The following is a 576716-nucleotide window of genomic DNA, read 5'->3' on the forward strand; positions in this document are numbered from 1 at the left end:
AATAATATCTCTTATAGAGGAGGAAGAACATTTATCACCACATGCATCTCCTCTATTATTTTATGAATATGGTCTTTATTAATTTGAATGAATTTTATTCAGTTTTTTAAATCTCTCTTGGATATTCTTGACCACAAAATGTGTCTTTGAAAACAGAAACTAACATCTACTTTGGAATAACTCTAAAAACAGTTCGTGATCAATTAGGCATATTATTATTATTATGCATTATTAGGCATGTTATTATTATTATGCATTATTAATTAACTGATTGATAAATTGTTGCCATTTTCTACACTCTCTACTTTTTCACCTCACCTGTCTCTTCCCATCCTCATACTCTCATATTGTCATATTTTTGACAAATTAAGAAAAGAATACTCTACAGAAGTATCTCCCCAAAATGCCATTAGTTGAAAATCAAAATGCCCATGTCTTGTTCCTAGTAGATATCTCTAGTTGTCACCCAGGAGAATTCCAAAGCACTCACTGGAAAAGAAAGTGAACAAGGGCAACAGCAAACATGACTTGTTAAGTGTTTGTTGTGTTTGTTTTTTCTGTAATGGAATATGCACATATTTTTCATCTGACCAGCACTGAGACTCTTTCAAGCTTCCCAATCTCAAAAGCTTGCCTCTGTACCAGGGCCAAAGTTTTCAAATAGAGCCTCTTACAGGTAAAACCACTTGGTCATATGGATACTTTAATTTAAAAACAGTTGAGCACTGACAACGAAATACCTGAAAAAGAAATTTGAAAAACAACCCCATCTACAATAGCTTCGAAAACAATAAAATACTTAGAAATACATTGAACAAAAGATATTAAAGATTTCTACACTGAAAACTATAATTCTTTGATGAAAGAAGACACAAATAAATGGAAAGATATACCATGCTTAGGGATCAGAAGAATTAATATTGTAAAAAGTTTCAAAATACACAAACCCATCAATAGATTCAATAGAATCCTTATAAAAATTCCAATTGTATTTTTCACAGAAACAGAAAAACATTATAAAATTTGTGTGCAACCACAGAAGGCTTCTAACAGCCAAAGCAATCCTAAGAAAGTAGAACAAGGCTGGAGTCATCATACATATGATTTCAAACCTTACTACAAAGCTAAAGTAATAAAACGATATGATTCTGGCAAAAAATACACACAAACCAATGGAGCAGGATAGAGATCCCAGAAATTAACCCTTCCATATATAATCAACATTTGACAGAGAATGCAAGCATACTTAATGGGAAAATAACAGTATCTTCAATAAATGGTGTTGGGAAAACTGGCTTACACCTGCAAAAAATATAATTAGACCCCATCCCACACCACTCCACCGAAATATCCCCAAATTAATTAAAGATGTAAACATAAGATTTGAAGTTGTAAAACTCCTAGAATAAAACAGAAAAAAAATACTCCTTGACATTGGTATTAGCAGCAATTTCCTGTACAGCAGACAAAAAACTACAAGCGACAAAGACAAAAATCAATAAGTGGGACAACATCAAACTAAGAAGCTTCTGCAGTTTTTAGTTCTGCAAACTGAAAAAAGAAACCTGCACAATATAATAGCAACATGCAGAATGGGAGAAAATATTTGCAAACTGCCTATCTAATAACAGGTTAATACCCCAAATATATAAGGAACACATACAACTCAACAGCAAATAATGACATCCAATTAAAAATGGGCAGATGACCTTAGTAGACATTTTTCCACAGAAAACATACAAATGGCCCATAGATACATGAAAACTTACTCAATATCACTAATCATCAGGGAAATGAAAATCAAAAACATGAGATATCACTTCACACCTGTTTGTTACCAAAATGTTAAAAAAAATAGGTATTGATAAGGATGTAGTAAAAAGAAGCCTTGTTGGTCGGAATGCAAATTGGTGCAGCCCCTATGGATAACACTGTGGAGTTTCCTCGAAAAATTAAAAATAGAACTGCCATATGACCCAGCAATCCTACTTCTGTATATATACATCAAAGGAAATGAAATCAGTATTTCAAGGAGATATCTGCCCTTCCAAGTTCACTGAAGACTTAATAACAGACCAGATGTAGAAACAACGTAACTGGCTATCTATAGGTGAATGGATAAAGAAGACACACACACACACATACACACATATTATAGTCAGCCACAAAAAAAGAAGAAAATCCTACTCTTTGTGAAAACGTGGATGGACTTTGAAAACATTATAGTAAGTGAAATATGTCAGACAGAGAAAGATAAATACTGTGTGATCTCAATATGGAATCTAAAATGCCAAACTCACAGAAACAGGGAGTAGAATGGCAATTGCCAGGGACTGAAGGGTAGGGGAGGGAGGGAGATGGTGGTCAAAGTATAAACTTACAATGTGAATGTGAACAGCATAGCAACTATAGTTAACAGTCGTGTACCACACACCGGAAAGCTGCTAAGAAATCAGATCTTGGAGTTCCCATCGTGGCTCAGTGGTTAACGCATCCGACTAGGAACAATGAGGTTGTGGGTTCAGTCCCTGGCGTCTCTCAGTGGGTTAAGGATCCAGCATTACCATGAGCTGTGGTGTAGGTCGAAGATGTGGCTCAGATCTGGCGTTGCTGTGGCTGTGGCGCAGGCCGGCAGCTGTAGCTCCAGTTAGACCCCTAGCCTGGGAACCTCCATATGCCTCAGATACAACCCTAAAAAGCAAAAAAAAAAAAAAAAGTGAAATCAGGTGTTATATGTTTTCAACACACATACATGAGTGGTAATCATCTGAAGTGTGGAGGTGTTAACTGACCCAATGTGGTAATCACTCAAATTTGATATGTATATCAAATCATCATGTGAATACTTTAAACTTACTTGATGTTATATTAATTATATTGCAATAAACTTGTAAAATACATAATTTCAGTGAATGAAGCTAGCATTACTTGAAATATTGCTCCTCTTGCAAGTAATTTTAAACATTAGTAATATTTATGTTTTAGTCCTGTTAATGCAGTAACTGCTGTTACTCTGGGCTTTTATTTTTCATTTATTAAAAAAATTGTTAGAGGAGCAAATATTTGTCAGGTGCTTATTATGTGTCAGGTTTCGTCCAGTCACTGGTGATATAAAAGTGAATCAGGTAGACGAGGTTCCCCTTTCAGGATTCTAACAGGGGAAAGTGATATTAATCAAACAGTCACAGAAAAGTTGTGATTGAAAAGTAAGTCCTATTAATACCAATAATTAACACTTATCGGGGGCTTGTTCTGTACTAGACATTGGTATAAATACTTTAATATTAACTCATTTAATCCTGACCACCACCCTAATCTGTGCATACTCGCGTTGTCTCCACTGCACAAGTAAAGTAACAGAGGTCAAAGACATTAAATAATGTGATATCTTAGAACAAAAAATACAAAGAAGCAGAGTAGACAGTGAATATAAGAGTTTAACTTTAGGGCCTAATACTATTATATATTTTCTATCATATATTTTTATGTACTATTGTATATTTTCATATATATTATACTTTCATTTAAAAAAAAAAAAGCAAGTGAACTACGACATTGCATTGGTCAGCTTTTATTACATTATGTTCAAACAACAAACATACCCCGAGTCTCTGTGACTTAAAACAGTTAAGGTTTAATTATTTACCTATTGCTCATGTTAATATTTCTTGTGTGCCAGCTGCAACTCTGCTCTGTGTCCTTTTCTTCTGGAATCCAGGAGAAAAGATTATCTCCTAGCTTAGTTGCACCCACCTTGAAGACTTCATGAACATGATATCATCACTTTCACTTGCATTTCATTGTACAAAGCAAGCTTCATTATAAAATCCTGTGTCAGTGCAGAAGGAAATACACCACTTATGAGAGGGGACACTGTATCCCCATACAGTCTTCCTGGTGAACTGAAGAGGGAGTGAGAAATGACGTATGGAGTCTGTGCTGAGGCCCTCTGCCCTGTATAGTAAGGACTGGAGCTCAGCAGGGAATGATAGCAGTTTAGAATAAGGAATCTGGGCAAATTACTTCTCAGCAGAACATTCAGTTTGGAAAAAGTACTGCATGTGCCGCAGATGTTTTCCACAGAAATGAATGTCACCACCCTGTTGCCCTGGCAACCATCTTTACATTGGGATGTGAACTCAGGTTTGCCTCAGGCATTCCGTGGAGAATTGTGCCATCTCCAAAAGGATGTGCCGCTCAACCTCACCTGTATTTTTTACTTTTAGCAATACAGAGTCATTTCATTTGTCTCTTCAACTGCTAACATCAACTTGGAGAAGCCTGTCCATAAGAGGAAAACAAACAATAGAAAAATCACTCATCTTATATTTTACTCGTTCAATACCTGGAAAACCCATCAGTCTGCTTTGTACCTGCTATGGAGCACACACAGTATTTGTTAGGGTAATACCAGGTTCTACATCTGCAAATTGCTAGAATTCTAAATTCCACTCCACCTTCAGTGATGGCAAGTGCTCCCTTATGGCAGTTCATCTTCCAAGTGATTATTCAGGAAACCAGCATCCTCCTTCGCTCTTGTGAGTCTACTATCCTTTAAGTCCTCTCATTCAACCACTAGATGAGGAGGAAGTATGGAAACTCTCAATGGAAGCATTTTATAGAGCAAGTGTTGAAGGGGAGCATGTTAGTGTCTGCTCACATCCCATGTTCCATGAGCTACAATCCAGCCAATGGCCACACTGAACTAATAACACAACTGGGAAATAAGGGATTGCTGTAAGTACACATAATAGAAGAAACAGGTTTAGAGAACAGCTAAGTAGTCTCTATCATGTACTTTACAACTATATTTAATCTTAAAATTTAGGGTTAAATGGCAAATTTTATTTTATATATATTTTGCCACAACCACAATAAAAAATATTAGGGGAATGGGATCTTCAGAAACAGTCAGTTTCTCGTTCCTTGAAATTTACTTAAAAAAATAAACACCCTCTGATCCCACTCTCATTGTGAAAGTAACATTTAATTAGTTCATTTTAGTGTCTTATTTAGTATAACATGGTTTGCAATTTCTGGCATCCAGATTGAGGGTCCAGAGGCTGATTAAATCTTTCAGTCATCAAACAAGAAATAACTATTATTCAGAATTAAAATGGTGAAGTGGTAAAATATTTAATTCTGGGAATTTATACCAGTAATGAGGCAGATAATATAATGCTCTGCCATATAATGGACAAAACCTGCATTATGTTACATTCAGTGGAAATGGATGCCAAAGTTAAAATTGGTTCTCTAATTAACATTGAACTTGCAAAGATCATTAACTTGAGAACATTAAGAACTTTAGGTAGTTGGGACTCGGTCAATAAAAATTCCATTTTCCTAACTTTCTTACCACAGTATTGACCATCAGACTTGCATATGCAATATGTTGAGAAAAATTGGATTTACTTTTTGGTAGTTTAATCTCAGTTACTTTTCTTGAAAATCACTTAAACTTGTAGCAATTATGAGTGGCTCTTAGCATGTTTTTATTTTTTTTTCTTAACATCCATCATTTCCTTTATTTTTCCAATAATTTATTGAATGTTGATTATATTCAGACACTGTATCAGACAGTGGAAACATAGAGATAAGCAAATGGATAGATCTCTGACCTTGTGGAGTATATATTCTATAGAGGAAGAAGAATATCACACAAGGGGAAAAAGTTTATTAACCACTGTTTCATATCTGTTACAAAGAACACAGTCTGTCACATGTGTATAAGTAGAAAAATAACTGTGGTTTGTATAACCAGCACCAGACAGTTGCAAGAAGAGAGAAAGTAGGTTGAAAAGAGTAATTCTAGCACTGCTGTTACAAACTTTGGTTGGGAAGAGGTGTAGCAACAATAGAACACAACTGTGAGGGAGAGAGAAAAGGACATGAGATAATAATGTAAAGGTAGATAAAGCCAGATTAAGCATGGTTGTAATAACTGTAAAGGATTTTAGATTTGCTCCTGAGAGCAATGTGGAACCATTACAATTTTGGAGCAGGACAACAATTACAATTTGAAAAGGTGACACTGGTTGTTCTTCAGGTAATGCAATAGAAGGATACTAGTAATGAGGCTGTTTTAGTCTTGCAGGTAAAAATAGCCAAAAATAAATACTGAAAGTTCACTAGTAAGGAAAGAAGGAAGAAAAGTAAGAAGAGAAAATGAGGGAGTAATAGATTTATGATTATAGAAAATGTAGGAAGCACATACAGAAAAGCAGAGGAAACATGTAAGTGATTACACATAAGAAAGCATTTTTATTTTTTCTCCAGTATCAGTATGCCTTTAGAAATCAACCATGGGATCAAAACCTTTAAATTTCTCTGCCAGTTCTCTGCTGAATTACACAGAGGGGCAACAAAGTAAATCAGTTCTCCATTGCTTTAATACTCTCTCCAGACTGGTGCTCCCAAAATTCACCGACACAATTGCACTTTATTGTGTCTAGTATGTACCAGGAGCTATGTTAGGTCCTAGAGGTAAAGTCATGAGGGAGATAGCTTTTCTTCACTCTGAGCTTTTATAGTCTATTGGGTTTTCAGGCTGTACCACCTCAGACAATTATATCCAACTGAATATTAATCTCTCTCTCACTCTGTATTTATTTATTGCTGAAATGTCTTTCTACATTTTATACTAGGCCATGTCATTTAAATTTAATAAAATGCACATCAATGGGATCTATCAATGCTTTGTACATATTGACTATGGGGACAATATGAAATTCACATGTTTTGTATATATGAACTGGGAATACTCATACTATAAACCAGATACACTATATGAGTACTTAATTTCAACTATATAAAAATTTAAAAACTTATCTCTGAGATACTAAATCAAAATATATTCTTACTTTTATCCGTTTAGCTTCAAAGCCTTGCGTCTTCAGACTCTAGTCTATTTCTCATTACTAAATAATTTCTTTCTTCCTTTATAACTTCAAACTCGCCATCCTTAGAGCATTTGCCAATGCATACCCTCATTTCATTATGAAATCCCTTATAACTATGATGATACGTAGTCTATATCACCATCTATTATCTAATTCTGACTTACCGTTCTCTACTTTTTATATTACAGTTTGATTGATATCTCTACAAAGGCTGCTGTGAATGGCTCAGGTCAGGGGTGACTTCCAATTACAAAGTGTACTGGGCAGTTTTGGCTCTCATTTTGCCTCTGCTATGCTGGACAAATTTGGCCATTCCCTCTTTTTTGAGCTGAAACATGTATTCTCTTATTTAGTAGCACCGAGTCTTTAGAAACACTGACTCCTGGTCTCCCTTTAGTTGCTCCTTTCTCCTGTACAATTCTTAAAACATTCATTTTTCCTAGGTTTCCGCTTTATACCCCATATTCTTCTTATCCTTTATACTTTCCCCAGCTGATAATTTCATATATGATTTATAATCTATTTATGTGATAATGACTCTCAAATTTTTGTGATAATTTTCCACTTCTCTGCAGAATTCCAGATATGTACGCACAAATTCATATTTTTCATTCACTTCAAACTTCTTAAAGCCCAAACTGCCTCTCACGGGGTCTGCATTATATCCGCAGGTCCACCATTTACTAATAAACCCAATAAAACACCTCAGCTTCCATTTCTCCTAAATCCACATCTAATTGGTTGATAAACATCATTGACTTTATCTCCCAAATATCACCAAGTCTCTTCACCACTCCCCAGGGCCTCAGCCTTATCAGCAACTCTTCATCTTTCCCTGAATCACTCCAACAACCTCTAATTTGTTCTAGCCTTCACTGGCATGTTCTTGCTTTCAAGATAAATTCCAAACTATTTGAAAGAAACTTCACTATCAGGCCAAATCTCCCTCTCTTTCCTCTTTTCCACCTACAAGATTAACCAGTTTGTGTTTGCTTAATATTTCAGTATTAGTCTCAAATTTTTATCATTTTCCCTGTGAAGCCTCCCCTACTTTTATATTATGGCAGAGTTAACCATATCTGCCTCTTGCAACTATAGCTCTGTGTGTATTCTTCTTTTATATGGCTATAATATTGTATTTTAATCAGTTGTTTCCATGTCTGTCTACCTTAGGATTGCGGAGGCATGTAAAAACATTTTATTCACGTTGGCATTCCAAGTACCCAGCACAAACTAAGCTTACAGTTGATGTCTATATTTAGTGAGAATAAAATATATAAATGAACAAATAAATGAATTAATTTTAAAATGTGGGGTACTAGGAGTTCCTGTTGTGCCTCGGTGGGTTAAGAATCCAACTAGTATCCATGAGAATGCAGGTGCGATCCCTGGTCTTGCTCAGTGGATCTCGGTCCAAGATGTGGTCTAGGTCCAAGACATGGCTCAGATCCGGCATTACTGTGGCTGTGGCATAGGCCAGCAGCTGCAGCCCCAATTTGACGCCTAGCCTGGGAACATCCATGTGCTGCAGGGGCAGCCCTAAAAAGAAAAAAATAAATGTGGGATATTATATCAGTGGTTTGTGGTCTAATATCTTATGCTATTAAAGTTTTAAGAGGATTTTTATGTAGTTTGTCTAGCCTGCTATAAATCTGAATGTAACTTCAAAAGAGGAAACATATTGTTAATTGCTTTTAGATTTCAGTACTTCAAGCATTAACAACCCACTCTTCCATTATTTAGAAATCTTGCCTTTGAACTTTATAGGAACAGTCATTAACCCCATGCTAGGGATAATTAATGAGAATTAAATGATAGCTTCTTAAACAATTACCAAGAATAAAAGTAAACAAAATTTTTCGTAAAAGCAATTTGGCAGTACATTTCACTAGCTTTTGAAAAGTTCATGCCCATTCAGTAATTTTATTTCGGGGAATCTATCTGAAGGTCCTAGTCAAAGTTTTCAGAGATATTTAGGTAAAAGCATATTTGCCACAATGTTATTGTGTGTACAAGTCTCGGGAGGAAATGGGGAGCAGGAGGAATGGATAAAGATGATGAATTTCTAAGAAAGAATATTATGTATTCACTTAAATCAATGTTTCTAAAGGGAGAAGAAACATAAAGAAGCAACTAGAAATGTGACATCTATAAAAATAAACAGGGTGAGATCCCACATCTTTAAAAAAAGTGTATGTAGTACATAATATGGGGAAGTGGGTATATGAAAATACACTAAGGAAAATATACCAGAATATATGTGATGATTCCATGTTATAAAAATAACCTCATTATCTTCAATCATATATTGATTTCATAATTTTTAAAAAAAGAGCCAATAGGTAAATGTTTGTACTTGATCTGTTTTGTGCCTCTCCACTTGTCTGTTTCTTCTCAGAAATCTGTAATTGTTTGGACCCCTGCTGAAAGGTCAGCATGCTACATGACCCTGAGCCACAAATTGCCCTAAATTTAGTCTATATATTCGGTGGCTAGTTACTTATTATCTGAACATAAAACAGAACCTTCACAAAGGAGATATTTCACTTGACATTTTATGGGTTTTTTTTTGTTTGTTTGTTTTGTCTTTTTGCCATTTTCTTGGGCCGCTTCCGCGGCATATGGATGTTCCCAGGCTAGGGGTCGAATCGGAGCCGTAGCCACTGGCCTTTGCCAGAGCCACAGCAATGCGGGATCCAAGCCACATCTGTGACCTACACCACAGCTCACAGCAACACCGGATCCTTAACCCACTGAGCAAGGCCAGGGATCAAACCTGAAACGTCAGGTTCCTAGTTGGATTTGTTAACAACTGAGCCCCCGATGGGAACTCCTCACTTGACATTTTAAAAATAGGATATCAAAGTGCTAATCAATTAGCATTTGGAATGAACACACAAGGGTTATAATAAACAAAAAGGCTATGGAACCAAAGTGGATAGAAGGAAACAGCAGTTGAGATATATTAAGAGCACAGTGACGCAGAGAGTGTGGTTTGACATTGCCAGAGACTCCACTGGGCAAAACTAGCAAGGCTGGACCACCCACAGTGCAGTTTCTGAGAGGGACAGAACAAGCAAGGTCTATTTCTGACAATTTTCCTGTTCCTTTGCTGGATTCCAGGCTCCATTTCTGAACCTCAGTTCCCAATGAAATACATGTCTCATTAAATAAATTACCTTTTATCACTGCTCCTTGCAACTAAAATGATCCAAAATAAAACGAGGCTTTACCTTTTCATTTGACAGGTTATATAGGACTACTGATTACAAAGAGATTTAATCATTTCTCATTTCTATTGACTTCCCTGTTATTAATTTCACTGCTGACATAGGACTTGAATCATTCTTTATAGGCATGATATTTGACCATGTAATACAAATGTTTCTATACCATCATCTCCAATAGAGAGCAAAGTCCATGCCATTCTTTACTGATTTTTATTTTATTCATTTGTTTATTCAGTCAACAATTTATTTATCCAGTGCTTTCCATTTTTTTTTCAGCACTTTGCTAGGCTCTGGGGGTACAATAATCAACAAGGCAAACTTTGTTTCTGGTCTTATGAGACTTAGTGCCAGTCCAGTGCAAGGAGGTAAATTCTAGATGTAACATTGAATGAAGACTAAATTAAAATCACTCAGTTAATTGAGAAAGCTATATATTCTTTAAATGTTTCAAAGCCACTTCCATCATATTTTATTTAAAATGAATGACCGGAAAGAAATTCTGGTCTCAATTGAATCTTTGTGATTTTTGAATAAAATATTTGCCACTCCATTTTCCTTTTTGTCACTTCTGAAGAATTACCATTTCGGTCTTCATGAGAAACTTTCTATGAAAATTCATTAACCACTATTCAGGTGCTACTCGTAAAGATCACAGGACCAGGCCTCCCTACGCTATTCAAGTTTTACATGAATGTTTTATAAAATATAGATAATCTAGGGATATGCTTTTTGTTTGGTTTTAGCTTTGTGATGAGAGTTACTTGAAAATTTCTCGCTCAGGCCCCATCCAAATTTAGGGAACACAATTAATAAATTAAAAAGTGATTCATATAATTAGGGTACCAGTTTACTATTACAGTATGTTAGTAGTGTAGACAATTATTGCACAGTACAACAGTACTATGAACAATTATAAAGCATTTAAAAAAGAATAAGATAGAGCTGTACGGTGGCATAAAAGAAGATACATGTGTATGCGTGTGTATTATATGTACATATATATTTTATGTAGCATCTGTCCTTCTTCTTACCAGATTCCAAATTATCCTCAGAAGTTCATACTTCTTCCATGTAGCCCAGGTGTCTTTATGGACTTAGGCTCTACAAGTCCTTCTTCTTTACCAGTGATCAGTTCAGAAGTGTGACCCAGTAGAGCACTATATGCTGTGAAGAAGTTTGCTGGGGACCTTCTGGTAAAGATCTTCTTCCCTTTTGAGACGGTTTGAGAGCAATTCTGTCTTTCTTAAGATGTTATTGTATGTGGATGTGTGACCCACAACTGCTGAAACCATCCTACTAAAAGCTCATTGCACAGAGGAGGTAGAATTCAAAAGAAATCACAGGAAATATAGCTAGCTAGAGGCACTGGATTAAGTCAACCTGGAAATCCACTTTTATCTAGACTTTCAGTAAAGTGAGCCAATAAATGTCCTTAGTGCTCGAATTAGCTTCTTCTGTAGCCTGTTGCATCTAAAAATCATCTTGAGATTTTTGTATATTTGTGCATGTGTATGAGCACATCAATTCACTGAAAAAAAATGGTAAGAATGCATATCACTCAATAAAGAAAAATAATGGAAAAATAGGTTTAGGAGAAGAGAAAGTACTTTTCCACTTTTTATTCTACATACTCTGCTATAATTATACAATGGATATTTAATAATATATTTAAAACAAAATAAAATAGAAATATTATGATTTTTTTTTAAATTTCCTAATGGTATACTCTTTCACTGTTCCCTTAGAGAACCACATTCTAATTTCTAGTAAAATCGCCAATGAATCCACCAGAGATTTCATTGATGAGTATTTCAAGTTTTACATGTTGACAGCATGGTATATTGGAAAGGAGACAGGAACCGGTGCCAGAATTAGGTTTCTATCCTGTTTCTGCTGCTAACTTAGTTATCCAGCCTCGGGTAAAGGATAGGACCATTCTGGATGTGGATTCTATCATCTGCAGAACAAGAAGAATGAACTCAGACATCCATTCTAGAATTTTTTTTACCCTTTTCTGATTGTTTTGGTTTTAACTTGTATCCTCAAATGACATAGTTTACTGTGGATACTAGCTAAAGACAAAGAAAGGAAGCAGATGAATTGGTAATTTTATTTCCAGTGATTCCAGAATTTCTGTATCTTGTGGTGCCTGAGGGATGATGAGCAAAAGCACATAGAAACACTGTTTATTTCCTTAATTCATTTACTTTCAAGTCAATGTTCTGCAGTTGTCATTAAAACAAAGATTGCAAAAGGAACTGGGGTGTTTTATCAAATAATTCATGTTTCTATTGTTTTGTAGTTTTTTAAATTTCATCTAAATAAAGATGCTTGCTTCCTTGTATCAGGTTTCAAAGGTAATTCACTTTATCCTCAAGCATTAGCCCATTTTTCTCTTTCTTTTTTTTTTTTTTCTTTACTTTTTTGGTGACTTTTTTCCTCTTTTATTTCAGGTCTGTAAATAAAAGAGTAGAATTTCAGAATGATAAATTAACTCTTTGGCAATCAAAAAAGTTATTCAGTTACTTTCTTAATACTTTCTTGCTCAGGACAAGTTTAGTTTAAAAAATATGTTAGTCCATTTTTCTTTTCTTCTCTTTCTCTTTTTTTTTTTTTACATTTTGGTCACTTTTTCCTCTTTTAAAAAATCTGTTCACAAAAATACTAACCTATTCCAATGGTATTTTCTTGTCTCCATCTTTTTTTTTTTTTTCTTACACAAATAAATGCATTTATATTTGAGCAATTACCCAAATACTTTCTGACCATAATGTAATTAACTTCTTTTTTGGCTATTTATTCTTACTTTTTAAACAAATAACTGGTGCCAATGGTTTCTTACAAAATGATGTTTTATCCTGTTAAAATGTGATTTAATACAGTTTTTCTTAGGAATTAAAAACTCTTGGAGTTCCCATCATGGCACAGTGGTTAACGAATCTGACTAGGAACCACAAGGTTTTGGGTTTGATCCCTGGCTTTGCTCAGTGGGTTAAGGATCCGGCGTTGCCATGAGCTGTGGTGTAGATCACAGACGTGGCTCAGATCCCAAGTTGCCCCTGGCTCTCGTGTAGGCCGGCAGCAACAGCTCCGATTCGACCCCTAGCCTAGGAACCTCCATATGCTGCAGAGTGGCCTTAGAAAAGGCAAAAAGCCCCCCCCCCAAAAAAAACAAAAACAAAAACAAAAGAAAAAGGAATTAAAAACTCTTGAAAAATAGTTTCAGGGAAATAAAATCTCCAATGTACAGATGATGAAGTGAAAGGCTTAAGATGCTAATTATTTTTTCCTAATTAGTTCACTAATTATATGGCCAGTCAGCCCAGATTTTAAATTGAAGTGAGACTTGCTCTATTCAGATCCTTTCTCCTCCCTTTTTGACCTTATGATTTCTTAAGCACCATTCAGTTTACTTTCTGGCTGAAAAATTAAAGTTAAAATATGTCCAGATATTTGCGAGTATTATTAAAATGTGCTTCAGGTGAGAAAATATAACTATTTCAGTTTACAACATTCCTGTATTTATATTGAACACTTGTCTCTCATAACAGTGGAGCTGCCAGGCCAGTGAGATGGTGGGAGACCAGTATGATATCTGCATCCCAGCAAAGTCCCTAGATAATGCACAGTTGTTCTGTTTCCAGAGCAAGGTTCTTGTTCATCACAGAAGGAATTCAGAAATGAGACAGGAACATCAGGAAAGTAAAGTGAGGATTTATTTAAGTGAGAAATATGCTCCCTGAGGGGGAGTGGGCAGACAGGCGAGCAGCTGCTGCCCTGTGTTTTTTGGCAGGCCCGTTATGAGGGGCATACAAATAAAGGCTCAGAATATTCACTGGGGAAGGAGGAGTTTACGAAAAGCTCATTCCTAATTTTCATTCCAGTTCCACCTCCCCAAAGGGAGAAGGGATTTCTGTCCTTAGTTAGCCTTGATGGGAAGTGTCATGGTGTCTGTGCCTGATGGGAACTTCTTATCTGTACGGCTAGTTTCATTGTAACAAGGGCGTAATGAGCAACAGGTTACATATAGATGCTAGAGATTCGTGCTTTTTCCCACCTTCCTTTATCTGCTTCCAGAACACTTATCCACCAAAATGTATGGCTGCCTGTCATTCTGGAGGTTCCTGCTTTTCTTTGTCTGTCCATGGACACTGCTATTTACAAAATGTGTGCTTTCTTGCCACTGGGCCTGTGCTCCTCTTTCTCTGCTCAGACCTAGCTTTCTGCCTGCTGTAACAACTCCATACACTGATGCGAGTGATGGATGGATAGATGCCACAGACATAGGAAAATGATTTGATGTCCCTTCAAGTGGGTGTGGCTGCAACCTGGCTCTCACAGGGCACACAGAGAGCAGGGGAGAGCTGCACCAGGTAAGAAGGGCATCGTTCATGTCCTTGAGTGTCCACAATGGGGTCCAGCTGGCAATGATGCACAAGAGTGTAAAGATCCTATCAAGGGGCTTGGTCTTATTATCAAATTGACTGGCATGGGATGAAGAAGGATTGCACTCTTTGGATATTCCTGATTTTGAGACACTTTAGTGAATGTTCTTTGGGTCCAGTAACAGAGAACCACCTGCATGACTATAAATGGTAACTTCCTAAAGCATTCCATCCTCAGCAAGCTGAGTCTTCAGTCCATCTGAAGTCTTTCTGATGCAAATTAACTAGATTGATATCTTTGCTGTCACTGTTCCTAGAAGCTCATTAGGATGCCATGAGGACTCACAAAGTAGTTATGAAATTTAAGGACCCTCCTGTGTGTGCTACTTGATTTTCCAAGCCAGTGAAAATAGCCATCTGACTTTTTTTGTCAGGTAACCGAGATTTCTGCTAGGCTCTGCTAAATGGGATTTTCATTTAATCCGATGCCTACTCTCAGCATTGTTCATACATTCATGCCTATTTCTAAACCAGTCTTCTGCTCACCTATGCTCACCTATCAAGACACCTCAAAACAAACAAGAACTTCAGTCTTGTTTGTTCTCTTGGTTCTGATGAGTATCAGTGGGGTTAGATTTTTAAACATCATGTTCTGAAGAATTTCTTCAGTAGTAATCCTATATGTAATGCTCATTCTTCTGAGAGGTTAAAAAAAACTCAAAGTGGCTTATATAATGTGATCTATTTATATTCTGTCACTAAGAGTCAGCTACGTTTCTGTTTGGGTTGAATAGAACAATGCTTTTGTACCTTCTCATCCAGTTGATCACTCCTGGTTTACCCAACACACTGATGGCACTGAGTTAGGTCATGAGAATTTTTCACAGACATTAAAATGTTTGGAACTGAAATATTTAACATAAAACATTAACATAAGGACTCCATAAACAGAAACATTTAAGTGCCAGGGTTTCTGTATCTTCCTCTAGTATCAGTTAAAATATAAATTCTATCAGAGGATATTGTACATGACAACAGTTACTAAGAGCCTCTTAGCATCTCAATCCCAAATTGAATGCTTTCAAACCTCCTTCACTATTTCCAGCAGGTGGTAATGATTAGTAACAGCCACGTGAGTATTTTAGACCAATAAAAAACTCTTCAAGTGGCTGTAAAGCAAATTCCTGCATTGTGAGCATAATATAAAATTCAGGAAAGAAAGAAGGCAGATCAGGACTCTACAGCTTCTAAAACCAAAATCTCACTATGATTTCATATTACTGTTAATCATGTCTCCTTCATTTATGTGTGGAAACCCCTAAGATACATTCATGCTACTGTATTTACAGCCTCTTTTTTCTAGGCTTCTTTTAATTCTTGTATCTGTTTCTATTATCTTTCTATTATGCTTTCTTATGTTTTAATTTTCCTCATAATCGAGAGCATGTTGTGAGCTGCACTGTCTGGAGCGTGTTACATGCTCTATTTCAATACATCTTCAAAATGACCTTCTGGAGTAGGGATTAATTGTTTTACATCTTCACAGATGTGGAAGCTGAGGTTTAGAAAGTGAAGTTGAGGGAGGAGATAGGTGCCAGACTGAGCAACTAGCCTCTGTCCCCTGTGGACAGATACTTCAAGATATAGATTATGGGAGGAGCAAGGAGGAGCTGAGTCCTGCTTGGATGAAAGATAAAAAGACCACATATTTTTTAGTCTTGAGTTAAGGAGGCCTCTGGAACTATATATTTGCAGAAAGTTTCCTCAGGGGTCAGAGAAGGGAGAGGCCCAGACCATCCTGTCATCTTTCCAGAAGCCTGAGCACTAGACTCAATCCTTGCTAAAAGATACTCACACAGGGGAGGTCCCTAAGTCAGGTCAAATGTGGACCCAAAACCATGAAGGAAGATAATTGGTCAGAGGAAGCCTGGGTTTAAACCACCTCCAAAAGCACATGTGACTCTCTTCCTCTCTTTCTCTCTGACTTGCCTCTTTCTCTCTTTCTCTCTCTCTCTCTCTCTCTCTCTCTCTCTCTCTCTCTCTCTCTCTCTTTCTCTCTCTCTCTTTGTGCCTCCCCCAATGCCCCTGGAGCCTGTCTATGCTTTCTCCACCCTATATTATCTCTCTTCTCTTAATAAACACTTTATTTGCCTCATAAATTAAGAATTTGCTGAATTCTTTCTCCAAAGGAACAAGTTCTGTGCCACCTACATCAAGTGGTTAGGGTCCAGCATTCTCACCCCACAGCCTCTCAAGAACAAAATAATTTGCCTAAAGTGATGCAGCTCATAAGTCATGGCAAGGGATGTGAGTCCTGACTACTTGACTTCAGCTTCCATATTCTTGTTTATCCTTCTTCTTTCCCTCATTTTTCTGACACACCACTTCAGCAACACACACACACACACACACACACAGCAGAACCCAGGTGTTGGGAGCTGGAGACAAGAACAAAGAGAAGCCAGGGTCTACAGATTGGAAGTCACTGACAAAATTAAAGATGAATTATTTTAGAAGTAGACCCTGTTTCAATGCTTCCCAATTTTCATCTCATTTCTAAATTCGTATAGACATGAGGGAGCCACTATTACACATATATGGTTAACATGGGTTCTCTCCACTTACCTGTGAAGGCACTGGACCACCTGGCAAGTGGAAGGATACCTGGAGGAGCTTCCCACCTCAGTCAGACCTTTGCTACACAAAGGAGCACTCTTTGAAGACGTGCTACTGAATCCTTCAAGTCCCTCTTGGCGTTGTTTTATATCTCAATAATGGGCTCCAGTTTAATTCAGTTTTATACATTCTTTGCTTATTTTATTGCAGTTAAAAGATGCCATTTATAGCTTCACAAATTACATCCCTCTTTATATTATTGTTGTGTGGGAGTTTTTTGGTAAAGCTTATAAAGCAAGGTGAAATGAAAAACGGCCTGCCATTCAAGAAACTTATACAAAGGAATAAGCACTTTGAAGAATGGAAACATAATCAGATGCAGAAAAAAATCAGCAAAGTGTACTGTCATCACCACACATTTTAAAGATATTAAATTATACATAATTTTAAATCTTTGAGTTAGTAACTTAAGAGCAGCAGATAATTTTAAATTTGCCATATTTTTCCCAGATAGAATGACACTCAGTTTATGCTGCTCTTATGATTTCCTTTTGTGTTCTCTTTCTCCAGACCTAGTAATATTTCTGTATCTTTTGTAAGACATACTTCCACCTCTACCAGTTGAAGAAATGAAATTAATAAAATAAGAAATGAAAGTAGTTTGTTATCAACTAAATACTATGAAATTACTTAAATTAGACAACTTAAATATAACCTAGAGGTTTAATCAGACAAAAAGAATAGATTTGCTAAAATAAATACATCCACCTTCAAAACAGTCTGAAAAGCGAAAGATTTATAAAGTCGTAAAGATAAAAAGCTGGCTCCAAACTTTGTCAGCATTTCAAATCCCGGGCTGTCTTAAGACTTTTTCTATAGTATAAACATTACTTTAACAGCAATGAGCCCAATAAGGAATTTATATGAAAAGGGGTGTGAAGAGTCAGGATATAAAGTATTTGCATAAATTTGCATCACTTACACATCCAGAAAAAATTCATTCACCAGCCAAATTTAGTTTAACAGATGAGAGCATTTTGATTCAGCTTCCAGTATCTGACTGCAACATTTGCTTAAGGAGAGCCCTGTATCATCTCCTGTATGTAGTTTTGCTGCTGCTTCTGCACACATATAACAGTCTATTCCATGAATTTTGGGGAAAGTATGTACTTAATGTCTTCTACTAATCTAGTAAATTCCGCAAGTGCAAAGCCATTGTCAAGTTTTTCCGTGCACCTCCTGGTGCCCTGTTCAGTGCTGAGTGAATTTTCAATAAATATTTTTCAAATGATAATCGAATACATTGGAAACCTCATCCGACTTCTCAGGAGAAACAAAAGAGCAGATCATCCACTCACCAAATTTAAAAATCCATTTATTCCAGTGCTGTACTGGTTCTTGGTGAGTCTGGCTCTTTCTGATGGGAATAACAGGGTTTGTAGTAAGTGGAGTTGAATAAGAAGAATTAGAGCTACTGACTCACGGTGGATAGTTTTGGCTCAGAATAGATTTTGAAACTGTTTAGATAATGTTTGGGTTTGGCAGATTCACACTGGATTAGCATTTTTAATGATTCCTATAAAAATGTTTTGAACCATGATAAGGTTTGGGATTTAGTTTTGATGGTTTAGTTCAGTTTTTAGTTAATTCAGATTAAGTTCCTTAATAATCTTAGTGATACAAACACACACATACACATTAGCTATAAGATGCATGCTGAGATGTAGGTAATTACTATAGATATGTATATGTATGTGTGTATATATACACACACCCCTATGTCTTCTCTGAAGACAAATGAAGATATATATTCAAATGCACAGTTCTGGGGCTTCATGCCTATTTCTTTTGGAGTATAATATTGTCAAAATAATGTAAGAGGCAGAATCGAGGGACCTTTTTGTATACATGAAGTTATTGCTGCCTAAATCCCTCATATGCTACATGAAGACACAAATATTTAAGTCAAGGAAATATGGGTTTCCTTTCAGCCTTAAAATTCTTAAAAAAAAAAATCTGTGTAGCCTATACTCATATTTGTCAAAAGTTTACATCTACATCCAAGTATGCCAAAGTATGCCAAACTCCACAATGGGAGTTCCCATCGTGGTTCAGTGGAAAAGAAACTGACTAGCAGCCATGAGGACAGAGGTTCGATCCCTGCCTCACTCAATGGGTTAAGGATCCAGCGTTGCCCTGAGCTGTGGTGTAGGTCACAGAGGAGGCTTGGATCTGGTGTTGCTGTGGCTATGCTGTGGGCCAGTGGCTACAGTTCCAATTTGACCTCTAGCCTGGGAATCTCCATATGACACAGGTGTGGCCCTAAAAGCCAAAAAAAAAAAAAAAAAAAAAAAAAAAAGTATGCAAAACAAAGTATCAGAAGTTAGATTTATTCTATCTAGCTATATAGTTATTTTTCTCCAGGCTATTTTGTTAATTAAATTAATTTTTGATTTGTAGAATCAGAAAAAAAAATCTTTGTCAATTTCTGTTGTCTAATTTCACTTGGAATTCCTCAGCCAAAAATTAGAATTGCCTCCCTGGGCAATTTCCATTCTTTACTCCACTTTTCAGCCCCATCTAGATGGAGACCTATGTGTGTGTCTTTTCCTTTATAAGTTATTGAAGATTATTGATGATGATTAAGTGATGTGTTCAATTAATACATATGTTTTATGCCCTCATTTCATTTGTTTCACAGTTTTTCTTCAAAATCCTCTTCTTGAAACTCTTCACAATGGCTAGTTTTCTAACTCATTGTTCTTCTTTTAGTAGTGTTTAGAAAATTTCTGAATGGGAAAAATTCAAAAATTCAAATGTTATTGTACTTGGTTGCTTTTAAGCTTTCTGACATTTTTCAAACCATGCCTGAACTTGGCCATAACTATGTGCTTCAGCATATGTGACTCTCAGGAACTCCAGCACCATTTTAAGTCACCACCACCCACTGTGACCTCACCTCTGAACTCACGGCTTGTGGACAACCCATGACACTCGCTCAGTAATTAATCATGCCCGCCTTGTGACATTTCTCATGATGTATATTTAACATCACATAGTTCTATAATTCATCAGTGTATTCTTGCCCAGCCACCTCAATTAAATTGCAAGCATTTTGAGGCAGATTCAGTGTCTGTCTTACAGAATGCATTGTAAACAAGGAAAATGTGTGCTGATTATTTAATTGATTGACTCTATCCATTGAGCTAGGAAGGAAGGCAAGCAGCATGAATAATAGAAAGTTAAAAACATCTCCCCCAGTCAGATTTTCTTGAATATATTAGTGTTTGGGAAATAATTGTGAGAGTTCTCAAAAAAGCATCCACAGATTTCTTTCCCCTTGTCTGAATGGTCAAGAATAAGAATAATAAAACAGAAGGTAGTAAAAAGCACAAAGGAAACTTTTACTGTATGCCTCTCTGTGCTTTTTGAAGTTTTACTGTTCTAAAAACTTTTTTCCAAAAGTATCTAAAAAGGTAATACAATCTCAAACCAAGTGTCATCGTAATATCTGTTTATTTCAATTTGACGGAAGCCTAAAACCATAACTTAAACAAATAAGGAACTTACAAGGGAGGGCTAAATATTGGTCAAAATGTTTTATGGCCTATTTATTTGTTAATAACTCAAGACTGAAAAAAGCAAACTAGTGCCACATCCAGCGGGAAGGAGGCGTAAATGATGTGCCAAGGCAGAGTTCTCATCCTGGTACAGTACATCTTTGATGGGGGAAGGCAATGTCCTCTCCATTTTCTTTTACAGATTTGACAAAAACATTAATCATGGCTTTTGTTTGTACTATGAGGGCATCATTTTTTAAAGGAAACTCTTGTGTTTCTCACATTCAGATGCTAATCAATTATGTCCTTCTTTGCCTTTGGATAAAAATCAAACAAAACATCCATTAGCATATTAGCCTCATTAGACTCTGGGGAAACTTTGAATAACTCTTTCAGAGACTCATGGGATCCCCAGGGGAGACAGTTGCTAAAGGAGCACTGGTCATGGAATCAGTATTGGTAAAATTTTACTCTTGCTACTGAAGGTTTTTGTGTCAAGGGGTGTTTTCATTTAATGAGAGATATAGTTTTAATTTCTCAGGTTAGAAATCAACTTTTTTATGCATTTTTTTTAAAGAAAATTTTGGAGAATCATAGAAATGTCTGCCTCATTGCTTATATAAAAAAATCAGGTTTCGTTTTGGTAATTTTAATAAAAAGAAAATTAACAAATAGATTTTTTTCCTGAAAGTATAAGAATTTATAAGTATAAGTATAATAAGTGATGGAAATATCTATAGCTCTGGATGGACTTTGATGCATGTTCTTTTGCAGCACCAGAACAGGCCTATCAAGAAGTCTAGATCCCTTCTAACTGTCTTTTAATAATAGTTTGCTTCTCCCACTGCCTTTAACCTTTAACTACCCTCACCTGTTTCATTTATGTGAGTTTCAGGTGATATTTGGTATCAAAGTAAACAATTTTGATTATAATTTGAAAAGTATTTTTCAATATAAATAACATGACTCTTACAAGATAATTCTCCAATTAGGGGTCTTCTTGACCTATCGAAGAAGAGCTATAGATTTCTTACCTTTTATTAAAAAGTCATTCTCCACAGAAAAGAAAATCATGGTCTTGGAGATAGACTCGTGGTTGCCAAGGGAGGAGGGGGATGGATTGGGAGCTTGGGGTTAATAGATGCAGACTGTTGCCTTTGGAATGGATTAGCAGTGAGATCCTGCTGTGTAGCACTGGGAACTATGTCTAGTCACTTATGATGGAGCATGATAATGTGAGAAAAAAGAACATATATATGTAGGTGTAACTGGGTCACCATGCTGTACTGTAGAAAATTGACAGAACACTGTAAACCAGCTATAATGGAAAAAAAAATTAAAATCATATAAAAATTTTTAAAATGTAAAAAAAAAAAAGTCATTCTATAGTCCTCCTCATCTTGGTTCAGGCACTGGACAATTACAGTATTATTTTAAGAAATGTCTTTAACTCTTGGCGTTTTCACACTCTGCCTTGCCATTTTCTCTATCTCAAACCCATTTTGTACCTGGCGAATAAGCTTCTTTGTTTGTGTCACCAGTATTCTCCCCCAATTTTCCATGTCTCATCTCCCTCTCATCCAAGTGCAGGATGAAGTTGAGATTCGAAATGTTTAAGAGTCCTCTGGAATTCGACCTTCCTGACCACATGAGTATTTTCCCCATTCCTGGTCTACCCAAGGAGTGCTAAACATGTCACACATTTCTGATTTCATCCCTTTGCTCACATTTGCCCTGTATCCTGCCTCTCTAATCTCTGCTTCTCTTCAATTCTCATATTCCTGAGCCAGGTCAGTCCTTCCTAGAAAGGCAAATCCTGACAGATCTTTTACCTTTTTACCTTCCTTAACAGGGTCGGACCTCTTTATTGCCAATTTTCATGACACGCTGAGGTTTCTTCATAACATTTGTTCATATTAAAATTATTCATTAATAAAACTAATATTTATTTTCACAAGAGCAGAGACCATATTTATCTTATTCATATCTGTATGGTAGTGCCATACAGATATGGCAATAAGCAAATGTTATTGAATGAAGAAATATCTTTATGTAGCAATGACTTATTCCTTCTCTGAATTATAGGTTCACTCATATGCATTCATTATACACTGCCTGGCAGAGTAGTTAGATCATTTATTGTTTGAACAAACATCTTGCACTCCTTCCATTTTTTAAGTACTCTGAAAGAATCAATAATGAATCAAACATGGACCTAACCTCAATTTGTTTACAATCTAGAAGAGAAAATAGATTGTGTAAATATTTCTAACACAGAATCAAAGAGTGCTACCAGAAAAGGTATTCAAAAGTATTTATTGGGATTAAAGAGATGTGAGAAAATAACTGTATGATTTGAAAAAATATTGAAATAATATATGAGAGAATGCCCTCAGAGATATAGGCCATATGCATGCCACCTTGTGTACATGTCATCATTCTAATTAAGTTGGAGAATAGATAATTTGTTTACTCTAGTCTTGAACCTCTATATCTGTCTGTCCCAATATCTAGGATTGAGCATTCCATATACTGGATACTCATAATTATCATATAAGCATTAAAAATACAGATAATCTTGTCTTGATTGAATTTAATGCATGTGTGTTAGCACCTCATATGTGTTAGATCTTACAAATACAGTGGACGATAAGAACTCTGCTCAAAATATGTATATCTAATCATCCTTTATGTTTCCATAGGAAGGCCAAAAGTAAAAGTGCTAAGTGTAATGAGACTTTTAATATTTTCTCTACAGAATGAGTTAATTTTTAATTGAGTATGAAAGGGAACACTAAACCATATTAAGTTATACATCATTTTTAAAATTTATTTATTTACTTTCCAGGTTTTATTATTATATTACTAGATACATATTCAATGTTTTTTTTTCAAGCTAGGTTATTTATAAGATTTATAAGATAGATTTTTTCAAGACATATTATTTTATTTTTCTGTTGATAAATAGTTTATCAACAGTTTATCTATCTCACTATAAACTATTACTTGTATAGACTAAAGGCAGAAAGTGTCATTCCAAAATTTGATAGACTCTTTCCTAAAACATTATGGCAATAAACTCTTTGCTTCAGATGCACTACCAGTGTAGCCTTGTCTTTCTCTTTCCCTTTTTAACTGAAAGGAAAAGAATGACAAGAGATATTGCTGGAGAAGTATTTAGGAGCCAGATGATATTGAACATTGTAAACCATGGCAAAAGGATTGGGGAACCATTGAAGGGATTTAGGTAAAGTCATTTATGTGATCAAATGTGTGTTTCTATAAAGATCAACACAATTTCAGGGTGAGGAATGGATGATAAAAGGGCAAGACTGAGTCAAGGAGACCAACTTGGACATGTTTGTAGTAATTCCAGACAGTATAGTTTGAGAGAGGAAATGGAGCCGTTTTAAGAAGGAGAATAGGCAAAACTAGTGATGGAATTATGTGTTACAAAGCTCAAGGAATGAGAGCAGGTCAAGAATGACTTCTCTGCTTGAGCAACTGGCTAGATGGATAGAAGTGCCATTCACTGCTCAGTAATTGGAAAAAGGAAAGTATTAGTAATGCCTCCTCTTTAATAATTTATAAATTGTGACTATAGTTTATTATATAACACCTCCTTATATTATCATCATTTATTTATAATCTGAATATCATCGGTCATATAAATTGTATGCAAAAGGATATTAAATCTGTTTAAAAACATGTTGAAGTGCCATTTGTAGTTTTTCACAATGGAAAAAAAAAGTCTTTTCATGAAATTCATATTTTTTGCACATAAGAACTTGTCAAGTGCACAGGTGTCTTGATGTTAACAAAATGCATCATAATTCTGCATTTTCTTTCGAATCTCAATTTGTAGAATTTCAATATAAACTCTTCAAGATAGAGTTTATATTTTCTGTTCATTTTTCTGAAGTGTCCCAACTGCTTTTAATCCCATCCAGTGACTTTAACAATTTCACCATCAGATGTGTCAGTTTCAGAAGTCCGGTTAGGCTGTTATGACTTCTATTCATATCCTCATTCTATTAATTTTTTCTTTGTATCCTTGTGTTATAAATTCCTTGTTCACTAATTCCACCACCTCAGTTACTTCCGGGTCTTTTCTGCTGACTTATTTTTCCCCTGGCTATAGCTCCTATTTTCCCTACTTCTTTACTTAATAACTTTACAGGAATTGCTGTAAACTTTGAATATTATCTTGTTGACAGCTGCATATTGGTGTTTTCCTTATAGATTAATGTACGTTTTTCTGGTTGACAGTAAGTTACTTGTGGAACATCTGAATTCCTTTAAAATGTGTTTTCTGCTTTGTTAGGGCAGATCTCTTACAGCCTTTTCTCTAGGGTAGTTAGGTCCTACTAGGAAGTCATGATCTTCTGTTCTCTTTGCTTAGTAGAGTCAGTGTTCAATAAAGAATTTCTCTTCTGGCTGCTTAGAACTTAAATTCTCCTGGCCCTGAGTGAACTATGAGAATGTTAGTTTTATGCCCAGCCCTATGGAGTTTCATTCAAGGTATGCACCATTTAGTATTCAAAAACAGACACACAGGACCCCTTTGTAGATTTATGATTCTTTTTCTCTGCATAGATCTCTCTTCCCTGGTGCTCTGACCACAAATACTAGCCATCCCAAGCTCCTCAAACCCCATTCTATTCAACTGAATCATTTGCTGGATTCTGCTTGGTTTCCTTATTCTTATACTATAGTCCAGAAAGGCCCTCCTGAAAACCAAGGTAACTGTGGGGCTCACGAGACATCCCCCACCCCCTCTCTTTTAAGGACTACCCATTGTGTTGATCAACATCTGCAAGAAATTTATTCATGCATTTACCACTTTTTCATTTCTCATTATGGAATATAACGACTGGCTCCAATTACTTCCTCACAGCTAGAAATGCCACACTTTGGTTTGGGATGATCATATAATTCTCTAATTCTCATTTTATTCACTGATACATGTGAATCTGACAGAGACTGTCATGGGTTCATCAAAAAACATTTCACTTTCCTCCCCCTCTACTTTCTGTGAGAAGTGGCCACGTGACTGTCTTCTGTCTTCTGCCTTTGGCTTGTCCCAAAATACTACCCTGTAATCCTCTGTCATTCCTGGTCCCTATTTGTTGGATGAATGTGGAATGCTCTAAGGACTTAAAAGTTGAGTTCACAAAATGAAAGGCTGACTCTGAAGAATGACAAATAAACATTTACTGTGTAAGGCTCTGAACTCGTTGCATTTGTGTTTGAACTACTATTCTATTCTACCTTGACTGACTGAATAATAATAGCCCCTATACAACCCATCATTACTTCATGCCAATAAAATTAAATGAAGTTGGAAAATATTTCAATAGATACAATAGGTAAGTGCCTGTTAATGACAAATCTTGCAGGTACCAGTATTCTTATTAATCCTACTATATATCTTAGTATTTTTAAACTAAAGTGCAGTTGATTTACAACATTATGTGATTTTCAAGTGTAGAGCTTAGTGATTCAGTATCACACATACTGCTGTATCACAGATATAGAAGACAACTTGTGGTTACCAAAGAGGAGAGGGAAGGGGATAAGGATAAACTAGAAGTGTGGGATTAATGTATAAACTACTATGTATAAAATAGATAAGCAACACAGATATATTGTATAGCACAGGGAATGATAACCAAATCTTGTACTATATCTTTCTATTTTTAGAAAAATAATAATAGGTATTTTAAGTAAACACTAATATGCTAGGTAATATTTTATAGAGTAAATGCACAAAAATACATTTAATTATATATCAATATATGTGCAAATGTATATAAGTTTTAAGATCTTGAAATATAACATTTCAAATTGATTTCAAGTGGGAAATTTATTAAAAAATAAAAATTTATTAAACAGAAGTCTTTAACACCAGCACTGATTGGTTTATCAAAACCGTCCAGTTTTTGGCTGTGCCTAATCAAAGACCTAGTTTGCCATTAGACATTGGGGTATGAATGGCCTCTCAGACTTAATATTGTGTACTCAGAATGGCCATAAGAGTCATCTAGAAACTAACGTTGAGATTTCTACGCTGCTGAAGAAACTATTGAAAGTAACTGTGAATCAACTCAGATGATTTGTGAGCAGAAAGGAATAATTATTTCTCCTTATAAATTCAGACTTTCTCCCTGAGGTGTATTTTCTATTATTAGCAATTAAGGAGACTTAAGAATGTCACTTGGATTCTCCATCTCAGCCCTGCACTTGGATGATTAAGCAGCCAGAAGACTTAGTAAATGACCTGAGATTGCTTTTAATAACAGCTGTGTTTAAGTCACATCAGGGTGAGGTGGGTGTTAAAGAAGGTGGCAGTTACCTTACGCTGCAGATTAACAGGTTGCAAAACAAGGTCTCCTGTGCAGAGTGCAGCGTGCCATTACACCTCATGGTGTGTTTCCAGATCCTATCTGATTCATTACAGTTCTCCCAACAAGTGAACATCTTGAACACACTGTAAAAAGCCCAGCTGACAAAATCACCTACTGTTCATATTACGATCAAAAGCATGCATTTATGAGCAGATTATCAAAGTAATTAGTTGTTAATGATGTTTCCAATCTTGGCACTTTATTTATTAGTGATTCCATGTATTTAATTTAAGCAAAAAATTAAAAATTGTCAGAAAATATTTGTTTTTGTCTTGAAAAAATCTGTTCATGTTAACCAGTTTGGATAACAGGATTTTATTCTTCATATCTTAGGGAAAAAAATAAACATTTTTTTTTGTACTAAAAGGACAGTTTTCCAACTTTGGAGTTCCCTGGTAAAGAGTCAGAAAACTGTCATGTCTTTTGGAAATTATTGAAATGGAAACATGAGAAAAGCAGGTCATAAGCATAACTACTTTGGGATAATTATTTAACATTTCATTTTATAGAGCTTAGAATGTACATGTAAAAATACTGATACAGTGAAGAGAATCTCTTTACATTTACATGGAACAATGAAACATATGCATAATGTATATTTCATATATGTGTATTATATATATATTTGTGTACGTAGTAGTAAAATATGTAAGACTAAGACAATGGCTCTCATTTTAAGGGCTGACAAAATTATCTAGTTTAATATGTTCTGCAATTGTCCTGAGTCTGTCCATCTGTCTGTCTCTCTCTCAAACTCTCTAGAATCTGAGCCAATCAATGGCCTAGCAGCTTGAAGGTCAGTCTTGTCTCCCAGCATGTTAAATGTTAGTCTTCTCCACCACAGAACTATGCTTCTTCTTTTTTTTTTTCCCCTCTCAGATTCAAGAAACTTTCAATTTGATAAGATTTCATTATTCTTAAATAAAAAATTTGCAACGTCCTACCAAGTGCAGTCATTTCTCCTGGTGCTAGGAAAACAGTGATAAAGAAAACCAGGCAGAGTGCCTGCTCCTATGGGAGTTGCACGCCAGAAGAAGAACATATCAGTTTTAAAATTTCACATAAATACACACATTTATATCTAAGACAAGTGCTATGAAGTGCTGGTATTTTGTCATGTGAGAATATAGAATAGGCAAATTTCCCTGAATAAAGTCCATAAGGAAAAGCTTTTCTCAAAAATTAATGATTGATTTGAAATCTATGTAAAATAATGAATTAGGCAAAGAGTAGACAAAAACTTTCCCAAGTACCAGGAATATACATGTGCAGTTTATTTTACATAGCTGGAAGTCAATGTCCTTCACATGGACCGACAACTCTCTTTAAAAAGAGTAATATCTTTGTTGCTCTCATTTTTATAGAGCTTAAATCAATATATACAGAAAACACAAAATAAAACCAAACTTCAACTGAGCTCAAAAGTGAAGTGCATTTGTTTTTGAAAAGCCAATATTGTTTGTTTAAAAGATGAAGTTAAATTTGGGGGGGGGGGGGTGATGTTTCTTCTGGTAATATGCACTTCATTTTTTATATCCATTTGATTTCAGTTGCTCTTTTGGAAGATATTGGTGAAAACACTAGTTCAGAAAAGTGGCAAATAAAATAAAAACTGTTTACCATTGATATTCATACAATAATGATCAACAAGTTTTTATAGGATTCCATGATGGGATTGAAGTTAGGGCGTTTCATTTGCTCACAAGATTGTCTTTGGCAAGTTTCAGATCATACATAATCTGAGATATAGTAAAGAAAGAGAAATCCGTAAATCAACTTTAAAGTCATTTAAGAATAATTAACCTTCGGGAGAGTTTGACACTGCCTCTGTGAGCCAGTTTTTACCTGCAGAGAATTCAACAGAGTTTGCCACTAAGAAACACTCTGTCAGTGCAAGAAAGTCCAATTATTTGTTGTCATCAATACTTTATTGTACAAAGGTAGATTTGTTTAGTCTCAACCTTAGGTACCAATTTGAGGTGGTGGAATGGATGACGTCAAATAATAAAATTTATTCACATGGCTCAAGTGATATATTAATTAATCTAAGTAATTAACTCCTTGTTATTAAACTATTCTTCAAGTTAAACATTTTTCTTCTGTTCTCAAAAACAATGAAACTTATGCTTGAATTTTATTCAACTATCTCTAAGATTTTTTTTTAATATTAAGATTATCTGTATAGTTGAAAATTCTCTTCACAAAACTTTAATTGGTGACCTTTAAGCCAGTGGGCAAGAATTATTTGAGGATTGCTGGCAATATCTTTTATACAGTTGATGCCCATGGGTTACAATGACAGAAGAATTTCTTCTTCCAAGAGTAGCAAACTGGATTTGTTGCCAAGATCCCAGATGGCCTCTACTATTCTTGCAGTCAAAACTTTGCTTGGCAAAGAAAATTTTATTATTTCAAAGGTCTCAACTGCCTTTGCTGTTTCTAAAAGAAGTTTACAAAATTAAGGAATTTTTGATGTTGTTAGCATGCACACAATAAAGGAAAACCAAAAGTAGGTTGCACTGAGAGATAACAGTAGTTTGCTTGTTGAATGATGAAAGAAAATTGTGACCTTGCACTTCCATTATGTCCTATGTCAAAGTCTTAGAGAGAATGTCAGCAGACACTTACTGGGTGTCACCATTAGAGATTTGCTTCAACATTGTTCTTCTGCTCTAAGCTACTATATGATCAGACCACCCAGCTGTTCTCTTACTCTCTGTGCATCCCCTACTGGACCAATGCCTGCTTCACTTATACTCACATGAATGACCTTCCTATATACCTGCCCCCACCCCAGCTAGTGATTGTTCTAAACTTTAGGTCAGAACATCTCCATCTTGATAGTTTATCAGAGAGGCAGTGAGGGATGTGCTCTTCTGCTAGTTTCCCTGGTAACGGAAGAGCCCACCTGATGTCAATTGCCCCATAACTGATAACCTCCCCTTCCACCCTGGAGCAAAGCCTGCCTCCACATCTTGCCTGCCTTCTGCCGGACACAGTGGGTGTTGCCCTAGGACTTTGCTTCAAACATGTAAGCTCCCTCGTTCATAAAACAGTTGAGTCTCTGTCCCTAACTCCAGGCTTTTTCTTTAGTCTTAAAACTGGGCAAGTACAGGTCCTGTAGGTCTGTGGAGTACAATCCAGCCATCAGTGGAACAGCCAGGTGACCTCGCAGGTTCCTGTTTTTTCCAGATGTGAGGAAACAAGGAGAGAGGGTGGGAAATTGTGGGGTCTCCATCAACATGTGGAGTCTGAAATTTGCAGGGGTGATCCCAAAAGTTGTGGAGGAAATTCCAGGATGACCATCCACTAGAGTGTGGGGCCCTGTGGTGGCTGCCAAGAGAGTATGGAGAACTCATAGACACCCCTAAGGCTGTTGGGGAGATACTGGCTGCCTTACAGTGGGAACAAGAAGTGGCTGCAGCTGTGGGCTTTGTATTAAGAAAAGGCCACTGAGTCTCAGCTGACAGCCAAGAAGAAAGTTAATTTGAATACTGATTTTTGTTCCTCTGAAAGTAAGGCATGTGAATGTGAGTGAATGATATGCATTATTGTTTATTATTGTTATTTGTTTAAACTGAAAAAGAAAATCCTGAAAATATTCAAGATGGAATTTTTTGACATTCTGATGCTCTTTTTGCACCTGCAGTGAGAGGAAGCTAGCTTCCTAGAAGGAATCTGTATTTCTGTTCTTGTGTTTTGAGATGTAAATGATCTACCTGGGTTCTCAGGAACTTCAATCATCTGATCATTGAGAGTGAAGGGGGAAAAAAAGGAGGCTTTTTAAAACTCTATAAGAATAATTATGTTTTGGGGATGTCTATAATAGTCTCTCGAAATTTTGGTAACTTACGACTAAGTTAAATGAAGAGAATTAATTGATTGTCTGGGTCATTATAAATAGGATAAAATATTGTCATGTGAATTGCTGGGTGGGTCTAAGTTTACTTACCTTTGCCTTCCTAGGCGAGGGAGATGAAACCATTAAGTTTTCTAATCAGGAAATGCTGTTAGCACAAACAATTCACAACAGTTGCTTCTTGGATTTTGCTAGATGTTCAGGATTTCAAAGGTTGAGATGATAAATCAGTCATAATTCTAGTTCTTGTAACCAAGTTTCCTTATCGATTACAATGTAATCAAATGTTTAACAGTGGCTATTTAAGTCTTTGGTCATTTACAGACAGTTGTACTATGATAATTTTGTAAAAGTGCTTCATTTTTAAGATTCATAGGAAGAACATTGTGACAAGTACAAGTGTGTAACAATTTCAGATTATACTGCTGAACTGGGCAAGAAATTAAAGAATTCTAATAGAAAACCTGATTTCTTCATAAAAAGTTAAGGGAGGGATTGATTTCTGAGTGAGCTGGTGAATATTGTTATAATTTTTGTGAATTTTGTCTGGAATATTACTGATTTTGATCTGTGTTTTCCAGATATAGGGAAGCTCTTCCCCTCAAGTTAGTTACAAATTAGAGCAATTTGGTAAACTACACATGTAGGTAGAATTGAAACTTTTTTTCTTTCCTCTCTGCCTGGTTCCTCCAGAAATTGGAGACACTTGGGTTCTGAGTAGACTTACCGGGTCAATGAAAAAGAATGTCTCCTGGCATGTGCAGGAATTTTGATATCTGGGGTACTTCTAAAAGAGAGTTTCCCTGAGGCAGAGCCTGAGGGCAGGCCTTTGGCATGGCTTTCCTGAGCTTGGGAATTCAGTCTAGACTCCCTCTGAGAAATTCCACCACAGCCACTTTGGAGGAACCCATGAGGTCAACTGACCACGTTACCACGGGAAAATTCTTATCACATAAGGAATTCAGAAATGAGATGGAAATTGAAAAAGTACGTGAGGATTTATTTAAGCAAGAAATACATGTCTTAAAGAGAGGTGTACATAGGGTCAAGAAGCTACCCTGAGTTTCTTTGGTGGGCTGGTTATGAAGCTGGGCTTTACAAATGAATGGGCAGGAGTTCAATGAATGAATAACCGTGGCTTAGTGGTTAATGAACCCAACTAGCATCCATAAGGATGTGGGTTTGATCCCTGATCTCGCTCAATGGGTTAAGGATCTGGCATTGCTGTGAACTGTGGTATAGGTCACAAATGCAGCTCTCATCCCGTGTTGCTGTGGCTTTGGAGTAGGCTGTCGGCTACAATTCCAACTGGACCCCTAGCCTGGGAACCTCCAAATGCTGTGGGTAGGGCCCTAAAAATAAAAATAAATAAATAAATAAAAGAATGGGTGGAATATTCACTGAGAAGGAAGGATTTGGTGGGGGGGGGTCGTATTTACTAAAGAAAGGAGAGATTTTTGTCCTTATTTAGCTTGACAAGATGTGTCATGATGTTGGTGCATGATGGTTACTTAACTGCAAAGCTACTTTTATCACAATAATGGTCTAATGAGCAACAGGTTACATTCAGATGCTGGAGATTCAGGCCTTTTCCCAACTTTTTTTGTCTGCATCTGGGGTACTTAGGACCCCCAAATATGTGGTTTCTTGTCATTTTGTAGGTTCCTGCTTTTCTTTGTCTGCCCATGAACCCTGCTGTTTACAGGGCCCCATAACCCCCTCTCTCTGCTCATACCTAGCTATCTGCCTGCTGTAATAACCAGACTTAATTTGCAAGCAAATTAGTCTTGAATTTGCTATGTTTGGTGGAGATGAGAGTAATTTAGAGAGAAAAATATTATGTTTCAATAGATATTAATTTCTAGTCCTTTAATTGAGGTTTAGATTTATCAATTTTATTGTGTTAGTCACACTTTTTGTTCAGGATGGAAAAAAAATTATCTCGTGAAGTTGTCACTGATTATAATTACTCATGAATTACAACTATCACTGCTTGCTTTAAGTCTGCTATTAAAAGCATATGTACAATGCATGTGTAACAATTTAGTATAATTGATAAAATGTATAGCCTCTAAAATGTTTCCTTATCAACATACCTCTGAGCTTGTTCATGAAATCTGTTGTTTCCTCTAGGGTGGATAGCTAGGCAAATAAGAAAGAGGCCTAGCACAGAGGGCCATAATCTGAATCCCGTACAGGCAGGCAGCATTCACCTTGGCTTCCAGTGACATATACTTTGGTTTAGTGAAAGATTTGCCATCAAAAGGGGAGATGATGGGGAAAATCTTCATATATGGAGAAAATATTCTGGCTTCTACCTTGTTTACCTTAAATTTTGCTGACCACAGGGGCCTGTTTTGTGGCCTCTCAAACATGCTTCGTACATCTGCTTTGGCCATAGTGGAGGGAAAATGCATTTGAAAGTCAAAATGGAGTTGTGGTTTAGACATCCAAGGTAAAACTAGGTGGCCATTGTAGATGTGATTTTGGACATGTTCCTGTATTACTGAAAACTTCGTGTTTTCTGAACTGTATGGCAGACCAGAACAAAAACCACAGGCAGTTGTGATATTATCTTGGAATGTGGGTACCACTTGCATTTTTGCTTAATGGTCATGATCTCCTCTGTGTTGTACCCATTAAATGTCTCACATTTCATACCTAGCCTTAGCACAGTGTATCTGTTTGAAGACTGAGAAGCAACCAGGGGCTCACTGCAAAATGAGACCCAGTCTGATTGCTGGATCTAGAGCAAAATGCCATTGTTGTCTTCTTCTTGACTTCCATAAAAAATGGACTTAGTTAATGTGTTTCTGCAGGGAATAATGACCTTTTGCCATCTTCCTGTCCCACATGCCAATACGTCAGAAGGAACCGTATAGCAAATGTTACTGTACAACTGACTGCCCAAGATACCCCTGGGCTATGGTGTGTAGAATGGCATAAACTGACTTTTGGATACAGAAGTGGATATGGGGCACACAAGTGGGATTAAGTGACTTTTGATTGGAAAGACCTAATGGACCCACCCATAATGGCCCTCATAATACTTGGGGTGGCAGACCTGTACTGTGACCTGGCTAGGCCACCAGAATGTTCCTTTCACCGTGGATTTGTGAAAACCAGGCCTTAATTTCCTTACAACTCAACAGGACTCTGCTGCCATCGAATCTCTCTCCATTGACCCACTGAGCGCTTGGCTCCAAAATTTGCCTACAACTTGGTGAACGACTGTTTTCAGCATACTAGGTACTTACTCTTGGTATTCTCTAGTTGTTGGTGTATGTATTATATTTGTGGTGTCTGGTTGCAGTGCCCTTCTACATACCTGACTCCAGAGATACAGCAGAAAGGAAGGGACCACAACTGTAAAGGTTGTACATAGTATGTAAGGGTGAAGTGTAAGAGCAGGCCATCCAGATGACTATTCTCCTTCTTTTTAAAAAAGCTTTATTGAGGAGTTCCTGTCATGGTTCAGTGGAAATTAATCTGACTAGTATCCATGAAGACACAGGTTCAATCCCTGGCCTCACTCATTGGGTTAAGGATCCAATATTGCTGTGGCTGTGGTGTAGGACAGCAGCTGTAGCTCCAATTCAGTCCCTAGCCTGGGAACCTCCATATGCCACAGGTGAAGCCCTAAAAATAATAATAAAATTTTTTTATTGAAGTATAGTTGATTTACAATATTGTAAATAATTTACAATATTATGATAATTTCTGCTATACAACAAAGTTATTCAGTTATACGTGTACACACATCCATTCTTTTTCAGATTATTTTCCTATATAGATTATCACAGAGTACTGGGTAGAATTCCCTATGCTAAACAGCAGGTCCTGTTGGCCAGCTATTCCATATAGCACAGTGTGCATATGAAGATGGCTGTACTCTTGCTCTCTGTACATCCCCTGCTGGACTAGAGCCTGCTTTACCTACACTCTGTTCACATGACTGACCTTCCTACATACTTGCCTCAACCCCAACTAGCGCTTATTCTAAGATTTAAGTCAAAACATTTCCACCATGATAGCTTATCAAGGGAATTATGAGGGTCCTGTGCCTCTGCTGGTTTCCCTGGTTACCACCTGACCCCACCTGAAGTCAATTTTCCCTATAACTGGTAACCTGCCCCTCTCCCTGGAAATGAAGATTGCCTTTATGTCTCGCCTGCCATTGACACGATACCCGCACATGGTAGGGTATCAGTCTCATGATTTGCTTCTGATATGTAAGTTCCTTCATCCATTATACCACTGATGTCTCTGACACTGACTCGGGGCTCTCCCTTTTGTCTTGAAGCTGAGCGAGTACACCTTGTAGACCTGAAGCATGCCGCCCAACAGCCACAAATTAAATTAATTCAGATACCTTAGTCTATTGAGTTTCTACCTGTAAGGGGTCCTAGTTCGACGAAGCAATAAGCAGTGCAGTGTAATTTTAGCTAAAACTTTTCAATGGGGCAAACCCAGACTTTAGTAAATTTCCAGTGATTCCAGACTATGTTTCTTTTATTATTTATTTATTTATTTTAAATTACCCAAATGAATTTATCACATCTGTAGTTGTGTAATGATCATAACAATCCAACTTCACAGAATTTCCCTCCCACAGCCCAAGCACGTCCCTCTACCCCCCAAACTGTCTCCTCCAGAGACCATAAGTTTTTCAATGTCTGTGAGTCAGCATCTGTTCTACAAAGAAGTTCATCTGTCCTTTTTCCAGAATCCACATGTCAGTGAAAGCATTTGATGTTGGTGTCTCATTGTATGGCTGACTTCATGATAGTTCCTAGGTCCATTCATGTTGCTAAAAATGCCGGTATTTCATTCTTTTTAATGGCTGAGTGATATTCCATTGTGTATATGTACCACATCTTCTTGATCTGCTCCTCTGTCGATGGACATTGAGGTTGTTTCCATGTCTTGGCTATTGTAAATAGTGCTCCAATGAACATTGGAGAACATGTGTCTTTGAGAGTCATGGTTTTCTCTGGATAGATACCCAGGAATGGGGTTGCTGGATCAAATGGTAGTTCTATTTTCAGTTTTCTGAGGAATCTCCATACTTTTATCCACAGTGGTTGCACCAATTTGCAATCCCACCAACAGCGTACTGGGGTTCCTTTTCTCCCACCCCCTCTCCAGCACTTATTGTTTTTAGAGTTTTTGATGATAGCCATTCTGGCTGGTGTAATGTGGTACCTCAGAGTGGTTTTGATTTGCATTTTTCTAATAATGAGAGATGTTGAACATCTTTTCATGTGTTTTTTGTATGTCTTCTTTGGAGAACTGAGTGTTCATATCTTCTGCCCATTTTTTGATGGGGTTGTTTGCTTTTTTGGTATGGAGCTACAGAAGGTGTTTATAAATTTTGGAGATTAATCCCTTGCCCGTCGATCCACTTGCAAAGATTTTCTCCTGTTCTGTGGGTTGTCTTTTCGTGTTGTTTAGGGTTTCCTTTGCTGTGCAGAAACTTTTCGGTTTGATTAGGTCCCATTTGTTTGTTTTTGTTTTTATTGTCAATACTCTAAGAGGTGGATCTAAGATAGTTCTGTCATTTATGTCAGAGAGTGTTTGGCCTATGTTTTCCTCTAAGAGTTTTATAGTCAGACTATGTTTCTGTCTCTTCAAAAGTAAAGTATTTCTCTCCGTGGGAAAAGGTCAAGTGCTCCCTCAGATTTTATTACTTCAGGCTCCTGTTCTCAAAAGACTTGCTGTGGAGTAAGCCCTATATCTTCCACATCTTATTCTTATGTATTTGTATTAGTCAGGGTTCTCTAGAGAAATAGACTTCAACAGAACATGCATAGGTATAAGTTATATATAAGAAGATATATAAGTATAAATATACCCCAACAGAAAATATATAAGTATCTCTATCTCTAGAGAAATAGACTTCAACAGAAGATATATATTTATGTATGGAAGTACAACTATAGATTGATATATGCTTTTCTATATTGTTTTATACATTATATATAGATTTTATATATTGATCTATATTCATATTTCTATATATAAATTAGGGAACCAGGAGTGCCAGGGGAAGGAGATTTATATCTTAGTTCAACTGGTCAGGCAGAAAGTGAATTCAAACTTCCTTCACTTGTTTTCTTCAGGCTTTGAGCAGATTGTGTGCTGCCCAACCACATGGGGCTGGGGGGGTGGTGTGGGGACACAATATACTCTGTCTACCAATTCAAATGCTAATCTTGAACACCTTCACAGCCAAGTGAAAAAAATAGCATTTAAATAGATATCCAGGCATCCTATGATCCAATCAAGTTGACACATAAAACTATCACATTGTTTCTTTACATTCAGGAGGCAAAGTAAAAAAGAAGTATGTTCAATTTATCACACTTTGTTTTCTGTCAGTTTCTACCTTATGCAAGATTCAAAGAAAAAATTATAATGGTAAAACTATCTTACTTAAATTCCTATCAAAGTGTAATGACATGAAGTCTCATCCCATGTAAATAATGACAATTTTTGCATTGCATGAGTTGCCCTGCACCTATTTGGCAAAACAAAAAAAATCATAATGACGTAACTTTACATAGTTATGGAGTTTCTCACAAAGAAAATTCTCTAACAGAAAGAAAAAGGAAGCAGGAGAAAAATCATTCCTGTGTCATTATGCCATAAAATCCATTTATGTTGACACAAGTGAACAGATGTTAATATCTAACTCCCATTCTTAGAGAAACTGATATCATGAGCTTGAAATTAAAATAAATCCCCAAAGAGAAAGTAATATAATCAATAATATTTTCCAAATTTAGCAGTTGTTTCCCTGTGGTATTTTACGACTGTCTCCTCCAGACATTCTGCTGCCTTGTTTAGCCTTAATTGGCTAAATAAACATGTTTGTCAAGTGCTCATTATCAAACTCATTATTATTGTTATCAGTGATGTGCCAAGCATTGTACTAATTGCTTTGTCAATCACTATTTATATGTATATATATTATGTCTATATATCTATTCAGAGAGAGAGAGACAGACAGATATTAACTTCATTTAGAAATCTAAAAACTAAGGCTCTACCATTCAAAACCCATAGGGTCTCTTACACTAAAGTAGCTACTCAGTTTCAGACAAATGTATATATTATGATTTGCAAATAAATCTCTATTTTCTCACTGACATCATGATTTCAGAGATTATACATCTTTGTTTCTAAATAATTTTCCATTTCTTATAGCATCTAATATTTCAAACTTGAATTCCTTTTTATGCTGACCCCCTAACAAAAATGAACTAATGCTTTTTGACTGAATGAGGAAAGTCTTTGTTGAAGTAACCCACAGAATTCTATTCACTAGAAAATTCCCTGACTTTTCTTACTAACTGAGGACTTAAATTTTCTATTTACCCAAGCAGAAAAACAACTGTAATTTTTAAATTTTCAGTAAAATTTTTAGTCAACCTACTGGTAAATTGAAATTCATCATTTTAATCATAGTTAGCATCTATCATTTATATACAGTAATTATACATTTCATTTTAACTTATCAACCATACTATAAGGCATATATTTTCTAGAATCACAGAGTAGATCCAACCAAGTTGGAGACAGTATTAGAAGTCTTCAATCCTCTCCATGAAGGATCCTGTCCTTGGATTTGTGTGTGACTCATTCAGATCACAAAAATATGATCTACAAAAAGCCCTTATATTTGCAGATACAAGTTTGCCCCTCTTTAGCTCTTTTTTTTTTTCCCCTCTAAGATGAATCCATCCAAGTCCTTTAGGTTCCTACTAGAATGTTTATTCTAGAGTTTTCACCATCTCAGATGCTCTCATACAAACATACTTGAACTTTTAATTAAAGAGCTCTCAATATCCTCTATATCATTTTCATTGGAACTATCTGGTAGTCTACCAATGAGAAAAAAGATGTTTAAAAACTTAGTTCGCTCAGGGGATTTTTGTCTTAAACTGCTCAAAATATATTTCCAATTATTTCCCACTTCACTGAGTGAAATTCCATTTTAAAACTGCTTTTTTTTTTTTTTTGGCAAAGCTCCATCTAAATATTTATCCTGTTCTCCTCTCAGAACTCATCTTTTTCTTGATTATAATATATTATTATTTATCTTCAGTTTAAAAAAAAAAACTGAGTCTCTTCCCCCTCACACATAAATCCCCCCTGCCCCATCTTTCTCTCTCATTATTTCTTCCATCCTTGGAGCTGGCAGCCTGGTTCAGTGCCTTTTTTCTGATGCTCAGCTATGTCTGCCTTCTCTTCCCCAACCATCCTGAGCCTGGTGATTACCAGCAAGGTAACTTCTCCTTCTATGTGCCTGGGAAACTCTCCATTATTTCCACAGGGCCAGGTTTTTCATATCCTTTCCAACTTCTCTTCCATCATTCTTTCTTGAAAAATAAGCGCTTCTCCTTGGCTCTTCTTTGTGACCAAACCCATGTCTTGTTATCAGAGAAAACCAGGCAAGGCAGCCTGTATTATTCTGAGGTACCTATAAAAGCTTAATATTAAAGCAGCTTACATTGTATGGGTAAGGCAGAACACTTTTGTGTGCAAGGCATACCTTTTCTACACTGTTCCCTTCATATTTCATAGTTACCCAGATGTATAAAATAAACTATATTGGCTTTTTGTGAATGTGTCTGTGGTGGATTTTTTTTTTTATTAGTAAAGTTCAGTGTTTTCCAAACAGCAGACTGAGTCACATAAGTGGTCACTATAGCAACTTTATGGATTATAAACAGTTTTTAAATGAAATTGAATAGAAATGAGAAAAAAATAGGTGAATGCATCAAAGACATTAAAGGTAAATATATATGTATATGTAGGTGTACACTGGGTTGTGATGTCAAATGGATCTTTTATAGTGTATCACAAGGAAAAATGTGTGAAAGCCACTGACTGAACCAGCTTCTTTGGAATACCCTAGCTAATTTTGTATGCCTCTCCTGCTTCCAAGTTTTTTTTTTTTTATAGTTTTTATAGGGATCTTAATTATCCTCTGTAGTTTCAAAGTTAGACAACTTGGAAAATAAAAGAGCAAGATGCAGAGAGGCTTTCTGTCTCGGGTATTGTAAAGTGTATGTAACTCCAGGAAAGATAGATTTCAAAATCCTCCCTTCCTGCTGTTTCCTCAGGTGACACAGTTTCTGGAGATTCTTATAAACTTGTTTTGAAATGTACTCCCATGAGATAAGGAATCACTTTGGTCACTTCTGTACAGAATTTACTTCATAAGAATAATGGATGCATCCAAGTTTCCACCAGAAGGTTTGCCATCATGTTTTCAAGCTCTCTGGTGTCTACCAGAGACCACCTCTCTAAGAAGGAGGAGTCGATGAGCACCGTGGTTTCACTTCAGAATGGGAATATTGAGTTCGCTTGACAACAACCCCCCTCACTATGGTCATAGACTACTCTTCTTCAATTTGAGTTGCCCTTCTCTTGCATTTACCTTTCCATAGAATCTATGTGTAAATTTATCAGAAATGCTCTGTAATGTAATGTCTTGATGAAGAAATGACATCACTCCACATCAAGTTACAAGAAAGAGGAGCTCTGTTACTATTTTACAAGCCTATGTGATTCACATCTCATCACATTTTAACATGTAACACTTTAATCCAACACCCAACACTGGATCAGAGTTTCCCCAGAAAGTATAAAATGATGGACAGAGGACAAAACCATGACCCTCTCTTACTAAAAGCCTAAGTGCTGGATTTTCAAATGCAAAGAGATAATAGTGCTGTCAGTTCATGCTAGGACAGATTAGTTTTCCTCTATAGAGTGTATTTAGCATAAAGTGGGCTCATAGACTCTGGGGCCCTAGGTATTTATCAGTCATATCTCTCGCAAAATCTGATGTCCTGGAAAGACGCAGTCCATTTAGAGATTTGAATTCAGCAGTTAAAAATCTCTGTTTTTCAGAGTATCACACATCTTATTTTTAGTAAGAGAGGCTAATCTGTGTGATTATCTCCTTCCTCCCTCTCTCCCTCCCACCTTCCCTCATTCCCATTAACAACCTTAGAATTTCTCTCCATCACTTACCAGTGTGTTAAGATGCCTCTCACACTTGAAGAGCTGTTATGAGCTGCAGAGAGGAAAGAAAGAGATGTAGACTGGGAGAGTGCAGTGTAAAGATTCTGTAGAGAGGACAGTGCTTATAGGAAACTGAGAAGCCATGAGGTTGACAGACTCTAGCCCAGACCTGCCTCTCTCTAAACAGAAAAAGAAACTTTTTCACTGTGTATGCATACCCACACTACACATGTTTTTGTGGGAGAAGGTTCTAGTCTTTCACATTGGCTATTATATATAAATTAGTACAAACTCTCAGCCAGAAAAATTGGCAATGTTATTAAAATGTTAGCATGTTTCACACTTTTTCAACCAAGAAATTTATGTTTAAAATGCATTCTAAGAAAAATCACCAAGCTTGCATGCAAAGATCTAGCAACAAGCAGAAATATAGCATTTGTAATTTCGATAAGAGCACGACGTACATCAGTTTTGTTTGCCATTATATCTCCAATGCCTTACATGGTATCCAACACTCAACTGAGAACCTGTATTTAATCTATGCATAAATGGATAAATAAATAAATACCCTCACATAAATAAGATTCATTCAGAATCAGTAGTGTTGAGAACTTAGTGAATAAAAGAGCCAAAGTTAAGGAAACAATTGTCAAAATATAACCAACACTTTTTAAAAGGCAAATGAGGGAGTTCCTGCTGTGGCACAGTGGGTTAAGGATCTGGCATTGTCTCTGCAGTAGCTCAGGTTGCTGCTGAGGCGTGAGTTCCATCCCTGGCCTGCTACATTGAATTAAAGATCTGGTGTTGCCTCAGCTGTGGTGTAGGTTGCAGCTGCAGCTCATAATCAACCCCTGGTCCAGGAACTTCTGTATGCCATGGGTGCACCCCTAAAATGCAAATGAGATATTGCAACATATGTCTAATGGAATTTCTAAATGAGAAATGATAATAATAAGATAATAAGCTAAAGCCAATATTCAAGGAGATAATTGTTATCATTATCCCAAATTGAAGAAAGAACAAAAAGAAAGATTAGCAAAAATAAATTTGCAGACACAATTTAGTAAAACTAGAAAAAAACAAATAGCAAAATCATAAAAGCATCAGAAAGATCAAAAATGCATACTTTCTTTAGAACACTAAAAATACAATGGAAAAAAGACATATGAACAAAAATGATATATGGTTTTTACATATAATACTTTCAAAAATTAGCAGACACTTAACAAAACTGACTTTAAAAGGAACTAATTTATTATTTAAGCAAATTATTCAAATCTGAATAAACTCTAACCACTAAACAATGTGAATCCATAGCTAAAAATTCCAAACTTTAAAGGAAAGGATAAGTTGTACTCAAAATATTAGCAAGAATACAAAGTTAGGAAATATTCCCAAATCATTTTATGAGGCAAATATAAAATTGATGCCAAAGCAAGGCAATGAAATTATGGAGTGTGAAGTTATAGTCCAATATTACCTGTAAAAACAGACACAAAATTCCTAATGTTGAAATATTACAAGGCCATAGGGTTGTCTCAGTAGATGTAGAAAAAAATCATTTGATAGACTCCATACATCATCATAAGAATTCTTATGGAACTGATGCCTCTATGTTGATTTTATATCCTGCAATTTTACTGAATTTGTTTATTTGCATATTAATTTATTATTTACTAATTAATATGAATACAATTGTAGTGGAGACTTTACGGTTTTCTGTATATAAGATAAAGGACAGCTTTGCTGGGTAAAATATTCTGGTTGAAAGTGTTCTCTCTTTGAGTGGTTTGAATTTATCATAATACTCTTTCCTGACCTGTAAGGCTTCTGCTGAGAAATTGGCTTATAGCCTTATTGTAATTCCCTTTTATGACATAAATCTTTTTTTTTTTTTTTGCTTCTTTCAAAATTGTCTTTGATTTTTGACAGCTTGATTATAATGTGTGTCAGTGAAAATCTTTGAATTGTACCTGTTTGAGCATTTTTATTCTTCATGTGCCTGGGTGCAATTGGCTCTTCCAGCCATTTTGAACTAGCTTCAGTGGGGAAAGACATTCACCTGACGGTGGCTGTGAAAGTGCCAGTGGGATTAGATGCCATGCCTTTGGTTCCTGGAAAGGCATGGTGCCTTGATGCCTAATCATGCAGCTATATCAGCTGAGGTCAACATTGGCTCAAACTGCAAGGTGGGGGGTCTTTTGTGGCCAAGACCATGGAGGACCTGTGAGTTGCCATGGTAGCTGGGGCTATTAGGATCCTTAGAGGCTATGACTACTAGAATCTTCCTGTTTTTGCCTGTGGGAGTAAGTTCTAGTGAGTACGTCTCTCCTGGCACCTGGTCTTGCATGATGACATTCAGGGCAGTAGTAGAGCTGGGGGCCTGGGATCAAGTACTTGCAAATTGTCATAGCATCTGGATCTTGGGGAACAGGTGCACTTACCATGGAGTGGTCCTGGTGTCTGAAGGTGTGAAAGTGTGCAGATTGCCCATGAAACTGGGTTGTGGCTCTCTGGGGCTTACAGTAGTGACCCTGGCTAGGGCTGTGGGAAGCAGCAACAGCATGGGCCTGGGGAGGACAAGATGCAGCACCACTTTGCTTCTCAAATGTTATTTTGTTTTATAAATCCTCTCTTATTTTGAACCTAGTACTACAGTATGAATCCAAAATACTTTCTTTCATTATGTAGCCACAGTGTCAGTTATCATACCTAACCAAATAATTATACTTCTTGTGGGATCATGAATTAAGCAATCCATATTCAAATCACTTCATTGCCATTAAATCTTATGAGTTATTTTTTTGACTCAGGATATGAATAATTCCTATGTTGCATTTTAAGGTCATATCTTTTAAATACATTTTAAGTTAAATTTATTTTTGTGATAATTGTGGATTCACATGCAGCTATAAGAAATAATACAGAGAGATTGTGAGCACTCTTTATTTCCAGCGTGCCTCACCAATTTTCCTCCACTGAGAATGTCCTTTAATTCTTCAGTACAGTACTACAATCAGAAAACTGAAATTGATACAATCAAGATACAGACCATTTCCATCATCACAAGGATCACTCATGTTGCCCTTTTGTGATCACACCTACTTCCCTTCTACTTCTCTCCCCAAGATCTAGCAACTAATAGTCCATTCTCCATTTCTCTAATTTGTTAATTTATTGAAATTTATATAAACAGAACCATAGAATATGTAAACTTTTGGGGAAGAACTCAGCACAATTCTTTGGAAATTTTCCAGTTTATTGAGTTTATTAATAGTTCTTTTCATTCTATTGCCACATAATAATCCAGGATAGATGTATGTATCACAGGTTGTTTAGCAATTTACTTGTTGAAGGACATCTGGATTGCTTATAGCTTGTGATTTTTACAAATAAATCTGCTATAAACATTCGCATTCAGGGTTTTGTGTGAAAAAATGTTTTCATCTCTGGGATAAATGCCTCTGGAATGCTCAAAATTTCAACAATTTAAAATAAATGTGCCAATTCTTTGAAAACCACAAGCTATTAAAACTCAGTCAAGATAAAGTAGAAAAGTAAATTTGTACTTAAAACAAAACTCCTGAAAAAGAAATTTCTGTACCCAGAGGGCTTCCATAAAGAATTTTACCAAACATTAAAAGAAGAATTAACCACTTTCACACAACTTCTAGAAAATAGAAGACAAGGGAAGACTTATTGTGTAAGGCTACCTTATTGTAAGGCCAGCATTACAGAGATACAAAAACCAGACAGTTTTAAAAAAGTGCAGGAGCAAGAGAGTAAATAAGCTACTAAAAAAAAATAATAAAATGATTAATAAAAATCAAATTCAACAAAATATGAAATGAATTATATACCATGTCTTAGAGGGATTTATTCGAGATTGCAAGACTGGTTGAATAATCAAAAATCAGTTCTTGTAATCCACCATATCGACAAATGCACAGGAAAGTCATTTCACAAAAGTCAGCACTAATTTATGATTGAAAAACTTAGCACACTAGGCAAGAAGATAATTTCTTCAATGTAATAAAGAAACCTACTATTAATACAATATTTCATGATCAAAGGCTGTATTTTCCACACAAGATTAGAAAAAGCAAAGGCTTCCATTTTTATCAATCTTATTTTACATATTACTCCAAGTTCCATCCAGTAAAATAAGGCAAGCTGGAATTCTATACCCAGTGAAATTACCCTTCAAAACTGAATGAAAAGTGAAGAGTTTCTCAAACAAATAAAATAGAAGGAGTTCATAGTTACCATACCTGGCTTGAAATATAAAAAATCTATTTACTGAAAAGGAGATTGATAAAGGTCAGAAACTGTGATCTACATACTGGAAAAAAAGATATGAGAATGAATAAATGAAAGCAAAATCTTTTATTTATAGGACTTTAATTGCTCTAAAAGCCAACTGGTTGTTTATATTAATATAGTAAAAATGGGTGGAGTAATTATATCATATTAATAAGTGAAATAAATGATAAATTGCTCCAAAGAACAGGAAGGAGGAACTGGAAATTTTTTTCTTATATAGTATCTGTACTACATATGAAGCAGTATAGTATTATTTGAAGGTCAGCTTGAATAAGTTGAAATTATGTATTAAAAAAAGAAAGTATGTATCATAAACTAAAAGGCGGCCACTGGAAAAAAAATTAAAAAAACAAATGACATTAAAGAAGAGACAGAGAGAATTATATAAAACTCTTACTTAAAACTAGAGAAGACAAAACATAAAGGAAAGGACACCGAAACAAAATTAAGAAGGCAATTACCAACATAGTGGATATTAATCTGATTATATCAACAGTGACTTTAAATGAGATAGGACTAATTACATGAATTAAAAGAGATTATCATAATTTTTTAAAAAAAGACCCAATATATATTACCTATGAAAATTCCACTTAAATAAAATGATACACATAAGTTAAAAATAAAGGGATGGAGAAAGTTACACCATTCAAACACTAATGAAAAAAATATAGTACAATATTAGACAAAATGGATTTCAGAACAAGGGAGATATTAAGGGGTATTAAATAATCATAAATTATTGCATTTCCAAGATGACATAACAACCCATAATATATATTTGTCCAACAACAGAACATCAAACTATATGAGCCAAAGATTGATAGAACAGAAAATAGAAAAATCTATTATCATTTTTGGAGACTTCAATACTCATCTGTCAGTAATTGACAATTCAAGCAGACAGAAAATCAGTGAGAACATAGATAAATTGAATAGAATTGTCAATCAACTTGTTCTCATAGACATTTTTAGAATACTCAATCCAACAACAGCAGAATACACTTTTTTCAAGTTCAATGGGGCATTCATTAAAACAGACCACATTCTGGGAGTTTCCATTGTGGCTCAGTGGTAAACCTGACTAGGATCCATAGGATGTGGGTTTGATCCCTGGTCTCACTCACTGGGTAAGGGACCCGGTATTGCAGTGAGCTGTGGTTTAGGTCTTGGCTCAGATCCTGCATTGCTGTGGCCATCAGCTGTAGCTCTGACTGGACCCCTAGCCTGGGAACTTTGATATGCCACAGGTGTTGCCCTAAAAATAAATAAATAAAATAAAACAGACCACATTCTGGATTTAAAAACATATTAACAGGTTTTTTTGAATTGAAATCTTACAAATAATATTCTCAGACCACAATGAAAATACACTAGAAGTTATAACAGAAAGTTTGCTGGAAAATTCCAAAATATTTGACTTATACATGAGCCAATGAAGAAGTTTCAAGAGAAATGAAAAATATTTCAAACTAGATGAAAATGAAAATACAAGTTCTGAAAACCTAAAGTGTGCAACAAAGGCAGTGCCTGGGGGTAGTAGCATTGGAATCTCATATTAGAAGAGAAGTATGTAAAATAAGTAATCTAAATTCCCACTTTAGGAAGATAGAAGAAGGAAAGAAATGTAAGCCCAAATCAAACAGAAAAAAAATAAATAAATGTGCCCAGCTATACAAGAAAAACTTCCTACACTATTCTAGTCTAGATACATTACTCTGGTTTCCTTATTATTAAAACATATAATTTATACTCTAATTAGTATAAATCAATGAAATTGAAAACAGGAAAGCAATAAAGAAAATCAATGAAACAAAACTTGATTCTTACATAAGATTGATGAAATTGATAAACATCTAGCCAGGCTAACCAAGGAAAAAAAAAAGAGGAAGACACAACATCACTAATATTAAACGTGTAGAAGTGATTGTCACTATTGATCCTTTGTCGCTACTGATATTCAGAAAAAGTCAACAAACTGCTGCAATTCACACAAGGAGAAATATATAACCTGATAAATCCCAACTGTATTAAAGAACTTGAATCAATAATTAATACCCTTCTGAAATGAAAGCAACAGGTCCAAATTTTTTCACAGGTGAATTCTAGCAAACATTTAAAGAAGACGTAGTACCAATTCTCCACAATTTCTTCCAGAAAATAGAAGCAGAGGCAGTTTTTCTAACTTGTTAACTTCCAAGGTAACTAAAAAATCTAACTTCTTTAATTTATTTAAGGATGTCTATTTTAAAAGTGCAGTTGATGTCATATTTAATTACAAGTCTGGATTTCTTTTACTAAGGAGAACTATGTAAGAATGTCCTTTTTTACCAGTCCTATCCATATCATAAAAGAGCTTCTGGGAGTTCCCTTCATGGTTCGGCAGTTAATGAACCACGGCCTAGGATCCACGAGGATGCAGGTTCGATCCCTGGCCTCGTTCAATGGGTTAAGGATCTGGCGTTGTTGTGAGCTGTGATGTAGGCGGCAGACATGGCTCAGATCGCGTGTTGCTGTGGCTGTGGATTAGGTTGGCAGCTACAGCTCCAATTAGACCCCTAACCTGGGAATCTCCATTTGCTGTGGGTGTGGCCCTAAAATAGCAAAAATAAATAAATAAATAATAAAAATACAATAGCTTCTAAATAGAACAATAAAACAAGTTTTAAAAAGTTATGCAAGTTGGAAAGAAATAATAATGTTTTCATTGGCAGGTAACTGTATTGTCTATGTGGAAAATTTCAAACCACCCCTCTTGGGATGCCAAAAAATATATAAATAAACTCCCAGAAATAATACACAAGAATAGAAAAATCTTAGGAAAAAAGATCAATACATACACGAATTATGCAGAAGTATCAAGATGGCCGAGGAGTAAGGCATCGTGCTTGCCTTCTCCCACAAACACATAAAAAAAAAAAAAAAACACATCTACATCTAGAACAATTCACACAGAACATCTACTGAATGCTGGCAGAAGAACTTAAACCTCCACAAAGGGCAAGAAACCCTCCCCATAACTGGGTAGAACAACAATAAAAAAAACCCACACAGAGAGAAAAGAAATCAAGATGGGACTAGCACTCCTGAGAGGGTGCTGTGAAAGAGAAAAAGAACCCACAGGCTGGAAGCCACCTAACCAACTGGGAGATCAACTGAGATGGAGGGACTTCAAAGTCGCTGAGAAAAGTGCAGCAGCTGCACTGAGGAAGGAAAAGCAGAGTGAGAGGCGCACAGATCATCTGTACCACTGCCCTGGACAGCACAGCCTGATGTCTCGTGCAGGGGCTGAATGCTGAGACTCAGGCTCCAGAGGTCAGTTCTGGGGAGATGACTAAGTTTGGCTGTGTGGAGACAGCATGAAGGGCTAGGGAGCAGTGTGCCATTGGCTGGGGAGTTAACTTGGGAGGAGGTCTGGGTCCACAGGAGAAGCAAGGCACCATTGCTGGGGAGGGTGAGAGGAGGAGGGGTGGACCACCATGGGAATCTCTTTCCCTGTGCATGACCAGGCTCTCAGAAGGCAGGTGCCTCGGGTGCAGGCTACAGGTAGTGAGAAGCCACTTGCTCAGGCTACAGGAGACCGGGCGCCTCTTATGCAGGCTGCAGGTGACAAGGGCTTAATCTTTAAAATATACAAACAGTTCTTACAACTCAACAGCAAAAAAAAAACCACAAAAAACAAAAAAAATACCTAATTGAAAAATGGGCAAAATACCTGAATAGACATTTCTCCAAAGAAAATATACAAGTGGCCAACAGGCACATGATAGAAATGCTCAACATCACTAATTATTAGAGAAATGCAAATCAAATCCATTATGAGGTACCACCTCACACCTGTCAGAACGGCCATAATTAACAAGTAAACAAAAAACAACTGCTGGACAAGGTTTGGAGAAAAGGGGTACCCTCTTACACTGTTGGTGGGAATGTAAATTGGTACCACCACTATGGAAACAGTATGGAGGTATGGCAAAAAATAAATATAAAACTGTCATATGACACAGCAATCCCACTCTTGGGCATATATCTGGACAAAACTTTCATGGAAATAGACACATGCACCCATATGTTCATTGCAGCACTATTCACAATAGCCAAGACATGGAAAAAACCTAAATGTCCATAAACAGATGAATAGATTAAGAAGATGTGGTCACATATACACAATGGAATACTACTCAGCCATAAAAAGAACAAAATAATGCCATTTGCAGCAGAATGGATGAAACTAGAGACTCTCATTTAGTGAAGTCAGAAAGAGAAAGAAAAATACCATATGGTATCACTTATATCTGGAATCTAATTTATAGCACAAATGAACCTTTCCGCAGAAAAGAAACTCATGGACTTCAAAAGCTGACTTGTGGTTGCAAAAGGAGAGGGAGAGGGAGTGGGGTGGACTGGGAATCTGGGGTTAATAGAGGCAAACTAATTTGGAGTGGATAAGCAATGAGATCCTGCTGTAGAGCACAGGGAACAATATCTAGCCACTGTGACAGAACCTGATGGAGGGTAATGTGAGAAAAAGAATATATATGTGTGTAAGACTGGGTCACACGGCTGTACAGTAGAAACTGACAGAACACTGTAAATCATGATAATGGAAAAAATAAAAATCATAAAATAAAAAAAATCCAATTGCTTTACAATACACCAATGGTAAACCACTAGAATGGGAATAAATATATATTTGCAGTAGCAACAAAAACAATGCTTGGGTATAAATATAACAAAATAAGGCTTTATTCTTGTATTTATCCATATTTCTATCCATAAAATAAGGCTTTATTCTTGTATTTATCCATATTTCTATCCATTTATCTCCTCGTTAAAAATATGTATGTGTTTCCAACATATTATAGGCATTATGTATGTAGATATGAACCAAAAACATGCTATTCATAAATTTACAGGAAAGTGAACATTAAAATATCACACAAATTTTAAACATCACAAGTGCTGATAAGTTCAACAGGGAGAACACATGGAGACCAAGGTCTGTCATTAAAGTCTTATCTAAGAATGCAACACGTTGGCTTTAAAATAAGAGTAGTTGAGATAGTCACAAATAGAAAAGGAAGTACAGACTAGAAGGACCCTCAAAAGGGAATAATCTAGTGTGCTTAGTCAACTGAAAAAAAGGCCAAAAGGGCAACAGGGAAACTGGCCCAAAAAATCTGGAAAAACGAATGGGGGCCCAACCATGAAGCCCACTTTAAGAATTCTAAATTTTTGTCCTTAGTAAAGAGGGTTACCTGCATGAATTTTTAAAGATAATAGATCACATTTAAGTAGTTAGAAAAAGGGAATTAGTTATGATGCTAAAAGAGTGTATAAGAGAGGCTAAAGACAAGATTACAACAGCCCGAAGAATAACCTAGTATATGATATGAACGAGCACACAGAACTCTGTTAGCACTAGGCATTTCCATGTTTCTGCATTATTCTTTTCTGACTACCCTTGGAGCTTCTCAGGCTCAATAGCTGAACTTTCCTTATAAATGCAGGTTAATGGCAGGAAAGGCAGAACTGCCAGTCTTCCAAGAGCACCTGGACATTCAGTATACCACATTGCCCCCACCCTATGCCTCAAACTCCCTCTTCCTGCTGGATCTTTCTTTCTTCCTTTCTTTCTCTTTCTTTTCCTTCCTTCCTTCCTTCCTTCCTTTCTTCCTTCCTTCCTTCTTTCTTTTTCTTTCTCTCTTTCTCTCTTCCTTCCTTCCTCCCTTTTTTGTCTCTTTAGGGCCACACCCTCGACATGCAGATGTTCCCAGGCTTGGGGTCAAATCAGAACTACAGCTGCTGGCCCATTCCGCAGCCACAGCATTGACATTAGCAGTACTGTAGGTTGCAGACATGGCTCAGATCCCACGTTGCTGTGGCTGTGACATGGGCCAGGGATCAAAACTATGTCCTCATGGATATTAGTTGAGTTCATTACCACTAAGCCACAATGGAAAATCCTAGACATCATTTCTGGTACGCAATCTAGAGTGGGATCTGGACCCTAGTCTTCTCATATTTTTTTAAAGCCCAATCTGTGCCCCATCTATACAAGAAAACCTTCCTACACTATCCTAGTCTAGATACATTACTCTGGTTTCCTTACTCTCAAAATACATAATCTCTTAAATATCTTAGTATTTTGTTAAATGTTGCCTTCATTTGTTCTTAAATAAATATCTTCTTGTAATTTGTGTCTTGTTAGCCAGAATTCTAGATATTTCAGGACTGAAATTATGCGTGTATCATTCCCGGTATGCCTCCCACTTGGACACATACATAATGATTGCTCAATGAAAACATTTGCATAGCTAAATAAATGATAAAGTTAGGTGGATACATAAAAGTATTATTTATTAAATACATTTCAAAGTGTTTATGATGTATTTTTTGTGTGTCTTATGAAAGACTTATATTGGATCATTTTAAATTTAGCTATGGAATAAATTTGCTTTATTCCCCCCATCCCACAAGATAACAAAGTACTATGCCCTAGGCATTCAGACACAGGCATTCCAAGTGAGGAGTGAACTTTTCTTCCCATATTCTTCAAGATCTTCATTCAATTGCTTTCATCTTTCACCTGGATTATTGCATCAGCCTCTGCTCTGGAATATGCCTGATTTTCTTTTTTTTTTTCAAGGTAAATTTCTTATTTGTTTAGAGGAGATGCAACAGTCATAATTTTTGTTTTCTTATTTTTCTTTTTTCATTTTATAAAAGTTTCATTGAAGTAGAGTCGATGTACGATATTGTGATAATTTCTCCTGTATAACAAAGTGATTCAGTTATGCATATACACATATCCATTCTTTTTTAGATTTTTTTCCCCCTATAGATTATCACAGAATATTTGATAGAGTTCTCTGTGCTATACAGCAGGTCCTGTCGGCCGGTCATTCCATACACATCCATGTGCATATGCCAATCCCATGCCCCCAACCCATCCCTCCCCCTACACCTGTCCCCTTTGGTAACTGTAGATTTGTTTTCAAAGTCTGGGAGTCTGTTTCTGTTCTGCAAATAAGTTAATTTGTGCTACTCTTTAATTAGTCCTCCACATGGCTGTCAGAGGGGTCCTTTTAATGTGTAAATATGAAGGGTCAGTGTTCTGATTAAAATCTCTTAACGGATTCCCTTTACCATTATGAAATCCATACTCTGGCATAACTCTCAAGGGCCACTGTGAGGAGTCATCTCTCTACCTCTATCTCTTGGGTGGTCTATGACCAGTCATCTAGAGATTTACTAGCCATTCTGAGTTTTCTCTCACGCCCTCTACCTTGATTGACCCCTACGCCCTTTTTAAGCCATTGCTTGGGAAACGTCTCCTATAGTCACTGAGATGAATGACTGATGTTTTCAAGCCTTTAGTCACCAGTAGCCATCTTGTGCTAAACCGTGAATTCTTCAGAGTGGGGATAATGTCTTTGAGCTCTTTTCAATCAGTCCTTAGCACTGGGACAGGCATAAAAATGATTCTCAATTAAAATACGTTAAATAAATAAAAAAAGTACCTGTACCCAAAAGAGAGACTTTAAAGAGCCCAAATTATTTTGAGGGCAGAGGAGAGACTTCTATGTTCCACCCCCCTGCAAAAAAAAAGGATTTTGGATTGGATTGAGTTAATGTTTTCCAGAGAAGTCTTAAACTATTTTAAAGCATCTTAATTAGAAATCCTTGAAAATATCTAAAATCAGTTTTTGGTGTTTTTTTTTGTTTGTTTTTTTTTTTAATAAACAGGCCTTGTATAACCTCAGTGGCCATACCATCTGTTAAGCATTTTAGTAACATCACTTATAGTGAATTGCATTTTCTAAGTTTGGCCCATCAGTCATCTGTTCTGTGTGGTAAATGGCATGGCATTTTTAGCATGTTCAAATTGCAAGTAATTTAGCATTTGTGAAAGTTCCTTGGTGATTTGAGTCATATTCAGACAGTAATTATGAATTGTTTGAAAATGGACCATAATGTGTGATTATTGTATCATATACATTGAAATGCATTTATTGACTTTCTAAGTTTTGAGTACAGTAATTACTCTGAAATGAAGCAAAGCCAATTTTACTTGTTTTTATCAACTTCAAAATATGCAAGTTAATGAGATTTATACACTGACAATTTTTATTATTTTACTTGTTCTGATTGTGGTGAATGTTAGCATCCCAAAATCAACATATTATCATTTGATGTGATGTCCACAAGAGGAAAAGTTTAGGTTTTATTGTCTCTTTTTTTTTTCCACATAGGTGGTACTTTAGATCTTAAGGACAATCAATATGGAAGTGTTTTACCTTCCTCAGAATATCTTTAGTGGATGCCTACCTCATGCCCATTTTCCCATCAACCTTTATGAAATGAATGGCAGTATTCAAAGAAATGGTGAGGTGAGCCTAGGACATTTACATCCCTAATAACTTGCTTTGACAAATGGGTAAGTCTTTAATTCACTCACTTATTCTTTCATTAAGATATATTTAGCAATCACCTATTATGCAGTAGATACCATTGTAAGCATGGGAGACTTGTCAATAGAAATGAAAGGTGCCCTGTCTGGCCTCACAGAGCTTATAATGCAGTCAGTGAAAAATGCAAATAAAAAGACAAGGTAATACATGGATATGTACTATGACCCAATAAATGAAGAATACTAAACAAATGTATAGGAAAGATGTTTGGCCCAGTTTGGGGAGAGAAACTGGGCCTCTGGTTTGAGTGAAGTGATAACTCATCAGAGATCTAATGGACAACAAGAGGCACCTCTTCACTCAGGTGATGCAAACAGAGATTGATATTTAGAGACTTGTGTGCAAGATGAGTTCTGAATCCTGAGAGGATATGTGATCTACACCATGGTTTACAATGTACCAAAACAGCCATAATTGTTCCTAAACAACACTCCTCTCCACTTTCATTGGAGGTTGCTGCGTTCCTTGTTATGTAAGTCAGTATCAGGTCTAATTCTTGAACTTTTGCTCCCCTTTGTGAAAAATAGAGTTCTACCAGCTTCTCCTTGTTTAAGAGATTAATCATGTGTTGAATCTCCTTTTAGTACACTTTTCCTTTAAATGAATCCTTCAGCAAGTCTTGTTAAAATCACACATCCTCACCTGAACATTCTTCAGAAGGATTGGTGCTATGCACGAGTCTTCATTAGGAAAATGACAGAGTCTTGATTTTTATTTAATTTAGAGAAAATGATACCTCGTGTCTGGGCATGCTAGTTCATGGACTTAAAAATAAAAGTGAGATCTCAGAGTCAGGTGGACTAAGCTAGCTCAGGCTGTGGAATTCTGAATAGGGAAAATGATTCAGTGATTAGGACAGCTTGTGACTATTTTTATTCATTCTTTAATTTTGCATTTTAAGGGCTCCTCATATTATTTGCAAATTCACCACATGGGTTGTTCAGTATATGAATGAGACTTTTTAAGACATATATTTTTCTACACTGAATTAGAAGCACATATAAATGATCTGTAATTAGAACTCTGTATGATCTCAAGCAATAAATCCCTCCCTTTCAAAAGGCTTCATTGCACCTTCTATGAAATGAGGAAACTGATTTTGATAACAAGTGGCAAATACCAGATACCATAATTTTCACATTCTGCACCCATGGCAGGCATCACTAATCAAGGTCAACTTCAGAATCATTCTTAGCACAGTGTTCTGGGCAACTGTGAATCAATTAGAGCTAGAAGATAAAAATATATTTAGATTATTACAATAGAACAGATGATTCAATATATTTATTATCCCTCAACTCTCTTTGGCCTTTTATGCCCCTAACAGTCCTCAAAGAGGATGATTTTATAGTGGAATTTTAGTGCTATATTGGTTTTAGTTTTTAATGTTACTTTTATGCAAATAGAGATACATATTTAAAAAAAAAACCCTCATGCAATGAGATAAACAAGATTTCTTTACTTTGAACATCTATGTATTAACATGATTTATTTATTCCCAAACCTTTTTATTTATTTATTTATTTATTTATTTAAATATGAGATCTCACTTTTACTGGCCAACTCTTGTCTTCTAGGAAAGCTGATACCGGCCTGACAATTTAGGGTCTTTATAACAAATACCAAAATTGCTCCCTCTGGGAAGGACCCTTATTTCTGATTTTAGAAGCACTCACATCCCATGGGCCATATCACCTGGAAGGTACCTGTGACACAGTTTTTATCTATATGATCAAAAACCAATGATAATCTTTTTGAAATGTAGACTGATTTTTTATAGCATAAAATAAATCTGTCTAAACCTCAGGTTGGATTATATGACATTTTGGCTTAAAATATTTCTAAGGACCATGATTGTTCTTAGAATGAGATCCAAATACTACAACATTACATGTGACATTATTTGTGATCTGGCCCTTCCTAACCTCTCTGTTTTTTTTTCCTTGGAGGGTTTATCCCCAACTTTTACTACAAGCTGACTAAATTATTTTCAGTTATCAAGGGGATCAATCACTCTAGAGCCTTTCTACACAATGCTCCCTTTTCATCTGGCAAACTTCTAACTTCCAGAAGTTCATCTTTCAAATATTATACATTGAGTTCCCTTTCTTTGGAAAGCCTTTACTCTCGTAGATTAAACAGGATGACTCTTGTTTGTTTCTCTAAATGATTTCAGTAATAACAGTTACAGTCATTGTAGAGAATGGCAGACACTTGGATACTTGGTATTCACCTTAACATCAAAAGACTTCTTACTATAAATGTGAATAATTCTCCACCTGAAGAATTTTGGGGAGAGGACAAAAGTATAATGAACCTATACTTAGGACAAGTGAGAAGTGTAAGAAAATTAATGTCTTGGGAGTCCATCATCTACCCATGGCAGCATGTGAACTGGAAACCCTTTCCAATACCCTTGGTTTCCCCTCCCCATGCACTGAGGGTGGAGGATAAATATGGGATGTGATCCTGTGATGTGTACCATCTGCCTGAATCCCTGGCAGGATTAAGCTCATGGTGCTAACTACCTTGTTAATGTAAGTATTCCAGGATAACCTCCTAGATAAACTTTTCATAGTCAAATTCTTGTCTTAGCAGCCATCAAGATTAAGATCAATGAAACAATTCCTCTCACCATCATTTAATAAACACTTGCAACAGGTGTGACATTAAGCAGTTTTCCTGCATTGTCTCACTTGTTCCTAAGAATAGCATTAAGTGAGAATATTCTCCCCATTTATAGCTTGGATATTACCTCGTCTTCTTATATTTCATGATATTTACATATTTATTGTCTTTATATAAGACTGAACAACTTAAACATAGGAGTCTTATCAGTGGATGTCAACTAAATGGGTATTTTGAAAGAGTTCCTGACATCCTTAGAAATTCCTTGAAAGCCAAAGATCTTTTATTTTTCATTTCTGTATCAGAAGACAAGGTCAAAATAATTAGTCCTAAGAATAAAATGCATTATTTAAATTATAAATTTTGCATGAAGAAGATACTTTTCATGATTAAATATTTTTAGAGGAAATTTTATTTTCAAAGATGATAATAGCTTTGGATAAATTCACTGAGCTGAAATATCTAGGAATACTCAAGGCTACTCTTTTATAACTAAAACCTAGTGTCATAAAGGACATGAAAAAAGTCTAATAGGCATGAAAAAAGAAGAAAGGGAAAGAGTAGAAAATTGAGAACTGAAAGAAAAGGCAACATGAGAAATAACTGCATCCAAACAAGTTCATTCAGTCTGTTTATAACAATAATGGCTAAATTATAAAAAAGTCTAATAATTTAGTCCATTATAAAATAATATTAACAAATTATAATGGAATATTTAATATAGAGAATAATTGTAATAAAAATTTATAGCAAATTATAAATCATTTTGTAAATAGAAAAACTAAATTCCCCTTCATTGCAATCTCTCTGACCTAACATAAAGCATTATTATATTTTTTACAAGCCTCTATGTTACAAGCCTATGTGTCAGGTCAGAAAGAATATAGTAAGAGGAAATACACGAGAAAGATAAACTCTTCTAACATATAAGAAATGAAAATACTGGTTGCTGCTGTAGTTTTTTTTTTTTTGTTCTAAATGACACTACTTTAGAATGCAAATTTCAGGGAAACAAATTGTGCTATTATAATGTTTCTCTAACAGCCTTGTAATTTACTTCAATTAAGTTTCTAGGTTTCTCATATTTGTTTCAATAACATGCATTCAAAAATGTATATGTATATACACTTGATATGTATTCGGTATGTGTGACTACTGAATATATGTGAAAGACAAGTTTTAGTTTTTATATAATGAAAACTCAGTGAGAAATTTTGGGCCTTGAGCATTATACCCAATGTTTCTCACATCCTAAATGTATACTTCAGCAATTCTTCAGTTTTGCATTATTTTTCACCTTTTAATGTATCATATCCATCAGCATATAAAAAGCTGTTACTATTCTCATCTTTAAAAATATAATACTCATAAATAAGAAAATACACAACCCAGAGGTGGGAAGAGGTGTAAGATGTGGTGCTCAGCTTCTCCTACAAACACATCAAAAAAGCCCATCAACACTTAGAACATCTGGCACAGAAATCTGCTGATGCTAGCAGAACACAGGCTATATGTGGCGGGGCAACTCTTGTGCAGGCTATAAATGGCAGGAGCAAATTGATGCAAGCATCTCAGACTCCAGAAGTGGGCATGGTCTGCCACCACTAGGCATCCCTGAGTGGGCAACACCTATGGCTCTAGTCACCTCTGGACTCTCCACAGAGGATGGCCCTGAAACTGAGCATCACTTGTTGCCCTCACTCTCCTGGGAATGCTTATACCCTTCTGTTGCCACTGCCAAAGGCCCTGGGCACCACCTATACCTCCATGAGGGTTACTGCCATTTTCCAGAGCCCTACAACAAGAATCAACCTGTGCCACCTCCCCTTGGGTCCTTGCCACTACCAAAGGCCTAGCAACAAGGCACTTGCTATAGGACCTGCCCATTGCCTCCATCTTCATGGAAGCAAGTGCAGCCCTTATATGAGCACACCCTCTATTGAGGGGATAACAGTCTATACACAATGAAGAGAGAGACACCAAGCATCTAAAGCAAAAGCAGCCCCCATGCCAAAAAAAAAAAAAAAAAAAAAAAGTAAACCTGCATAAACTACACAGGGGAGCTCTCGAATATAAATAGCTCTCCAACACTACAGGAGTTGTTTTCCTCAGACTCACAGAATAAAAAAAAAAAATAAGCAAAATGAAGAAGCTCAGGGACTGTTCCCAGTTAAAAGAGTAGGAGAATTCCACTGAAGGAGCAAACAATGAAATAGACCACTGCAGTCTAATGGACACTGAGTTCAAAAAGGAGATGGTGAAAATACTGAAGGAATTAAGAGTGGATATGAATAGTAATGCAGATTACTTTAGAAAGGAGCTAGAAAATGTAAGAAGAAGCCAAGAAAAATTAGAAAATTCATTAGCAGAGTTGCAAACTGAGTTAAAGGCTTTGAAGAGCAGAGTGAATAATGCAGAGGAACGAATTAGTGAAGTGGAAGACAGAATAATGGAAATCACACAATCAGGACAGCAGACAGAAAACCAAATGAGAAACATAAAAGCAATATAAGATTGATGGGATAATATTAAGTGGTCCAACCTACACATGATAGGGATTCCAGAAGGTGCAGAAACAGAAAAGGGGATTGAAAATACATTTGAAGGAATTATGGCTGAAAACTATCCAAATCTAAAGGAAACAGCTCTCAAGATACAGGAAGCACAGAAGGCCCCAAACAAGTTGAACCTAAACAGGCCCACACTGAGACATATTATAATAAAAATGGCAGAAGTTAAAGCTAAGGAAAGGATTCTAAAGGCAGCTAGAGAAAACCAAGGAGTTAATTATAAGGGATCCCCCCCCCAATAAGGCTATCGGCTGTTTTCTCTACAGAAATATTACAGGCCAGAAGAGAGTGGCAAGATATATTCAAAGTTCTAAAAGGGAAAAAATTGCAGCCTAGAATATGCTACCCACAAAATTATCATTTAAAATGAAGGAGAAATAAAGAATTTTTCCAACAACCAAAACTAAAAGAATATAGCAAGTACTAATCCCATTCTAAAAGAAATACGCTAAATAGGAAAGAAATAAAAAGATATAGGATCTAGGAAATCACTACTGGAAAGCAGACACTTAAATAAACCAGTATACAGATCTAAAAGGGGGAGAAAAATAAAGCCCTGTTTTTAAAGTCAACAATAAAAGGAATAGCAAAAGGATAAACATAGATATGTTTAAAAAGACAAGAAAATCATAAAATGAGGGGAAGGAAAGTAAGAAAATCTAGATTCTTCTTCTTCTTCCTTTTTTTTTTTTTTTTTTAAGAATGTGTTTAGCCCATAAGAACATCAGGCTAAAGCAAGCAGATATAAGAAGGAGTTAACATACTTGAAAAACAGGGCAACCACAAATTAAAACCAAAAAATAAATTCACCAGAACTAAAAAGAGGACACAAGCATAAAATAAAAGGAAATAATCCAACCCAAAAAAGAAAGGAATAAATGAGAAACATAGAATCAACTGGAAAACAAGATTTAAAATGGTAATAAATATATATTTATCAATAATTACCTTAAATGTTAATGGACTGAATGCTCTAATCGAAAGACATAGAGTGGCAGACTGTATAAAAAAGAAGAGCCTACAATATGCTGCCCATAAGAGATTCACCTTAGGGCAAAGCACACATATAAATTAAAAGTGAGGGAATGGAAAAAGATATTTCATGTGGATGAAAATGACAGTAAAGCAGAAGTCATATCAGACAAAATAAACTTTAAAACAAAGGTCATAAAGACAAAAGGATCAATTCAAGTAGAGGATATGACAATCGTCATATATATGTCCCTAATATAGGAGCATCCAAATACATTCGACAAACACTGATAGACATAAAAGGAGAAATTAATGGAAACACAATAGAAATAGGAGATTTTAGCATCCCCCTCACATCAATGGACACAGAATCCTCTAGACACAAAATCAATCAGGCAAAAAGAGATCCTAAATGGCACAGTGGTATGGTTAGACTTAATTGGTATTTTTAGAACATTTAATCCAAAAAAATCAGAATATGCATTCTTTTCAAGTGCACATGAAATGTTCTCAAGGACTGACCACATTCTGGGGCACAAAGCTAACCTCAACAAATTTAAGAGTATAGAAATTATTTCAAGCATTTTCTCTGATCACAGCTGCATGAAAGTAGAAATTAACCATGGGAAAAGAAATGAGAAGAAACTGACTACCTGGAGACCAAACAACATGATACTAAAAACAAAAACAAAAACAAAAACAAAAGACAGTGGATAAATGAGGAAATCAAAAAAGGAAATTAAAAAATACCTCAAGACAAATGACAATGAAAAAAACCATACGAAATCTATGGGATGTTGAGAAAACAGTTCTTAGAGGAACATTAGTATCAACACAGGTCTTCTTCAAAAAAATCTCAAATTAACAACCTGAGTTACCAACCAAAAGAATTACAAAGAAAAGAAAAAGCAAAAACCTAAAATCAGTAGAAGGAAGGAAAAAAGACCAGAGAGGAAATCAATAAAATAGAGATTAAAAAACAAATATTTTTTTTAAAAAATCAGTAAAACCAAGGACTGGTTCTTTCAAAGGGTAAACAAAATTGAGAAGCCAGACTCACCAAGAAGAGAGGAGGAACTCAAACAAAATAAGAAATAAAAAAGGATAATCATCAAGGGATACTGAAGAAATACAAAAAAGAAAAGAAAAAGAAAATCCTACGAACAATTATATACCAACATATTTGACAACCTAGAATAAATGGACAACTTTCTAGAGACATACAGCCCACCAAAAGTGAATCAAGAGGAAATAGATCATTTGAGAGTTCCTGTCATGGCTCAGTGGAAATGCATCTGACTAGGAACCATGAAGTTGCGGGCTCAATCCCTGGCTTTGCTAAGTGAGTTAAGGATCTGCCGTTGCCATGAACTGTGGCATAGGTCACAGACATGGCTTGGATCTGGCATTGCTGTGGCTCTGGTGTAGGTAGGCAGCTACAACTCCAATTGGACCCCTAACCTGGGAAACTCCATATGCCATGAGTGTGGCTCTAAAAATAACAAACAAACAAACAACAACAAAATCATTTGAACAGACCCATCATTAGAAATGAAATTTGATATTTGTAATAAAAACACCACTCCACAACCTAAAATTCAAGACCAGATGGCTTCACAGGCAAATTCTACCAAACATACAAAGAAGAACTTACATATCCTTCTTAAACTTTTCCAAAAGATTGATGAAGGAACACTCCCAAAAACGTTCTATGAAGCCATCATCACCCTAATATCAAAATCAAAGATACAATGAAAAAAGAAAATCATAGGCCAATATCTTTGATGAATATGATGCAAAAATTCTCAACAAAATTTTAGCCAACCAAATCCAATAACACATAAAAAAGTTTATACACCACAAACAAGAGGGTTTCATCCAAAGTTCACAAGGATGGTTCAACATGTGCAAGTCAATCAATACCTACACCACATTAACAAAAGAAAAGTAAAAAACCACATGATCATCTCAATAGATGCAGAAAATCTTTGACAAAATCCAATATTCATTCATGATGAAAACTCTTAACAAAGTGAGTATAGAGGGAACATATCTTAACATAATAAAAGCCATTTATGGAGTTCCCATTATGGTTCAGTGGAAATGAATCTGACTTACATCCATGAGGATGCAGATTCAAACCCTGGCCTTACTCATTAGGTAGGATCCAGCATTGCCATGAGCTGTGGTGTAGGTCACAAATGCGGCTTGGATTTGGTGTTGCAGTGGCTGTGGTGTAGGCCAGCAGCCACAGCTCTGATTGGACCCCTAACCTGGGAAACTCCGTATGTCATGGGTGTGACCCTAAAAAAGACAAATAAATAAATAAATAAATAAATAAATGTCATTTATGACAAACCCACAACCAATATAATAATCAATGGAGAGAAGCTGAAAGCCTTCCAACTAAAATCTGGAACAAGACAAGGATGCCCACTTTTACCACTTTTATTCAACGTAGTACTGGAAGTCCTAGCCACAGCAATCAGACAAACAAAAGAAATAAAATATCCAAATTGGAAGAGAAGAGGTAAAATTGCAACTGTATGCAGATGACATTATACTATACATAGAAAATCCTAAGAAGTCCACACAAAAACTGCTCAAACTGATCAATGAATTCAGCAAAGTAGCAGGATACAAGATTAACATTCAGAAATCAATTGCATTTTTGTATACTAACAATGAATTATTGGAAAAGGAATCTAAAAATTATACCTTTTAAAATTGCACTCCCCAAAATTAAATACCTAGGAATAAACCTGACCACAGAGGCACAGAGGTGAAAGACTTATATGCTGAGAACTATAAAATATTAATTGCAGAAATTAAAGAGGATTCAAGGACATGGGAAGATATTCTATGCTCCTGGATTGGAAGAATTAATATCATTAAAATGGCCATACTACCCAAAGCAATGCAATCCCTATCAAATTATCCATGACATTTTTCACAGAACTAGAACAAATGATTTAAAAATGTATATGGAACCATAAAAGACCCAGAATTGCTGAAGCAATCCTGAAGGGGTGGGGGGACAGGCAAGAGGCATAACTCTCCCAGACTTCCCAGACTTCAGACAGAATTACAAAGCTATAGTAATCAAGACAGTGTGGCACTGGTACAAAAACAGACATACAGAACAATGGAACACAGTAGAGAGCCCAGAAATAAACCCAGATACTTACAGTCAATTAATCTGTGATAATACATATAAATATTTTCTTGGTTCTATCCATCAAGGCAAAAGAAATAAAAACAAAAATAAACCAGTGGGACCTAATCAAACTTGCAAGCTTTTGCAAAGCAAAAAAAACCATAAAAAAAAATGAGAGAATACAACTTACAGAATGGAAGAAAATAGTTGCAAAGTATGCAGCCAACAAGGGCTTAATCTCCAAAATATACAAACAACTAGTACAACTCAAGAGCAAAAAAAAAAAAAAAAGACAACCTCATAAAAAATGGGAAGAAGACCTCAACATCACTAATTATTAGAGTCATGCAAATCAAAACTACAACGAGGTTCTACCTCACACTGGTCAGAATGGCTATCATTAATAAGACTACAAATAACAAATACTGGAGAGGGTGTGGAGGAAAGGGAACACTTCTGCCCTGTTGATGGGGATGTAAATTGGTACAACCACTATGGAAAACAGTATGGCTGTTCCTCAGAAACCTGAATATAGAACTATCATATGATCCAGCAATCCTACTCCAGGGCATATATATCCAGACACAACTTTCATTTAAAAAGATACATGCACCCCTGGAGTTCCCAACGTGGCACAGTGGTTAACAAATTCGACTAGGAACCATGAGGTTGCGGGTTCAATCCCTGGCCTTGCTCACTGGGTTAAGGATCCAGCGTTGCTGTGAGCTGTGGTGTAGGTTGCAGATGTAGCTTGGATCCCACGTTGCTGTGGCTCTGACGTAGGCCGATGGCTATAGCTCTGATTCAACCCCTAGCCTGGGAACCTCCATATGCCGCGGAAGCGGCCCTAGAAAAGGCAAAAAGACAAAAAAAAAAAAAAAAAGAAAGAAAGAAAAAAGAAAAAAAAAAAGATACCTGCACCCCTATGTTCACTGCAGCCCTATTCACAATAGTAAAGACATGGAAACAATCTAAATGTCCATCGACCTATAAATGGATTAAGCAGATGTGGTACATATACACAATGCACTATTACTCAGCCATAAAAAACCAAAATAATTCCATCTGCAGCAATATGGACGGAACTAGAGACTCTCATACTAAGTGAAGTAAGTCAGAAAGAAAAAGACAAATACCGTATAATGTCAGTAATTTCTGGAATCTAAAATATATCACAGATGAACATGTGACATAAAACAGAACAGAAACAGGCTCACAGAATGGAGAGCAAAGCTCTTATTGCCAAGGGGGAAGGGGAGGGAGTGGGATGGACTGGGAGTTTGTGGCTAATAGTTGCAAACTATTGCATTTAGAATGAATAAGCAAGGAGATCCTACTGTATAGCACAGGCTACTATATCAAATTACTTGTGATAGAACATGATGTAAGATAATGTGAGAAGAGTGTTTATATATGTATGACTGTGTTACTTTGCTATACAGCAGATATTGACAGAACATTGTAAATCAACTGTAAAAAATTTTTTTAATGAAAAATAAAAAAGAAAATACACAACCCAATAAAAAATTGTGAAAAAGATCTGAACAGACATCTCACCAAAGAAGATATAAAAATTCTTGTACAAGGACATGTTTTTCTTCCTTATTTGGTTGTAATATTTTTTTCTGTTTTTCAATTAAATTCGAGCTAGTTATACATTCAATAGTGAATGATTTCTGTGAAATGTCTACTTTCTAGCATCTACACAAGTATATTTTGAAGCCTAATATGTGGCCACATTTGTAAAGGGTCCTTAAAAATGAAGTGTAGTGTCTAATTTTCACATCCATCTATTATGTTCACTATAATTGGCTTGCTTCATTTTTTGTCAATTGAAAAATCAAGAAGTAAAAGAACTGTTAGTTGTACTATTTTGTTTCTATAAATGTTATCTAGTTTTTCCTATTGATTTTATACTCTGCATTTGGTTCCTATAACTTTTTGTTTTATAAAGATTGAATACATAGTAAGCTTAAATCCCTTAAAATGATATTCTTGAAAATCATTTATCTTGATTCCTTGAATGGAGTGTAAGGAAATCCTTATTCTATGCCAAATTTTGGTCTTGGTATAGACCTAGATACAGTCTTCTTTTATACTTTCAGAATAAAGATCATGCTCCCTGTTACTCTGGATATTTTAAGGAACTGGGAAGTAACTACTATTATCTGCAAGTAAAACATTAATTTTTTCTACAAAAATGTTATTTGTACAGTAATTACACATAGTTATATTGATCTCAGAATACGAAATACCCTTTTTTTAATAGTAATAGGAATAATTTTACACTGAGACAACCGTATTCTTTAAACCAAGTTGTTCTTTATGAACATGAACAAAAAAATTTTAAGATAGCCATCATAGGTTAAATGCGTAATCTGAAGTCTATGGAAGAGGATGGATTAACCTGTAGAGTACTGATATTTACACTCCCCTTACAGAAATCTATGCAGCAATTTGTAATAATTTGTATCATGTTCTATAAACATTTCAATGTTGTATTGTTAGTCTGTATTAATTTTTTAAAAGGAAAACCAAATTGTGGTAAGCCCTTGATGACCCTTGCCCCAAATTCTTTAAAATTCTTGTCATGTAGCACAAAGTTTTCTTTCCTAATCTATGTACAAAACAACCCAGTGAGAGTCAAAACACTGTCCTACTTATTTCACTCAGATGAGCACATAAAACCCTCTAGAAATTGAGCTTTTTTTTTTTTAGCAGTGCAGAAGTTTAAAACTATAAAGTTTGGCCTGACAAACTAATTAGATTTGTTAAATTTATAAGTTTTATCCTGTCTGCATATAATTTCTTTTGTTAAAGTTTCACAGAGAAATCTAGAATAACATGCAGCACAAGTGATATTATGTATTTTAAGCTTAGGAATAGAACTATTAGTTGTCGTTTATGACAGTAAAACATAATTGTATTTCTGGGCTAGGTTTTAACTTTAGCACCTGTCATAAGTATCATTCATACAAAATTATTCATACACACACTCATTAGATAGATGAATATATTGAAGAAAACAATATTTTAGTGAATATGGATACTGGTAAACTCTGCAGAGCTTATAATTCAATTTATTAGAAGATAATAAAAACAGAAAACACCTTTACATAATAGAGATCTTCCTCTATGTTTAGGAGTAAAACCAACAATATTATTTATTACTATATCTTGCATAGTACTTTGTATATGGTAGATGCTGGATTTTTGTTTATAGATGGATATATCAGGCTGCTATATAGGAAAGATATTAAAAATAGTTGTCATGGATTATCCACTGACTCCTAATTGAATTAGCTGTTCTTGGAGAACTATGCATGTAAAAGTCAACATAACCCTTTCTCTTAGACAGGAATTTTGAATATATAGGAGTAATAGTTTTCCCTCCTCACTACACCTTCCTACTGTAGCCAAGTACTCCATTGAATTGAAGGAAATGGATGATATGATTTAATAAAGGTATATATACTGTTTGTGAAAAAAAAAAACTGGAAAGTATATACACAACAGAAAAATGTTTGAGGTACTGCTTGACAGTAAGAGGAATACAAGTCAACCATGTTCTATGGCCAGCATGTCATCCTAGGTTTAATTAATAAACTGAGATAATAAAAATTGATATTAAATTAAAAATTTTTGAGCAATTATTTTCAGTTCTGAGTCCACACTTGAAATGAAAAGAAAAGAAAAGAAAAAAGAAAAAGATGGAACCTGCCTGCTGGAAGAAGGCAGAATGAGAATACAAAGATGCCTATACCCAGAAAGCATTGTAGTTTCCAGAATGCTGTTATCCACCCGTTAGACTTCACATTTAACTACTCATAGTTTCTGTTGATGAGTATAAGCTAAACAGGGATTTAATGTAGGATGGCTGTGCTGAAAATGTTTTATCGTCTTAATTCTTTTTTTTTTTTAGGGCCACTCCTGTGGCATATGAAAGTTCACAGACTAGGGTTTGAATCAGAGCTACAGCTACCAGCTTACACCTCAGCCACAGCAATGTGAGATCTAAGCGACATCTGTGACCTACACCTCAGTTCATGGCAAGGCTGGACCCCTGACCCACTCACTGGGAGAGGCCAGGGATTGAATCTGAATCCTCATGGATACTAGTTGGATTCATATCTGCTGTGCCGCAAAGGGAACTCCTGATTGTCTTAATTCTTTATCAACATATCTTTAAGTTTGCCAATGATTGTATTTTGTCAAGGACTTCAATTATGTTCTCTTTTCTTTCACCTGATAGAGAAAAAGAGAAAGAGAGAAGGAGTGAGGGAGTGAAGAGAAGACAAAAGGGAGAGAGTGATGGAAGAGAAGGTGGGAGAGAATGAGAGAGGAGAGAGGGAGAGAAATGGAAGAATTTAAAAAGAGGAGATGATACTATTGGCCATTGCCTACTGTGAATAATATATAGGCTGGAGTGATCTTGAAATGACAGAAGAGAATTTCTTATTTTTTCTTTAATTCCCAATTTTCTTCCTCTTTCCCCATTATCTAGAGAGTATCTTGGAACATGGGCTTCTAGAATTTGCAGATATATAATTTTCACCACATGACACTTTTTGTATGTATTGAGTATAACTGTATATTGTCTATTTTATTTTCCATGGGCATTTTAAAGAATTAAAGCCTATATTCAGTAGCATATAATTCTTACCTTATATACTGGCTTTGAAAGCAGATTCCATATAATATGTTTCTATCTTGCATACATCCAAATTTCAGAAAAGTTAAATGTGTAACATATTTATATCATAGATACAGAAAATTTCTTTTTTTGGGTTAGTTCAAGTCATTATTTTGAAATAGTATATAGCAATTGAATAAGCAGTGCTAATAATGCTGTATGTTGAGAATAGTTCTATCGAGCCCTTATACACAAGCTCTATCTGCATAATGACTTTCATGAAAATAAAATAATTTCAAATGTGCCTATAAGATAAATAAAAGAGGAACACTGGAACATCATATCTATAAATAACCTAACAGATTTTTTTCTCAAATTTCCCTTGTTTTCAACTATACTTTAAGCTACTTTAGCATTTATTTCAGTATTTGCTGCAATCTTAAGATTTTCTCTAACCTCAGAGCATATAATCCCCAAGTATATGAATAAAAAGCAGTACAAACAATTTTAGAGCTTCCCCCCCCCCCCCAAGCGTTCTACAGTGGCCCAAGAAACACATCAAAAAAGAGCTTTAAACAACAGCTCTAAATCTGTATCACAGCACCATAAACGGAGTTTGATATATAATAATTGCCTCTCATAAAGTTTAGAGAAGACACAGAGAAACTGTCTACATTATAAATTTATCTTTGAAGAAGTACTCCAAAAGAGTTTTAAAAATGCAAAGAAAGGGGGAGATAATTTGTTCCCTTTTCTTTTTTCAAAGAGACTGAAATGTTTGCAGTATTTGGGAGCAATGAAAAATATTTGTATAAAGGGAAATCTCTGAAGGTTTACTTCAGCATGCTTCATGTTGTTAGTAAAACAGAGATATGAGTAAGGATTTTTTTCTTATTCAGATAAAACCAATTTCCAGACTAGATCTTCAATTTCAGCTTTAAAAAGTAATACCGTCTTTCTATGTATGTCTAAAAGAAAGAGCTGGGAAATACTGCTTTAAGCTATTATAGTTTGAGCCATATTATCATATTTTATGTATTGGCTCTTTTATTCAGATTTGGCTTCAGCTATAATGTCACAAGTTAGAATACTATAAAGTTAACCAAACTCAGAACCACAGAGTTCATTTAGTTCTATGGAAAGATGACAATTGACTCCCTGTGGAAATTTCAGAAAATGACTTGACCACATGTGCCCTCTATTTTCTTATCCACAAAATGAGAACAATGTTACCTTCTCATGTGGATTTCACTAAGATTCCAGGAGGATCAACTCAAAAAAATCAATTCAAGTGCTTTGAAATGTATTAAGCATGAAGATAGCAGTAAAATACTATCAATAAAATGGTGAGGATAAGTGAAATTTCATAGATTGGATAAGTGAAATTTCATAGATTGAATAAGTCCACAAGTAGAAATCTTTCTAATTTTGCTTTCATGATTAACTTTAGAAAAATTTCTCATTTTTTCTTACAATTTAGTTGACAACTGGTACATACACATTGAAATTTATATCAAAAGATGACCTTTAATTTTGTTTAAATATGAACATTTTAACAATAGTAAGTCTTGGACTTCCCATCTTGGCTCAGTGGTTAATGAATCTGACTAGGAACCATGAGGTTGCGGGTTCAATCCCTGGCCTCGCTCAGTGGGTTAATGATCCGGCGTTGCCGTGAGCTGTGGTGTAGGTTTCAGACATGGCTCGGATCCTGCATTGCTGTGGCTCTGGCTGGCGGCTACAGCTCCAGTTGGACCCCTAGCCTGGGAACCTCCATATGCCACAGGAGCGGCCCTAGAAAAGACAAAAAAAAAAAAAAAAAAAAAAAAAAAAAAAGAATAGTAAGTCTTCCAATCCATGAACATGATGTCTTTCCATTTATTATGTCTTTAATTCCTTTAATTCCATGTATTATAGTTTTCAGTGTGTATGTCTTTCATCTCTTTGATTAAGTTTAGTCCTAAAGCATTTTATTCCCTTTGATACTACTGTAAATGGGAATGTTAATTTCCTTTTCAGGTATTTCATTGTTAGTGTGTAGACATGCAAATGGTTTTGATATGTTAATTTTGTATCCTGCACCTTTGGAAACTAAATGTCTATTGAGAGATGAATAGATAGATGAAGTTGTATTTACTTACAGTATAATAGTACTTGACCTTAGAAAAAAGGAACGACATGGATGGATTTGGAAGACGTGGTTCTAAGTCCATCACAGAAGGGCACACAATTGCACTACTCCAATTATATGAGATTCTGAAATACTCAAACTTTTAGAAGCAGAAAATAGAATGTTGGTTGCCAGGGGATGGTAGCAGGGGGAAATAGGGAGCTGTACAATGGGTAAAATGTGAGAGTCATAAAAAAATGAGTAAATTCTAGAGATGTGCTGAACAACAAAGTGCCTATAGTTAACAGTGCAGTATTGGGCACTTAAGAATTGGTAGAGAGTAGGTCTTATGTTAAGCGTACCTATCACAGAAAAGAAGAAAGAAAAGAGAAGAGGAAACTTTTGCAGGTGATGGATTTGTTTATAAAGTTGCTTATGGTGATGGTATCACTACGATATGCATGTTTGCAAACTTGTCAAATTGTATATATTAAACACATGCAGTTAATTTTGTATATAGATTATACTCAGTAAAGCTTAAAAGAAATTTAAGTAAGACTGGAGTACATTCACAGATACATAGACACACACATATGCTATAGAATATTTATCTGTTCTACCATGCAAACATAAATACATAAACCACTACTGCAAATTATTGATGTCACATTCCAAACCTCCTACCAAATAAACTTGTGAATAGCATTGATTTTGAAAAAGAAAGGAATGAAATAAATTTAAGAAGAGGTTTTTAACAAAATTTGTAGGAAAATCATTTTATTAATCATCTTCCTACAGAGTTAAATAAGTTGAATTAGGTAAATATGAGCTTATAGACATGATTGCAGAAATGTTCTATACAGCATTATTTAAGCTTGTTTGCTCTGTTCATCAAAGTGTTAGTCTTTAAGGAGTTTCCATCATGGTACAGCACAAACAAATCTGACTAGGAACCATGAGGTTTTGGGTTCGATTCCTGACCTCGCTCAGTGGGTTAAGGATCTGGTGTTGCCCTGAGCTGTGGTATTCGCCGAAGACGCGGCTCAGAACCTGTGTGGCTGTGGCTGTGGCGTAGGTCAGCAGCTGTCGCTCCGATTGGACCCCTAACCTGGGAACCTCCATATGCCATGGGTGCAGCCCTAAAAAGCCAAATAAATAAATAAATAAAAATAAAAAATTAAAGTGTTAGTTTTTAAAAACTAATGCTTTTTAAAGTATTTGAACTTTCTGGACTTACCTTCTGAGAAACTGAATGAATAAATGCTTGATTAATTTAAAAAGATTGGGTAGACACAATTACAGTGCTTCACAGAAGTCTAGGGTTTATACTAAACAAAAAGGAAATAATTTTGCCACTTAACAAGTGGAAAAACATTTTCACTCATCAATTGATACTCCCTAGGGAAGTTTAAACATTTATTTTCTAAAGGTGTCATAACAGAAAACACGAAATGTGGACCTTAGTTTCTAACATCAGGTAAAGAAGAAATAATTGATATCACTAATTGGTTGAGTTCAGAGCAGCTTTGTTAGCTGAATTGGATTAAACCTGATGACTTTTACTTTTCCCAGTGAAGTATCTGCTCTACTTTTCTACCAGTCCAGAGTGGTGTTAACATTGCTGAAGGCAGTTTCATGATTGACAACCTCTTGTTATAAATCTAATCATGAACGTGTTTTGGTCAGGAGTTATCAGCAGAGCAAACTCCATGCTGAAGATAAGCGCTCCAGTTGGTGACCTGCGGATCATATCTCCCTGCTCATCTAAATGGTATTTGTTTTTGGAAGCCAGAAACATTGTTGCAGGAGGGGTTTTTCTCATGTAGTGAAGGAAAACATACTCTGATGCTTCTTTGAGTTTCCAAACCCCAAATGCCACAGACTGGAGAGAGAAACATTGAACAATAGAATAGAGAGTGAAAACCTCAAGAATATTCCAGGAAAATTTTTTTCATTTTTCATTTTTATTTTTTCTTTCAAACACTTTATTGAATCCTTTAAAATGCCACTGCCAAGCAGGGGAAATTTGATTTCTTGCAGAGTTGTTCCTAGGCATTAAGTTGCACAATGTATTAACTAAGCTTTGACTCTTTATATCCTTTCCACACCTCTTAAAAGAGAGTGTGTCTCTAGCATTGAGTGATTTTTTTTTTTTCTGTTTTTCCTCAAGGAGCCAATAAAATTGAAATTTATATCAAGAAAGGGTAAAAATTAGAGATAACTATGGTGAAATCATGCTTTGAGTACTCAGGTGTTTTTTTCATAAACTACTCTCTACTTAATCATCATAATATCTCCTTGAGAGAGCAAAGTAGATGAATAAAAACACCCACTTTTACTTTGAGAAGTGTCTTTCCCAGTTTTATTTTTAACACAAATTTCCTTTCACTTAAAGTATGATGAAGTACAGCAATAATATCACATATGTTCTTTAAATGTGGCCAAAAATATATTATCTATAGTTTTATTTCATGGATTTGATGATATTCCAAGAAAAGTAATTATGTACCACGACTTAGTAAATTCCAAGTTCTTTCTGATTTCCAAATAATAATAGTTTGGAGTTCCCACTGTGGGTCAGCAGTAATGAACCCAGCTAGTATCCGTTAAGACACAGGTTTGATCCCTGGGCTTGCTCAGCGCGTTAAGGATCCAGCGCTGCTGTGAACTGAGGTGTAGGTTGCAGGTGCAGCTTGGATGTGGCGTTGCTGCGGCTGTGGCATAGGCTGGCAGCTTCAGCTCTGATTTGACCCCTAGCTTGGGAACTTCCATGTGACATGTCTGCAACCCTAAAAAAAAAAAAAAAAAAAAAAAAAAAGAATTTAATAATTCAGGTGAATTCACCAAACTTCAAGAATGTATCAGCTCTTTCATTAATTCATTGTATGTTCATGCTCAAATTCTTTAACTTTTTTGTTCCTCTTTATAAAAGACTGATAATTTTGTCGTTTGTTGTTTTTGTTTCCTTTTTAAAAGGTCATGCCTACAGCATGTGGAAATTCTCAGGCCAGGGATCAAACCCACACCACAGCAGTGACAATACCAGATCCTTAATCAACCGCACTCCCAGGGAACTCCTTGGCTGTTTTGCCAATATTTAAATTACTTACATGCATTATACAAATTCAAAACAATGTTATTATTACATCTGAAATCAATATTTATCCATTGACATGGAAAAATACCAGTGAAAATAATGACTGTCTCAAATCCCAATGGTTCTAACAGTTTCTCAAATTGGTACAAATGTAGATATAAAATTACATTTGTATGTATGCATAATGCATGTAAAAAGCATACATCTAACTAGGTCTCACTTCCTTATCTTTCTATTTTTCATTGAACAGATGAATCATAGTTAATATAGAAATAAAATTAGTAGCTTTCTATAAAAGTGTTTGATATTTAAAAAATTATAGCATTGGACATCATCCTAGTAATAATGTACTTTGTTCTCTCATTTTCCAGTGTGTTGATGCTGCAGAGGAGGGTGATTTAAGAGAAAGTATGTGGAGAAAAACACTTGAACTTAACAACTGACTACGACTAGGCAGCTCTGTAGACTTGGCCAAAACCTCAGCCTATTTTTTGCACTTTTGTAACTGGATCATTAGTTTATAATTCATCGCACTGTTAGTGTTAAGTAAGGCAATATATTCAAAGCACTTGGTATATTGAAAATATACAAGGAGGAACAGAGGATGATAAAGAGATGAAATGATAGGCTTCTTTGTCCAAAGGGCTACCAGGTGGATTCTTTGTGTTCTATTAGAAAGATTTCTCTTTGATTCAGTTTTCTAATGTCCTTCCTTTCCCCCTCTCCTGGAGGCAATGGATAAAGGGTGCATAAGCATCCATCTATGAACATTTCCCTATTTTTGCCTCCATATCTCTTAGCTTCCTTTGCAGCAGTTCCCACTGATAAACAAACTAGTTTGGGGAGTGAGCCAATTTGGCAAAGGTCCCTCATCTCTTCCTGAGTTACTTAATGCACTTAGCAGGGCATGGCTCACCATGTCTTTTTCATTGCTGCCATATTGTGTTATAAATATCTCAAAGAGCACTTCTTTCCCTAGATTCTAATTATCTGTTGATGTTTCTCTTTTCACCAGACTGAGATCCTTGAGGGCATAGTGTATGTATCACTTACTCCTTTTTTAAAACTTTTTGCACAGCTCAGGCACATGTTAAGTGCTCAGTATGAATTAATGAATGAAGTTTCTATTTCAGATAAAAAATGGGACATAAATTCAGAAAAGGAGAAGATACAGATATACATATATACAGTAGGTATTGCCTTAGAAAAAAACGTATGTAGAATGGAGATTTTGACATTTATAATTTATGGTTACCATTCTTGCTATATTTGCCCATGTTCTACATTGTCCTCTCTTTGTGGGCCCTCTCCTAAACCTGATGGTCACACTTGATATGAATTTAATATTTGCATATTATATGAGGAATGAGCTACATTTTCTTTGACATTGATTATTCCATGGATATTTTGGCTAAAAAACTTCAACCTCCATCCCAGTTGCTGTTCACCATATGCCATGGTTTGTTGATCCTTGAACATGTAAGCACCATAGAAGGATCTGTACATTTAAATTTTAATCCTCATGAATATAGTGAAAGAATTTTGGCATTCATATTTTACAGATAAGTACATGAGGGCATGGAAGTGAAAATGATGATACTAAATTTATAGATAATTATACACATATATTGATGTTTCTTTCTCCAAGTGACCTTAAGATGACTTGCTAATTAAGTTCACAATGTCCTGATCTAAATATGCTTTTGCTAACCACAATGAGAAAAGAGCCAGCAGCTGGACAATTACTAGAAAAATGAAAGGATAGGAATAGTGCGCATACTGGATTATTGACCCACTTGGTTTATCTGTGTGACAATGGAAAGAGCATCCCACCCTCTTTTATCCTAAATATCACTTCTCAGTATCTAGGATAGACTCACAAACAAGGAGAGAGGCTGCACAAGTCACTGAGGAGGACTAGTGAAGAGGCCACTGCTACAAACTTGCTAACATATACAGGTGATGTATATAGGCACAAGACCTTTCTCAAATCTCCTCATGATATATAGGCCAGCAGAGAGAAGCAACAATGCAGCCTGGTTCAGATACAAGTCAAAACGGGATTCCAATTTCCATTCTGCTTTCCTTTGCTGACTGTGAGCAAGTTATGTGAGCTCGTTCCTTGTCTGTAGAAAATGGGGGAAAATATCTTAATACTTTCCTTAAGAGATTTTATACAAAGTAAACTACCTGATATCCCATATGACCTGTAATAACCCTTTCAGGTAAGCAAAGCTGGTCATTTAGGTCCATCAGATGTTAAAAATTTGCAACCTTAGAGAAGTAAATGACATGAGTTCAAAAATTTATGAAGCCTCTAAAAGATATATGGTATTGCACTAGGCACTGGGGAAATGAAATAGAGCCCAAACATAGCTCTCAGTTATCTCCAGTCATTAGTATGCTTGTTCGTAATTGTTCTGAAGCAGCTAAAACATGTTTTTTTAACACTTGGTATTCAGATACTATTTTACATATATATTTATTTAGGCTTCATAACAGCCTTTTAGGCTAAGAATTATTATCATCACCAGTTTTTAGATGAGAAAATCAAGTATATGATCAGGCCACCCAGGATAGCTGTTCTCTTACTCTCTGCACCCTCTGCTGGACCACGGAACTGCTTCACCTACCTACTCACATGGACCTTCCTATATACTTGCCCCTATCCCAGCTAGAGATTGTCCTGATCTTTAGATGGGAATATCTTCACCTGTTAGCTTATCAAAGGAGCCATGAGGGAACTGCCCTCTTCTGGTTTCCTTGGTAACAAATGAACACACCTGATGTCAATTTCCCTATAACTGGTAACCTCCCCTTGCCCCCTGGGAGTGAAGCCTGGTTCCATGTTTTGCCTGAGTCTGCTGCACATGATGAGGGGTCACTCCAGGACCTTGCTTCAGACAGGTAAGCTCCCCCATCCATTAAACCATTGATGTCTCTGGCACTGACTCCTGGCTCTTTCTTAGGTCTCGAAGCTGGGCAATTACAGGCCTTTCAGTCCTGCTGGGCACAGCCCTATACCCAGGTGGAGCAGCCAGGAGAACTAGGGGAGGCTTGTGAGCCTGATATGTCCAGGACAGAGGATGGGAATTTGCGGGCCTCCATTAATATGTGTGCCCTGAAGTTCTGAGAGTAATCCTGGTGTGGCCTTGCATGAGGATGTCGTGCCCTGTGGTGGCTGTCGTTGGTGAATAAGGGCTGCCAAGAGAATACAGAGAACTCATAGACACCCCTATGGCTGTTGGGGAGATACTAGCTGCTTTTACAGTGGGAAAAAGTAGCTGCAACTGTAGGCTGGCTGCTGCTTTTTGTATTAAGGAAGGCCACTGAGGCTGGGCTGATAGCAGAGGTGAAGATTGATTTCATACTGATTTTCGTTCTTCTGAAAGTGAGGCATGTGAGTGATAACCATTATTGTCTATTACTGTTATTTGTTTAAATTGTATTGACTATTTGGAAACAGAAGAAAAACTTTCTTCAAATGTCCAAGATGGGACCTTTGGACATTCTGAGTCTAGTTTTTGCTTATGCTCCTAGAGGAAGTTAGCTTTTGAGAAGGAATTGTTATTTATTTTGTGGCTTTGAGATGTGAAATTAAAGCTTTTAAGTAAACTCTATAGGAATATTTATGTTCTGGGAATGTCTATAATAGTCTCTTCAGATTTTGGTAACTTGAAACTAAACTAAATGAAGAGAATCTGTTGACTTTTGGGGTCATTTCAAATATAAAATACTGGAGCATTAATTGCTAGGTGGGTCTAAGTTTACCTACCTTTGTCTTAGGAGAGAAAGATGAAATCATTAATTTTCCAATCAGGAAATATTGGTATGGCAAACAGTTCATAATGACTTTCTTCTTGGTTTTTGCCGGAGATTAAGGTTTTTAAGGGTTAAAATTATAATCAGTCATGATTCTAGTTATTGTCACCAAGTTTATCAATTACATTGTAATAAGGTGTTTAACCATGCATTTTTTGACTATTTTGTCATTTATAGACAGTTATTGTTGTACCCTGATGCTTTTGCAAAAGTGCTTCACCTTCAGGAATGTTCATTAGAGGGACCTTTTGATAAGTGCGTGTGTCTGATCAACTTCAGATCATACCACTGAACTTGGAAAGAAATTCAAAGAATCCTAAGGGAAAACCTGATAGCTTCATAAAAAGTTAGCAAAAGGATTGATAACTTGGGTGAACTGGTGAATATGGTTATAATTTTTTATGTTTTTATGTGGAATATGACTAGTTTTGATGTGTGTTTTCCAGATATAGGGAAGCCTTTCACCTCCAGTTACATGTGACTTAGAGCAATTAGGTAAACTACACGTGTGGGTAGAATTGAAACTTTTTTTTCTCCCTGCCTGGTTCGGAAGTGGGAGACTCTTGGGCTCTGAGCAGCCTCATCAGGTGACTGGGAAAGACTTTCCTGGCATGTGCAGAAATCTCAATATTTCGGATACTTCTAAAAGAGAGAAAACCACTGAGGTGGAGGCTGAGGGCAGGCTTTTGACATGGCTTTCCTGACCTTGACAGTCCTTTTGGAAATTCAGTCTAGACTCTTTGTGAGGAATTCTACCACAGCCAGTCTGGAGGAGATTATGTGCTCAAATAACCAGACTTTTTTTATAAACAAATTAATCTTGATTTAGTTGAGTTGGGTGGAGATAAGGGTAATTTATCTTACCTTTATAAAAGTATTATATTTCAGTAGATATTTAATTCTACCTCTGCTAATTGAGGCCTGTATTCATGAAAGTTACTGTGCTAGCCATACTTTTGTCCTGATGTTTAAGATGTGGATATTAAATTCTAGTCCTGCTAATTGAGGTCTGAAGTTACGAAGTTTATGTTAGCCTTACTTTTGCCCTGATGTTCAGGATGGAAAGAAAGTTAGGGAAGCTGTCACAGTGTCTAACTCCTTATAATATATCACTGCTTGCTTTAAGTCTGCTCCTAAAAGCCCATATACAATGTTTGTGTAATAATTTGGTGTAAGTGATACAATGTATAGTTTAGAAAATGTTTCCCCATTAACATACCCCTGAGCTTGTCCACAATATGTGATCAGTTTTCCATCAATGTAGATAACTAGGTGAGTAGGAAGGAGGCCTAGCATGGAGGGCTATGATCTGCACCCAGTGCAGGCAGGCAGGCGTCATTCACCCTGGCTTCCAGGGACGTATACTTTGGTCTAGCGAAAGATTTGCAATCAAAAGAGGAAATGATGGAAACATCTTCACATAGGAAGATATGGGAACGTCCTTCTGGTTTAACTTAAACTTTATGGACCAGACTGCTCTGTTTGTGGCCTATCGAACATGCTTTGTACGTCTACTTTGGCCATTGTGGAGGGGAATTCATTTAAAAGTCAGAATGGAGTAGCTGTAGTTCAGACATCCAAGGTAAAACTAGGTGGCTGTTGTAGATATGATTTTGGGCATGTTCTTGCACTACTGAAAACTTCTGCATTTTCTGAACTGTATGGCAGACCAGGACAAAAACCACAAGCTGGTGTCTTCTTATCTCAGAATGCAGGTACTTGCATTTTTGCTTAATAGTCAAGATCTCCCCTGTGTTGTGCCTGTTTGATATCTAACATTTCATCCCTAGCCTGAGCAAAGGAAACTTATTTGAAGACTGGGAAGCAACAATGGCCTCACTGTGAAAAGAATCTATTTGCTTTGTCTACAGCTAGATGCCATTGTCATCCTCCTCTGGATGTCCATGAAAAATTGACCCAGCTAATATGATTATGTAAGGGTAATGGGGGAAAAAAGGCTTTGGCCATCTTCCTGTCCCATATGCCAAACATCAGAAAGACCTACAGGATCTAGCCATAATGGCACTCAACATAAATGGTATGGCAGACCCGTACTTTGACAGCTGACCCCTGGCTAGGTCACCAGAATGTTTCTTTTACAGCTGGGGGCTCTGGGCTTTTGAAAAAAAAGGTGGCTTTACCTTCCTTATTACCTTTCAAGATTCTGGCACCATTGATGCTCTTTCTTCTCACCTACTGATCACTTGCTCAAAATTTACCCATATCCTGGTAAACGACTATTATTAGCATAGTAGGTATATTACTCTTGATACTGTTTAGCTGCTGGTGTATGTGTTGTATTTGCGGTGTCCAGTTGCAGTGCCCTTCTGTATATCTGACCTCAGGGATACAGCAGAAGATGAGGGTATGAGGGGTCAGGCAGGGTATGAGGGGTGGAGTGTATGATCAGACCACCCAGGATGGTTTTTACTCTTGGTCTCTACATCCCCTGCTTGACCGGTGCCTGCTACTCACATGACTGACCATTCTATGTACTTGCTCTAACCTTTAGGTTGGAATATCCCTACCTTGATAGCTTATCAAAGGAGGGGGATGCTCCTCTGTTGGTTTCCGTGGTAACTGCTGAGTCCACCTGACATCAATTCCCCCTATAACTCATAACCTTCCCCTCTCCCAGGAGTGAGGACTGCAGTTAAGTCTTGCCTGCATCTGCCACACACATTGGGGTGTCACTCCAGGACTTTGCTTCTGATATGTTAAGTTCCCCATCCATTAATCCATGGATGTCTCTGTCATTGACTCCAGGCTCTTTCTTAGGTCTCTAGAATGGGCAAGTACAGGGCTTATAAGCCTCTGGGGCACGGCCCAACATCAAGGTTGTAAGAGTATAAGTAACTTGCCTAAAATGATACATTTGAAAAGTGCAGCTATACCAGATGGCCTTCATCATTGATGTCACACCTGGGAGATCTTGCTTCTTGCATGTTATTTCCATTGTTAGGGAAAGGGGACAGCAACTTATGATCAAGACATCATGGGAGGATATTTGTGCCTACTTCTTTGCTTCAAATACAGAGAAATGACAGATTTCTAAGAATAAATAGATCGATAACAGCCTTGTCCAAAAAGAACAGAAAACTCTCCATGTATCAGCAGTTCCTTTCTGATAAGTTGGTATAGGGGTGGGATCAGCAGGGGGAAATCCTCTTCAATTACTTGAATGCTCTTAGAGTAACTTGGACCACTGGCTACAACAGCATAATCAATAGCTGCAGGAAGTCAGAGTCAGGGGCCCCACTCCTAACCAGTGAGCTGTAATTGCAATAGCACAAATGATACATCTACCTTTGCAAACCAGAAAATTGCTGGTGTCCTGTGACCCAGGAATAAAGTGGAAGCACCCATACAAACACATGGAGATTATCTGTGCTACTTTGGGAGCAGATGACAAAAATGGATCCTGGATATTGCGTCACCGTGAGATACTAGGATGTGAACACCACCCGTGTGAGCCTGTTTCCTCAATTGTACAGTGTGTGTAAATAGAATCTACTGCACTGAATTGCTGCAAAGATGACATCAAAAATACATGCAAGCGCATATAAAAATGCCCTACTTTGCTAAATAACAAGTATTTACTACTAATAAGACCATACCATTTTGATTTATTTAACTGCTTTTGGGAGATATATTTTAAAAGATGTCACATATCCTTCCAACACTTTAAACGGAGGTCATGGAAAATACATTTTTAAATTGTTATAATAGAAATTTAGGTAGTTAAAGGGTTTTGAAAATCATCTAATCAAACCCCTAATTATAAAGCTATATGCATCAAGAGCCAGAGAAGTAAGTGACTAGTCCATGGGTCATGCCACTTAGTACAGTAATCTGTTCCAAGGCACTGATGACATCGGGGCCGTAGGGCTGATGTGCTTTACTTTGCAATGCAGGGCCATGTGCCCCAACGCACAAGGAGCCCACCATTTTGAAACTTATTTTTTATAGTCTTCCACCTGCTTTCTATCTGCTGTCATCTCTACTTCTGGTTTATCTGGCTCTAATGTCCCCGGTATTTCTCCACATTTTTACTCCCCTCATCCACACTGGGCTAAGAAACAAATTAACTAGTGTGAACTAGGTTTAAAATATAAATGAGTAGGATTTGAATGAGGGTGGAGTAACTCTTCAGTGAGTAAAACACTTGCCTTCCAATGCCTTTATTTTGGATTATTTATTTTGATTACTTCCCATTTGTACATGGTGGTGAGAGTTGAGAGGAATTCTGGGCTGAGCATCAGGTCATTGGCATTCTTGAAAATTAAAATCCTAGGAAAAGTGAACTCCAGACAAATGTGAGGCATTGATGCATTAACATGTGGATAAATGTGAAAATTAGACTTTGAAAGCAGATTAATGAACCACCATCCCCATCCAACAAAAAATAATCCCAGAATGGTAACTAAATTATGAGATTTTAATGTGTTGAATTAGAGCTAGCATGTAAAAATTAAAGAAAGCAGTCCATCAATTCTGTTCTAATTGAGAAACAAGCAAATTAAGAAATGTAGGAAACTTCTATTTATATATTGTCTTTCTGGCTCTCCATAAATCATCTAGCCTGCAAGAATTCCCATTCCAAGGGACATTGTTATTACTGTGCTAATCTTCCATTTCCCCCCAATATTTACCAACATGCTCAGTACACACGCCGTCAGAAAGATGAATGTAGCACAGGTTCTGGAGGGTTTAAGACAATAATTGTCATCGATTTTTCTGGGAAGAAAGCATTATACTGCCAAAATCATGGATTAAGAACATTATTAAATCATAACACGTAATCAAATAGCCAAACTTTGTAGGAAGGTCTTTGAAAATGTACTCTTTGGGGCATCACTCAAATTTTCGACAGTTAATTTGTGGTTTTCTTTTGCTTTGCTTTGTTTTTGGTGTGAGAGCACACATTTTGGTACCATCTAATATCTGTTATCAGGAAATTCATGATTATACATTTAATAACCTGAACATAGAATGCATTTAAACCTTAATTTTATCAACTGCATATCAGTGCTTAATACTAGCATGTAGTAAGATGCTTTGATGATAATGATACTATTACTACTATAAGCTACACTTACTATGGTGCTTTATATATGCCAGGCACTGTTCTAAGAAATTTACAGATATAAATTCATTCAATTATAACAGACATGAGTTTTTACCAGCAAGTATTCTCTAATCACAAGTTTCCCTTCTCCTATATGGTTCCCCCGCTAGCTCATTATGGCTTTTGGAATTCAACCATTAATGAAGAATTTTTGAGGGCTTTAAATGGACACCAGAATAGTTTACATCTCAGTCTGATATTGGCTGACCTCCACTTGGTTCTGTCACTGGTTTGCATTGCATTCCCAGGAATAGCTTTATCATGTCCTAGACATTGACCATTTCTTAGAGGTCTGGGCCCCGACTTCTTAAGAATCTTTCCCTAAATGATAACTCTAGCCCCTTTTCTTTTTTTGATTATTGTTACATATTTTTAATGTGGAAGTTATAAAAATATGACAACTAATTTGAAGTCCTAGAATCACAAATTTACACTGAGTAAAAGAATATGGAAGTGAATCTAACAACTGAAAACCTGGCTTTTCCCATAGTGCTGGGAGGGTTGAGGGGTTGGGTAGTTGAGAAAAGAAGGGTTTGAAGACTAGAGAGAAGTTATTTACATGTCTATAGATAAGAATTAACCCCACAACAAGGTTATAGAGAGGCTAGGAAGCCAAGTTAAGAAACTCCATCAGGGTTCACCTGAAGTACTCATAAATTTATTTATTTATTTATTTATTTATTATTTTTTTTAATGGTTTATATAAATATATTTTTTCAGGGGATTATTTTAAGAATTATCTATTGATTAAACATTTGAAGGTATTTTCCCCTCAGTTCTTAATTCTTTCACATTTACAGTTAAATGATATTTTGATTTTGGAATAGAAAATAGTGTTAATTTTGAAAGATTATTTGAGTGGCCTATAAATTTTTTCTGTTTTCTTTCTATTTTTAAAATTTTTTATGATTGATTTACAATGTTCTGTCAATTTCTGCTGTACAGCAAAGTGACCCAGTCACACATATATATATACATTCTTTTTCTCATATTATCCTCTATCATATTCCATCACAAGTGATTAGATATATAGTTCCCTGTGCCATACAGCAGCATCTCATTGTCCACCCACTCAAAACGCAAAAGTTTTTATCTGCTAATCCCAGACTCCCAATCCATCCCACGCCCTCCCCACCCCACTGCTGGCAAACTTGAGTCTTTCCTACGTGTTTGTGATCTTTTCTGTTTTGTAGATAGATCATTTGTGCCATATTTTAGACTTCACATATAAGTGATATCATATAGTGCCTGTCTTTCTATTTCTGACTTACTTCACTCAATTAGAGAGTCTCTAGTTCCATCCATGTTGCTGCATATGGCATTATTTTATCCTTTTTTATGACTGAGTAGTATTCCATTGAATACCTGTACCATATCTCCTTCCTAGTGGGAAATGAGATACTAGTGATTTATAATATTAAGCTTAATTATAGTTAATATAAATTATCCCTTCTTGTTGATTGTAATGAAATATCCTGAGAATCAAGGGTGTTTATCCCTTAATTTTTGCAGTACTTATCATGACTGCTGGAACTGTGGAGGTGATGGCCTCTTCTGACTGCACTGGAGAATCTACAGACAGAAAAGTATAAATTCAGGTCTTCTTATCTTCAATTCAAGCAATAGAGAACAAATGAGTTTTGATAGCAATCTTAGAATCTCTTTTTCTTATAGCTGCAGGGCTGATTTCTTTTAAAAAGTAGATGCATATTTTCATTGTGCTAATTGCAGAATTACAGTGTAAATCAAAATCTTACACTTGCCATGTCTCTCATGAAAAAGCCAGGATATTAATTGAGAGACTAAGGCTGATACTTGTATAGTGACATCTGAGTGGACTCAAACAGTGCTGAGAATCTTAACACCCTAAGGCTTCCTAAGCCTTCTTGGTAGTGGAATCAATAATTGATCTTCCTAGATGTGAGAAAACTATCCTGCTCTGAGATAAAGATCCTTCAATGATTTTGTGAGATAAAGAATTCCAAATCAACCAGCTGGAATGTTGACTGAGAGACAAGGAGTAGAAAGGAAGTTATTTATATCAATTACCATCATGTAACAAATAACAGAAATGGGGACTATAGGCGCTATGCTTTGTTTTGATCTTCTTACTTTTGTCCCTTTAGTATTTTACATAAAGGGGTTGTCATCATGGATATGTTTACAATTAGGTATTTAGGAAAGAGATTATTCAGATTGAACTGTGATTATTTATAACAGAATATCAAATATCATCATTCAGAATTGATGAGTAAGTGAACCAGAAATGAATGCAATGGCTGTTTGGAGCAGTATAAATATATATGGAAGTATATATGGTACTGAATAAACAGATGAGGGAATTATGTTAGTTATTAGGCATTTTATGTCAGCTCCAAATCCCACCTTCTGTATTCTATTTTGTGATGCTTGAACTGGACTCTATAATTTTCCTTTCTTCTCTGCCAACGGGATTTCTGTCAAGTTCTTCCAATAGGAGGTACTGGAGAGAAATTAGAAAGCAGGTAAAAAGAGTATTCTCCCTGTAAGAGACTTGCTTTGCCTTTTAATGTCACCCTTTACCTTGAGATGGCAATAGATTCCAGTCACCAGTCATTGTGCTTTCCCAAAGGTATCAATTTTAGCCAAGCAAACTTTGCTCCTTGTGAGTCTGATCTCAAAGGCGTAAGTGTAAGTGTTCTCCTGCAAGCTCCCAAGATGCTGGCAGCACATGGGCAGACCTCAGAGGTCTGAGATGCCGCTCGGCAGAGCCTCTCACCTGATGATGTGCGATATTCCTATCAGCCGAGGGGTATCCTGTCCTCAGCAGTCTGAATTTCAGCTCTGGGGCTCTCTTCTCTGAGCTACTCTCCCCATCCAGGTGATGTCCTCTCTTCACATGATTGATTCCATCTCTAAAAGGTCTCTTGCACAAGTTTTAGGTTGTGTTAACCCTATCCTCTTCCTTTTGGTGTCTGCCTCCTGTATTTACTATCTCTGTGTTACTCATGGAACAAATCCTTCTGTATTCAATTCTCACTATTGAAATACCTTGTCTGGTTTCTATTTTACACAGTCCTAATTTGTTCTCTAATAGTTTCATGAAGTAGAATGTCATGACCCCATTCAGAGACTTATCCTTTATCTGCTTCATAGTGGTGAGGGGAGAGAGTACTACCAAGGTGGTCTTTCCCAAGTGGTTTTCTGAGGCATGTTAGTCCCAGCATCTCCTCCTTGAAAAATGATATTTATGGCTATGTGTATTTGGGAAATGTTTGATACCATAGCAAACTATGAAAAAAATAATAATGCACAGAATCATTAAAAAATGCTTAAGAAATCCAGCAGAAAAGAAACATTTTACTTTGATTTACAACCTCCCTTCAAATTCTTTAACTCAGGAAATTTTGATTCTCAGTTAACCTCTATTGCCACTCCGTGATATACACTGAGAAATAGTATTCTCTAGAATCCTTAGCACTTCAAGAATTATGTAATTTTTTCAAGATCCCTTCATTGAGGAGAAGTCTAATGCCTGCAATAGGTAGTGATTTTAATGGGTTTTACTTGTTTCAGCTCTAAGCATAAATGTTGACTGAGAGTAATATCCTTTGCAGTGAAATGTAGAATAAATATTGAGAAGGGGCAGGAAGGACACCAAAACACCAGAAAAATTATGACAGGAAATGAAAGACAAGGTGAGAGAGTTCTGGAGGGGATTACAGAATAAACTCATATTGCATGGTTATGGCTAAGTGAACAAGCTTAAGACACTCTCTGGGAATGACTCTCAGCTGTAGCGTTTGAGTGACACTTGATTTTGAACAAAATTATTCATCTTCTCTGTGCCTTGGTTTCTCATCTTTAAATGGAGATAACAGCATTGCATGCACTGCAGTTTTGTGAAGAATATGAAATGTAACATAGTAAATAATGTGATAATCACCCACCTAGCAATTCATTATTTAATGTAATATCAAAAACAGGAGGAGACCTTGTATAATGATAATTTATTTACTTTTTTTACTGTACCCATGGCATATGGATGTTCCCAGACCAGGGACTCAATCCTAGCTGCAGCTGAGATCTATGCCACAGCTGCGCCAACATCGGATTCTTAACCCACTGCACCAAACAGGAACTGAATAATGACTTAATTTTAGTAGAAAAAAATTGTAATAAAACATATATAAGCTGTTAAAAATGGAAGGACCTACAGAGGGTATCTCTCCCATCTCCCACATCCTATAGAAAAGACTAGAACTACATCTTCCAGAGACTAAGAGATTTGGTTATGGATCTACATAGTAGGGAAGTTGGATGGAGTCTTTAGCCTCCTCACCCTTGGTAGAGACTATTTTAATTAAACTCTAATTTGTTTGGCTGTAGAATTTTTGGTGCTTTCCTGGATAAAGGCAAGAGTAGTAATTCCAAAATATTTTTTTTCTAGGTTCTGAACTCTGGGTGAGAGCAGCAATGCTTAAGACCTAGCTGCAACTAAGGAGGGCTTTATAGATTTAGACAAACTATACCACATGCTTTTTCCAGTTTCTAGTCCCTGTTTCCCTAAGACCATTCTATGTGAGAGAAACATGGGTGGAGTTAGCATCAGGCAGAGCTGGAATAGGAAAAAGGGAGAATAGTCTCATTCATTTTTTCACTTTGATTGAGGTATAGTGGATAAAATTGAAAATATTTAAAGTGTACAGTGTGAAGATTTAATATATTGTGAAATAGTAAATTGTGAAATGATTCCCTCCATTGAGTTAATTAACATATCCATCATCCCACATACTTTTTTATGGTGTAGATATTTAGTTTCTACTCTCTGAGCAAATTTCAAGTCTACAATACAGTGTTATCAACTACAGTGATCAAGTTGTACATTAGATCCTCAGATCTTACTCCTCTTATAACAGAAGGTGTGTTGAGAAGGCAGGAAGGAGATGAAGGATGGACCATTTTAATACAAACTCGAATCTTTTTAAGAGCTAGGTGACCAAGCTTGGCTGTCCCATACCTTCCACCTCTCAGAAGCCCCAGGAATGCTAACACTGGGATGGAAGTAACCATTTCATTCCCCCACACCTAAGGAAATGCTTCTAAGCTTTATGAAACAGATCCAGAGAACCATGTTTATTGTTGCTTTCTTTAGCAATAACACTTAGTACAGTGGAGAATACGACATATAACCACAGTCAACGTCATGGAATTATGATGAACATATTGTTTTAAAAAAGCTTAATGAGATAAAACAACACTGTACTGCAGTCCAACTAAAGCTATGTACAAATGCCTACATAATTTATGTCTATGTATAATTCATATGTACACAAACACCATACTTTATTGAGGTAAAATAGCACAGCAAGGCTAAAAACAAATGGCTAAGCTCAACGCAGGCTTTACAATGCCACTGAAAGCATTTTGCTAGCATAAAGGCCTCCAACATGCTGGGATTAACCTACTGATAAATATTTAGACTATTTATATTTTATTCTGTTGAAAACTAGCCAAAATAAACATATTTTAAGGCAACCTTTGGAAGTGTCAGCATTTCAGCATCTGTTTTGTGGTAAATGCTATTCACAGTGACAATTAAAATATTGAACAATGAAGGACAAAGACTGGCAAGTTCATCTTGTATCCATTTTATCCTATTACAGAAGTTTCTCTAATGTACAGATAATTCCTATTTTTCAACAACCTTCAACTTCCAATATTGAGGAGTAATATTATTGCTTTTTTGCCCATACATGCTTATTCAAAGACATGGATTACAGATTTTCAATTTTGATTTCACATTCAGAAAATCATCTCTGCAGGTCTTACTGATGTTTCTTTAATTCAGAAAATGAGAACCTATAGAATACAGGTTATTGTGGCTGCAAGCTAGTCAACACTGCTACTCACTTCCATTGTGTCTTTGGAAAGATAAACTATCCAATATACAAGGTTGAATCCTGCAAATGCAACTGGGAAGAGAATCCGAGAATATTGGTCTATTTTACTGGTATCTCCAAAGACTGGAGAGAGGGGTGGGGGTGTAGCAGGTGTTGACTGTAAGATGGGAGCTCTCGCGAGGACTTTGCTGGCCTCAAAAGATGGAACAATTGGCAAGGTCAGAGAGGTGATTCTTTTCTTCAGATGATACTTGGAATCAGGATGCTGTGGAGAAAAATACATAATAAGCCTGAGCAAAAGTATAGACATCACTTATCTAGTTACTCATTTTTAGTCATTGACAGCTACTTACTGACTACTTGCTATATAAGCTAAAATATCAGTAAACTATTAATAGTATTTGTTGGTGTTAACTTTTCCAAGAAAGTGGTAAACAATTTTTTTTAAAAAATGATTTGCTTCCATCCAATATCCTATGAATTATTACATCAGCAATTGATGCCAAGCATGTCCCATGTTCTAGAAACTATGTTAGGTATTGTACCATTAGTAAGAGATAAGCCAAGTTACACGTGCTTATCTAACCCCTACCCCCAGTTATGCATAAACCTATAGGGCAGTGGGTATGGGCAATGAGAGGGGATTTCAAATTAGAATATGTAGGCAGTGAATACAAGAAAATAACAGGTCAGTTAAATGATATCACTTTTCTAAACACATTCCCAGCTTACAGACTGATCTTTACTCATTCGTAAATTCCAACCAACTGAGGTTATCAACAACAGTACAAAAAATACTAAGGTGCTCTTGGATTTCAAAAGCCAGTGACAAAATAGAAATAACATTAAATTCAATGGGTGACTACTCATCCCTTATAATATGAGTGCCTCTTGGTCCAGAAGTTCTGTATTGAAAACTTTCTGCTCCCCATTCAAAACCTCTCTGCTGGTCTCCCTCCGTCTTAAGTAACCAATAAATGATTCACTTACTAACCTCAGAATTTTTGCTTGTTCTTTTCTATCATTAGATTTTCTGTTCCACTGAAAACAACCAATTCTAGTCTTGAAAGGGATATTTAGTGCATCAACTGATAGATGAGGAGGCTAAGGCCCAGGTAGGGGAAATGCTTTGCCCATAATTGCATAGCCAGTAATAATTGACCATGGTCAATCTCAGTGCTTTTTTATCCTAGCATTTTCTCATCTTTAAAGTATTGAGCCTCTAATTCTGTTGGCTTTAGATTCCTCTTGTAATGTTGGAGACTGGAGGGGGCTTTCTCCAATTCTTGTCTTTTCTTGTTTATAGCCTATAATAATCATTCTCCTTGTGGCCAGGTTGTCCTTGTTGGGTCTCTGCCTTCAGACACTGGCTGTGCATTATCCCTGCTCTTGTAAAACTGCCTTGTTTCCTCCCTGGCAGCAAAATCACCACTTTGCTGCCTGGCAGGGTGTGTTACTCATGTGGGCAGGCTCCTGTGGCTTTAGACAGCAACCCCACAGCAACAAGATGAGGCGGTGGCCTCCCCTGTGCTGGTTGAGCCACAGGACCAGAGTGACCCGCCGATACAGTGACATTTGGACTGCAGGAAACAACAACCCCAAAAACCTCTTTTCTCTCTATTCCCCTACTGAATTTTGCTTTTGATTTGTCAAGGAAGTTGCTGAGTATCTAGATAGTAATAGTCATTGTAGAGCGTTCGAGCCCAATGTTCTTTTAGGGTCGATGGCAAAATCGGTTTCTTTGCCAAAAGTAGAAATAAAATCTGTGTAAAATCTGATTTGACATGACCATGGCGAATTTCAAGCAGAGAATATCTTTATTTGTTATCTGTTGACCCAGTATTGTGCTAGGCATGCTGGACAGAATTAAATAAATCATAGGTCTTAGAAGCAGAAGATGATGTAAAACAGAAGAGTGCCCAGTCCATTGATCTTGAACAGGAAATAAGTGACATTTTCTATTAAAAACGTGACACCTGAGGACCACTGTGTGCCCGGAGTCACCAGAGGTCTGGTGTGGGGATAGCAGCAGAGTCATGTTGTTTTGGTCTCAATGCATGATCCTCTCAGAGAGTAAACACAGCATTGTCCACCAAGAACTTTCTTCTACCATGTTTCTCACACTCTGCTTTGAATTTTCACATACTATATATGTTATTAAACTATTCTCCACCTGAAAGAGCAAAATGTGTCACTCTTTAATTATCTCAAAAGTGTTCTTCTTCTCCCAGGTATGTGGAACATTAAAATACTTTACCCTAGTAAATTTTCTAAGGATCATAATGGAGTAGAAAGAAGGCAAGCCTTTAGATCAGATTTTCTTTCTAAACCCATCTTGATTTGGAATAGCATGCATTGCCTCTCTGATACCTATATTTCTTTCTTTTTCATGGAGAGAGAGGCTCGTTGAGATAAAAAAGTGATTGTAAAACATAGTCTAGCATAAAAATGGAAAGCATTAATTTATGTCTCCTTCTCTTTTTGAAGGTGTGAGGGAAAGTGATTTGCCAGTCTCTTGGTATTGCCACAGTGTCACAAGTGACGTAACGGGGATTACCAAATAACCCTGGTGCGGAGTTAAGCAACATCATTCTAAGACCAAACAGCATGAAAAATGTATGCACAGTGATGTTAGCCTAGAATTAAAGGTTCCCTAAGACAGGATTCACCTTTTCCTCGTCTACTTTCCCAAACAGTTGCTATGGAGGGTTGCTTAAGATTTAAGAGGGCAGCAACATCAGGAAGCCCATCCTGCACTTTCGTGTGGACAACTTACCTGCTCTGGGACTTACACATGCCATAGGAGTCACAGACTCTTCCTAAGCTTCAAGTTCCCAACTTTAAAGTTAGGGACAATTATTATTTCATGTAAGGTTTTTTTTTTTTTTTTTTTTTTTTTTTTTTTGTCTTTCATTTAAGAACTTGAGAAATAAAATGTGTCTTTCCTCTGTACACTTTTCTGCCTCCTTAGCCATTACAACTCTCCTTGCTGTCATCACATTCTTCCTTGTACATATTATTTCTCCTGTGCTTTACCCCCTTTCCTGACATGAAATCTCCTTAAAGGTAGAGTGCCTATTACTCGTTTGTGTAGGTACTCTACAGCACCTAGCCAGTGCAGAGAACACAGTAAATGCTTAATAAAAGTAAGCTGAATCAACAAATGAATGAAAATCGAAACATTTCCCAAGGTTGCTTAGGCCAAGAGAAGGGAACAAAACGGTCTATGAGTATTATGCCTTATATTTTAACATATTACTTTATAGTCCATTATATTATAGGTATCATATCTAAGTGCTTACCATTTACAAACATTACATGGCATTTTGCATGCTTTATTTTGCTTATTACTAGAAAGAATCTGTAATGTAATATTACTTTCATTTTAGAAGCAAATTAAGGCTTAAGCAGGAAGCTTACACAAGTAATAAGTGGCAGTGTCTGAATTCCACCCCTTTCACATGCCCAAAATCATACTCTTAATAAATACCATTTTTTCCCCATCAGATTTAGGGTTTAGGGCCCAGTTTCTTAACCACAAAACTATTGACATACTGATACTTAGCTGTGGGGAACTGCCTTGTACATCATGGGCTGTTGAGCAGTACCTTTGTCTTCTACCCACAAGATGCCTTGGAGTTTTGATAACCAAAAATAGCCTTATATCTTGACAAATATCCTCAGTGGGGTTAGGGGGGATTCACCTATCATTGAGAATCGCTGGTTTAGAGTTACACTGTCTCATTGCCCAGTGGTGATTAGGGGGAGTTCTAGCAGGCAGCAAAAACAATGTGCTCAAGTAAATGCAAGAGGGCTGGCTAACCCACACACTGGATAGTCAGCTCCTGGATAATTGGGAATTGGTAGTATCAGAGACTGGACACCAATTCAGAAGAATCACATTGAATTTCTGAAATGAAAGGCAATTTTGCAAGCCATTCAAGCTACAGGTTTGCATCAGATCCCGCCTGCTCTATTGTAAGCTCAGCAGCTTCAGCTGATGGTAAAATAGGCTTTTGTCAGAGTCCAGATGAGGGCTCAGCTTGGGGCTGTCACTGTTTTGAGTGGAACACCTGTGGTTTTGAATTTTTCCAGGGCTCCCCTGCTGCTCAGTGCCATCCTGCTTTGGGTATTTTTAGAGCACTGCTTTGTTTTAAGTAACACCATATTGCAAAGGTACTTTGAGTCAAACTGGACTTTGTGACCATCAGTTATTTGGTATAAGATAAGGCATTTGGGAAGTACTTAGAGCAACTTTGATACAACATTCGGTGAGTCTGAGGAAGGGAGCAGTGGGTTACCTCTTAAGAGAGAGATTCTTACTAAGGCTGCCTTACTCAAGGGACGAACAAAGCATCAGCTTTTATAACCAGCAAGTAGGGGCACTAAAAATAAGAGAAAATAACCTGGAAAGCATTTAGTATTTGGCACTTTTAATACTCTCAGATTAAGCATTATGGTGAAAATAAGCTCTGTCAAATATCCTTACATTTATTTTACAGCTGGTAGAATTGAGAGCAGAGACAATTCCCAAATGTCTGCAGAGAAGCAGTTTTTTGGTAGGCATTTTCTGGGCCAGTGGTACCAGGAGGATGTCTGTAAACCATGTTGGAATGTTTGGAGGGTACAGAAAGGAATATTGGATGGTGATTTGATGGACAGTCTAGGAAAAGATGTAACTGCCTACACCCCTGTCTAATCCACCCCTTCTTTTCTCTAAGTCATACAATGGCACCACCATGGGGAAGGGGCATCATGATCTTTCTGTGCCTCAGAGTCTCCGATGGTCTTAATTCAACCGTTAATTCTGGGGAGTAATGATAGCAGTCAAAAAAATCTTAGCAAGATTTGGAACAGAGAAGGTAAACCTTTGAGTACTCCATGCTTTGTATTTGCCTACATAGGTAGAAGGCAATGTGAACGGCCCAGCAGACATTCCCACCTTGACAAGAGTATGGAAGGGACAGTATGTCTTATCTATGTGCCCAAATTTCTAACAGCTGATTTAGTGGCTTCTAGAGCAGGGCCAGGCTCATTTTCTGTTTGTAGCATAGGCAACCCTTCCTCCAGAATCACCCCTCCAGACTAGGTAAGGTACTCTTGTAGGGGTCCTCTTCACCCTACTATATATATATAACTACAGCTTTTATCACTATGTATTGTCTGGTCTTCGTGATTTTCCTCTCTTCCTGCTCGACAAGAAGCTCCATGATGGAAAAGGCCCTATTGATGTCACTTACCAATGTATCCTCAGCATGCTGAAAAGGGTCTGGCACATAACAGCACTTACCAAATGCTTATGGAATGCATAATTTGATGAACACATAGGTACTTAATAAATAGGTGTCAGGTGAAAAGAAATGTAATCAATATAAATATAATTGTCTTGACTAATTAAAATTTGGTCCATATTTTTTGTATATAATTTACCAAGAACACACACCTCCCATGAAAAAGAAGCCACATGGGTGATAGGCAGGGGGACAGGGGATTCATTCTTAGGAACATAGTGATGAGGGCTTAGACTAGCAAAACATCCAAAAAGAGATCAAGGTCTAAACTTGATCTTTCATAGAAAATAAGTATGCTAGAGACATATAACAAACTCTGAACCAAATACAGCAATCTCCCTCTCATGCAAAAATAGCACACCAGATAAAAACAACATGGAAAGATACCATATAAATGTGAAAGAAATTGTGGACAATTCTCAAAATCTAAAAATATAAAGTCTCCATTTCCAAATGCCTTTAAAACAGAAGGATAATTAGTCTGAAGAGCACTTGAGAAGATTTAGTTTTAGATGTCTCTTCAGGTTTGAGTATTAGATTTGAAATACCTGAATTTCCTTGTCATTATTAAGTTTAAAGGTCAAATTCAAAGTGATGAAGTTTTCATATTCGAAGTAGCTTCTATGAAAAGCAATGTGCACATTAACACATAAAACTTAGAATCACATGAAGTAGCTAAGCACTTAATTTCCTTTCAGCTTCACCATATTGCTTTGCTGTTTCAATGTCCAACTTTCTCAAATAATGTTATTTTGATTACAACTGAATAGGCATTTTTAAATGTCATGGTATTTGAAAGAAAAAAAAATGACCTTGCAATCATAGTATGCCACTGTGCTGTATAAATTCCAAATGTGTAATTTATGTTTGTTCCTCTACATTATACAGACTAATTGACAGGTTTTGACATAAATAAAATGTGCGTGTTCTATATAATCATCTGTATTTACTTTCTGATAGCTACCAAGGTTTATATTGTTAGGTTTGGTTATTTTTGTTTTTATTTTTATTTTTACACTTTGACTTAACCTTTCAGAAACAAAATTCTGCTTTCGATTGCTTTAAAATATTTTAGTTGCAGCCAAGTTCAGAAATACAATTTTTCATAAGAAAAGTCAACTTGTAAGAAAAAAAGTACTTGGAGATGATTTGAATGCAATTTTCTATCTAGCTTCCCTAAGGACATCCTCATTATACGTTACTATTTTAGAATTACAGAAGGCAGTTTATATGAAGACCTGAGATCTTAAATTCCATCTTATTAATAAATTATACCTTTAAAATAGTAGACTAAAGGAATAATAACTCTATGCTTTCTCTAAGAATTTGAAATCATTTTCTCCTCAGTAATATATGTTTCAAGAGTTGAAGTAAGGAAGTTGGTCTTTCTTTCCATCTCAATATCTGATCAATGACAATATTCAAAATCATTAGAATTATTTTCTTATCCTGTTTCTCATGAATTTTTATTTTTACTGTATTTCTCACATAAGAAACTGTTAAACAGAATTCTGATAAATATACAATTCTTCTTTTCCAGATATATGTTAAGATAATATATGATCTTTGGATGATATGTCAGTTATATATCTATATAAATACAGACATTATATTGTAACATAATCACTTATTTTTATGAACATTAAGTCTCCATAATATTTGGCATGTATCTTTGCTAAAAAAATAATTTCCAAGTGTCTTGAACTGAATCTTTAGACTAACATATTTTTTGCTACAAGATTTATATTTATTATGATTTTTCAGAATACACATGCATATATTTTAAAAACATCATTAAATCAAGGGAAGAATTTGGAGACTGACTTTACCTACATTCAGCAATATGGGTGAAACTAGAGATTTTCATACTAAGTAAAATAAGTTGGAAAGAGAAATTTCTGACAATACCACATGATATCACTTATATGTGGGATCTAAAATATTGTGCAAGTAAATCTATCTACAAAACAGAAACAGACTCACGGACATAGAGAACAGACTTCTTGTTGCCAAGGTGGAAGGGGAGGGAGTGGGATGGACAGGGAGTTTGGGGTTAATAGATGCAAACTATTACATTTACAATGAATAAGCGATGAGGTCCTACTGTACAGCACAGGGAACTATATCCAATCTCTTGGGATAGAGCATGGGGGAAGATAATGTGAGAAAAATAATATATATATATATATATATATATATGTGTGTGTGTGTGTGTGTGTGTGTGTGTATATATATATATGTGTGTGTGTGTGTGTGTGTGTGTGTATGACTGGATAAAGAATATATATATATATATGTGTGTGTGTGTGTGTGTGTGTGTATATATATGTGTGTGTGTGTGTGTGTGTGTGTGTGTATGACTGGATCACTATGCTGCACAGCAAAAATTGGCACAACACTTTAAACTATGATTTTAAAAAGCAGATGTTTTAACCTAGTGGTGTGTGTGCTATTATATTTCAGTCTTTGAGAAAGTGTTGGGGAGGGGAGGGCCTCAGGTTCTATAAGTCTGTGGATATTAGGAGTTCTGGAATCGATTCCTAATTTTTCTACCATCTAGTGAAAACTACCTTCTCTGAGATTCTGTTTTTTATGTCTTAGGGGAGGTAATTAGACTGGATTGCTAGATGGTAAACTTTGCTTTCCTTTTTTTAAAATGAGGCAAACTATTGTATTTGGAGTGGATAAGCAATGAGATATTGCTGTATAGTCACTGGTGATATCTAGTCGCTTGTGATGGAACATCCTGGAGGATAATGTGAGAAAAAGAAATATATATATATATATATATATATGTATATATATGTATGTATGTATGACTTGGTCACTTTGCTGTACAGTAGAGATTGACAGAACACTGTAAATCAACTGTAATGGAAAAATTAAAAATCTTTAAAATAAAAAAATAAAAACTTTAAGTTAGTATTGCTACTTAGTACAGGACTGGCCTTATCCTCCTTAGTTTCTTAGTTTGTCAAAGAGAAAAGTGTCAGTAAAAAAAACCTGTCTTTTAAAGCCAATAAACATCTGAGTACTTGGAAAGTAAAATATAGATAACTTTGTAATATTTATCATAAAATTTAACCAAGGATTAACTGGGCTACATGTATGTTTACTACTTTTATAATATTTATCATAAAATTTAACCAAGGATTAACTGGGCTACATGTGGTTTTACTACTTGGAAATATTCGTAAGAATTGATCAGTTACAAAGAAATGTTCAGTTCAAATATCTGCATTACTTGATTTAGCAGAGCAGAATTTTCTTTTCAATAGCTGCTATTTGGAGTTTTTATTAAAGTACAAATGTATACTTCTAAATTACTTATATAATTCCTTTTTAAAAATTGTGTGCAACTTAATTGTTGTGAGAATTTACTCATATGTGAATTTGAAATTTGGGGGCATATTAATGACCTTTGGATTATTAATGCTATCATTTATTTTTTTATTCAAAAAATCAGAGGTTAGGTACTGTAAATCTAAACTTCATTTTATGGATATTTTCACTGATTGTAAGTATTTGAATAAAAACCCATTAATATACATAAAATATGTATTTTATATACATATAACATGAATGCAAACATGAGAATGTTTTCATGTAAATAAAAAACTTGGCTTATAACTCAGCATCCATAGAACTGAATACTCACATCTTGCCTGCATGAAATCAAGCAGTAAGCAGATTTCTAACTAAAATTGTTCATAGGAGTCCATATTTATTTCCTTGAGACTCTGAAGCCTCATTAGGAACTTTTTTTTTTTACTTTATTCTCCCTGGTTGGTATAAGTGAACCTGTTCAAAGGAAACATCTAAAGGCTAAGAATTTTTCTCCTTTCCTCTGAGAGCTTGAAATCTGCCAGTACTACTGAGAATGATGAAAGAGGAATACCAAAAGTTTAGAGCAAAGATAAATGAAGGATTGTTGCCAGGCTTTTTTTCTGTGAAGCTGGAGAAGAAGTTGGCCTCAGAACCAAAGTTATGTAAGCAGTGTCCCACTAATACTACTTTTGAACTATCTAGCTGACAATTATTGGGCTGCTTTTTCCTGTATGTTGGGTATCATTTAGGAAAGTAAACAGTTACCAAAACAATCTCAGCTTCCAAGGGTTCAGTCGCTTTTGTGATAGTCACAGGGGATGAGGCTGCAATCTGTGCCTTCTTTTTGGCCTTCTGAGTCTGAAGATTGGTGAAGTAGTTGACAGCCGCAAACTCAATAAGAGCAGAAAAGACGAAAGCAAAGCAAACAGCTATAAACCAATCCATGGCGGTCGCATAAGACACTTTTGGCAAGGAGTGCCGGGCACTGATGCTTAAAGTGGTCATGGTTAAAACAGTGGTGATCCCTAAAATGAAAAAGAATGAGAAACGCAGTATTAGCATTTGCAATCCAATAGCAAGATCAAATGGGAACATGTTGATGGAGAGGATTAAACACTCAACAAATGTAATTTTTATTACCATTTTCTAATTTTTTGAATAGTTCACAATTATTATCATAGGCATTCACATTTTTGTATTCTTCCATGCCTAGTGTGGAGATGTGTATATTATAGTTGCTCAAAAGCTTATTTTTTGAATTTATTTAGTTTAAGTCTTATAAAAATTTGTCATGCATTCTAGTTGTTGACTTCTTGAGAAAACCTAGAGCAAAGTGTTATTAATTTTATTTATTTAAATTAAATGTATTAATTTTATTAAGTAATAAAGCTGATCAAATTTAATAGCTGATAGTCTTTCATCATATTTAATTTAATAAGTCAATTTGGTATGAACAATAAATATAAAATATATTTCTCAAATTTTAGTGGAAAATTGCCAGAACACTGTAAACCAGCTATAATGGAAAAAAATAAAAATCATTATGTAAAATAAAATAAAATCTCTAGTTTGGTTTTAAGATAAAATATTTACTTATGAGAAATTTTATCACTCATCTGCCTGCAGTTTTCTGTCCCAAAGCATTTATATAATCTGAAGGTGGTCAACACCATTATGTAAATGTTATTTTATAATTTGCAGAAAGTAATGTCTTTAAATATAGTAAATTAAAAAGTCAAAATTCATCTGAGGCTTCAATTAAACTCAGGCTTTCCTTTTGAACTACTAAATTTATAATCATGAAAACTCAGAAAAAATTGGATTTTTTAACAGATGATATTGTCTCTTACAGTTTGTTTCCTTATTTCATTTTGTTCCCTCACACTAGTAGTGATCCTATACAGCATAAATGGGATGGGACTAAATACTTAGGGTGAAGAGTGGGAAATTTGTGATATTTAACTACTTTTAGGCCTAGAAAAATTTTTTATGATCCAACCTAATGAAACTGAAATAAAATTTACATTAGTATGTTCAATATCTTGGCCTTTGTTTTTGTTGATCTACATGTCAGTTTTTAATTTTCTACTTTTTTATTATGAAAAAGCAAATTGAAATTAAAAAAAATTCTCATAAATAGGAAACAAGCCAGAGTTCTTGCTGAGACAAATCTTCTATTGATAAAAGACATAACTTGCACTAAAATAAGGATCACGTTACGTGATCCATGTAACTGAGTGAGATAGGAGCTTATCTACTTTGTGGGTTGAAAAAGCACACTGGTGTGAATATTCCTCTAAAATACATAAGCAATCCGAGCTGGAGGATGACTGAAATTAGAGCCCAAAGAGTGAAGCATACCAAAGACAGTTCTGGCCGGCACAGATTCCTTATTAATCCAGAAAGACACCTGGGAAAGAATGACTGTCATGATGCAAGGAGTATATATCTGTATCATGAAGTAGCCCATCTTCCTTTGCAAGTGGAAATAAACCGTCATTATTGCATATTCACCTGTTGGAAGACCATTATATTGGTATTATTGCTGTTGACAGCGTGCAAAAAGAATGTAATTGGAAATAAATCTTGCAGATCTTTAAGTGAACATGGGTTGGAAGAAAACAAGCAAAGGCATTTTTCTATGTATGACAGAGTCACTCCATTAGCAGATGATAGATACATCAGCTCATTGTTTTCTGTGGGGTTCTTTGTAACATAAACATTCAAAACTATTTATTTGAATGCTATGTAAATCTGTATATGCATATGGTTGCAAAATCAGCTTTAAAGAAAGCTACTCATCACTTCAGAATAGCAAGTTTAACTGACCATGGCTAATGCAGAGGAAAAGATATAGAAAATTTAAAAATGTGTGCTGGAGTCACCTTTCAGGATTATGTCCATGCACTGGTCAAATTCTTACCTGTGTTAGATTTGATTGTTTCACTAGATACTGTTTGTCCAATCAGATCATACTGAAGTAGGCTTGAAGATTCTTCTGGGACTTCCACTGAGTAAAGTGGTCCTTTTTTCCATGTATATATGATTTCACTTTTGGGGTAAGCATCTGAATTTTTTAAACAAATCAGACACAGTAGTAAATCTGGCTAGTTGTGTGTGTGTGCTTTTTTTCTATTAAGCAAATTTTATTCATTATAAGAAGGAAATTCAAACATTAAAAAAAATGTTTCTCTTTAATCCTGGTAACCCAATCCTCTCACTATTAAGATTTATGATATGATTAAGTTAATTCCCAGAATCAAACTGAGAATGTCATAGTAACATTTCTCTTTTGTTTTCCAGTATATGACTAAATCCCAATAATTACATATTTCATATTTCAAATTCATTATATGACTCTCAGAAGTTTTTGCAACTTACAACTCCCAAACTTGAGTGGACAAGCATGCCCATCCATAGGGAAATTAACCAGCCTCATAGGACAGTCAGCATTGATAGTGAGCCTATGGAACATTGAAATAAGTGGTTCTGAGTTAGTATGATGGATAAACCATTTGGGCAGAGGAAGTAGAACTGGAGAATCCTTACCTCATGGTGTAGAGAATGGTTCCATTCTGCATTATTCTGAAGAGTTTATTAGGAGTTGTCATATTGTGAGCAATTGATTTCTTGCCATTCCTAAAAAAAGTGTCAGGTGTCCAGATTTTACTGACCATCAAGTTATTCAAACTCAGAATCTCAGCTGGCCCCCCAAACTTCAACCTCTCATCAGTCCAAGTTTGGCGGAAGAAAACGTCCATCGTATACTCCTAAGAGAAAATCAAATATTCATGCATGCTTAAGAATAGTTTATTTATTAGCTTGCATGCCCAATCCTAAAACTTAAGAAATAAAGCAACTTTTCATAACAATAACATATCAAGATAATTATTTCAGTGAATTATTATTTTTTCAACTCAAAGTTTGGAATATTACTATAAAAGACAGTGCTGGGTTGTGCCAACCTCTTCATTCCTCCATATCAACCCTTTTTTACATTCTTCCTCTTTTTCTATCAGTCATCCATCTTGCCATCTGTTGGCCTACCGAATTCTCCCTCCTTAATTTAGAAGAAAAATATGAAAAGATTTAGTCTGGGTTTTGAGCTGGTTTTCCTACCATTAGTTAGTCTAACCATTCCCCTTAGCAACATGCCACTTTCAAAGGTATCTCTGAACAGCATGGTACTACTTAGTAAAGTCCCAAGAACAAAGTAACTTTACTTGATAAGCATAATTTGGCTGCATATCTTAATTACTTTACACTGTTCTCAGAGAACATAAAAGCATATGTTACCATGATTACTCAAACAGAGCATCATTTAAGTATGTATACTCAAATTTATGAGTTTTCATTTGTGGCTTTTAAGAAACAACATTAAGGAGTTCCTGTCATGGCTCAGTGGTTGACGAATTCAGCTAGGAACCATGAGGTTGTGGGTTCATTCCCTGGCCTCGCTCAGTGGGTTAAGGATCCAGCGTTGCTGTGAGCTGTGGTGTAGTTCACAGATGCGGTTCGGATCCTGCGTTGCTGTGGCTCTGGCGTAGGCTGGCAGTTACAGCTCTGACTGGACCCCTAGCCTGGGAACCTCTATGTGCCCCGTGGGTGCAGCCCTATAAAAGGCAAAAAGGCCAAAAAAGAAAGAAAGAAAGAAAGAACATTAAAAGTCTTAATAATGATAAGCTCCATTGCAAAAGTCAGTGATAAATAACAACTTGTAATTACATCAAAATACTGCTAAGAATTATTTTGCCTACTTTATATGTTCCTTTATGAGACCTGTTACAGCAAGTGGTGATTATATTTTAAAGATATAATTTAATATACTGTATACCAATATAATAATGATCCAAGCTGTAACAATCATCTCTTGTACAAAAACCCTTGAAAAAAGACACATGCATAAAATAAAGTTTCAAGTGTTCCGAGATTTCAATTCTATAGGATTGGTTATGGATGTGGTTGTGGTTATTTATTCTTGGGATGAGTCAGTACCCAAATGAAAAATATGATAGTTAAAATACTTGAGGATACTGGGGAATGCTGACTCTTCTTTCTTTCAAGACTTGAGACATTTATCTCTTAAAGTCCTCTTCACTCTCTCCCCATCTTCCTTGCTTTTTTTTTTTTTCTTATATCTCTTCTTCCACCCCCTCCTCTTCTTCTTTTACTCCTTTATTTTCACTTTCTTTTCATTCTTCTTTCCCTTCATCCTATCTTATCAACTCAAAAAGCAGAAGATGAAAAAGTCTCTAGTAACTGTTTATCTAGAATTACATTCCCGTAGTACATTTAATGATGTATTATTTAATGAATTATGTTAATTTTAGTTTCAGTATCTATATTTTACTTTTAGAGGGACATACTACCTGACAAATACAAAAGAAGCCTGATGCACTTTATTTTGGAGACTGGTTCAGGTTTTCATTGCCACTTACTATAAATACCTTCTTATGAAACCTACAGCCATCTGTACCTGGAACAGAGTTCCCAGAACACCTACTGGTCCATTTGCAAACATAAAACGTGGAACGCATTAGCTTTTCCACAGGACTTCCTTTACGGTTTTAATAAAACACACCGAGAATTATTCACTACAAAAACAGCTACGTTTAATGGATATTCTCAATATACTCTTACGTGGCATACCATTTTATTGTTTTTTTTTTTTTGCTACCCCCTAAATTTATTAGGACTTCATAAAGATGGAGAAAATCTTCTCCTTGCAAGATAGAATTGGTGAATATGTGGACAGAAAAGAGGATATCATCTTAAAAGTCCCCTCGGATTAGAGTTCAAGCAGAGCCTTCAGTGAAATGTCTAGGAGATTAAGCCTGTAATGTGCTCTAATGGCCATTTCCTCCCAGCCTGAGCACACACACTGCATTATGGATCTGGAGCCAAGTTTGGTAACAATGCCCATTATCATTACATCTGGGACTCAGCCCTCTCCCCCATAAGTAAAAGCACTCTCCTCCCTCAGAGCTCACTCACCATCTCCACATCTGACACAGGCCCAAAACTCGTCACGTAGATGTCTGTTTGGACTTCAGTGACAGCACCTGAAATGAGCCCATAGGGATGGGGCAGTTCTCATCAATGGCTCTACTATAACGCCCCTCCTCCTGTCCAGAATCTGCAACCCATCCCAAAGTTATTCCAGTAGCAAGAGGCCTTTAGTTTTTCAACTCTACAAACTCACACCAGTTGCATTATTTTGATTATGGCCAAATTGTGGAATTTAAGGAATGGAAGAGAACTAGGTTAGCATCCCAATTAAAATATATATATATATAACCTTAAGTTTTAGCAATAGCTTTAGTAGGACAAATACTTTAAAAAAGTGTTTTACCTGGAGAATCTTTTTGTAAACTGACACACACCATGAGGCAAGCACTGTTCATAACTCACATTACAGTTGAGAAAGCTGAGGCACAGAGAGTTCAAATAACTCACATTTAAGGTCATTAACTGAGGAAAGGACAGAGACTGGATGGGAACACACACATGTGGCCCCTCTCCAGTGCCCTGCAACCTACAGTCTGCCATCCTGAGCCCTCTGGGCCTTGGAACAGTGCTAAGGGGGCGACAAGTGTACAGATGCTTGATCTAGTAAGGATACTGCCTCTTACCTCCAAATCCTGGCCGTAGCCGATTGTCATAACCTTCTAGCAAGTTGTCCAGGATCCGACTGACATTTTCTGAGTAGAAATTTCCTTCATCTTCAAGTTTTCCTAGGGCATTTTCTACCCTACGAGTAGACAGTCAATGATGCTCACTGCCAGCCTCAGAGAAAATGAGCTGTTCCTTCCACCCTTGTCTAACCCACCACAAAAATCTGCAATACCACCCAGTCTTCTTCCATAATTTGATATAGAAGTTACACAGTGGGTGTGTGCTTTACCTCTCCTCCAAGCTAAAAGGAAAAATCAGGGAAAAAAAAGTCTTACTCACCACAGAATCATGTACAACCAGGACAGAGGCGACGCCATCCTGCAGTGCACTGAAATGGCCCAGTTCTCCCCCTCCTGCTTTCTCCCCTCCCAACTGGATCCTCTTTGCCAATTAACTAGAGCCGTCTTCTGGACCACTCATATCCCTTCTCCTTGTTTGCATCCAGCCAGTAATCCAGTAGATGAGAATGTCGCCAGCTAAACTTGGAGGGTTCCTCTAGCTCTCTTTGCTTTCCGTTCTGTCTTTCCACATAGAACAAGGGGGTTTGGGGCCTTCGACTACATCCTAATGGCCACTCAACCTCCTCTGACTGACTCAGTTGGGAAATGAGACTCTGAAGGTACATTGCATGGTCAGAGAGCAGTGACAATAATTGAATAAGGCATTAGGGGAGATTAGAAGGGAGAAATCCACTGCTAGTTTTGGCATGATCTTAGCAGGGCCCTGTGAGGAAATCTGGAGAGCAGTGGCATCTTGCTGATTGAGATTATGTTCCAATGGGCTCAGCATTTATTATTTCTATGGTTCACAGAAGGATTTCTGCATGCCTCTTACTGCTTTAAAAGTCTAACAATATTGGGATCCTCTTGGATTCTCTTTCTGATTTCATCAGCTTTATTGCATCAGATGCACTTTTCCTCTCCCTTTAAAAACTGGTCCTCATTCTTCTTTACAAAGCACTATAACACTGCAGAGCAGCTCCTGACCACCTTGCTGTTGGATTAGTGTTTTTTTTTTCTTTTTTTTTTTTACTAGTTACTTTGCTGATCCTTCTTGTTAAAGTTGTGTCATCTCAAGCTAAGATATAAAGGAGTTCTACCAGTATCTTTAGAAACCTGGCCAGTTTCATGAATGCTGCCAGTAAGAGACAATGTCTGAAAATAGCTTATTAAGGTTTGTATGTAGAAATGCTGTAAGAAGCAAGCATCCAAAGACGTGGTTAATGATGATGTTGCTGGCACTATTTTATTAGGCTTACAGCAAGTCCAAAGCAAAATGTTGAAACCCAAGAAATAGCATTCTCCACCCAGTCTGGTCAGGGAAATTTGGAGAAAAAGAAGTTTCTTTAAGCCTTAAAATTTTAATCTGTAAATAAAATATTAAAAATAATAAAGTATTGGATATATATATATATTTAAATTCAGGAACATAAGAGCAAGAAGAAAACGTCCTTTTTTACCATTCTCCTGCCAGATCCACCCACTGTCTACTCAGTTCACAGTCTGTATCTTCAGCACCTAAATTCTACAACAGAGATGGTAACTTGAAGCCATATAGCACAGTTTTGAGAGTTATTTCTGAAGACATGACATAAATCATTTGAGAAGCATTTCAAGAAATTAGCTATAAACAAAACAACAGAAATGGGAAAAGTGCAAGATTCCTTATGAAATAGTTTTTGTTTGGTTTTTTAAGATTACTGCATCTCGCAGTTAGATGGAATTTCTGGTTACTCATCAAAATCCTGAATTGTCTCCAATATTCCTGGCAAGTAATATTCAGCATCCAACTTCTCACATTATTTTGCTAGTGCTGAGTTGAAAGCTGCACCCTGGTCCTAGTTCTCATCTTTGAAGCTACACAGAATTTTTCAGGGGAAGACCACAATGGCAGTCATGTAAACAAAGATACCTTTCATGTTCTCTCTAATTTAAGCTAAACGCCTAAAATCTTTTTTTTTTTTTTTTTGCTGTTGTTCATTACAGATCCTGGTTTTCATATCTGTTCTTATTGTTTTCACTCTACTTTAAACTTACTACAACTAATCACCACAATGTATTTTCAATTCCCATTGATTGAACTAAAATACTAAATATTTGATGTTTTTAAATAATTCTCTGTTCATTTTTACTACAAATTACCATTTTTATTCCTCATAGGACTCCATACTTATCCCTACAACTTTATCATTTTTTTCTATCAATATATTTACTACCCATCTCTGATTTGTATCACCCTCAAGCTTAGTGAGTTTTCTAAAATTGAATTTTTTAACATGGTAAAAAAATGATCATGGGTGACATTGTACATTTATAGACATATTCCTATAGAAGAGGCATGTTTTCTACTGAAAAATATTTATTCAAGAAAAGAACAAATACTAGCTGTTACTTCTATCTCTAAAGAGAAGATTAACATTATTGACTATTTTCTAATGGGTTTTAATTAGTAATTTAATGAAGGAGAAAGAGTACCTTTTATACTTTCAATGGGAAAAAAATGTCCTAGGCCTTGAAATGTAATAAGGTATGTAATTTCAGTCATTTCACCCCTGTGGAACTCACCTTTAAATAAAGGTGCTGGAACTATGGCCCTTAAGCTCTGATTCTGTGCATTCAATTTATAGTTGGTGTCTATATGTCATTAAGTCACTTGTTCACACCTTCCTGTCAGAACCGACAGACAAGCTCTAGTAACAACATTGCTGATCTGATTGCAATTATTATTTTCCTATGGAATTAGCCATAAAAGAGAGAATTCAAAAACACGGCAATGGCTATGACTTTGAGAGATGTATATTCATTTACGTAGTATTCTGACTATACAAACAAACTCCTCCTATTTAGAAAATTTCCTCCTTCTGGTAAATTAGACAACATTTATTTCACACCTGTCTACTTAACACCTGTGATTTTTTTTCTATATGTATATTTTTAAATCACCTTGGACAATCATTTACTTTGCTTTACTGTTTTTCTTCACTCAAAATCTGAGAATTCCCATCCTCCCCAACAATACTGCTATTAAGATGCTGGACTCAGCAGAAGGACAATATGAAAAAAATCTATCTCCCTTCTTTGTCCTAAACTTTGACCTCCTTTTACCACCACTAACACAGTTTTGTGTGTACAAAGTTAATCAAAGACTCAGTGATGATTGAAGGATGTTATTTCTTGGATTTGCTTTTACCCAAGAAAAAGCAAACTTGGCACCACATACTAAATAGTACTTTTCATGATACAAAAAACCAATACATACTGATATGCATACATGTATAAGTATGGACAAGCAACATCCTCAAGGTAGGTGTGGAATTGCCTCTTGGAAATCATATTATTACAAAATCTTTTCACTGAAAATTTCCATTGGACTTTTTATAAAACAATGTTACAACTGAGCCTCAAAACACCAGTAGCTCTTGTTTTGTTAAATAATAACTTCAGCCAAGTAAATTTACACTTTGAACTTTAGTGTTTTGGTATTTTTAATATTTTTTAAGTTAACATACAGTTGATTTACAATGTTTTGCCAATTTCTGCTGTACAAAAAAGTAACCCAGTCATAAATACATATGCAATTTTTTCTCATATTATTTTCCATCATGTTCTATCCCAAGAGGCTGGATCTAGTTCCTTGTGCTGTAGAGAGCAGGAACTCATCGCTTATCAATTAGAAGTGTAATAGTGAAGTTTGGGGTTTATAGATGAGCATTAGTGTTCTTATAGCTGCTTGTATTTTTGTAACTACTTCCCAGCAAGTACCAGAGGACTTGAAACATTCTCCTTGTCTTTCTTAGAAGCTGTTATGGAGGAAAAGTCAGTCTAAAAATAATAAATGCAATTTAAGACTATATCAATGGAAATTAACATAGTATTAATAATAGCCACAATATATTTAACTTTTACCATGTGCCAAGAATTATGTTAAGAATTCCACATACGCCTGCTTATTCACTGGTAACACAATTGCCCATAATTGAGCCCATTTTGTGCATCAGTAACCTGCCTAATTTCACATAGCTAATAAATGGCAGAATTGGAATTTAAAGCAAGATTTTTCTACTCAAAAGCAAACAAGGCCTGTGGGCAGAATCCAGTGAAAGACAAGTTTCAGTTCTATTAAAGAAATAATTTCTATCTGTCATATTTTACCAAAGATGGAATGAGTTACTATAGAAGACAATGAGGGTTTTTGCATGTGTGTGTGTTAACAAAAGTATCCAAGTCTGGTGTGGAACACCATGAATGGGTCCTACGAATGTATGTTTCAGGAGGAAAATTACATGATCTCTAAGAACATTCAGTAGGATATTGAGCTTACTTGAAGACATTCCAAAGAAGACTTGTTGGACAGAGTCCTTAAATGAATATTTGGATTCAAAGATTTAATTCTGGAGTGTCTCTGGAGTGAGAAGGAGAATTTAAAGAGGTTCTTGGTGGTAAAATGTACTTTGGAAGTACATTGGAGGAGTTGGAGGAGAAAAATGGAGAGATCCTATTAAGTTATACTAAGCAAGGGAGCAGAGTGGTGGATTATATAATAATAAATATTTGAACACTTACTAGATGTCAGTTATATACATTGACTGTCTCTAATCTGGGTAACTGCCTTATAAACTAGCCATTTTTATCTTCATTGTACAAAAGGGAAAACAAGGCTCACAAAGGTAAGTAACATCCCAGGGCTAGTTAGTACTTCTGATTCCAAACTATATACTTTTTGACAAAACATGTTGTTTGTTTATTTATTTTTTATTATTATTAAAGTTGATTTACAGTGTTTCATCAAATTCTGTTGTACAGCAAAGTGACATAATCACACGCATTTCCCTGTGCTATACAGTAGGATATTTTTGATCCTTTATGTAGTCATATATATTTTTTAATTTAATTTTTTTAAATGTGTTTATTTTTTATTAAAGTTTTATTGATTTATAATGTCATGCCAATTTCTGCTGTATAGCAAAGTTACCCAGCCATATATATATATATATATATATATATATATATATATAAAACAGTTGGACCTCACTGCTTATCCATTTGAAATGTAATAGTTTACATTCACCGACCCTAATCTCCCTGTCCATCCTACTCCTTCCCTCTCCCTCCTGGCAACCACAAATCTGTTCTCTATGTCTTTGAGTCTGTTTCTGCTTTATAGATTGGTTCATTTGTGCCATATTTTAGATTCCACATATAAGTTATATCATATGTTATTTGGCTTTCTCTTATTTCACTTAGTATGATAATCTCTAGTTCCATCCATATTGCTGAAAATGGCATTATTTCTTTTTATGGCTGAGTAGTATTCCATTGCACGTATGTGCCACATCTTCTTTATCCATTCATCTGCTGATCGACATTTTGGTTGTTTACATGTCTTGGCTATTGTAAATAGTGCTGCCATGAACATTGGGGGGCATGCATTTTTTTGAATTTGTTTTCTCTGAGGAGTGGGATTGCTGGATCCCATGGTTGTTAAATTTCCTTAAGGAACCTCCATACTCTTCTCCGTAGTTGTTGCCCCAGTGTATCGAAGTACATTCCCACCAACAGTGTAGGAGGCCTCCCGTTTGTCCACACCCTCTCTAGCATGTGTTATTTGTAGACATTTTGATGATGGCAATTCTGATCAGTGTGGAGTGATACCTCCCTGTAGTTTTGATGTGGATTTCTCTAATTATTAGCTATGTTGAGTATCTTTTCATATGCCTATTGACCATCCATACTGACATGATTTTCTAAAGTTAGGGCTATTAAGCTCTCAACCAACCACACTGTTAAGTTATCTGTGAACACTGTAGAAAATCCCCATGCAATGCCTCTTGAGAATCCAGTGCAATAAGGGTAAAATTGCTCTGGGAAACAAAGGACAATAAAAGAACATTCTTCTAGACAGAAGTTTTAAACTGTTCTGGCTTGATTAGGAATAAAATGTTAAACACATTACAGTGCCTTTTGATGCCCCTCAAGTATAGGCAACAATATTGATTTCAAACCTCAAGACACTAATATAGCAGGACCAAAATGTCATGTGTGAAAGAACACAGGTATATGAATACATGATTTTTACTTGTTCAACCAATGTAAGATCAATAAGTTCAGTTTATTGTCTGTCATATGTTGAGAATATAGAAATTAAAAAAATAATGCTTACCCTTAGGTGAGTTAATATGGTAGATATTCATCAATATGATAGAAAAAAATAAGATGCTAAGTACAAAAGATAAAATTTATTAACACTTTACTATGGAAACAGAGAGAGAGGAGGCACCAGGGTAGGGAGGAAGAGGTCATGATTATTTAATGAAAAAGATGACATTTGGACTGAGCTTCAGCAATTGAATAAACTTTTAGTAGATTAGAAAAGGACTTTTCATATTGCATGATGAGCTCAGAAGCATGGTGATTCATGTTGTTTGTAAACAACAAATAACTCTGGGATAGTAGAATATAGGTAAAAAAGAAGAATATGATGGATTAAAAGACTAGAAGAGAAAACTGAATCCTATAGAGGGAGATATCCATGCTCTTCACTGAAGGATGTGAGGAAAGGCTTGGACCTCTGTCCCAGACCATGATGGAGTTGTCCAAGCAGTTCTGAAGAGCACTTTTTCTCTGAGAATTTCCCTGCTCTTTCCTGCCTGTACTACTGGATCCAAGATCAACCCTCCACTGAATGGACCACTTTGGAATCAAGTAACTTGGGTTCTTTAGCAGATAAGTTACTTAGGCAAGTTATTTTTCATCTCTAGGCATCATCTTTATCACCCATAAAATGATAGGGTCTCCTCGAGAATTAAATGAAAAATGCATGAGGATGTTTATCATGGGGAATTTCCCAAAGTGAGCAAGAAATAAAAACATCCATCAGCACCATTGCTACCTACCATCATCATCATAATTGTCATTGGCATCATCATTTTTTGTTCAAATCAGATCTACTCTCACCAGCATTTAGAAATGGAGTCAAAAGTCAAAGTTTGTTCTGTGTCATTTATTAAACCTCGGAGTGTTGGAGGAGGGCCCGCTTGGCCAAGTTTATGCAACATCAGAGAAATACCTGTGGGGAGAGAGGAAAATAAACAAATGCAATTGTCCTATGAAAAGGTCAGGACACTGCAGCTCTCAAATCTGAGACAGCAGCTACCCAGATTTCTGATTGCCTCCTTGATTCAATTTCTTCATAGTCTAGGTGTCATTTCTGCCCTTGAGCTCCTCCTAAAACCACTGTATCCCTTTTATAAAGTCATTTTTTTTTTTTGCTCCAGATAAGTGAGCAACTGTCATTAGTTCTTAAAAGTAGCCTTTGAACTCAGAAGACTATTTCCCAAACTTGAAAGTAAAATTTCAGATTGTGATGATGCAGTATGAGACTTTGATGAACAACGTGACCCACTAGAAAGCAAACCTAGACAATGTCGGATCTTGACTGTACTTCTTGGACCTTCTGGAAAGTGTTGGCAGTTACTTCGTGATCTTGCTGCTTAATGAATTTCTCACACCTCCAGGGAGTAGAATAAGCATTTAGTACACTACATGAACTCTCTTAGGCCACTAGGGGACTACTGAGCTTCTTCTTCTGACAATGCTCCCCAGGCCACAGAATCTGCCTATTTATCAGATGCTTATAGGAAAGAGAGGATAGTATTTTGGATTCAAGCCCAGTGATAGGCTCTAGGGAAACATTATAAAGAGCAAGAGGAATGGAAGTCTATTAACTTGGATTCTGTTGAACTTGAATAAGATGTAAATTCCAAATCTACTGCCACCTAAAGGGATATTCTTTAAGCGAGTGATAAAAATATACATGTGAAAGTGCAATGATGAGGTCAGAGGACTTCACAGGAACAGTTGTGACCTTCATGTTATTATATTAAATGACTTACTGTTTCTTCTTAAAATATAGGAGGATTGTATTTATATGTGAATGATCTAATATGAGAGAGAAAAAAATAAGCGATGGGGGGAACTCATCAGAGAAGAAGCTAAGAAGTATTTGATGTACACTTTTGAGCTAGTGACTTATCAGTGACTGATAATATTGCATCAACTCCCCCCCCTTGCCAAAAAAAAAAAAAAAAAAAAGAAAAAACCAGAAAACACCCAACCTAGTAAAAGCTCTCTAAAGATACTGACCATCAAAGAAACAAATGAAGAAGTTCCTGCTCTGGCACAGTGGGTTAATGAAGTGGCTTGTCTCTGTGGCAGCACTGGTTTGATCCCCAGCCCAGCCAGTGAGTTAAGGATCCAGCGCTGCTGCAGTAGGTCATAGCTCAGGCCCAGGAACTTCCATATGCCATGGGTGCAAGGCCAAAAAAGAAGTAAATAAAATAAACAAATGAATTATTTTAAAATAGACCCTTAGGCTTTGAAGAAGGCATGCTAGAAGTAAAATATCCGATATATCAGAATATAAAGAGCTACATAGCTCTGTAGACTTTCTGTTTTTTGTTGTTGCTGCCTGTTTTGTTGTTATGGCACTATATCAGTAAAGAATGCAACAGATGTAAAAACATAAAACCCCAGCTTACTGTATTATAAAGAAAATGGCTAACTTTTCTTACAGTTTAAAACGGATGGAGGTAGGTGTCCCCTGGTTTTGAGCAGCTAAGTAACGTCAGCCCTGACATGGCAGAATTCCAGGTTGTCTTCCTTCGTGGTTGCGATGTGGCTGCCTCAGTTTCAGCCACATCATAAATCAGCAGAAAAAGTAAAGGATTGAGTCCAATGGCCATCTCTAGCTATAGAGGAAGTCATGAGATTTTTTGGGTTCCCAAATTAAGAAATGAACATGAAAAGATAAATGTTCAGATGAATCCTGTAAAAATCTTTTGATAACTTACTGCAGAAATCTAGGAAACTGAACTAATATCACTACGAAGGGATATTCTTTTGAGTTTTGTTTTTTCCTTTATAATGTAGCTGGCTAAGGAAGATGAATGAATGTTAAATTGTCTTCTAAGAGGTCTGTCACAGGCAGTGAACCCCCTGAATGTGGATTAATTACAAGATACCCCTTACTCTGGGCTGAAAGTGTAGAGAGTTGAGAGCTGGCTGAATTTCTGTTGCCACTGGCACACTCAGATGTTGGGCTAACACCTGGTGAGAGGCTTATAAAAAAATAGAAATATTTTCTCCATATGTTTCTCAATATCTGAAGACATTCTGTTGAATTCCATTGTCATCTAATATGGTAAATCCAGCCATTATCCAAGGGCTAGTACAAAGAGATCTGACATTTAGCCAAAGTACTCAGACTATTAAAGACCTAAATAGTTAAACCACCCTACTTTAGCTCCTCCCAGATTTACCCTTCCTGGGTTGAATTTCTAAATTACAAACTGAGATTTTTGGCAATTATGAATAAAGTTGCTGTAAATACTTGCATCCAGATTTTTGTGTCAATGTTGTTTTCAACTCCTTTGAGTAAGTACCAAGGAGCACAGTTGTAGGATCATATGTTAAGAGTAGGTTTTTTTATTTTTATTTTTATTTTTTGTCTTTTATCTTTTTAGGGCTGTACCTGTGGCATACGGACGTTCCCAGGCTAAGGGTATAATCAGAGCTTTTGCCACCGGCCTACGCCAGAGCCACAGCAATGCCAGATCCCAGTCACGTCTGTGACCTACACCACAGCTCATGGCAACAACGGATCCTTAACCCACTGAGCAAGGCCAGGGATCGAACCTCAACCTCATGGTTCCTAGTTGGATTTGTTTCTGCTGCACCACAACGGGAACTCCCAAGAGTAAGTTTAGTTGTTGTTTTTTTAAAAAAATTTTATTATAGTTGATTTACAGTGTTATGTCAATTTATGCTGTAGAGTGTAGTGAACCCGTTATATCCATCCATCCATCTATCCATCCATCTATCTATCTATCTATCTATCTATCTATCTATCTACCTATCTATATTCATTTTCTTATGCTATCTTCCATCATGTTCTATCCCAAGAGATTGGATATAGTTCCCTGTGCTGTACAATAGGACCTCATTGCTTATCCATTCCAAATGTAATAGTCTGCATCTACCAACCCCAAACTCCCAGTTCATCTCACTTCCTCCCCCTCCGCCTTGGAAACCACTAGTTTGTTCTCTTATCTTTGAGTCTGTTTCTGTTTTGTAGATAGGTTCATTTGTGACATATTTTATATTCCATATAAAAGTGATAGCATATGGTATTGTCTTTTTTTTTTTTCCTGACTTACTTAACTTAGTATGAGACTCTCTAGTTCATCCATGTTAAGAAGCCACCAAGTTGTTTGCCAAAGTGGCTGTACCATTTTGAATTCTCACCAGTAACAAATGATAGTTTCTGTTGCTCTGCATCCTCAGGTGAGGTTGTCAGTGTTGTGGATTTGGGGCGTTCTGATAGATGTGTAGTATTAGAACATTTTTGCTTTAATTTGATTTCCATGGTGACATATGATAGGGAACATATTTTCATATGCTCATTTTTCATCTTGCTTTTTTGGTGAAGTGCCTCTTAAGGTCTTTGACACACTTTTTAATCAGGATGTTTTCTTATTTTTGAGCTGTTAAAGGTCTTTGTATAATTCAGATAAGAGTCTTTTATCAGATGTGTCTGCTGTAAATATTCTCTCCCAGTCTGTGACTTAACTTCTCATTCTCTTGACATTGTCGTGCGTAAAGCAGAAGTTTTTAATTTGAATGAAGACTAGCTTATCGATTATTTCTTTTGTGAATTATGTCTTTGGTGTTGTAACTAGAAAGGCATCACCCAAGGTCATCTATGTTATCTTCTGGGAGTTTGAAAATTGTGTGTTTTACATTTAGATCTATGATTCATTTTGAGCTAACTTTTGTGAGAGGTGTAAGTTCTGTGTCCAGATTCATTTTTTTTTTTTTTTGTATATGTTGTCCAGAGGTTACATCACCATTTGTTGAAGATACTGTCTTTGTTTCATTGTATTACCTTTGCTCCTTTGTCAGACATCAGCTGATTATACTTATAGGGGTCTATTCTGGGCTCTCTAGTCTGTTCCATCAATCTGTCTATTCTTTCACCAATACCACACTGTCTTGACTACTACAGACTTATAATAACTCTTGAAGTCAGGTAATAACAGTCCTCCAACTTTGTTCTCCTTCAGTAGTGTATTAGCTATTCTGGATCTTTTGCTTCATATAATTTTTTTTTTTTTTTTTTGTCTTTTTGCCTTTTCTAGGGCCGCTTCCACAGCATATGGAGGTTCCCAGGCTAGGGGTTGAATCAGAGTTGTAGCCACCAGCCTACGCCACAGCCACAGCAACACGAGATCTGAGCCACGTCTACAATCTACACCACAGCTCACGGCAATGCTGGATCCTTAACCCACTGAGCAAGGGATCGAACCCTCAACCTCATGGTTCCTAGTCGATTCCTTAAGCACTGAGCCATGACGGGAATTCCTCTATATAAATTCTAATATCAGTTTGTTGATGTTTGTAAAAAAACTGGGGCATTTTTTTTGGGGGTTTGCATTGAATTGACAGATCAAGTTAGGAAAAACTGACATCGTGAGAATAGTTATTTTATTTTGATCTTGACAATAGTTATTTCATTTTGCAGAGTTTCCCAGATCCACAAATGTATAGGTAGTAGTTCCCATGCATTCTGTTATCTAGTAGGATAATTAAAAACATAAACATGTTTTTTCTCTTTAGCTAAAATGTTTTGGACACAGAAAATTCCAAATCAAACTGAAGTTCTGTTTTTGTCTTTCCACATTCTTTTCTACTCCTTTGAGAGAAAGTCAACTAATATCGTAATATGTCATATACCTTTTGGATATATGCTTTTATATTTTTACTATGTGTGTGTAAGTTAGGTGAGTTTATATTTTTAATCCATAGAAATGTTATCATACTATATCAATCTGTCATTTGCTTTCTTTCTAGACTAAATGTTGCTTTCTAGACTTGCTGTATCACAATTCATTTTAATATTCCCCACTGGTAAACATTTGAGTTGAGATTTTTCTAATTTTTTAGGTTACAAATAATGTTATGATGCATATCTTTTTACATGTCCCTTATTATAGATGTACAGAATACCCTTGAAGGATTTTATGCTTGTGCATTTTAACCTTTATTATATATTGCAAAATTGTTTTCCAAAGTTGATTGACTAATACATCAATTCATCCCTAATGTATGAAAATTCTTGTCTCCTTTGCACTAAATGTTGATATTGTCAGACTTTTTTTTGCTAATCTGACATAGCACATTATTGTTTTCATTTGCCTATCTTTACTACTGAGTTAAAAAAATATTTTATGGCCTTTTGGGATTTCTTCTTATTGGAATTACCTATTTACTCTCTATGCCTTTGTTTACTAAATCATTCATCTTTCATATTAATTTATAAATTAATATAATTATGAAATTTTTCATATTAATTTCCACGAATAAAATGTATTTTACTGTTACATGTTCAATCAGTGCATTCTACTAGTCAGTTACTTTATTTCCTGTATATTTTGTCACAAACACTTAAAAAATTTTAACATTGTCAACTTTATTTTGTTTTTCCTTAATAATGTATGATCTAGGGTTTTATCTAATGAATTATTTGCTCCTATGAATAAAAATATCTAGTACATTTTCTTCATAAGTTTTGAAGTATTTTTTCATTAAAATCCTTCAGGTTGGGTTGAGGGATGAGCCAAGGGTTTGGGATGGAAATGTTCTAAAATTAGGTTGTGATAAATGTTGTACAACTATAAATATAATAAAATTCATTGAATTAAAAAAGAAAAATATATAACATTGAAAAAAATAAAATCCTTAATTATCTAGAATATATTTTTATTAATGGGGAGAATTAAGGATCTAAATTCTTGTAGTTATAATGCAAGTATTCTAATACGAAGTGTAAAATGGTTTACATTTTCTTCACTGATTTGCAATATCCCTTCTATTTAATAATTTTCCACTTTTGCCTGGGGATATATTTGGGCTCTCAATTTTGTTCCATGGACTTTTTTGCTTACAGGCCCACCATTGTTTTTCTTCCTTTTTTCCCCTTACATACCATGCATAATGGATGTTATGGTATGCCTCTTCCTGGAAATCTCCTTTTAAGAATGAAAGGCATATTCCTCTACCTGCTGGGAATGCTGTGAATCCTTTTCCAAGTTCCTTCAGCTGAAGAGCCTCACTGCTAACCACACATATTTATTGGTGCAGGAAATGTTCAATAACAAAGATACAAATAGCTAGCCCCCTCCCCAGAACTTGAGACAAATGTAGAGGGCCATCTTAAATTCAGAGATCCCATGCAGTTGGCTGGGGCCATTGTTGAGAATGTCAATTCTCTAGTTCAATCCCTCCCGTTCCACAGGTGGTAATACCAAGAGCACTTCCTAACAAATAGACTGTGTGCTAAGCTCTGATTCAGAATCTCCTATCTAGGGGATACAGGCCTTGACTCAAGGCAGATTAATTGGCAGTTTCTGACCTCTTGCACAAACTTTTCAATATACATGGACTTTTGTATCATATATTTCTAAGCAGTAAGCTCTCTGTTTCCAAGATCTGTAGGTATGGTATAATAAGGAATTAGGCCATATATGTGATTTCAAAAGTATCACTAAAGAGTGTTTTGAAAATATCTATTATGAAAATATATACACTGCTTCTTTTCAAAATTTCAAAAAGCATTTGGATCTAGTATGCATGAGGCCTTTCACGTCATTCCAGATGCCAAATAAAAGGGCTTGGAAACAATTAGTTATGAAATTCATTGCTCATCTTTTGATTACTCTTTTAACCATCATGCCAATGTTTATTTTGAAATTCATAGATTTGAAATGCTGTGGTTAAAATATTCTTTTTTCATATCAGTAATTCGTTTAGCAAATAAACATTGGGTACTTATATGCCAAATATTGAAGTGTTTTTTAAGGAAAAAGAAACAGTAAAAGTGACACTACATCTGTCTCGAGAGAAAGTGACAAGTATGAAATGACCATGTTGCAAACAGGCTACTAACAGGGAAAGACAGAGGTGCTTAAGCAGTGGGAATTTAGTTTATGGAAACCAGACTTGAATGCTCACTTTTATTTCAATTACTAGGTTATCTATTTTCACTTCTTTAAAATTATTTTTTATTTATGTTGTGCCAATTTCAACTGTACAGCAAAGTGACTAAGTTATACATATATACACACATTTGTATACACACATTTATTTTTATATTCTTTTTCTATCATGGTCTATCCCAGGAGTTTGAATATAGTTCCTTGTGCTGTACAGTAGGACCTTGTTGTTTATTTTTGCCTCACTTTTAATCATCTATTCTAAATAACTCTTATTCCACATTTTTTTGGAAATTATTAAATCTTTATTTATGTTTTACTTCTTCTTGATTTTACCTTTATATTTTCACCACCCGGTGGGAGGCAAATTCTATCTCTCCTTGATATAGAGAGAAAGCAATGAATACACATTAGTTTCTAAATTTGTTTTTAGAAGGTCCGGTGGTGGTAGGGTGGTAGGCTTAAACAAAGTTGGTTTGAAGAAATGGGGGGGGGGGGAGAAAAAAAAAAGAAAAAGATTTCACTCAGATTGCAAGTTGATTACAGCAGGCTACAGGAGTAGAGAAACATGGAAATATATGTAGATTGGGTAGGAGCAAGGGAGCTGTGCCATGCTTTCCAGCTGTACCACCTGGGAGGCAAGGCACCAAGATGGAAATGATGGCATGGTAGATTATGCAAATGGGACTACAAGCAGATGTCTGTCCCCCAGGAATAGCTCAGAAGCCATGGAGAACCACTAGATCTCACAGGAACATGCAGACAGGGACAATGAAATTACACTGTGAACTCCGTGGACTGATGCTTGAGAACAGATGCCCTGTCCCCAGTCCTTGCCTTGGCACTGAATAAGACCCTATTGCTATAGCATCAGGAAGAATTTTCATATCATGCCAGCCAGAATTTGTCAACAAAGATTTATGTCTTCAACAAAATATATAATATTCTGTTTTCCTGCTTATTATTTACCTTTTGCTCAACCACTGCTTCTTTCACTATTTCAAAATCCATTTTCAGGACTCTTTTGAGGGTTAAAATGAGGAAAGAATTTATGAAGAAAACAGGAAAAATAGAAGCAATAAACTGGTTTCCTTTTCAAAAACGTTACTTGGCCTAAATATTTAGCTGCAAAATATTATTCCATGTCTGATGATGGTAGGGGGTCCTGGTAAATATTCACAGACTTGACGTCTAGCTTTCATTTGTTGCCTAGAGTTTTACACTGAGACATACCCCTCTGAGATTTCTTAATTTATAACACAAGGAACAGAACTGGATATCACTTGTTAATCCTCTTGACCTTGTATCTCAAACTCCAAATTGCAACATAAACGTCAATTCACAGCTAAATTTACCTATTTTCAATTTTCTTCTACAAATAAATAGTTGTGATTCTTCAATTACATATTCTCACAGAACATGGTACTTCTCTTGTGAACTTATCATAATAGTAGTTAAATATTTTTATATAATGCTTTGTTTAAGTGTATCATCTTTCCCTCTCACTTACAAGATAACCTGATGTTTGGCACATAATAACTATTTAGTAAGTATTACTTGAGTGAGCATGTGAATGTATATACTTGATTTTTTTTGCTTTCATTCTTCCCAATTATATATGTACACATACATGTTTGTGTGCGTTTGTTTATACACATTAATATAGTCTATGAAAAGATGGCATTATTAATAACTGTCATCTTGTAATGGATTAAAAATCTCAGGTGTTATCAAATCATATAAGATTAAAGTAGATAGAAAAACTTCAGATTGAATAAAGGATATTTTTGCATTCATTTCAGAGGCCTCTCCTGTTTCATTAAGCTTGCATAATTGTCCAATAATGCATATTCAGGGAGATCTATGTGTCCAGATAAGAATCATGGTATGACAAGGAATTCAAGGTTGTTATTCAGGTACCTTTTCTCCTGGAGTGTTTTCCATGTACTTGCACATCTGAGGGATAGTTATGGGGCTCCACATTAGCTTTTTAAGCCCCCAAAAATAACTGAGAAAAATTTAATCATATCCTTCCAATACCCACAATGTGCTTGGTAGCAAAACCTGAATGCCAGAAACCATCATCAAATGAAGGAAAATTAATATGGCAAAAGAAAAATGTGGTTCCCACAGTGTCCCAACCAACCTACAGAAAACTACTCAAAATTTGTCACATCACATCAATCAGTGAAGGTCTTAGAAACACAAGTTTCTCAATATTTGTGAAAGATAAAAGGTGATCTCACCCTAGCCCATGGTAGCTTATTCCTCAAGGGTGGTACCTTCATTTTAGCTGCTAACAAAAAATGTTATTCCAGATGTGGAAATTAACCATAGACAGTTTTTTCTATATACTGTGACCTGGATCAGAAGCACTATAAACATTCTGAATATATCGTCCTAGTAAATGTAAAATTAATATTAAATATTAAATTGTGTCATTGCTGTTTTTTGTTTCTTGATATGCAAGACTAGGAAAACATTTATTTATTTATTTAATTTTGGATGTATTATGGGGTTTTTTTGACTGTATTACATTATTATTACTATTAAAGTATAGTTGATTTACAATGTTTCATCAAGTTACTATATTGCACAAGTGACCTAATCACGCATATCCCTGTGCTGTACAGTAGGATCCCATTACCTATCCCTTCTAAGTGTAATAGTTTGCATTAAAAAAAGCCTCAAATGCCCATCCATCCCATTCCCTCCCCTTTCCGCCTTGAGAACCTCTAGTCCGCTCTTCTTGACCAACATCTGTTTCTGTTTTTTGTTTGCTATTTTTTAGAGAGGATTATCTGTTCCATATTTTAGATTCCACTAATAAGTTACATCATATGATATTTGTCGTTTTCTTTCTAGCTTACTTCCCTTAGTATGAGATTCTCTAGATCCATCTGTGTTGCTGCAAATGGCATTCATTTTTCTTTTTTATGGCTGAATAGTATTCCATTGTATATATATATACACCACATCTTCTTAATCCATTCATCTGTTGATGGACATTTATGTTGTTTCTCTGTCTTGGCTTTTGTGAATAGTGCTGCTATGAATATAGGGGTACACGTTTATTTTTCAGTGAAATTTTTGTCTGGAATATTTGCCCAGCAATGGAATTGCTGCATCATATGTTAGCTCTATATTTAATTCCTGAGGTACCTCCATCCCGTTTTCCATAGTGGTTGTACCAATTTACATTCCCACCAACAGTGTAGAAGGGTACCTTTTCCTCCACAACCTCTCTAGCATTTCTTGTGATGTTGGAGATGGCCATTCTGACTGATGTGAGGTGGTACCTCACTGTAGTTTTGATTTGCATTTCTTTGATAGTTAGTGATATTGAGCATTTTTTTCATATACTTGTTGGCCATCCATATGTATTCTTTGGAGAAATGCCTATTTAGGTCTTCTGCCCATTTTTCAATTGGGTCACTGGTTTTTTGTTGCTGTTGTAGAATTGCATGGGTTGTTTGTTTTGGAGATTAGGCCCTTGTCTGTTGTATTATTGATGAAGATTTTGTCCCATTCTATGTGTTGTCTTTTTGGTTTTTTTGATGGTTTCCTTTGCTGTGCAAAAGCTTTTGAGTTTGATTAGGTGCCATTGGTTTATTTTTGTCTTTATTGTCATTATTTTAGGAGGTGGATCAAATAAGATGTTTCTGTGATTTATGTCAAAGAGCATTATGCCCATGTTTTCCTCTAGGTGTTTTAGTGTCTGGCCTTATATTTAGGTCTTTAATCCATTTTGAGTTTATTTTTGTATATGGTGTTAGATAGTGTTCTACCTTCATTCTTTTATATGTAGCTTTCAAGTTTTCCTAGCACCATTTATTGAAGAGGCTGTTTCTTCCACAGTATGTTCTGTCCTCCTTTGTCATAGATTAGTTGCCCATAGGTACTTAGGTTTATATATGGGATTTCTACCATGTTCCATTAGTCTATGTTTCTGTTTTTATGCCAGTATCATATTGTTTTGATTAGAATATAGCTTTGTAGTATTGTCTAAAGTCAGGAAGCTTGATTCTTCCATTGTCATTTTTCTTTTTCAATATTGCTTTGGCTATTTAGGGTCTCTTACATTTCCATGCAAATTTTAAAATATTCTGTCCTAATTCTGTGAAGAATGTCTTTGATAATTTTATAGGGGTTGTATTGAATCTGTAGATTTCCTTGGGTAGTATAGTAGTTTTGACAATATTGATTCTTCCGATCCAAGAGCATAGTATATCTTTCCATCTGTTTGTGTCATCTTTGATTTCTTTCATCAATGTTTTATATTTTCAGACTATACATCTTTTGTCTCTTTAGATAGGTATATTCCTAGGTATATTATTCTTTTTGATTTGATTATAAATGGATGATTTCTATTTCTCTCTTTCATTATTAGTATATAGAAATGCAATTTATTTCTGTGTATCAATTTTGTAGCCTACCACTTTGCCAAATTCATTGATGAGTTCTAACAGTTTACTTGTGCTGTCCTGAGGATTTTCTAAGTATAGTATTATGTCATCTGTAAAGAGTAATAGTTTAACTTCTTCTTTTCCAATTTGGATTCCTTTTATTTCTTTTTCTTCTCTGAATGCTGTGGCTAGGAATTCCAAACTATGTTGAATAATAGTTATGAAGGTGGACATCCTTGTCTTATTTCATGATCTTAGTGGGAATGTTTTCAGTTTTTTGCTATTGAGACTCATGTTAACTGTGATTTTTATTATGTTGAGGTAGGTTCCCTCTATGCCCAATCTCTAGAGAGTTTTCATCAGAAATGTTGTTGAATTTTGTTAAAAGCCTTCTCTGTATCTATTGAGATGATCATATGGTTTTTATTCTTCAGTTTGTTGATGTGGTGCATCACATTGATAGATTTGCGGATATTGAAGAATTCTTGCAACCCTGGCATAAATCCTACTTGATCATGGTGTATGATCCTTTTAATATACATTTTGATTTAGTTTTCTAGTATTTTGTTGAGGATTTTTGAATCTATATCCATCAATGATATTGGTCTGTGATTTTCTTTTTTGTGGTATCTTTGTTTGGATTTTGTATCAGGGTGATGGTGGCCTCATAGAATGAGCTTGGGAATGTTCCTTCCTCTGCTGTTCTTTGAAAGAGTTTCAGAAACATAGGTGTTAACTCTTCTCTGAATGTTTGATAGAATTCACTTGTGTAGCCATCGGGTCCTGGACTTTTGTTTTTGGCAGATTTTTAATCACACTATTAATTTCAGTACTTGTGATTGGTCTATTTATAGTTTAAGTTTCTTCTTGGTTCAGTCTTGGTAGGTTGTACCTTTGTAAGAATCTGTCCATTTCTTATAGGTTGTCCATTTTGTTGGCATATAGTTGTTTAGTAGTCTCTTATGATCCTTTGTATTTCTATGGAGTCAGTTGTAGTTTCTCCTTTTTCATTTCTAATTTTATAGATTTGAGTTCTCTCCCTTTTTTTCTTGATGAGCTTGGCCAAAGTTTTATCAAAGTTGTTGATCTTTTCAAAGAACCAACTTTTGGTTTAATTGGTCTTCTCTATTGTTTTCTTTGTCTCTATTTCATTTATTTCTGCTCTGATCTTCATCATTTCTTTCTTTCTGCTAATTTTGGGCACACACAAAAAAGAAAAATCAATTCAAACACAACACTAAATAGTCAGCAAATCGCAAGAGAAGACAATAAAAGAAGGGAAGGGGGAAAAAGGCCCAAAGTAACAATTCAAAGCAATTAACAAAATCAGAATAAATACAGACTTATCCATAATTTCACCAAATATAGATTCAATGCTCCAACCAAAAGACATAGACTGGCTGAATAGATACAAAAAACAATATCCACATATATGCTGTTTACAAGAGACCCACTTCAGACCCAAGGACACATACAAATTGAAAGTGAGAGAATAGAAGAAGATATTACATGCAAATGGAAATCAAAGGAAAGTAGGAGTAGCAATACTCATATCAGAAAGCAATGGACTTTAAGATAAGGAAAATCTGAAGAGACGAAGAAGGACACCATGTAATAATTAAGGTATCAATCCAAAAATAAGAAATAACAATTGTAAATATATGTGCATCTAACATAGGAGCACCTTAATATATAAGGCAACTGCTGTCATCCATAAAAGGACAAATTGACATCAACATGTTAATAGTGGGAGGCTTTAATGCCCCACTTACATAAAGAGACAGATTATCCAGACAGAGAATGAACAAGGAAACACAGGCCTTTTTAAAGGCCACACTCTAGACCAGATAGATTTAACTGATATTTATAGAATATTCCTTCCCAAAGCAACAGAATATATATTCTTCTCAAGTGCACATGGAATATTTTACAGAAAAGATCACATTTTGGGCCACAGATCAAGCATTTGTAAATTTTTAAAAGTTTAAACTATCCCATGCATTTTCTCCAACAACAATGCTATGAGACTAGAAATAAACTACAAGGAAGAAAAAAAAAAAAAAAAACAGCAAAAAACACAAACTCTTGGAAGCTAAACAATAAGATACTGTACTACCAGTGGATCATTGAAGAAATCAAAGAAGTAATCAAAGATACTTAGAGACAGATGACAATGAAGATATAACAACCCAAAACCTACAGGACACAGCAAAAGCAGTTCTGAGAGGAAACTTTATAACAATACAATCTTACCTCAAGAAAGAAGAAAAGGTTCAAATAAATGACTTAACTTTGCACCTAAAACAATTAGAGAAGGAAGATCAAAGTCCAAAATTAGCAGGAAACAACTTTTAAAAGGCACTCATCTTGGGAGGAGCTCCATTTGGCATGATGGATTAAGGAGCTGCTGTTATGACTGCAATATCTTGGGTCACTGCTGTGATGCTGGTTTGATACCTGGCCTTGGAACTTCCATGTGCCATGGGCACAGCTAAAAATAAAGTAAATAAAAACTGTATAAAAAGCATTCATCTTGGGAGTTCCCATCATTAGCTCAGTGGTAATGAACCCAACTGGTGTCCATGAGGATGCAGATTTGATCCCTGGCCTTTTTCAGTGGGTCGAGGATCTGGCATTGCCATGAAATGCGGTATAGGTCACAGAACCAGCTCAGATCTGGCATTGCTATGGCTGTGGCATAGGTCAGCAGCTGCAGCTCTGATTCAGCCCCTAGCCTGGGAACTTCCATATGATGCGGGTGCACCTAAAGAAAAAAGAAAAAAAAAAAAAGCACTCATCTTGCCTTATGTTTTGATAAATTTATTTTAAATCTTTTGTTTATTGCTCATATTAGGGAAAAAGCATGAGATTATTTAAGTATTTAATTTAAAATATATTTAATTGGCTATAAAAATGTTTATGGTGTTGCAATTAATGTTATTCAAGCATACTAATAAGTGCCAATGTGTGAACAAAATATAATTGTCTTTGGATATTATGAGGAAGTTGGATATCTTATCCATATTTCATTTTTTTTTCTAAGACAGGAATATGGATGGAAATGTATTACCCATTTCTAATGTTCTTCACTTGGGGTTATTTATAAGGACAGCTCAATGGGTGTTACAATATATTTCATTGCCAGAAAATTGCTTATTTTATTTAGCGTGAATTCTTTTTAGGTAAATGTGTAGATGATTCAGTCATATGAGTTCCCTGTGTGCTCTGAGAAACCACAGGCTGTGTTATATTAAAACTGAAAAAATAATCTGACTTCAAACATTCTTATTAAGTTATAGGCTTGTTTAGTGCCCACTGAGTATCCACGGATAGACCAGAAATGAAAGGGAAGAAAGAAGGATGTTCTAAGAATTTGCATGAGACAGAAAGGGCAGGAGAAAAGTACAGAACTAGTTTGGGGGCAAAAAAACCTACTCAGATTTTATTACTTCCTTGTGTTAATCAAAGTTCTCTAGAGAAATAGAGCTGATAAGATGTAAGGAGATTTATTATAAAGAATTGGCTCACAGGATTATGGAGGCTGAAAAGTACCAGAGTCTACAGGAAGCAAACTGGAGACACAGAGAGGGATTGTGTAGACAAGGTCAAATATTAGTTGCATAGAAAAATAACAGGAAATTTAAGTGACTATTCTTTGAATTTCTTGGTCTTATTCGCTTAGTAATATGATGCTCAGCTTTCACCTCCAATAAAACTTCCACCATAATTATGAGATAATTTACTATTCATGTAACTGGTTCCTTTTGGATCTATTTCACTTCAGGAATGTTCTCACCAAGTCCACTACAGCCACCTGTTTCCCGGGACACATCCTAGAAACTTCAGGACCTAGAAAAGTCCCACCTCAGAAATATGTACAATATCTACTCTCTGAATATCAGACCCATCAGTCCAATGTTGTCATCATCTTGTTCTTAGTGCTTCTGCTCTTTGTTCTCATGGAGATTGCCAATCTTTTGATCTGATTCCTCAGTCTATGCACCACTTCTTGGTACCTCTTCCCTACATCTATTGGAACTACATGCTTAATTGCCTCAAATCTTCTCCCCAGTAACACGCATTTGATAGCACACTTATCTTATTAACATATTTCCTGAGTTGGAATGTTCTTCACTTGGGTAGGCTGGGGGCAACTCTGCTATGAACGTCAAACATCTTCTCAAATTTCTGCCTACTCTTGGAGAAAAAAAAATCAAACCACCATGGTTATAGACTTGATAAATTATAGTGTCCAAAATTGCCATAATCCTTTGTGCATTCCTTACTCATTTGATTTTTTCCCGTCAGCTTGAGTCCCCAAACTCTCTAATACCTATCACAAATCTTCATCTCTGAGCCAGATAAAAAGCACCATCCTCTCTCTGTGCTATGATTCTCTATAGGAAATCTTTAATCAGTTAAGATTCAGGGTATTTTTTTATTGAACACCTGATACATTCAAAGACTGAAAAAACAGATGTGCAGGGAGATTGCATAAATTTCAGTCATTTGCCAATTCCTTTACTTCTTTTCTAATAAAACATACTCAGAAATTTTCTTAAAGTAGTAGTGAACAAAGATCATGTTTCTGTGTGTAGATTTCAAATTACATAACCCCAAAATTGAATAAGGCCAATAACATTTTATTGTTTTTTTTTTTTGATTTAGGACAGCTCTTGTCATTTTTTTAAAAATCCTATATGAAATTATTCCAATAATCTTTACTACTTTGATGTTCTTATTTTACTAGAATCTATGCAGATATTTAATTTATCTGTTGGATAATGTATAACTGAATACCAGGAAAACCCACATGCAAAAGGGGAAGGAAATGTAATGAAAAATATTGAGGAATTTCACAGCTTTAATTCTTTATGCTGATAAATCTTTGCCCATTCCTTCATATTATAAACAACTCACAAACAGATTCCTTAGCACTTCATATTAAATAAAAAAAAATTCCAAATTTCTATAGTCATTATATCAGATAGAGTAATGCAGCAATATGGGTTTTTTTTATGTCTTTCTCACCTTAACCCATCCTCACAGAAGGCTATAAATGTGTCCAAGAAACAAAACATATTTGTTTAACAGAGATATTCTAATTCAACTGGCTACAAATGAATAAAATAATGTGATGTTTTTAAGTCGTTTGTTCATTGAAAGCCACCCACACCAAAGAGATTCATTAAAAACTGGGTCAAAGATAAGAGATTTAAATTTTTATGATCAGTTCATTTCAATTTTGCTTTAATGTTAAAATCCACTTTTTCAATAACAGGTTTATTGATATATAATTTAATTTATGTGCTCTAAAAGTCACCCTTAAAGTTATACAATTCAGCGTTTTTATTATAATCCCATTGCTGTATAACCATCATCATTATCTAATTCAAGAAGAATTTTTGTACACTAAAAATAAACTGTACTCATTCAATCTCCATTTCCCCCTTTCCTCACGCCTCTGATAACTACTAGTCTACTTTATATTTCTACAAATTTACCTATTCTGAACACTTCATAGAAACAGAACAGATATCACAGGTAACCTACTAAGACTGCTTCTTTCACTTGGAATAATGTTCTGAAGGCTCATCCATGTGCAGCCTGTGTCAGTACTTCATTTTTTCTCTTTTATATTTACAGGTTTTAGATTGACAGAAGAATTGTGAAGAAAAATAGGAGAGTGTTACTGTGTATTTTATATGTAGTTTCCCTATTATTAGCATCTTACTTTAGTTTGTACATTTGTTACAAATAATGAACAAATATTGGTAAATTATTATTAACGAAAAGTATAACTGAAGTCTGTATTTATCTAGTTTTAACCTAATGAAATTCTTCTACTTCAAACGTCCTTACAACATGTTACATTACATTTAGTAATTATGGCTTTTTAGGCTCCTCTTGGCTGTGACTATTTCTCAGAATTACCATGTTTTCAGTTTCCTTGACCATTTTGAGGAGAACTTTCCAAATATTTTATAGAATGTCCCTCCATTGGGCTGTGTCTGGTGTTTTTCTCAGGATCAAATTAGGCTTATGGGTTTAGGGGCAGAAAGATCCTGAAGATAAAGTGCTGTTTTCATCTCACAGCTGCTTACTAGCAATAGGAATCATTATTGCTCATGTGACTTTGAAAGTCTGGCTGGAACAGTGTTTGCCAGATTCCTCCACTTAAAGTCATTCTTTTCTCTGCCTTTCCCTGTTGTATTCTTTTAAAGGTAATCATGCACTGACCACATTTAAAGGGTGAGGTGGTAAGTTCTACCTGTTTGAAGGCAGGGTATCTACATAAATTATTTGTAATTCTTCTGTATGGAAGAATTACCCTTTCCCTACTTTTTATTTACTTGTTCAAACATTTATATATATATAAAAAATTCTTTTCTGAATAGTATTCTATTGAATGGATATACCGCATTTCTTTATCCATTCACAATGTACATTTAAATTATATTGGGGTTTTTTTACTTTGTTTTTTGACTTGGGAATTTTTTGTTGTTGTTGTTGACTGTGATGAGTAATGGGCTATGTAATTTTAACATATTCAGGAACCGCTGAATATGAATAAATAGATGTGCAATTTGCAGTCCCTGCCCCCAGCAATAGGTGAGGATTCCAGTTTCTTTGCATCCTTGTCAACATGTTATTTTCCATCTTTTTTATTTTAGCCATCCCAAGTGGTTATGTAGTATTACTTCACTTTGGTTTTGATCCTCATTTCTGTAATGACTAATGATTTTGAGGACCTTTCTATATGCTTACTGACCATTATATGTTTTGGGAAAATGTTTATTCAAAAATTTTCACTAATTTTTGCTTGGATTATTTATCTTTTTATTATCAAGGGTAAGATGTATTTTTATAGGTTCTGGTCCCTTATCAGAACATTATTTTAAAGCATTTTCCCATTTTCTCTTTGGGTTGCCTTTTTACTTTCTTTTTTTCTTTGTCTATTTGCTATCTCTTGGGCCGCTCCCATGGCATATGGAGGTTCCCAGGCTAGGGGTCAAATTGGAGCTGTAGCCACTGGCCTACGCCAGAGCCACAGCAACACGGGATCCGGGCCGCATCTGTGACCCACACCACAGCTCACGGTAACGCCGGATCGTCAACCCACTGAGCAAGGGCAGGGACCAAACCCGCAACCTCATGGTTCCTAGTCGGATTCGTTAACCACTGCACCACGACGGGAGCTCCCTTTTTACTTTCTTGATGGTTCTTTTCAAAGTAAAGAGTTTTTAATTTAGATGAAATAAAATTAATTTTTAAAGTCACCCATGTTTTTGGTGCCATATATGAAAAAAACTTTGCCTAATCCAAGGATATGAAAATGTATTCTATATACACAGTGAAATACTACTCACCCATAAAAAAGAACAAAATAATGCCATTTGCAGCAACATGAATGGAACTAGAGACTCTCATTCTGAGTGAAGTAAGTCAGAAAGAGAAAGACAAATACCACATGATATCACTTATATCTGGAATCTAATATAAGGCACAGATGAACCTTTCCACAGAAAAGAAAACCATGGACTTGGATAATAGACTTGTGGTTGCCAAGGGAGAGGAGGAGGGAGTTGGGTGGTTGGGGATCTTGGGGTTAATAGATACAAACTATTGCCTTTGGAATGGAATAGCAATGAGATCCTGCTGCGTAGCACTGGGAACTATATCTAGTCACTTATGATGGAGCATGATAATGTGAGAAAATAAAATGTATACATGTATGTGTAATCACCATGCTGTACAGTAGAAAAGAAATTATATTGGGGAAATAACTGTTAAAATAATAATAATAAAACTAAACTACTGAAAAAAAAAGAAAATGTATTCTGATCATTTCTCCTAAGACTTTTATAGATTTTATTCTCATAATATTCATTTTGAGTTAATTTTGGTGAATTGTATGAAGAGGGTGGCCAATATTATTTCTTTATATGTGGATATCCATTTAATCCCAGGGACATCTGTTGAGAAAACATTCCTTTCCCATTAAATGAATTTGGAACACTTTTCAAACTCATTTTACATTGACCATAAAGGTTATATTTCTGAACTCTCAGTTATTTTCCACCTACTTATATGCCTAAACTTATACTAGTATGTCTCAATTACTGAAGCTTTGTAAAAAAATATGTAATTGAGAAGAGTGAATCTCACCACCTTCTTCATCTTTTAACATTGTTTTATCTATTCCATGTCCCTTGTATTTTTACATGAATTTTATGATTAACTTCTTAATTTATGCAAATTAGCCAGGAAGGATTTTGACAGAGATTATGGAGAATCTGAAGATAAACTTAGGAATTTTTACCGTCTTTATAATATTAAGATCTTTATACCATCTTTATAATTTAAGTCTTCCTATCTCTGAACATGCAATGTCTTTGTATTTAATTGTTATTTTGTTCCTTAAAATGTAAAGTATTTATAATTAAAATAAAATATTTGTAGTTATCTATATACAAGTCTTTCACTCTTTTGTTAAATTTATTTCAAAGTATTTTATGTTTTCAATATTTTTTCTTTTTTGAAAGCATAACTAATTTACAATATTGTGCCATTTCTGCTGTGCAGCACAGTGACCCAGTCATATATATATATATATATATATACACACACACACATATATATCCTTTCTTATAGTATCTTCTATCATGGTCTGTCCTAAGAGACTAGCTATAGTCCCCTGTGCTATTCAGTGGGACCTTGTTATTTTCCATTCTAAATGTAATAGTTTGCACATACTAACCCCAAACTCTTAGTCCCTCCCACTTTCTCCCCCTTTCCCCTTGACAACCACAGTCTGTTCTCTATGTCTGTGAATCTGTTTCTGTTTTATAGATAGGTTCACTTGTGCCATATTTTAGATTCTACATTTGTGATATCATAGGATATTTATCCTCCCCTTTTTGACTTCACTTAATGTGAGAATCTCTAATTCCATCTATGTTGCTGAAAATGCCATTATTTCATTCATTTTTTATGGCTGAGTAGTATTCCATTGTATATATGTACTTAATCCATTCATCTATTGATGGACATTTAGGTTGCTTCCATGCCTTGGCTATTGTAAATAGTGTTGCAATGAACATTCATTGTGGCATGTATCCTTTTGAATTGTTTTTTTTTTTGTCCAGATAGAAGCCCAAGAGTGGGACTGCTGGATCATATGGTAGTTCTGTATTTAGTTTTCTGAGGAACCTCCCTATTGTTTTCCATCTGGTTGTACAAATTTACATTCCAACCGTCAGTGTAGGAGTTTTCCCTTTTTGCATACCTTCTCCGGCATTTGTTATTTGTATATTGTTATTTCTAGTCATTCTGACAGGTGTGAGGTGGTACCTCATTGTAGTTTTGGTTTTCATTTCTCCAATAGTTATGTTGAACATTTTCATATGCCTACTGTGTATCCATATGTCTTCCTTAGAGAAATGTCTGTTTAGGTCTTCTGCCCAGTTTTTGATTGGGTTTTTTGTTTTTTTGTTGTTGAATTACATGAGTTGTTCGTATATTTTGGAGATTAAGCCCTCTTTGATTGCATCTTTTGCAACTATTTCGATGATACTTTAAATGAAACAATCTTCTTAATTACAATTATATATAGATTATTTTATTGCTAGTTTATATAAATATTATAAATATTTCTATATTCATTTTGTATCTTAATACCTTACTAGACTTATCAGTTCCAAGCACCTTTTCATGGTGGCCATGGGTTCCTATACTTAGAAATTCTTAGCATTTTAAAGTAGGCATAATATTACTTCTTCCTTTCCAACATAAATGTCTAACTTTGTGTCTTCATGAACAGAACTAGTAGTTGAAAGAAGAAAACCATTTTCTCTGGTGAACAGTGGCTATATTACTAGAAATGGTCTCAGACTAAAACTGATTCCTATTTAATATAGAAGAAATTAGTTGCATAAAAGGTGTCAGGTGGCAGAAATAATGAGGGCCATTAAGAGAAGGATTAGACGATTAGGAAGAAACTCCTTGGTCAAAGAAAAGTGTTACAGATGTCATTTTTCCATTTCAGGAAATAGTATAGTGTGATTTATGATGGGCAATAAAAATCTACACAGAGTAAAGGCAGAAACAAATTTTCCAGGTGAAAGAATACCCAAGAATATAACTTTTGAGTACATACCACACATACAGAAATATAGAACCTGTGTGAAAACTTCCTAGGAATGTTTGTAGGTGATGCTAAAGTCTGTGAATCCTTTATACATCCATATACAAACATCTCAAACTCATCTACCATGGGACAGGTGAGGTTGAGAGAAGGTGGCTGAGTTCATTAGAAAGAGAAAATTTATCTGCTAGATTGATATTTTTGATGAGGAATTCATTCATTCTTTGGTCTAAGCAAGAATTTCAGACACTGCATTGTTGATTTTCACATCTCAGCCCATGTTCTCCCTGTGAAGAGAACATACCCCTCCAATCCTCAGTCCTCTCCAGTGGCTTCGGTTTCATAGGAGCAATGTCTAGTTCCCCATGGCTTTTCTGTACTTTTTCATTATTTACTAAGTTATATTAAGATAAAAAGACACAAAACAAGCATCATCTCTTCCAGAATACCATCTGGATGAGATAGCCCTTACTTATAAGTAAAGTGAGATTAAAATCTAAAGGTTAAATAAATATATATTCAGTCTTGCACTGCTGGGCAGAATGAAGTTGAAATTTGGGTTCTACAAAGGTGGAGAGGATCTGGCAAAATCTCTAGGCTTTCATCTGAGGCCTTTATTCACTACACTTAGGAAGCATTTGATTATCTCCTAGAAGTAAGAGCAAACCAGAGAAAGAACATTTCTAACAAGACTTAAGACCCAGTTTTGGCTGTACTCAAGCTGCTTGCCAGAATAACATTAAATTAACTTTAAAAGAAGATAGCATTAGCCAGAACCATTTCATTTTCATCATATTTAATATATATATAATTCATTCATAAATTACTAGATATGCTCCCCAAAAGGGAACAAAATCCAAGGAAAAAAATAAAAAGACATCCACAATTGTTTAAATATTATAGTTATCAGGGAGTAATATTATATATGATTAATATCTATGATTAATATTTCCTTTTTTTTTTTTTTTGTCTTTTGTCCTTTTGTCTTTTGTTGTTGTTGCTATTTCTTGGGCCGCTCCCACGGCATATGGAGGTTCCCAGGCTAGGGGTTGAATCGGAGCTGTAGCCACCGGCCTACGCCAGAGCCACAGCAACCAGGATCCGAGCCGCGTCTGCAACCTACACCACAGCTCACGGCAACACCGGATCGTTAACCCACTGAGCAAGGGCAGGGACCGAACACGCAAACTCATGGTTCCTAGTTGGATTCGTTAACCACTGCTCCACAACGGGAACTCCTGATTAATATTTTCAATAAAATATAGAAAATTATCAGCAGAGAAGTATTTAAAAAAGAAGTCATTGCCAAGAATTAAAAATTATAGGCATTGACTACAGCAATGTCTTCTCAGATCCACCTCCTAGAGTAATGACAATAAAAGCAAATTAATAAACAAATGGGACCTAATTAAACTTAAAAGTTTCTGCACAGCAAAGGAAACCCTAAACAAAATGAAAATACCACCCACAGAATGGGAGAAAATATTTGCAAATGAAGCAACTGACAAGGGATTAATCTCCAAAATTTATGAACACCACCAGCAGCTCAGTACCAAAAAAACAAATAACTCCATCAAAAAATGGGCAGAAGATCTACAGTTCTCTAAAGAAGACATACAGATGACCAAAAAACACATGAAAAGATGTTCAACATCACTCATTATTAGAGAAATGCAAATCAAAACCACTCTGAGGTACCTTACACCAGCCAGAATGGCCATCATCAAAAAGTCTAAAAACAATAAGTGCTAGAGAGGGTGTGGAGAAAAAGGAATCCTAGTACACTGTTGGTGGGATTGTACATTGGTGCAACCACTGTGGATAAAAGTATGGAGATTCCTGAGACAACTGAAAATAGAACTACCATTTGATTCAGCAATCCCATTCCTGGGCATCTATCCAGAGAAAACCACGACTTGCAAAGTGCATGTCCTCTGATGTTCATTGCAGCACTATTTGCAATAGCCAAGACATGGGAACCACCTAAATGTCCCTCGACAGAGGAGTGGATCCAGAAGATGTGGTACATATACACAATGGAATATTACTCAGCCATTAAAAGGAACAAAATACCAGCATTTTCAGCAACACGGATGGACCTAGAAATTATCATGCTAAGTGAAGTCAGCCATACAATGAGACATCAACATCAAATGCTTTCACTGACATGTGGAATCTGAAAAAAGACAGACTGAACTTCTTTGTAGAACAGATGCTGACTCACAGACATTGAAAAAATTATGGTCTCCAGAGGAGAGAGTTTGGGGGCTGGGGGGATGTGCTTAGGTTATGGGATGGAAATCCTATGAAATTGGATTGTTATGATCATTATACAACTACAGATATGATAAATTCTTTTGAGTAATAAAAAAAAATACTGGCAAATATATTCGTGCAATATATAAAAAGTAATACACCATGACAAACAAAAATTTATTGTAATAATTCAATGTGGTCAACATATACAAAATAAATTGTGTAAATCACCTCATTAATAAAATAAAGTAGGAGAATCACAACAGTATTTGCAACCCAAAAAAATCTGATAATGAAAATTACCCATTTATATATATTTTAAAAAAACTTCTCCTAGCTAATTAGGAATAAAATGAAACTCTTTAATCTATCAAGTCTTCAGAAAACATGGTATTTTATTTCTTTGCAAAGTAATAAAAAATTCCCCCAATTCAGTTATGTTCACTAGTACGAACTCTATTCATTGGTGTCTTGAAAAATTAAAGTTGATAGATAAGTGCTATCCTCCCCTCAAATGTAAACAGGTAAAAACAAGAAATTAAGAAATAAATTTTTTATTATTCAAGTACAACATGAATGTGTACATTGAGAAATCTAAAAGGATCCATCAATAAATTATAATAATTAATTAATGATTAATGGAGGTTGCTAAGTTAAATATATAAAATAAATTATAAATATATTAATAATGCAGTGAATTGAAAGAGTGATTTTTTCAAACCAATATATTTATAAAAGTATCAAAATCAAATACCTAGGAATAAACCTAAAAATTATGTGAAAAGATCTCTACACAGAAATTAAAAAAGTCATTTGTGTGGGAAATCAAAAAGGCCTAAACAAATGGAGGATAGTAGTAAGTTTATGGATTATAAAACTTAGTTTTTAAAATATATCAAATCTCTCTAGATTTATCAATAGATTTATGTAATGCTAATCAAAATCCAAGCATTTTCTTTTATGGAGGTTAACAAGCTGACTTTAAAATTTATATGGGGGTTCCCATTGTGGCTCAGCAGGTTAAGCACCTGATGTTATCACTTTAAGGATGCAAAAATAGCAAGAGTATAAAATGGGAAAAAGACAGTCTATTCTACAAGTGGTGCTGGGAGAACTGGACAGTTGCATGTAAATTAATTTAATTTAAAAGTATATCTAGTAAAATTTTAAAATTGCAGAAGAATATACAAATATAGCACTGGGACAGAATAGTGAACTCAGATTGAGACCCATAATATATGAGGCCCTGATTTATACATCATGAAGACAATATTTCAGTGCTGAAAGGATTGCTTTTCTGATAAATGCTGCTAAATAAGTTGAAAATTCATTTAAAAAATGAACTTTGATCTATACTCTCAATTCCAGAGGGATCACATATCTCAATGAAAAGTTAGTTCCCTTGATGCACAGCAGTTTAAGGATCTGGCATTGTCACTGCAGTGGCTTGGATTACTGTTGTGGCATGGATTTGATCCCTGGCCTGGGAACTTCCATTTGTTTCAAGTGCAGCAAAAAAAAAAGGAAAAATAAATAAAGGTAAAAGGTAAATCAATAAAGCTTCTTAAATATTACATATGCTAATGGAGCCTGTTTCCTGATTCAGGTAAGCTACATTGCTTAATGAGGTCAGACACTGACTGTCACTCCAACAATTTCTTCCTCCATCCGTGAACTGTCAATAAATGACTTCCCTATAAATTATTCCTAGAAAGTTCTTGTGCTTTCTTATTCCAACTACCTTATAGGCTGGCGTGTAATGAGGAAATATTTTAAGTAGATTAGAAATATATTTTCCTCACAATATTGGATTAATAGTTCTTGGTATTTTTGCCTGGAGGCTTCTAAGAGTCAGAGACAATATTATCTCAAAAATGTACAGATAGAATTCATTTCATGTCAAGTCACCACAGGTTAATTATTAGGTACATTATTATGAGTGAATGCCAGGTAAACATATGAGGAGGTGTAAAAAGGATGGGTTTTATTTTTCAGTGGCTTATGGTCTAATTGAACTAAGTGATTGTTTTTCTCCTTCATATCTTAATGCTATAATTAAAAAATATAAGTTCACTTTTAGACAATTAATATTTATTATCTACTTTGGGCTTATCCCTCTATAATATCATATATGCCATAGAGATATAAAGAAATATGATCATAGTTCCTGCTCATGGGATTTTATAAAATAATTGAAGAAAGGTTATAAAGATACTCTACTATATGATTTCAATAAATTTTATTATAATCACTACAATTCTTTAGAATAAAACATAAATCATAAAAAGTGTACTTCTTTTGATATAGCTCTGTGTATTTCATAGCAGAAAATTGATAAGTAAAAAAAATTTCATGAATTTGAATTTCAACAAACCTACAACTCCAGTGCAGAATGTTGATAGTTGGGAAGGTTTTGTGTGTGGAGGCAATGGGTATATAGGAAATCTCTGTACTTTCTGCTCAATTTTGCTGTCAACTTAAACTGCTCTAACAAAAACAAAATTTCTATGTAAAAGGGAAAGAAATGAGTTTGTCATCTTGTTACACCATTTATGTGTTCTTTTGAAAACAACACCTACCACTTGTGCATTCTTGAGGCCAGCATTACTATAGCACCAAAACCAATAGGATGCATTGAAAGAAAAGAAAATTGTAAACCAATATATTTCATTAACATATATGAGAACATCCTCAACTAAATATCAACGTTTGAATTTAAAAATGTATGAGAAGAATTTAATGCTACCATAAAATATGAGCTATCCAAGAATGCAAGGTTTTCAGTATTTGAAAATCGGTTGGTATAATCTACCACATAGGCAGGAAAAAGCAGCCAATATGATCACATTACTTTCCAAAAACAACATTCATTTATGATCACAACTCTTACCAAACCGGAAATAGAGGGGCATTTCTTCAACTTGGTAAAGGATATCTACAAAAACAAAACAAATCTGCAAGTAATGGCTTATCTAAATAGGCATCTTTGATGAGAGAGCAATGACTTCTGTATATAAAAGGCAAGGATTTTCCCTTTCAACATTGCTGTGCAATATCCTGCTGGAAGTTCTACCTAGTGTGTTAAGACAAAAGAAATACCAGATACAGCCTGGAAAAGAATAAGTAACTGTCTTTATTCAGAGAAGACATGATTATCTATGTAGAAAATCCAAAATAATAATAAAAAATTGTTTCCTAAAACTAATAGGAAGAATTGCAAAGTCATAGGATACAAGGTCAATAAAAATGCCAATTTCTTTTATTTTTTTGATTAACATTAGACATTGAAATTTAAAAGACAATAAATTTACAATAGCACCAAAATAAATGAAATATTTAGGTATAAATCTTAGCAAATATGTACAGGGTTTATAGGTAAAAAGCCTGAAGCAAGGGTGAAGGAAATCAAAACAGATTGAATACATGGAAAGATATTTTGTGTACAAAGATTTGAAAACTCAGTATCATTGTTTCAGTTCTTCCGAACTTGAGCTACAGATCCAATGAACTCAATAAATATCCCAGCAAGCTATTTTGCAGATATAAACAAACTGATTCTAAAGTATATTTGGAAAGGAAAAACCTATAACAAGCAACATACAACTGAAAAAAAAAACCAACACTAAGAAGTGGAGGGACTCACACTAACCAATTTTAATACTCACTTTAAAACCATAAAATCAAAATAAGCATGTATTGGGGAAAAAACAGATCAGTGGATCAGGATTGAGAGCTGTGGTATTGTGAATTATAAGAAACTTATATTCAGCCATCCAGATGACCAAAATATGTTCTCTCCTAGATAGTTGGTCTTCATTCATAGTTCCTGGCTGATAGCTCACCAAACCCTTGGAATTCCCTAAGTGAAGGGGAAATGTTGCTGACCTGAGTAACCTTGGAAATGAGAGCAGTTCTGTAAGGCTAAAGCAAAAAGAACTTCACATAAGCCCTGTACTCTAGTTTACCAAGGTTTTCACTCCACAGGGATGTGATTAACTATTTATTTATTTTATTTTTTTATAGATATAAGTTAAAGTTTACTAGAGATGGAAGAAATATTTGCATTCATAATATAATAGCCAAATCTTCTGCTTTGGAGCCAGATTGCTTAGGTTCAAATCTGGCTCTACACTATGTGTTATCTTGGACAATATGCATTTATTTTCATTGGCCCTCAGATTTCTTTCTTTTTTTTTTTTTTATAATGAGACACCAACATCAAGTCCTTTCACTGACATGTGGAACCTGAAAAAAGGACAGAATGAACTTTTTTGCAGAACAGATACTGACTCACAGACTTTGAAAAATTTGTGGTCTCCAAAGGAGACAGTCTGGGGGGTGGGGGGATGTGCTGGGGTTGTGGGATGGAAATCCTATAAAATTGAATTGTGATTATCATTGTACAACTACAAATGTAATAAACCATTGAGTAATAAAAAAATAAAAAAGGTAATTAACAATTTAGAAACCACTATATATATATATATATATATATATATATATATATATATATATATATATACACGCACACACTGGAATTGAATAATTACTTCAATAGATGGTGAATTTTGCAAGTCAGGTTTCTCAGTGTTGTTGTAATAAGAGGTTATAGAAAAGCAAGAAAAGACAAGAATGATCCATGCAATAATGGATTAGGATTGAAGACGTTGTTATCTAATGTTAGCTTAATAAAGATGGATATATATTTACATGTAATACAAATATTTATATATATATATACACATATTATATGTAAATACATGGTGTAGTGTACACACACATTTTGCTACTCTGTCAGCTGAGAGGGCTTAGAAACAATAACTCCCCAGTACCAATTAGCACAGTTTGTGTCCACATCTTGTTTGATACTATCATTCTCCCGTAAAGGAACAAGTCTCCTTGAAGAAATGGCAAATTCAAGGACTACCAGGAAATATACAGGATGAGCCTGATGCATCACAGAATTCTAGAAAGTAAGGAAGTACTCAAAACATAAAAATGCACAACAATTGGAATATTTCAAACAGACATGGGAGCCAAGGGAAAGAGTATCCAATGGCCAAAGCTGGAACAATTTGAACAAAAAAATAATCTGGTATTGGAATATAATCCTAAAAACAAAATAAATGTTTACACATCCATGCTAATTCAAACAAATGCATAATTAAATAAACACAAATTGCCTATGCAGAATTCCAAATAACTAATGTAGATATTCCATCCTAAAGGAAATGGATCATAATTCCCTACACTCACACACAGAGATCTTCTGTATTTTGCACTGCAAGAGAACAGCCAAATCCTAAATGTGCGTATTCTTCTGTAAACTGGGTCATAGGGTAAAAAGAATAGAGTTGTAACAGTAATCTAAATAGGTCACAGAAGAATCAAGCAGAGGTTATGAAATCAAGGAGTCCCATAAGTGTTTGTATTTGGAAAATCATTTTCATAACATTAAAATAATAGCTCCTCATTTATTCACTGTTGTAATACTCTGGGTTCTTTCTACTGTAATTGACAGAAACCCACTTTGACTAAAGCAGAGGAGAATTTATATGCTCAGGGAAGTGAAAATTTCAGAGATACCTGCTAACTGCAGAAATAGAATTAATATTCATATATGTCATTGAATAGCTGTATCTCTCTCTAGTCAATCAGTGATTTACTCTGATTATGATTATTCTCAAACTAACTTCCACCACATGATGGAACCTGGCTAATGGTAGGCTCATGCATGTAAATATCCAGCTCAGCAGCTTCTCTAGGAAATGTAGCTACTCCTTCCTAATAATTCAAAAAAACTTCTCAAGATTGTGTCTTATTAGACCATCTTGAGTTTAAATAAATGTGCAGTGGTTTCACATTGCACTGAGAATTAAATGTAAACTTCTTTCTGTGACCTGTGAAATCATCTCAAAAAAAAAAAAAAAAAAAAGATACAGCCTCTCTCTTTTGCTCTCTGATTTTATAGCCTAACATTACTCCTTCCCATCACTCTCCAGTTATGCAGAGTTTCTGTCTGGTCTTAGAATATGCGGGTCTCTTTTCTCCTCTGTAGAATTTAGGATTCTATACTTGATCTTCCTCTGTTAAGCGTGTGACATCCTGGAATATGTCAAAGCTGTAGTAGAAAGTATTTATTATATTATTTATGTGAAGTTTTAATATAGCCGTAAGCAAGATAACTTTTTTTGTCCTGGCCTAGAGACAGGCTTGTTACTCAATCTTAGCCTATCAGCATCTTTCTTCTTGAATTTTGGACTTTGAACTTGCACAGAGATGGACAGAATTCACACTTATCTAGTATGGTGGATTCAGAAATAACTATTCATTAAGTTTTTACAAGTCCTGGAGATCACCTTGTTTGCATTCTCTCTGAGACTTGATAGTTCAGTAACATATTTGTTAGGGCTTCCATATCAAAGTACCACAGATTGGGAAGCTTAAACAATAGAAATTAATTTTCCCAGAATTCTGTAGGCTAGAAGTCCAAGATCAAGGATTGGTTTCTTCTTAGGCTTCTCTCATTGGCTTGTGGATGGCCTTTGGTCTATACATGGTTTTTGTGCATGCCTGTGTCCTAATCTCATCTTTGTATAAAGATGCCAGTCATACTGAAGTAGGGTCCTCCCATAAGAGCTCATTTTAATTGCTTGTCTAAGGATTCTATCTCCAAATACAGTTCATATTCTAAGGGACAGAGGAGAAATAGCACCCACCTCTTTTCAAGTTTATACTCACCTAAAATCACTTTCTTAACTTTGCACAGCTTTTACATATTAGATGTCATTTTATAATTAAAAACCTTAGTTCCCTAGTAAAATGAAGAATGGTTTTAGTCATGATTTGCTTTTTATTTATTAAAACTTCATTATTTGCTTTTTATTTATGTAAGCTCAAAGAATAACAAAATACTATATCATACTTGCTATTTGAAGCAGCAACTTACACATTGTGACATCTGGTACATTCTACACAAGGATTCTGATTGATTTTTTAAAATTATATTTTTATAAAATTGAAAATAATGTATAAAATTAACTGTATTGTATAAACAGAAATATCTTCATTTACTGACCTTTTTATAATAGCTTCTGAACATGTATTATTTTTAAACAATCCTAACCCATTATCCCAATGCCACCTGAAAGTAAATTGTTCAAAACTGGATGATAGCCTCCTCTTGCCTGAAACTTACTGCTGTTTCTATTTTTTACATTTATCTTTCTTCACTGTTTTAACATATACTCAGTTTTTCAAGCTGGGTAACTTGAAATCACACTTGATTTTTATTTAAATTTGGGCCTCATTCAATTAATCACTAAGATTCATTTCCCTTGAGATACCACTTTGCTCTCAGTCCATGAGGATGAGGTGGAGATGATTACATCATTCATTTCTGGGGCATTCCACTGTACTTCAGAGAAGTTGTAAAGGATGACCACAGATAGCCTAATACAACTCAATCTCAGAAGGTTTTTGGGTTATTAGGAAGGGAGAGCCATATTTCCTAGAGAAGCTGCTGAGCCGGAAGATTACAAATGTGGAGCTGCCATTAGCCACTTTCCATCATATGGTGTAAGTCTGAGAATAAACAAAACCAGAGTACATCAATGACTATAGAGAGATACAACTAGTCAACGACGTATATAAACACTAATTCTATTTCTGAAGTTAGCCAATATCTCTGAGCTTTTCAGTTCCCTGAGCAAATAAATTCTCTGCTCTAATCTTGAGTTGGGTTCTTTAAATTACAGTAGAAAGAACCCAGAGTATTACAACAGTGAATAAATGGGGAACTATTATTCTAATGTTTTGGATGTTATTTTCCGAATATTTGGACACTTAGAGGATACTTTGGTTTCCTAATCTCTGCTTGATTCTTCTGTGACCTATTTTACCCTATGACCCAGGTTACGGAAGAATATCACATTTAAGATTTGGCTGTTCTCTCACAGTGCAAAATAAGGAAAACCTGTGTGTGTGTGTGTGTGTGTGTGTGTGTGTGTGAAAAAATATAAGCCCATTGGAGCTGTAACAAAATACACTGCTTTCACTCTTGCAATTGTGATCAAAGTATTCCTGCTTTTTCTAAGGCTAATCTTAACACATAAATATAAAATCCAACACCATTTCATCTACCCAAAGATTTAGCTTTTGCAATCATCTCCTTGTCCCCCAATACATTATCAGTTCTACTCTCTCTATTGAATCACTTCATCAGCATGAAACATGCCATAATACCCTCCTGGTCTAGAAAGCTAACCCTTCCTCTCTCTGCCTGTTCAGCTCTTCTTTCCATGTCACTGCACCTCTTTTGCTGGGAAAACTCTTTACATTGGCTTTTTCTGCTTCTTCATATTTTATCCTTCTACCCTAATCAATATTTTATTTCTACTACCATTCAGAAATGACTTTTGACTTGATCGACAGTGGTTCTCAATACTACTAAATTTAATTTCTGAATTCTTATTTCTTTAGTATTTAACCCAGTTAAAAATTGGTCTTTACTAAAGAGGAGGCATCTCAAAATAGGGTAATCAACACTGAACTTAGTTTTCACCAAGCACCTCTTTGCTCCCAGCTGTGCTTTCTTAAATTCTTTCTCAGTCGATCATAGATAATTCACTTAATTATCCAAGTCAAAGATCTAAACGTTACAGTCTCTCTTTTTCCTCCCCTTTGATAACAAACTAATCAGCAAATTCTCTTAGCTTTTCTTTCAAAATAAATCCTGAATCTACAACATCTCATCAACTCTTCTGCTTTGGTTTGAGTCAGCATCTCCCTCATGTAAAATGCCATAATCACCCTTGTCACACATCTTGCTTTGTTTCTTGTTACACATCTTCTCTGATAAATTCCTAACATAGACGTTTTACTCATCATTCCTTGTATGGCAAATATAATGATCCCCATTTACAAATAAAGCTGTAGTTTGTAGAGGTGAAATAATTTGTCTAAAATCATCATTTCTCACTTCTAAAAGTTAAGTTTCACTCAGATCTGGCTGCCTGAAAGTTTGGGCTCTTAATCTTACATCTGTGCAGTCTGTTTGTACTTCCCTAAAAGATGTGTGCGCCATTCCTTCCTTTGCAGATAAGCAAACTGAGACTCAAAATTAAGAACTGACTTGCCTGAGATCCCACAGTTGACTGGCAACAGTGCTCAGATTATCATACAATATCTTTAAAAATGTAGGAAAATTTTATTCAATTGAGAGTTATAATTTTAACATCCAATAGCTTATTCTGATTGTTTATTTTAAATTTACTGTTCATGGTTATGAGCTGTGCTGCACGCAAAACTGTAGGATTTAGGAGACTGAGAAACTCAGAAACTATGTGGCTTGAAGAACAAGTAAGGAATATTTTTTTAAGTTGGTTCTGATCAACCAATCAGTTGATTTTTTTCATACCTTAATGATATACCCTAAGGCTATAAAAGCAGCTTTATTATTGAAAGCACTATAAAAAATAAATTTGCTTTTGTGAGTTTAATATTTTATAGTCCAAAAATGCTTTCCTCTATTGAAATGATTTAACACCAAATCACAATGCAGTGTAAGTATTTCAATGCACTGTAATATAGCAAATAGGAGTTTCATGAATTAAGTGAATAAAAAATCACCTGGGGAAATAACTGAACTCTTCCGTTCTTGTATCATATGTAATCACTCTTAATAGAAATATTTATCATTTTGCTTTTTATTATATTTTCAAAACGAGAGGTTTTGAATGGGTAATATTCTAAGTTTGCATGATTATAACCATAAAACTTTATAAAAATGGAAAATAATGTTAATAAAATATTAATTAATCTTAGCTTTATTTCTAAAATTAAGAATTTATTTCAGCAAGGGAGGATATATTCATAATTTAAAATTTCCATAGCAACTAAAAATGTTCATTTATAGCAACAGCTTTAAGAGAAACTGAAACATTAAATAAACTTATCTAGTCTATTAAAATAAGATATTAAAAGAAAACTGACAGAGGAAAATATTAAACAGTGGTTGTATTTTTACTAGTCTTCTAAATCAAAATTATTATTTTGCATCGATGCAAAAAAAGTGAATAATAATTATGTTTACATAAATTAATAAAAGTAATTCAATATATTCTTGGCATAAAAATTGATGAAAGAAAAACAATTGAAAAATGATAAAGTTTTGCAACATGATATAGGTATATTTAAACATAATTAAAACTATAAAATTAATTACTTAAATTTCAGCTTTTAATTTCATCTTTTTCTATAAGTTTGTTTTGCTCTCTATTTACTTATCAAAAAAAATATACAAAGGATGACAAGGGGGAAAATTGTGATAAGGTTTTTAAAATCCATGTCAAAAGTTCTTTTAATTAGAAAAAAATAAATGTGAATTTTTCCAGCTTATCATCAGATAATCATTTTGCTGGTATGATATATAGATGTTAAAAAAAAATAAGTAAAGACCTTCCTCAAACCATTTTGCTGTCCTACATCTCTTGGAAAGTGCTCATGCTGCTGGAAGTAAGATTCAATTTTTGGATATAAATATTTGGTGCAATTGAAGTTCAAACTTTATTGTTTCTAACATATATAGTTAGGCAGTAAAATAGAAGAGAAACATATTTCCATTTTGGGTGTGAATTTGTGTTCTCTCTGTTATGAAAATAATTTAGTCTAGACCAGATGAAAATTGTCATAGCACACTTAGAATGGGAGCAGTTTTTATGCCATCTCTGAATTACAAGTCTTGTCTCATATTCAACTATAGTGAATAGTGGAGTCCTTTTCTATTCAGATCTTTTTATTTTTAATTAACATGATTTCTTTTACTCTACTAGAAATCTAGAAAGCTTTTTGCTCCTTTTTTTATGAAAGGAGTCTGTTGCACTCCCCTGGCTCAACCTTTCCCCAGTTACATTTCTCATGCTCTGGCATGTTGGTGTTGACAGTAGCACTGCAAGGGGTTATCCAATCCAACAGATTTTCATTTGCAAAGAAAGTGTTTTTTGTGTTTTGTTTTTTTTTTAACTGTATTTTTACAACTCGTCACTCTTAAGACTTTGGAATCCTAATGAAAACTGTTTGCAGTTTCTAAATTCATTACTTTGTACTCTGTGGTGCCTAACTATCTTGGAATTTTGCCCTATTAAATTATACTCCATAACATAAACAAGTATTAGCTCTCTGTCTGATAAAAATAAATGAATTCCCAAGGCCAAAGGCTGAAAGGCTAACAAGAAAAATAAATTAAATCTGGGTATTTAAAGTTGATGATTTCAGATTCTGAAAACAGAGACTCAGACTTTCTAGACCTTAATTCCAGCCACATCACTGATATTTGGATAGGACAGAAGAGGAAGAAGAGGTAGCTTGCAAATAGTTCTTTCACTTGCCTACAAGCTATATGTTATATATTCTAGAAAACAGATGGATAAAAGATATTCTTTTGTTTCTGTGCCTCTTAGAGGTACATACACCCTCTTAGAGGTACATACACACCCTGCTTCGGTTGTGAGAACTCAGTGTCAAGCCATTTTCCTCCAGCAGGTAGAATACACATTTTTCCTCTGTTTTATTTGCAAAATGTATTATTACATGGTGTTCTTTCAGAGTATTGTGATAAGCATTGCTAGCATCCATGTACTTTAAAGTGCATTCAAATATTATTTCTCAAACCCTTCTAACACTTTTGGGGGACTTATTCAGTACTCTTCTCACCGATCTTAAACTGTTTGTACCTATAACATTGAAAAGGTTCTTATGGATTGTTTACAGTGAGGCAATTCAGGTATATCAGCCTGAATTGCTTCACATATAATTAATTCTTCATCCTAATTGGAAAGGAAATCAAATTGGACTAAAAAGGTATTTTGGTCTGGCAGAGGTGAGTGATACTTTTAAAACAGCTACAGATCCCATTTTTCTTTGAAGTTCACAGTACTTGGCGGGAAGATTCATGCCAATATATCAAGGAAGCTGCTAGCCTCCAAAGAGAGCTCGAGGAAAAGGAATTTGTGTGAATGGGAGGGAATGTAACAGGATGGAAAGAAGGCATTTCTGCAATCTTTTACTTGATTTAGCCTCACTCTACTTTTGAATGTGTTTTGGCTAGAAAACTTCCTTTTTTGGCACATCAGAGGAGACACGGATTTTTAAAAGACTAGATTCTTACATGAGAAAAACTGAATCCTTAAGTTCACCAACATAATTGCATCGAGAGAAGTGTCTTCATCGTATGTCTCAAACTGCTCCAGCACGTGCCAGTCTCACCAGGAAGTGATGATACTTGGGATTGTTTCAGCACCTTCTGTGTCCTTTCAGTATTGAGACCGTGAGAATCTCAGAGCTCTTCCAGTTTCTGAAAATGTCATCTTCACAGATCTGTTCAGCCTCACAAAACGTCACCTGACTCTGGTTTGATCCAAGGATGTTTCAGGGAAGCGTCTTTGATGCCGGACATATGTTCTAAGGATGTCTCGCCAAAGTGTAAGTGGAGGCTACCAACATGACTGCATAAAATTTCAGGAGTACTTCTCTTCACAGCTCTCATTCCATTTCCACACCTCAAATCCCAATCCGAGCTTGTCAGTGCTTATTGTTTGATAGCAGAATGGCAAAGTGAGGTTTCAAAACAAAATTTCTTTTATATAAGGCCTTTGGAAGGCAAGACAAAGGAGTAATTTAGGGCTAAGCATTTTCTTAAGACATAGACTTCACCACTCATTTCAGCACAGATCGTGTTCATAGGATCCACATCATCTCTTGCAAAACACCGCTTTGAATTCATTGCTCTATACTGACTTTCTTCATGCATTTTAGTGCCTTTGAAAATAGGAGCGGAAATCTTCAGTCATCAGTGATTGTATTTTTCCTTTATGTCTTTGACTGCAATGTCCTTTAGTCTCAGTTGATTATTACAGAAGTAAGGAAAAAATGAATTTCACAAGTGTCTGATTTCTGGATGAAATTTTTGATGAAGATAAGCTAGAAACACAAGTGAATGGTTGGTATGTTAAAATATTGAATTCTACAGGGTAATCAAGACGATAGTGCTCAGGCAGGATACTGTTTATGATATGCTCCAATGAAGTTATTGAACCGATATAAAAACCTATATGAAACTTGTAAATTTAGTTAAATGTGTAAGTTGCTTTTTCTTTACATTGGAAATATTTGAATAATGGCTTGAATTTTGTAGCATTCAAATGTGTTGGTATATTCATAGAAAAAGATGAGAGAAAGTTTAATTTCTTTCAATAATGACTATACAAACTTTAATTCAAGGCTTGGATTATAAATCTGCATTGTTCAGCTTATCTACAGAACTGGTTAAGATTTTTATAAATAACAATGAAAGGGAAAAATTTTAAATTGTAGGCTTTACCAGCAGAAAAATGAAGAAGTTTAGGTGTCAAAATGCAAAGAAAAGTCAATAGAGCAACATAGGTATAGTACACAATTATTGTTTCCATCCATGTGGACGAAGAAGTAAAATAAATTCAGAAATCCTTTTATTAGTCTGCTCCATCTAAACAATACTATAGCCATTTTAATATCCATGTAAGCAAAAAATTAAAACATAGCAGAAAATGATGAATGTGGAACTTCATACGTTAACAAAAAATCCAGTTTGCTTACAGAGACCTGTCAGAAATTAAACATTTTTCGACTGAGACAGATAACCATGATGAGTAAATCTGTATAGTGGAATAACTTGGGAAACCACATCTGCAAATCTGCTTTTAGGTCTTTTCTGAGATTTATATGTGTTAGCACTGTCACCATACAGTACTTTGGGAACAGTGTAAATAAGTGTTACAACGAATAGGAATAAATATATGTCAAATACGACAAAGGGCTGGAAGCAGTGTTTTATTTCAGCTGTCCTTAGAAAACACTTTCTCCATAAAAAAATGGAACTTTTTTTTTTTTTCTCGCAAAGGTCACTTAAATAATCAAACATCCATATTGAGAAAGTAGTATGCTATGGCTCTTCTAAAAAAGTGAAATTGAAAGAGTATAGAACAAATATTGCAGTAAGTACAAATGGCATACTTATTTTTCAATCACCTGCCAAAACATTGCCCATATTTCCATCTTAAGTATTGAACTTTCCCTTAGGGATGTAAGGGCTGTTGACAGAGTAAGGAATATTAGAAAGTGAGTTTCCTAAAGAATTCCTAAAGAATTCCTAAAGAATTTACCTCATTGATTTCACTTTATTCTCTAATGTTATAGTACACAATAAATAAATGAAAATGAATCAGTGGTAACAACATATATTTAATACACCCCATTTCCACCTTATTTTTCTACATTTGTATCATAACAATTTTATCTGTATGGCAAACAAACCCAGCAATTATGAGTGATAATGTCCATGTATAGCCTTTAATAGCTTCTTTCCATTGGCAATGACCCTGATAACAGGATTTTAAGTATGGCTTAAATGTATCCTACTAAATAATGTAAGTGTACATGGAATAAACATGCTTTTTCTTACTTCCAATTCTTGACTGCCCTCTACATTAAAAATTGTCATTAATTTTTTATTTTGTGCTTACCCTTTGCCAAATATTATCACATTAAACTCACAGAAAGTCTACCATGATTGTTTTTGCTTTTTTGTGGGTTTCTGTTCTTTTGTTTTGCAGATAAGAAAATTGAGGTTTGGATGTATTAATTAGCTAGCCTGAGATCACTCTGTTCAATCAATGCAGCTAGATGTAAACTTCAGTCTTGCTGATTCCTGAGCCGTACTCCAGAGAGCTAGGCTGCAGGACAGGAGGAGTGAAACAGGAGATGAGGGTATGTCAAGGCAAAAATGTTATCCAGTTTGCCACCAGAAATGTGTTACCAATTCACCATTCTGAGGGATATTCAAAATAAGCCGTATAAAATATGTCCTCAAAATGGTCTTGCTGGAGATAAAAGGGAGAATTTATCCATATACTCGTATTCTGCAATGGCCAGAAGTGACACAAAGGCCTTTGAAGGCCATTCATTCAAACACATTTCTCATTGCATATTTTGGAGTACCTACTAAAAACCCCTGTAGTTGGCGGCAAGTGTTAGGAAGCTCTCTCTGGGTGAAATGAGCCAATCAAAACCTGTTCTGAATTGGTCACAGCAGCAATACCAAAATGAGAGGTGAAACAAAAAGTTTTTTTGTGCGTTTAAAACAAAAGGTTTTGAAGAGGCATACAACAAATATTTAATACACCCCATTTCCACCTTATTTAGGGAAATCACTACCTCGAGAACCAGTTGTTTACTTGTCACTTCATGATGTTCAGAAAAAACAAAAAGCATATAACATTATGTTAATGTAAAGCCTAGTCCAGTGTCTTGTACATGGTAAGTGCTCAATTAAAAACTGTTGGATTGGAGTTCCCATGGTGGCTTGGTAGTTAATGAACCTGACTAGCATCCATGAGGATGCAGGTGCCTCACTCATTGGGTTAAATTTCTAGTGTTGTTCTAAGCTGTGGTGTGGTCACAGATGCAGCTCTGTTCCCACATTGCTATGGCTGCTGGGAACCTCCATATGCCATGAGTGAGGCCCTAAAAAGCAAAAAGCAAAAAAAAAAGTTGGATTATTGGATTCTCTCATTAAGTTGCATTTTTAATGTTTTATTCACTATATTTAACTTGTTATTTCATTTGAAATCTATTTCAGTACATAATTTATTTTTTTCCTAAATTGGCTTTCCCGTTACCAAAATAGGCACTGAATAATCCATCTTTTTCTGTGGGGATTTGAGTCTTCTTTTTCTATCAGTGCTTTAATCTACATTATTAAGTTTGATAAGATCATGAATACAGAATGCAGCATGGCATGAAAAGTGCTGAACAGTTTATGGAACAAAGTATGCATTTAATGAATAGTCTTTTTTTTTCCTCCTTGACATACTGTTTGTCTCTATCCCTCTTGACATATGCTGAGAATGACTTCAGTAGGAAAAAAGGATTATTTTACAACTTCCTAATTAAACTGGTATCATAATTGATCTGGATAATATGCTATAGGTATATATTTCAGTCCTCTATCACCCTATGTTTCTGCGTTTCTTAAATATAGCCACTAGAGACTAATGTAGAGCCATTTGGTTCAGAATATTTGGTCTTCACATTTCTCCTCTTTAAAGTTTTTTTGAGGTATAATTGATTTTCCAGGCTGTGATAATTTCTGCCATACAACAAAGTGACTCAGTCATACATATAAACATGTCCATTCTCTTTCAGATTCTTTTCCCACATAGATTGTCACAGAATACTGGGTAGAGTTCTATGTGCTATACAGCAGATCCCCATTGGCCAATCATTCCATATACCTCAGTGTTCATATGCCAATCCCAACCCCTAGACGACCCTCGCATTTGTTCCCTTTGGTAACATAAGTTTTTCAAGGTCTATGAGTCTGTTTCTCTTATGCAAATAAGTTCATTTATATACTTCTTTTTTTAGATTCCACATATATGTGAAAAAATATGTTTATCGTATTTATTTGACTAACTTCACTTAGTATGATAGTTTCTAGGTCCATCCATGTTTCTGAAAATGACATTATTTAGTTCTTTTTTATGGCTGAGTAATATTCAATTGTCTATTTGTACCACATCTTTATCCATTCCTCTGTTGTTGGACATTTAGCTTGCTTCCATGTCTTGGCTATTGTAAATAGTACTGCAGTGAATATTGTGGTACATGTACCTTTTCTAATTACAGTTTTCTTTGGATAGATGCCCAGGAGTGGGATTGCTGGATCATACGGTAGTTCTATTTTTAGTTTTTTGAGGAACCTCCATATTGTTTTCCATAGCGGTTGCACCAATGTACATTCCTGCCAATGTATAAAAGGCTTTCCTTTTCTCCATACCCTTGCTAGCATTTATTATTTATAGACATTTTGGTGATGACCATTATGGTACCTCATTGTAGATTTGATTTGCATTTCTCTAATAACCAGAGATATTGAATGTCTTGTCTTTTCTTTTCTTTTTTCTTTTCTCTTCTCTTCTTTTCTTTTCCTTTCCTTTCTTTTCTTTTCTTTTCTGTCATTTTAGGGCTGCACTCATGGCATATGGAGATTCCCAGGCGAAGGGTCGAATTGAAGCTGTAATTGCTTGCCTATGCCATAGCCACAGCAACACCAGATCCAAGCCTCATCTGAAACCTACACCACAGGTCATGGCAAGGCTGGATTCTTAACCCACTGAGTGAGGCTTGGGATCGAACCTGTGCCCTCATGGAAACTAAGTCAGATTTTTTTCCACTGAGCCACAATGGGAAATCCTTGAACTTCTTTTCATGTGTTTTTTGGTCATCCATACATCTTCTTTGGAAAAATGTCTATTGTGATCTGCCCATTTTTTGATTGGGTTGTTTGTTTCTTTGATATTAAGCACAGGAGGTGTTTGTTTCTTTGATATTAAGCACAGGAGGTGTTTGGAGATTAATCCCTTGAAAGTTGCTTCGTTTGCTAATATTCTCTCCCATTCTGTGTGTTGTTCTTTTGTTTTGTTATGATTTACTTTGCTGTGAAAAGACTTTTTAAGTTTAATTAGGTCCTATTTGTTTGTTTATATATGTTTGTCTTTTTGTCTTTTTAGGGCTGCACCCATGGCATATGGACGTTCCCAGGCTAAGGTCAAATCAGAGCTATAGCCTCTGGCCTACGCCACAGCCACAGCAACACCAGATCCGAGCTGCATCTGCGACCTACCCTACAGCTCACACCAACACCAGATCCTTAGCCCACTGAACAAGGCCAGGGATTGAACCCACAATATCATGGTTCCTAGTCAGATTCTTTTCTGCTGCACCATGACGGGAACTCCTTATTTATTTATTTATTTTATTTTCGTTACTCTAGGAGGTGGATCTGAGAAGATATTGCTACAGTTTATGTCAGAGAATAGCCAGCTTATGTTTTCCTCTAAGAGTTTTAGAGCATCTGGTCTTACATTTAGGTCTTTAATCCATTTTGAATTTATTTTTGTGTATGATGATAGAGAATGTCCTAATTTCATTCTTTCGCATGTAGTTGTCCAGTTTTCCCAAGCACCAGTATTCGATAATTATCTCAGAGTTTTTAACTTATTTTCTGCTATCTCTATCAGAAACTTCCTATATTCAGTAAGCACAACTAAAATACGTATTAAGTTAAAGAAGGCTTTATGCTGTAATGATTGTTATATTTGCATACTCAACATAAAGGAATGAAGGAAATAGGAGACATCTTCTGGAAAAAGGATCCTAGTACCAGTGATAAGAAGGATGACATAGGAGGAGAAGTTAATTCCATGGACATCTGCTCCAAAGCAACAGACCAAACAAAAGTCTATCCTGTTGCACGTCCAGATCATTGTCCACATGTGCACAAAAAACACTGTGTCTGTGATATACCTGCTATATTCCCAGTTAAATTTTGCCCATGCTTATAAAATAAAACAAAATCTGATTTGGAACAATTCTGGATGCAGTGATTTGAGCCATAGGCACAAACAACAACTTTTTTTTAATTTATTTTTTAATTGTAATCAGTTGTTATTTCCCCAATAAATTTCTCTTCTACTGTACAGCATGGTGACACAGTTACACATACATGTATACATTTTTATCAAACACAACTTAATCATAGAATCATTTCTCTCAGCTGTGTATAAACAATACTCTTATGCAGTCAGTCGTCACATGCACAACCTAGCTAAATGCATCAGGGGTCATATTTCATATGGTCAGTCTGTCCAAAGTTTTCAAATTCTTAGATTCCATATGGCCAAATTACCCCATATTTTCAGTTTCTTCCATGTATTAGCAATACCTATGATGATAACATTTCTTAAATGTAAGGGACACCATGAGAGCTATACTATAAAAGCAGTTTTCTTCCACATTACAATTACAATATGAGTATGCTGATTATTGCAAAGAGTTTTTAACTTACTATTTTTCTGCTGTCTCTATCAGACACTTTATATATTCAGGAATTCTCTTAGCAAATAACTCACATACCCATAAAATTAAAAAAGGCATTAGAGAAATGCAAATCAAAACTACTACGAGGTACCACCTCACACCTGTTAGTATGGCCATCACTCACAAGTCAACAAATAACAAATGCTGGAGAGGGTGTAGAAAAGGGTACCCTCCTGCTGTTGATGGGAATGTAAACTGGTACAACCACTATGCAACACAGTATAGAGGTACCTTAGAAAACAAAATATAGAACTACCATATGACCCAGCAATCTCACTCTTGGGCATATATCCAGACAAAACTTTCCTCGAAAAATATACATACACCTGTATGTTCATTGCAGCACTATTCACAATAGCCAAGACATGGAAACAACCTCAATGTCCATAAACAGATGAATAGAGTAAGAAGATGTGGTCACATATACACAATGGAATACTACTCAGCCATAAAGAAACCAAAATAATGCCATTTGCAGACATGGATGGAACTAGAGACTCCCACACTAAGTGAAGTAAGTCAGAAAGAGAAAGACAAATACCATATGATATCACATATCTGGAATCTAATATTGGCACAAATGAACCTTTCCACAGAAAAGAAACTCGTGGGTTGCCAATGAGGAGGACAGAGTAGGATATACTGGGAGTCTGAGGTTAATAGATGCAGAATATTGCATTTGGAGTGGATAAGCAATGAGATCCTGCTGTATAGTACAGGGATCTATATCTAGTCACTTGCGATGGAACATGACGAAGGATAATGTGAGAAAAAAATGTGTGTGTGTGTGAGACTGGGCCACTTTACTGTACAGTAGAAATTGACAGAACACGGTAAACCAACTAGAATGGATAAAGTAAAAATCATTAAAATTTTTAAAAAGGCACTATGCTGTAAGGATTGTCACATATGCATTTTCAATGGATGCATTGTTTCCTTTTCTCTAGTTTTATTGAGAAACAATTAACATAGAATTTTATTTTTTTTAAAGTTTGTGTCATATGCTTGAAAGTTTGTGTCATATACTCAGCTGCCTTTTCTATTTAGGGATTAACCAAAAGGAAAATATTTGAAATATTTGAAAATATTGAAATATTGGAAAATATTCTTTTCAAAAAAGAATATTTTGAAACTAACCTGGGAACATTTAAATGTTGGATAAATAATCAAGCAATGATGTTTTAGTAATATATTATCAATTGGCATTTAATAAATTAGATAACACCCTATTGAATGTTTTATCCTATAATAGACACCAATTTGGTCTAAAAATTTCAAACTTGCAGAGTGCAGATTTGAATTTTCAGTTATTTTTAAGGTTTTAGTTAAATATCAATGATGAAGAGGCATTATATTATCATTTTTGAGGCATATTACTTTGGTGAAATTTTTTGTTTTGCGGTAAAACACAAAAGCATCTTCCTCTGATCACTGTTTATAAAGGAAATAAAATTAATGCTTAAATCTATATGAGTTAAGAGTCAAAAAGATAGGAAAAGATTAACAAGGATATGGAAAAACAGTTACAAAATGATAAGAGTTTCACAAAAGCTGAAAGCAAAGAAGTGGGTTTAGAGAATAAATAGAAAGTGATAAAAATGACTTTAAGTTTGTGAGACTCATAATTTCAGCAGATAGAGAATGGATAATGAAAGGGATCCATAGGTTGCAATTTTTTTCTCCACAAAAAGCACTATGATAAAATAAAAACTCAAAATATTTTATGTGCTATATATTTTTCTGATTAGTTCTGCATTTTAAGTGAGATTAAAAATTATGAAATAAGTATTTTTTTCATTTATAGTAAGTTTTAAAATATTTAGCCTGTTGTACATTCAGAGGCTTTATGATGCCATAATAGACATTTCAATTCCAATTGGTCTCAACTATAAAATAACTTTGGGGGCTGATGAAATCAAGAAGACTAATAGTAAGGTTAATGGTACTTCAAGCTTTTAGGCATTGGCTTATAAGAAACCACCTGCAGAACTTAGGTTTCTGTGTTAACTTAACTGGGCAATGCCTAGCTAGCTGGTAAAATATTATTGTCTGTGAGGGTGTTTCTGGAAGAAATCAGAACTTAATCAGTTGACTAAGTAAAGAAGGTTGCTGTCACCAAGGCAGATGGGCATCATCCAACCACTGAGGCTCTGGAGAGAACAGAGACGGCTGAGAAAGGGCAAATTCGCTCTCTGCTGAAGCTGGGACATCCAGGTTCTCCTGCCCTCAGGCAGGACATCAGTGCTTCTGGTTCCTAGGCCTTTGGACTCAGACAAGGTGTTACACCATTGGCTCCCTGGTTCTTCAGCTTTCGCATTTGGGTTACAGCTATACCACCTGTTTTCCTGGGTTTCCTGCTTGTAGATGACACATCATAAGACTTCTCATCTTCCATAATCTTGTGAACCAATCTCTCATAATTAACCTCTTTATCTTTCTATCTACCTACCTACCTATGTATGTATCTATCACCTATTTGTTACGTGACTCTGGAGAATCCTAATACACCACCAGAACTCAGTTTTACTTACCTCTGGCTTGGCTTCTTCTGGGTTGACTCCATTATTAAGCAAATCTGCCCTTATGATTGCAGGATCTGCCCTTATGACTGCAGGACATATATACTGCAATCATAAGGGCATAAAGAGATACTTTTCAGGCATGAAAGTATCTCTAATAGCTATGAAGTTCATCTACTCACTTCAACTGAATGTCTAGGTAATGTATCCATTCCTGAGCCAATTATGTGTACCAAAATATGTAACTATGTGATTTGCTTAGAACCAGTTAAATGCACCATGCCAAGAAACAAAGGTGTAGTCATTTTCAATCAGGAACACAGGAGTAATAGGAAGGAGTGCTGATTCAGAGGAACATACCAGTATGGTTGCTTGTATCAGTTTCCTGAAACTGCCATAACCACGAACTTCACACAAGACACATTTTTTTTATGATTCTAGAGGCAAGAAGCTCAAAATCAGGTGGGAGGACCTCATTCCTTTCTGCCATCCCTCTAGGGAAGAATCTCTTCCAGGCTTCGCCTAGCTTTTCATGGCTGCAAGCATTCGTTGGTTTGCAGCTACTTCAACATCTGTTTTTGAGGTCACACTCTCTCCTCTTCTTTGTTATTCTATAAACTCTTTTTTGCCTTTTTCTTATGAAGATACCTGTGAGTTTATTTAGGTCCCACCTGGAAATCTAGGGTGCTAGTCTTATCTTCAAATCCTTAATTACATCAGCAAAGATCCTCTTCCCAAATATGATAAAATTTACATGTTCTTGGGATTAGGGTTTGATATCCTTGGGTGGCTATTATTACATTATAGTTATCAAACAATATGAAATTGGAGCTGGATGACCCTGAACAATAAATGTCCACTACACTCATCATATTTATACATGAGGATGATATTATGATGGATAAGTGGGAGTATCAACTTTGGTAATGGGTTGAAATCTTAGTTGTGCTAAATACAGTCTCTGTGTCCTGGGCAATTTACCTGAGCCTCAGTTTCCTACACCTAAATGAGAGATCAGAAAAGTATCTACCCCCAGGTTTTGATGGGAATAAATAATAATATGTGAAAACTTAGCATGTTACTTACAACATAGTGCTGAATAAATAAATATTAGCTGTTAGTATTTGTTGAATTTTTAATACTTACATATCAGAAGTAAAACATCCATGATCATTTTGGTTTGTTTCCTATTTTGCCACAAAAAAAGTGATGTAATGGCATGCAAAAAGTGAAACATTGAGAGGTAGGAAGCTGACTTTCTACCAATGATCTGAAATCAAAGACAAGTATGTCCTCTCAAATAGCACTCTATCTACAAATGGAGATAAATTTGGGTCAGAGGCCAGAAAACCACAGTCTGTGGGCCAAATCTGGCCACATTCATTCATTTATATTTTGTCTTTGGCCACCTCTGCCACCCTATAACAGCAGAGCTGAGCAGTCCCCAGGAAGACTATCTAGCTTGTAAAACCCTGAGTATTTATTATCTCATCATTTACAGAAAAAAAAAAAATGCCAGTATCTGGTTTAGATGCTTACTTAGGACTTTCTGCCTTACTTTCTATAATTCCAAAAACCTCACTTCTCACATTCTGGAACAAGGAAACCAACAGCTGATGGTGTTAATTTATCTAGATCATGTACTCAATTATAGAGCCTCATAGAGATAATACCTTATTAGGTAATACATTTCCAAATAAAACTAGTTGGTACTAGTTTCATAATTTAATTGGAGGAAGATGGAATCGAAAATGTGAACTGCAGATTGGCACTTGCCATTTGCCTCAAAACGAATTGAATCATGAGACACAGCAGCTTTTGACCCTTAACACCCCCTGAAAGGAACTCAGGGTGGAGATCAGAAGTGAGGCAGTTGGTCTTGGGGAAAAATGGGAAAACATGTCTTCAGATAGTTAGATATTTTCAGGAGAAGGTTTTATAAGCCCCATTCCTGTACCTCCCTATATCTAGAAAAGCGCTAAAATCCTTCATGGTGATGTCTGCTCCTCATGACTGGTAGTAACCTTTACAAGACTAGCAGCTACCTTCTGTAAAATGTGTGCTTGTTTGCATGTACCTCCCCCTTCAACAAGATCATTTATATACTGACATTTCTCCCTTCCTGTTAGGCATGGTATTTCTGAGCTTTCGGAAATGCTGCCTCCCTGGCTAAATTCTTCATTTTGCCCCAAATGAAACTTAACTCTGGACTTTTAGGTTGTACATATTTTTTAAGTTGACAAAACAAAAAGAACCTAATTCTTCTGAATAAATGACGGAGGCTTCTCAAATGGATAAACAACCAGTACATAGACTTGTTTCTATTATGATTATAGCCTAATTAGGATTCATTTGAAGAATAGATGTTTTAAAATATAAAGTGTTATTTATTAGTAGTGTAACCCAGAAGGACCCTATTGTGGCCCCTTCCCCATATCCTCTTCTTTAGCTTCTGTCTGAAGTACCTAGATAACAGTATCTGATGCACATTTCTTGAGTTATTTTGCAGGTGTGAACTCTCCTCTCCCCACCAAATGGAAGATGTTAACTACCTGAGCACATAGGCTCCTGAGGCCTAAGGACTGATAATGTTAATCCCTGTGATACCACCCTATTACCTCACCATCAGCCAATCAGAGCATTGTGCACTAGCTGATCACTTACCTTGTGAAACCTCTACCTCTCCTGGCTTTTAAAAATGCTTTACAAAAAGAATTTGGGGACTTTGTGGTCGTCTTGGGGTTATGAGCCACCAGTCTCCTTGCATGCCCTGCAATAAACCATTCTCTGCTCCAAACTCCAACATTTAGGTTCATTTGGCCTCACTACAGGTGGGGCATAGAAACATGCACTAACAGAAGTACACAGATAAATTCAATGTTCTATCCTTCTTTAGTTGAATAGTAGAAGTCTGTTTTAAGGAATATGTAAGAATAATTATAATTGTCATATCAAAATACCAGTTGAGTAAGACTGGCTTCTATTGGTATCAATGTTATCAGAGGTTTGATTCTAAATTCGCATGAGTCTTTCAAGTCCCTGCAGTGAGAATACCTTTCCCTATTACAACTCTTTAGTAAAGATATTAAAGAAACAAAGAAATAGAATGTGTACATGTATGTGTAACTGGGTCACCATGCTGTACAACAGAAAAAAAAAATTGTATCGAGGAAATAACAAAAATAAATAAACAAATAAATAAAAGAAACAAGAAATTAGAATAAAATAAAAACACCTTGTGTCAAGTTTAGTAAGCACTCCCTAAGAGATTGCCTTTGCATCTGAGAGGTAGTGAGCTGAGTCTAGGGTAGCCAAATCCTTCTGTGGATGTTGTCAGGCTACCTCTTCTCTTTATCCAAGTATGCCAGTTTTATATATGTGTCATGATGGGAGGAAAACTGGTAAGTGCTATAGAATCTGACCTGAGAGGAGAGTATTAATTAATGGGTGAATTTTTTCCAAATTTTGGAGATGCAGTGCCACTTGCTCATTCACCTCTCCTCTCTCAAGATTTCTAACAACTTTATAAATAGATGTAATTAGACAAATGAAGCAGAGTTCTGAATGTTGCTGTAAAGGAGAACTGGAGAAGGTGGCAGCTAGAAAAGTAGTGGATTTTATCATGCATTTGAGAAAACAATTGCTAAATTTACTTCCTTATCTGCATGGAAAAAGGAAACGGGGGAGTGAAAGGAGGAAATGTTCATTCCAATATTCTTCCTGGAGAATGGGAAGTCTCTTCCTTCCTCTACAAACATAAATGGAAGAGAACAAGCATACCTTTTAACACATTTACAAAGAACAACAGCAAAACCAGGAATTTGGGATACTAGTTCTTTGCTAGAATGTTACTGCTTCTAGCATGTGCATTAACTCCTCTGAGCTGCAAGGCTATCTTCTACTATGCATAAGTCAAAATATCTCACGTTTTGGAAGTCACTGTAATATATGAGGTGCAGTCCCTTCCCTTCTAGGAGCAGTGATAAGGTAAAAAGTGACTAATACTCCATTCTTGGGAGGATTGTAAGCTCTGACTTAATGAGAAGAAATTAACTTATCTTAAACATCTTATTCTAAGAAAATATTGTGGGAGGTGGGATGGTATTGTATCACCACATACTCTGTTATTTCATGACTCTTTTTTTATAAATGGCACAGTAATTATTACCTATGGGATTAAAATTGCCTGAAATCTTGTGTAGGAAATCTGACTTTTCCTGTTCAAGAGGGAGTTTATTAATGGAAAGAACAGTATCTTCTAATAGAAAGGACACCCCGGGAACCAATTAAAAATAAACAAACAACAATCTTGGGGCATGAATTGAAAGATATCTTCCTACTCTAGATCAACCAAAATCTTGGAAGAATGTGATAACAGCGTCATTATTAAACAGTTTAATCCTAGGATGAAATAACTCCAATAAAAATAATTTTAATTTTCTAGAAACTTATTATAGAGTAATACAATATATGCAGTATATAATAACTTCACAAATGCAATTATGACCACATTAAAATGAATTTTTTCCCTACTTATTTTCCCATGAATTTTATAGTCATTTAGATGGGTAAATATAGTTAAATTTTGAAAACATGTGAAAAATGATTTGGATAATGAATGTTGAAATCACTGCACTTTTGATACAAATTTATGGATGAAATTATTTGTCCTGGAAGTAAATTATAATATGAATTTTTTATAATTTATTTTAGTTTTTTCTCCAAATAATTACATTTTATCATAATAGAAACTATGTTAAATTTAATTGTGCAAAAAAATCATAACTGACAAGCGAATAAAAACAACTTGTAATTTTTCAGAATATTCACAAGAAGTATAGATATCATCTGCATTAATATAGCATTTTCTATTTATGCAGTGCTTTTGTTTAATTGACTGTGCAAAATTGTCATTTATAAGCAACAAAGCATTCATCTTATGATCCACAGTTTTCAAGACGTTTTGAAAGAAATTGTATTTGAATGTATATTATTTTGGCAGGAGCAGAGGACAAACAGTCTTGCATTCAATGAAAGAAATTTGGGCCCTATAAAATTGAGATAAGGAATAAAATACATAAAGTGTCCTGCAAAATTCTTGGAACGAACTAACTGTTCAAATCCAATAATTTTGCCATTGGTGATCAGAACAAGAAAGGATCAGTGTGAGTTTGTATCAAAGTTCAAAGTAGAGATGAGTGTTCGAATTTATTTTATCATGCACTTAGTCAGCAAAGTTTTACTGATCACCTACGATATGCCAGACATCAAACTATATATAGTAGAGCTATAATTATGAAAGAGGTACTGTCCTATAGTTTAGAAATGGAAAAGCTATTAGGTTTTTGTTTGTTTGTTTGTTTGTTTCTTTTGTCTTTTTAGGGCTGTACCTGTGGCATATGGTGGTTCTGATGCTAGGAGTCGAACCAGAGCTCTAGTTGCTGACCTACTCCACAGCCACAGAAATGCCAGATCCAAGCCGCATCTGGGACCTACACCACAGCTCACCGCAACGCTGGGTCCTTAACTTACTGAGCGAGGCAAGGGATCAAACTTGCCTCCTCATGCATACTAGTCAGATTTGTTTCTGCTGAGCCATGATAGGAAAGTCTATTTTTATTTAAGTTTATTCAAATTTATATACCATGTTAATGGAAAGATATGAGAAAATAATTGCTGAGCAACACCCAGAAATATAATATTTTATAAATCTTTAAATTAAAAGAGATCTTAACTAAATGATATCGAATATGTGAAATCACCTAACCAAGTATCATAGTGCAGGCAGAGGAAAAATACAATTATGTTTGCAACAAGGCTATGATACGAACATCTGCTTATGTAACTCAAACTACCAGACATAAAATGTCAGGACTTGGAGTTCACTGATTGTGCAGTTAGTTAAGAATCCAGTGTTGTCACCACATGACAGAGTTGCTGCTGTCATGTGGGTTTGATCCCTCACCTGAGAAATTCATGTGGGTTTGATCCCTCACCTGAGAAATTCTGTAGGTGGCCAAAAAAATTATATATAAAAATGTCAGGACAGTACATAAGGTAGTATTCATTTGTGCAGAGTTTGTATGTTTCATTTTGTACATAATTGAAATTTTTCTGACACCTGAATTACTATTTTGAAAATTTGTAAATTTGCTACTAATTGTATTACAAATATTTCTCAGGCAGTGGAGAGGGTATTTTTTTCCTATTCTCAATCCTCTGCTTAGGGGACCATAATTACATAGTATTATTTGCTATTATGTAACATGTTTCAAATGCTCTATTCTGGCTTTTATTTTTTTATTTTAGTTCTTTGTTTCAGTTTAAATTGCTTCTATTGATCTGTCTTTGTATTTATTGATTATTTTTTTCTGCTCTATCTGATCCAAAGATCTTTTATATTTTATATATGTTTTTCTCTTATAGTAATTCCATTTGATTCTTTTGTAGGTTTTTCCTTTTCTTACCTGTGATTCTCCATTTCTGTTCACCCATTTCCCCCATATTTTCCTGAGTCTTTTAGTGTATAATACATGTTTTAATAGGTTTATTAAATCTGGTTTAAATTTTTTTCTTGCTAATTCCAACATTTAATTCATCTCATGGTCTATATCTGAACTTTATTTTGATTTTTACATCCAATTTTTTTCTTTTGTCTCATATCTTATAAATTTGAACTGCATATTGGACCTTATGGATATTGTATAGTGGAAAATATGGGTTATGCTGTCTTCTTTGAAAAAAAAAATGTTGTGTTTCACTCCACACAAAGTAGAAAATTAGAAAACTGGTAGGCTGACTTGAGTTAAGTTAAATTTTAAGTGGGCCACTTAAGAACTTTGGCTTTGCTCTTAGAATTAGAACATAGCTTGAATCCTTTTAAGGCATGGGTAACAAGGCTCTGAGATAGCAACAGAAATCCAAAGTTGAGATTTCAACTCCAAATGTCTCCTAGCAATAGACTGCTGACATTTCTGCTAAGGTTTTTATTCTCCCAGAAGTAGGTTTTTTTCTGGGTTCCTTTTGGATCACCTTGCACATGCACAGTTTAGGCATCAGCCAATATTTAGGGAGAATTTGTACACAACTTTGATGCTTTTCCCTCTGTGGCATCCTCCTTTATGGAATGTTCCCCCCAATTTCTAGCTATTCTAATAGCTCATAATTCCAATGTTCATCTCCTCATTCCAGGAAAACAGATGATTCCTGCTTCAAATTCTTTTCCTCCTTTGCTATTGGACACTAGTGAGTACCTATGGGGAAAAGCTAGTTGATTACAAAAACTCACATAGTTTATTCCCTTCCTTTTAAGATTTTTTTTTTCAATTTTTGTGTCTACCTTTTCTCTTTTTCCCAAAACTTTTAAATAATTGTTTTAATTTTTAATATTTAATAGTTTTCCAAAGTTGATGTTTGTCATTATCAGAATGATTAGTATGAATCAAGTTGTTCTATCTTTATGGAAACCAGAAGTTTAGACTATTAGTTTTTGAAAGTGTTAACATAATTTGAGTACATTTTATAAAATCCAGGTACTATATTTTGCATGCATTTTAAAATTTAATTATCAGAAAAGTCTTGTAAGGTATTTACTATTATTATTTTAATTTTTCAGATGAGGAAACTATAACACAGAGAATAAGAGTAACTTCCCCTAAGCCCATAAACTGGTAGGAGGCAGCATTAAGTTTTAAAAGTGACTATTGTGTATTATACCTTTAAACTAGTCCCTTCATCTTAATAACAGAAAGTGACTAAAAACGTGTCTAGATTATTATTTCCACAGCTCACATGTACACTCTTTTTTTTTTTACAGTATTTTCTATTTGATATTTCCTTTGGCTCTGAAAAGTACCATGCAACTCAGTTGTGTACCACATGGTCTATGATGTCACTTTTGTGGCTTACTTATATCCAGTGACGTATCAGACTGCTTTAATCTCTGACATGTATATTCAAGGCCATTTCTATTGTACATTTCCCCAAAGCACATTGGCCCAAAGAAGCTATTAACTTCGTTTACCCATGAATTGGTATTCTCAAATAACGTCATGTTAAACAAACAGTTTTGACTGGTGCAAGTAGGAAATATGGTTTTGAATTGGCTTACCTTCATACTGATCATAATTCCGACATCTCTATGTTGTTTCACAGAATATGAGATTTTTTGACTCAAAATATTCATGGTTTAAGCCTTTCGCTGTGTATGTAATAACATGAGGGCCACAGAAGTAAAGTGGTACCATCTAATGTCACACAGGTATAGAGTTGCAGACACAAAACCCAAGTAAAAGATTTACATCTCTTTATTATTAAGAAAAATCATTCTTACATTAAAAAGAGAATAAAAACAGCAAAAAATACTTAGTCTTAAAGTGGTAGAAATCTCTTGTTCTTGGCCATAACCTCTAAAGGAGTGTTGCTTAATTTATTGGACTTCCACAAAAATAGCTCTTTTCTATAAAATCTTTTAAATATCATCATATAAATCATTTTCCCTTGTTCCTCTGGGTCCTTAAAAATCTATAATGGCTACTATTTATTATAACTTTTCATGTTATTTCAATTGCCCAAGTCAATCTTTTTTTTTTCCTACCAATTGTTTCAGAGACATGCATATGATGGAATAATAATAAACTCTTAGTGCTGTATTGAATAAAACTGGGAGAAAATCCCTAAAATTCTTCAGATACCTATATGGGAGGGCCATGACTCTTTCATTGAGCTGCACTAGCTGGACGTTAACCATACACAAAATATTCTTCCTTTGCTATATGTTCATAACTTCTCAAGTGCACTATGCCTTATTTTTCATCCTAATAGTATGATAAGCATATATCCTCATTCTCAAAGTTGGCATTGATTACATCAAGAAATAATAAGCTTTAATCCTCACCATTAGCATACAAATCCATTGTTGTTTCACCTTTGCGCAGTGGAAATACTTTGGCCCAGAGGGGTAAGGTGACTTTTTCAAAGGTGAACAGATTATGAATAAGGATGAAAATGGATGTCCTGATAATTTACCAAACAGGCCAGCCTCTTGTATCTTCCTCCATGTGTGTATGTTAGAATGTGACAAGACTTTGTAAGCTGTACTGAGACAATGCCAAGTCTGACAGGTTTATTTTCCAGAGGGTAATCTATTGGTAACTGCTACAACTGGATAAGACAAAACACACAAAATTTTCCTAGTCAAAAAAGTGTGGGGTAACCAGATTAAACAAAGTCAAGCGTATTTCTTTAGTGTTTGGCTTATTTAAAGCTTTAGTATGCTAATATGCATGTACATGTCTAAAAGGAGGATAGAAACATTTCCCAAAATGATTTGACCAAAGACTGTTTTAAAATATTTTGCAAATACCGTCCATTACAATATATATCTGATAGAATACATTTAGAAAAAAATCTTCTCTAGAGGTTTAGCTCACACTATCCTTAGAACATTGTGGCCATTAATGAAACTTTATTGAAAGAAGGAATGTACATTAAAATTGTATGTACATTCATAATAATTTATACCTAAAGTCCATCCATTATCAAATCCTGGTTCAGATAATGTCACCAAGGGCCATCTTGTGGGAAAAGAAGGTAGTTTATCTTCATGGTTGTGACCTCAGTTGATAGAGAGATACTCCAAAAACTTAACTTCATTCTAATATCCTGATAGAGTCCCATCATTCTTAATTTCTTTCAACTGCCATACAGTTTAAAGTGACTGTCTTTTAAAAAGATTAATAGAACCCATTATTGTATGTGAAATTTTAACTGAGTTTAGACAGCTACAGGAACACCATCACCCGGGAAAACTGCCAAAATTGCCCTGTTGTTTTCAGAGAGAGAAGTGGGTGAACTGTCAGCCCTTTGTAAGTCTTGTCCAACTAGAGAGCAAATCAAAAAAAAAAAAAAAAAAAAAAAAAGAATAATTTAGCCAATTTAGATTTCCCTTGGAAGCACTGATTTTACTATCCAATGGAATAAAATATTTCATGAAAATATATTGGACAAGAAAGCAAAATTAGTAGCAATTGTTTCTTCAAATTTATTTATAAGAGGAAAAATTCATTTGAAGATGGTTTTTAATACATATTTGTTATATATAACTATATATTTATAATATTTCATGTTTTATTTCATTTATATCCTTGGAAATTAGAATCAAAAGAAAGATTATTTGATCTTATTTTCCAGTTCAATGGATATTGAATGAATATATTGCACAGAATCACAAAGTCCCTATTCTCAAAAAACTTGAAATCTAAAAAGGGAAAATGACAAATATAAAAACATAACTGTAATGACAGAAAGTGGTAACCAGTTTTAAACAGGAGAAAACCCTATGAAGTTTCCATTACAGGGAAAAATCACATGTCCCTTTGCGGAAATCAGGGAAGCTATCACAGAGGTGAGTGAATTGGGGCCTTTAATCTAGGGTTAAAATTAGCATTATGAGAGATCAATGCAGGTTTTTATATAAGTATATTCCAAGAATCCTGACACTTATCAAATACTACTTCTTCTGTGATGTCTTTTCTCATTCTCCATTACTGAATATAACCTCTGTACATTTGAGCAGAATTTAGAGCTCATATATAAAAATATGGACAAGAAGGCATTTGGGGCTCATAACATGAAGCCCTTTGGTCATTTTTTAAAATAGCAAAATAGTATTGAAGCTTTTTCTTTTAATCATAAGACATCATTAGAGCTGATCTCGAAACGCTGTTTATGAAGGGGAAGTAGAAAGGGAGATGAACTGGAAGCAGAGAAATAAGTGCATAAACTCAGGCAAGAAGCCTTCCACTTAGGTACTGGAAGCGAGAACAGAGCAAAAGAGCTGCACAAATGGTATTACAAAGTGGAAATGACAAGATAGAGCAATTAATGAGAAGTGGAGGGAAGGGGCCACAAAAAAATCAACTCTAGTTTTCAAGCCTGAGTGAAATCATCATGCCATATACCAAAAAAAGCACTAGAGGGAAGAAAGCCAATTTGTGCATAGCCGACAATGAGTTTAGGTTTAGTGATTATGTTTGACAGGTTGGTGAGACATCCAGGTGCAGTTTTTGAAAAATAAGTTGGAAATGTGGAACAAGAGTTACCCAAGGCAAAGGTGAGAGTTAATGACCAGTCTGGCCTGGGCAACAGGAAATAAAGCATGAGCATTGGGTGGTCAGTCAGAATAGTTGCTGGCTATAAGTAGCTGCTATTAGTAAACACCACTGGAAGGTCCAACCTGCCTGAATATAAAAGTAATTGAATCTACCCAGTGAGAAATGATACAGCTAAGAAGTTTGGGAGGAAGCTTTGGGGGAATATTTACATAAGGAGCTGTTAGAAGTGGAACCAAACAAAAGTCCAGAGAGGAAATGGTTGGAAGAGGAGGGAATAAAATTCAGTAGACAACTCAATGTCTTTAGCTTCTGTGCATGTATAATTACGGTTAAAAGAGACAATCATTCACTCTCTCTCATTCTCTACTTCACTGATGTATGTGACTTATTTCCAAACTACACTGGAAGAATTTGAAGAAAATTAACCTGTCTTCTATCTAGGTGCTCCTTGCAGTGTTTCAGATACTCATGATTTGGAAGATTTAAATTTTGAATTAACCAACAAAACTTACAAATGTGTATAAGTTAACATATATCACTTGTCTAGCCTACGTCACATACCACAATAATGTGGGGTGAGGTAGACCAGTGCAAAAGATTCCCTTTTACAGATAGGGCTCAGAGAGCTTTAAGTGATTAGGCTAAAGTCTTTGACTTAATTAATGGAAGATTCAGGGCTTCATCGTGAATGTGAGGCTTCATTGTTGCATTCTTTTTTAAATGCCCTACTGGTTCACATACTACTACTCCTATTCTTCTTCTTATCTTGAGTAATCAGAGTTTTCCTAGTACCTACCCTCTGGCCATCTTCATTGCTCTTCACTAAATATGGCAGAAACAATCCCAACTGCTATGCCATACACTAGAAAGCTCTTTCAGGGAATTAAGATCATGCATTATTCCTTTTAAAATATACCAAGTTCAGATAATCTTCTGGGAAAGTAAGTTTTTTATGTTTGTTTTTGCTTTATTTGTACTTTTTAATCATAGTGCATATTAGAGATGTACAATCCTTTTGTTCATAGTGCCTAACAGATGCCTATCATATATATACTCATCAAAACCAAATAATCCTATCTGCCAGGATAGTAGAGGTGTTGCTTCAGTTAGAGTATATAAAAGGCCACTGAAGATTAAAATTGCTCTCAAACAACCTTTTAATGAGTTTAAGCTAAAAGACCTTTCTGAATCCCCACCTCTCTGTTTATTGTGCTTGGCTCCTCTCTGAAAACTATCCAAAGCATTTTGATTGCTCTTGTATTGTAGGAAGCATATCACTTTTGGCTTAGGTAATGCCATCAGAATCATACCTGGAAAAGGACTTCATTTTGAGTTCAAAAAGCTGGAAAGGACAACTACCACTGACATTGACCTACTGCATCAAGAGTCTACTGTCTACTACGATGCCTTTCAAAGTTTTTAGCTGAGGCCAGCATTTTTCTGTTAGGCTTAAAGAGCCTGAAATTGAAATATTTCAGAGCCAGGCCTAGAAAATAAATATTTAAACATATTTTGCTTTCTTTGTATAACCACAGGCTTATTTATAGGATTATAAATGTCATACAGACATATATTACACCTAAATGGGCATGTTCATGCTGTAGTTGATGTTTAATGCACATACCTCCATAAAATGTACCACTATAAAACAGAACTATACCACATTTGCTGGATCACCATTTTCATATTCTGATTTGATGCCTGAATATACTCTTTATAGCAATACATTTTTTGATGTAACTCTAGATTGATGAGTGAGCTCTGTATGTTATCCAAATTATAGAAATTTTTAGTTGAAAGGTAGTAGACATTATTAATATCATTTTACAGATGAAGAAACTAAAGTCATAAGGGTAAGCTTGGGGCTTCTGCCCAACCTCAGGCTAACTATGGAAGAACCAAGACTGGGATCCTGTTTTATCTACTTCTGAGACCAGCACTCTTATCAGTATTTTTTCTTTTTTTTCATTTTTATTATTAATATTAAAGTATAGTTGACTTATAAAAATTATTTTTAAACAAGGGAGTCATAGGATTGAACTAGCTTTAAATGAGATACCTGAAGATTAGTTTCCTGGACAAAATGGGTCTATGCTAATATTTCTCAAAAGGAATTTGGTTATGAAAATATCAAATAACTTTTACTGCTCTTCTCACAGTTACATTTATAGAATATTATTTTGTGTCAAAGATTCTGTTAAGCACTTTGCATAGATTGTCCTATTTAATACCATTGCAAAAATCCTAAGGAGTTATGCTATCATGATAGAACAGAGGCTTGGAGAACTCAGATTCTTAGGATCACACAGCTGGTGTCAGGGATCCAGGATGCAAACAGAAGATCAGTGTTCTAAGGGCATACCCCTTAACTACTACAGTATAAAACACTGATGGGCATGTGAATTAAAACTGTCAAGTTTACAGTGAATCTGAGGGTTTACAAAGAGACATTCCCACAGAAAAAAATGCAGAAATAATGTGGAAATACGAAATAACATTGGGGTAAAACTGAATACTGTTTCTATGCTCATGAAATAGTACTGCTGTAAGGATTAAAGAGATAATTTCTTATCATCTAAACACATTAGGTCTCTTAGATCCCCTCTTGACTACTCACCAACAGTACAAAAGAAAGAAAATAGAACTTTAAAGCTAAAGATTGGACAGGCACATAAACACCCAGGAAATAAGGTCTAAAGTTTGATCATTTTTGTAGTTGAGTTGTTGGTATGCTTGCCTCACAAAAGCTATATCTCCTGTCTGTAACTGGTAGGAAATATCTTGTTCCTCTGCCTGAATGCCTCTCATTCTTTTTTATATATCTTTCAAGGCAGGTTCAAACGGCTTCTGTGAAGTATTTTGGAACAATTCCACCTACCCCTAGACCTGCCATGTGGCAGACAAAAATAATAATAATAATTTTTACTTCTCTTTTCGTATAGTGTGTCACTTATGCTTCTATTACGCAACACATAACACACTAAATTGTTATTGGTTTATATATTTTTTCACTGCAGTAAACTATAAACCCTTCAAAAGTAGGAACACATTTTATTCAACTCTCTTACTCAGTCCATAGCATAGTACTTCCCACAGAGTAGTCATTTACATTAAACTTTTTTGGATGAGCTAAGTAAAATTATTTTGAATTTACTAAAACAGAATCATTTGTGCATTATTCTAATTACAACCTCTTTGTTTCTTTAGTACATCTATCCCTGACTTTAATGCATAGTCTCTCAAAAGTCCAGACACATATATGTAACCTAAGTCCAAACCAATCAGAAGAACTTGCAGAGTGACTAACTCATATATAAGCACATTGCCCAAGTTGGTCTAATCAGAGTGAATGTAAGGACTTTCTAGGGAGGTTTTATGAGGAGGAAGATTTTTCCAATATGGCTTTCCGTCTCCTACCCAAGACAGAAGAAAACAGAGATGAGAAACAGAAAGAAAGAGTTCTTTCTCTATCAATGTCACTGAAACTCCTGGACTCAGTCATTTCTGCATCCATCACAACAATCCTGGACGTTCTCAGCTTTAAAAGTTCATTTTATCTTAAGTTTAAGTTATATTTTCTACCATATTCTAAAGCAATAAAACAAAGACCAACATTCCAAATATCACAATTAATTTATTCAGAAAATCTCAGTGCCATGCAGTTCAAAGAAAAGGACAAGATAAACAGAGGACGTGACGTCTTACAGAAATAGCTATTTTTTTTCCAAGAAAAATAAAAAAGTTCCGTGCTAAAAAAGGAGTAAGGAAAAGAGAGGAGTAAAACACAATACCTTTCATCTAGTGAAGAAAGCCCCAAATGTCTAACTCCTGGGTTTTAAGTCGCTAACAACTGTCATCTAATATTACTCGGGATTTCATTGCTCTCCAATCCCTTCATGGCCTTGGGAGCCCTCTTTTTTTTAAAAAAAATTATTTATTCATACATTTTTATGGCCACACGCACAGCATATGGACAGTCCTAGCTTAGGAATGAATCCAAGCAGCTGCAGCAATGCTGGATCCTTTAACCCTCTGTGCCAGGGATTTAAAGCTGCACTTCTTAATAGACCCGAGCTACTGCAGTCAGGTTCTTAACCCATTGTGCCACAGCAGGAACTCCTGCAGCCACCATTTTTGAGACCTGACAGTCAAGTTTGGTGGTAATGTAAAGGGCCAGCTGACAGAGTCCCAGGAGTCTCAGAAGTAGAGGCCACCTACACAGATATGTCCATATAGCATTTCTCATTGGCAAAATGGCTTGTTAGCAAGATGCAGGACAGATTCAGCAAAATAACTTATTTTTTTAATTGGCTATAACTTCTTCTCTCCTACTTCATGGTCACATTGAAAGTAGGCCTATTATGACAGAGTTTGTAGCACCATGTGGCTTTAAACAATAGAAATGTTTTACCCTACAGTTATGAAATTTAGAAGTCCATAATTGAAAACCTGGCAGGATTGAATCTGAGGGATATGAGGGAAATCTGTTCCATCCCTTTCTGCTAGCTTCTAGTGCTCTGCTGGCAATGTATAGCCTTCCTTGATTGATATCTGCCTTCATGTTCACATGGTTTTCTGTTGTGTGTGCATCTGTGTCCAAACTGCCTCTTTTATAAGTGTATCATTTAGAATGGGTTAGACTACTATTCCAGAATGACCTTAGCCTAGCTAATTATGTCTACAACAACCCTTTTTGCAAATACCCTGGGGTACTAGGGGTTATAACCTCAACATATCAATTTGTGGGGAGTGGAAACAATACAACCCATAACTCTGGCAGCAGCAATGTTATCATCTTTAAGATAGAAACTTATGGACCCTTATATTTAATGCAATAATGCTAAAGAATAAGAGTTCATTAAAACTAGTTTAGGAATTTAGGTCTGTTAACATCATTTTGACAAAATTTTTAAAAAGAAAAAAAAGTTAAACAACTCCAATGACAAGTGAAGTATTACGAAGGTTACAGCTGAGTCATCCTGATTACAATAAAATACACACACATACACCCACCTGGTTTCAAAAATCTTAAAATTAGAACTTACTGGCTCAGCTAACACTGCCTGAATTGGTTTTACCTGTGGAAATTTTCTAGACCTGATCTGATTTTAATTTGCAATTTGAAAGTGGTAAGTCTGAGGTATAAAGAAAGCCTTATTTTCCTATTCCCATGTTTAAGTGAGACTGAATGACTCTTAGAAAAATTATTTCTGAAAACAACAGTAGAAACAAAGCCACATGCATAAAATGTAGATGGACCTAGCTAGAAAGGTCTCTCTTTCTCTCACAGACACACACGAATTTTATATTTAATGTATGAATAACATGAAGAATATTCATTAGAATATGAGGACAAATAAGATTCTACAGTTCGAGTTACTGTTTTGATTTAAGTAGGAAATTGATATTTGGAGTGAAAGTCTATAACTTCTCATTTTATATAAATTTCTGCTTTTTTTCATATGGGAGTTTTAGTAAAGCAAGGAAAATTATGATCCAACCACAGAGAGACCTTTCTTGAAAGGACTTGGAATGACTTATCGTCCTTGTTGGACAACTTCCCAAAGAAGAAAACATAGGCCAGGGGAATTTAAAGTAAGGAGCTGGGTCAGCTGGTTTTTCCTTCCTTCTGTAAGCCCCTATTAAAATGATTAGGATATCTAATGTATGTTTCTACCTTCAATTCACTGCCTTTAAGAAAATTGCTTTAAGAAATAAACAGATTCAGGAATTTCCCCAGTGGCTCAGGAGGTTAAGGATCCAGTGTTGCCACTAATGTGGCTCTGCTCACTGCTATGTCTCGGTTTTAATAACTGGCCTGGGAACTTCTGTATGCCACACACATGACCGAAAAAAAAAAAAAAAAAAAGAAAGAAAGAAAGAAAAGAAAAGAAAAAATGAGAAATAAACAGATTAAAATTCCTTCACAAAACTACTTGGTTTTCTATTCTACTAAACTTGATGATTTGCAAACCAGACTGAAATCGTTTTCATTAACAGGTGGTAATCACATTGGTGAAACTCTCAGACACTTACTCAGACCATGAGCTTTGCACCACAGGTCTTAAACTGAGCAGGCAGAGTGAGTCAGAAATTGCCTCACCTTTTTTATACTATGTAATTATGACTGTGACACAGAAACTACACAAATATCATGAGAATTAAAACTAACATCTACCTATTACAAATCTTGACAACGGCATCATTATCTACTGTTACTATAAAACTATCATTTACTCTGGTTTACAAAAATGTTTAACAAAGAATAAAATAGAAAAGATCACGGAAACATTAATTTAGCGAACATTTACTGAGCAGAATATATGAAATCACTCGGCTGGCAATGATGAAAAATCAAAGATGAATACAGCCTAATCCTTGAACATTATAGCATAAAAGGGAAATAGCAGCCACCTTTCTGAATTATACTAAGTATTTTTAAGGGAACTGTTCATTAAGTTCTAGCAAATGAATACAGCCATGAAATCTAAATCCCAAAACAAATTATCCAGCATTTCCATCATCTCAGAAAAGTTCCCCATGCTCCCTGTTAGTCAATCCCATCCCTGTCACTCTCAGAGGCAACCCCTATTCTAATTATTTTTCACAGTGATTAATTTTGCCTGCTTTAGAATTTCAGAAAAATGAAATCATATAGCGTATTTTCTTTGGGATAAGTCTTTTTTAATTCAGCATATAGTTTTTGAGACTCATGCATGTGTTTGCATGTATTAGTTGCTATCTTTTGAGTGCTGAATAGTATATCATTATGTACAAATTAAATACACGAGTTATATACAAATGCCTGTTTTGCTTAAGTGCTAGCTAGCACTGGTGTGTGTGTGTGTGTGTGTGTGTGTGTGTGTGTGTGTGTTTAAATCACTCTGCTGCAAATGGATGCCCAGATTGTTTTCAGTTTTTGACTTTTGTGAGTAAAGATGCTATCAATATTCTTGTACAAGTCTTTTTGTGAAATATATTACCACTTCTCTTGGGTAAGAAGTAAAATTGATGGATATAGTAGATATTTGTTCGGTCTTATATGAACCTAAACTTTTTCTCCAAAGTGGTGGTATATTTTACCCTCACACTGATAATGTAAGTGAGTTCTAGTTACTCCAAATTCTATTAACATTTGGAGTTGTCCATCTTTTAAAACTTTAGCCATTCTGGTGGGTGTGTAGTAGTATCTCAGTGATTTTAGTTTATATTTCCCTAATAACTAATATGTTGAACACATCTTTGTGTACCTAATGGCAATTCATGTGTGCATACACTTTGGCTACTTTTAATACAGTTATATTTTTATTTATTTATTTATTTATTTATTTATCTTTTTGCCATTTCTTGGGCCGCTCCTGCGGCATGTGGAAGTTCCCAGCCTAGGGGTCTAATCAGAGCTGTAGTTGCCGGCCTACGCCAGAGCCAGAGCAATGCAGGATCCGAGCCACGTCTGTGACCTACACCACAGCTCAGGGCAACGCCGGATAGGTAAGCCACTGAGCAAGGGCAGGGATCGAACCCACAACCTCATGGTTCCTAGTCGGATTCGTTAACCACTGCGCCACGACGGGAACTCCAGTTATCTTTTTATTACTGACTTTCAGGGTTCTTTCCGTATTCTGAATATAAATGTTTTGTCAAGCATACATTTTGTCAGTATTTATTCGCAGTCTCTGGTGTGCTTTTTTATATCCTTAAGAGTGTTGCTGTGTTTTCAAATACTTAGAAACTTCCCAGATAACTCATTGTCATTGATTTCTAATTTAATCCATTGTTTTTAGATAGTATAGTCACTGGAATTTCAGTGAATGTACCATGTGCTTTTGAAATGAATTTATATTCTAAAGTTCTTGAGTGTAGTCTTCTAAATATGTAAATTAAATCAAAATGGTTCATAGTGTCATTCAGATCTTCTCATCTTTACTGATTCTTTTGACTCACTTTTTCTGCAGTTACTAAAAGGGAGTGTTAAATCTCCAAATGTATTTATCTATTGCTCCCTTTAATTCTGTCAAATTATGCTTCAGGTATTTTGATACTCTGCATACATATCAGGATTATCTCTTGCCAATGACTTGACTCTTAAATCATTTGAAAATATCTTGTTTCATGGATGGTAATGCACTGTTAGAATGACATTTACTCCACCTAATCATACTATACCTAGCCTAGCCTTCTTATGATAAGTTTTTGTGAGATATATCTTTTTCCATTCCTTTAGTTTCAACTGACCTGTGTCTTCATATGTAATATGCAGCTCTTGTAGAAAACACAAAGTCCTGTTTTGTTTTTTCATTCAGCCTGATAATCTACATCTTTAATAGGAAGGTTTATTCAGTCAGCATCGATAAAGGACCATTTATCGATATAGTTGGATTAAGACAAACTATTTGTCTTCTGCTTGTCCCTTCCTTTATTTTCCCCACTCTGTCCCTCCTTTCTTTCTTTCTTTTGGTTTAAATATTTTCTAAGATTATGACTCCATTTCTCTATTGGCTTTTTAACTATTCCTCTTTTCAACATTATTATTCATTATTTCCTCTAGAGATTATAATTTACATCTTTAACAATGCACAGTCTAATGAGAGTTAATATTGTGCTAGTTTATGTAAAATGAAAGCTCCATGAATCATACGAATTGATTTATTTCCCATTTTTATGATTTGGTTGTCCTGTATACTATGTCTACATATGCTGTGCAGCTCAAAATACCATGCTATACTTTCACCTTAAAAAGTCCCTTAATTTTGAGCCATTAGGAGAAAGATAAAATATAGTGTTTTTTACTTCCATGTTTGCTATTCAGAGTAATGTCCATTCTTTTCTGAATATCTTAAGTTTCATTTAAGATTATTTATCTTTAGCTAGAACTTCCTTCAGTAGTTCTTCTCACACAGGTCTTCAGATAAAAAATAATTTTTTTAATTATTATAAAATGCTGTTATTTCTCTTTCATTGTGATTTTTTTAAATATAAATTTATAAGTGACTGATTTTTCTTTTCTAGGACTTTAAATACATGGTTCTTCTGTCTTCTTAACACCATTGTTTCTGATGAGATTTTAATAATAATTCATTTCATTGTTCTCATGTATATAATGTGTCATTCTCTCTGTACTTTAAATCTTTAAAGATTTTCTCTTCATTTTAATTTTCAGTAATTGGATAATGATGTATCAAATGAAGTTTATTTTATATTTGTCTGTCTTGGGGTTTGCTAAGGAGCTTTTTTGAAGAATTTAATTTCTGCCTTTCATCAAATTTTGGAAACATTTTTCCTGCCCCATTCTCTCCTATACCCCTAATACTCCTACTTATACCTGTGTTAGACTTCTCCATATTGCTCCACAATCTGAGTCTCTGCTCATCGTTTTTCAATTATTTTTTTCCTCTCCGTTTTTCAATTTGAAAAATGTCTATTGATTTATCATCACCAGCTCTTTCTTCTGTCATCTTAAATATGCTATTGAATGTATCCAGTATTTTGTTTTACTTCAACCTGGAATTTTTAGTCCTCAAATTTCCATTTGATTCTTTTTATAATTTATAGTTTCCTGCTGAGATTTGTTATCTTTTTATTCTTTCTGACCTTATTTTCCCTTACATCTATAGTTATAATAACTACTTTAAAATGTTTGCTAATTCCAAACTCTGGGTCATCTTGGGTCAGTCTCAATTGATTATATTTTCTCTTGAATCAGAGCCACGTTTTCCAGTTTCTTTATATATTGAACCTTGGATTACATCCCACATATTGTCAATGATTTGCTTTAAAGACTCCGATCTCTACTATACTCTCATCAAGACTATTTAATTTGTTTTATTAGGTTTTATTGGTTTTATCAGGTTAGGCTGCTAATTTACTGAATTCAAACTTTACATGCTCTCCCCAGTCTCAGAAACCTCTGTTCAATTATCTTAGTCTAGCTAGCAAGTTTCGAGTTTGTTCCACACATATATAGTTCATGATTAGCGAGACGGTTGGGATTCTTCTGCAGCAAAACACATAGCAAGACATAATATGTATTTTGAAATTAATAAATAAATGAGATTAAACCACATGAGGCAACAGAGTCAGGCAGATCTCAATTCAAATTTTTCTTCTGCACTATTTTTTTACTTGATTTAGGGAAAGTCACTCAATCGCTCTGTCTTAGGTTCTCCACCTTCAAAGGAAGAGACTAAAAGCCACTTCTCAAGCTTGAGTTGGAGATTGAATTAATTAGGTAGTGTTCGGCACATCAACATGAGAGGACTCTCATTATTATTCCAATGTTAATTGAGAAAAGTTTCACAAGCAACAGTTTTCACTTGGAGGGAAAACTGTTTGGAGGAATGTATTATTTGAGGTAGGCCTTGAGGGGAAGAAATTATTTAATTCAAAATATTTGCTTCCAGTTTTTCAAATGTATATATTGTGTCCTCATTCATTTCTGTAAGTACACATGTATATATGTGTGCATTTTTGTATCTATGTATCTATATATGTACATCTATATCTCTATACCTCTCTGTATGTGCATATATATAGAGAGAGATCTATAGGTATAGATAGTATACACATGGATATATGTATATATGCATATATACAGAGAGAGAGAGATCGATCTAAAGATAATAGATGCAGATATAGATATAGATTAGCTATTCCTGTGGATATACAGATATAGATATACACACATACATTTAAGAATAAACTAAGAATCAAAATGTCATTTAAAAATAGATCAAGGACAAAGTTGAAACCCCTAAGATTTTTCTGCAAAGCTAAAGATGACAAGGGAAGTCATGAAATGTTTGAGTTCAAAGCACTTTCCAGAATTGTTATACTCCCTTTCTTAGAGATGAGCTAAAATCAGAATTAGCATCATGTCTGACACTTGAAATTTGGATACAAACTTTCTTGTTCAAAAGAATTACAAAATGTGAACCTCAGAGCTGAGTTTTTGCTCTCTCTGGAGCTAATCTGATTGTGGCTTCAGATGATGTTTGAAATTCCATTAACACTGCAAAAAAGAAATGGTTTATATAAAATATGTAGGCCTTCCTCCTCTGTCATGTCAGATTACACTTTGACAACACCTTGATAGTTTGGTAAGCCATAGTATACTAATGTAAGAGATTACTGACTATTTAATGACAGTGAGACCCAATGACAGGGCACTGATATTGTGGAGTTCTGAGTTCTAGCCCTGGCTCAGCTACCTGCTATGCAAACCTCCCCAAATGAAATAGTATCTCTTGTTCATTTCCTTATAGTTAAAATGGGGGTGGGCGGCTCACTCATTTCCCTTCTAAATAACATTTACAAAACTGAATTTGTGACTAGCCTACAAAAAGAATAGACATTTTCATGCTGAAATTTACGATCATGTGGTGTTTGGGGATTTTTTTTCCTAAATTGTATAACAGTAACTGAAGGCTAACCAATTACTTTTTTGTTGTTGTTGTTGTTGTTGTTTGTCTTTTTAGGGCCACACCTGTGGCCTATGGAGGTTCACAAGCTAGGGGTAGAATTGGAGCTGTAGACGCTGGTCTATACCACAGCCACAGCAATACCAGATCTGAGCCGCATCTGCAACCTACACCGTAGCTCACAGCAACACCAGATCTTTAACCCACTGAGCAAGGCCAGGGATAGAAAATGTATCCCCATGGATACTAGTCAAATTCATTTCTGCTGAGCCACGACAGGAACTCCTAAAGAATTACTTCTAACCACATAGTTAAAAAAAAAGAACTAATGTGTAATTATTGAGTAATATTAAATCAAGCATATTCTCAGTTAACGATCAATGATTTCTTTAAAACGGGACTATATAACTGTAATCCACAATGAGGAACAAACTGGCCTGAAGGTGAAAGAAATCTAAACTAGTTCCATGGTAGCTATAACACTGTCGCAAATATAATTTTTCAAATATACAATGTGTTGGCTTTTACACATAGATCCAGTTATCTTTCTTGACAATTTTTGTTTGTTTCCTTTTGATAGTCTCTCTCTTTTGAAAATTCTAAAGCATGCTTAATGATCAGAAATAAAATATTTTGGAGTTCCAGCCATGGTGCAGTGAGTTAAGAATCCAACTACTGAGGCTCCAGTTGCTCTGCAAGTGTGGGTTTGATCCCTGGCCTAGCATGGGTTAATGGATCTGGCACTGTTGCAGCTGTGGATCAGAATCAATCCCTGGTCTAGGAATATCCATATGCTGTGGGTGCACCCATAAAATAAAAAAAAAAATAACTAGTTTTTGAAAATTTATGCTAATTTAATTGAAAATATAGATAATATGGGAAAATGCATTTTACAAATTACAAAATTTGACAATTAAAGAATAGAAGATCCTTCAAGTCCATGATTTTCTTTTCTGTGGAAAGATTCACTTGTGCCATATATTAAATTCCAGATATGAGTGATGCTGTACTGTAGAAAAAAATAATAATGTATTGGGGAAACAAAAAAAATAAAATATTTCTGGAAAAAAAAAGAATAGAAGATCAATGACCCCTACTGACTTTTCAATTATTCACTATTTTTAAAACTTCCTCAAAAGAAATTCCCAACCCAGTGGATACAATGACAAATTCTTTCAATGTTTTATAAAGAAACAACCCAACATAACAAATTTCAGGTAATAAAAAGAGGAAAAAACTTCCCACCTATTTTACAAAGACTACATGATCCTAATAACACATCTGAAAATGGCATTAAATAAAATTTCCCTCATGCAGAGGCAAATATTATAGATAAAATATTAGCAAACCAAACCTGGTGGCATATACAAGGAGCAATGGATCTTGTTTGTTTGAGGAATGGTAGGCTGATCTAACACTTTAAAATCTTCTATATAATTCTCCACAAAACAGAAGAAAAATAGTAATTACATGATCTTAAGAGATGGAGACAAAGCATTTGATAACACCCATCATTGATTAATGAAACTCTTTATTGTGAATATAAGAAAACCTTCTCATCAGACAAAGGGTAGAAATACACTCTATTAAAGTGTTTTCTTTTAGGTCTAGGACTTGGTTTGAGTTACTTTCTTAATAGTGAACCTCTTGCAATCTAGGTCTGAATTGTTCTACTATTTTTATTGCAACATTAATCAGTTCTATTTTTAGAACTGATTGCAGTGAAGAATGATTTGGAAGTGTTATCAATGATCCTGATTGCAAAATAAATTTGCAAATTATTTGCACAGCTGAGTTTAACAACAGGCTTCTCACTACTGTGCCAGGAATGATCACTACCTCTTCAGACCTGCCTCCTGCTGCTGTCATTGAAGAATAATTCATGATTCTGGGACACTTGTTCCAGAATTTGTCATTGCCTGGCTGTTTGACCTTGAGCACATCAAGTAACTATGAACTTTTCTGTTCCTTGATTTTTTCTACCTGCAATAATGAGATAATACCTGTTACAGACTTATTGTGATGGTATAATGAGTTACTATTTCTGAAAATGCTTGTAAATCATAAAGAGTTACAAAAGTGTTTTTATTATCTTGGTTTAGCTTTAAAAAGCTATTCCAAAGAAAGTTTCACAGACAAGTCTTTTTTTTAGAGCCACTAAGTCCAGGGAAGTTCACATAAAGTAACTATTGTAAGCATTAATTCTAGTCCATGAAATAAGCTTAGAAGTAAAGAATGGGGCTCTAAAGTCAGAAAGAATTATGTGAGTCACAGTTTTGTCTTTAATTGACTCTTGAAACTTGAAAAAAGTAGAAAATTTACTTGAGCTTTCAACTTATAGGTACAAGGTAGATGATATCTATTTGATAACCAATTAATTAGGGTAGGCTAGGACAGGTTATGCTCTGATAAATAATTCCACAATTTCAGTGGCCTCTACAACCAAGGTTTGTTTTCCCTCTCCCTCATGCTTTATGTCTTTTGCAGGTCATTTGGGGAGCTCTACTCCATTTCTTCTCACTCTGGGAATTTTGTTGATAGAATAGTTGCCACATAAAATTCTGTTGATAACTAGGCCCAAGAGAAAGTGAGAGCAGGTAATTGTGTACTGTCTCAGCTATAACTGCTTATATTTCCCCAACCAATGAAAGTCACATGCCCTCACTCAACTCTATAGGGGCAGAGAAGTGTCATCCTAGCATTTGACCTTGGAAGAGAATAGGAAATATTTGAAGGACAGTACTAATCACTATCACAAATAGGTTGTTTAAAATTATATGAATAAAGGGAGTTTCCTTTATTCATATAATACCTGTCATGGATACTTCCATGAGGATGGGGATTTGATCCCTGGCCCCACTTAGTGGGTTAAAGATCTGGTGTTGCTGTGAGCTGTGGTGTAGGTCACAGATTAGGCTCGGATCCCCTGGCAGCTGCAGCTCTGATTCAGCCCCTAGCCTGGGATCTTCCGTATGATGCAATTACAGCCCTAAAAAGCAAAAAAACATAAAATAAAATAAAATTGAATTTAAAAAATTATATGAATAAGAAATGCTTATCATAATGCCTGGACATATACTAAGAATTCCATAATATTTTATTATTATGTACTTAACTGTTATCTCAGTCAACTTGTGTTTACAATACAGAAATAATTTTGAACCATCATCTGCATTTACAATGCCTTGACCTGTGAAGCAGAAAGATGGAGAATCTAACAGAAACTTGAGTGTCTAGGTTATTTTGGAATAAGGGATAATAATTTATCTCTCCTTTAAATATTTTTCTCCTTTAAAAATAATTGCAAGAAGAAATATTGGGACTGTAAAAATATTATATCATATTGCAAAGCAGTTTGAGCTTTTAAGAAGTACCTGTGTGATACGCATTGAATCTATTTTTTTATTTAGAGATTGCCCAGAGCTATTATTCCTGATGCTTCAAAGAAGGGATAAAACTTGCAAATAGATCCTGCTTTTAAAATGACTTTGCGGTTTTTTTACCTGGAAGCCCTCTGACTGTTCTTCCATCCTGCATGGAGACTGTGATTCAGATTGACTCTCTGTGATCCCCAAAATATCCTACCTTCTAATCCTGATGACAATTACAGATAAGCAAGTCAGAGGGAGAAAAATGAAAACCAAAGACATTAAAGGAAAGACTAGCATAGTTGCTTAGCATGCATCACACTCACCGGCAACTTCTTTTTAGTTAGATGGTTTGCATGTAACATCTTTCATTTACATTTTGTCCTAGAGTTGTCTACTTTTCTGAAACCTGGTGCCAATTATTCAGGTTATATAAGAATAATATAAGGATTATATAAGAATAAATATCCAGGCTCTGTATTTTTATGTCCAGTGTGAAAGTATCCAGTACAAAATCACAAATATATAAAGTGTTCATATTCTATAATGAATTTATGGAAGCTTGAGGAAATGGGTCATACGTATATAGTAGCGGCTACTTGCATTCCTCATCACCCCTCCTCCTCTGTATAGCTCTAGCACAGGCTCAAAAATGTTCACTAAAAAATGAGTGACGATGTTTAATGCCAACTCAGGTATCGGAGTGGTTATATATGAAAGGCCAGACGTGCTTCTTGGAGGTGGTGCTCTAAATTGGGGTGGCAGCATGTAGGCTGAATTCTTCACCAGCTTAGAATGAGGAGCTGGAAAGAATGGTTGTGATAGTTCCAGAAAGCCTCTCCATATTTCTTCGCTTACCAGCCCCTTGGCTAGATGTGTGTAACGATGTGTCCTTTTAGACACACTCACTGGTTTTGAGACAGCGACTCTCAGTTGCTCTGGAAAGTCCTATTTTGGGGGTGTGGGCACCATTTGATATTCAGTTTTATGCAGGTGTTCTATCTCCAACAGTCTTTTCTTTTCTCATCCCCCCCCTTTTCTTTTTATTTTTGTAAATCTATTTGTTGAAGTAGAATCCTGGCCCAGAAAGCCGCAGCATTTGTCAGTGGGAGAAGGAGTGGGTGGGAACAAATGTATTTTTCGAGTCACTGCCTTGCTCACCACTCAAAACCCGACTTCTCCTGTGGGGATGGATACCTGTGAGTCTTCTTCCCCCTGGGGGCAGTCTCCCATACCTAATTTATGGACGTGCTCAGCCTGATTTTAGAAAATACCTGCTGATGTAAGACTAAGAATCAAGGAAAAAGATCAAGTTCTCACAGTAACTGCTTGCTAATTAATCCTAGTGATTAACCACCTGAGAGGATCATCTAAGAATAGCTATACCGGGCAGTATTTTTTTTCTATCTTTTTTCCCCTCTGTTTTTGGCTGTCCACAAAGATGGCAAAAATAGAGGCTATTTGAAGTGAATATTTTGACAATTTAAAACAATAAGCAAAGCTGTGACCGTATAGTACGGGATTATATCGCATCTCTTGGGATAGACCATGATGGAAGATAAAAAATGGATGGATACATACGTATGACTGGGTCACTTTGTTGTACTGAGGAAATTGGTACAATATGGTAAACCAACTATACTTTAAAAAATGTTAAAAAAAAAAAAGCTGTGATGATTTTAATGACTTTTGCTTTGGCGAAATATAGCTCTCCAACAGAAACAGGCCTGCCTTTCTTTTCCTTTTCAGTCTCATTTACTTTTTCAAATAATTCAGCACTGGGATATCTTTAGATGTATGCCAAAATCCATATAAAAGATTTGAGATTTTCTTAAAACCCAAACTCTGGAGACAACATAATCAGTTCTAGACAGCATAACCCATTTTGTAGTATATAGCCCAATTTGGACTGAAAAATTTATAATTAATGCATTCATCATGTATGCAAAATCTGAACTAATCCATTTAAAATTATCTAAAGTATGTCATAATTTATTAAGTAGTCTAAAGGGTTCCACTGCAGGAATGTTTGAACACATGCATAAATTAGCAATAAATTATTCAAAAATGTATTGACCACCTACTATATGACAAGCATTATATTTACACATAAACTCCAATGTCTTCATGTATTGTCGTCATTTCTTCATAACATTGTATATTCAAACATTTATTTTAAATCTGAAGATGAATGTGTTGGCTAAAATGGCCATAGAATGAACTTTTTTGTTCAATTATTGTGAGATGACATAAAATTCTACAGCCAGATATCTCTGACAGCATTTCACTGTTGATCACTCTAGATACTTCTCTCTATATATACACATATAGACTATTTTCAAAAATGGGATCTACAAACCATTTGGAAACAGAATATGATTTAAAAGGCTTAAGTATGAATTTTTTTCAATTGCATTACCTTTTTTTTCAATTATTGTTACTATGCAAATATTTATTCTTAATGGTCCAGATTCTGCCCTCTGAAAGGTCAAGTATTCAGGTATTTCCTTGGAAAGGAACTTCCTTGAGGCTCATCATCAAACAGTCCATTAATTCCTTCTCTGGTGCAGTAGGAATATGGAAGAAGCTCAGAAACTATCCCACTAATTAGACATAGGATCTTCAGCAAACATTTCCCTTCCCTGGGCTTCATTATGTGTATCCATTCAATGAAGGAGTTGGAATAAATGGCTCCTAAATCTCAGTGACTTCATATAATCTCTCCAGGAAGTCAAGGCTTCCTCTCTGAGACTCACTCCTACCCCCTGCTCTGCTAAAATAGGTCCTGGACAAAGAGGCACAAAGGAACTTCCTTTCATTCTTTCACTCAACAAAACATTACTACACTCAATTTCTATACTAGGGACTCAAGATACAGAGGTACATGAGCAGATAATAATTTCCCATCTAATAAGTTGTATATTCCTGATACTTAAACCTTCCTCTAGACTAGATTTGGGGGTAATTCTGAAATTCTGGAGGCTCACATAGGTAGGATTTAGAATTAAAGCCTATCTAATAAGGAGATCAAATAGGTAGGATTTAGAATTAAATCCTAGCTAATAATAAAGAAAATCCTTTTTTCTGACTTGTTTTCTGTGTATCACTCAGTTACTAATCTATTGTGGTTGCTGATGACATAGCATTCAAAGATTTAGAGATCTTTATTCTAGTCACAGGTCATCATAGTTCTTTGTAAGTTTAAAATTATGTCATATATGGCTAGGCCTAATATACAATGCATTTTTAGTTGTTAAGCATTTGTTTAAAATTAGTTTTGGTATCATTTGGCATTTCCAGCAGCTGGCACATTGAAAGGACGTTATATATGTTTGTTAAATGAATTAATGACTCAGGTTTATCTCTTTTAAACTTGCTAAATCCACACACTGGATTCATTTCATCTACTTAGACCTGAGCTAGAACATACTGATTGCTTTCCAGATATGCAGAAAATGAAGGCAAATTAGAAAAGGGAAAACTCCAAAGACTACTGTTCCTTTGCCTTCTGAATCTGGTGCTTGATCATCATCCACTGAAGTGAATGTGAGTGTTCTTTGAGTTGAGGATAGAAAAAGGACATTATAGAATCAGAGAGTTCAGTGCTATTTCTTTACTGATGCAATCATTTTTATCGAGAGCCTAGAATGCCTTGAGTATGTTCCACATTCTATAAATGAAGAAGCAAATAGATGTTTTTCAATTCACCTAATGAGATCTTTATACAAAAATAAATCAAGCAAATTTTATTTTAGAATGAGGATAGGATAAGAATGTCACCTCAAAAATCTTTTCTAGGAAGTTAAATAAATTTTTGAAATCACATCACTGTTTTCAATATTATCACCTGCAACTATATTTCAGAAGACAATGACATTCATAGATTCAAAAAACAAGGGTGATCTGGTCCTTTACTTCATTGCTATTCTGGTTCTTAGGGCTCTGTTTTTCCAAAACTGGCTCTTAATATATACACATAATTTTTTAAGAAGAAAAAAATATTAGTAAGGTGAAATTGCTGCAGGATTTTTCTTCTCAACTGTGTGCAATTTGTTTCTTTTGCTCTGTGTCAGTTGCCTAGGAAACCTTAGTAGGGTAACATTTGATTGGCTGTCATCTTGGACTTATCATGAGAGTTCTGAGCATAGAGTTAGAGTGGCAGAGCCCCAGACAAGTTGTTCTGAAGATATAACAATGCATCTCTGTGCTTATTTGTAAGCAGATGCAAACTATACTGAGTTTGAGGTACCACTATGTTACAGGAAGAACTGTGGGTGGAATTTTAAAGGCTCTCAAAACAGACACTACATAGTGCTATTTCTCAGTACAGCAAACTTGATCTCTTACCAGGTATCCAAGATTTGTTCTTTAACTGCTCATCTGGAATTCTTAATTTAAAGTCCAAATTTGAGATTCTTAATTGTACTATCCATCCAGAGAAGTAAAGCTATTTATTAAACTAGGGTATTTTCGTTGCTTGCCGTTGATGATTAAAGTACCTATGAAATATTTTCCAATACTGCTGCACTCATTACATAATGTATTTAATAATTTTAATATATGTATTAAACCGTTTATATTATACATTACCTCATTCGATTCTTTCTGGAAACTCTGACCTAGGTAGGACAATTGTAATTAGTTCACATAAAAGATGAGCCACTAGGAGTTAGTTACTGGTGGCTCACGAGGTTAAGGATCCAGTGTTGTCATGGCTGTGGTTTGAATCTAAGCTGTAGTGCTGGTTTGATGGTTGATTACTGGCCCAGAAAATTCTGCATGCTACAGATGTGGCCAAAAAAAAAAAAAATGAGATATTAAAGTCCAAAACACAGGAAGCTATTTGTGTGTGTTCACACGATTAAAAAGTAGCAGAGCTGAAATTTATATCTAGGTTTGACAATTAAATACAGTGTTGTCCCATAAGAATTTCTATTTGTCCACACCTAATAAGACAGCATATCCTTGGTGCCTCCAGCTCCAAAATATATCCCAAATACGTCTATTTTTCTCATTCTCTGGTACATCACTCATTTTCTTTTCCCCTACAGACTTCTACAGTAGACTGCTAAATAGTTTCTTTGATACTACTCCAACTTCCTAAAATTCATTCTCCTCAGTAGCCAAGTATTTTTTAAATTATAATGTAGGTGTGTTTGAAATAACATTTACAGGCCACAAAAGGCACAGATTGTAAAAATACAATTAAATGAGTTTTGATAAATATATACCATGTAACTGCTACCAAAATTGGGATATAGGACATTTTCAGAACTCCAGAAATTTCTTTTGTGCCCTCTTCCAATCCCCATCCCTCAGAGGAAACCACTATTTTGTTTCTTTCACATGGAAACATATAAATGAAACCATGCAGTATGTACTCTTGATTATGGCTTCTTTCCTCAACACAGTATTTTTGAAATGCATCCATGTTGTTGCATGTATGAGAAGTTTGTTATTTTTAGTGCAGTTTAATGGTGCTTTGTAAGCATAGACCTAAATTTGTTTACTCCCTTTTATTGCTGATGGACTCTTGAGTTACTTCCTATATTTTATTCTTAGGCCACAGTAATTTTAAGTAAAAATCTTATTTTAGATTAGTCTCAGATTTACAAAAAAGTTGTGAAGATGGTAAAATGAGTTCCTATGTACCACACATTCAGTTTACCCTTTTATTAAAATTTTACATTAGTGTGGTCTATTTGACACTATGATAAACCAGTGTTGACATATTATTATTACCTATAGTTCATACTTTATTCAGAGATCCTTAGATGTTACCTAATATTATTGCTCTATTCCAAGACTCCATCCAGAGTATTGTATTACATTCACTTGATGTGTTTCCCTAGGCTTCTCTAAACCGTGACAGTTTCTCAGAACTGTCCTTGTTTCGGGTAACTTTGGAAGTTTTGGAAAGTAGTAGAGAGGCATTTTTTTAGAATATGTCTAAATTGGTTTGTTTTGGTTTGTTTTGTTTTGTTTTGTTTTTTCCTTTGCTTACATTGGAGTTATGGGTTTGGAGAAAAGGGTCCCAGAAGTAAGGTGTCATTTCGTTGCATCACATTGTATCAAAGCAAGAATTCACGCTACCACCGTGACGTCTCCGTGGATATAAAATGTGACACGTGGCTGAGGTAGTGTTTGTTAGCTTTCTCCACCATAAACTTACCCTTTTCCTCCTTCTCAGAATGTACTCTTTGTAAAGAAACAACTGTGCACAGCTCATACTTAAGGGGTGGGGACATGTGCCCAACTCCCTTCTCCTTCAGGAAGGAGTTTCTGCATAAATTATTTGCAATTCTTCTGCAGGGTAAAATGTGCTCTTATTTATTTATTTATTTTATATTTTATCTTATGATCCACTACTGTATTATTTAGTTTGCTCCTCAAGTTGTTGTAGCTTTGTCTATTGGCTTCTGTGTCCTTTGGCATACTCTATAGTTGTGAATGGCATTTTATTTTGTTCTGTTTTATTTTGTTTTTAGTTCTTCCTTACATTCTGGCATTATAATTTGTTCCAGGCTCATCTTGTATATACCTACCCCGGTTATAGAATCATGCTTTTCTGCAAAGAGCTTAGCTCCTTTTATTTGTGGAATAGTATTAGAAACCAAGAGCTTCTATAAGCTCATCTATGTCTTTCACAGATTAAAATATTTCAATTTTAATAAAGTTAATTTATTACTTTTTTCCTGGATGTGTTTTTGGTGTTGTCTCTAAAAGGCCATCATCAAACCCAAGTTCACATAGATTTTCTCCTATGTTTTCTTCTATAGGTTTTATATTTCTTCATTTTACATTTCTGTTTATGATCCATTTGAAATTAATTTTGCCTAAGTTATAATATCTGTGATTAGGCTAATATTTTTATATGGACTTTTAATAATTTTTTCAGTACCATTGGTTGAAAAGACTATCCTTTCTCCATTGAATTGCCTTTTATCTTTGTTAAAAATAACTGGGATTTTCCACTGTGGTTCAGCAGTAATGAACCTGACTAGTATCCATGAGGATGTGGGTTCAATCCCTGGCCTTGCTCAGTAGGTTAAAGATCCAGCCTTGTGATAAGCTGTGGTATAGGTCACAAATGGGGCTTGGATCTGGCATTGCTATGGCTGCAGCTCCGATTAGACTTCTAGCCTGGGAACTCCCATATGTCATGGGTAGAGATCTAAAAAGACAAAAAATAAAATAAGTTAACTAATTTTGTGTGACTCTATTCCTGAGCTTCTTATATTGTCACATTGATCTATATATCTATTGTTTCCCCAAAGCAAGGGACTATGATTATTGTAGCTTTATGGATAGTCTTGAAGTAGGATAGTTTATTCACCCAGTTTCATTTTGCTTCTTCAGTATCACGTTCACTATTCTTTGTCCTTTGCATCTGCATATAAATTTTAGAATCATTTTGTCAATATCTACAAAATAACTTGCTAGATTCTTGATTGGGAGAGGATTGAGTCTATAGATCAAGTTGGAAAGAACTGACATCTTAACGACAGTAAGTGTTCCAGTCTATGAACATACAATATATTTCCACTTATTTAAATCTTCTTTCATCACTGTAATTTTAGTTTTTGTCCTACCAATCTTGTGGGTATTTTCTTAGATTTAATTTTGGAGGGGCTAATATAAATAGGATTTGTTAAAAATTTCAAATTCCAATTTTTTTGTAGCTGGTACAAGTAGTAACTTTGAAACATAGAGGAATATAAGGTTTAATCACTGAACTTAAAACAGAAATTCCTTACTCTATCCTATAAGACCCTGTCAATTTCTCTAAACTAATCACAAACCAGGTTACCCTTTGATCCTGAGGTTCAATCTTACTGTCTTTTAAAATTTTTTAACTTATTCCAAGCTTTTTTATGCCTCGGGGCTTTCGCCATTCATTGTGCCTGTTTTACTCTTCTCCTAAGTGAATTTCTTTTTGGTTCTGACATCTTTGATCCTTTAGGTCTCAGTTCAAATTTCAAATGTTAGAGTGGCCTGCCTTAACACTCCATCTAAAATAGCCTCAGCTTTCCTTCTTTGACCCTCTTCATTTATTGTTCTTGACCTTCATTGTACTTATCACTATTTATCTTTCTATTGTCTTGTTTATTTGTTACCTTTACTGGTTATTATCTGTCTTTACCCAAACAGCATATAAATTAGATGAAAGTAAAGACTTTTCCTTTTTCGTTCACTACCTTATTCCCAGTCCTTACCACTATGTCTAAAGAACAGTAGATGCTCATGTAAATATCTTTGAATGAATGAATATATTTTCTTGTAACAAGATACACCAAGAGCATATGACTCAACTTCACCAAAATCTTCCTTGCAACCTGGAAGGAACTGCTGGAAACTGGAAGTAACTGCTCTCTGCTCTGAGTTCCCCTAAAAGTGTATTCCCTCTTATGTAATAATTTATAGTTCTGCTTGTTTATATGCATGTTTTGTCACCAACTACACTATAAAAATCACTGAGAACAGGGATAGTAATTTAATCATCTTAGTATTTTCTGTATCTTTTTAAAAAGTATCTTCATTTGAATTTAAAAAAATTAGTTGATAGTGAATTAGCTGGAAGCTGGAAGACCTTGGGTCTGATCAAAAAAAACTTCATCAATTAATTATGTAACTGTTGGGAAACCATCTCACCTCAGCAGGCTTTATTTTACATTAAGGGAATTTGACTAGATTGGTGATTTTTAACCTTTCATTTTCTTTTGATGAAAGTATGACAGACACTGTCAGTAGTCTACCTATATCCCTTGGGAAAGCTTTACCACTTACATCAACATCAGATTCAACTGTGTTCTTACTCCCAACTGCTAGAACTCATTGCCCTTGATTAGAAGACTGCCTTAAGGCTTCCTGAGAAAGCTTTATCTGCAAACTGAGAAAGTCAGAATTATAACCCCCACCTTTGCCTCAAGAAGCCAGGAGCCAATGACTAAGGACACAGAGTATAAGTGTTTTAGTTTCTTAGGCCCCTGTTACCCACAGTTCTGAGTGAGGATCTAAAGCTACCCTCAGTAGCACTTTGATATCTCACCCTTGCTTGGCCTTCTTCCACTCCCAGTCTCACTTCCTCACTTGACAACCTGTTTTTCCTTGGAAACATTTCCTAGCACATCACTTTCACATGAATCCTTATCTCAGAACTGCTTCTGGGGAACTCAGCTTGAGACTTGAGTCAATGGGTCAGAGACTTCTTTGCAGTTCTGCTGAAAACCCAAGCTTCTCTTCAAAAAAAAAAAAAAAAAAAGTTCCATATCATTCACACAAAGTTATTTATATACTCTGTGGCTTTTAAAAAATTTTTTTTTTATTTCCCCAATATATTCTTATTTTTTCTACTGTACGGCATAGTGACCCAGTTACACATACATGTATACATTATTTTTCCTCACATATTTGTGGCTTTTAATTTAAGAATCCCTTGACTAAAAATCCCTCAGGTTTGTTTTTTTTTTTTTTTTTTTTTTGTCTTTTTCAGTGCTGTACCTATGGCATTTGGAGGTTCTCAGGCTAGGGGTCAAATCTGAGCTGCAGCTGCTGGCCTACCCATAGCAATACCAGATCTGGGCCTTGTCTGCAGCCTACACCACAGCTCCTAGCAATGCCACATCCTTAACTCACTGAGCAAGGCCAGGGATCGAGCATACATCCTCATGAATACCAGTCAGATTCATTTCCACTGAGCCACTGCAGGAACTCCTCAGGCAACTTATTCTTAAATTCATTCATTCCTTCAACACTGTTTATTAGAAGTCTACTATATACTTGTCATCATTGTAATTTCTGAACAAAATCAACCAGACCTGGGCATCTGAGGAGTTTATGTGGAGGAAGATGATAATAAAATGGGTAAGAAGAATATCAGTTAATGTCCAGTGCTGAGATAACTAAAATAGATAGAAAACTGGTACCTATCTTATATACAATGAGGAAAAGAGACCTCTGAGAAGATGAGGCATGTAAGTTGACCTTGCAATGATGATCAGGAGCCAGCCATGTAAAAATCAAGGGTTGGCAACAAAGGCAGAGGGAACAACTAGTGCAAAATCTGTAAATGAGGAACAAGTTTGGTTAAGTCTGAGAATCAGACAAGTCTGAATGTCTAAAGCTATTCTCTAAAAAGTAGAGAATAGTGAGATAGAGTTAAAAAAGTAGTTGGGCATCTGATGACAGGCGAATCGGGGTGAGAGGTCTGGATTTTGTTCTAAGTAAAATAGGAGTAATGATATCAGTGCTAGTTTTCTACTGGAACATTCCATCGCTGAGTGCTACAGTATCAGGTTTGGACTCTAATTGCACCTTAGGCAATTCCATGAACGTGAACCCTTTACTTTTCTTTCCTTATAAATCCTTTCTTTGTCACCTGACTATAAATTAATTGGTCCCTCGTTCCTCCTTGCTGACTCTTCCCCTACAGGAGGCAAAGAGAAATGACATGATCAGTAATTGTATAAAATAAGTCATCTCTGAATGACCCTAGCTCCATGAATGATGAAAATTTCCCTGAAAATTTACACTGATAAAATCAACCATTCTTGTCCTTGGACTAGGTCTAGAATTAGGCTTCTATTCAGAGGATCATCACATTAAGTTAAATAAAATCCTAGAGCATTTCGGGTATATGCTATTGCTGTCTTCACTTTTGTTTATATTCAGTGGGTGAAGATTTGGATTGATGGCCATCATTGGCACCCATATGCATTTAATTTCAAAGAAAAAAACTATAGATTTTCATTTTCTTCAATCCCTAAAATTCAGTGGAAGATTGTCTAAAAAGCATGGGAGAGGTGAACAGAATCTCAAATTCAAGCAAAAAGAGTCACACTATGGCTTCTGAAATATTTTTATTCAAACTCTTTCACTGGCACCATCGTAGTTATTCTACAATTCATGAACTCATGGCCCCTAACAGGAAAGGAGTCTTTCTGACAAAGCAAGCTTGATAAGACAGCTGGTGTTTCTCTGAGAATATTGACCAAAGTAATTACTGTATTTCTGACAGCAGCTGTAAAGTTTTTGTTGCTAGAAGTTTAACCCTTAACTAACTGAATTCAAAGAAGTTGTTCTGCTGACACACACATGAGGACATTACTTTAAAAATATGAGCTGTTTTATTGGATTAAGAACATAATGGTCTCTTGCTTCATATCCTAGGTTCAAAACCTTTGCAAAAATATTTATATAACAGATGAAGGAAAAGTGATTCTCTTTAGCAGTCTGCTTGTCCCTGGTCTGCATGGACCCCAACATTTAGCCTACTTGGCAAGCAGCAGAACATAAGCTGATTTTGGATACAATTAACCTTGAAGCAATATGGAGATAATATTGAGTAAAATGCATTCTAATCCCAGAATGCTAAAATTATGTCTAAAATTTCTGTCTCCTACTCTTCTCCTAAATAATCAAAAATCCTGTTTTATAACAACCAATTGCCAAGTATTGGCTGAGTATATGCTATTTGCAAGATACTAAAAACTAATGGATTACAAAGAAAAATAAAACATAAATTCTGTCTTCAGAGTTTATGCTAGGGATATGACACTGAGATAGATATGCACAAAAATAGCTATCAAGAGTAGGTAATAAATTCATAAGCATCATCATGATTGTAAGTTTATTATTTAGAGCTTGGTTGTTGTGAAGGAGGATTCTGAATAATGTTCAAATAAATGATGTGCACAACGTGATTTTAGGAATTTTGCTGATGTCACACTGAGAATAACATGCTGCCTTGATTATGGTAGACGTCTCCATGCTAGCAATAGTAGTAATAGAGTAGGTAGGTTTAAGAATAGCAAACATTTACTAATCATACGCTACATGCTACATGCTTCACATTGATTATTTCTAGCCTCTCAACCACCCAAGGGAGGAAGCACTATGGGCCACATTTTTACAAATGAGACTCTGAGGCTCACATATATCCAAAATTAGGAATTCAATCAGAATTACAGGACTTCTTGTCTCTGTCAAAGCACCCCTAAACACATCAAGTCAGGCTCGAGGGAGACTAGATTGGAAATAAGTTTAGTACATATGAATCCTGATTCAAACATTCAGTCCTAAAGAAATATTGATTTATTTTCTATAAATCAACCTAAAACCTTTTTTCACTTCTCTAGCATGTGAACATCGCAGTCATTATTTTTATTCCAACTTCTGTCATTTTTACAGACATTTTGAATTTGTTTTAAAATGAGCAGGAACGAGCTTCCCTCTTTCAGTGGTTAAGGTGCTCTAGTTGATGTGCCGAACTTGGGGTTCTTACACCTCTGGCAAGATTGAGAGCTCGGTTGCTAAGCTTCCCATGCCCTAGATAGAGCAGGCAACCGTCCTCTCTGACATGTTGTCTCTTCAGAACTCCCTCTCTTCCCAGGTCAGGGATTTTCCTGCCTGCTGCTGCTTCTCAGTCAGACTGCTTCCTCCTCACTAAGAAACCCAGCACAATTCTTCTTGATGGCTTACACCTCAAGAAAGCAAAACATGGACTAGCATGTGGCTTGCAGGTCACCTTTCTTTCATCCTGGAAACAGAAATCTCTCCTAAGACAAGGAAACCCAGAGGGTCATGCTCTCTTTGTGAAATGGGTGGAGAATGGGAAAGGGCCATGATGAAAGAAGGGAAATGAGGATCTCATTGAATCGCTCTACCACATAACCCTCGAAGACAAGTAGGAATGAGATAGGCAAGGAGGACTAGACAGGGCATAGTTCACCTGAGTATTCACTGGACTTGGTATAGAGCCTGGCTACATAAGTGTGGTCCTAGCACCAGCAACCACTGTATCACATGGGACTTTATTTGAAATGCAGAACCTCATTGTGATCCTACCTCAGACTAATGTACCCTAATAAATGGGTTCACTAATAACTTTGAGTTAATATACTTTAGAAGATTTCCATGTGACTTGTATACATATTATAGTTTGACAACCACTGGTATAGAGGGCAAAAAGCACAAAGTAGGTTCAAGTTACAGTAAACAGATCATTCGGCTAAAACCTGGGAACAGAGTTTGTGCAAGAGAAAAAGTTTGGCACATCTAGAAAAGGTGACTGATCTAGAGGGTCAAGAGACTTGATAACCCGTGTTTAAGGAACTATAAGTTTTCATGCAGTCATAGGGAGCCACTGGAAGTTTTTGCACTGAAGGGTGACATAATCAAAGGAGTGGCTTAGGAAGATTTTTCTAGCAACATTGGAAGAATCAATCCATTTGTGGAAGAACATGAAGATCTGTAATCTCAAACTGTCTCTGTAAGACACCCCTTCAGGTCCACAGACACTTTCAGAAATACATAGGCTTTTTCAGACTGCTGGGAGACTATTAAATGTACTAACATTTTACGATGCAAAGATAGTCCTATTAATAACTTAGAAGAGTCATTTTAGCTTTTGGTGTCACTGGGTTCTGCACAAAGGCAGTGGGAGCTGCAGTCCCAAGGAAAAAAGAGTGAATGTTCACAGCCAATTAGAAATGAACACCAAACAGAAAATATAGGGCAAACAGGGCCTTGGGAACACAATAGATGAGTCTTTCAGGTTTCTTAATGCTGCAGTGAGTACCTTCTTTCACCTGCCCTTTGGCACTTTCACCACTTATTTGGGTTCTTACCTGAGGATGTTCAAGAAGCAGAGTGAGCTTGATGTTGTCATCCTACTGCAACAGCCTCTAGGTCAGTTGTTTGCAACCATCACTGCACATTAGAATCACCCGGGGAGATTTAAACACTACAGCTGCCCAGCCATATCCCCAGATCAGTCCAATGATTATTTCTAGTAGTTGTAACAATCAGCCAGGTGTAGCTAGAGTCAAGTAAATGCCCTCAAACTGAAAATTGCAATAAAAGAGAAAGTATTATTCTGGTTCAGTGTGGGGAGTAAAACATAATGGTTGCCATTTAGTCCATGATATATGACAAACCCTGAGATCTGTGTTTCATGAGCATTATCTGTTTAGGGCCCCCCATAGACAACTTGTCTGTTAAGCAAGATTTCCACAATAATCCCCAGTTTACAAAATAATAAACAGAGAGGACTTCCTACTGTGTCACAGCGAGTTAAGGATCTAGCATTGCTGCAGCTGTGGCATAGGTTGCAGCTGTGGCTCGGTTTTGATCCCTGACCCGGGAACATCCATAGGCCTCAGGTGTGCAAAAAAAACAAAAACAAACAAACAAACCAACCTAAATGATGTTTAAAGAAAAGAAAGTACTTGCCTATCCTCAGGAAGCAGTTGAGACAGGCTCCAGCCTAAGGGATTAAGACCTAGACCCTGATCCTTGCTGCAAATCACAGATTCTGAGAATTATTTGTGAATTCATTTTCCTTCCTACCCTGAACTAAGGCTACTGAATGCAAAGTAATTTTTTTAATATTATGAAAATAGTGTATTCTGTGATTCAGGTGGTGAATGCTCAAATTCTTGGCATGATGGGTCATTTATAAATGCCAACAGTATATAGTGAGATGCCTTGCATGTTGCAAGCGTTCAATAACTGTTTTGTAAGTGATGAAATACACAAATTCACGGGACTTTGTAAAAGAATAGACATCTGATTAAACTAATCCTATCACTGAAAAGTACACATGACAGTGTCTTTTTAAGAGCCATTGTCAGTAGCTCCACCTTACTTGGTTCATCTACCAATATATGTACTAGTCTATTTTTCAGTCTCACTTGCTCACCTTATTCCAGCTACACTGGAGCTCCTCACTCTTGTCAGCCTTTTTCCTATCTCCAAAGATCCAATCTCTTTCTATTCTCTCCACTAGACTCATCTCCTCCAACTTCTCTGTTCTTTCCACCCCAAAACCATTACTACCACTCTATGCCTGGGTAATAGATTCCCATTTAAATGTGTTTTTTTTTTTTTTCTTACACAGCATATAATGACTTCTCAACACCCCCTCTTCCCATAATTTTCCCTCACTATTCCCCTCTTTTCTTTAAACACATTATCAAAATTTGCTTTTAGGTATCTACTTGCAAGTTGATTTATTCAATAACTGATTCTCCGCTAAAATGTGCCTTCCTAGAGCAAGGGATAATGTCTTGCTTTTCACTATATTTCTGTGCCTAAAATAACCTGGCACAGAGTAGATGCTCAATAAATGCATTGACTATTACATGTTTTTTGTTTTGTTTTGTCTTTTTAGGTCCGCACCAGTGGCATATGGAGGTTCTCAGGCTAAGGGTCTAATCTGAGCTGTAGCCACCGGCCTATGCCACAGCCACAGCAACACCAGATCCAAGCCATATCTGCAGCCTACACCACAGCTCATGGCAATGCTGGATCCTTAACCCACTGAGCAAGGCCAGGGATCAAACCTGCATCCTCATGGTTCCTAGTCAGATTTGTTTCTGCTGCACCACAACGGGAACTCCTTGTTTCGGTTTTCAAAAAAAAAATTATCGAAGTATAGTAGATTTACAATGTTGTGCTCATTTCTGCTGTACAGAAAAATGATTCAGTTATATATGTGTATATTCTTTTTCATATTATTTTCTATTATCATTTACCATAGGATATTGGATATACTTCCTTGTGCTATACAGTAGTGCCTTGTTATTTATCTATTCTGTATGCAGTAGTTTGCATCTGCTAATCCTGAACTCCTAATCCATTGTTCCTCCATCCTCCCTTGCCTTTGGCAACCACAGTTCTGTTTTCTGTGTACATTAACCTGTTTCTGTTTCATAGGTAAATTCATTTGTGTCATATTTTAGATTCAACATATAAATGATATCAGATGGTATCTGTCTTTCTATTTCTGACTTAACTTCACTTAGTATGATAATCTCTACTTCTATTCAAGTTGCTACAAATGGCATTATTCCATTCTTTATTATGACTTACTATTCCATCATATATGGTATATCCACTTTATCCACTCACCTGTCGATGGACACTTAAGTTGTTTCCATATCCTGACTATTGTAAATAGCCCTGCTATGAACATAGGGCTATATGTATCTTTTCAAACTATAGTTTTATCTGGATATATGCCCAAAAGTCAGATTGCTGAATCATATGGAAATTCACTTTTTTGTTTTTTGAAGAACCCCCATACTGTTTTCCATAGGGCCTGCACCATATTACATTGCCACCAAAAGTATAGGAGAGTTCCCTTTCTCCACACCCTTTCCAGAATTTATTTTTTATAGACTTTTTATTAATGCCCATTCTGACCAGTGTGAGGTGGTACCTCTTTGCAGTTTTAGTTTGCATTTCTCTAATAATTAGTGATGATGAGCATCTTTTCAAGTGCCTATTGGCTATATGTATGTTTTTTGGAGAAATGTTTTTTTATGCCCATTTTTGATTGGGATTTATTGTTGTTGTTGTTATTGAGTTATACAAGCTGTTTGTATATTTTGGAAATTAAGCCCTTATCAGTAACATCATTTGCAAATATTTTCTCCTAGTCCCTAGGTTGCCTTTTCATTTTGTTTATGGTTTCCTTTGTTGTGCAAAAGCTTTTAAGTTTGATTAGGTCCCATTTGTTTATTTTTGCTTTTATTTCTATTTCCTTGAGAGAATGACCTAAGAAAACATTGATACTATTTATGTCAGAGAATGTTTTACCTATGTTTTCTTCTATAAATTTTATAGTATCATGTCTTATATTTAAGTCTTTAAGCCGTTTTGAGTTTATTTTTTATATAATGTTAGAAAATGTTTTATTTCATCTTTTTATATGTAGCTGTCCAGTTTTCCCATCACCATTTTCCTGAAGAGACTGTCTTTCCCCAATTGCATATTCTTGCCTCATTTGTCAAAGATTAATTGGCCATTGGTATGTGGGCTTATTTCTGGGCTCTCTATTCTGTTCCATTGATCCATATGTCTGTCTTTGTACCAATTCCACACCATTTTGATCACTGTAGCTCTGTAGTATTGTATGAATCTGGGAGAGTTATGCCTCTTGCTTTGTTCGTTTTCCTCAGGATTGCTTTGGCAATTCCAACTCTTTTATGGTTCCGTATACATTCTAGGATTATTTGTTCTAGTTCTATGAAAAGAACATTTAGCATTTTTAAATAACTGATTAATTTCTAAAAGTAACATTGTTTTTTTATTCCCAGTCTTACTATGTGATCTACATTCTATATACACTAGTCCCTACTTATCACTTTCAGCAGTTTCAGTTACCCATGGTAAACTGCAGTCTAAAACTATGAAATGGAAAATCCCAGGAGTAAATAATTCATAAATTTTAAATTTGAGTAATGCGGTGGAATTTCACTGTTCTTTGTTCTGCCCTGGATGCGAATCATCGCTTTGTCCAACACATCCCGCCCATTAGTCACTGACATCCACCTTGGTTCTCAGACTGACTATCACGATATTACAGTGCTTGTTTCTAAGTCATCCTTATTGTTCTTAAATACTGGCTTCAAAGCGCAAGAGTAGTGACTCTAGGCAATTTAGATATGTCAAAGAGGAGCTGTAAAGTGCTTCCTTTAAGTGAAAAGGTGAAAGTTCTCAAGTTATGAAGAAAAGAAAAAAGTTATATGTGATGTTGCTAAGACCTATTATAAATACAGATATTCCATCTAGGAAATTGTGAAGAAAGAAAAAGAAATATGTGCTAATTTTAAACTCTTCGCACATTGAACTATACAATTAATGGCCATTCTGGGTGATAAGTACTTATTTACCATGGAAAATGCATTAAATTTGTAAAGTAGGTGTTTTGACAGAGAGAGACTACATTCACATAACTTATAGTATGTTGTTATAATTATTCTATTTTATTATTATTTATTGCTAATTTCTTACCATGCCTAACTTATAAATTAAACTTTATCACATGGATGTGGTATAGGAAAAAAACAGTACATATGGGGTTTGGTATTATCTTTGGCTTCCAACATCCACTGAAGTCTTGGAACATATCACCTGTGGATAAGGCAGTATTACTATAATTATTCTTTCTCACTTCAGTGTTTACAACTGATGCTTAAAAATAAATAGCCAAATAAATATGTAGTATTTCCATTCAGTAGCCTACTAGTTTTTTTGAAAGCCATTTACTTACAGAAAGTCACAGAAAATCATGTAAATTTGAGAAAATTGCCCAGACATAGAAAGTAACCAGAGGATGAGTATATGTTGACATAGGGGTTTTGTGATATGACCTGTTAATCTAGGAGAAATAATATTTTACTTCAGCCAATTATCTAGAATTTTTAAAGAACAGGTTAATTTTCACGTATAACTATACTATTCTCTTCCAGTAATTCACCTTAAGAGATAATTAATGATGACTCTGACTCCACATTTGTCTGGACAGTAGAATCCATTCAGTGCAGAACCAGTGTGTACTCTCAAAAACTTTCTATGGGATTTTTTTCTGATTTTTATCATATGTTTAGCCAGTTAATTTATTTCAACAGACATTAATAACAAATCTACAATGTCACACACCCAATGCTTCCTGCTACTGGAATATAAAAGAAACCTATAAAAAGGTATGCAAAGAACTTCTGGTCATATTAAGGTTACAGGATAAAACCCATGATTTGAAGTAGGAGAGAGATTAGAATGGAAAATCACATGAGACAGCATATAATCAAGCAAAAATACTGATCACACAGGGAATTTACTTTAATATTGCCACATCTGACAAGCCCACAACTAACATCAAACCCAGTGGTGAAAGGTTGAAAGCTTTTTCTTTAAGATCAGAAACAAAACTAGGATACCCACTCTTACCACTCTTGTGCAAACAGCATTGTAAGTCCTAGCCAGAGCAATTAGGCAAGAAAAAGAAATAAAAGGCATTCACATAGCTTATTAACAATCAGCTTTGAAATCATCTGACTTTTGTTTAAATTCTAGTTCTGATATTTATTAGCTTTGTTGTTTTCCATTTATTAACAATTACCTTAATGAGTAGTTTTAAAGATTAAAATATGAAAGTGTGTCACATAATATTTCTCAAAAATGTGCAACTCATCTCTGACTAGAGCAAGAGAAATATTAAATCAAGAGAAAAAGATCCATGGAGAAAGAGAGATTTGACATTTAGTCATTCATTCAGTATAAATGTTATTTTAGACCTAATATGAGTCAGATTTTTTTGGATGCTGTGTTGAAGAAGATAAGCATAATTTCTGGAATTCTATATTTTAATATAAAAAACAGACAATAAATAATTTTAAAAATACAGTTCAGAAGAGAAGGCCATGAAAGTCTGTAATGTGATAGAAAGAGATTTGACTGGAGTTGGAGAAGCATGGGGATGGCCAGTCTGTGAGATGAGATCTGCATAGGCAGCTCACCATGGGAAGATCTAGAAGAAGAGTATTCTAGGCACTGGGGCAGCAAGGACCAAACTGAGAGGCAGGAGTTGGCTTGGTATGGATGGCCGGTGTAGATGGAAGGAGTGAAGGAGAGAAAGAGTGGTTGAGGTGAAGGCCCAGAAGTAATCTGGCTCTAACATAGAGTGCCTGGAAGGCCATGGAGCAAAAGGATTTCATTAGATGAATATGCTGCACCTCATCAAGTCAGGCAGGAAAACAGTGCAAGAAAAAAAAAATTAAAAAAAAAATAAGAGGCCAAGGCATGAGACAAGGAAAAATCATCTTGGCTGAAGTATAAAATCATGATCTAGATAATTTCTTAGAATAGTACTTTAGATTTAAGCAAAAGAAATTCTATGCCATAATCACTAGTTTTTCCCAAAAAGGTACCTATGACTGTCAACAGGAGTTCATCACCAATTCTGTCTTCCACAGCTTTTTTCTTCACTTTGGTTTCAGCTTTCTTCTTGATCAAATCTTAGATAATTTTGAAATATCAAGTTTTTAAATTCCAAATACATTATATTCTGCATGGAGAACACTCCTAAAAATAAATTATTAGGGAGGGTAGAATTTAGATTATTAAACAGCCTGCCTGCTTTGAGTTTTTTTTTTTTTTTTTTTTTTTTTTACTCATCAAGAGACTGTATAGTTATTTTTTCCTCTTATTTTCCTTACACTTTTCCAATCTCAGAGGCACATTCAGTGGTTTATATATCTAGAATCCACATGCATAGTGTTAAATTGTAGTGAAGTGTGATATATTTTTCTTTCAAAGCAAATAGTATTTAAATAATAGATGTTTTCAAAATCATGATACTCTGTCCCTTTGCTTTCTTTAAATCAATTTGCAAGAAAAAATATTGGAATTTGCCTAAATTATAGGAATTTTTTCTTTTAAAAGTTTATACCACCACTTTAGAATGTACAGGGTTTTTTTTGTTGTTGTTGTATTTTTTTGTTTTTTTCCTTTTAGGCTACACCCGTGGCATATGGAAGTTCCCAGACTAGGGGTAGACTCAGAGTTGCAGCTGCCAGCCTATATCACAGCCACAACAATGCCAGATCCGAGCTGTGCCTGTGAACTACACTGCCACTCACAGCAATGCCTGATCTTCAGCCCACTCAGTGGGGCCAGGGATCAACCCGCATCTTCATGGGGGTTGATCTAGTTGGGTTCATTACCTCTGTGCCACAATGGGAATGACAAGAATGCACATTTTTTTAAGTTTATAGTGGAGTGCCAACAAGCCTTCTGCTGCTACCCACATTATATTCTGCCTTCTACCTCGGTAGTTGTAGAAGATAACTGATCTCCTGAATCTCTGCTTCCTATATGTTTGCCAAGAGAAGTAAGCTAATATAAATTAATCTAGGCCCAATGCTCAATACAGAGTAAGTGCTCCATAAGTGAGGATTCCTTCCATAATTTAGGTTCCCTTACAACTTGTATGCTAATGAAAGATGCTGGAGTTAATAGGTCCTTCTTGTTTCTTAGCCCAGGTCTAAGGACGTCAGGCTCTGTTCCTAAATCCCTGATCTCTATGCAGCTTCTGACCAGGATAAATATTTATTTATCTAAACCTGTATGACTGATATCACCAATCTGTTCTTAGCCTGGTAATAAAATGTCTTTACTTTCACCCTTTTGATCTAGATTAATCACTATGGTCAGATCGCCACTTGGCAACTTACATCTTTCTTGATTCACCTTACTATTTGTGAATTTCTATATCATGCTTCTTTGGATTCTCATCAGAAGCAGAGTGACCTGAGTTGAAGTTATATCGTTAAATGGTCAAGCGACCTTGGGCAAGTCCTTTAGCATTTTACAACCTCAGTTTGCTCATCTGAAAATTGTAAATAGAGAATTCAAACCCAGAGACTACTGTGATGATTAAATGAGGTAAAATATATTAAGCACTTAGTATAGTACCTGCCACAGTTACATTTTCAGGCAATTAGTTAACAACGGAAGTATAAAACACACATAGACAGACACACACAGACACAAAGAGGGACAAAGACAAAGAGAGAGAAATTGGTTTAATCCTACTGCAAACCCAAACACTACCACAAATGGTAATGCTAAGAGTTCTGACCTGGGCAGAATAAGGAATGTTATCAGCCACTTTACCCACATGAAGAAAGGAGTTAAATTACTGCTATCGTGGCTCTTGGTATTTGAGCCAAGTTCAAATGATATGATAATCAAAGCATTGTGAATGGAAAAATATTTACTAGAAAAAAAATTAAAGAAATGGGAATTCAAATTAGCCATCCCCCTTACTCCTCCATGATTTATATCCTACCTGTCATTTAAGAAAGATAAACTGAAAAATACCCTCTTCCTCCACTTAAATCAGTATAGGAACGTGTTCCATCCAAATGAGTCTTTACCTCAAGGGATAAGGACACAAATACATTTTGAGGAAATTTATGTCAATGGGCTCTAAAACAACAACAAAATAAAACAGAAACAGGCTCTGCTAATGCACTGCAACACTGGATTGTCAAAAGTAAAACTATCTACCCTTGTCATTGTCATTCATCACATTGCCTAAGCAGAACTGCAATCTCAGAGGAAGCGGGAAGGGGCTGAGAAGTGAGAAGTAACCTAAAACAATTAGTTCCGCTCTGCAGACGCAGGATGCTGGCATGTGAGGACCAAGTCAAGCATCTTAGTTGTGAATTTGTTTGTGAACGTGTCTGTGATTTGCACCATGAGAAAAAAGTGAAAAGAACATGAAACCACATTTTAGGACTGCATGCGACGGTGAAAAAATAAGCAGGTTCTATTTTATTCTTGGTGTTACTTCCTAACAACTTTGTTGAACCAGCAGAAGTCCTCCCTCTCCCTCTTCTGCATTCATACTTCCACATGTGTTCCTGTTAAAGTTAACCCTGCTACTAAAGATAAAATAAACAAAACATAGTTACTATGAGTCAGAAGGATTTAACATTCATTTTCATTGTGGCTTTGCCAAATAAGGGCAGCTTAGCATGGTGGTTAAAAGTGCTAACTCTTCAGGCAGAATGGCTGAGTGGGCATCTCAGTTCTGCCATTACCTGCCCTGTAAACTTGGGCAAGTTACTTGACCTTACTTTGTCTCAGTATTCTCATCTGACTTAAAACTTATTGAGGATGATAAGAAACCTTCTTCACAGGCTACTCAATTCTGTATTATAGCATGAACGCAAGAATAGACAGTATCTAAACAAATGAGCATGGCTGTGTTCCAATAAAGTTTTATTTATAAAATAAGAGGCAGACCTGGATTTGGCCAATGATCCAGAGTCTGCCAACCCCTGATTTAGGTCATAGAATTTTAGGTCTGGGATGAACTATAGTGATCACTTAGTTTGACACTCTCATTTTATGCAAGAGACAAGTAAGAGGAAGAAGCTGTAACTTGCTCACTTTCTTTTCCCCTCCCTTCATTACACAGCTAGTTTTTTTTAATAAAACTAGTTAATGTTCTTCCATAACTCATGATATTCTCACCTTTAGAGTTCCAATAAGGATGTCTTATTTTCTAGAAGCAAAGATTTCCCCTATTATGCATCTCAAATGTTCCACTCATCCAGAAGGAGACCAAAACAGGATTCAAGGGTAAATGATAGGCAGGTAGGGGAAATAAGAGAGGGGAAGGAAGGTAAAACAAACAAAGGTAAGATTTCAAGCAAAAGCCATTTGTAGGATAAGTCTGAGTCTGATTCCACACGGGAACACTGGAGGGCAAGTTGCTTAAAACCTGTCTTATTTTCCAACAGATAATCCTTGGTTAACGGACAACCTGGGAGGCTGTAAACTTTACAGGAATTTCCCAGTTGCCCAAAGCTGCCTCAGTAGCCTCAGGGTAGTATACTGAAGAGGTTTCATGCAGGCACTGACCAAAAAATCACTCCCCAAAATGTGTTACTTGTGTGTATGTCAGGGGTGGAATACAAAATGATCTGAGGAAATTTAGTCAGAACCCTTGCATTGTCTTTTGCATGACCTTAATAACAGAGAAGAATAAATATATTTACTTATTTGAAGTTACAGATCAGACATTTCTGCTGAAAACTAGATATTTCATGTTGTTTTATCTATAAAAATTTGTGAATTTTTAATTTTACCTTAACATCTCAATGATCACTTGAAGTTTGTTCCAAATCCATGCTTCTGAATTGCTGCCTTCAAAAGTTGTTTTAATTGATGCTTGGTTTTCTAAATCTTTAAACTTTAGCTTTTTTTGTGTGTGTCTTTTTGCCATTTTGGGGGCTGCTCTCGTGGCACATGGAGGTTCCCAGGCTAGGGGTTGAATCGGAGCTGTAGCCACTGGCCTACACCAGAGCCACCGCAACACGGGATCCGAGCTGCATCTGCAACCTACACCACAGCTCATGGCAACGCCGGATCCTTAACCCACTGAGCAAGGCCAGGGATCGAACATGCAACCTCATGGTTCCTAGTCGGATTCACTAACCACTGAGCCATGAGGGGAACTCCAAACTTTAGCTTTTAAAAATCACTCTCTCACTTTACTTTCTCTCTCTGTAGAAGGACAGATTTAGTTGGCTGGTCCGAAGGTAGTGAGTTATCTCAATTGATTGTTCACAGTCAAAATAACATCTTAATGGTTTTCTAGTGTCACATTTATATGTCCTCCATATAGAAGGATGGAAGGGGCTAACTAGCTCTGTATATCCCCAACTACTCCTAGCTCCCAAGAAGGGGTAAACAATAGATAATCATTTATTTTCGCATTCAGCTTTCTTACAGTAAATTCTTAAGTGTTTTCCCAGTCTAATTTTAAAACATTATGGGATATCCTGTTTCTTCTCCAAGTCAGTTCAACTTCTCACTCAGATTAAAATGATCTATTAAGCCATACCATTTTTTCCAAGTATTCTTGTGCCCCTTTGAATATGGATATGACGTAAAAGAACTTCTCAAATCACTAATGCCATTTATATGATATGTGAAGAGTTTTGTTTGCTTGCTTTTTTTTTTTCCTGGTAAAGATGGTACTATATTTTGTCAGCAGTAGACTTTTTTTTTCTTGTTCTCTTGCTCCTTAATTCATGACTCATCTTTATTTTTCAGGTTTGTCGATGGTTGCTTTCATGCTACTGATGCAGAGCTGAATAGCCTGCAAATCGTAAAATTTACTATAAGAGAAAATCTGTAGATCTTGATCAAAGTAATATGGCAACTGTAACATCAATGATACAAGATAAAAGGCTGACTGAATTCCAGAGTACCATTCCTCTATCTACATAATGTTAAATCCTCATCCTGATAGTAAGATTCTCCTCAACTTGGCTGACTTTGCCAGCCATTTATTTTTCTAGATTAGCCAGACAACTGATATGTTGAGGAAGAAACTTACTTCAAACTTCCCCACTGCCTATTAATAATTGCAGTAATGCCTTGACCATCCTGCAAGGTTCATTTCAAATAGCATCTTTTCAATAAGGGCTTTCCCTTTAATTTCAACCAATTGTGAACTCTTTTTCCTGAAATCTTCTTGGATTACGGTCTCCTAAATTGGTATCTTTCTTGGGACATTATATTCTACTTAATCATTTTTGCTAGCTTCCTCACCCTTACCTGCTGTGATTTAGCTCCTTGAGGGAAGGAATGTTATCTAATTCACCTTTTGGTTCCCTGCAAATCCAAGCACATATCCATATGAATAGATGCTCAGTATATTCATTGAATTGATGGATTAGATTCTGATATCCTGTGTCATAGAGATGATCCTGTGGTCTGAAGATGTTCCAGGTTTACTTCACATTTCTTGCTGCTGATCCCTCACATTAGTGATTTCTGATGAGTACAGATTTCAGAGGGTTTAATGTATGACAGTTTCCTCTACAGAACTTTGGCAGATTGTTCCTGCCCAAAGTGTTTAGTCAAAGATTGCCAAATGTTTGCATACCGCCTACGTTATTTTTGTCAAATCCACATACCACCTGCTCTGCTATTTTATCAATATTTCCTTTTATTTACTCACCTTTAACTTAAATAAATGTATTTAAGAGAAAAGTGACATCACTACCTTTTGTGGAATTCTAGCACTGTTGACATAAATGACATACAGTCATAAAGATCTGTATCTAAAACCTTACCTCTCTCAGTTAATGGACAAGGAACAAGTCGTAGAGGAATGTTGATGGCATCTTGGCATCAAACTGAGGCTTTCTTATCTATGTCATAACAAAAATCATCTCTTGAACCATCAAGGGTCTACATGACAGCTTCTAGATAAAGTGCATGGGTTGGAGCACACCAAATTCCCAAAATACTTGTGGCTTCTTCTTGATACGTTATTGGCTCCAACAGCTACATCATTTAATTCTAAACTCCTGTTAAGGTAAATTATATTTAAAAAAAAATAAACATTGGTAGCTATTGGTAGGTGGGCTTTTTGGCCTAAAAAGGACTTTATTTTATAGAGCAGTAGCTATGCTCTCGGCCACCAAATGCCACCGTCCTCAGTAGGAACACTTCCATTCACAGCTCCTAATCACTTATTTAAACCTAAAACCAAATTCATCTTCTCAGGAACTGGGAACAAAACATGTCTTCACGTAGCTTCTATTATGGGAGAATTTGCTGAAACAACTAGAAGGAAACAGTGGTTATTATCACCTACTCTTTAGGTTTCCAATTAAAGAAAATCTTCACTCTGACAGACTTTGACTAGTTTTTCTCCATTCCTCATTTTCTGAAGAGAAGCTTTTCTTAATCACAATGTGACACTTTTGGAATATTGTGAAATGAGGATAATATTAGAACTTACCTCATAGTTTGTGAAAATTAAATGAGGTGTAGAAAGGTTAGAATCTAAATATCAGGGAAGATCATTTAGAATCAGCAATGACATATATGTGTCATAGTTAAATATTAAACAAAAGGATATTTTTAATTATTAAGGGAAATTATATGATAACACTAATTAAGAAAATATCCTATGATTATTAACATGGAAAATATTTAAATGCTCAGATAGCAAAGAAGTTTGTTATGGAATTCATTTTTTCAAAAGTTAACTTATTAAACAAATACAGAGAGGTCTTAGTGTGTATAAGTTGGTCTAATGCAATTATTTGGCATTAAGAGTATAATATTTTTACTTAGGGGGTCTCATTTACCCAGATATTAAGCTATGAAGGATCTTCTATCCCTAGTCATTCTTGTTCATAATTACGTTAAAATTTTCCACTGATGTATTAATGTTATGACTATTTTAAAGCAATGTTCAGGCTGATTGTTTCATGCATGACTCTGTGAGTTGCTGGAATGTGAGTAGCAATCATCCACCCTTGACATGAATCTTTGAGAGCAGATGTCCTAGACTGATGTATTCATTCGTTCATTCATCCTTGTCGGCCAGTTGCAAGAAGATTCATATAAGACAGATATGGTGAGTTTGGGTCCCCTTTCTAGTCATATACAAGTCCCTATGAAATAATTTCTTTATACAAAAGATAGTTAGTAATAACATCTGTTCTATAGTAGACATCTGTAACTTTCATCTGTTCAGCATTTATACCTCCTCTTCCTGGCAAGTGCACGTGAATGATCGATCTTTCCTTGGGTAATCCTTCCTCAAGCATTCCCAGTCCACAAGGTTTAGGTATGGTTTACCCTAGCTTCAGGACCAGGGGCAAACAGAAGCCCACCAATCAGAGCAAGTGCTTGGTCAAAGACAGAATTATGAGGAAACCACCCACAGAGTGTAATTTTAGTGGCGAGAGTAAATTGTTAACCCTCTCAGGGTTAAATCAAGGAAGCTGATGGTCATCCTTGGAAGAGAGCCTGTCTGAGAATGAAGCCAATTTTACTGAATTAGGAGATGAAATAGTTTAAGCCTCTGAATCCACCTGGACCCAAAGCTGAACACCCTTAACTTTTGCAATTACATGAACTAATAGTCACTTACTTTAGCTAGTTTAAATTTGGTTCCAGTCACTTTCAGCCCCAAGGGCACTGAATAATATACTTAATACAAATAATACACTACTGACTAATACACTTCAAAGAATTAATGAATAATCATTGGTGTTTACCACAATGATTTACCACAGCTAGTAAGAAATCAATAAGTATTATTGATATGGATATAATTCAATAAGTATTAGCTATCGACAATAATTACAGTTATAACATATTAATAACTGAGTGCCTCATACAAGTTAGGGAAATGCAGTGAGCTTGGGGAATAATAAAAACAAGGGTAAAATTTCCTAGTAGAATTACTAAGTGGAGATGTTTCCAAAAGGGACTTAAATGAAAAAAAAAAAAAAAAAAAAAAAAAAAACACAACCAAACCAGGAACAAAAAAGCAAGACACTACAATTGACATTAGGTGCATAGAAGTTAGGAGAGTAACTGCCTTAGGCTGGAGGCAGCTGGAGCTTTTTGAGACCTTCATATGCCCAAATCCTTTAACTTTTGAAGGCCCCTTGACACATAACATAAAGCACATTAAAGTGTGCCTTGACCATGTGAAATTTAATTTTGCATAATTACAGACGTAGTATTATGTTTTATACGCATTTAAACATTAATTAATTTCAACACAGCAGTTTGCTTTTTAAAATTTGATTCCAATATGTACATTTTTTTTTTAGCATTCTAACATTTTTTATAGGCCCTCAAAAGGCTTGTAAACCACAAGCTTTCTAACTTGGGCATCTAGCAGAAAAATAATCATGGTAAAGGAGCATCAGGAAAGGGCTTAGATTGTGTGACTCACATTCTGGAAAACTCCATTTTGCACATTAGATTACCTATCGCTGGCCATCTCTCACCGGCCATCCCTAAGAAGCCAACCAGAGATATTGAGAAATTATTCTTTAGGGCTATCAATGTCACTGCTTATACATCAGTTTTGCTCATGTATGTATATTGATAAGCACACCTCTCCTCCCTTGCAGGTGGTCTGAAGAAGCAGTTGGTAAAAAGAACTTCTCACCATTCTATCCTTTTCCACCATAAGAGATGTGTTGCTGTGACTGTATATGAATGTAATTAGTATCCCCATGGTGGCAGAGATCAGATTATTGGCTCATCTAACAATTTTGCCTCCATTTGGAGCATCAGTAATTTCATTTTGTACTTTGAGGCACAATTTTCTGTACTCTTGAAAATCAATTAATTTGAGGAGGTGCCACAAGGTATTTTCCTTCAAAAGATGTCTAGCTCTCAAAATTTCCTATTGGTCATTTGATTGTTAAATCAAATTTCTGTTAGACACAGAGAGGTTTTGTCTGGGCTAAGATTTTATTTCTGTTAATATTAACTCAATGGGTGAGACAAGTTGAGAAATCTAGACAAGTTTGCAGGAGCTTTATATATAAGGGCACATAGTTATCAGAAAGAGCCTGAGTTCATTAATATGTTCCTATAAACTGTGTAATCTTATAGATATTCACTGCTGCTGTTTTCCTCATATGTAAAATGGGGTTAATAAATATTAACATTTTATAGACATACTGAGGGTTAAATGTGTTACAATATATAAAACATTTGGAACAGTACCTGACACACTGATATGATTTTATTATTATTACTTTATGTTATATTTTAGTTAAATAATTTAAATTTATTTATATGTCATCAGGCTTACTGTGGTAAAAAATTTTACACAGAATGAGGTTTAATCTTAGTTCTTTTTTTTTTTTTTTTTTTTTTTTAATTTTATTTTTTTATTTTCCCACTGTACAGCAAGGGGGTCAGGTTATCCTTACATGTATACATTACAATTACAGTTTTTCCCCCACCATTTCTTCTGTTGCAACATGAGTATCTAGACATAGTAATCTTAGTTCTAACTGCTGAAGGAGAAACAACCAATACTCAACGGGCTTAGAATTCATGTTGCTAATTCTGCAGAGCAAAACCACATTAAGCCATAAGCCCATAATTTGGAATTTGTGGTAATTTAGGAGAAATTTAATTTTCCAGTGTATTTGTGAAGCCGAGGATTTCCAGACAAATTAATAAAGGGTATTTTTGACTAGTATAAGGGGAAAATATATGGTAAAATTAAACTACTATAGGAATAGTCTTTAGCACATAAAAATAAAAGTGCATTCATACATAAGATATTTGGAGAGGCTAATTAAAAATGGTTCTTACTTGTATATTATAGTAGCTCTAGGAAGCTGCATACTTCATATTTTATTAATAATTGGTAAGTTGGTACTGAAAGCAATAAATGTGTACTTTATTTCAACTTATTCTGACTTTCTCCCTACTCTTCAGTATTACAAACATTTCTGCACACTATAGATCCTAATTAATATTTAAAGATGAAATATTTATTATTCATTTAAAAAAATAATAAATACAAGGAGTTCCTGCCATGGTACAGTGGGTTAAGAATCCGACTGCAGTAGTTCAGGTCGCTGTGGAGGTGCAGGTTTGGTCCCCTGCCTGGCACAATGGGTTAAAGGATCTGGCATTGCTGTAGCTGTGAGGTAGTCAGGTCAGATTCAGTTCCTGGCTTGGGAACTTCTATTTGCCAAGGGTACTGCCATGATAAAATAATAATAATAAATACAAATGTTTAATCAGTTTGGCAAAATAGCTAACCCACATTCCATTAACCCCTCCTCCATTCATCATCCCAGATGCTGCACCAGCAGCAGGAGGTCAGGGAAGATGCTCTGGCACCTGTAGGCATATCTGATACATGTTCTTCAACAGGATAATGGCTATGGTATAGCATACCACCTTACCCTCCCTCCAAAGGAAATGTGTGAGATTCTAGGAAGGAAATCATGGTGGCAGAGCGACACAGTGGCTCACCTGTCTTTTTAGGGCCACACCTGTGGCATATGGAAGTTCCCAGGCTAGGGGTTGAATCAGAGCTGTAGCTGCCAGCTTACGCCACAGCCACAGCAACACCAGATCTGAGCTGCATCTGCAGCAACCTACACCACAACTCATGGCAATGACAACGCCAGATCCTTAACCCACTGAGCGAGGCTCTGGATCAAACTTGGCTCATTATGGATACTAGTTGAGTTTGTTACTACTGAGCCACAATGGGAACTCCCTAAATTTTATTTTAAGGACTTAATAACCATGGATTAGCTCTTCCTTATCAGAATATTCTCATTCCTCAGCTTTGATCACACCACAGTGGTTTTCCTCTTACCTTCTGGGCCATTTATAATTTCATTCTTCTGATAGATCTAATTGTCCTTTTCCAGAGGATTCTCTTCTTTTTCTGTTCATCCTCCCTGCGTATCTCATCTACTCCCATGACTTAAGTTATTTACATCTGCAGGATCATCAAATACAGACTTATTCATTAAAACATATACATAGGTTTTTACTATGGACACCAGGTGGTAGAACGCTGCCGTTAGCAAGGCAGGTAAAATTCTTCCTTTTTCTGAACTTCATTCCACGCAGGAAGATATAATAATAATAGCAAAATAAAATGCTAGATAATAATATTTTCTGAAGAGAAAAATTCAGACGGAATGGGAAGTGTCAGGATAGAATATGGAAATTTTGTATTGGCCTTACGTTGGCCCTCAGTTCTGAGCTTCAGGTGAAAAAATCAAAACATCCAGTGCACCCTGGATTGCTAGCTGGTACCTCAACCTTATCTTAACACAAACAAATTACTATCGCATCAACTTTTTCTCCCACCAGCACTGAGCTGCTCGAACTAGAATGTAGGAACCATTCTTGAATCCCCTTATTTCCCATATCCCATGTGTCACAAAGTTAGCCAGTCCCCCCACCTAACTATAGCCACTTCTCACCATCTTCACTTTCACTATCTGACTTCAGGCCAACATCACTTCTTACCTGGATTCTTGTGCTAAGAAATCCCTGACAGCCATACCATCTTCCTGCCATATGATGAAAACTCATCTTGTCTGTCCTTGACTTCAACAGATCAGTGGAACCAATGGCCCCTGCCTATGTCCCCAAACACATCACTCCTAAGGAACTCAGACTATCCTTTAGTCTTAATGGTCTCCATTCATTCTTCATTTAGGCCATCCTTTCTTGGCCCAGGACATTTTTACACACTGTTTCCTCCTCCTAGAATATTCTTTCCCAAGTTTGTCAACTGGATAATTCATCTTTCAAATCTCAACTGAAACATCACTCCATCAGGCAGGTTTTACCCAAATCCTCACTGAGTTTTTGGTACCAATTATGGAATCCAATCCATGCTATATTTGTTATTACCTCTATACTGCTCTTTCCCACACTGAAGAGGATAGGGGCCATGTCTGCCTTTTCAACACATCATCCCCAGTGCTTGTAAAATAACATTGGACATAGGTGCCCAATACATATTTACTCAACAAGTGAATAAATATTGTAGCAAAGACAAACAGCAGATGATTAGTGACTGTTATTGCTTGGCAGTTATATGCTTCATACTCAGAGATGATTTTGAATCGTGATCTCGTAAGAACACTTGCATATTGCCTTCTCATTGTACATCTGGAATCATGGAGGATGCTCTCCATCAGCTGAAACATTTCCAGAATCCAACACTGCCTTCCTTTGCACATTATTGTTCTATTTTTCACATTCCTAGGCAGCATTATCAGCCAAGTCTTCCAGAGAGATGTCCTAGTGTTGATTCTGTTGAAATAGAGACCCACGTTAGGCATAAATTGACCTCAGATTTTGTAATCACTAGGAACATCTCTTTAATTACATTCGTTACAATTATTACTAAGAAATAACACCAAAATGTTACTACATAAAGAAAATAAATACCAATTTTGTTTTTTCTTTCTTTTTTTTTTTTAAATGGTTTTTAGGGCCACACCTGCAGCATTTGACCCCAGGCTAGGGGTCAAATCAGAGCTACAGCTGCAGGCCTTCATTATAGCAACACAGAATCCAGACCCTGTCTGAGACCTACACCACAGATCATGGCAACGCTGGATCCCCACTCACTGAGCAAGGCCAGGGATCGAACCCACATCCTCCTAGATACTAGTAGGATTCATTTCCTCTGAGCCACAATGGGAACTCTTGTCTTTTCTCCTTTTGATTGCTATTTGGGTCTTTAGTTCATTTCCTTCTTAACCTTATCTTAATTCCCTTGAAATATCTGCTCCTCTCTTCTCAGTCTAATCTATGCACCAAATTTATGTCCAGTCAGTTTTTTACAGATTAGTGCTATTAATCCTGTTTGCTCTCCTGTTCATTCGTTATGACTTATTAAAAAATCACTAATATTAATCACATGTCAAATGCTATGCATACATTTATATTATTCTACAACAATTAGAGGCACTATTATTATTTTAATCTTTACAGAAGAGGAAACTGAGGTTTAGAGAGGTTAAGTGACCTGCTCAAGTCACAAAGATACTAAATATTCGAACTGAGATTTAAGCCCAAATCTGCCTTCAGATCCTCTGAAACTTTGCTTGCACTGTAACACTGTCTTAATTGCTAAGCCCAGTAACTTTGATTTTTAAAACTCTTTGCCCTCCTTTTCCTTAATTTTCCGTACATTTTGGATCTTCGGTAAATACTTGTTTAACCTTTCACTGGGCCAGTATTATTATTATTACTACTGTTATTATTAGTGGATGACTAATGATGGTATTCATGGTTTTGTTCTGTTCTTTCAATCCAAATTGAACTGAGACTAAAGAAGAGGGGCTGGTAGTCCAGCAAGTGCAACGTTTGGAAGTATTTTCAAGAGGAAGAAAATCTTTCTAGGGTTTCACCTGTTGGTTGGTGAAGATCAAACTGCTTTGGGAATCTTGTGGTATCACGTTAATAAACTAAACTTTGCCCTCCCTTCCTCAATACAGTGAGCTTGGGAAAAGATTCCCATTGTGTGTGAGCCAAGAGAAAGAAATAGGCAAATTTCCTGGGCGATAGATCTGTATTTTGATTCCTACAACTCTCAACTCAAGTAATTACAGATAGGAGAGCTACAGATTTTCTCGCCCTCTCTCCTTCCCTCCTTCTCCCACCTGTCTCTCTCCAGTCTCTAATCCAGAAACGCCCTTTGTTGCTGAAAACACTGGCTCTTACTTCCTGCCAGCCCGCCTTCCCAGGGGAGCTGTCGGATTCCCGCCTGGCAGCCCTCCGCCCCCACACTTCCCTTGGAGTCTTTCCTCCAGCGTCCCCAGAGTGACCCCTGACCTTGGCAGAGGAGGAGGGAGGTGGTCAAGAGTGCCTCTGGGACCTGAGCCTGAAGGAGTCCCCATGCAGCGGTGGGCGCCCTCCTCCCGTCAGGCAACGTCGGCCAGGCCCGCGCTGTGCAGTGTACTCAACCGCTCCTCCTGCCGCCGCCTGGGCGCCTTGGGCGCTGGAGCAGCGCGGCAAAGAGGAGCTGTCAGCGGGCAAGGTCGGGATATGGGAGTCAGGATGGTTTAGTCTAAGGGTTAGGGACGCTGCCTTTGGAGTCCATTCTCCGTTTCACCTCTAGCCACTTGCGTGACCTTGGGCAAGTTTCTTAGCTTTGGCGCGCCAGTTTGTAAAGCTGTAATGTGGGAAAAGTGAGTACACCTGGGCTTGGAAGCCATCAACTAATGAAGCACTCCTGGCACGTAGTAGGCGCTATGCTAATGGTGAGGACGATTAGGAGGAGGAGTTAGAAGTTACTCTTTGGGTTCTGGAACGTAGGTTCGAGCACTGACTTTTCCAGTTATTCACCAAGGAGAGGGGGCGGGAGTAGCGACAGCACCTGCCCTCCCCTCCCCGGCTCCCCAGTTGCCAGATAAACTCGGGAGAACGGGGACAGTCGTTCGTCCCGAGTGGGGACGCCTTCGGACGGCCCCGCTGCCAGAGCCTTGTAGCGTCTCCCGACTCCCGGCACATCTCTTTCCCTCGAACCGAAGAAAGACTTCTCCCGTGAATTGAGTATCTCCCTCCCTCTCCAACCCGGGAGGTCACCCGTTGCTGCCTCCGGTCCCGGCGGCCGCAGAGAGCCGGGTGGAGCATCCGGCTCGAGGGGAGAAGCAGCCCCGGGGTGTGCGAGTCTCTCCCGGCCCCGGGCAAGGGAGCAAAGAGGAGGTAGCCCGGAGACTGCGGGAGGACGCGAAGCCTCAGTTGGACCCCGGTTCCTTCCTCATTTTGCCCGCTTTCTAGGGCCCGCGCTGGTATTTCGCGTTCTGAGGCACCTCCAGGTGTCTGTCCTCGCCACCCTCCCTTCCAGGGCCGGGGGCGCCAGAGCAGCGCGGCGGGAGTGGGCGGCAAGCGCAGGCTGGCTAGGTAAGGAGGTGCGCACGTGTGCGCGCGTGCGCGTGCTCTGAGAGGGCGTGGGGGGCTGGCCCCGCGTGTCCCACCCCGCCGCCTGCCCTTCTCGCACCCGGTCGCCGCCCGAGCCTCTGCCCTGTAGGAGTCGGGAGACGCTACAAGGCTCTGGCAGCGGGGCATCCTCAGGCCTCCGTGTCCCATCACCCCCTCATCCAAACCCCACCCTCCCTACTAATAATTTCCCAATGCAGAATCAGACTGAAACCTGGAGAGAGAGCTCTGTCTTTCTGCTCGCCTCGCCATCCCCCCCTCCCCTTTCCTGCTATAAATAATCCGGACTGGCGGGTCAGGCACGTCATAAGGCAAGAAACCGAGACCCCGAGGTTTTCTTCTCTGGGAATAGGGGGCAAAGGGTGAGGAGAAGGCAAAAGGAATCTCTCGTGAGTAGTGAAGAAGAGCTTGCACCTTGACTCCTAGAAAAGACCAGGCATCATTTTCCTTTTTTCTTTTTTGTTTTTCCTCCTCTTTCTTATTCTCCACGCTACCACCCCCCTTCACTCCCAGCCCCAAATCCAACGCATTGCTCCTCCCATTGGTTTCTTCTCTCCCTCCCGGTTGGACTCCAGCTCCCATTTCCCCAGTCCTCTCCCCGCTGCACAACCCCCACCTCCAGCTCCCCTCTCGCCCCAGGCAGGGGATGCTATTTGCCATGGAAAATAAAGTTCAGATTCCTCTCCCTGCCGCTTGCTGAGACCAGAAGTGGGCTCCCAGGCACCCATCTTCCTCTAGCACTACACACCTGCTATACTTTAAATTCCTAATCTGGTTTTGCATATTTAAAAAGAAACACACACACACACCAAAACCCAACAACCGGCGAGGTGCAAAACTGCCTTCCGCAACTAACAAAACTTACCAGACGCTCCAGTTGTTTTTGTCTTAACAAAAGGACAACCAAGATTTTACCCTGGGTCCTCCTGTGGGGTGACTTTTCTGTATTATTCCAATATGTATACATTATACATATATATGTTTTTCCTTTTTCCCCTTTAATTTTTTTTTTTCCTTTAACAAGAAAATCTTCTCAGTCCCAGGCAACCGCTGCTGCCCCTTTGATGTTTTGGTACGCCGTGCGCATGCGCTTCACATTAGAATTACTGCACTGGGCAGACTAAGTTGGATCTCCTCTCTTCAGTGAAATCCTCAATCCCATCCAAAACTAAAGGGATGTGGAGAGTCCGGAAAAAGGGCTACTTTGGGATTTGGTCGTTTCCCTTAATAATCGCTGCTGTCTGTGCGCAGAGGTAAGTGTGCCAAGCGTTTCTCTTTTTCCTTTCTTACTTTGAAGGGCTCTGTTTGTATACCTCTGTGAGCAGGGATCTGTAGTGAGAATCAGATACTGAAGATGCTGTGCCTGCTGTCTTATTGATGCCTGTTTATTGTCTTTTCTTTCTTTAGTGTCAATGACCCTAGTAATATGTCGCTGGTTAAAGAGACGGTGGATAGACTCCTGAAAGGCTATGATATTCGGCTGAGACCAGATTTTGGAGGTAATGAGGTTGCCTTGGAAATGAGAAACAGCCCAGCAGCTATAGCCTAAGCTGTCTTTTGAGCTTTGTGTGCTGCCTTCCCTCTCCCTCATTGTTGGCTGCATGTGATACACTGAGTGTGTCTGTGTGTTACCATATTGAGAAACTGATCCAAACTTAAGCGGGTTACTATTCAGCACTTAGATGGTCTTTCACAGAGACCCTCTTAGCCTTTCCTGGTGACTCCTGTCCTTCAGCTTTACTGTTTAAATCCTTTGCTTCACAGTCTTTGCTTCATTGAGATACAAACCTCCTAAGTTTAGTAAACGGTATGCCTGGTGAACCTGGCTTACTGAAGGCCATTGTGAACATTTTTGAGGACAAGATGTACAGACAATTGGTTGAGAAGTGGCATTAACCCCTTGTGCCTGCCTACTTTGGAAGAGTTCTGGCCACGGTTTAAAGTGGCTGGTGTCTGGATATTATCCAGTCCTGGAAGCCTCACTGCAGGGGACTGTGGGGTGGGGGAAGGGGAGTGGGGGGGCGCTCAATGAGGAGGGGGACATGGGCCAGGGACATCTCTTGCTGCAGCCTTAGATACACTGATATGTCCATTTAATTTTACTTCAGGCTCTAACAAAGCTTAGAGTTAAAACCTGCATGGAAGGGGGAGTGGGGAGAATGAGAAGGGGTTTCAGTGTGATATATAACAGCACCTTGGGCTAGCCCCGGATTCTGGGGCTCTTGTGAGTTGTCTGGTATTCTGCTGAGAAATCTACATATGTAGATCCAGCTGGAATCCCTCACCCATCCCCACATGTTCATGCCTGTTCAATAGAACGTTTCCCAGAGGAGTACCTGCCATCCTTTTTTAAAAGGAGCAGAGAATTGAAGAATTTAAGGCTTATCAGTGGGGAGGAATTTGGGGGCAGAGTGTCCCATGCTTGGGGACTACTCTTGCTAAGAATGCATGAAGTTACGAGAAATCACGTGGCTGGCCATTTTGGTTTGCAGGTCCCCCCGTGGCTGTGGGAATGAACATTGACATTGCCAGCATCGATATGGTTTCTGAAGTCAATATGGTGAGTACTGAGGTTTATGGCTGTGTCTCCGCAGACCTTCATTTGGGGACAGGAAAGAGCAAGAATCCAAAAACCAAGGAGTGGGGGGTGGGGTGTGCATGAGTATGTGCGTGAAGGGGGGGGCGGTGAGGGCAGGGGATCTTGCTTTGGAACTCACTATCTTTGGGCTTCAGAGCTGGCTGTTTGTGGTCCCTAAGAATTTTTCCAACTTGGCTTGAAATCCTGGGACTTGGCATGCAGAGAGTAAAATGCATCACACATTCACGTGCAAAAAGCAGGCACATGCAGGAGAATCCCTGCACAAGTCACATTTCCTAAGATTCAGTGGGAAACCTGCTTCATCAAGTGATGTTCTGGTTTTGAGGTGGAGTTAAGGGAAGAGAGAAGAGGTTGATTTGACATTTCGTAGAAAATATAACCTGAGAACTGAAATGTAGCAAAGAGGGTGAATAAATGACTCTGGAATACTGATGTTCACTTGTTGCTTTTGGAAGTAGCCTCTTTACAGATGATGACAAGCCCCTCCTGCCAAGTTTTTACCTGCTCCTTTAACCCCTCCTGCTCACTGAAATAAATGAAAATAAAAATCGTCCTCTCTGTTTTTAAAAGGCAAGTTCAGACCTGTTCGTCTCTGGTCACTTCTGCGATGTTATTCACCACCTGTCCTAAGCTTGTGCAATTTATGGACAGCAGCACTCCTAAGTGGCTACCTCTTTGGGCTTGGAGCAAGCGCCCAGAGAAAGTATCCGTGTTCCCCTAGGGGAACACGTGTGTGTGGGGGGGGTTAACTTCATGCAGGAGCGCCCCCTGCTGTCCATATTAGGGCACTGCAGACATATAAGACAATGAGAAGTGTCCCACATACCATCACCCACCTCCCTTACTTGGGCCATTTCTCCAGTGACTTTTCTACCCTGTGTTTTTGAAGTTTCCACCTTTGGAAAAGTCTTCATAGAAAGTCCACATTTGAATGTTAGATGAAATATGCCGCATGCTTTCAATCCTGATAGCACACAGAACGTTTCAGAAGATTGTATAGAGGCACGGTTCTGTCTAGAAATGGGATGCACCCTTAAAGAAGATGTTGTAGTATGTAAGGTTTTATGTACAATGGTTCTAAGCAAGCCATCAGGACTTGAAAGTGAGGACACTCATTAATTCACTCAAAAGAGCCAAATACTAGGTAGTGGACATGCTTTCATCATGATGTAAATTTTCATCATCCCAGAATTCAGTTATAGAGGAAGCTCAAATAACTAGCCCAGCCTTATACAATGGCCTAAAATAGGTGATAACCCTGAGATTTCTCAAGCTTATGATACATCTTATGACTACTCCAGAGAACATTCACCTATTTCAGTAATATTTTTGTTAAGTTTTATCTTATTATATTCTAATTATTGGGAAGGATTTTGATGATACGGACTATGAACACAGATTCAAGACTCTACTGAGTGATTCAGAACCACCAGTTTCCCACACATTAGAGTCTCTCATGTGGGTAGAGAATAATTTTTTTTTCCTTGAGAAACTAACTTCTTAGATATACAAATAATTACTTTTGTGGCATTTTTAGACATCTTTCATCAACTTGTATTTTGAATTTTATCATAAAAATGGAAAATGTCCTCATAAGGGTACATTTTAAGTCCCAGGTACTTGGATCTTTGTGAACTGTGTTGTGAAAAACAAAGTGGTAGGGAAATCAGATGTGGTTCTGTGTATCCTGTCTTTTAAATTTTGATTTGTGTACTTTTTTCGCACATTTTATTATGATTAATAGCATCACAAAAATGGGATTTTTATGGAAAAATTAAGAAATATTTAGACTCTAAAGAGACAATGATGAGATGATTAGAAGTTGCTGCGATAGAACTTAAACGTATAAGTTAGGTAAGAACTTAGACCTATTATATCCCAAAATGGTTTAGAGTAGTAGCATTTTTTTCTTCTTAAGGTTTGTTCATTTTTCACTGGCAGGCAGCATTTTGGAGACATATCAAAGCCGGACATAATGCCAAGACCTGCTAGTCAAAATATAGACCCAGCTAAGGCGAGGTGTCATCTCTTAAAGCTATTTACTGTTGCAGAAAAATCATGGGATGTTGAAAGTGCAAAAACAAATGTCAGGTTGTAAATAGGCCAGTACTGCAGCATTAATGATTAGAACCAAGTGTTAAAAATCTCATGCTAGATTCCTTTCTTAGACTACTGCTTACACACATGAACTTGTCCAGACAGTTTTACTTGTTGAAAAATTAACACTTTTATAATAACAGTCATAATGACTTTAAGCTAAACCTTCAAAGACACATTTTGTGATATATGCTGTTTTTTAAAAGTACAGTTATTTGATTTGAAGCAACAGATAGGAAATTTTTATCATTGGGGCTAAATGAAAGAAGAAGGTGTTTAGGGCATTTTGCCCACTGTATACAGGTCTGAAAAGGGTGGGATCTTTCAATTCGATTCAGTTCTGAAAGAATGGTAGATTGATTATTTAATTGAAGGCTCAAAGTTGATTAACACATGTTTCTGCCTCATTATCCTTTGTGGCCTGCAACCTTGGGTAATTGTAGCTTTCTTTTATTATAGCAAATCTTCCTTTGAAGAATGGTAGGTAACAGACCGTTTAAATTGTCTGGGAGTTCCCGTCGTGGCGCAGTGGTTAACGAATCCGACTAGGAACCATGAGGTTGCGGGTTCGGTCCCTGCCCTTGCTCAGTGGGTTAACGATCTGGCGTTGCCGTGAGCTGTGGTGTAGGTCGCAGACGCGGCTCGGATCCCGCGTTGCTGTGGCTCTGGCATAGGCCGGTGGCTACAGCTCCGATTCAACCCCTAGCCTGGGAACCTCCATATGCCGCGGGAGCAGCCCAAGAAATAGCAACAACAGCAACAACAACAACAACAGACAAAAAGACAAAAAGACAAAAAAAAAAAAAAAAAAAAAAAAAAAAAATAAATTGTCATTGACTCATTTGTACTGAAAAGAAAAAAAGGCCCATGTCAATGTGGTACTCCTGGTAAATTACAATGATAGAAAGACGTAAATACCAGTTCTGCTTCTGCTACTCAGTCAACTTGATGAAATTCACAGCCTGGTGAAACTGGATTTTTTTCCCTGTTAAAATGGAGTGATCATCCCATATTAGGCATCTCAGGTGGCTACCAGAATTCATAAAATGATGCAGGCAAAAGTAGTGGTTTTTCAAGAACAGAGCTGATGTAGAAGACTGAACACCAGGGTCTAAGGAGATTCTGTGTTTGTCCTAGCTATTGCCCTAAGTGTACTTGGGTCCATAACTTACGTTACATGGTCTGAGTTTCCATATGTTTGAAATGAGAAGGACATGCCACATTGACTTCCAACTCTAATTTACCTGTGTCTCTGAGTTGGTTTTATTATAATAATTGTGCTGGGTACAAAGAAGTTCCAAGAAAACTGGGAAATCCAGCATAGATACTAGTAAAATGAAGAATTCCTAAATAAGAGGCAGTTGTACGTTCTTAGGAAGGTGATAGTGTGACTCAGGTGACTATCGGTCCAGTGGAAGATCTTTGGAAGAACAAACTCTCAACTGTGATATTCCTAGCAGAACGCTTGGCTTTAGAATGAAGCATTTTTAGATGTCTTGGTTAAATTGGCAGGAATCTTTTTGTTAAGATTCTTTGATGAAAAGTGCATTTTAAGATCCAAAATTGGCTCTGAGGATTATAGACTGAAATAGCTTTCTCTTCATTTAAAGCAGATATTTCTCCATCTTGAAACAACACATTTGCCAACCAAAGAGTGAAGCAATATTTCACTTTTGAGGAAAGAGTTCTAGTAAACACATACACAAATTACCTTTTCATGGAATGGCGAATGGAGAAAAGTGCTGCCTTTTTTTTTTTTTAAACAGATGTTTTCTTGCATCACCAGCTGCACAGTTTAAAATTCAATTCGACACAAATACTTGTTTAGCAGCTACTATGATCAGCCATGTGTTAGCCCTTAGGGACGGAGCAGTGAACAAGATTGACTTGTCCTCTGACCTAATATCTAAGTGTTTACTGTTGTAATTTCTACTGCAGGCTCCTGTGATACTTATGTTTAGCTGAAGTATTTTCTTTAAAACTTTTTATGAGTAGTCCTTTGAGTATCTAGTGATCTGTATCTTCCCTACATTCGTTTGTCACAGTTGATTTTGCCATTCATTTGTTATTTGGTATTTCACATTACTCGATAGATATGTATTTATTGTGTCTTCCTAATTCATGTGTATAAATCACATGTGGCTAAGGTTACAGTATTTCTCTTTCCATGGGATTTGACTTTATATATGATGATTGGTTGGATTTTTACTCCTGGTGAATGCCACATATATTGGGTATACTATTTATTTTCAGAGCAGTAATTCATTATTATTCACTAGGCACAGTATCATATATGTGGGGAAACAGCATAGATTTCTAGGCTTCAAATTCAAGGCACTGTTTACATTAGTATTTAAGTCAATAACTGTGGAAAGAACCACAATGTAGTATGTCAGATACTCAGGCATGTTGGAAATACAGAATTCATAGGTATTATATAGAAATTACTAGATGAAGATGGGAGTTAGAGGTCTGTGGACAAATGTTCCGGGCAGAAAAAATGGCATATAGGAGAAAAAAAATAGTAAAAATAAATATGTTTAAGGATTTGCAAGTAGCTTTAAGTACCTGAATTTGGGAGGTGGAATGAGAAAGTGATAAGAGTTGGTGTTGAGATCTTGGGTATTGGTCAAATTATAAAGACTATTTTTGCAGCTTGCTGAAGAGGGTACATTTTGTTCCAAAGGCTATAGGGACCCATGAAAGGATGTCAGTTAGGGAATGGCTTGAAGAGATTCTCATTTCAGGAATATGCTTTTGAAGCAGGGACAGTGGAGCAAGACTAAGTTTGGGAGATGAGATGAAAATCCACTGCAAAAATCCAGAAAGCACTGATTGATGCAAACAGGTGTGTAATGAAGATATAAAACCAGGATATTTATGAGGCAGAAGCATCAGTACTTGGTGAATCCTAAGTTTCCATTGGGGTCATTTACTGATATGGGAAACACTAACAGAGCAGCCAGGTTGAGATGGGATGGGGGATGAAGTGTGTGGGTTGCCAGTGAATAAAATTTGGAGATTGGAAAATACAGGTCTAGCGCTATGTAAGAAGTCAGGATGACAGAGATGAACTTGGATATTGTTGCTGAGGATGTGGTACATACAGCCGTGTGAATAGAAACAATTAAAAAGGGAAAGTGTGAAGACAGCTAACAATGTAGATCTGGTGAGCACTGTAATTTAAGTGGGGGAGCTCTGAAAAGGAGCCTGCAAAGGAGATTAAATACGTGGCTAAGCAATAGTCAGAGAGTTAGTAGGAGAACCTGCAGATAATAATGTTTTCAAAGCCCAGGCACAAGAGTGTTTAAAAAGAAGGAAATGGTCCACTACGTCAGATGCTGTGAAGACCACCTGGAGTAAGTTCTGAGGCTTGTCTCCCAGATACAGTAACAGGAACATGTTGGGAAATGTAGCAAGAAGCTTTAGGGCTGAAGACTACACCTTTGAAAAGTGTGGATCTGAAGTGAAGTGGGGAGAGGGCAGTTGGTAAACAAAGTCTTGGGTCATTTTGAGAAGCAGTATCCCTTAGCAGGGAGTAGGATGCAGATACAAACCTGGAGGTGGGGTGGGGGTGGGACAGAAGGTGAAGCATTGGTGAAGGGGGCGTGACCACGCACTGACCCAGGCTTCATTCTGAATAAATTAGGCTTCGAGCTATCCTACCCAGTTTTAACAAGCCCTTATGTTCTCTCCTTCTCTTCTCTCTCCTCCTTTCTCTTCTCTTCCCCACTGCCCTCCTCGTCTTGGGCAGTGCCCAACATTTTCTACTGTCATAACACGAATATAAGAATATAATCAGTTACGGCTCATGAAGACCTTAACGTGTTTAGGGGTATCCTGTTGATGTGCATTATTCAGTCCAATTCTCCTATAAAAACAGTGATATGGCTAATGTCCACCTATTTACGAAAGAGGAACCTAAGGCCTGGAGAGGTTAAGTGACTTATTTAAGGTCACACTGCTAAAAAATGACTGAATTCACATCCCGCAATCTTAACCATGTGATTATACTACATTTTTAGATCTAGCAAGGCCTCATTTTTAAACAATCATTTTTATTCCTTGAGGACCTTGTTTTGTTGTAGTTGTTTTTATTTAGCTATTTTTTGGAAGTGGTGGGTGAATCAGATAAACCAACTCTATATAAGATGTTACTCCTCACTCCACTTTGAAAAAATATCTTAATTTCATTAAAGTGATTTTATCAAGTAGTACTTTATTGAGTATGCATTAAATATGTTTTATGTCCTTGATAAATTTATACTTTATATTACATCCATTGAGAACAATATAAATCAAGCGATAAAAGAATATTTATGTAAGATCTAAGAGTCAAAGATGTTGTTTGTGTCATAATTTCTTTCATTATGAATGGGTGCTGTTAACTTTAATAGTTTTCCAGTTGCTCCAGCAGAATCTGCCCTTTAACCATTAAGGCCAATAATTGTCACAAAATTTTGACTGATAAAATTCAAGAACTGTAAACCATGTTGGTGGGTTTAAGTTTTGGGTGGAAACTATGTAAAAAGACCCTTTCCCTTTTTTTTCTTTTATTAGCAAGATCTCATTTTCAGTTGAACTTTTTCCTATTGAGAACACTTTTTTGTGTGTGTGATGTCTGATAAATTACTCCTGCAAATATTGTCTTAAAGGTGGTTGAGTGTTTTTCTTCTCATCCCATATCTTTACTCCCTCTAGCCCACAGAGTATAAACGAGGTTCACTATAAAGATTACACCTCTAGAGGATTTATTTTATGTATTTTAAAATGATAATGCCACATGATATTGACAGCTTATAAATCACTTTCTCTTGGTTAACTCATATGGCAGATCCTTTGCTGTTGCTTTGTAGGACCTTAAATAATGCCCTGGCTTGACTGCATCATGAAATAAAGATCTGACTGTGGGCTTACCTTGCACAAGAAGGAAGGGGAAGGAAATAGCTCAAGTTTGCTATTTTAGGAGTACCTCAAAGTGTACTGTGCCTTAACGTGACTCTCCCACCTCATGATTAAATGGTCTTGGGAATTTCTGTAAGAATGGGAATCAGAGGAAATTTTTCCTTAACATTTGGTGGGGGTACTAACTAATTTCAGGGTGGGGTACTGCCTTGTTTTGCCATCATTCATTCTATAGCATTTATTTGCGGTTGGTGCCCTGGACATTTGGGCTCTTGGCATTTTTCTTTGGGAGGAGGCTGTCATGTGCAGAGTTAGATGTTTAACAGTATCTCTGGCCCCAACCAACTACATGCCAGCGGTACCCTCTGCAGTTGTGAAAACCAAAAATGTCTCCTGAAATTGCCAGTTATGCCCTGCTGAGACCCTTGGTGTGCAGAACGGTGGTGTGGTTTTGTCTCCAATGAACTTGAGAAAATATCTTCTAATTGAATAATGGTTTTTGGACTTAATTGCCATTTTCATTTATGTTTGGTGGTGCATTATTACAAAATCAATTTTAACTTGCCAACAAACATCAAAGCCAAAAATTATCTAATCCCTATCACTTCATTAAAGCTGTGTTTTAATTTGTCTATCTCACCTTCTACTTGTTTATTCACTTATTCCTACTTTATACATTGTGCTAATTTTATAGAGAGAATTTTATAGGCTATATTTTCATTTAACAGACTAAGAGTATTTGTTTTTGTTTTATGTTTTCTTTAAAAAAAATTCTACTACAAGTGTAAACTAGTGTGTATCTTTCTATGCCTTTTTGGTGATCTTACAAACATATACCAAAACATGAATATATTTATGTTTTATTTTTTATTCATTGTGCATTTTTTCATAAAAGCATTTTTAAGTACAGTTTATACATTGTTAGTCATACTTCTAGCTATAGACTATGCGAAAATAAACAATTTACTTTTACTTATGTATATTAACAATTACATAAAATTGTATATAAAATAGAGAATCGAATTCAAATAGCATATAAATGGGAACTTTTAAATTTTGTATATCAATTTGACTCTGATTTACACAGCTATTCTTTACTCTGTTTCTAGCCTGATATTACTCTGTTTTTCCAAAATCGATTTACATTTTTGGATGACATAAAAATACGTGGAAACAGGCAGTTAAAAGATGAATAAGAAAATAGACGGTTATGAGTTTTTAAGAGATATAAACGCAAGATTTATATGTTGCTTCCAGTTGTGCATTTTATTTGTAAAATATGTATTTTATAAGCTGAGAAAAATGAGTTTATATTATTCTTTATTTATATAGAAAAATATGAGTATGTCTTTAACTCATTGACTCTTGCTGGTGCTCATTTTGTAAACATTCTTTTGGCATTTTTATAGCCAAGTCTCATTTTCCTTGCTCTGTGATTTGGCACCTACCGCCCACTTACTTGCCAAGAGGTCTTAACTTAGAAGTAATTGTTTGGGCAATTAAAAATGAAATAACTTTTTTCCTAACACAGTATCTGCAATTAAACTGATGAAGTTTCTTTCTTTTTTTTTTTTTTAGTCTTTTGCCATTTCTTGTGCCACTCCCATGGCATATGGAGGTTCTAAGTCTTAGGGTCGAATCAGAGCTGTAGCCACTGGCCTAGGCCAGAGCCACCGCAACGAAGGATCCAAGCCGCATCTGCAACCTACACCATAGATCACGGCAATGCCGGATCCTTAACCCACTGAGCAATGCCAGGGATCGAACCTGCAACCTCATGGTTCCTAGTCAGATTCGTTAATCACTGAGCCATGATGGGAACTCCAACCTGATGAAGTTTCTAATGTGAATCTACATGTATCTTAGAAAAGTGATACATGAATAAGCCATGGAGAAATAACAGAGATACTGACGTGTGCAAATGCCTGGCCAGCATCTGCCTATATGCCTTGTGCCTCGCACAATGCCAGCAGTTAGTAGACACTTAACACCATATGAAGTGAATGGAGGTAGTGGAGAATGTAGTTGAAAGACTGCAGTATATCAGGCTACCAGGAAGTATTTGTCTAATGCTTCTTGACCAGGACCATGCCAATTAGGCTGTTGTTTGGAAGGATATGAAATGATTCTTCCACTGGACCCAAGGTTCCATCCATTGTTGAGAAAGATTAATATTAACTGCCTGAAGGAGGGAGGTGGGGTTAATAGAGAGGTGAGTGCTTCAGATAGAGAGAAGAGTGGTGTATTTCTGTGATAGAGAAATCAAAATAAAAGGTCGAGATCCAAGTTTTCATAGGGATTCTCAGACTTTACTGTGAAACAGATTTATCGGAGTTTTGTATTAATATTCATATTTTTAGGGCCCGGGCCCAGAGTCTGATCTACTATGTTTGGGGTGGAGTTCAGGAATCTGCTTGTTTAAAAGCTCTCTATATGACTGGCACATGTACTATCTGAGGGCCACTGTTTAAGTCAAGGTGGAGGGTAATACAATTGATAATAAAAATTTGACAACAGGCTGGTCTCTAGTTATAATATGAGTTTTCATGATGTTAAAGACCCAAGTGGTCAGAGTAGGTGGAATTTGTAGAAGCCTTCATGATAGAAGGAGAATTGGACTAAACAAAACAAGAAGGATCAGTGTGATATGAGTGGAGAGAAAAATAAGACAGTCCTGTGGGAGGGTCAGTGTGGGTGGAGACAGTATGAAGAAAGCCATTACATGTTAGCAATAACAGTACCACAAAAATAAATATTTAGAGTGCATACAACTAAATTAATATTTACAAAAATACAGTGAACTTGGTAATAATCTCCTCTTTTATAAATATGGAAACAAGGACTAGAAAGACTGTATAACTTCAAAGATTGCACAGCTAATATAAGTGGGTAAGAATGGTCGGGTCCATATGTAGGGTATGACTATGTATGGTGAGGTTTAGTTGAACAAGACCTTGACAGTGTGCAGAGGAGACCTTGAAATTTCTTGAGCACATGCTATAACTAGATAAATCTTAAGCACCTTCACAAAGATAAAAGCAAGCGACACTTACTGAGGGAAAGTGAGGGAGAACTAAAAAAACATTTTCCAGATGCCACTTTGATTTTTATAAAATAGCCTTTGGGATCTCCACACTAATTTTATGGACACAAATGAAAAGAATTATTCTATATTTTAGAAGTTGAAGAAAGTTTGTGAAATGGGAGTAGGAATCATCAGGTAGTACAGTGTTTGGAGCTATGCATGAGTTAATACACCTGCATCTGTTATTTAAAGATGTCTGAGAAATATCAGAAATATTGATATTTATGCATTTTAAGAGATATGATTTGACTATTCCTTCTTGTTCAGAAAGGTAGCTATTGGATTGGCGGTTAGTGCTAGTAGTATTATGCATTTGCATATTGGTAAAATGCCATTGAAATAGCTTCATACAAATTACATTTGGCTGCCTAATTGTAATTCTTGAAGTTTATGCTTAAACTTAAGGTCTCGGTGATTAAACATCTTGAGATTACTCTTGTACAGATCAGTAATTATGCCTAGTTCATGCAAGTCCATCAAATCAAAGATTAAAAAAAAAAAGTTCACTGACTTTTACAAATCTCTCTCTCTCTCTTTTTTTTTTTTTTTTTTTTTTTGCCATTTCTTCGGCTGCTCTCGCGGCATATGGAGGTTCCCAGGCTAGGGGTCGAATAGGAGCCATAGCCGCCAGCCTACGCCAGAGCCACAGCAATGTGGGATCCGAGCCGCGTCTGCGACCTACACCACAGCTCACAGCAATGCTGGATCTTTAACCCACTGAGCAAGGCCAGGAATCGAACCCACAACCTAATGTTCCTAGTCGGATTCATTAATCACCAAGCCATGATGGGAACTCCTACAAATCTCTCTTTTAACTAAATACATAATCTCTAGAGTCACTTTTTATTCTATTTAATTTTCATTTTAGATAGAAATGGTAGTTGCATCATGAGAATTCAACCTGAGACTACTTGACTTGCTCAATAAATAAATATCTGTCTCTGCACTGATATGTAAGGTCCATTATAAAACATATCCCAAATAGATAATTTGATAAAGTATATATAAAGTTATAATATTTTAATCTTATACTCACCTTGACACTGGTTTAAAGTTTTTATTTCCCATGAAAACAAGAATATAATGAATAATAATGGAAAATTAAAGTCTATTCTGTTCTGCTAATGGGAAATATTGGATAGTAGGGCTTGTAATATATATAATTCAAAGATGAATGATTTTTTTTATGGATACACCATCATTTATTCCTCCCTTGTAACTTCTAAAGCATCAGCATAAGAAAAATAATGTTTTAGGGAGTGTACTTTTCATCGCTTTGTTTTAAAATAATTATTGAATCTTCTTACTTCCTAGGACTACAGATTAATTGGATTGACCAAAGGAAAAAAAAAAAAAAGCTATATAGTAAGACAGCTTTTAAACAAATAGACAAAGATCATCTTTAAGAATTTTTCACTTTTGCAAAAGTGCTGACATTTCGACTGTAAATCTTTCAAGAAATATTGTTAATTTTAATCATAAGTAAAATGATTTATAAGCAGTTTTAAAGATCATAAAATAAGAAGCAGAAGTGTTAAAGAGTTTAAAATATAAGTGAGTAGGTGCCAATTATTAGGCAGTGAAATCAAATAACTGGTCTCTTTTCATTGCTTTTGGGGGTCACAGTGCTCCCCCCAAATCAAATTTGTGTCTTTTCACTTTATTTTCCTTGACCTACAGACAAAGAAAACTTATTTTGTAAATACATATTTCTGGGGTTTTTTTGGTTGTTTTTTGCCAAAAGAGCATTTGAGTTAATAGACTGAGGATCTCTTGAAATGTTCTCTGATCAGTCAGTTGTATAAACCATTCCTCTTTCAAGCATTGCTAAGCCAATACTGTCTTTCGCCACTGATGGGGCTGATCTGCTAGGCTGTGTAAATTTGCATCTGGCTTATGTGTTGGAAGAATGCTCATAAGTGTTTACTTGAATCCCATCAGCATGCCTGTGTGTCAAACCATTTTTCTAACAGAATTCATTAGAGAATGATACCTTTGTTACTGCAATAGTCACATATTTTAAGCACTTGCCAGATTTACAGAGGAAGATCTGTAGAAACATAGACTCACATGAAAACAGAGTTTCTTTATTTCTTTTGAAAATTGTAGATGCTTTATTTTGGAGTTAAGGTTTTGGAGGCCAATTTTCTATTATATAATGAACCAGGTTTGAGAACCACATTTTAAAATGGCTTTATCTTGCTGTTTTACTGACTGATCATCATTGCCAAGTAGATGGCTGAAGTGGTAATATGTAGCAGTGGAACTTCCTTAAGATGCTTTAGTCAAAGTGAACAGATGTTATATATTCTAATTGTAATATTTCCAGTCCTGGGACAGAATACCTGTAAAATGTTTATGTTCTCATTTTAAAAAGTAGCTGCAATTCTGGACCTCTGAGTGTCCTGTTTTGTTGTCGTTGTTTGAATGTGTTGTGCAGTCATAGCAAGAAGAAAACTTGATTAAATTAAATGCTACTTGTTCTTTTAGGCTTTATTTATTTCGTATTTTTGCTTTTTATTATTTTTTCCATTGTTATTTCCCCAATACAGTTTTTTTCTGCTGTACAGCATGGTGACCCAGTTACACATACATGTATACATTTTTTTTTCTCACATTATCATTCTCCATTATAAGTGACTAGACATAGTTCCTAGAGTTACACAGCAGGATCTCATTGCTAATTCATTTCAAAAGCAGTAGTTTGCATCTATTAACTCCAAGCTCCCAATCCACCCTACTCCCTCAACAGAGCAAGAGGAATAGAGTCAGGAAGACCCAGGTAGCGAGATGGGGAGAGAGAGAGAGAGAGACACATGTGGTTTCTGTTTATAATGCATTTTCAATAGTTGAGAAATAGTAGAAGGCCTTTTTAAGAAAGTACCTGGGTTTTGTTTTTTGTTTAATATAAATGAATGTCATGAAATGTGCAACAAGGATTTGCCATTTAAGAATGTGTATATAATCAGGACTCTCCTTTTGAATTTATATGATTTTGAGTTAACAATCTTAAAATGCATGTGGATTCCCTGTTCTTTCAAGCATTTGTTAGTTTGTAAACAAGTATTTAATTAAAAATGATCAATGAAAAACATTATTTGAAAAATTGTATTATACCTTTGATATATAAGATATTTTATTATATGATTAATGATGCTACTATTTATTGAGTTTTTTATGAAATCAAATGCAATTTTTCAGTGACTTCACATTTAATTCTCAAAAACTGCTATGACATTTGTTTTATCAGATAGGTAAACTGAGGGTTAGAAGATTTATGTGACTTAGAACAGCCTGCCTTTATTTTAAGCCACAAAGTGCTGGTACTGGAATTAAAGTCTATTTTGTCTCCTATCGTATTTATTTTATGTTTTTCTCAAGTTAAAGCAAAGTTTAAAAAATTCAATGAACCAACCTCCATTATAATCTCCCAGCATGATTGTCAGTAGTCTACATTCTAGTTTCCCAGATGAATTTTGAGAAACCTAAAAAAAATAAAATAGAACATAAAGGATAAAATCTATACTGTGTAAAAATAGTCTGACATTTATAAATCAATTAAAATAATAATTATAACTGTTTTGACATCATCAGGGTTTGTGGATAAAGTTAAGATTATGATTTATTTTTTTCTTAGTTTTTATAAATCATATATCTTCAGTAGGGCATGAATTCAAGTACGGCTCAAAATAAAAATCTTCTCTGAAAAAAATAGTTATATGGTAATTCTGAGAATTAAGAATAAAATTAGACTTTGGAGTTCCTGCCATGGAGCAGTGGAAACAAATATGACTAGGAACCAAGGTTGTGGGTTTGATCCCTGGCCTTGCTCATAGGATTAAGGATCCGGTGTTGCCGTGAGCTGTGGTGCAGGTCACAGATGTGGCTCAGATCTGGTATTGCTGTGGCTCTGGGATAGGCAGCAGCAACAGCTGCGATTCGACCCCTAGCCTGGGAACCTCCATGTGCTACGGGTGTGGCCCTAAAAAAAGACAAAAAAAAAAAAAAAGAATAAAATTAGATTTTGATTAAATTTTATGAGACTTTTTTAGAAACAAGAAAATACCAGCCCGTCATATTTTACTTGTTATTTTAATGAGGTGGGACATATCTCAGAATACTCAGTAAAATGATCATTAGGATTTGTGTGAAATAATAATTGTGATGTATTTCCAGGTCAATTCAGAAGGCTTCAATTTGAATACATTTGTGTTCTTCAAGCTTGGGGAAAATAAGTGGCTTAAACAAAATGCTTCTAATCTCTTTTCTTTTTTCTGCTTTGTCAAGTATAACAGTGAGGTTGATAAAAATTATGAAAAAAAATAGGTCAAATATATAATTCATGTCTGAAAACAATATACATGAATTTCAACATATGAGCATATGTACCTTTAACATAATTACTTAGTTGTACATTTCTTTTGAAAGCAAGCAATCCTTGGACTAAAATATGCTATTGCATTTTTTAAAGATTATCCCTATAATTATTGTGAAAGGTCAGTATATATATATTAAAAGAAGGGACTGAGAAGTTCTGGATTTGTCACTGATGATAAAACTTTGTAAAACATCCTTAAATTTTGATCCAGTTTTTCTATATTTGAAAATTAAGGAAATTAAGTGAAAGATATAAAGTAACTTCCAGCTGTTTGTTATATTTACTTTGTAAAACAGGTAAATTTATCACATAATTTTCATAAGAGCCTGCAGTTTTTTAAAAAATCTGAATTGCTTTTATTACTTATTACTAACCAGTATATAAAAATCAGTAATAAACTTTAATGAAAAGTGAATATCTTTATTAATATCATCACTCAGAAATAAGCCCGTTGTGGCTCAGTGGGTTAAAGATCTGGCACTGCCACAAGCTGCGGTGTTGTTGCAGATGCAGCTTGGGTCTGGTGTTGCTGTGACTGTGGCATAGGCCAGCAGCTGCAACTCTGATTCGACCCCTAGCCTGGGAACTTCCATATGCCGCAGGTGCAGCCCTAAAAAGAAAAAAAGAAAAAAAAATTGTTAGCATAACGAAACCTAAACCTCAGATCTCCTTGGGAATTCACATGCATGCACATGAAATAGAATCAGTGTTATACGTGATGTTTTATGCTATGATTTCCGCACAACATATTTTGTGAACATCTTTTAATGCCATCTATAATTTTTCTACTACGTAACATCCAGTGGTTGCATAGAATTGCATTGTATGGCTACACCATATTTATTAAATCTATCCTCTCTTGATGAACATTATTATTTGGAGTATTTTTACTATGTTGAACTAAACTGCACTAAACTATCTGTGTATTCATATTTGATTCAATTTAAAAATTTTTCTTAAATTCTTAGAAATGGGATTATTGGAACTCCGAGAGGAATTGACATTTATTTTCAATATTGATACATTTTACATATTTATATATTTAGATTTTGTTGCATATTGCAAAACTGTGCTTCCTTTAAGAAAGTCCTGATTTATGTTCACACCACCCATGTGGGGAGTTCCACTTGCATACATCCCAACCAGTACTGGGCATCTCCCTTAGTATAGTCATAATTTCCACCTTTGTGGTAAAATTGGCAACTTCCTTGACTAATTAAAATTTTTATTGCCAGGTAACTATCTCAAATATCTTTTTGTTTTTATGGGTCATTTGCATTCTTTTCTTTCTGAATTGCCTTTTAATGTAATTTACTGATGTTTTTCTATTAGAAGATTCAATTTTGTTAGTGATTTGTGGTTTCCTATATATTAAGGTTATTATCCTTTTTCATATTTTTTAAACATACTCTCTTGTGTAGTAACTTTGTGAATACCATCTTTTGATGTATTAAAATATGTTATGGATTTTGATCTTGGTTTTCATACTTTGAGAAGTCTTGTTTGTTCTAAGATTAAAAAATACTTCTTAGAGTTCCCGTCATGGCTCAGTGGTTAACAAATCTGACTAGGAACCATGAGGTTGTGGGTTCAATCCCTGGCCTTGCTCAGTGGGTTAAGGATCTGGCGTTGCCATGAACTGTGGTGTAGGTCGCAGACGTGGCTTGGATCCGGCATTGCTATGGCTCTGGCATAGGCCGGCAGCAATAGCTCCGTTTAGACCCCTAGCCTGGGAACCTCCATATGCCAGGGGAGTGGCCCAAGAAGTGGCAAAAAAGACAAAAATAAATAAATAAACTTCAAGTCATCTTTCAATATTTTAGGTAATTTTTTACAAGAATATTCAATCCATTTGAAATGTATTTTAGTGTAAGTTCTGAAGCAGGAATATATATAGATAGGATAGATAGGTAGGTATCAGGATAATATTTAATGAAGGAATTTGTCATTTCCCTAATGATTTGAAATGTTGTCTTCATCATATATGCAATCATATGCCCTTAGGTTTTTGCTTTTACTCTGTCATTTGCCTCACCAATATTTTTCTTTATCGTTGTGCCAACACTGTGATTTTAATCACTCTAGCTTTAAATATTAAGACATAGCTCTCACCTGATATATTACCTCACACCTGTTAGACTGGCTATCATAAAAAAGGCAAGAAGTTAATAAGTATTGGTGATGGTGTGGAGAAAAGGGAAGGCTTGAGAACGCTTGGTGGGAATGTAAATTGGAGCAGCCACTGTGGAAAACAGTATGGCAGTGCCTCAAAACATTAAAAATAGAACTACCATATGATTCAGAAATTCCACTTCTGAGTATTTATCCAATGGAAATGAACCATATTTATAGCAATATGTATTGGAATATATATATTTTAATTATATGTATTTTAATTATATATATTTATTATATATATTATATGTGTATATTCATTGCAACACTATTTACAATAGCTGGGATATGGGAAAATATCTGAGTATTCATCACTGGATGGGTTAAAAATGTGACATAATTTTTTTTATAATTTCTATTTTTTTCCACTATAGAAAACTATTACAGTGTTCTCTCAATTTTCTGTTGTACAGCAAGGTGACACAGTTATACATACATATAAATGCACAAAATATATACGTATACAGTGGAATATTCAGCTTTAAAAAAGTATTGCCATTTGTGACAATATGGTTAGGCCTTGATGGTATTATGTTAAGTGAAATTAAGTCACACAGAGAAAGACAAATACCTTATGATTTTGCTTCTAGGTAGGATCCTAAAGTAAACAGACAAAATAAAGAACTCATAGATACAGAGAACAGATTTGGTGGCAGAGGGTGGGAGGTGGGAGAAGTAAGTAAAGAGGATCAAAAGTTACAAACTTCCCTTTACAAAATAAATACACTGTAAAGTTGTAAAATAAATGTCATTGAGATATACTTTAGAGCATGGTGGTTGTAGTTAATAATACTGTATTGCATTTGAAAGTTACCAAGAAAGTAGATCTTAAAAGTTCTCAACATGAGAAAAAAATGTATAACTATGTGTGGTAATGGGTGTTAAGTAGACTTAGGATGGAGATCATTTTGCAACATATACAGATCTTGCATTATCCTGTTACACAGTGAAACTAATTTTTATGTAAATTATAACTACAAAATAGATAAACCTCTCATTTTGTTTCCGCTTAATTATATTTAAACAATATGAAGCAGTTATATACAGGCTTTACATTTCGTCAGGTTAAAAATAGAGCTACTAGTATTTTGGTTGTAATTGTCCTGAAATTTGTTGAAAATTTGGAAGAAAATTTACTTCTTAATAGCATTGGTTTTTCCTATTGAATAACATACTACATATCATCATTTATATATATTCGTTTATATCCTTCTGTAAAATTTTACAGTTTTCTCCCTGTAAGTCTTGCAAATTTCTTGTTAAATTTATTCTCATAGGCCTTATATAATTCTTGTTAAATTCTACACTTTACAGTTTTTATGGTTATTGTGAATGGGATTTTTATATCCAATGATTATTTTTGATTCCTGGCCAAAAGAACAAATGCATGCAAGCATCCTAGAAGGAGTATCTTTTAATTTTACAACTCAGAGCACCACTTCTGTTTCAAGTTATGCATGGGGTGCCTCGGGCATCATTAAAATTTAAAATGTGTATGCAGAATCATTGTGTATTTTTTTTTTTTGCAGTTTGTAATGTTTTTGATCAGTGCAAACATTTCGTTTCAACTTCAGTTTTCTACGTAGGATTCATTTACTTGGTCTTGTAAGAACCAGCACAAATTACCAATGATGGTACATTCTTAAAGATTCCTTTTCTTTCTTTAACCTTACTGAGTAAAGTATAGATTTAAAACAGTGGTCTCTGCTTAATAAATCCTATATATATTTTGTGCATATAAACTTTATGAAAATAAGGCAGTTTTGAATGTAGTTAGCCAAATTATCATCACGTGCCACCTCTGAACTCTGATGTCTATGACGACATATGGATGGATTTAACTACAGATAGGTGAAGAGGGGCTATTTCGTGTTGAGAGCAGTTACAGCCAGATCATAAAACAGCATAACTGACACACTGTGTGTGTATTCCCATAAATACCTGTTTTCAGAGTGAAGACATGGCTAGATTTAATATTAAATCTGATCATGACTTTTATCCACAGACTTGATCACCGAAGATCAAGAACTATAAACACTGTTTCATTGTGGCAAATTCTAAATCATGGTTGGTTTGACTATTTTAAATAAACTTGTCCTTCTGAGCAGTCGTAATTGTCATGCTGAACCCATCAGCTAGAATAGCTGTGCATGAAGTTTGAGTTTCTAGAAAACATCTCAATATGGATAACAAAAGTTTGGAGAAAATATACCATATGTATTTTACCGGATTTAGTGACTGCTCAGTTGAATTGTAATTTTTGTTTTAAGTCATATGTGCCTCAAAGAGCAAAAGCTCACAAGTCGTAGGAGAAAAGAATTCTGTAAACTAGCCCTGCACTGTCAATAGTGTTTACCTGTCACACACATAGACATAGACATGTGCATATATACATGCACAAATGTAATATAAAACCAAGAATGCAGTGGTTATATTTTTCCTGAGTACTTACTTATCACTAAGTGATCAACTTATCAGGTTGAATTATTTAACACTGCTAAGCTTAAGTTGGATTCATTAGTAGGCTGGGATATAATGGGAAAAAATAATGCCACAAACATCAGCTTAAAGAGACTGTACATTCTTGGGTAGAATGATGGGCTTCCTGTGACTTAACATAGGCAAACTAAAACAAAGCTGGAATTCCATGTTATTTTGCATGAGTTTACTGAATATCCATTTTTATATGCAAAATGAAATGTTATACTAGATGAATCTATTTGTACTAAAGTATTGATATGCTGCACTTCAATAAATTCAAACTTGATTGATGTATCAAGGGAGGCTTGGTCTTTTGACAGTTGTGTTTTGGTTCTGTATATTTTTATAAGAAATATGAATATACTACTATGATAAATGAATATTTTCTACAGCACAGTTGAGAGGGAATACAGATTTATTTTCCCTTTTAGAAGATAATTGTGACATTTTATCTTCGAAGATATACTTAACAATATTTTTTAAACTGGATTTTAATGAGACGTATTTTTGACAATTATGTTCATCTTTTTCAGCTAGTGTTGGCCCAAGATTATTGATATTTTAGAGCAGAAGTAAACTAAATATGGCTGGGTGCCTGTTTTTAAAAATAAACTTTTTCTGGAACATACCCAGGCCCATTTGGTTACGTATTATCCCTATGTACTTTTTTACTATAAAGGCAGAGTTGAGGAGTTCCCACTGTCATGCAATGGGATTGGCAGCATCTCTGCAGTGCTAGGACACAGTTGATCCCCAGCCTGGCACAGTGGATTCAAGGATCCAGAATTGCTGCAGGTCGCAACTGCAGCTTGGATCTCTGTGGAACAGCCAAAAAAGGGGGAAAAAAGAGTTGAATAGTTAAAGACCACATGGCCCACAAAATCTAAAATATTTACTGTGTGGTCAATACAAAAGTAGGAAAATTTTGTGCCCTTTGTTTTGAACAAATGTGACATGAAATATAAAGTACTCTTGATAGAAACCAGTGGAAGATGTAGCATATGAAATTCATATCATTACTTGGCTTTCTTGTTTATATATTAGGACTTTATTTGAATGAGAAATGGTTCAAATTAAATAAGAATGCATTAAGGATGTGATTTCATGGAGATATAAATTTTTATTAATTGCAATTACTAGGCATGAAAAGAAAACATTTTTAGTATTAAGATTGGAATAATTATGGAAAAAATAGTGAGGGGCTCTTTGTGTCTGTTATCTCAGGTTTGCTGTTCAACTGTCATAGATAATGTTACAAAGGAGTAGCCCTGTAATTATGCAAGGATCTCCCTATCAATAAAGTTGACTTTAGAATACACAGAACTCTTCAAAGAATGCTTCCCAACTTGACACCTTTAAGGCAGATAGCATTCTCTCATGAAGTCTGTACATTAGAATCATGGCTAGAATTAAAAACTAAACCAAAGTGCAGAGCTAAGCAGGGGTACCAGATTATACATAAAATGAGGTATAGTTGTGAATTAACATTTAAAAAGTATGCCGTGCTATTTCAGATGTGAGAAGAGCCAGAAAATTAAGAGTGTTTTAGCCTATCAATTAAATAAAGCCAAGTGTTAGCCTCAATTCTTGAACATCTTTTTAAATGTTGTCTTTGAAGTTGTTTGAAATGTATTTAAAGAACAGAATGAAACACAATCTGTTTTTTTCATTGCTTGATTAAAACTAAATGCATTTGATTGTGACTCTCCAACTGGTACAAATGTAGTTTTCCTTTTTAAAACTGACAAAAGCAAGTTGCTTGTGAAAATTTATGGGTTGTGTGTTTTGTCTTTGACATTTTTATAAACACTGGTAACACTTCATAGTAGTAGAAGATCTGGGCCCTGGAATCTTGGTTCTTCCACTTATGAGCTGTGTAATATGGTCCAAAGTACTTTATGCATTAAACTATCCATTTTATAATCTAGACAATAGGATTAATAATATCACTAGCTTAAAATATTCTTTTTTTTTTTTTTTTTTTGGTCTTTTTGCCATTTCTTGGGCCATTCTTGCAGCACATGGAGGTTCCCAGCCTAGGGTTTGAATCGGAGCTGTAGCCACCAGCCTATGCCACAGCTACAGCAATGTGGGATCTGAGCCGTGTCTGCAACCTACACCACAGCTCACAGCAACGCCGGATCCTTAACCCACTGAGCAAGGCCAGGGATCGAACCCGCAACCTCATGGTTCCTAGTCGGATTCATTAACCACTGTGCCACGATGGGAACTCCCTAACTTAAAATATTCTAAAAATTGAATGATTTAATTTATACAGATGGCTTAGTAAAGCTATTTGCACATAGTAAATCTCAGTGAATAATATCTATTGAGAATATGACACATGCATAAATTTAATTTTTTAGGATGCCACAAGACCTCTGACACATTCATGATTTCAGTTTATACAGAATGGAGACCAAATCAAGGCTAATGTTACTCTGAAGATAATCTTTGCCCATGATAATTCAATGGTCAGAGAAGCTGTGTGGCAAATAGATTCCTAGATCCTAAAGCAGTAGGCTAGGATTCGAGAGACCTGTATTCTAAATCTGATTCACTGCGCCCTGTGGTGCAGTGGGTTAAGGAACTGGCATTGTCTCTGCTGTGGCTCAGTTCACTGCTGAGGTGTGGATTCAATCCTCAGCCCAGTCCAGTGGTTTAAGGATCCAGTGTTGCCACACCTGTGGCATAGGTCACAGCTGGTCCAGGAACTTCCACATGCTATGGGTGTGCCTCTCTTCCCCAACAGATAACTAAATAAATATAATTCACCTTCCCACTAGTATGTTATCTCAGGTAAGTCCTATTTTCCTCCTCTCTGGACCATAGTTATGTTTCTCTTGGGAGAGTGAGGAAGGATTGCATTAGCATATCCTTCCAGTTCTGAAATTTTTGAGTCTAAATATTTTTGAGTCTAAATAAAACAGTTTTTATTTCTAAATTGTTAAATTTGCAACCAAAGTTGGAAAGAACTTGTGGGAAAAAAAGAATTGCTTATTAGGCCAGAAAAAGAGCTGACAAATAGTTGTGTTGTTTATCAGAAAATGTGCTTCTTTCCAACTGAATATTTTGCAATTGTTTTGCAGAATAAGCACTTTGCTAATTCTGTAGAGCTTTAGGGGTATAATCTTCCCAAGGTGTTCTGGCTGCAGAAGTAAGCTACGGAGTTGTTAGATGCTAATACTTATATATGCTAATATCTGTTCATGTTTCTGAGAAGAATTTTATCCAGAAGTTAAAATTTAAAACAGAACACCAAGGTTATGCTGAGCTCTCTACGGAAGTAGTTTTATTTCTGAAGCAAATTTGTCTAATCTTAAATGCATGATTATACATAAAAGGGATATTAAATGTGCCTGAGTGTAACAAGAGCTTTGTCTTCAAAAGACAAAGATCAAAGGTTCATGTGCAGAAAAGGACATCTTTCTTTTTGGAAATAGCATTGGATTTCACCTTGGGAGATGCCCTACAACATGGCTTTATAGCTCCCCTTTTGTCTTCCGTGATAGAGGAAAGTAAATGAACTGATTGTATAGCTTAGTAGTGCTAGAAAGACAACACGGTCTTCTCTTATTCACTTGGAAGTAACTGCCAAGGTCATTCTCAAAGTGTGAAAAATAGTAAACTAAAATACAGATGTTCAGAATACAGGGTGCTCCCTACCTTCAAAATTTGATATACTTGCTTTCTGAGACAGAAATCCATGACTTTGACATCCCAGGGTTGCTCAGATCTCAGCCTCCATAATTTTGTTTAGATATAGTCTTTTAACATTATTTTTGAAACTTAGTATGTGCTGCCAAGGCTATATCCTAGTTGAATATAAATACTTGAACAATGTTAATAACAATGCTAACGTGTCTACCGCATTTGAGGATTTAAAAGCACTTTAATGTAACCCACTTCATTTGATCCTTCCATCATTTCTGGGAGGCGAACATAACAAGTGTTTGTATAGCTGTTTCTCTGTTACTCTCTCTTTTCCAGAAAAAAAAAAAAAAGAGTTGTTAAGTGACTTATTAATACTTAATCATATAGTTAATCATAATCAAATAATGAAATTTGAATTAGCATTCTGATTTTACAGACTCAAATTTAGTGTTCTGCTTACTAACTTAAGCAAGTAAGTGGAAGTTATCAAGGAAAAGATTTTTTAAAATATTAAGAAAGCGTGATTGAATTTTTGGTGACAAGGGTTAAGTTACTTGGAACAAGCACGAAATATATTCCTTTCAAGAACCAGTAATGCTAATTGTTAATCCAAAAGGAGCAGCTTGAATTTGCTAAGCATCATTTCATTTTAATGCCTTCGGTAATCTCAGGAAACAGCTAAAACCATTGGTCCTCCAGTTTTTCTGTCTCCATGAGATTTGTCTAGGTTTGAAGGATTGGCATACTTAATCAAGTGTCGTAAATCATAGATGTACCTAGTCATAACCAACAAAGTATATCTCTTGCAGACAACCCCCAGCCCCCAAATCAGTAAATATGATCTGTTACACCTGTTTGGAGGCAGTGTATTGCATCAGCTGTTGTTTGTCAAACTTTTTTGATCATTTATGTCTAATGTGGCAAGCTGTGATGAGGAGTTTAACCATGTTCCTTTTTTGTTCATTTCACAAAGGCAAATATGCTTTATCCACGCTCCTAGAGCCTATACAAAAACAACAGAGCTTCTTCCAGGGATTAGCCAGGTACCAACTGTCATAGGATGTATGTATTCTTGTGAACCGGTTTCATAGTGCATGGTCTGGGCACAGGTGGACTGCATTACTATTTCAAGTCTGTATGAAGTTAGGCAAGTTGCTAATTCCTAAACCTCACTTTCCTCATCTGTACAATGAAGTCAACTTCCTTCTGGAATTATTGCCCATTAAATATGATTGTTTCTTTAATTATTTTTAGCATACTTCCCAGGAAAATAAAACATTAACATTCATTAAAAATCAACCTTAATACACATGAATGTTGGCTATCACAATATGCCAAAAAAAGAGGGACACTTTTCCCAAAGAAGCTATGAAAAAAAGAGATGAAATAGTGTACAGCTGTTTACTGAATATTAGAATTTGAACAAACTAAGTAAAAGGATCTTTTCATTTTGTAACTACATAGTTATGTAAAGATTTGTTCTTCGTTAAATTAAAGCGCACACACAAAAATGAGCAAAGCAAAAAGGCATCTTAGAGTTCACCACATCCTAGTCACCCAATTTTATGATGAAAGAGCTGTGTTCAAGGTTATGTGACACAAGTACTCTGACAATCAACTTTTACAAGCCTCTCCACCCTACATTCTCTGAGAGGCAGCTGCACACACACTTTCTAATTAGACAATTCACAAAATCTCATGGCCAGATGGGAGGCTTGTTTTTTTTTTTTTTTTTTTTTTTTTTTTGTTAAGTTGCTGGGAACCTTTTCCTCTTACCTTTTTTGTCCTTATATAGTACTTGGTGGTAAATTATCCTAAAAGCAGGTCGCTAAGGCCCATTTTCTGCTCCATTTTAATGCAAAATATAACAAAACTGGATAAAGAAGGAAGAACAACATTGAAAAAGAGAACTATACAAAAATATGATCGTGGTGTTAGATGCCATTTTAAAAATCAAGTGTATTTTCTATTCCATTTTGACCTTGCTTTGCTTGTTGGAAAGATTTCTTCAACTTAACTTTTATAACACATGATTTGCAGATTGAAAGAACAAACACACTGCAGAATGACTTGGAGAATTTCATCTTTCCTCACCTTTGTTCACTTTCAAATCTTTTTTTTTTTTTTTTTGTCTTCTTAAATTGGGATTTTTTTAAATTTTAATTTCTCATAAAAATGTTATTGGAATTTTTCTGAATTTATTCCTGTCTTTTTAATCTGCATGGCCTTTAGTAGTTATGAACCATCTCTTGATTGGCTATATGCTTTATTTAATTGATGCCTCAATCTTTGATGAGACATACATCTAACAAAATTATTGTAACTGCTTTTGTAGATTCTCAAAGTTTTCACTGTTAGGCTTCATTGGTTCCCTTCATCAATAGGTATTTTTAGTGGTAGAATGATGCTCAGAAGAGTAGGTACCTAGAGGAGAAATCATAAAACCTCTGTACATAGATTCCTAAGTATGTTTCTAAAAAAAAGTGTTTCTGTTCCAAAAAAGGGTGAAATCTTAGCGTAGGCCAAATCACTCTGCTTCAAGGAATGCAGTTTGGAGTTGCAAGATAATCGAAATGAACATATGGGAGTCACTCTGTGAGTCTATATGTGTGCATGGATCAATTTCTAGTCTCTTTTTTGTGACCTATAGAAATGATCCCTGAAAGTATAGTCTTTCTATCTGTTTTTAAAGTGTGATCAGTTCAGCTGTGGCTCATGGTCTCCAGAAGGAAACCTCTGACCTGCCTATTCATCTCTTTTCTAGTATCTGCTAAAGGGCATAGCAGCTTTCAAAACAGTGACATCTAAACTTAACCTTTCTTTGCAGACTCTGAAATGGCTCTCTGAACACGTTCATTACCACTTCATAAATTCTGTCCCGAAGCTACCTACTGTTCTTTGTTACCCTTATAAAACTCAAAGGTAGTTGTTGTTAGGTCAGTGCCTAAGAAACCGCCACTACTGCTTTCCACAGTGCTTTGTTTCAAGGGTTAATAAATTCCACTTTGAACTAAAATTTGATATTAGAGCTTAGGTCAATAGTTTGTGTTATAAGTGTGACACAAAGAATTCTGATTTAGTTGTAAATTGTAGGTTGCAGTATGTCTTTTATTACCTTTAAAAATAATGTTCATGCTTGGAGATATCTTCTCAAAATACCCGATGACTTTATCATTGTCTTTTTTTATTACCCTGCATGAATCAGAACATCTCTGTTATGTGGGTATATTTATAACAACTTTTAGAAATCTCTGGCTTTTGTGGGTTGCAGTGTTTATGAATGGTGTGCTTTCAATAATCAAGAATACAAGAATAATTTTACAGTCAAGTAGCATCACCCTCACCTGTAAAAGACTGCTTTTTAATTTTTTAATTTTTTTTTTTTTTTGGCTGCACCCATGGCATATGGAAGTTCCTGGGCCAGGGATTGAACCTGCACCATAGCAGTGACAATGCTGAGTCCTTAACTGTTGGGCTACCATGGAATTCCCAAAAGACTGCTTTTTATTGGTGCCATGAATGTAATAAGTATATTTCCAACTTTTGCAGTAAAATGTGCTTTTTACTATAAACTATTACAAAAGCCAGGAAGTCCTAAAGGATTTTAATTGACCATTACACACATTAATCCTGACTACCTGTTTTTCAGTTAAGTTATAGCAACAAGGCATAATAATGTCCCCAACTTCAGATGTTTGTACAAAGCTTTCTTTTTAGACATGGATTAAAACTTGATTTTTATTTTCCTTTTATTATTTCTATCACTGGAACTTTCTAAATCAGGAATTCCTATTTCAAGAGGATTCTTTTTGTTCCTACATTTAATTTTGTATAAAATTCTGAGAAAATACTAAGCTTTCCCCATGTGGTACAGAAAGGTTGGCTAAAGTTCTTTTCTTCAGATTTACCTTAGTGTTCTCTGATGAACAGATAAGAAATTTTCAGTTTGAGTTTGTCGTCTTTGGGTTATTTCAGTTATACTTCCTTCCTGCCAAAATTTAGGTAGAATATGTTCCTTTAAACTCAGTTCTTAAAACAGACCCATGTGGCATTAAGGCATGATTTTGTGACTTCATGTGACCCATTTGGCAGCCTGAGTGTAAAGAGTGATGCAGTTAGTTGGTCACTAAAATTGCAGCAATGCCCAGCAGAATTTCACTGCCTATCTGGAAAGGATTTTACATCAAAACCCTTCTAGGTTTTCTTCCTGTCCATGATGAGGATAAGTGGTACAGACATAAAAATGTATATGTATATCCTTATGTTACCCCAGATGAGTTCAACCAAAGTCACTAGGAAAAAACAGCAATAACCCACCATACTTATAAGTCAAGATCAAAGTTAATTAACCCTTTCAAATTTAACTCACATTTTTTGTAGTGACCTCTGCCTTGTCTTCTGCATGCATTTATTATCAGAGACACACTCAAATTTGAGTTAATGCCAGCCCTAAGGATGGAGTGTTATGTATCCTATGAGATCCAGAGTCTTTTATGTTGCCTTTGGCAGGTGTGACCTTATTACCTCTTGCAGAATGATGTGAGAAGGTTTTCTCTCAAGGTCACTTATCTAACTCTGTGGAGGGATATAAGAGAGAAGCTTTTTTTCCTCTCAAGGACACCATAATAATAATGACATATACCTGATGTTATTCATCTTATTCCAACTCTACCTGCATCAGAGGTATCTTTGTGAAGAGTTCAAGAGCAAATATCAAATAAATGTTGCATATAGTATCCCTCATGATGCCAATTTCTGTCCTGTTAACTCCTGTGTCATACCATAATACCTGGTTGACCCATCAAAATTCAGTTAAAGAGAAGAATAGGGACCAGAAAAGTATCTAAAAAATCAGTGCTGTTTTATGGACATGCAAAAGGTGAAATGTTTACTAGGTGAGATCAGGTGAGATGTTCTCATAAGTAGGGGTTTTTGCTAGAAGCAAAAGTTGAGACATCTCAAGGACCACTAACTAGTAGGTGTAAATGATGGTGCTTTTCAGTTTCTTGAGTCATAGCTTTATTTCTATTTTTGTCTCTGTTACTTGGGCTATTGATAGCAGATCCATTATGCATTTTTTGTTTCAGTTACATGAACATGGATTGAGCAAGGCAGTTTTTGGACAAAATAAATTTGCAATTTCCCAGTAAGAGTATTTGATGAAATGTACTGGACATTGGCACTTACAAGGATAAAATCCATTGTGCTGAAATCTCTTGCAAAGACAACAATTAGGTCTTTTCTTCTTCTACAAACCCTGTAGCACGTGCATTAGAAGAGTGTGTCATGTCAGAAATAGCATTGCTCTTAGAGTCATAAAATAGCTGAGTCCAAGTTTGGTTTCTTATTAATTATGTATGTTTGGTAAGGTTTAATTGTCTTTCTTATCTTCACTTTTCTCCTCTATAATTTGGGCATAGAAGTGATTACCTTTGGTTGTGCTGATGAAATAATGTAGCTTCTGCAGAAACCCTGGTATCCATAGGGGTTAAGAAGAGGAGTTTGGAAGTCAGCCAGTCATTTACCAACTGTAAAACCATGTCTGATTCACATATTTCCTCATTTGCAAAGTGGAGTTAATGATAATATCCACCTCATGGGGTTGTTGAGATGATTAAATGAAAGAATCTATATAAAGCCCTTAGTACTCTACACTTAATAACTCTTAAACGTTCAATAAATATTAGCTAAAGTTTCAGCAATACATATGGCAAAGCAGTAAATATGAGTCAACAACAATAAAAGATCTTCAACTTATTTAAGTACTATTAAATGCAAGTTATGCTAGTTGGGTATATCTTACAGACGAGGAATGTAAAAAATAACATGTAATACAAATGAGTACTCCACTAGTGAATGCTAGGTTCAAGATTCAAAGTCTTGCAAACAATGCCCTGGTCACTTACTAAAACAGCTGCCTCTTCACAAACCTCCATGCAGTAGCAGACAGGCTATTAAGGAATCAGGCCAACCTTTGTGTGCCAGATTAGTCATGCCAATGCCTTTCTCACATACCTTTCTAGTGCTGAGTGCTGCTTGTTCTCTTGTTGTACCAAATTATATTGTATGTGATGCCCAATGATTATTTCACAAAGATGTTTTCCTACCTATAAAACACATATGTTAATGGGTTTCTTTTGAAACTACTTGAGAGTTACATTTTTTTTTTTTTTTTTTTTTTTTTTTTTTTTTTTTTGTATAGTGGAAGTAATCTTAGAGGGTTCTAGCCACAGAGTAGGAATTCATACATTATTTTTGTTATTAACAGGAAAAAGGCAAATTCCTTTATCAGCTCCTCCGCATGTGCTCCTAACCTTTAGCTCTAAGAAGCTTAGTTAATACATTTGCATGGTAATTAAAAATCAGTGACGTTTAAAGGAATTTAAATCCAGTGTAGAATTAATGAGATATGTGAGGCATACCAAAACTTAAATATTTTGTTTAGCTAATTACAGTGCTTAGGAAAAATAAGAACAGGAAGGTCTCTAGTAAAATTGAGTTCCTCACTGTTAGCCTTGTATATAATAATATAGTTATTCATTTCCCAAATTAAAAAGGTTTGCTTTGCAAATTGTATCCTGGGAGAATGGAACATATTTTCCAATAATGTCCACATTGCTTACAATTAAAAAAGATTTTGTTTTGTTTTGGGTTTTTTTTTTTTTTTGGTTTTTTTCTTCTTACATTCAATAGAACATTATATAGTTTTAGATAAATCTTAAAGCTTTTAATGTGAAAGCAATTACGAAGTGCTTCCGCATTAATGAAGAAAAAATGTCACTTAAATAAGAGGTTGACCTAGAGACTGAGTTTATTTTGTCTAATATGGTCCTTTTTCTTATCTTTCTATCCCAAAGTTGAAGTCAACTCAGTAGCAGTTGAAATTAACTGGTTTAAATTGATAAAATATTCCTGCATATGGTAGTACCAACAAATATGGATTTAATGATTTGTGCTGGTTAATTTCATATATCAACTAGATCCTAAATAAAACAGATGTTATAGCTACTCCTTAGCACTTGCTCTATTGAAGCCTTGCATTGATATACATTTTCTTATTTAAAAGTCATTAGCAATTCTGAGAGTAAGATATATTTAATGTGGAGAAACTAGAGATTGGAAACAATAAGCAGTCTCCTAAAATCACACATCTTGTATATGAAGGAGACCACTTTGGCTCAAAAGTCTAAGCTAAAGTTTGAAATGACTGGCATATACAGTGGTGTGTGGACATGAATTTTGGCTGATGAATCTGGGAGACCTTAGAGCATTATAGAATCATCTAAAAGCCCAGTATTCTGCTGTGACTGCAGATCTTCCATACATGTTTCATTATTTTCACAGTACTTTAAATGTACTCTGAGGGCTGTTTTTGGACAGTCACCTTGTATTAATGACTCCATATATACACATATATATATAAAATATATAATTTCCGTACATATGAAAATATATATAATTTAATGATACAAAGAAGTAAAAAAAACTTACTTTCTCATTCTTATGTTTTGTTATTCAACAAATGCTCATTAAGCATGTGCTCTAGGGCAGACCCTTTTCTGTGTGTTTTCTATTTAGAGGATTAAAAGATGACCATGCTAGACCGGATCTTTTATATTATGATGCTGCTTCTAGTACAGGACATAAACAGTAATCAAATCAGCCTGTAAAGGAGAATATTATACATCATTCTGTGCAGAAAATAAACAAGTAGATGATGAAAGAATAACTTAGGGTGGAGGGACTGTTTTAGAACAAGGGGAACAAGGGGTTAGCCTTTCCAGGGAGTTTTATTTAAGTGTGTGGTACAGGATGAGAGGATGCCACCCTGGGGAAGAGCTGAAGGAAGAGTGTCCAAAACTCTGGTCAGACAATTAGCAAACACATTTGCAACTGTTTAAGCAAAAGCGTTAGATGATGAGCACATCATCGTGTTCTCTGGAGCTGCCATTGTGAAGTTCTGGAAAGAAATCATACTTGGCTAACATTATTGGCAGGGAAGGTATATAACTATATGAAAAACATTTGCTTTTTTACTTAGGATGAAATATAGCCCTAAATCCCTGACTTTGAAGTGAAATTTGTTTTTGATAAAACAAATGTTCAGGAACCCAAATTTTAGTAATATTATAGGTTATCTTGAGCTGCTGCAACGTAGTTGCCATTTCTAGTGTGCCTGATTTTTTTTTTTTTTTTTTTTTTGGTTAGAGTTTCTTTCTATTCATGATTGGTTGAGATCTGTGGCTGCCTATTAGAGATGAGGGTAGTAGAGATTTATCTAAACCCTAGTATGTTGTTATAAAATTCTGCCTGAAATTCAGTTTTCTTGATTTGGTGATATTAGTCATTAATTTTTTGCAATAAGAAATATGTAATGAACTTCTGCTAAAAATAGTATTTGGGTATTATTTCCTATTCCAAAATATTTGCATTTGTCGGCCCTGTTTGAATCTTTCTTTTCTTTTCAATTTAAGTGATGAGAAAGTTTTGTTCTGTTTTACTTAGTAGCTTAGTAAGAATAGCTTATGTATTATATAACTGGATAGTGGGAATTGTAAATGTTTAAACTTTGTACATTGTATTTTTAAAGCTTTTTTCAAAGACTTTGTATTTTATAGTCTGAAAAAGTTTTTTTGAATGTAAAATAAAAGTCATATAATTTACATAAGTGTAAGATTTTCTAGTTGTGTTGATCTGTCTTTTTAACTTTTTGATTTGTTCCGTATTGATATAAAATAGTACAATAACCTCTGCCATCAGATTAAATCTATTCATGAGAAATGCCTCTATCATGATGCATTCACTATACATGTTGAGGTTACTGCTTTCTCAGTCCTTGTAGACAAGCCTTTTTATTTTATCATGAAGCTAACTATGGTGTGGTATAAATACACACAGTCGAATCCTGACAGCATCATGTTTGTTACCATAACCTAATGGTCATCTTGACTATTGTGGTACAGAGGGGATGTGATTCTGGGCCCTTAACAATTATGAATATACCCTTAAAAGAGCAAAGAAGTATATCAGAAGGTGCAGAAACTTGGGGAAATTCAAATCACCAGGGAAAAGGAATTTTTATTCTTTCTTGCCTTCTTTCCATAACAATTTTTTAAGTGATATATAAGTGTCATATAATATAAAGTTGTTTGGATACACTAATAGACGTGCAAATTAAAAAAAAAAAAAAGCTATTCTATTGTCCTGGAGACTGTCATGGAAATTCAGGCCTAAATAATTAAAATTCACAAATACGGAGTTCCCGTTGTGGCGCAGTGGTTAACGAATCAGATTAGGAACCATGAGGTTTGCGGGTTCAGTCCCTGCCCTTGCTCAGTGGGTTAACGATCTGGCGTTGCCGTGAGCTGTGGTATAGGTTGCAGATGTGGCTCGGATCCTGCGTTGCTGTGGCTCTAGCATAGGCTGGTGGCTACAGCTCCAATTAGACCCCTAGCCTGGGAATTTCCACATGCCTCAGGAGCGGCCCAAGAAATAGCAAAAAGACAAAAAAAAAAAAAAAAATTCACAAATACTATGTAATAAGAGTTGTTAAATAGCTTAGTGGGAGAACCTTTTTTTAATCTTAAAAAAGAATTTTCTGAGAAGGTAAAAGCCAAGCTGAATCCTAGGAGAGTAATCGTACATTAGTTTTATAGAAATATTATGCCAGTTACAGGGTGCAAAGGGAATTAAAAGGGGTGATATTAGAGGTAGGAAAACCTTTCAGAAGTAATGGAAGAGGCTTACAGAGATGATGGTGGCCTTCTCTAGGACAGTCCATTGGGATGTGGTGGAAAGGTTCACATTTATCCCCTAGGTGCTGGTTGCAGAAGACCAGTGTCTGTTCTCACTGGTCAGTTTCTATATTCTACTGAGTAGAATGTTGTTAGTACGATTCATGGGAGGAGGTGATACGGAGGTGAGGGTTGAGAAATCTTTAGGAGGAAGAATTAAAAAGATAGATGTACGTAGTGATGCAGTATGGTGCTATTGGTAATGGATTGTGGGTATGCGTAAGATAGAGCGGATCCTAAGGGAAGAGTGATTAACTCTTCCTGAGAATATCAGAGAAGGCTTTTCAGAGAATGTGATGCCAGAACTGGTTTTCTTCATGTGAAAAATTATATATAGGGTTTGCAGGGAAAAGAAACAGCATGTGGGATTTCCCAGCCTGGCTCAGTGGAAGTGAATCTGACTAGCATCCATGAGGACGGAGGTTCAATCCCTGGCCCTGCTAAGTGGGTTAAGGATATGGTGTTGCTGTGAGCTGTGGTGTAGGTCACAGACATGGCTCAGATCTGGCATTGCTGTGGCTGTGGTGTAGGCCAGCAGCTACAGCTCCGATTTGATCCTTAGCCTGGGAACTTCTATATGCCACAAGTACGGCCCTAAAAAGACAGAAGAAGAAGAAGAAGAAGAAAAGAAACAGCATGTACCCAATTTGCAAAGTAATAAAACTGAGTGAGATGTTCAGAGATGTACACATGGATTGGCATTGCTGAACTGTACTGTACAAAATAAGAAGGCATGGTGGGGGTATTACTGGGAAGTATTTTACCTTGCAAGATATTGAAATGGATGGAAATCATTGAAGTTCACTCAGCTAATCATATTTAATGTATCTTGTATCTGATATTTATTGGTTGTTGAAGTACTTTAATCAAAGAGTGAATAGTCCATGTCATGCTTTACATCTATTATTTTGAGACAATGCAAAGTGAATGAAATAAGAGAGATCTAGCACTCCATTTATGTAGTGTTGCCTCATTTCTTTATATAGCTTTCTGCTATGGAGTTAAGAATTACTGGTTTAAAAAGGAGCCATGAAGCCTCTTCAGAGAGAGAATAGCTTAGAGAAAATCAGGTTGCTCTGGCAGAATAACTCCACCTTACCTATACAATGGTGGTTTACAGATTTACATGCCTTATTTTTATTATATTAGCAGAAAACTTGATGGTTCTAGGGTCATATACAAAGGTAACCATCCATATGCTATGTGAAGCCTACTAAGAACAGAGAGGGGGAATAATTTGGCCTACACTACTCCAAATTGGTGTCAAGGCCAGATACTATGCGCTTAACTCTTTATGTAAGAGGTGCATCCTTCAGATCTCTCTGTAATTTCCTCTTCATGGAAACCACAGACTCAGGCCTATTTACTGGGTAAACCTGAACAGTTTATCTTCCTTATTAGACATTTAGTTAAAATTACTTATTTAAATGTTTTAATTTCTGTTTGTTAAAGTGACAGTTTGAAAGGAGGGATGTTGTCTTGAGAGACAAGAAGTGTGGTATTGGTAAGATAATAGTGGTCAAGGGTTCTATATTTTGGGTCAGAGAAATTGGATCCAAATCCCAGCCTCCATCTCTCAAGCCTCATCTTTAAAATGGGAGACAGCATGGATCCCTATTTCAGTGGGGTCTTAATTTACTTATCACCCTTCTCCCCATCCAGAGGACCAGCTGTTTGAGAACAGGGGAGTTGAAGTGCATTTCTTATGTGCCTAGAGCATTGCTTGACACACTTGTAGCTTCTTAAATATTTGTGGAATAAATGATTGAATAGGCAAACTGCATAGCTATATAGTGTTTTTGTGAGGATTAAATAAATTTCTATTTCTCAAGCTCCTAGCACAGTAACTATGAGAGAGTAGGCATTTAGTAATAGCAGAAAGAATCTTTTCATTTGATAGCTAGTTTTAAAACAATTTTTTATCGTGAAACAGTCTTTGAACATTTTTTTTTGTTCAAATCTTTCTGTGCAGATATGTTTCCATCTCTCTTGGATAAATATCCAGTACTCAGTGGGATTAGTGGGTCTTGGTGTAGATATATGCTTAACTTTATTTGATACCGCCAAGCTGTTCTCCAAAGTGGTCATTTCATTTTATACTCCCACGAGCCGTGTATGGAAATTTGGTTTGCCCTACATCCTTGCCAACCGTTGGTGTTGTTCTTTATAAATTTAGCCATTTGAGTGGGGGTGCCGTGGTACCTCTTTGCAGCTTTTAATTTGCATTTTCTCTGATGACTAATGCTGTGGAGCAATTTTTCATATGCTTGTTGACCCGCTTGCATATCTTCTTTTGCGAAGTGTCTGTTTTAGTCTTTTGTTCCCCTTTAAGTAGATTGTTTGTCATTTTATAACAACGTTGTGGCAGTTATGTGTACATTCTGGTTACAGTCCCTTACAAAATATACATACATCTGTATATAATTTTTTTTTCTTATTTGTGATTTGCCTATTCATTTTCATAGCAACCTTTTTCCCCCTCAGTAGTTTTATTTCAGAATAATTTTTGGTTTATAGAAGAGTTTCAAAGATAGTACAGAGAGTTCTCAAATACCCTTTATCTGGCTTCCTTTAATGTTAACATCTTATATAACATTTTTCAAAACTAAGAAATTAACATTGGTATAATACTGTTAAATAACCTACAGACTTTATTCAGATTTCCTTAACTTTTCCACTAATGTCCACTTTCTGGATGAGAATCCATTCTAGGGCATCATATTCTGTGTAGTTTTCACGATAACCTTCATCTCCTACAGTTTAGGAAAGTTCCCTGGGCAGGACCTTGCAAATTTTTTGAGTCTGGTCATTTATTTTTTTGAAAATGCTTCAGTTTGGGTTAATAACTTTTTCATTTTTTAAATTTTATTGAAGTATACTTGATTAACAATGTTGTGAGTGATTTCTGCTGTACAACAAAGTGTGATGCTCTTTCAGATTCTTTTCCCACATAGATTATCGCAGAATATTGGGCAGAGTTCTCTTTGTTATATATATACAGCATGTCCCCGCTGGCCAGTCATTCCACATACCTCAGTAGCTTAATAACTTTTTGATGAATTTTTAAATATTTTAGAGTTCAGCTTACCAGTGTTTTCTTACCTAATACTTCCTGTGTCCTGTTTAAAAAATCTTTGACTATCTCAAGGTTATAAAAATATTCTCCTCTGTTTACTTCCAGGAACTTTATGGCTATTGATTTTATATTTAACATTTATTATCTCTGATTCAACTTCGAATTAATTTTTCTCTATGGCATGAGTTAGTAAACAGAGGTTCTTTTTATGAATAACAAGTCTTCCAACATTATTTGTTTAAAACTAGAGATTTTCATACTAAGCAAAGTAAGCCAGAAAGAAAAAGACAAGCACAATATGATACCACTTATTTGTGGAATCAAAAATATGCCACAGATGATCCTGTCTACAAAATAGAAACAGATCATGGCCAAGGAGAGGAGACTTGCGGTTCCTGGGGGAAGGAGGGAGTAGGATGGACGGGGAGGTTGGGGGTTTTGGATACAAACTGTTTTATTTGAAATGGAGAGGCACTGGGGCCCTACTGTACAGCACAGGGAACTCTGTGTGATTGGGTCACTTTGCTGTACAACAGAATTTGAAGAAACACTGTAAATCAACTACACTTCAATAATAATAATAATAAATTGCCCCTTTTCCACTGTATGGATTTGGAACTTTTGGCAAAAATTAAAATACATAAATATGAATCTCTTGCTGAATTCTAGTCTGTTCCATTACTCTATTTGTCTCGTGCTGTTTATCACTTCTCAGTTATCTTGTTTTTGGATGGGAGTTGATAAAATTTTTCTAAAAAAGGCAAATAGTAAGCATTTTGAGTCAGCAGGAGATAAGGTGTCTATTAAAATTACTTAGCTCTGGAGTTCCGTTCTGGCTCAGCAGTGATAAACCCGACTAGTGTACATGAGGATGTGGGTTCGACCCCTATCCTCACTCAGTGGTTTAAGGATCTGGCATTGCTGTGAGCTGCAGTGTAGGTCACAGACATGGCTCAGATATGGCATTGCTTTGGCTGTGGTGTAGGCTGGCAGCTTCAGCTCCCATTTGACCCGTAGCTTGGGAACTTTCATATGCCATGGGTATTGCCCTAAAGAGACAAAAAAATTTAAAAAATAAGGCTACTTAGCTCTATGGTTTAGTGATGGCAGCCAGAGAGAATATGTAAATGATGGGCTGTTGCTGTGTTCCACTAAAACTTTACAAAACTCAGCAGCTAGCCTCTGGGTAATAGTTCCTCATCCCTGCTTTAGAGTGAGACTTGAAATCAGATCATGCAAGTCCTCTGACTTGGTTCTTCTTTTTCTTAATTATTTTGGTTTTTCTAGGTCATTTGAAAGTTCATTTAATGGGCGGAATAAGGTTATCAATTTCTGAAAGAAAAACCTGCTTAACATTATTATTTTATTTATTTATTTATTTATTTTTTTTACTTTTTAGGGCTGCACCCATGGTATATGGAGGTTCCCTGGTTAGGGGTCCAATTGGAGCTACAGCTGCTGGCCTACACCACAGCCACAGCAACATCAGATCTGAGCCATGTCTGCGACCTATACCGCAGCTCACGGCAATGCTGGATTCTTAACCCACTGAGCGAGGCCAGGGATTAAACCCTCAACCCCATGGTTCCTAGTCAGATTCATTTCCACTGTGCCATAATGGGAACTCTATTAACATTTATTTTGATTGCATTGAATTTTCATATCAATTTGGAGAGAGATTACAGGTTAATATTTTGTCTTTTACAAATACCATATGATATCACTTATAACTGGAATCTAATATCCAGCACAAATGAACATCTCCTCAGAAAAGAAAATCATGGACTTGGAGAAGAGACTTGTGGTTGCCTGATGGGAGGGGGAGGGAGTGGGAGGGATCGGGAGCTTGGGCTTATCAGACACAACTTAGAATAAATTTACAAGGAGATCCTGCTGAATAGCATTGAGAACTTTGTCTAGATACTCATGTCGCAACAGAAGAAAGGGTGGGGGAAAAAACGGTAACTGCAATGTATACATCTAAGGATGACCTGACCCCCTTGCTGTACAGTGGGAAAATAATAAAAAAAAAAATATTTTGTGTTTTAATCCATAAGCACGATTTCTTCTTTTATTTTGCGCTTCTCTAATTTATCTCATGAATGTTTGTGTAGAGGCACTGTGCATGGTTTGTTAAAATGGTCCCTAAGTATTTTGTATTTTTGATGTTTTCATAAATGATACGACTTAATTCATTTTCTAGTTGTACCATAGTTAACTTTGCTTTCTGTAAGCTTCCTAAGTTCTTTTATCAAACTTAGTACTTGTGTTTGTGGGCGTTTTCCTTTGTATATAATCTGTAAGTAAAGACAGTTTTATACCTTCCTTTCTAAACTTGTTGATTTTATTTACTTAGTTATTACAGTGGCTTCAATTCCCGATACAATCTTTAACAGATGTAGAAGTGATGACAGCAAAGACCCTAGCTTTAGTCTTGATCTTAGGAGGAAATAAGTTTCTGAATGTTAAATATGATATTATCTAAAAATTTTTCAGATATGTCTTTTATTATTAGAGTAAGAAACTTTGTTTTATTTCTAATTGCTGTAGTTTTTTTAATATCACAATTGATACTGAGTTTTATAACATGCTTTTCTTAACCTGTTGATATGATCATATAGTTTTTCTTGTCTATTTGGCTAATGAATGAAAGAAAGAAATCACATATAACACTGTTTTGTATGCATCCACAAATTTTGAATAATTTCTGTTGTGGCACAGCAGAAACAAATCTGACTAGAATTCATGAGGATGCGGGGTCAATCCTTGGCCTCACTCAGTGGATTGGGGATCTGGCATTGCCATGAGCAGCTGTGGTGTAGGCTGGCAGCTGTAGCTCTAATTCACCTCCTAGCCTGGTGCAGCCCTGAAAAGCAAAAAAAAAAAACAAAAAAAACCAAAAAAAAACATATGGATTGACTTAAAATATTAAAGCATGTTGACATGCCTAGGAGAAACTCCATTTGATCATCCTGTATTGCCCTTTTCGTATATGGTTAGATTTTATTTGCTAATCTTTTGTTTAAGATTTTTGTGCCTGTGTTCACGTGGAATATAGATGTAAACTTTTCTTGTAATGCCCTTTACTGGTCTTGGTGTTAACGTTATGCTGATTTCAAGATAAGACTTGGGAATGTGGACTTTTCACCTATTTTTTGAAGTTGTTTATATAAAATTCATAACATTTCTTCTTTAAATTTGATAGCACTCACTAGTGAAGCCACCTGGGGTGATAAAGCTTCTTTATGTGTAAACATTTTCATTATTAGTTATTTTTGTAGTTATTTGACAGTTTGTATTTACTCTTTACACTTGTGTCAGTTTTGTGAGTTGTCTTTGTAAATGAATTTGCCACCTTTCAACGAATTTGGAAAATGAATGCACATAAAGGCCATAGTATTTTCTTTTCAATGTCCTGAGACTTTGTAGTGATATTTCCTTTTGGACTCTACATATGGGTAGTTTGCATTTAAGTCTTTCATTTTTCTCTCTCCCTTCCCCTTATCAGTGTGGCTAAGACTTTATCAATTTATTTGACCTATTCAAAGAATCTTCTCTTGGTCTAATTAATTCTTAATGATTTTCCACCTTACAGTTTTCTTCTTTTATGTTTATTATTTCTACCTTTACACTTTGAGTTATGCTTGTTTTCTTAATTCCTTAAGGTAATCTTAGATCATTATATTTAAACCTTTCTTTTTTTCAAAAAAAGCTGTAAAAAAGCTATGGATTTCTCTATAACACTGTTTTGGATGCATCCACAAATTTTGAAATGTTCTATTTTTGGTTATCATTCAGTTCAAAATATTTTAATATCTCTTTTTGCTTACATAGTCTATGATTTATGTAAAAGTATTTTGTTTAATTTCTAAATATTGTGTGATTTTCCAAGGTTTGTTGTTGTTATTGAAATCTAATTTTATTCTATTGCTGTCAGAAAATATATATGTTTTTGTATGTCTATATGTATATACATATACATATATACATATGTACATATACAGACACACACACACACTAGTTCTTATAAATTTTTGAGACTCATTGGATGCCCTGACATTCAGTTTGTCTTAACGAATGTTCCATGTGCAGTAGAAAATTATGAGAGTTCCCATCATGGCGTAGTGGTTAACGAATCTGACTGGGAACAATGAGGTTGCAGGTTCGATCCGTGGCCTTGCTCAGTGGGTAAAGGATCTGGCGTTGCCGTGAGCTGTGGTGTAGATTGCGGATGCAGCTCGGATCCCGCGTTGCTGTGGCTCTGGAGTAGGCCGGCAGCTACAGCTCCGATTAGACCCCTGGCCTGGGAACCTCCATATGCCATGGGAGCGGTCCTCGAAAAGACAAAAAAAAAAAAAAAAAGAAAATTATGTATATTCTTCTGTTTGGGTGTAGTATTCTATAAATCTTATTTAGGTTGTCTTTTTATTCTTTCACATCTTCAGTGTTCTTGATTTTTTGTTCTACTTTATCCATCAACTACTGAGAAAGCTGTTAACACTTTCAACCATAGTTATGGTTTATTTTCTCCCTGTAGATCTGTCAGTTTTTCCTTCATGTATTTCAAAGCTCTATAGCAAGGTGCATGCACATCTCATGTTATCTTTTCAATGAATTGATGCTTTTATCAGTGTGACATTGTCTGTGTTTAGTTACATTCTTTATCTAGAAGTCTGGTTTGTCAATTTTTAATTAGCCACTCTAGTTTTCCTATTGTTAGTATTAGAATTGTACATGTGTGTGTATATATACATGCATACACACACACACACATATATATATATTCATTATCTTATGTCTCCCTGGATCTTTATATTCAAAATATGCCTCTTGCGAACAGCATGCAACTCTGCGGGTTCAACCATGTTGCTTAAGTATTGCTATTTCAGTTCCATTTGTCCCATTTGCTTTTTTTTTTTTTTTGTCTTTTTACCTTTTCTAGGGCCGCTCCGCGGCATATGGAGTTCCCAGGCTAGGGGTCGAATTGGAGCTGTAGCCACCAGTCTACACCACAGCCACAGCAACAGGGGATCCGAGCCTCGTCTGCGACCTACACCACAGCTCACAGCAACACTGGATCGTTAACCCACTGAGCAAGGCCAGGGATCGAACCCGCAACCTCATGGTTCCTAGTTGGATTCGTTAACCACTGAGCCATGACAGGAACTCCCCATTTGCTTTTTTTTTCAAATTTTTCCTGCAGCATTTTAAATTTATTGATGATTTTTAGTACATTTTTCTTCTCTTTTTCAATTCCAAGACTTTTTTTTTTTGGCCACCCCACAGCATATGGAGCTCTTGGGCCAGGGAGCAGATCCTAGCTGCAGCTGTGAACTAAATCATGGCAATGGCAATGCTGGATCTTTAACCCCAAGACTTCTAATTGATTAAAAAATATTGTTTTCTGTATCCTCACTGAGATTCCCTCTCTGTTTCTTTAGTATACATCTTTTCCTTTGAATCCAAGAAAATATTTATAAGAGCTGTTTTAAAGTCCTTCTCTAAGAATACCACAATATACCTCCCCCCCCCAACAAAAAGAACCCTTGGTCTTCTTTCATTGACTATTTTCTTTCCTGTTTATCAGTCATTTCACACTGCCCCTTTCTGTTAATTTTTGAATGCATTTTGAACTTTTTTTAGTGCTACATTTTCAATAGTTTAGATGTTGTTTTCTTCATTGAAAATATGTTAAGTGTCTGATAGTAATTACTTCATTAGTGGGTTGGTTTGATCTTATTGAGGCTGGTTTTTAGGTTTTGAAATTTTGTTGGATGGGGGACGGGGTGGGGGAACTAGAGTAGCCTGACTCCTGAGGAATGGCTTCTTTGAATCACAGTTGAACGACTAGAGTTTTCCTGTGAAAGTCTTTATTCTTTGGCTCACTGGGAATTCTCATTTAGCTCACAGATCCTCAGATCTGTTTTTTCTATCAGACTATTGCTCTCTTAAGATACACTTTCCTTTGCTGTGCTTTGGGCAGTGCTTCCAGGCAAGAGGTTATGGTGCTAATGAACCTCACTTCCTGTGTTTCCTTTATTCCAAAGATTTTAGCCCTGTGCTGTCTGATGGCCAGTTCTTGAACAGAGTTGCTTCATACTAAATCTGATTTTATAGTTGTTTACAGCAGTCAGTAAAGGGAGAAGGAAATGAGGTATGACAGTTTAAGTCTAATACCCCTTAGTCCTCATAGCTAGAGCCAGAAGTTAGAAATCTTTTTTATACTCTCATGTTGCTCATGTTCAATACAGCTTTTGATTTGTGGCTCATTCAATTCATTATTTTGCAAATACATGTATTCATTTCATATTTATTCTAATAAACAACTTATCTTTTTATGGTGACTCTATAAATAGTGAAAGTACTGATATTCAAATAATCTGTACACTTTTGTATATCATTTGCACTGAGATATAGGTAAATCATTACCATAGTGAAGTTCATTGGACCAAAAAGACAACTCTATTTTTTCAGCTATATTTTGATTTAGATCTTAATTTCTCCTTCATATAACAAAGTTTATAACATAGGTTTTTGTAATGTAGTTGAAATATAAATATTTTTGTACATTATATAAAATATTTTATGTAAGTATTATAGTATTTATATAGCATATTTTAACATAAAATATGTTAAATGTATAAGCATATTCTATATAAATAACAAATAGGGCTATACAATAAATCTATTAAATAATTATAATTATATATAGTAATTTATTATATATGCATTTTATATGTATATATAAAATAATTTTAACAATGAAATAATTTTAATTAATATAGTTTATATTTTTAGCTGTTTAGCATATCTCTCTGGCTTTCATTTGGTTGTAGAGAAGAAACATATAAATACCTAGATTTAAATAGACATAAAAACATAAAACACCTAAAAGAAAATCAGATTCACCGTCAAATAAGTTTTACTAGATTCTTATTGGAAAATACACTAGGTATTTGTGTAATATTGGATGTATAGAAGTTACTTAAGACTAAACATTTTAGCTGATTAGTCTCTAAAATTGTGCCATTAACATTGAAAAATTTAAGTGTAATCAAGGTGCTGTCTTTTAAATTATCAAAAGGGGAAGTTACGCAATTTATCATTGCCGAAAATAAAGCATCCAAAGGACCACTGTGGTTTAAAATGGATAATGAAAAGTCACAACTGACTGTTTAAAGATCTGTGGTTGAAAGGTAGTTAATTTAACCTTGCTAAAGGCAAATTATTTTCTCATTTCTCATCCTTTGAATACTACTCACAGCACTTTTTTTTTTTAAGCAAAGACTTGGCACAAAGATTTTTTAAAAGAAGTTAAGGCTCCTTTTGGAATGTAAATCTCATACGTGTGCATAGGTTTTCCTGTTTTCCTCTTCAAGATGTTTTTATAATTTGGCCAGTGAGTTTTTAGTTATATTTTCTTTATTGGACCACATATTCAGAACCTCCTAAGGAGTTTCACTAAGCACTGAAGAAGTATTTATTATTTAAAACATTCTGTGTTTTAGAAGATATATGCCAATTTTTAAATAAACATAGGAAAATTTGATTAAAAATAATAATTTTTAAATTTTGAGATTAAAATATTTGGGGAAATTTTGTGAAGTTACTCAACATGTTGGAAACATCTTTTCATGAAGCAGAAATCACTGATCAATAATCACCCTTAAATTATATGAAAATTATATGGATTTTTACTTTTATAATTCAGAGACTATTTCACATATGGGTCTATAATTATTGAAGCATTAAGGGAGATACATGCTAGTGGTTCAATATCATTTGAAAAGCAGTTATAAAGTAAAAGAGATGAGAAAGGAGAACAAAGCAAAGGCAATAACAGTAGCAACAGAAAACAAGCAAACCAGAAAGTCTGTTCACCAACTTCCCATTAAGGATTACCCAAAATAATAGTCACTTTATATACACATCCTAATTAATCCCCACAATAATCAGGTATGATATTCATTTTACAAAGGAAGCCCCAGTTGCCAGATCCCTAAGCCCATGATCTTTTCATTAATCCATATTTCCTTCAAGGTCATTCACTCTACCCTGTTTTTTTTTTAATGTATGAGGGGAAAAAGAAAAAGAAGAAAAGAAAAACACTCAAATATGCAGACGCCAGAAACTGAATCACTGAAAGATAGAGGTACTAGTTAGTTTAATTAATGGCACACAGCGAGGAAGTAATAGCCTGGGAATTTAATCCCAAACCTCCTCACTGCTTTCCTTTGTATCTATCCTTCATGAAATGTTATCCTCAGAATGATTAAATTCACCTTGGGAAAGGAACTCTGAGAGAATTTGCATATTTAAATTCTAAAAATCTACATCTGCAAGATCCACAGATCTTCCACCCTGGAGACTTTGTACAACTTGTTTTATTTTTGAATGACCTTTTTTCCATTGCTCTCCTAGCCAGAGGCTTGATATTTGAACCATGAAATCAATTTTCATCATTATAGAGTGTGAAGAGCAGCAAGATATAGTACTTTGTAAAAGAATTATTAATAGAGATAATCAAAGCAGTTAGCATTCATGTTCACCATGGTTTGTCTTTCCCTTCCCCCCACCCCAGAACGAAGACAGAATACTTGGCCTTTATATGCTCTTCTTTTGACTAATCTTTCCAGTGGTCATTGTGATAAAAGCTTCCCCACGTGCTTCTCATATTAGTAGAAAAATTATTGTTGTTATATTTATTTTATATGTTTATTTTGTTATATTATTTATTTTTATATTTTGTTTAGTTGGTTATTTTCAACATGCTAAGGAGTCATTGAAAGTCATGGTACTGGTAATATCTGGAGAAGGAATGATAATTCTGTTAAAGATAGTTGCATTCCATATATTTTACAAGTTTCAACTACACATTGAAATACTGAACTCTTGAATATTTATGAGGAAGGTCATGAACATTCAGAGTTACAAGGCCCAGGGAGGATTAAGTAGCCTAGTTTATTCCTCTTACTTTATACATGAAGAAATGAGCCCCAGGGAAAATGATTTGCTCAAGGTCACTCTGACTGTCAGTCTAAGGCTTTTAGTGCTGCACACCTTATAGGCTCCTACTGTAATGCAGTTTCAGGAAGGGAAAAAAATCCTAAATTTGTTTGCCATTTTCAAAATGAGATTGCCCTCTCCTCACATTTGCTACCTATTACTGTGTGTAATTTGGGTCTCAGGAAGTGATGCATGCTTTCTCTCTCAAGTAAAAGAACTGATGCTTATTTTCCTATCTTGAATTATTTTTAAAATAGTGACTCATAAACTAGTATTGGAGAAGGGATTGATGCACAGACTTTGAAAAAGGATCCCCGTGGGTAGAATCTAATGGAGTATTGTCCTTGATTTGGTGAGTGAATCTAATAGTTTTCCAACCAAAATTTAAGGTTCTTGCAGCTCCAGAGTATAAGAGCCAATAGAGGTAAAGAAACATGATGTTTTTGATTCTTAATTGGTTATCAGCCACAGTGGCCTTGGTGCTATTCTGATTTGTGGCTAGAAGAAATGAAATAAAACTAAATTTTAATCTATCTTAACTCTTTATTGAAGAAAGAACAGTGATTCCTCAAAAGACACCAAGGAAAGTTAACTTAATACATTTATATGACTCACACTCTTTGCTATTGGAATTCTTGTAAGGATCAGTTATCATGTTTTTAAGGCATCCGTTTCAGCCACCCTTCTCTTTCCATATTTCTTCCTTTAGGTCTGACCCATGACAAAAACATGCTCAAAGCTCATTGCAGAGTCTTCTAAATTCCGTGGTCAACTTAGTATTTCCCGTACACAGGAAAGTAGTATTTTCATGTCTGCACTACTTTGCAGTAGCTTTTAAAGAAAATTAGTATTTCCCGTACGCAGGAAAATAGTATTTTCATGTCTGCACTACTTTGCAGTAGCTTTTAAAGAAAATTATTTCCAAAAGTTGTTTCTCATTCCCAACATTTCTCTAAGAAACCTTCCAATATATCATATTGAAGACAGTCGAGAAATCTTTAAATAATCTTGAATTTGACCACGAAACCTAATAAGCAAAGGAAATTTTCATCCACAGTGATATAGGCAAGGGAAAACTGCACTCTAGGTACAGAGGCAGAATCCCTTCACGAATCAAGACCAGTTTGAGGACAGTCCAGCAACCAGCTGGAAAGGGAATGAAGTTATGACCTTCCATGAGCTCTCTTTCCCTTCTATCAAGTAGAAAGCTTGTAACAACAGTCAGCTTGTGTGATGCATAGGAGTTGAGTTTACAGGGGACAAAGAGCTTTTGTGAAAAGACAGCTGCATTAGTATTATTGTCTTGATCATGCTATTGTATTCTTAGGCTTCACAGGCCTTCATCATCGTCAAACACTGGCTGCCTTCTGCCCAAGTTCAATGGGAAATCCTTGCCATCATCTAAAAAAAGAAAAAGACAGGCAGTACATTTAAACTTGGCTTTCTGTGGGATCCCATAGCTATGTCCTGCTGAGTTCAGATTAGATTCCGCCTAATAGATAGAACACTTCAGCAATCTTAATGCCTTAGGATTCAGTGATGCTTTCTACCTGGCCAGTGCTAATGACCATCACCTCACCCGGGGCTGTGTCCATCAGGTTTAATCCTCGAGCAAGCATCAAAGTTCATGACTTGCAAAAGACTTGCCAGATGCTAAGTGAACTATTGCTAAGATTCCCTGCTGCCTTAAGGATTTAAAGAAGGGATACAATCATATGGAAAAATTGTCTTTGAAGTTGAAGTAATTTTTTTAATCTAAAGCTAAAGCATAATAGAGTTAGGACTCGTTGAGTTAGAATTCATGTTGGTAGGTTCACTAACTTTAAACTCCATTTCTAAGCATTTCAAACATAAAATTAAAAACTTCCTCCTTGGGAGGTGTCTCCCCTCAAATGTTCAATATTGTTGGGTTATTCACCTTCTAAATGGAATTTTTAAAATTTACTTCTAAGTTCAGCTGAGGGGGCACATGAGTGTTACGCAGAATACAGCTATTATTATGTAATAGGTGTATCAAATGATAATAATAAATATAAAATACTCCCTTGGGAAATATTTTGCCAAGAATATAAAAATGAAATATTTGAGAGCACTCCTTAGGGCATGAAATTATAAAATACCTTTCTTATGTGCTGCCAACTTATGAAGATATTAATATTAATGGGAAAATTATTAATATTAATAGGAAAGAAACTTTACTGAAGAAAAAACACATTAATCAATGAGACTGTTAGTGGTTTCCACAATTGAGGACATTAAACATGAAATTAAAATAATAACATTAAAATGATGCGGAAGAGATCTAAGATATCTTTTATATAAAAAAGTTAAAAAGTAGCATGTATAACATGGTGATATAAATGTTTGTATTTATATTTGTTTTCTGGAAGGTTATATGTAAGTTTTCTAACAGTGGTTATTTCCAGGTGGTGTGTTATAGCTTATTATTTTCTGTGGTTTCTAGTTTTTCTATAATTACCATGGATTATTTTATAAGAAAAACAAATCTCTTTTAATTTTGAGAAAAATAATCTTATCTGAAGACAAAATGAATTGAAAAATTAATATGTACTGAGCAGCTACTCTGTACTTTATACTTCTTGGGTATTCTGGATGATTAATTTACTTAATTCTCCCATAAATCCTCTAAGACAGGTAGTATGGTCACTATTTTATTCGTAGGAAAAAAGAGTCAGAGAGGTTACATAACTTGTCCTAAACTGAATCACAAAGCTTGTCAGGGATAAAATCAGGGGTAGCTACCTGCTTTCTCAGAATCTTTCAGCTCTGCCCACAGTGCCTCCCTGAAGGCAGTTTAGTGACCTGTTGTCAGTGGCCTCTTAGCTTTAGAAATGGGAGAGTGGTGGGTGTTTGTCTCCATTGCTAATAGCCCTCCTTGTTACCCCTGCTTTTCAGTCTGGTGTGTAGCATCATTCTAGGTATCCTGTTAGAGATGGAAATGCAAAGTCCTCCTTGATTATAGAAAGTGTGTTGTGAATGTCTACAGTAGTGTATCAGAGGAAGCCTATATACATGGCTTATCTACTTTAATTTATTTTAATTTTCCCAATGTATTATAGAAGGAAGGCATAAGGGCATGAATTTATAAAATACCTTTCTTATGTGCTGCCAACTTATGAGGATATCTTACTCTATCTCTGTTTTAGAGTGACACAATTCCTTGTGCAGTGTGTCCCTGACTTTATTTCTGATTCACCTAATAACATGGTTAAAACCTCACTAATACTAGCAGAGAAATCTTCCATTTTTGGCCACAATTTTAGTCATTGAGCCTTGAAATACCACTCAGTCTCTGGAGTATAGAAACCACTATTTTGAGCTATTGACATTTAATTTCTCAAGGGTACCTTGATATAGCAGAAATTCAGGGTGATTCAGGGCATCTATTTTTAGATTTTTCTATAGAATAAACTGTGAAAACAAAATTTTTAAAATGTGTGAAACGGGAGTTCTCACTGTGGCTCAGCAGGTTGAGGATCCAGCATCATCTCTGTGAGGATGCGGGCTCGATTCCTTGCCTTACTTGGTGGGTTAAGGATCCTGTATTGCCACAAGTTGTGGCATAGATCGCTGATGCAACTTGGGTCTGGTGTTGCTGTGGCTGTAGTTTAGGCTGGCAGCTGCAGCTCTGATTCGACCTCTAGCCTGGGAACTTCACTATGCTGCAGGAGCAGCTATAAAAAGGAAAAAATAAACCAGTGAAACAGAAACAAACAAACAAAATTCTCTGAGAGCATGAAACCATTCATTCGTTTACAGATTATTCTACCATATATGGAGTTCCTGCTGTGGCACAGTGGTTAACGAACCCGACTAGCATCCATGAGGATGGGCTCAATCCCTGGCCTTGCTTAGTGGGTTAAGGATCCGGCGTTGCTGTGAGCTGTGGTGTAGGTTGCAGGCGCAGCTCGGATCTGGTGTTGCTGTGGTGTAGGTGGGCAGCTGTAACTCTGATTCGACCCCTAGCCTGGGAATCTCCATGTGCTGCAGGTGCGGCCCTAGAAAAGCAAAAAAAAAAAAAAAAAAAAAAAAAGAAAAGAAAAACAAATTATTCTACTATATCAATCAGTTTGCCCTTTCTTCTGTAGTTTTTCGAATTTTACTATGAATAATACTTGATATTTCTTTTTATATTATTTTCATTTTTTATCAAACTTGTAGGATTAAAACAACTATGAATACCATAAATACTAGTTACTTCTCATGAGCATGTAAAGTAGATCTTTTTCAAAAAAGTGTCCCTATAATAATGTATTAAATTAATCTAACATTTAATCACATACAAATAGAGTAATACATGGGAAGTGAATTTCAAAGTATGCAAAAAATGAAGATTATGGGAATTCCTATTGTGGCTCAACAGGTTAAGAACCTGACTAGTATCTATGAGGATGTGGGTTTGACCCCTGGCCTCACTCAATGGGTTAGGGATCCAGTGTTAATGAGAGCTGCAGCGAAAGTTGCAGACACGGCTTGGATCTGGCGTTGCTGTGGCTGTGGTATAGACCTGCAGCTGCAGCTCTGATCTGACCCCTAGCTTGGGAACTTCCCTATGCCACAGGTATGGCCCTGAAAAAAAATGAGGATTATAGCTTTATCAGTAGCTGGATATTAATTTTTGACTTAACATTATTTGATTCATAGCTTTAATAACAACAAAAACCAAAAAATAAACAACCAGCAGTAGCAACAGCCAAGCACTTTAAACTTGAAATATTTTGTAAGTCAGTTAGAATGTTAAATGACAAATTATTGGGAAAGAGTTGGAAAGCTCAAACCAGTGAGTATAAACTAGTTCTCTAGGTTTTTACTACCCATGTGCATATAGAGTTGCTGAGTAGTAGATATACTCTCTTTCTCTTCCAGGAGTCATTAGGAGATAGCTATGAAATGTTTGTTTACTGATTTGAACTTTTCTTTCAGTAAGATTTTAAAAGAAAGATGCCAAGTGGTATTTTGAGTTTGAAAATGTACCATATTTCAGTAACTTTGAACTTTATATACTTCCTGGAGGAATACCAAGTACATTGTATGATGCAAAATTTGGCTTTGTATTTAATGTTTCTTCATGCAGAAAATTAAATTTACTCTTTATATTTCAGGAGATACTGGGAAATATTTTCAGTTTTCAGTAATCCCATACACATACACAAATTCACACATAACATACATATCAGTAAGAATATATCCCCACTGCTTTTGAAATGATAAGGTGAATATGAATATCTAACATTGGTCACCTCATTTAAACAGTATATGGCAAGACACCTATGATTTACATTCCATATTGGAACTAGGGCAGAAGTTAAGTCATTTCTCACAGTCTCTCCTCATTTATTATATAATCCAGTAGGCAATTTCCAAATTCTTTTTTTGTTATCAAATATAGACAGTGTTAGAATGCATGCAACCATCATTTGGTTAAAGATATGATTTTTCTTATAGGTTCCTAAGTAGACTATAAGCTCCTCTAGAAAAGAGATAATGTTTCATTTAGTTCTGTTACCACCTTATTACCTAGAGTGATGTTCTACATACATGATAAACGGTGCTCAATATGTGATCACTGGATGAATGAAAAACAGAGAACAGATACCATTTGCACAAAGAACACAGACCAAGAGATACGCTTATCATTTTATTTATCAATTTATTCTTGGTACCTTAATTTGAAAGACAGATAATAAGCATATGTTTTTAAGCAGCAAACATCTATTTTTAGTTCAAAACAGCCTTTACTACTCCCCAAGTCTAACTCTGTATTAGTTTATGTCGCTTGATTAGTTTCCATTGGCATTTCAGTTTGAGATCTTATTAGAGATCATTTGTCATTGTGGTGATAGATGTGTAATTAGTAGTGTGTTCAGAGAAGTGTGTATCATATATCAAGTAAGATTTTTTTTTAGGCAAGAATCCGTCAACATCCGCAGTTATGTTTGTCTAATTCACTATTTTCACCCACATTTTATAATTCATTGAACATATTTAGGAGGTAGCTATGTAACTTACTTAAGTTCACATAGTTGATAAACGTAAACCATTTTTTTTTTTTGAACCAAGTTTTTCTGGCTCTACACCTGAACTCTTTCCCAGTCTCTCATCTTTCCACAGATGATTTTCTTCTGATGTTTTATTTTGAAAAATATATTTTTATTACATCTCCTAGATGGTTTTCCTAGTGCTGGATATACATATAGTTTACATGTATTTATTTATTTATTTACTTTTTTAGGGCCACACCTGCAGCATATTGAGGTTCCCAGGCTAGGGGTCTAATTGGAGCTACAGCGGCCGGCCTACATCACAGCCACAGCAATGCCAGATTTAAGCCACGTCTGCAACCAACACCACAGCTCACGGCAATGCCGAATCCCTAACCCACTGCGCGAGGCCAGGGATAGAACCTGCAACCTCATGATTCCTAGTCAGATTCATTTCCACTGTGCCACAACAGGAACTCCACAGTTTACATTTTTAGAAACAGCTTTTAGACATGGCATGTAGAACCCAAGACAACTCAGAAATCTTTGTGAAATTGATTTAGGATCCTAGCCGGGGAGAGTTAAGTCTAGGTGAATGCTTTAAATATTATTACAACTGAACACATTTGCTATTGAGATGATTATACCCTCCCTTAAAACATTTATTTTTTTGTTTCCCTCAAAATAAAGCATTTATTTTGGGGGCAAACTTCTTTTTTTCTAAAGTCTAACAGTCACCATCCATGCTTAAGGCCTAGATGTTGGATTTTCTGACCTACTACAAAAAGCGCTTTCCTATCTGTTGCCCCCAAGTCATAATTTGAGACCCATGATATGCTTTAGGAGAAACGTTTGACTGAACTTAGAACTTAAGTCTAAAAAATCAGTTCGTTCTTACAAAAAGAGGGAGCTTGTATTCTTATAGTCATCAAATGAAGAACTTTTCATGAGCCTCAGGCTAAATAAGCATTTGGGGGGTAGTGGCTCTCTTTTTGGTTTTGCTTCTCAAAAGATCAGTCTTTGACTTCATAAATCCTTCAGTGCAGTTTGTTTAACTTGGTATGGATAAAATAACTTGTATGTAAGGCAACTTGAGTATTATCCAAGGATATGGCCTGACATATTTTTTTTCTCAGTGTAGCCTGTGTCAGTAATTTCACTAAGATTCTCTACTAATGAAAACTTCAGTTCTTTAGTCCAACTGCTTGGATTTGAGTTCAGGTTTCTTCATTTCCTACCTATGCGACCTTGACGTATTTATTTACCCTGTCTGTCCTTTGTTTTTTTCCACAGGTTAAAAAGGAGAATAATGATAATAATACATGCCTTATAGTGTTGTTGTGAAGATTAAATTAATTGAGATCACTATGGAAATTGCCTGGTGCAGAATATGTGCTTCATAAGAGTTTTCTATTATGATCTTCCTCGTTTATGTTGTCTTTTTCACTGGGCTATTAAAAAATCCTAATACATCTTGCTAAGGATTATTCTATCTTCAACAGGATTAGTTTTATTACAAGATATGCAGTTTCTACACAACTGGACTGATCATCTCTGCAGGGAAGAAACTGATTAGAAAGCCTATTACTTAACAGCTTTGTTACACAACAGCCATTGTCTTCAACAGTGATCATCTGTTCTTTTGAAGAATGTTGGCTGTTTCATTAGGGTCCACAGTTGCCTCAAATGATGATAAACTTGAATTTCAGTGTGTCTTAAATTTCTGTTGAAGGCATTTGTGGTCTCTAATAATATATTAACCTCTTGACACATAATCTAAATGTAAACCTTAATGTAAAAAAAATAATTATCCTTTGCAACACAGCTATGAAGAGATTTCTGATTCATGACTTTGCTAAATGCTTTTTCCTAGCTGGAAATAATATCTCTTGCTTATTCTACAGCCATGACAGCAATTTTATACTTTTTGTAAACATTTTGTTCTGAAGAGCTACTATACACAATTTGTAACAAAACAACCAATAAATATGTTTTGATTTAGGCAGGAAAAGAGCTTTTTTTTTGTTGTTATGCATACTGAATGGATTAGATAAGAATTTAGAAGAGAAATTATTTTTATCACTTGAGGATAATAAAAAGATAACTATAATGTGAAAAAAATCAGCCATTTTAACAACTGAGAGATTTCCTTTAAACATTCTGTAATCAAAAGCCAATAATCATAAAATAGTAAGAGGCATTAACTCTTTTACCCATCCCGAGGGTTTCAAAAGTACCTCTTCAGCCATAAAACCATATTCATTCAGTCATTCCTCACCAAAACTGCATAGTTAAAGAGAGATAATGAGCTCTAGGTAACGATGAATAAAGACCAGAGGGGAAAAACAGTGTATCCTTCCTCTGGAGACTGAGGAACGAGGTCTCCTGAGCCTGGGATCTTGTTCTAGGACGGGACCTCAACATACGCATCGGCTTTTGACTTCGAGGGTCTCTTCAAGCTGCTGGAGTCATGAAGTCCTTAGAAGAAAGTGAAAAACTAAAACTGAAACCTAAAAACTATGGTGCCAAGCCAAGCTTTTCTGTTCCACTCTCTTTGGGCTTCTCCACTTTTCAGGCAAACCATTTTGACCTCGTAAGCATTATTTCCATAAATAGGAAAAGCCATGAAGGAGGAATTAGGATTAATTTGTTCATTTTATAAAACTGGTCAGTCATTCTTAGGCATGACGTCAAGTGAAAAATGTATATAAGCATTTAAGTGGAGGTGAGTGTGCTCTGTTCTCATCTAGTGCTTAAGGATTTTTTAAATTATTTTCCTCTGAATTGTCTGTTTTCAGCAGTAGCTTTACAGTCTGAGGCATTGCCAAATTCTCCTTTTGAATTTTGGGTAGTAAAGGTATGACAGCATGAGCAGTTAGGGGTGTAGAAGCAGGGGGAATTCTCTTTTTAGCAGTCTGCCCCTTTTCTGCATTCCAAGACCCCCAGAGTTTTCCTGAAACCACACATAGTATCGCACCCCATATATGCTACGTTTTTATCTTATACACACATACCTATGATAAAGTTTAATTTGTAAGTTAGGCATAGTAAGAAATTAACATAACTAATAACAGAAAAGTTATAACAGTATGCTGTAACAAAAGTTATCAGAATGTGATCTTCCAAAATACCTTATTGTACAAATTTAATACCTTTTCTTTCTTAACTAAGCACTTATCCTGAACTATGGCATAACTTTGCAGCTTGAGGTGCAACAGTAAAACTAAAACAAATTTCTTTTTTCTTCTTCACAATGTCATGGAGAAAAGATTCTTTCTTGCCATAGATCTTAGCAACCTCACTTAGAACTTTTTCCTTATTAGGTTGTTAAGTTTCACCTTTTTACTTAAAAGAATCTCTTTATAGCTTCTCTTTGGCATGTCTAAATAGTCAGCATCACTATCCTTGCACTTTGGAGCCATTATTAAATACAGTAGGAATTATTTGAATACAAGCATTTTGATAGCTCAGCGGTCGATCTGGTAATGGAGGTGGTTAAGTGACTAACAGACAGGATCCACTGGACCAAGGAATGGTTCACATCCTTGTAGGGAAGAGCAGGGTGGCTGCAAGTTTCATCACACTGCTCAGAATGACATGAAGTTTAAAATTCATGCATCATTTATTTCTGGGATTTCCCATGTAGTTTTTTGGACTGTGATGGACCTCAGGTAACTGAAATCATTGAAAATGAAACTTTGGATAAAGGGGAACTACTGTACTCAGTAGTTAAAATTTCCCTCATTCTAGCTACCATTCTAGCTATCCTACATTTCACATGAACATCTCAAGGGTGGAAAGTCAAAAACCATCTGAATGACATGGACACAGTGGAAGAGAGGGCTTATTCCCTGAGGGAGAGGCTTAAGTTAGAATCACCAGAAATTGAAGAAGTGGGGTTTGGGTGGGCAGAGGCAACAGATGGCAACTCCTCTCTCTTCTAACCTCTAGAATTATGCCTTCCAGCTCTGTAGCTTAGCCTATAGATGCTGTGACTTTAGAAACAGACAGCCCTGAGTTTTAATGCTATCTGTTCCTTAACTGTGTTTCCTGAATAAGTAACTAAATTCTCAATTTCTGATTTGGAAACAATGGAGATAATAATTTTAAGTTAGTGAAGATTATAAGCCATTTATATAAAATAGGAAAGACTGGATTTTGCACATATGAGGCCCTTAACACTGGGTGGTGGTAGTAGTTGTAACAGTAGTAGTTATTTCTCACTTCAACTATAGTTACAGTAAATTTAGAATCTTCATCTCAGAGTTCCCATTGTGGCTCAGTGGAAATGAATCTGACTGGTATCCATGAGGATGCAGGTTCACTCCTTGGCCTCACTCAGTGGATTGAGAGTCCAGCATTGCCGTAAGCGCTGGTGTAGATCACAGATGCAGCTCAGCTCTGGCATTGCTGTGGCTGTGGTGTAGGCCAGCAGCTCCAGCTCTGATTCAGCCCTTAGCCTGGGAACCTCCATATGCTGTGGGTGCGGGCCTTACAAAAACAAAACAGACAGACAAAATAAAATCTTCATTTCTGATTTCCGTTTTCTCTACATCATTGATATCTACAATGACTCTCAAACAAAGGATTTTTTTATCCTGTGTCTACACTGTACCTCTGCATGGCAGGCTGTTCCTTTTCTTTCATAGCGTGCATCTACATTTTGATAGCTATAATTTTCCGTTAATTATGTCTTCTGTTCAGTCAAATTTTGCTCCTTAAGTTTCTACCTATTAGCTATGGTTTCTAGCTCCAGAGTTATACATAGATGGTGGCCTCTTTTCCTTGTAAGAAATGGCTTTGTTAATATATGACCAGGTGAACTTATGTGAACATTCCTCTTTTTCCCCCAGAGGTCTTCAGGTTATCTTCTTGAACAGTTCCTCAGGTTTTGGGGCTTTGGGTTATATTGTCCTTTTGTTGTTGCATTCAAAAGTACTTTGTATGGCACAGGAAACTGTATTTAGTCTCTTGGGATAGACCATGATGGAAGATAATATGTGAAAGGAAATGTATAAATATGTATAACTGGGTCACTTTGCTATACAGCAGAAATTGGCACAACATTGTAAATCAATGATGCTTTAATAAAAAATTGCAAATCAAAAAAAGTACTTTATCTATCCACCCATGTGTTCAACTGATGTTTTTGGATTACTACTCCAAGTTAGCCGAGAGTGATGCTAAGGTTATTATAGTGAGTACAAAGACCAGAACAGGAACAAGTTCAGGGTTCTGTGTATACAAGAGTAGAGGATTGCAATAGAGGTGGAGGGAGAATCATCATTAGAGAAGGCTTATTGAGGAAGTAGTGAATGCTTTAGGGCCTAAAGAGTTAATAGGAGTTGCCTGAATGAAGAGGAGATGGCTAGGTAGGAGGGGGAAAGAAGAGTCATACAAGAAGAAATGGCTTGTGCAAAGGTCTAGCTATTGCGTAGCCTAGCAGATCAAGGAAATTAAATAAATTCACTATTCTGAAGAATAATCTCTGAGCTTGGACATTTCTGGCAATGAGACTGGAAAAATATGCAGAACCTGATTTGCACACTAAGAAGTTTGCCCTCTTTACTGAGGATTGTAGGTCACTCTTGAAATAATTATAAACAGAGCAGTGACGTGGTCAGAATTGCATTTTGAGAGTCTGTTTCTGGCAAAATGTGGAAAATAAGTAAAAGGGGACATGATTGGATGCAAAGAGACTGGTTTTAATAACACAGGAGAGACACCATGGCGGCCTAAGCACAGATGGGAGTGGTGGGATGGAGATAAGGGAATACTTTGAGTCCACTGCATTTACATAAAGTAAATTCCTTACTAAGAAATTTGGATGTTCTTTTAGATATTTTAGTTTTATACACAGCCTAGTGTTTCTGTAAAATGACAATGAGCATCATTTTTGAGAAGCTTCCTTTGAGTTGAAATGCCATGGAAGAAGGATTTCATGGACCAGGAGCTGATCCGTTTGCAGGTCTTTCTCCCAGGCAGATACTTTATCCTCCAGGACTCATGTGAGCTTCTCTTTTGTGCTGTGAAAGGTGGGCTATTCCTCAATGGAAAAGTGTCCAGTTTCACGTAGCCACATGATGGAGGGATCTAAGGCGTTCCAGAGTAAGGAGGAGTTAGTAAGAGAATTCCTATGAGAGAAGAAATGAGTTCACGTGAATGGCTTCTTTGTAATTCAAGAATTCATGGTAAATACATGTAGATGCCTCCAGGAAATACATATATCTATCTAGGGGTATTTTGGGCTAATGTTTTTAATCCAGGAATAGTTGTAAAGAAACTAACCATGCAAAAATTTGAGAATTGAGTCAAATAAAATTGACATAGTGATAAATAGGTGGGCATGGAACATGCTTAAATGAAATAAAGCTACAGGAGTTCCCATCATGGCTCAGCGGCAAGGAATCTGACTCATATCCTTGAGGATGAGGGTTCAGTCCCTGGCCTCACTCAATGGGTTAAGGATCTAGCTCAGTGAGTTAAGGATATGGTGTTGCTGTGAGCCATGGTGTAGGTCATAGACGTAGCTTGGATCCCATGTAGTACTTCCATATGCCATGAGTGAGGCCCTAAAAAAATGAAAGAGAGAGAGAGAGCGAGCGAGCAAGCAAGCAAGCTATGATTATTTTTAATCATTTCCTTTGTCTTTACAGCATAGTTTGTGACACAATTTAAATAAGTTAAATTTTGAAAGGTAGAATCAGTTTTAGTGTATCTATGGGTGAAAATAATAGGAAAGCATATTCCTTATAATTCTCACCATCCAAAAGTGCAATGTTATTCTTGCCAGGTAGAGATTTTTGTTACTGGACATATCCAGGCAAAATTTGGGTTACCATCTGTCAGGGATTTGGGTGAAAAGATTCTTATATTAAATAAGAATGTTGGAATAAGAAAATAAAATCGTAATAATCTCACCACTTTTAATACCTACTGTGTTTTCATCTATATTTTTTAGTCTAACTCATAAATATATATATTTTTATGCTTTTATGCTACATTTGAAACAAGCAACCACTACCTTTCCATTTCAGTGTTTGCTCTTGTAACAGCATATCAACATTTTCCCCAGTTTTCTTTAACATTGGGCTTTTCTAAAGCTGAATTCTGAATCCTGGATTGCAGCATGCATCTGAGAGTTACTCATCTTAAATCTATTTTAATCCATTCCAGTCCCTTTTTAAAAATACTGACTCAATAAAGAGATGAGACAGTGGTCTTGTGGAATATTTAACCTACTGTTTTGTTTTTTGTTTTTGTTTTCTAGGCTGTATCTTAATTTTTAAATGATAGAATCCCTCCCTTTGTTCATTCAAGTTATTTTTGAGACAATAATATGTTAGATCATTTATTCAGCTCTGGAAATACAGCAACAAGCAAGATAGAGAAGTCTTATATTTTTGGCTATGCTCAAGGCATGTGGAAGTTCCTAGGCCAGGGATTGAATCCATGCCACAGCAGTGACCTAAGCAAGCTACTACAGTGGCAATGTCAGATCCTTAACCCAATGTGCCGCAAGGGAACTCCAAGACAGAGAGGTCTTGTCTTGGTATCACTTGCAAGATAAGAAGGAAATAAAATACAAGAGGTCCTTTCTAAATAATGGAAAAAGGTTACATGTAAATTGGGCAAGAATTGAGAATAGTGCTTGCTGTAATGTGTGATCATTTCTTAATGAGTTTGCAGAATTCTAATTCTACTATTCCTGTTCATTACATGGTCAGTATGTTTGAGAATTGTGGATCGAACAAGGTTAGTAAGTTTCTTTACTGTAGGCCTTCTCAGAGCTATTAATAAACCAAAATACATGGTAAATCTCTAAGAAAAAATAAAAACATAGAGTGTATATAGTGTTTTCATAACATATTTGACTGTAGTACACTTTTACAGAGAAACATCTCAGTGGAACTATTGTTGTGTAGGACACATTTTCGGTAGGCTGATGATATATGTGAAAAGTCCTAACATAGTCGAGTAGGAAATAGTCTACAAAATTACAGCAACCCTAAATTCAAAACAGAATGGTTCATGTCCACTTTTGGCCACATAAGTGGCAATTACAAATTAAGCAATTCAAAATAAAATCATCTTATCAAGTATCTATGCTCAGTAGGGAATATTTCAGCAAAAGACTTGTATGCCAGAGGGGGTATCTTTGAATATTTATCACATGCAGACCTAGAAGGTATGTGTTTTAAAAGAAGTAATATGATCATGTCTATGCTTCTGGGGTACCACCCTTTTTTAAGGCTAGGATGTTGGGTTCAACACTATATAGGGGAAAGTTACTGTTCTTTAGATAGGGGCCCAAAGACTGACTTAACTTGTATAGAGGAGGCAGCTTCAGAATTAATATGCATTAAAGATGCTTCTTTCTGCCATGTGGCAGCCTCTGAGACATCCTTGAGAAAGAAGAACTAAAATGAAAAGGAGTGGTGTTGGAATTTGAAAACTGTCACAGCAATTCTCTTGCTATAAAGTCATCTAAATTCTGTCTTTCTATCAGGAACCAACTGTCTTACATGGAGCCAGAAGACAGGAACAGTATGTGGACAGATATAACAGAATAGTAGTGGCAGTTCTCTCTCTCTCTCTCTCTTTTTTTTTTTTTTTAAGAAAGCATATTGTTTTATTTTCTAAATCTCTGAAACCCAGGAACCAGTGCATGCATTGTGAGGAACGTTTCCCTTGCCACCTTCCCACCCACATCCTCAGAAAGTATTTTAATGAGAAAGTTTGAAAGCAGCAAAGCCTATTGTTCATGAGGAAGCTGAGAAACGGGGAGAGAGTACATGGCAGCATGTTGTGACACCTTGGGATCTGTCTCCATCTGGCCCTTAAGTGGTTATGTGCTTGTGGGCAGAATTACAAGTTTCAGGGTTTCAGTTTTCTCTTCATAAATTCAGAGGACTGGACTCCCAACAAAGACCCTTCCAGTTCCAAGAATTGGCCTCCCTGTAATGATTTGGGAATTGAGGACCATTGCTGCCTTTGGGCTCATTTCCCTTGGAATATGGGAAAGATGAATGCCTAAGTCATTCTAGTTTCAGACCATGGATTTTCAGTTTGGTATTAAGCATGGAAAGCACATGGACAACTTTGCCCTCAAAGTGCATGGGGTCAGGATGTATGTATAAGACTCTTAGCACATTTTTATTATTAATGTTCCTTAAAGAGATTAAAGCCTAACCATAGTCCATACCAGGTTTGGGGATGGAATGAATTGTACATTATTGGCATACTTCTGCTTTCAGTGAGTTAATATAGATTTCTTTTCACAGAAAAAAAGAAAAAAGATTCAGAAAACATTCCTGTTCTAAGTGACATTTGTACCATGTATAAAATTGTAGAACGTATTTTTAATTGCCATTTATATATTCATTTTGGGGAGTCAGGCATTTATTTTACTGTAGAACAGTTTACCATAGGGCCCTGGTGTATCTACAGCATTTTCACTTGTCTTCAGAAAGAAGTCAATGCAGGCTTTATATGCATAGCTCTCATTCTCACTATGACTCTGCCAGTGAGCTTTTTCACCTGTATTTAATATGCTATTCTATTCCCCTCATTGCCCTTAATCTATGTTTTCAGGGAAGACTAGATTTAGTAAATGAAGTACTATACTTGAAAACTAGCCCTGTCTATTATACTTGGCATCAATCTTAATACATGATAGGTAACTAAATGTTTGGTTACATGCATTTGTTGCCTAAACAGATGTATATTTGCATTATTATAGATGTACCTACTGTGTCATATTTGTTTCTCATCTGTCACAAATCTCTTGTTAGACAAAAATAGACGTATAAATTTGTTGTTGATTAAAAAACCCAAATTGATGGCCCTTTATCTTAGTGACAATGAGAATGTTTTCTCATCCCTTTAAGTCTCCTAAAATGAGAAGCATTATTGCATTCACCATCAAACTATAAACTTTTATGCATTTCTTAATGACTACAAGTAGCACTTTATAAATTTTGTTAAGTGTGCTAATGGTCCAAAGTTGACCAAGTTTAATAATACTTCTAGTGTATAGAATTTGCTTCAATATTGGTTCCTAACAAAACATGTTTCTGACTCAGTCAACTCAGTCCTCCTAAGAAGCAGGTGCAGTGAATGGGCCAGTGAAGTTGTTCCCTTTTTAGCAGGCAGTTTTTCTTTATGCTGTGACTCAGGGATTAGTGTTCTTTCTATTTGGGGGCTCTGTCATTCCCCATGGTCTGGGGAGGAAAAGAGAGAGAACCATGGTGGTCTGAAAGTGATACATTGTATAGGCTTGCACTTGATGGCTTCAAAAAGACAATGAGGAAAGGGGAGTGGAAGGCTGAGAAAATTCATCTCAGGCTTGGCTTTAGAAAATACATGGTGATAATGTGAGAAAAAGAATGTATATGTAGGTATGACTGGGTCACTTTGCTGTATAGTAGAAGCTGACAGAACACTGTAAATCAACTATAATGGAAAAATAAAAATCATATAAACTTTAAAAAAATACAAGGATTGGGTTCCCTTTGTGACTCAACAGGTTACAAATCAGACTAGTATCCATGAAGATTTGGGTTCGATCCCTGGCCTCACTCAGTGGTTAAGGATCCGGCATTGCCATGAGCTGCAGTGTAGGTTCCAGATGCAGCTTGGATTTTGCGTTGTGTAGGCAGGCAGCTGCAGTTCTGATGATTTGAGCCCTAGCCTGGGAATGTTCATATGCCGCAGGTGCAGCCCTAAAAGGCAAAAAATAAAATAAGTAAAAATAAGAAAAAAGAAAATATAAAGATTAGTGTGTGTGTGTGTGTGTGTGTGTGTGTGTGTGTGTGTGTACTCATGTTGGAGTGCACTCAGTAATACTAATTTAGTAATCCTAAAACCACTGCATTGAAAAAATGGCATTCAGGAAAGGTCTGATGGTTCACAGTTACTCTGGAGAGTGATGTTTTGAGCTGTTTAAATTTTCTTCATATCTTTACACAGTGTCCAAATTTTCTATAATCAGTTTTATGATAATGAAAACCAATAAGCATAACTGTTCAAGGCTCCTGAGAGGCATGCCTGTACATTGTTCCAGGCCAGGGCTGCAGTCACAAAGGAGGGGGTGCCACTTCAGCTCCAGAAATGCTGGACTGTTGGGGCACTTCGTGGACATTAAGAGTATCTGACACGGATGGAAACCATGGTAAAGCTCTGTGCCTAGTGGCACTTTTATCTTTCTCTCTCTCTTTTTTTTAAAATTGGCTTTGCTTCCAAAAGTGATCATATGAATTTCTGTTTCATCTCAGCATATCAGGTATTCTCTTGGAAACCTTTACTAAGCATATTCTCTTTGCTCCAGCCTAGATCTGCAAATTGGCCTTCTTCTCAGCTTCCACAAACTTGTCAAAAGTATGAAAGCAGTGATGTGTACTTATTTTAAAATGTCCTTTCTTGTTAATACTGTCAGATGTCTTCAGAGACTACTGCTTCAGAGAGAATGCGCCCATCCCATGCTGAGCAGAACAAAAATAAGCATCTACAATACTGAAAAGGGTCTACTTAGCACTTCCCGTCTCTCTGCCAGGTTCCTCATACTTTTTCACTTTTCCTATAACAAAAAATCACTGCTTAGATTGCAGGAAAAAAATTAGTCAAATAAGATAGTATGGGTTCTACCCCTTGCAAGTATGCATAAATAAGACAAATTTGGTTGAAAGGACACCTAATGTGATGTGGTATGCGTTATTGTCAACCATGAGAGAGGCTTGTAGAAATCTACATGAGATATTTCTATTCCCTGCTCCCCAGTAGCTCTTGCAAAGGCTGTTCTTTTGTAAGCAGCAGATTAATGAACCATTGTTGGAAACTTCATGGGGGATCAAAAAACACAAAAACTTCTTGTAAATAATTTCATTTTGATGTACTTAATAATAATGTGCACCACTTGCCAGGGTGCCGTAGATAGAAAATGGATTCTTAAAACTTAATGGCACAGATTTCAAAGATCATTTTCAAGAACACCATCAGACATGCATACCACATCTGGGAAAAGTTGAAAATGACTTCAGTAATCACTCAGTGAATTTGGTTTGAAAATAGAATGGTGATATGCAAGTAAGTTCTTTTACTCAAGGTGAATCATTAAAAACAACTTGATGTTATGTTGAGTCATAAATGCAGTTTTCCTTAGCGTTTTTGTATATGTATATATATATATATATATGAAAATCATGTGTATATATGTGTGTGTACATATGTGTGTGTGTGTGTGTATATATATATATATATATATATATATATATATATACATGATTTTCCTGATTAGCTTGATCATACTAATCCGTCTGTACCCTGTAGCAACAAATACTTTGTGATGTTGAGTTTTTTACTCAGTACGTTTGTGCAAAAGTAGAAAGAATAAATCTAGCTTTCTTATATTTTTATAAAATCTCATGTAAAATAAATGGGAAGATTTACTAAATAACTATATAGAAAACCAAATTATAAAGCAAGTGACTGTTTCTTTGCAACATGTTTCTTCATTTTCCACACATACCTTAGGTAATTAAATGTCCTTAATAAACTTTTTTTTCCAAAGTGTACTGTTCAGTAGCATTAAGTATTTTCTTTTTTCTTTTTTTTTTTTTGATTTCCCCAGTACATTATTTTTTTTTCTACTGTACAGCATAGTGACCCAGTTCTCACATTATCATGCTCCATCATAAGTGACTAGACATAGTTCTCAGTGCTGCACAGAAGGATCTCATTGCTAATCCATTCCAAAGGCAAACTTTCCTTAAAAAAGATACACATGCACCCACATGTTCATTGCAGCACTATTCACAATAGCCAAGATGTGGAAACAACCCAAATGTCCATGACAGATGATTGGATTAAGATGATGTGGTATATATACACAATGGGCTACTACTCAGCCATAAAAAAGAACAAAATAATGCCATTTGCATTAAGTATTTTCTTATCATTGTGCCTCCAATCTCTGCAGTACTTTTTATCTTGAAAAACTGGAACTTTCTACCCATTAAACAACTCCATCTTTCCTCCTCCTCCCAGGAGGGGGAAATACCGTTCTGTTTTCTGTCTCTATGGATCTGAATACTTTAGATATCTTACATGAGCAGAATTTTTTTGTGACTGGCTTATTGCACTTAGCATAATGTCCTTAAGGTTGATTCATGTTGCAGCATGTGCCCGAATTTCCTTCCTTTTTAAGGCTGAAAAACAATACATTGTGTATACCATAGTTTATTTAACCAACCCCCTGCTGATAGACATTTGGGTTGTCCCCACTTCTTGACTGTTGTGAATAACATTGTTATGAGTGTGCAAATATCTCTTCAAGATCCTGCTTTCAGTTCTTTTGGATTTATACTGAAAAGTGGGATTGCTAAAGCATATAGAAATACATAATGCTTTATGTATTAATACTACTGCTACTATTACTAGGACTGCTACTACTAATAATAGTACAGTAATGTTTTAAAGAACTGCCGTATTGTTTTCCATGGCAATTGCATTATTTTGTATTTTCACTGCCAGTGTACAAGAGTTCTGATTTCTCAACATCTTCATCAACACTTGTTTCCTCTCTCCTTCCCTTCCTCCACCTTTTCCTTGCTCTTTTCTTTTTCTTTCCCTTCTCTTCCCTTTTCCCTTCCCTCCCTCCCTTCCTTTCCCTTTCTTTCTTTCTTTCTTGCTTTCTTGCTTTCTTTCCACTAGCCACTCTGATGGATATGACATGATATATCATTGCGGTTTTGATTAGCGCTCACTAATGAATAGTGATGTTTAGCATTTTTATATGCATGTTGACCATTTATATGTCATCTTTGGAGAAATTTCTATTCAAATCCTTTGCCCATTTTTTCAGGTATGTTATTTATTTATTTATTTATTATTGAGTTATAGAAAGTCTTTATGTATATATTCTGGATGTCAAACTCTTGTAAGATATATGATTTGCAAATACTCTCTCCTGTTCCATAGGTTGTCTTTTCACTCTATTGACTGCGTCCTTTGATAGACAAAATATTTTAGATTTACAGAAGTCCCATTTGTATGTTTTTGCTTCAGTTGCCACTGCATCTGATTTTATGTCCAAGAAATCATTGCCAAATCCATGTCATGAAGCATTCCTCTTATGTTTCCTTCACTTTTAGATCTTAGGTCTTTGATACATTTTGAGCTACTTTTTGTAAATCAGTAATTTAAGAATCCAACTTCATTCTTTTGCATATGTATCTCCAATTGTTCCGACATCACTTGCTAAAGAGTTTGCTATCCCTTTTCCATTCGGTGGTCTTAGCACTCTTAATGAAGATAATTTCAGCATATACAAGGGTTTATTTCTTGACTTTCCATTCTATTCCATTGGTTTGTATGTCTGTCTTTATGCCAGCAGAACACTGCTCATATAACTGAAACTTTGTAATAAGATTTAAAATTAGGAGGGGTGGGACCATGTACCTAGTATTACTTTTTATTTTTTTAGATATTTTTAAATTAAAACTCATTGATTACAATGTTGTGCCAATTCAGCAAAGTGACCCAGTCATACATGTATATACATTCTTTTTCTGATATTATCTTCCATCATGGTCTATCCCAAGAAATTGGATATAATTCCCTGTACTATACTGTAGGACCTCATTGTTTATACCTTCTAAATGTAATAGTTTGCATCTACTAACCCTAAACTCCTAGTCCATCCCACTCTCTCCCCCTCCACCCTTGGCAACCACAAGTCTGTTCTCTATGTCTGTGAGTCTATTTCTGTTCTATAGATAGGTTCATTTATGCCATATTTTAAATTCCACATATAAGTGATATCTTATGGTATTTGTCATTCTCTTTCTGACTTACTTCATTTAGTATGAGAATCTCCAGTTGCACTCATGTTGCTGCAAATGGTGTTATTTGATTCTTTTTTATGGCTGAGTAGTATTCCATTATGAATATATACCATACCTTCTTAATCCATTCCTGTGTTAATGGATATTTAGGTTGTTTCTGATGCCAAATCTCATTGTAGCCCCTCATGCATGAGAGAGTTCCTTTAGTAATACTTTTTCAAAATTGTTTTAGCTACTCAGGATGTGTTGATATTCCTTGTGATTTTTAGGGTGGATTTTTCTAGTTATATAAAATACACTATTGGGATTTTGATTAGGATGTCATTAATACTGTAGGTAAATTAACAATATTAAGCCATCCAAACCATGAACATTGGATATCTTCCCAATTATTTGTGGCTTCTTCAATTTCTTTCAGCATCATTTTGTAGTTTTCAGAGTATAAATAATTTGCCACTTGTTGAGTTTATTCCTAAATATTTTATTCTTTTTGATGTTATTATAAACAATTTTTTTTTAATTCCTTTTTGGATTATCCATTGTTAGTGTATAGAAACACAACTGATTTTTGAGTGTTGACTTTGTGCCCTGAAACCTTGCTGAATTCACTTATTCTAAGTGTGTGTGTGTGTGTGTATGTGTGTGGAATCTTTAGGGTTTTCTGCGTATAACATCATGGTATCATGTTTACTTCTTCTTTCCCAATTTGGATGATTTTTTCCTTTTCTTGCCTAATTTTTTTTTCTGGCTAAGACTTCCAGTACTCTGTTGAATAGAGTGGTGGAAGCAGACATTCTTGTCTTGTCCCTGATCTTAAAGGAAAAAGTATCAGTCATTGACTATTGAATATAATTTCAGCTATGGGCTTGTCATATATGGTCTTTATTATATTGAGGTTGTTTCCTCCTATTCCTAGTTTGACTTGTGTTATTTTTTTATCATGAATGAGTGTTGAATTTTATATAATGTGGGTTTTTTTTTTTTTCATCATTGGATATAGTCATGTGGCTTCTCTCCTTTCTTTGGTAATATGTTTTATTACATTGATTGGTTTCTTATGTTGAATATTCTTACATTCCAGGAATAAATCCCACTTGGTCATAAGTCATAAGTGTATAGTTATTTTAATTTGCTATTTAATTACTTTTGTTAGTATTTTATTGATAATCATCAGGAGTATTGGTCATAGATATATTTTCATGTAGTGTCTTATGGTATCAGGATAATGTTAACTATATGGAATGAGCTTAGAATTGATCCTTCCTGGAGTTCCCGTCGTGGCGCAGTGGTTAACGAATCCGACTAGGAACCATGAGGTTGCGGGTTCGGTCCCTGCCCTTGCTCAGTGGGTTAACGATCTGGCGTTGCCGTGAGCTATGGTGTAGGTTGCAGACGCGGCTCAAATCCCGCGTTGCTGTGGCTCTGGCGTAGGCCGGTGGCTACAGCTCCGATTCAACCCCTAGCCTGGGAACCTCCATATGCCGCGGGAGCGGGCCAAGAAATAGCAACAACAACAACAACAACAACAACAACAACAAAAAAAAAAAAAAAAAAAAAGAAAAAAGAATTGATCCTTCCTCTTCAATTATTTGGAAGGGTTTTGGGAGAATTAGTGTCAATTCTTCTTTGAATGTTTAGTTGAACTCAGCAGTGAATACATTAGGTCCTGGCTTTTCCTTTGGGGGATATCATTTTGTTTATGTATAAAGGTTATAATTTTGCATCATTTGGTTTTTGTATGAGAGTTTTCATTCACTCATTTGTGAACTGGAAAACAATAGTAAATCTTTATCTTTGTAAGCAAAGTTAGGAAAGGCAATCATTTTTCCTCTTGGTTTCATCTTTAACTTTTTCATGAACAATTAATAGAAATCAATACTCTTCCATTAATGGTTTAGTGGTAAGCACAGCCTACTTATTGAGTTCTCTGATCACCGGGGTTTGGATTTATATTATTTCATTTTTTTTCTGCCAACAGCCAGGAAGGTAGTTATTATTTTATGATGGAGGAAACTCAGGCTTTGGAATATTAACATATGTGCCCATGATTATACATTAAATGAGTGGTGGAGTTAGAATTTCAACCAGCCTTCTGGAATTCAGAGACCATGTACTTAAACATTAGGCTGTGCTCCTTCCCACAGGTAGACATTAATAAAAGCTGTCACTTCACATGTTTAATGTGTATCTTAGAGTAAAAGGTACAAGGTACATGTTTCTCGGGTATTAGGCATACCATTTCACAGAAGCAAAAAATGAAATGTGGAGGAGTTAAGCTACTTCGCTGAGACTATCTGGTAATAAGTAACAGAGCTAACTCTCAATCATGTCTCCTCCTTTCCAATTCAGTGTTTCCATTGCCTCTTCTGACTCCCTCCAGTTGGTGCCCTGACATTTTGCCCTCTCTGAATGCGTAGCAGAAAACAACATGAGTTTCATTAGCCAACTTTTAGCGAGCAGCATCCAGATCTCAGAGATATTAAATCAAGATTGCTCTTATAATGATCCCTATGGATATAAAATTAACTCCTAATAAAAGAGGATTTGGGGGTATAAAATTAATTATATCTTCTAGTTGTTAATAAGTTTGAAAATAATTAATTTGTGTCAATGTAGGAAAGGAAACAGACAAAAATGTGTTAGGGACTCTAGGGTAGTGTCTGCTGTGCAGTAATGTTCTTTTCTTTTAATAATAAGTTTTCCTAAAAATATAACTTTTTCTAGGAATCATTAAATACTTCAAAGATGAGGCAAGAAAGCAAAAGGAGAATGCTGAACATGCAGATACATCCCTACGTGTTAGGACATAATCTGAGCTTCACTCTTATTCTGAACAAAAATTTCAGAACCATTTAAAAAGTATGATTATAAAGCTAATAAACTTTTACTCAGCTATAAAAAAGAATGAAATAATGCCACATACAGCAACATGGATGGACCTAGAGATGATGGTACTAATTGAAGTTGTCAGGAAAGACAAACATCATATGAGATCACTTATATGTGGAATCTTAAAAAAAAAAAAAGATACAAATGCAGTTATTTGCAGAACAGAAACAGTGATAGGCTTTGAAAACAAATATATGGTTGCCAAAGGTAACGGGTTGGAGGATGAGAGGTTGGATGGAGGGCTTGGGATTGGCATCGGCACGCTGAGGTATATGGAATGATCTGCATAGCACAGAGAACTCTACCCAATTTTATGTGATAATTTATGTGGAGAATGAATCTGAAAGAGAATGGGTGTGGGTATATGTATAACTAAATCATGTGGTTGCACAGCAGAAATCATTGCCACATTGTAAATCAACTATACGTTAGTAAAACTTTAGGAGTTCCCTTCATGGCTCAGTGGTTAACGAATCTGACTAGGAACCATGAGGTTGTGGGTTCGATCCCTGGCCTTGCTCAGTGGGTTAACGGCGTTGCTGTGAGCTGTGGTGTAGGTCACAGACATGGCTCGGATCCCGCATTGCTGTGGCTCTGGTGTAGGCTGGCGGCTATAGCTCTGATTGGACCCCTAGCCTGGGTACCTCCATATGCCACAGGAGCGGCCCAAGAAATGGCAAATAAATAAATAAATAAATAATAAAACTTTCAAAAATCAAAAATAATTAAAAAGAAAGTTCATCATAATATTTGAAGTGACAATAAGCTTTTTATTTTTAAAATTAACATGTAGGTATATGTGCAAATTACTTAGAACCAAAAATTATTAATTTTATACAAATTTAAACATTTTAATGTTATACTAGTTACCATATATTTAGGTTGAACTGTATAAAATGACCAAATTCAAACATTTTTCAACTCACAAAAATACGTCATTTTCTTGTGACTCAATCTAAGAGTTAAATAATCACTGCCTCCATTCTACTGAAAATACTTCTGAAAATGGTTATGAAATGCTCACATGTTTTAGTTTACTGGAAATATTTTTCCAATAAAATTACTTCTGAATAAATATGTTGCTACAGATGCTACCCTACGGTCCCTTTGGTTACTTTGGGCTTCTCGGTGGTAAGGTATACACCCTGCAAAAAACAGAGATGTTTTCGTCATTCTGCAAGATCAGAATGAGCTGATGCAATCACTTTCTGTATAAAATCAGGTCTCTGTATGTGTATTCAGGACTATGTACATGTGCATGTATGCACAACTTCAGTATTCAAATCCCAGAGAATTCTCAGAATCAACATTCACCCTTACCCTACGCCAAGAAATAATTTATTTTATGTGTGCACAAAATTGTTCTAGTTTTTTGTTGCTATGTATATGGCTATGTAGATAGATAGACAGATAGATAGAGATATAGTCCCCCCCTCACTTTTTGGAGGTGGGTAAAAGAGTACAAGATACGTTGGGAAACGATGAGTCAAAATCAAAACTGGCAGTGACTGTTCCAGAGGCAGCTCAGTATACTACTAAGAACATGGGCTCTAGCATCAGAGAGTCTCCTGGACGAATCAAGACATAGAAGATTATTGACAGTAAAAAAATCACTGACCTCTCTGTATTTCAGATGTGTCACTAGGAAAATGCAATAATGAGAATAATAATCATCATAACAGTAAATGTTTGTGGAACACTTAATCTGAGCCAGACATTGTACTAATCACTTTCCTTGGGTGAACTTATTTACTACCATGGACTGATACTTCTTTTGTTTTATAGAGCAGGACATCTCAGGGAGGTTAAGTAGCATGCCCAAGATCTCACAGCCGCTAATACCTTGTAAATCTAACACATAACTTCTAGGGCCATAGTGATGATTAATGATATAATGAATGCAAAAAGGGTTAGCCTAGGGCCAGTGTTAAGTATATGTAAGGTATATATGTAAGGGACAGACTAATTAGAGTGCAAAATGCTCTAAAGAGATAATTAAAAAGCACCAAACAAGAGGGAACAAATCATACATACAAAGCATATTTTTTATTTTGAGTATCTTAGGCTGAGGGTATTATATATTAAAATAGAGGACAGATAAAAACAGTTATCCTTGCTTGATTTTTGTAGACATCCTTAGATTAAGTCCCATTATCACTGAGGAGGTAAATCTGTAATAAAATATAATAAAATAAAATAAAACTAAACAAAAATAGTGGGACAGCTTATGCATTGACCATGTACGTTTTAGTTTTGCATACGAAAAAATAATCGGTCACTTCTGAATTTTGATTTCCCTTATGAGTGTTCTTAGGTGCAACTCTGATGTTCTTAATATGTCTCTAGCCATTAGTCAGAGGTGCTACCATGTGCTTTGTCCAAAATGTTACAATTGAACATCTGGTGAGATGGCTTCTATTGAGGAGGAACTGAGGTTTACTCCATTGCATTCTAGTTTAGGAGGTTGCATATGTGGAAATATTGCCATGACCTATGATTAGATCAGCAGTTTGTGCATTCAGATGTGGAACATTTTAAAGAGCTTGGTTTTACATTCACTTCTTCCCAAGATTTTTTTGTGTTTTTTGTTTGTTTGTTTGTTTTTTGCTTTGGATAGATAAATCATATCCTTCAGAAATCCTCACCCCCAGCCCTGGGGACTTTACTAGTAGAATCATACAAGCTATGAAAAACTGAAAGAATACCAGTGGCTCTGAGGGTGTTTGAAGCATGTAGAAAAAGGATTGGGTGAAAACTCACCCTTACGTGCCAGTGGGCGGAGAGAAATCTTTAAGGGGATTCAAGAATAATGATTAGTAGAGAGGTGTTTTGTTTGTTTGGTTTTTGTTTTTGTCTTGGCCACACCTGTGGCATGTGGGAGCTCCCAGGCCCAAGATTGAACCCGTCCACAGCAGCGACCTGAGCCACTGCAGGGGCAATTTTGGATCCTTAACCTACTGATCCACATGGGAACTCCTAATCAAGAGGTTTAAAGATGCAAAATTTGAAACTCAAACAGGAACGAGTTGAGAAGTATGAACAAACTTTAGTGTACCAATGAACAAATATTCATAAAAGATCAATTATGTTAAAAACAAGACATCATTTTGTAAAGAAATGATCACATGGTTTTTGACCTCAGAGAGTTCAGTTTAGTTGGGGGATTCCCTGCCTTCTCTAAATAAAATTATAAGCAGTTGAATTGCACAATGCCTGGGTGCTACAGACACCACATTAAAGGACTCAGAGGATGAACATAGCCTGTGATGGGGTAAGTGGTCCTCCTGAATGCTGGGAGGATGAGCAGCATTGTGGTAAGCAGTGAAAGCGGGGCATGGGGAAAAATAATAAGCAGAATGGAAAGTAAAAATTTGTCAGAGGGTATGCAGAAAAGTTCAATTAGTTCAAGCAAAAGTTTCAGGAAGATGATTAGTTGAAGGAAAATGGAGTGACAGGATCCTAGAACATATGAGACTCTTAAACAGGGATGCCTCACTCTATCTCAATTCATTTGCTTTGGATGAGGAAAAAGATGCAGAAGTGATGTGACTACAACAGGCTGGGAAAAGCCTTGCAAGGAGTTTGGACTATACAAGTAATGCAGTCTCTTTAAATATGTTTGGAGAAGTATCTATTGACTTGAACTTCCAATACGTTATAGAGAATGCTTTTAAAACTAAACCTAGAGTGAACAGGTGTGTGTGTGTGTGTGTGTGTGTGTGTGTGTGTGTGTCTGTATCTGTGTCTGTGTGTGTGTGTTTATCTCCTCTGAGTATTAAACAAGAAACAGGTGTGAAGGCGTTACATTAGAAAAGAAATGAAATTTCCTAACAGAATGAAGAAGACTGAAGTTAGTGCTAGAGAAAGATTCTGGGATCTCTATTTTTGGTGTTGAGGAAAAATAGGGATGGGTTTTTTACTTCTCAATGATGGCTTAAATGTGAACTTTGAAGAGGAAAAATGATTGACCACTTAAAGTTGTTATTTCTTGTGTGATTCCAGGTATTATTATTTGATCAATGCAATGGAGACATATGCTTTGTTAATAACAACCTGAAAGGCTGAGGGCTTCTCATTTATAAGTGACTATGAACATGTTTGCTTTTTCTTTATGCTAAGTTCTAACATATGTAATGAGTAAAGACATTTGTATATCTGAATTCTATTTTTTTAATTTAAATCAACAAGGAATTTGTTTTATACTTTTTTGTTGCAGAAATACTTTATATTTATAAAAAAAATACATAGACCAAAACAAAAACAAAAAGAATTGAAAGTCACTTGTCATCTTGCGACGCAGAGTTATCATGGTTAATATTTATATGCTCTTTATTTTTATTTCTGCAAGGGAACATTTATATTTTCTTTGGACACATTTCCCCTATATATATATGTTTAAAAAAAGAATCACATTGTTCTTTTGTTTTGCAGTATTCTTTTAAAAATAATAATATATAGTCATATATTGAGGGTATGTCAAGAACATCTATTCATGTCAATAAATATTTTTACAATGTTATTTGAATTCCTGCATATACTCTGTTATATATCAGTACTGTGTTTTTTTTATTCCATTTCATACTGATGAACATTTAGGTCTTGATAAATTTTTTTTTTGCTAGTACAGTGATACAATCCATATTTTGGAGAAATAAATGTCTGCATTGTCTTTCATTTATTCTTTCACATCTTTCAATATGTAGTTTTTCATTGCTGCTGTGTGATGAGGTCTCACCTAGGCATAGGGCTATGGCAATGAACAAGTTTAGGAAGGCTTCATATGTTTATGGAACTTAGCTTCTCACTGGGAAAAATGAAAAATAAAAAAGTTAACCAATAAATGAATATGATTAATTGAAAAAAGTGAGAGGTACTATAAAAATAATAAATATTGAAGGTGTGATAAGGTCTGCTGGGGGTGAGAGTAAGATGGTCAAGGAAGGTCTTACTGACTAGATCTGACCTTTTAGTTGAATTCTAAGTTCCAGGGAGTACCAACCATACTAGGCAACATAACTTTTCCAGTTGGTCATTCTTTGGGAACAAGTTTGCAAGGCTCAAGGAACTTAGAATAGTTGTAAAAGAGAGAAGGCTGGTGTGGATGGTCTTGGTGAGTTGAGGTGAGGGAAGAGATCAGAGGGATTTGCAGACTCCAGGTCATATAGGACCGTAAAGGTCCAAGTAACAGGTTTGAGTTTTATTTTACTCTAAGTGCAATGAAAAGCCTTTGGATAATTAACCAAGGTAGACATGTGATCTGCTTCACGGTTCCACTACCCTGTGAGGGAGAGGGTCAGAAACAAGGAGATGGTAACAATGGCATTATAAATACTGACATACAATGGTGTCTTGAATATAATAACTGAATTAGTTATTAGTTATACTAATAACTGAATTAGTATTGGAAACAGAGAGATGTGAAGAGATTTGTGGTAATATTAGGTGATAAAGCTGCCAAAGTATGCTGCATAATCATTTTCTACAAATATCTCCAGGAATGTAAATATCAGAGCAAGGGGTGTACACAGATGAGAACCCTCTGTACATATTTCAAGTGTTCACGAGGAAATTTGTACCCTTTAGCACATTATGGCAGTTTCTATCCTTTACCAGAAAGTATGCACAATATTGGCTGTATACACAGGAACAACGAACAATCTTTGCTCTCAAGGAGGTGACAGCTTATGATGTTGAGAATGTTCTTACTGTGAATGTGCCGACTGTGTCTTACTATGGTATTAATGTTGGTGGTAATTTCTACATCAGATGTAATGTCTTTTCTCCCATGAGGGGTAAAAACAGAAATTTTTAATTTGGGAAATGGTTTGTCATCCTACCTTGGAATTCAGTCCTCCTGTGTTCCCTTTTTTAAAAGTGGAAAAGCAGAACAAAAATGAAAATTGTTTCTAAACATGCTCCAAATTAAAAGACTCTGCCCAAAATGATAGTAAGAGCCTTAAATTTGCTATTTGAACAAAATATCATGGAGTTTTATTCACATAAATTTAATTTAATTTATACTTAAATTAAACTTGCACTCGCAGTTGCCATATCACAGATTTTATTTCCTTAAATAGTTAGCTCTGGAGTTCCCACTATGGTGCGGTGAGTTAAGAATCCGACTGCAATGGCCCATGTTGCTGTAGAAGGGCAGGTTCAATCTCTGGCCTGGCACAGTGCATTAAAGGATCTGGGATTGCTGCAGCTGCAGTGTAGGTTACAGCTGTGTCTCGGATTCAGTCCCTGGCCTGGGAACTTCCCTATACTGTGAGTACAGCCACTGGAAAAAAAAATGTAAAAAGTTAGCTCTGGCCTACAAAAGCCAGAAGCACAGATTCTCAGCTCAAAACCTCAATTTTGATCTAACATAATTTAAGGGAAAAAATACATGTAGTATTAGACACAGTATATTAGACACAGTTGTTATTCCAATGAGGAGTAATTAAGATGAAACTAACAAATTTATTTTCTATCAAAATTACAAATTCTGAGCAGGGAAAAAAGGTATTTCTCTGAAAATACCTAATTTTGGAGACAAACTTGTTACCCAGAAGACCAAGAATCAAGATTAATCACCAAAGCTCAAGGTTTTAGCACAGTAGCAGCAGTTTCAAAGCTTAGGGGGTGTGGTTGCAATACATAAAGCAAATTAAACAACCTACCTAATATCAGTGACAGAAATAAACCTTAAAATCTGATTACTAAAAAGGTACCAGGAGTCCTTGGTGGACACCACCTGAAACTGACCCCCAGTACCACCATCTTCTCCTCGAACAGAGAAACAGGAAAAAAGCACAAAGATACAGAAAATGACATAATTATATTTAAAATTTCTCCACCTGCATAAACATGCTTTGAAAAGAGAAAGGGAAACTTCCAAAGATTAGAAATGGTGAGGTTTCCAGAGGAGAAAAAGCATGTGGAAAACCACAGACATAAATGAAGGTATGGAGAATGCAAAAGCTTTGTATTTGAGCAACAATCAAGTCCGAGTGGCAATAAGGGTCATCCAAGTGCAACAGGCAGGCTTGAGACCAGGATAAGATGCTGCATCCTCCACAGTGAGAGTCTGGTACCTCCTGTGGCCAGAACAGTGCCATTAGTCTGTGAAAGAAGTAAGTAGACAGAAGGAGCCTCAAGAAGATATTACTTAATAAACACCTTGGCTTATGTTGGTATTTACTTCTTTTGGTTTGTCTTATTAGTCGTTAAGCATTGTCAACTGACTAAAGATGTTGATTCAGGATGAGGTAAATGAAGAGAGAAATTTGGAAACCATGCAAAATCTAGAACCACAGTGATTATAGGAATCAGCCTAATAACCTCATTGCTCTCATACTCCTAAAGTACCTACACCAGGATATCTATTAATTACAAAGAAAAATATTAATGTCACAGACGAGACATCTGGCAGATAGAACCTTAACCAACTAGTTAATGTCATAACCAGTGATAAGACATATTATTAACATCATGTTCCCTTTATATGATGGATACAGTGTTTCTTTGGTGATATTATTGCCCAAACTATATAAACTCAATCTAATCATGAACACACATCAGACAGACTCAAACTCAGAGATACTCAAGAAGATAACTGACCAGTACTCTTCAAAAGCGCTAGTGTCATTAAAGACATGGAAGGATTGAGGAACTCTCAGAGCTTGAAGGAGAGTAGGGAACAGAAGAACTAAGTGCAAGGTAGGTTCTTGGATTGGATCCCATGAGAGACAAAGGACATTAGTGAGTAAGTGGATTATATTCTAATAAGGTCTATAGTTTAATAAATAGTTTTATATTCATTTTAATGTCCTGGTTTGATATTGTTCTATGGTTATGCAACGTGTTAATCTTAGAGGGATCTGTGTGAGAGAAGTATATGGAAACCCTCTGTACTATTTTTTGTTTGTTTGTTTTAAACTCTAAATTATAAGAAGAAACAAATGAAAAGAGCAAGGTAAGGTAATGTTTTACGATAAACTTTAGAATCAGTTTGTTCATATCTATAAAAATCCTGCTCAGGAGTTCCTGCCGTGGCACAGCGGAAACGAATCCAGCTAGGAACCATGAGGTTGTGGGTTCGATCCCTGGCCTCGCTCATTGGTTAAGGATCTGGCGTTGCTGTGAGCTGTCGTTGTAGGTCGCAGATACAGCTTGGATCTAATAGGAGCAACAGCTCCTATTAGACCCCTAGCCTTGGAACCTGCATATGCCACGGGTGAGGCCCTAAAAGGAGAAAATACAAAAAATAAATAATAATAATAGTAAAATAATAAAAATCCTGCTTGAATACTGATTGGAATTGAATTTAGGAGAATTGATATCTTAATAATACTTTTCAAATCCAGGAACGAAGTATATCTTTCCATTGACTTATGCTTTGACTCTTTATTACTTTAAGAAGATAAATGACAGAGAAAAAATAAAATAAATAAGGAAGTCACTATTTTAACGGTTTTCTTCATATTTTGATCCTCTGCTTCATCTGCCTACTAGTTTTTAGTTTACAGAGTCCTTAGGTAGGGGCTTTTATATTCTTTCCAGAACGGTTAGTTGTAACTAGTGAGAGAGACCCTGTGGTAGGCTTACTCCATCTTGTCCAGCATTGAAACAGTCAACTGGTTTTAGTTGTGATTTACCTAAGTCCTCTTGCATTGTGATACCATGGATGTAGAGCACCCAGAAGTGGTTCGCTTGTTTATTTTCAGTTTAAATAAGCCAGCTTCCTGAAGATAGTGTTGTGGATGGATGTAAAGGGTATGTTTTCTACATAAAAGTTCGGGGGATTTTTCTTGTGGGCATGAGGGCCTAGCAGAGAGGGTAGAACACATAACCACTCTTTCCTTTGATGTCCAATAACATTTATTTCAATTCAGATATGTCTTCCTTGACAGTGCCGTGATGTGTCATTCAAAAATAAAAGAAATTAAAATTGATGTGACAGCAGAATCACCAGAGTCTGTCTGGGAGCATTTCTTAGCAGGCACTGCTTTGCTGACAAATAACAGCAGTTAGCATATGACACAGGATCTCACGGTATTACCATTTATTTAGCCCAAAAGAAAAAACAGTTTCCTGTGTCTAAACACATCTCAGCTGACTGATAAACTCCCGCACCTTCCCAACTGTACTATCTCCCTTAAATCTAAGGAGAGCTTATTAAGATGGCTTAAGTAGGCTTATCTTCTAATAAAGATAAACATCAAATCTTCCATTTTAGCTCCAAGAATTGGAAATCACTAAGAGTATTCTCTCAAGAACAATATAAATTGACTATTTTCTTTACGGCCTCTTTTTTTAGGCTATTTGTAACTTAGAGACCTGTAAAAAAATCTGTCTCCCATTTGCTGTTTTCTAGTTAACGTAACTCATAAGTTTTCAAGTTTGCTTTTATTATAAATCAAAATGTCATGTTAGAGATCCTCAGACCAGTTTTGTACTAAAGCAGAGTGTGGCAGAGCAGTCCAGAGCACTGACTAAAGTAATCCACTCAAGTAAATTTCATATAAAACTATATGATATACCTTTAAGACACGAATATTCTTTTGTTAGAAGTTTGCTTCTATACTTCTCATTCAAAAGTCAGCAAAAATTTGTGTATTTATGAAATTGGTGAGAGTATTTAAAATTTTTAAAGGAGGATTATAATTTTCCTGTGAAACTGTATAATGTTTTTAGCAGGTAATATCTTGCAAGTCATTTTTTAAAAATTGCATATCCAATTTAACTTGTGTAAATTTTAGCAAGGGTTGGAAAAACTCAGAGACTTCATAGAGACTAAAGCATGTCTCCACAAAATTATGTGGATCCACATTTTTATCCACAAAATTATGCAGGTATATGCAGATATCCCATAGGCATACCTTACTGGGCACTCATTCATTCATGCACTATTTGTTCCCTAAGACCTTGCTAGGTCTCAGTTTTCAGAGATAATTAATACATGATTTTAGTTTATCATTTTTTTGTTTGTTTGTTTTTCTTTTTTTAAAGCCCTCAAGTAGGGCGTTGTGAACTGATTTTAAAAGAGGATGGTAATTATCCTTTTCAAGTGAATATTTGGTCCTTTAGTCATTCAAATGAGGGTGAGAGAGCAATTACATTGTACCCATAGTCCTCTACTGTATGAACTTGTCACATATATATGTAAACGCTTTATTCATAATACAGCGTTTTGTAGTTTACAGATTATACTTGAGTTATACATTTAATTGTCATAGTCATCTTCTGGTTAGATCAGATATGTATTAAAAAGCTCCACTCAGTGAATGGAACTGAAGATAAAAGCAGTTACATATATTTATATCCTAGAAATAGTCGGACAGTGCTAGAGCCTGAGACTCCAAGACCAATGCTCACTTTATGACAATCTACTGCTTCTTAAAAGGAAAGAGCCTAGGCTGCTGATCCAGAAATCCTAGGATTAAAATTCTCATGATATATTAACCGAGCTAATATTGTTTAGATAGGTGTGCGTAAGTCTCCATGTAAGGGTAACCTCCCCTAGGAAGCTCTCCTTGATTAGACAGATTTGGATTCTCATTTATTAATTCTTACAAATATACTACTGTGATAAATTAGCCACTTCTTATCATTATATTTTTGTCTCACCTAAAACAGTCCTGTGTTCCCCACTTTGAAGAAGACTAATTACTGAGTAATTAGTCCTTAACAGCTTTCTTGCTGAGTAATATCTAACAAATTTCACAAGGATATGCTCTCTTTATGTCTGTACTTACTATGATGCCTGACACATATAGTGTGCTCAGAAAGAATGGGTTTAGTAAATTAATATCTGCATATACGCAAATCGTGTATATTGGCAGTGTTTGGTGTTTTCATGTCAATGTGGATGTATTTGTCTATCTCCCATGTCCATCTTGGTACAAAATAACAACCTTTTTTTTCCCCCCCTTCTTTTCTTCTCAATTTCACAGGATTATACATTGACAATGTACTTTCAGCAAGCGTGGAGAGATAAGAGGCTGTCCTATAATGTAATACCTTTAAACTTGACTCTGGACAATAGGGTGGCAGACCAGCTCTGGGTACCCGACACCTACTTCCTGAATGATAAGAAGTCTTTTGTGCACGGAGTGACCGTCAAGAACCGCATGATCCGCCTGCATCCAGATGGGACGGTCCTGTACGGCCTCAGGTCTGTAGTGACCATTTCAAAATTGAACTTTTCCTGAACAGAATAGTTACTACTTTTTATCAAAGGGAAATATTGTGCTATTTTCCTTAGTCCTCCTTTAATTCTGCTGATAAGCAGTTAAACCTCCTATTCAGTTGACATCTGAGAGCTTAGGGTAGCATGTTTACAAAGGGACTTATCCCCAGCTAAGCCTACGTTTTTTCTGAATTATCTTCCAGTATCAGCTGCTGATCCTAAAGCTCCTTTCTTTAAGGAGTAGGGATAAACAATATCAAAATAGCTTAGACACAGGGTTTCTTGAAAGTGCAAAAAATTGTGAATGTGAAATACTTGTTTGAGTGTGGCAGATGCTCAGTTGCATACATTGTTCCTGAGCTTTAGGAACTGGGTCTGGACCTCTGAAGACAGGAAGCCTTTTTGTGCTCTCTCACCCTTCAAGGAGCAGTCAGACTTGCAAATAAATAAAGCCATCCTCTCATGTGTACTAATAATGAAGTTATACTATTCAAGGTATGTGTATATCAGAAAAGAATTGGGATGCTCTTTGGGTGAGGATGAATTGTAAAAGATGACAGTTTCTTCTTTTAAAGTTTATTTTTTATAAGAAGCAATAGATGGTTCCCTGAAAAAAAAAATGGAGAAAAAAGATATCACAATGTGAAGACTCCCTTTGCATTATTGGAGAAGAAACTCTATTCTGAAATGTTCAGTTGCCTCTAATCTAGACTTTGTTTTACCTAAACATGTGGTGACTTTATCATAATAATGATGATAAAACAATAGTATTATTCATCTATTGAACACTTGCTGGGGGTCAGAGATTGAGTGAGCATACTCCATGCATTATTGCAGTTAATCCTTACAGCCTCATAAGTGAAAGCTGTTAGGATCTTTATTTCCAGTGAAGATTGTGAAGTTGCTCTAACTTTTCTCAGATGGCAGAGAAAGCAAGTGGTGAAGATGGGATCTGACTCCTTTTCCAAGTTCAGAGCCAAAGCTCTTAACCATTACACTGGAATACCTTTCACTCCCCATGTTTCTTATTTGTTGTATCTCATTCTCATTTATCTGCTGTGTTCAGCTTTCCTGACTAGAGCATTGTCTTAGATCATTATAAGGCAGCATCTTTTTTTTTTTGTATCATATTTGTAGACAACATGGCTTTGGTTATCAAGGGAGGGCAAGAGTGAGGCACACAGAATGCATGTTTGTACTTTTTGTCAGCCAGTGGAGGTAAAGAGATGGACTGGATACAGGCCCTGTTCCATGCCAGCCTTAGGAAATAGAGAAATAGCAGAAAGAGAAAATAATTTGACTGTCAGTGTCTGCAAAGACTTGCCTGAAGTGGTGACATTTGAAAGTACTTATGGAAAGAATTATCGTAGCAGATAGGTTGTGCTAAACTGATTGCTGGGAATCCACTAAGAAACATATGTTATCACAAAGACCTTAATGGATCCAGAGAGGTTGTAGTTTACACATTTTAAAAGTTAAGGCCAAGGGTAAGTCCGAATCCTGAGGAAGGCAGACAAGCATAGAAACGATAGGTTATTCAGCAGGAAATGAGCAGGGGAGGACTTGAAGTGGCAGATTTGGATGCATTTTGCCCAACAAATATTCATAGCTGTCATGTAGAAACTATCTTTTGCTTTTCTTTTTTCCTGGTGATAACCACATTTAGAGCAAAGAACCAGTTATGTTCTCTATGTTATACTTAGTACTGACAAAGCACCTACACTGTAAATAAACTCGGTAAAGATTGTCCATGAATTACGAATGCACGTATGCAAAGTTGAATGGATGGGAAAAATAAAAAATAAGAATGTCTTTGAAAATGAGAGAAAAGAGAGGTCTGATACAGATTATAAATATGTCTTCTTTATATCATTAAGCCAGTAATCAGACCGAAAGTGTGGTGGCTGTTCATTATTATCATTAAGACTGACTGGATGCCATTGCTATAAATCATTGTTCTCTCAGCCCCACTTGCAGCAGGGCTGTTGACAAAATATGCAGGTTCCTGAACATATCTAACTTGCATAATATTAACACTTCTGGATGAAGAAGGTTCATGAATTGTGATTGTTCTGCCAGTTGGGTAGTTAACTCTGAATTGGACACTGATAAGGGATTTTCTAGGAACTTCGTAAATATCCTGTTCTAGTACTTACTGATAAATAGAACAATTTATTTCATGGCTGAAATTTAATGCTGGCCAGATATCCCTGATAAACCGCAGAAGGTTGATTTGAAAAAAATAAGTAAAATGAATTCAATTAAAATTGCCACTACTGGATTGATTCATATCTGCTTAGTCCCTCCTCCTACTCACCCCCCACCCCCGCCAACCTGAGTCATTTTCTGTTGCTGACAGTCTAGTAAGAAATTTATCCTGTATCCATGTTCTATAGTTACTGCATTGAAATGCCATTTAGGGTAGTAATTATATATATATATATATATATGTTGTCTTTTGTCCTTTTAGGGGCACACCCACAGCATATGGAGGTTCCCAGGCTAGGGGTCTAATCGAAGCTGTTGCTGCCGGCCTATGCCAGAGCCACAACACCACCAGATCCAAGCCGTGTCTGCAATTTACCTGACAGCTCACAGCAACGTCGGATCCTTAACCCACTGAGCGAGGCCAGGGATCGAACCCGCAGCTTCATGGTTCCTAGCCTGATTCGTTTCTGCTACGCCATGATAGTAACTCCAAGAGTAGTAATAATATTAATGTTAGTAGTTAGTACTCATTGACGGACTTAGCCTGTACTTGTCACTGTGCCAGAACATTGTTTATATTATTTAATATTAACTTTATTTATACTTTTATATTTATATATTTTTTTCCCATCTTACATGAAGAAACTAAGGAACTATATACAAGGTTACATGGCTACTACATAGGAAAGCATAGTAACTTGAATGCAAATATGTTGCATTCCCATTCTGTCCTGCTTCAGTCCCATTCTGCCCTGATCCTTAGGTCCTGGAAAATGGAAATAAAGAATAGCAGAAGTCTTTCGAGAGTCTTCAAGGAAGAAAAAATAAATGTAAAGAAAAGTGAGATGGAAACAGCTTCCATTAGATCTTTAGATACAGACTTTTTTCCTAGAGAAGATCAGACTCAAGTCTTCTTTGGAAAGTGCATCTTTAGGTTCTGAGGTTCACACCAGTCCCAGTTTACTAAAGGATGATTTGTGCTGTGTGGAATCCTAGGGCACCAAGAAGACTGTTATAAAGAAGTTGGGGGAGTTCCCGTCATGGCTTAGTGGTTAACAAATCCAACTAGGAACCATGAGGTTGTGGGTTCAATCCTTGGCCTTGCTCAGTGGGTTGGGGATCCAGCGTTGCCTCCATGTGCTTCGGGAGTAGCCCTAGAAAAGGCAAAAAAAAAAAAAAAAAAAAAAAAAAGACCAAAAAAAAGAAAGGAAAAAAAAAAAAAAGAGAGAAGTTGGTAATGGGAAGATTCATCAGTCAGAACAAAGCAAATTGAAAGGTAATCCTGAAGACTTAGACAGAGAACCCTGGGACAGGATAGGCTAAAAAATATCAAGGCAGTGACCAAGAGATTGTGTAGAACAAGGCCTCTGGGCTGAATGCCATGCAGATTCAAGGTAAAAGCAAAGAACTTAATGTCCCTCCCCCTGAGATGCACAGAGATCAGTAGGGATGAGGGACCTGGAGGGGAGGTCATTTGGAGGATCTGAGTCGTTTGTAGTTTTCTTAGTGAAATTTTTAGGTGTTAAAACATATTAAATAGAAAGTAGTATGCAAAATGTTAGTTCTTGTTGAATTTCCTGGAAAGTATCTGGGTGTTGGTCACGCTATTTTTTCAACTTGTCTGTTTGTTTGAAAACTTCTGTGATAAAATTTGGAAAAGGAAAAATGACCTTGGAATCTCTGGTTCTATTATCTCTGAAATAGCATTCAAGATCTAAACATCTGCAGCCAAAGAATGGTATTTCTGATCTCTTGGAAGTAGAAAATGATACTACGGGACATCCACTTTTCGTTGCTATATCTGAAAAGGAGGTCAACTCATGTCAAAGAATGTGAGCTCCTTGGGTAGGGTCTGTGACCATAGAAAACAAAGCAAAGCTATAACCCAGGGCAGAATGGTCTCAGCTGTACACTTAAAGCTTGGATAGCCTCCTTGTGAAGTCCTCCTCCTGCAAGGGTGTACCCCTTGCTCCTGAATGTACCACAGAAGCTCTGAGTTCACACACACTCAAACAGTATGTCTGGATGGCATAAGTGTTAAGAATAGCACCCAGCTAATCAACACACTTACATTAAGGTAGTTCAGGAAATGAACTTGGGAAGTTCAGAAAATGGAGACAGATTTAGAAATGTGGGAAAGGTTTTAGGCATTGTTGTTATGAGCTCAGTTTTAACAGTTTTCAGTTGGATTGTTTGTTTCCCCATCACCCAAAACATGGATTGGCAACTTATTCTCAGGTATTCTGTTGCTTTTCAGGTCGATATTCATTTTAGAAGGACAGAGTTCAGATGCTGTGCTGAGAGATAAATGGACACACTTGGGCAATGCAACTAACTTCCTTTAGAGAGTATTATGATAGTGAAACTTGTGTTTTAGTTTGGACTTTTGTCACTGACCTCTTGTTGAACCTTAAGCATGTTCTTTAGGTTTGAATGTTCTCATATATGTAAAGGGGGATGAACTAGATGTTCTTTTTATGACCACACCTGTGGCCTGTGGAAGTTTCCAAGCCAAGGACTGAATCCAAGCTGCTGCTGGAGCAATGCCGCATCCTTTTACCCACTGTGCCAGACTGGGGATTTAACCCACACCTCTGCAGCAACCCGAGCCACTGTAGTCAGATTCTTAACTCAGTGCGCCACAGCGTCCCCAGTGTAATTTCCTTTTTGATACTATTTAGATATTTCTGTTGGGAAATATGGCCAGAGGTGGGGAGAAATGTTTTCTTGGGATTAACCTAGCTGTTCAAGTGGTAACACCAACTTTTCTTTGACCATGCAGGAGAATTCCTAGCAGTATATGAAACAAATATTCCAAACAGATTATCTAATTTTATTCCAAAATAAAATTGGCCCAAATTATTTTGAGAACATTTCAAGGAAAAATGGCATCGAAAATATAGGATTTCTGGAGTTCCTGTCATGGCTCAGTGGAAACGAATCTGACTAGTATCCATGAGGATGTAGGTTTGATCCCTCGCCTCGCTCAGTGGGTTAAGGATCTGGCACTGCCCTGAACTGTGGTGTAGGTGGCAGACACAGCTCAGATCTCACATTGCTGTGGCTGTGTTGTAGGCCTGCAGCTATAGCTCTGACTTGACCCCTAACTTGGGAACCTCCACATGCCATGGGTGTGGCCCTAAAAAGACAAAAAGAAGAAAAAAAGAAAAGAAAGAAAATATAGGATTTCTGCTGATGAATCCAGCAAAAGCACCTTAGCATGCAAAAATCATGTTTAATCTGTTGTTCCTGTTGTATCATAAAGAATATAAATATAATTTAGAGTGTTATTTAGTTAAAATAGAAGTTGTCACATTTCAGAAAGCTAGTAGTGAATAATTACACTGATCAGAGAATCAAGAGATCTGTATTCTGACCTTTCACTTAGTGGTTCCTATAATTATTCATTTCAATGCTTTCTGAATTTTATTCTAGCTCTAAAAAAATCTGATACTCCTGTGGTTTTGCTGATCGGTGGCATATATACTTTTAGGATTCCTACCTTATTATGCATACAGCAATATTTATCATGATGTTTTAGAACTCTAGCAATTGTAGTTATTGTCTTGAAAAAAATCTTCTGATTAATTATGAAAGCAAACACAAAATTGTTGCATTCAGGTATACAAGAAAACCTGAATTATAACTGATGGCATCTTTTGTGAACATAAAAATGCTTATTTTTTTATTAAAATTTAGAGTTTGAATCCCAGTTGGACTGCATATTATTTACGCTAAGTCATTAACATTGTATCATAGTGTTTTATTAATTCTAAAAAAGTCTTCAACAAAAACAATTAAAAACATGTTTCCTGTTGTGACATATTACATAATTATTATTAAACATTTAAAAATAGTTATGAAAATATAGCTACCCTGAACCTTCCCACCCAAAATTAATCATACCTCTACCTTGCTTTATACTCTTCTAGACATTTTTTCTAGTAAAATAGCATTTAGGTAGTTTGTCATAAAAGCAGGTTCACATTACCCATACAATTTCATGATCTTATTTTTTGTCTTTAACCGTGAATTTACCATAAATATGTTTGCCATGTCAATAAAACTCTCCTCACCATCATTATTTAACCATTATAAGATACATTTGGGAAATATTCCTTTATCTGATACAGGATATGGATTATGGTTTTGATGTAAGGTAAAATATGTAGTTTCTGCTATAAAATGCACAACTATATCGTTTAAATCTTAATATTTTAGTGGCAAACAGGTTAAGCTATTTGCAACAATTTATCATCTTTTGTTTGTGCTGTTGTAACTTGGGGTGTCGTTGGTTAAATAAGTGTCTCCAGAGATGTACTGCTGCTGATTATTAGGACAGTTTTTACAGAAGGAGCAACTTTCTTATTCTTTCGGTAGTAGCTGACTCACCTAAAAATAGCTGTTTGTCTTTTGGTGTGAGGGGGGAGCCCTTGACTTCATATGTCTATACACCTCCCATATGCAACATTAGGTCAAGAAACATGTCACTTCAGATTAAAGGTTCACATTCTTAAAGAAAGATTCAGCAGGAAGCAGAAGGCAATTCAGCTACCTCCTGCTACGTATGTTCTGTCATTGGGAAAATGGCAAAGGATAATGTTAGTCTGTAATGAATTCAGACAGGCAGGGTTTATTAATTTTATCTTCTTCCTCTACTCCTAAAGCTTTACCAAAGGATATTAGGCAAGTGAATAACTGAACTGAACTGTAACACACTGAATAACACACTGAACTGTAGCCTAGTAAACATTAATATATCATTTTTTTGCTTGGATTTCCTAATTGGTTTAATTCATTTTCATAGAGATATTGAGTGCATTTTGTCAAGAACAACAGAGATTTTTATTAAGAACATCCGTCCTCCTGACCAGAGTGTGAGACCCTGTGCTCTAGATTTCTCAATCTTCTAGGAAGTAGAAAAAATCACTTTCATCTTCCCCCACCTCTGTGGGGAAAGGTGCAAAGATCCTGCTTAAAGGCCTGTAATCAATTTTTAAAAGAAATGACTTGCCTATCATTTTTCCCTATGAAATAAATATGTTTAGATCAGGAGTGAATGTATTTAGGAATAATTTCTGCCATCTCCAAGTTCTCCTTCTTCATTATTATAGAAAAGAAGAGGGAAGCTCAGAGAGGAAAGTGCTTGTGCCAGACATCACACAGACAATTAATGGCAAAGCACAGGGTGGAATCCCAAACTCCTGACTTCTTTATCCAAGACTTGTTATTGTTCCTGCTGCTGCTGGAGTCGTTTGCTTACTTGGAGTCATTATAGTCTCACTGACCTCAGCAAATAAGTCAAATCCAAATAAAAAATAATAGAATCAGAATTGTCCCATTCTTCAGACCTTATAAATAGAGGCTTTCTAGATTTATTAGTCCTGGAAAATAGTCCAGGGCTCTTTTGGTTGCCATATTTTTGCTAGAGATTTTAGATAGATAGATAGATAGATAGATAGATAGATAGATAGATAGATAGATAGATAGATAGATAGGAAAAAAATCTACCTGACTTCTTTTTCTTAAATATTACTGACTCATCACATTCCTATAATCAGTGAGTCTCTTTTGCTACCTTAGATGAGTCCCTAGGTGTCTTCATGCCCATTGATTTTAGTCAATTGAGAGCTAAATGTGGCAGAACTGAAACCAACAGTATGAAAGGACTGTGGTGGAGGAGATGAGTGGTCAGAGAGCCCAGGGGTTTCAAAGCAGGGAAGATACCAGCTGCACTCCCAAAAAATATATGGATCTTGTATCAAAGGCCCAAAGAAAGAGTACGGTGGTGGTGTCCTCAAAATGGGCCTTGTCTGCAAAGGCAAGCATGGAAACTCCTTGATGCCATGCTCTTCACTGGCTTGTAAATGTATCTGTGTACAGCCTTGGTATACATAGCATAATCAGAAGTAGCACTTGCATGTTCCCAGTTTCTCTAGGTGTGAACCTGCTGGGTCACACGAAAATACTGGTGTTGCAGAAAGAAACCAGATTTTTCTTTTTTTTTCATTTCAAAAAACTGTCTCCTAGTAGATAATTTAAATTGTTGTTGTTGCATATATGCTTGTATGTATGCTTGTATGTATATATTCCCACTTATAGGCGTAAATATACATAGCCATCTATTTATAGATATGTATGTGTGTATGAATACATTACATTTATATGCAACTTTTTAATTTTATGTTAAAAATGAAGGAAATATGAGGAGCTCCATTAAATGAAACTTGAAACAATGCCAGTTGTCCTCAGCACTACAGATTAAGTCTTCTCTGATAACATTTGTTATAACTTTTGCACCACCCTGATTTCATGAAATCACTGAATTTTTTTTTAGTGGCTTTATTTTTGTAATGATTTTTATTTTTCCATTATAGTTGCTTTACAATGTCTTGTCAATTTTCTACTGTACAGCAGTGACCCATTCACACACACACACACACACACACACACACACACACACACACATACGTTCTTTTTCTCACATTATCCTCCATCATGTTCCATCACAAGTGACTAGATATAGTTCCCTGTGCTATGCAGCAGGATCTCATTGCTTATCCACTACAAATGCAATAATTTGCATCTATTAACGCCAAGATCCCAGTCCATCCCAGTCCCTCCCCCTTGGCAACCACACGTCTGTTCTCCAAGTCCATGCGTTTCTTTTCTGTGGGAAGGTTTATTTGTGTCGATATTAGATTCCAGATATAAGTGATACCATATGGTATTTGTCTTTCTCTTTTTGACTTACTTCACTTAGTATGAGAGTCTCTAGTTCCATCCATCACCCTACAGAATGGGAGAAAATAGTTTCAAACAGTGCACCTGACAAGGGCTTAATCTCTAAAATATACAAACAAACTTATACAACTCAACAGCAGAAAAAGAAAAAAAAGTTGAAAAAATGAGCAAAAGACCTAAATAGATAATTCTCCAAAGAAGATATACAGGTGGCCAACAAGCACATGAAAAAATGCTCAGCATCACTAATTATTAGAGAAATGAAAATCAAAACTATTATGAAGTACCACTTCACACCTGTCAGAATGACCATCATTAACAATCAACAAATAACAAATGCTGGAGAGGGTGTGGAGAAAAGGGAACCCTCCTTCACTGTTGGTGAGAATGTCAACTGGTACAACCACTATGGAAAACAGTATGAAGGTACCTCAGAAAACTAAATATAGAGCTACTATATGACCCAGAAATCCCACTCTTGGGCATATATCCAGACAAAACTTTCCTTGAAAAAAAAATCACTGAATTTTGCTGGTAGCTCTTGCAAACAGGCAAAATATAGAGTTAGATCAGAGAGTATTTGTAATGAGTTCACTCATGATAGGGTTTTAATTACACAGAAACCTGTTCAAAGCAAATCTAAATGAAACCTTGTTTAATTGAGGTAGTTACAGTGGTGGTGGTAGTGGTATGATTTATGGAGTACTTTCTCTATGTCTGGGTCTGAATTATTTATATTAACAATCCTGTGAAGCAGACTACTATTAGTGCCATTTTATCATTGAGGAAACTCAGGCTTTGGGAAAGTGAATAACTGTGTAGTGAGTTTCTGGGCTTGGTATTGAACTCAAAGCCCAGGATCTCAGTCCCTTTTGCAGAGACGGAGAGAAGATTGTCTCTGTCCAGGTAGTTGGATGCAAAAGACTCTTGGAGAAAGCAGGTACTAAAAATGTTGATGGAAGGAGAGAATGGAGAGCCTACATTGCCAAGGCCCCTGAAAGGAACTGGTATGAGTCATTCTTCCCCCACCTAGAGAGATTGTCTTAGTCATCATTCCTAAATAGGTGAGTAGGGCTCTCCCAGCCTCGAACAGGACTCCACAGCAGGGACATTTGATTGGCCCATAGCTTTTCCCATACATACAGGACATAGAGTGTATTCCTCAGGTGTCATTTAATATCATCAGCCCTCCTTTCATTTTTTATTCTTGAATGGATTTCTTCTTTGCAAATGTTTACATGCAGAAAGTAATTTTTGCTTCATTTGTCTGAAGACCCAAGTTCAAGAAAAAGTAGTATGTCCTACAGTTTGTTATTTGGGGTACAGGGATTTTGAAATTCTGTTTCAGAATTGTACATCCATATTGTAGAGTTTCAAGAAGGTTACAGAGCAGGGAAAAGTAATCACTGTAAGATTAGATTAAATCTCAGTTTAGCCAGGTAAAGTGTGGAGACCACATGGCTGCTTCCTGGAAACTGAAGTCCCCCTTGCAAGTCATCTTGTCCACAGACTTTCCTACTCAGTAAAAGAAAGCCAGTTATTACTTGGTAATCCAGATCCAGGAGGAATTATCCAAGTCACCTATCTACTTTCATGTCAAGGATTTTTTAAATGTCCTCTCATTGAGATTCTTGACCCTAACTTTGGTATCAGTCCTTTCATCCTGGAAGGGAAAAGCAGAAAGAGTACTGAGCCATTACCATGCCTCTAACTGACAAACAACTGGAAAAGTACCATTGTCTGTCATCCCATTGCCGAAGGTCCCAGAGTACACTGAAGAAAATCTATATTTATTTTCTAGAGCAAGTAAAAAATATTTATTTTACAGAGATTTATGTCAACCTTATTCTCCATGGGCAGAAGAAAAAGGAAGGAGATAAAACATTACCCAACCTCTAGAAATCACCTCCAGACATTTTTTTTTAAAGACTTGCAGTAAATGTTTAATTACTTGATTTGCTAAATGAGTGGTAATGGAGGAATTCCAGTTCTTCCCCATGTCTTTATCCTGGAGGTCACAAATACAGCAAGCCAAACTACTCTAATAGGTTAATGACTCCCATCTCAGTCACCGTATTATGAAATGCTCAAGCGTTTTACTTCTGAGAAGTATCTCATTATCTTAAATCTTATGTACAGAATAAAAGGCAACAAAATGCTAAATGGCCATAAATCCTTGGAGGAAGATTCTAATTCCATTTTGGATTGTTCCCACTAGCCTTAATAGAGAAAATAATTAGGACTTTATATTATAGCAACTGTACAAGGCTGACAACTAAGGGAAACTCCTGAATAGACCAGAATAAAGACTTGAGCTGCTACTGGCATATTTGGAACATGAGTTTGGGACCTGACTGCTCTGTTTCAAGGCCTTCCTCTATCACTGACTACCTACTCCATCTTTCTGAGCTTCAGCTCCCTCTTTGGGAATATAGGACTTCATAGTTTGGAGTTAGTAGATGCAAACAATTACATTTAGAATGGATAAGCAATAAAGTCCTACTGTGTAGCACAGAAAACTATATCCAGTCTTTTGGGATAGACCATTATGGAAGATAATATAAGAAAAGGAATGCATATGTATTCATGATTTTGTCAGTTTGCTCTGCAGTGGAAATTGACACAACATTGTAAATCCACTATACTTTTTAAAAAATGAAAAATATATGGTACTCACAGAACTGTTATAGAGATTAAGCAAAAAGATATGCCATGAAACATTTCATAAAGTGCTTGGCCCATATTACATGGTTTGTAAACATTAATTGCTATTACCAAGTTTGCTACATGTATCTGACTTCGACCACCTCTCTTTCCCATCATGACTCACATGAGATGATATTTTGCAAGAGGTAGTGGTGGTATTAAATCCTTATACACCAACACTGTGCCAGCTGCTGAGGATACACACAGGCAAATGAGACATTGGAAACTTGAGACCCCAAACTTGGAGGTGAGTGGGAGAATATATGTAAGAGAGAGATGGTAGAGGGAGAATAGGATGAGGGCTAGGAGCCAAGTTCTGGAGTTTGTTTTTATAGGCTTTGTGGCTTTTTAAAAAGTTACCTAATCACTTTAGACTGGAAATAAAAATATCATTTAACTTACAGGGATATGGTCAAAATTAAACACTATAGCCCATATAAATTAGCTGGCACTTAGAAGGTTCCCCATAAATAATTGTTGTTGTAGTTATTGCTGTAGTTACTAAGATAATTATAATAGCCAAAATTAATTGGGTGCATGGTGTGTATTAAGAGCTGTGCATACAGTGTATCTTCTAATCCTCAAATAATCTAATCTAGTAGATACTGATATCCTTCCTCTTTTTTTTTAAGAGGAGAAAACTAAAACTTTAAGTAGCTCGTTCAGTGGAGTACAACTAGAAGTGTAAAAGGTGGAAATAGAACTCAAGGCGGCTTGACTCCAAAGCCTATACCCTTAGTGCTTTAACTTGTTCAATGCAGAGAAATGAGCCTTTGCATGGGCTGGGAGATAGCAGAGCTGACATGGAAATAACAGAATTTTCATAAGGTAATAGCTGAATGCAGTTATTCATTTTGACTACCTAACATTAGAACTTTATGTAGTGTTCCAAAAGGAAGCTTGAGAAAATACCAGCAGTTCTAATATGTTTAATGAAACAAAGCCATTGTAGGGAATGGATTGCTAAACATTTAATTTATTTTCCCATCTGTATGTCCATTCAGCTATGGAGGGAGCACCTCTTATTGCTCTAGGTGGTAGATAGGGGTGCAGGAGTGAATCAGCCAGACACAGGCTCTATCTCAAGAAGCTTGTAATTAGTGAAGGTAGTTTATAAGCCACCATCAAAAAACATATTTAATGGTAAATATGAGACCTGGAAATTGTGATAAGTTCTCTGAAGAAGATTAAAAAGAATGAACGATCTGATAAAAGGACCTAGAAGAGAGAGGTGGAATCCTATTTTAAAAGGTGACATCTGAGCTGAAATGTTATTTATGAAGACTGACAGCAGGGATCTGAGAAATGAGTATTCTTCCTGGAAAGGACAGAAGTAAAATGGTCCTAACTCATGTGCTCACAGGAAGAAAGTCTAAGTAACACTACTTTACCCAAAACTTTTCTACGTCCACCCTTTCACATTACTGCATTTTATATTTTTATAACTCAATGCACAATTCATGTGTTTACTACTGTTGTTGGCCTCACTCTACTAAAAATTAAGCTCCATGAGAACAGGAACCTCTGTTTTATTCCCACCTGTATCCCAGCATCTTGATCAGTGCCTGTCTCAGAAGTGTCAATGAAAAACTATATGTTGAATGAATGTATATATAAATGAAGTAGTAATTGGGATTCCTTCATAGTGTTCCTGTTTTATCAGTCCAGCTCCCTGAATCTGACTATCAGTTGAGTGAAATCCGTAATGTCTTCAGAGTTTATCTCAAATCTATTTATCCTTCCGTCTCAGTGCAGGCACTCATACACGGTCATATCTAATATTATTAAACAACGAATTTGAATACTGAAGTAAATTCAGAGGAGTCGGAAGAGAAGCATCAAATCAATAACATTGAAAACCCAATTATCCAAGATTGTTACGTTTTGCTGAGGTGAAAAGAAATATGACTGTGCTACCTGGTAGGTACTGTGTGCATTTCTTTGTTTAGTGAGGAGAACTACATTATCCACGAAACTTTGCTTGGGGTTATGCCAGTTTCAAGAGCTGATGTCATTTTGAAAACAAAAACAGGTTCAGTGATTATCATGAATTCACGTTCCAAAATTGTGACTTAAATACAGCTATGGGTTGACTGTGTAAAATTTCCATTGGCAGATGGTGTTTTCTTATATTATCTTGTTATGGGCAGTGTAATATTTTTAAAGAAATACAGAGATGTGAAGGTGATGAGAATTGTTTCAATGTGAAATTTGGGTGACCCACAATAGCCTTCTGCCATAGAATGAATCAATGAGAAAACACTTTGTAATGAGAGCTCTTTTTAGAAACATGCCTCAGAAAATTCATTACTGTTGTGTTCAAAGGAGAAGTTCTGTTCCTAGTAATCAAATATTTTATGACTCAAAATGTGTATGGATTCTTCTTGAATGCAGAGCAGAGATACAGTCTTGGCTTAGCATGGAGAATGTCTCTGTGTTATCAGGCCTATTTTGAAATTCAGTGTGTGTGTGTGTGTGTGTGTGTATTCACGCACATGGATGCACACGTGATTTCTGTGTTTGTGTGACAAGAGGCAGGGCATGCAGGAGGAGGAATGAAGGTTGATTACTGCATGGGGAAAAGAAGCACTTATATTTTCTCAAAACAGTATTTTCTCCCAGATCATACATATTTTGGCTTATTTGCCTGGAATCATGGGTTGATTTTTTCTGTGGGGAAGTTAAATACAAGAAACACAATGGTCAACCTTATGCCCATGTAAAATATAGTATGATAATGAAAAATACTGTCCCTGCCCTAACTGGCTCCTTCTTAGCTCATTTAGTGTTTGAATGGATTGTGTATCTCATTGCTACACTGATAGTCACTAATGGTTAATTCATGAAGCCTTGTTAAGTTACTGCATCTCTATACAATCAGTTGTCACCCCCTGATAAGGAGATGAGATAAAACCTAGATCTGATCCTTGTTTGATGGTCAGTGGAATTATTTTTAAGGAGGGAAAGTCTGTCTTCACTCCATGGGTGGCCAGGGGCTGGGTGGGGATCTCTATTGAAAGAACAGAGAGAAAACTTACCACAGGAGTAAAAACAAATTTTTCCTAAATCTGTGTATAATATAAATAGTGTTCTACTCTCAGAGACAAAGTTCCAAATAATACATAATCAGACGTTCCAATTTAGGGAAACTCAAAGATTCTAAAATCACCTAAGAGGCTGAATTTCATCTGTGTCTCTAGATAGATTTTACTTTTTGTGTTTATTTTACTGAGAAAAAAATCTCTGAGACGAGGAAGAGGACATACTCTTCTCTTACTTTTCCTTTGTGATTTTGTTCTTTACTATTTATCCTCACGCTTTTGTTTTTTGAGGGTTTTTTTTCCCCATCATAAGTGGAATAATAATTATAATCATAAGTGGAGTAAGTGGAATGCTTAGCTCAATTTCATCTTTTGCAGTATTTTTAACTTGTGTAAAACCAAACAGCTATCATTCAGTAACAACCTTCTTTAATTTCATAAAGTTATCCTGCCCTTACAAGTTTTTCATTTCCATAGACATGGATAGAAAAGAGTTTATACTATACATACAGTGTATAGTTTATAATAGATCATTACTGAAATTGCTAATCTGGTGGACGGTAGAGAGAAGGGCCAGCAGCGTTTGATTCTATGTCCCTGGTGCAGTCAGCTGTTGCAGACACAGTATTTTTCTGGAGAATGTTGGGGTAAGGACTGACCTAAGCAGGCTTACTTCAAACCAGATGCTGAACACGATCATGTTCCTTGTGTGAGCCATGACCTTTCTGTGCTTTGAAATGGGGTTTCCAATTTCTCATTTACTCTCCCCACTGTTCTGTGATCGAGAGAACTGACTGAACCAAGAGGGATTTGAGGACACCAAACTTTTTGACTTCTCTGTATAGCACCATCTGTATAAACAGATGGTGAAACATGTCACAGGGCTAGAGAGGGATTCCAAGATCAGAGAGAGAGAAATAAAAGGGAATGCAATGTCTGAGTGGAACAGATGAGTGTCAGTGGCTGGGAATTCTTTGCAATCTGACACAGATATTGGTCACTGAGTGGCTGCCACCCATGGAATCCCAAAGTTCCCAGAACAGTGATGTCCTGTGTGTGCTGCAGGCAGATGGCGCAGAACTGGAAATGGGCATACACCTTCTTTTCTCAGTCTGCGCTGCTGTAAGGAGACCTCTGGTATTATTGGTTAAAATGCCCCATGACAGATAGCAAAGTCCAGTTTCCACTAAGCTTTCCATGTGTCCACTGGCCACCAAACAGCTGCTTCCATGTTCTGGTAGTAGAAGATTCTACATAAGACCAGACGCATCACTGTAAATATGGAGTATATACTTTGGCTTGGGATATTTTGTTTGTTTTCACAGTTTTTAAAATATTTTCCATCCATTCATTTGCTTACTCATTTATTTTAATTCATTTTTATTAAGTAGTTGTTTTGTGTCAGGCACACTATACTAAATGCTCTCCATGCTGTAACTTTAAGAGACAAATATTTTTACACAGGAGGAAAGTGAACCTCAGAAAGGTTAAATAATGTTCCTAAAACCCGACAGCTGGTACCCATAGAGCTGAATATTGATACCAGTCTACTTGACTCCTGAAACGATTCTATATTACCTTTTTTACCTTTCTATAAAAATATGACATTATAATTGACAAAAAATATGAGTCTTCATATGTGAAGCTGCATAGGTGTGAATTATTTGCTTCCTTAGCTATAGCTCCTGCATTACAGAAAAAAAAATCCCCTAAGTTTCCATTTAAGCTACATCTCATAGATAAGAAATTTTGCTCATAGATTGTTCTATTCAACACATTACTGATCTGTAGATGCCATATCTATAGACCAAATAGGCTGATAGCATTTACAGACAATTGCTGGTATTGTTGTGAAGGCATGTGTCTGTAAAACAATGAGGCCCTGGAGGTTTAAAAATGAGTGTTGTCTGCCAACCATCTCTATGGGTTTATTCAAAACTTACCATTTCTTTTCTCTCCCTTCCCTCCCTTCCTTTCTTTTAATAAGAGTAATAAGAGTAAGAGCTGGTTTTCTAGATACCTAAATAATACACTTTAGTTACAGAAAATTTGGAAAGTAAAGAGTTAACCACTAGGCCACCAGAGAACTCCTGAAAAACTACTTTTCTGCTTCAACTAATCTATGATAAAGGAGACAAGAACATGCAGTAGAGGAAAGACAGTCTCTTTAGTAAGTGGTGCTGGGAAAACTGGACAGAAACATGCAAAAGAATGAAATTAGAACATTCTCTACCATGATACACAAAAATAAACTCAAAATGGATTAAAGACCTAAGTGTAAGGCCAGATACTATAAAATCCCTAGAGGAAGAGAGGCAGAACACTTTTGACATAAACCATAGCAACATCTTGTTTGATCCACCTCCTAGAATAATAACAATAAAAACAAAAATAAACCAATGGGACCTAATTAAACACAAAAGCTTTTGCACAGCAAAGGAAACCATGAAAACAAACAAACCAAAAGACAGCCCACAGAATAGGAGAAAATCTTTGCAAGTCATGCAAATCTCCAAAATACACAAACAGCTCATACAACTCAACAACAAAAAACACAACCCACTTAAAAAAGGGGCAGAAAGCCTAAAATAGATATTTCTCCAAAGAAGACATACAGATGGCCAACAGGCACATGAAAAGATGCTCACTAAATATTAGAGTAACACAAATCAAAACTACAGGGAGGTATCATTTCACACCAGTCAGAATGGCTGTCATTAATAAATCTACAAATAAATGCTGGAGTGGAGGGTGTGGAGAAGAGGGAACCTTCCTTCACTGTTGGTGCAAATGTAAATTGGTACAACCACTGTGGAAAACAGTATGGAGTTACCTCAGAAAACTCAACATAGAACAACCATATGACCCAGCAATCCCACTCCTGGGCATATATTCAGACAAAACTTTCATTCAAGAAGATATGTGCACCCCTATGTTCATTGCAGCACTATTCACAATAGCCAAGACATGGAAGCAGCCTACTGTGCATTTTCCTTTCAAATGACCCCACATAGAAAAGCATGGAGTGAGTCCCTTGAGCACGTCTAGTTAGAGCCCTTGGTACATTGTGTCAGATGATTTTGCTACTCATCCCCCTAGAATATAAGCATAAATCTTAAGAAGTAATGTTGAATCCAAAAAGCCACACACAATATAGAACACACCGTAGTATTTCTCTTATATGAAATTCAGTCACAGGAAAACCAAGGTGAAAGAAGTATGGAAAGTGGTTACCTTGGGGAGGGGTAGTTACTGGCAGGCCCCCAGGAGAACTTCTGGATGCCTGATATAATTTACATCTTCTGGGTGCTGTTACTCAAGTATGGTTCCCCCCCCCCAAATTCATAAAGCTGTATACTTTTCAGTTGAACACTTTTCTGGACATATATTTTAATAAAGTACCTTTAAAAGGTTATATTTCAATACAGAGTTTAAAAGTTTGCACCCTTTTGTAGATTTGCTGACATACGGCCAAATTGGCCTGTAGAGAGTGTTTATGACTCAGAACATAAGAGTGTTTGCACACGATCTCTGAGAGATCTCTTGAAGGCACTCCTATTTACCTTATTTGTTCACTGTCCCATAACTCATAAATCCAACAGTTTGATTTGCAAAAGAGTTATTTCTTTTAAAGTTAGAATAAGTTCTGCAGTTTAAATTGTATTTTTCTGATTCCAATCTATTTTTATGTTCATATGAAAAAGCGATGATTGGACAAACGGTTTGAAAGCTTTTGAACTACTGGTATCTGGGATGGAGCAGATCAAGTATCCTGTGAAGGGTCACAAACTCAGACATCCACTGGGACTGGTGAATTACCAAATGAAGAGAATCTCGGAAGGTGCCGTGAGGAAGGATGGGCACTTAGAGAAACTGGGGAAGACATACCTCCTCCTTGAAGGCATTCAAACTCACATTTTCAAAGCCATGTGCTGACCAAGGGAAAGAAGTGTTTGTTCAGATTCAGCCAGTGATTCAATAGTTTGGCCCCTACAAAGTGTTATTCTATATATAACGTTTTCTATGTGTAACATGGTCCAGTTCTTCAGACAGACAAAGTACTCTCAAAAATTTTGTTAAACATTTCATAATTAATGAATAGTAGTCTTATTAATGGTACCAGTTCAGTACCTACACATAAAATATTACATGAATTATTCTTTAAAGATAAAATAATATTTTCTCAAATTGAAAAAATTGAACATTCACTTTAGAAAATAACTAAGCTTGATACTTACTTTTGAATGAATCTGAGGATGGATGTATTAGATTTCTCATTCCTTTGAATCTCTTCTTTTAAAAATCTGATTATTAGAGAAAGAAGAATACCAATTATACAGAGGGAATCTAAAACTGCTCTTTATTATTAAGTGGTTTGCCTACATAGTTTTCGTAGGATATGTTACTCATATGAGAGAGACAAAATTTATAGTTAATGAGTCCCCTGTTTTCATGAAAGCTACTGTTTGTTGGAGCGTTGTGTAAAAGAAAGGTGTAAATATGAATTTGCTCTTCTAGACTTGACATAAATCATTTTTAATATAAAAAGCCATCATACCATCTGTGTGTCCAAAGTATTAATTGCAAAATTTTTGTAGTAGTACTTTTAATTACTCCCTTTTCCCCTTTTTTTCTCATTAAAAAATATTTCACCATTTTCCTCTTGACCCCATTCAGAGTCTTAATATAGATAATAGTGGTGGTCAGAGCAGTTACCATGTATTGAACGCTAGGCTTTGCCTCTAATTGCTCTAAGTGCTTCATAAACATCATTTGGTTTGGTTTCTCACTGGCGCTTCTATAAAGTAGACTTTTTTTTTTTTTCTTGTCTTTTTGGAGTCATATCAAAGTTCCCAGTCAAGGGGTTGAATTGGAACTGTAGCAGCTGGCATACGCCACAGAAACACCCAGATCTGAGCTGCTCTGCGATGTGCACCACAGCTCACCACAACACTGAATCCTTAACCCACTGAGCAAAGGCAGGGCTCCAACCCGCATCCTCATGGATACTAGTCAGGTTCATTAACACTGAGCCAGGACGGGAACCCCCTAAAATAGAGATTTTTATCCACACATTATAGAGATGGATGACATGTTTCTCTATTATCCGGAAACTGAGAGAAGAATTAATAACCTCCATAGGGTCAGAGAGCTAGAAATGCCAGGTCCGCATGCAAATAAAAGACTGGTTCTAAATACGATCCCACCTATTTTCCAAAAATGATGATTTTGTGTCTTTTGGAGTCATAGTTGTAAACCTCGGATAGCTCTCCTGTTCCATTACAAATCTTGCTTATTTCCCCAACGCATTAATTTTCTTGAAAATGTACAGTAACTCATTTTCTCAAACTGTGAAAACCAGTTTAAACTCACAAACCCGCTATCCTGTAATCTGTCGTAATAGCAGTTAATCTTTCCCCCCCCACACACACTCATAGACTATGGAAGTTCCCAGGCCAGGGATCAGATCCAAGCTAGAGCTGCCACCTATGCCACAGCTGTGGTGACACTGGATCCTTAACCCACTGTGTCATGGCAGGAATTCCAAAAGCAATTAATCTTAATACCAATGCCATATCTATCTCATTCTTACTTATTTCTACTTTACCATGGTCTAAATTTTTCACCAATTTCTATCATGTGAATGGTAGAATAGTATATTCGTAAATGAATTGGCTGTTAGCACTGCTGAGTTTTAACAGCCTTCCCAGGGAAGGTTCATATCAGAACTCCCATTTCTAATTGTTAAATCGTTCTTGTCTGACTTTCTTAAATCAATGCTTAAAACCAAGTTTCATGACATTATCACTCATGCGTGTGTGTGATTGCATGCCATCAAGTTATCCACTTCATGTTGTCCCATAGCAACTCTATATACTAGATGTCATTATTTCCATTGTGAAGTCAAACAAACTGACCTCCTCAAATGGCAGAACTAGGGAATAGTGACCAGCGTTTGCACTGTGCACAGTCTGAATGGCTAAATGACTCCTTAAGATGTGTTCTCTCTTCTCTTTTGCACTGAAAGCAAGAAAAGAGAACATGCATTCACGCTTTTTAGAAAAATATTAATTTGACCTCTGTTCATGTGCTCCGTTGTCTCCTTGGAGGTTGTAATGAAAAATAATCTAAAATGGGAAGACTTCTAGAGTGAAACAAAGGTCACCCTGGAACCTCATAGCTGGCCTGGCTCTGGACATGAGCTCACACTGTTCCACACTGGGTGGAATAAAGCCTGAACCTCCAGTGAGTTGTAGTTTAATCTTGGATAAAGTTCCTTTTGGTTCAGATCTCAGCACTGCCTCTAACTCACTCTCGGCGTCAGTTATAGTAAGTCATTTCATGTTTCAGAGACTTGCCTTCCTCATTCATAAAATCACAGATAATATCAAGGGCTGCCTACTGTCAGCCCTCAGGACATACCCCATTACAATAAGTATTTTATTTGACTAACATGGTATTTTTATAAATTAAGGACATTTCATTTTAAAATTTGCATTTCCTTGTTATCATTTAAAATATCTAAATGTCAGAAACAAAGGGCCCCATTTCCCATGTGGCAACAATCCTCTGAAGCTGAAGCACTGACATCTTGTTCTGACAGGGTATTTTTTTTTTTTTCATTTTACCCCAATTCCTACCATTTTCTGCTGCTTTATGTAGAGGCTTCTCCTTATACTACAGAGCCCATAAGCCTGACCCTCTGGGCATCTGAGTTTGCAATTCATCAATCAAGATTTAAGTAAATTATAATATCTGTACTTTGTTTCATGTTATGTCATATTGTGCTCTGCAGTTTTCTATATAAAATGCAAAAACTAGTTGGCCTGAAAGTTAAGGTCAATTGCCGTTTGTCTTCATGCAGCCTTTCACCAGACAAATCTCAACAAATTTTATTACCACTCAATTTGCCCTAGCCATTTTACCTCTTTGTCCTGGCTTTGGGCATGTGCTTAGACTGTTTTATGCTAGTGGGAAACCCTCCCAGCTACACTCTAGCAAAATCTTGCCCATCTTTCATCACCTGGCCAATTGCTCATTTACTCTGCAGTGACTACTTCAGCTTCCAATTATCTCCCTATCTCAGGTCTTATAACACACATTAATCCTACTTAACACATACGACAAATATACATAAAGCAAATATAATTATTTTTGTATTCAGAGCTAAAGTTTGTAACTTTCCTTAGTCCATGCTTAACAATTTCTATGCATTGGTTAAGTCCTTACATCCATTCTTAGAGTTTATTGCTTATATTGTTATGTTCTTCATGTTATTGAGGCTCAGATAGTCTCAATGAGATTTCAGCCTTGGCTTTAGTTGCTGGAGTTGTGATCCAGACTGACAAAGCTAATATCTTCCTACAGCAGTCTATCTGGTATCCAGGCTTTGATTTTAGGGTCCTTAAGGCCAACGACTCTATCTTACTAATTTTATTAAATATCTTCTACAGGGCTTAGTATGCACTGTGCAAAATATAAGTTCTTTATGGATACTTTAATATTGTCAACACCTTTACTGTCATTCAGGGCATAATACCTTTCTCACAGTCATTGTCCAAGTGATGGTAAACTTGTAAGATTGAGGTTTTTAATGTATATGTTACCCAACTCAAAATCCTTATACTCTCTTCAACTCCCTCACAGTAATTTAAGAATTAGCAGACATGAGCTTGTTGCATTGTATTTCGCTCAGGGACAGTATGCATCTGGTAATTATTAGTCTATTCTTTTCCTGGAGGAAATGACAATCTAATATGCTTCTGGGGGAGAAGGAGTGGGGGTGGGGGGCAAGGAAGCTATTGAAAAAGCAAATGTAATGTCAGTTGTGTCACAGTGGTATAATGTGTCTTAATCACTTAAAAATAATTGCTCTAGAAATAATTACTCATTAGCAACATTATGGTGTTACATCACCACAAAAGCCTGAACTAATGTGAACAGTGAGCATGAAAATGATAACCAACATTTAATGTTGCATCCTAGCGCTCTGAGAACAGTCCTAAACAATTCTCTTTGTAAATTCCCTCAGAGAAGTACATCTTTACCTGGCTCTGGTTGTCATTTAGCATGCCTTGAAATGCTTTAATGTTTATAGGCTGTATTACACCTCTTCATTTATTTAATTACATTTAGCAACCCCTCAAGTTATTGTCTGTTTTATTAAGCTGAAATCCATTACAAACCAAATTAGCAAAGGTGTGCTCAGGCTGCAAGGGATTTAGGCCTTTGCATCACTTGCTGTAAATTAAAGATAGAGGCTGCTTTGCAGAACCAGAAAGTACAGACTGTCTCTGGGACCATCCTGGTGCCGTGCTTAGGCTGTCCTCCATCACCCTGACAGATGAGCTTCCTCTTTACACATCATTTCCAGAAAGGGAAATCTACCATTTACCCCGGGGAGCCGTTTCATGATTTTATAGCTTTTACTATCAGACAAGTCATCTTTCTATTTAACCTAAATCCTCCATGTCCTTCGTGTGAGAATTTATGACTAGAGCTTCCTCTTTGGACCATGTGAACAGCAGATCATCATTCCCTTGAGCCCTCCGTATAAATAGAGGCTCTTATTACAGCTATCCGTCTGCTCTCTTCTTCAGCTGAAACAGCAGAGCTCCTTCAGCCATTTGTTAAACAGTTAATTTTCAGGGTTTAATACCAGGGAACATTTTACTGAATCATGAGGCCAGTTTGCCACAGGTTTTTTTTTTCTTTTTTTTTTTTTTTCTTTTCTAGAGAGAAACTGACAGACCTGGATGGTGAGTGGGAAAATATTGACAGCATAGCCATTCTTTAACTTGATTGTCCATCTTCTCATTCTTCTAACCATGTTCCCAACTCCCATCTTGGAGGAAATGAAATTATCCATATCAAAAGAGGGTTACACACACCTTTTCCTTCTGATATTGTCTGCTCTTGGGTTTCATTTTTCATCCAGGAAATCAGATGTATTGTCTTCCTCCCTATGTTTTTGCAATGTGCTACAATAATATTTTAGTCATCTGCATTGTCAATTGTCATTTTCAGCGAAGGTTTGTGGGTTCTTTTTTGTGAGCCTTTTCTGTTTTTTTTCAAAGCTGCTTGAAAACAAGCCCCAGGTTTTGATTTTTTAATGGTTCACTTTATTCTGCATTAATTCTTTAGTCATTTAAGCTTCTTATTTAGTGTGCCATGATTTGGGTACAAGGCAATTTTTTTTTCCTTTTCCTCTTGTGTTTTTAAACTACCCTGCATTACATACATGTTTTGGGGGGAATTTTTCAAGTACATTTTTTTCCAACTTAGTTTCTAGATGTTTTGCTTGCATTAGTCTTCAGTGGTAAAGGGCTCTCTGAATTTCATTTTTCAATTGCTCTGATCCATAGACACTCCTGGCCCCTGTTTCAAAATTTCATCCTACGTGGCTAGAAGCTTCTGAAAAAATGAGATGATTTTCACAGATCAGAAGAAAGTTAGTCTTACTGCTTTTTGGTGAGATTCTCAGGGTCACACTTCCATAGATTTCTGAATAAATAATTGTCTGGAGTTCAAACCTACTTTGGTGTTATAGCAACTTCTCTTTATGCGTTGGCTCAAGAGGCTCTTTAGGTATTGACTTACCCAGCAAGAGGCAGGATCAGAACATGGGCCCAGGACCACTCGTCACCACGGCCTCTGTTCTTGACCTCTGAGCCCTGTGTATGAAAGTTTTACCTTAGATTCACCACTGTACTCACCACTTCTCTGTATTACAGTCCCATCCAGAAAGTCTGTACCAGTTTATTCTTCTACTGGCAGCCCGCGTGAGAGGTTCTGTTTCCCTGCAGAATCTGTAGTACTGAATATTATCGTGCCTTTAATTTTTTGCTGATTAGATAGATAATCATCCTCATGGTTTAATTTGTGTTTTTCTCATTTTTAAACATTGTTGTATTATGTTTTTGTTTATTTTTAATTTTTTCTTCCAGCTTTATTGAGATATAATTAACATGCTGCATTGTGTAAGTTTTTCATTCAAACCTGTAGTTTTTAATGGTGTGAAACATTTCCCCACATATTTGGTGTCTGTTTTATGTAAAAGACTTAATTCTTCGGAAAGCAGAAATTCCACTGAGATGGAAACCTGCCATTAGAGATCACAGTGGCAGAAAAGTCTGAGAAGGCAGTGTTGGTAGCTTTCATTAGAGTCAAAAGCACAAGCAGAGTTGCCAGTATGTGACAGGAGGCAGCTTTGAGTAATTTATTTTTTATGCTTAAAAAAATAACAGCAGCAATAACAGTAAAATCTATTTTGCTTTACTGGTTAAGGTTATCACAGTGGCAGCTGTGTACAACAGGAAACTATGTGTGAGGGCATGTTGGAGGCTGAATCAACCTCAGAACATGTTTCCCACTGACCTTATAATTGAGTGCATCTTTTCCTCAGACATCGGATGCCAGCTACTCAAGGAAAGTGTGTGTGCATGGTGATGGTGGAGGAGAGATGTGGTTTAAAGGTCATCTCAGCCTCACAGGGGTTCGTCTGAGGGCAGTACTCCCACCAGAACTTCCGTGTTGATGGGCTAGCATCCTGCATCAGCAGTCTCCTTTGTCCAGTCCTGCTTCCTCTACCTTGCTTTCATAGGTGGTGATCCTTCATAAGCATCCTTCAGGTCTACTTCTGAAAAGCCCAACTTAACATTGACTCTGAGCTTACTAGGGAGACAGAAAATAATGACTAAAAGTTGCATACACAGACTTATATCAGATAGTGTAAATATTAGGAAGGAAATAAAACAAGATGAGACTGTGGCCACAGGTAGGGGAAGACGGGCTGCTTTGACGAAGGTGGAGGGAGAATGCTTTCCAGGTGGGCTGTGATGTACCAAGGCTGGACTCATAGAGGGGAGGCAGTTCTTTTAAGGTAGAGGGAATCTTCATCCCCTCACCCCTAAAATCCCAAGACAAAGAACTCAAGAATGGAATGCTTCTCATTTTGTTGACAGCCCAGCTAGAGAAATTTCAGATTTTAAATACATTTCTATAATATATTCTCTCAGTCAGAGACCCAACAGGAAACAGATGGCATAGTGAAAATGGGATAATTTGAGATGAATGTAATAAAAAGGCAGTTTACAAAGAGAAAAAACAGCAACCCCTTTTCTTCCTAGAGACAGAATCAGAAGGTTGTCATCAGCTCCCTAGCATCCCAGACTTGAAAGAGGAGAATAAAGAACAGTCAAGGGACCTGTACATGAGTTCCCGGGCATGGGGCCTGGGGTACAATTCCTCTGATCCCACTCTCCCCACCCCCCAAACTCCAGTCTTTTCTCTAATGGCCAAATCCTTCCTGAACCCAGACAACCATGGAAGCTATTTTGAAGTTGATTCAGTCTAGTCTGTGGGGTCACAGAGTTTGCTGGGTGACCAAACTCCTTTCCAGGGAGGAGCTGGAGAGACAAAGGAAAGCCTCCAGCATTTGTAGTTTACATTTTAAAATAATACTGGGAGTTCCCTTTTAGTGTAGCCAGTTAAGGATCCAGTGTTATCACTGCAGCAGCTCAGGTCACTGCTGTGGTGTGGGTTTGATTCCTGGCTTGGGAACCTTTATGTGGCATGGGCATGGCCAAAAAAATAAAATAAGATAAAGTACATGCGTCCTTTGTTGTCCACCTGAAACTAACACAGCATTTTGGGTCAACTATACTCCAATAAAATTTAGGTAAAAAATAATTATAGCCATGCAAAAATTAAAATTGAAAAATAAATAAAATAAAATAATACCGGACTAGATGTAGAAGTGACAGTACACCTAGCTGAGGTTGTAGTCTTAGTCAGCTGCTGACTATCTATAAATCAGTGTTTATGAGCCATTTATTTTGTTAAAAAAAATTAAGAGTCTGGAATGAAATGAATGAACTCACCCTGAAATGGTATGTCTCTGATGTGAGATAAAATATTTTAAATATATTTTAATGAATGCAACAAAAAGTATGTTGTATATCTAAACATTGTTTTAAATTGTGAAAACAAAACAAATCACTGTTGAAATAATTAGAGTCCCAGCTATATGTCTTTCCAATTGGTAAGTGGCTGTGGTATAATTATATCTCTTATAGTGAGCTTTTTAAGCCAGATTTTCAGTTGTCAGGTTGTGAGTCAAAAAATTGAAAAAAAGGAGTTCCCATTGTGGTACAGTCGAAATGAATCCTGCTAGTATCTATGGAGACATGGGTTCGATCCCTGGCCTGGCTGAGTAGGTTGGGGATCCGGCGTTGCTGTGAGCTGTGGTGCAGGTTACAGCTGTGGCTCGGATCCCATGTTGCTGTGGTGTAGGCCAGAGGCTATGCTCCTATTCAACTCTAGCGTGGGAACCTCCACATGTCGTGGGTGCAGACATAAAAAGCAAAATATATATATTTATGATTGCTTTTTCTCAGGGACTCAGTCTTCCTTTAAGATATAACCTAGGAAGATCTCTTTCCCAAGAGAAGAACAGGATTTGTGGACGAGACCATCAGGAATGTAATAGGGGGCATCTTGGTAAGCAAGGGACTGACTACAGGCTGGTATGTCTGTATCTATTACTATTTTGATTGAGTAGGATTTATGTGCTTACAAAACAAGATTTTGTTAAATACTGATGTTTGACTTGCTTAGGCGTGTTATTTAAGGAAATGTCTTTCATAATAACACCTGAATTTGTAGCAAAAACCTGTGTTGCCTTTAATGGGGAGGGTATCTTTACAGAGAATAAGATTCCAGAAAAGGCGAGAGTCACAGAAAGCCAAACAGCTGTGGAAGAGTACAAATAGCTCTAATGTGAAAGTCACGATTTATCAAATGGAAACATGATTGCTGGCAATCTTACTTTTTTTGGTGATTATCAAGTTGAGCATAGTAGCACATGTGACTCTATAGGAGGACTTGTAAAGAGCTTTTAAAAACAGTTATGTGTGAGTGTTGGAGATTTTAATTTAAGCAGGAGGCCTCTGAGGGGGTAAATCAAGAGCATAGGCTGGAAGAAAAATGCTGAGGGAGACCTTCAATCAGGGGAGAATATTAAGTGGGACTCCTGGGGAGAGGCCTGTATTTGCTTGTCTAGGGTGGGATAATCTACATAATTGACAAAAACAGAATGAACAGCTGTGAAACACAGCATTTGAATGTGTGGGTAAAACAAAATTACAAAATATACAGGGCCACAGAACATGTAATGTATTTTCATAGCATTATAGAATTCCTAAGCTCCTTTGAGCTGTGAGAAACTGGCCAGTCCTCCAGAGAAGCTGCATGACTTCATCAAGGTCAACTAGCTAGTTACTTACAGTGAACTTTGGAGTCAAATATCCCAGATTTAAACCTCAACTCCATCACTCCCCTCTGTGACTTTTGGAGAATATCATTCTACCATTCTGTGCCTCAATTTTCTTATCCATAAAATGGGGGTTCTAATAGGGCAATCCTCATAGTGCATGAAATGATACATTTCGTTAACACTCGTTGGTGTCTGGAACTTAGTAGGTGATCAGTTAATCTGAGGTGTGTTTAGGCAGTTCCCATTGTGGCTCAGCGGGTTAAGAAACTAACATAGTCTCCGTGAAGATGTGAGTTCGATCCCTGGCCTTGCTCAGTGGATTAAGGACCCAGCAATGTTGCAAGCTGCAACGTAGGCAGCTCAGATCCCATGTTACAGTGCCTGTGGCTGTGGTGTAGGCTGGCAGCTCTAGGTCCAATTTGAACCCTAGCCTGGGAACTTCCATACCTCTCAGGTACAGCCCTAGAAAGGAAAAAAAAAATTGAGCTGTGTTTATTATCAAGAATGCAGAGTCAAAGCTACCTAACTCCTACGGCAACTTTCGCTCTTCTCTACAAAAAGCAAGAACATGTCAAAAGAGGGATATATGTAAGAAATTAGTTTCCTATCTAAGTGATTTTTAATTTTTTTTGTCTTTTGTCTTTTTAGGGCCTCATCCGCGGAAAAAGGAGGTTCCCAGGCTAGGGGTCGAATCGGAGCTGTAGCCACTGGCCTCTGCCACAGCCACAGCAATGCCAGATCCAAGCCGCTAATGCGACCTACACCACAGCTCACGACAACACTGGATCCTTATCCCACTGAGTAAGGCCAGGGATTGAACCTGTAACCTCATGGTTCCTAGTCTGATTCGTTTCCACTGTGCCACTACAGGAACTCCTAAAGTGATTTTGAGGTACAAAATAATGTTAAGACTTCATGGAGGTGTTAAAGCAAACATTTTTAAGTACTTTCAGGGGAAGTGACTTGGATGAGCTGTTTAGAACTTTTCAGAACTTCAGTTCATGCTCTAATGCTTAAATTCACTATGTGACTTTTTCCTCCTATCTAAAGTTTTCAGTGTTCATTTTTAGCAAAATACATGTATCAATATGTTTTTTGACAGTTGATCATTTATATTATTATTATTTTTTTGTCTTTTTGCCATTTCTTGGGCCGCTCCCACAGCATAGGGAGGTTTCCCAGGCTAGGGGTCAAATCGGAGCAGTAGCCACTGGCCTATGCCACAGCCACAGCAATTCGGGATCCGAGCCACGTCTGCAACCTACACCACAGTTCATGGCAACGCCGGATCCTTAACCCACTGAGAAAGGTCATGGATCAAACCCGCAACCTCATGGTTCCTAGTCTGATTCGTTAACCACTGTGCCACGATGGGAACTCCAGACAGTTGATTGTTTTTAACACCCTATTTTTCTCTATTAATGATGTCTACTAATGCTAGAGGTTTCCTTTATTCTTTGAAATTAGAATAAATTGTATATTTAAGTAAATGTGAATTTTGAACAAAGTGAAAGCATGCTGTGAATTAGAATGGTATGTTTTGAATACAGCTGGGGATAAGGCATCTGATTTTCTTAAAACACAACGTACAAAGATGTTGAAAAAAACAAACTAGTATGTGAGAGATAACTGGATGGTTGTCTAGATAAGAAATCAGACAAAGTAAATCAAAGTCACTTTTTAATAATCTCTGGCTGAAATCCTAACATATTTTTCACAGGATAAGGCATGTGTTTAACCATATATTCCAGATCCTAAAGCCCCTCTTGAAAAGTCTGCTGACCACAAGTGTGCATGATTCCTATTGGCTGAGGGGCAGAGGTATCTGTTATTACTTAGTAACTGTCTTTGGTTATATTCAAACTTGGCATGATTTAGCAATATCATTAAATCTCAAGTAATGACCCTATAAAATATCTGTTATGGTTCTGATATGAAATGCTGGCATAGATGTTTTATTTCTTGATTTTGTAGATACCTGTAGGGACTCTTTTAAGCTATGTTAAATACTTAGGTTTTCTTGTACTGTGTCACTATTTTATGACATAAATCGTTTTTGGATGATAGTGCCCAATGGCTAAGGAATAAAAAGTTTATCTAAAATTATTCTATGCCAGTCAGAATATTGGTATTCCCCAAAGGTGCTTCTCATTATGAAATAGAAGTCAGCCCCAAAGAAAACACATTTCCACTTCTAACTAAAATATTTGCTACAGGTAAATCAGGTACATTCTGGAGGCATCACTGATGGTTTCCTTGATGGAAAACAGAGCTGTCTTCATATATTTCACAATGGTATTAAAATGTAATCAGGATACTTGCCTAATGAGTTACTAGCTTTACCTCAAGACTCCTAGCAGTGATGTTAACTAATTTAAGTCCAATAGAGGATATTTATCAGGATACAGAAAAGGCATGTTCATGAAGAACCTTTTAAGTATATTTGCTGTATTGCCTTATTCCTAGAGAAGCTTAGCCCCTTTATAAATCAGAAAATCCCAGAGAATAGAATTTGATGCTGATCATTGAACTTTCCTGAATGAGATTCATTTCAGGTTGGATTTTTCTTTTGTCTTTTAAATTTATTTGAGAATTATTTGCATGAATTAACTCAGAACTTAGTGTAGAAAACTGCTTCAAAATCCTTAGTTTGAGAATATGTATGACTATGACTGTCTTTGCTTGTCTTATATTGTTGTCATTATTATTATTCTTTTTTTATTATTATTTTAATATTGTATTAGTGATATATGCCAGCACTTGGTGCCTGAGATACACATAAGACAAAAAAAAGACATGGTTTCTGATCTAACAATGCACATAGAAAATATGCAGGTTTGTTACACATGTTGGTACTTTATCTTAAAATTTGTTAAGATAAGTTCATATACAAAAATGACATAATGACTCTTTTTGAATATTTATGCTAGGAAGTGATTTACGACATATTTTATAGCCCTTTGTTGCTTATGACATGTATGATTATTCTACATTTCTTCATGTCTACAAACATACTACCATCCTAAAGACTCTACCAGGAAATTGTTAGAGCTCATCAATGAATTTGGCAAAGTTGCAGGATACAAAATTAATACACAGAAATCGATGGCATTTCTATATACTAACAAGGAAAGATCAGAAAAAGAAATTAGGGAAGCAATCCTGTTTACCATTGCATCCAAAAGAATAAAATACCTAGGAGTAAACCTACCTAAAGAGACAAAAGACTTGTACTTGGAAAGCTATAAGACACTGATGAAAGAAATCAAAGATGACACAAATAGATGGAAAGATATACCATGCTCGTGAATTGGAAGAGTTAATGTTATCAAAATGACTATGCTACCCAAGGCAATGTGCAGATTCAATACAATCCCTATCAAATTACCAAGGACATTTTTCACAGAACTCAAACGAAATATTTTAAAGTTTTTTTGGAAACGCAAAAGACCCGGAATAGCCAAAGACATCCTGAAAAAGAAAAATTGAGCTGGAGGAATCAGACTCCTGGACTTCAGACTATACTACAAAGCAACAATCATCAAAACCGTATGGTAGTGGCACAAAGACAGACATATAGATCAGTGGAACAGGATAGAAAGTCCAGAATTAAACCCACACCTACAGCCAACTCATCTATGACAAAGAAGGCAAGAATATACAATGGAGAAAAGACAGCCTGTTCAATAAGTGGTGCTGGGAAAACTGGATGGTCACATGGAAAAGAATGAAATTAAAACACTTCCTAACACCATACGCAAAAAAAAAAAAAAACTCAAAATGAATTAAAGACCTAGATATAAGACCAGATACTATAAATCTCTTAGAGGAAAACGTATGCCAAACACTCTCTGACATAAATGACAGCAACATCATCTCAGATCCACCTCTTAGAGTAATGACAGTAAAAACAAAAATAAACAAATGGGACCTACTTAAACTTAAAAGTGTCTGCACAGCAAAGGAAACCCTAAACAAAACCAAAAGACAACCCACAGAATAGGAGAAAATCTTTGCAAATGAATCAACTGACAAGGGATTAATCTCCAAAATTTTAAACACCTCCTACTGCTCAAAAAAACAAACAACCCCATCAAAAAATGGGCAGAAGATCTAAACAGACAGTTCTCCAAAGAAGAGATACAGATGGCCAAAAAACACATGAAAAGATGTTCAACATCACTCATTATGAGAGAAATGCAAATCAAAACCACTATGAGGTACCACATTACACCAGCCAGAATGGCCATCATCAAAATGTCTACAAACAATAAGTGCTGGAGAGGGTGTGGAGAAAAAGGAACTCTATTACACTGTTGGTGGGATTGTAAATTGATGCAACCACTGTGGAACACAGTATGGAGATTCCTCAGAAAACTAGAAATAGAACTACCATTTGATCCAGCAATCCCACTCCTGGGCATCTACCCAGAGAAAACCATGACTCAAAAAGACACATGCACTCCAATATTCATTGCAGCACTATTTTCAATAGCCAAGACATGGAAACAACCTAAATGTCCATCAACAGAAGAGTGGCTCAAGAAGAGGTGGTACATATACACAATGGAATATTACTCGGCCATTAAGATTAATGAAATACCAGCATTTTTAGCAACATGGATTGACCTAGAAATTATCATGCTGAGTGAATTCAGTCAGACAATGAGACACCAACATCAAATATTTTCAGTGACATGTGGAATCTGAAAAAAGGACAGAATGAAATTCTTTGCAGAACAGATACTGACTCACAGACTTTGAAAAACTTACAGTTTCCTAAGGAGACAGTTTGGGGGGTGGGGGGATGCACTGGGGTTGTGGGAAGGAAATCCTATAAAATTGGATTGTGATGATCATTGTACAACTATAAATGTAATAAATTCATTGAATAGTAAAAAAGTCAAAAAAACAAAACAAAACAAAAATACCTCCAAGTAACTAGTAGTTTTCACTGTATTTACTCAGTAGCAGTCAGTAATAACAAAAGATGCAGAACATTTTATGAATTACAGATTTCTTCCTCCTTTTATCATTTCAAAACCAAGCAGGATATCAGGTTTTTAATCCATGTGATCAGAAGCAATCAAGTATTGGAGAGTGTAAGTGATTTGTCCCAGGTCATTTATTCTGTATGATAAGGATTCCAAATAGATTATTGTGTCTGTTTTTGGTGTCAGGGTGATGGAGGCCTCATAAAATGAGCTTAGGAGTGTTTCTCCCTCTGCAATTTTTTAGAATAGTTTCATAAAAATGGGTATTAACTCTTCTTGAAGTGTTTGATAGAATTTGCCTGTGAAGCCAGAAGCCATCTGGTCCTAGATTTTTGTTTTTTGGAAGTTTTTGAATCACAGTTTCAATTTCAGTACTTGTGATTGATTGGTCTATTCATATTTTTCTATTTCTTCCTGGTTCAGTCTTGTAAGGTTGTACCTTTTGTAAGAATTTTTCCATTTCTTCTAGGTTGTCTGGTTTGTTAGCATATAGTTGTTTGCAGTTGTCATTTAAAATCCTTTGTATTTCTGCTCTGTCAGTTGTAACTTCTTTTTCATTTATAATTTTATTGATTTCAGTCCTCTCCTTTTTTTTCTTGATGAGTCTGACTAAAAGTTTATCAGCTTTGTTTATCTTTTCAAAGAACCAGCTTTTAGTTTCTTTGATCTTTCCTGTGGTTTTCCTCATCTCTATTTGATTTATTTATGCTGTGATCTTTATGATTTCTTTCTTTCTACTAACTTTGGGTTTTGTTTATTTTTTCATCTTTAAAATTTTATTGAAGTATAGTTGATTTATAATGTTGTGATAATTTCTGCTTTACAACAAAGTGATTCAGCTATGCATGTACACACACCCATTCTTTTTCAGATTCTTTTCCCATATGGATTATCACAGCATATTGGGTAGATTTCCTGTGATGTACAGCAGGTCCCCATTGGCACAGCATTTCGTATACCTCTGTGTGCACATTGCCAGTCTCACCCCCCCAGTACATCCCTCCTCCCCATTCACTAGTTGCTTTAGGTGTAAGATTAGATTCTGAGATCTTTCTTGTTTACTGAGGTAAGATTGTATTGCTATAAACTTCCCTCTCAAAACTATTTAGGCACATCTCATAGGTTTTAGATTGTTTTATCTTCATTGTCATTTGTCTCTAGGTACAGGCCAATATCACTGATGAACATAGATGCAGAAATCCTCCACAAAATATTATCAAGCCAAATACAACTATACATTAAAATAATCATCCACCATGATCAAGCTGGATTTATCCCAGAGATGCAAGGATTCGGCAATATCTGCAAATCAATCAGTGTGATATACCACACTAACAAACTGAAGAATAAAAGACATATGATAAAGCCTTTTGTCATAAGGCTTTTGACAAAATTCAGCACCCATTTATGATAAAAACTCTCCAGAAAGTGAGCATAGAGGGAATCTCCCTCAACATATTAAAGGCTTTATATGATAAACCCATAGCTAATATAATTCTCAACAGAGAGAAACTGAAAGCACTTTCTTTAATATCAGGAACAAGATAAGGATGTCCACTCTCACCACTTTCATTCAACACAGTTTTGGAAGTCCCAGCCATGGCAATCAGAGAAGAAAAAGAAATGAAAGGAATCCAAATGGGAAAAGAAGAAGTAAAATGATCACTGTTTGAAGATGACATGATACTATACATAAAAAAATCCTAAAGATGCTACCACAAAACTACTAGAGTATATCAATGAATTTGGTAAAGTTGCAGGATATAAAATTAATATGCAAAAATCTGTTGCCATCCTATACACTAGCAATGAAAGATGAGAAAGAGAAATTAAAGAAATAATCCCATTTACCATCACATCAAAAAGAAAAAATACCTAGGAATGAACCTACCTAAGAAGGCAAAAGACCTGTACTCTAAAAACTATGACGCTGTTGAAAGAAATTGAATATGACACAAATAGAAAGGTATACCATGTTTTTGGATTGGAAATATCAGTTTTGTCATAATGATTATACTACCTAAAGCAGTATACAGATTCAATGCAATTCCTATCAAATTACCAATGGAATTTTTCACAAACTAGAACCTTTTTTTTTTTAAATTTGTGTAGAAACCCAAAAGACCCCAAATGGGCAAAGAAATCCTGAGAAAGAAAAATGTAGAGGAATTAGGTTCCCCAACTTTAGACTATACAATAAGCCAACAGTCGTCAAAACTGTATGGTCCTGGAGTTCCCATAATGGCTTGGTGAGTTATGGACCCAAATGGTATCCATGAGGATGTGGGTTTGATCCCCAGCCTCACTCAGTGGGTTTAAGGATCTGGTATTGCTCTGAGCTGTGGTGTAGTTTGCATACGTGGCTTGGATCCCATGTTGCTGTGGCTGTGGCATAGGCTGGCAGCTGCAGCTGTGATTTGACCCCTAGGCTGGGAATTTCCATATGCTGTAGGTGCAACCCTTAAAAAAAAAAAAAAAGTACGGTACTAGTTAAAAACAGAAATAATGATCAATGGATCAGGATAGAAAGCACAAAAATAAACCCAAGCACCTGTGTTCAATTAACATATGATGAGGCAGAAATATACAGTGGAAACAACAGTTTCTTCAATTAATGGTGCTGGGAAAACTGGACAGCTACATATAAAGAGAATGAAATTAGAACACTCCCTAAAACCATACATGAAAATGGATTAAAGACCTAAATGTTAAGACTGGATACTCTAAAATTCCTAAAGGAAACCATAGACAGAACACTCTTTGACATATCACACAATATGTATTTTGGATACACCTCCTAGAGTAATGAAAATAAAAAAAATCAACAAATGGGAACAAATGGGACCTAATTAAATTTAAAAGCCTTAGACAACAAAGGAAACCATAAACAAAATGAAGAGATAGCCTGCAAAATGGGAGAAAATCTTTGAAAATAATAATCTCCAAAATGTACATACTGCTCATGCAGCTCTATATCAAAGACCAATCAAAAAATAAACAGAAGACCTAAATACATTTCTCCAAAGAAGACAGATAGGGAAAAAAAAAACATGAAAAGTTGCTCAGCATCAGTAATTACTAGAGAAATGAAAATGAGAAAATACAATGACGTATCACCTCACACCAGTCAGAATGGCCATTATCAAAAGCCTGCAAACGTTAAATGCTGGAAAGGATATGGAGAAAAGGGATCCCTTCTACACTGTTGGGGGGAGATGTAAGCAGATGCAACTACTATGGAGAACTATATGGAGACTCCTAAAAAAACTAAATATGAAACTACTATATGATCCAGCAATCCCACTCCTAGGGATATATCCAGAGAAAACCATAATTCAAAAAGATACATGCACCCCAATGTTCATTGCACCACTATTTATAATAGCTAAGGCATGGAGGCTGTCTAAATGTTCATCAACAGAGGATCAGATAAAGAAGATGTGGTATCTATCTATCTATCTATCTATCTATCTATCTATCTATCTATCTATCTATCATCAATCTATAATGGAACATTACTCAGCCATAAAAAGAAGGAAAGGAAGCCATTCACAGCAACATAGATGAACCTAGAGATTATCATACTAAGTGAAATAGTCAGATAAAGACAAATATCATATTAATTACATGTAGAATCTGGAAAATGATACAGGTGAATCATTTACAAAACAGTAACAGACTCACAGACTTTGAAAGCAAATGTATGCTTATCAGAGTGGAAGTGTAGGGGGAGGGGATGGATTAGAAGTTTAGGATTGGCATAGGCACTGTTGTGTATGGAATGGATGCCCAACAGGGACTTCCTGTATAGCACAAGGAACTCTACTTAATATTCTGGGATATCCTATATGGGGAAAGAATGGATATGTAACTGAATTACATTGCTATATAGCAGAACTTAACATTGTAAATGAACTACACTTCAATAATTTTTTGAAGAATGAAAAAACAGTTGTTATTTTGGCTACAAAGTTTCTGTTTTAATCCAACAGGAGACACAAAGGGTTATTAATGTCAACTATAACACGTGTATTATAGCATTAAAGAAGTAAAATCTTGATGTAAATATGAATGTTGATGTGAGGAAAACATTTTATTTTTAAAACATGAGCAGAAATCCATTGCATCCACATTAGCATTAGTCATTTTATTTTTCTTGTTTATGACACTGGTGTCCATAGATGTTAGATACCACAGTATGCATCAGCAGAAAGTGTGAACCACACCCTATAGTAGCAATTGCAAATTTCATGTCACTCCCACATTTGGGTATCAATTTAAAGCTCTCCTTTTTTATCATATGTGTTCCTTTGTACTTCTCCTGTCATTTGCGTTCACCAAGTGAAATTAATTTTCTCTAGTGTCTCAAGATATTGATTATGCTGTTTTACATAAATAGCATGAAAGTTTGCTATGCAAACCATGTATCTAATTTTATTTCTTCTGAAAATTTCTTCTCTAGACCAATACAGGTTCCTGTATGTTAGCAGAAATTCAAGTTGCATGTACACATTAAAAAAAAGGAATCAGTGGACTAGGCAAAATTTAGCAAGATATCATATAGCCAAAATAAAGTGTCCTTTTAAAACCCTGAATAAATAATTAAATATGAATGTTAATTTTTATGCACTTTTTAGAATTTATAAAATACAGAAATTTTATCAGTCCATTGAAAGCAGAAATAAACTGCTTGATAGTAAGATAACTCTGGTACTATTTATGTAATGCTAATTAAATGGATTAAAATTTGAGTGTTAAAAATATAAAAAGAAGCTCTCAAGCCAAAGACACATGGTAAGTTTAAAAAGAAGAGAAATGATACAATGAATTAGTCCTTCAAATAAAAGATCCATGAACATCAAAACCAACTGCTTGACTCTTTATAATTCATTCATTTATCCATTCAACAGATATTTTTGATTCCCTTACAGTAAATAGAAAGAAAGTCTGTCTTCTAACAGCTTATATTTTACTGGGAGAATTAGTTCTTTTTTTTTTCTTTTTTTTTTTTTTTTTTTTTTTGTCTTTTTGCCATTTTCTTGGGCCGCTCTCATGGCATATGGAGGTTCCCAGGCTAGAGGTCGAATAGGAGCTGTAGCCACCAGCCGACGCCAGAGCCAGCCACAGCGACGCTGGATCCGAGGCGCGTCTGCAACCTACACCACAGCTCACGGCAATGCCGGATCGTTAACCCACTGAGCAAGGTCAGGGATCGAACCCGCAACCTCATGGTTCCTAGTCGGGTTCGTTAACCACTGTGCCACGACGGGAACTCTGAGAATTAGTTCTTACAAAAAAGAAATAAGCACAATAATTTCATACTATAGTAATTCCTTGAAGGAAATAAACAGCTACCATTGGTCATTAGTTAAGGCAGCCACTTTGGGTGGGCTGCTTAGGAAAGGCCTTTCAGAGGAAATGATATTTGAGCTAAAAGATCAGAAAAGAGGGCTCTTTGAATAACTTATTTAAGAGACACCTATTCTAGACAGAGATAACAAATATAAAAGCTAAAAATAGTGAGTGAGGACTTAGAGAAAGTATACCAGGAAGGGTGACATTATTCACAGCACAGTGGGCCAAATCCATGACTTCAGATTTTTTTGGAAGAGCCCCTAAAATTTGCAAGGACAAGTGATAAAATCTCATTTGTTTTAAAACATCTGACTGTTCTATGGATAATAGTAAGGAGGCAATTGGAGAGGCTGGGAGATGAAGATACTGTAGAAGTGAGGCCGTGGGGCATAGATTCTGAGGAAGGAGGTGGAGATGAATGGGAGTTGAGGCAGAATAGCGAACTCCTGGTAAAAGAGAGGAAGGAATCAAGTAATAATCTTATCACTAAAGAGGAAAACAAAAATTAACAGAGTACAGACCTTAGTGAAGCAGACATCGAACCTAAAGAGTCATGCACTAATTAAATTAGGTCAATTACTTCTTTCCATCCAACAACTGAGGAGCAGATCTCTCACATCTAAGGAATATTATAGATTCAATATATTTGGACTGTTTGTCTAAGCTCTGCCCAAAACTTTTTCATGAATAAGTTCTAGCTCTGGATTGTTTCTTCCAAGCTGGGACTGCATCTTATTTCTATTTCCAACAGAGCATAGTGCCCCTCCGAGTAATTAAAGCCAAATTTCATCAAATTTAACATCAAATTTTCCTCTTATTTTTTTAAGGAGATGTAAAGTGCCTATTATGTGTAGGTACTCTTTTGTATTCTTTACAAAAAATATATTTATTCATAAGAAACTCCATTAGGTAATTATTATTGTTATTAATAATGACTTATTTTTACAGACAAACTAAGGTCAATTAGATATTAATCAGCTTGATGTGTATCACAGTTGGTGAGGCAGAATTAGAATTCATACCTATGTCTGTTTGTTTTAACCCTTGTGCTTTTCTGAATCATCATGCTGCCTTAATGATCAGAAACCATACTGATAAATCACTTAGTACTGATTTTTTTGGCTCTTTCCATTAAGTCTTCAATTCATGAAAAGTAAGATTAGTGAAAAATGATGACAGAGAAATATAAAGACATTAAGGAGGCAAAAATCACTTCTTCCTGATAAATTAATGTGTATCATGTGTTATAAGTAAATAACTACCAATCAATAGGAGAAAGCTCACTAACAGGCCATGAGAATATATGATTTTTCAAGACAGAGCAAATCAGGTGATAGATGAAAGGCTTATTGTGTGTTGTACTAACACACTTGCAAAGTAATGTATATACAATGTATAGAAAAGTCAGAAATGTTGGATCAAAGCCAAGATTGATGGACAATTAGATTTTAGGATCTTGAGAAAGGGAGGAGAAAACAGACAAGAGCAGAAGAGTAATGTCCATGTTGGTGTTCTCAGTCACCTGGGATGCTAGTAAAATAGAGTTCTGGGATGGCCCAGCCCATGCCCAAGATCTACTGGACAATGAAAACTGCATGTTTAACAAATGCTGCCAGGTGGTTTTGGTACCAGATAGGTAGTGGACCACATCTTATGAAATGCTTATTCGGTCCACTCTGTTGAATTTCCAAATATCACCAGGCTCATCAAGGAAAATAGCTGTTCACAGTAGTAGCACTCTTATTTTGTTAGCACTTAGACTAAATCAGTTTCCTAGAGGTCCAGTTCTATCTTCTTTGAGACTTAGATTTAATTTTTCCAACTCCAGTCATGGACCAGCTAACAGCATATGTCATTGATATTTCTCTTCTAGAATCACAACCACAGCTGCCTGCATGATGGACCTAAGGCGGTACCCACTGGATGAACAAAATTGCACCCTGGAAATTGAAAGCTGTAAGTTTTTCTGAGAATCTATCTAAACTGAGCTCTGTCTGTTTTAAGGGTCTTCTTAGGGGTTGGTCTCCTACCCTAGTTCATGTCCAGACCACAAGTTCTGCAAAGTATGTGCTAGCATGCTCCATTTGGTGGAAAAAGGCTCTCACAGTGTCTTCTTCCCTCAATGATGCTGCCACCTTTTCAGTCTCATCCCTACTTACCTGGGAGAGATGCATAGGGAAGCAGCCTTTAGCAAAGAAAGGAAGATGCTGAGTCTGGAAGGAGACCAAGGGCTATTTTAGGCAGTTATTTTATGCAATTGGTGCAAACAGCTGCAACAGGCTTAGGAAAACAGGTGGAGATGGCAATATGACATGAGATGCCTTAATTGTCTTTCCTCTGACAGCGTTATCTCTGCAACTGCAAGCTAAAAATGACCTTTGATTTAGTTAAAACATTTATATAGTGTGGACTTGTGGAATATTTTTTTGTCTCAAGGGGCTATTTTCAGTATCTAAAGTTTATTTTATATTCTTATTGAAGGCCATATGATGAGCAAGATTGGTGTAAGTGTATGTTTATTCTCTTTCATATGCAGACCTATTTTGCAGTGCCGATGCTTTTCTAGGCCATGGTTTTAGCATTCTTCTTTTTTTTATGCACCCATGGCATATGTAATTTTCCAGCCCAGGGACTGAATCCAAGCCACAGCTGTGACCCATGCCACAGTTGCAGCAACACCTGATTCTTAACCCACGTGTTGAGCCAGGGATCAAACCCCTGCTTCTGCAGCAACCGAAACTGATGCAATCAGATTCTTAACCCAGTGTGCCACAGCGCAAACTCCTTCAGCATTCTTACTGATGATTCAGTCGCTTACCCTGTTGGGTGGGCTTAAACATCGATTTAGTTACCCAGCTCCCTTTCAGAGGTCACACAGGGAGTCATTTGTGGTGGAGTAGGATTTTGAATCTTTTTCCTCTGTCAGTTCTTTGCAATGTTTTCATATTCCATCCTATCAAACAATTGGAAGCTGATGATTTTACAGCCAGCATTCAAGATAATGAGTAGCTTGACCTCTTTGCAGATACCATCAACCTTGGGGAGGAACTCTACCCATGGTAAGCTGTGTAACTCTAAATCATTGTTCTGAACAGAAATACAGCACTTTTGACACACTGCTGGTATTTTTTTCCCATTTCAAAAAATAGCTTTGAAGGATAGTTAAATTTATATACTTTTTCAGGAACTTGATTTCATACTTATATTTCCAAATCATCATTATTTTCACATTAGATCTTTGCCATAAAGAACTATTTAGTGAAATGGGTTTATAGGATTTGGGTGATTATTTTTATGCGGACATCTTTTAGATAATTTTGCATTTTCATAACTTACAGTTTAAAGAATAATATTCTTCAGTGTTCATATTCTTTGGATGTTTCAAATTGTTGCTGTAAGGATATTTTGCAAAAATGTTTGTGGCTGTGTTATACTAATGAATTTTTGTTGTAAGAGCATTTCTTGTGGTAGAATTTGACTAGAGATTTCATTAATCATAATTGTACATGATTAAGGCACTTGTTCTGAGGTTATTTCCCTTGAGCCTTTTACAACCATCTTAGGTGAGTGAACAAGGCCTTTTTATTTTAAAGAATTGCTGATGCCTAAGGACACAGGCAACATCCAAGTGTTCCATGTAATAATTATAATTCTGGCATGAATATTTTAAATTATATAGAATTATATAACATATATAGTATATATGTCTATGTCATATTTTCTTTATTCATATATCCATCAATAGTACCTGGGTTGTCTCAATGTCTTGGCTACTATAAATGATGCTGCAGTGAACATGGAAGTCCAGGAACCTCTTAGTGATAGCGATTTCATTTCTTTCAGATATGTACCCAGAAGTAAGATTGCTGGATCATGTGATAGTTCTGCTTTTAATTTTTGAGACTCTTCTATACTGTTTTTCATAGTGACCATACTAATTTACATTCTCATCATCAGTACCCAAGATTCCCTATTCTTCACATCCTACATAGGTAGTATTTATTATCTCTCGCCTTTTTTATTATAGCCATTCTAACAGGTGTAAGGTGGTAGTTTGTTGTGGTTTTGATTTGTATTTGATGCAAATTCTTTTACCTGTGGTTATCCAGTTCCCAGCACCATTTGTTGAATGAGACTGTCTCTTCTCCATTGAGTATTCTTGAATCCATTGTCAAATATTAGCTGGCCGCATATGTGAGGGTTTATTTCTGAACCCTCTGTTCCATTGGTCTGTGTGTCTATTTTTATAATAGACCCATACTGTTTTGATTATGATAGCTTTGCATTATAGTTTAAAATCAGAAGTGTTAGGCCTCCAGCTTTATTATTCTTGTTCAAGATCCTTATCTGGCTTTGGGTAGGATAATCCTGGTCTTGTATAGTGAGTTTGGGAGCATTCCTTTCTTTTAAACTTTTTGAAAGATTTTAAAATAATTGGCATTAATTCTTCTTTAAATGCTTAGTAAAATTAGTCAGTGAAAACTAGCCCAGTTCTGGGCTGTTCTTTTTTGTGAAAATTTTCAGTACTGATTCAGTCTTCTGACTGGTAATTGGTTTGGTCATGTTTTCTATTTATTTATGATTCAGTCTTAGTAGATAGTATGTTTCTAGTAATTTATCCATTTCTTCTAGATTGTTTAACATACTGGTTTTTAATTGTTCATAGTAGTCTCATGACTCTTTGTATCTCTGTGGTATCAGTTGGAATGTCTCCTCTTTCATTAATAATTTTATTTGTGTGATCCCTTTCTCTTTTTTTTCCTGGTTAGTTTAGCTAAGGGTTTATTAATTTTGCTTATCATTTCAAAAGCCAACTCTCAGTTTTGTTAATCTTTTCTTCTATAATCTTTTCCTTTTCATGTAATTGTCTTCCTGTTCTCTATTTCATTTATTTCTGATCTACTCTTTATTCTTTCCTTTTTCTGCCAACTTGGGCTTAGTTTTTTCTTCTTTTCCTAGTTCCTCTAGGTATAATTTTAGGTTAATTATTTGATTTTTTGTTTTTTGTTTTGTTTCATTTGGTTTTGTTTTTGGTGTTTTTTGTTGGTGGTGGCTTCCCCCTCCCCCCTTTTAAGGGATGCGCCTAAAGTTGGCATATGGAAGTTTCTAGGCTAGTGGTTGAATCAGAGCTACAACTGCCAGCAATGTGAGATCCAAGCTGGGTATTTGACCTATACTACAGCTCACTGCAATGCAGGATTCTTAACCTACTGAGCATGGCCAGGGATTGAACCCACGTCCTCATGCATACTAGTTGGGTTCATTACCACTGAGCCATAACAGGAATTCCTGTTAGATTGTTTATTTGAGAACTTTATTTTTTCTTGATATATGTGCTTATAGCTATAAACTTTCTTCTTGAAACTGTTTTTGCCATGCCCCTTAAGTTTTCATATGTTGTGTTTCTAGTTCATTGTTTTTAAGATATATTTTCAAATTACTCTTTTGATATATTCTTTGATCCATTGGCTGTTCAGGATTATGTTATCTGATTTCTACATACATATGAATTTTCCAGCTCTCCTCCTATTGTTGATTTCTGGTTTCATACCATTGTATTTGGAAAAGATATTTGATATAATTTCTGTCTTCTTGAAATTTTTGAGACTTATTTTGTGACCTAACATATGATATATATTAGGAAAAATTTTGTGCATGCTTGAGAGTAATGTATATTTTGTTGCTGTCAGTGGAATGTTCTGTATGTCTGTTCAGTCATTTTGTCTTATGTTATTGTTTAAATCTACTGTTTCCTTATTGTTCTTGGTCTGGATAATCTACCCATAGTGAAGACTGGAGTCTTAAAGTCCCCAACTATTACTATATTCCTCTTTATTTCTCCTTTTAGTTCTGTTAGTATTTGCTTTGTATATGAAGCTTCTCTAATGTTGCATAAATATTTACAATTGTTATATCTCCTTGATAAATTAATGGCCTTCATTGTCTCCTGTGATCACTTAAGTTTAAAGTTTACAAGGTAGGTATTAATACTTCTGTCTTCACAACTAGGGGGATAGACTCCAAGAGAGTATTTTACCCAGATTATGCAGCTACTGATTGGCACAATGGCTTTGTGCTAATGTAGTAATTGATAATGACTTATCTTAGTAAAAACCCTGACTTTGTAGGTATTAGATTTTCAGGAAGATCCCTATTCTGAAAATTGAGCAAATAGCCTATTTTCCTGAAAAAATTAGGGCCTATTCATCTTTAGTCAGATAGTGAATCATTGTTATAGATAAAAAAAACATGGTGTTATATTAGTAACATACATGATATTATTATAAGTAGGTAGTTGACAAATTAAATTGTAATAAGTTTATGATCCTATCCCTTAAACAACTATCTTTGAGGTTGATGCCTGACGTATCACCTTATTTATCATTTCTTTCTGTTAACTTTAGGCATTCATTCACTCTCCCTCTCCTTTCTCACCTTCTCCTCACTTTTCTTCTCTCATTCCTTCTCCTCCTTACTTCCCTTCCTCCATCTTTCAAATGCAAATGAGCCTAAATCATCATCACTTTGTCTTCCTATCAACAATTAGTATATTGGTTTCATTACAGAAATGTTGATATAATTTGATTCTGGGGATCTTGGTAGGAAAATATTAGGATTGAGTTTATTGCCAATTTGTTCATGCTTTCACTCCTCATTCATTCATTCATTAGATATTAATTGAGCAGTAATTATTTACTAGGTATTGAAATATGCCCTAGAGACATAAGGATAAACAAAAGACAATATCTCCATCCTCCTTCATTATGAGGAAGAAAATAGGTGTTATTTAAATAAGTACATATATGAATGTAAAAATCTCAGTAGTGGAAAGTGCTGCCAAGATGAAATATTTAGTTTTTTTTTTTTTAAGATCCTAGAGAAAGATTAGAACAAACCTTGAAATAAAGTGCTGAGGGATCTAGAAGGTTAATATGGACTATGCTTACTTTACCACTTTTCTTAAATTTGGAGGGATGGAGAAGCTCTGTAGAATTAATGAGGTTTGCTGAACTAAATAGGCCCTAATAATATATATCACCATGTAGATAGTGGAAATTAATTGCCAGAGTAAAAAGGAGAACTCTTTTCCAGGTTTTTCCAATATTTTCACTTAGATCCAGTTCTCCTTACTTTATACCTGCAAGCTTCTATTATCTGTGGTCAGCTATATCATACTTTGTCCACATAATTTATGTGTGTGTGTTTCTCTGAATCTTTGAGTCCAGTTGGAAAAGGGGTCCTAGAATACTCACTTATATTTCTCTTTTTCCCTAAAAGCACCAAATGACAGCAAAGATACGAGCTAGCCTATATAAAGTTCTTTTTAACTTTGCTGTTTGGGAATAAGATGAATTCTAATAAACAGTGGATTATCCCAAGTGTGATGATGCTTTGAAAAATATAATGCCCCCAAATATAATTTAAGAGTATTAGGGCAAGTCACAGATTTATTTCTTTGAAAAATATATGCAGTTCATATTATGCTATGAGGACATAACATTCCATTATACTGCAATGCCACTTTGTGGGTTCCATTCAGAAATGAAAAGTAGTGGAAAGAGGATGACAGGAGTATAATCTGTCTTTGAAATGGGAATAGTTAGGGGGCTATTCTATTGCATACTCAGCAAGCTCAACTTCTTGATATAAATATCAGCTACGTGGTCCCTCTCCCCTCCTCAGAAGGATAAGGATGTATTACATAGTCTCCATCCCCATTTCAAGGGTTTCTGTTTAGGACGTGTGGACTGCTTGTCTGAAAAGAAGCATGGAATCCTCTCAGCTGGATCTATTGACAGGTTGCTCATATTACCAAAAATCTGAAAGTTCTTTTCTTTTTTTCCTCCTTTATTTGTGTGATTTTATTTCAGCCTGTCTCTGATTTGGACTGGACGGCATCAGTGTCTTAGAGAAAAAGATCAGTACTCTCACTTTCAGTTGTGTTGATTTTTGGTCAGTCTCAACCCTAGTGTGAGCTACAATGAATTACAGAGTATAGAACTTAGCAGCATTTTCATAGAAAGCATCACAGGGCTAAGCCAAGTGTTTACTGAGGCAGCCAGTCAGACATCTCCTTTCAGAATCTTAAAAACAAGTCCTGCCACCGCCCTTTGTGGCAGCATCAAACACCACTTCTCAGTCACTGACTATCTGCATGATGTTGAGAAATTTACCCTACCTGCTGAGCCTCAGTTTCCTCACAGATAAAATGGACATCATAATATCTACCACATGAAGTTCTTATGAGGAGTAAAAAACTAATATAAAGAATATAGCGCTTTGCTTGGTACATGGTAGACATCCAAATTAAATAGTAACTTCTGTAATAATTATTGTAATATTAATTTTTATTATTACGTATAAAAAGCCCCATATTGCCACAGATTTGCCCTAATTTTGAGATCTAGTAAATCCAACCAAGGAGAGATCCAAGTATAACCCAGTCCTTAACATTTGCAGATATTATTCTGGCCCTTGCTTTTATTTTCCAAGCAAATTTCATTGTCTATAGGGCTGTCTACCTCCTCATAGAATGTGTCAACCAGCTGTGCCTACTGTATTTCTGCCAGAAGGGAAAGAATGGATAATTAGCAAAATCCAAAGAGGGAGATTTATAAGTTCTTTGACATCTGTACTTGGATGAAATGCAAGAATAGTTCCATTTTTTAAAATATAATCCATTTATGGTTTTGTTGACATTTAAATAGGTCCAGAAAAGACAGCCATCACTGCTGACCATCTAAAGCCTCTATGGTCAATGTAGGAAAAGGTGCTCATGAGTGTGTGACAGTGTGTTGGAACAGGCATCTCTTCTTGGAGATATTCAGGATGCTTTAAAAAGCAGGAAATATAAATGCACTTATTGCCATCATATTGAATTTCAATTGAGTATCATATAAAAACATCTTCCTGGAGTTTCCATTGTGGCTCAGTAGTTAACGAACCCAACTAGTATCCATGAGGATGTGGGTTAGATCCCTGGCTTTGCTCAGTGGGTTAAGGATCAGGCATTGCTGTGAGCTGTGGTGTAGGTTGCAGACACAGCTCAGATCCCGTGTTTCTCTGGCTGTGCCATAGGCCGGTGGCTACAGCTCCAGTTGGACCCCTAGCCTGGGAACCTCCATATGCCGTGCGTGTGGCCCTAAAAAGAAAAAAGAAATATTCCTGTTAGGAAATTGACAGAATAAAAACTCTATTTCCTTTTCAACAATTGCATTCTAAATAATTCTTATGAAAGAGGTCAATAGAGACTGATAAACAAATCTGCTGATTAAAAAATCTAGTAAAATCATTTTCTTAGGAAAGAAAGAATTCTTGCATTGGGCAAGTTCTGGGACTATATGATTTCTAAGGAGCTCTGGGTTGATGTTTCCTTGGCATCAGCAAAAATATGTAGGACCTTTTATTTAAAGGGCAGTTAGGAAATCACTGGTTGATGTGAGGGTGGAGATCCCATATGCATATACCTCTGGGAGAGGTGCCATTGAGAAAGATGAAAAGCACATCCCTGCTAAGATATTAAGTAGAATGGTGTATGTATTTTGCCAATAGTCTGTTGCCAAGTTGCTAGCAATCTTTCTTTTCTCAGATTTTCCTCCCAGGAACACATCTTACAATTGTGTCTGTGAGAAATAAGGCTAAGCCCCCCACATTTTCCCATCTTTCTAAATAATCTAGAACCCCCTTGAGGCTTTTGATTTCTTTACAGCTTTAAGAAGCATCACCACAGAAGAAAACATAAGTGTGCCTGCATCTGTGCCCATAGGGGTCAGGGTGTATGTGTTAAACAATGAAGCTACTAAGTATTTTAGGTGATTCTCAAATTATTTCAAATTAAACAAATATTCTTGTGACATTCCCCTGAGGCTTAGTCATAATTATTTATCAAGGGGAAAGCAAAAAGCATTGCAAATGCTCCATGGTGTCATGGCATACAAGTTTAATTTGAATCACTGTCCTATTTTGATATTTTCTTAAATTTTATCTAGTGCTGTAGAAGTGGGGCTTTGCCTTCTGGCCTGTGTTGTGTAGAGATACCTTGTTGAATGTGATCTTCATTTAACTATTATTAGTCCTGTGTGACCACAGACCAGCACCAGGACATGTGTTTAGAACCTCCCGTACCTTCTAGAGATATTATTGTGAACTTATGTACATCTGGACTTTAGGATTTCTTCCCTTTCCATTCTTCCACTGTTGGAAAGTAGAGTCGTGACTTGGACGTAAAGGGTACATCTTGATATTGATTATGAAAAATGAAGATAGTGGAACTCTACAGTATTTTTCTCCCAAGAGCATAGAGGAAATATATATATATTACATTTTTCATTTGCTCTTTCTGTAGTCTCTGTTTTCTCCTACTACTATTCCCGCTAGGTCAATCTTGAATCCCCCCCACATCTATCGGCTCTGAACTAAAATTCGTAGATTTTTCTCTTTCAAATTAGTATTATACATCTTTTATTTTAAAGAAATTGTTACTAGTAAGTATATATTTTGGCAATCATGTTTTCAGTTGAAATTATTCCTTATTCTTTTGACTTCTCATTTACCTTAGTCATTTGTTCTCTTCTGGGATGTCCTTTTTAATTTAAATTTTATCAATTTAAGTTATGTTATAGATTTTCTTCTGCTTTCTTCATCTGTCTCCTTTTGTGATAATGTATGCGTATCTTGGTCTTTCTTTTTCATGTATGTATATAAGGTTCTCCTTATATATCTGCTGATCTTGGTCATCAATTTGTGTTTGTAAACAATGACTAGTTTGATCAGATCAGGTTACTGATAGAGGTTTTCTGATCTGACTTGAGTCTCCCCAGTACAGTTATAAGATTGTTTCCATAGCCAGCTTCTTCCCTGAATAGTGTGAGGTGGGAAGAGAAGTGGGCATGATGATCAGACAGCCAGTCTCTTTAAGACCATAGGCTAAGACCTTTCACAGGTAACCGAGACTCATGTGAGATTTAAGCACTTTGTTTCACTCTTTTACTCCAGGAAGGAACTGATGGAACTACGAATTCACTTTTCTTCCTCTATTTGTAGAGGTGCTATCTGCAGCTCTGTTCTAGCCTTCGCTTTGCCTTAACTGGGAACCCACGCAGTCCCCGCTTTGTGTAGGGAGCCTTCTTCCAGCATTATCTTGAGTGCTATCACCAGAGACATTTGTAGGAGAAAGATGAAAACTAGTCTTGTGGTTCCATATGCCCCCCACTCTGATTTTCCTGAGTTTTCAAATTCTCTGGTGTGTATATTCTTAACCTTGCTGCACATGGGACTAACTTGAGGAGTTTTTAAAAGTCCACATGAACAGGCCACACCATAGACCTACTGACTCAGGAGTTTTAGAAGCTCCAAAGCAGATAACCGGGGCCTGGTTCTCACACTTGAGTGGGCATGAAAACCTCCCAGAGGCTTGTTAAAATGCAGATTTTTGGGTCCCATCCCTGGGGGTTTCTAACTTAGGGTGTCGGGTGAGGCCCGAGAGTTTGCACTTCTCTCAAGCACCTTGATCACACCACACTGTGAAGTCATGGCTCCAGGACACTAATGAAGGGATGGGCTCTCTTCTTTAAATGCCCTTAGGTAAAATTTGTTACTCTGTTTGGTTTCCTTCATTCACATAACCCCACCTATATCCTAACTTTTGTACATTTCTCAAAATTACTGGCCCACTGATGGCATACATCCCTATTTTGTAATGCTATTACAGATTTTTACTATTCCTTCCTTTTTTAGTTATTTAGATGAGATTCAAGTAAGGCAGGGAAGCTTAATATGCCATTTTAAATTTTTTAAACTTTCCTTTTTCATACACGTACTCAATTTTAACTGCCTATACAACTTTTATCCTCATTTTAAAAATTTAAATCATATCACAAATACCTTATTTTCTGAAATACTCTTTCATAATTTTTAGTGTCTGGTATTGCACATATGGCTAAAATGTAATTTAGTTGACCAATTCTCTATTGTAGAACATAAGTTAATTCTGCTAGTTACTCTTTAATAATGTTATAATTCCTGTATGATCAAAGCTATATTGTTAAATGCAATTATGATTGTATACATGCCTGTGTATAGATGTATGGATCTTCTGTTCAATATAATATATAATGTTAAATGTAAACTAATTAAAATTAAGTGAAACTAAACATTCAGTTCCTCAATTGATCCAGGCATGTAACATGTGCTCAGCAGCCATATGTTTCTGCCACATTAGACAGTGAAAATATATAGAACATTTCTGTCATCTCATAAAAGTCTGATAACACTAATATGTAAACAAATCCATAAAAGTTGAATAGCTACAACATAGAAAATAAACTTTAAAGTTATTTCATATGATTTTACAGGAAATGTGCCCATTTAAACTTCCAAGATGAGAGTTTTCTTCATTCTTGGTTTACATGCATGGTGATATCCTGGGCAACTTGCAGGTTATAGGGACAACACTTTCTGTAATGTAAAATGAATGGATTAAAGGCAAAAAGAGCTTTGTACTTGAGCATTAGAATTATTGTGTATACTGGAGGTCAACCTTTGAGCCAATAAGACAGCAACACAGGGATAACTATTTTATTATCTGTCACTATCTGGCAGATAACTATTTTTTTTCTCTTAAATACTGTCAATTGTAAGAGTTACCATTGCATAAGAGTTCCCATCACGGCTCAGCATTGACAAACCCAACTAATATCCATGAGGATGTGGGTTCAATCCGTGGCCTCGCTCATGGGTAAAGTAATCAGCGTTGCCATCAGCTATGCTGTAGTTTACAGCTGCGGCTTGGATCCCATATTGCTCTGGCTGTGGTGTAGGCTGGGAGGTACGGCTTCAATTTGACCCCCAGCCTGGGAACTTCCATATGCAACAGGCGTGGCCCTAAAAAAGACAAAAAAAAAAGAGTCAACATTACACTAATAAGAATAATACAATTCTACATTGAATATACTCATCTCTTGGTAGATATATTTCAATTTCAAAAATGCTAAAATGTAAAAGGAACTTCAACTGCATTAGAATTGCAGAAATATAGTTATTTTCTTAATTGCAAAGAATTCCATTATTTTATTATTCCTATGTGGGCAAACCAAAAAGAAACAGAATTCAGTATTATCAAATTAGTATCTCCCATTCTCACAGGTGAAAATCTACCTGCTTGGTTAATTTTCCTGGACACGCCATTAGGCTGTTTCTGACAAATGAAGCAGTTTATAAGTTGTGTGTGTGCATAGTAACTGCTGGCCAAAGGGGTAGAGTGTGGGTAGACTATATTATCCTGGCAGTGATCAAGACTTCCACATGAATCCAGCTCCCTTTGGAATTTAGAGTTTTAGATACAGAGAATTTGGGGAGAAATATGTTAGCATTAGCCACCATCCCTTATTAGATTTTTGCTCTGTAAATTGAAAGGTATTAATATAAACAATACACAAACCCTGAAAAACTGGACACACTGGCTTCCATCCCTCACTTGTATTAAGCTGAGTTGATAGTTAAATGAGCCCAGAGCCCAAGAGCTGCTCACTCCTCTGACCATGTGGTAAGCGCAGCTGTGAAGTTTGGGAATGGGTTGGCCCAGGCTCAGCTTGATACTCAGAGAACAGCAAGGAGCAATCGTAAGAAAACAGATTCTTGTTAAGGGTTCCTAAAGGTGAAGCATTTTCTTAAAAAGGAAATGAGTTCCTAAGTCCCTTAGGAACCTGAGTGTTGGATGAGATTCTGCTCACAAACTCATGTTGTGTAATATTTATCTTTCTGAGAGCCATCGCCACTGTCTTTGATGTTTCTCATGCTCATTTATTTCTTGCTTTGAAATTACCCAGTAGAGCCAAAAACACAGTTTTCAGTTCACACTGTATATTATAAATTTTTCTATACAAATCTCCTGGAGGGAGAGTAGTGGGGGCTCAGACTTGTTTACTTGGTTTTCCTTTCGGCTCCGGAGAGGCGCCAACAATGCTGTCATCCAACAAAAACTGTCTTTTCCTGGCTGGGCTTCATTTTATACTTGATCCTAATTAAGTGAAAATGCCACAGTTGTGGCTTTCTTAGCATTCTTAGTGACGGCTAGAGAGAATACTTCATGAAACCTGATGTGAACATCAGAAGCCAGAGGCATAAATACACCCACAGACCTTCCCTGAAGCCTTTCCCGAAGACTCATGTTGTTTTTGTTTAATAGTTGCAGCCCAATGAATTGCAACTCACACTGCCTTTTCTCAGAGCCTGAACCTGGCTCCCTGTGTTACCGCTTGAAGATATGTTCCTTTCAGTAGGCTTTCAATATTGCAAGTCAGATAGCAGAGTGTACCATCTATTCCTGCACCCACTTCCTGCAGCTGGTACTGTGATTAATATATATATATATATATATAGTCATCAAGATCTCCATCACCACCATCTGTACCATCAACCACCATGTATAAAATGCGTACTTTGTGCGAGATGTGGTGTTGTGTGTATAAAGATATGATCTCTCATGTGGCAGCTACTGATATTATTTCCTCTTTACAAATGAGGACAAGGTGCCTTGGGGAAGGTGTGTAACTTCCAAAGGCCACACAGGTTAGCATGTGAATGTCTAATTGAGGAAAATATAAAACCCAAGGTAGCTAGTTTAAGGAGAATGAGACTCATTTGGCTTGCAGAGTTCTTGGGAGGACTGAAGAAACAGACGCGAGGCTGAGCTTTTAGATAGGGTTCCCCAACTCCCAGCCCAGCCCCGCACTGGAAGGGCATCCACCGCTCCTTGCTGGGGTGTTGTAACTGCCTACTGAGTAAAGGGGCCACTGTTCTAGCTTCTAGACCAAAACCATGCTGCCTCTCAGGCTGTGCTAAGAAAACAGATGTTGCATTCCATACCTTTCTCTCCACTCAATTCAATTCTGAATTCAAGTCTCCAGCACGTATATCTGATTGGCAGAGCCTTGATCACATTTGGAACTGTAGACAAATGTGACACTGGAGAATGTAGTAAGTCACTATCCAGGACTGAGCAGAGTGACTCAACCAAGATTTAAACCTAGATATGTCTGAGTTTAGAGCCCATGTCTCTAACCATTCCATATATCATTTCCTTACTTATATCCCAAACAAAATTAATATAGCCCCCATTGTATTATAAATAAGTTATTTGTAATAATTCTATACTTAATAAATCTTACCTAGTAAAATTACAAGCTTTCGGTGGATATTTGTTATTTTCTTTGCCTGCTCCATATCCGATTACTATATGTGAAGAATCCTCTACTTTATAAGATAGAGTGCATCTCCCATAACAAAAGCTTTAAAAATAAAAGCTAGAAACTCATTCTCTCAACTTCCCTTGCAAGTAGAAAGTGGGTGCAAGACCAAGACACTTCCGGTTATATAACTCTGAATTGGAAATCCATGCTGTAAGAACAAGTGACTGTGGAAAAGTCCACCCTAGGAGAAATAGGAGACTTGACAGTGGATGGGAGGAGGTGCTTAAGGATGCATGTCAATCAATAGTGTCCACAGTGAGAACTGTACTACCTCTACGGGGTAGGGGGGCGGGGTGCACGGTGTGGCAATGATAAGTTCAGTGACCACTTCTGCTGTATGACTTTTGATGTTGTTCTTGACTTCATAGCTTCCACACCTAGGTCTCTGGTCTTTGAAAGGCAGTTCATTTAATGAATACCTTTCCGTTTAATTTAACACAAGTTATTGTCTGTTGATTGCATCTAAGAACTTTGATTTCTATGCTTCTTGGGGGGTTATGTCTTGTGTTATATTTTATCTCTTAGATTGCTTTGCAAATGATGAGTAGTCAGGAGATTCTTCACTAATTTTTTAATTCACTTATTTCGCTATTCTACTCTAGATCCAGATCCTTCCACAATAAAATAGTGGACTTAGGAATTCCCTAATGTATCTGCCCCTTTGCTGAGATTTGTTACCCTCCCTGCTCCCAAGCCATTTGGTGAGTGATTTCAGGCCACTTAAATTAAAATGTTAGAAACTTTATATGAATTGTCCAGTGGCCACTTTTGATAGATAAAATTTGTTGAGCACTTACGAAATGCTAAGTGCCTTGCATTCATTGTCTCATTTTACTATACCAACCTTATGAGAATAATAGTTTAAGCAAAGTCACACACTGAGGCATGGAATGAGTATTCAATTCTTGGACAGTCCATCCCCAGGGACCTTGCTGTTATTAAGCATTACCACCCAGCTACATATGCTTCAGAAATATAAGAAAGATGATGCTAAAGTCAAATGAGCACTGATGATGGAACTGAACATTAGGTTAAACTACTTTCTAGAACATTCAGTCCCTGTAATTAGGGAAGTGTTTATATGCTGTTGGTAAGTGTATATTAGTATCATAATATCCATTATGTGTCAAGAATCTCTTAAACCATTGCTAGTCACTTTGTTTCTGTAATTTTTTTCTAATAAACAGGAGATTTTTAAAATGATTTATTTCTCACTAAGAGCAAGCCGTTCATTAGATTAATTGATTTCAAATGCTTTTTTTAACCACTTTTAGAAATATTTATTATAGATATACATTCTGAAACATTTTGTTTATACAAAAGCCTCTGACATAAAGTACTGCTTGAGTCCAAACTTAATCAAATTTACAGCCAAATGGTAACGGTTGGCGGAAAGACATGGGAAAAATATATTAGGATGAACTGGCATTGAGTTAAGTAATTGAGGCTGTTTTGAATTATAATTGTATCAGAATCACTTAATATATGAGCAGAATACATAGAGTTATAAATTACTTATATATGCCGAAAAGTTATTGCTTATATATGTCTTCCCAATTCCTCATTCTCTGCTTAGTGCTTTAAGTAAATAAAGGACTTGCTAAGTGGCTACAGTCTTGATTGTGAAGATACATTAGCAACGTGTTCCTTAAAGTTTAACAAAAGGACCTTTTTAAGATTTGAGCAAGATATGCAATGTAATACTAATAACAGCTGCAACTTGAAATGCCATTTTTGTGTGGTTTCTTTAATCTTGTTTAATCTTCACAACAGCTCCTTGGGTAGGTGCAGTGTTATCCCCATTTTACAGATAGGGAAACTGAGGGCTAAAGAACTTAAAACACACATCTGAAAATGGTGAGATTGGAATTAATTTAATCCTAAAAGTCTAACTGTAAAGTCTGGGAATTTAACCATGCTGGTAGAACTCATTTATTTAGTTGATAAACACAATAAAGTTTTAAGAATACAGTCTCAAACTGTAGCTGATATTCAGTTAAACACATAGTACTTCTACCATACTGGCCTTGGGAAACCATGAAAACAATTAGAAGAAATTATTAAAAAAAAAAAAAAGACTTGTTTCACCAGAGTCCAAGAAAACATTTATTATAAGCAAAATGAGGTTTATAATTCTCATTTTAACCAGGTCTCTCTTCTGAGAAATAGGAGACAATGAGAATGTTTAATTAGGCTTTCCAAAAAGAAAAAAAAAGATAATATGCCCAATTTTCTGTTGCTGAGTATTCAATGAATGACAACTCTAAAGCAATGAGAAACCTTCCATCCTTCTAATTGCTCTGCCCTAACACATTAGGGTCCCAGTGGGCCAGGATCTAACTCCTGCAACAGGAGAGATGGATGGAATTTGCATAGTCTGTGTGATCCTTTCCTTCCTTCCAGAGCTAGTCAAAATTATTACTTTTCTAGACCTAATTTCTAACACTTTAAGCTTTTTGAATATCTGAGAAAAACTTCTGAAGCACAGTACACTATATAAAAAACTAATATCTGTAGAGTTCCTGTCATGGCTCAGTAGTTAATGAACCCAACTCGTATCCAGGAGATGCAGGTTCTATCCCTGGCCTCGCTCAGTGGGTTAAGGATCTGGCATTGCCGTGAGCTGTGGTGTAGGTTGCTGATACTGCTCTGATCCTTTGTGGCTATGGTGTAGGCCTGCGGCTACAGCTCCAACTTCACCCCTAGCCTGGGAACTTCCATATGCCGCAAGTGTGGCCATAAAAAGCAAAAAAAAAAAAAAAAAAAAAAAAAAAAAAAGCTTATCTTTGACATTCTTTCCCAGATTTTCACAAGTTCCTCCAAAGAAGATGTATTAGTACTTATTATATTCTTTCAAATTGCATTGAATTGGTGAGAATGACTTCTTTTTTGTTTTGCTTTTTTGTTTTCATTCTGTTTTGTATTGGACACGGGGAAGTAGGAAACTGGGTATTGGGGCAGTAGTTGCAACAGAAGTAGAATATCCTAAATATGACAACAGAGATAGAAATAACACAGGAAATTTGAATTTCTACCTCATGCATGAATGCTTAAATATAAAGACATTTTAAAAAATTATTAAATAAAATACTAACATTCCAATAAAAAGTAGGATTATAATAAATGTCTAAAAGAATATGCATTAAGTGTGAATAGTGGTTGTCTATGGGTTATATTGATTTTTTTTCTTCTTCTACTTTGAGTGTTTCTGAATGTTCTTCCAGGAACATAAATTATTTTAACTAGTAGAACTGGACAATGTTGATATTTCTGTTTAAAAAATACATATTTTGTGTTTAACCTATGAGCCAAAATAAAGATGCACTTAGAATTATTTCTTGATGACTCGAAGGTGAAAGTGGTGTGAAGGAGAGTGAGCATTCTTGGCTCTCCAGCCTAACCATGCTTTACCTAAGCTCTAGAGAGGGCAGTCATTGTACCTGGACAATTTTGAATAGCCAAAAGGACTTTCTACTTGCTCGTCTCTTTGCCTAGAACATTTTTCCTTCCTTCTTTGCTTAGCTAACTCTCAGTCATCCTTCAGGCCTGAAGTTAGAATTCAGTTCTTAGCACAGCCTTCTCTAATTTCCCTCTCTCAAAGCACTTGTCACACCTTTTCATAGCAGTTGTCACCATTGTGGTATTTTTAAAATTATTTTATAATCACTGTCTGCTTTTCTTTATATTTGGTAAACTCTATGAGATAAGCACCATGTTTGCCCATATTTTTTTTAATCATTCTTTTCAAAGTCCAGAGTGCAAAGCTTTTCAAACATCAGAAATATTTGTCAAATAATGGATGGGTGGATGCCTAGATGGATGGTTAGATGAATAAGGAAGAGCCAGTCCAAACCATGCTGGTTTAATCACCTGCAACATCTAGAGAAATCTATTCTGTTTTGCCCTCAAACTTCAGATATCACCACTGCCTCCTCAAATTATGAAAATAAATAAAAGGAAAGAAATATGAAACCAGTGTGTTTCACTGTGCTAAAAACTCTCAGAATTTAAAGGGTGTCCTTTCATAAGGAAATTGAGTTCCACCTGTCAGTTCCACCTCTTCAGTATTGCTAAAAATAAAGAATAAGCATCCCTTCAGTGAATGATCATATTTTTTTTGTTTTCTTCTTCATTGTATTTTGGCAGATTATATTAACTGATTGGAACAATAAACCAACCTTGCACTCCTGGGATAAATAGTACCTGATCATAATGCACTGTCATTTTTATGTTATTGATTGTGATATTCTAATGTTTTGTTGAAGATTTTTGTTCCATGAGGGCTACTGAATTATAATTTTGCACTTTTGAAAATGACCTTTGTCAGGAGTTGGTATTAGAGTTATGCTGGGCTCAGGAATGACTATGGACAATGACCCTTATTCTCCATTTTTCTGAAAATGTTTTGTATAAGCTTGGTGTTCTTGTTTGTTTGTTTTTTTTTTTCCTTCCTTGAATGTTTGATGGAATTCATAAGCAAAGCTATCTGGGCCTGGAATTTTCCTTTGGGGAAGATGTTGATAAATTTAATATCTTTAATAGGTGTAGGGCCAATCAGATTTTATTTTTCATTTTTAACTTTTGGTAAGATGTATTTCTCAATAACTATTTCTTCAAAGATGTTGAATTTTGGCATTAAAGTCAGTCATATTCTCTATTATCCTTTTAATGTCTATACCATTTCCAGTGATATTCTCTTTCCATTTTTGATATTGGTGGTTTGTTTTTGATCAGGTTTGAGAAAGGTTTGTTAATTTTGTTGATTTTTTTAAAAATTATTTTTGCCTCTGTTTTCTCTATTGTCTATTTTGTATTTCATTGATTTCTGGTCTTTATTACTTTCTTCCTATACTTAATTTCTATTTATTTTACTCTTCCTTCTCCTAGAATTTCTTTTTTAGATGAAACTTAGGACACTGATTCAAAATCTTCTTTTCTGAGTGTAAAGATACAAGTTTCTTTCTAGACCCTGCTTTATTTGCTTTCCAAAAATAAATTAATGTGTTTTCATAATTATTTTTCCCAAATATTTTCGTATTTCTCTTATGTTTTCATCTTTGTTTTATGATTTATTTGAAATTATGGTGGTTTTTTTTTTCATTTTTTTAAGGCTGCACCTGCACCATATGGAAGTTCCCAGGTTAGAGGTTGAATCTGAGCTATAGCTGCCAGCCCTCACCACAGCCATAGCAATGCCACATCCAAGCTGCATCTGCAACCTAAACCACAGCTTATGGCTTTGCCAGATCCTCAACCCACTGAGCAAGGCCAGGGATTGAACCCAAAACCTCATGGTTCCTAGTCAGATTCATTAACCACTGAGGCATGACGGAAATTCCTAACTATTAATTTTGATCTCTCACATCCTGATGAATAAATCAGTTTCCACTGAGCCACTACAGGAACTCTCTTTTGGGTTTTGTTTTTGTTGCTGTTTACTTCTGATTAGTTGCACTTTTCCTAAATACAGTATCATTAGTAATTTCTAATTCAATCCTACTGTGGTCAGAGAGTATATTTTTATAGTTTCTATCCTTTAAAAAATATATGGAGGCTTGTCTATCTTGGGTAAGTATGCTGTGTGCAGTTAAAAAGAATGGGAATTCTGTGCCTGAAGGATCTACCATTCTTCATATGACAATTAGATCAAGATGGTCAATAGCATTTGTCATATATATTGATATTTGTCATATCTTCTGATGCATTTTCCTTTTATTATTATTAAATTTTGCTTTTACTCTATTAATATTTTTGCCTCAATGTATATTTTATTTGACATCGAAAGCATTATCATGCTTGCTTTTTTTCCATGGCAAATTGTTTTCCATCCATTTATTTTCAGTGTACCTGTGCCTTTACATATTTAAATCTGTTTACTGTAGGTCTCACATTGTAGGGCCTTACTTTTTTTATATTTTGACAATCTGTGCTTTTTAATTGGATGAAAGGTTTAGACCACAGGTTGGCAAACCATGATCTGTAGGTCAGCTCTAGCTCATGGTTTTTTTTCGTGGCATACATGCTAAAAATCTTTGTTGTTGTTGTTAAAAGGTGCATATGGAAAAATTTTAGACCTGTGTTGTTGCTTTTGGCTCCACTTGTAGTTGACAGTAACATTGATCTCTTTCAACCCTTTCTTTCAATGGATACGTTTTTAATGCAACTTAAAATTAAACTTAATTTCTAGAAAGTCACAGTACCCTGTGATTTCATGTACAGATTTCAATCAACTTGACAGGCATATATATTTCATGTCTTTTAATTTAAAAAGTAGATCTCCCTGTGAAATTTCATCTTGTTTATTTCCCATTACTTCTGTAAGAAATTTCTGCATCCTGATTTTTTTAAAAATATTTCTTCCAGAATTGTCCAGAATTATTCCATTAACAAATTTGATAACATATCACATACATTTTTTATCTAAATTGTTAGTAAGAAGTTTGAATAATACACAGGAGTAGCCCTGCATATGCACAGCAGCTTATTAATACAAATTTATATTATAAAATTATTCATCTAGATATAGGTCCACTTAGCTCTCTAACTTAGCTTTTATTTCATTGCTTATCCATAGACGTTTCCAAAGAAAATGGTGTTTTCATAAGTATGAAATATTAATAGCTAACATTTATTAAATACTCTCTGTATGATGAACAGTGTTTTGAATTTTATATGAAATAAGTAATCCTTTGAGGTCCTGTTAGTATGCTTATTTTCAGATGAAGAAATTGAGGCTCAGAGAAGTTAAACAATTTACCTAAGATTTCACAAAATAGTGGAATCAGATTTGGGTCCAGGCGATTTGATTCCAAGGCCTAAGCCATTAGCAACCACCCTTGAACTGTGATGTTACTGAAAGACTACTGTATTGGGGGCCAGGAGACCTAAGTTGGAGCCATTGACTATTTCCAGAAGTCAGTTAACTTCTTCACTGAGTAAAAGTTAGACCAGATAGTCATTGGGGGTTCTTTTAGTTTAAAATACTGTGATTATCATTTTCCCATTGTAGCTCAGTGGAAATGAATCTGACTAGCATTCATGAGGATGCAGGTTCAATCCCTGGCCTGTTCTCAGTGGGTTAAGGATCTGGTGTCACCATGAGCTGTGGTATAGGTTGTAGATGTGGCTTGAATCCCACATTGTTGTGGCTGTGGCATAGGCCAACAGCTACCGCTCCAATTTGCCCCCTAGCCTGGAAACCTCTATATGACGTGGATGCAGCCCTAAAAAAACACACAAAAAAATTATGATTATTCTTGGATGTCTCACCATTTCCATATGAAGAAGAGGCAAGGAGAATCATAAACACTGTCACATGAAGCTTTTATCAGGGTCCTAAATTAATATTTTATTTGTCTAAGTGACAGAACTGGAGATGAGCACAGCTCTGGCTCCTTTCAAATTGATCGTCTCTATCAGAGTTCAGGTCATGGACGTGAAACCTGGACAGGCACACAGGGGCCATGATTAGAGGGACCTCATGCTTGGTGCAGTGCTCTGCTGACATTGTCCTGAAATTCTTGATAATTTGTGATCAAGGGGCCACTCACTTTAGTTGTGCACTCCACAGTTTATGTCACCAGTCCTGCTCTCAATCCCTCTGCAGTAGTCTGGAGCTGCTGTACTGACAGCAGAACGGTTGACATCAGAGTTAGAGCCAGGAGCTGCTCCCTAATGTGGAAACATGAGCTGTGATTCAGCCCCTTTTTAGAAGCAACTAGTGAACCATCAGTGAATACTGAGTCTCTTGGTTTGGTGGTCTGTTCTTTACTGTTTCTACCTTTTAGACTCTGGAAGTGCAGAAGTTTCCATTATGTCTTATTGATACCTGCCACCACATCCCGTGGGTCAGTACTTGTTATCTTTCTAACTGGAGAAATAATGTAAACATGTTGACATAGATTTTGCATATATAAAAGGAGAGAAAAAGACTTTTCTTGATGTGTTGTCCAGTTTTATCTCTGGGCATGACTTATAATACTAATAATATATATTCTTGGTTGACTATGAAATTAAGATTCCCCTGCCATATAAGAATGTAGGATTTATATTTTAACTATTTTAACTAGAACAAGGTCTTTTTCTATCCTGTGAAACAATTTCACATTTGACTTCCACTCTTACTCCCACCACTCCACCTCAGGAGAATATCTCAGGGATTAAAGAAACTAAATGAAAGTTGTTTTACAAAAAGTCAACCTTCCTAATGCTTCTTTGATATCACAGATTTTAAAAAATTTGTCTTGTTAAATTGACCCACTGTTCTCACCAAAAAAAAAAAAAAAAAAAAAGAGGGCAGGGTTTGCCATTTTATAACATATGCTCCTACTTAACAAAGTTAGTTGAATCAAACCTGTCAAATGCCAAAGTGTAGAGTATTAAAATTTCAACAAAATGTCAGGAGAAATGGGAAAACGGGTGAATTTAAGAAAATCTGTCATAAAGATTGCATTGCGTGTTTCTTTCTCCTAACTTGAGGTGACATATGGAAGTTTAAAAATATAACCTAATGATGTGTCTTTATGGTAAGAAGTTTATATAACCTAATTGCCACAAAACTGTCATTGCTGGTTAATTTATTAGAGTATTAAAAATATGTTGCACTCTTAGAATTTAGCTGGAATGAATCCTGGCTAACAACACGGCTGGCCCTGAATCATAACTTTTCTATTTTTGATGCTTATATGAAACCTGAGAAGATGCACATGGTTAACTGTGGGTATAATATTCTTATGCATTTTCTTTGGAAGCCTGCTGTGGATGCAAGAACATAGCTGAATTTGGGACAGTGGGAGAAGCCCATATGTAAAGGATTGGGAGAAAAGAAAAAGAGACTAATGTAGGGGCTTGGTCATTTATGGGAAGTATTATTCCTCAAATTACACTCAAATTTTTTTTAGCTTTTTTAAAAATTTTAAATAACTTTAAATGTACAGAAAAGCTCAAAGATAATGTACACATTTTTTTCAAAACCATGATGTATTTATCAAAACTAAGAAATTAAAATTGTTAAAATCCAATTGACTACACTAGTCTTTATTAGGATTTCACCAGTTTTCACACTTGTGGCCTTACTCTGTGTGAGGATCCAGTTCAGATATTGCATTTAGTCATCATGCTTTATTCGTCTCTTTTAACATGACAATTTCTTGGTCTTTAACATGACAGTTTCTCGGTCTTGCTTTTTGTTTCATGACTTCAGCACTTTACAAGAGTATCGGTCAAGTATATTTAAAAATCCCCTCATCTTAGATTTATTTCATATTTTCCTATGAGTAGACTAATTCACCCATTTTTAATTTTCTAATTGAATTTTATTGGAGTATAGTTTCAGGTGTACAGCAAAGTGAGTCATACATATAAAAAAATTCATTATATTTTCCTATATAGGTTTCTATAAACTATTGGTTAGATTTTCCTGTACTATACAGCAGGTTATTATTAAGCATATTTTTCTTTTTTTGGCTTTTTAGGCCCACACCTATGGCATATGGAGGTTCCCAGGGTAGAGGTCGAATGGAGCTATAGCCGCTGGCTTATGCCACAGCCACAGCAACACCAGATCTGAGCCACATCTGTAACCTACGCCACAGCTCGGGGCAATGCCAAATCCTTAACCCACTGAGCGAGGCCAGGGATCGAACCTGCGTCCTCATGGATGCAGTCAGATTCATTTCCGCTGAGCCACAACGGGAACTTCTAAGCATCTATTTTATACATTACAGTGTATTTGTTATTCTTGCCTCTCAATTCTTCCCTCCCCACAGTGGTTTCACATATGGTAACCATAAGATTTGTTTTGAAGTCATGAGTTTACTTCTGTTATCATGTAAGTTCTTTGGTATAATTTTTATTATATTGCACATATAGTTGACATTGTATGGTATTTGTTGTTCTCTTACTTTCACTCTGTATGTAATCTCTAGGTCCAAGCATATTGCTGCAAATGGCATTATTTCATTATTTTTATGTCTGAGTAATATTCTTTTGTCTATATGCCCCTCATCTTCTTTATCCATTGCTCTGTCGATGGACACTTAGGTTGCTTCCATGTTTTGGCTATTGTAAATAGTGCTGCAATTAACATTGGGTGTGTGTGTCTTTTTGAGTTACAGTTTTTTCCAGCTAGATGCCAGGAGTGGGATTCATGGATCATATGATAGTTCTATATTTAGATTTTTAAGGTGCCTCCATACTGTCCTCCATGTGGTTGCACCAATTTACGTTCCCACCAGTAGTGTGGGAAAGTTCCCTTTTCTCCACACCCTCTCCAGTATTTATTGTTTGTAGACTTGATGATGGCCATTTTGACTGGTGTGAGGTGATACCTCATTGTAGTTTTGACTTGCATTCTCTAATAATTAGTGATGTTAAGTACATTTTCAGGTGTTTTTTTGGCCATCTGTCTGTCTTCTTTGGAGAAATGTCTATTTAGATCTTCTGCCCTTTTTTTGGATTTGGGTTTTTTTTTTTTTTCTGGTATAAAGCTCTGTGGGAATAAATCTACCTAAAGAAACAAAAAACCTGTACTCTGAAAACTTCAAGATGCTGATGAAAGAAATCAATGATGTCACAAACATCTGGAGAGATATACTAGGCTAATGGATTGGAAGAATCAATGTTTTCAAAATGACTATACTACCCCATGCAATCTGAAGCTTCACTGAAATCTCTATCAAGTCACCAATGACATTCTTCACTGAATTAGTATAAAATATTTTAAAATTTGTGTAGAAATACAAAAGACCTCAAAGAGTCAAAGCAGTATCGAAAAAGAAATATGGAACTGGGGGAATCAAGCTTCCTGAATTTAGACTATACTACAAAGCTTCAGCAATCAAAACAGTATGGTATTGGCACAAAAATAGAAATATAGATCAATGAACAGGATTGAAAGCCCAGAAATAAACTCAAGCACCTATGGGCAACTAAACTATGACAAAGGAGGCAAGAACATATAGTGGAGGAAAGGTAGTCTCTTCAGTAAGGGGTTCTTGGAAAACTGGACAGCTACATGTAAAAGAATGAAATTAGAGCACTCTCTAATACCATACACAATAAACCCCAAGTGGATTAAATACTTAAACATAAGGTTAGGTACTATAAAACTCCTAGAGGAAAACATAGGCAGAAAGTTCTTTGACATAAATCAGAACAGCATTTTTTTGGACTTACTTCCAAGGATAATGAAAATAAAAACAAAAATAAACCAATGGGACCTAATTAAACTTAAAAACTTTGCACAGCAAAGGAAATAATTAACAAAAGTAAAATATATCCCAGAGAATGGGAGAAAATCTTTGCAAATTAAGCAACTGACAAGGGATTAATATCCAAATATACAACCATCTCATGGAGCCTTATATCAAAAAACCCACCCAACTGTTTAGTTTACATCCTTAAGAAAGTATACCAATCTAGCAGAGCTGACTCTAAATAGGGGCCAGGCTGTAATGAGATATTTTCATTTGAACAGGTAAAGGCTAATATGATTAAACTGGATTAAATTGTTTATTAGTTTATGACGTTTGTTTTAAGTTTATCATATGGAAAATTATTTTGCAGTAAACTTTTCTTCAAAGAGAATAGTACCAAGTAATATATACCAGTCACTGTGCTTTATATATGTTACTTAATTTTATTGTCAAAACCGTATGGATTAGACTATTATTATTATTTTTGTCATCCTTATCTTGGAGTAGAGGAAATTGAAGCTCAAGAAAAATTTTGTGAAGTTCCCAGTAGCACATCTATGCCTGTGGAGTGTACCCCTTACATCTATGTCTTTCTGGTCCATACTATTTATTCATTAAGCAATAAAAATTTAGGTCCTCTATATTTTGTTCCTCCTCCTCTGAGAGAAGCTCATATAAAATATTCTAATCAAGATTTATTACAGAGGTTTTTGAGTTATCCAAAATGATTTTTTTGTCTTTTTGTCCTTTTTTAGGGCTGCACCAGTGGCATATGGAAGTTCCCAGTCTAGGGGGTCTAATCGGACTATTGCTGCTGGCCTATGCCACAGCCATAGCAATGCTAGATTCGAGCTGTGTCTGTGACCAGTTACACCACAGCTCACAGCAACCCCGGATCCTTAACCCACTGAGCAAGGCCCGGGATCGAACCTGAAACCTCATGGTTCCTAGTTGGATTCGTTTCTGCTGCGCCATGACGGGAATTTCGAGTTATCCAAAATATTGACATCTATGGAAAGATTCCTTTCATCAGTATTGGTAAAAACATACTCTGAATCCATTCCTTAATTTTACGGTCCTGATCTTCTCCTCTTCCTCCTTCTTCTTTCTTCCTTCCTTCCTTTCCCCTCCTCTGTTATCTTCTTCTTCTTCCTCCCTCCCCACTACCTCTCTCTTCCCATCTCCCATCTCTCTTTCTCCACACACACACACACACACACACGCACACACACACATACATACACACATGCATTTTATATGTGTATATATCCATCTACCTATAATCTATCTACTGCCTATTTATCTACCTCCCTCTTACCTACTTCCAAATGTAATATTGAATATGAAATCTATGAAGAATCATGCTTTAAAAACAAATCTCATTAATTAGTGAAATTTCTTTTCTTTAGCATCAAGAAGCTGTTAGTCAAAGTCCAGATATTTTTTGCACACTTTTAACATGAGTCAATAGAAGAAAAAATTTTATGAATATATCTTAGAAGTTGTTTTATATACACTGTCAACATGGTGCATCCTACTAAATTGGATGATCTAAATAGCCACAAATTATTAAACTGTAACCTGTAATAGTTTAACCATTTACTTGGATCCATTGAATTCTGGCACTGTTTCCATTGTCTATTGTTAGAATAAAAGTGCACTGAATTGAGAGTTACATATTGTCTAGTTCAACAATTCAGTTTTACAGAGAAGTAATCAATATTTTCAAGGTCATTGATCTTGTTGATGACAGAATCAGAGCTAAAACATCTGGGTTATAAGTCCCTTCCTCCTTGGTATTACATGATTCTGAAAAAAAAATGAGTTAGAGATGAGTAAAAAATAAAGCTTTCTATTTACTCAGCACATACGATTTTAAGGGAGAAAATTTCCAAGACCTATAGTACACCATGTGGGTATTACATATAATTTTATTTCCATTTTTACCAAAAATGAGGCAAAATGAATATATTTTTATTAGAGTAATTAGTCAACATGTTGCCATTGAAGACAAATTGGAATTTAAGAATGGCTAAAGATTTGAAGTTCCATTAAAATTTATGCTATTTACTCAGCAGTAAAAATATTTTTAAAAATACAACATATCATCTGATTTTATGGAGGCTGTTACCTGGCATAAGAATGATCAAATGTATAATGGCGAATGTATCTCATGTTTTCTAACTTCTAGAGTTAAAATTAATTAAGTATGTTATTGCCCCAAGACAACTTTTGTGCCAACAAAAATGTGACTTGTTTAATTAAAAAGTCGAAATCAGGAGTTCCCGTAGTGGCGCAGTGGTTAATGAATCCGACTAGGAACCATGAGGTTGCGGGTTCGGTCCCTGCCCTTGCTCAGTGGGTTACCGATCCGGCGTTGCCGTGAGCTGTGGTGCAGGTTGCAGACGCGGCTCGGATCCTGCGTTGCTGTGGCTCTGGCGTAGGCCAGTGGCTACAGCTCCGATTGGACCCCTACCCTGGGAACCTCCATATGCCGCGGGAGCGGCCCAAGAAATAGCAAAAAGACAAAAAAAAAAGTCAAAATCACAAGCAAATTATACCTCTCAATTTGAAAAACGTGGCTAGACTATAAATAATAAATTTGTGGAATCATGCATCTTTAAATGGTTGTTTTTAAATATATGAACAGACTAATATTTAAAGTCCTTCTCTACTGATGTCATTGATGAATGTTGTTTTGAAAATCATTTCTGCTGAATCTTTCTGAAATGTTTTTTACAAGTTGGAATTATTGGGTAGGCATCTCATCTATATACCACCTTTAGATATTTTGTACATGTAGTATAATGACGTAAGAGGACTGTGTGTTGAAAATCAGTTTCCTACTATTGCAAATCTTCACACAGTTTTTTAGCATTATGGTCAACAAGTTTGCTTCTGGTGGGCTAAGACCAACATTACTTATTTATTTTACATGAAACCTAAGATATAAGTTTATTTTAATAAATGTTTTATGCCATGTATTCCAGATTCTTAAAATATTTTAATGTAGGTTTATTATATTTTTATTTTTAAATTAGTTTTTTCTTAATTTTATTAAGTATAGTTGATTTACAATGTTGTGTTAAATTCTGCTGTACAGCAAAGTGATTCAGCCATACATATGCATGTATCTACTCTCATATAGGTTGTGAGAAAACATTGAGTAGATTTCCCTGTGCTTTACAGCAGGTTGAAAAATATATATTCTAGTTTGAGATCTCAAATCATAGTTCTATTGTCTGCATACTAACTAACCTATGCTTTGGACTTTATCTTTCAAAATCTGCTACTGGCTTTATGTACCAGTTTTATAAAGTTTCATTGAAATTAAATCCTTAAAGCTGTTAGGATTTGTATGTTAATATATGCCAATTGAATTTTGTCTGGTTCATTTTTTAAAAGCCTGACAACTTAAAAATTTTTAGGTGTGTTAGTTTATTAGTTTAACTGCTTATTTAAACTACGATCTCATATATAATAGTACATTTGTTTGGTGGCTTCCTAGGTTTAAGTCTGCAAATATGCACAGTTGAAAATTCACAAGGCCAAGGACTGGGGGAGCATGGCAGGCTCAGTGAGTGCCTGCCACAGGATTAGAAAATGTGCATTTTATTTACTTTAATTACAAAACATTTGTTTTTGATTATGGTATCTAAATATAAAAAAAAAAATAAAATTTCTTCTTTCCTTCCTCCTACCCTCTAGGGATAACCAGAGTTAACAGATTACATAGCCCCTTCCCACTTTAAAAGATTTTTCTATGCATACTCTTCTGTAACCATCCTCTTGGTGTTATATGCATCATGGAATCTTTCAATGTCAACTAAGATATCACTCACTTTTTTCAATGCTCACATAGTATTGGATTATGTGAGTGTGCCATCAATTATTTAATCATTATCCTGTTGATGAGTCTTTAGGTTTTCTTCAAGTTTTCACTCTCATCTACCATGGAGGCAATGAAAATGTCTACTTGTCTTTTTACTCTCTTATACACCTTAGGATATTAGTTTAGTAAAACTGAAATTATTTTTTCAATGGTATATCTCCACTTAAAATATTTGTAGAGACCACCATATTGTTCTTTAAAAAATGTGTAAATCATAAAACTCACAGTATATTTTATTAAGGTTTTGGCTTTTTTTTTTTTTGTCTGTCTGATTGGTAGAGACTCTTTTTTATAATTAACCTGTATTTTCCACTAACCGCTAGTGAATTTCATTATCTTTTCACATACTTAGCAGATATTGATATTTTTCTTCTATCACTTTTTGACCAATAGTATGCTAATGTTTCTTCTTTTTAAAATGTTTCCTTGTTCTTATTCAAGGAAGATTAATTCTTTGCCCCATATTTACAAAGACTCTCTCAGTTCATTATTTGTCTTTTTGTTTGGTTTGTGGTGAATTTCATTATAGACAAGGTGTGTTTTTTATGTGGTCTAATCAGCTAGTCTTTTGTTTTTTTACTTTTAGGTGTTGGGCTTTTCTTATGATATTTTGCTACCCCATGGAAATAAAAATATTTTCTATATAATCACATACTTTCCCATATGTTGGGTTAACTTCGTATTTCCATAACAGTTTCGGGTTTTTAAGTCCTTTGGCAGAATTCTAAATGCCAGTCAGCCTCTCAGGATGTATAGAGAATAGGCTGCATACCCTCAATCAAAGAAATGGAAGAAGTTGGTAGTCTAAATTTAGCAGTAGTGTTTGGGGTGCCAAGCTAATTTCAAATTTTAGTTTCTGGACTGTCTTTAGTGTAGAGAATGGTTGAATAACATTAGATTTTATTTAAGCTATTTTTATGACACTAAATCACAATAAAATCCTTCAGGCTGGGAGATTCTGTGGGGGAAATCATGTCACTATTTAAATTTTTGGCAGAGATTGCAGGCTTACATAAATCTATGAGGCCACTTAGGTTAAGGGCAAATTTCGGATGTGAAAATGATGATTACATGGGTCCATTGCACCCAGTCACAAATTTGTGGAGGTTGCCTTGTGGTCATTTAAGCAGAATAATTTGGATGTGAAGGCAGAACAGCAGGAAAGAGAGTTTGGGGCTCTCAAGAAATATCCAATGAAACCCAGAGATTCACTCAGCTTCTGAAAATGTATTTCTTTAAATTTTAACCCACCACACACACACACACACACACACACACACACTGTGCACATACAACAGTAATAGTTACTAAAAGCTAACCATGTGATAGGCACTGTCCTAAAGTTGGGCTTCACTCAACTTATCTGCCATGATCCTCATAATAAGTTTATCAACTTGGAACTGTAATTTGTTTCATTTTCTGGGTAAGGAGATAAACGTATAACAAGGTAAATCACTTATGAAAGCTGGCACAAGTAGAGTGAGGGAGGTAGTTTGGACCCTGGAACTGATCCCAGAGCCCAGGTGCATAGCCACTGCACATTCTGCTGTATCCTTCCTGACACCTCCACTCTGGGAAAATGACAGGGGTCAGTTGTGTAGCACTTCATATTTTTCTAAGATAATTTCAAAGTCTCTAGCACATTGAATTGTTCCAATCATCTGCTATATTCTCCAAGGCTAACTTTTTTGTATCCTGGTTTTATAGTCAGGAAATTGAGGCACAAAAATCTTTAAAAGTTTCCCAAATCCACACACCAAAACTGTAATGCCAGACCCCAGAACAGAAGATATTTAAGTTTTTGTAGGGTGATAATTCCACTCTATCCCTTCCAATAACAATAAAGATCACATGGCAATAGCATGTTTAAAATATAGTCTTGGTTTAAAGTGTACTAACAGATGTATCAACGCAGCAGTGGATTTAATATTTCAAATGGGTTTTCTACATGACTTCCTATCTTATTAATTCCCTTTCTTATATTGGAAGGCAATGTTGAGGGACTCAGTATACATGAGACAAAACTCATTTTCTTTGGAAAATACATTCATAAAATAGATGTGTACCCCAAGCTTATCCCATATTTGTTGGAAAGGACACACTTCAGATTGAAAAAAAACCCTCCAATTGCCACAGATTCTTCCTTACTTTTTGCACTGTTCTTCAAATTAGCCAAGTTTTCACCTTCTTATTTTCACAGATTTTTCTCTTCATGGAGGTATACTTCCATAGCCAATCACCCAGTTTTATCTGGTTAAGTCCTACTCACACAGCTGAACCTTTACTTTTTTCTTTTTTATTTTTAGGGCCGCACCTGTGGCATATGGAAGTTCCCAGGCTAGGGGTCGAATCAGAGCTGCAGCTGCTAGGCTACACCACAGCCACAGTAATGTGGGATACGAGCCACGTCTGCAACCTACACCACAGCTCACAGCAACGCCAGATCCCTCACCTACTGAGTGAGGCCAGGGATCGAACTCATATCCTCACGGATGCTAGTAGGGCTTGCTACCTCTGAGCCCACAATGGGAAATCCCTGCAACATTACTTATTTGGGAAAAAGTTTTTACTGATCAAATTAGCAAAGCCTCTCAATTATTAAGAGTTTTGGTACCAGAGATATTTTTTATTCCCTATCTCTTCTTAAAGTGTATAGTTATATATTCTGTTATTCATTTAATGTGTGTTTCCCATTTAAAATGTTTTCTCCACTAGAGAAAGAACCATGCTAATGTCACTCCATATTCAGTATCTAGTAGTCAGCACAGAGCCTGGCACAATGTAAACAATTAGTTAATTTATTGACTTAGTGAAAGAATTTTGCTTTCAGTTTTTGTGGGTGTAGGGATTCTTACACCAGCGAATGCTAACAAGCTAAGATAAATTTCCCTACCTCACATTTTGCCACCCAGAATCTTTTTCTCCCCACCTAAAAAGAAAAACAACCTTGAAACATTAAAGAAAATGTGAAGTAACTGTTTCAAGCATCAGTAACCAAGACTGTTTCTGTTTGGAATTTTCCAAATGAGAGGGCTTCTGTGCATCACCACTACTGAGAAGTAAATGAGGAGAGAAAAGTTTGCTGGAAAGAGTGTTTACAGAGAAATCTTCATGATAGACTTCAAAAATGATTGATGAACGAGAATTCAGTTAGGAGTATGTGCAGAGTATATAGATACACTTGGCAGATGTTTGGGAATACTCATCCCAGCTTTTGTGATGGGGGCTCTTCGCTTAGGAAAAAAACAGGAAATCAGAGAGAGACCTCTTTCTGGAAGAGGTTAGGAATGCTCAGCAGCAAACCACCAGCTGCAGTTGGGTTTTTCTCATTCTCCAGTTGCCTTCGTGATGAAAGGGCAGCAGGTATGCTACCCTCTTGAGAGTAGAAAATCAGGAGTGCAACTGAGAAGATGAAAGAATAGTCATAGCAAATGTGAAATTTTACAATTCCATCATTTCTTTCTTACCACTCAAAATGCCATGAACAGGAGACAGTTCTGCTCCCAACTCTTAGAACTGGGAGGTTAGGTAGGATGCAAAGGGAGAATATAATATTCGTAGAAGAATGTATCTGTGTGGTTCATCTCAAACAGGGCCTGCTTTATGGTATTAGTTGAACTAATATTTGTTGTTAAATTTAGAAAACTCTCTTCTCTCACCTTGCCCCTGGACTTTGGTCTAGTTATCTTCACTAGTGCTAACTCTCTCAAGAGCTGCCTTTGCCTTCCAGGAGAGAGTTCATTAAGAGCTGAGATCATCTCTTACCCACGTCAAAACTATGAACTTATATTCCTGGCGCATGGCCAGTGCTATTGGTAAATAGGTATTGGATGAATGTATGGATAGGAATGGATAAATGGATAAATTAGCACTTAAGAGTTACCACTATAGGAGCCAGGGCAAACTCTTCATTTTTCTAAGAAGTCTTAACCCAATGATACCAAAGACAACCAGAAGTATGTTTCACTCCACTCCATACCCTGTACCAATTAAACACACAATAGATGAAAACTTCTAACAAGCTAAAGAAAACAGAAAAAAAATATATATCTTTAAGAATACATTCTTTTTTCCGTATTTATAAGCTTAATTTTATAGTTGCCTTTGCAATTAAGCTGTCCTGTCTCTTTAATTATCTAGCTGACCACACATCTTTCTAAGGATCTAAGGAAATAATTCTTTTTTTGTAATTATTACTATTTTTTAATAGTTATTTCCCCAATACAGTTTTTTTCCTACTGTACAGCATGGTGGCCCAGTTACACATACATGCAGACATTCTATTTTCTCGCATTATCATGCTTCATTATAAGTGACTGGACATAGTTCCCAGTGCTACACAGCATGATCTCCTTGCTAATCCATTCCAAAGGTAATAGTTTGTATCTTTTAACCCCAAGCTCCCCAACCACCCTACTAAGGAAATAATTCTTAAATTTAGAGAAAGTGACCTTGATCAGAATTGAGAACCACAATAAATTATCTCCTCAGAAAAAATGCACGTGTATCCTTTAAGAGATGTTTTGCTTTGGCTGTACCCTTGAAGATTCCCCATGTATCCCAGGTTAAGAAATTTTATTATAAACAAGGATATTTTAACATTGTATATTTGATGTTATTATATATCATTGTTATAAATTATTGTACTATGTTATGTCATAATACAACATAAGGTTAATTAATTGTAGTTATGTTTAGATGGCATGATATTTGATAGGTTCAAAATATTTGGTGGCAGGGAAGAAAATTAAGTATAGATATGTTAGTACTGCCCAATAAAAAGTTCTGTGATGGTGGAAATGTTCAACTCTTGGTAAAGTTTGACTTCCCAATATGGTATTTACCAGCCATGGGTACCTATTGAGCCTTGCAATGTGGCTAGTGCACCCGAGGACCTGAACTTTTTGTGGTATCTAACTTTAACTAACAGATGGCAAGTAGCTACTGTACTGGACAGCACAGGAACAGATGGATACAACTAGCCATGAAATGATGATACTTAAAGCTAGGTGATGGGACTAAGATTGTTATTTAAACTATTTTCTTGATTGTCCATTTGAAATAATCCACACACACAAAAAAACAATAACAGAAAGATAAGAACTGTACAATTTTACTTATATGAGGTCTCTAAAATAATCAAAGTCATAAATACAAAGAAGGTTAGTTGCCAGGGGCTGAAGGTTGGGGACAATGGGGAGTTGCTGTTCAGCAGGTGCAAAGTTTTAATTATACAAGATGAATAAGTTCAAAAGATCCACTCTACAACATTGGACCTGTAATTAACCATACACTTTAAAAATGATTAAAGGTTTCTATCTCATATTAAATATTCTTACTGTAATAAAAATAATAATAACTATTTCAAAAATTGAAAAAATGATTAAGAAACTTGGGGAGAAAATTGACCTGAAGAGACAAAAGGAGAGGAAAAACTTAGGTCCTTAAAACCTTACTCTTTTGGTGTCCATCTCAAGCTCCCTTTAAAGCGTGAGAGGAGGACTGTTGGATTCTTGGCATCATTTCCTCAGAAGAGGTTGCCAAGAGACTGGCACAAAGAGGTGCAAGGCAGCACTGGTTGGCTCAGGGTTGCCGCCAGAGTTGGTTGAGTGGAAAATGGAAGCTTGGGTTGTCAACGTGAAGATTTGGCCTCTCTGACCAAACTGCAGGGTAAGTGTAGAATTGAGCTGTGGGGCTACCACTCTATTATGCAGAAGAAACAAGAATATAGCATCATGTGAGCCATGAGTTAGGTCATTGTGAGACAAGTCATGTAGCAACAAACAAGCCTGGGAAGGAGCAAGACCTGGGATGAAAGGTGGCAGAGGACTTAGGGAATCGGTGTCATATTAAATGTTCATTTACCTGGCGAAGAAAGAGAATGGCTTAGAATAAGAAGTGTTGTTGATATGGAATCATTCAGTTACAGGATTAAAGACTATGACCCAAATAGAGGACTGTAAGAGTTCAAACGATAATCAGCAGAAACAGTGGTGGATAAATGGGTGTGTGTTGCACGGGGAGATGGGGAGCTTCAATTTTATACACCCTATGATCTGATAAGTATATAAATAACTTTGGGAACATCTCTGATGAAATATTTCCTTGTGCCAAAACAACATACTGTCCACATTTTTCAAGTTGGCTGTAGTGGATAAAGCTCTTCCTGGGCGGGAAGGGGAGCTGAGCCACACGGTCTTGACATCAGTCCTCATCAGCCACCACAGACTCTTCTCCCCCTCTCTCCTTCTTTGTCCCTTCTTTTCTCTTCAGTGTCCTAGAAATTTAGACTAAGGAAATAGTTTCTTTTGTTTGTTTGTTTGTTTTCATTTTTGTCTTTTGTCCTTTCAGTGCTGCACCCACGATATACGGATGTTCCCAGGCGAGGGGTTGAGTCGGAGCTGTAGCCACTGGCCTATGCCAGAGCCACAGCAACGCCAGATCCAAGCCGTGTCTGTGACCTACACCACAGCACACGGCAACGCCGGATTGTTAACCCACTGAGCAAGGCCAGGGATCGAACCCACAACCTCATGGTTCCTAGTCGGATTTGTTTCCCTGGCGCCACAATGGGAACTCCAAGGAAATATTTTCTTAATCTGCACAGCAAGGCTAGATTAGATTGACTGGTGAACAGCTCTTCACTGAAAGTGTGACCTTATCAGAAAAGAGGAAAAAGAAACCTAATATACAGCCAGATAAAATATATTAACGGACTAATATGCACTAAAAATACACATACTGTGCTTGTGTTTATACACATTGTTGAGATGCTCTGCCTGCCAAATTTGTGAAATAAATATTACTCTCATTTAATGGAAGGGAAGAGGAAGATTAACCTTTTGGTCTAAATTACAAAGCTAAAAAATAAGAGATACCACTCTTGAATGACTGTTTAACTACTCCGAAGCTATTAACCACTTTAGTATACTTCTTTATTTATCTTCAGCTTGGAGACTCCTAAAGGGTACCCTTACATGCTTGCTGACCTGTTCAAGTGTCAGAGGACTTTTTTTTTCCTTTTGTAAAGAGCACACTGAAGATCCACTCACTCCCTTCAGAATGAAGTCACTCCTCTCCCTCAGGGACGTGGCCTCATCCTATGACCTCAACCAGTCAACCATGTCAGAATACACCTTTGCACGTAATAAATGAACGGTTCATCCAAATCACCTATAAGCTATCCCTTCACTCCTGGTTCCCTATCCTGGGTACCTCCCTTGCCTTATCTTCAGAGGAAGGCATGAGTTCACTTTATGTCCTTAATTCATTCTAAATCCTTGAGATGAGAACGTCATTGTGATGGTGCTCCTGATGGCCATGGCTTCCGTTTATGGAATACCTCATATATCCATGTATCAGTGCTCGCCAGCTTGATAGCAGTCCCAGCAGCAGACGTTGTGATCTCCATTTTACAGCTGTAGAACCTGAAGGTCTGAAAGTTTAAATGATGTGCCCATCTGGTAGATGCTCATGCTGAGATGTAAACCCAACGCTGCCTGGTTCCAAAAGCCCTATCTCTTCTACTGGGAAAAAAAAAAAAAAAAGAAAAAGGAAATAAAAATATGTACAGTGAGGGATGAAAGCCCCATAAATCTACCACTTGGGTAAAAGAATCTGTCTTTTAGCATCTTCTCTTATTCTGAAGATTCATGTGAGGTCCTGGAAAGTCACATAAAAATCTATTTATTTTTGAGCCAATTGGATTTTTATATCTTTCCTTTGACCCTTCTTACTCACCCTAACACTCAGTAAAGCCAATTTCTTTCCACCCTTGTACAATCTGGAGAACAGTTGATCTCTTGTCACATCATGTTATATCCATATAGGCATTTTATTTCCACCTTATTATAGAGTCTCCGATTCTAGTTCCACATGCTAAGTTATGTGTTCACCCTCACACTTATATCATTGTGTTGTCAAAAGTTTTCATATTACTAAAACTGGATTGAACTCACCTGTGGACACTCTTTTATTTCCCAATTTTCGAAACTCACATTCCTTTTTCACAAGAGCATTGCATGTCCTGAACAGCAAGGTTAGCGACTCAGCATTGTTCCTGAAATTTTGTGTGGAGAGGTAATTTCCCCCAGCAGTCACAATGCAGCTCAATTCTCAGTTCCCAAAGTCAGAAGTTGATAGTTGTGAATGCAATTGGTAAAAAGCTGATACAGTTGGGTTCTAAATGAAGGGATATATAACCTTAGCATATATCATTAAGAATATGAAAGAGAAAGGAATTTATAAAGTCTAGAATTTTGGTAAGCTACATTAAAGGTGATCTGGCCTTTCATAAAATAATAAGGTGCTTTCTATTGCCTGAGTGATAGTTCACACTCTCAAAGGTAAATTAATGTTCCTGAAGAGGTAAAATTTTGTGGAAAGGTTCTTTCTTCATTATCGTGCAATAAGGCAGACATGATTCTCATAATAATAGATTATTTTCAAAGGATGTGTTTGATAATGTGTGGTCCTTGGACCATTTGCATCAAACTGACCTTGGATATTTGCTTAAAATATACACACTGGACTCAAACTTAATGAATCAGATTCTATAGAGGTAGGGCTCTAAGCAAAGAAAAACAAATAAAAAGGATAGAAAAATAATTTATAAGGAAATTTAATGAGATGGACTCCATAAAGTTGGCAAGTATTGAGCTCTCACTATTTCTTATTTATTACTATAATTAGTTGTGTTGCCTCACTTTTTGTACGCTGGTGCTTTCCCCTTTCAGACTTTTTCCAGTATTTTTTCACATTTTCTCACCTGAAAAAAAAAAATGAATTCAGCACTTGGACACTGGGGCAAGAACACAGCAGTTACAAAGTTTACCCCTCCCAGGAGCCACGTTTACAATTTAATGTTTAAACCCTAAGCTTCATTCAGCCAAAGGAATGAAGGACTAATTATGCAATTTGAATTAAACAGGGAGAGGAAATAATGGAAAGTAGTGGTAGTGAAGTCTTATTTTAATGAACAATAGACACAAATGTATGAAAATCTGCCCTACGGCCAGAGAGTCTTGAACTATCATCTAGAATACTTCAGCATCTGGAAGAGGAAAACCACTGTCATAGGAATGGAATGAAATATGAAAATGTATTATTGAAAGTATTTTTTTTTTTTTTTTTGTCTTTTTGCTATTTCTTGGGCTGCTCTTGTGGCATATGGAGGTTCCCAGGCTAGGGGTTGAATCGGAGCTGTAGCTGCCAGCCTACGCCAGAGCCACAGCAATGCAGGATCCAAGCCGCGTCTGCAACCTACACCACAGCTCACGGCAATGCCGGATCCTTAACCCACTGAGCAAGGGCAGGGACCGAACCCTCAACCTCATGGTTCCTAGTCGGATTCGTTAACCACTGCGCCATGATGGGAACTTCCCAAAAGTATCTTAATAGAGATCATCTTGTAGGTATTTTTCTTTATGATTGCCACGTGATTTTTTTTTTTTTGCTTAAATATTCAAAATGTTTATAAGTATAAGCACATATCTCAGAGGAAAAAAAAAAAGACAAAACCCTTAAAACTCAGGGAATTTAAACACACAAAACACAACCGTGCAGCAGTGATTATTCTTGGAATATTAAGGAGATGTGTTTAAACTCCTTAGAAGTTCCACAGTGTTGAAATGAACATCAAGGCCTGTTTTGTGGGTCCTTTGGTTTTGTTGGTGTTGAACTTCAACCTGTGTTTGTATTGCTTAGACAACTGTACTTACCTTTCTTAGTCACTCTGTATGCCCAGCACCTAACGTAGGTGCATAGAGTGCCAAGAGCCTGTTTTGTTGAAGACTAAAAGTGTGTTTTATATGAGTAACTTAGAGTAATAATTAATGTCATTTCTAAGTGCTTTAAACCAGAAAGTAAGTGAGGATGGTTTGGTAAAGAGTGGTAAGCATGAGGAGATCAAATTTCTAGTCCAGTTGAATGACTAGAAAGCCATTTCTCTAGAGTGCCTAATTTTTAAAATGAATCAATTTAGCTAGCTCTCTTGTAACCTGTGTAGGTGGACTCCTCTGAATCTTCTGTTTAAAATTCTGTTTTAATCACTCCCAGTTTTGCTTCAGATTTTAACTAAGTGCTTTTCAAATGTGCCGTATGTTTTGTTATTAAGATTTTTGTGTTTGGAGTCCCCTCATGGCTCAACAGTTTAAGGATCTAGTGTTGTCACTGCTGTGGCTGTGGTTATAGCTATGGCATGGGTTTGGTCCTTGGCCAGGGAACTTTTGCATGTCACCAGCACGGCCAAAATAAAATGTACATGTTTGTGATATTAATGGCTGTAGCTTTAAAACCAGAGTAATTGTAATCTACTTTTATCTACTTATATCAAGTTTTGCTTTCAGCAAAATAGAAGTAGCTTAGGGAAATGCTTTCTATTCAGTCTCAGAAATTCTCACAACTGCTTTTTCACTTGGTCATCACAGTAAACACATCACTGATTGCTCTTAAATCCATAAATGGGTCAGTTGGTGAAAACATATGTTTGCCCCCAGAACTATTAAAAAAAAATCATGTGACCTTAATCTAAATATGTCTTGCTATTAGCTTGTTTTAAGATCTAGAATAGGTTCATTGATAATTGATTTAATTATAAGTATTGTAGGAAATTAAGAGTGATGTAGAAATAATGGCTTCTTCCCTCAGGAAGTACATATTTTAGTAAACTTAAGACTGAATATTTTTACTTTCATGATTAGTACTAACAACATTCATTAAATATTTACTACATGCTTCCTAGTTGCATAATTTAGCTTACTTAAGCTACACAATAGCTTCCTATTGACTATGATTATTCTTCCAACACACAGATGATGAAACACAGCTTCTAAAAAGTTAAGTAAATTTTCCAAAGGCATAAGGCTAGTGAGCCTGTTCTCTTAAAGATTTAGCTTCACAAGTCCCAAAGTTGTCAATATCAAAGAAGTAGAAAGTAGAAAATTTGAAACAGGAATCTCAAAAGGGAAATTCTAACTGGATTTCCAATATAAATAGCATTATACATGGTGGTTAAAGACTTAGTAGTAATTTTAATAGTATATTCAGACAAATTAAAGTAAAAAAGGATTTTGTGAGCTGATCTGCAAATGTAACCATTCTCTGTGTTTTATATGGGAAAGTAAGTTTTACACAGCAAATAATTGATTTATAAATTTAATAAGGGATTTCTATAATGAGAAAAATAAGTGTTGAGCTCTCTGGGCTCCTAGACCATACATAACTTAGCCAGAAGTAATCATTTAATAACACCTTAAGCGTTTATCCTGGGATTTGTATAATTTGCTTTCCAGCTTACAGTAGCCCTTGACATCAATGAATTTGCATCCTAGAACAATTCTTCTTCCTTCTCTCTTTAGGAGGGATTGGCAACTTAGTTTTTTGGGGTTTTTTTTTGTTGTTGTTGTTGTTACTAAAGACTTCACAATAGCTAAAGAGCAGAAAAATTCTTGTCAGGTAGAATGATTTCAACTGAATTTATTGCCGAAAACTTACTTTTCTCAGATATGGTATCACATGTTACAGTTCTTCTTCAGAAAATAGTCCGCATAAAAATGCAAAGCTTACTTCAGAGACTTATGACTAATTCCTGAAGATGAGCCATGATTAATACCCTTAGAGAGCAAATCTGAGATATAGAGGCCCTGTTCCTCTGTTGGGGTTTTCCATAAAGCTAGTGGACTACTAATACTCCATTTGTGTGTCAACCTGCATATACAATGAGTGTTCAGATACTCAGAACTCAAAAAGTGATGTCATGCTTATATTTTTATTGTGGTATAGTTGATTTACAGTTATATTAGTTTCAAATGTACACCGTAGTTGAAATTTTTTATAGATTGTACTCCATTGCCCATTACATTTTTTGATGATTATTTACCAAAACTTCAAAGCTTGACCACTGTGCCTTAGAATGAAAAAAACAACCGTATTTCACATATGGAGCAGAATAGTTAAAATGACCCTTATTTTAGTTAAAGCTTTTAGTGTTGGCATTGAGACAAGCATGTCTAAAACATTTGACTTAGCTATCCTTGCTGTTGCCCCTACTTTTCCTCTTTGTTTTTCTTCTTTCCCTCTCTCCTCATTTACAACTTTCTTGTATTATATAAACTTCCCTTGCTATATATTGCAAGCCTGCCTTTTTAAACAGTTTGAACTGTGCCGTAAATATTTATTTTCCCAAATCCCCTTCTCCACTTTTATTGCATAACACAATTGCTTTGCAATTGCAGTGGAATTGGCCATGATTGCAGTAGTAATGTATTATGGGAAATGGGGTGTATGGCAGTTTATATTGTTTCTTACGACTATTCAAGATGTTGATAATGTCTTTGATATTGGCTAATGTCAGGGCAGGAAGTATTGTTTAGCCACATATGTTATATTTAGTTGTAAATACATATTCAGTGAACCCATCAGTTAATTCTCTATTAAGTCCAACAGTACTACAGATATACGTAAATAGCAGATGAGGACAAAATTTTAAGGATTTCTGCAACCTCCCCCCTTAAGTAACTCTTGAATATCAACTCTTACTCTTGTTGAAGACTACTTACAACTTAGGAAAGAGTCATTCTTTCTCATCTTTTCACATTAGGTTTTCCACCTTTACCTGTATTGGACCTTATTAGCCATGTCAGATACTTATGAAATTTAAATTCATCTCTATCCTAGAATTCTCCTGACAGCATGACTGATTCTAGTTCTGTCATCTGCGTATATGGGAAACTGGCTCCATTACTATCATGTCTATTATTAATAAGGTTAATTAATTCTCCGTCCATCAAATCATCACCTGTACCCCAAAGAGGCTTCTGCCTCACTTTTTTTTAAATTTCTGCTTTCAAGAAATTTAAGGCTACATCTTTTTTGACACTTGATAAAATGATTTCAGATTGTTTAATTTATTAGAATTTTTTACATCTACAAACTATTCTAAAGTTTTATTAAAGTATAGTTGATTTACAATGTTGGATAATTTCTGTTGTACAGCAAAGCATTTCAATTATACATATGCACACATCCATTCTATTTCAGATTCTGTTCCCATATAGATTATCACATAAATTTGGGTAGAGTTTCCTGTGCTGTACAGCAGGTCCCCAGTGGCCAGCCATTCCATGTACCTCAGTGGGCATATGCCAATCTCAAACCCCCTACCACCTGTCCCCTTTGCTAACCATGTTTATTTTAAAACTTTGTAAGCCTGTTCCTATTCTGAAGATAAGTTCATTTGTATCCTTTTTGTAGATCCTACATATACCTTATATTAAAGTTTTTAATGATAAGTGCAAGCCTGCCTAAGCGACTAAATTCTGTGGTTTAGGTTGAGGAAATAGTGAAACAAACAAACAAACCAAGATGCACACCTTTATCTTTGAGGTGATATTTCATTTTGACTATGAATTAAGTAGAGGGAGCAACAGAAGATTAAGGTGCTCAGTGATATGGTCAATAATACAACCTAAAACAATGACAATATTTTCTAGTTATAGAACAAAAAAAATAGCAGGATTTTTATCTGGTTGATCAAGAATCATCATCCTAAACTTTGTTATTGATATTGCTAAAATACTGAGTATTTTTTAAAATACTCAGTATTTTTAAATGTTAGGATATTTAAGGACCTTATCCTATTTATACCTCACAGTGTCTCTGTCCTTGCTACTGTTTTACATATAAGAAAACTGAGATTTAGAGAATTCAGTTGAAAGGTTTCCTAGCCTCACAGATAAAATGATGGGGCTTATATTGGAAACCAAATCTGTTTGACTCAAAAACCCTCATTTTTATCCTTGCTATAATATTGTTTTTCCAGAAGCCATTTTTTAGTTATGGAATGATGGGGATTGTCATTTATGCAAAGGCAGGATCAAAAAGACAAATCGCTGAGGGGATCAAGTAGAAAACATCCATGAGTGAAGCAGAAAATGCAGGGACTCTATCGCACACCCTTTCTAAAGCAGGAAGCTACTCTCCAAGTCCAGGAGATGGCTCCCAGGAGGAAACACCAGTCCCCTGCTGCTAGATTTTCTGATTTTTCAAGGGAAACTAGAGACCTAAATTTTTATGTGAAATTATTTTTAAGCAACATTTGTCTATTACAACATTTAGTCCCCGGCCAACAATTTGTAACCTCTTTCCTAAAGATTTAAACTTGATCTCTTCCTGCTTTGTATTGAAGTCATTTGTTTGATAAATGGCTATTGAATATTTACTGTGGGCTGTGATTTATGCCTGTGTCTGAGGACCAGCTCCGCTCATGCACTCCAGTAGCTTCCTGAGTAATGAAGGATGTAAGAAGCAAATAATCAGTTTCTAAATCTCTTTTTTTGTGTTTCAAACTGAACTAGATACCAGGAAGAATAGTAAAACAGAGAAAACATGGGTGGCAGGGGTTGTCTGCTAGAACTATTAATTCATTTATCCAGTCAACAAATCTTTGTGTTCACTATGTGCCAAGCATTATCTTCAGCAGTGGAGATAAATATTAAAAAAAAAAAAAATTCTTGCTTGTGAAGAGATTAAGTTCCACCAGAGGAAACATACCATAAACCAATAACTAAGTAACATAATAAATAGTAATATGCACCATAATGCAAAATAGAATCAAATAGAGAGTAATAGAGAAAAAGTTGCTAATTTATATAGGGTTATCATGGGAGGAAATCCCGGTAAGGTGAGATTTGAACGGAGACCCAAAGTAAGTTCAGGATTGAGCCATGGACATATTGAGAAAAAAAAATCATTTGTAGGAAGAAAGTAAAGTAAGTGCAAAGGCCGTGGGACAACCAGTTTGAAGGCTCTTGCTGATAGTTTAGAGATTTGATAGTTTGTACAGGGTAGACTTGGTGAGAAATGATTGGTTCTTAAGAATATTTAGAAGGAAATACCAGTAGCATATTCTTATAGTTCAGTGGGTAGCTTCATGAACCTATCAGAATATGCTACTGGTATTTCCTTCTAGATATTCTTAAGAACCAACCAGGTCTGGAACAAGACTCTGCTAGGCAGGCTAATTATGGTTCTAATTTACATCATACTATCAATGCTTTCTTTTCAAAGATATTTAAAGCAATAAACTTTTAAAATTTCTGGTCCCCAGGATGCATTAAGACTATTAAAAGAGAAAAGATTGTGCTTTGTCTTCTCTTTAAGTACATATTTTAGAGACTTAGAAATAGTCCAAGTTAGATGAAAAAAAGATATAGATAGATAGATAGATATGATGGATGGATATAGTAGTGTAGATATCGTTATAAGATAATTGCCTATGATTTTAAAATATATTTAAATGAATGGTCTTTATTTTTACCTTGTTTTTTTTAACATTGAGGTTGTTCAGAAAGTGTACTTCCAAAAAAGTTTCTGCCCAGATCATGGATTAGAAACAAGGAATTTTCTAATAATAACAGTATCCATTCTTTTATATCCTAGAAATTGATTTTTGTCAGACAGAGGAATGGAGACAAGAATATGGTTTAGCACACCCTTGGTACCCAGTCTGACCAGCTGTCAGAGCTAAAAAAAGGAAGAGGTGAGAAAAAGTGTAGGAATACCAACCTCACAACTCTTTTTTTTTTTTTTTTTTTTTTGTCTTTTTGCCATTTTATTGGGCCGCTCTTACGGCATATGGAGGTTCCCAAGCTAGGGATCTAATCGGAGCTGTAGCCACCAGCCTACGCCAGAGCCACAGCAACGCTGGATCCAAGCCACGTCTGCAACCTACACCACAGCTCATGGCAACGCCGGATCGGTAACCCACTGAGCAAGGCCAGGGATCGAACCCTCAACCTCATGGTTCCTAGTCGGATTCGTTAACCACTGCGCCACAACGGGAACTCTTAAATAATAATAACATGTGCCTATGATTTTTCTGAGAACAGGCTAGGGATATTATTTCGTGCACTCTGAAAAATCCATAAAAAATTATTTCTTAAAAACCGAAGGTGAGTGTTCATTGTCTACTACAGGCAGTGGTTCTTCCACCAACTTAGTTCTCAAGGGAACACCTTTCATATCCACGTGGCAAGCCTTCCATGCTAGATTTTCCAGTGAGTAATAAACTTGACAGCTGCCTAATGACTTCAGTTTTATTGCCACCTTCTTGGAAGGAGGATCTTTAAAGTATGTGGACTACTAGATTGTTACTTTATTTACAAGCAGCAGAAGATTTAATTCCCTGGATGGAAGATGCTGAGTGCCTGGTCTTGCCAAAATGCCAAATTGAATGCTGGAGAAAAAAGGAGGGCAGATTTTTTTTTTTTTTTTGGATGATCCATAGCTAATGGGATGTTAGAGAACAGTTTCCTCCAGGCAAAATGACAGATTTACAGAGTTTGGCTGCAAAATCCCTGGCACATTTTGATAAATGGAGATGGTAGATCTGTTCACATTTCTTTTTTTGAAAGGCCACCCCAAGTCACATATTCTCCTAAAATTATTTTCAACTCTGCTTCCACATAAGTCATATCTCTCGAAACTAGAGGTAAATTCAGATTTATCAGCATTGCAATTGATAGACTGAGCTAATCCTACCTTTCATAAAAGGACAAGAGACCAAATGATACTTGCTCTAACTCACTGTTATTCTTCTTTTGTGGTAAGTCATTCAGTTGTTTTCCTGACTACAATTTGGCATTTTTTTCCTCTTCCTTTTTGAAAAAGAAACTTATTGAAAATACATTACACACCCATGTACTACCGAACTTAAGTCTCTTCTTTTTTTTTCCAAAATAACCAGCCTTAGGATTTTTAGCCATGTTGAAAACTTCATTATGCTGAGCTTTAGCTTTCAGTGAGATAGTAGATGAAAACTTACCTAAAGATTGCAGATTAAGTTGGTCTTCAGTAGGTTGGAAGAAGAACACTGGCAAACAGCTTATCTTAGTAGAAAAGAAAAGTTCTGAAAAGACCAACCAGAGAAATTTCTTTGATATCACTACTTACCTTCTCAAGTTGCATGCAGTGTAAGAAAGCTATCATTTAATATTAAACTCTGAAGATATATAGGGAGATAAGCAAATGTACTAAAGAATATTGTTTTAAAGTTTTCAGATCAGTTTTAACATGGCGGACGGGAATTCTAGTTACTGGAGAAGATAGCAAATTTGTAATAAAAATTCTGCATGTAACTTGGAAAATCCATTTCCAAGGGAAAGAAGAAAGTTTTCCCAAATATATCAGCTCCCTAATTTCTTCTTCTCTAGTTTTATAGAAATATAATTGATAAATAACATTGTATTAGTTTAAGGTATAAATAATTTGGTATATGGATCTATTACCATAATAAATGTAGTTAATATCCATCACCTCTGATGGGTACAAATTTTTTGTATAGTAAGAACTTTTAAGATTTACTCTCTCAGGAGTTTCTGTCATGGCTCAATGGTTAACGAACCCAACTAGCATCCATGAGGATGCAAGTTTGATCCCTGGCCTCGCTTAGTGAGTTAAGGATCTGGCATTGCCATGAGCTGTGGTGTAGGTCACAGACACGGCCCGAATCATGCATTGCTGTGGCTCTGGCTTAGGCCAGTAGCTATAGATTTGACCCCTATCCTGGGAAGCTCTGTATGCCATGGTTGCCGCCCTAAAGAGACAAAAGACAAAAAAAAAAAGTCTACTCTCTTAGCAAGTTTCAAACATACAACATGGCATTGTTAACTACAGTCACCATGATATACATTATACCCCCAGGACTTATTCATCTTATAACTGGAAATTTGTGCCTTTTGGCCCCCTTAAATCCTTTTCCCCTCCCCTCCCCCATTTCTAGCAACCATCAATTTGTTCTCTGTTTCTGGGTTCAATTTTTTTTAGATTCCTCATATGAAAGAGAGAATACAGTGTTTGTACTTTTCTGACTTATTTCACTTAGCATAATACCCTCAAGGTCCATGTCACAAATGGCATGATATCTTTTATATGGCTGAATAATATTCCATTGAGTGTGCATATACTGTATTTTCTTTATCTGTCCATCCATCTATGAGCATTTAGGCTGTCTCCTATCTTGGTTGTTATAAATAATGCTGCCATAAACACAAGGGTGTAGCTATCTCTTCAAAGTAGTAATCTAATTTTGTAGATGTAGATATCTATATTCATAATTGGAATTTCTGGGTCATATAGTAGTTCTATTTTTAATTTTTTTTGTCTTTTTTTTTTTTTTTTTTGTCTTTTTTGCCTTTTCTAGGGCTGCTCCCACAGCATATGGAGGTTCCCAGGCTAGGGGGTCAAATCGGAGCTATTGCTGCCAGCCCACACCATAGCCATAGCAATGCAGTATCTGGGCCAGGCCTGCGACCTACACCACAGCTCATGGCAATGCCGGATCCTTAACCCACTGAGCAAGGCCAGGGATCGAACCCACAACTTCATGGTTTCTAGTCGGATTCGTTAACCACTGCGCCATGATGGGAACTCCTATTTTTAATTTTTTGAGGACCCTCCATACTGTTTCTTCTAGTAGCTATAGTAATTTACATTCCTGCAAACAGTACCCAAGAGTTCCCATTTCTCTATATCTCTTATCTTTTGGATGGCAGCCATTCTAATAAGTGTGAGGAGATGTCTAGTTGTGGTTCTGATTTGTATTTTCCTCATCATTAGTGATGCTGCACATCTTTTCATGTACCTGTTGGCCATTTGTTTGTCTTCTTTGGAAAAATATCTATTTAGTTCCTCTGTCATTTTTTAATGAGATTATTTCTTTGTCTATTTTTGAGTTGTATATGTTCTTTTGTATTTTGGGTATATATTCTCATCAGATAGATGATTTGCAAATATATTCTCCCACTCCATAGGTTGTCTTCTTTATTTTATTGATAGTTTCCTTTGTTACACAGAAGTGTTTTTTCCTTAGTATGATGTTGTCCAACCTATTTTTTTTTTAGCTATCTAATTTCTAATGACATCTGTTAAATTTAATTACCCTATGTCAAACACTATAGTTTCCATTCACTCCACCTCTCTGTCTCTCTCTGTCTCTCTCAGAGAGACAGAGAAAAGACAAAAAGCAAGTCTCATTTTCTCCTTTCATAAATTAGGTTTCTCTTTCATGTTATTCAAATGATCAAACTAAGCCATTTATTCTTTTTAATTTAAAGGAAAAGTTCAATTTTGTTTGTATGAATTTTATCTTTACAGAAGAAGGAAGGTATTCACTCATGTGTGAGAAATCTGTAGTATATATGCATATTTTAATGTATATTCTTAGCTAAATGGTTTAAAAATAGAACTGCCATTTAAATATTATTTTTTGAAAAAAATGTTGCTTTTAAAACGCCTTAATTGAGAACAATCCGGTGGTCTCTCAGCAGGAGCTGCCATTTTCTCTGCAGGAAATCTATTTTCCAGCATAGATTTGGGCATGCTGATCTATTCACACTCACACAACAGAAAATATGGGAACTTTATCAGAATTTCTAAAGCAAGTCATTCTAATTATAAAACCTAAAGAAATATAATGGCCGGCTTCCTCAGAGTTAGGAGATACCAAATATAGTCTTATAGGTCCAGTGGAACCTATAGACATTATTTAATTATCAACACTTATAATTAGATCAATTTCTGCTTTCTCTAAAAAAATAAGATCTGTGGACACTGACTCTGTTATAAATATAAAAGTTGGTATATAGGACACAACTTTATACTTTCAAACACGTTTCTAAATGTGAAAATTTTACCTCAGGCAGAGACAAGATCAAGTCTGGAAAATTGGAAGACAGAATTAACTAAAATATACCTTACTCTTTCCTCTGGATCTATAACAGGTTCTATAAGTCCTCCATTAGAATATCTCTTGGCTTCTTCCCTTGTGCAACCCACAAATACTTCTATAGTATATGCCTCTATCATGTCTTGTTTGGACCATGATACCTTAGACTGGATCTGAAAAGTAAAATGCCCTCCACCCCAAACCAGGTGGGATGTTTAAATAAATGAGTCAGATCAGATGGGAGGAGTATTTTGCATGCGCATAAAGCCTCTATTCACTCCAGAAGATTATTGCCAGATAGATTATTTTCAAGAGAAACTACAAGCCTCCTAATTTTTAAATGTTAGAAATGTGATATTGGTAAGCCGAGCCATACCTGAGGTCCATGGTTGGCAGATTCTACTGTACAGCTCCCAGCTTTTAGGTTTTTCTATCTACCATCATAATCTCTATACCATTGCTAGATAAAACTTTCTAAAACCCTACTTTACACTTTACCTTGTTGCTTGAAAACTTAAGACAATTTTCATATCTTACAATATCCAATCAGAATTGCAGTTCCAGAGCTGAGGAATCTAAATGTACAATTTTTATTTTAAAAAAGATTTGTCCAGTAAGTGATAGGGAAGCCACTGAAGGCTTTCAGGCAGAAAGGTGTTATGGTCATTACTGCATTTAGGTGGTACACCTATTAGCTGTGTGAGATGGCTTTCGTAGAGTGGTTGTGATATAGGATTGAGAAGTAATGTTACAGTTAGTCCTAGTTTAGGAAATTAAAAAAAAAAAATTGAACTGATTGGAAAGTTTGGGATGGGTATAAAATCCAATATAGTTAGAAAAATATTAATGAAATTTAGGAAATAAAAGCAGTTCAGGTAGCAGAAGTCTCAGCACTGGAAAAAGGATTTGGAAGAGTATAAGGCTGACCAGTTTCTCTGCAATCTGGCAGTTTATTCATTTAAAAGACACCTCATTGTAGTTACTGTGGGTAAGACATTGTGATATTAATGCTTTTTTGTTTCCCATGCGTTTTCTCATTGAATATCTGCAGCTGCCTTGGGAGTTGGGGCAAGTATTATGATCTTCACTCTGTTAATGAAGAAGGGGGTATGTAAGGGAGATTGTGACTAAAGCCATGGTCTTGTCAGTCATTGAATCTGAAGTAATATACTTGTTTCCCAAATCTTAGTCTAGAAAAATTTCACATTTCACTTTCCTACTTCTGTAAAAGCAGATACTCTGAGTACCACAATACATTAGTCATCCCATCCCCTAACCTCTAACACCCAACACAGTGACACAGAGGTCTCTCATCCAATCATTGGCCTACAATTGGACATTCACTGTCACTTCCATTGACGTTTTAGCAGTTAATCCCAGAAAAAGGTTCGTACTTTGTGGAAATATTTGTCTTTGGTTGACAGAGATCTACTTTTTCTTCCTTTCCAAATATTTTTTCCCCTCTGTGCTTTATCTTGTAAATATTTTAGGAGATGGGAATGGGGAGGAGGGGGATACATGTGAGAACTGGATCATAAACAGGATTTTTCTGTGAAATGAGGTCACAAAGTACATGCTCAGTTTTAAGGGAAAGTTTATGCTTATTCATACATGTTAGACAGTAGATTTGAGATTTCTACATCACACATGTGCCGTGTGCAGCGAATTGAATCTCTGCTGAGTGCTCTGACTACAGACAGACTCTGAAGTTTCATTCCAGATGAATCTTGAAAACTTGTCATTAAAATGCCACCTTTTCTTTGGAGGAGACATTTAGTGCCGTGACATTCTGTTGGCTATTTCCTGGTGTTAGTGTTTTGAAGCTAAACTTGGTCTTTGGATGTATATGTGATTCCCACTGAACTTTGAAATATGTTGTAACATTTTCTGACACACCCAAAGTGACATTTCCTGGGGTGTTTTGAAGATAAGGAAAAATTAGGCTTTAAATAATGTGAACGGGAAAGACATGATCTGTAACCAAAGCATATGTGCAGATTAATTGTACTATTAGTCAGAAATGTGGAGCATAATTGAGTTAAACACTACATGTGGAGGATAATTGAGTTAAAAACTAGATGGACATACAAGTTGGAATGGACTGAAAGAAGATGATAATCCCTAGACTTTGCTTTTCGAGAGAAAAAAAATGTTAATGCATAATATTTTACCAAATTCAAAATATGTGATTAGTTATCATTAACATTTTATTTGAATTTTCAACAAGAACAAAAACTAATAATAATATCTAACATCAATTGAGCTCTTAATATGTGCCAAGCTTCATACTGAGTATTTTCATATAGATTATCTCACTATGTCTTCCCAATAACCCCATGGGTTTAAATTCAGTTACACAATTTAATGTGTTTTTTAAATTATGTACGAAAATTTTCTCTCATGTTTATGATTTGGAAAAATTTATAAAAATCCTAAATCATGAGGTAAAGAAATTCAAATAACAGAGAACCAAATAAGGAATATTCCTATCAAGGGGTTCCCTAATAAAGAACCTGGCAGATTAATAAATTAGAATGTGTTTATCATTTATCACGGATTTTTTTTTCTTATGGGTAGAGCATATCATAGAACAATATCTGCATTGCCAAAAGAGTAATTTTTCTTCAAACAATATTTTGGTAATCTTTATCAATAACAGAGTAGATAATCGATTCATTCTAGTAACCATGCCTTGATTTTTCTATTAAAAAATTGAGTATCTTTTACTCATTTGTGTGTGCATGCATGCATTCATCCTTTCAGCTCAGAACAACTTAAGCACTTAACATATGCTAAGTGGGACAATGGTAAATGTTATTCTGCTTTCAAGGTACCCAAATGACTGGCATTTGGATAGAAATTTTTCTTTGGTTAAATCAGATCTATGCTGATTTTGTTCAGATAATGTCAAATGATTGGTTCTAAATTTATAGTCCTTTGTGCACATTTACTTGAATGAGATTCAAGTATCTAAATGTGGAGAACAATCACTAGCCTCTTTCATAGCTAAGAGCAATGGAAACACAGAAACCCTTAGATGATGGGGAGATAATAGATATTCTTTGATCATTGCTTCATCAGCAGCATTCCGCCTTGGAGCTAGCTGTGCTAGCCATACTTTTCATTTTAGATGCAGTTTTGAAAGAGATTCCCTTTCTATGATTGTCATTTCCTTTGGAAATGGTTTATTGTATTCTTCAGAATCTAGGTTACTTTTTATAACATTGAGTCTCTAGGGAATTGGGCAGAACAAAATGCTCTCTGACATAAAAGTGCCAGCTTAGCTGACTTTACAGAACTCATCCTAGGTGAGCTGAGAACTTTTAATGCCAGCTCATTGGACAAGTGAAATACGTAATACCTGCCAGGTGCAGGCAAAAAAGCCCACCTAAGCATAACCTAAGCCCTAAGGAATGTCTCGAGTGCCAGATCCCAGGGAAGAAAAAGAAGAACAAAATATTGCCATTCACAGGAACATGGATGCAACTACAGATTATCATATCATGAAATGTCAGAAAGAGAAAGACAAATACCATATGATATCACTTATATGTGGAATGTAAAATACAGCACAAATGAACCTATCTACAGAACAGAAACAGAGTCACAGACATAGAGAACAGACTTGCAGTTGCCTAGGGGGTGGGGGGAGGAAGTGGGATGAATGGCGAGTTTAGGGTTGGTAGATGCAAACCATTACATTTAGAATGAATAAGTAGTGAGGTCCTACTGTATAGCACGGAGAATTATATCCAATCTCTTAGGATAGACCATATGGAAAAGAATATAAAAAAGAATGTATATATGTGTATAACGGAGTCACTTTGCAGTACAGCAGAAATTGGCACAGCATTATAAATTAGCTATAATTTAAAAAGAAAGAAAAAAAGTACTTCAAAAATCTCCCTTTCCACCAAGAATAAAAATGAAGTGGCATCATTAATTCTCAGCATCTTCATTATACTCCTATCTCAGAGGCTCCTGTGCATCTTACTTGAACAAGGCAGTTCATAAGAGAAGCTCCCAAGCATAGTGAATAACAAAAACAACCAAAAGCACCTTGGAGACACACAGGCAAAGGACAGAATCCTGACACTGCTATTTACTAGTCAGTGGAGCAGATACCTTAACATCTCCGTTTTTCTACTTCTTAATCTGTGAAACTGTGAAAATAGTATTATTTTTCAATAGGGTTACTTAATATACATTTGGAATGTCTGATTGTTACAAAATGCCGTAGGTTATTAAAACATGGCAATGGCAGTGGTAGTGATGGCAGCAGGAGGGAAATGTATCGAGGTCATATATATATTATGAGATTCAGACTTTAGTGGATTAAAGAGTATTTCAGAAAATAAGTCAGGGAGTTCCTGTCCTGGTTCAGCGGAAACAAACCCAACTGGTATCCATGAAAATACGGTTTCAGTCCCTGGCCTTGCTCAGTGGGTTAAGGATCCAGTGTTGTGTGAGCTGTGGTGGAGGTCACAGATGAAGCTCAGCTCTAGCATTGCTGTGGCTGTTATGTAGGCCAGCAGCTGTAGCTCCGATTTGACCCCTAGTCTGGGAACTTCCATTTGCTGTGAGTACAGCCCTAAAAAGATTTTTTTTTAAGTATTTCAGAAAATAAGGCAAAGAGTCACAAAGCAATTATCAACCAAACTGAAATGCTTTATAAAAATGCCAAATTTTGTTTTCAAGTTATTTAGGAAAGGACGGATGAGCTAGATATGTCACGTCTTCCTGTATGATGCCATTTAATCTGGGCGTCAAAAATTTGATATGTGAGAAGAGACATTTGTTGACTCAGATGATTTTTTCCATGTAAGTGGAAACCAAACCAGCGAGGATGTGAAGCTGGTTTATCTAATCCTACGTCTATGGTTAAGAGCATTGGTTTTACTTCCTCCCAACCCTCCTTAATAAAGAGTTTTATTTTAGGTGGTGTTCTGAGCCTCTCTTAGTATGCATCATTTTTCTTAACATGTCTAAACCCCCACTTCATCTGAAGAAGTATACATTTGTGAGAATGATTATAGATTATAATGGAAGTATCATTAGATTGTGAAAATGTCTTCTAAAAAAACTCAGAAAGGCTTTCTTGAACCAAGCATTAAAAAGAAACAAAACAAAACAAACAAACAAAAACTTTTGCATGGATCTTCTGGACAAGTCACTTTATCCTATAGTATAATATAAAAACTGATCAGTAATTTATGGAGTTTCCATCATGGCTCAGTGGAAACAAATCTGACTAGCATCCATGAAGACACAGGTTTGATCCCTGCCCTTGCTCAGAGTGTTAAGGCTCTGGCATTGCCTCCAGATGCGGCTCGGATCCAGCGTAGCTGTGGCTGTGCTGTAGGCCAGTGGCTACAGCTCCAATTGGACCCCTCCCCTGGGAAATACCTCCCTAAATCCATTCATTATCTTTTTCTCAGTCTTACCTTCTCACTTCTAACACCTCCTCCCTCCTTACCTCTCTCAGTTCTCTCTTGCTTCCCACCTCACCAAGAAAACTGAATCATCATAGGAGAGCTTAGAATACACCCACTGTACCTGCCTCCCCACCAGCACTGACACCCACACATCTGCTTTTCCCCTGCTGTTTCATGCTTCCATCTAAGTATAATGCCTTCATTCTGCCCACTCACGGAGATGACTCCAGCAATTTGTGCTCCTTTTCCTACATCGTCCAGTTTTAGTTCTCAGCTGAGTATTCTTGTCAGTATTACAAGCATGCCATTATTATTTCTTTCAACCAAACAAACAAAAAAACCTTTGGAGTTCTCACTGTGGTTCTGTGGATTAAGGATCCAGCACTGTCTCTGAGGTGGTACAAGTTCAATCCCTGACCCAGCACAGTGGGTTAAAGATCTGGCATTGCTACAGCTGTGGCACAGGTCACAGCTGCAGCTCAAATGCTATCCCTGGCCCAGGAACTTCCATATGCCACCAGTGTGGCTGAGAAAAGAAAAAGAATAGAAAGAACTCGTTCTTCTATCAAATGAACCCTGCTAGCTCCCCTGCCACTTCTTTCTCCCTTTTGTAGCCAAGTTCCTTTAGTCCCTTCTTCTCTCAGTTTATGCTAAAACCATTCCAGTCTGCCTTTCCTTCCCACCACACCACCCAGACTTCATTTGGCCTGGTTGAAAATGACCTTCACATTGCTAACCCAAATGGGCATCTTCAGTTCTCATCTTAAACAGCAGCATCTGACACTATTAACCACTCCCTTCTCCTCAGGACATTTTCCTCCTTTGATTTCACTGACCATATTCTCTCCAGGGTTCCTTCCTATCTCATTTCTAATTTTTTCTCAGTTCTTTGCACCTTCTTTTTCTGCAATCTGAGTTCTTTTTTTTTTTTTTTTTCTTTCTATAGCTGTACTTGTGGCATATGGGCTAGGAGACAAATCAGAGCTGCAGCTGATCTGGGCTTCGTTGGTGAGCTACACTGAAGCTTGTGGCAACACTGGATCCTTAACCCACTTAGAGAGGCCAGGGGTCAAACCCATACTTTCATGGACACTATGTCAGGTTTTTAACCTGCTAAACCACAATGGGAACTCCTGCAATCTGAATTCTTGCTATAAGCACACACCAGGACTCTCTTCTTGGATTTTTTTCCTGATCTTCGTTTACTTCTTTAGGCTATCTCATAAAGTTTCATGGTTTTAAATGTCATCAACATACTGATTGCTCCCAAATATTTATTTCCAATCCAGACTTCTCTCCCAAACATCAGACTGTATATATATAATGATATGTACAAAACTGATCTTATCTTCCCTCCAAAATCAATAATGCATGCAGCCTTTTCCATCTCATGAACACCCAACTCTGTCTTCCCATTTGCTCAGGGCAGAAATTTGGTGTATGATGGTCTACTTTCTTTCCTTCATATCTTACATGAAATCCTGTTAGCTGAGACTGAAAAATATTTCTAAAATTTCATTATTCTCAGGACCTCTTTTGCAACCACTGTGAAATCTTAGCTGGATTACTACAAAAGCCTCTGACTAGTTTCCCTTCTTTAAACTTTACCAGCCCCCATAGAGATCATTCTCAAAGTAAATGCTAGAATAATTATCATAATACATATGTCATATCTTATCATTTCTTTGCTCAAAGCCCTCCCTCAGAGTAGAAACCAAATCCCAAACAATAGCCTATGTGATTCCTATTATATGTCTCCTTTCCCCAGTGCCTCTCTGGTATCATCCTCTATTCATTCACCTTGCTCATTCTCTTCCAGACACACTGAGTTTCTCATTGTCCTTCCGATACCCCAAACCTCTCCCGGCTTTAGGCATTTGTACTGTTTGTTCTCTCTATCTTAAATCCTCTTCCACAGAGAGGCTCATCACCAAGTCATTCCTCAGTTTTATGTCTTTGCTCATATTCAGCTTTCCAATGAGGCCTCCACTGACCACCCTATTTAAAATTGCAGTCTAGGTGCCCTTCCAAGATTCTGCATACTTTTCCCCTTGCTCTGCTTTTTAAATTTATCCATAGCACATATAAACCATGTTACTGTCTAACATTCACCTATTTGTTATCCCTACTATTTATTGTCTATATCCTCCTGCCAGAATGTATTCTCAGTGAGGGCAGGTGTTGAGTATCTTTTTTTTTTTTTTTTAACCTATGTGCCATAAATACCAAGAACCATTCCTGCACATACTAAACATTCACTAAATATGTACTAAGAATGCAGTAAACAATCCCAGAGACATCATCCCCAAACTAAGATTATTTTGGAATATCTAAATTTTCAAGGATGTCCAGGATTCTTTGCAAAGTGGTAACTAAACTAGGCTTTAGCAACTAGAGTACCTTCCTGTCCATTTCTCTCTACCTCTTTCTGATTTTTTTTGGGAGTCCCATATACCTTTCCCCATAGAATCTTTGCTTCATTGTTCTGTCTCTTCATGGTGACTCCTGTTTTCTTACGGCCAGTTATAGTCTCTTTGTTTCTGTTCTCCCCTCCCTTTCCAAATCATGACCTTTCCATATTCCACTGGTAAATATACTGACTTAGTCTGTAAGTATTTGGATTTCAGATTCTTAGAAAAGGAATATGATTGATCCAACCAAGACATCCATCAAAGTATAATCAGCCATGGCTGAGGTGGAGTATAGTCCAGCCTCAGGGGCTGTGGAAAGAAGCAGTCTCCACTGAGGTTGGCTTTGGATGGATGAAGAACCCTGTATTTATCCACGATAGTTATCTTTTAAATATTGTGTATCTCTAGCATAAATTGTAAAATAGATAGGAGGTAGATTTAGATCATCATGGTCTCCTAGGTCACACCATTACTTAAAAAATTTCAAATTAAGCTGATGGTTCTATGTTACAACAAATCGTAAAATACAGTGTCCAGTTAGCCTATGCAGTCATCTCTTTGCTTAAAGTTGAGTACTATTGCAAATTTTAAAAATGTAGCAAAACGTCTTCCTTTGCCTTCATCCTATCTTATTTGTGTGTATGTTTTGGGCTCTCAACTCTGCTTTTAAACTTTATTTACTTCACCCTTGCTTTTTTTATTTGTTAAAACCATATATCTACCACTGTGCCTTGTTCTATTAGAGAAACTTGAGGCTGCCAAGAATAAGAACAGGAATAAGAACTAAAGGAATATGGCAAGAGATTAGTAATAACAGAAGTCTGTTTTTGAATGAAATATTTTGTGATATTCATAAGACACTTTATTAAAGTATTACCATTGGTATAAAGCATGGACTGACAGGACCTGTTCCTTTGTAGTATAAATACTAAATAATCCCCCGTACAGTCTTATACATATCACACAATGACAAAGCTCCTATCTAAATAAAAAACCACTGGGATGTCTTCCTATCTATGTATTTAATATACTTGATGTGGTTCGAAGCTATTACTCTTAAAAAGTAATTTATTAGTCTGATAGATTTTCAACTTCATACGTACTGAAAATGTTTTGGGGTTTCGTTTTGTTTGTTTTTTTCTTTTTCAGTCACACCCTCAGCATATAGAAGTTCCCTGGCCAGGGATCAAATCCAAGCCACAGCTGAGGCAATGCCAGATCCTTAACCCTCTGCATTGGACCAGGGATTGAACCTGTGCTGCCCAAAGACAATGTCAGATATTTAACCCACTGTGCCACTGTGGAAACTCCATTTTCGGTTATTTTAACACATATAGATGATAAGACCAATGTTATCTATTATTTAGATGTTAATGAACAGGGCTTACTTTTTATTCAGAAACATTTATTTAGGACCTACTATGCACCAAATGATATCCTAGGTGTTTTATGTACCACAGTAAACAAAATAGATACCTTCTTACATTTGTGCTTTATAGGGATACACATCATACTGCAGAGGCAGATAATGGGATAAACAGATAGAGAAGCTCATTTGTGAATGGTCCTTTATAAAGAAAATCAAATAAGGTAAAACTGTAGAGAACTACTGTTATGGGGGATCAGGGTGACACCTCAGAATAAGACAGGGAAGGACAGGCTTATGAGGAGGTCATGGAAGCTGAACCCTTAATAAGAAATAAGAATATCCATGTGAAATCTGCATGAAGGTAGTGCAAGGTCTGGAGCAGGAATGACCTCCTTGTGTCTAAAGAGCATAGAAAAGGCCAGTATAGTCCAGATAAAGGAACAAGAGAAAAGCAGTAGAGAATGACATCAAAGAGGTAGCCAGGAGCAGAGTCCATCATGTGAGGAGGTGTCTTTGTTTTATTGATAAGGTAAAATGAGAAGCCATTGGAAGATTTTGAACAGGGTGACTTGGTAAGAATTATTCTTTTAAAGCTCACTGCGTACCATAGTGAGTAGGGGGATAAAAATGGAAGCTAGGAAACCAATTAGGTAGCTATAGCAGTTTTGCAGGAATGAAATGATGTGGTCACAGCCTCTGATATTAGTTGTGAGAAATGGAAAAAATTAGATGGATTTGCTTTGAAGGTAGAGGCCAAAGAACATGGTAGAGTTTTATTTTAAACAGATGGAAATGAAGTGATAAATTTGCAGATGTAAATGCCTTAGGCCAGAGCTCTGTCCATTATCTCAGATATCAACAACAAGATTATAGAGTCCCATAGTCCCCAGGATACCTCACATCTGAGGACATATAAACGTGTATGTCCTAGGACATCTTTGAATTTTTTAAAGTTTTCAAACTCTAGAGCAGAGTTTCTCTCAGTACTTGGAAATGTGGTCTAGGCAACAGAATCAGCTGGTCCATTCATTAATTTGTCTATAGAGCCAGTCTCTCTGTAGGAAGGACCAAAAAATATATGCATGTTTAACAGGTCCTGGAGGTAATGTGTTGGCTCCCTGAAATTTGAGGACACTGCTGAGGTGGATTACTCCTTAAGTCCAAGAGCTATTGTTTTAAATGGCAATATTGGTAATATTAGTCCTTTATTTTTCCTTCTCATCATAGAAACTGATTGTACTGGAAAACATAGTTCTGCGAAGATAATATGGTTTGGAGAAAACTGCCCCTTGAGTTTGAAAATAATTTGAGTTTTGCTCCAGTCAAAAAATTGCCCTATTATCTGCAATTGCACAATCTTTGGGGACTAAGTAAGTTTTAGTAGTTTGGGTTTTTTTGTTTGTTTTGCTTTATTAAATCTTTGTGAAAAATTTGTTTCAGTGTTGGGTACTGAAGAATATCCAAGTTCTCTGTAGAAAAACTATAATGAAAAATTTGATTTGGGAGTTCCCATGTTGGATTATCACGTTAAGAACCCATGTAGTATCCATGAGGATGCTGGTTTAATCCCTGGCCTTGTTCAGTGGGTTAAGGATCCAGTATTGCCATGAGCCATGGTATAGGCCGCAGACACAGCTTGGATATGGTGTTGCTGTGGCTGTGGCATAGTAACTGTAACTCTGATTTGATTTCCAGCCCGGGAACTTCCATGTGCCATAGTTGCAGCCCTGAAAAGGGGAAAAAATTTTGATTTGAACTAATAGAATTAGTACACAATGGAATACTTTTACATTGGACTTGGCTGCCAAATCGAAGGTGTTGTCTTAGTTATTTTTCAAACATTCAGTCAATTTGGACAAGCTGCATTACAAATATTCAGAGTACCAACGCTAGAGCTGCAATTTAGTGGGCTGGCAACAGATTGTAAAAATCATTTAAATATCCCCACCATCTTGAAAATTACATTTGCTTTTGGGATTTATTTTTTTAAAATCCCTGACCCACTATATTAGGATAAGCACGAACCTCCTGTGTTACTTAACAACCAGTGGTGGAAAGAAGGGATTTCTGCATTTCTAACCACATTGGTTTTACCCAGTTTGGAAAGCAAAGTAGTGGTACCAGGGCAGGGATCATCAGATGATATTACAAGGATAGGAATATACTTCTGTAATTTTCAATATGAAAACTTGTGGATTTGGGTGACAGATTTATCTAGAATACTTTCTTCTTTTTTCTTTCCAGTCTGTGCAAGGTTACTCTTTCTGGTTTTAGTTCTTTTTTTTTTTTTTTTTTTTTTTTGTCTTTTCTAGGTTCCCAGCCTAGAGGTCCAATCAGAGCTATACCCGCCCACCTATGCCACAGCCACAGCAACACCATATCCTAGCCTCATCTGTGACCTGTACCACAGCTCACGGCAATGCCAGATCCTTAACCCACTGAGCGAGGCCAAGGATCGAACCTGCAACCTCATGGTTCCTAGTCAGATTCGTTAACCACTGAGCCTAGATCGGAAGTCCTGGTTTTAGTTATTTAATTTGAATTGTTTCAGCATTTTTCTCCAGTTCAGCTCTGTCCTCAGGACTTATACATTACTCAATTTGCTTGACCCCTGAGGCATTTGAAAATCTTAGCGTTTGACTACCAAATGTTTTAACTCAGGTACTGTTTGAATATGAGACAAATAACCACTAAATCAGTTCCCTTCCTTTGCTGCTTTGTTAACACCCTTCAAGAGAAGGAATATTATTCTATTATGCATTAAAGATTGTGCCTATTTACTGAAAATAGACATTAAGTGATTTACCCATTTTTGCATCCCACAGAAGGACTGTTTAGTAGCTTTTACGGAGGGAATGAACAATTGTTTTCTAACTTAAGCTAAACCTACAAGTTAAAATTTGGAAACATAATTTCACTATGTAAAATTAAAACTAAAAATAAAAACTTTGCTTTATTCTTTCTAATGGAAGTATAATTGATTTTCAATGTCATATTATTTTCAGGTATATAATGTAGTGATTTGATATTTTTTTTGCATTATATTCCATTTTAAGTTATTATATTTTTATTGAAGTAAATATAAGAACACACATATATTCTTTTCCAGATTCTTTTCCCTTATAGGTTATTACAAAATATTGCATGTAGTTCCCTATGATATGCAATAGGTCCTTGTTCATGATCCATCTAAAAAATAGTTATTATAAAATATTGGCTCTATTCCCTGTGTAGTAAAAAATATTCTTGTATCAGAGTTCCTATTGTGGTGCAGTGAAACAAATCTGACTAGGAACCACAAGATTGTGGGTTTCATCCCTGGCCTCACTCAGTGGGTTATGGATCTGGGATTGCCATGAGCTGTGGTGTAGGTCACAGATGTGGCTCAGATCCCACCTTGCTGTGGCTGTGGTATAGGCCAGCAGCTGTAGCTCCAATTCAACCCCTAGCCTGGAACTTCCATATGCTGCAGGTGCAAACCTAAAAAAAAAAAAAAAAAAAAAAAAAAAAAAAAAAAAAAAAAGGTTAAAATAAAATAAAAAGAAAATCCTTATATCTTTTATTTTATACCCAGTACTTTGTATCACTAAATCCTTTTCTCCTGTCTTGCCCCTCCCCCATCCCTTTCCTCACTGGTAACCACTAGTTTGTTCTCTGTATCCATGAGTCTGTTTCTGTTTTGTTGTATTAATTTATTTGTTTTACATTTTAGATTCCACATATAAGTGATAACATGCAAATATTTGTCTTTCTCTGACTTCAGTAAGCATAATACCCTCCAGGTCTATCCATGTTGTTACAAATGTTGAAATTTCATTCTTTTTTGAGGCTGAGTAGTATTCCCGTGTGTATATATGCATCTTTATATATTCATCTGTTGATGGACACTTAGATTGCTTCCATATCTTGGCCATTGCAGTCAATGCTGCTATAAACATTGGGGTGCATATATCTTTTCAGATTAGAGTAAAAACTTTGCTTTAACTATGGATATCAGTAATCAGAGTAATAATGACCAGTAATCATTTAATCAGTATGCTAATTGCTTTTCAAGCATTTTCTCTGGTTCTCAGGACAACATGGAAAATATTCATGGCATCATTCACTTTTTTAGTAAAGTTAGGCTTTGGAGACATAGTAGGAAGTAGGCAGTATTTGAATGAAAAACTCTGTTTGTTCCATTGGATCATGTGTAATTCTAGGATAGGAGATTTATATTATTTATTTCTGGGTGTAACAAATTACCCTAAAGCTTAGCAGTTTAAAAAAACAGGCATTGGAGTTCCTGCTGTGATGCAGTGGGTTAAGAATCTAGCTGTAGCACTTTGGGTTACTGTGGAGGCACAGGTTCACTCCCCAGCCCAGCACAGTTGGTTAAGGATCATACATTGCCAAACCTGTGGCACAGGTCACAGCTACAGCTTGGATTCAAACCCTGACCCAGGAACTATATGCCACAGGTGCAGCCCCCTACCCCCCCAAAAATAGAAGGCATTTATTATCTCATAGTTTCTGAGGGTCAGGAATCACAAGTGGTTTAGCGAGGTGATTCTGGCTCAGGATTTTTCATGAGGTTGTGGTAAAGTTGTTGGTTAGGACTGTGGTCTCATCAGAAGGCTTGACTGGGCAAGGATCTGCTTTCAAGCTCACTCACAGAGTTGTGGCTGGTTCCTTGCAGTATTTCTGTTGGACTGAAGGCCTCAGGTCCTCTGACTGTTGACTGGACGCCTCCTGCATTTCCTTACCATATGGGTCTCCACAGAGCAGCTTACAACATCTAGAGCAAGGAGTCTGAAGAAGTGAAGGAAAGAGAGGGAGACATGAGAGAAGAGACCAAGAGAGTATATTCAAGGCAGAAGCCTTGATTTTTTATAACCTAATCTCAAAAGTGTCATCTCATCATTTCTGTTATATCCTATATCCTAGAAGAGTATCACTAAGTCTATTCCATGGTCCATGAGAGGGATATTAAGCTCCACCATTTGCAGGTAGGAATATCAGAGAATTAGTGGACATCATTTTAAAGTCCCCAGAGCATGCTAATTCTCTTTAACTTGGGGAGAAAAAAAAGAACTGTACAAATGTAAGGAATTAACCCTTATCTTGGCTGAATTTAGGTCATATCTTGATAATTATTTAGCTTTCAGTATCTTCCACAGGTCTTACATTTCATCTTTTGTGTCAACATTTAAAAAAAATTTGATTTAAAGAATGATCTTTTTCTCAAGCCAGGAATATAATCAATAGTTTAGAAAAGAGCAGATTTACATAAATATTGGTCAAGGCTTTAGGCATTGCTTCAGCTCTTTTTCTACGTAGAAACAGCTCAAGTAATATTTTTAAGATGAAAATGTTTTATTTCATATTCGAATCACCAGATGTTAACTCTTTAGCCAATGAGTCACTTTCAGGGTCTTATTTATATGAATTAATGTGCATAGAGACTTGCCAGTTCATTTTATTCACATTTATTCACACACACACAACACGGAGGTATGTATATGTGTGTGTATATGTGTATATGTATTTATATGTGTATACACACACACACAGGCATATATATGCTACCAAGCTGGATGGACAGTAGCTTCAGTTGTAATAAACAAGTCCATTAGTTTCCTTTTTTTAAATACACAGGTCCCACTTCATCAAAGAAGAAGCAGATGATTTACATTTTTTTATCATTTATTTATATATATATATTTTTTATACTGTACAGCATGGTGACCCAGTTACACTTACATGTATACATTCTTTTTTCTCACATTATGTGTTCTATCATAAGTGACTAGACAGAGTTCCCAGTGCTACACAGTAGGATCCCATTGCCAATCCATCACAAAGGCAACATTCTGCATCTGTTTACCCCAAGCTCCCAGTCCCTCCCACTCCCTCCCCTTCCCCCTTGCATTATTTAATTTTAAGAATTTCATATGCATTTTTAATTCGGCCTAAGAAATAAAAATGATCTTTCAAGGTTCTTAAGTATTCAAAAGTAAATTACTTTTATTTCTACTACAGAGATAACAAGATTGATCATGTTTGATAATTCTTAATAAATAAAATGAATTATTTAGAGTTTTAAATAACATAATTCCGTATTAGCAATCCTCTAAAACAATGTTTTTCAATGTGTGATCTAGAGTGTGGGGGTTACTGAGAGCTCTTCAGAGTGTGCCCGAGGCAGAGCTCCATTCATAATAACACCAAGACTTTATTTGCCTTTTTCTCTTTCATTCTTTCAAAATGTATGGTCATGTTTCCCACAGGCTATGTGAAACATGTTCTCACAACCACTGAATGCAAAGCAAGTATGAGAATCCAGCTTTCTTCTGCTAGGAGAGTCATTAAAGAGATCTACAGGAATCTAAAAGAGTGCTACTGTTCTCAAAATATTTGTCTTGTAAAATACTGTTTTTATTCATCATAATGTTATCTGTATTAGCATGAAATAGAATCATTATTATTTTCAATGAACTAATGAGTAGTCATTTTTTAAATGTCTCAGTTTCAGTTTCTAACATGATAAGTATCAGCAGGTACAACCTTACAAATGAAAGCTTTTGGTAGGTCTCAGTCATCTTTCAGAGTATAAAGGGGTTCTGATACCAAAAATGTGAGGAGAGCTATTTCAGAACAACGATTTTATTTTTCAACTGTAGAAACTAAGCTCTCAAGAGTATATGATCTTCCTCAAATTTGACAAAGCAGCACTGGAATAGGAGTCTAGGTAGATCTGTGATCTGGGTTATGCCATATGGCTCAGCTTATAATATTCATAAAACCAGTTGGAGTTTCTTTGAAGCAGTGCCCAACTGTGAGTATGAATGTTATCCTGAAAAATAAAGGTTTATATTCCATTCTGTGAAGAAAAGTGTTTGTTTTTCTGTTTTCTCCAGAACCTAGTTGTTCTCCATTAGCTTTTGCTGCTTAACAGTCTACCCCCAAACCTAGTGAACTGAAACAGAAACCATTTATTATTGCTCAAGAGGCTGCAGGTCAGCTGGGAGGTTCTGCTGCTGTGAGCCAGGCCCAGGCCTGCATGTGTGGTTCTTACCTGCTGCCTGCTGCAATGGGGCGCGTGGGCCACGTGTCCCTCATCCTCTGCAGGCTCTCCATTGCCTATTCCCACGGAGGCAGCAGAAGTCCAAAAGGGCCGGGGGGAGCTGCCAAGCCTCTAGTAGCCCAAGATCAGAACTGGCTCCATGTTTCTCCTTTGGTTAAAACAAGTGGCAAGGGAAGCCCTCAGTCAAGATGTGGGGAAATGCATTACCTCTTCTTGAAAGGAGCAGCAATGTGGCATTGCAAAGGAGGGTGGATACAGTGAGAGGAATAATTGCAGATATATTTCCATAATATCTCAGAATAATTTAAAAATAATGGCACTGAATAATATTGTGAGGTGGCATTGAATAATAATAGTTATAGGAATTGGACTCTAGTGTAAAGAGGTTTTAGTTTCTGTCTCATTTCTGACATTTGAGCAAGTCACTTACCCTCCCTAAATTGTAGCCCCTTCATCTGTAAAATGGGGAGAAGTGTCTACCCCAAAGGGATCAAATGAGATAGTGCTTGTGAAGCACTTGCCTTCACACAGGAAATGCTTTTAAAATGTCATCTAGTAGTGATTCTAAAAATCCCATGTATTAGGTAACCTCGGTGATTCTTCCTGACACTCCAAAACAAAATAGCAATGCCGTGTTTATGCCTGTATGTTTGCATTAGCATCTTGACTGCCATTAGCCCCCAAGGCCTCCATCCTGCTGTTTACATAATCCCTTTCACCAAACACACTTCTTTTCCATATCAGCAAATGTACTAAATATGTGGTTTTTGCCACCTTTCCACTCTAAGCCATGGTTCTAAATTTGATAATTTTGAAAAAAAAAATTTTAATGTATGTTGTATGTTCTCTGTTTACATAAGAACCTGCAGTTGAGTATAAGACGTAGATTCCTTAACAGATAATTTAAATATATGGAATGCTAACAGAAGATATTCTGCATGCACAGAGGAGGTGGTTTCATAGATGGAGTTTTAGGACAGTATCTTTTTTTTTTTCGTATTAGTCAAGACACACACTAACAGTCAGTATCCCATATCAGCCACTCTTTCAGATTGTGCATTCCTCTGCAGGCTCATCCTGCCTTAAATGTGTGTGTCCTCAGCTGACCTTCTATCGCAGTGAAGGTGTATGAAAGAAAAGGTTAAAATGGAGAGGCTCAGACCACTCCCAACATCAGTAGGCTAGGCCTTCACTTCCTCTGCCACCTATTATTAGAGAGCCGATGGACTGGTCTAATAGCTGCTGACATTTTATTACACAGCTGTGCATACCTACTAGGCCATTCAATTGACCCTGTTAATTTAAACATCTTCCATTATTACTCTTGAGTTAATACTCTTCCTTGTGACCATATCCCCTTGTCACCAGGGAGCATCATTCCATTTGAGCTGTAGCTATTGGCTGTTTCTAGAGGCTTTTGTAGCAAATTGGTTTCCAAAGCCTACCAGCCCAGAGAAAGTCATTACCAGAGGGCCATAGCCACTCCAAGAATATTTTTCTTCACTGGAGAAAGATGATATATATTAAAAGTCAGCAACATGAGGAAGTTTCCTTCGACATAGGACCCTTGCTTCAACTTGGTAGCTCCCCCCCTTTTTTGTTTCTTTTTTGGGCCACATTTGCAGCATATGGAAGCTCCCAGGCTAGGGGTCAAATCAGAGCTGTAGCTGCCAGCCTATGCCACAGCTCATGGCAACACCAGATCCTTCACCCATTGAGTGAAGCCAGGGATCAGACTCACATCCTCATGGATTCTAGTTGAATTTGTTACTGCTGAGCCACAACAGGAACTCTGGTAGCTCCCTTTTATAGACTGGTACCAGCATCATGACCTTTTTCTGATGACATTGGGTCTACTGCATGGGAATTACCCATCCCAAGACATGAATAATGCTCAGGTTTGCAAATTCTACCACATTGCAATTCAGCCAATGGTATTTGCTCATCACTGCACTCTCAAAGAGAGCAGGGATCTGATGAACCGCAACTAATGGGGAGCATGTTGAGAGTTCAATTGAGCAAGCTTGTATAAGCGTCACCCTTAGTAAGACCTATATTAAGGAGAAGAAGGGCTACAGAGAAGTATTAGACACAGTTCTACAGCCCCCAGGCTAGTCTAGTGGCTGAGATCAACACATCCACAAATCCTCTATTACAACATGGGCTGTGGGAAATATTTGAGTAGCGATGCAAGTATAGTGCTACTGGAACCTCACGGAAGGAAAGAGAAAAGGATGTTCACTGCAGGGAGATGAGACAGTGTCTTGGGAAAGCTGGAAGTTGAGATGGATCCCAAAAGTGTACAGAAATTTTATGTGAGAGGTAAAACGCTTTCAAATAACTGAAATAATTTGAGCCAAAGCCTGAAGGTCAAAGGTTTACTAAGGAATGTGAGAAGAAAGTGGAAGCTTTGGAAGAGGAAGAAGTATAACCAAAGATGTGGCAGGAATGCAGAGTTTTAAATAACTGAAGAATTTGTATTTAAATCTGAACCTACTGGAAAGGCCATGTCAGAAAGTTCTCCATGTTTTTGTTGTTTAGTTTTTTAAGGCCTTGGAATAGCATCATCAGTTTGTTTGTAAATAAAGTAATAATAGCAGCATGTATAGTGTGGATTCAAGGAAGTAGGAGATTCTAAAGGTTGTTGACTAGTCTCCTGAGGAATATAAATAAAAGATGCAGAGATCTAGGCATTCCCACTATGGCACAGTGAGTTAATAATCCTTCTGCAAAGGCTTGGGTCTCTCTGGTGGTGCAGGTTTGATCCCCTGCCTGGTGCAGTGGGTTAAAGGGTCTGGCAGAGCTGCAGCTCAGATTCAATCCCTGGCCTAGGAATGTCCATTTAAAAAAATGTGACTGTAAAAAAAATGCAGAGTTTAAATGAAAGAATGGATTAGTCTTAGTCCTAATGCCCCTAAATATTCAAATAAAACTTGAATGAATGTACATTTGTAGAAAACCTTTAGACCTAGCCCCATCTCCGTATTCTCTTCTATTATTTCATTATTGGTAAGTAAGCACAGGTCATAGATTGTTAAAGAAAACCAGATCCCGGAATAGTGAATCCTGGTAACCATAACCCAGTCTATTTCTCCTTTCAAGACAGAAATGTATAAAGACACATAAGGGCTTTGTATATCCTGGCTACTGTTATTTTTGTGGCTCTTTTTGCCTTTTGTTATTATTATTTTCAATTGTTTTTTCTTCTCTGGACCATTAGTTTAATTGCTTCAGCTCTCCAATCACAAAAAAGCTTAAGAAACACTTCATGGAGCTAAACCAGCAGAAACAGCTACCGGATCACCCTGTTTCCATATGGAGACAATAAATACTTGCATTGAAATCCAAGTAGAGAAATGATCTGTAAAGCACAGTATCTGACATTTTGCTCAGTTATGATTGATTTCCTATTCTCTTAAACCGTATGATTTGGATTTGAAAATGGTGATAACACTGTTAGTTTATCTTTGATGTGGGACGGATGCTGGGCCATGACTTGATGGTGGCCTTTACGAAGGCGCTACTAGATAATCAAGTCTGACCCACCCTAGGCCAATTAGGGCTGCTCAAGGTCTAGAAATGATTTGACAGCAGAATATTTGTGTCCAGCAGTCCATCTCAAGAGCAGAGTGAAGAATAAGATTGCAATTAAGGAGTCAGAGCAATCACTCAGAGTGTCTTTGGAACACTTTCATTGCTGAATTTAAAGAGCTATGGCTGACAAGTGAGTTTCTCTCTCTCCCTCTTGAAAAATCCCTGAAACTTTAATTGGCATTGGCTATATTCAGTCTTGTACCTTTGCATACATACAGGCCTCTGCATGGAGTGGAGGCCAGTCTGTTTATGGACTGTTAAGCTTCTCATCATGGTCAGAGCTAGTCATAAGAAGAATGCTCGCATTCCTGTTATTACTGTAAACGTCAGTACTAGTTGACCCTTGAACAACACCACTGTTAGGGGCATAACCATCAACACAGTTGATGGGTTGTGTTGTTGGTAGATCCTTTCATCTGTAATCAGCTCTCCACACCCGCAGTTCTTTTGCATTCATAGCTCCACATCTGTGGATTCAAGCAACTTTGGATCATGTAGTATTATGGTATTTATTATTGAAAAAGATCCTAGTATAAGTGGACCCATGCAGTTCAAACCTTGTTATTTAAAGGTCAGCTGTACTATGTTCCTATTGCTGTGTTGAATACAATGGGAGACAGATATAGATAACTACTCTAGAACTTTAACAGACCAATCAAGGAGAAAAGTTTAAGTAAGTAATAAGAGAATGATAAGTCACTTTAATTTTCCACTAGGAAAAAAAAGGTAGCATTGATAATTCAGTTAATTCTTCTAAATGCTCTCATTGGCCTCTGCTGTTTAATTCATGTGTTTCAACTAGTAAAATCTTCCTAAAATGTAATATTTACTTAGTAGATGAAAAAATAAACACATACACCCTCACTAAAAGAAGAAAAATGCTTTTTCAAATGCCATTTTATATAATATGTAAAATTTGTAAGAACATATAGTTATTACGTAAACATTTTTGAAATGGCATTTTTGCTCCTTAAATCTCCTATAGAACATATATTTACCAATATCTACCATTCTGTCTTATATAGATTTATAAATTTAGATATTTATCCTTTCCAATCAGAGACGTTGACATTTCATACAATTTTATTTCCCTCTGGTAAATCCCAATGAATTTGTATTTTGGTTTATTCATAGGCTATCTGAATGTATGTGGGTTATATTTTTAATGATAACAATATAATATAATTTAATCATTCAGTTTCTGGAATCCTATGAATAAAATATAAAAGATGAATTTCATTTGCAAGACATTAACTAGGAGCCTCAGTTCATCTCCTTCTGATATTCTTTAAAAGATATCTGATTATTTTTTACTCATTATTATTATGAAAGCTGTAAAAGTCAGGTCATATATATTTGCATATGTTTTATTTTTTAATCATGTCAGAGGAGTGCTAAATATTCTTTCAGAGAATATTCAAAGAAAAGAAGAAAAGTAGGTCTGCTTTCAGCTAATCCTGCATAGTATATTGAGCTGGCTTTTGGATTTGACCACTCTGGCACTGTTATGGATTGTTAGTCTTTCATCTTCAGAAATCGATGATGCAGGAGCACATATTTGCTTTCCATTTGCAGCATTCTATACTTTGTTAAAGCAAAATAAACTCAAGAAGATTGGGGTTTTTTAAGACCAGCAATAACCAAGGAGTGTATATAATATGCTGCTCCATTTGTCAAATTACAGAATCTGAGACGTCAAAATTAATCTCCGTATGTTTTATTATCAATTTCCAAACACTTTGGAAAGTTCCGTGTCATTGAAAAGCTAATTTTCTCACTATGCAAATGCTTATATGTGTTCCTGACATAGAAGCAATGTGGCATGTAACTAAATACAAGGTTTTTAAAATTTTTATTTTATTTATTTATTTTTATTTTATAACTTTTATTTTTGCCATTATAGCTGGTTTATAGTGTTCTGTCAATTTTCTGCTGTACAGCAAGATGACCTAGTCGCACATACATGTATATATTCGTTTTCTCACACTATCATGCTCCATCATAAGTGACTAGATATAGCTCCAAGTGCTATACAGCAGGATCTCATTGCTTATCCATTCCAAAGATAATAGTTTGGGGTTAATTTATTTTATTTTATTTATTTATTTATTTTTAATTATTTTCCCACTGTACAGCAAGGGGGTCAGGTCATCCTTAGATGTATACATTGCAGTTACAGTTGGGGTTAATTTATTTTAAATGATTCTTATTTTAAAATAAAGTATTAGCTATCCCTTTTAATCGCTATCTACCAGATACTCTTCTAAGACATTTTATAAGGAACAACTTATTTTTCCTACATAACTCTGTGAAATAGCTATTATTATTATCGCAATTTACAGATGAGAAAATAGAGGACAGAGAGAGGTAAGGTACCTTGACTGGCTATTATATAAAGAGAATCATATGATGAAAAATTTTTGGATTATTCTCAAGGGCTATGTTATCATTGGGTGACTGTTTTTAATTCACTCTGAAGATATTTATTTAATGCCAACTATGTACCAGGTACTCTGCTAGGAACAAGAGACAGAGATAAACACGATGAATGCTTTCACAATGACAAGCATCTGGATAAACAACTCTTGCCCAAATCCACATGTGTATTAAATAATTGTTTATTAATCAAACAATTTATCCCAAGTATCTATTCTCTGCCAGGTATTGTCGAGCAAACACTGTGTCAAATATCTGGCATTTTGGCAGATGTATATATTTGATTATAATGCTTCTACTTATAAAATACCCATTAGGCATTTCCTCTACAGCTGTGTTGAAATGCCATCAACATTCCCCTGCCTCTGCCTAAAGAGAGCTTCTGTCACAAAATTTGTAATGATCAGAGTTCCCATTGTGGCACAGCAGAAACGAATCCAACTAGGAACCATGTGGCTACAGGTTCGATCCCTGGCCTCGCTCAGTGGATCAAGGATCTTGTGTTGCCGTGAGCTGTGGTGTAGGTCGCAGAAGAAGCTCGGATCTGGCATTGCTGTGGCTCTGGCATAGGCCAGCGGCTACAGCTCCAACAAAATACTGAGGAAGATAAGCTGCAGGACCAGAAACACACTCTTCATTAGTTTAGATTCAGTCCTCTATTGGAAATAGTTGGCTCACTTTTCCCTCTTTCTCTTCTTTTGAAGATGATCACATTCTAGAAAACTTTGCCTTCCTGTTTCATAAATACCTTTTTTCATGTTAATAGACAAATTCAATATTACAATACATTTCTACCTCCAGCTTAATTCTAGATCACAGACACGGCTCAGATCCCGCGTTGCAGTGGCTCTGGTGTAGGCTGGTAGCTACAGCTCTGACTGGACCCCTAGCCTGGGAACCTCCATCTGCCACAGGATCGGCCCAAGAAATGGCAAAAATAAATAAATAAATAAATAAAATAAAATAAAATCTATATTTCTAGATCACATAAAAATGGCTACTCTTTTGAATAAAGAAGACTTTATTCAAAGGCAGTATCTGTCCTGCCTACCTCCTAGAATTGTAAACATTTAGCTATCTGGATGCAAATATTCTTTGAAGAAATATATGTGATATCAAATACGTGCATGCTTTTGGGAGGAACTTGTGGGGGATGAGTGAGTTTGTAAAATATTGGTATTTGGATTTCATTGCATGCTTCCCTGTACAGAATTGTTTACAAAATAAAATGTATTTATTCATTGCAGTTATATGTGTGCTTACTAACTAGAATGTGTGTGTTTATCCTACTCTGCTCCTGGATTGAAAGAACCTTATAACAGGGCATTTTTTTTTTAATTTTTTATTACTCAAATGAATTTATCACATCTGTAGTCGTATAATGATCATAACAATCCAATTTCACAGGATTTCCATCCCACAGCCCAGGCACATCCCCTCACCCCCCAAACTGCCTCCTCCAGAGACCATAAGTTTTTCATTATCTATGAGTCAGCATCTGTTCTGCAAAGAAGTTCAGTCTGTCCTTTTTTCAAATTCCACATCTCAGTGAAAGCATTGGTTGTTGGTGTCTCATTGTACGGCTGACTTCACTTAGCATGATAGTTTCTAGGTCCATCCATGTTGCAAAAAATTCCGGTATTTTGTTCCTTTCAATGGCTGAGTAATATTCCATTATGTATATGGACCACCTCTTCTGGATCCACTCCTCTGTCGATGGACATTTAGGTTGTTTCCATGTCTTGGCTATTGTAGATAGTGCTGCAGTGAATATTGGAGTACATGTGTCTGTGCGAGACATGGTTTTCTCTGGATAGATGCCCAGGAATGGGATTGCTGGATCAAATGGTAGTTCTATTTTCAGTTTTCTGAGGCATCTCCATACTGTTTTCCACAGTGGTTGCACCAATGTACAATCCCACCAACAGTGTACTAGTGTTCCTTTTTCTCCACACCCTCTCCAGCACTTATTGTTTGTAGATTTTTGGATGACAGCCATTCTGGCTGGTGTAAGGTGGTACTTCAGAGTGCTTTAGATTTGCCTTTCTTTAATAATGAGTGATGTTGAACATCTTTTCGTGTGTTTTTTGGCCATCTGTATGTCTTCTTTGGAGAACTATCTGTTTAGATCTTCTGCCCATTTAATGATAGGCTTGTTTGTTTTTTTGGTATGGAGCTGCAGAAGGCTTTTATAAATTTTGGAGATTAATCCCTTGTCAGTTGATTCACTTGCAAAGATTTTCTCCCATTCTTGGGTTGTCTTTTTGTGTTGTTTAGGGTTTCCTTTGCTGTGCAGAAACTTTTAAGTTTAGTAGGTTTAATCCCTCTGGTGGGTGGAGCTTTGTCTCTGGATGGGATTAGAGGCAGCTCTGTGCTTGAGGGGTCTTTAGGTAGCTTGTTTACTGAGGGGCGGAGCTGTGATCCCACCTGGGTTGTTGTTTGTCCTGGGGCTTCTCAGCTGCTGACTGATGGTGGGGCCAGATTTTCCCAAAATGGCCACCTCCAGAGAAAGGCACTGCTGCTAAATATTCCCAAGAGCTTTGCTTTCAATGTTCTTCCCTCACAACAAGCCACGTTCACCCCTGTTTTCCCAGGATATCCTCCAAGAACTGCGGTCAGGTTTGACCCACATTCCCTTGGAGACTTTGATTTGCCCTGGGACCCAGTGCATCTGAAAGTCTGTGTGCGCCTTTTAAGAACTGGGTATCCGTTTCCCCCCAGTCCCGTGGAGCTCCTGCACACAAGCCCCACTGGCCTTCAATGCCAGATGCTCCGGGGCTCTTTCTCCCTGTTCCAGATCCCCACACATGAGAGTTTGATGTGGGGCTCAGAACTCTCACTCCTGTAGGTGAGTCTCTGTGAACCAGTTAGTTTCCAGTCTGTGGAGCTTCCCACCCAGGAGGTATGGGGTTGTTTATATCGCAAAATCGCCCCTCCTAACTCTTGATGTGGCCTCCTCTTTTTCTTCTGGAGTAGGGTATCTTTTTTAAGGTTTCCGGTCCATTTGGTTGAAGAGTGCTTAGTCTTTAGTTGTGAATTTTGTTGTTTTTAGGAAAGAAGTTGAGCTCCAGTCCTTCTATTCCATCATCTTAATCCCGTCCCCAGGGCATGTTTTTATTATACAGTCCTAACCCTAGCAATTCTGCATTGGCAAGCACAGGAGCATAGTAGGGGCTCAATAAGTAATTGCTTAAGAATGGAAGCATGCCCCCCAGATACGCTGTGCATTTACAGTATACGCTATACATTTATATTTATTTCTTAAAACTATTGGAATTAATATTGTTTTGAGATTTGTTTTTTAGGTAGTTTTAAAATTTAGATATGCTGCAAGATCAAATTTGGAAATCATGTCTATGAATATTAGAAAATTAATGTCTCGCCAATTCACTAGCACTTCAAATATTTTATTTTGGGGAAGAGGGTTTGAAAGCATGAAGTGTTGTACTGATAACATAAATGATTTTTTCTCTTCTTTTGTCTTCTCTCAGTGTACTATCCAGGGTTATGTGATAATGTGATACTGTTTGAGACAATGACTCACAATCAGATAAACCTAGGTTCGAGTCCCAGTGATAACCACTTCCTAGTTATAAGACTTAATACAAGCTGGTAGTTTCTCTAAGCCTTTGTTGTGTCAAGTGGGCCTCATTGTACTTCCCAAGGGGATGGTTGGAAGGATTGAAGGTGGGAATGTACTGAAGGTATTTGGGGTGACACCTAACACTTAATGGCCTTTAGTTATAGGCATTATCATTTACACAGTTCACCTTCTGAACAATTATTTTTTTCTATTTTGTTTGTCTTTTGTGTATCTGTATGTGTGTGTATCTGTTTCCTTTTACAGATGGATATACAACTGATGACATTGAGTTTTACTGGCGTGGGGATGATAATGCAGTCACAGGAGTAACGAAGATTGAACTTCCACAGTTCTCTATCGTAGACTACAAACTTATCACCAAGAAGGTGGTTTTCTCCACAGGTTTGTATTAGAGGAAACGGTTAAAAGAAAAGGGGGCTTATCATATTTTGTCAAAAGGGTTCACTTAGATCAGGATTGGGCCAAGGGAAGGGTAGGAACTCTAGGAGACTGAAATCGGCTGAGAACCCTCAGTTCCCTATCAAGCCCCCTTTTGGAATCCATCCATTTATTTTCCAGAAGGTACCCTAAACAAAGCAAATGTTTCTCATTTACTAAAGAAGGGAACAGTTGTTGGAGATGAAATACAGGGAGAAATAAAGACCTGGGTCAGGGTGCTTCTCCCAACTTAATGCATCTCACAAAATTGATAATTCTCTGAAACATACTGGGGACAGCCAAGTCACAGTTCATGGAAATCCGACCACAGTGAAATTCTCTAAAGACAGTTGGAAAGGAGAATTTCATATTTTTCTCAAAGAGTAGGACTTTGCTCACACAGTCTTATCAACTGTTTTGGAGCCAAAAGCTTTTCCAGAAGTTGAGATTATTCTGATTTGTCACCATCCTTACTCTTCCAGCATTGAGGCCAAATTTGATTTCATCAGCCTAAATTTTTAATAATGAAGCAAAGGAACATAACTTGCTACATACTCATTAAAAGAAAAAAATAATAAGCCCACGGGAATATCCCTCTTTATGTTTTTCTTATTGAAATGCATTCCCGGAGTTCCCATCGTGGCACAGTGGTTAACGAATCCGACTAGGAACCATGAGGTTTCGGGTTTGGTCCCTGCCCTTGCTCAGTGGGTTAATGATCCAGCATTGCCGTGAGCTGTGGTGTAGGTTGCAGACGCGGCTCGGATCCCGTGTTGCTGTGGCTCTGGCGTAGGCCGGTGGCTACAGCTCCAATTCAACCCCTAGCCTGGGAACCTCCATATGCCGCGGGAGCGGCCCAAAGAAATAGCAAAAAGACAAAAAAAAAAAAAAAAAAAAAAAAAAAGCATTCCCCAAGCACAGAAATAGCTAATACTGAAACTGAAGATTTGAATTGTCCTCCTCCTAAGGACTCAGGCACTTCCTGTCCCTGAAAATACTTCAAGCAAGAATACAAAATAACCTCTGACTTTGCAAAAAGAACAGAAACTTTTCCAAAGTTTGAGGTCCTCTGAACCTCTGAGACACTATGGAAATGCGTTTCTACTTAAAATATTTTTTGCTTTAATATTAATATACTTACTTCAGCCTGAGAGAGCTAGACAAGGCTTTCTTTCAGTTAGTAAGAATACCCCACACACACACATACAGTCTATCAATGTGACTCTTTTGTGTTCTAAGACTGTATTCTGTTACATGTTTGTTTAAAGTGTAATTCCCCAGATACCCACTATCAAAAGACCCAGCTTCAAGAATCTAATCCTTCAGTTATATCTCTCACAAAGAGAGCTCAGGAAAAGTGACACCCAGCAATCCCTATGGGTCAGCAATCCCTTCAGAATTTTGGAAGCAATGAACTTAGGAAAAAACAGTGTATATACACGAAAACCTTCAGAAAATTACAGAGAGTTGCTGCACTAGCTGAAGCCTTGCGGCTGATCCTCAAATTAAAATGCATCCTGGGGCTTGTGCAGTGATTTCTTTCACCATAATCAGAGTGTATAGCCTTATTCTTATATTTAAAAAAAAAAAAGTATAGGATGGGCTTGAGAAACATTTAAAGGGGAAACAAAGGGACTCTCCCAAGTTGTCTTGTCCTTATAGTTATAGAGAATGAGTATCTTTGATTCAGTGTAGGAAGCTGATCAGGGAAGAACTGGAATTCTTTTTCTTGCTGATGAGTATGGGATGCATTCAACACTGAGTCCTATCCTCTCAGACTCTTTTGCAGAAGAAAGTGCCCTTTACCAGGTGCAAAAATTGAATTTAAGGAAGATACACAAACTGTATATAGCTGTTTAAAGGAAAGTTTCCTATAAATATTAGTTGAAAATAATGATGTTTTAAAATTGTCTTTCTAGGTTCCTATCCCAGGTTGTCCCTCAGCTTTAAGCTTAAGAGAAACATTGGTTACTTCATTCTGCAAACATACATGCCATCTATCTTGATCACTATCCTCTCCTGGGTCTCCTTCTGGATTAATTACGATGCTTCAGCTGCAAGAGTGGCATTAGGTAGGCATCGATCTGACTGCTTGCGGCGTTTGCCTGTGTGTGCGCATGTGCTCACATGCACTTTCCTTACCCACGTATTTGCAGTGTGTGAAAAGACTCACCTGTGCACGTTACAGGAATCTGTCTATGAGACATTGGATGATCTGATTCAGCATTACATCAATTAAACACAAATTAAAACTCTTTCATATCAAAATTAGTTAGAACTATATAGCTGTTGGTAATGAAATTAGTGCCATCAGCTTGATATTTTTATTGAAGCATAGTTCATGCAATACAGCTTGAGGATTGTTCAGTTTTTATCTAAGTTACATTACCTGGGAAGAGTACTCTTCCACCTTTTTATTTTTCTTTTTTCTGAGCAAGAAGCAAAGAAATGTAATGTGTAACCAATCGATGAGCAGAAAGAATTGTAAAGTCTTATTAATATTTTGGAATAGTGTGGCAGAAGACAGGAGACAGCACGGTGAAAATATTGGGAAGTCATCTATGCCATCACCTATCTTATGCTTGTTTTATTTTCCATTATGACACCAGAGGAAGAAAATAAATTATCTTTCATGAGCTTTTTACGTTGCTAATTCCAGGTGTGGTAAATGTATAATGAATGCATAATAAATAATCTTTATTATTTTGAGTTCTGACCAACCCCTTTAAAATTTTGAATTGTTCACTATTCCACCAGTATATCTCAATGCAATCATTACTTCCTTAGCAAAGTCATTCATTTATTCATTCAATAAGTATTTGTTGAAAACCTCCTGTGTGTCAAAAGTACTAGGCACTGGTGATAAAGCCCATGCCCTTCTGGACATTATGTTCTAGCAGTAAAAGATAAATAACAAATTTATTTTGCATATAACATGCACATTGTATAATATGGTACGTCAATGGAGGGAAAACAAGCAAGATAAGGGGGAGGATATACCAGGGGGTCCAATGGATAATAATCAGGGTAGACCTCATTCATGGATAGCCAATGGAACAAAGTCTTGATAGAGACCAAGAGCCAAATAAACATCTGGATGAGAAAATTCTAGCATAAGGAAAAGGCCTTTAGGTAGGAACATGCCAGTGAAGTGAGCCAAGTGGTCAGGAAGGTGGATGCAGAGTAAGTTCAGGAGTAGAGACAGTGTCAGGGAGATGGAACTTAAAGATGATGAAGTGGCCCAGGGGCCACAATAAAGGCCTTGCTTTTATTCTGAGTGAAATTAGAGAGTCACTGAGCAAAGCAGTATGAATGGATTTCAGATATAAAAGAATAACTTGACTGCAGTGTTGAGATGAGATTGTGGTGGTTCAAGGATGAAAATAAAAATAATAACCTCCTAGGCTGAGTCACATCCCCTGTGCTATAATATCCTAAAGTATGATAGAACACCCTTTAGAAACCAACCACAGTTATAATGTATATTTGTTTGGTTTGTAATGTCCTTTTTCCTCATGGTGCTGAAGATACCTTGGAAGAAGTTTCATATCTAATGTAGCTTTCCTTATATCTGTAGTGTCTCCCACAGTGAATGGTGTTAAGTAATTATTTGCTGAATAATTAATAGCACTTGTAAATATCCCATTATTCCAGAGTGAAAATCTGTTATCGATTCTGTTTATTATAGGAAAAATAAATGTTATTTATTTTTTTAAAGAAATGTTTAAATGTCCTTTATGTGAGTATTTTATTATTAGGTTAGAAATACCTTAAAATGAAATTCAGATAAATAGTAAAATCAGCATTGCCAGTTTTATAATGTACATGTAATATTCATGTTGTACAGGATAATCTTTAATTGAAATAATGAAGAGAAGGGAAAAATTGGAAAATGTATCAAAATGGCTAATGTAGAAAAGATATGAGAACTGTAAGAAACTTAAATCTAAAGCATGATCATGGTTTTTCGTCCACGCTCAGAATCGGATGTTCAAAGTTATTTCTTCTTCATTTTTTTTATGATCATGTGGAAAAACAAGACAAAATTATGATCTTATTAGAGAAAATTAAACCAGAAAAACATAGATTCCCAAAAAAATCACAGACATGAAACTGAACTTGGGGGCTATGTTATTGGGTAGTGTTTAAGGATACAGGTTTCTGAATCAGAGAGATCCAAGTTCAAATGTTGAATCTACTACTTGCCATCTGTATGATCTTGACCTCTTAGCTCTGTTTTCACATCACTTTGCTACAAAGCTGTACCTTATAAAACTCAGGACTGTGGGCTCCCCATGCTTTTTCCCAGCATATGTCTCTCTATCCCTCCAATTATAGCTTTGAGGAAAAATATTCCCCACTGTCAGAGATGCACCCTCAGCTGGATAAACAATTAAATGCTGACCTAGTGTGGCACTTCCATAAAGAATCTTGTAATACTTCCTTATTATTTATCTGTGCATTATGTGCCTACATGCCCAACCCAGAAACCTGCTTCTCTGTTACTCTCTGCCTGTAGTTTCTGTATTTTTGCAAGCATTTGTTCATATCATCTGTATAAATGCATTTACTGATTTCAGTACTAATATAGTTATTTGAATTTATTTCCCCTTCACCACTTAACTTACTCTGAAAAATTCTCAGTTGTTATTGTGCTTCCTCTCTTGTACGCTTCCTCTGTATATTCCACACTGTCACTAGCTTGATTGTCCTAAACACGCTTTGTCCCTAATGCCTTCCTACTTGAAGCTGGTCAGTGACACCACATTGCCTTCAATTTTAAGTTTAGGCTCTATGTATATGGGTTTCCATTATGCAGCGCTTACTTAACCTCCACTTTCCTCATCATTCTTCCCATCATATCCACATTGAGTTTCTTGAGATTCTTTTGATGGACTGTGTACTTTCACCTCCACATACCACCCCTTTAAAACTCTCTACCACCAATGCCTTTTATTTAGGCCTCTGGTCCTTGGATGCTTGGGTAACTCCTATTCATTCTCCAGGACTCAGCTCTACTAGGATCTTCTCCATGGTCCCAACTCCCCTTGCACATGTCTCTCATAGCATTTAATTCACATCTCTCCCCACCAGATACATAATGATAAATGTAAAAATATAATTAAAGAAAATGCCTCCAAATGATTCATGTTTACTGTAAATTAATGATTTATGCATATCTCCAGAGCATCACAGTGCTGCTGTATAATAAGTGCCTGTTATATATTTTGCAGCTTATATGAATAAGTAAAAGAATACAGTTAACCTTTCAGCTATGATGAAAGCAGCAAGGAAATATGAACATTATTACACCAACTCCGTCATTTTTTTCAGGAATTACAACTGTGCTAACCATGACCACGATCAATACCCACCTTCGGGAGACTCTCCCTAAAATCCCCTATGTGAAGGCCATTGACATGTACCTGATGGGGTGCTTTGTCTTTGTTTTCATGGCCCTTCTGGAATATGCTTTGGTCAACTATATCTTCTTTGGGAGGGGACCTCAACGCCAAAAGAAAGCAGCTGAAAAAGCTGCTAGTGCCAACAATGAGAAGATGCGCCTAGATGTCAACAAGGTAAGTTCAGAGGGCAAGCCCTCCTTGCTTCTTAAGCTCATAGAAGAATGCCAGCAATATAGGTTCATGGCTTGGTTTAACAAATGAGAAAACCAAAGTCCAGGGAAGAGAATGAGTCATTTGTCCCAAATCACAAAGATACTTAGTGATGGAGGCACCGTCAGGGCCCACATTTATGACCCAACATTTAGACGCCCTCTCCTTTAGCACTAGGGTGGCCCAAACCATAGTCATCTAAGAACCACCTTTGTGACTTTCCCTGCATATGAATATAATATGTACCTTTATTTACTTTCTGTTTATTTGATTTTACTCTATTTCAATTTATTTAAAAAGGAAATTTCATATCATTTAAATCAGTTTTACTTGCTGGAAGAGAATTTTAAGTATAAATGAAAATGAAACTAGGTTATTAATTTCTAGGTTAGACTAGGTAAAGGCTCTGGGCTGGAGCTCTGCATTCTCTTTGATTTAAAAGGGAGATGAGTAAGTACAGACATGTGTTAAAGATCCACCAGCCACAAACTGAGATTTTCTCCTTAAAGTCATCAGATGATTAGAAAAAGAAGTGGAAAGGGAAAAAATAATAACTTTCCTTTTAAGTGACAGATAATTACTTAATCCCTTGCACATGTACCACTTAAAACCACTGAACCATTTGGGTACTGGAGGCTACCACCTTGCTTAAGTCACAAAACAACTCTTAAACAGTTGTTAACCTAATTTATTCTTTAAGGCAATGGCTCTCAACCTTGGGTGTTCAATTAAAAGACTGGGAAAGCATTATAAAACACTGAAGCCTAGATTTCTTCCCCAGAAATTCTGATTTGATCATCATGGAATATGCCTGGGTGTCACAATTTTTTTTACAATTCTCCAAATATTATTCTAATTTGCCACCAAGATGGAGAATCTTAATTCTGAGGTTTTTGACAGCAGTTCCAATAGAGCTAGTCCTCTTTACTCCCCAGTGTGGCTTCCTTTTATGTAACTTTTTTCACTAAATGGAATATTTACACGTATATTTTCTCATAGTCCTAATTTAGACTCTTCAAAATAGACAAGAAAAACAAGGTCTTATTTTAATGTCTGTCATAAATAGTGTTTATGAAGTAATACATATGTTGGATTTCATAAATAGTTTACTGTGATGAAACTAGGGAAATAGTAATTCTTTTAAGCCACCTGGAATTATTAATCATCCAATAATTATTTAATTGATGTTTTAATATTTCTGACTTCAGTTTAACTCCAATGATAGCACACCATACATAATCTCTGCCACTGAATTTTATATGGAGCAAACCCAATGAAAGCTTCTGACTCACTAATATTTTCCACATATTCATAGGTCTAACTTTTGATTTTTGACTCTTCTCTAATCAAAGGCACGCCTTTCCCAGTAGATGATATTCATGATGATGCAAATTTTAGGTATCGCCCTTAAAAGCCAGTGAACCATAGGGTCCAGGAAGTTGTCAATTTCTTTTCAGTGTTTGAGGTTTCACTTACAGCATTCTGTTAAGAGATTCCAAGGTAGCACTAGGGCTGTCAAATGAGAGAATGTTTTTCAAACCCATTTTACAATTTTCCTGGTAGAGTAGCTTTAGTAAAGAAAAGAAAATGAATAAATAAATAAAAACTATCTCATAGGTCTACAGTTTGAAATGAGTCTAAATCAATTGCCTAATGCAAAGCTGACTTACGATAACATCCGCTCTCTTTTCACTTTCATCTACCCTATTTTTCCATACCAATTTGCATTTAAATGATAAATTTAAGTACTGAAGAGTGGCAGTTCTATAGCAAACCAAACCCAGAGAGCTTCAGGTAGTTTTAAATTCAGTGTACTGAGATGGAGGTAGGGAATGGTTCACTGGTCAGATACCCCATAGTGATGAAAAACCTATCCTCTTGGCTGAAGTTGGATCCATAATTCAGAGCACAGAATATTAGGCAACAAAAAAGGTACCAGAGTTCTTCTAGAACAGTGGTTCTCACATCATAGGTGATTTTTGCCCCCTCAAAGGATCATCAAAAATGTCTGTAGATGATTTGGATTGTCAAAACTAGGAAGAGGGGCTCACTACAGATACCCAGTAGACAGAGGCCAGGCATGCTGCTAAACATCCTACAATACTTTGGACAGCCTCCCCGGAACAGTTATCCAGCCCAAAATGTTGGTACTGCTTAGGTTAACAAACCCTACTCGAGTCCAATTATCTGCTTTCAAACATGAGAAAAATAAAAAGGATGCTTGTCCTATTCTTAGAACTCCTTAGTACAAGTGGCTTCTCTACTTTCTTTGATCATCATACATAACATCATGGTATCAGGAATTATAATTTAGCACAATGGTTCTGAACACATATTTCAGAGTCAGTCAGGTTCAGTATTTATCCTCCACATAATAGTTATTTGATAATAGGCAAAAAAAAAAAAAAAAGGCCTCTCTCATCCTTTAATTTCCCTATCTGTAAAATGGCCTTAGTCTCTCTCTCAGAATTCATTATGAAGTCATGATAAAGTGTAGGGAGGATAACATAGTCCCTAGTATATGATAAGCAATAAATAAGTGATAGATATTAATGAAATATTTTAAATGATAGAAATGACTACTTTTTAAAATAAAATTTACAGTCTCCAGATCTGTTAGCAATACTTGCTTGTGTGTTTTACATGCTCTAGTATGTAGGGTGCAGTCCTATCCCTGATAAAGAATATTATCCACAGATGAATGTTTCATGTTGGAAGTTTTAAAGTTAAAACAAGGAAATCATTTTTCAACAGATATTAACTGTGAAATCTATAGCAAAGCAACTAAAAACTTTAGTTACTTCTTAGGCCAGAATACTTATAGCCATCTTGATTAGATTTTTTAAAAGGAAACTATCTAATATTTCAGACTGCCATCTTTCTTTTTTTTTTTTTTTTAACCTAGTATGAAAGGTTAGAGGAGACCCACTTAGGGCCTTGATTGCACAATGCTTTCTTTTGTGTCATTGTTATGAATAATGCCACTCTATTTCTTATCAAGAATGGCCCTTCTTTTCAACTTTAATTCTACAGGGTTTTTTTTTTTTTTTTCTTTTTTTTTTTTAGGATTAGGCACATAAAATCAACCAAGTATTGTCAGATGCTCTAGAGAAATCAGCCACTAGCAAAAGGATTGACTTTTTCAGATTCTCTTTGATGGTTTCCTAGAGACAGTAGCAGCGTATCAGGTCATCTAAAGTGATTTTTAAACTATTCTCTGTCCTAAGGTCAGAAAGGGATGAAGACAGAAAGCCTAGCCAGGTGGGAACCCCCTATTGCTCAGCAACATACTTACACATTTCTCTAGTCTCTTCTCTGTATCAAGCTTCATACAAGTTCTTATTTTAACAAGAGTATCTGCAGCTCTTAAAGCAATTTTCAGCCTGTCATTTAACTAATGCAAAAACTAAGGCTCTTCGGGAAAGTGAAATATCCATGCTTGCATAGGCTTACATAGCAAAGTTAACAAGATTTCTGATACAGCCTAGGTTTCCCAGTTCTTATCCAGTATATATTCCTCTGTGCAAGAAAGTGAAAAAATAATATAAAATTAAAAAGCTGATTCCACATTATTTCATATATTCAGTTCAGCTAACTTCACTTAAAAAACAACCCTTCTGTCTACACATAAGAGTCCATGGATGACAGTGTTACTTTCACTGTTGTCTCCATGTAACAAATTAAATTGTAAAATACTAAGATTTAAAAAAATAAACCTTAAACCAACGAGCGTTCCACTGAATATTTCTCCCAAGTATCTTCAGGAGTAGTTCAAAAAATATATATAATCTGTATTCTAGTATTAGGAGAGCCCTCCTATTATCCCTTGCATTCTTCTATTTGTGTATGTGTGTGTATGTGTGTGTGTGTGTGAGAGAGAGAGAGAGAGAGTTTCCTTATAGAATTTGCTCTTAATTAATTTCACCCACTTTTCTGGTTCATGCCTCCACCCTCTTCTGGCTCATGGAGAGTTTCTAGCTCTCCTTTTTTTCTTTTAAACTTTGTTGTTTTCTTGTTTATTTTTCTGCTAATAACTAGATGTATGCATATTTGAAAACTTAGTTACTTCTATCTTTAATCACCTTGATTCTTGCATATCTGAAATGTCTCTAATATCCTTATTGTATTGAGTCCCACAGTCACCAATTTTCCAAATAATGCTTCACAAAAATGTCTCTGTTGGGGGACATCCTTTATTCTGCATTCACGGGTGTTTTGAGTCTCTGTGTTGTCTTTTTCATTGTGCCTAAATTTTTGGCTATGCACAGCCACTAAGATCTTTTAAATTTATTTATTTATAGTGCTTGGAATTAGATTTTTAAATGATACATTAAAATTACGTAACTATTTAGAAGTCCTAGTTGCTGTTAGTATCAGTCTTTCTAAAGACCAGTAGCATTTATCTATTTCCAATTTACTTTAACCACCAATCCTAATCTAGTGGCATCAGTCGACTTAATTAGCACATTCTTTTACTTTGTCTTCCAGATTTTTTATAAAGATATTAAACAAAATGGGACCCAATATCGATCCTTGTGGGACCCAACTGGAAACCTCTCCCCAACTAGACGGACTACCAATTACGATTTCTCTCTGTATACGGTTAGATAGCCAGTTTTTAATCCATTTATTTGTATTTCTGTTGGAGCAAATTTGTTTAGTCGTTCCCTTTAAGATAATGTATGGGGTTTTGTAGATAATTTATGGACTTGTATCCACAGAGACGTGGGCATAAGTGTTTTCGTGAAACACTAATGGGATTTTGCTGGGTTTGTTTTTCTTTTAATATAGCTATGATGAACCTAAGCTTCAGTGCCCCACTCAGTTATTATTGTTGTGCTAGAGGAAGAAACCAAGTAGATTGTATTTTGAGATTCCTTTTCATTTGTATCGAGAGGTTAGAATGTCATTATATACTCTAGTATTTCTTAGTTGTCATGTTGTGTATCTTTTGGTTTAAAGGAATAGGTGGAGAATTATACAGTTCTTCTATAGGTTGGCTCAGGATTCAGGAACCTTTTTTTTTTTTTTTTTTGTCCTAGATTATTGAATTGTGTCTGAGAATGTTCTGTTTGCATCAAGTCCTTGTTCCTTTATCATCATTTATATGGTACAAATAAGTATTCTCTCGGCAAGCCCAGTACTATTATGATAGATGAGAGGCAATAATTGAGATTATTTCGTGTCAATGTTCTTGTCTTAAGTGAACTCCAAAGAAAGCCCATAGGGGCTAAAATTCAGAGTTTAGTTTTTGAATGCTCATGTGTTTGCATTTCTTAATTGGCTAATCGCCATTCATATTGCCCTCCAAATTGGAGAAGGATGGTGATGATGGAGATTGTCACCGTTCCACATTATCACTGGTCCCTTGTCTCTCCTTTTTCTTACTTCTCTTTCCTGGTGAGGCAGTGAATGATACCAAATGCTTGTGAACCTTTCCTATGAGGACTTGATGCCAGATGAGCTGTCATTACTGTATCTTTAAGTGTCATGTTCTTCCTTCATTTTGTGGCTCTGACCCCAAATTCCTTGATTCCTCATTATTACTGCATTTGGGGTGGGAGGCACAGGATGGTTAACCTCTTATATTGCTAGTTTGTTTTGGTATTTTAAGTTTTTTTTTTTTTTCTTAACTTTATTACTTACTGTGTTATACATAGCCAAGATTTTGGTAAATACTGTTACATAGATTCCAGAAGAGATGTTTGAAACATTGTTTCTCTTTATGTTAGCCCTAATCCCTTAAAACGTGGGTGATCTTATTTGTAGTGTTGCTGTTCTTTTTTAACTGAAGCCATTAATCACTGAAATTGAAGTAGAATGATTTGATTGGGCAGTATTCTGGGTAGAATGCTAATCATTTAGAAGAAAACTGGTTTGACATTTTGAGTTTGGGTCAATGATCAAAATGGCTGAAAACATTGTATTATTCCAAATAAAAATCAGAGTGTATTGCATAATTGGTCTATGACTGGGTAAAAGTTACATGAAAATTCAGGAAAATCCTCAGCTTATGAGAATATTTGAAAGAACACTTGCCCTTTTGTTGATGTTTTCAGCTGATGGCTTGCAAGTGTTAATGATGCCATATTTTGGGAGTTCCCATCATGGCGCAGTGGTTAATGAATCCGACTAGGAACCATGAGGTTGTGGGTTCCATCCCTGGCCTTGCTCAGTGGGTTAAGGATCTGGCATGGGTGTGAGCTGTGGTGTAGGTTGCAGATGCGGCTCAGATCTGGTTTTGCTATGGCTCTGGCGCAGGCTGATGGCTACAGCTCCGATTTGACCCCTAGCCTGGGAACCTCCATATGCTATGGGAGTGGCCCTAGAAAAGGCAAAAAGACAAAAAAAAAAAAAAAAAAAGGTGCCATACTTTTTACTCTCATTTGTCAAGAACTCTTCTCCCTATTTCATAAAACATTATGTTAAAGAGAATGATTTACCTCGAATTATGAATCTTAATATCCTCTGTATTTGTACTTTTCTTTGTTGGATATATCTCTATTCTGTCTTTTGAATTCTCCTTTAAATTCATAGGGTATGAAATAAGGGCTAGTAGCCAAGAGTTTGAATGATGAGCTAGTAAACCTGCATCCTTCAAAAGCATCAAGGTGTAGTTGACAATCCTCAGAGACAGTAGGGTACACTGGGAAGATGGGGTCTGTTAGAATCAGACTGAACTGGGTTCACATTCAGTCATGGTCTTTTATGAGCTGTGTAACATTATACTTGCTTAACCTTTCCATCCTTCAGTTCCACAACCTAAAACTAAAACACTGATTTTTGCTTCATGAAACTACTGAGAGTATTAAATGAGGTAATATATTAGGGTCTTCATATAGTACCAGACAAAGAATACTCAATAAATAGTTGCTAGTATTATAGGGGTGGTAACAGTGTGTGTATCTTTCTCAGTTTTACTTTTGTTAGCTCTGTTACTATTTTTTTATAATAAAACTAATTCATGATCATTGTTTTTAAAAATGTGGAAATGACAAAACCACCTGCACCCCAAGCCCAGGCATAATTGTTGTTAGTATTCATCTTTATTCACACTAAATGACATACTTTTATCTACATAATTATGTTCTACTATGTGTGTACTGCTATTTTCTACTTACCATTTTTGTGTCTTCAAATCTAATTATATGTCATGTATAAGAAATACAAAATAATTTATTGAATATATACACTTTATATAACAAGCACAATTTTTAGATATTTGCATTTTCTAAGGGTTTTAAAGACAGCTCTAAAATAAGCATCTCATTGCTGACATGTTTACACAACACTGATTCCTAATATATTTCTTAAAGTGGAATTTCTGAGTCAGAAAGTATGTACCTTTAAAATGGTAATAAAATGGTAATACATATTGCTAAATTGTTCCCTAGAAAAAAAGTTCTATAAGTTTTATGATAGTTTACAAGCTAATAACACTGTATGAAAGTGTGGCAGTACACGTACACACACACACATGCACACACATCACCCAGCACTTAAAATGATGAAAAAACAGAACACTGATGTCTGTTTTCAGTTGTGAAATATTTTAGAAAAATGAAGTTACAAGAGTCCAACAACCCATGTGCAGTTTTTCTCTTCTCTCTCCAAAAGCCCATAGAAAAACAAAAACAAACAAACAAAACAAACAAACCCACAAATCAATACCCAACTCAAACTGAAGATCTGTAGACATTAAAAGATACATAAGTAGGGCTAATATTAGTGCAAACAAAATCCAGAAAATTTTACCCAAGGTATACTTTAGCAAATAGGAAAACCCTGTAGAAAAGTCTTCATCAAAATGAAGCATCTAAACAAAGGAACAGCATTGCATCTGTTCAGGAACATACCAAATGATATAGTCTCTCTCCTTCCTCTCATTTGGTAGGGGAGAGAGAGAAAAACTCAGTATGCAAAAGACAGATAATGCTCTTTGTTGGAATAAAATATTTCAGCATGTATTAAAATGTTTCACAACAAATGTTTTTTTTTTTTTTCTCACCAAAAATGGAAAGAGTATGAAATAAAAGGTCAAGGATAAACAAGAGTCAAAAGCTCAATAATTAAGGCAAAGCAATTTTCAAAGGCACTAATAACTGAATCTAAAGTAGTAAGAAAGAAAATCAGTATGGCAAAAAATCAAGGCAATAACACAAAGTTCAGTCTGTAGAAAATCATGCCAAATGCAAAGAAAAGGACATGTAGAAGTAAAAACTACTCAGAGAAAACAATAATATATAGGACAGATATAGCAAATTAAACAGGTAGAACTATGATGTTAAGTTCAAAGTGGAAAAATGGAATAGAAAAAGATTTAAATCTGACATTAATAAATAATTACAATAGCAAAATTAATCATATTTAAACTCCTAGGTGCTTAGACACTGAACATATATTATGTCATGAAATAAGTCATTATTACCCTATGTTGTAGTAGTTATAAGTTTATAGATGATGCGTGGAGGGAGACATGGAGAGTATAATTAATTTTCTTCAGTTTGGACAGCTAGGAAATGGTTGAACAGAAAATATGATTAGATGATACACTCTTAACTACTATGCTATACATTAAGGTATACATACCTGTAATGAAATTAATTAGTAGGCTAAAAGTGTATACTGGGTTTCAAGATAAATATGTATATATATAATATCATTGCCACCTTATTACATTCTTCTGAAAGTACTAAACTTCTAGTCAGAAAGTGAATGACCTGTAAGGAAGGGGAAGAAATGATAGGTTTCAAACTACTTCATAGCAAATTACATTTTATAAAACAATAGGTAAGTGTTACAGGGTTCCGAGGGGAGAAATATACCCTAAGAATATCATTTATATATAGTGGCAAAGGACAATCTACCCTCAATACACATAATCTAATGCATGAGTCCTTATTCAAGAAAAATATTATAGCTTAAAAAAAAATAAAAGAAATCTAGTCCCCCAACAGAAGGTAGCGAAGGTAAGGAATGTTAGAATAGAAAAAGCCAGAATGTTACCATTTAGAATTAAAGATAGGATGTAGAACTAATACTGTTTCACCTCAAAAATTAAACTTACTGCATAAAAAATAATTGAAATATTTAAAAAAACTAGATATTGAAGATATAAATAGAAAAAATCAAGAGATGGGTGGTGTTGATGAGGGAGAAGCTATTTGTTTTCTAATTAATAGCAAGGACTTAATATTTACCTTTTGTTTTTACAGTTTATGAATCAAGAATTTGAAAATTAAGCATATGTTTAAAATTAACGTAGATAGCTTTCACAACATTGTTTCTCAAAAGGACTACCACAGACTGCCTACACTGGGGTCATCTTGCTTAAAAAGTAGATTCCAGTTTGGAGTTCCCATCATGGTGCAGCAGAAATGAATCTGACTAGAAACCACGAGGTTGCAGTTTCCATCCCTGGCCTCGCTTGGTGGGTTAAGGATCAGCATTGCCGTGAGCTGTGGTATAGGTCACAGATGCAGCTCAGATCCCGCATTGGAATGATTCTGGCATAGGCCAGCAGCTGCAACTCCTGTTGAACTCCTAGCCTGGGAACCTCCATATGTCACGGGTGTGGGCCTAAAAAGACAAAAGACAACAACAACAAAAAAAAGTAGATTCCAGCTGAGACATAAATTAAAACCTTTACAGGAAAGCTGAGAAATCACCATCTTTATTTCTCATATCTTTATGGTATTATACTAAAGCATGAAAGTCTAAGGACCATTTTGGTACAAGAATCAAAATCTGACAATTTATCTTATAAAACCCTAGATAATAAGACATAAATAAAGCAAAGAGAGGTGCAGAGCTGTATTATTTACATCAGCTAAGATATGAGAGCAACCTGAGTGCCCACTGACAGATAAAAAAGCTGTGGTGTGTGATAGATAGATAGATAGATAGGGATAGCTATAGCTATAAATATAGCTACAGATATAGATATGTAGGTATACATACACATACATATATATACACACACATATACATGCAATGGAATATTACACATCCATAAAAAATGAAATATTGACCTTTGAGGCAATATGGATGGACATAGAGAGCATTATGCTAAGTGAAATAAGTCAGAGAAAGATACATACCACATGATCTCACTTATTTGTAGGATCGAAAAGACAGAACAAAATGTGAAACGGAAATGTGAAAACGGACTCATAGATTCTGAGAACAGGTTTTTGCTCAGAGGGAAAAACATAGGAACGGGCAATCCTGGTGATGGGGATTAGGAGCTATAAACTTCCAGTTATATAATAAAAAGGCCAGGGTGTATAGAGAGCATAAGTAATATGGTCAATCATATTGTAATAACTTTGGGTGTAGATAGTTACTAGACATATACTGGTGATCATTTCATAATGTATACAAATATCAAATCATTATGTAGTACACCAGAAACTAATGTAATATTGTATGTCAACTATATTTCAGTTTAAAAAGGTGCAGATAATGTAGGTAAAGTTAGACATTTGAATACAGATAAGGACAACTTAAAAGCAAATGCAGAGCAGAATGAAGAAATAGAATTAAAACCAAGCATGTCTTAACTGAGGTTTTTTTTTGTCTTTTTTTTAACTCAAATGAATTTATCACATCTATAGTTGTATAATGATCATCACAATCCAATTTCGCAGGATTTCCATCCCACAGCCCAAGCACATCCCAACACCCCCCAAACTGTCTCCTCCAGAGACCATAAGTTTTTCATTATCTGTGAGTCAGCATCTGTTCTGCAAAGAAGTTCAGTCTGTCCTTTTTTCAAATTCCGCATGTCAGTGAAATCATTTGATGTTGGTGTCTAATTGTACGGCTGACTTCACTTAGCATAATAGTTTCTAGGTCCATCCATGTTGCAAAAAATTCTAGTATTTTGTTCCTTTCAATGGCTGAGTAATATTCCATTGTGTATATGGACCACCTCTTCTGGATCCACTCCTCTGTCGATGGACATTTAGGTTGTTTCCATGTCTTGGCTATTGTAGATAGTGCTGCAGTGAACATCAGAGTACATGTGTCTTTGCGAGTCATGGTTTTCTCTGGATAGATGCCCAGGAATGGGATTGCTGGATCAAATGGTAGTTCTATTTTCAGTTTTCTGAGGCATCTCCATACTGTTTTCCACAGTGGTTGCACCAATGTACAATCCCACCAACAGTGTACTAGTGTTCCTTTTTCCCACACCCTCTCCAGCACTTATTGTTTGTAGACTTTTGGATGACAGCCATTCTGGCTGGTCTAAGGTGGTACCTCATCGTGGTTTTGATTTGCCTTTCTTTAATAATGAGTGATGTTGAACATCTTTTCATGTGTTTTGTGGCCATCTGTATGTCTTCTTTGGAGAACTGTCTGTTTAGATCTTCTGCCCATTTTTTGATGGGGTTGTTTGTTTTTTTTGGTATTGAGCTGCAGAAGGCTTTTATAAATTTTGGAGATTAATCCCTTGTCAGTTGATTCACTTGCAAAGATTTTCTCCCATTCTGTGGGTTGTCTTTTTGTGTTGTTTAGGGTTTCCTTTGCTGTGCAGACACATTAAAGTTTGATTATGTCCCATTTGTTTATTTTTGTTTTTATTGTCAATACGCTAAGAGGTGGATCCGAGAAGATTTTGCTGTCGTTTATGTCGTAGAGTGTTTGGCCTATGTTTTCCTCAAAGAGATTTATAGCGTCTGGTCTTATATCTAGGTCTTTAATCCATTTGGAGTTGATTTTTGTGTATGAAGTTAGGGAGTGTTCTAATATCATTCTTTTCCATGTGGCCATCCAGTTTTCCCAGCACCACTTATTGAACAAGCCGTCCTTTCTCTATTGTATATTCTTGCCTCCTTTGTCATAGATTAGTTGGCTGTAGGTGCATGGGTTTAAATCTGGACTTTCTATCCTGGTCCTCTGGTCTATATTTCTGTCTTTGTGCCAGTACCATGCAGTTTTGATGATTGTTGCTTTGTAAAATAGTCTGAATTCTGGGGGCATGATTCCTCCAGCTCCATTTTTCTTTTTCAGGAAGGCTTTGGCTAGTCTGGGTCTTTTGTGCTTCCAAACAAACTTTAAAATATTTTGTTCAAGTTCTGTGAAGAATGTCCTTGGTAATTTGATAGGGATTGTATTGAATCTGCACATTGCCTTGGATAGCATAGTCATTTTGATAATATTAACTCTTCCAATCCATGAGCACGGTATATCTTTCCATCTGTTTGTGTCATCTTTGATTTCTTTCATCAGTGTCTTATAGTTTTCAGAGTACAGGTCTTTTGTCTCTTTAGATAGGTTTACTCCTAGGTATTTCATTCTTTTGAATGCGATAGTAAGTGGGATTGCTCCCCTAATTTCTCCTTCTCCTCTTTCAATGTTAGAGTATAGAAATGCCATTGATTTTTGTGTATTACTTTTGTATCCTGCAACTTTGCCAAATTCATGGATGAGCTCTAACAGTTTTCTGGTAGAATCTTTAGGACTCTCTATGTATAGTATCATGTATCAAATAGTGATAGTTTTACTTCTTCCTTTCAAATTTGGATTCCTTTTATTTGTTTTACTGATCTGATTGGTGTGGCTAGGTCTTCCAAAACTATGTTGAATATAGTGGTGAGAGTGGACATCCTTGTCTTGTTCCTGATCTCAGTGGGAATTCTTTCAGCTTTTCACCGTTGAGAATGATGTTTGCTGTGGGTTTGTCCTATACGGCCTTTATCATGTTGAGGTAGGTTCCCGTTATGCCCACTTTCTGAAGGGTTTTTATCAGAAATGGGTGTTGGATTTTGTCAAAAGCTTTTTCCCTGTCCATTGAGAGGATCATATGGTTTTTATTCTTCAGATTGTTAATGTGGTGTATCACACGGATTGATTTGCAGATTTTGAAGAACGCTTGCATCAAGTGGGATAAATCCCACTTGATCATGATGTACAATCCTTTTAATGTATTGTTGGATGCTGTTTGCTGGGATTTTGTTGAGGATTTTTGCATCAATGTTCATCAGTGAAATTGGCCTGTAGTTTTCTTTTTTTGTGCTATCTTTGGCTTTGGTATCAGGGTGATGGTGGCCTCATAGAATGAGTTGGGGAGTGTCCCTTCCTCTGCAATTTTTTGCAATATTTTCGGAAGGATAGGTGTTAGCTCTTCTCTAAATGTTTGATAGAATTTGCCTATGAAGCCATTTGGTCCTGGACTTTTCTTTGTTGGAAGGTTTTTAATCACAGTTTCAATTTCAATTCTTGTGATTGTTTCATTCATCTTTTCTATTTCATCTTGGTTTAGTCTTGGAATATTGTACTTTTCTAAGCATTTGTCCACTTCTTCTAGGTTTTCCATTTTATTGGCATATAGTTGCATATAGTAGTCTCTTATGATCCTTTGTATTTCTCTGATGTCTGTTGTTACTTCTCCTTTTTTCATTTCTAATTTTATTGATTTGAGTCCTCTCTCTTTTTTGCTTGATATGTCTGGCTAAGGGTTTATCAATTTTGGTGACCTTTTCAAAGAACCAGCTTTTTGTTTCATTGATCTTTGCTATGGTTTAATTTGTTTCTATTTCATTGATTTCTGCTCTGATCTTTATGATTTCTTTCCTTTTACTAACTTTAGATCTTGTCTGTTCTTCTCTCTCCAGCTGCTTTAGATGTAAAGTTAGCTTGTTTATTAGAGCTTTTTCTTTTTTCCTGAGGTGGGCTTGTACTGCTATAAACTTTCCTCTTAGAACAGCTTTTGCTGCATCTCATAGGTTTTGGAGTGTCATATCTTTGTTGTCATTTGCATCTAGGTATTTTTAAATTTCCTCTTTGATTTCTTCAGTGATCCATTAGTTTTTTTAGTACCATGTTGTTGAGTCTCCACATGTTTGTGTTTTTTGCATACTTTTTCTTGTTATTGATTTCCAGTCATATAACGTTATGGTCGGAAAAGATGCTTGATATGATTACAATTTTCATAAAGTTACTGAGGTTGGATTTGTATCCCAGAATGTGATCAGTCTTAGAGAATGTTCCATGTGCACTTGAGAAGAGTGTATATTCTGTTGCCTTTGGATGGAATGTCTTATAAATACCTATTAAGTCCATCTGGTTTAATGCATCATTCAGGGCCTGTGTTTCCTTATTGATTTTCTGTCTGGATGATCTGCCCATTGCTCTAAGTGGGGTGTTAAAGTCCCCCACTATTATTGTGTTATTGTCAATTTGTCCTTTTATGGTTGTTAGCAGTTGCCTTATATATTGTGGTGAACCCATGTTGGGTGCATAGATATTTAAAATTGTTATATCTTCTTCTTGGATTGATCCTTTGATCATTGCATAATGACCTTCTTTGTCCCTTAAGATATTCTTCATGTTAAAGTCTATTTTGTCTGTTATGAGTATTGCTACTCCAGCTTTCTTTTGATCCCCGTTTGCATGGAATATTTTCTTCCATCCTCTCACTTTCAGTTTGTATGTGTCCCTAGAAATGAAGTGGGTCTCTTGAAGACAGAATATATATTGGTCTTGTTTTTCTATCTATTCAGCCAGCCTGTGTCTTTTGGTTGGGGTGCTTTAGTCCATTAACATTTAAGGTAATTATTGATACATATGTTCTTATTGCCATTTTATTAATTGCTTTGGATTTGTTTTTGTTGCCCTTTTTTCTTCCCTTCTCTCGTTTTCTCCTCCTCTGGTTTGATGACTATCTTTAGTGTTGTATTTGAGTTGATTTTTCTTTGTTTGTGTATCAATGGTAGATTTTTGGTTTGCAGTTATTCTGAAGTTTTGATATAAGAGTCTATATGTTTATGAGATTGTTTTAAGTTGTTGTTCTCTTAATTGCAAGTTCATCTCCAGTGTCCTGCATTCGTACCCACCTCTTCTCATGATTTCTGATTTTGATGGTATAATCATGCATGGATGATTTCATATCTTTACTGTATATATACCTTTAGTGGTGAGCCTTGTTATTTGTGGTATTTTTGTTTCCTGTTGCTGTCTTTTCTTTTCTGCCTAAAGAAGTTCCTTTAGTATTTGTTGTAAGGCTGGTTTAGTGTTCCTGAATTCTCTCAGCTTTTGCTTATCTGTGAAGGTTTGATTTCTCCTTCCAATCTGAATGAGAACCTTGCTGGGTGAAGTAATCTTGGTTGGAGGTTTTTTCCTTTCATCACTTTAAGTATATCATGCCACTCCCTTCTGGCCTGCAGAGTTTCTGCTGAAAAATCTGCTGATAACCTTATCGGGGTTCCCTTGTATGTTACTTGTTTCTTTTCCCTAGCTGCTTTCAGGATTTTCTGTTTGTCTTTAATTTTGGTCAGTTTGATTAATATGTGTCTCTAGGTATTCCTCCTTGGGTTTATTTTATATGGTCCTTGTTGTGCCTCCTGGATTTGAGTGAGTGGTTCCTTTCCCATGTTAGGGAAGTTTTCGGCTATTATCTCCTGGCATATTTTTTCTGTCCCCTTCTCTCTCTCTTCTCCTTCTGTCACCCCTATAATACGGATGTTGGTGCATTTAATGTTGTCCCAGAGTTCTCTGAGACTCTCTTCATTTGTTTTCAATCTTTTTTCTCTTTTCTGTTCTGCATTCGTAATTTCTTCTAATCTGTCCTCCACCTCACTTATTTGTTATTCTGCCTCCTGTATTCTGCTGTTAGCTGCTTCTAGTGAATTTTTTATTTCAGTTATTGTATTTTGCATCTCTTCTTGTTTAAGTTTTATATCTTGTATCTCTTTGCTCGGTGTTTCCTGTAAGTTATCCATCTTTGCCTCCAGTTTATTTCTAATGTCTTGCATCATCTTCAGCATCAACAGTCTAAGATCTTTTTCCTGGAGGCTGAGAATCTCCTCATCACTTAGCTTGTTTTCTGGGTTTTTTTCTTTCTCCCTCATCTGAGTTACAGTTCTCTGTCTTTTCATTTTCATAGGCTTTTGGTGTGGTGACCTTTTTACAGATAATAGATTTGTAACCTCTCCTACTTCTGATCTCTGCCCCCGTTGTGGCTGAAGTTGGTATGGGGGCTTACTGTAGTCTTCCTGATGGGAGGGGCTGATGCCTGCCACTGGTAGGTGGAGCTTATTCTAATCCCTCTGGTGGGTGGGGCTTTGTCTCTGGAAGGGATGAGAGGTGGCTCTGTGCTTGAGGAGTCTTTAGGTAGCCTGTTTACTGAGGGGTGGGGCTGTGATCACACCTGCATTGTTGTTTGCCCTGGGGCTTCTCAGTGCTGATGGGTGGGGCCAGGTTTTCCCAAAATGGCCACCTCCAGAGAAAGGCATGCTACTGAATATTCCCAAGAGCTTTGCTTCCAATGTCCTTCCCCCACAACAAGCCACATTCACCCCTGTTTTCCCAGGATGTCCTCCAAGAACTGCGGTCAGGTTTGACCCACATTCCTATGGAGACTTTGCTTTGCCCTTGGACCCAGTGCACGTGAAAGTCTGTGTGTGCCTTTTAAGAATGGGGTCTCCATTTCCCCCAGTCCCATGGAGCTCCTGTGCACAAGTCCCACTGGCCTTCAATGCCAGATGCTCCGGGGCTCTTTCTCCCAGTTCCAGATCCCTGCACATGAGAGTTTGATGTGGGGCTTAGAATTCTCACTCCTGTAGGTGAGTCTCTGTGAACCAGTTAGTTTCCAGTCTCTAGGGCTTCCCACCCAGGAGGTATGGGTTTGTTTATATCCTGTATATGCCCCTGCTACCTCTTGATGTGGCCTCCTCTTTGTCTTCTGGAGTAGGGTATCTTTTTTAAGGTTTTCGGTCCATTTGGGTGGAGATTGCTCAGTCTTTAGTTGTGAATTTTGTTGTTTTTAGGAGAGAAGTTGAGCTCTAGTCCTATTCTGCCATCTTAATCCCATCTCCTGTCTTAACTGTTTTAACTAGAGTGTGTATATCACCTCACGTATCAAAAGAGTAAGTTTATCAGATTAAATCAAGAACTAAACCCAATAAAATGCTGTTCATTGGAAATACTTCTAAAGTACAGATATGGGAAATTTTTCTAAGTAAAGTCATAGACAAATGAAGTAAATACAAATCCAAAAAAAAAAAAATTGAAGATTGAATATTTTTATTGTATAAGGATGAAGTGAAATTTTAAAATATTAAGACAGATATATTTTATGCTTGTAATTCAAAGCAAAGATATAATTATTAGTTAATAATTCACATATAATTCATAAAATTAAAATTGAAATAGCATCAAAATTAAGTTAAATGATTGGAATTAAAGAGAGAAAAAGGACAGAAACATTTCTTAAATAGTATATTTAATAAACATTATTAGTTGTATAAACTCATTCTTATATAACTCATGTATTAAAAGGAAAAAAAAACTAATTTGATGAACATTTGTAAATTAATGGCAGCTTAAAATACTACATAATTAATCCTAAGTGATGTGATTAAATAGTTAACAGTTTGAAAGTTGTACTATCAAGCACATCTCTAGAAGTAATTTTAAAAAATGAATATAATATACAATTCAAGAGGTTACAAAAGTGCAACAAAATATCTAGAAGATGTAGAAGGAAGTAATTAAGATAAATGATAGGTCAAAAAATTAGCAAACCAAAACAAAATAATTTACAAATAAGTCAGTTTTTTCAAGTTAACTAATATAGGCAAATAATTGACCAAGGGAAGGAAAGGTTATTCAAGAAGAAAAGAAGAAGCCGATATGGATACACCAAAACTAGAAATTTTTTTAAAGCCTCACAATTATGTAGAAAAACGAAATTAAAAGGAAATTTTGCCAAATTATTGGAAAATGAGTTGGAGTCCTGCCCTGGTGCAGTTGGTTAAGAACCTGACTGCAACACATCAGGTTGCTACGGGGGTGTAGGTTTGACCTCAGGCCGGGTACAGTGGGTTAAGGACACACTGTTGCTGTAGCAGTGTAGGTCCCTGTTAAAGCTTGGATTCGGTTCCCAGCACAGGAGCTTCCAAATACCGCAGCTACAGCCAAAAGAAAATTTTTTTTAAAAGTTAGAAAATGTGGTTAAAATACATGACATCCTTAGAAATTATGTTAGCAAAGCCAATTCTAGAACCAAGAGAAAACAAAAACAGGTTAATTTCCAAAAATAAAATTCAGAAAATTGACAGAAAAATTTAACCCCCATTCCAAAGGGTCAGCTGGCCTAGAAAGTTTCAGCAATAAATCCTGTCAAATTTTTAAAAGCAAATACCTTTACTGGTTTTTAAACTGTAGCAGGGTACAAGCAAGAAAAAAAACAAAGAAAGAAAACTCCCAAATGGTTATTTAGAAAGTAGTATAACAAAAATAAGGTGTCAAAACCATATCAAAAAATTCATAAAGGAAATTATAAGTCCACTTCCCTAATGAATATCAGTGAGGGGAAAAAATAATCCTTAATTTATTGGGTTAAATCTAGAGAATACAAAAAGCAAACTAAACATAACCACATAGTATCATCTCAAAATAAAAATGTAATATTATTTACCATATTAATAAGTTGGGAATGTCAAATGTTTTTCATCTGTTTAATAGATATTAAGATTTTCAAAAGTTACCTATTGAATTTAGTATTCATTCTTGGTTATAAATTGTAAATCCCTTAGGAAATTGGGAACAATTTTCCTGGTGTGGTTTTTCTACCTATCTAACCAAATGCACTATCTCTGACCTCTTGTCTAAGGGTGGGACAGTAAATACAGGAACAAAAAAATGGGTGCTCACCATTACCACTGTTATTTAACTTTTTAAAAATTCTTAGCCAGTGAAATTATGTGAGAAAAAATAGGTGTTGGAAAAGGGGGAAAAATAATTTCACTCTTAGGAAAAAAAGTAATCAGGCAAACTCCAAGAGAGTTAACTGGGAGAAACTTCTAGAAATCCTATGACAAGTTAGAGAGGTTTCCATAGCTTCTCTATCTAAATAGAGCATATAAGCAATAGTAAAAAATATAATTGAAGGGAAGAAAAGAGCCCTTTTACCAATAATGTTTTTAATGAAGGAAACCTTGTTTAAAAAAAAAAGCACTTTTTGAATTGATTATTTGTAAAATAGCCATTGGTTTGGTTGGTCATCGGGCTTCGTTTTTTTTCAGTCATTTGTTCAAAATTTGAAACAGGAATTCTCAAGTTTGTAATAAAAACATATATAGGAAAAATTAGGAAAATGAAAAATAGGAAGAAAAGAATACCTCTACTTAAAGTTTAAATAAAACTACAGTGATTAATGGTATAGCAACAAATTAATGCTTTCTAAATAGAGTAGAAACTGACTTAGAAATGCAATAAAATCAAGTCCTTAATGAAAGTATAATTTTATATCATTGGGAATAAGTTAATTATTTAATGAATGACAGTGACAACTAAATGACCATTTGGGAATATTTAAATGTAGTACCATATATCTAACTTACCCCTTCCCTCAGATTAAATTCCATATACATTAAAGATATAATTTTTTAAAGAGGAAAATCATATATAAACATTTTAATAAACATGGATAAATTAAAACAAGGCAGAAAATCTGGAATCCAGAAAAGAATTATAATGTATTTGACTTTATAAAAATGTTTAATATCTATACTTCTCTTTCTCTCTTACCATCCTGATTAGAAATAAACTTTTTTAATCATTCTGATTACATTTTTAATATACAAGATTATTTTCATTTATATAGTAAGTAAAAATATAAGAAAGTAAAAGCCATCAGCATCTCACTTTTTTTCTCTAAGGGAAACATACAGTAATATTTTGTAATAATTTTTATACATCTGTTACATCTCTTTGTGCTTCTGTATGAACATATCCTCTTTCTCAGTTTCCCTTCAGCAGTATTGATTATTGATTGTTCTTTGTAGTTGTGATGGGTGCATCTTATTTTAACTTGTATTTTTCACATTCTTTGAACAATTAAGTAACTTTTCATATATTTATGTTCTCTTTGAATAGGCTTCCCTGTGAGTTGCCTCTGATTATTTTATATATATGTATATATAAAATTTTTATTTTTTTCCATTATACCTGGTTTACAGTATTCTGTCAATTTTCTACTGTACAGCATGATGATGCAGTTACACATACATGTATACATTCTTTTTTCTCACATTATCATGCTCCATCATAAGTGACCAGACAAAGTTCCCAGTGCCACAGAGCAGGATCTCATTGCTAATCCATTCCAAAGGCAATAGTCTGCATCTACTAACCCCCATCCATCCCACTCCCTCCCCCTCCCCCTTGGCAACCACAAGTCTATTCTCCAAGTCCATGATTTTCTTTTCTGTGGAAAGGTTCATTTGTGCCATATATTAGATTCCAGATATAAGTGACATCATATGGTATTTGTCTTTTTCTTTCTGACTCACTTCACTCAGTATGAGAGTCAATGTTGCTGCAAATGGCATTATTTTGTTCTTTTTTATGGCTGAGTAGTATTCCATTGTGTATATATACCACATCTTCCTAATCCAGTCATCTGGCAATGGACATTGGGGTTGTTTCCATGTCTTGGCTACTGTGAATAGTGCTGCAATGAACATGTGGGTGCATCTTTTTCAAGGAAAGTTTTGTCTGGATATATGCATGAGATACTACCTCACACCAGTGAGAATGGCCGTCATTAATAAATCCACAAACAACAAATGCTGTAGGCGGTGTGGAGAAAAGGGAACCCTCCTGCACTGTTGGTGGGAATGTAAGCTGGTACAACCACTATGAAGAACAGTATGGAGGTGCCTCCGATTATTTTTATTCATTTTTCTTCGTTTTCAGTTTCTAGATTTCTAAGTATAATAAGTAATTAATCATTTATTACTCTGTGCACATAGCATGTATTTTTCCAAGCTCTCATTCATTCCATAACAAGTTTTTAATTTTTACATTATCTAATTATTTGTACTTTTGTAATTTCTTTGTTTTCTGGAATGGATAAAAATTCTTATTGAAACACTAGGTTAGGCACATGGTCTTTTAAATTTTTCTGAAATTTTTTTCTATTTAACTTAATTCATTGACTCATTTTTTTATATTTAATACATCATGATTTGTGTATTATTAGTAGTATAATGGTCAACTTTATATTTTTCGAAGTACAAAATCAATAGCTCAAGCATTATTGTAGTATTATTATTTTTTTAATCTGTTTTCCCACTCAGTACATTTGGAGGATGGGTGGTTGGAACACTTCTGTTTCTCACTTTATATCTTTCTCTAGTGTTTGAACTGTTACAATGACTATATATTACATTTAAAATTTAAGAAAGTTTATGTGTGTATATGTATGCATATTCCCATCTGATTTACGAAGATGATCCTATGATCCTTTAATTACATTCGTTCTGCCTATCTGTCTCTCTTACTCTCTGTTTCACAGATGCATACACACCATACTTTCTACACCAATACACACTATGCATAACACAATTCCTGTTTTTCCCAGTGCTTCATATATTCCCTAACTAAAATAACCCAAGGTAATTACATAAACTATCACATGCTTGTTTTTAATAATTATTGCTTATTTCATATTCTAATAATAGTTGCTGTCAGAAAGAAAGAGGGGGAGAGAAGAGGAAATAAAGGGAGAGAATGATTTGGACTGAGTAGTAACTGCTCTGCTCTGGGAGCAGCCAAGCCCATGCTGCTGCCTTTCTTATCGACATTGTCAGCAGAGATTCCAGATTCTAGGGACACAGAGATACCTCTAATATTTTTTCCAACCTGGGTATACCTGTAGCAACACTGCTCACAGCTTCCTGCAGATACAATTCCTCAAACAAACATTACTTTTCTAACAGTGCAGTGGACTGAAACTCAGGAGACTCAGGATTATTCAACTTTCCCCTCTGATACTTAAGGCATATTTCTAATAGCAGAGAAGTCAGCCTGTCTGTAAAATGAATGATCTCATTCACCTTAAAAATCATATAGTTCTAGGAGTTCCTGGTGGCTTAGTAGGTGAAGGATCCAGCGTTGTCACTTCAGTGGCTCAAGTCACTATTGTGGTGCAGGTTTTATCCCTGGCCTGGGAACTTCCACACACTGTGGGTATAGCCCCCCCCCCCCAAAAAATCATATTGTTCTAGACTATTTACCAAAAATTCTGGCCTAAAATTCTTTAGTCTAGTCACCTACTGTCAATTAAATCTACTGTCATTTATTTCCACTACAAGTAATTGCTTACTGATTTAAAATTTATTGACACACAGAGTACATACCATACTCTGTGGTTAAAACCTCTTTTCTTTAGAAAGTTTCCTTTTGAAAAAAATGCAAAAAAAGTTTATAAATAGAACTATTATAAAATAATTTGCTGGGTTAGGCACAACTAAAAATGCTTTAGATCCAACTCCTATTCTAAAAATGACTCATCCAAAAAGATGTACTTTTCATATTGAATAAATGTGGGTATAAATTAAATAGTAAGCCATGAAGCAAGTAGTAAATAACCAACCAGGCAGGTCCATTAAATGATAATAATATTGTGCCCTATGAAGTATTTATTCTTTTTCAGTGTGCTTCCTGTGATATCTCATTTAATTGTCTAAAAAATTACCAGAAACATAAAGAGTAGATATGATCCTCATTTTATAGATGAGAAATGGTGACAGACACCTAGGAAGTCATCAGGGAAAAAATTCTCAGGACCAAATTCTCCCGTGTCTTCCCTCCATGTTCTTTTCTGCCGCATAGTGAGCTTCTCTGAGTTGCCTCTAATTCCGTGAACCTGGTCATCTCCTGCCCTGCAAGGAGGCAAAAACATACTTTGACTCATTTTCCTTCCATGAGGCATTTTCCTAGAATGGGAGTCACACTCAAGAAATTCAGTTTTGGAAACATCCTTCCTCTGTCAGAATACCTAAGTCACCACTAAACAAAAGTTAAGCAACACCATAGAAAGTTCAGTTTAACACTTTGTCATTTTTCCAACACACAGTACTACTTTGTCTCTTTGGGTGCTCAATCCCATTTGATAATTTGAAATACCACACTACTAACATAGGTTGCCATGTTGTCCTATCAGCCCTAGAAATCAAACCCACTTTGCAAAGAATTATTAATAGTCTTTCAGGAACATCATGTACTCATGTTCAATTTTAAGACAATGATTCTCCTTTTAAAGCACTGAAGTTATTATAATACTTAAATATACTATAAACCTTTAATTGATTTCCTTTTATCCTTTATAAATATCTGCCAATAAGTGGTGGTGTATTTTGCAGTTGATAAAAATCTCAGATTCTAGGAAATACAGTAACAATCCTAGTATATGAATATAATTATTACTGAGAAAACTTTGGAAAGTTTATAAACTATTGAGAAATACAAAGAAAGAAAATTGTGTGTTTCATGGGCAGCTTGGGGAATCAAGGATTGGCATTAAATTTTTATTAACCATCTCTCTATTAATATTAAATTATTTTATTAAAGAAAAACACAAGTACAGTACCTCCAGCAACCCTGTGTTCTTAAAGAATTTAGGAATTTTTTATGGCCTCTGGTGAGAAGAGGTTTGCAGGATTGCTTTATGTTTGTTTCATTTTGGCAAAGGGCACCTAGGGAGACAGAACCAAAATGGACCCTGACATAATTTTGAAAACTCCCTCAGCCATAAACAAGCTGTCTCTTTGACTCTCATCTGTTAGCTTCTGCAGGAAAAACTTTCTGGAAGCTGGAATGACTTCAAGGTCACCATAGTCGGCTTTCTCTGCTGAATCACAGGATACTTGCTGTGACTCCCTACAGCAGGCTGAACATCTCTGAGTTGAGGGAGGCAGGTTTGCTCACCCCTGAGAGCGCATTACATTAACAAACCCTCAACAGTGAACAATGCTTTATGCAGCTACTCTTCAGCCCAGGATCAGTTTTTTTGTTGTTGTTTTTTAAGTTAAGCAGGTTTTGTTTTTCTACCATTTTTCTTTTTTTCTTTTTTGGCTGCCCCTCAGCATATGGAATTCCCAGGCCAGGGGTCAAAAACGAGCCACAGCTGCAACCTAAGCCACCACCACAGCAATTTTGAATCCTTAACCCACTGTGCTAGGCTGGGGATTGAACCAGCATCCCAGTGATCCCAAGATGCCATAGATCCCATTGCACCACAGTGGGAACTCCTAGTCCAGCAGTTTTGAATGCTGGCCTCCTGAAGCCAAAGCTATGGCTTTCAGCTACACTTTGCTGCCTTCCTTGTAGGCAGCTGCAAGATAACATTAAATTCCTCACAAGGAACACAGATTTGGAAAGAATATAACATATGAGTTGATCATTCAGCTTGTAGGTAGCAAAGTATTTCTCCTGAGAATATCTTAATGCTTAAGAGCACAGGCAGACCTAGCTTAACCACACGGATTCTCAATTTTTGACTTGAGACAGTTCTGAGTTCAAGCCCCAGGATTGTCACCCATTACCTCTGTGAGCATGACAAAGCTCTCTGAGCCTCTGGTTCCTCATTTGACAAATGAGGCTTACAGTTTTACCCTCAAAAGCTGGTTTTAAGACTTGCAGGAGGAGGTACATGGAAAGTAGTTGGCTAGCAGTAAGCATGAGATGAGTAGTAGCTATGATGCTGATGTCGACCATGAAAGGAATCACAAGCTCAGAATTCTGACTTTTCCCAGTTCTTAAGATCTGTTTCTAAATTCAGAAGCAGTCTCTCTCCATCTGCTAGAAGAGTCCACTGCCCCTGTAATATTCTCCTAGATTTGGTACAGTAATCAGAATAAATACAACATGGCACTGATGAAACATGCTACCCAGTCTCAGAGGAGGGAGATGTCACCTTTCAGGGAAAGCTTCACAGAAGGAAAGGTGCATTCCATCCACGAAAAGGGACCAAGGAACTATTGTTCCCAAACAGGTTGTACCTGGGTATGGTAGAATAAGAGTAGTTGAACCCTGGAAAGAATATTAAAGTGTCCTCTCATTTTATAAATGACAAAACTGATAGCTGGGGGGGTGAATAGTTCAAGGACACACAGCAATTTAATAACAGACACCCCAGTGCGTGGGCATCACCTGCTCATTGTGCAGCACTGCCTTTCACTCCTTGATTTGACCTTGTAAGATAGTTTGACCTGCATCCTTCCTCAGTCTCTCTTATTGTTCCAACAAAGCACTCTGAGAAATGATAGTAAACAGAAACCATTCTGGTCCACTGGATAAAGATTTTTCCTGTTCCTATCCACTGTGTAACACTAAGAGCTCATCCTCCACATTTGAACTACTAATATTTTTTCAAAGCTGATATTTACCAAGAATTTACAAATGCTCTACTTGAATTATCCCTTCCCATCCCCTGTCCCATAGCAGCATTTTATAGGAGGTCACCCACAGATCACAACATTGAAATCACTAATACTTTAAGAAATGCCCTCTTAAAATCCTCTAAAATTTTACCAACAACAAAAGCCGAGGCCCAGAGAAAAGTAATAATATCCAGACACGCAGCTAATAAGTGACAGACCTGGGATTTGAGACCAGGTCTTTTTTTTTTTTTTTTTTTTTTTTTGAGAATTTTCAATATTTGTCTTGGAGTCCAACTGAGATTTGATTCTTTAGCAAAGCACCCCAAACTGGCAACCAAGGTTGGTATTCTTTCCTATTTTCCCAAAGTCATAATTTTCTTCATTTCTTCACTCAACCTGCAGCCTGTGTTTAGTGAAGTTCAGTCACTTTCATTGTTTGCCATCATCCACAGATTTCAAAGGTGAGGGCTGCTTGGTATTAAAATGGAACTCAGCAATATTTGACGAGGTAGTGTCGTATTAACAGCAGTTCTCCTAAGGAGAGCTGGGTTGTGAAGCTGGATGGTACATTTGGCACATTCTCACTGGGGTAATTCACCGTGTAATTGGCTAAATGTGCAGAAGCCATCAGAACACAGCTGTACAACAGATCCTGGGCTGAGGTGGATTTCATGGTTCCTCTCCAGCTCAGTCTTCCTCTGAGGGTTTAGTCAGGACCTTGACTGTGATTAGCTGAACAGTCTGAAATGGGAGCTCAAGGAGCATTACCCCTTAACCCCTGCACCTCTTTACTGCACAGAGGATGAAGATTTCATTTTGTATCTTTGGAGAGCTACCCATGCTCCCTGGGAAAAAAAATGACTTTAAATTTGTCATTAACATTTAGAACTTTACGGGATCTAAGAGATGATCCAATCTAGTGCTTCTAGATCTTAAATGCACCATAAAAGCTACCTACTCATCTTGTTAAAGGGCAGATTCTTCCATAGTAAGTCTAGGGTGAGAACTCCTGGTGATGCCAAAGCAACTGATCTCTGGACCACACTGAATAGCAAGGACCTCACCCAGGGAAGACACATGATTTACACCTTGAGAACCAAACTTGAACAACTAGTGACTGCTGTCTTGAGAACTACACTAAGGATTCAGTAGTTGACTCTGGGACCAGCGGGTCAATTCACTGTGCCTTTCCCAGGCTTAAGAATAGGAAACAGCTTCTCAAAAAAATCTCTCTCTCTTTTGTTTTTTATTACTCAGATGAATTTATCACATCTGTAGTTGTATAATGATCATAACAATCTGATTTCACAGGATTTCCATCCCACAACCCAAGCACATCTCCCCAACCCCCTCTTCTTCTTTTTTTTAATTTAACACTTCTTTTTACTTGTAATTGCATTTGACAACATTTTTAATTTCCTGAATTTTTGTTTTTTGGTTTTTTGTTGTTGGCATAATTGACATAGCAATATATTAGTTTCAGGTATACACTGTAATGATTAGATATTTATATACTTTGCAAAATGATCACCATAATAAGTCAACATCCATCACCATACATAGTTTTTTTTTTTTTTTTCCTTATGATGTCTCTTTTTTTATAGGCATAAACTTAAACCCAGAAATGTCAGTCACTTGCTCAGGGTCATATAAGCAGATAGTGGTATAGCTCAGATTAATTTAAGCTTGAGTGTAAACCTAGATTTCCCTCTCTGACCTGTACATATTAGTCGCAGATTGCACGGGAAGCTGCTGGAAAATATTTTCTGACAATCCTATAATTGGCAGAACCAGCCACGGAGTCCAAATGGGTTTAAAGAGCCAGCACATTCAGCCTCACTTAACCTCTGAAAAATTCCCACAACATTAGAAAAAGAATTTCACTGGGCCTGAGCTTTGTTGGAAGATAGGATGAGGAAGTCCTTGCCTGGTCTTTCGAATTTATTCTAATATTGTAGAAGGCAATGAGATAAAAGGTATGAAAGCTGTTTGACAAAAAATAAGTGATTTGAATAAATTGAGGCCATGTTTATTAAAATTACTATAGGGTTACAGTAAACTATTCTCACAGAATTACTGATCTTAGAAACAAAGATATGTATATTATATATGCCCTTACCATTTTCCTAGGTTGAATTTTATTTGGAATGATTAAAAATTACCATTTTGAACTTTATTAATGAAGCCTTTTTGATTTTCTATCCATTTTTAAAGTATCTGGCTTGTGCAACACATGCATAGCGGCAAGGAGGAGAGAGAGAGGGAAGGGGTGAGGGGAGAGAGAGTGAGAAAGAGAGAGATCAAGCAAGCCAGCCAGATCTTATCAAAGATATCTTCTTGTTCTGAACTGACAGGAGCGACAAGGCTCCTTGTTTCCTCATTCATAACCAAAAGGAGATATGGGGGCTTTTTTCTTTAACCAAAAAAAAACCCCTCCAAAAAACCTTTTCGTGTTTTTCATTGGCTCAGTTGACTTAGGCCTTCCATCCCTGAACCTGTCCCTGGCAGCGGAGCGCAAACACCAAGACCAGCTTAGGGCAGTCAGGCCCACACCTGGAACAGGGAATGTGGCCTCTGTTCTTATTACAGGAGAAGGATGCATTCACCTATAACATCCACTATAAGGGGCAAATGGGAAAACAGAAGTAGCTTTACCTGCTTATATAAGTCAGTGGATTTATATCCCTCTCCCCTTTGCAGAACTATAAAGTTGTATCATAGTGTTGGTTACTTTTGTTATATGCCTAATTATATGCCAGACATGGTGGTCAGCTCCTTAAAAACCTTTTTCATATCTTTAAACAAACCTTCATAGGATGTAGCTTCATTTTAAAGATGAGGGAATGGAAGCACAGCTAAGCAATGGAACTTGCCCCAGGCCACGCAATTAATCAACAGAGAAGCTAGAATTCAAAGATGATTCCGAAACTCATATCTTCAAGACTTAATTAACTGTATAGATGTTCTTATCTGCCCTAGAATTTAAAACGCTGTGTACAAAGAAGATCTTCAAAATGTAATTTCATATAATCATTATCATCATAATGAAATTCTCTTTGTAGACGCATTTAATTTGGAGAAAGAGAGACTTATTTCCCATAAATACATGAAGCTGGAAATAAATCTGAAAACTTAGTTGTGCTGATGGATGCAAGCTTTCTCTTCCCCAACTTTCCTTGATCCTGTCAGCAGATAACAAAATGGAACATTTTGAGTTCCTCTTGCATCTGCCCACTCTAAGGATGAAAAGAACCAAACAAAGTTCCCAAATCAAGCATTAGGAAGAAATGTTATTTGCAGTTTCTTTTCTGAGGCCTGTGAATAGTGAGGTCTCAACTTAAGATACTTTCCTGGAAGACTGGAAGTAGAAGATTCACACAGGAAGCTCCTTGCCAACAGACTATAGCAAAGAAAAACACATCTGTGTTGATGCATTCATGGGTTTCCTAAAAAGTGATTGACCAACTGCTATGTGTCGCCCTCTGTCACCCCTTCCAAGACTATTTAAATTGGGAACTGGCATGCTATCCCAAATTTCTCCTGATGATAATATAGCCCAAGTTCATTTCCTTTCCCTGATTAATTTAATAGTAATTAGTTACTCTTCCTTGAGGTTTTCATTAGGGCACTGTTTTAGGGGCTTTATATGAATCATCTCATTTAATCCTCATAACAACCCAATAAAAGGCAGATACTGCTTTACTTTTTTTTTTACAATTGAGAAAACTGAGGCTCCAAAAGGTTAAATATCTTGCCTAAGACTACAGCGTGTCGTGACCATGCCTTTAACCCTGTCTGCTTTTAACCCTGTCTGCTTTTAACCTAAGCAGCCTAGTTTTGGAGCCCACTGTCACCTCAGCCCAAGTAAAGGTGAATGTTTACAGATTTACCCTGAGAGTCCCTATAGTCTAGAGGTAAAATGTTTAGATATTTCTGGTAGCCTATTTTAAAATCAAAGCTCTCATTTCACAAAGTGGCTCTTCCTAAAATACAGTCAAACTGAAGGTTAGAAAGAACAGTCCAAAGGAAAAGATAAGATCCTCAAATTGTCTAACTTGGTACCTGCTAAGTAGACACAGGGGCTCCCTTCTGCTTTCCTGCTTCCTTCTCTCTGTGCTCATGCCAAGACCTCTGACCCATCCACTGTCCCTGCCCCTTTCTTGTTATTTCTCCTTCACTTCCTAAAGTCTTTTCCTCAAACGATAGGGAATTTCACTCTTTCTGGGGCACCTTAAATAGGTCTTAGTTGTACCATCGATCTTAAATGGGGTGACTCATAAATAAGACTGTCTGGGCTCAGACCCCATAACCCTTATTTACTCATTGTGTTCCATTTCAGAAAGTGACTTAATTTTTCAGAGCTTGCTCATCTATGAAGTGAGAGTTAATTAGAGCACCCACCTCATAAGATTGTGGTGAGGAAGAAATGCAGTGATACAGGCAGAGTACGTGTAACTGTGCTTGGAATGGAATGTGCAGGCCCACTAAATACTGACTAGTGGTTTTATTTGCTAATTTGACAGATACTTGAGTTCCTAACAGACATGCTCCTTTCTGCCAAAGAGACCACATCTTAAAAGGAAGTTATACCTTCAACAAATATAAATTACATATAGTTACAAATTCATAAGAGCAGTGAGGGAAGTGTCTACCTTGCTATGAGAGCATGTGTCAAAGGACCTGACAGTGTGAACTAGGATCAAGGAAGACTCCCTGATGGAAGGAACGTTTGAACTGAGGACTGAAGGATGCAGGAAGCATTAGAGGAAGGACAAATGGAGATATCCTCCTACTTGATCCTATTCAAATAGCTGTACATTTTTCAGTATCAGTAATGTTCTATTAAGAAATTGGTGCTTAAAATCATTTGTTGTAATTAGATATTTGCTGTTCATATTTATTATCAAGACATTTGTTCTGTACTCTGACTGCTCTTAGCATCATTTTTTGGCCTTTGTTGTATACAATACATACATGCATACAATATATACTTTAAATTATATCATTTTTTAAAATCACTGCTGAATCCATTTTCACCACTGCATTTTTTTTAAGCACAACTGCTAGATCCAGTGCTAACTTACTAGTAAATAGTATCTAAACTCCTGTTGACAGGATTCAGTAATCAGTGCGCATCCACGCACCCTCCCCGTCAGATTATCTCTGTTCAAGAGATCCTTCTTGCTACTGCCTTCATGCCCCCTGCCATTCAGGAACCAGACGAAACTCTAAATCCATAGAAGCAAAGGTCATTGGCTGTGTTCCCTGCCTCTCCATGGAGTTGAATATGCTGCTTCTTTCTGTTACCTTTTTGGTATATGTTCACAGGAATCTTGCCCATATGGTCTGTATTAGGTCAGCTTTCTGTTCTTAGCCAAACTAAATCAAAAACAATAGGAGGCAGTGGGTAAGGTTCTGTAGAAGGAGTGTCTCTAATACACGTGAGTGGAGCTGATTATAATCTAGATGGGTTTTTTGTTTTTTGTTTGTTTTTTTTTTTAAATCTGCAGGCTATTTCTCTTTTTGAGTCAATATCTTCCATGGGGCAGGAACTATCAAACTCCTAGATGCAGTGAAACATTAGCTGCTTGTCTATGGAGGATAGAAATCACACCTTGGCTTCTTTGCTTCCTGGCTGAAAACTAGACGTAGGCTAACTTCCCTCTGACTCAGAACTGAGGCAGTGCGAGGTTTTGTATGCCCAAACCTATCCTCATTAGCTCACGAGACAAGTAGAGGTCATGTCTGAAACCCAGGGCCGCAAGGAAACCATGAATCTCCCAGTGAGCTGGGATGATTTGGATTACCACCTTTAGTTCAATCATGGTCTGCCAGTACGTCTTGAAATTTGAACTCATCCACCACTCTTATTGCTCACTTTCCTGGGTTTTAGAAGTTGATGCAAAAGAGGGGGTGTATAGCTGGAAAAGCCACCCCTTTTTCCTCTTAGTGATGTTCTTTGTCATCACCCTTGACACTAAGTGTAAGCCCCAGGGGTAAATGTTAGCAGAGAATAGGTACATTTTGCTCTTCTCGGCTAGCATTTACCCATGGCTCTCCCACCTCATCCCCATGCTTTAGAAACACTTGATTGGAATGTTTCCAGCCTTGCAGAAAGAAATCAAAACCAGTGTCTTCTATGATATTATTTTAAAATGGATTGGGAAATTGTGAATTACTAGTTACATGATGTGTTTAAAAGTCTCTATCGAGTCATCGCCCATAATACTTTAAGTTTTATGAATCAGATCAATCATCTCTCTCCAGTTTAGGATTTGAATCAAAAATTCAGATAAAAATTGAACTAGAACAAACCTTTACCTCATGGGATATAAGCCCCCAGGTGTTCAAACTTCTTTGAGTTATCAGGATTGAGTATTCAGATTCTCACAACTACCTCTGAAATGTGTCAAAAGAGGACTTTGCGTCTAGGTAAGTTCATTGTAAAACCCGACTCACATCCTAAGGATCTGTAATAATTCAGAGTCCCAGAGCCAAAATAGCTCAGTTGGGAGAGCATTAGATTGAAATAATTTAGAGTCCCTCCTTGGAAGAAAGAAAGGTCTATTAAAATTATTGATATATTCCTTCACTTTTTCTTCCTTCTGGTAATTCAGTATAATCTCAATCTTATCTTTTTTCTAAACAATTGCAGTGATTCCTGGCTTTTAACTTTATTTAAAAATAGGAGCTTATTCTTGATTAAATTAAAAAGCAAAGCCCAAAAAGAATTTTACCAACCTTCTAAAAGTATTCAGTTCATCAGATATTTTATTAATTGTGCTTTATTAGTAGCAAATACAGAAAATCCAATGTACTTTTCTTTCCCCACAATTTAACATGCATCCTTCTATCTCAATCCAAATATTATTTTAAAAACCAGTGATCTGTGATTTATGTATCACTGTCAATGCATTCCACACACATTAGCACATAACTAGAAAGTAATAATTTTTCATGAGAAATGAATTGGATTTTGTGAGAATAAAAGGCCTGGAAGAGATTAAGCCACAAAAATTAGGAAAGCTACTTATGGTTCAACACAGAGAAATACTGCAGAATTTGTCATAGCAAGGTATCACATAGTTTGGAAAACAAATGCTATCAACATTTCAAGATCACAGATTGCAAGGGAGCTTTAAGATTCAGGCTTTTTGATAGGTGAACTTTCCTCATTCATTATTCCTGGGTTATGCCATATATTTTTTAAATGCAGTTAAAGTAGTTGGTAGTTACAGATTAAGTGGAGCCAAAAGGCAAACTTAATAAATTAAATCTGAAAGGAATTCGATGCAATAGTCTATGAGCTGAATCCTTAGATGTGATTTTGACCACTGCAGTGATATTTAAAAACTTGAGTTTAAATGTCCTTCAGGCAGCCCTATATTTTTAATAGTCTAGTTAACTATAGGACCAACCTCTCTCCTTTCTGCAATACACCTGCTTCATTCACCATTTTATATGCTTTCCCTGGCCGGATTTGAATGAGTGATCCTGGACTTAGTCTAACCTTCTCAGTAGTTAAATTTAGAAGGTTTTACTTTGAATGCTTACTTGGTAACAACTGTATTGTTCAACATTAGGGACACATGAGTAATAGGATCCAAACCTTGTCCACACATTTCTCACAAGGGTTCAGTGACATTATATCGAGAGGACTGACCTGGTGGAAGGAGTTACCAAAGACTTCCCTAAATTCACCTAGACATTCTATTAGAATACTGAGGCCCAGAGTAAGCTAGGATTAGGACTTGCTTTCATCTTTAAAGACAGCATTCCTTCTACTCTGCTGTGAGTGTTGGAAGGAATAGGGGGCCAAAGGATCGGGAGCCTGAGTACCATCGACAGCTCATGATGCTTCAGTGTCTTTTTACAACTGATCCTGTATTAGTCATAACTCTTAGAAAAGCCTTCTCTTCCAGGGTCCTTTTGAGAGAAGAATCTTACTTTTCTCTTGGTGTTTCTGAAGTCTACCTCTTACTTCCTCTACACACTTCACTGTCACTTGAAACAATAACTTAAAACCTCAGCAAGCTCACTTGATTTATGCACTTGATCAGATGGATTTTGGGGGTGTGTGATGGAAGCTGACTCTTCCCACCTCATGATAGGCCTAGAGTCAGTCACATAGGTGGTGGATCTCTAACAAACAAATGCACTCGTGTGATTCAAAATAACAGGGAATCAGTTTGATAAGCAAACACCTTGCGACCTGTATTCACATGATCTACCCATGAAATTTTAAAAACTGACAATCAAAATAACTAAATTGCTCAAACCTTGAAGCCACCAGTGTCCCTTCATAAATATTTCACCCTAGAGTGAAAAAGTACAAGGTTTTAATCTGCAAACATAAATTTAAATTATCATATTGCTATTTAATTATCATGAATTTCTGGATTTTGATGGAAAGGGTTGTTTACAAAATGCTGAGAATACTATCTCTTTGTAATATGGTTGTGAGATTTCAAATATTTATAGCCTAATAGAAACAAAAAGACGGCAAAAATAATCTCAGCCCTTTTGTTTTTCTACTAGTTATTTTAAATATATATATTTTAATTTTACTGGAGTATGGTTGAATTACAATGTTGTATTAGTTTCAGGTGTACAGACAAGTGAACATAGATAGATAGAGATAGAAATATATAGATATACCTCCATTCTTTTTTCCCTTATAGGCTACTACAGAATATTGAGTAGATTTCCTGTGCTGTATAGCTGTTATTAAAAATGACCATCCTCTGCAACTACCTTGCATTTCAGCAGTGTTCTCCTATTACTTATATTCCAAGTCTAAACTCCATATCTGGTTCCTATTCCTCCATTCACTTCAGTAGAGGGATTCAAAACGTCAAAGATGTTGGCCTTCTCTTGCCCTCCTAGAATCTCCATTTCATATTTTAGTTGGGTAAACTTTCTTTCACCTCTTAGAATGCTGAGTGCCTGCTAGGTAGTTTCAGAATGTTTTTCCTTTGGAAAGAGTGCTTTGGATATTCCCAGGTGGTTAACACTTCGTTGCCTTGGCATTTAAAGTTACTCAGGTCACGATGTCATTTCATGGAAGATAAAACAAGGTCTCCTACCCACACACTAGTCACAGTAATTGAAAATTGCAGAGTTAGGATTTCTTAGTTTTTTGTTTGTTTGTTTGTTTGTTTGTTTTGCAATTTCTCACTCTTCTCTTGATCATGTGAATGATGAACTGGGATTTAAAATAGCCCCATTGTCCCTTTCCAAGATAAGCCTGTAATGCTGCTGCGTCACTGAGGTGTACAATCTGTTCTTTTCTGTATAAGGTAATAGGACAAGGATATCTCTCCAGAATATGCAATTATTACTGAAAAAGTTCAATGGAAAGGAAGCAGCAAACCTGAAGCCAGTCCTGAAATGAGCTATTTATTATATAAAAATAAGGTCCACTCTTCACTATTTAATGTGGTATCTTCTAAGCCAAATGTTGACTAAACGTGACTCTTCTTTTGGGAAAAGATATTGGGACTGGAAATAGGAAGAAGGAAACTAAAACCTCTTAGTTTATATATTTAATATGAATTTGCTATTGTTAGTAACATCAGTGCATGGGTCGGTGTGGAAAAGAAGTTCATTCCTCCACCTAATAGAATAGCTAAAAAGTCAGTGTGAAAACTTCCCTCCTTCACAGAGGATCTTTCATAGGAGGGTCCAGAATACTGGTACAAATATAACAGTCTGTTTCCCAGCATTCATTCTTGATCTAAAAGCCCAATAATTCCAGGTAAAATATAATTTCAAGAGCAGATAATTTAAAGGGGGACCAAGAGCTTTTTTATTGGTATTGGTCTGTTTAACAGGATAGCCCCAAATCCTTGGTATCAGGAATGGACATGTGTGAGATAAAAGTTGACTGTAGGAGTTCCCGTCGTGGCGCAGTGGTTAACGAATCCGACTAGGAACCATGAGGTTGCGGGTTCGATCCCTGCCCTTGCTCAGCGGGTTAATGATCCGGCGTTGCCGTGAGCTGTGGTGTAGGTTGCAGACGCAGCTCGGATCCAGCGTTGCTGTGGCTCTGGCGTAGGCCAGCGGCTACAGCTCTGATTTGACCCCTAGCCTGGGAACCTCCATATGCCGCGGGAGCGGCCCAAGAAAAGGCAAAAAGACAAAAAAAAAAAAAAAAAAAAAAAAAAAGTTGACTGTAGAAATCAAGTAGTTTAGACCCTTAGACTAAAAGCAAAACCTGCAGTGAGCTCTTTGCAAGGGCAATTTTATCTGCAGAGAATGACAGTTTATTCATGAGTCTCTCTCTTTGCATCTGGTTCCCTTCACTTATTTTTGGTTTCCTTCTCTCTCTTGTTTTAATTACCATCAACATTCTCATGGCTGTTTAAATAGGTAAAGATGCTAAGACCAAAAAAAAAAAAAAATTGATGAAGAGTTTGTTATGTTTTCCGGAAGAATAGAGATTATGCATGGTCTTTCTGGTAAGTTAAAGAGGAATGATCTCTTGTTAATGTCTTAACCAAAGAAGGGATGGTTTAGTGGTTCCCCCTGTGACTCTACTATCCAAGTGAAGATAAAGGCAATTAGGAAGGCCACTCAGGCAAGTATGTGAAAGTTACAGTGGAGATTCTGTTTAAAAATAAGCTAAATTCTTGTGATAGTTACTCATCCTTCCATTTTCTGAAAGTGTCATGATAGGCAGTTGTATAGTTTTGTCATTAGGAATGGGAACCTTGGAAAAAGCAGATTAAGTGCCAGCTGTACTACTTAATAACTTCAACTCTGGGAAAATCATTAACTATCCCTAATTCTCCATCTCTTCATTTTAAAAATGAGACTATTACTAACAATAATAACCCCCTCATACGTTATTGTCAAGAACAAGTATTAAACCTTAGCAATTCCACTCTTGGGTAGATGTCCAAAAAAATTAAAACGCTAATTTGGAATTACATGCAAAACATGCACCCCAATGTTCATAGCAGCATTATTTACAATTGCTAAGATATGGAAATAACCTAAGTGACCATCAACAGATGAATGGATATATATATGTGAAATGAAATACCACCAGGCCATAAAAAGGAGTTCTTTTTTTTCCATTTGCAGCAACCCGGATGGACTTAGCATTATGCTAAATGAATTGGACAGACAGAGAAAGATAAATACTGTATGATATCATGCACATGTGGTCTAAAAAATACAACAAACTAGTGAATATAACAACAAAGAAGCAGAGATATATATAGAAAACAAACTAGCGTTTACCAGTGAGAAGAGGGAAGAGAGGCATGATTGGGGGTGGTGAGGGTGGCGGAAGGTACAAAGTATTGAGTATAAAATGAGCTCAGTGATGTATTGTACATCACAGGGAATATAGCAAATATTTTTTAATAACTGTAAATGCAAAGTAACCTTCCAAATTGTGTCAAAATTTAAAAATTAAAAAAATAAAGATTAAATATGACAGTTGTGTAAAGACTAACACAATGCCTGTCTCTAGCAAATAATGAATGAAAGTTATGTGTGTTCTTTATGAAAGCTGCTTTTTAGCTTGGTGGTATGAACTGTAGTTAGAACTTCAGCTTTTTCATTGTTTCTCAAGGGCTCTGAGGCTGCTTTATTGAGTCCTGTCTTGCTGTTTTCCAAATGTGAACCCCAGCCCAGCAGCCCAGCCTCACCTGGGAACATATTAAAAATTCAGAATATTGGAGTTCCCATCGTGGCGCAGCGGTTAATGAATCCAACTAGGAACCATAAGGTTGCGGGTTCAATCCCTGGTCTTGCTCAGTGGGTTAAGGATCTGGCGTTACCATGAGATGTGCTATAGGTTGCAGACGTGGCTCAGATCCTGTGTTGCTGTGGCTCTGGCATAGACCGTTGGCTACAGCTCCGATTCGACCCCTAGCCTGAAAAGAAAAAAAAAAAGAAAAAAAAAAATTCAGAATATTGAGCCTCATCCCAGACTTATAGATTCAGGAATTCTGAGAGTGAGGTCCAAAGAACTGTGTTTAACAAGGTTAATTTCACAGGGAATTATCATGCACATTAAAGTTTGGGAGCTGCTAAAATAGACTGTACCACCAGCAAACCACTGCCTGAATCAGTGATTTTAGCATCATGGAATATTATTGCTTGGAGATAATCCTCAACAGATAGGAGTGTTTAGTGTTTTATTGGTTACTAGTAGTAAGATATTAATTAACTCATTTCATTTTTCTGAACTTTAGTTTCCTGGCCTTTAAACTTGGGAATATAGCCTATTCTGCGGTGGTGTAATAGGTGTAAAAAAACCTACATCAAAAATCACCTTCCCGGGAGTTCCTGCCATGACTCAGTGGTTAACAAATCTGACTAGTAACCATGAGGTTGCACGTTCGATCCCTGGCGTCGTTCAGCGGGTTAAGGATCCAGCGTTCCTGTGAGCTGTGGTGTAGGTCGCAGACAGGGCTCAGGTCTAGCGTTGCTGTGGCTGTGGCGTAGGCAGGCAGCAACAGCTCTGATTTGACCCCTAGCCTGGGAACCTCCATATGCCACGGGTGCGGCCATAAAAAGACAGAAGACCAAAAAAAAAAAAAAAAAAAAAAAAAAAAAATCACCTTCCAAAAGTAAATATTTCAAAGGGGGGAAAAGAAAAGATAATTGGTGTTCAATTTCACATTCATAAGTTAAAGGTTATTTTTCTTTGATGTAAGTTATAAAGATAACTAAAAATAAACACTGTTATAAGCTAAGCATAATAGATTAAAAAGACTTTCCCCTTTTACCATTTGAAATACATATCAAGAAGCCTGTAGAAATACATGTAAAAGGCCTTTACACTTGACCTTTGCTCCCAGCACAGTTTACATCCTTTGAATGGAAAGGATACTAGATAAAACAAGGTGGGGGGATAAAGGAAAATGCCACCAGTTGACCGGTCAGCCATCAAATCTAGCAGCTGCTAGATGCTTTTGGTCCAAGCCAGCAGGATTGAAACCCGTCGCAGTTCTGCATACTGAAGATTGTGTTACTCTAACAGATATCCTTAGTTCCAATTTGTTTAAAATTCCTAATTACAGGTGAAATGTCTCTCACGGCTTTTCTACCCTACCTATATTATAGGGTTGTTTAGACCTGCATATAAGATGATTATATCTCACTTAAGATTCTTTGGATCTCAAGTAATAGAAAGCACAGGAAATGCTGGCTTAAGCAAAAAAAAAAAAAAAAAAAAAGTAACCAAGAAGAGTAATGTACTATCTTGCTTAGCATCTACAAGTCAGACATGTCCAGGTACAGACACAGTGTCCTCAGGCCCTGGATTCTTCATTTCCCCCAGTGTTGGCACCTTTTCAAGTTGGAATCTCCTCTTTCAGTTGAAGCATCAGTAGATTGAGGGTCATATACTTCTAGGTACAAATCCAATGGAAAGGTTTGAGAGTCTTTCCTCTGATATGCCCATTTGAAGGCTCCTAACATGCCATTAGCTCTGAAATGGTCATGTCCACATCACTGAAACAATCATTGTGTCAGGATTGCTCTGATTGGCTAACAGCCACACCAGAAGCATAGAAACTGAGAGCAGGGAAGTGGCCAGTTCCTTCAATAGGATTATTGCTGGTGGGCTGATAAACATTTAAACCATAGATGTTTCCTTACTTGAACGTGTTAACAGTTGACAGGACTTTGCATTAGCTCTCATCTTTAGTGATGTATTTTAAACAAAGACACTCTTATCTTACCCCCCATGCAATGAGAAGTTCTCCTTTTATGAGCTTCAGAGTGTTATAAGGGTTTGGAGCTGTGGCTGTACCTTAGCATGACATAATGAAAAAGACCTCATTCCAGTTCCTGCTCTGCAGTTCACTGTGTGAACTCGTATTAAGTTTCTTAACCTTATTTTCTGAGCATGAGATCATTGCTTATTTCATAGGACTATTGGAGAACTAAAAGAAGGCAATATGTAAAATACCAGTTACTATTCATTAAGTTTATTGTCATGCATAAAAATTGGGCATCTGTCATAGAAGTGGTCCAGAGCCCCATGGGAATTGTTCTTTCCATATCCCAGGCACTTGAGCCTGCTACTAGAGCAAGGGACCTATATAAATAGAGGTTTAAGCCTTAGAGAAGGAAAGGAACTCAGGGGGTAGTCTCATGCAGTTCCAGTCTTCAGAATGGTGTTACCAAATTAAATACATCTTATTGATGACTCATGAAGACACTGAATTACTGAGTGTCACAAATTTCATCCAATCAGCACTTATTTCTTGAGCATCTGCTATGTGCCAGGCATCATGCCAAGTACTTGCAGATGCAAAAAAAAAGAAAAAAAAAATGAGGCAGACCTTGTGGAGAAAACCAGTCCTCCAAGGAAGGACAAGACAGGGTAATGGGAGCAATATTTCAGGGCTTGACTCTGATGTGCAGCCTAATAACCTACTACCTGCATAAAATCCTTCATGTCTTTGGTAACTGGGAGATTAATTAGAAATGAAGATGGTTATAATTTATCCCTCTCTACAGCTTCATGATTTTGGGTAAGAATTTTATGGAAAAACATTTTTTATTCAGGTTTATTAATGGCCTTAATTGATACTATCCAAGCAGTTGTATTTTGAAGTCGAAGTATTCTAATGTAATATAACATTGATGAGTAGCACTTCATAAATGGATACAGATGTTCAATGCTCCTTACCCACCACCACCAGGCTCCCACTTCAGCCTGTGAAGATCTCCAGTAGCTTTGAGATGATTGGGTTTTCCTACAAAAAGTTCATCACCCATATCTATTCCAGGTACATTGTAAGGGCAACACAAATGCTTTTATTTTAGACATAGCTACTTGACTTGTTTTCCCACCTTACTGGAGCCTGTATGTATCCCACTGCACTCACAGTATGTTATAAGGATCGACTTTTCATGGTGCTTTTGTTTTCCACGTTCTTCCCACATATTCTAAATTATTCTCCCCAAACCCTATTCTCACAGTTGAAGAGAGAGATTAAATCATTTTTCCAAGGTCACAAATAGCAGATCAAGGAGCCAGAATGCCAGTCTTTTGACCCTAGATGCAGTAATCTTTCTGGAGAGTGTCATGGAGACCAGCCTCAATGTTGTCTTTCTCACCACTGTAGCAATGACGCAGCACCAGGTACACAGTGGCAGTCAATTTTTAAGTTGTGAGGGAAAAAAATAAATAAATAATAGGGTTTCAGTAATTATCTCATATAATAAATCTTGAATTTCCTAGACAATGAAATAGAAACCCACTAAAATTAAACAAATTATCCAAGGATCATTTGTTCTCAAATTAGAGCAAGTTTATCTTAATAGTAGTCCACGGCTCACATTATTTTGACTATGATTGTTACTATGGATTTTTTAAAAATTTTTATTATAGTTAATTTACAGTGTTCTGTCAATTTCTGCTATATAGCAAAGTGACCCAGTTTTATATATATATATGTGTGTGTGTGTGTATACACATATACACATACACATACATATATATATATATACACATACATATATATATATATACATATACATTCTTTTCTCTCACATTATCCTCCATCATGTTCCATCACAAGTGATTAGATACAGTTCCCTGTGCTATACAGCAGGATCTCATTGCTTATCCACTCCAAATGTAGTAATTTGCATCTACTAACCCTCAACTCCCAGTCCATCCCACTTCTTCCCCCTCCTTGACAACCCCAAGTCTCTTCTCCATGTCCATGAGTTTGTTCCTTTTCTGTGGATATGTTAATTTCTGCCATATATTATATTCCAGATATAAGTGACATCATATGGTACTTGTCTTTCTCTTTCTGACTTACTTCACTTGGTATGAGAGTCTCTAGTTCCAACCATGTTGCTGCGAATGGTATTATTTTGTTCTTTTTTATGACTGAGTAGTATTCCATAGGGTATTAACATCTTGTTAATCCATTCATCTGCTGGTGGACATTTAGGTTGTTGACATGTCTCGACTATTGTGAATAGTGCTGCAGTGAACATAGGGACACATGTATCTTTTTCAATGTAAATTTTGTCCAGATATATGCCCAGGAGTGGGATTGAGGGATTATATGGTAGTTCTATATTTAGTTTTCTGAGGTACCTTCATACTGTTTTTCCAGAGTGGCTATACCAATTTATATTCCTACCAACAGTGAAGGAGGGTTTATAGAAAACCCTAAGGACTCCACACAAGAACGCCTGGAACTGATCAATGAACTTAGCAAACTAGCAGGATATAGGATAATATTCAGAAATAAGATGTGTTTCTGCATAATAACAATGAAGTATTAGAAAAGTAATATAAAAATACAATACCTTTTAAAATCACACCCCCCAAAAAATAAAATACTTAGGAATAAAACTTACCATGGAGGTGAAAGACTTGTATGCTGAAAACTATAAAACATTAAGAACTAGAAAGTGTTAAGAACTAGAAAACATTAATCAAGGAAATTAAAGAAGACTCAAAAAAATGGAAAGATATTTCATGGTCCTGGATTGGAATAATTAATATCATTAAAATGGCCATAGTACTCAAAGCAGTCTACAGATTTAATGCAATCCCTATCAAATTATCCATGCCTGTTGTGGCTCAGCAGTTAACAAACCTGACTAGCATCCATGAGGATGCAGGTTCGATCCCTGGCCTCACTCAGTGGTTTAAGGATCCAGCAGTGCCATGAACTGTGATGTGGCTCAGATCCTGTGTTACTGTGGCTGTGGTGGACGCCAGCAGCTACAGCTCTGATTCGATCCCTAGCCGGGGAACCTCCACATGCCACGGGTATGGCCCTAAAAAGAAAAATAGGCCAAAAAAAAAATTACCCATGACATTTTTCATAGAACTAGAACAAACAATCCAAAATTTTATATGGAACCAAAAGAGACCCATAATTGCCAAAGCAATTCTGAGGAACACAAACCAAGCAACACGTATAACTCTACCAGACTTCAGGCAAGACTACAAAGCTACAGTAATCAAGACAGTGTGGTACTGATACCAAAACAGACATACAGACCAATGGAACAAAATAGAGAACCCAGAAACAAACTGACACCTATGGTCAATTAATCTTCAACAAAGGATGCAGGACTATTAAATGGGAAAAAGTCTCTTCAGCAACTGGTGCTGGGAAAACTGTACAGCTGCATGTTAATCAGTGAAACTAAGCCACACCCTCACACCATGCACAAAAATAAACTCAAAATAGTTTTTAAATACTTAAACATAAGACACCATAAAACTCCTAGAAAGAGAACATAAGCAAAACATTCTCTGACATCAACCATACAAATGTTTTCTTAGGTCAGTCTCCTAAAGCAATATAAATAAAAACAAAAATAAACCAATGGGACCTAATCAAACTTACAAAATTTTGCACATCAAAGGAAACCTTAAAAAAAAAAAAAAAGACAACCTATGGAATGGGAGAAAATAATTTCAAAGGATGCAACCAACAAGGGCTTAATCTCTAAAATATACAAACAGCAACTTATACAACTCAACAGCAAAAAAACCAACAACCCAACTGAAAAATGGGCAGAAGACCTAAACAGATATTTCTCCAAAGACATACAAGTGGCCAACAGACAGATGAAAAAAATGCTCAATATCGCTAATTATTAGATAAAAACAAATCAAGCTACAATGAGGTATCACTGCACACTGGTCAGAAAGGCCATCCATGATTAGTAAGTCTACACATAACAAATGCTTGAGCGGATGTAGAGAAAGGGAACCCTCCTACTATGGATTTATATTTTTAGCTCAGTCTAGTCTGGTGTATATTGCTTTGCCGTTACAATTGCTTAGCAGGAAAGCAAATGTCTTCAAGCTTAGGGGGGAACAACTCCTAAATATCATCATGCGTAGTGGCCAAAGAAATTTTGCTGAAGAGTTATTTCCTAGGTAGTTAAGAATTAATACCTCAGAACAGAAAATAAACAGACTACCTGAAATAACAAGCGATGATCAGTTTCCCACTTGCATCTGCTTCACTTTCCTTGAGTGTTTGAAAGCTATACCTCATTCCCCCAAGTTTTATACTCTAATGATAAAGGTTTGAATTCCAGCTCCACAACTGAATAACTATATTTTGGGTAAATTTGATGACTGCCCTCACCTGTAAGAATTCTTTTTCAAAGGATGGTTGTGAGATAGTTTCTACAAAGCACTAGCACTTAGGACCTTCAAATATATATTTTATCCCATAGGATCACTAAACCCATCATTAAAGCTACTACTGTCCCTTCCTTGACAGAAGTGTTTCCACATTTACTAGATTTAATTTTCAAATCTTATATACTTTTCAAATTAAGCCCAAAATATATTTGTTTAATATTTCTCCTGTGCAAAATCCTACCATAAACCAAGTAAATAGAATGTCTTATCAGAGGGCAGAGTTTAATCGGTCAATTTTCATGTCCCAGCATATTTCATAGCTTCTATTTCTCAAAAGATTTTTTTTTCTTTTTTAGGGCTGCACATGCAGCATATGGAAGTCCCAGGCCAGGAGTCCCATCAGAGCTGCTGCTGTCGGCACATGCCACACCCACAACACCACCAGATCTGAGCTTCCTCTGCAACTTACACCACAGCTCATGGCAATGCCAGATCTTTAACCCACTGAGTGAGGCCAGAGATCAAATCCACATGTTCATGGGTACTAGTCAGGTTTGTTACCACAGAGCCAGGACGGGAATGCCTCTCAAAAGATTGCTGAGTTGAATTTATAATATAGGGCCATTAAGCTACATTTGAAACCTAATTGTTGGTATATAATCTTAGCAACTTTTTTTTTTGCCTTCATATATGCATAATTTATGAAGCTTAGAGCATTGTGTCTTCCAGTTAAGTATTTGGTTATATTTTTTTCGTCCACATTTGCACCTATCCTTGCACCTATTTTTCCCTTGTTTTATAATTACAAAAATTTTAGATATAGTCACAGAAGTGAAATTGCTAGATTGTATGGTATTCTGTTTTTAATTTTTCGAAGAGCCTCCATCCTGTTTTCTATAGTGGCTGTTCCAATTTACAATCCACACAACAGGGCACAAAGGTTCCCTTTTCTCCATGTCCACATCAGCATTTGTTACCTCTTAACTTTTTGATGATGGTCTTCCTAACAAGAGTGAGATCATACCTCATTGTGATTTAAATTTGCATTTCCCTAACAATTAGCTATGTTGAGCATTTATTCCTGTACCTGTTGGCCTTTCACATGTTTTCTTTGGAGAAATGTCTGACAACCTCCTTTGCCTCTTTTAAATTGGGTTGCCTTTTTTTTTTTTGGAGTTGATTGTGTTCTTTATATATTTTGGATATTAACCCCTTTTCAGATATATGTTTTGCAAATGTTTTCCCATCCCATAAGTTTACTTTTCATTTTGTTGGTGGTTTCTGTTCCTGTTTTGTTTCTTTTGGTTTGATGTAGTCCCACTTGTTTATTTTTTATTTTGTTACTTGTGCAATAGGAGTCACATCCAAAAAATCGCTACCAAGATCCATGTCAAGATTTACTCCTATATTTTTCTTCTAGATGTTTCATGATTTCAGATCTTATGTTCAAGTCTTTAAAACATTTTCAGTGAAATGGTGCAGCCACTGTGGAAAATAGTATGGCCGTTCTTCAAAAAAATCAAAAATAAAATTACCATGTAATCCAGCAATCACATTTCTGGGAATATATCCAAAGGAAACAAAACGCTGAGTTAAGATACCTGCACACTTCCTCCCCCATGTTCATAGAAGCTTTATTTACAGTAGTCAACGCATGAAAGCTACCTAAATGTTCATCGGATTGGATAAAGAAAATGCGGCGTGTAGTATTCTACTGTGTGTGGAGTATTATTCAGTTATAAAAATGAGGAAACCCTACCATTTGCAACAATATGGATGGACTTTGAAGTCATGACGCTAAGTGAAATAAGTCAGAGAAAGAGAAATGCTGCATGATCTCATTTGTGCATCTGAAGGAAAAAAAAACAAAAAACAAAAAAACAAAAAAAAACTCCTAGAAAAAGAGATCAGACTGGTGGTTGTCAAAAGCGGAGGTGGCGTTCCCATTTCGGTGCAGCAGAAATGAATCCGACTAATAACTATGAGGTTATGGGTTTGATCCCTGGTCTTGCTCAGTGGATTGAGGATCCAGTGTTGCCGTGAGCCTGTGGTGCAGGTCAAAGATGTGGCTTGGATCCTGTGTTGCTGTAGCTGTGGCATAGGCTGATGGTGGCTGTAGCTCCAATCTGACACCTACCCTGGGAACCTTCATGTGCTGCATACAGGTGCAGCGCTAAAAAGCAAAAAAAAAAGAGTTTGGATGAAGGGAAAATTGGAGGAAGGTGGTCAAAAGCACAAATGTTTTAAGATAAAGAATTACTAGGAATGTAATATACAACATTATGAATAGAGCTATTACAGCTGTATGAAATAAAGATGTTAAAAGAGTAAATCCTAAGAGTTCTCATCATGAATTTCGTTTCCCTTTTTTTCTTTTGTTCTTTTTCTTTTTATTATATTTATATGAAAAGATAGATGTTAACCTATTGAAATCATTTCACAATATATGTAAATCAAACCATCACACTTTGTACACTGAAATTATACAGTGATGTATGTCAGTTATTTCTCAATAAAACTGGAAATAAAATAAGATATAGAAAAATTGATAAAATATTTTTAAAATTATTGGCAATAATTATATTCTGAGTCTTCACCAAAATAAATATACTCTATTATTAATAATAGCTTTTTGCCATTAGGTTTTATTATCTGTAGCAATAGAGGCCTCTTAAAAATAAGGCACATAGGAGTTCCCGTCGTGGCTCAGTGGTTAAAATGAATCTGACAAGCATCCAAGAGGACTCAGGTTCGATCCCTGGCCTTGCTCAGTGGGTTAAGGGCCTGGTGTTGCCATAAGCTGTGGTATAAGTCACAGACGCAGCTTGGATCCTGCGTTGCTGTGGCATAGTCCAGCAGCTACAGCTCCGATTTGACTCCTAGCCTGGAACCCCCATATGCTGTGTGGCCCTAAAAAAAGCAAAAAAATAAATAAATAAAATTAAAAAATAAAGTATACAAATATTTCCTTCTTAACAAAACACAAATATTACATAATCATTTAGGCTGGGCAAATCATGATGTTAGTACTCATCCTTTATTTCACCCTGTCTACATAGCCACCCTGATTCCATTCCATGAGCCCAGAAGTCAACTCAGTACAGGTAACTCGGCTGTCTTGAGTCCTGCCTGCCTGCTTCCCTTCCCTGGAAAGTCAGTTCCTCACCCACTCACCCCTCCACTACTACAGTTTGTTCAACTTTTATTTTCAAGTTCCTTGTAATTCTAGATTCTCTTGCATTTTGGCAAGTCTCATGTTGCCTGCATTTTTATTGTTCAAAACTCTTCCTTTATCCTATTCATATTGATACTGCAAACTTAGGTAACATCTTGTAACTGATATTGATAAGAAGCATCAATTAAATGAAGTTATATAAAAAATGTTTCTGGCAGGTGTATCAAGTACTTAATAAATGTTTCCTCCATTTTTAGTCCTAGTTTAACATGAGTCCATCTGTAATTAGGCTGCTATTGTGAGCACAGTTCAATAATCAGTCCCTTAATACTGTTTAATACCTAGTTCAGTTTAATTTTTTTTTATATTTGTAATCAAGACTATAAATTCTTTAAAGGGGGTAACACCTTCCATTTTTCTGTATTCTTTAAGAAGTCATGAAAATGATACTAGTGCCAGTGTATTATATCATTGCATCATTACAGCAATCCTCTTGGGTCAGATTATTATACCATCTAATAGCTGAAGAAACTGAAACTCACATAGTTTATAGCGGCAAAGCCACAGTTCAAATTTAGATCATGTAATCGCAAAGCCAAATCTCTTAAGCACTATGATAAATGCCTACATATCATAGTGCCATGAATAATAAATACCAATAAAAGCTTCTTGTTTTGAATGTCTTGTTTGATTCTTCCCCCTTGCAGATGGACCCCCATGAGAATATTTTACTGAGCACTCTTGAGATAAAAAATGAAATGGCCACGTCTGAGGCTGTGATGGGACTTGGAGACCCCAGGAGCACAATGCTGGCCTATGATGCCTCCAGCATCCAGTATCGGAAAGCCGGGTTGCCCAGGCATAGTTTTGGCCGAAATGCTCTGGAACGGCACGTGGCACAGAAGAAAAGCCGCCTGCGGAGACGTGCCTCCCAGCTGAAAATCACCATCCCCGACTTGACTGATGTGAATGCCATAGATCGGTGGTCCCGCATATTCTTCCCAGTGGTTTTTTCCTTCTTCAACATCGTCTATTGGCTTTATTATGTGAACTAAACCATAGCCTCCTGTGGGAAGCAAGGACTAGATCCCTCCTCAAACCAGTTGTACAGCCTGACGTAGAACTTGGAAAACATCAATCCAGGATAAAAGTGATGCTAAAATACCTTAGTTGCTGGCCTATCCTGTGGTCCATTTCATACTGTTTGGGTTGCTTCTGCTAAGTCATGAATACACTAGGGTCCTAGTGGTTTTCCAGTTAAAATGTAAGTGATGGGTACAAAAGCTGAGTCTGAGTATTCCATTTTATCTGCTTAGTATGCAGCCTATACAGAGGGGAAGAATTTAGAAGATATTCTAGAAGGCTCAGTAGCATCATCAGTCATTTCGCTGAGAAGTGATCATGTCCGGATACCCCCCATCTTTAGTCCTAAGGTTGGCATGCTCTTGAGATGGCACTGTGCTTATGAAACACAATCTTCAGTGTCATGCAGACATGCTTACTGATGATGGTCTATGCCCATCTTCTTAAGATCGTAATGGTGCCATAGGAGGTTAATTCCCACTGGATTCTAGAAGGTTCTCATGTAGTTTGAACAGGCTAGGGAAAGTCAAGACAGAGACCCAGGAAACAAATTTGGCCAGCCTCTATTTGCTTGAGCATGAGAATCGACTCTGACATCTTCCATTTTGACACTAAGAGATGAGGAAACTTCTGAACATTGTCAAAGAAATTTTTTTTTAAAGGCTATTTCAGAGGTGGTTAAAATAAGAGTTAATAACCCAAAGCAGGGTTAAAAAATCCAGAAATGACTGTTGTGACAAAATTAAAGCAAGCAGCATGACCCTTATCAGCCCCTTATAGTCTCTGGTCCATATATACTGTGTTCAGTAGGAAAAGGTAGAATGAGAAAGATTTTTTTTTCCTCCAACCCCACAAGCTTTTGACAGCATACCTAAAGAAGATTTTATGATTTATATAATCAAAAGACAATCCCAAATAGAAAAGTTAGTGGAATTAGAAGTATCTTAGGTTACACTGGGAGGTGTTCCAATATATGAATGTAAAGCACAGACAAAATTAGGAAACAGGGTGCTTTTCTCACAGTGTCAGCTGTCTCTACAACATTTTCCTGCAAATTTATTTGTGAATTTAATACAGTATTCCAAAAGAAGGATTTTTTTTCATTTCTTTAGGGGATCAATGGTCTTTCCCAAATTTTCTTGCTTCTGAAATTCTGATAGTATTCTTAGGAGACAAAGTAAGGCTTTGAAGAGATTGAGAGAACTGTATTTCCTTCTGTGCAGTGAAGTCCACCTTTGTCTCTTTCATAGCAAACAGTACTTCAAATTTTTGTGCACAAATAGGGTTAGTTTATGAGTTTGTTGGGTTTGATTTTATAAAGGTGCTTTCACTGCGTATGTTGCCAGCTGCCTAACCAATGAAGCTATGAAAGGTCATGGAAAATAGGATTGGAAGAAAGTCACAATAACAGGATGAATATCATCAGCCTCAGTTGATACTATAAAAAACTATGTAACTGATAATCGGTCAGGCAGGATGTATGGTTTTTAATCTAGCAGGCAGGAAGCATGGTTTTTAATTCAGTTTTTAAATTATGTCATTGTGCTTCTTTCTCTAATAATTGGACACACACATTCGTATGTTGGACAGGAAAGAGAATAAGCTGCTATATTTTATTTCTATCAGTATGAGGTTCATATTTTGCCTTTCTTGGAGAAAATAGTGAATTGCTCATTTTTCCTTAAAGTTTGATTTGACTGATTTTTTTCTTTGGAAGATGATTTTTCTATTTTAAAAACAAGCACTTCTTTTCAGATTAACATGCCTAATTGTCCATAGCAACAAAGGCCAGTATTTGCCTATAGATAAAATGGTATGTATGTTTTCTTCCCCTGATGATTCGGCAGCTTAGAATAGGATGGAGTCCTGCTGCCCTTCTATTCCCACTATTTGAGGAAAAAAAAGTTATTTAGCATCCAGCTTTCTGAATTTACCCCAAGATGGGATATTTTTTTTTCACCAGCATAGGAAACTCTGGCCCTTATTTATTTATTTATTTTTGTTATACATGTGAACACCTCTGAATATGATCTTTAGGCAGAATCCAACCAATATGCTTCCTGTGGCCTCAGAGCAAAGATTCTTCAAGTTTTTCCAGGGACACACTTTCCCCTGGGCAATCATTTTGGGACATCACACAAATAAAAGTGCCTGCCCCTTGTCGCCAGGGGTTAAAGTTCGAGTGGTGTATATCAGGAAGAAGCATATTGATAACTCAGGTGCACAACTCTAAAATGCCATTCTGGAAAGGTTTTTTCTAGAGATAACTCAGCTCAAGTCTAAAAGTGGGCTCTTACTTGCAATTATCATTAAAGCCATAAAAATCCCTGGTAGTGTCATTGATAGTTATAACAACATTTTGATGTCCAGGGAAGTCAACAGATAAATCTAAATCAAAGTGGAAAGAAGCAACTTTGCAGCAATGAGCCTCAAAAGCATATGACCAGGGATTCAGTTCTGCTTGTAGTGATAAGAAAAATCTAGGGAAGAGGAGAAAGATGGGACCTTGGAACCGAAGCCCTAGAGCAAAATCCATATATTGGCATTCAATAACCATGTAGATAAAAAAACAGACTCATCCTGCCCAGAGATAATGGTAGACATAGACTTTATTCTTAAACTACATTTTTGTTAAGTTGAATTGGACTGTAGATACCAAATTAGGGGAGGGCCAGGGAGGGGTGCTAGATCTTTTAGTCTTCAAAAAGACCAGTCAGCTGGATATCTAGTGGTTAAACTAAAGGACCACACAAGTGTGTTTTGGCAATTCTGAAATGGTATTACTATCAGTTTATACATATATGTATAGTTTTTCCTTTTGATTATAAAACAGCCAGATAGCCAGCAATTAAGGTGTTTTTTCATCTTTGTGAAATTCATAGGCAAATTCTAACTCTTAAATGCACAGTCTAAATGAAATCTTTGATCTCAATCTGTATATATATATATTGTATATGACTGCTAGTAGGTATGAAATGCATTTTCAGAATTGAAAACTCATGCAACATAATCATGTGTTTGCATAAGGAATGTTACAATTCTTTCTACTGCAATTTAATAACAGGGGAAAGAGTTTAGCAGTGCCATTTAGACTTTTCTCATTTCTTCAAAAGCAGTGCTAAGTGAAAAAATAATAATAATAATAATAAAATGGTTTAGGAACCAAAAGACTTTACATTCTAGCATTAGGAACACACACACACAAAAATGTGTCAAAAGCACAATGCATAGAGAAAGTTCAGTGGAATGCATAATGGGGAAATTAATCATGTTTTAAGCAAGACCTGCATTAAATTGGCAACTAAGGCAATTTCCATTTTCTATAGGTAACTGTGTTCCAATTTTATGATTAAATTCATACTCAGCAACAGACAGCCAACAAACAAGTCTTAAAACATATCTACATGTATATATGTGTATATATAGATCCATAAAAACATACATATATATGCATTCATATGTTGGAAAACAAAAGGAATAAGCTAATATGTTTTATTTCCTTCATTAAACAAGTGTATTAATATTTTAAATTTGGCAACCAACAAATCAACATATTGAAAACAAGTAATACAGGGTACTGAGCATTTCTCTATCAGCAAATCAATGCCTACAGTTCTTATGAACCACTGCACAGTTCGACACTACAATAGTACTGTACCTCAGAACATGGAAATTAACTAGTTTTCACGTTGCTTGTCTATTTATTCTCTTTTTCAAAGAAACCAATAACATTGTCTGTTGGTGATTTAAAAACAAAAACTGTCTTAAGAAAACAGAAAATGATTTTAAAAAATTCCTCCCAGGAGGACGAAAAAAAAAAAAAAAAACCTAAATCCCACCATGTTGGTTAGGGCAAATACTCTCAACTGTAGCACCCATAACCATTTTGCTAAGTGTACAGAGTCCATGTAATGTGAGCAACCATAACTTTCACTGAGTGTGTGTAAATATTAAAACAGATTTCTTAAATATTTTTAACTTCTAATTTGTATTTTATGGTAAGGCAACGTGCTAATTCTGTTTATGGCTTAAGTTGATGTGTTACTATGTAAATAATTAAACATGCTGTAAATGAATAGTCAATAGCTACAAATAATGGTTTAGCTTTTTTTCCCTTAATTTCTATTTATTTTTTACTAAGCACAGTTACTGCAGTGCCCCAGCAGAGAAATTTAAACACCCTTTTACATAAATGGTTTGGGATCCCAGACAGAAGGGTTTCAATTTGCTATACACACAATCTCACACACACACACACAAATATACACACATATACTCATACACGCACACACACAGACATTCAAACACACATACCCTTTTGCCCACTCAGTTACTTACTCCCTTGTCACCTCTATGGGAAACACTGTAGTGTTTATGTAATCAAGGTAACAGCCAAGAGATTGCCTTAGAAATGGCAACTGGAAGAAGCAGAAATGATCCCTGATAACTTGATAGAGTTTTTTAATATGTAAGAGTTCAAGAAACCAAAGGACATAACTTAAATTTCAATTTTCAAAGAGTTGAAGTTTATATCGATGGCACTACAGGATACAAAAATGCTTATTATCCATACCTGCTCCAGAAATAAATGTTACAGACAGTACATAGACAAGAACTTTTTTTCTTTAATAATAGCATTTCGTCGTTAGATAGTATTATTCCTTTTACCAAAGACTCCAGAATTATTAAAAAAAAAAAAAAAGGAAAGAAAAAAGGAAAAATGAGGGAAAATGGGGAAAAAAAGACACTGCTTCACACCAAAGGTTTAAAAAATATTTTCCAAATACATTTAGGTACTTTGTAAAAAGTAGTAAGAAGCCAACAGAATGCTAATTAAGTTACTTCCCTAAAGACATCATTTAAGGGAAGAGGAAAAAATCTTAAATATCTATTTGGAAATTGAAGTAAACTGTTTCTGTAGATATATATGCAAAATGCTGGCATCAGATTTTAATTTGCTTTAAGAATTTGTTTTGTGGTCAAGATAAATATGATTCAAAGTGAAGAAAAACAAAATTTTGTGTTTTTTTTAACTTTAAAACCAAATGTCTCTCTCCTGTCACATGTCGTTATTCTGATGCCCATGTGTATGTCTTGGCACCACCTGAAGCAAGCTGACAGTTCCATCAGCTTGTATCTTTCTCTTTTAAGTTCAATAATATGAGTTCAATGGTCATTTTAAACACAAAGTTGACAATAATTTAAATTCCATAACATTTTAAAATTTTTATTTGCATGGGTGTTTAAATAGTTCTGTTATGAATATTGTCCCTGCACAGTTCTGAAATGTCCTTTTATAAAAAGTGATATTCTAGTTCCTTCACAATGTAGTGATTATCAGCCTTACTAATTACCTTGTAGCCTTTCTTAATATGCACATAATGCACATTTTCCAATGGCTAGAAAAACGCAAAACACAGTGGATATCATTGCATCTATTTTCATGTCTTTCTAAAAACAGGACTACTAAAATCTCTGGGATACAAGAGATAGTGACAAATGAGACTATAAATGAGTAGCACATAAGAATTATTTTCTTGAATTTAAACTTATTACAGCCAGTTTCAGCATGTAAATATATAATAATGTTGGCTAGTGTGTAATTCTTGAACTAAGAAGTATAAATAAAACTTAAAAAGGTGTGTGTATGTGTATCATTGAGTTCAAATTTTTTTTTGACTGGTAAGTTAGATTGTTGAATTAAGGCACTTGTGAAAAGCAATGAAAAATTTAGGAACTTGGGACCTGCTATACTGCAGACTTGAGTTTGATCTCTGACGTCACATATTAGGTATATGATTGTGCAGATATTTAATTCTTCTGACTCAGTTTTCTTATCTGAAGCAAAATACAATTGTGCCTCCTTCATAGGACTGTTGTATGGTTAAAGTGAAATAATCCATAAGAATTTCTTAGCATAAGGACACACCTTAACTGGTGTGTAAACAGTAGATACTATTGTTGCTATTGTTAATTATAATCACTTCTAGAATATTCTGAACATGTAACACAACTTCTATTATGAGTCTAAATCATCATAGTAATTATTAAGTATTTTCTTAGGTTAGATACTTATGAGCAATTAATTAAGAACTTGGCTTCCAGCATGAAACCATGATAAACAGAGGTACTCATTCATTTGACATTCAGCGTATATTAGCTGAAGACCTTATGCTAAGTACCTTGCAGATTGAATACTTACTTAATCCTTACCATAGTCCTAAAATTAGAAGAAACTCAAGGTGAGAAAGAATAAGACCTTGCCCATGAGAGAAGAACTTGGGTCCCCACCCAGGCTGGACTCACCCCTAAATCCTTATAAGTTCTTTCTGCCCAATCATTAAAAGTGGGTTACCTAGTGTGTTCAATTCTCATTAATTTTGGTCACTTCTTGAAAAGATTTGCTGCGAACCTACCTTGTGAGCCAGACTTTGTGCTGGTACAGGACAAAAAGAGCCTAGGCTTCCCAGGCCCTGCCCTCTTGGAGCATGTGGCCGTTCTCATGGGAACTCTCCAGAGGCCAGTGAATGCGTTGGTGACAGGCCTCCTGTCTTTCACTCTTGGTGAGTTTAAAATGTCCAACAGCACCTCATAGATGGTCAGTTTGAGCCAGGCTTCCTGTCAGGACAAAAGTGTCCCATAAAATCATCATTAAAAGGGGCTATGGCTGCCAAGGAGTAACACAACTAAAAAAAAAAAAAACAAAAACTCACCTATAGTAAAGACCAAATTCTTGCCAGCTTACACTACAAATCACAAACTGTATCATCTAGACTGGTAAAATTCATACGGTAGCATTTGATATCCATCATGCTAAGTTTCAGCATGTGCCCAGCAGAGAGAACACACATGAATGCTCAAATCCATGAACATGTTCACCTGTCCGGGATGTGTATTTGTGTGCATGAGCCTCTGTGGGTGGGGGATGGTGAGAGGGCTAATAGGAAATACTACCACAGGTGGGGGTTGTGGTCTATTACTTACCTTGGAAAGAGAAGATTCCTAGATATTTCTCCCAAATAAGCTGATCAGTTGGTAATGGGAAAATTCTCCCATTCATATTCCTGCTACTATAATTTCCTAATGTGTAGCTATCTTTGCCCTCTTCTGAAACTAGTTCTAATTATGAAATACCATATGACATTTTCCAGACAGAGTATTTCTCTAAACCATGAGATCCATCTCCAAGAATAACACCAGTTGGGGAAAATTCTCAGGGGTGACAGGAGGCACAATCCATCCACAATCTCATTTTCTCAAGCAGATAGCCCCAAAGAAAGGCATCCTTGTCTCTTAAAATCTCTGCATCAGAGCATCAGCCAAATGCTCCAGCCTGCTACCTCATTACCAGCCATAGCATCACCCCACCCCATGGACTAGAACCATGGAATGATTATGGGATGACAAGGTCCAGACAAGCCCTGGAAGATTAGGCTTCTTTGGGGGGTCTTCTTATTGATGCATTCATCTGTTCATGCTCTGATCTTTTCTTTTGTTTCAGATAGCCAGCTAGGTCATTCTATTTATTTATATGTTTATCTTTTCATTTCAGAGGTTTTAATTGGCTAAAAAGAAGCCATGGCTGGAAGATTCAGAGATGATATTAGTTCCCTGCAAGTACTGAGGAACATGAATGTCTTTCAGGGTAAGAAGAGAGGGAGGGATGCTTTCTCCAAGATTGGGAAGGAGAAAAGCCGCAGGTTCCGTGGAAGTGGAGACCTGAACACTGTTCAGCAGCAGTGACTTAGGGAAATGGCAAACCTCAGAGCAGATAGCACAGTGAAGCTTAGGAGGCAGCCCCTTGGCACCACCCCTGGCATGCTTATAGATGGGAGAGTCTTTGACCACGGTGAAAGAATCAAACAGTCTGGAACGTGACTGTAGAAAATAAGTATGTTTTTTCCTCTATAGCTTCATTTAAGAAGTTAGCTTCACTAACTGCACTCTCATATGGGACCTGTAGTGGGTACTGTTTTGCTCCTCCTCAGAAAGTTTTGTGAGGGACCACAGGATGGACTTAATATTGGATCAGTAATAGCCTCTTTGTAGTAATAGATGTTCAGAGGAGAGTGGGAATAATAGGCTCTAGTCCTGAAAATTAAAAAGCTAATGTGATACACAATTAGTTAGAGGATTGATGTATCTTATATCTTGCAAATTCAGATGCGTACACAGGGCTTAATGGGATTATAGATAAATAATATAGGCCTGGTGTAATTTAATAGGGAGTGGTGGGGACTGTGGTATTTGGGCAGGATAAGCTCTATTTAAAGAGGGAGCCACCACTGGGCCCCATCCAGTTGTCTTGAAGAATTACAAGCCCAGTGATGCTAGAGGCAGCTGAGAATGCAAGAGACCCCCCAAAGCACTGAATCTTTAACATTTTGGACAGATACAGTAGGGCCAGAGGGACACAGAAACATTCATCTTTCTTATGCCAGAAAGCCCATGCTGATGTTCTACAGCTGTAACTCTCAAGCTGAGATTGAGGCAGGAGCACAGTCCCTGCTCCTTGGGAGGGCATGTGGACCAAACAAGCTCCAGTGCCATTATAGTTGTGGCAAGGTCAGTCTTTCCTGGAGGCCGACACCTGACACATGTAAGAAAGGAAAATGCCACTTTTGCGTTTCCTCAAAAAATACAGAATCTTTTTTTAATCATAAGCAGGTACAGAAAATTGCCAGTAGAAGTCTTCATACTGTGGAGGATCTGATTGGTTTTAGATCACTCATGCAGAGGGTCTTTGTCTCTCTTCTCCCCTCGGTGTCAGAAGTCCCGTGCTTTCCCCCACACACTTCCTGCACTACCCAGCAAGCAGGGAGACCTGACTGGGGATAAGATAGAGCCACCCGAGCAGGGATTTTGGAGGGAAGTAAAGTGATGAAGGGGTAAGGAACTGTTGGGAGAGAAGCATAGGGGGAAAAGTAGAGGTGAAGGCAGAGGCTCCAGGTCATTTTATTGCTGATAGGGTGGAGAAGAGTCATGGACACTATGATTCTTGACTGTGTCAACTCTGGAGATGAAGCATGGGTACAAATTCAATAGGAAGTGGAAGCTACCCACAAGTTTCCACCTCCCTGAAGACCCCATATAGTCCCAGTTTAGTGGATGAACCTGAAAGTGAAGAACTAATAAAAAATCATCCAGAAATTCCAGAGGTAAAGCTGCAGTGGTTGGAAGAGGGTAACTGTAAATAGAAGAAATTCTGTCCTAGTCTCAATGATAAAATGTACATGCTTGATAAATGAAACAATGTGAAAATCTCTAAGCCATGGTGTTGATCCCAGGAGCTTGGTCCCACTTTGGTGTCCTGGAGAAGAAGAGAAGGAGGAATAAAAGGAAGAGCACAGGACAAAATAAAGGGAAGAAGGAAAGGAGAGAATCAGAAATGTTTTCAGCACTTGACAGCTTCCCTCCAAGAATATGATATGAATTTAATTCTTAGAACAATTCTGCGAGGGATGAACTGTTGCCATATCTATGTTGCAGAGGACATAAAATGTCAGGGAGGAGTATTGCATCCCAGAAATCTATCCCAGCACTGGTCATCTCCAAGTCCCATTCCCTTAATGCCTTTACTTCATTGCTACCCAGTATATTCTACAGCCTCAATCTAGCTTCTGGAGGTAGAGCATCTCTGAGAGTGAAATTCAAAACAAGGCCAAAATCTTTAGGGGATTAAAAAGAGAGGAGTGTTTACTCCTAAATTTCCATGTTATGTTGATAGTTTTTGATTTTTTAAATGTTATTCTTTAAAACTGAGAATTGCCAAATTATAGATATATTTTTTCTTTTCTTTTTTTTATATTTACGTCAAATTCTAGATATTTTGATGTTTCCCTTAATTTATTTAAGAGAGTTCTTGAAATAAACCAAACGAATAACTTTAAACACATCTTTCAAAGAATTTTGAAAATCTATTTTCCCTCTTTCTCTTTAAATATCATTGTCTTTACTCTGCCTTTTAAAAGATTATGAATTATAAAAACAATACTTCCCATAGTGGAGGATTATGTTGTTATTTAAGTCTCTGAGGTTAAGGTAGGATCTTTGACCATAGCTGAGACAATACAGAGAGATGAAGGTAGTTGGCTGGACAGGAGGAAACCTGGTGAGTAGGCTAAAGTTTCTCTAGGGATCAAGAGAGTTTGTGAATGTGTAGGCTAATAAACACTCCTAAGGTTGCATGAGATTCATGGCAGAGCAAGATCAGTTTTCTTGGAACAGCAATATAGGAGTGGCTGGGCTGGAGTTCACATTTCTCATTCTCTGAGTGGACCAAGCCTGACAAAAAATGGATGGATTCTTTTTACACCCAGTTTCCTTTATGAGTTTCAGAACACTCTTGGATGGATCAAAGATCCATTAGGGGTTGGCAGCGTTTCGGAAGTGGCTTGCCAACTCTTTATTTATTCATTCTTATTTCTCGTTCCACTTGCCAGAAATTCGTTTGAACATTTAAAGAATCTCTCTAGAAGAAAAAACTATGGATGCATACAAAGTACGAGAAGATTAATAAATAAAAACTTTTAAATGTTTAAGACTCTTTAGCTAAAGTTAAATTACAGGGGCAATCTTGCCAGTTTGGAGTGAGCTTTCCTGTTCCTGCTTTGGCAGATCTTAAGGATGCTGGCTCCCGGCTCTGGCTCTCATTCCAGGAGAAGTCTTGGAGCTCAAGACTCAGGACAGCCTCTCTGAGATCCCTGGTGTGGAGTGGGAAAGGAAAAGCCAGTGTTCAGGAAGCTACCTGAGCCCACATGGCATCTGCAGAGCCTGTGAGCCCTTGTGCTTTCAACCTCCCCTTCTCAGAAATGTTTGTTAGGGTTTTCCAGAGAGAGAGAGAAAGACTATAGGATGTGTGTATAGAGATAGAAATTTAAGGAATTTGTTCATTCAGTTATGGAGGCTGGCACATCCAAAATTAGCGGGATAGGCCAACTGGCTGGAGAGTCAAAGAAGAGCTGAAGGTATAATTCAAGTGCAATAGATCTTCGGGCTGGAGATTAGGAAAGACCTGATGGTGTGGTTCAAGTCCAAAGGCCATCTGCTAGCAAAATTTCTTATTTTTTTCTTCTTTTAATTTTATTATGGTTCATTTACAGTGTTGAAGCAATTTCTGCTGTACAGCAAAGTGACTCAGTCATACATATGTGCATTCTTTTTCTCATACTATTTCCATCATGTTCTATCCCAAGAAATTGGATACAGTTCCCTTTGCTGTACAGCAGGACCTCATTGCTTACCCATTCTAAATGTAATAGCAACCTGGCAGAACTTCTTCTTGCTCAAGGAAGTCAGTCTTCATTTCTCTTCAGGTCTTCAGCTGACTGGATGAGACCCATCCACACGGTGGAGGGCAATATGCTTTCCTCAAAGTCACCAATTCCAGTGTCAATCTCAACCAAAATGCACGCTCACAGAAACATCTAGAATAATGCCTGACTGTACATCTGAGCATCATAGCCTGGCCAAGCTGAAACATTACATTAACTATCACAATAGCCTATGCTCTGTAACTCATCCAAGGTGAAATTTTCAAAATGGAAATCTAATTGTCACTCCCCTTTTTAAATACCTCCAAATCATCTGCCTTATTCTAAGGAAAACCTTAAATTTATCATGATACTCAAAGTTCCTTTTGGTCTGTTCATTGATAATTTCTAGATTTGCTTTCTTCATCCTATCCTTGAACCCCAAGCCCCCACCAGGCTGGGATACCACAGAGACACTATTCACTCCCTTGCCTTTCTAGACCTCTGCTCTTACTGTTTCTTCTTCCCAAAACATTGTTTCCTCATCCCTCAAACTCCATCTCTCATAAATTTATTCATGTTTTTCAAATAAAAAACTTAAGCATCAATCACTTCATCTGGGGAGCTTTTCTGACTCCAAACATCAATTCCCAGCACACAGCATCCTGCCTAAAACACAGCACATGCTTAGAAACCATTTGTTAAATAACTGAATAAAATCCACATGTTCTGTGGAACCCAAAGTAACCCCAGGTATGGATGAGTGTCATGTTGGGTGACAGCACAAACCATTTACTAGTAGACATGTATCCATGAAGCCAGCCTTCATTGCACTCTCTGGGTTTCACTCCTGCGTCATTCATTGCCCTTCCTCAAGAGTCCTTTGTAAAAATGTCATTTGCTCCCCAACTTCTCCATGTTGGAGTGTCTCAAACTAATATCTTCATTCCATACTCCTCTTCTAAAATCCAGGCATTTTCTTGACATTATATGTTGAATGTCTAATGGACAAATTCAAAGCCTTCAAAACTGATCTTCCTTCCAAACTTGGGGGCAACTTTAGTTAGTCTGGACAAGACACCTGTGATCATTTTTATTCCTCTTTGCTTCTGACCTTACTTTTAATTCATCTGAGAATCGTGGTGGCTATAACTTCAAAATATATCCAGAATCTAACAACTTCTTCTCTTCTTCCTTGTTATAATCCTTGTCTGAGCCACTTCAATCTTTTACCTGGATCAAATCAGCAAGGCTCTTAGTTGCCCTTCCTGCAGCTACTCTTGCTGTCCTGCAGACTGTTCTCAGCAAAACAGCCAGACTGATTTTTTAAAAGGCAATACAGGAGTTCCCACTGTGGCACCACGGGTTAAGGATCCAACTGCAGCAGCTCAAGATTTGAGGATGGGACAGGACATAAGTGTGGCAATCTCTGGCAGGCATCCTGCCAGGACAAGGAGTGTCTGTCTGGGAAGTGAGCCAACATAAATGAAAGCAGGAACAAGAAATGGGAAGACTGAGATCACATCTAAATGACATCCTTAGATGCTGTGGAGACACCTGTGCCTACACTTTCTAGAATAAGAAAGTCCCATTCTAGTTTGAGTTATGTTTTGACCACTTACATCCTGAAGAGCACTGAGATAAAAGTCTTTGTTAACAGAGTTTCACTTTTACTGAGTGGCACATGCATGGATGGCTAGTTTACATCAGAAATAACATGTGAGGTGTTACCCAGTCAATGAAGGGACCTCAGTTTTAATACTTACAAAAAGAAAGAGAAAAGCAGAAGAGATGATTGCTGGATAATTCAAACTCTCCTAATTCCAAAGTTTCCAAGCATAGCTCAGACATTCTGGAAACTGGTCCAGATCTGAACATAGAAGGACTTTGAGCCACCTGCCAAAACATAAATTAACCACATAAAACACTCTGGCTACAACACACTGAGACACTAGATTGATGACATGGAAAACCTAAGGTAATTAATATGACTTTGGCTTCTACAGAAGCTGAGTCATTTTTATTGCTTTTATGACTACATTTTGATGTCAAAAGCATATGAGGTTTCTGTATTTACAGTTGTTCTTTTAATGCATTATAATTACAGATGTATTCTAAAAGAGAAGTTCGATTTTTTTGCCTAAATGACACCTTTAATCATTTCTGAATAAGGCATGACTCCAATTAGAGATATCTTCAGAAAATCACACCTAATATCATCTATTAGAATTCTAAATAGGAGCTCTTTATTTCAATGTCATCTCACTTTAATCTGTTTTTCTAGCATGGTTTCCTGCACATTATGACAGAGGGCAAAATTCTGTGACTGGAATTGAGCATAGCAGATCCTGCACCAGAGAAATCACTAAACAAAAAAATTTTTTTTTTCAATTAAAATAAACTCAACAAACTGTTCTGGCTACCCACCCAATGCCAAATAGTGTTTTAAAATGTGGGTGTGATTAAGTCTTCAAACCTGTCCACAATAGATACAGGATTTCATGGAGGTTGCAAAGGCACAACATAGGCCTTGAAATAGCTTATGACTATCAGAGAAAGGAAAGGATACCTCATGCAAGAGAAGTAGTCCAAGTGACTACAAAGTCTGGGAGATGGAAGAAGAGAGATTACATTTGAAAATGAAATCAAGTCAAGCTGGGGTCATGCTGGGTGAGGATTAGTTCTCATCCAATGGCTACTTTCCTTAGGAGAAAAAATTTGGACCTGGAGACACAGAGGAAGAGGATCATGTTATGACAGAGATAGGAGTTGAAGTTATAACACTGCAAGCTATGGAAGCCGAGGATCGCTGGAGGTCACTGGAAGGTAGGAAGAAAGGAAGAAGAATCCTTTCCTAAAGTTCAGGTAGAGCCTGGCCCTTCCATCCACCCTGAGAAGGGATGCACCTGAAGTCACCAAACCTAAAAAAAAAAATAGGTAAAAGAACTAGGTCTGACCTCAACACACTACCCCTAAGAGACCTCAGTTCAGAGACCTATGAGCAATGAACAAATGGGTGGCATTGAGATTTGGGCATTGTTTGCCATATCACATTATGTCATTAAAACAACAACAACAAACCAACCCCCAATAACCCTGACCTAGTATTTTCCCTTGCTTTTTCAATTGCATTTGCACCCCAGCTTTTTTTTTCCTCTGATTTTCTCAAAGGAAGCAGCTTGATCTGATAGCCAGCCTTTTCTCCTTACCTCTGATTCAACATCCTATTGTAGATTCTCAGTGGTTCATAATCTCTCACTTCCAGACACTTGGATGAAAAGAATGTTTCCTGAAGCTGTATGTCAGCAAGTCTCATGGGACAGTTTCTCATAAATTTCTTTCTTTTTTTTTTTTTTTTTCATGGAAAGACATCTCTCCCAAACTTGGGCAAGAGTAGCCATAGCAACAATGAAAAAGTGCTGGTGCTCTGCATCCTCAGTGCCCAGCATTATGGCCTGCATAAGGCAAGAAGTCAGCCAGGACTCAGTAGAGAGACATGTGGATGAGAGAATGAGCATGTTTTTTGCTTTTATTTTAAGGTGGAAAATACATGAAAATATCCAAGGTGTCCATTCAATAAACATTTTATTTTAAATAGAAAAGGCCTAGAAATGTTGGCTCTTTGAATGGAATGGGGTGAGCTCTATGGAACTGCCACAGCATTAGCAGCAAAGAGAGACAAGGGATATAACATTCTCAACAAAAATAAATGTCACAATTAAAAGGTCAGGGCTTTGAGTTCCCACTGTGGCACAGTGGGTTAGAATTCAACTGCTGGGGCTCGGGTGGCTACGAAGGTACAGGTTTGATCTCCAGCCTGGCACAGTGGGTTTAAGGACCCGGTGTTGCCACAGCTGCAGTGTATGTCACAGCTGTGGCTCAGATTCAATCCCTGGGCCAGGAACTTCCATATGCTGTGCATCCAGCCATTAAAAAAAAAGAAAGAAAGAAAAAGAAAAACCAGGCCGTAAAACTGAAGCCTAACTCTGGCCCCTGTTAAATGAGTTTGGGAGCAAGTTTCCTAATCACTCCTTGCTTTCTTTTCTTCACTGGTAAAGAGGGAATGAGAAATAACATTATCAGTTTCATGACTTTCTTTGTGAGGGTTACATGATTTAATTATAGATAGAATATTTAGCCCACAAAGTGGGAAATAAGTGAATGCTAACTGCTATTGTTATTGTTGTTATTTGTCGTTATATCCCAGCCCAGATCACGTTCCTTTTCTCTTTTATTTTCCTCATTAGCCACCTTCTGTGGCAGTTAATGCAATCTTTTCACAGGCTGGTTTCTTAATCATTCTTCTCAGAGCTTTTTCTAATCTCTTATTTGTTAGGGCCCTTTAGGATGCAAGTAACAAAAATCCAACTCAAATTATCTCAAGTCCACAGAGAGAATCCATCTGTTTATATAGATAATAAAGAGAGATTCTTTTATCCCCTTTAACCTCTCTGGTGTCCAGCCTGATTTTAACCGAACTTCCATTTATTCAAGAGAGACAGAGGTGCTAACATAATGGCTCAGATTGTGAAACAGGAAAGAGCTATTTTTACCAATGGGCAAGATTACTGGGCAGCAACACTGTCTACATGGCCACTCCATATGCAGTGAGACCTGTATTCTTCTGAGTTATATATTGGATTCAGCATGTTACGAAGTGTATGGAAACAGTGAAAAGAATGAAAGCAGACCAGACATTAAAGATGAAGTAGTGTAAAACATGTCATAAATAGAGAACTGAGACCGTCTGGTTTGAAAAAAGCAACATTTGGCTCAACTTCAACATTTTGGCTTAACTTTGTATAGATGCAAAATTATTGCTAAGAGGACGTCACCCGATGATTTACCAACTCAACAGAGGCCAAAAACAGTGCCAATAAATTTAACTGAGAGCAGAAAAGAGTTAAATTTGAAAAGAGTATCCCACTTTTGCCTTTGACAAAAATCTGACTTTACTATGAAAAGTGATTGTGGAATTTTTGACACTGGGACATAATCAATAAATATTAACTAATACCGTCATTGTTCTCAGCACCAGTATTATTTGCCAGTAACCTGCTAGGAACCATAAACTGAAAGGTGAACAGCCCCATCCTTCTCCCTGCCCTTGAGGCATTTATGGTCCAGAGGGAGATCATGACTAGTTACATTCCTCTCAAAGGCACTGTGCTATTCAATTTCAGAATTTCATATTTTGCGGCTGTGTAATATAGCAACTCATGTGACAGAATGTGATTGGGAAACACCTCCTCCCCGTGGCACGATCATGGGCCTGGGGTCCAGCCTCATGGTCATCCAGGACTAATGACTTTCAGTGCTGGGCCAGAGCTGCTCTCCATGAAGGCTTTCTCTAAAGCTTTCTAGGTGACACATACTTAATGAGTGACACTTTAGCCTTTGGAAGATCTTGGGCAAGTATTGCTTCCTCTCACTTACAATACTTTTAAGGGAATTGCTAAAACAAATTATATAGATTTTGAGAATTTTATTCATATCACCACACTGTTTCTTATCATCGATAACTGAGAGTAGACACCTGTTTTCCCAATTTCTCCAACATCGTTATAAAGTTTGCTCATCTAAAAGCATTTTTCAATTTGTTATTCATGAAAGAACAACCATGTTCTTTTGTGTTTCTTCGGTGGTTAGTGAGATCAACTATTTTCATATGTCTTTTGGCCATTTTTACTTCTTTTGTGAGCTGACTGGAAATGGCAAGTTTGAAAATACACACATTTCTGGGCTATCCAGTTCAACAGAATTGAATTCGGTGAAACAACAAGCAACTTACAATGGAACCAAAACTCACAAAAAATCTTTCCCAAAGTAGGAAAGATCTGTATTATTTCTAATTACCTCTGGGTAAGTTTTTTGCCTTTTTGCTTTTCTTCTCTTCCTGATAAATGACCAGAGTGCAGCATGGCCATCTTTGTCAGGGAGCATCCTTTATTGTTCTTCTGCTAAATTATTATGTATATATTATAGGTATATTAATTTAGGACACTGAAATTCCCTTCAAGGCTTTCTGAATAATAGACAAAGCTAGGGAAATAGATTTAGGCTACTGAAAATTCTTTCAGAAAAAATTCACATAAGGAAGGAAATCAGTTGCAAGGTTCACAAACTTTGTCTCCATATAAATATAACAGTTATATTCAGAGCCCCTTTGTCAGTTGTACAGTTTTAAAAGCTACATCTGATACCCCTCAAGAAAACATTTGAATGTGTGTAGTCTTTTAAGTTTTCCAAATGCTCTGATAGAAATTTTTGTAATCAATGCTTGGGGAATGGTACCCCATCTAACAAGAATCAAGTTATTCTTGACTTGTTAGACCAAGAGTTACCAAATTGTTTGCCCGCTGGTGGATCCCTTGTATCTAAATAATCAGGACTGGTCTCATTCCAGATCTACCCAAGCATGGGCTCTGCTGTTGGAACATAAAGCAGCTTCACTTGGGGGAGTTTCCACTGTGGCACAGTGGGTTAAGAATCTGACTGCTGCAACTCAATTCACAAGGATCCGGCATTGCCGCAGCTGCAGCTACAGCTCAGATTCAATCCCTCATCTGGGAACTCCCATATGCTGCGGGTACAGCCATAAAAATTTTTTTTTTTAAAAAAAAGCAGGTTCATTTTTAACAAGCTCCCAGAGCTTATTCTGTTGCATACTATTCCCTAAGATAATTAATGATTGCCTCTCTTCTTTTGCGGGATGGTATTTGGATAGACTCAACTTTGATTTCAGCTTCTCAGAGGTTTTGCTGTGGTATTTAGGCACTGGTCATTTAAACTTATTAATCTGAGGAGCATTAGAAAAAGTAAAAAATGATGTGGGAGATTTGGGATGCAGAAACAAATTAACTATTAATGATCCAGAAGGTTTGGATGAATAGTATTCCCCAGTCTCACCAAAAAAAACAGCATTCCTTATTTAAGAGGGCCTTTACTTAGCTGTTTTGACGATATCTAGTCAACTGAAAAACATCTTTGAACACATGATGAAGAACACAGTGTCTCATGCATAAACAATGTGGCGTCCTGAGAGACGGGTGGATGGGTGGATGGGCTTGGCACCAGAAGGGCCTGGCTATGAATCCCAGCTCCTCTCCTTATTAGCCCTCAGCCTTGCCTGAACAATGTGAATGTTCTCCTCTTCAGTTTCATTACCTATAAACTGAGACTGATACTTATTCTTCCTTATAAATTTGTAAAGTTCTTAGCATTTAATAGATACACAGGAAGGCTCAGGATAGGAAAGGATTAATCAAAACTGCAGCCTGTGCATGTGTCAAAGAATGTGGGAGAACATGGAGTTGGGTCCTAGACCTACCTGATAGATTTTATTTAACATAGAACTATCTGAATGGTCTACTTATGATTTTATTTGATCTGAAAATTTAAAAAAAAAGAATAGAAAAACAATTCTGGAGTTCCTATTGTAGCTCAGTGGGTTAAGAACCTGACTAGTATCCATGAGGATGTGGGTTTGATCCCTGGCCTCACTCAATTAGTTATGAATCTGGTGTTGCTGTGAGCTGAGGTGTAGGTCACAAATGTGGTCCAGATCCTGAGTTGCTGTGGCTGTGGTGTAGGCCTGCAGCTGCAGCTCTGATTCTGCCCCTAGCCTGGGAACTTCCATATGTCACAGGTATAGCCCTAAAAAGAAAAAAGAAAAAAAAAAGAAAGCAAGGAAAACAATTATTTTTCCGCATTTCATGTAATATAAGAAACCAAAGAAATAAACTTTTAGCCTCTGGTTATTTTAATATTTTATGTTCCTAAACCTTCCTTTCACTAGGAAAAATAAATCAGTTAATCCAACAAAAAGAAAGCCACTATTTCTAATGAGTGGGCCCTAGGAAGAGATAAACTGGTAAGAAATAAGCTCCCATGTCTGCTGTAACAAGCACAGAAGCACAGGAAAGGGCAGGGAAATGCCTTGCTTTGCATGACAGAAGTAGAGGAAAATATTCTAAGACTGAGCCCTAGCTCTAGATGGAAGCCCTGCAGGGCACATCCTATTCCTGGGATGCTTTGATACCCAAATGAATTCCTTGGTTTTCTGCCTTTGAAAAGAGGAAACTGACAACTTTCTAGAGACTTACAGCCTGCCAAAACTGAATCAAGAAGAAATAGATCAACTGAACAGACTGATCACTAGAAATGAAATTGAAGAGGTCATAAAAACACTCCCTACAAATAAAAGTCCAGGGCCAGATGGCTTCACAGGCGACTTATACAAACATACAAAAAGGAACTTATACCTATCCTCCATAAACTTTTTCAAAAGGTTGAAGAAGAAGGAACACTGCCAAAGACATTGTATGATGCCACTATCACTCTAATTCCAAAATAAGACAAAGATACCACCAAAAAAGAAAACTATAGGCCAATATCTTTAATAAATATAGATGCAAAAATTCTCAACAAAATTTTAGCCATCTGAATCCAACAAAATATAAAAAAGATCATACACCATGACCAGGTGGGATTCATCCCAGGTGCATAAGCATGGTTCAACATATGCAAATCAATCACTTCATATACTGCATTAACAAAAGAAAAGTCAAAAACCACATGATCATCTCAAAAGATACAGAGAAAGCATTTGACAAAGTCCAATATCCATTCATGATAAAAACTCTTACCAAAGAGGGTATAGAGGGAACATTCCTTAACATAATGAAAGCCATTTATGACAAACCCACAGTAAATATAATACTCAATGGAGAAAAGCTGAAAGCCACCCCACTAAAATCTGGAACAAGACAGGGATGTCCATTCTCACCACTGTTATTCAACATAGTACTGGAAGTCCTAGCCACAGCAATCAGACAAACCAAAGAAATAAAAGGCATCCAAATAGGAAGAGAAGAGGTAAAACTCCAGATGACATGATACTATATATAGAAAACCCTAAGGACTCAACCCAAAAACTACTTGAACTGATCAACAAATTTGGCAAAGTAGCAGGATGTAAGATTAACATTCAGAAATCAGTCACATATCTGTATACTAACAATGAAATATTAGAAAAGGAATACAAAAATAGCTTTTAAAATTGCACCCAAAAAATCAAATACCTGGGAATAAACCTGATCAAGAAGGTGAAGGACTTATATGCTGAGAATTATAAAACATTAATCAAGTAAATTAAAGAGGATTCAAAGAAATGGAAAGATATTCAATGCTCCTGGGTTAGAAAAATTAATATTGTAAAAATGGCCATACTACCCAAAGCAATCTGCAGATTCAATGCAATCCCTATCAAATTACCCATGACATTTTTCACAGAACTAGAACAAACCATCCAAACATTTGTATGGAACCACAAAAGACCCAGAATTGCCAAAGCAATCCTGAAGAACAAAAACCAAGCAGGAGGCATAACTCTCCCAGACTTCAGGCAATATTACAGAGCCACAGTAATCAAGACAGTGTGGTACTGGTACCAAAACAGACAGACAGACCAATGGAACACGATAGAAAACCCAGAAATAAACCCAGACACCCACGGTCAATTAATCTTTGATAAAGGAGGCAAAAAGATAAAGTGGGAAAAAAACAGTCTTTTCAGCAAGTATTGCTGGGAAACCTGGGCAGCTGCATGCAAATCGGTGAAACTAGAACACACCCTCACACCATGCACAAAAATAAACTCAAAATGGCTGAAAGATTTAAATATAAGACAGGACACCATCAAACTCCTGGAAGAGAATATAGACAAAATATTCTCTGACATCAACCTTATGAATATTTTCTCAGGTCAGTCTCCCAAAGCAATAGAAATAAAAGCAAAAATAAACCAATGAGACTTAATCAAACTGACAAGCTTTTACCCAGCAAAGGAAACCAAAAAGAAAACAAAAAGACAACTTACAGAATGGGAGAAAATACTTTCAGATGATGCAGCTGACATGGACTTAATCTCTAGAATATACAAGCAGCTTATACACCTCAGCAGCAAAAAAGCCACCAACCCTGAAAAATGGGCAAAAGACCTGAACAGGAAGATGTACATATGGCCAATAAGCACATGAAAAAATGCTCCACATTCCTGATTGTTAGAGAAATGCAAACCAAAACTACCACGAGATACCACCTCACACCAATTAGAATGACCATCATTAATAAGTCCACAAATAACAAGTGCTGGAGGGGCTGTGGAGAAAAGGGAACCCTCCTGCACTGTTGGTGGGAATGTAAGCTGGTACAACCAATATGGAGAACAGTATGGAGGTACCTTAGAAATCTATACATAGAACTACCATATGACCCAGCAACCCCACGCTTGGGCATATATTCAGACAAATCTTTCCTTAAAAAAAAAACACATGCACCCGCATGTTCATTGCAGCACTATTCACAATAGCCAAGACATGGAAACAACCCAAGTGTCCATTGACAGACAATTGCACTAGGAAGCTGTGGTATATATACACAATGGAATACTACTTGGCCACAAAAAAGAACCACATATGCCATTTGCAGCAACATGGATGGAACTAGAGACTCTCGTACTGAGTGAAGTAAGTCAGAAAGAGAAAGACAAAAACCATATGATATCACTTATATCTGGAATCTAATATACGGCACAAATGAACCTTTCCACAGAAAAGAAAATCATGGACTTGGAGAACAGACTTGTGGTTGCCAAGAGGGAGGGTGAGGGAGTGGGGTGGATTGAGAGCTTGGGGTTAACAGATGCAAACTATTGCCTTTGGAATGGATTAGCAATGAGATCCTGCTGTGTAGCACTGGGAACTATGTCTGGTCACTGATGATGGAGCATGATAATGTGAGAAAATAGAATGTATACATGTATGTGTAACTGGGTCACCATGCTGTACAGTAGAAAAAGAAAACTGTATTGGGAAATAACAATAAAAAAAGACTCTAATTTTAAAAAAAGCAACTGGAGTTCCCATCATGGCTCATTGGTTGACAAATCCGACTAGGAACCATGGGGTTGCAGGTTCTATCCCTGGCCTTGCTCAGTGGATTGAGAATTCAGCGTTGCCGTGAGCTGTAGTGTGGATTGCAGACACAGCTCAGATCCCGCATTGCTGTGGTTCTGGCATAAGCCGGCAGCTACAGCTCCAATTAGACCTCTAGCCTGGCAACCTCCGTATACTGCAAGAGCGGCCCTAGCAAAGCCAAAAAAAAAAAAAGCAACCGAATGGGCCCATCCCAAGCCCTCGTCCATGTGTCCAAGCGGGACTTCTAATCAAGGTACCCACCTTCCCTACTTCCAGTGTAGGATCTGCAAAGTAATCATCCAATCCGCCTAAACTCAGTGATCTCTACTGGGGTAGGCAGGTCACTCACAGGCCACACGGAGTCCTTTTAGAGAGATTAATATGCAATTTGAAGATCTCCCTCTCTCTCTCTCTCTCTCTGTCTCTCTATCTCTCTCTCTCAGAGTAAAGGGGGAGAGAGGGGAAGAGATAGAGGTTCCTGAAGAGACTGTTTAGTATAATCCCCAGCTATTATAAAAACCCAGGACTTCACAGTTTCATGAGTCAATAAACACATCTCTGGTAATTGAGCTGGTCTGATCTGACCCAGTAAGAGTCTAACTTTATTGATGTGGGAGGTTGGGCTAGATAAAACTGGAACCTCCGTCTTCCCACACCCTTTGATTCTTCCAGCTAACTCAGTGGTCTTCAGCAATGGTTTTCTGTTTTTAAGCATTTTAAGCAATTGCTATTGCTGTTTCTATTGGTTTTCCTGGGTTAATATGAAATAACACATCACGACTCTGCCTTTTACTCTCACTAATTTTGACCTGACCCTGGAAAATGCATACCTACAGGTGTATGTCTTCCCCTGATTCTGAAGCGTGGGTGAGCTTCAGAGCATGCAGTCAGCTAGAAAGGCCATAAACAAGACAGACTTTCTGAGAAAGAGCCTGCCAGGAATGCTGCTACAAGCATATTGTGTGAGCAGCTGGCCTCAGCAGCAGTGAGAATCTATCAAAAAAAAAAAAAAAAAAAAAAAAAAAGAACAACAAACAAGGAAAAAACCAATAGTAATATGGAGAAGTAGGTTTACAAGCAATGGTTTGGGATCAAGGGGGTCCAAAAGGCATAGCTTGTACATGTGTCACCACTGCCTTTAGGATAGGATCCTCAAGAAAGAAGCCTCAACCCATTCATCCAATAAAATGGAGTCACGGATTGCTATAAAGTCTACCTACAATTTGAATGGAATTTATCTTATCCTAAACTCAAATGATGATTCACTCTATAGCTTGACCTACTCCAGTGAACAGGCTGTGTAAACTTTTTGGCCACCAGACCAAGAAGCAGGCTTCCAGGTTGCTTCTTCCCTCATGTCTCCACCTCCTTCATTATTATTATTATTGTTATTGTTATTATTATTATTTTGGCCACACCTATGGCATATGGAATTTCCCAAGCCAGGGATTGAACCCATGCCACAGCAGTGACCTGTACCACTGCAGTGACAAGGTCAGATCTTTAACCTGCTGAGCCACAGAAGACCTCCACCCCCCTTCATTCCTAAACATCTAACAATCAGGAGTGACCTCCCTGGTCACTGGGATCTAGTCAGTGGTCTTCACATGATACAGATTGCAAGAATGGATGACAACAGAGAGAGCAACTTTTGAAATCACACAAACCTAGGTTTCAGTCTTGATTTTCCTTCTTCCCTCTCTCCTTTCCTTCTTCTTTCTTTAAGGACTATGTATCATATGACTGACAGTATATATATATAAATGATACTAGAAATGTAGGGATGAACCAAAACAAAGTTTCTTCTTTCTTGAAATGCAGAGGAACATTTGATGAGTACACACCTTACATAACTTCTTGTCGGGCCAAGTCATTTCCTCTGCTTGACCTCAGTTTCCTCGTTTGTAACATGTATAATAAAATGTCTACCTTGAATGACTGTTTTAATTACTATAGCTTTATCATATAGTTTGAATCAGAAAGTATGAAGCCTTAGGTTATGCTCTTCTTTTTCAAGATCACTTTGGCCCTTGGGAGTCTTTTCTAGTTCCACACAAATTTTAAAATTGTTCCTTCTATTTTTGTGAAAAGTGATACTCAGATTACTTTAAAATTGTAATTACTTTGGGAAGTATGCTATTTTATAATGTTAATTCTTCCAATCCACAAGCAAGCACATAATATTTTTCATTTATTTGTGTACCCTTTAATTTATTTCATCAATTTCTTATAGTTTTCAGTATACAGATCTTTCACTTACTTGGTTAAATTCATTCCTAAATGTTTTACTCTTTTTGATGTTATTGTAAATGGTGTTATTTTGTTAATTTCTCTTTCTGAAGTTCATAGTTGGGTGTGTAGAAATGAAATTGATTTTTACATTCTTATTTTATATCCTGCAAATGCATTTAAATCATTTGTTAGTTCTCGCATTTTTGTTTCTTTTTGGTGGGGGTCTTTAGTTTCCTATGCATAATATTATATCATTGGCAAGTAGAGACAATTTTACTTATTCCTTCCCAACTCAGATGTCTCTTCTTCGTTTTCCTAATTTCTTTTGCTACAGTTTACTGTGCTCTGCCATTTCACCATTGAGTGTGATGTTAACTGTGGGCTTGTCACATAGGGCTTTTATTATGTTGAGGTATGTTTCCTATATGCCCAGTGTTTTGGCAGTTTTTAATCATGAAAGAATGTTGAATTTTTTCAATTTTTTGTATCTACTGTGATGATCATATATGACTTTTATTCTTTATTTTGTTAATGTGGTGTATTACAGTAATTGATTTGAGGTTGTTAAGCCATCCTTGTATCCCTGGAATGTATCCCACTTGTATAATCCTGTTAACATATCATTGAATTCAGTTTGCTAATGTTTTGTTGAGGATTTTTGCATTTATGTTCACCAGTGATATAGGCACAATTTTCTTTTCTTGTATTGTCCATGTCTGGCTTTAGGATAAGGGTAATACTGATATCATAAACTTAGTTTGGAAGTGTTTCCTCATTTTCTGTTTTTGGAAGAGTTTGAGAAGTACTGGCATTAGTTATTCTTTAAATGTTTGGTAGAATTCAACAGGGAAGACATTTGGTACTGGACTTTTCTTTGTTGTAATGACTACTGATTTACTTGCCTTACTAGTAAGCTGTCTATTCAAATTTTCTATTTCTTTATGATTATGTCTTGGTGAATTTTTGGTTTCTAGGGATTTATTAATCATTTCTAGGTTATCCAATTTTTTGGCTTATAATTTTTCATAGTAGTCTCTTGTGAGCCTTTGTACTATAAGCTGTAAAGTCTCATCTTTCATTTCTAATTTTATATTTGAGTCCTCTCTCTTTTTCTGGTAAGTCTAACTAGCAGTTTGTCTATTTTGTTTCTTTTCAAACAACCAGATCTTAGTTTCATCAATCTTTTCTATTGTCTTTCAGTCTCTATTTCATCTATTCCCACTCTAATCATTGTTATTTTCTTCCTTCTTCAAATTTCTGGCTTGTTTGTTCTCCTATTTTTAGTTCCTTGAGGTTAACATTACGTTGTTTATATTTGACAATTTCTGAAGATGTTTTTGGTGGTCACAACTTGTAGGAGAAGGGGAAAGTGTTACTGGCATCTAGTGGATAGAGGCCAGGGATTGTTCTAAACCTCCTACATTTCACAAGATGGTCTTCTCTTCCCCCTGACACACACACTCCTCCCTCTCCCAGAAACACACAACAATAAGTGATTGGGACCAAAACATCATATCAGCATTGAGAAAATGTGCTGTAAAGTTCTATGGAAAGGCAAATTAATATTATTCCAATTAGGCCTGGATATTTGTAGCTAAAGGTAGTGAGAGGTGGATGAAAGGGGAGCACTGGCAAAATCTAAGCAACATGCCCTCAAAGATCTTAAAATCTCATTGAGGAAAGAAGATTCACAAATGAAAATAATTTATAGAACAAAATAAAGACATCTTATAGTGTAAAATACTTGAAAGGAAGTCAGATGATAAATCTTCCATATCTTCTCTTGATTTGTCATATGGCCATGAAAGAGCCACTAATTCTCCCTCGGCTGCTAAACTCAGCATTAAAAATGGACTAGATAGTTTTGAAGGAAGATCTAACACTAGCATTCCTTTTTCAATTATAATCAGTAGTATAATAAGCATAGATATTTGAAGCCAGTATCACAAGTTTTTCCACCTATCAGTTGTGAAAAATTGAGTAAGTCATTGAAGAACTTTGGGCCTCATTTTTATTGCATGTGATGGGGGGAAAATAATAAATACCTTGCAATAGACAGCCTGGCATATAGAAGCTATCATACTATGGTCTATGGTCTATATTTACATCTTTTTCATGAGTGTGCATTTGGGTGAACACATGCTTCCACAGTACGATCAGTAGAATAAGAGAAAGGGTCAAGGAGTAAGTGTGTACTGTCTCCGGTAAGTCTCTCTGTGTGCACCGGAGACTGTTCTGATAAAACTCGTTGGAAAGTCATTACCCTTCTAAACACTTGGCCACATCTGAGAGGTAGAATAATTCTTGCCTTCAAAGAATGATAAGGAGTTTTACATTTATTTTTAATATTTCTATTTAAATCTCTTTTCTCTATTTCCTAGTGCCCCTACCCATCCTGCAGGATATTCTCACCTTCTCCATATGTAGATCCAAATACAACAAATCTTGTCTTCACAAGTCAGTTATAGAATCCTCCTTATGTGTGCCAATTCCAGGAAATAGCTAAAAAAAAAAAATTAAATCTAGTATAAAAAAAAGCTGATTCAGAGATTAAAAATAGAATTAGAGAAAACAGTCTCTGCCTCAATTGAGATGGGAAGAGTAGTTTGGGGAAGAATTGTGTGGAAAGACATGAGAGTTTGGAGGACAGCTTTGGTTTGTGTGACATGCCAAAGTTTTATAAAAAAGTATTTGGAAAGAAAGAGCTCTAAGAAGTGTTACTCTGGACTTTGAATGGAAAATTTTCTTGGAAACCTTTCTCAGTTTTTAGCAAAATGTAATAAATCCTTAATTAGACATTTTAAATCTCAGTGTAAAGAAATTTAGGAGGAATCAAAGGAGAGGCTGAGCTTCACATTCAAATGGATGCAGGACAAAATAGACTGACCATGTGCAAGATAGCAGAGCCCCAGGCAGCCAGAACGATGAAGAAAGTAAGTCACTGAAGAATTGTTGAAATTATAGAAAGGGCTCTATATCCTCATTGACCAGAAATTGGGGTTTGAATGAAGTTTACTTAGATTTCTTAGGGAAGAAACCCAACTGACTAAAAGTACTAAGTAAATCATTATCACCTAACAAATCACTTAACTCTAGACCTCAGTTTTCCGATCTCTTATATGATGAGATTGCAACCTGAAATACCTAGCTCCCTACTTCATAGTGCTAACCAATGAAAATTATAACAGAGTAATCATAGTTCAGGCACACAAAGGCAGAGTCCAGTGGCCACTGAAAATCTGGTCTCAAACACACCTCTGCACCACTGAGAACTTGGAACTTTCTTTGACTCGTACTAGACCCAAGGACACCACCAGCCTTCATCAGAACACCTGCCGGCTGCAGCCTTATGGTCTCAAGGTCTCCCTTTATAACTATGTAACCATTTCAGACTCCACCAATATTTTCTTCTCAAACACCCTTACTTTTTTCCAGTTCCAATTATAATTTTTGATAAATGCCTCGTGTAACAAGCTATCACCCTATATAGCTGCCCCGTTTTGCAGTTAGGTGGAACACAATTCAACCACTTCATGCATCTGTGCCTAGAGGGCTGCAGTTTACAGTAACTCAAGCACCTTTTTAAATTTCAATCAGATCTCCATTTCTAAAATTTTAGTGAACAAGAGACACCTTGTGGAAATCAAATAATAGAGTTATTATGGGTGAATTTTGGAAAGCTAAAAGTTTTCAACAGATGGGAAGAAAGCTGAAATGGAGAAGGTTTCAGAAATGACTTGTCCATAAAGGATAGACAATGAGAATGTTAGGAAGGAGACTAATAATTTTGAAATTCAATATAAGGCTTGGATATAAAATATTATTGTTAAAAAAACTAGTACTACAGAAGATAAACTAGATATTGGAGAGCTATAAAGAAAGAAGACTCTTATGACATGAAATTTTCTTTGTTCCCAGTTGAACCTTAACATGAAACAATGTGTACTAAATAGCAGTGTTGTGAAAAGTCTATGTTTTACTAACATAAATGTAGGAGGAAAAAAATTCTTCTGGTCCCATCATTTATCTAACCCATTTGTTTTTAAATTTTCAGAGATTCAAAGGGGCCCACAGGTAATATGCTTACATATTGGATTTACAAATGGATTTACATTTCTTCTTGCATCACGTCCCAAACAATAAAGCTATAACACTAATTCTTTAGCAATAGAACTTACTTGATGTGTAAGCTGAGAAAGTGGTAATGATTTCACATACAATTCCAGAAGCTCAGAATATTACTTTTGAAGAAAATAGTAACATTTTTAAGAAAGCATTCACAATTGTTAAAATTATCTATTAGATCTCCAAAATTTATTAACATGATATATCTTGAGATTTAGTTTCTGGATTTTTGTGTTACATCCACGTGCTATTCATCAATTTAAAAAAATGCTGTGTTGGATGTTATTAATCTACCATCTCCTCTGTGAGATTTTAAGGACCTAAAAAAAATATATTTATAAGTTTAGGTTTCCTAGGAGAATCTCTGAGATTTATTACAGATCTCACCTGAGAGAGATCTTGGTTGGTTTGCCTAGAAAAACTTCTTCCTCCACCTAAGGGTTCTTAGGAGAAATAGAATGTAGACAAAGGCAGCTGTGGGTTCTGTAACAAATAGGGAAATCAATCTTTGTGTGTACATGTGTGATAAAGTATATCCTTCTATAGTTTAGGATGGACATAATCGCTGGATAAACTAAACCATCATACTACTAATGTCTTCTTCCCCAATTCCCTCAGATTTTTTTGGCCCCACACATGGCATGTGGAATTTCCCAGGCCAGAGATCAAACTCATGCCACTGCAGCAAACCAAGCTGCTGTAGTTACAACGCCCGATCCTTAACCCCGTCTGCCACAAAGGAACTCCCCTCAAAAATATTTTTACAGGAAGGCAAAGAGGAATCAAGTTTCTTTTCCCCATGCTACTTAAACTATTAGGCATTGCTCCCCTGGCCATTCATTCAAAGTGCCTGATTTACCTCATTGCATGTCGGGTATTGTCTTCAGGAAGATTGTAGAAGTCATGTAGTTGTTTCATGAAGGAATAAGCTCATCTGTTCTCTCAGGCCTCTGAAAACTGTTTCAAAAGCCTAGAGAAGTTTGGGACAAATTCCAAGTCAAAGTAAGAAAAGAAATACTTGACGGTGAATTAGAACACAGAAAGCATCAGGAAGCAGTGAGGCCACTCTTGCATTTTCTCACTTTTTCTTCAGACACTTATTTTCTCTCCTTCTCTTTCTATGTTTCTGCCTCATTCTTCTCTCTCTCCTCCTCGTGTTATTTTCTGTTCTGTGAACATAATTTAAAATAATTATCCCATAGCTGCCAAGTTTAAATATCCCAAATTCAAATATGAGAAGAATCGAACTTATATCTTTAAATACTAATTCTGGAGTCCCCACTGAGGCTCAGTGGGACTGGCAGCATCTCTGTAGTACTGGGACACAGGTTTGATCCCCAGCCCTGCACAGTGGGTTAAGGATCTGGTATTGCCACAGCTGTGGCTCAGATATGATCCCTAACCTGGAACTCCAGATGCTATGGGGGGCCAAAAAAGAAAAACAAATATATACTAATTACAAACTCTTTCTCTCGAGAGAGAACATAATGGCACAGCTTGGTCACATTTCCTCTCCTGATCCAGACAGATTTGGTCAGAGGACCACTACTGGTAACTGTCGAGAGATTGGGGTATAGCTGTTGACCCAAAAGTTCTCACTCCATGACGGCTTCCATTCTTACCTTTCTTTTTCAGAATAACAGCCAAATCTTTTTCTCTAAACAATTTCAAAGAAACAATCTTCTCAGTCTCAATCTTTTTAAGTACGTAAAGAGTCAGGGCTTCTGCAGAAGAAAGTGGTGGGATGGGAAAGAGCTTGCAGGTTTGGGGTCATTCCAAGAGCCTCTAGATGGTTTCAAGGCTCAGACACAGGGATATTGAATGAGGTCTGCCATCCCACAGAGTTACTGATGGACCGAAATCCAGTCCTATCCACTTCTATAGCCTAGCAGTTCACATAAAAGTCACTGCTATTAGTCTCTCTCAGAGCAGTGTCCGAATAATGTAATAACATTTCACAGTTATTAGCTTTTTCTAAGTTATTGCACTTTGCTCAGTCCTGGCAAGAAGCCCATGTCCTGGAGCAGAACTCAACTTTTAAACACTGTAGTGATTGTCCTATTTTAAATAATGGATTTGCCAATGAAGACAAAGGGATTTTATGACCCTTAAAGAATCATTCACTTATCTGTTTTAAATGTTAAGAGTTTAATGCTCTGGGTTGATTAAATCAAAGCCAGGGCAGTGATTTCTCTACAGGTGTCAGAAGAAATAGTGAAACCACATTTTTGGCTTTTGAGCTCACTGGTTTATGAGGCTCCAGTAACCCAAAGGGAAAATTTTCAGTATAATAGAAGATTATAGCTGTGGAAATTACCTGCGGGTATATGTTTGTGAGGCATGGAAGGAGCATGTTCTGTTCAGTAAAAGGATAATATCTATTACCCTAATTATCTAATTATATCCCCTAATGATGTTAGGTCTCTTCTCAATGGCCTAATTAGATCTAATTATATCTGAGCAATATTGGGAAAAGTCACTAACCCTTCCCCATTCTTTATTTTCAACTCTCAAAGGACCTTTGACTATGGAGAGGTACCAAATGTAAAAAATGTTGACTTTCTCTCAAGACACAAACCATGGACACTTAGAGATGACAATCCTGTCTGCTTCACTCTATCCTTCCTTCTTGTAAAAAAATGCCTCATCACAGCCTAGAAAGGCCAGCCTTAGGCAGCTCTCTCTCAGAGCCTCTATCGACAGCTGATTGGACACTGAGATCCACCCCTGCACTCACCTGAGTCCATAACATACTCCCTTGGGAATTTGGAATTGTGACACAGAGATGGATGCAGTTCATCGAGGACAGCCAAAGGGGAACATCATGAGGATGTCAGGGGCTTCCAGACCTCAAGGGATAGCTATGTGCACATGGATGAGTCAATAGAAAAGTTCTTTTTATTTTTTAGATAAAAGAATTAAGCAAATGTCTAGAAGGTACACATATTGAGAGAAAAGGAAAAAAAAGGGGAGAGAAAATTCTTGGGCTCTCAGCATCTGCCCTCATGAGGTATTTTCTACTTTATTAAGTTTTGTGAGATACCCAGGATCCTTACAATATGCCTCACTGGATTCAGTTAGTTTGAGTCAGTTTCTAGTTCTTGCTGTTGTTGGTCTGAGCATTCCCTGTTTCTGCTGCTTGATTGAGACACATTATACAGACTGGGGATTCATTAGAACAAAAGAAGAACAGAGATGTATTATTGACCAAATCAAGCCCTGTCACTTAAAATACTACATTGACAGAACACTGTAAACCAGCTATAATGGAAAAAATAAAAATCATTATAAAATTAAAAAAAATACATACACACCCAACTGATAATCAAAGCCAGAGCGTTTTCACTGAGGATGCAAAATATAACCTCCATGCCATTGTAAATAACCAAAACTCATTTTGCAGATAAGAAAAAGGAAACTCAAAAAGGTTAAATAACTTCTCCAAAACTGTATACATCATACGTGACAGAAACACAGGTAGACTGAAGTCTTTTGACTCCCACATTCCTGCACTTTCTACGGCATATTATGTCCAGGTAAAGATAAATTCAATGACCAAACTTCAGCTGTGTAAAAGGTATCCCTGGTGTACTATTAGCTACCACTCTTAACCAAGTCCTCAAACAAGGTCCTGATTGTTCCCAGCTGAACCAGTCACTAGCTTATGTGGGTTCACGTGGTGACTTGCTCTCCTGTCTCAGTCATCACTCCTAAAATACAGGCAAGATGGCGGGGAAGATGAGAGATGAGTGAAAGCACCCCGCGCAGTACCTGGCATTTACACGCCCATTGCAATCTAGAACTACTTTTTGCTGGTAAATGAAGCAAGGCGGAGGTATACCTTGCAGCGTCTGCATTCTTCTCTTCAACACTTAAATACCTTGCAGTAGCAGGTTGCCCAGAAGACCAGGTAAGTGTTTAAAACCTTCAGGAACAGCTACCTCTCTACCTAGTGAGTGGCTTTTATGCTTCCCCAAACTCGGGAATTGTTTGCTGTACGTCTGAGATCTTATCTTTGCAATATCTCCTTTCATAGCTCCTCCTTTTTTGAGTCCTGGCTGGTAAATGATGGAATTTTCTAGTGTCTGCTTTGGCGAATTGTGCATGGCCTGAACTTGGGTGTGATCGCCTATCCCAGTTGAATTTTTGTACAGTAGAACCAGTCAGGATTATACCCCTGAGCTGTTCAGATTCATCACTGGATATTTCCAAGACACTGCTCATTAACGGAGTCACTTTCATAATCATATTTCTAGTCCTACTCAGCCATTACTTTTCTCATAGCACTTTTTATTTTGTGAAGTCATTTGGATCACTTTCAATCACACCCAAAGCACATAGGTATCATAGGTATTTGTCCTGATCTTTTTAGACATTTTCCCTTTTATCTCCCCTAAATATTGTATGAGCAAACTTAGGCTAGGAAAACATTCCAAATCCACCCATTATTTACAGACTTTTTTTCTCTTCCTCTTTATATGTTGCTTTGCCATTTTCTCTTTTTCCAGGAGTAGCTACCCTGATTTGTCCGTCATCCTCATTTTATTTCTTAGCTCTCTCACTGTAAAACGTTTGAAATACTTTGTGTAAGAAACACCGCATAAGTTGCATGACATCTACATGAAGGGCACAGCAGCACTTGCCTGAGGGGTGTGTATGTTGGAAAGTGCATAGTCGCTTCGGATATCTTGCTTTTTCTTTTTTTTTTTTTCTTTTTTTTTTTCTCCTCCAAACCCTTTGAAGGAACCAAGGAACACCAGGAAAAAGTAATTGAGATCATTTCCTTAATGTGTTCTCTTGATTTCTTCTTAGGGTTACATTATCCCCTCCCAAAAAGAAAAAGGTAGAGTTGTAGTATCATATTAATTTTTGGAAAAATAAATCTGAACATTCCAGAGTTCTGATCTGAAAGGGATTGAAAGACCTGCTCAGCTCTGATGTCAGTGCCGCCTCTGACCCACACAATAGACTTGAAAAAGACTTCCCACTGGTTGAGTTTGCACTGGGAAGAAATGCCAGTTGCATGGACCTTGAGCTCAACCTGGAAAATGACTCTCAGACACCTTAAAAAATAAAGAAATTAAATGTCAAATTTTATTCTGTCTTTGTGTGACTCCATGGAGTCAAACTTGATGTTAAAGGTCATGTTTATCTTGTTGGGGGAGAAAAACATGTGATTGAAAACATCTTGTTTGTTTAGAGTCAAGCTGGGAGCCTGAACTGGAATGAAGAAGTAAGGATATGAGGTGATAAAAGTCTGTCTTCACTGGTGACAGAGCAGAACATCAATTATTCTGATTTTTTTTGTTTGTTTCCTCTGTCTGAAGACCACCATGGGCAGGGCCAAGGAAAAAAGGGGGGCACTATGTACATATCCACAAAAGTGTAGCAGGTCAAAGTAGAAGAGAAAGAGGTCCAGCTGTTCACTCCTGAAACTAGTTGGTCTGTGGACCCCAGGAACAGTGATATTTGACACGTGGTTGGAAAGGTGGAAGTTTCCTGTTGCTGCATTTAAATTCCTATATGCTTTAAGTCTTGAGTAATGCTAAGTTAACCTCAGTTAATCACCATAAACTGGTTTCAGCTCTGCTTATGGGGAAACAATGTTTGGTTTTGGATAAAGTGAAGAAGGCTTGGAGGTGGGGCTGGAGGTATCCACAATGCAGAAAGAGGCAGTCCTCAGGGGACAAGTGCGCAGAGTGATGGTTAACAAGAGACCTTGTCTCAGGAAGGATTTTAACTATATTGTCCTTCCCAGAGAATTTATAGAATTCCTTGTGAGGAATGAGAGAGAAAAACTGACCATTAGTTAGTTTCAGACTGTTAGTCAACTCTTGAAAAACACACTTGATTCTTGTAGAAATAAGGACTTCTAGATTGTTCTTGCAAAGTCCTTTTATTTGTAAGGCAGTGGGTTTCTTTAGTTAATCTTTACTCTTAGATATATGTATATGGAAATATATTACCCTTCCTTGTTTTCTTGCCTGATAATCCCGCATATCTGTTTTACTTTCTTTGCAGTCTCACCTCTAACACATCTTTTATTTGCTTCTCTGTTTCCATAATGCCTGTTAGGATTCCAGATCCAGTCAGGGGTATCCCTCAAGGAGAAATTCAATGGAGAAAAGGAGAAAGAGGAGGAGGTGGAAAAATAAAGGAAACTAAAGGGGGCAAGAGATGGAGGCTGGGAAGGCAGAGAAAAGTAGTAGGTTGAACTCTAGCTGAGGCTGAACCCTACAGCACTGATTTTCTTAGCATCTCTGGAGTTAAGACATGCCATCACCATCATCTCATTGAATCCATTGTAACCAACTCTCACATGACACCGATGTGATCTTGCCAGAGAACCTTTATATTGGGCTGCATCATTATTCAGAAACCAATAGAGATTGACCGAAATATCACTCCAAAGAGTCAATTGAACAAAGACATACACACATGGACATGGAGAAATGCACCTACACTTTCCATGTCTAAGCACAGCTGCATAGTCCTGATCCATTGCTCCACCAGCTATGTGTACTTGCTCTTACTGAGCACCCAGCCCTGGGCTCTGTGCTTGACCTGCATCTTCTCATCCCACCTACAACCACTGAGGGAGGTCAGTGCTATAATTACCATATTTTAAATGAGATAATTAAGGTTTGGAGAGATTTTAAAACTTGTTCAAGTTCCCAAATATTATGGTAAAGAGTGGGGACTCACACCCAACCTGTACTTTTCACCACTGTGGTCCACACTTTCTGTCTCCTGCCATGCTTTCTTTCTCCCCACCTACAATGATCTCTCTCTTTCATTTAATTCCCTTGCATGTGCATTGCTTATCACAGGTGACTCTAACTTTTTGAATATCTCTGCCTACCTTGTGTAGCTGAAGCAGGGCATGTTATTCCCATCTAAATTTTATCTTGCTGATATTTTGCCTCCAAAGTCTTCTTTCTGGTGATGCTCAGCAGATGTCTGATCATCTTCTCTCTCCTCAGTGGTAATGTGCTCAGAGAATGAAAAGCCTTGTGAGTAGATTTGAAATCTGAAAATCTAATGACACTGTCAGAATTCCTCAATACAATGGTTCTTCAAATAGACCAATTTATTTAAATCCTTTGGGCCTCTGTTTCCTATGAAACAGATGAAATGCCTACTGCGTAAAACTCTTGTGTGTAACAAATGAGATGAAGCAAGAAAAATTTATAGACTTACGCATCACATAAAGTATGTGCTCTAGAAATTTTAGCAAGTGTTATTAATTTTTAATTAGGAAAGATTGTTAATCACCATTTAGCAGTGGGAAAAACTAAAATCTAGAAGTGAGGCTTCTTGTGCCTCAAATGGTACAACTAGTCATTTGCAAAGATGTAAGACTTTCATTCAGTGAGGGTACACTGAACACCTACTAAGTGTCAGGCTCTGCATTATATCCTAGGGATGCTCAGATTAATATGTATACTGTGACCTTAAGGTATGTTCCCTCTTTTTCATGTGGCACATTTCTCACAGTATTCACGAATACTCTCAGAGGGGAAAATCCCTAGGATCCTGGTGAAGAGTTGTCATCTCAAGGTCAAGTGGCAGATTCTGTAGACAGTGTATACAAAATAATAACTCAGACACCCTGATGTCTTGCCACTACCAATTCCATCCCACTAAGCTGCCTTTAACTGAATGTAATTAGGAAAGTATCTTTAGAAAACTAACACTCATTACACAGTGTATTCCAACATCAACTATAAATTATTCTCTCCATCAGTGCAGGAAATTGGGTGTTGAGTGTGTTTAAGCCAGAAAAAAAAAATAGTTGATTTAAATTCTACTTGAGAACATCATTTAGGCCTCTATATATACATAAAAAAAAGTCATAGACTAAGAGTTTAGAAAATGTGGTTCTAGGCCAGTTGCTCCTAGTTGTGTTGCTTCCTATGTTGAATAATCAGGGTTTCATTTCTAGTAAAAACATGATTTATATGCATGTGGGGAAGGGCTGGTAGGGGTGGTAGGGAATGAAAAGTAAGCCAGGATATTGATATCTTGCCTTCCCTGATGGCACTGTCTTTATGTTATTTTGATTTTATTCTTAGTTCTTGAAGCAGTCCACACTTAATAGAGACTCTTTCCACCCAAAGAATGGAAGAGGACTCATCCATGTCCACTGAGAAGATAGTGGTCCTCAGGCTTCCTGGGTTTTCACACAGGGGTCCAAGAGTCTGAGGAAAGGAGCACAGTGAATGACCAGTGCCTACCCAGCTTCAAGGGTAAATCAGCAGAGAGGAGCCTTTTTCTCTTGCCACTGCTCCCAGCCCTGACACAGCAGTGTCATGTGTGGAACAAATGAGATGAAGCAAGAAAAATTTATAGACCTAACGCCTGGCCAGACATGGAATGAGATGATCCTAGATGATAGGTTGAGAGAGAAGGAAGGAGGAGTGGAAACGTGACAGAGCTTGCTATCTCAGAGCTGAGAGACTGAAAGTAATAATAACAGTGGCTCCCATCTCACCCAGGCCATGCATTTTTCATAGGTTCTTTCTAATACTTGGAACAAGCTAAATATGACGTCTGTATTTTAGAGGAAGTGGAGGGCCAGAGACTCTTTAAGTAGCTTACCCAAGGCAACAGTAAATGGAAGAGCTTAGATTTAAACTCATATCTGTGTCTCTAAAATCTATTGACTTTATACATGGAATGCTGGGGTATGGCTATGAAAGGAAGAAAGTTGGAAATATTTTTGTCAGTTACTGCCTGTATTTGAAATTCAAAAAGCTCGTTTTCCTCCTCTGTAAAACAAAGATTTAAGTCCCATTCAGGAAGCATGATTTCGGACAAACAGAAGCTTAACTCCCTTTTATATCTCCCTTGGCAAAGCAGACATTATAATAATTCAAAAGAAACCCCATCTAATTCTCAGTAAATAAAATCTCTTTAGGATAAACAGGATAAACAAGATAAGCACAATAGCCATGCAAGATTCTGCATTTGCAGATAAATAACTTTAAGTAGAAAAGTAAGTTTCAGTTTCTTGAGATTTATGAAGCTTAAGAATTAAAATAGAGATGGCTCTTTGGGTATAGTGGCCTGATGATAAATCTCAGAGAAGAATGGTTAGGAGGGGTTTTTTTAAGGTAATTTATTCTAGTGCATCTGCTTCACCTTCATGCCCTCTTGTAATCTTCCAGGCTCTGCTTAAATGTGTTCAGAAATGTGGAACACAGCATTTTTGGAAGTTTCTTGCACTGAGCTCAACTCTCTGCCATGATAAATCATAGACAATATAATGCTTAAATAATTCATTTTAATTGAGCAGTGGTATTCATTTAGCACTGTCTCTGGACTCCTGACAAACAAGCTGAAATAAAGAGGAGAAAAGGCTGAAACATTTTGGTGGAATGTTTTCAAGATAACGTGTAATCAGAATAATTAATGCAAGTGCAAATGTGATATTAGTTTCTGGATACATTTATCTTATAAAATGAATATAATTACATTGGCAAAGCTTGGCAATGAAAGAAAGGGACAAAAAGTCTCTTTACAAATTTTTTTTTTCAATAGGATCTAGGCAAGTTTCTTGGGATTAGTACTTTCATAAGATTTATAATCAAAACTATTCTTTTCAGTCTCTAGCTTTTTCATAAGGCCACCTTTTCTTGGATGAATTGGCATTGGCATTATATGTAATCAAATGGCTGGCCTTGGAAACCAAAAGTACTTTGGAAATGTAGAAGGAATGAATTTACTTAATGATACGGACTGAATTGCATCCCCTCAAAATTCGTTTTTGTCCTACTCACAATATGACTATGTTGGGAAATGGTAGCTTTAGGAGATAATCAAATCTAAATGAGATCATAAGGGTGGAGCTCTGATCTGATAGGATTAGTGAGTGTGTAAGAAAAGCTATAGGGAGCTTGCTCTCACTCCTCCACCCCCAACACACTGAAGAATGTCTCTGTGAGCACATAGAAGGTAGCCTTGTGCAAGCCAGGAAGAGAGCCTTTCCCAGAAATTGAACTCTGCCAGACCTTGATCTTGGACTTCCCAGCATCTCTAGAACTACAATAAAATTGACTTCTGTTGTTGAAGCTATGTAGTCTATGATATTTTGTTATGGCAGCCCAGGCAGGGTGTCATCATTCATCATAGATCATGTATTTTCTCATATGATTACACTGTCATCTATGATCTCCTCCTGTTTGCCTTCCTGCCCTTACATCTTCCCATTCTCCATCACGTCATCCTTAACTTCCTATCAGTCTGAATTATTTTTAGTTCCCTAGATCCAAATTTTTGACTTTCTCACTCCCAACCACCAATGTGCTCCCCGCCGTAACCAGTGAGATAGTTCTAAAAATTGAATGCAAGTGTATCCCTGCCTTGCCTGACCCTCAGTGGAACTTAATTTCACTTAAGTTCAAGCCAAAATCTTTCAACTGACTATCTGGACCCTGCACAGTGAATTTGTTTCATGCCTTTTCCCTTGTCTTGCACCATGACTTTAAACTCCCTACTCCATGTACAGGGATCTCTTGAGTGTCTCTCCTGCCTCGCTCTTGATCTCCTAGGTCTGCTCCTCCTTTGGCTAAGCAAACAATTAAGACATGCCACTAGCATCTATTGAGGAAGTGATTTTCCTTTACACTTTGCCTCCCTGGAAGTCATCACAGTTTCTTCTGATGTTTTGATTTCTCTTGGGCTTCCCATTCAGCTGAAAATTCAGAGGCTGTGTAGACTGGTTTCCACTGTATCCTAGCACAAAGCTTGGCACATAATCATTGGCTTAATACATATATTCCCTCAATTAACTGCTTCTACCTTCTTTACTCCCTCCTCTCTGCCTTAACCTCCCAAACACCCTTCAGGTCTTAGCACAGAAAACATTCTTCCAAAGCCATCCTTCTCCCATCCTAAAACTTATCTCCTACGTCTTAACATTTTCCCGTTTTGCTTAACTATCACTTCCACTAAATTGTGATCTCTCTAGGGGTGTGGACTGTACTTTGTGCACTTCTGTATCATCACAGATAAGTAGAGTGGCTGGTGCTAGCAGAACTTCAAAAATCATTTAACAAGTGATTGAGGTATGGAGTGCAGTACTGTCTGGTGGTGATTAGCTAGCATGCCAGTTGTTTTTGAAAACAATCTAAGTTCTATTTCTTTAAAAAAAAAAAATGCCTTCATGTGTGTGGGTATGGGCTGTTTTTGAGTCTGTGTCAGAAGCAAACTGATAATGACTGGAATGTGTCCTTGAGGTTTTCTACGGCATCAGCACAACTGTTTAAAGAAGCTGGAAAGGGGCTGCCCAGCATGTCTGTAAGATGCTAGTCTGGATGGTTTCAACTGAATTGATTTATTCATTGGGCATCACCTAGCTGGGCATAGTGCTTCCCAGAGATTAGCTATAGTGTCTTTATTTGCTTTTGAAAGTATGAATAGCTTTGGCTTTGCTTGGCGGGAGTTATTCTTTTCACATTCTCCCAGAGGTACTACAAATGCGAAAACTGATTTTGGAAGAATATGGATGGGAAATGATCTCTCCAAAACGGAGAAGAGAATGGTAGACACATACAAGGTGTCTTCCCAGTCTATTCCGCACCCCGTATACCCTCTACCCATGGACTGTAGAATGATGTGGGGGCAGGCCTGATGTCCTAATTATGTTATAAAAATCTCTTCTCCCAGATGAAAGTTACTGGACCAAGGATGTGTTTGATCCATGTGTGGGTTAATTTCAGTGCCTCTCCTAAAAGTTTGGTGTAAGCATTTCCAAATGCTTATCTTATTTTCCTTGAGTTGAGGAGACATAAACTACATGACTATAAGGTAGGCATTTTACAACTTGGGCTGGGGAGGAAGAGGAAGCAGGTCATCCAAGAGGAACGATTGAAAGACAAAGCAAAGCCACAGGGATGAAAAATGATGTGGCTCCAGAGAGATGGATACAGCTCCAGAGATGGGAACAAGAGCTGCCTTGGTATGGAACTAAAGTCAGTTACTGGAGAGTTTAACATATGTTGGCATGTTTTCTTGTTTCTATCCCTTTTAAGACTTTCTTGACTTAGTACGGCTTGTGTGGAAGTCCCTTACTGGAAACCATAAATACTTGACTAAGGCATAAAATATAAATTTGAAGTGATAATGCTGCTTCTTTCAGCTGGTTTATTAGCTAGTTCTCTAGCTTGAACTTAGTTATGTATTGTAACATATTACATTAATAGCAGAATCATTGGCATAATTGTAGGACTAAGGTACTATTTTAAAGAGTTGTCCTTAAAATCCATCCATGCTGTAATTTTATGGAAGATATAATGTAATTGCAATACTTTATAGTTCATCTTGCAATGCAGACATTTTCCTGTTAGGTTCTTTTAGCCCCAACTGTCAGTAGTCAACGCTGGTAATGACACATAGCAACTACCATTTGTGGAGAGTTTATGTGAGGCTCTGTACAAAGGGCTTTCCATGGATAGTTATTTGGGCCAGTTAACAACCCTATGAGGAACATAATTTTTTTAAAGTTAACACATAAATTAGAGACGAGAGGATATATTTAAATAATCTACATGTTAATGTAGATTTAAACCAGGCTTCATTCTTAACAAATCATTACAATATACAAAATACATGTAAGACCAAGAAGTAAAACGGCACCTAGTACATCTTTTTAAGTGAAATATAGTTGATTTACAATGTTGTTAGTTTCTGGTGTACAGGAAAGTGATTAAGTTATATTTTTTTCAGATTCTTTTTCTTTATACATTATTAAAAATATTGAGTATAATTATCTGTGTTATATAGTAGGATCTTGTTGGTTATCTATTTTATATACAGTAGCATGTATATGTTAATCCCAAACTCCCAGTTTATCCCTCTCCTTCTTTTCCTTTTGGTAACCATAAGTTTTTCTATGTCTGTGGGTCTGTTTCTGTTTTGTATAAGTTCATTTTTATCATTTATTTTGTAGATTCTACATATAATCAATATCATGATATTTGTCTCTGACATTTCACTTAGCATGATAATCTCTGGGTGCATCCATTTACTGCAAATGGCATTATTTTACTTTTTATGTTGAGTCATATCCCATTGTATATTTGTACCACATCTTTATCCGTTCCTCTGTCGTTTGGCACTTAGGTTGCTTCCATGTCATAAGCTACTATGAATAGTGCTACTGTGAACATTGATGGCATCTGGTACATTTGTTTTTTTGGTCACATACCTTGATGGCAAGTCTTAGAGCAATTATCACAGAAAAAAGGATTTCAAAGGCTAAAATCCCACATCCATTAAAAACTGGTGAATTTTCAGTGTCCTATGACTTCATTCTTTTTTTCAAAAAAAAATGTATTGAGTGTTTCATAGAGGGCTTCCAAGCTTATTTGACAATTCAGTTTAAAAAAAAGGGGGGGGGGAGAATTTTGCTCATGAAGCAATTCCCTCAAATTATTCTCCTAGGAGTTCCCATCATGACCCTGTGGTTAATGAACCTGACTAGCATCCATGAGGTCAGCAACTACAGCTCTGATTCGACCTCTAGCCTGAGAACCTCCATGTGCCCCAAGTGTGGCCATCAAAACCGAAAAAAAAAAACCAAAAACAAAAACAAAAACAAAAAATCAATTCTCCTAAGCTCAAATTCTTCTACTTTGGTAATAGTAAAAAAAAAAAAAAATCATTTATATATGAAATACTTAAAATGTTTATCTCTCTCAATGCTGGCAAGGGTCCCTTCCTGTGTGTGTATGTGTATGTGTATTCTAGATGGGAAAATAACACAAGAAAGAGGTCTAAATTATAGTTCTACTTTTGACTATAATTCTCTAGGTATACCTGGACAATCACTTAACTTCCATTTACCCATTTTTCTCAGTTGTAAAGTTGAAGTTTAAATATGCATGATCTTGTTTGGAGAATGAAAATGCAAGGTAATGGCTTAATCTTGCTGCTAGTTTTCCCCACAGTGAGTGATGGTCATTCACAAACTCTGGGAAACTTTCTATTAAGGGGGTTTTCAGGTTGCTTTTGCTCTCTTTTTTTCTGCCTTTGCCTAAGACCTTTAGAAAACATTATTTGAAAGTGGAACTGTAATTTCTTTAGAGGGTTAATGGGAATTTTTGTAGCATAAAATCGTACAACTGTGATTGAAACAAATGGAGCATTTAAATCAATAACAACAAATCATTAGAACAGCTGGTAATTAACCTTTCATCTCTGTAAAGGATTATTTAGATAGCAATGCAGGGTAGCATCTTGTATACAAGTGGGGTGTTAGTGGAAAACCTGCTGGTCCAAACACTGTTTTAATCATGAGTTAGAAATATGAAATGGAGCATAATTTTATTTTAAAACTGAGGCTTTTCAGATGCAGAGCTTCCAAAGGTGACTGAAGATAGTAGTGCATGGTTTTCTATTTACATAGCAGTTTTCATCTCTAGATTACAGCATATTCTGTACATGTAATTTATTTATGCTCTGCATGACTAGGATAAGAAGGAATAGCTTTTGAGAAATGAGAAATAGAGCATATAAAGAGACATAAGTATTCTTCTAAGCAAGGAACAGGGGAGAGAATAACTCTTCCTCAAGTCACCTAACCACCAAGGCATTGCACAGTTCTTGGTGTTTCAGACTAATTTATCTGTCACCTCCAGGGAGATCTCAAAAAAGTTCAAATTTTATTTGAAATAAACTAGACTTCAACAAAGGCAGAGGGTCTGATGCATAGCATAGCCTCAGCAAGGCATAGCAACTGAGATACCCCTCTAAGACAAATGATAGAATATACCTTATTCTTTTGTCACTTATTTACTCAACAAAATTATTTAGACCTACTATATATATATAGCACTTTGCAAGATATTGTGAGAACACAGTGGCAAGTTAACCTACTGTCTAAACTCCAGAAATATAAAAGCTAGCAAAAGACTACAGGCAATTCATAACTATTATAATAATCACTGGATTAAGTAGGAACACATAATAAGAACATATAGAAGTACATGTTTCCTTTTCAATGAAAGTTTTGTCTGGATGTATGCCCAGGAGTGGGATTGCTGGATCATATGGTAGTTCTGTATTGAGTTTTCTGAGATACCTTCATAGTGGTTGTTTTCCATAGTGGATGTACCAATGTATATTCCCACCAACAGTGTAGAAGGGTTACCTTTTCTCCATACCCTCTCCAGCATTTGTTCATTGCAACACTCTTCACAATAGCCAAGACATGGAAACAACCTAAATGTCCCTTGGCAGATGAGTGGATTAAGAAAATGTGGTACATAGACACAATGGAATACTATTCACCCATAAAAAAGAACAAAATAATGCCATTTGCAGCAACATGGATGAAACTACAGACTCTCATATTAAGTGAAGTAATTCAGAAAGATAAAGAGAAATACTGTATGATATCACATATCTGGAATCTAATATATAGCACAAATGAACCTATCTACAGAAGAGAAACAAACTCATGGACATGGAGAACAGATTTGTGGTTGTCAAGGGGGAGTGGAATGGACAGGGAGTTTGGGGTGAGTAGATGCAAACTATAGCATTTGGAGTAGATAAGCAATGAGATCCTACTGTATAGTATAGACAACTATATCTAGTCACTTGTGATGGAACATGATAAAGGATAGTATGAGAAAAAGAATGTATAATTATAGTATTTGTCTTTCTCTTTCTGACTTACTTCACTTAGCAAGAGAAAGACAAACACCATGTATCATTTATATGTGGAATGTAATATATGGCACAAATGAATCTTTCTACAGAAATGAAAATCATGGACATGGAGAACAGACTTGTGGTTGCCAAGGGGGAAGGGGAGGGAGTGGGATGGGTTGAGAAGTTTAGGTTAATAGATGCAAACTATTGCCTTTGGAATGGATAAGCAATGAGATCCTGCTGTATAGCACTGGGAACTATGTCTAGTCACTTATGATGGAGCATTATAATGTGAGAAAAAAGAATGTATACATGTATGTATAACTGGGTCACCTTGCTATACAATAGAAAATTGACAGAACACTGTAAACTAGCTATAATGGAAAAAATAAAAATCATTATAAATGGAAAAAAAGAATGTATAATTATATATAACTGGGTCACTTTACAGCATAAATTGACAGAACATTGTAAATCAATGATAATAAAAATTAATTAAAAAAAAGAACATAAAGGACTTCCCTGGTGGTTCAGCAGGATAAGGATCTGACATTGTCACTGCTATGGTGTGGGTTTGATTCCTGGCCCAGGAACTTCTGCAGGCCACAAAAAACAAACAAACAAACAAACAAACAAACAAAAACACTCACAACCCAAAACAAAACCAGTAAAACAAACAAACAAAAAAAACACCCATATAATTCACTCTTACATAAGAGTCAGGGACGGTCACTTATAAGAAGCACCAGCTAAGCCAAGATCTGAGGGATGAATAGAAGTTAACCAGGGGAAAGGACTGGGTCCATACTTAGAATAATATGAATGCAATAGCATAGAAAAAAAAGAGAAAATTGTAGAGCTTCTAGCACTTTGGTTTAAGAGGAGTTTAGAGGTCAGTGGAAAGTGAAGGAAACAATAAGGTTGAAGAGATGTGTGTTAAACATAACAGAGTGGTCTCCCTACTAACATGTTTAAGGGTGGGCTAACTACTGTGGTTCTACACATTCAAGTCTCTTATCCCTAGCCTCCATGGGGATTATTTGAGCTGATTATTTCAGACATAATTTTCAAAGCCATCCTTACATATTGCTCAGAGCCACACTATCAAATTTCACTAGCAATAACACTTTATCTTACCACCTCTGTACCCCAGCCAAGAATTTGTCCTCTCAAGTGTGTCAACATGGTCCTATTCCCTGTGTTTCCCATTTTTGATCCATCGTAACATGTAAATGTAACATTTTCCCTGGTTGTGTTACATTTACTTTAGGTTGGTAAGGTATTGCTGACTCATGAATATGTCAGTCTCACTGGAAGATTCTGTCCCAAGGGCCAGTGCAAATCATCATAAAAATAAGCCAAGAATTAACTCTCTTCTAATAGATGCAAAAGAAATTATCTCCTAAAGAAAACGTAACTAGTCTCATAACCATCAAGATGTAGAGTTCTTCCCTACTGGATAAAAACATATAGTTATGTCCCTTCATGTTTTATAAACCAGTTTCACTAGAAGCCATTGCAGGATTTAGTTTGAATTAAAAGCATGATATTTGGGGACTGTTTTTAACCAACAAAATTATGTCAATGTTTTGTGTGTATAGACATAATATTAGGTGTTCAATTAACTAGCCTTGACCTGATTGTAATCTTGAAAAAAAAAAAAAAAAAAAACTCTAGCTTTTTACTTTCTTGGAGATCAGTAACCAGAAATGTCAAATTTTTCTACATTATCCAAAGGATACAAAGAAAATTAGAAGTAAAAGAGGAAATTCTGACAGAAGCGTTATGATTTTCTTTAGACAGAATCTTCACAGGCATTTTGTAAGTAGGTGGTAGAAGTTCCAAACAAAATTGTCCAAGCCTTTTTCATTCTTGGAGTGGTAAAAAGGGTATATTACTTTAGTCATTCTTAAAACTTTTCCCCCCTTCCTCTGCATTTGATTTGAACGTGCATAAATTCTACATTCTTTGCCACTGTACCATTTTCAGATTTCTTGCTTTTCTTGAATCTGGCTAGGGTAAGGGTGGAGGAGTCATTCATTCTCATAATACATTTTGAATTGTGAATAAGTGTTTGATGTTGAGTAGTCTAAAATGAGAATTAATAAAACCCTTCTTAACATAGTGGAAATGTTCAGTGAAATATTATTAGTTGAAATAACTACTACTGCTATTTGTAGAACAGTGTTATAAAAGTTGAGTGAATGTAAGCATTTTTAACTTCATTTGTAAATGAGGAAAGTCATACAGACAGAGATTAAGTCTTACGTGGGTCACTCAGAGTGATGTAGCCTGGCTACCTCGTAACCCGATTTATATTTTGTCTTTTTTCCTGGAAACACACTCAGGGTAAATTTTTCAGATTTCCTTTACAGTTGACTGTGGCCATGTTATGAGTTCTAGCAAATGCACTTGGGAGAAGTGAGAAGTACCACTTCCAGGCTTAACTAATAATATGATTAGTCAATTATAATGAAATAAATATATTATTATATTAATACTAATATTATCTTATAATTAATCTTATAATTAATAATATTAATTAATCATATTATAATATGATAAGTATTCCATACTCAATCCTTCATGATTCTTCTTCCTCCTGCTATAAATTCTGGAAGCCATCTTTGAGAATGGCAAAATCACCAGATGGGTTAGCCTGGGAACTTGAATTGCTACTTGGAGGATGGTCACCAACTTATCAGGAGTACTAGTTTTGGTCTTTTGATAAGAGAACAATATACTTCTGTTACATTAAACCACTAAGCTCCGGAGGTTGGTTTATTACAGCAGCTAGTGTTACCCTAACCAATACAGCTAGTAACTGAAGGAAACAAAATTTGAATAAAGGCATTCCTTGTCCCAAAACATATGCTCTTAAACACTTCTCGGCTATCAAACAATATAACGTCTCCAATATTTTGCCTCAGGGATTGCAGTGATGGGGATACTGTGTGGAAATGAATTACCTGAAGCGTTTACAAAATATTTCCCAAGCTTCAAGTGCAGTGCTGATTCCATTCGTGAGGTGCCTTTTTTCCTTCTCTAGGAATTCAGAATCATAGAAAATATGATATGCTTAATGGATTGCAAAATAGGGCAGTGACAATGGCTGCTTGCTTATTTATGACAACTTGCTCACTGATTGAGTGGTTTCTTTGATTAAGATCATTTTAATAACTGCACCCAAGAAACATAAATTATTTGGGCTTCACTGACTAAACACAAACCATCATTTGTCATCTGGAACTATGGAACCTAGGAACCTAAATATGGATTGGAGTTTGGCAAAATAAAGTGGAAATAAATTCCTGTTTGGAGTGCATTCCTAATAATTGAGGATAATAAAAATCTTTATCCAGATGAGAAGATACAGCCCATTTATTCTAAAACTTTGGTCTAAAAGACTTTTTATGGAAATCCACCTTGTCAGGATCAGAGAATGAGTTGTGGTTGGACTTACTGATGCATTTCAACATCACGGTTAGTCCCCTTCTGCCACTTGGTCCCCTTGAACTTGGAGTAAAATAATTTGCCTGAGAGATGCAAGATTAAATGCTGTATTTACAAAGGCCATTGAAAAACCCGTTCATGTTTGATTAACTTGTTATTTCTCAAATAGGGATATAAAATGGGAAGGTGTTCTCTTGTCACTCTGGGGGTAGTATATTGTTTTGAGCTGCCATTTGAACATTCTTCAGATATATCAGCAAGACTAACTCTGGGTGAAGTAAAAAGCCCATAACGTTTATTTCAATATCTTGGATCATAAGAAGAGCCTTCTAGGAAAATCTTCTCCATCTGCTTTCTGATGCTGAAAGTATTTATTACGCTCCAAAGCCAGTATCTCAAAGGACATAAAATCTCTCCTTGGATAGGACTTGGACCAAAACTTAAACTGCCCAAAATTGACCTACTTCAGAGATTTTCCCAAGAGCAAGAAGAAAGGAGAGAGCTCAGTGCTACGAAGATGGCAAAAAGCTGAAGAGGTTGAGAATTTGCCAAACTTGGTGTTTTTTTTCTACTTCTCTTCTCTGCCCTGGGCCAGTTTGGTAATCAGATTTTATCTCCATGAATGTATGTATTTTTTGGTCATGGCTATGTTGCATAAAAATATCTTTGTATCCTTAATATGCCTTTTAAAGCCAAAGAACCTGACAATAAAAGCTTTTAAATAGCTTCAAATTGATGGTAATAATTCATTTACCTGCTTAGTCAGTGGTACTGTCTCATTTAAAACTCATTTCCATGGTATATATGTAGGCCTCATTTTTAATATGCAAAGCACTTTGTTTGAATTGAATTTCTCTGTGCTTATTAATCAGACAATATTGGGAATGGAGCCTCAAAATAACATTGCCTCCCAGAGAGTGGCTTGTTCACAGTCACCCAGAATACATTATTAAGTATTAAAATACAGCCTGAGAAACTTCCTTTATGCTTACCCTTTACGTAAGATATTTCAAAATTTATATCTTACTGTTTGAGATATTTTGTAATAGCAATAGGTGTGTTCTTATTAACCTGCTTCTTTTTTCACTGGTAGGAAAAGTGACCAGAAAACATGATGATGAGAATAAATTAAGATGCATTTATCTTAGGTCACATACATGTTTCATATTCCTTATTTGGGAAGCACTATAGTGGGGGCAATAGCAGAGGTGAGGAGAAGGGCTGAAAGGAAACATTCTCCTCTTTATAAGTCAGGACAATCCTTTCACACTCACTTTCTTTCTAAATGGAGAAGGGAAGATGATTTGGTCAGATTCTAAATGGTTTGTTGGACATCATTCACCGGGAAGGAGTGGTATCACCTTGTGGCTTAAACCTTGTGCCTTTTGTATAAGCCAACTGCTACCTGTAAGTTCACCAGAAACCTCCACTTCCAGAGTTTCAGCACTATCTCAAAGGGATCCTTGGATTTCATTTTCCACCATTTGTAGTTCTATTGAGAACCTCATAAAAGGGAAGGCAGACTATAATTTGGGGCAGAATTATGCTATTCCAGGATCCCAGAACTAAAATATCATCTATTACACTCCGGTCTCCCAACAATACCTCATAGAATGCCCTATTTACCTCTTATTATACAGGTCAATCAAAGTAGTAGTATTGTACTGAAGAGATCCAAATTTGACAAAGCCACAGATAAAGGGGCTATCATATTTTTGCAAGTTCAGAAGCTGAAGAAATACGTAATAAATTCTGCATTATAGATTGTTGCCTTCGATTCTGACCAGCTGGATTCTAGAAAGCATTCTTACCTACAAGTTCTGCTGCCCCAGAGAAAATCCATAACTTTTGTGTATTTCACTTAGTTCCATTTCTACATCCAGATAATGTCACCAAAGCTTTTAGTCAGAAGATTGAAGAGACTAGAAATGAGTTAGATAATTAGAAGAATGGTTTGTCCCCTTTCCATTGGACAGGCATGGATTGTCCTGGCCTTGTCATCGTATGGTTTTGGTGTAGTGCCAGTATGTCGGGTTATCAGTGTCAATCTTACAGGAGGGTTAACTTTGAAAACTATACCATCTTCTGCCAACCCATTACCACTTAGAACTAAAGGGACCAAAAAGTTAATAAGATGCCATGAGTTCCTCTACCTTTATCCTGAATCTTAAAAAGTAAGGCCTGTTAATGTATAGATAACATATGAGGATATTTTTTTTTCTTTTTAGGACTGAACCCATAGCATATGGAAGTTCCCAGGCTAGGGGTTTAATTGGAGCTGCAGCTGCTGGCCTAAGCCAAAACCAAGCAATGTGGATTAAAGCCACCTCTGCTACCTACACTGCAGCTCACAGTAATGTCAGATCCTTAACCCACTGAACAAGGCCAGGGATCGAATTCACGTCCTCTAGGATATTAGTCAGCTTCATGCCACTGAGCCACAATGGGAACTCCCAGCATGTGAGGATATTAAGGAAAACAGCCATGTTCCACATTTGTTTAAGGAAGATTACAGAAAAGAGACCTATAAAAGACAAGAATAAGTGGAAGCAGAGATTCTGAATAAGAAATGGCCAAGAGTGTGAGTTCCCTCTATGGCACAACAGGTTAAAGATCTGACTGAAGTGTCTCCAGTCACTGCGCAGACAATTCTCAGAGGATTCAATCCCTGCCCTGGGAACTTCCATATGTAGTAGGTGTGGCCAAAAAAGGGAAAAAGAAAGAAAGAAACAGAGGGAAAGGGAGAGCAAGAGGGAAAGGGAGGTAGGGAAGGAGGTAGGAGGGAAGGAGGGAGGGAGGAAGGAAGGAGAGAAGGAGAAACATGATCTTCATAAGAAACCAGAGATAGTAAGGAAGATTCTGAGTTTCCCACCATACTTGGCATTCTAGCCACATTTTTAAAAGCCAGTACTAGAAAAATATTGGTGAGGGTGTGGAAAAAAAGGGAACCCTTATGCACTGTTGGTAGGAAACAGTGTAGCCACTATGGAAAACAGTATAGAGTTTCTTCAAAAAACTAAAAATAGAGCTACCATATGAACCAGCAATATATTTCTGGGTATTTATTCAAAGAAAATAAAAACAGTAATATGAGAAGTTATTATGTACCCCCTGTTCTTCACAGTACTTTTTACAATAGCCAAGTTGTGGAAGCAACCTCATTGTCCATCATTAGCTGAATGGATAAAGGTGTGCTATGTATATGTATAATGCAGTATTATCTATTCATTAAAAAAAAGACCATGAAATCTTGCCTTTTGTAGTAGTATGTATGGACCTAAAGCACATTGTGCTAAGTGGAATAAGTAGGACCAAGAAAAACAAATACCATATGATTTTACTTGCATGCAATCTCAAAACACATAATTGAACAAACCAAACAAAACAGAAACAGATTATTTGATACAGTAGAACAGGGTAGTGCTTGCCAGAGGGGAGAGGGATGGGGAGACAGATGAAATAAGTGAAGGGGATTAAGAGGTACAAATTCCGAGTTACAAAGTAGGTGAGTGTGGGGATGTAATGTACACATAGGGAATTTGGTCAATAGTATTATAACTCTCTTTGTATGGTGATGGGTGGTCACAGGACTTATTGTGGTGATCATTGCACAATACATAAAAATATTGAATCATTATGTTAGACATGTGAAACTAATATAACACTGTATGCTAATTATAACTAAAAATTAATAAAAGCCAGAAATCAAGATAATCAGGCTAAAAGGCTTTGGTCCTCCAGATGGCTGATGTTAGAGTTACAGGTACCCCTTGCAGAGCACAAACCTTTGGCGTGTTTAGCAAAGCTGCTACCTAAAGTCAGGCCACTTTTTCTGGCAAACTTTAAAGGTAGTGTTCAGGAACATGAGGTGGCAGAGGAGAATAAGATTTAGATTCATGCCTGTAATGTGGCCGACAGAGGGAGAAAGTGGTCTGAGGCTAGCTGGAGGACTTGGCTCCCTATCACATCCTTAGGTAGCTGCAGACTAGTCATTTACCATTGACATGCCTCAGTTTCCTCTACAAAGGACATAACAGCCTTCCCTACCACATGGGGTTGTGATAAGTTTCAAATGGGAGACTGCCTAGGCAGCAGTTTCTGAGTTGCTGGCATGGCTATAGCTCCACAGCTACATCATCACTCTGCCCTGAGCACATGGTCCTGAAGATGTGCAGGGGTTTTCTGATCCCACCAGTTCCCATTGTAGAGATGGAAGAACTGAGACTCAGAAGCACCATAGGATCTTATAAGTGAGCTAGTGCTTAACCAAGGTGTTTTAACCTCCATCACAAGAGGTCACATAAACCACATCACAGAAGTACATGCAGTGACAAGGAGGAACTCAGCAGCCCAGCATGAAGGCAGGCTATGCCACCTGTGCCTGAAACTACTGACAGCTGTTTTCACAGAAACCAAAAGGGTGAGAGTGTCTGCCAGAGCCAGAAGGCTGTGAGGACAAGGACTTGTTTCAAAGGTGAAGCAGGTTACTCCAAGCTGTTGGGTAAATACCCAGGCTCTCTCCAAAGTGGGAAGCTGGAGGCCTCTTATTTGATGCTCCAATTCTTTAGTGGGAAAAAAAGAGAAAATCTCTAGACTGCGTCATTGTTCAAGGTGAGCTGAAAGAGGGCACACCACGTGCTGCTCCCAGGCAGCTGTATTTATTTGCCTGTGCTTTTCCCAATGCACTGGATCACACGGTGTGGTCTCTGCCAGCAGGCCCCAAGAAAGCCTAGTGAGACTCCCTCTGATTGTTAGAGCTTTTTTATTGTGGCAGGGAATTATTAGCATTGTCAGGCAGAAGACTGTCTCTTTCTTTTTAATACAACAGAAATAGATGATCTCTCTTTTTCATCCTGATGATCTTCAGGCATTAACACTGAGAATGGAGACTCTGGAGACTGCCAAAGATAGCTTTGTATGCTCATTCTGTTTCTGTGAGAGAAAAATATTAGAGCAATGTGTCTGAATCTATTAGGCCATGTGCTGGCATCAGAACCAGGGTTTTTAGAACATAAAGCTCTCTAACTCCAAAATGTAGAATCTTTAAGACTTGGGGGAGCTGTCCCCGAATCCCCAAAATCAGGTACCAAATTATGCTTATATCTGCATGTTTTAGGTGAGAGTCTCAAAAACTTGTCTCAAATGTTCATAAGGATCTATAAGGCAAAAATGTTAAGAACTGCTCTTTTCAACTTGTCTCACATAATACTGAATCTGAGTTTCTGCTCCAGCCCTGCAGTTACACCATAGCTAGCCTTGAGCTTGCAAGTACTTCAAACCCAGTTCACACTGACTTAGGAAGTAAAGAGAGTGCGTGGTTTTTCTTTATGAAAAAAGTCCAGGGACATCTTGCTTCAGAAATGGCTGGATACAGGCTTTAAAAGAATATCACCAGAACTTTTTTTTTTTTTTTTTTTCCTTTTTCTACCCATCTCCTCACTCAGTCTGTTTTAGTTTTAGGAAAGGCCTTACACATCTTGGCAAGAAGTCTGTTGCAGTTCCAATCTTACAACCCCTCCTAGCTGAGCAAATCCAGTGAAAGAGTGTGTCTCCTGCTTGGTAATTCCAATGACTGACTCTGATTGGACCAGCTTGAGTTACATATCCTATCCCTGAACTAATCACTACTATCCAGTGGATTTCAACTTTGCACATTTGGGAATGCCTGAGGACAATCTTGGTTGTCACAGCTCTAGCATGCTATCCAAGTCTAATAGGTAGAGGGATAGGGTTGCTGCTAAACATAGAAGGCACAAGTCAGTGCCCCACAATAGGGAATTATTCAATTCTGCATTTAATAGTGCTGAATTCGAAAAACACTAGGATCGGCAACGTAATGGAAGGCTGATTGATCGACCCTGGAACTCATACCTATCCCTGGAAAGGGACAAAAGGATCCAACAATAAAAGGCCTAGAAAAGGAGGTTCCCAAAGGAAAATTAGGATGCTGCTGCTAGAGGAAGGAAAAATGTGTTTCAGACAGGCAAAATCTATGGAGATGTCTGCTAAAGTAGTATTTTCAAGAGCTGTCATTGAAGACTTACGATGTATCAGTGACTACACTAAATATATTCTGGGCTTATTATTTAATCATCACAAAATAATCAGGCAATTATTATACCCATTTTTTTAAATTAAGCATTTAAGGCTCACCCACCAATTAAGAGTCAGAGAAGTGTGTCAAACTCATGATTTCTGACCCCCTAGTCTGAGCTCTCTCTCACATTCTTCTGCGTCAAAAAATTGTTTGGCGAAGAGAAAAAAACAATTCCACCACTTAAAAAATCAAGAAGAAATAAAAGCATCTCATCAATTGATTACTCAGACCTGTCTTGACGCCAGTAAAAAGGAATCACTGTTTTACAAAGACATTGCCTACGTGGCACATGTTTCATACATGCATGCATGCACTGCTTTTCACTTGTATATTTTAGGTCATTGAGTAATTCCTTTTTCTTTTTGCTTATATAAATTGTGTTTGTTTAGGGAAAAAAAAAGAATTCCTTGAGGGTGTATATTTTCTGACTCCTTACCTATTCTTTATCACAAATGTCAGATTTCAAACTGCTTGCCAAAGGGCAGTTGTGATTTACTTTCCTCCTTAATTTTAGTGAACTGGTAAAACTAGAAGTGAGAAATACCTCTGAAAAAAAAAAAACACACAGCCCTAGATTTATATATGTGTACATATGTTTTAGGGGTTGGGTCTAAGGATTAATGACTTCATTAGCAAAGTGTTATGGACTGATTTTATACCTGTCTCTGCTATTTTGGTTTGTTGATAAATCATATCAGACACATTTTATATTTCAGTCATTTTTTGAACTGTTTATTATGGAAATTTATAAACATGCCCCCAAATAGAAGATAAAACCACTGCCATCAACCAGTTACCCAACTCTAATAATCATCAGTATTTTCGCATTCTTATTTCATTTAGTTCTCCGAGGTTTTCTCTGTAATAGTTCATAGCAAATGTCAGATATACTATCATTTAACACCAGGATATTTTAATAAACATCTTTAAAATGACATTTTTCTTATGTACTGCAATGCCATATCAACACAAAACAAAATCAGCTCCAATTCTTTTGGTCAAATACCAAATCTATAGTCACATCTTTCTAAAGGAATATGTTTATATTTGGTTTGTTCAAGTTAGTTTTTGAGTGGTGTCCACTCATTGTATTAAGTTGTTAGTACTTAAAAACCAAGTCTTGATACTTAGGTTGTTATTAATGAAGTTGTCCTTTAAGTCTTTTTAAAGATAGGATAGTACCCCCTCTCTACTCCCATTTTTTTACGCTACAGATTTGTTAAGGAATCCAGGTAAGGTGTGCTGCTCCACTTTTGGGATTTGGCAGATTGTTTCTTCATGGTGTAGTTGAACTTGTTTATCATGACTGTATCATCTGTAGACTGGAATCTGTAGCTACAACTCTGATCAAGCTCAGAAAGAATTCATGTTTCCAAGAATTATGGAGGGACACATGTTTCAGTTTCAGTAATACTAAGAGTGATAATGACAGTCTGATTCTTTCATTATAAGTCCCTCATTGAATTTCACATAGTAGTTTACCATTATTTGATGATCATTTACCTGAATAAGCTCTTTTATTATAGATTGTAAAATGGTGTTTTTTCTTAATAGGTAGAGGGACGGGGTTGCTGCTGTCATCTCTTTTCCATTTATTAGGTGGAATTCTTTATAAAAGAAATTTGTCTTATTTATCAGGACTATTTAATTCCCCTAAGGTAGAGTTCAATTAGGCAAAAGCAAGATAAATATCTGTTTCCTTTTAATTATCAATGTTCATAGTAATGGCTAGTATCTTAGCAATCTTTAGTGCTGCCCAATGACTTATATTCTGTGTGTCTGTGTGTATGTATGTGTGTGTGTGTGTGTATAATATCTCTTCATTTGGGGGTGGAAGGAGTATGTTTTCTAATGACCTGTGACATTTTAAAATATATTTACTGTTTAATGTCTTTTAATGAATTATAGCCATTATAGCTTTGTAATTGTTTCACATTGAAAACTTCGATATGAGGATTAAATGTATATGATTAAAAGGATAGTAAATGATAAATTTATATATCCATCATCCAGCTTCAACAGTTAGCAATTTATAGCAAATCATATTTTAATCTATAGGTACACATGCTATTCCCCCAATCTATGTTATTTAGAATTAAAATCTAATACATATTTCTATAAATAGTTCCCATGTATCTCTGATGAAAACTCATTCAAAAATATTAAAACCATTATTTTTTAACCTTTTTCTTTTGCTTTTTATTTATTTTTTCCATTTATGATGATTTTTATTTTTTCCATTGTAGCTGGAAAAAATAAAAATCTGTCAATTTTCTACTGTACAGCAAGGCGACCCAGTTATACATACATGTATACATTCTTTTTTCTCACATTATCATGCTCCATCATAAGTGACTAGACATAGTTCCCAGTGCTATACAGCAGGATCTCATTGCTTTTCCATTCCAAAGGCAATAGTTTGCATCTATTAACCACAAATTCCCAATCCATCCCACTCCCTCTCCCTCCCCCTTGGCAACCACAAGTCTGCCCTCCATGTCATATATACACAATGGAATACTACTCAGCCATAAAAAAGAACAAAATAATGTCATTTGCAGCAACATGGATGGAACTAGGGACTGTCATACTAAGTGAAGTAAGACAGAAAGAGAAAGACAAATACCATATGATGTCACTTATATCTGGAATCTAACTCATAGTTTATGCTATGAATGTTCATATTTTGTTTGAGTCAGAATCCAAATAAGTCCAATGCATTGAACTGGTTGATGTGTCTCCTAATTCTCTTGTAATTTTGAGTTTCCTCTTACCTATCTTTGCTCTTTTTATTGCATAAATTAGCTTTTAATTCCTGTAGATTTTCCCACATCTTGGAATTTGCTGACTTGCTTACTATTAATTGGTTAACAAAACAGAATTTCAGTCATCTGTCTTCCTAATGTTCAAGTTATCTCATCTTTAGCCAGTGGAAGAAAGAAGTGATTATTAACTAATTTCATTATTGTAATAGGAAAGTATAGATGGAAAGTATTAAAATAAAAGGGAAACTAAGAGATTAAAGAGTACAAAAATGAAGATTTTCCCAACTATTAAAATAGAAAGAAAAATAGACCACAGTAAAAGACTGTATATCCTCTAAATAAATCTTTAAAAAATTTTAGAAGCAAGAGAAAATATTGTCACATGAGTACAGTTAATGGGCTCACTTTCTCATTAAAATAAAAATATTGGCTAACAAAGCAAAATACAAGTTAATATTGGATAGAAGATACACTAACTTAAAGGGAATCCCAAAAGATAAAAATAAGACCAAAAATATAATAGACAAATTTATGAAAAATCTTGCTATAGAAGAAGAGATAATCAGGCCAAAAATAAAATCAGGCAAGAAAGAATATTTTATAATACCAAAAATCACAAAATGCAGAAGATATAATAATTATTAATATTGATGCAAAAGTAATACAGCCACAAATTTCATTAAGAATATAGGCAATGAAAAGAGAAATAGACAAAGAGACTAATAATAATTTATGTTAACATACTCATTAATCTTCACTCAAGAAACTATCACTTATAGAAGACTTAAACAAGTGTATGTAATATATGCTAATAAAAATATTAACCTTAACAATAGAAATTATAACTTTGTAAATTGTATTTGTGAGAATTGCTTGCATATTTTGCCACAAATTATGTAACTTCAAAATATTCTCCCCAAAAATGTAATGCAAATAATTCTATTATAACAATGCAAAAAAATTAGAAATTAGTAACAGTATTAACAATAAGGTCCTATTGCATACCACAGGGAACTATATTCAATACCCTGTAATAAAGTATAATTGAAAAGAATTTTTTAAAAAGGATTAAAATAAAAACAAATTACAAAAAAATTCCCAACTAAAAATCAAACAAAATCCAACATCGACGATTGTAATATCCTCTTCTTGAATGGATCCTTTAACCATTAAATAGTGTCCTTCTTTGTCTTTCTTTATGGCCTTCGTTTTAAAGTCTGTTTTGTCTGATATGAGTATTGCAACTCCTGCTTTCCTGTCTTGCCCATTGGCATGAAATATCTTTTCCCATCCCCTCGCTTTCAATTTGTATGTGTCATTTGCCCTAAGGTGAGTTTCTTGTAGGCAGCAGATTGAAGGTTTTTGCTTTCTTATCCAGTCTGCCACTCTGTGTCTTTTGATTGAAGCATTCAGTCCATCAACATTTAAGGTGATTATTGATAGATATGTATTTATTGCCATTTTTAAACCTTGTTTTCCAGTTGATTCTATGTTTCTTTTTTCTTTTTTGGGTTGGATGGTTTCCATTTATTTTATGCTTGAGTACTTTTCTTTTTAGTTTTTGTGAATGGATGGAACTAGAGACTCTCATCCTGAGTGAAGTAAGTCAGAAAGAGAAAGACAAAAACCGTATGATATCACTTATATCTGGAATCTAATATATGGCACAAATGAACCTTTCCACAGAAAAGAAAATCATGGACTTGGAGAGCAGACTTGTGGTTGCCAAGGGGGAAGGAGAGGGAGTGGGATGGATTGGGAGCTTGGAGTTAATAGATTCAAACTATTGCGTTTGGAATGGAATAGCAATGATATCCTGCTGTGTAGCACTGAGAACTATGTCTAGTCACTTATGATGGAGCATGATAATGTGAGAAAAAAGAATGTGTACATGTATGTGTAACTGGGTCACCATGATGTACAGTAGAAAAAAATTGTACTGGGGAAATAACAATAAAAAAAGTTTAAAAAATCCAACATGAAAAAGATAAAACATCTGTATTAAAATAACTCTGAGTTAAAATGAAAATTCAAACTATGAGTTCTCTCTTTTTATCTTTTATTTATTCTCACTTTGAATTTACCAGTGTTGTTGGTCTTTTTAAATAATCAAGTTTTAACTATGCTAGTCCATTCTATTTTATGTTTGTTTTACACTTTACTGGTTCTGCTATAATTTCCTTCTTTCTACTTATTTTAGGTTTAATTCAGTTTTGGTTTGTTTTGTATTTTACTTCTTGGGTTGGATGTTTAGCCTGTTGATTTCATCCTATATTCATATGCTAATATATTCACTAAAAGTCATAATTTTCCCCGTAATCATCACTTCAGCTGTACCCTAGAAGTTTCCATTTTTTGTATTTTCGTTCTCATTCATTGTTATTTCAGTTTGACAGTTGGGCTTAGTAAGAAGTTTTCTTAATGTCTAATATATGAGGTAATTCTACTTTTAATTTTAAATTGCAGTATGACCAGAAGACATTAGTATAGATTTTAATCCCTTAAAGTAAGACTTGCTTTTTCCTGAGCATTTTGTCAGTTGTTGAAATTATACTTTAGTTCTTGAAAAGAATGTGCATATGTTGCTGAGTTCATTATGTGTCTGTTGGCTGAGTTTATTGATTTTGATGTTCAAATGGTCCATGTTCTTAATGATTTTTTCTCTATGTTATTGATACAAATGATTGACATTTTTCCGTAATGGTTATGGATTTGACTATTTCTTGTTTTATTTATGTCAAATTTTGAATGCAGTTTTGAATTGCTGTATTTGGCTTTAAAATTTACTTTGTGACATAATACGGATGTATCAACTATTTTAGTTCTGACATCTATCTATATCTGATATATATCTACATCTATACAGAAAGAGAAATGTATTGAAAAACAATCTCCATATAACAAATGCACATAAAATATACAACACCATAGTCAAGGGCATGAGTGTTTCTACCACCTACAAAAGTCTTTGCATGTCCTTGGGTAAACAACACCTTTGTCTACAAGTAACCACTGATCTATTGTCTCCACAAATATTTTAATTTTCTGCAATTTTCTATGAATAAAACCAAATGTTTTTTTCCCCCACCTTTTTTAGTTCAGAATATGATGTTGGGATTAATTGTTATGTGTCCACTCATTCCATTGTAAAAATGTATCATAATTTGATTATCCATTCACATAATTTATGGATTTTTTTAGGTGTTTTAGTCTTTTTTACTCTGGAGCTATTACTAAGTCCTATGAACATTTGGGTATAAGTGTTCATATAGATATATTCTTTATTTTTCTTGGGTTAGTACTTTTAGGTAAAGCTTTTTAAGATTCTTTATCCTATTCTGTGGCTTAATATCCATTTGTTTTCAGTCATCATCTCTGCATATATTGTTTTTGTCCTATTTTCTTCTCCTCTCCTGGAACATTAATGGTATATAAATGACCTTTTCTTACCTCTTTTCAATTTTGTTAATATTTTATTTCTGTGTTTCATTTTGGCTGTTTTACTTACTTACTTTTACATATCTTCTAGTAAACGAATTTCATTATTGGTTGTCTTAATTCTGATTTTAACATACCCCTTGAATCCTGCATTTCACATTTTTTTTTCAGTTCTTAAATTTTCATGTTTGAGAGTTTCTAGTTCTCTGCAAAAACTTTCTTCCTTCTTTCTTTTTCTTTCTTTCTTTCTTTCCTTCTTCCTTTCTTTCCTTCTTTCGTTCTTTCTTTATTTCTTTCCTTCCTTCCTTCCTCCCTCCCTCCCTTTCTTTCTTTTCTTTCTTTCTTTCCTTCCTCCCTCCCTCCCTCTTTCTTTCTTTCTTTCTTTCTTTCTTTCTTTCTTTCTTTCTTTCTTTCTTTCTTTCTTTCCTTCCTTCCTTCCTTCCTTCCTTCCTTCTTCCCTCCCTCCATCCCTCCCTCCCTCCCTCTTTCTTTCTTTCCTTCTTTCTTTCTTTTCAGAAAGCATAATTAGTTAAATATCTGTATTTCAAGTCTCCTGTAACTGAAGACTCAGTGTGTTTGTTTTTGTCATATCCTTAATGTTATATGGTCTATTGGTGTGCCTTGTTATTTTGTAATGTGTGCTAAGCATTATATTTGAGCAAATTTATGTATAAATGCATTGAGCTCTAGAAATATATTATCTTCCTCTAGGAAGGATTTAATATTTAGCCTATGAGAATTCATACTCCAGGACGCCTGGGGGCATTGACACCCTGGGCTCATCTCAGTCTAATTTCAGGAATTGAGATCATTCTATTCTTAGCTGTAGTAGCTATAAAAACTATGTAGTTCTGAAGACTTCTGGAGACACTACTCAAAGTAAAGAGATTCAGAGGAGCTATCTACACGTGGGAGGCCTTGTACTCCAAATCCTAAACTATTAGGTTAACAAAAAGCATTTGTCAGGATTTCAGTAGCACCTCTGGAGTCAGTATTTTTTTAACAGAATAGGAATGGCCCAAACGCCAAACTGATTAATAGAGGAAACACATTGGTAGCAAAAGTGTAGCATGGTTAAAATAACAATTTTGAAATTCTTTTAATTACTTAAATAATGTACACTTATGGTGTGAAATCTTGTCTGTTTATTTGTTTTTAGGATATATTTTTGGTAAGGGTGACGTGAGTTTGTCTTTCTCTTTCCGGACAAGTAAGATATTTGTAGAATATCAGGATTTTTTTTTTTTTTTGGACCGAGTGGCATACTCTGTCTTCTGCTTACTCATTCAGAAACTAAGAGATCCCCATGGCCACCTCTGAATGTTAATGATGAGTTACCCACTGTTTATTGCTCTTCCAGGAGATAGAAATTGAAGGCTAGGGAATACTGTAGGCAGCCACAAAAGTAATGTTTATGTATTAAGATACAGAGGAGAATTTTGTGGGGGGATATAATAATTTTACCCAAAATTTTAAAAATGATTACTTCAGATTATGTTAAAGTAGTAGTATGAGTTTAATAATACTCATTTAATTTTTAATTGATTTAATGTCATTTGCTACTGAATTAGTTATGAAATAAAGATGTTATATCTGTTCTGCTGCTCCTGAATTCTGTCAAGTGATAATACTCTTGATACACTATGATTTACGTTGAGGATCCCCTTCCATGCCATCTGCTGCCACAAGAAAATAACATAGGGTTCACATAGTATCCAAAAGTCTCTTTGCTGAATATTTATACTGTGGTCCTGGGGGAACCAGGGAGCAAAAATCATCATCCAGGCAAAAACTATAGCAAGCAAGGATTAAATATGTGGTTCCCTTCTGTTGTCATTCAGAGTCATCTCTAAATGTCATTGCTGTGTGTCATCTTCACTATTTCAAATCCTCAGCATTTTAGTGCTCTTTTTTGCGGGGGTCAGGGACTGTCCATAACTGGAAACTCTTTGCTGTGTTCCAGAAAATTTTCCATCTTATGAGCCTTTGTGGAAGAAACAAGCTTTAGGTGAAGACTTTTCCAGTCCCCTTGAAGCTTAGGCACAAACGTAATATAGGATTTATTTGTCAAAATTAGTAACCTGCAACAGAAACTGTGATTCAAAGAAAGAGGAACAAGAGAACAGTAACAGTAGCAGGTTTCCAGGAGGCACCAATGGCAAATTCCCATTAACTGTGCTTTGTGGCAGCAGTGCAATGCAGACATGACATTTTATGTTCAGTGCTGTCCCTTCCACCTGGTTCTGTAGCATGATTTTGCCTATTATGTCAGTTACCTGAAGTCGGGTGGTTCTTGTATGTTTTCAGAACCTGATTTTTCAGTCCTTCACCCTTTACTTTTGTGAGCTCCCAATAGTATTTCAATAAGTTCCTTTCCAGCTTAAATCAGTGACAAGTGGTTTCTATTGTTTACAATTATAGCTCTTGAGCAGTGCAATCACCATCATCATTATCTTCATCATCTTTAATGGCTAAAGGTTACTGTTCATTTAAGATGTGTGAGGCACTCTGGTGACACTTCATGGGCTTTATCTCAAACAAGCCTTTCAGCCAAAATGGTCTCTCACCTGTTCTGAGAGGCAGGCATCATAATTATCCTCATTTTACTTTTGACAAAACTGAAACTTGAGGAAGGTAAGGAATTTGGCCAAAGTTAACAAGCACAAAATCTGAAATATCAATTCAAGCACTTTTAATTCCCATTTGTACTGTTTCCATTAGTGATAGTATCATTCATCTTAATATTCTACTCACTCACTCCTTAACAAACTTTATTATTGCTAACCATTTTACCATATACTGTCCTACTGCTATAATGATCCTCATGAAATAATCATGAAATGTATCCTTAGCCTCATTTTAAAGATAAGAAAACTTCAAGGATACCTGAGTTGCTGAAGGTCACATGCAGTTAGAAGGTGATGGAGACCAGGATTGAGCCCCAGCCTTCAGACTCTAATATGATTCAAATTTTCTTACACTAGAAAAATCCTAAAATAATGTTGCTCCCATTTCTAGTCAGGGATTACTTCAATAATGGTTGCTACCATGTAAAACTGAGAAAGCAGGAGCCATCAGTTTTTCTATCAGGTTTGTATCCCCAAGGGTTGAATGAGCCTAGTAGTCTTTCTTTAAATCCTTGTTGGATTGATAAATTGAATCAAGTTATATATCTCTGACCTTAAAGATGGCATACCATTAATAGGTGCAGATGATTTTTTCTTTTCTTTTCCATATATATATAAGTTTGGCTTCCCTGAAAAATATCTCCTTTATTTCATTTTCATTAGAATATGTAACTCCTACAAAAGAAAAAAAAATGGAATATTAAGTTGTTAACACAAAAAAGAATGTATCCATAGGGATAGACTAATAGAAGCATTAATTTATAATAGTGAAAGATTGCAAATAACTTAAGATGTCTACATGAACCAGAATAATCTCATGTTAGCTCATTTTTAATATTCTGCATTTGCTATTATTTATTAAATGTATTACTTTGTTTAAATAACATTTGCAAGTCTTCCATCCAAATCCATGTAATAAGAGGCTTGGACCTTTAGAGTCAGCTTAAATCCTCTTCCACGGCCTCTCTTATCTTATTTTCTACAAATCCCCAACTAGTTCACCCCTTCCAACCCCACTGGCTTTCTCAACGTTCCTTAAATTTGTCAAGGAATGCCTTCCTCCTCAGGGTCTGCACTTTTCTCTGCTTAAGCCATCTTCCCCCTGATAGTTATATGGCTACTTCCCTCACTTCACTGATGCTTCCATTCAAATGTTAGGCTTTTTTTTTTTCCTTTGGAAATAAAATATTATTTTTTATTGAAATGTAGGTGATGTACAGTGTTATATTTGGTTCAAGTGTACTACATAGTAATTCGATGTATGCATCTATTATGAAATGATCACACTAAGCCCAGTAAACATCTGTCCCCATTCAAAATGGTTATAATTGACCATATTTTTCGGGCTGTATATTACAGCCCCATGAATTGTTTGTTATTTATTTATTTAACTGGAGATACCCTTTAATCCCCTTAACCTATTTAACTCATCCACCCCCAACTCCCTCCCATCTGGCAATCACCAGTTTCTTCTCTGTGTCTGAGTCTTTTTTCACTTGGTTTTATTTTGTTTATTAGGTGGCACAAGTGAGATTGTATATTTGTCTTTCTGTTTGATTTATTTCACTTAGCATAATACCTCTAGATATATCCATATTGTTACAAATAGCAAAAATTTCATTTTTATGGCCGAACAATATTCTTTAGTCTTTATCCATTCATCTATCAATGCTTCTATATCTTGACCATTGTAAATAAAGCTACAATGAATGTTGGAATGCATGTATCTTTTTTGTTTTTGTTTTGTTTTGTTTTGTTTGTATTTTCTAGGGCCACACCCTTGGCATATGGAGATTCCCAGGCTAGGGGTCTAATCCGAGCTGTAGCCACTGGCCTACGCTAGAGCCACAGCAACTCAGGATCTGAGCCACATCTGCCATCTACACCACAACTCATAGCAACACCGGATCCTTAACCCACTGAGCGAGCCAGGGATGGAACCTGCAACCTCATGGTTCCTAGTCGGATTCGTTAACCACTGAGCCACAATGGGAACTCCCATGTATCTTTTTGAATTAGTGTTTTTGTTTTCTTTGAGGAAACACCCAGAAGTGAAATTGTTAGATGATATAGCAGTACTGTTTTTAATTTTAAGGATCCCCTATACTGTTTTCCACAGTGGCTGCACCAATCTGCAGTTCCATTCAGCAATGCGGAAGGGTTCCCTTTTCCCCACACTGTTTGTTTTTTTATAATAGCCATTCTGGCAGGTGTATCTCATTATTGTTTTGATTTACATCTCCCTGATGATTAGTGATGTTGAGCATCTTTTCATGTGTTTGTTGGCCATCTGAATGTCTTCTTTGGAAAAATGTGTATTTAAGTCCTTTGCCCATTTTATAGTCAGGTTGTTCTTTTGCTTTGCTTTTTCCTGATATTGAGTTGTATAAATTATTTCTGTATTTCAGATTTTATCCTTTTATTGAGTGTATTATTTGCAAATATTTTTTTCCTATTCAGTCAGCTACCTTTTTGTTTTGTTGTTAGTTTCCTTTGCTATGCAAAAGCTTTCCATAGTGTATCAGAGAAGCATTCACTGACCTTCATAAATTAATGTCATTCTGCATTCACGCTGTACCCTTCACACTGCTTTCCTCTTCTTCAACACACTTATACTTGATGCTATATAAAATACACATGTGTGTGTGTTTTTACCTGTGTATTGTTTTACTTCCTCACTAAAATACAAGCTTCAGAAAGAAACCCTGTTTTGTTTTGGTCACTGCCAAATTCACAGTGACTAATTCAGTGCCAGACAGTTATTGGTCAATAAATATTTGTTGAGTGAAAGAAATTTGTTTGGTCTCATGTAAGCCCACTGTTGAATTCCAGGTGGAATGTTTATTTTTGTCTTTTTGAAAAATCACCTTCCCTTTTATTTAAATAGAAGAGTTGAGCCCTGCTGGTCATTTTTAGTCTCTTTGCCATTCCTCATTGGGCACTGGTTCTATTCCTTATCTATATTATGTTTGAATTCAGTGCTTCTCTTTTATACACCTTGACACTAGGCTGGGATTTTTTTTGGTCTTCCCCATAAATCACTTTGAATGCTAGCAAGTAGAATGCTGTGTATTTTTAAAATTGACTTTAGAACAATAAATGAAAATAGCTGGAAAAACATTTTTAAAAAAGAAAGGAAATCTGTATAACTATTGGGTCATTTAGCCTGAAAGTAAAACACTTAAATCCATTTACTTTTCTTCATTCCTATACTAGCTAGAAGGAACTAGAATAAGATTAAGTGCTTCTCCCAGTTGCCTCCTCTAGAGATGACTCTCTTCAGTGCCTTATCCAAGAACTGAAAAAAACATGAAAGCTGCATCAAAAGTGATGCAGAACTAGTCTTGAATAGAACTTGTGTATAATCCTATATATTGTTTGAAGATGTAAAACTGAAAGCAAAATTACAAAACACAAATTAATTTCACAAATTCAAGTGAATCGCATTTAATTTCATAACCTAAAACCAACATAAGGGTCATAATTGTATATTAATGTAGTGAATGGTTTTAAGCAACAGCAACAACAAGCAATAAGAAAATTGGATTTAGGATTTCCCGTTGTGGCTCAGTGGTTAAGGAATCCAACTAGGAACCATGAGGTTGCGGGTTCAGTCCCTGCCCTTGCTCAGTGGGTTAACGATCCGGCGTTGCCGTGAGCTGTGGTGTAGGTTGCAGACGCGGCTCGGATCCTGCATTGCTGTGGCTCTGGTGTAGGCCGATGGCTACAGCTCCGATTGGACCCCTAGCCTGGGAATCTCCACATGCCGCGGGAGCGGCCCAAGAAATAGCAAAAAGGCAAAAAAAAAAAAAAAAGAAAATTGGATTTATACATAGACAAACTTATTTGAGATGCAGCACCTGTCATATACTAGTTGTGTAACTTTGGGAAAAATTCCTGGCCCATCTGATTCTCAGGTCTCAAATATTGAGTGCAAAAAAGAGGCATGAAATAGCTATGGAAGAATCAGACTATGTTATCGTGATATTGTGATCTATTAAAAACATATATATTTGGCCTTAGTCCACTGTTGCTGGCACAGAGCTCCGAAAAACGCTTAACATTTCCTACGTGAGGAAAGCTAGCAGGATGTCTCTTGTTAGGTTAATAAGATGTTTTTGGCCTTCACCTCTACATGGCAACCTCGTGACAGAAATCCTACCTAATTTGTTCATTTCTGTATCTCTAGCACTTAGCACAATGTAGGTTCTTTGTAAATATTTGGTAAATGAATTAATGAGTACATATAACAAAAATTATACTACTGAAGAAATCCCTGACTTTTTAAGTTAAAACCATATAAAGATACAAAGACTATATAAAACCTTAAACTGTAAGACTGGCACAACTTCAAAATAGACTTTTGCTCTGCTTCAAATCCCTGTTTGAAAGTCTCTGTGAATTCGCTGATGTTATGGTGTGAAAACAAGGCCATCTCACCTAACAAGGCCATCTCACCTACATCTGAATTTTCCTGTTGGGACCTAAACTTCAGGGTTTACTGCAAAACTTCCAATCCACAAATCAGTTATCCAGGTATTACGAACTTTAAATGGTCTCCAGAGAAAACTATTTTAATCCCCTTATTTTATTGTTAGTAAAACTAAAGGAATTATAGTCAGTCCCTTATTGGAAAATGTATAAGACAAGATAATAAGTAGTGGGGCTTGTACAATAAATCATTTTGACCAGGTATGGAAGTAATAATCATAGAAGGCTGGCACATTGACTAATGGCACCATCATGGTCATTTCCACGGGGAACAACCAGTTCATGTTTTTGTTGAATACATGCCATTGTAGAAAACAGAATCATTCTGTCTTATTTTGCTGCTGTTGTTTTATTAGTATTATAATTATTTAAATCAAAAAAGTTTGAGACTTGCTTAGTAATGTGAGAAGCCTAAGTTTGAAATACATATAAACAAATCTTGTGCAGTGATGCTGTGATAACTTTTTCCATTATTTTAATGATATTTGTAATGCTCCAATCATTCAAATAATAGCATACGAGAAATTAATAGGTATTGTGCAGATTTTGATATTGAAAGAATTGAATCTAAATGTAAATTGAGAAAGACCCTCACGTAGGCATGGAGACTAAAAACGGAGTTGCAGAATACATTTAACAACTTTTCAAATCTTTGCTAAGTTTTGTTCCTTATTTCAATTTATAAAAAAAAAAAATTAAAGTTGTTAAGTTGAATAAAAAAACCTCTAAAAGCAGTTGCTTTATGGCTTCTCTAGGCAGCACTTCTGGGATATAATGAACAGTTTGAGTTCTTCTGTTCCCTTAGTGTCAATCCTAACACTGATTTAGAAGTTTTGTTTCTGAATCAGATCACAGAATCATTCAAAATTTATAGTATATGGAAAGATGAAATAGATTCTGAAAAAAATAAACAGATTTGTTGAGGGATAATTGTACACAATATATACACATTTAATGTGTTTTATTTCAGAGTCGCCTGGTGGCTCAGCAGGTTAAGGATCCAGTGTTGTCACTACCATGTCACAGGTTCAGTTCCTGGCTTGGGAACATCTGCATGCTGTGGGTGCAGCAAAAAAAAAAAAAAAAAAACCAAAAAAAAAAAAGTGTATGCTTTCATAGGTTTTGACATAATTATATACCTGTGAAACCATTACCACAATCAGATACTGAATATTTTCATCACTCACAAAAGTTGCCTCATGCCCCCTTTGCAGTCTTTCATTCCTACGCCTCCCTTTACTCCTCACCTTGGCAATAACTAATCTGCTTTTGTCACTATACATTGGCTTACATTTCCAAATGCAATCATAGATTCATGCAGTTAAGTATTTTTTTTGCCTGTTTCATTCAGCATAATTAAAATTCATTTGTGTTGCATTAACAGTTCATTTCCTTTTATTGCTACTAATGGACATTTACATGTTTCCAATTTTTGCCTTTTATAAATTAAGCTGCTGTGAACATCATCCAACAAGTCTTTATAGGCACATATGCTTTCATTTTTGTTGGGTAAATACCTGGGAGAGGAATGGCTAGGTCATATGTTAGTAGTATGCTTAACTTTTAAAGAAACTAAACAGTTTTCCAAAGTGACTGTACTATTTTATTATCTCAGCAGCAGGGTATGAGTTCCACATCCTCCACCTTCTTGCCAACACTTGGTATCGTTGTCTTTTTAATTTTAGCCTTCCCCAAAGATGTGGAGTAGTTTCCCATTCTTCTTTTAATTTTCATTTCTATAATGACTACTGATATAAAGAATCTTTTTATGTATCTGTAGATTCAAATTTTCTGCCCAGTTTAAAAAATTGTTTATTTTTCTTACTGAGTTTTTAGAGATCTACATATATTATGGATACAAATTCTTTATCAGATATATACTTTCACAAATATTTTCTCCCAGTGGTTCCTCTTATCTTATTTTGAAGACCAAAATTTTTTTCTTTTTTTGAACTTTGATAAAGTTTTTTATGGATTATGCTTTTGATATCTCTGAAAAAAATCTTTGCATAAATCAAGATTACAAAAATTTTCCCTCAAAAATTTTTATAATTTTTGGTCCTGTATTTGGTTCTATAGTCTATTTTGAGGTAAATTTCTATAGAGGGTGTGAGTTATGGATCAAAGTTAGCTTTTTTGCGTATGAATATCCAGTTGCCAAAGCAAAATTCGTCAAAGAAATTATATTTTCTCCACTGAATTATCTTTGCATCATTGCCAAAATCAGTTATTCATTTTTATGTGAGTTTATTTATGTCTTTATTTTGTTTGATTTATCTAATTTTGTGCTAAAACTATGCCATCTTGATTACTGTAGCTTTATACTGACTTGAAATCAGCATTATTTCTCTAACTTTTTTTCACTGCTGTTTTGTCTATTCTAGGTTCTTTTTATTTCAATAGTGATATGGGTATCAGCTTGTCAGTTACTAGAAAGAAAATCTGCTATTTGATTGGAATTGAATCTATTTCAATAGATCAATTTGGAGCGAGTTGATATCTGAAAAGTATTGTTTCTTCTGATCTGTAAACAAGGTCTTCATTTCTCAAGTTTTTAAAAAAATTTCCCCAAAAAATATTTTATAGGTTCCAATATAGCAAGGCTTTGAGATAGTCATTTCAACTCCAAGCATTTCATATCATCATAAATAGTAATATTTTCTTAATTTCAGTTTCTTATTATTCATTGATTATATATAGGGATAGCAATTGCTCTTTGAGTGTTGATCTTTTATCCTGCAGACTAATGAAACTCAATTATTAGTTCTAGTAACTGTTTTATAAGTTTCATCAGATTTTCTACATAGACTTGTGTTAGTTGAAAATAAAGGCACTTTTTCCTTTCTAATCTGGATGCCTTTTAATCCTTTTCTTTTCTTATTTTAAATATGATGGCCCTAGATAGAACCTGCAGTATATTGTCTAATAAAAATGATGAGAGCCAACATCCTATCTTTTTGTTAATCTTAGGGGGAAAGGACAGTCTTTCACTGTTGCATTAAATGTTAGCTGAAAGTTTCGTGTGTACATTTTGTAAGGTTGAGGAAGTTCTCTTCTGCTTATACTTTACTGAGAATTTCTACGAAGAACAGATGTTAGATACTGTTAAATCCTACTCAATATATTGAGATGCTCGCATTTTTTTTCTTTCACGGTTAATATAGTGAATTACATTGATTTTTGTATATCAAACCCATCTTCCATTCCTGGATTAATCCCAATTGGTCACAGTGTATTAAGCTTTGATAATATTGAATTTAATTTGCTAAACTTTATTTATAATATTTGCATTTATGTTTATCAGGCTAGTGGTCTATAGCTTTACTTTTTGTCTTTTTTAATTATATAATGATTTTTAATTTTTTCCATGATAGCTGGTTACAGTGTTGTGTCAATTTTCTACTGTACAGCAGGGTGACCCAGTTACACATACATTTATACATTCTTTTTTCTCACATTATCATGCTCCATCATAAGTGACTAGACATAGTTCCCAGTGCTACATAGCAGGATCTCATTGCTTATCCATTCCAAAGGCAATAGTCCATATCTATTAACCCCAAGCTTCCTTTTTTATGATACTTTGTCTGGTGTGGGTAGCTGGTCTCATAGAAGAGTTGGGAAATACTCTCTTCTCTTCAGTTTTCTAGATGATTTTATATAAAATCCTGATTTAAAATGGTGGAGGTAAATGGCATAATACAGTTAAGAGAAAAAAATATAAAATTCCTCTAAATATTTCAAAAAATTGTACCTATATTTATCATATAAGAAATGAAATTACCAGAGTTCCCGTCATGGCGCAGTGGTTAACGAATCCAACTAGGAACCATGAGGTTGCAGGTTCGATACCTGCCCTTGCTCAGTGGGTTAAGGATCTCACATTGCCATGAGCTGTGGTGTAGGTCTCAGATGCTTGGATCTGGCGTTGCTGTGGCTCTGGCGTAGGCTGATGGCTATAGCTCTGATTTGACCCCTAGCCTGGGAACCTTCATATGCCGCAGGAGCGGTCCTAGAAAAGGCAAAAAGACAAAAAAAAAAAAAAAAAAAAGGAAATGAAATTACCACTATAAGCTACTATCTTCTCTTATCACATTAACAAAAACCAGAGTTTGGTCAATTACTATTAATGAAGATATGCGTCAGTAGTGACTGGTGAGATGGTAAATTGGTTCAACCTACATGTAGAACAGCTTGACAATATTTTATATTTTAGACGTGCATACACTTTTATCAGCAATTCAATTCCTAGAAATTTACCCAGAGGACTTACTCACAGGCATATAATAGATAATAATTTCTTCAAAGCATCCTGGTGATAATGAAAGATTAGAAACAACAGAATTAGCCGTTAAAAAACACATGGAAAATATATAATCCACATTAAATACAATAAAACAAGGCAATAGATTAAAAGAATTGAGCAATTTTCATGCATTGATAAATGAGAAATGAGAAAAATAAAGTGGAGAGCAATGTTTACAGTATAATGTTCATGTTAACTATTAAAGGGTATACATTTCTGTATTTTCTTTATACATAGACAAATTCGCCACTAGCATTGATGACTATTAGGTAGATGTGCTAGATACAGGGGCCAGGAGTAGGAGAAAAACAAATTTACTGGACGCCTTTTTGAAACTTTTGATTTTTGTACTATATTTACTGAGAACTTATTCAAGGAAATGAATAATCAGTAAGATGTGTATATACTAGTCATCCATGATCACTCAGGACCTACAGCAAAATGTTGAGAAATTTGTTCATTTTTTTCCTCCTATTTACAAAAATATTGATCCCCAAATTCATTCTCTCTCTCATATGCACATGTGTATGAATTTTTCTCCTTAAATAATATATTTATTCAGATTTATTCAAAGATTTCTTAATCATTGATTTATCTCAATAAGCAATTCATCTAAAATTAATTATCATCATCAAATCATTCAAAATATCAGTTTAAAAAAATCAGATTGCACTGTTGATATATTTGTCATTTTATACTATTTGTTTTTCATTAAAATAAAAAACTATTAGTGAAATTTATAATCAATAAATAAGTGACCGATGATAAACTATATATATTTAAAGTATACAGTGTAATAAATTTTGACATGTAGACACACGTGAAACCATCACCACAATCAAGATATTAAGCATAAGCTTCACCCTCAAAGGTTTCCTCGTCTCCCTTGTAATTCCTCTTCACACTATCTCCTCGTTCCCCATGCAACCCTTCACACACTTTCTACCAAAAATGGATTAGTGTATATTTTCTAGAGTTTCATATATGTTGTGTGTGTGTGTGTGTGTGTATGTATATATATATATGTAAATGTATATATATATATATATAATTCTACTGTATGGAATTTTTTGTCTGGCTTCTTTAACTCAACATAATTATTTGTAGAGCAATCTGAGCTATATAACAGTTTTTTTTTTCTTTTTGATTGTGAAATTGTATTCCATTGTATGGATAATCACCACTTGTTTATCTTTTCCTCCATTGATGAACATCTGATTTAGGTTTAATTTTGGGCTATTGCAAACATACATCCTAGGAGCATTCATGTACAAATTTTTTTTAAATTAATTTATTTTTTTTTCTGCTGTACAGCATGGGGACCAAGTTACACATACATGTATACATACTTCTTCCTCCCATTGTTGTGTTGCGATGTGAGTATCTAGATACAGTTCTCAGTGTTACACAGCAGGATCTCATTGTAAATCCATTCCAACGGCAATAGTTTACATCCTTTAACCCTAAATTCCCAATCCCTCCCACTCCCCGCCCCCCCACCCAGGACCGCCACAAGTCTATTCTTTGTATGGACATATATATTTACTTTCCCCTTGGGTTCATATCTGCGACTGAAATGGTTGTAAATATTTTAACTCTGTGTTTAACACTTAAAAAAACACTGACAGGAGTTCCCATCCTGGCTCAGTCAGTGGCTAACGAATCCGGCTAGGGTGAGGTCCCTGGCCTTGCTCAGTAGGTTAAGGACCCTGCGTTGTGGTGAGCTGTGGTGTGGGTCACAGACGCAGCTCAGATCCCGCATTGCTGTTGCTCTGGCGAAGGCCGGTGGTGGTGATTGCTCCGATTAGACCCCTAGCCGGGGAACCTCCATATGCCACGGGTGTGGCCCTAGAAAAGGCAAAAAAGCAAAAAGACAAAAAAAAAAAAAAAAGAAACACCGACAAACTCTTTTCCGAGGTATGTGCATGATTTTACAATCCTAGCAGCAAAGTATGGAAATTTCTGTTCCTCTGTATTTTCCTCTACAATTGGTATAGTCCTGTCTTTTCAAATTTTAACCATTCTAAGAGGTGTGGGGAGATATCATTATGGTTTTAATTGATAATTCCCTAATGCTGAATACATTGACATTTTTTCATATGCCTTTTGTTATCAATATATCTTGGTAAAATGTCCGTTCAAATCATTTGCCAATTTTCAAATCTGAGTTGCTTTTGTTTCCTTATCATTGATCTTTGAAAGTTCTACATATTTTCTGAATGCAGGTTCTTTATCAGGCATGTGTTAAGCAAATATATTATCCCAATCTCTGGCTTTTCTTTCTTTTGATTTACCTTGCTTTTCTCATATGCTGTGGAGGTAATATATCAATACATGAAATTTTCCCTATTTTCTGAGTTATTTCCTTGCCTTACATTATGCAATGTATGATATTTATAGCATGTTAATATTTGCGTGAAATGTTAGAAGGCACATATCATATGTTCTCATGTATAAATAGACTACCACACTAATATTAATGGTCACTGAGTAGAGGTATTAAGTGTTAGAATATTTATATCACCTTGAAAAGAATGTCCATTTCTCACCCCATTATCCCTTCACCCTAGTCCCAGGTCACTACTAATCTACTGCCTGCCTCTGTACATTTTCCTAGTTAAGGTATTACACGTAAATGGAATTTTGTAATATGTGGCATTTTGTTTTGACTTCTTTCACTTAGCTTAATATTGTCAAAGTTAATCCATGTTGTAGTATGCGTTATATTTAATTTTTTATGGCTGAAAAATATACCATTATATGAGTATACTACATTTTGTTTATTCATTACTTAATGGACTTTTTTTTCCCCTCTACTATTAAGTTATTATGAATAACTCTTACATAAAACTTTGTGTACAAGTCCTTGTATAAACATATGGTTTCAATTCTTTGGATATATACTTAAAAGTGGAATTGCATTCATCATTATGGGTATCTCTATATTTAATATTGTGAAAAATTCTCAAATTGTTTTTCACAGTAGCTACATCATTATGTAATACCACCAAAAGTATTTGAGATTTCCAGTCTCTCCACATCCTTACTGACACTTGTTTTTATCTTTTTATTTTTAATAGGCTTCTAGTGATTATCAAGTAGTATCTCATTTTAATTTGGAATTATATTTCTATACTGGCTAATGATGTTGAGCACTTTTGGTGGACTTATTGGTTATTTGTACATATTCTTTAGGTTAATGTCTATTCAAATTATTTGCTTATTTTGAGGATGTCTTTTTATTGTTAAGGTTTAAGAATATTGGATTCTATCAGAAGTTAAAACCTACTTAGATAAAATTGGATAACTGGCTATGTGGCTACGGCCATTCTCCTCCAAAGTGCAAGGTCCAGACTGCTTTTCAGGCTTCTCAATCTAATTCTTTAGGAAATTAGATCTATTGTGTCTACCAAAGTTCAGGTTGTCAGTCCTCTCCTCTTGTTACCAAACTCATATTTGGTTACTCATCACTCAAAAGCCAATAATCAAGAGGTAAATGTCAGTAGAAAGTAAAGATGCTTTAACCAGAAAATCTGGGATGTTCCAAAACCAACTCTGAAGATTCTGCTCAGCTCTGGCAGTTTTTAAAGGGAAAAGGGGGAAATAATCTCAGTGAATCATAAGGTGGGAGGGTGAATCCTGCATTATTCTCCCTTGCATATGGATGACTTTTTCTTCAGATATTATCTTGCCTTCATGACCTTCCTGCAGGATTTCTAAGGAGCCTTGTGGAGTAGAAAGCTAGTCTTTCTTTAACTACTTAATTCTTCATTCTTTTTTAATAATGGCTATGTGTGGAAGTTTCTGAGCTAGAGACTGAAACCAAGGTGTCAAATATAAGGAACTATAATATATACTAAGGTCATGAAGATTTAAGCTTTTCTTTTCTTCTAAGACTTCTAAGACCTAAGAGACAGCTGCATCAGTGCTGGATACTTAACCCATTGCACTGGGTGGGCTAGGGATTGAACTCATGCCTCTGCAGTGACCTGAGCTACTGCAGTTAGATTCTTAGCCGACTGTGCCACAGCAGGAACTCCCATCCTTCTTTTAATCTAGGAAATGAATCAGCAGGTTAGACATGGCAAGGAGAGCAAAAATTAGGAATTAGGTTAAATTATACCCCCCTTTTCTTGTTTGTAGGAAAGGATTCAAACAATTTCTAATTAGGGAAGGAAAGGAATGCAGAAACAAAAGAGGGGCAATCAAGAAACAATAGTGCAGTGATAAAGCAGAGTCCTGGCTCCTCCTCAAGGAATACATATAACTATATATCTTTGAGTTCTTCTGGAGGAACTAAGGTCCTTAGCCCAGTGGAGGATGGTAACTTCAGGCTGAACACAAGATTCCTGGAACTCTGCAAAAAACAAACCAAAAAGAATACTGTTCTCCAAGTCCGTGAGTATCTTTTCTGTGGAAAGGTTCATTTGTGCCATGTATTAGATTCTAGATATAAGTGATTATCATATGGTATTTTTTTCTCTTTCTGACTTACTTCACTATAATGAAAAGAAAATAAAAATCATTGTATATAAAAAAAGAATACTGGATACTGGACCCTTATCAGATATATAGATATATGGTTTTCAAATATTTACTCCCATTATTTGGGTTGCCTTTTCATTTTAATAGTATATTCTAAAACATAAATTTGTTATTTGTTTTTTAGGGCCTCACCTGCAGCATATGGGTGTTCCCAAGCTAGGGGTTGGCTCCAAGCTGCAGCTGCTGGCCTACTCTACAACTCATGGCAATGCCCAATCCTTAACCCACTGATGGAGGCCAGGGATCAAACCCTCATCCTCATGGATACTAGTTGGTTGGGCTCCTAACCCACTGAGCCACAACAGGAATTCCCAAAAGCATAAATGTTTAATCATGATGAAATAAGATTTATCTATTTGTTCTTTGATTGCTTGTGTTTTGGGTGTCATATATAAGGAACTATAATATATACTAAGGTCATGAAGATTTAAGCTTTTCTTTTCTTCTAAGACTTTTATAGTTTTAGCACTTATTTTTGGGTCTTTGTTTCATTTTTAAGCAATTTTTAAATGTAATGTTAGGTAGGGAGGTCCCAACTAACTATTTGTCATGCCACCATCCTGTGATTACGGGAAGGTTCTTGTCTTTTCACAGAAGGAATTCAGAAAGGAGACAGAAATTAAGAAAGTATGTGAGGATTTATTTAAGTGAGAAGTATGCCTCTTGAAGAGAGGTGGGGAGACAGACCAGCAACTGCTGCCCTGAGTTTTCTTTGGGATGCTGATTTTGAGGGGCATACGTTTCTCTCTTTGGGATACTCTAATTACAGGTATATTAGGCTGTTGATGTGTTCCCACTGTTCACTGATTATCGATTTTCTTTCCTCTCTATTTTGTATTTTCACTGTATTACTTTGTGAATGCGTTCTGTTGATACATTTTCAAGTTCTCTACCCTGAAATAAGTAATCAGACATAAAATCATTTCCTTGTATTTTTCATCTTAGTCATTATTTCTAGAAGTTCAATCTGATTGATTTTATATTTATATGTCTCTACCTAAGTTTTTGAAAGTAAACATTATAATCATTGTTTTAATGTCCTTGTTGTTGTGGTTGGGCATGGGTTGGAAGAAGAATTTTCCAGATTCATAGTGGGGTGAAAAGAAAGATAAGTTTATTGATATGAGACACTGCTAGCACAGCAGGATGACTTCCTGATAATCAGGGAGAGCTGACTCTGATCACATGGTTGTGTCTGTTTTTATAGTCCAGAGAGAGAGGAGAGGTCTTGCAATACACCTGCTGATCTGCTGATTGGTTGGATAAAGATGGGGTTTTTTTGCTTTTTTTTTTTTTTTGTCATTTCTAGGGCCGCTCTCGCAGCATATGGAGAGTCCCAGGCTAGAAGTCTAATTGGAGCTGTAGCTGCCGGCCTGCACCACAGCCACAGCAATTCAGGATCCGAGCCACGTCTGCAACCTACACCACAGCTCACGGCAACTCTGGGTCCTCAACCCACTGAGCAAGGGCAGGGATCGAACCCGCAACCTCATGGTTCCTAGTTGGATTCGTTAACCACTGCGCCACAACGGGAACTCCAAAGAGGGGTCTTATGATACACTTGCTGGTTGGTTAGGGACTTATAAGGGGTAAGGTGAGGGCTGGGCCATATACCTTTCCTAATAGGGAGAAGGAAGGAGTGGGCCAGATATTTTAAGGGGAGGGGATATTACAATAAGATGGGTGGGACAATGCTAAGGGTCTGGTAATTGTCTTGTCTTGGCCAGCGTCTTTGAGTTCTATCTTCTTGAAGAGACCTGCACTTGTCTCCTAATTAAAAAAAAAAAACCTGTGTCAGTTCTGTGTTACTACATTTAGCCCTGTGTGAGTGCCAAACAATTTAACCTTTCTTCCTTCTGGGTGGTTTTTTCTCTCATTTCAGGTGATTTTCTCATGTTCATGCTCTGATCAATCCTCTGCTACATACTCTACAAAAACGCTCTGCAGACTTGTGTGAATCCATCTGTGGGTTTTCTCCCTTCCAGTACTCTGTCCTGTGAACTCTAATTGTCTTGGTTTCCTTGGACTCTGAGCTCTGTTCCCTCAACTCAGGGAACCTGTCTGGTTCTACCTGTGGTTCCCCCAGTGCACCATGGCCTGGAAACTCTCTCAAGGCAATAAGCAGAATCAATTATAGGATTCACCTCATTTTTTTCTTGTTTCTCAAGGATCACTGTTCCTCATTGCCTTTTGCTTCATGTCTTGAACAGTGCTGTTTTGTATATGTCTGTGGTTATTTTTTTGGATGTTTTGAAGAGGAGGGTAAATCTGATCCCTGCTATACCATATTGGCTGGAATTAACTTACACCTGGAAAGAGTTCTTTTTGGATATTATTTCATATATCCCATGGGCCCAGGGCCTTCACATTTTAAAAAATTGATGCATGCCAAATACATATATTTTTATTGTTTTGTTTTTTTGGTTTGGTGGGGTTTTTTGTTTTGTTTTGTTTTATTTTTTAGGCTGTCCCTGCAGCATTCAGAGGTTCCTGGATCAGGGATCAAATTGGTGCCACGGACATAACAATGCCAGATCCTTCACCTATGAGTCACCAGAGAACTCTACACCAAATATATTTTATCCCTACTTTTGTATGGCTTTTATTTATCCACCCATCCATCCATCCATCCATCCATCCATCCATTCATTCATTATTCAGTAAATAAGAGGGTCTATTTAAGTGTGAAGTCTTCTGCTGGTCACTACGAAGATAGTGACAGACAGAATGAAGGCTATCTTCTGCCTTAGTAAGGCTCATTACCTCATAAAGGAGAAATATACTTTCAAGTTCTAGGATAAATACTCTGAAAAAAAGTAATATGGTCCTATGAACCTATTTTAAAAAATAAACCCATTGTGATGACCATAATGTGTCATCTTTACTGAACTATATTTTCCAGTACTCACATTCTTGTATGTTTATGGTTAGAGTGTATTACAGGGAAGGTTTTTGGGTGATTTGGAGGGTGGAGAGAAGCAGCATTTATTATTTAGCCAATGTGAATGTCTGCTCATCTGCTGACTCACTTTGTTTTCACAAAACAGGAGCTAGATCTGAAATTGTTCTATCTTCTTCTGAATCCTTTTTAGCTTCTCCAACTTCTTGGCAAGGTACATGTGTTTATTTTTGTGATAAATGACCCTGGCTTCTACAGGGACCATTGTCACCAGGTCAGAGATGAGAACAGACAGAGTTTCCATGAGGTTCCAGGCTGAGCTTGTGTTTTCCAGCTCTCCATCTCCCTGCTTTACAACCATCCACCCTTCTCGCCAACCCAGAGACAACATCCTTACACAGACTGCTTAAACAGCTTCCACAACTGCTTATGGCCAATTACCTGTTAAAAATTCCCTTATCTGTCTGTAACTTGTTAAGGTCTCCTAGCAGCTATTTGAATTTAGGATGTGAGAAACTTAGTGGCTTTTATCCTCAACTTTGGGCTTTACTATAATTTCAGAGCAACAGAAAAAATCCCTCTCAGGATTCTGTTAAATTTTATCCAGAAGGAAAATTTGGAGCCATTAAAAGATTTTAGGATGGGTTATGATACAGGATTTGTATTTCAGAAAAGTAGCTGTCTCCTATATGAAAAGCTATAATGGAGACAAAAGGAAAGATGCTTATGATGTTTAATTATGATGCTCTTGGAACAATCCAGAAAAAAAAATGATAAGGGCACAAAAAAAATGCCCATGTAACATTAAGAGGCTGCAATGAAGCTTAAGAAGTAAACACAGCACAAATGAACATCTCCTCAGAAAAGAAAATCATGGACTTGGAGAAAAGGCTGCCTGATGGGAGGGGGAGGGAGTGGGAGGGATCGGGAGCTTGGGTTTATCAGACACAACTTAGAATAGATTTACAAGGAGATCCTGCTGAGTAGCATTGAGAACTTTGTCTAGATACTCATGTTGCAACAGAACAAAGGGTGGGGAAAAAATGTAATTGTAATGTATACATGTAAGGATAACTTGATCCCCTTGCTGTACAGTGGAAAAATAAAATTAAAAAAAAAGAAATAATATGACAAGAAAAAAAAAGAAGTAAACACAATAGAATTTGTTGAACTTTGATGTATTTCGGCTCATCAATTATTTGCATTTTGAAAAAGATAACAAGAGAGGGAAACACACAGGAGGAAACCAGTCATTATGGCATTCAGGGCTCTAAAACTCCTAAGTAGGATAATAGATTTAGGACAAAGTTGTCTTACCAATATCTCTCATCACCTTTTCATCCCTCTAATTCTACAATAGATTTTATAGCTCCTTACAAATTTTGGCTCATGAACCAGTAATGCATCCCCAGGAGCTTGTTAGAAATACAGGATATCAGCGCCATATGTAACTTCCTGAAGCAAAATCCACATCTTAACAGTACCTCCGGATGAGTTACAGGGACATTAAAGTTGGAAAAGTTCTGCAAATATTCTAGCAGGCTTCCATTTGCAATAGCATAGATAGACCTTGAGGGTATTATTCTAAGTTAAATAAGAAAGATAAATGCTGTATGATTCCACTTATATGTGGTATCTAAAAAATAAAAATCTGAGCTCATAGAAGCAGGGTGTGGTGTGTGAGGGTTGGACAGAATAGGCAATTTTTGATTAAATTGCCAGTTATAATATTTCCAGTTATAAAATAAATAAGGTATGAGAATATAATATACATGTGACTGAAGTTACTAATACTGTATTACATGTTTGAAACTTGCTGAAAAGAGCAAATCATAAATGTTCTCATCACAACAAAAATATTGTAACTATGTATGGTGATGACTGTTAGCTAGAATTATCATAATGATCATTTCTCAATATATACAAATGTCAAATCATTAAATTATACACCTGAAATGAATATAATGTTCTATGTCAGTTATAACTCAATTGTAAAATAAGTAGCATTTTTTTAAAAGATGAAAAATTCTAGCAGGCTGGAAAAATCTATGTTATGTTTTGCTTTCCTAATCCTTTAAAGCAGAACATCCCAGACCAAATAGGAAATGGCTGACTATAGAAATGTTTAGAATTTTCCCTCCCACAATCAGGGCATTGAAGACAGGCTACATATTCTTCTTCACACTTATCATCCTCCAAGTTCTATTTTAGCTTCTTCCGATTCATTGGAGCAGGTGGGACACCGAACATCTTATCACTGCTTGTAATTTCCAAACATCACAACAACCATGGCTGTCAGTGGGATTTTCCAATGCATTTGGCATACAGCAGACTTAGCACAACTCTGGCAATGCTAATAATAAAAGACTTTCCTTTGGGATGTCTCAGAAGCAGATGTAAAACATTATCTAGTTATAACTAGATTAAAGAAGTTTCTTCTGATGAAGGCAGTTTTCTCTTTTGTAATTTCTTCTTACTAATAATGAGCAGAGCATAGATAAGACTATTAATATCTCTGAATGCTTATGATAAGACCAAGGGTAAGAACTGAGCTTAGGAAAGGAGACACTGTATTCTCAGCCAAGCCCTGGCGCTGCTTATCAGTAAGCAGCGATAGTCCATCTCAGGAAAACTCATCTCATTTCATCTCGCTGCCTAACATTGTGCCTGGTTTCAGTCATCGTTAATTGATTGAGATCTAAATAAAAAAGAAGTTGTGATCCATCTAAGAAATTTTCCAAATAAACCCACTCCCAACAATACCTTGAAAACTTTGCCTAATCAGCCTACTCTTCCACACTCATCTCAGGCTATTCTGCTTCCCTTTATTCTCGTCATGTGCCTTTCTTCCATTTCCTCTAACATGCCAAGGTGATGACTTCTCTAGGGAGTTCACCCACATGTTTCCTCTGCCTGCATCTTTCCCATCCCTTTCCTGACTATGTCATTCCTTGCTTCCTTAAGTGTCATCTTCTCAAACAAGTCTTCCAAGATCTCTGTGTCCATGCCACCTGTTTAAAGTAGGTCCCCTAAGATATTTTTCTCATACTACTCTGGTTTTTTTTAATCACAGTATTTATCACAATGTGTAACTGGTTATTTCTTTACTTCTCAGCCCCCTGAACTAAATAATAACCCCCATGAGACCAACTCTTTTTATCCACTATCCAAATGATGAGCTAGTACATCATTTTTTGCTCCAGAGTAAATACTAATTTCACAAATACGGGTTACCTCCTACCAGCAAAAGTGAATGCTTGTACCTATGAGTATCCTAGTTGCCTTTATGTTCTGTGTATATTGAGTATTTAACTTTGTGTTTTTTGCTGTTTTGTGCTCCTCCAGAATGCAGGATTAGATTGTCAGCTCCTTAATGAAAAAAAGGTCTTTGTTATTATTATTATTATTATTATTTTGATATATCCTCTTTGAAATAGTTTTCTTCACAGGATGGTTCTCAAAAAAAGTTAAATGAATAAATTAGTTCTTTGCATTCTAGGTAGTTCGTATCCTATAGCAGAGAGTTTTAACTATTTTAAAGCTCAAAGTTACTTCACAAAAGAGGTCAAGTGTTTGCAAAATTTGGTTTAATTTAAATGAATGATTCTTCTTCTCTGGACTTTTCCCTGTCCAGAATTGGAGAATTAGGTTTTGTGTGCGTGCATGTGTGTGGTACTTAGAAAGGAACATCCTGGAAGAAGATACTTGTAGTCATTAGAGACTTAGCTTGAATTATTCTATAAGGTGCTTCTTATACCCTGAGTGTTGTCTTTCACTAAGAGAATGAATAAATATTGGGAGTATAATTTGGGGGGTGGTGAGGGGAGAAGGCCTTTGGAGGAATTTAACTTTTGACATTTTTAATTGAGTTATCCCTATGATATGAGGTAGAGTTATCCCAAGTAGACAAAAGTTACTGGTCTGTAGCTTCTGACAGTGAAAACATAAATTATGTTTTTTTTTTCCTTTTCATAAACTCATTCACAATTCGAGTGTCTCTGTGTGTTAGGTATTGTTCTGGGCTCAAAAGAAATAGGAGATCAAGGTCCCTGCCTGTACAGTTATCACTAGAAAGGAAAGATATATTAATAAAACACAAAAACAAGGACAAGGTCATTCCTCATAGTAATAAGTAACACAGGAGTTGCCATTGTGGCTTAGGGGATTAAGGACATGACATAATATCTGTGAGGAGGTGGATTTGATCTCTGGCCTCACTTAGTGGCCAGATCACTTAGTGGATTAAGGATCTGGCCTTGCCACAAACTGTGGCATAGGTCACAGATGCAGCTCGGATCTGGCATTGCTGTGGCTGTGGTGTAGGCTGGCAGCTGCAGCTCCTTTTTTCTTTTTTTTCTTTTTTTTGTCATTTGTCTTTTTAGGGCTGCAATTGCGGCATATGGAGGCTCCCAGGCTAGGGGTCTAATCAGAGATACAGCTCTGGCCTATGCCACAGACACAGCAACTTGAGATCCAAGCAGGGTCTGTGACCTATACCACAGCTCACAGCAACGCTGGATCCTTAGCCCACTGAGCGGGGCCAGGGATCAAACCCACAACCTCATGGTTACTAGTCAGGTTCATTAACCACTGAGCCATGACAGGAACTCCTACAGCTCTGTTTTGACCCTTAGTTCAGGAACTTCCATATGCTGCAGGTGTGGCCCTAAAAAGGAAAAAAAAAAACAAAAACAAAAAACAAACAGTAACACAAATACATTATACAGAGTGCAGGTGTTCAGGAAAGGCTTTTACAAGTGAGGAATAAAATTCTACCTGCCATACCAGTACACAACGGATGTCACAATCGTGAGTGACTGCAGCCCCCTCCATGGGGGGCGGCAGGGAGCCCTGGGGAGAATCAGGATGAGAAAACACAGAATACTGGCCCCAAGGAACTGAGGTGCTTATCAAAGGAATGATTTCAGTGAGCCTAGACCTTTGCATCTTTCCATATGTAAAAAGCCCCAAATTCCTTAATTTGAGCTATCTAGTTTTCTGTTGCTAACAGTCATCTTTTGTTCCTGCTACCTGCCCTTCATTGCAAAACTCCTGTGTATCCAAGCTCCCCTCCTCAGAGCAGCTTTCTCAGAGTTACTTGAGATACTGCCTCCTAGGCTTAAGTGTTCAGTTTTGTCCGCCAAATGAAATATAACTCTCAACTTCTGGTTGCGCATACATTTTTTAGTCAACCCAAGGGAGGGACATATGAGCAGAGACCTCACTGATGAAAAGGTACCATCAGACCCTCCTTTCCTTCTCCCTCGCCTTCCTTCTCTTCTTCTCCTCACTTTACTTCATCCCAAATTCTGATGAATGCACCCTGGTCCTACCTGAGTGAAGTGTCCACTTCTGACCTTGGGATGATGGGGTCACCTCCTATAACATGACCATCAGGGAAACCTGCTTAGATGAAGGACCAGTTAAGGGGGATCATTGTGGCTTGGAAGACAACCTTATTGCTGCTTCAAGGACTGCTGACTTGATCCTGCCCATAACCAGATATCTGATAACTCGGAAGATCAGAAAGAGGAAAAGATGGGAGGGGGTGAAAATGGGTACGTAAGAGTGAAGTATTCCTGCTTAGAAGGGAGGGAGCAGAATTCAGGTCCCCACAAGATTTGTACCTCAGCCTCCTGGTTTAAAACTCAATGGGATGAATTTATTATCCAAGTACACATTACATAATTTAGAGTGGAAACAGTCCAATTTTCAGGAGACATTTTCCATACCTACCCTCATTGTGTCTTTCTAATGATGCACCACTGTACAGAAGGACATACTTTAATTGTTGCTCCTTTGTTGATTCATTGGTTTAATATGCTTCATTTTATTATTTAGGCATTTAAATGCATGTGTTTCTCTATATGTGTCCTGGTAGTAAGGGTAGCTAAGTGCTGTTAAACAACTTAACTATTGGTGTCTCTATCCCTTGTGTTTTCCATTTACTACCAAACTCTGTGGAGTAGTAATGATGTTTCATGTAATTATAAAATGGTCTGTATTGACCTTCCTGATATTAGCTATCCTGAGTGTGAAATACCTCCTATCTCCTTAGATTTTTACTTCAGTGGAATCTATAATATCATCAAAAAGGAATCAACAAGAATTTTTCAGTGCTAAATGGGAAGAGAAATAATGTCTCTACAATTTCTAGTACTTTCTTCATAAGAACCTAAAAAAATTTTGAGGCAGTTAGGAACTCAGCCAGTTTACAAATGAAGAAGGTTCCTGAATATGGTTTTCTTCTTAACAGTCATTCATTTAATAAATTTAATAAATACTTGAGTACACAACAATAGTTGACATATAGGAATAGGGAACAGCAGACCCTGCGCTGGGTGCTGAGAACAGGCTAGAGGGAATCTGTAGATGTCTTAACTTCTGAAATATTGTTTAATAACAAGAGAATAAAATTTTAAGGATGATAAGGACCTATGACATTTCGTGAGGATCTGTTAATTATTGAGCATTCTACTTAAGTGCTTTATATACATCTTACATTTAAACTTCACAACAACCCTATCGGTGACAACTCTGGTCCCCACTGTCGAGCTGGACAGTTCTGGAAGGAAATAGCTGAATTCTTAATCACCCTACCTGGTGATTAAAATGTACCTTTGATACTGCCTCATGGGAGATCTAAGACCTCAGGCTAAAACATGTAACTGACTGATAACAGATGGTCTTGCCTGTGCAGTATTCTGATTGTCCATTATCAAACATGAGAAAACTTAATGTTGCCCTCAAAGAAAGAGGTTAGCAGTTATTTCCATTATGCAGTGAATCGATGAGCTTAGTAGGGGGGCTTTTTTTTTTTTTTTTTTTTTTGCCAGAAATCCATTCTCAAGTATAGAGCTCGTCCACTGTTGAAAAAAAATTGCCACCTTTCTAATTTTTAAAAAATAAGCTTTCTTAATAAGTTCAGTTAAATACCATTTTTTTAAATTTTTGTTGCCATTTTTTCACATTGTCTCTGAAACTGCAGTTTCTAATGAAAGGAAAGGTCAGAGATTAAGTATGTTTTTTTACTATAGCTAATCTTGACAAGTGTTTGTTATTTTTAATCATAGCTTCATGCCTGGGTCCCACCTCCAAAGATTCTGATTTCATTAGCCTAGGGTGTATGCTGAATATTGGAATTTTTTAAAACTTCCTCAGCAAACTCTTAGATTTTAGATTTAGCCTTTCAGATTGAGAACCATTGCCTTATAAGCCTTTTCTAAGAGAAAATAAAGTCAGAAAACAAACTTAGTGTAGCCAAAGAATGGAGGGAGGAGTATAAATAAGGAGTTTAAGGTTAGCAGATAAAAACTACTGTATATAAAATAAACAATAAGGTCATACTCTATAGCATGGGGAACTATGCTCAATATCTTGTAATAAACTATAGTGGGAAAAGTAGAAAGAATAAAATCAGGCCATCATAGAGGATCATTTAACTTGGTTCCCTTATTTGTAAAATAAGATTCATTCTTTCTTTCTCTTTCTTTCTTTCTTTCTTTCTTTCTTTCTTTCTTTCTTTCTTTTTTTTTTCTCTCTCTCTCTCTGGCCACACCTGTGGCAAATGGAAGTTTCCCAGGCTAGGGTCAAATTGGAGCTGTAGCTGCCAGCCTATGCCGCATTCGAGCTGCATCTGTGACCTACACCGCAGCTCTCAGCAACACTAGATCCTTAACCATTGAGTAAGGCCAGGGAGCGAACATATGTCCTCATGGATATCACTACTGAGCCACAACGGGGACTCCATGGCCCTTTCTAATGATATATTTTTTTTCAGATGTCATTTATGAGCAGATGCCTTTGCATGAAATATATATATATATATATATGTGTGTATATATATATATATATATATATATATATATATGTATGTAAAATTTAACCAGAAACTTCACTTTATAAGGTGATACTAGTATAGCTGTTCAAATCCTCTTGTTGAAGGTGAGGATGAGCCATCAGCTGGAGGGGAAGGAAGGTTACCCCAGCTCCAAACCATGCTGCTCACCTCCTCCCCACACTGTCACTGTGAGCCAAATTTAAGGCATCCCCTTCACATCCCAGAACTTAGGGGAGTTGATAATATTTGTGGGGCTCACTGAGGCAAGTGGATAGGCCCATGGCAGGACAGGTTGACAGCTAAAGGCTTGGGACTTTCAGTTTCCACTCCAGGGCCATTCTCTGGCTGAAGAGGTAGAGGGGGGATGATAATTTGGGCAATTTGGGGCCAACTTATAGCATCTTCATTGGAAATCATCTCTGCCTAAAGACACAGACATGAAACCAAGGGCTCCCAAGTGTATAGCTTGAAAATCACTAGATGACCCCTCAGCCCTCTCTGGGGCCTGAAAATGTGTGACCCAGCAGACAGCAAATGAATGTTGATGGATTTATTCATGCACTAAGTATCCTTTAATGATCTACACTGAAAGGTACTGTTGTGGCTGCTGGAGATACACGGATGAACAAAACAAATCTGGTCCTTGTTGTCAATGAATTTTCAGGCTTATGGGGAAGGCATGGCAGCAAATAATGAAAATAAATAAAATACTACAAATTAGGACAAATGTTAGGGGACAGTGTGAGAGAAGAGCCATGCAAGGCCACCTTCAGTCAGAAGGTCAGAGACGGTCACTCTGAGAAGGGGATGTTTATGCCCAGGTCTAAAGATGTGGGAAGAACCAGCCATATCAGCATGGGTGTGCAGGTTCTGCTGGGAGCATAGGAACTTTAGGAGAGAGAGTGACATTCACAAAGGTCCTGAGGTGGAAAAGACCTTCTTGCAGATTTCAAGTAGGCTAAAGTCAGCCTCGTGGCTGGGGGTTGATGAGCCAGTGGGAGTGTGGCCTGAGATGAGAGAAAAGGTACACAGGGACCAGAGAAATCATTCTGGGCCTTCCATGTCACACTGGGAATCTGTGACTCAGACCTAAGAGCATGGGAGGTTATTGGAGGATGGAGACACATAATGTGATGTAACTATAAAGGTGGTTACTTGTCTACAGCATGAGAGACAAATTAGAGGGGAGGAGTTCCTATTGTGGCTCAACAGGTTAAGAACCTGGCATAATGTCTGTGAGGATATGGGTTCAATCCCTGGCCTTGCTCAGTGGGTTAAGGATTTAGCATTGCCATAAGCTGCCATGTCAGTCACAGATGCAGCTCAGATCCCGAGTTTCCGTGGCTATGGCACAGGTCTGCAGCTGCACCTTTGATTTGATCCCTAGCCTGGGAACTTCTATTCTCACAGGCGTGGCTATAAAAAGAAAAGAAAAATTACAGGGGAGCAAGACTATAAACAGGAAATCCGTCTATGACGTAGGTGGCTACTGCAGGAGCCCATGGGGGAGGACCATGGCTTAGTCCTGGGTTCTGGCCTGGATGAAGAGAGAGGGATAGATTTGAAATTTTCTTTAAATATAGATTCCAAAATACTTACCCGCAGGGAAGGGAAAGTGGGTCCTTCAATTCCAATCTCAGATTTGAAGAGGGACTGAGAAAATACCCCATTGCCCTACAGTATTATCCAGTCCCAATCCTGAGCCACTGAGTGCCCTTGACAGAGAAACTGATGGGTCTGGATCTAAATTTCCTGATCCATCTGTAAAGTTGGTATACAAGCTATCCTTATTACCTAAGATTATTGAGAAGAAAAATAGAATCATCCCTAGAAAGCATTTATAAAAAAGTTAAATTCAGTGGAAATGCAAGATTTCAGCTCTAACGTTGCCCTGGTGGTAGAAGTCAGTGACATCAATTTCAAAAAGTTGTCAAGGGTAAATGAACAGATGGTATTGTATTGAGTTTCACCATTTAAATTACTTACTTCTCAATAAGAATTGATATCTTGGGGCTGTCTCTGTGATTTATTAGCTTAGTGACCTTGGAAATGTCAATAATATCAGGTCATGTACTATATGCCAAACACTATGCCTAGTAAGCATTTTCATAGCCTACCTCACTGACTCATCACAACAATCAAGTGTTTAGGACTTGTCTTTATTTAGTACACAAGCAAGTGATAGCCACTGAGATTATTTTACTTGCCCTCCATCTTAACTAAAAAAGATCTCTGGCTGAGCCATAACTCAAACCAAGTTCTCCACACCAAGTTCAGCTCTCCATGTTTCAATTTCCACATCTTGACACAGATATAATCCTGCCAGCTTTGTGTATTAGTTGGGAAAATCAAATTAAATAGCACATGTAGAATATATCTGTAAAATGTCATGCATTTTAGCAAATATATGAGATTTAAGACTAGTATAAACTCTAGTATTTCATTCTACCAGATGGCCATGAATTGGATGCTTTCAAATCTGAGTGTTTGGTTTCCTTCCACTGAGTCCAGAAGATGTGCTTTTTCTTTAGCATCTTTTTGTACTTTTACGTTTGTCATTTACTTTTTAATCTATGTTTCTTCTCCTGGGGCCTAGCTCAGGTGATCTGCTTGGGATAACACATTTTTGTATGCCTTTAAATCTGTTACTTCCAAGCTGTCATTGATGAGTTGGCAGCTTTTTAGGATGTTTTGAGATGATGCAATTTGAGATTAAGGTCTGTGCCAGCAGCCAAGAATTGTAACTTTAAAATGTCTTAATAGATACAAAGTCTCAGTTAAGGTCACATTGTGGAGAAATTTAGGGGAATATCTTTTTCTCATTTTGCCTTTGCTGAAAATGGAAGACAATTTAGAAAAAAACATGAAATTATTCTAGTAATCCAGGACTAAAGAACTGCATACTCTTATTTAAAATATACAAGGGAGAATAGATTGATTTAAATGAAATAGATATTTGATACAAAGAGGTAACAGATATCTCTTTTTTCAGCTTTAGACATATAAGTAGCATCTCTGAGCATTTCAAATTGATTGGAAATGTCTAGAAAATGCACGTTTTCTAATTTATATGTAGTCCCATCAAGAATATAAAAACTGAGTAGCACACGAAGATATATGTGCATGTTTCATTCTAGCTATCACTGCGTGTGTGGCTCCTTAGTAGAAAGCTTAGGTGTTGATGGAAGTTCTTGGAGGGGAAGGTCATGTTGGACTTGAGAAAGACCCAACTTGGTGTGAGTTATATCATCATTAAAGAAGAACTTGACTTTGCTGTTTATGTACTTCCATTTAAGGGAATATTGACACATTCTAGATTCCTCTGACTTGAGTCATGATTAGCTAAGCAAGACCAAATTTTCACCATGGGAAGAAAACAATCAGTGTCTAGATCTCTCTGGACAAAATCTCTCTTGGCATATTTTTTCTGTTCCTTCATCTAGAGCATGTTCCTCCGCTGCCTTGTTTTGTCTAAGTTGCTGGTTGTATTCTTTTGCTATATATAGTAGGTTAGGTATGTTTCCAACCTTGGAGAAGAGGACTCCTGTAGGAGGCATCCTATGTGTCCTAGCCATGCTGTCCTTGCATCCCACAAGCCATATGCTCTGGGGGGTACCCCTAAGAGGGCTGCCTGTGATGTGTCCTTCTGCTATAGTGGCTGATTGATTATGACGGTGGGCTGGTGGGCTTGGTTGGCCCCTAGCCTGGTTGGTTGCCAGGCCCTGCTTGTGTGGACAATGCTAGCTGCTATTTACCTGGTTTCCAGGCAGCCGGTTGTAGGACCATAGTGGGAGCTATGGCCAGTGCCAGTTCACTGGTGGACAGACTCAGGTCCTGAAGTCTCTGGGGCTATTGCCCACCCAGGATTGAATGAAGCTGTATACAGACTGAATTTGAAGGCTGTGGGATTTTGGTTTTCTTGCATCTAAGGTGGGTGAAGCTGATCCAGAAGCTAGAACAGACTTCCTGGAGGTGAGGGCTAGTGCCTGCCCACTTGTGGGTAGAGCTGGATCCTGGCTTCTAGTGGGCAAGGCCATATCTAGGGGCAGCTGCATGCTTAGGAGGTCTTTAGGCAGCCTCTCCACTAATGGATGAGGCTTGTTCCTGCCCAGTTAATTGCTCAGCCTGAGGCCCCCATAGGCTGCTGGGTGGGTACTGGTCTTGGTACTAATGAACCAGAGGGAGGGCTCCACAACAGCACCCACCAGCACCAGTATCCATGTGGTAGAAGGAGCTCCCGAGAATTGCTGCCATTGTGTCTATATCTCCAGAGTGGGCCTAAATGCCTCCTACCCACTTTATCCTGCCTTTCCAGCAGGTAGGTCTGGCCTAGACTCCTATCAAATTACTGCTTTTGCTCTGGGTCCCAGTGGGCATGAGATTTTTGTGCATACCCTTGAAGAGTGGTATTTCCCGTAACCTTGTGAGACTTCCCAGGTTAAGCCCTACTGATGTTCAAAGCCAAATGCTCTAGCAGCTCATTTTCCCAATGTTGGGCCCCCAGGCTAGGAATCTGATATAGAGCTCAGAACCTCATTCCTGCAAGAGAAGCTCTGCAATATAATTATTCTCCAGTTTGTGGATTGCTCACCCAAGGGTATGGGTCTTGATTATAATGTGGATCTGCCCCTCCTATGCATATCACTGTGGTTCCTTCTCTATGTCTTCGGTTGCAGAAGATCTTTTCTGGCAGGTTCCAGTCTTCATCAGTGATTGTTCTGCATGTAGTTGTGATTTGGGTTGCTTGTGAAAGGAAGGAAGTTCAAGAACTTTCTACTCTGCCATCTTGGCCAGTCTCCTCTACATATTTTCTGCACTCCAAACAATCTAATTACAGCCGTTATGGGTAGCTCGGGTACTTGGGAAAGCCTATCAACAACTGAAGAATTCAACTTAGCATCAGAAATCAAAATCTGAAGTGAATAAAACCACTTTTATGTGAATCTTTCTAATTGGGGATCTTATGCTCTGGCTGTAAGTTAAGTAGATCTTAAGAATCAACACAGTGGAGCTTAAGGTAAGAAATGATGGCAAAAAGACTGTCCTTTGCCAGAACCCTGCCCAGGTGTAATCACCCAATATGCTAATCAATCTAGTCACCAGCAAGGATTAGTGTCTAATAGTAGTCTCTGCACTGTGTGCAGTGTGAAGCAGAAAAGGACACAGACCCTGTCCTCAAAGTTCTTGAGATCCAGCAAAAGAGAGACAACATGTAAAAACGAAGATCAAGTCAGTGTGCAATGAACAAATGAGTGATACCATAAATTCTGTTCTATTTGAGCTACTCGATTTATTCTACTCGATTCATATAAATAGCAGTTCTAATTGTGGCTTAGTGGGTTAAGAATCTCACTAGTCTCCATGAGAATGTGGGTTTGATCCCTGGCCTCACTCACTGGGTTGAGAATCTGGCAATGCCACAACCTACAGCATAGCTGGCAAATGGAGCTCAGATCTGATGTGGCCGTGGCTGTGGCATAGGCTGGCAGCTGCAGCTCTCACTTGACCTTTAGCCTTGGAACTTCTACATGCTGCACGTGTGGCTGTGAAAATGTAAAAAATAAAATAAAATTCATGTAAGTCACTACTGTTTATTCAGCAGTTTCATGATAACCTTGCCCAAACAATGACTAAGTTCAATTAGTAGAGAGAGCTGTGTGACTGTGTCAACTTGCTGTGCAGTAGAAAATTGACAGAGCACTGTAAACCAGCTATAATGGAAAAAATAAAAATCATCATTAAAAAGGGGGGCAATTCAAACTATGGGAAGTGATAAAGTAAGGGAGAGATTATTCGAAAAAAATTAAAAAATAAAAAAGTTTAAAAAAAGGAAAGAAAGAAAAAAAAAGAAGAGCCAGCTAACTTCTCAACAAGGTTTTCGAGGTTTTACTCGCATGATCCTTTTTGAGTAGGATCATCAAGGACAGAAAGGCTCTGGGGGGAGAAGAAGGAGTAGTTTTTCCAGGTGAGAGAGTAGTGGAAACAATGACAGTTTAGGGACCTTGACCAACAGTAAAGAAACATTGACTAAAAGGAGGGAGACTATGATTCAGAATTGTTAAACTATTTTTCTAATTAAGTTTTAATATTTGATTTTTAAGAAACATTCCATATCAACTTTACAGCTTTCCCCGTACTGTGGCGTTTCCTCGCTGTAAGCCTGGTCCACACTCCATGCTAAGATTTAGACACAGGTGGATCTGACAGAGATCTCTGCCCAAGACCAGGAAACTTTAGGAGGTTCTCAGTGAGAATTCCAGTGTCAGATAAGCCTAATTTCAAAGCCTGGTGCTGCCAAATCCTTGAGCAAGTTACTTTACCTTGCTAAACCTCAGTTTTCTCATGAAGGAAAATAACAAATATTTATCGGACAATTACTCAGTTTCAGTCTCTGTTCTAGGCCTTGAGGATACAGCAGGGAACAACAGGAAAATCTCTCTGCCCTCCTAGAGAAAATGACGGAAATCTGCCTTGTAGGACTTAGTTGAGATGAAGACATCAAGTAGTCAACTCAGTGCCAAGCACATGGCTAGTACTCATAAATATTAGTAGCTGTTATTGAGTCAGGCAGTTAATGCATGGTTCAGCAAGAAAGACTTTGTCATTAGAGGAGGAGCACAATTAATACATAATTGTTACTTGCAAATAGATCCCAATATGGGTTTGAGAAAAAATATGAATCGAGGATCAAAAACCTTGGATGAAATTGGAAGAAACTAATTCACCAGGAATCTTTGGAAGACACTGGCCTCTTTGTTGGAGGCCAGGTGACAAAGTGGACTACAAAAAAAAAAAACCGGGGGAGTCAGTCCTTTTCCTTCTTCCTGAAACACTGTACCTTTGTCCTCTTGGGGGCCATGGTAAGTGATGTCACAGTGACAATTAATGTAGCAACAGCATGTAGCAATGCTTAGGAAAAGCAGAGAGTAAAAGATATAGCAACAGCTGTGGTGCCCAAAAGATGTAAAGATGCAGAGATAGGACATTCCCCAGAAGGGAGTCAGCACAAGTGGAGAACTTTGGTGCTTTCTTTGTGATAACTGACCAAACTTGTCCAAAAGTTACCTCTGTGGATATGGAATCATAAGAAGGAGGCTATCTCTCCAGAACTGAAAGTCCTGCAAAGCAGGTCGAAGAACTATGCAGGTCAGTGAACTATGCCTGTCTCGATTCCTCTATAACACGACTAAAGACTTGATAATGCATGCCATCTCCGTACACAATTGTATGATAAGCAGCATAAATGTTCAAACACTGCTGATATACTGGCGATCATGCTTATAAATGCATATGCTAAGAGATCTTCATCAGAAGAAATGTCTATTTCAGTAGGAAAAATTACCAAGTGTATTCATGTGAGTGTCTGTGGAACAATAACATGAACAAATGAACAGTGAAAAGATTTACAATGAATATAGAGGTTAATGCATGCCTCTAAATAAATATCTAGTAAATAGGAAATGTCCAAAATGAGTGAGATCAATTGTGGGGAAAAATCAATATGGCCAGTCTGTATGAGAGTGTTCACCTTAGTGGTGCTCATTTTTATGTATAAATTCAACCTCAAAAAGAGCAAAAGAGCAATAAAACAACTTAGGCTGGCCCCTTGCTGTTTTTCTAACATGGCTGCTCTATTTCTGTAGCTCCACCTAATTCCTGGCTCTGTAAAACCAGAGGAATAACAGTTTCACCTCATGATTTCAAATAACTAATTTGATTTCTTTTTATGGTGAATTGACCATGTTAAAATCAGATTATTTACAATCACCTTTGGTTTGTTTGTTATAATTAAATTTATGTGTTCATCAAATATTATTCATTATTTCTGTGCACCCAGCAAGCACTGTTGCAGGCACTGAAGATATAGGAGTAAATAAGGCAGGTAAGTTTCCTACTCTCATAGAGATTCTGTTTTGCTGTGAGACGGATCATAAAGAAGAAAACAAGCCAATAATCAAGATGACTTCATAAATTAATAATGCTATAAATAAAGAAAAAAATCAGTGCCCTAAACTGTTGAGGTTTAGCAGGTGGGTACTCCTTATGGAAATATATGAGGTAGGGAGATTTGGGAAAAGTTCTCTGAAAAGATGTGCTTTCGAGATCTGAATGATGAGGAGCCAGCTGAAAATTGTGGGAAGAGCATTCTAGGCAGAGTGAAGGGCACATGACAAAGCTCTGCATCAGAAATAAGTTTGAGAAACAGCACAGCAGGTTAAGAATCCAGCATTGTCACTGTAGCAGCTTGGGTCACTGCTGTGGCACATGTTCAGTCCTTGGTCTGGGAACTTCCACATACCATGTATAAAGCCAAAAAATAAGAAAAAGAAAAAGAAAAAATCTTAGAATAAATTATTTAAACAGAAGGCCCATATGCTAGAGCATAATGAAAAACTGGGAGAGTAATAAGAACTAAATTAGGGAGAGAGAAGAAAGAGAAAAAGGCCAGAACTTTGTTCACTTTCTAAACCTTGGAAACAAGATTACTCTTTATCTTGAGTGCACTTGGGAAACTACTGGATAGTATTAAGTAGTTTGTTAAATGACTTACTTTAATTCTTTAATAGATTTTTGTGGCTTCATTGTAGAGGGTGAGTTGATCAATAAATCCCTGACTTAATAACTGCTTGGTTAGTTAGTACTTGCAATTCAATTGCCAAATTCAAATGTCTAAATTTATTCACTCAACAAATATCATTGACAGTTTGACTTTACCCAAGTGAAGGTATAGGTTTTTCTTCCTAATTTGAATTCAACACAGACTAGAAGATTGGAATCCATGACTCTCCACTGAAAAAAAAAATCTCCCTTTTTGCCAGAGGTTCTGCTAGTTAGAAAAAGCCTTGTATTAGGCCTTCTTTGGTTGCAATAGATGAAAAATCAAGTCAAACTAACCTTAAGACAAAAAAAAAAAAAAAAAAGTATATGGAGGATGTATTACCTCATATAACTGAAAACTCCAAATCTGAAGAGGCATGCCTAGGCTCACTCATAGTAGTCAAGGAGTCAGGCAATGAAAATGAGAGCAGTCAGAGGACATAAAATAAAGGTGGAAATTTTAGAAAGGAAGGTGCCCCAAACTACCCAAATCTACAAATAAACTCTGCCCAAATCCTTTAGTGATCCCAGAACTGTTCATGAATCAAGGAAGCACCAAACTTCTCAGTGTAAAGCAGCAGATGAAAGACTAAAAATGTTGAGCTTTTTCAATTGCTAGTCACCATGGGAAGACAGAGTTTAGATTTTGAGTTCTATATGCTCAAAGACTCAAAGGAAAATATGCTTAGAATGAGAGAAATTCTGTGAAAACCCAGAGCAGAAATGGAGTCTATAAGAAGCAAATGAAAATTTTAGAATCATGAAGTAAAATATCTGCAATGAAAAATTTGCTGTACAAACTTGACAGCAGGTAAGATTGGCAGGCAGGGAAAAGAATCAGTAAACGAAAACTTAAATAATTTATGACCATCTGACCTGCACTACAAGAACTACTAAAGAAATTTCTTTAGGCTAGAGTGACACCGAAGAAATACTGTATGAAAACTTGTATCAGTCAGAAGAAAGAGAGAACACTGAAAAATATAAATATGTTATTTTTTCTTCTCTTAATTTCTTTAAAAGGTATAACTATTTGAAAAAAAAAATTATATGATTCTTATCATATGTCTATATAATGTATGACGTAACAATAACACAAAGCCAGAGAGTGATTGAGAGTATTTTGTCACAACATTTTTAGATTTTACTGTATGTGATTCAGATTAATTCTAAGAATGCTGTAATAAGTACAGATATTGTCATTCTAACTTAGCCACTAAAATAATGCTAACAGGTTTAGCTAAAAAGTCAGCAGAGGCATTCAAATGTAACATGTAAATTAACATCCCTAAGAAAGTGAAAAAGAAAAAGTGAACAAAAAACCAGCAAGAAAATAGAAAACAAATTACAAAATGGTGGTTAAGTTCAACCATATTTATAGCTAAATTTTAATGGACTAAAAACCCCAATTAAAAGTTAATGATTGTTAGGTTGGATTTAATCAGCTATATATTTTCTCAAATATATTTTTAATTTATTTTTTCGCTTCTCGACCTTTTGGCTAAGATCAGGTGTATTTTTAATTTTTTAAGTTTTTTTGGAATATAGCTGATTTACAGTGTTGTATTAGTTTCAGGTGTACAGCAAAGAGAATCAGTTATATACAATGAAAAATTTGCTGTATATATATACACACACACACACACACATACACATGTATATGCGTATGCATTCTTTTTCCTATGTAGGTTATTACAAACTATCGAGTAGATTTTCCTGTGGTATGATGTTAATCATTTTTTTTTGTAGTAGTGACTATGTGTTATTCCCCCCCTCCGAATTCCTCCCTCTCTCAGCCATTTCACCTATGGTAAACCATAAGATTAGTTTTGAAATCTGTGAGTTTATTCCTATTTTTTCAAATAAGTTCATTTTTATCATTTTTTCTTAGACTCCAAATGTAAGTGATATCATATGATATCTGTCTTTCTCTGTCTGACTTACTTCACTGAGTATGAGAACCTCTAGATCCATCTGTGTTGCTACATATGGCATTATTTCATTATTTTTATGGCTGAATAATATTCTATTGTTTATATGTGCCCTATATTCTGTATCCATTCCTTTGTAGACAGACATTTAGGTTACTTAAGTTTAATGACATAGATAGGTTAAAAACTAAAAGGATAGAAGAAGAAATGTCACTTAAATAGGCATAGAAAAGCAGAGGGCTATATTAATATTAAAAAGTGGACGTAGCCATTCCCATCTTGGCTCAGCAATAATGAACCTGACTTGCATCCATGAGGATGCGAATTTGATCCCTGGTCTTACTCAGTTAATTAAGGCTCAGGCATTGCTGTGAGCTGTAGTGTAGGCTGCAGCAGAGGCTTAGATCCTGAGTTGTGGCTTTGGTATAGGATAGCAGCTACAGCTCTGATTCGACTCTTAGCCTGGGAACTTCCATGTGCCACGGATATGGCCCTAAAAAGCCAAAAAAAAAAAAAAATGGACTTGAAGACAAAAAAATATTGTTAGAAATAAAGAGGAACATTTCATAATGATAAAAAGGTTTGGTCGTCCAAAAAAATAACAATAATAAACATATACAGGCATGCCTCATTTTATTTATTTATTGTACGCCTGATTTTATTGTGCTTCACGGATAACGCATTTTTTAACAAATTGAAGGTTTATGGCAACCTTGTATTGAGCAAGTTTATTGGTGCCATTTTTCTTCTTTTTTCTTTTTCAGCTGGTCTGTGGCATATAGATTTCCCAGGCCAAGTATTAGATCTGAGCCAGAGTTAGAACCTACACCGTAGCTATAACAACACTGGATCCTTTAACCCACTGTGCCAGGCTGGGAATTCAACCTGTGTGCCAGTGCTCCAAAGATACTGCAGATCCCTTTGCACCACAGGGAGAACTCCTGCGCCATTTTTCTTTTCTTTTCTTTCTTTTTGTCTTTTTTGTCTTTTTAGGCCCGCACCCATGGCATATGGAAGTTCTCAGGCTAGGGGTCAAACTGGAGCTGCAGCTGCCAGAATACGCTGCAGTCATAGCAACACCAGATCAGAGCTGCATCTGTGACCTACACCACAACTCATAGCAATGCCGGATCCCTAACCCACTGAGCAAGGCCAGGGATCAAACCCACCTACTAGCCAGGTTCAACACTGATGAGCCATGATGGGAACTCCCTCCCGTGCCATTTTTCTAATAGCACTTGCTCACTGCACACCTCTGTGACACATTTTGGTGATCCTCATGATATTTCAAACTGTTTCATTATTCTTATATATGTTATGGTGATCTGTAATGAGTACTCTTTGATGCTATGGTTATAAAAAGATTATGTCACTGAAGGCTCAGATGATGGTTAGCATTTTTTAGCAATAAAATTTTTTTAATTCAGGTATATACATTATTGGGACATAATGCTATTATACACTTAATAGACTATAGCATATATATATATATATAACTTTTATATGAACTGGGAGACCAAAAAAAAAATTGTATGACTCACTTTACTGCAATATTCTCTGTTGTGGTTGTCTGGAACCAAATTCACAGTATCTCTGAGGTTTGCCTTTATAGGCCTAATAGCAAAGCTTTAAAACATGAAGGAAAAACTTATAAAATTAAAGAAATCATAGGAGTTTCCGTCATGGCACAGTGGAGATGAATCTGACTAGGAACCATGAGGTTGTGGGTTTGATCCCTGGCCTCACTCAGTGGGTTAAGGATCCAGCGTTGCCGTGAGCCATGGTGTAGGTTGCAGAGGCGACTCAGATCGGGTGTTGCTGTGTGATTAGACCCCTAGCCTGGGAACTTACATATGCTGTGGGTGCGACTCTAAAAAGCAAAAAAAAAATAAATAAATAAAAAATAAAGAAATAAAAATGAAAAGAGGAGTCATAGTTGGAGATGTTAACAACTGAGCTAATTGACGTGTATGTCCTAATCTGACTGGCAAAGGGGAAGCTAATGTTTGAGCAGAGAATTCAAGGACAAATTGATGTTATTCATCCAAGAACATTGGAAGAGCATTCCTTTCCCAAAAAAAGCACCCACTGTGTACAGGCAATGACCATGAAAATTAATTTCACTGAAAAAGAAAAAAGGACAGGTGCCTGGAGCTCACTAATCCCTCTCTCTTTCTAGATAAATAGGCAAGAGCTCTTTTATACAGTGTCTTGTTTTTCTAAGGATTTTGAATTTTATTCTAAAATCATTAGAGAAGCATTTAAAACTTTTAAATTGGAGGGAAACCTAGTTAGATTTGTACAGTTATGGGATCTCTCTGACAACTGTATAGTGAACATCCCTTTGGGGGTCTTCATATAAGACTACCTTCAAAGAAACTAGTGAAACAGGAGAGAAATAATTACCAATAGTTGGCCACCAACCCAGAGAGATATGACCAGATTCTAGAGGTATTCAGGGAGCAAAATTAGGAAGTCAGATGTAGTTGAATTATAGCTGAGATGTTTTTAAAAGCCTTTGTTTGGTTAGCAGCTTTTAGTAATAGCTGAGTAAGACCCTACCTGATGACTCTTCTACAGAAAAGGATTAGAAAACCTGGACAAAATAAAAAGGAGCGACTGCCGGAGGCACTGGAGCTTGAAAAGAAGGAAGTATATTGGTGGGAGTGCTGTTTTATGGTAGGGGAGGAATGGAGCAGGACCAAGTTTTGTTTTCTCAGCTTTTGGTTTAGGACTAAGTGCAGTTGGTACAGCTCACATGAGGTGGTAAGAATGCTGTTGGATTTTTAAAAATGCACTTTTTTTCTGGCAAGAGGAACTGTAGCTACAGAGATAAATTAGGGAATCCTGGAAAGAAAAAAAAAAAGGGATCCTCAGATTCTTTCTACCTACATCTCTGGTTAATCCCTGGATCACACATGGGTGCCAAGGCTCAGAGCAGCTTAACTAGAGACAAAATATCTGGAAATGGTAAAAGTAAAGTAAGCTAACTTGAAGGTAGATCAGTAGAAATTTTCTAATTTGAAGAAGAGAGAGAGAAAAAAATAAAATTAAGAAAATAAGAGAAAGAAAAATAAATAAAATGGACAGAGCTCTGAGGACTGATTGAGTCATAACAAATGGTTCAACATATTGGAAAATTGGAATCCAAAAAGTGAAAGACAGAAAAAAGTATGACAGCAAAAATATTTTAAAATAATGGCCAGAAATTTCCATATTTGATTGAAGAAATTTGCCGACACAAGATGTATAATAAACACAAAGCAAACAGGAGGAAGTTCATACTGTCAAACTACTAAAGGACAGAGTCAAATTATTAAAAAGTAAAGATGAAAAGCAAATCTTGAAAGCAGCGAGGGAAAAATGATACATTACTTACAAGGGAACTATGTTCCAATTAATATCGAATTTCCCATCAGAAACCATAGAGTCCAAAAGAGAATGGACCCTTTTTGAAGTGCTAAAATAAACAGAACACTTATGCCAGATTCTATAAATTAGATTTTTTCTAAATTAGAAAATTCAGAAAAAAATAGCCCTCAAAACTAAAGACCAATTCACCCTAAGGAAAACCAAGAGAATTCTTTACCAGGGAATGTCTTCGAGGAAAATGTACAGGCTAAAGGAAAAGATAGCAGATGGAAATTTAGATCCTCAGATAACACTTAAGCATACTGCAAATGGTGTATATCTGAATCAATTTAAAATATATTTATTTTTTATTTTTCTTCCTCATTTCTTTGTAAGTTATATAACTTTAAAGCAAAATGTAACATCCTGTGGATTTGTAGTAACTACAGATAAAATATATCTAATAAGGATAACATAGAGGATTGGGTGTAAAGAGAAGTATATCACTGCAAAGTTCTTAAATTTTGTGTGAAGAGGTAATGCATTATCTCTAAGTAGACCATAAAAAAATGAGGGTATATATTGTTTTCCCCAAGACAAAAGCTTTTTAAAAATGCAATGAAGTATAGATAAGTATTTTTTTAAAAGTATTTGAAGAGGCTGTAGGATACTGAAGAATTCTTTACTGCTAAACAGTGACATGTGAGAATGGGATTAGAAGACCTCTAAAAAAGACCTCTAATGAGCTATTGAGGTGTACCACCTAAATCTCCTTTCAAGAAAAACCTTGACTTTCTTTTAAAAAAAAAATTCACTTTTTATTTTATTTTATTTTTTTTGAAGGATAGTTAATTTAGGGAGTTCCCTGGTGGCTCAGTGTGTTAAGGACCTGTGTTGTTACTGCTGTGGCACGGGTTTGAAACCCAGCCCAGTAATTTCCACATGCTGCGGGCACAGCAAAAAAAAAAAAAAAAAAAAAAAAAAAAAAAAAAAAAAAAAAAAAAAGGGCATTCTATTTTTTTTAAAAAAAACAGAAAAATATACAGTTTATTACATTGTAATTGTAGTTTCAGGTGTATAGCACAGTGATTCAGTTTTATAGAAAGAGAAAGTTTTTCAAATTCTTTTCCCTTATAAGTTATTTTAAAATATTGAGTAATTATTGTATAGTTCCCTGTGTTCACACAGTAGGTCCAGTAGGTCTATATTAATCCCAACTTCCTAATTTATCCCTCCCCACATTTTGCCTTTGATAACGTTGTTTTCTATGTCTATGGATCTATTTCTATTTTCTTTGGTATAAGTTCATTTGTACCTTTTTATTTTTAGATTCCACATATAAGTAATCTCGTATAATATTTGTCTTTGGCTTATTTAAGTTAGTATGATAATCTCTAAATCCATCCATGTTGTTGCAAATGGCATTAGGTCAATCTTTTATATGGTTGAGTAATATTCCATTGTGTGTGTGTGTCTCTGTGTGTTTGTACCATCTTCCTTGCAGAGACGCATGGATATCTTCCTTATCCATTCATTTGTCGATGAATATTTAGGTTGCTTCCATGTCTTGGCTATTGTGAATAGTACTTCAGTAAATACTGAGGTACATGTACCTTTTCAAATTAGTTTTCTCCCTATTGGTTGGAAATTAAATTGGTACGGCCACTATGGAACACGGTATGGAGGTTCCTTAAAAAACTTAAAATAGTCATTATTTCTGCCAAGTGGCAAAGATATTTGGGAAGGGAAAATGAAATTGCCAGTATTCTTAACTTTTTTTTTTCTCCTTGTGTTTATTCTTCGTCTGTCACTCTTTCCTTACACATTTTTCCTACTCCTGGGCACATATCCAGAAACCTTGCGATCCACTTGCAAGGAATGCAGTAAGCTGATAGCTTCCAAGTGTGAACATCTTCAGACCCTGCTTAAGCCTTCAAGCTGAAGTCACATTCTTCCTGAGTAGCTCCCGCCAAAGACTGCACACGATAGGGTACTAGAACCTAGACATTTCGGTCTAATACAGGACTCCACTAATGGAACATATTTGTTTCAGAGATCCCTCATTGGGTTTACCAAGGCTTTTGTCATATCCACGGCATGGTTAGAAACTTTCTGTCTTCAATGCTGCTTCCTTTCATGTTTCACACAATAAACTTCTTGTAGTCTTAATTACATCTCAGCATCTGCTCTCTGAGGACGCAATTAACATAGCTCCCATTCCAAAGCTGCAACCATACTGACCTTCTTTAACAGCGTTCCAGAAAGCTTTGATTTATCTGAAGCAGGAGGAGGACAGAGAATAAAATATATCTTTGGCCTGAATATTATTAGAAGGGATATTTTGCCTCATTCTCATACATATGTTCCTTCCCCAAGAAGTTTAACAATGGTGCACAATGGTGCATCTTCTAGTTTTCAGAGTATAGGTCTTTTGTCTCTTTAGGTAGACTTATTCCTAGGTATTTTATTCTTTTTGATGTGGTGGTAAATGGGATGGTTTCTATGATTTCTCTTTATGATCTTTCATTATTAGTATATAGAAATGCAATCAATTTCTGTGTATTAATTTTGTATCCTTCAACTTTGCCAAATTCATCAATGAGTTATGACAGTTTTCTAGCACTGTCTTTAGGGTTTTCTAAGTATAGCATCAGGTCATCTGCAAAGAGTGATAGTTTTACTTCTTTTCCAATTTGGATTCCTTTTATTTCTTTTTTTTCTGTGACTACTGTGGCTAGGACTTCCAAAACTATATTGAATAATAGTGGTGAAAGTGGACATCCTTATCTTGCTCCTGATCTTAGTGGAAACGTTTTCAGTTTTTCACCACTGAGAATAATGTTAGAGGTAGGTTTTCCATATATGGTTTTTATTATGTTGAGGTAGATTCCCTCTATGCCCACTCTCTGGAGAGTTTTTGTCAGAAACAGATGTTGAATTTTGTCAAAGACCTTTTCTGCATCTATTGAGATGATATATATATATTTTTATCTTTCAGTGTGTTGATGTGTTATATCACATTGATTGATTTGCAGATATTGAAGAATCCTTGCATCCCTGGGATAAATCCCTCTTGATCATGGTATATGATCCTTTTAATATATATTTGGATTTGGTTTGCTAGTATTTTGTTGAGGATTTTGGTATCTATGTTCATCAGTGGTAATTGGCCTGTAATTTTCTTTTTCTGTGGTATCCTTGTTTGGTTTTTGTATCAGGGTGATGGTGGCCTCATAGAATGGGCTTGGGAGTGATCCTTCCTCTGCTATTTTCTGAAAGAATTTCAAAAGAATAGGTATTAATTTTTCTATGAAGGTTTGATATATTTTACCTGTGTAGCCATCATGTCCTGGATTTCTGTTTTTTGTAAGGTTTTTAATCACATTTTCAATTTCAGTACTTGTGATTTGTCTGTTCTTATTTTCAGTTTCTTCCTGGTTCAGTCTTGGTAGTTTGTACCTTTGTAAGAATCTGTCCATTTCTTCTAGGTTGTCCGTTTTTTTAGTATATAGTTGCTCAAGAGTAATCTCTTATGATCCTTTATATTTCTGTGTAGTCAGTTGTAATTTCTTCTTTTTCGTTTCTAATTTTATTGATTTGAGCTCTCTCCCCTTTTTTCTTAATGAGTTTAGCTAAGGAGTTACCAATTTTTTTGTTCTTTTCAAAGAATCAGTTTGGTTTCATTGATCTTTTCTATTGTTTTATTTGTCTCTATTTCATTTATTTCTGCTCTGCTCTTTATGATTTCTTTCCTTCTGCTAGTTTTGGGCTTTGCTTTTCCTTCTCTGGTTGCTTTAGGTATAAGTTTAGGTTGTTTATTTGAGCTTTTTCTTCTTTCCTGAGATAAGACTAAATTGCTGTTAACTTCCCTCTCATAATTGCTTTTGCTGTGTGCCAGAGGTTTTCGTTTGTTTGTATGTTTTAGGGCCACACTCACAGTATATGGAGGTTCCCAGGCTAGGGGTCTAATTAGAGCTGTAGCTACTGGCCTACACCAGAGCCACAGCAACACGGGATCTGAGCCACATCTGTGACCTATACCACAGCTCACGGCAATGCCAGATGTGGGTTCTATCCCTGGCCTCGCTCAGGGATAGAACCCACATCTTCATGGTTCCTAGTCAGATCAGTTAACCACTGAGCCATGATGGGAACTTCAAAAGAGGTTTTGGATTATTGTATCTTCATTGTCATTTGTCTCTAAGATTCTTTTAATTTCCTCTTTGATTTCTTCAATGATCTATTGGTTGTTCAGCAGCATATTGTTTACCCTCCAGGAGTTTGTGTTGTTTTTTTGTTTTTTTGTTGTTTTTCTTCTTGTAGTTGATTTCTAGTTTCATAGCACTGTGGACAGAGCAAACCCTTGACATAATTTCAGCTTTTTAAAATTTGCCAAGGCTTGATCTGTGGCCCAGGATGTGCCCTCTTGGAGAATGTTCCATGTGCACTTTAGTAGTATGTATATTCTTCATCTTTGGAGTGGAATGTTCTATAAATATCAGTTAAATCTCTCTGGTCTGTGGTGTCATTTAAGGCCTGTGTTTCCTTGTTGATTTCCTATCTGGATAAACTGTCCATTGATGTAAGCAGGATGTTAAAGTCCCCCACTATTATTGTGTTGCTGTCAATTTCTCCTTTTATGGCTGTCAGCAGTTGCCTTATATATCGACATACTTTTACATTATGTGCCTATGTGTTTGCAATTGTTTTATCTTCTTCTTCAATAGATCCTTTGATCATTAGGTAGTGTCTGTCTCTTATGACTTTATTTTAAAGTCTATTTTGTCTGATATGAGTACTGCTACTCCCATTTCTCCTTTGCTTTCCCATTGCATGTAATATTTCCTCCCATCTCTTCACTTTTAATCTGTATGTGTTCTTAGGACTGAAGTGGGTTTCTTGTAAACAGTATATATGTGGGTCTTGTTTTTTGTATCCATTCTGCCAGTCTGTATCTTTTGGTTGGTATATTTAATTCATTTACATTCAGTGTAACTATAGATAAGTATGTCTTTTTTGCCATTTTGTTAATTGTTTTGGTCCATTATAGTTCTTTGACTTGTGATTCCCATAAGAATTGTATATAACCAGCTATGTTTGTGTAGAATTGTTTTGGGTTGCAGTTCTCTTATTTTCAGATGCATTTTCAATGTTCTGCATTTGTCCTCTCAAGTTTGATGTATTTGATTTCATATTTGTTAATGTATGATTTTCTGCCTTTATATTATTTTTATCTTTACCAGCATGTTTTCTCATTTGAAATATTCCTGTTTCTAATCACAGTTTTTTTCTTTTTCTGCCTAGAGAAGTTCATTTAGTAGTTGGCTTGAAATTGCTGAATTATCTTAGCTTTTACTTGTCTGGAAAACTTTTAAATCTCCATCCAATCTGAATGAGAGCCTTGCTGTGTATGGTATTTGGGATTCTAGGTTCTTCCCCTTCACCACTTTAAATATATCTTGCCACTCCTTTCTAGCTTGCAGAGTTACTGCTAAAAAGTCAGCTGTTCTCCTTATAGGGGTTCCCTTGTATGTGATTTGCTGATTTTCCCTTGTGGGTTATGATAGTTTTTCTTTGTATTTAATTTTTGCCAGTTTAATTAGTATGTGTCTTGTTGTGTTTTTCCTTGGTTTCACCCTGTGTGGGATTCTCTGTGCTTCCTCAACTTGTGTGAGTGCTTCCTTTCACATATTATGGAAGTTATAATCTCTTTGAACATATTCAATATATATTATATTGAATATTGAATATATTCAGTCTCTTTGGATATTTTCTCTGGCTGTTTCTCTTTCTCTTCTCCTTCTGGGACCCCTATGATATGAACGTTGGTACATTTGATGTCTTCTCAGAGATCTCTTAGACTCTCCTCACTTCTTGTCATTCTTTTGTCTTTATTTTTCCTCTGGCCATGACTTCCACCACTCTGTCTTCCACATCATTTATTCATTTTTTTTGCCTCTGTTATCCTGCCATTGATTCCTTCTAATGGGTTTTTCATTTCAGATATTGTGTTATCCATCTTAGTTTGCTTGTTCTTTAGGTCTCCTAGCTATTCGTTAAACTTTTCTTGTAACTTCTCTGTCTGTGCCTCCATTTTTCCCCCAAGATTTTGGATCATTTTTACTATCATCACTCTGAATTCTTTTTCAGGTAGGTTACCTATCTCCTCTTCATTTGGTTGTTTTTCTGTGATTTTGTCTTGTTTCTTTGTCTGATAGCTATTTCTTTGTCATCTTATAATGTCTAACTTCCTATGTTTATTGTCCCCTTGACAGCAGGTATGTAGATGCAGGAGCTAGTGTTAGAGTTCTCAAGAGTGGTAGTGTATCATGTGTACCCAGAGCTCATGATGGGAGCTATGGTATTATGCTGCCTCCCCTGGAGTCAGATGGCTGCAAAGAATGGGGTTCATGAGTTAACAGTGGTTCACAGTTCATAGGATTGCTTTTGTGGCATGGAGAGCAGCACTGATTCCTGCAACCCCTTTTGCTTTCAGGTAGTTCTCTGGGCAATTTCCTGCAGGTGGTAATGTCAGCAGCTGTTCTCGAAGTCCCTCCCTTTGTCGGGAGGCTCTCAGGGTTGCTGTCCGTAGCTGTGGGGGCAGATGATTTTCTGTAGTCACTCCCGTTGTTTGGCCAGTCTAGGGAGTGTTCTCTGTATCCCCAAATGTGTGGGCTGCTTCTTATCTGATGCTAAAAAGCTCTCTCTGTTGCTGTAGGCCCTGTACCATTCTGGAGGTCCCTCCCCCTACTGGGCTGATGGGAGGGTGCTCCCTGTAGCTGCTGCAAAGTAAAACGTGTGCCCACAGGACCCTCTCAACTCTCGTTAGTTGTGCAATGTATACTGCTTCTGAAATCCCCTACTTGATTGTTAGCTCTGATAAGAGAGCTTGTGCTATTGTTAAGGATCCTTTGTGTTGTTTTGGGAAATATCTTTCTCCTCCCCCAGGCAAATCAAGGTTCTCTGCCCACCTAAGGGACCCCATGTGGACTTCTGCACAGTCTTTGCTGTTTTCAAATCACCTTCCACCCTAGACAAATTGTGGCCTTCCATCCACATAGGAGGCCCCTTCCAACTCCCAAGATCATTTGCCCTATTTCAGGAATACTTTTCTTCATCCTCTAGGTAAATCAAAGCTCTCTGCCCACCCAGGGGGCCCCATGTAAACTGCTGCACAGTCTGTGCTGTTTTGCAATTCACCTTCTGCCTCCTAGACAGATCATGGCTTTCCTCCCACTTAGGAGGCCCCTTCTGACTCCCAGGATCATTTGCACTGTCTTAAGAATAATTTTCTCCACCTCCTAGGTAAATTGCAGCTCTCTGCCCACCCAGGGGGCTTTGTGCAAATTCCTGTGCAATCTATGCTGTTTCACAGTTTACCTTACATTTCCCAGAAAAATTGGGGCTTACCGCCTACTTAGGAGGCCTTTTCCAATTCCCGGGATCATCTTTACTGTTACAGCAAGTACTCCATTGTTCCCCAACTTGGCTTCTGGCTGGGGTTGCAGGGCCTGTGCTATTCCCAAGTTCCCTCCGCCTGCTCCAAGGGTTCTCTCTGCTTGCTCCATTTCCTCTGTAGCCTTAGGGCTATGGGCTGCTCCCCAACTCTTGCTAAGCAGCTGCTGCTCTGGGGTAGATTCTGTAGCTGGAGCGGTTTGCAGGTCTTGCAACCTGATATTGCTTGCAAGGGAGTAAGGCTCTAGTGATGAATCTCTCCCCTTCTCTCCAGCACCCCCCAACAATGGCATCTGGCTTTTAAGCCCAACTGGGCTTCCTCAACTTACAGCCTCAAATGTGATCACTCCATACTATATCCCTTCAAGCTGTCTTTGCACTACCAATCCTAGTTTTAGCCCGCCCCAAGTCTCTCTCTGAGTCTGATCTCTAAAGCTGGTGTTTCAGTTTCCAGTCCCTGATCGCGTCAGCCTATGGCTGGGAAGTGCAGGGCAGTGATATTGACCACTAGTTTGTTGAAGACTCTTTCCGTTTCCATTGCTTTACACCAATTGCTGTGTTATCCACCAATACTCCAAATATCCTCCTCTGTCTTGGCTGGTCTCTTCGATGGTGTGGGGAACATCCCAGGGTACAGGTCTTATTCCTCTTTCCAGCTCCCTTCTAGGGGCACAGGACCTGACCTGCTTTGTTTCTCCAATTCTCTCTTTTTCTTCTCCTTTCATTTTTCCCATGCAGTTTTGTGAAGTTTTTCTTGTTCTGTCAGAATCCTGGGGTCTTATGTCAGCATTCCACTAATTTTCTATGAGGATAATTCCACACATACATGGATTTTCATTGTATTTGAGGAGTAGATGAGCCTCACATCCTACTCCTCTGCTGCCATGTTTTCCTCCTCCTGATATTTATTTTTAAATCTCAACAAACACCTTAATTATGGAACTTGGTTGAAAAGACCAGAAACAGTACCAATTCTCCTTGAGTAGCTCAAGCGTTATGGGGGTTAGGAACTGAGAACATCAAGCAGTTAAGAATATAGATGCAAGTGTGAAACTACTTAGGTAAGTTCTGGCTCCAGCAGCGAGACCTTGGACTTCTCTGTGTCTTACTTTCCTCATAATAACAGTACCTAATTCAGAGGCTGGAGGATTAAATGAAATATCATTGTGAAGCGCTTAGATCATAATTCCAAAGGTTGGCATTAATTGTTACCTGCTACTGTTATTATCTCATCGATTTTCACCCCCATTAACATTGCTACCCCCTTTCTTCTCTGCTCTGCCAGAGAAGAAATATGCTAAGTGTTCAAGAATCGTTTTTGAGGGGCAAAACTAACTCATAAGTTTTTCTTCCACATCATTAACCTTGATCCTGCTTCTCTAGTGGTCTTGAGAGAAAAAGTGAAAGAATGAAAGAAAGAAGGACGAATGAGAAGGCAAACAATAAACTGACCTTTATCAAGAGCACACTTGTTGCTTAGCAGTGTAGGACCTCACATTGTTAGCTTTTTTATTCCTGTCAAGTATATGTTTTAAATGCCCTAATATCCATTTTACGTATTAGGAAATAGAGCCTCAGAAAGTCTCCTGAAAACACTGAAGGCCACACAACTGGATGTGCCGAGGGGGAATTGGACCACCCTATGGCCTGATGCCAAAGCCTGAGGGAAAATGGGCAAAAAGGAATGCTTCATTGTGAAACACTTTACAAAGTGCTTCTCACATTTGATTTTATCCCAACTTCATGGAAGTTTTGGGAAGCAAGTAAATATGGCAGGGTGAATTTCACAGACAAGGGAAACGGAGTCTCAGAAAGGTTACAAGTATGCCCAAGATCACAGAACAAAGTAGAGAAGGCAGGAATATGAGGCAGGTACTGGGGACCCCATCTCCCCTCTTTTCCCTGTTCCATTCTCCAGTGAATAGAGGAAGCTAGAGCAATATCTACAACTATCCCAAAGAGAAAGAATATATTTATACCTTCTGAGAAGTTTCCATCTCATATGCAACCTCAATTATCATAAGTTTGTAAGCTCCATGAGGACAAGAAAAAAAAAGTCTGCCTTTTACATGACTGTGTAGTCCCATTACTTATGACAATACTGGCATGGTGAATAAATTTTTAAAACTATGTAGTTGCAAAGAGAATGCCAAGCCCTCACATACCTAATGAGAAGAAATTTGCAGCTTTGGCAGGGGAAGGCTCACCTGTGAGTGTTAAACCATCTTCAAGTAAGCCTTGGTTATGTGTATGGATGTTTATTGAAAGAGTTTCAGTTACATTTTCACTTTTTTGTGGTTGCAATGGATAGTGGTTTTTGCCTCTAGAAAAGTAAACCTCTGTAGATTTGCAGGAAACCCCTAAATTTTCTCATTTCTTTCCAGGAAGAAATAGAACATCTCACGAAGCTTGTGACCCTTTGGCCTTCTGAGTAACCCTAGTGCTGTAGCATCTGGCCTGCATCCAAGGTACCACAGTTCGGGAGTCTGGTGGACATCTTTGCCTGCCTGCCAGGTAGGATGACTAAGAATAAGGATTTGCTTTTCGGAGTTTAATTACACAAAGAGTTAAGTTATTTGCCTTCTTCAACAACCAGCTTAAAATTGAGTTAGTGTGACTCCTGAGGCTAGAATAACAGCATGGCACAACCAATAAAACTGAATAAATAGTGTAAAATGTACATTTTTCTTACCAGAAAAAGAGTGAGAAAATGCAAAGCCATGGC

General features: G+C 36.3%; 2 protein-coding genes across 3 annotated transcripts; one reads left to right on the forward strand and one right to left on the reverse strand.

Annotated features, from left to right (window-relative positions):
- Positions 1–86998: 86998 nt before the first annotated feature.
- On the reverse strand, positions 86999–103720 carry GABRA6 (gamma-aminobutyric acid type A receptor subunit alpha6). Its single transcript, XM_003134090.5, has 9 exons — positions 103366–103720; positions 103044–103162; positions 102406–102473; positions 99961–100181; positions 99793–99875; positions 99335–99478; positions 98773–98925; positions 97177–97436; positions 86999–88058 (listed from the first exon to the last, which is right to left on the reverse strand). Exons 1-9 carry the CDS (start codon positions 103401–103403, stop codon positions 87783–87785), a joined length of 1362 nt encoding a protein of 453 aa, XP_003134138.1. The 5' UTR covers positions 103404–103720; the 3' UTR covers positions 86999–87782.
- A 113295-nt stretch (positions 103721–217015) lies between these two features.
- GABRB2 (gamma-aminobutyric acid type A receptor subunit beta2) lies at positions 217016–470040 on the forward strand. 2 transcript variants are annotated; one of them, XM_021077085.2, is made up of 10 exons: positions 217016–217172; positions 217327–217418; positions 218412–218479; positions 297841–298061; positions 338274–338356; positions 412617–412754; positions 414710–414862; positions 418125–418369; positions 422894–423007; positions 465572–470040. In XM_021077085.2, the coding sequence occupies exons 1-10, from the start codon at positions 217096–217098 to the stop codon at positions 465917–465919; spliced, it is 1539 nt and encodes a 512-aa protein (XP_020932744.1). In that variant the 5' UTR covers positions 217016–217095; the 3' UTR covers positions 465920–470040. The 2 variants fall into 2 exon arrangements, with proteins under 2 accessions (XP_020932744.1, XP_020932745.1); XM_021077086.2 differs by lacking the exon at positions 422894–423007.
- The last annotated feature ends 106676 nt before the right edge of the window (positions 470041–576716 follow it).

This window comes from Sus scrofa, chromosome 16, assembly GCF_054392235.1.
Source record: "Sus scrofa isolate SSC_HxYL_T2T_F1_AM1 chromosome 16, Sscrofa_HxYL_maternal_Yorkshire_Landrace_v2.0, whole genome shotgun sequence".
NCBI lineage: Eukaryota > Metazoa > Chordata > Mammalia > Artiodactyla > Suidae > Sus > Sus scrofa.

Bases quoted from the DNA above. Each gene is read 5' to 3' on its own strand.
- GABRA6 (XM_003134090.5), bottom strand. From the start codon at position 103,403: ATGGCGTCGCCTCTGTCCTGGTTGTACATGATTCTGTG. The intron at 100,182-102,405 runs GTGAGTGAGCTC...ATTTTCTCTTAG, and splicing joins CTGTGTCAGATGTGGAGATG to GAGTATACGATGGACGTTTT. The intron at 98,926-99,334 runs GTAAGAATTTGA...GTCTTCCAACAG, and splicing joins AACAATCAAATCTAACACAG to GTGAATATGCAATAATGACG.
- GABRB2 (XM_021077085.2), top strand. From the start codon at position 217,096: ATGTGGAGAGTCCGGAAAAAGGGCTACTTTGGGATTTGGTCGTTTCCC. The intron at 298,062-338,273 runs GTCTGTAGTGAC...TTTCTCTTCTAG, and splicing joins ACGGTCCTGTACGGCCTCAG to AATCACAACCACAGCTGCCT. The intron at 412,755-414,709 runs GTTTGTATTAGA...TTGTCTTTCTAG, and splicing joins GAAGGTGGTTTTCTCCACAG to GTTCCTATCCCAGGTTGTCC.